General features: G+C 36.1%; 2 protein-coding genes and 1 pseudogene across 11 annotated transcripts; 1 reads left to right on the top strand and 2 right to left on the bottom strand.

The window, feature by feature from the left end:
- Window positions 1-165,988: 165,988 nt before the first annotated feature.
- On the bottom strand, window positions 165,989-250,995 carry KIF18A (kinesin family member 18A). 3 transcript variants are annotated; one of them, XM_012452247.2, is made up of 17 exons: window positions 250,908-250,995; window positions 239,936-240,306; window positions 237,187-237,344; window positions 234,267-234,371; window positions 232,327-232,437; window positions 230,192-230,389; window positions 227,040-227,216; window positions 225,786-225,860; window positions 225,472-225,584; window positions 216,917-217,079; window positions 208,902-209,066; window positions 201,946-202,067; window positions 198,632-198,867; window positions 177,823-178,270; window positions 177,011-177,118; window positions 168,911-169,020; window positions 165,989-166,650 (listed from the first exon to the last, which is right to left on the bottom strand). In XM_012452247.2, exons 2-17 carry the CDS (start codon window positions 240,258-240,260, stop codon window positions 166,568-166,570), a joined length of 2,697 nt encoding a protein of 898 aa, XP_012307670.1. In that variant the 5' UTR covers window positions 240,261-240,306; window positions 250,908-250,995; the 3' UTR covers window positions 165,989-166,567. The 3 variants fall into 3 exon arrangements, with proteins under 3 accessions (XP_012307670.1, XP_012307671.1, XP_012307672.1); XM_012452248.2 differs by lacking the exon at window positions 250,908-250,995 and adding an exon at window positions 250,803-250,890; XM_012452249.2 differs by lacking the exon at window positions 230,192-230,389.
- Window positions 250,996-251,211: 216 nt separating this feature from the next.
- On the top strand, window positions 251,212-559,588 carry METTL15 (methyltransferase 15, mitochondrial 12S rRNA N4-cytidine). Of its 8 annotated transcripts, none has more exons than XR_010338340.1 (14): window positions 251,212-251,278; window positions 252,999-253,235; window positions 256,069-256,355; window positions 345,343-345,479; window positions 406,867-407,058; window positions 411,145-411,323; window positions 454,404-454,502; window positions 465,552-465,659; window positions 471,293-471,361; window positions 480,324-480,470; window positions 486,291-486,419; window positions 521,862-521,927; window positions 556,832-556,929; window positions 559,521-559,588. XR_010338340.1 is itself a non-coding variant. In XM_064365078.1 (8 exons), the coding sequence occupies exons 3-7, from the start codon at window positions 256,086-256,088 to the stop codon at window positions 454,499-454,501; spliced, it is 876 nt and encodes a 291-aa protein (XP_064221148.1). In that variant the 5' UTR covers window positions 251,212-251,278; window positions 252,999-253,235; window positions 256,069-256,085; the 3' UTR covers window position 454,502; window positions 464,032-464,582. The 8 variants fall into 8 exon arrangements, 5 of the variants coding, with proteins under 5 accessions (XP_064221148.1, XP_012307674.1, XP_012307679.1 ...); XR_010338341.1 differs by lacking the exons at window positions 556,832-556,929; window positions 559,521-559,588 and adding exons at window positions 464,032-464,181; window positions 539,521-539,554; XR_010338342.1 differs by lacking the exons at window positions 480,324-480,470; window positions 486,291-486,419; window positions 556,832-556,929; window positions 559,521-559,588 and adding exons at window positions 464,032-464,181; window positions 539,521-539,551.
- LOC105717224 (ATP synthase subunit g, mitochondrial-like) lies at window positions 285,691-286,004 on the bottom strand (annotated as a pseudogene).
- Window positions 559,589-576,716: the final 17,128 nt, after the last annotated feature.

Below are 576,716 nucleotides of genomic sequence, written 5' to 3'. Positions count from 1 at the left end.
AAAACACTCTTACTTACTCAGAATTCCACTCTATCTCTGGCTCCTGGAAGAGGGCCTGGCATGTCATGGGCACTCCACACACACTTGCTGAGTGAATGACTGTGTCACGTGATTCCCACTGCTGCTCTGAGACTTTGGTAGGGCAGGTGTTATTTTGGTCATCCACATCTATAACAAGAGGTAAAGGAGGCTCAGAGGCATAAATATCTCGAGTCAGGGAGCTGAAAGGCAGCAAAACTAAGAGGCAGACCTTGATCTTAGTCTCTAAATCCATCATCTTTCTAAACAACCCTGCTTAACTCCATGTTTCTAAAAAACCCTGCTTAACTCCCAACTATGTTTGAAGCCCCTCAGTGGCAGTCTGTCTGAGAAGCCCCTTGTGTGGAGACAGATGCTTTCTCCAAGTGGAGCTCACACTCTGATGCTCTTTATAGTGGTTTCTTGTCTCAAGTTGTGGGTTTTGCTTATTTCAGGCTCCATCCCTGCCTCAGCTTCAGATACCAACCTGATCTTCAATTTGCCAATATGGAAGTCTGCTGAACTCTACTCCTGCCTCCCAATGCCGGCACATTCTCTTACCCATGCCTGACTGTGCTAGCATTACCAATCCTTCAGTCAACCCCAGACCCAGTGTGATAGTGTCATTTTTTCATAAAGTTTGCTATAGTCAGTCCTTTGGACAATATGTATTTATACATATAAATAAAGTGCATATGATTTGACAGTGGTTGTCCAAAGTTGGGGTAAGAGAGGATTCCAGTTTCTACTTTATGTGTTTTTAATTTAAAATTTTTTTGGACAAAGGTTATTATTTTTATAATTAGCAAAAACAAATATAATTTCATTGAAATTTTTACAGAAAGATTTTTGTCATCAGCTCAGTGAGGCATACTGAAAATACCTCGGCAGACAACCAGAATTCACAAGTTGTCTTGAATTGTTTCATTCCATTCACTTGTCCACTTCTTTCTTTGCTCACTGAGTGGTTCCTTCAAGTTACCAAACTCTAATTTTGATTTCTCAGCTTGTTTATTTTCATTCTTCTCCATTTGCTCATACCTCCCTGAGGTCCTAGAACTCCCTTTCTGGTCAATGAGCTGATGATCTTTGAAGGTGAACTTAATCAAGTGGGGAAGATCCAGGCATTTAGGCCCCAAAGGAAAGATGGTCTATAAAGCTCCCTGCTCTGACTCCATAGAAATTCTATTCTTGCCACACAATTAGGCATTAGGTTAAATACTCAACAGTTCTCTCATTGGTTCTTGGTATTTGCCTTATTTTTCCAACTGTATTTTAAATTCCTCAAAGGCAGATATCTTAAGTAATAGTTTTCTTTATCCCACCTAGAAGAAGCTAAATATGTTTTCTATGCCCTGGACCCAGATTCTCTCCCTGGTAAAGGGCATTTCCCAACAGTATTTTGCAAGAGACATTTCCCAGAATCTCACTTGCTGAGAATCTCTATCACAGGTTTATAAGATAAATGATTAGGCTCAAACTATTTATTATGGTTTACAAAGTCTTTCATAATTGAGTACCAAACTGTGTCACCAGGTTCATCTTGCATGCTGTTTGCTTCTCCCACATACACAGCCCAGGTTCCAGTCATAATTAATTTCTTCACCATTCCACAAATAAATCACCATCATTATTAATCATCATTATTCATTATGCTTTTATATGTTGATGACTTTGCCTGTTGTGTGTAGAATGCCTTTCCTTCCCCTATCCAATCTGATAAGTTCTGCTGCTGCTTCCAAGACCCATTTCAGATGACTTCTCTTCCAGAAAAACCTTCCCCAGTTCTTGAGACAGAGCTAGTCTGTCCCTCCTATATGCTCCCACAAAGCTCAGTTTAACACTAGTCACCTCAACTATATGATACTCCCTCTCTGACTACCTCAAGGTAAGACTTGGGTTTTATTCCTTTTGGAGCATCCCTAGCAGCACCTTTTCTAATATCTGACACACAGTTGGCATTCAATAAATATGTGTTGAATGAATGCATGGGAGAAAGGAGTGTTCTCCAGGTAGTTACCATGATGGATTTGAATGCAGAGTGATGGTGAACAATGAAAGAAAGTGGGTGGGGTCATTTTACTGGAAGTCAAAGGGATTAGCTCTTGCATCATGCAGTGCAGCTGACCACTCCCAGAAGGGAGATGTCCAAATGTAAGATGCGGTGCAGGACATTAAATATTGAAAGCAAAAGTTAAATATTAAATTTTAATATGAAACATTAATGCCAATAAACAAAACCAGCCAGAAGGGGACAAAATTAGGACCAGGCCGTGGCCAAAAAGGAAAGAGTCATGGCTCAGGCTGAAAGCTGACCATGGCCTGGACTTTCCCAGCAGGGCTCATCGGTAACGGTCACACCCATCAAATTTCCCGGGAGAAGCAGTCGAGTAGGGGGGAAAATAAAGCCTTTTATAACCCACAGCCATAAAACACAAGCCTTTCCTACAAAACAAAACACAGTAAAGTGTTTTAGGACCGCCAAGGCTGCAGAACTCCTGGTACAGTGGAACAAAAATAGAGGCAGCAGAGAGGAAAATATGAGGTTGCTAACCCTTGGGGCAGGAATCCTATCTTTGCTTGTACTGTGTGGGACTGGGCTTGTGTGCAGCCAAGTTGGGCAGAAAGAAACAACAACAAGAGTCATAAAAGGAACAAAAATAATAGGCTTGCTCCTGTTGATGCCAATGGATGTTTTGCCTGAGTGGAAAACAACCCTGAGAACAGAAGATTGAAACTAGTGCTCAAAATCTACACTCATTAGGGCCCAAAGCTCACTCTACCTGGGGATTCAGGAGCACTGTGTCTACTGTGACTATTTAGGGTCAAGGGCCTTGTAGGACTTAAGCTAAGCCTGCAAGTTCATAAATTGTGTGTTTTCCATTAAAAAGCTAGTCACTTTGGTTGATAAAACTGTTGATATGGTTTGGTTGTGTCCCCACCCAAATCTCATCTTATTATGGGAGGGATCCGGTAGGAGGTAATTGAATCAGGGGGGTGGGTGTTTCCTGTACTGTTCTTGTGATAGTGAATAAGTCACAAGATCTGATGGTTTTTTAAAGGAGAGTTTTCTCTTGTCTGTTGCCATGTTAGATGTTCCTTTTGCCTTCCACCACGATTCTGAGGCCTCCCCCAGCCATGTGGAACTGTGAGTACATTAAACCTCTTTTTCTTTAAAAATTTCTCAGTCTCAAGTAAGTCTTCATCAGCAATGTGAAAACTAACTAATACAACTGTCATTAGGCAAGGCATTGGATTAGACATCAGAAAGGTCTGGGTAACTTATTCCTGTACCTATATTGGAATCTTGCTTGATAATCTTAGTTTATGACAAGCTCTTATTCTGAAAATGAAAGCTAAAATGCAGCACCAGATCAGAGTCTTTCGGGACAACTGCAGTGAGGTATTAGGAATCAAAATCTGTGACCATGGAAAGGAAATAATTTCAGGGCATTGGCCTTCAGGGTCAGGATGACACAGAAGACTATTTGTCTTGCTTTAAGCTTCAGAGATGAGGGGAGAAGTGAAGAATTCTGAGAGTAAGACCCTCATGATAGCAAAGGTCTCACATAACCAGTCCCTAGGTTATAGGAAATTTAAAAGGTCACTGAATGCAAAGCCCCTACCCCAGGCCATGCTGTCACCTAATCTGGGAAACACACAAAAGTGTGCAGGACATCAAGACAGAGGAAGTGCTCCAACGAACAAGCCTCCCATTCCCTGAGAACCCTTACAATCTCCAGGGGAAATATGGATGTGATGATAAAGGAATGAGAGTAATTTAGCTGGAAGGATAATCTTCACAAGGAATTAGCAAGCATAAGGGGGAAAATGAGCATGGATTGGTGGTTTAATTTTAACCATATGGAAGGATTGACTGATCGGTGCTATCAAGTAACCATATCAAGTGAAAGTCAATCGGGAGACAGCTTGGAGGAAAATTAGGTTTTCTTAAAGGAAACAAGGTATGAAAGTGGATGCTGGAGCCAAGACTCACAGAGGCCATATTATGTGATGTTTTCTTTCTTCAAGGTCTCTTTGTTTTTTGTGATATATTTTGGTTAATTTTCCTTCTTTCAAATCTATTTGAGCATTTTTATCTGGCCTGCTGCCTCTTTCTCCCCACTTTAGTCTATCTCAGCATTGTCACATGATGCTGATGAAGGTTAGCCTTAAAAGTTAGGGTAGCCTGCTGAGTTTCAGAAGAGAAAGAGGAATTTTAAAATGGGTAAACTTTGCTATTCTTAGTGTATGCAACCTCACCTGTGTCTGCACCTGGGGTGAATATAATTGACTCCTCTGGTAGAATATTGCCTCTCATACAAATAATATTGAGTGCATTTTATGGGAAAAAAAATAAAAGTTATAGTTTGCTATTAGCAATACCAAATTACTATTAATGCCTCACAAAATACAGAGAAAAGATTAATGAGCCAGACGGTCAGGAATAGAGCCCAGCTTTCGCACTGACTCACTGGATGACTCTGAGCTGAGTTACTCAACATTACTGAGCTTAGTTTCCATGCCTGGAATATTACAGGATGAGACCAGATAAGTTGTTCTCAGACTATTAGCCAAGGATCCCTGATGGTTCAGGAGAGGTGAGGCAGAGTCCACCACAAAAGCAAAGGCAAATTTGAACATTAGCTGCTTCAGCCAGAGTAGCTCCATTTCAATAACATTATTTATATATTGGACTTTTGCATAACAGTTTATGTTTAAAAATGGATACATGCTTTAAAAAAATTGAAAGCTCATTGGACTGTAACAGATGATCACTGATACTTAACAATGCTGCCCTTTTCTGACTCCTTTTACATAATTAGAGAATCTGCCCTTGTGAATGTGAAGGAATCCTAGGGATCGTGTAGGTAATTTCATTTCCTTGACATGTGAGGAAACTGAGGACCAGAAGCAGAAGAGACCAGCCCAGGACCTCATACCAAGTCGGTGACTGAGCAAATTTAGTCTTTTGACTATTACTGGTCAATTGCTTCCTCCACCAAATCACTAATGGTGAAACAGTATATTAGTTTTTTAGAGCTGCCACAACTGATACCATAGATTGGGTGACTTAAACAAAAGTTTGTGTCCTTACAGTTCTGGAGGCTAGAAGTACAAGACCAAGGTGCTGGCAGGGTTGGTTTCATTCTGAGATTTCTCTCTTTCATTTGTCATCTTCTCCCCACCACCTTTCTCCCCCTATGGTCTTTACTCTGTGAGTGTCTGTACCCTAATTGCCTCTTCTTCTAAAGACACGGTTATATTAGATTAGGTCCCATCCATAAAAGCCATTTTAACCTTAATTACCTCTTTAGGGGCCCTATCTCCAAATACAGCCTCATTCTAAGGTAACTGTGGGTTAGGACTTTAACACACAATTTTTGGGGGCTGAAGGGAACACACAATTCAGCCCTTAATACCTGGTGATTGTAAAGACCACCTAGAGAGTTCTTTTTTTCTTTGTTTTAATACTTTTGAAATAGTAACATATGCACTTGTTAAAAAAATGCAAGCAGTTCAGAATGGTATACAGTGAATAATCACACTAGTCTTCCAGTTTCTTTTACCTGGAACAACAGCTGTTACAATTTCTTGTGCATCGTTCCAGAAATAGTTTAAGTATATTTAAACCTATAGTATATGAGCGTCTCCCTAGTATATACTGAAGAGATTTAAAACAAAAACTTTCCTCTGGCTTAATTCCAGACTAATTAAATTAGAATCTTGGAGGAGGGCCCAAGTGTCTGCAATGATAGGGTAGATTTTGAAAACTGGTCTAGACCCTGGCTCCTCAGAGAGTGTGGTCTGAGACCCAGCAGCCTCTGCAGCACCTAGGAGGTTGTTAGAAATGCAGAATCTCAGGCCCTACCCCAGAACTACCGATTGGAATCTGCACTTTAATAAAATCTTCTCTTAGGTAATTTGAATGTAGGCAAAGTTTGAGAAGCTAGAGAACTTACCTTTTTACTGGAATTTCCGCTGGGCCTTCTAATCAGTGGGGGATTACAGCCGGAGGCGGGGAGAATGGGCTGATGCCTCCATGGGCAGAAGACAGGCTTGCATGGTAGCTTGTCTCTTGGGCTAACAAATCCTCTGGCTTCATGTCCCCCACAAAAAAGGGGACAGGACAGCCTCAAGAACAGCCTTGCCATAACTCTCTTTTGCAAATTCTCAAGCACCAGTTTGGGACTGGCAGTTCCTGAAAAGCCTACTTCAGATGATCCTAGTTCTGTAATTAGACAACCTTTTGATGGGGAACAAATGTGTCTACTGCGAGCTGGAGAATGGCTCCGGTAAACCAAAGCAAACACACTGCAGAATTGGCAGCCTAGCATTCCTCTGGCCTGGTGAAATAAATCGCTGAGGCCATCATCCGTGGCAAATAACCCAGCTAGGCTGCCTGGCAGGCCGGGAGGGAGGGAACAAGGGAGGGAGGTGTCATCCAGTCAATTAGCCACAGAAACAGCATTCCTTCCTGGAGGGTGGATTTTCCTCTTTTCAGCACCACTAACTCAAATGTCAAACAAGTTGTAACTGCCATGGAGAACAGGCCCTAGCTACAGTATTTGCTTTCTGTAAGAGAGAAAACAACTTGCCCCTTTCAGCTTTACTTTTTGGAGTTCCTGGATTTGGAATGTAGCCAGGTGGACTGCTTGTTAGCAACTTTTCTACTCCCTCCCAGCTCCTACAAACAGTACTGCTAAAGGAAACCACTCCTGAGTCCTCTAGAGCTGATTGCAAAGCCGAAGCTAGAGGAGGGGGAGGAAATACCTGTCTGGGGTGGCTGTGGCTATATGTCAGCCCTGGTTAAATTAGAGGATGTTTCCGGCATCTGCAAATTCACCTAAAAAAGAGTTAATGAGGCCCTGGATTCCACCCAACCCTTGAATGAACCAAGATGCCCTTCATAATCCTGTTATGCCAGGTGTTCGCCTCAAAGAGGCATTTATGGGAGACACCAGTTTTGGCAATTCCCTTTCGCAACAGTAGCCAAGCTATGAGAACTGACCACCTGGGGGAATGTTAGGTGCCAAGAGCTTCTGTGGCTTGTCCAAGACCACTTGGCATGAAGACTGCTAGGTTCACAAATCCTCAAACCTGAGCCCCAGAAGGCAGGCACTGCAGTTTGTGGACTGTCTTCATGGGGTATCTGGCTGGCTCTTTGGAGTGGAAGCCATGTAGGAAAGTCTCAATGCGAGGCAACGGGGATGATGTCTGGGAGTGGATTCCACCAAACCCTGGAGCTACTAGAGCACATCTGGCCCAACTTAGAGTTTTAAGGCAAGTGGACATCTCCATCAGGGAGCAGGCAGCTTTCCAAAGTGGTTCTCATTTTATTTCATTACTTGATATGGGGGTGAGGAAGGTGATAGTGAACATTTGATCTCCACTTAGGGGGACTGTGTAGACAGAGACGAACTTTGATGCTCAGGGACTAAGAGGGCATGCTAACCAATGAAGCCAGGGATAGGAGGAAATGTTGAGTGAGCAACAGCTGATTCCTTTAGGTGGATCTGAATGGTAGAGACTGCATTCTAAGAGGAGAGAGCAAGGCTGGAAACAAGAGAAAGCAAACAATAAAAAATCAGGTGGAGGCTGGGCACAGTGGCTCATGCCTATAATTTCAGCAGTTTGGGAGGCCAAGGCGGGCAGATCACTTGAGGTCAAGAGTTGGAGACTATCCTGGCCAACATGGTGAAACCCCATCTCTAATAAAAATATAAAAATTAGCGTGGCATGGTGGCGTGTACCTGTAACCCCAGCTACTTGGGAGGCTGAGGCAGGAGAATCGCTTGAGCCAGGGAGGTGGAGGTTGTAGTGATCATGCCTCTGCACTCCAGCATGGGTGACAGAGCAAGACTCCCTCTCAAAAAAAAAAAAAAAAAAAAATCATTTGTGGAATAGGAACAGAATGTGGAGTGAGATCAAGGGCAAAAACTGAGCCTGGGGGCTCCTGACTGTTTTTTCCTGGCTTCCTGATTAGAGCATGACACCATTAACACATCATTAGCTTGATTTAAAGAAATGAAATAGGGGATAAACATAGGCACAATATCCACAAAATGCAAATACCTCATTCCCTAAACTGTGCACATAAAGCTGTGGTTATGCAGGTCCCTCTCTGGCCATGATGCACCAATAATATTTTAGTTTCATGCTCAGGCATGTGGGCAACAGCTTGTCAAACCCTAGTCTCAAACACTCCCTTGATTTCTTGGAGATCAGCAGAGTATTCATAAACAGTGACCTCCACTGATGGTTTGTCTCCTGTTCTCCTCACCTGGGCAATCAATTAAATTAATAGCTAACACTAATATAATGCTTACTGTGTTTCAGGTGCTGTTCTAAGTACCATAGAGACATTGACTCATTTAATCATCACAGCAATACTATGAGGTAGGTGCTAATTTTATGCTATTTTACAGATGAGATAACTGAGGTAGAGAGAGATAAAGACACTTTCTCAAGGTCATATTAGTGAGAGGCAGAGAATGGACAATGAGCTGTCTCCAGAACGGTGTGTTTAACCTCTACACCGAATTGTGTCTTGAGCTCATTGTTCTACTGTTGCAGCTTAATCCACGTTATTTTCCTCGAGATTGGTCTGAAAGATTGGCAAAAACTCCTACACAGTAGATGCTGTATAAACACCCTTCATATATTTGGAGGAAGTGCTTGAGCTAAGCCTAGGCCATCTCTGACAGGGTTTCTGTGGCGCTCATGGACAGGCTTTCAGAAGTACTTTGTCCAGGAAGCTTCAAAGCAGAGCTCTCCACTAGATCCACAACCAAACGAAGGAAACAAGGCAAATGCTTCAAGGAATTTTCACTGCTTTCAAAAAACATTAAATGGGATGCATTTCATAAACCACACAGACTTTTAAAAATCCTTTTGTCTATCTTCCTTAATTTATTCATACCCCCCAAACTGTGGTAGTGCTTCTCTCTTTCCCTGTTCATACTCTTCTCAACATTCATGCCATTCTCCTCCCAGAAGTGGCATCTGGAGATAAACCTCCTATGGCTATTAAGGGATTAGGCGGCTTTGGGTTCTCTGTTCCTTGCACAAACCTCACAGAAGACACAGAACCTCCAGGAAGTTTAGTTCTTTTCTTGCTTTGACAATTTATGAGTGATTCTCCTGGAAAATTTCTAGAAAACAGAATTCTTACTTGTTACATTAATAAATATCACATGTGAGGGTCTCCAACATGTCAGTCTCAGTGCTAAGACCTTCAAGTTTGCTATAGTCCTGTGCCACATAATAAGGTTTCAGTCAACAATGGGCTGCATACAAGGCAGTGGCTCCATAAGTTTACAATACTGTATTGTTTTCTATGCTTAGATATGTTTAGATGCACAGATATCATTGTGTTACGGTTGCTTACAGTATTCAATACGGGAAAAGCTGTACAGGTTTGTAGTCTATGAACAATAGGCTATGCCATATAGCCTGGGTGTGTAGCAGGATATACCATCTAGGATTATGTGAGTATACTCTATGATGTTCACACAGAGACAAAATTATGTAAAGATAAATGTCTCAGAACATATCCCCTTTGTTAAGTGACACATGACAGTATTTAATTGTATCTTTACAACAGCCCTCCTAACGATGTATTACTGATAGACTAATTTTACAGATGAGAAATTTTAGGCTCAGAGAGATTAAATGTCAGAAAGATTATGCCTAAGATGATATGGCTAATGAGTACCAAAGTCAGACCCAGGTTTCAAATGCTTGTGTTTCTTCAGGAGTGATCTGCAGAGTTCAGTGATCAGAATTAATAGGGGGTGCCTGATACAATGCAAATTCATGATCCATCCTAGACCAAGTTATTACGAGGAGTGGTGCTGAGGAATCTTCATAAACGTTAAAATGCAAAAACCTCTGTTTGTACAAACAAGCATTTTTCTTCTGTACTTACAGTCTCAATTCTGTGACAGCACAATTCTGTGACCAAATGTGTGGGTTTTTTTTTTACCCACATCAGCAGTTCTCCAATTCTCTGTGGACACCAACGATGTCCTGCAACTGAATTCTGACACTACGTATCTGAAGATACCATCAGATTCCACAAGTTAAGGGGTCTGTCCTACAAGATTGTCCCTGCTTCGGATGCCAGTTGCAAGTCCACATTGTCACCTGTATTTCTGACTGATGGACTATAAATTAGAGGTTGCCGCGACCTCCTTCTCAGTCTTGATCATTTGCTAGAATGGTTCTTAGAACTCAGATAAACACTTTCCTTGCGTTACTTATTTATTGTAAAAGAACCAGCTTGGGAACAACCAGATGGAAGAGAGGCACAGGTAAAGATATGGGAGAAGGGACGTGTAGCTTCCACATGCCACTTCTACTAACCCAGAAGGTCTCTGAAACCTGTCCTTTTGGGTTTTAGTGAAAGTTGTATTTTTAGGCATGATTGGTTAAATCACTGGCCATTGATGATTAACTCAACTCCTCTCTTCTTCCTGGAGGATGAGAGGTGGGGCTGAGTTCCAGCTTCTAATCATGGCTTGGATTTTCTGGTGACCAGCCCTCATCCAGGAGCCTTCCTAGCGTCACCTCATTAGAGCAAAAGCTCTTCCTATCACCCAGGAAATTCCAAGGGATTTAGGAGCTCTGGGTCAGAAGCTCCTCTCACTCAGGAAATTCCAAGGGATTTAGGAGCTTTGGGTCAAGAACCAAGGTCAAAGACCAAATATTAGAATAAAAGATACTCCTAGCACCCCTATTTACAAGGGTTTTTCGAGCTTTGTGCCAGGATCTGTGGATGAAGACATATATATATATATGTATGTATTATTACCTTAAATATCACAACCTCTTGTCATACTTTCTTACCTTATTGCTACAGCATTTCCCTCCCCAACATCTCCCCTCCCCAGTCAGGTTTCTGCCAGCCACAGGACCTGCCAAGCCCAAACAAGCCTCTTTCCTGCAGGTGTGGTCCCAGGACTTTTCTCTTCTCTCCTTCCCCACAGAATAAGGACTAACAGCAAGCACTTGCCTCCTGCTGGGCCTGGATTGGTATTTTCCATTTGCAAAACACTTTCTCTCCTCCCTAAACCCTCTGAAGTTTCTGAATAGGGTGTCTATTCTATTCAAAATCAGAAAACAAACAAGGCTCCCAGCTAGAAGGATCCAGGGAGGGAGGGACTCCAGCTGTCTATGGCTGCTGAAGGGAGATATTCAAGCCTTGACCCAGCTCTCTGGAGCAAATGACACCTGGAAAGAAGACCATTTGGCATCAGAGAAAGAGTTCTGGCTGGGAATGAGTGATCTAGGTTCTACTCCTTGCTCTGCTGCTGATTTCCAGCAAGTCCCTGGCCTCTATGTGGTCCATCTGCATCACAAGTGGTTCACCAACAGTATGAAGCCTTCTGCTGCCCCTCTCTAAGAGCCTGTGATCCTAGAAACGTTGGAAGTCAGACCATCTGGGAGGCATCCCAGACAAGCTATGTTTGGGGCAGGAGGGCGCATTTTGTCTCACACTCTAGGTCAGCCTGGACAGTTTTTTTCTTTCTCTCTTTTTTTTTTGAGACAGAGTCTTGCTCTGTCGCCCAGGCTGGAGTGCAGTGGTATGATCTCGGCTCACTGCAACCTCTGCCTCCTGGGTTCAATCGATTCTCCTGCCTCAGCCTCCCAAGTAGCTGGGACTACAGGCACATGCCACCACACCTGGCTAATTTTTTGTATTTTTAGTAGAGACAAGGTTTCACTGTGTTAGACAGGATGGTCTTGATCTCCTGACCTTGTGATTCCCCCCACCTCAGCCTCACAAAGTGCTGGGATTACAGGAATGAGCCACCGTGCCTTGCCAGCCTGGACAGTTTTCTTCTCTTCTCTGACATTAAACTGCAGCACAATGAGCACTTCAACTTAAACAAGGTTGTGGCTGGATGTGGTCAATGGTAAAAAGTTCACTTAGATATTTGTTAAATGAAATTTCCTAAATGTCTTCTATTTTCCAGGTACTGTGCTAGGTACCTAGCAGAGATGACACTTGTGAAATATTTATCACATGCCTAGTGAGTGTTTCGCATGCATTACCTCATTTAATACTTACAACAATCCTACAAAATAGGTATAATTATTACCCCCATATCATAAGTAAAGAAGTGAATGCTCAGAAAAGGTGGACTAGGGTTGCATCCAGACTGCAGAGCTCCTGCTCTTCAGCAATACACTGCATCATCTGCTCTTGTCCCAGACATGGGCTGCCAGCAGCGCCTTCTTTTCCAAGATCTGGCTGGGCTTTTGGTATCCCTGCCTCACTTGCCCGGATAGATTTCTACCTCTACCTGCTGCCCCATTGCTGCCTTCTCCACCCTACCTCGTGGCTGACTCCTTTCCCCAGTCCCCAGACCACAGTAAAGACTGTGGTCTTTTCTCTCTGGATGAGGGCCACAGCCTGCTTGCTGGCTTTCTGGGACCCAGCCTGCTATGTCCAGTGCACACTGCCTGATTCATTTCCAAGAGGTCAACGACAACCAGGTCAACCCAGCTCAGGACGAGAGCCAGGGCCACTCCTTTGGCTCCCACAGCTCATGTTACACCAGGTGCAAGCCTGGCCTTCCAGAACCACCGCGGGCTGGACCCTGAGTGCCCACCTCAGCTTGGCCCTCCCCTCTTAGTACACTCCTGAAGGGAGAGCAAGTCTGTGGGGCCTGACATTCCTTACACAATCTATGTCTCACAATAATCCTGCTTTTGTTCTCATTTTATAGACTTCGAAATGGAGGTTAGACTTTCCCCCAATCAGGTAGCTGGTAAACAGTTGGAATTTGAACACAAATGATGTGGCTTGCATCCCATGCCCTGACCAGACACTTTCCTAACTTTGGTTATCTCTTTGCTATTTTTATGATTTTATTTTTGCTATGTTCTCATATGTTAGCCTTATAATTTAATATTTTTCTTTCGAACAACCCATTTTTAATATTTTTTACTTTATCTTGCCTCATCCTGAATTACAAATTATAAGATAACCACACGTGTGATATGCCAGTTGATTTTTCTAATATATGTTCAAATCAATTTTTCATACATTTATCCAGGTGCTAGTGCTGCCCTCAGCTTTTCTCATCGTTCTTCACAGATATGATTCTAATGACAGGGACAATGACAGACGGCCTGGGGTATTGGAAAGATCTGAAACTGGAGGAAGGAAAAGCTGGCTTCTTAGCCTGTGTAGCTACAAAACTATCTGACTTTGGGAGAGGAGGCTCCCAGCCACCACTGAAAAATGAGATCCCTGGACAAGAGTGGTCTCCAGAGGCTCTTTCAATTCTGCCACCCTGGGTCCTCCTCCTCTCCAGAGCATGTAGTCAGCAACCAGCAGCTGGAAAATTCCCCCATTTTCCAGGGCTGCTGTTGGGACTTGGCATATCATATAGATAAAGTACCCAGCACAATGCCTGGCACAGCATAGGTGCTGGGGAGATACCAGCCATCTTTTCCCAGCAGAGCTGCTGCTACTCAGACATCCCTCCCTGAGGGAGCCCAGGCTGGAGTGCTTAGGGGGTAATGGGAAAAAGATAGTAATTTCTTTCCCTTTTCCTACCCCTCTGTGCTAACCCCCCTCCCCACCTGCCAGGAGCAGGGAGGGAAAGGAAACCAGAGAGGAGATGCTGGTGCAGCTGGAGCCGGGGAGGGCTGTAAAATAATCGGAGGGCAGCCGGCAGGTATCGCTTTGCAATGATTGCTCTGGGAGGTTGTGTGGAAGTGAGAGACTGAGTCGCAATCATGAAACATTAGCACATTGACACGCGTGGCCCCAGCAGAGCAGGGCTCTCTGGTTACAAGAGAGCTTGACCTCTGCCCTGGCCCCTCAAAGCTGGGCAATTGAGGACCTTCCAGCCACCAGGTCTGAGGCCAGCCTATGTGGGGAGGTCTTGTTGCCTTAGAGGAACTCTAAACCCCTTACTCACCTATGACCCATTATGCTGGAGAGACTTCTGGGTGGACCTCCCTGCTGGGGAGACATCAGTGCTCCTGTCGGATGCTGAGTGGGTGGTCTGCTGATGTTGAGGCAACCAAAAGCCTGTTTTAGACAAAGTCCCTTTTGCCTGTGGCTTGCAACCAAGCTGCCTGAAGTTCTGCCTCTGAAAGGCTGTGTGACTTTGTAAAGTCACTTACTCTCTCTGAGTTTCAGTTTCTTTGTTCATAAATGGGGATACAGATATCAAGCTATCAAGGTTAATATAAAGGTTAAATCTAGTATTGTGCATAATGGATTCAGGGCAAAATCTATAGATAAGATCAGGGGTGAGCAAAAGACTGCCAGAATAATAGAAGAAGTAGAGGCTGTTTGGTTCCTCTCTCTGCTAAGGAGAGCTGGGGCAGTATCCCAGGTCCAGTGTTGGTGCCTATGAGAGGGTATGGAATGAACTTCTCACTCACCCCAACAATGTCTGTGTTTGCAAATGAGAGGCCCTGTCCTCTTGGATGTTATGTAAATCAGAAGGCTGATAAACACAGTTTAGGGGCTTATCTGTGATCTCCTAAGCAGATTAGGGAAAGATGAGAATTTTCAGAGCTCAGAAAACAGCATGGGTAGCTTGCCCCGATCTCATCTTGTTGGTGCCTTTAGTGCACTGATAATCTGCATGTCCTCTATCCAAGGCTTGGCCTTCACAAAACTTCCCACAATGGCCCCCAGTGATCCTCACCTCCTGGTATTCACACTTTTGTGTAGTCTTTTCCCACACTGAATCGGGGATATGTGTGAGCAATAGATTATTACAGGGGAAGAGGGTCTGACTTTTAAGATTCAACCATAAAAGGCATCATCACTTTCATCTTCACCTCTGGGATAATTTGTTATGGGGGAAGTCAGTGGCCATATTGTAAGAATACTCAAGCGCACCGTAGAGAGGCCTTTGTGGAGAGAAGCTAAGGATTTCTGCCAAGAGCCAGCACCAACTTGCCAGCTATGTGAGTGAGCCACAGTGAAAGTAAATTCTCTAGCCTTAGTCAAGCCTTCAGATGCCTGCAGTCCACATCTTCACGGCAACTTCGTAACAATCCTTGAGCCAGAACTGCCCACCCAAGCCACTCTCAAATTCCTAACCCATAGAAACTATGAGAGATAATAAGTGTTTATTGTAGTTTCAAACCACTAAGCTTTGGGATCATTTGTTACACAGCAATAGATAACTAATATAGAATATCTCTAGAATACTCCCACATATATATTCCTATGTTAGCGGGAAGCACTTGGTATTAAAGGGGCTACATTTAAAGAATCAGAAAGGCAGCCAAAAAGAAGCTTTAGAAACATTTAATACTGTGTTCCCAATCCTGGCACACAGATATTTATTTGGCATCCCTTTGGGAACTTGTGAAATACATATTCCTGGGTCCTACCCAGGGAAATTTGGATTCATGAGGTCTGGAACCAAATAATCTACGTTTTAAATTCTCTTGGTAGTTTTTGATGAATAGACAGTTTTGAATCTAGAAAAACATTTTCATTTTACAGATCAGGCAATGCTGAGATGAGAAGTGGCCCTTTAAGGCCACAAAGCAAGGTGGGGACAAAGGAAAGACAACTCGAGAGTCCTGACACTGAGTTTTTAAGGCTTTTGTCCCAAGGGCCCAGATTTATTAGTGGAGTTCAGATGTCAAAACAGGAGGGCAGCCGGGGACTGATTTACCTCAGGTGTGGAGACACTGTGCCGCCCATTTCCTCTAAGGATGTGTTGGGTGGGCTGCAGCAGGCAGGCAGACAGGCTCCACTGCCTCTGTGGATGGGCTAATCACACCATCTCTGTACAAATGCAGGTAATAGCATCATAATGAGCCTGCTGTGCTTTTAAGGTTGCACTGAGCACGGTATTTGAGTGAAGATGGCTGTTGGGATTAGGATGGACTTCCATCTGCCACACGGGCCAAATGCCTCAACAGCAACTGGGATTGCTGTGACTGTTTACTGATGTGTGTGCATGTGAGGGTGTGCATCTGAAATAATGAATACATGGGTGCAAGTGTCTACCTGTGGCCCCAAATGCATGGTTGTGTGCCTATGAAATACGTGAACACACACATCTGTTTATGTGTGTGTTCATTGCTACCATCACATCCTGTACTACAGAAAACACACATGATTTGTAGAGGCAGGAAGCATCTTTGAGGTTGTGCAAACTTCTTGTCCATTCTCGGTGTTACGCATGGTGATTTATAATGCCAACATCTCATTTGATCTGAGCAAGACCTGACATGGAGCCATCAGCCTGGCGACTTGGTAAATATTTTGTGTTCCAGTCACAATGGGCATTGAGAGCTCTGTGGAGATCAAAGCCTTCCTGTCTGCCATGGTATTTGTAAGAGGAAAGGATGCAGCCAAGTAGGTGTGAGGGTATTTGTAGAAACAATATCAGAGAAGGGTGTGGGGGACAGAGAATTACCTGCCAAGACTAGCTGCCTTCCCATAACTCTCATCCCTGCAGCTTTGAGCTTTGAGTCTCTCTCTGTGGGACTATTTCCAGCTGAAGTAGGGAGGGGTGATTTTAAAAAGCTCCACGCAGTGTTTGGCAACTTGGCTACTCATCAGTCTGACTTTAATGTCCTAGTCTAACAACTAATTGCTGGTGATTCCAGCAACTTCTCCTCTCTCTCGTTCTTCCCGAGGCTTTTGATATATATATATGTTTCGATGAGAGTTGTTTGTCATGTAGTATTACAGAAATTTGTTAATGTGCCTGACTCTCCTGCCTCTTAGTCCTGGAGCTGTCTGAGGGCAGTAACTCTATCTTGTTTACTGCTGCGTTCTCAGCTCCTAGCCCCGTATCTTCTGGAATACAAGTGATGGCCGTCAGAAGTGGTCAAATAGGTTCTGAATTAGGGCCTTGCTCCTATAACCAGCAGTATTTGCTGTTGTATGTCCTCTTCTGGGTCACTTCTAGTTCTATCCTGAGTTCAGGAACCCTGTCAAAGAGGAAACATGCTGATGTAATTTCTTATCAGAATTGTCAGAGTTGCTTTCCTCTTGTCACCTCTTTATTTCATTGTCTCTAATGGAATATAATGAGAAAGCTGGTATTCACCACTCTTCTAAAAATTTTTCTTATGACAGTAAATAATGTATGCCCCCCACCCCCACTTAATATTAGATCATTGTGAACGTGACAAGAGAGAGCCTTATAGAGAAGCAATTATCTGAAGCAAATGAATCCCACACAGATTCAAAGGGAAAGATTACAATGGGAACAGAGATGTGCATTATGAGGAAATTAAAGTGGAAATCAAATAAGGATTAGGAACCCCAAGTCTCAAATATTTAATTGTCATAATTGCCTAATTAAAAATGGTTTTTAAAGCACTCCTCCTCCTCGACCATGAGTGCTAGAAAGGCTCCATTGCCAGGAAGACAATTGCAACACTTACACTTATCATAACATGAAGGTTGACCCCTGGCAAACCTTTTCACTGAAAGAAAAGTTATGTTGCCTCTTCATTCATGCCTTCATTTAGCAAATACAAAAATGAGTGTCTGCTGCTGTACACTATTTCCTAGGCAGCCTTGGGGGATACACCCTGAAGGTAAATGAGTGGGGGTGGTCTCCAGAGCCAAGTTGAACTGATTTGCATTACCCCAAAGATGGTTTATAATTTACAAACCAACAGTGAACCAGAGCCAGGAGCCTGTGTGTGAAGCTGGGTTGTGGGCAGGAGGTAGGTCAGATTGCAAGGACTAGGAGGGGCACAAACTGAGATGAGTCACATAGCAGAGAAAACTGTAAGAACGAAACAGGTAATGGGAGAGGAGAGGGGAGGCAATTAGGTATAAATGCATAGATGCAGATGTCCCTCAGGGCATGTGATATTTGTACAGAATAATCTTTCTTTTCAGGCTAGATCAAGAGCCTTTGGAGAGCAAGAATCGTGTCCATCTGATTTTCTGTTCCCCAAAGCCTAGCACATAGTAAGAGCTTTTTAAAAATGTGTTGTTTAGCTAAATTATATGGATGGCATTCCTTTGAGGTACATTTTGATGTACTTTAGAAGGACAGGAGTATTCAAAGATTTGAGACAAGAGGAACACCTACTATGACCTGCACATAGTAGATGCTCATTAAAAATGCATTGAGTGAATGAATGCATGAATGAATGAATGTTGAGCACTGTTCTACACATTGGAATAGAAAGATGATTAATGCATGGCTCTTGCCCTTGAATAGCTCCTAGATAAATGAGGGACACAGATTTGTGACCAGTTAATGAGAATCCAACCTAATCTGAGATGAGTCATATCATTTATCAAGCATAGGAGCTGGCATCTCATTTTCATTAATCTAGGGACTGCTGCCAGGATCATTTTTATGGGTTTAGAGACTTATTTCCTCAATTTGGATGTAAGTTTTTTGAGAACAGAGACCTGTATAGTAGCAGGCTCTCACTTTGCATTTGCTGGATGAAGACATGAAGGAAAAGCAATGTAATGTTCCTGTGGAAGAGTTTTCCTGGGGTTGCTTTCATATTATAGTAAGTACTGTGATTGTCTTCCCAAATAAATCCCATACATTGCATCCAAGTTTGTCCCCTTGCTTAATAAGTACTTTTTTCCCTGACATTCCAGACAACTCTAAAAATTCATTTGGAATGCTCTCAATAAATCTACTGCAAATGCTATGCCAGATATGAAGAAGAGAAGCAAGGAAGTATATGACTTACTGTCTGCCCTCAACAATTTATACTCTAGTTGAGGGAATAAGGCCTAGACCCACCAAAAAGATCTCATGCAGGAAGAGAAAATGAAATGCCAGGTCTCATGTTTTATAAAATCGGAATCTGCCTCCCCACAAGAGCTTCTGACTGCTTTGCCATTTCCATTCTTAAGTACTATTGCCCTGTTAAATGAGTTGGTTAGGCTAAAAATACTGATTTATTGGGATGGACCTACATCCCCATCACTCTGGATTAAAAATAAAAAGTGTTGGGTTCGAAGGCTGTCTCAAAGAACCCCAGGCACTAAGAATGATAAGCCATACGACATGTGTGTGTGACTGATGGCATATATAAGATATCAGAGGTGGGTCCAGGAATGACTCATTTGGAAGGTGGTATTTGAACTGTATCTTGAAAAATAGATAGAATTCTATATGGAGAAAGTGTGAGCCATAGGGAAAAGCGAGGAACTATGCTGGGATTTGACATGTATACCTTATTTTTAGTTCAACCTCATAACAATCTAATAAGTACTGCTATATTCCCCTTTTGTATTTGAGAAAACTGAGGTTGAGTGAAGTTGAAGCCTTTGTCCACAGACAGCCTGTTCCAAAGTGGACAAGCCAGGTTAAGAAGTCCTTTGCATGACTTTGAGGTTCACTCTCCCCCTACCTGGTTCCATGCAGAGGAGCTGAGGGTGATAGAACTGGAAAGGAAGCTTGAATTCACTGAAATCAATGAGCTAGAGAAATCACAAAAATAGGATTGGAACTCTTTTCTAATTTACTAGCCTCTGCATTTGCTTTCATTTGACTGAGTTGTATAGTTATTTTTGCCTTCACTTTGAAAGTAAAATCTCTGCAAGTTTTGGAGGCAGTCAAATGACAGACAACTTCAGTTGCATTCAAACTCCAGGTCAGCTATTTCCAATTTCTAGTTTCTTCAAGAAAACAAAAAACAAACAAACACGTTTCTTTGGGGCAAAATTAAGAAAAAGTGGTAGAAATCAGGTGAACTTGGAGAAAGGAGAAGGGGGCCAGAGAAAAATAAATATGATAAACATTACTTTGATTTTTAACATCCATAAAAATCAGTCACAGAAAATTTCTGTCTACTAGAGTTTTGCAAAAACTGGGAGTGGGTGCTCTCTGACATTTTCTTAAGAGGTGCTCTAGTGATGCATATTACAAAGAATTATTCCAAGTGCCCTAAAAGAAGAACTCAGAGTGGAAATAGAAATAAGGCTCAAAAGAAACAGCCATGACATTTTCCAGAGTAGATACAGAGATGCTTAATAATTTACTTCATTGCAGGATCCGACGTAACACTTGAAAGCTTCAATAAATAAGCATAATGGGCTCCCTTTAAAAATGTATTGGTTGGCAATTTATTTACTCATGTATATGCACCTTATAGTATGTGACATGCTGCCCTTCCTCTCTTCGAGGAAAAGTGCTCCATAGGAGGCTTTAATTAGTGCTGGCAGCTAAAACCAGAAACTCTTTCCTGTCCATGCTTCATTTATCTGGTCCTGCATGGTCTTCTATGTCTATAAATTCTTCTCTCCTTTTTTTTAACTCTCTGTCTCTCTTTCTTTCTCTTCTCTTCTTCTTTCCTTATTTCCTTCCTTCTCCTTCCTTCTTTCCTTTCTCCCTTTTCATATATGCTTCAACAAATGTCAACAAATCTGGCTCCACGAGCTCCCAGTTTACAACTGTAAACACATATATGAAAAGTATGACATCGTGTTGGTGGTATTAGGGTTAGGTAAAATTTAAGGCATACAACTGATATATAAGTGAAAATTAGTATAAACTTTCTGGAAAGCAATTTGAAAATATAACTAAAGCTTCAACAGTACACTCATTAAGCCAGTGATTCTACTTTGGGAAATCTGTCCTAAATGATGGGGGGTAGGGGTAGTGAATAAATTCCTGAATGTGGAGAAAGTTTTATGCAAAAATATTTTATCATGACATTATTTATTACAAAACCACCCCCATCCCCAAATTGGAAAACAACCTAAATTGCTTAAAAAATAGTGGTACCTCCACTCAATCAGGCCAATTCTATCTAAGGTAGGAGTTGGAAGAGGGCTCCAGAAATACTTTCTGGAAACGTTGCCAAGTAACAAAAGCTTGGGTCAATAAACAAATGGTTATTCCAGAAACAGAGTTGACAAATAGTTTTGGTCAACTGCTAAGTGACATGCAATATACTAGGTGTTTTGACATACTTGTATTTTTATTTCCTTTAGGGAACACCTACTATGTGGCAACTGGCTAGGTTTTTAATTTGTGCTTTCACATATATAATCTTACTTAAGCCTCCTCCAAATTCCAAAATGTTAATAAGATTAGTACTGGTATCTTAATTTTAAATGTCATGAAAATGAAGCTCAGACAAGAGAAGTGATTTGCCTAAGGTCAAAGAAATAAGTCAATCCTAGGATTTAAGCACAGGTCTCTATGTTCAGTGTTTAGTGCTTGTTTCATGATACCTTGGCTGGCTTGTAGGGAATTTACATATTGACACATAAATAAAGTAAGAAAAACTCATAGCCACTGACACATATGGAAATGAAGAAGGTGCTTGTTCATAGGCCACTGTGTGTTTATTTCTTATTCTGGAAAAGGCTTCACATCACCAGCGAGCAGTTATCTTCTTTGCAAAACCCAAATTAAGATAGTAGTTACTTAAAGTCATGAAATCATGACAATGATTGCTTACTGTGGTTAGTCTAAAAGGCTGGTCAGGACCATAATGTACCTATAATCTTAATTGAATTAGATGTGTTGGCTGTTTACACCACAGGTAGGCTCAGTGCTGCTTGGAGGAGGGTCACATTTAGTACAGCATCCCTACCTCTGGATGCCACTTGGCCTAATCAGATGCTTTTATCCAAGAGAAATGACTGCAGTACTATATCACATGGTAGTTTCCAAAGCATGTCTACATACATATTGATTCTTACAATAACTGTATAAAGAAGATCAAGCTGGCTTTATTAGCCTCACTTGACAGAGGAGGAAATTAACATCTGGTGAATGGGAATGTGATGGAAGTACCGTAAATGGGTACATCCACATTGGAAGGTGCTATGATTTTAATGTGTCCCCCAAAAGTTCATGTGTTGGAAACTTAATCTCCAATGCAACAGTGTTGGGAAGTGGGACCTTTAGTAAGGCTCTTCCCTAATAAATGGGTTAATGCATTTATTGAGGAAGTGGGTCCCTGATAAAAGGATAAGTTCAGCCTCCTCTCTCTTCTTTTTCTCTTTCTCCTTTTCTTTCTTTCTTTTTTTATTTTCTTTCTTTCTTCTTTCTTTCTCTCATGAGCATATAAACATGCTGTTCTTTATAAATTACTCAGACTGATGCCTTCTGTTATAGCAGCACACAATGAATAAAGACAGGAAGTAATCTGAGCACTCATGTATAGCAACTTAAAATATGCATATTCTTTTGCCCCAGTAATTCCACTTTGGAGAAATTGTCCTAAGGAGGGAATCAAAAAATGTACAAATAGCTATGTGCCCACAGATATTTATAGCAATATTATTTCAAATAACAATAACTGGAAACTACAACATGTCCAGGACAAGGGCAAAGATTAAGGAAATTATTGCACACTGCATAGCCTGTTACAGGGCAAATAAAATGGTCTCTTAGCATAAGGTTTTTAATAAAGTGGGTATGCAATCACATAAAATGTCAAATAAAAATAAATTATGTGTACATCAGTAGTGTGGTCACAACCACATGAAATGACTGAAAAGAAAGGGTCCAAAGTGTTAATAGTGATCACGCCAGGGCATATGATATTGACTTATTATTAGTAATGATGATAATTTTGAAAGTAGCATCTGAAATAATTACAAAATGTCAGGTACTGTTCTAAGCAGTTTGCATGTATTCATTCATTAACATAACACCCCCATAAGACAGGGACTGCTGCTGCAGAGGATGCTAAGACACGGAGAGGTTAAGTAATTGCCCACAGTCACGCAGTTAGTAAATGCCAGCCAGAGCTGGGCTGCAAACCCAGGCTTTCTGGCCTCTGAGGCTACATTCGCCCACAATACCCTGCTGCCTCTCTCTGTCACAGCTAACAAACACAGAGTGCTTATTAGGTGTTATGAAGACATATTTGTGCCCACTCCACTCCTAAGCAGCCCCATCAAAATTCATATGCTGAAATCCTAACTCTATATGTGATGGGATTAGAAGGTAAGGCCTTTGAGAGGTCATTAGGCCATGAGGGTGGAGCCCTCATAATAGGATGAATACCCTACTAGAAGAGATAGAAGAGAGTTTGCTTCCTCTCTCTCTCTCTTTGACATGTGAGATTACAACCAGAAGATGGCTGTCTACAAACCAGGAGGTGAGCCCTCATGAGACACCAGATCTGCCTGTCTCCAGAACTGTGAAAAATAAATATTTCTTGTTTAAGCCACCAATCTATGGTATCTTCTTATAGCAGCTGAATTGACTAAGAGACTAGGTTTCCAGTTCTTACCTGCATAATTTCATTTTATTCTCCCATTACCTATATGAAGAATATACTATAATTATTCTTATTGTACAGATAAAGAAGCTGGTATTTACTTGCTCAAGGTCCCACAACCCTAATCCAGGCAGGCTGCTTCCAGAGTCCTTGTATTTGATGGCTACGATAAACTGCCTATTTCTTCTTACTATTTATTTCTGTTTTTTCCTAAACTTTCTGCAATGAAGATGCTTTTCACTATGATTTAAATGAGGTGTCACCTAACTATGGCCTGCCAGCTAAGTCCAGCCTGCCACCTGCTTTTGCAAATAAAGTTTGATTAGAATACACCAAATGCCTACTTGTTTACAAGTTATGTAGCTGCTCTAGCTACAAGGGCAGAGTTGAGTAGTTGAGACAAAAGTCATATGGACCTTGAACTCTAAAAAATTTACTCTCTGGCACTTTATAGAAAAAGTTTGCTGACCCCTGATTTAATTGATCACTGAACTTGTTAGGGTAATGAGGGAACTAGAATCAATTGCCTGGAGGGAGTAGGTGGGAAGGGAAACGAGGAAACATGATTCTAAGTACATTTGTATGTCTGACACAGTTATACTCCAAATCTGCAGCTAGTCTTCTCTCTGTCCAGGTTAGAGTAGCAAAATCAGGAAAAAATTGTGTGACTAGCACATTGTTTTCACCTTTCACCTCTAAACTTTTTATCAAAGCCTGGACAATCATAAAGGTGGCAACAAATGAATCTGGGATCCTTTGTAAATTGCCAACTTTAAAAACACTTTGAAAGATTTGGGTGTGGCCAAGGGATAAAAAATTTGAGCAAATAAGTAAGAATTAAAAATGTTTATAAGGAGCATTCCAATCATTTCAGAAGTTTCTCATCTAAACAGAAATGCAGTAAATGGACAGACACACCCTTTGGAACTAGAAAAGTCTTTCTGCCAAAGTTCATCCTTGGGGCCATTCCAGTTTTGGAGAAAGGAGGGGTAATATTTCACATGCCCTAAAGTTGAAGCAAGGTGTTCTAAGGTCTGAAGAGCAGACTAAACAACCTCTGGATAGTACTGAAAAACTGGAGCCAAGTCAGCCTTTGTGCTGAATCAGTAACTGCCTCAGGCTGGAGATGTTCTTATAACCATAGAAAGAAGTTTAAGAAGATCTAGAGGGGAGAGAGAGACACACACACATCTTTTGAATACTACTGTTTATTTGGCATATTATGCTATATTGTTCTTATGCATTATCTCCTCACAACATATATTGGTGCTATCTCTAATTTACAGGTGAGAAAATTGAGGTTTACAGAGACCAAAGGACTTGCTCAAGGTTACACCCCTAATAATAACAATAAGAAAGACTTACTGAGTGCTGCACATTGTCATGGTTTAGAATCAACTTGAACCAAGACCTCAGGGTTTGTATCTCAACTCTGTCATTTACCTTTAGTAAATCACTTAACATTTCCATGATTCATTTTATTCACCTGGAAAGTAGAGATAACAATTGCACCTACATCATAGAGTAGATACGAGAAGTAAGTGAATTAATCTGTACAGTGCTTACAACACTGTCTGGCACATAGTGAGTATAATATCAGTGTCTACGTTAAAATTATGTGCTAGCCAGGCGTGGTGGCTCCCTCCTGTAATCCCAGCACTTTGGGGGGCCGAGGCGGGCAGATCACAAGGTCAAGAGTTTGAGACCAGCCTGACCAACATGGTGAAACCTCGTCTCTACTAAGAATACAAAAACCAGCCGAGTTTGGTAATAGGCACCTGTAATCCCAGCTACTCAGGAGGCTGAGGCAGGAGAATTGCTTGAACCCAGAAGGGGGAGGTTGCAGTGAGAAGAGATCGAGCCACTGCACTCTAGCCTGGGGGACAGAGCAAGACTCTGTCTCAAAACAACAACAACAACAAAAAAAGAAAACGAAAACAAAAAACAAAAAAAAAAACCCTATGTGCTAGGCAGTGTCCTATATGTGCATTATTCACTTAATCCTAACAATAACCCTGTAAGATAAGTATTTCCTCTATTTTACAAATGAAAACCTTTCATTTTATAAATGAAGGCCCCAAACAAACAAGCAATTATATTAAGTGGTAGTGCCAAGGGGCAGATGCAAATAGCTTAACTCCAAAGCCGACATTCTTAACTGTGTCACGGTAATGCCTCTACACCTAATGAGTAATAGAAGTCTGCCTGTTTCTAATGTTCATGATCTAGATGTTTTATGAGATTTATTTGTCCATTCTCATGCTGTTAATAAAGACATAACCAAGACTGGGTAATTTATAAAGGAAAGAGGTTTAATTGACTCACAGTTCAGCATGGCTGGGGCGACCTCAGGAAACTTATACTCATGGTGGAAGGGGAAGCAAACACATAGTGGCAGGAAGAATGAGAACCCAGTGAAGGCAGAAGCCCGTATAAAACCATCAGATCTCATGAGAACTCACTATCATGAGAACAGTATGGGGGAAACCACCTGCAGGATTCAATTGTCTCCACCTGGTCCTGCCCTTGACACATGGGGATTATTACAATTCAAGGTGAGATCTGAGTGTGAACACAGAGCCAAACAAGACTCTGAACAATAAAGTTCCGAGTATTTTCATTACGTGATACTTAAACCCCTGTCAATTACCCCTCAAAAAAAAGCTTCCTGGTGGCTCAGAGGCTAGGAGGTGGCCTGATTGGGAGTGTAGGGGAGTAGAGGGCTGTAAAGGAAGGACTATGGGATGAGGACGAAACTAGCCAAGGCCTGGAGCTGTCTTTATTCTGGGCTTGACTGTTTCATGTGTTCATTTCAGATTTGGACATAGGTCTCTGAGGGAGATGGGCTTGTGGTGTTTGGGAGACATGGGACTATGCCTTGAAATAAATAACACTTGCAGTATGACTCCTTCCTACTCCTACGCTATATTTAAATGATGCAACGGGGTTTGTTGCAAATAAACTTTTGTTGTTGTTGTTGTTGAGAAAAATATCAGAGATGGTACCTTCCTTGGTGCTATAGCTCTGCCTGAGCACATGTTCCATGGGAAGACTTGAAATGGTCCCCAAGCCTTAGATCCAGCTCACTCTCCTTTGTCCCATCTGGACTTGTCCTATGTCTGGATGTCTGGACCTGAATCAAAGGGCTCCATCTTTGTCATTACTCTGAGGCTTTCATTTCTATAATAACAGTGACAGACCTCACTCATGATAGTTTGCAGCTGAGCCTTTGTAATGTCTTCAACATGCCCTGAGATGAGGCTAGTCTAGGAAGAAAACATGGACAGAAAAGTTCCAACTGCCATGTCTTCTCCCCTTTAGTGTAGTAAACTGTGGGAGTAAACTTAGTGAAGTAAACTTCTCCCCTTTACTACACTAAAGGGGAGAAGACATGGCAGTTGGAACCTAAGGATGAGTTTTAATACTTGAGTATTAGTCTTCTAGGGCTGCCGTAACAGGGTACAATTGACTGGATGGCTTAAACAGCAGACATTGACTTCCTTATAGTTCTTGAGACTAGAAATCCAAGATCAAGATCAAGATATTGGCAGGGTTGGTTTCTTCTGAGGACTCTTTCCTTGGCTTTTAGCTGAGTAGCTTCTCCCTGTGCCTTCATGCGATCTTCTGTCTGTGCATGTCTACGTCTAAATTTATTCTTGCTATAAGAACACCAGTCGTATTGGATTAGGGCCCACACTAATGACCTAATTTTACTTTAATTACTTAAAGTTCCTGTATCCAAATACAACCACATTCTCTAAGGTTTTGAGGTTAGGACTTCAACATGAATTATGGCGAGGGATGGGGGCACAATTTAGCTCCTAACAACCTGGCTCCATCACTTTGTAGCTGTATGACTTTAGATAAGACAAATAACTGCTCCAGTATTTATTTTCCCTCGATCTGTAAAACTGAACAAGAGTAAGACCTACCTCAGAGGATTATTGTCAAATGAAAGGAGACTAAACTGCTACACCACATTTGAACTGCAAATTTATCTTGCCTCCTGAGACTACAATAGAAACAGGGATGATGACATCCCTGGGAATCCTTGTCTCATTTCGGACATCATACTTTAATGTTAGAACATTGACAAATGGAGTAACCAATTTTGGGGAAATAGAATGATGAAGGGTCTGGAGTAGAGATGATTGAAAGAACAGTAAATATCTTGAGTAAGCCAAGATACTTAACTCGAGGAAGAAAAGATGGGAAGGAAAAACTAAGAAAACTGTTTTAAAAATTTGTTTACTATTATGATGAAAGGGGGATGGAATTAGTCTGTTTGGTTTCAGAGAGAAGATCCAATGACACAAATTTATAGGACAGGATATTTAGGCCCAATAACAAGCAGTTTCTAGCAGCCAAAGCATCCAAATTAGAATTATCATTTTTTCCTCTCTCAGAAGGTGTAAGGCCCAGGGGCTTTTTTGAGCATCTACTTTGCTAAACACAGTGATAAGCAATTTCACCTTGAGTCAAGTGGAGAGGACAGATCCTGCCTTAAGTGGGAGGTTGGAATAGCTGGCCTCTAAAATTTCTTCTGTTTTGAGAAGGTCACTCTCCTATAAACTATATTGTCTATGAGAAACGGCTGAAATTCACACAAGCATATTTAACTAATGGAGGCATCCTACAAGAAACTAAAGATTCTTGTAAAACTTACTGCAAAAAGTGTAAGTGTCACACAAAGGACAGGGACTGGAGACCAAAGGGTTTTCAAGGATAGAAGTAACTTATCTTTCTTTCTTATTGTGTACAGCTTTCAAATGACTCCCTTAGACTCAGAATACAATTCACCTTCTAAATCCAGCACACTCAACTAATCAATCATAACTTCTGATTTTCAACTCCAAAGAGACTCAACTTCAGTTTGGTACACACCCCTAGTACGATAAGCTATGGCAAGGGCAGGCTGGGATGGAGGGGTTAAGTGGCTCAGAGAGCGGTAGCAACCCACCCTTCTAGGATTGAGCCAAGCTTTTGGAGCATGAATGTGGGTTGGGTAGCTGCACTAAACATATTTGGCATAGGATTTCTCAGACACCTAGACAGAGATTATTGCTATTATTTTTGCCTCTTCAGAGATTCTGATTTAGTAGTTATTGGGTAGAGTTGGGAATCTATATCTTTGAACTGTTCTCATGGATGAACCTAACGTGAATCACTGTACTATATTACGATTCTGTGCTTCATGTTTCTGACTCCCCCATTTCTTAGTCAGAGTGCACCTTCTATCTCATAGGAATGTATCTGTACATATGACACGTGGAAATTTATTCTTACCAGAATTTGTCTTATATTTCCAACTTAGTTATATAGTCCTGGAGGGCACAGATTATTTTTCCCTCATATTGCCAAGTACTATAGCATTTAACACAGTGCCAGCACAGCGTTGACTTCTCCTAGAATCAATAGGGTTCCTAGAACCTACAGAAAACTACATTAATAGGATGTTTTCCATTTTCCAAACCTAGGTAGGGAAACCCACTCAGAAAATGCCTAATTGTTCTGTGATTCGACATAGCCCAGTAGTCAGGCTAGGATGAGGGTGATTAATTACAAGCGGCACGCTGTGCTGCCCCAGAGGCTGGTAGCCTATGTTACACAGTCAATTAGCTACCAGACACAATCATCTAAGTTGTTATTTATTACTGGGTATGTCTGAGCCGTGAATCCTGCGAGGCAGAGAACAAGTGAGGGGATCTGTCACTGTGGGCCTCCAGGCAGAAAAGGCAGAGACGATGGAGGAGGACCAAGAGCTCCTGAGCCAAGCAGCTGGAGAGGTTCCAGGTCCTCCCACTGACAGTTCAATACACAAGATGAGGAGGAGCTAAATAGTTTTAGTTTGACCAGAATGTGCAAGGCACCAGAGAAGCCCCAGGGGTAGAGAATATAGAAATGAAAAGTCTACAAGCTGATGGGTGAAAAAGAGGCATACATTAGAGAAAAGATATACACAGTCAAAGCTTCAAATAGATGTACCTGGCTACAGTAGATGGCTGTAGATGAGGAATCAAAAAGTGGGTCATAAGTGGTGTAGATCATCATTGTTGGAAGAGCAAAAGACATTACTTCGGACAAGGGTGACCTGGAAGGGGGTGGAATTTTAGCCACACCTTGAGGGTAAAGGGAAGAGAATTGCAGGAAAGAAGGGAAAAGAAAGCTTGAACAGCACAGGCACCTCCTCTCAGACATTGTGAAAGACTGTGCTACGTAGTGGAAACAGTGTAGACATTCAACCTGACTTTGAAAATCCTGATTCTGCCACTTACCTTGGGCTAATTTCCTAGCCCATCTGGGGCTGTTTCCTAATCTGTGAAAAGAGGGAAAAGATATTCATCTCAATGTGTGGTTTTGAGGATGAATTGAGATAACCATGCATGTGGAACACCTGGCAAATAATCAGAAAGTGGAAGCACCTGTCAGTATTTTTGCTGTCCAAAACAGACACCTAAAACTGTCTCATCCATTCTGTAGATGAAAAAAACTGAAGCTTAAAGAAATAATGTCATTTATCCCAAACGACAAGCTGGTAAGCAGCACCATCAGAATTTAAACTCGTGTCTGTTTGACTCCAAAGTGCATGCCTTTATCATCTTGAAAAGAATGGGGCAACACAGCAAAAATACTGACACTTTAAGGTATATATATATGAAGTGTATGAGTCCCATATCAAATTTTTGCAGTTTTGCCAAATTGTAGTTGAAGAATATTTTCTTCAGTGTAGCCATAATTTGCATTTTTTCTTATTGCGAGTGAGATTGAACATTCTTTCATATATTTAAAGTCATTTGTATATCCTTTTCCTTTGAACTCTGTATGAGCTTCCATTGAGTTCTTGGTTTTTTGTTATTGATTTGTAAGAACTCTTTATGTGTTAGAGAAATTAGACCTTGGTTATATGTGTTGAAAAATATTTTTCCCAATTTGTTCTTTGCCTTTTATCTTTGATTATGGTATTTTTGCCATATATAATTTTAAATGTAATCAAATTTAATTATTTTAGGCTTTCAAATTTTAAAAATTATAGTTAGAAATCTTTTTCCAATTCGAAGTTATAAAATAATTCTACCACTATTTTTTTAGTACTTTTGTTTACATTTTTACATTTAAGTAGTTGATTACTTTGAAATTTATATAGAACAAGGTGCAGTTTACACATCCTTCCCCCCCACAGATGATCACACTGTTGTGCTAGCAACAATTGTTGAATAACTCATCTTGTCTCCAATGATTTGAAATATCACCAATTTAATTATTTATTATGTTCCTATGCATATTTAGATCTATTTTAAAACTTAATTATTATGTGGATCATTTTCCATTCATCAGTAGCATATTGTTTTAATTGTTAAAGCTTTATAGTATGCTTTAGTATCTGATAAGCCTTGTCCCCTTGTCATTCTTCTTTCTCTGACTTTTTCTGGATGTACATTTTGTTTATTTTTCCAAATGAATTTTAAAACTAGCTTATCTATTTCCAAAAAATACAGTTGGTATATTAATGGGAATATTTTTTTCTTATATATTGCCTACTGAGAATTGACATCTTTTTGAGGTTTTGGCTTCTTTCCCACAATAAAAGATACTTTTTCAATTTATTCAGAATTTTTTTGACTCCCTCAAGAGTTTTAAACTTTTTATCTTATAGATCTCCCGTATTTCTTATTAAATTTATTTCTAGATATTTCATCTTTCGTTGCTATTATAAATGGGATATTTTCTGCTATAATATAAATGTTTTTTGAAGGAAGTCTTTTGGGACTACTGCTCTATGGGACCACTTTGGGAAATTCTACTTGACTTGGTGCATCCCCTGTACTCTAAATAATATGTGTCCTAGGAGGGGAAATGACATTTCCACAGAGCAGTCAGAGACCCTATAAGAAAGGGAGAAGGAAGGCTCCTCTTTTGCCTTTGGAAGAATTGGGTCACTTTGATCCCATTCTGCATTATATAGAAGCACTTGTGGAATATCTAAACTGGAAGACTGTTAAAAGATCAAACCATTAAATCATCTAATGTGGAGGATGAGAAAACAGATGACCAGAGAGAGAAAATGACCTACTGAGGTTGGGCAGAGTCTAGGTTCTGGCCCATATGATGGATGTCCAGGATTTCCTGCAGCAGAGCTTCCTAGCTGGCAGCAATAGGAAATACCCTCCTATTCTGTCCCAAATTTCCATCTTGTCATGTGCCAGACACTATGTCATCTACAGCACATACACTGGTCTTTTTGACACTACACATTCCCATCCCCTAACCCTTCATGATCTTGGCTAACCTGCCTTCCTATATCAGCAGAACCTGTATTTCTTTTTAGACCCAGACAAATGTTAGGTCAATTTGTCAGTGCACTTGTATTCAAAATTTGGTCGTCTAGGTCTGTGTGAACCCTGGCGAAGGTGCAATAGGAACCTGAAATGAGCTCATTTCCCTAAAGGGCTTCAGAAAATTTGGAGTTACTGCTCTAGTTGAATAGGAACAGGATATAGATTTCTACCTTATTCTGCCTCATCTTTAATCCACTAACCCTTCCTATCTCACATAATAGAAGTTTACAGTGGAATTTCTTTAAGTCTGACTTAGAGCTATTGATAATTCTTTTCTTCTCAGATTTTTCATGATAATCTCCTTCCCTTTCTACTCCCCATATCTTAGTTAATCAGTAGTTTACCATAAAGGTCACTTAGTGATAATAGTCACACCACTAAGCTTTTTCCACATGACCTGGTAGAAGAGGCATTGATATGGGGAATCAAGAGGCCTTGACTGAAGTTTTGCTCTGATGTTTACTAGTTGCATAACCTGAAGACAGTCACCTAAACTCTCAGGGCTGTTTCCTCCTCTATAATATTAGGTTATAAAATATGAAAATCCTATTTTTGCAGGTCAAAGATAATCTAATATCAGCAACTTCTATGGTTCACACTAATGGTGCCTGCCCTATTCACTGCAGATAGAATTGTGAGGAGTAAAGGAAACAGTGTGCATGAAGGATGTCTTTGAGATGCTTTCTATATTTTACATATGTAATGGATTATCATTTCTCTCTTTTCCAGGGTACTCGTCATTTAAAAGTAGGCACTTAACAAGTCAAAGAAAATGATTCTTAATGGTAGAATTTCAAATAGACTTAAATATTCATATACCTTGTGTAGTAAACTGAATAATGGCCTCTAAAATGTGTCTATATCCTGATCCACAAAGCCTATGAATGTTATTTTATATGACAAAAAGGCTTGTCCATATTAGGGATAATCTTGGACTAGCTGGGTTGGCTTGATATAATCACATCAGACCTTATAAGAGAGATGCAAGGGAGTCAGAGTGACAGGAGATGATGTGATGATGGAAGCAGGGATTGGACTGATGCACTTTGAAGATCAAGGAAGGGACCACAAGCCAAGGAACACAGGCAGCCTCTAGACACCAAAAAAAGGCAAAGAAATAGATACTCCTCTAGAATCAACAGAACGAACCAGCCCTGCCAACACACTGATTTTAGCCCTGTAAAACTCATTTCTGACTTCTGACCTCCAGAATTATAAAGGAATAAATTTTTGCTACATTAAGCCACTATGTTTGTGGTTGTTACAGCAGCCATAGGAAACTAATATGCCCTATGACCTGGCAATACCTAAGATAAACTTTTTCAGATCCATGCCAGGACACACAGAGTAACATTGACAGACGCACTGGCCACAATAGAAAAAAATGAAAAAAACTCAAAATCCATCAGTGAGTGAATGAGTGAACTCTAATAAAATTACTTGGCAGTCAAAATATATTAACTACAGGAATTTTAAAAATTTGGATGAATCTTAGCAATATACTTTTTATGTTTATTTTTGTTTTACTTTGAAACAATCTCGAACTTACAGAAATGTTACAAGTACAGTTCAAATGCCTTTTTTTCTCTGAACCATTTGAGAATAAGTTGCCAATCTGCTGTTCCATCAGTCATGTATACTTTAGGATATATTTTCTACATAGAAGGGCATTCTCTTACATAACCACAATACAACCATCAAAATCAGGAAACTGCTTTAATATTCAACCACTATGTAATTCTCAAACTTCATTTAAGTTTTGTCAGTTGTTCCAAGGTTCATAATTCACCTTGCATTGCTTTTCATGTCCTTTTAGTCTCCTTCATTTGGAGAAGTTCTTCAATTGTTCTTTGACTTTCATGACCTTTACATTTTTTGAAGATTACACAAAAGTTATTTCATAGACTGTCGCTCAATGTGGGACACTGCTCTGATGAGTCTCATGATTAGCTTCGGGTTATGTATTTTTGGCAAGGATATCCCAGAAGTGATGCTGTGTTCTTTTCATTGCATCCTATCAAGCACATGATTTTGATTTGTCCCATTACTGATGAGGTTCACTTTGATCCCTTGATTAAAATGGTATCTGCCGGGCTTCTCCACTGTGAAGTTACCCTTTTCCCCTTTAGCAATATGATTTTAAGTAAGAGATTATAACCCTTTTATAAAGTTAAAAATAACTAAGTTTTTTAAAGAAAACGCTTATTAGGAAAAAATATAGATGAGATAAAACCACATCGAAAAGCAAAGGAATGACAAACACAGATTTCAGGTTGGTAACTATGTCACCTGGAAGGGGGTGGGGAGAAGGAAGAAAGGAAGAAGGAATGTATGAGTATATGCAAGTTTTTGCAAAGTTCCTGGTGTCAGTGTTGGGTGGTGAATTCATATATTGTTAAAAAATCGACGAGGTAAGAAATAAAAGAAGGCCACGCTTGGACCAATGACAAGAGTGACTTGAGAACCGTGGATTATGATTAATTTAATTCTATGTACTTAAGGTCTAATTTCAAAAAACTGAACAGATTGTTTGATAGATTGGTAGTATAGAGATACTGGAGAGTGAAAGAGAATAACTTCTAAAATCACTCCAATAACCACTGTCTCCAGCTCCAACCACAGTGATAGAATTTATGCTTCTATGAAGGTCACCAGTATTCCATACTTTTCTACTTTCTGGGTCAAGGCTGACTGGTTTGAGCCCAGAGAGCAACTGTACAGAGTCAACAAAGGCACTAAAGCTTAGAACATTTTCATAATAAAATATAGGAAAATTTATCTCCTTCCTGGAGCAATTTTGTATCCCCAAAACATTTGCATTTTTCCAACTTCATTTTCCTCTTGCAAGAACATATGTGAACTTCCCAGGCCTCTACCTCTTCCAGTCCTTGGCTCTTGCATGCATGGGCTTAGCACAGTTGACACAGATAGATCTTTATTAGAAAGTCCTGGGTTCTAACCCCAGTTGCGTCTATAATTGCTGAGTGACCCAAGGCAAATTATTTTCCTTCCATGGGCCTAAATTTATTCACCTGGGATTATACATCCTCTTCTTTGCCCCATACATTCTGGCTTAATAGATCCAGGTACAGCCTAAACAGGTGTAATTTGAAAAAGTTACTCAAGCAAGAATCATTGCGCTTGTTGATCTCTATACATCATTCACACACCAAGGTTCTTACTCTAATGCTTTAATGCTTTTGTTTTCTGGGAGTTTCACTCTGTGGTAGATATTCACTGGGTTGGGTCTTTCTCTGGGAAATGACCATACTCCACAGAGATAGGAAGCCAAATTTTTGCCAGGCAATCTCACCCTTAGTTGTAGCCAATTTGTCTGGGAGTCGTCACCTGACTCAAACTAGGTCAATTATAGTCACTTTCCTGGAAATTTGGAAGTGGGATAAAGAAATTCCAGTCTCACTCTAGTCATTCCCAGGAGTCTCAAGGGAGATTTCTGCATTGTAAGACTGAGTAACAGAGAAAAGTTTTAGAAAAACATTGATGTACTAAAAGAAGAGAGGATGGGAGATGAGAAGTGCATGCTGAGTTCTCAACTGTTTTTGATTTCTTGGTTCCATTCCCTATAGATGTCTGACTTTCTTCCTACCTTTGGATACATGAGATGATGAGATAATAAAGTCTTCTTTATTTTGCTTAAGTTGCCTCCTTAGAGATAATTTGCATAGTGCATGGTCTCTCCTGTCCACTCCCCAGTTTAGCTTTTATCCTGGACTGGAAGAATTTCAGTTAGCCTAATGAACTATAAAGACTTAATAGCCATAGGTAGAAAACAAACAGCTGACCTGGGGGATGAGGGCAGGGAAATTAGAGGGATATAAAAGTAAACAAAAATCCTTAGCTTGTCAGGGGGATGTAGAAATGTATTTATTTTATACATTAAAAATGTATATTTGAATCGGTATGGTAAAATGTTTAAGATAACTACTGGAAAGATGGACACAAAATGTATATCTTTCAAATAATATAGTAAAACAAAATGAAAAGAGAGAGTTTTAGGCCTTTTGATAGTATATATCTCTCCGTTAGAGAAATGAAAACCAAAATAGGAAGTCTCCTTCAATGAAAAGAGCAGTGATATTAAATCAACAACAAGAATGACACGTTTGCCCCACCAAAGTTACAAGCAAAAACCAAACAAACTCAAATGTTAATGCCTAATGTTGCCTAGAGTATAGAGAAATGAACCCCTGGTGTGTATATATATTGTTACAACATTTCTTGAAGGGAAATTTGACATTTGCTAAAAGCCATGATTTATATAATGTACTTTAACTTTTAACCTCAAAATTCCACTTTTAGGAATGTATCCTAAGGAAATAATTAAGAATATAATTTCAAGTATTCATTCTAGCATGAATAATATTAAAGTAATCTAAACATTCCAAATTATAATATTGTTACAATAAATCATGCTACTTTCATACTTCAGAATTATATGTAGTCATTATCCATTATAACGTGTTAGTATTTTATTAGCATCAAATACAAAGACATTCACAATAGTGTAAGTAAGAAATAGCAAAATGCAAAGCAAGTGTACTGAGTTGTTATAAATTAATATATATCTCTATAGACACAGAAAAAAATGTTGGGAAGGGTTCATAACATGGTATTATGTTTTTCTTTCAGTAATAAGCTTTGCATTAGTCCGTTCTCACACTGCTATGAAGAAATATCCGACACTGGGTAATTTATAAAGAAATGAGGTTTAACTGACTCACAGTTCCACATGGCTGAGGAGGCCTCAGGAAAATTATAATCAAAGCAGAAGGCACCTCTTCACAGGGTGGCAGGAGAGAGGATGAGTGCCAAGTGAAGGGGGAAGCCCCTTATAAAACCATCGATCTCACGAGAACTCAGTCATTACAATGAGAACAACGTGGGGGAAATGGTCTCCATGATTCAATTATCTCCACCTGGTCCTGCCCTTGGCATGGGGGGATTATTACAATTCACGGTGAGATTTGGGTGGGGACACAGAGCGAAACCATATCAAGCTTGATGTTTATTTTCTCCTCTTTGATTTTGTTCCACAGTGGCACCTTTTATGATAATAATGTCTTTTTCAGTAGTGACTTAGAGTTGACCCAGAGCTTTCATACTCACGATGCCATTTGAGCGTAACACCCCAGGGAGTTCAACAGGGAAAATACTATCACCATCTACTCTCGCGAGAAAATGGACAGAGTTAGTAAGGAGCAAAACTAACATTAATCCCCAGATATTCTTCCTCTAGGGCCAGTACTCTTCCCACTGCCCCATGAGAGAATAGCACAATAGTAGTGCCTAAACACTCAACAGGTTAAGCAAATTGAAACATCAATAAGATGTAGTATGACACATTTAAATACATATGAGTCTGTGGGCATAATGGGAAAGAATGCTAACTAAAAACAAAAGAAAACCACAAGGCATATGCATATGAGTTGTAGCTATATATAAAAAAGTATGGATACACACACATATATATGTTGGGGAGGTCATAATCATCTTGTAAATATATTTATAGGAATATTAAGAGAGTTTGGCATTTTCTGTGTAAAATTTTGGAAATACATTACTTTCAAAGTGGGCAGTGTAGGTAGAACTAAGTTTTGCCAAACACAGGGGCAAGTCAGAGGATAAGAAATCAGATACAATTAAATACAAGGAAGGGTAAGAGATTGAAATGCAGTAGGGTGACCAATTCTTCTGGTTTGCCCTGAACAGAGTGGTTTTCTGCAACCAGGGATTTCAATGCTAAAACTGAGCAAAATGGGACAAGTTGGTCCCCCTACTATGCAGGAGAAGTGGGAAGAGGTTGAGGCAGGGTTCAAAAATTCAGAAAGCCAGCAAAAACAGAGTGAGCAGGACTGAAACTTGGAGAGAGCCTGAGCTCTTCTTTTAACCTTATTTGAGGAGGCAAAGATTTGCTGGCTGCTGCTAAAGGGAGAGAGCACTATTTCATAACTGGACTCCAGACTTCATTTACAGTAGAGCGCAGCAGTTGAAAGCTGTTGAATTAGGCATCTGATGCCCTGGGTTTACAACTTGGCTCTACCTGCTGTCTGGCTAACTGACCTGGGGCAAGTTCCCTGACCTCTCTTTACTTAAATGTCCTCATCTTTAAAATGGAAATAATCATAATCCCACTGTATAAAGTTATAATGAGCACTGAATGAGATAATGCTTATATGTATAATGCCTGACACATATCAGCTCCCAAAATGTTAACTGTTATTATTAATACAATCATTCCTAACCTGGAAGCAACAGTAGGCTCAGTGGAGTCTGTGGTCATTTGCATTACTATATAGGCACTAAAGTCATTTAATATTGGAAATGGTCTTCTAATTTATGCAGCCAACAAACATATGAAAAAAAGCCCAACATCACTGATCACTAGAGAAATGCAAATCAAAACCATAATAATGAGATAACATCTCATATCAGTTAGAATGGTGATTATTAAAACAACAAGAAACACCAGATGCTGACGAGGCTGCAGAGAAATAGGTACACTTTTACACTGTTGGTGGGAATCTAAATTAGTTCAACCATTGTGGAAGACAGTGTGGCGATTCCTTAAAGACCTAGAACCAGAAATACCATTTGACCCAGCAATCCCATTACTGTGTATATGCCCAAAGGAATATAAATTATTCTATTATAAAGATAAATGCACAGGTATGTTCATTGCAGCACTATTTACAATGACAAAGATATGGAATCAACCCAAATGCCCATCAATGATAGATTGGAAAAAGAAAATGTGGTACATATATACCATGGAATACTATATAACCATAAAAAAGAATGAGATCATGTCCTTTGCAGGGACATGGATGGAGCTGGAAGCCATTATTCTCAGCAAACTAACAAAGGAACAGAAAACCAAACACCACATGTTCTCACTTATAAGTGGGAACTGAACAATGTGAACACATGGACACAGGGAGGGGAACAACGCACATTAGGGCCTGTCAGTAGGGTAGGGGAGGAAGTGGGGAGGGAGAGCATCAGGAAAAATAGCTAATGCATGCTGGGCTTAATACCTAGGTGATGGGTTGACAGGTGCAGCAAATCACCATGGCACACGTTTACCTATGTAACAAACCTACACATCCTGCACATGTACCCTGGAACTTAAAAGAATGAAAAAAAAAAAAGCTAAAGAAACTTGTAAAAAATAGGTGAATTAAAAAAAGAAAAGAAAATTGTCTTCTAATTCCTAGTTCTCATACCAACTACTTCTGATCCTGCTCACAATTTACACCCACCTGTCTATCCTGCCACCTCCTCCATGCCAAGATCTTTTTCCACACTTCATCCCTTAAAACAGTTTGCAAGTTTCATTCCTTTTGAAGATACTATTCCATCTCTTTCCCTTGAAAGAATCCACCATCTCCAGGGAATACATTTCTGTATTATTAGTAAGAACCTTCTAGAAACAGAATATTTCAAATGAGAGGCACCATGGGGTTTGCAAATTATGCTTTCTAGGCCTTTCCACTCATAATCCAGGCCTTTCCACTATTACCCTGAAATGACTAGGAAGAAGGCTGGTCATGCTTACTCTGCCTGAGACTTAGTCTTCAGGGGGCCTGAGAGATGGAGCAGGACCATAATTAGGTAACAAACTTGACAAGTGCTTGGCAAGTATAACTAGGAGTGGAGGGTTGGGCCTAGAAGTAGGAAAAGGGAACTAATTTCTGAGCTGATCTCTGGAAGCCTCAATCCATAGCAGGTTTTTGATTTTTGGAAATGTTCCAATCTCAGTTGTCAATGTTATATTACCCATGGAAACAAATAAGCACATACTAAATAGCCTTGTGGATTTTGTTGTAGAAGGCAGATTGCCTTTGGGGTTACATGGGGGCATTTCCAGAGAATTTCCCGTGAACAAAGCTCAGGCAAATACTGACAATTGGGAAATGCTAAAGCTGGATAATGCAAGTAGAAAACAAGACAAAATCCTCCTGGTCTTACATGGTGTTGAAACAAATTCCACCAAGCATTATTATAAAGGGAACTTACCCTGCTAAGTCTCAGTCTTCACTCTTAGAGTTGAATAGCAATATCTAAATTTCCAAAGGGTTTTCATTCAATCATTTGTTCATTCATCAGACATTTATTAAGGTGTTGGGTTGGCACTGGGGTATCTAGGGACCAATGAAACACTGTCCTTTCCCTGGAGGAGCTCAAAGTCTAATGTGGGAGAGAGATAAGTAAACAGATCATTATTATTAAAACTATACACTAAAGGTCTGAGAACACTGAAGAAGGGGTGGCTGTGATAGGCTTGGGGAATGGATTGAGGTTTTAAAGAAAGTTTTTTAGAGGGGAGATTGTTGAACCAAACTCCAAATCAGAGTCTGTTAGTGAAAAGTAGAGGATGCTGTAAGAGGAGATGTCTTTAATAAAGACCCAGAACATTGTCGACAAACCATGCATAAATTATACATGGGGGAGATAAGGGTAGAGAGATTGGGGTGGAACATGCAGAGTTCTATAACGCAAGCAAAGGACTGTACTTTATTCTTTAGATCATAGATAGCCATTGAAGAGTTTTGTGCAGAAAATATTTTTCTTGGGAAGCTTGCTCTGGCAACACTGTGGAGGTAAAACTGGAGTTAAAATCAGTTAGAAGGCTCTTGCAATAGCTAAAAATTCCAAAAGCCCAAACTACAGCAATGTCAGGAGACATGAAAGAGCAGTGTCATTTGAAAACATATAATAATAATGTTAATAATAATCATGATAGCAAGCAATTTCATAGTACTCACTATAAGCTAGGCACTGTTCTAATGTTCACAACAAATCTTTGAGGGAGGTGCTATTATTCTCATTTTACAGGTAATGAAATTAAAACCAATGAGGTTAAGAAACTTGTGCAAGGTCATTTGCTTTTGAGGTGGATTATCTCAGGCGACCTAGGGCCAGGAGGTGGGAATATGATTGTATCTGCAATTAAAGCTTCATTATCTTGGCATGAATTAACCATGGTAAGGCCCAATACAGTTCTTTGAATAAGAAGATCAGTTAAGCTATATAAGACAGGGTTCACACAGGGAAACACAGCTACTATAAGTAATATAGAAATTACAGATTCATTATAGAAATTGGTTTCTACACAAATGTGAAAGGGGCTGGGGAAGTGGTCTGGAGAGAGGGAGTTGGAGGCTCAAAGAAATAGTCATTAAACAGACTACCTAAAGACCTGGTGCAGGTGGCCACTTGGAACTTGCAGGAAAATACTAGAAGCAGGTCTGGCTGCTTAAGTGTGACCACAGAGTGGGAGCTCACAGGGAGTTCTGTGGAAACTGCTGCTTCTGGGGTAGCTGTTGGCTCTGCAGAGCTGCTGCCTCTGTGGGTCTGCTGGTAGACCTGGGGCAGTTAGTTGTTGGTCAGCAGGGCTAGCAGTCATGAAGATGAGCTAGACCCAAAGTGGAGGCAAACAAGAACAAGCTGGCACTCACTTAGCACTCCTGCATCTGTTCCTTTGTCATCATGTCTAACTGTGATGACCTTCTGAAAACAATGTCTTCTGCTTCACCTTTGCCCTCCAAATTTTACACGAGTTCCTCTACTGGCAATCAATGACCCAGCCATACAGGGAAGAGTGTCCTGAGAAACATGGCTTCTAGCCTTAGCCAAGTTGACAAAACACAGCCCATCATGGACAGGGAAAGAAAGTTGAGCTTTGCTCTAGCAGAGGCCCTTTGAGGATGCTGCAGTGTGCAACATTGTAGCATTGTGGCAGTGACTAAAGGAGGCATAAAGGGTGCTACATAAGACATGTGGCAGGATTAGCCTATGACAGGAGAATGGATTCTGAATTCTTAGAAGAAGGGGAGGTGTCAAGGATGCATGTGACCATTGACACCTTCATAGGTGGAAGAGGGGGGGAAATTATACAGCCTTGTAGAGGGGAAAAGGAGTAAATGAAGACCAACATGGGGAATGGAGTAACCAGTAAGTAAAGTGAAGTCCTTGAAATTATCTGTGAGGCCAGAAAAGAGAATGGTGTGGCTGTAAGAGGGATCCTGTAATTCAACAGCATGTGACTACAGACTGAGTAATTGAATAAAGACTGAGAGTTCGGTTGCTAAGAGCAACATGGACAAGGAAAAGCACAGTTTTTACTGATCTGGGAAAAGAGCTTTTGCAACACAAGGTGTGATTCAGTGCATGGAAGGAACTGAATTTTTATCACTCTGTGTCCAGCACAGTGCTCTATGTATTTGATGAATGGAAGCGAAAAAGTGGCAACAAGGAACTCTGAGAAAGGGGACCAGTGTGGAGATCTTCTGATGGACAGCTCACTTGAGTTTATAACAAGAATTAGATCAATATTTATAGCAGAGTCTCTCAACCTCAGCATGACTGACATTTTAGACTGGATAGTTCTCAGTTGCGGGAAGCTGTTCTGAGCACTGTAGAATGTTTAGCAGCATCTGTAGTCTTTACTCATTATAAGATAGTAGCAGTCCCCTAGTTTTTACAACCAAAACGTCTGTAGTCATTGCTAAATGTCCCCTGGAGAGCAGAATTACCTCTCGTTGAGAACTAGTGATTTTGAGAGAAGTAGCCAACATATTTCCATTTTGTTAAAGTAAATTTCCACGGTGTTAGGAGGGGCTTGGGGTGAAGATTAAAGGGTTTTTTTCTGAAAATAGAAAACAACCTAAATATTCAATAGAATGTTGATCAATCAATCATGGTACATCTAAATAATAAAATATTCTGTAGCCATTAAAAATTATTCTGTAAAACTATATTAACATGAAAATACGCTCCAGAATAATTGGAAAAAAGCAGGTATGTGCATTTATGTGTATATATTTGGACTTGGCAAAAAGCATGAGAGGATGTACACCAAATGTTCACAGTAAAAATCTTGGAGGTGAGGGGAGTGTGGGAAGAATGACAGACTTTTCTTTCAGCCATCTTTCGTTTCTATATTTTCTACAAGGATACATAATTTTTTTAAAGGTGGATTTGTGGGGAAAGGGATTTGCTAATTCTAGTCAAATGGATGGGGTTGGTTTATTTATGCTTGTTTTTTTTGTTGTTGTTGTTTTTGTTCTAAATTTATATGCCAAAGAGGTGCCATAATTTGACCTGCTGCAGCTCCTTGAGAAACTTTGTGTGTGGGTTTTTTTTCTGGCAAAATTAAATAAAGCTTGTTTAAAGGCAGGAGAATGAGTAAATTGGGCTGTGCTTGTAAACATCTTCCATCAAGGAGGAGTTCAGATAAGGGATCCATCTAGAAGAAGAAACTGGGAGAAAAGGTGCGCTTAGGACATGGCTTAGAAGACCCCTTACCACTGATGATCCAATAAAGGGAAATACAGCCTTAGGCTTCTCTTTGGGAACTTTCACTCTTTGGCATAAATTGCCTGGAAGCCTTTTCTGAGTAATAGCCTCTTATTGGGCTGCATGCATATCTTAAATTACCCACTGGCTGCAGCAAGCAGCTCTTTCCCTTCCCCACAGGCCATAACCCTGAAGTGGCAAAGCCTTCAGGCTTCAGTGTGAGTCAGCCCCAATAGGGCCAGAGAAGAATAAAATGAGGGGAGGGCAGCTGCTCTGGGGGATGCTGGGCACCCAAAGCCAGTCAGGCCATTGGCGGCTTAGGGAGTGTGCACCTCTTCTGCAGGACCTTTTGTTTGAGGGGCTCAGGGTGGGGGCCAGAGGGAAGGCAGAGGAAATGAAGAACCCTCTCAAAAACAACAGAAGTGATTTCTTCTTGTGTATTTATAAAGACAAGTTTTTTAAAAGTGAGATTTGTTTGACAGTGAGTCATCCCCAACATTTGATGGATATGATTCAGATGACCTTCCCTGACAGCATATTCTGAAAATACGGGCTAAAGTTTCCTGATTGTTCAGAAACCCTCAAAGAGTTCTAAAAGGCAGCATCATCATCTTGATTTTTTAATCATCCATGTTTTTGGTCTTGCTGTTAATAGGTTCAAAGCAAATAATAACAACCCCTGGCTCTTCTGGGCGCAATGGATGCTTACTTAGGACCAGTAATAATTAAGTTGCCATCAGGCACAGAGCCTAGAAATAAAGTGAAATTCAAGAACCCTGAGTTCTCAAACCCATCCCTCAATAATGAACAGAAGGCCTGACCTTGAGCAAGGCACTTTACCAACCTGGGTTTTTGTTTGCTCAGATGTAGCATGAGGATAGAATTAGACTAGACAGTATTGAGGCCCCAACCTGCCTTCCTTGAACAGCCCAATACTCAACAAGGTTAAGTATCCATCCTCTGTGCAGCCTTAGCATTTTGTATTTATCCCTTTAATAAAACTTATCACAGAATCTCATCATTGCCTTACTGGTCTATAAGTCCTTCAAAGACTATAGGCAGAATCACTGCCTTATTCACCACTGTGTTCCTAGAACCTGGAACGTTGTCTGCACATAGCATGTAGTCAGTAGACATTTGTTGAAAGAAAGCATGAGTTATCTTAGAGTATTCCCATTCCAGTTTTCAGTCTCATTTCTCTACTTAGTATTATTTCCTCTGCTTTCTCCTTTGGACTAGAATAAAAATTCCTACCTGAGCTTTGAGTAACCTTCAAGTCATTTTGGGGAACCAGCTACTCAGACAACTTTTGGTCTCTGAATGAGACCAAAATGAGGCTGTTGTGGCTATGGGAATGTGCCTCTCAAATGTTCATCTATGAGAGTGTAATCAACTGAGGGCCTAAACTGCTGAGCTCTGAAGTTCATTGCCATGTTTGCTCCAAGGCACTCCTCCCAATGGTTACTTCCAGTCAATGACTGAGTCTACCATGGGTACTAAGGCAGACCTGTTCCTAGGAGACATGGATCCTCTGATGACCAACCTTGGCTTAAGGATTCTCTAATGGCCTTGCTGAATTCTCATTGGAACTTAGAGCTAGTCTAAGATGCTTCCAACTTTCCTCCCTCCCTTCCTCCCTTCCTTCCTCCCTTTTTTCCTTCCTTCCTTCCTTCCTTCCTCCTACCCTCCCTCCTTCCTTAACTTGGGGTCAGATTTACAGCTAATGTAATCCACCGGCTCCCTTTAACATTTTATCTCATAGGCATTTCCGTGAACATATTTTGTCTAGTTTTATCTTGTCTTCACATCTGCTTCTTGGAGGACATGGGCTGACACAACCACTTTCTATGAGAGTATCTTCTACACCCACTGGACGGGCCCTCAAGTGCCTTGTTTGTCCTTCACTCTACTCTTAACAACTTGGACTAGGGTAGATTAATCACATTTTCTCTCCAAGGAATTTGAAACTAGGAGTCATAGGTAATAAGTTAGTCTGTGGACATGACTTTACCTGAGGAAAACAGATGGTCGCCATAGGCAGCCATCTTCTGACCATGATGTATTTGGAGATACAGAGAAAGCCAGTCTGGAAAGAAAGAAAGAAAATGACACAAACTGCAGAGACCTAAAGATAATACCCCTTGAGTATCTGATAACATTACAGTTTTCTGTTCTAGGTCCCCAGATGTCTGGCTGTCCTTAGCTTCTACAAGATACTTTAGAACCTAGCCAGTATATTCTATTTTGAGCTTAAGCTATTTTAAATTGAATTCTGTTGCTTACAATCAGAAGAATCTAGACTGAGAGTCAGCTCTCAGACCTAATGAAGCTTTAGCCACAAAATAAGCCAAATATTAACACATAAAGATGAAAGATAGCTAGTAACTCTCTCCTTAAGAAGAAGCCATATGTCCTGTCATGATAGTGATTATATAATAAATCATCATATATAAATTACATAAAATTATATATGATCTAACTTATAGATCATATATAAATTATCTAAATTGCAACACTATTGAGAGCAAAGGAGGGTGCTATTCACAATTGTGCTAAAACTAGTGGCTTGATCCAAGACTGTGCTAGATAATCCAAGGCCTTTTATGGTCATGCTACCTCCATAAGAAGAGTCAGTCAGCAGAAGAATTAAGGAGGCTGGACACGTTGTGGTGAAACCCCTTATAGTATCTTATTGAAATTGCCATTTTCTCTTAAAAAAAAATTGGAAGTGTTTTTTTAATGTCTTCAATATGCAGAAGAGAAAACTGAGGTCTAGAAAGCAACAAGCCCAAGACCATTCCTCTGATAAGTAGAAGAGCTGGGCTCAAACCCAAGTCTCTGGTCTCCTACTCTAGTGCTCTTTCTTGCATGAAATAACGCTCAGAAGTATGGATTCTCTTTCAGTGTGATCTCAAGGTTCCTCTGCCTGTCTGTAACACCAGGGCCACTCAGAGCAAATATTCTTAATGAGAGTGCAGCAGTACCCCCTTGTCCATGGGGGATTCTTCCAAGAATTCCAGTGAATGCTGGAAATCATACTACCAAACCCTATATACTATATTTTCTTCCTATACATTCTACCTATGATAAAGTTTAATTTATAAATTAGGGATACTAAAAGCTTGACAACAATTACTATTAACATACTGTAATAAAAGTTATATGAATGTGGTCTTTTAAAAAATATTTTATTGCATGTAATATTTTTGGAATGTGGGTGACCGCAAGTAACTGAAACCACGTAAAGCAAAACCACAGATAAGGGGGGACTACTGTATATCTGAAAACATTTGTTGGGAGTGTCCTTCTTGTGCCATGTAGATTTTATTTTTCCAAAGATGTCTGCAGTTGTACCTTCTATTCCGCATACTGCTCTAAAATGCATTCTTATCACTCTTCCATTAAGAGGTAGAGTATATTTTCATTGAAAAACCAAGGTAAAATCCAAGGATACTTGGCATGCCATCCATAACTTGGCCCCCTACTTACCTGCCTCGTCCCCTAAGCTTTCTGCTGCGATGTGGCAAAACCTCATAGCTTCTGTGCCTCACTGACAGGTGGCCTGTTTTACTGCCCCATGCTATGGTCATGCTGTGGTCTCACACTGAATCTCATTCCTCTCTCAATTCACCATTCAATCTTACTCATCCTTCGTATAGTTTGAAACTCAATGTTCTCCTCTTAATCAGGTCTCCCTAAATGCTTTACATTTGTCTATCTAAGCAGATAATACATTTTATGGAAGTTTCCTGTTATTGTATCCAACTTCTCAAGGAGGATTTAAGCCTCTGGGTGATAGGACAGCCTTATCTATTCTATCTATCATCTGGCTATTCGTTCATCTATTTATCGTCTTATTTCTTTTGAAATTCTCAGCATTAGGCCAGACACTGATCAAGAAATGTTTGAAAGAGTAAAACCAAGGAGAGTCAATGAAAATAAATGGAAGACTTTCAATCAGTTTCTTCCCTTTTAACCAGCCCCTCTTGCCAACAACTACTCATCTACCAACAGCAATCAAAATGACAACAACAAAACTGAACCTTCCTTCTAAATGTTATAAATGCATAAAGCATACATCTTCACAGACTTATGAGGTGGATGCTATTATCTTGATTTTACAGATGAGGAAACTGAGTCAAAGCAAGATGAAATAATTTATTCAAATACCCATAGTTTGTAAGGGGCAGAGGTAGGATCTGAATCTACATATTCTGGTTCTGAAAGCTGGGTTCTGAGCTACCCTTCAGCACTGCCTTCCTGGAATTCATCGCCATGGCTTGAAATCCTTGGCAGGACTTGGGGTTAACCCCTCCTGGCTTTGCTCCACCATGCTCTGTCTGGAGCAACTTGCTAGTAACTGCTGCATTCCCATAAGGAGACAAGGTTAATGAAAGAGGAAGAAAGGCAGATAAATAATTTACCACCTGAGCACTGAGAGGAGATTTCTTGGATTAAGAGTCAGGAAACTCAAAAGACATGATTTAGACAATAAGGTAATAAATGATACAATTATTATCCAACTGGCTACAGGCTCATTCCGGCTCAGGAGTCTTCAGTTCACCTGATGTGGATCCTTATTCTGTCCTTCCAACATAATCTCTCTGCATACAGAGGCATATTTCTTCCCCACCCCCACCTCTATCAAAATGAGTTTGCTTGTAAAGTCTGAATTCTATTTTTTTTTAAGTGGATCACTCAAGTTATTAAAGGCATATGTTGATATGCCTTTGTGGGATTGGGAAGGGAGTGGGGAAAAGAGAGAAATGAAAAGAGATGCTAGGCAGGGCACTCACCTCAATGAGATTCCTGGGGAAATGTAGTTAAGCCAGCAACAGGTTTTTTGAGGACATCAGATAACTGGTCACTCAAATTCCAAAACAAAACAGAAGCCCCATTTTTCTTACTCTCTGGAATAGCGATTATGATTTTTCTCTTTGCATGGTCTGCTGGGGACATGATCTTGAATGCGGAGTGGGAGTGTGGGCTCTGGATCCAGATTGTCTGGCTTGGAATTCTGGCTGTACTGCTCCTTGGCTGTGGGAGCTAGGATAGGTTTCTTAATCTCTCTGTACTTCAGTTTCCTCATCTCTAAGATTGGTCATTGCTGGGGGCGGGGCGGGGGAGGGCAGTAGTAATAGCACCTACTTCAGGTTTTTGTGATGAATATGCATGTAAAACACTTAGAACAGTGCCTGGCGTTTTGGGAGTACTTGGTAGATACTAACTGTAAAACCTGAGTCTCAGCAAAATGTATGATATCCAGAGCTCATCCTATTTCTGATGAGAACTGTGGAGCCAAGATTCTGCAGGTTATTTTTTTTCCTGCTATCAGAGGTTACATGGCAGAGGGAAGGGTCTCACTTGATGGGTTAGAAGTCAGGGGAAAAGAACTGTTAAGCCTAAAGAGGCCTCATTTTCGTCATCTGGAAATACATCTAGTCATTCCATCCATGTAGGTAATAGTTCATTTACTGCACAGGTAGTTATTACATTCTTCCTAGAGATCCTGTGCTAGCAGCTAAGGGTACAGAAATGAGGAAGAAGGGTCCATATTGAAATCATTACATTTTAGAAAACAAGACAGACCTGTAGAATTAACATGAATATAATGAGTTCCCAAGAATACCTGGGTTCCAATCCCGGCTCCAACTACTGAGGAGCTGAGTAATCTTAGGTTTATAACTTCTCTACACCTCAGATTTTTTTCTCTAAAATGTAAATAATAGCCAGTGCAGTGGTTTACACCTGTAATCCCAGCACTTTAGGAGGCTGAGGTGAGCAGATTGCTTAAGGCCAGGAGTTCAATACCAGCCTGGGCAATATGACAAAACCCTGTCGCTGCAAAAAACAAACAAACAAAAAAAATTACCTAGGCATTGTGGCACAGTCCCAGCTACTCAGGAGGCTGAGGTAGCAGCATTGTTTAAGCCTGGGTGGCAGAGGTTGCAGTGAGTCAAGATCACATCACTGCACTCCAGCCTCGGTAAGAGAGTGACACTCTGTCTCAAAAAAAAATGCAAATAATAATAAGAACAACATCTACTTCATAAGGTTTTGATAAAGCATGAATGAGAAAATTTACATAAGATGCTTAATACAGAGCTTGATGCATAATATACACTCAATTATAGCTTTAAAAGAAAAGTTCTATAATAGATAAAAGAAAATGATGTAAAGTGATAGAAAACATGACAGCTTTAAAAGAAACAGCGGTATGAATAAAGAGCTACGGGGAGCAAAAGGAGGGGGAAGGTATCCAACCGTGAAGTGGGGGAAAAGAAGCTGAGTAGCAAAGGCCACAGAGAGGAAGGAATATTGGAACTGGTTTTAAAAATGATTAGGAGTTGACCAGGAGAGAAAGGAGGGGCATTCCAAGAAGAGAAAATAGCAGACACAAAGGCACAGAGGAAAGGAAGGAGACGGCAAGTTCAAATAAGGGTAATTAGTGAGGCAGCAAGGGAGAGAGGGAAGGGCACATCAGGCCAGGCCATAAGGGAGACATTGCTTGACAAAATATGAGGTTAGACTTGATCCTGCAGGACAACTTTTCCCAAGACCTGTTCTGTAAAGCACTCACCGTGGAAGATGTGAGGAGCCACTACATGAACAAAGCCGGCACACCAGTAAATTTGAGAAGTGCTGGGTTGAGCTAAGGTGAGCGTTTTACTCTCAGACTCCTTCACACCTCTAACATACTAAGGGGTCTCTCCCCACGAGAAGGAGAAGAGTATACACCATTTCCTGGAAAAGTTCGTCTTACAACCTTGATGGTGAGTTCTGAGAAATCCTGTCAAGCAAATGCTACTACAGGTAAGACAGGGGAGGTTGCATGTTCAGAGCCCCACTTCAGAGATTCATTAAACACTGTGAAGAATGGCGGTTTGAAGGATGGATTGGGGGTGTTGAGACTGAAGGTAGGAGACCAGAATAGAGGCCAGTGCAGTGGTGCCTATGACAGATGCTGAGTGTCCAGGAAACTGCCGGAAGGAAGAGGGGAGGTGGCTTAGGGCAGCAGTTAATAGCAGGGACTCTGCAGCCACACCTTCTGGGCTTGAACCCAAACCCCAGCTTTGCTCCCTACTGGTTAATGACCTTGGACAAATGGCTTCACCTCTCTATGCCTCAGTCTCCTCCTCTGTACAATGAGAGTAATGTGCTCATGGGAGACATTATTTATAAAGTGCTTAGAATAGTGCCTGATACATATTAACACTGCCAGAGCATTTGGTTAATTAAATGGAGAGGACAGGGTAGAATTCCCAGAGGGATTTTGTTGGAGCAAGTCAGAAAGGAGACTGTGTACTGTACAAAGCCTGTCTCTGCTCTCTTGTGTTATGCTGGTTTCTTTGATCTTTTTATGATTCCCTTTCCCCCTACTCCTTCCTTGTTGACAGACTGGAGCAGTCATATTGCTTGACAAAGAAGCAAACTGGGGCTTTATATGAGCATTTAACTTGTAGGAATGCAAATAAAACAAAATAAAATAATTTTTAAAATAATAAGTACCTCATATTAAAATTAAATATTAATATAAAATATGTATCATAAAATGACATACACATAAAAATGCAAGTGGTGTGGGCCATTAATTGTGCTCACCATTGCACTCAGGGAGCTATAATGTTGATGTTGTGGGAGGGTGGGGATGGCGGTCTCCCTTCCTGTATGCTGCCGAGAGAGGCAGCACCTTGACAAGCTGCAAAGCTTAAAGGTAAATATTTTTCTTATGACATGTTGGTCTGGTGCTTGATTGGAGAAACGGAGCTCTGTTTCTGGGAAACACACTGGCTGTGTTAGTGGAGTCACCTTCATAAAGACTTTCAAAGGTGATTCTGATTATGTGTTATTTTTATCTACTGCACTTAAGAACATCACTGCCATATAAGCTGCAACTCTCTTAGAAGGTAGGACTGATTTTATGACCTGGGTCTTCCTGACTCCAAAGTCCTTGCTTTTTCTGCCACGTAGACCCTTGTAGATAAGTGCTTGTGATTCATCAGCCCATTACTTTAACACCTCTTTATTCGAAGTCTGCAATATGCCAGGAACATTGCAAGACGCTGGGTATAAAGTGGAGAACAAGCCAGGCACAGTTCCTGTTATCATGGGACTTGCTGCCTCAGAAGAAGGTGTTGCACAGAGATGAATGATGCAGGCAGGATGGGGAGATAGACTCATTCACTCATGTGGCACTTACTGCATTCTCTCATCCACTCAGTAAACCAGGACCTAAGTTAAGGTCCTGGGTGTCATAGTCAAATCAAATCAAAACCTGGGCTAAATTTTGGAATGTGCCATCTCAGCAGTTTAGCCCAGTTATCCTCTACCCTGGCTGCCCATTAGTGTCATCTGGGAGTGTATATACTTGTTTCTGATAAACCAATTTAAAAATCTCTGTTTAAGCTAAAGACTAAGAGGCTTAGAGATTCAAAGACTGAGAAGATGCTCTACCTCCACACACATTTGCCCAGAAACTAGACCAAAAAAAAAAAAAAGCCCTAGATTTTAGAGCTGGCAATGTGTATGGAATGGGACTTCGGCACACTAGCAGTGGAAGTGAACTGTCAGAGCTGGAATTCTAGCTCTGCCACTTGCTAGCTATGTGGCCTTGGACATGTCACTTAACCTCCTAAGGCCTCAGTTTTCCATTAGGAGGATAAAATATGTGAATAGATTTAAATCTCTTAAAAGAGAAAATAATATGTAACAAGTACTTAATACATGTTAGCCCTTATTGTTTTTCTCATGATGAGAAGATCCCTCAGATAAACACAAAGCTTTGAGGAGTGGTCCTTAAATGCTTCTTTCTCTGGGCTCATGGTGTGTCCATTCTTCTGTGTTTCAGGTCTTCTGCTATTGTTTGGATCTCCTGTTGTTCTTGGTTTTTAAATTACCACATTCTGTATGCCAATGTCTCTTTTAATTCATGCTTTACTTGTTATTTGGCTTTGGGTATTAATGTAAATGCAAAATGGCTCAAATTCTTTTCTGCTTATCCTCTTGAGAGGTAGAATCGATTTTGCTCTTTTGATTCTGGGTTAAGCTTAGTCTCTTGCTTGAGCAAAAGAATATAGTAGTGTCTTACTTACTTGCTTAGCATCTTGCTTGAGCAAAAAAAATATCATAGAAACAATGTCCTAAAATGGAGATGTGAGCTGATAGGAAGCTTTGGAGTTTTGGCCTGGGCATCGAGGACTCCCTCTGGGGAAGCCAAGTTCCTTGTAAGAAGTCTAACCACCCTGAGGCCATGATGCTAGAAAGTGCACGTGGAGGGATGACATGGCAAGGTCCTGAGACTACACGAGGAGAGATTAGCCTGGCAGCTCCCAAACACTCCTACTCTCAGTCATTCTCTCAAAATGATACTCCAGGCATCAGGTAGAGCAAGATGAATCATCCTTGCCGAGCCTGGCCTCAACTGCAGATTCATGAGCAACAGAAATTAGTAAGGTTGAGGATAGTTTGTTTTGATAGTTTGTTTTGTTTTGTAGCAATAGATAATGGAACAAGAATGCATAAACTCAGTCCAGGAACAGCTTATTGGTAGAGTAGAGCCATATATCAAACAACACAACTATGTCATCATGAAAAAATGGAATGTATTCCATGAAGCTGGGTAAAGCTGGCCTCAGCAATTCAGCTGTCCGCCTGTATGTTGCTGATCTAACTAGAGTTGAACCTCAATATTTCTCCCATTTCTGTAAAGATGCTTTTGTGTTTGCTAAAGCTAAAAACATATTCTGGAAGAGGCATGCTGAGTCTAACTGGGAGGCAGAGCTGATTCACAAAGCTGAGGCTAAAAAAGGAAATGATTCATATGTGAAGGATGTGAAATTCCATTCAACAAAACTTTATTGAGCATCTTTGATGTACAGCCTAGGTACCGGAGATGCACAGGTGAAATCCCCATGGGTGTATGGGTGGAGGGGTGGGACCAATAATTCCCTTCCATTCTGTTGAGAGCTATCCCAGAGGTCAAGTCTAGAGTTCAGTGGAGTGCAAGAGAGCATACACTCAACTCTACATCAAGAGCCCAGGAAAGAATTCATGGAGAAGGTGGTACTAACATTAAGTATTGAAGAATGAATAGGAGTTTACCAGGAAGCCATAGGAGAGGCAGCTACAGCACAGTGATTAAATACATGCAATCTTGGAGTACCCAATTTCTGGCTCTATCCACCATTGACTTCATAGACTAGACAAGTTATTTAAACTCTTTGAGCCTCAGTTTCAATTTTTATAATAATATTAGCAATTGTAACTTAGAGTTGTTCTGAGGGTCAAAACATTAAAATATGTAAAACAATAAAAATAGAGTTCAGTACATTGAAAACATGCAGTTAATGTTGGCTCTTACAGAGAAAATAACATGTGCAAAGGTATAAGGTCAAGAAACAGCATGGTAATGAATGAATTGCTAGCAGTTCACAGTGACTAGCACAAGGAGTTGATGAGGACACAAGGGATGGAGTAAGCTGGCAAGGAGTGAGAGAGATCAACAGGGACCAGATTATGAAAAACCTTATATGCAATGTGTGATTTCTACCTTCCAGTAGTTATACTTCACCATGATGCATGCCTACAAGGAAATAATAGAGTCACTGTTTGGGCAGTGTATTAGTCTGTTCTCACACAGCTATAAAGAACTTCCTGAGACTGGGTAATTTATGAAGAAAAGGGGTTTAATTGATTTCCAATTCTGCAGGCTATCCAGGAAGCATGACTGGGATGCCTCAGGAAACTTACAATCATGGTGGAAGGACAAAGGGGAAGCAAGCACTTTCACATAGCAGAGCAGGAGAGAGCCAAGGGGGAGGTGCTACACACTTTCTTTTTCTTTTCTTTTTTTTTTTGAGATTGAATCTTGCTCTTGTTGCCCAGGCTGGAGTGCAATGGTGCAATATCCGCTTACTGCAACTTCTGACTCCTGAGATCAACGATTCTCCTGCCTCAGCCTCCCAAGTAGCTGAGACTGTTGGCACCTGCCACCATACCTGGCTAATTTTTTTGTATTTTTAGTAGAGACGAGGTTTCACCATGTTGGCCAAGCTGGTCTCAAACTCCTGACCCAACGTGATCTGCCTGCCTCAGCTTTCCAAAGTGCTGGGATTACAGGCACGAGTCACTGTGCCCAGCCAGGTGCTACACACTTTCAAACAACCAGATCTCATGAGAATTCTATCATGAGACAGCACTAGGCGAGTGGTGCTAAACCCTTAGAAACCGCCCCCATGATCAAATATCACCTCCCACCATGCCCCACTCCAACACTTGGGATCATGACTCAACATGAGATTTCTGTGGGGTCACAAAGCCAAACCAGATCAGTCAGTATATTTTTTCAAAGCATTTTTGATATTGCAAATTCCTACTGTTTTACTAATGCACATTAGCAAGCATAACGATAAGCAGACTCTTCTTGACATACAAGGTTCTCTGTTTTCAGGGCACTGGTGATCTGCCATTTCAGAGAAAGGAGAGAGAAGACTTCACTATGAAGCATATTCAAACTTTGGCAGGATTGAGGATTTAAAAAGCAGGGCATATGAGGAGCTGGGTGTTACACTAAAAGACTAAGAACAATGTATTGGGAAATAGGAAGTCACTGAAAAGTTGCAATCAGATGAGAATAAGGATTAGCCTTATATTTCAGAAGCATGACTTTTGTGGCAGTTTGAAGGGAGCATAGGAATGGCAGAAGATGCTTGTCAGTGCTGGAAACAAATAGATGAGTAGATGCCACAATGGCCTAGGCTAAGGATTATTTGGGCCTTAGTTAAAAAAGTGGTAATGGAGTTAGAAGGGAGGGGACACAGCCTTGATGGCAGAATAGGTGGACAAAGTAGATAATAAAAGTTTCCAATTAGCTGAATACTCTTGGATTCTTCAGCCCCTGGAAGGGCCCTTTATTCCTCACTGCAAATGTCTCCCTGTCTTGTCTCTCAGACCAAACTGAACCAATTCATTCTTTGAACTCAGATTTCTTGAGTGAGTACCTACAATGTGACAGGCCTTGTGTAAGGCAATAAAAGTGAAGATTGTGATTATTCTTTCCAAGGATCATCTTATTGAATACAGTCAAAAGACCACAAATAATCTTGACCCATGAATTTGTGGGTTTTTTCAGCTGAGAGCCAGAACCACAGGAAGGTCATTTCTTAAAACCCATAATCAGGTGGATTTCCCCTAGCTGGTTTTGCAACCAGGTGCACACCTCATTTCCGAATCCTGCCTGACTTGAGAACACTGCCTTTGCTGTAAAGCAGAGACGTGAGTGGGGAGGAGGACAGCCAAAACCATTCTGTCTTCACACCCAAATCCCTGGGGATTAGACCCATCATCATATTATGACTCGGACGCTTCTGACAGGAAAAGCCAAGACATAAATCTCCTCCATTGTAAAATCAAGAGAGAATTAAGCCAGCCTATGTTTGAGAGCCTCATTCACAAAATCTCTCTGATCTCCAGGAGCTTCACTCAGCATCTTGATGCCTGTGGTTCCCCACCTATAAAACCGCGGGTACAGTCTTCTGGCTCTGGCTCTTCTCCCCAGGGAAGGAGAAAGATGCCTCCACCATCTCCAGTGCTGAGTTCATTAGGAGAGGGTGCTTCTTGGATATATGTCTTCTGGTGAAATACTTGTCTCAAAATTTTCACTCTTTATGAAGATGATGATATAATTAAACATCATTTCTTTTGTCTAAACAGGCCAAAGGTAAAAAGGAGGTTGGATAGAAAGTGCACAAGGAAAACACAGCAATGATGTGGAATATCTCTTCATGAAAAGAGGAGGCTCGGGGTCTGAGTTCCTGGCAGGGTCTGGGAATCTGAGCTAGGCAAGGATTTGGGATGAGAGAGATGGATCCAGGGGAAACATCATTTGCTTGTTGCCTCTTCTACTTCATTGAACTGAATGGCCATTTAAGGAGACATGTCTTGGGGACAAACCAAAATCAGTGCTACCAGACTGTCCTAACCATGGGTCATTTGGGTAGGAATATACAGAGTGGGAGCCTCTACATGCTGACCCCGGGATGCAGACTAGGAGACTGGTTAGGAGTTAGACACTTTGAAGAGAGAATGGGAAGCTCAGATATATTTTCTGACCTATATTTTCTGAACATGAAGACAAAGCCTTGGATCATGTCTAGCAAAGCAGATACAGAAGTACTGACTTGATTTGCAAAGATACCAGGATTTAATTCTAGATGCCCCACCTGGCTGGGTAATCAAGGAACTGGAGATCAAGATTTATCTTCCCATTTTACAGATCAGAAAGCTGAGGCTCAAGAAGCTGAAACAAATCACCCAAGTTCACATGTCTAGTGAAAAACAGAGCCAGGATTAAATTGGGGATGTCGTGATTCTAAGTATCATATCCTTTCCATTATACCAAATGTTTTACAAATGCCTGAAGAGAAAGGAGAGAGTGGCGAGCTTCTAGATTAAAAGACAAATGTGAACCAACTGAATAAACCAGAGTGACAGTAAATGGCAATGGGCTAGAGCCAGGCATGCAGTAAAGATGTAGAGAAGAATTACAGAAAGGCATACAGGTGTAGGAGGTTGGGTAAGGTGCCGGATTCAGAGGCAGGGTCCACCTCAGAGAGAAGTCACAGGACCACCAGGTGGGCTTGCCTGTCAGCCAGGGAATTCAGGTTGTTCTCTGAAAGGTACTTATCACCTTGGCTTCTGAAGGGAAATATGCAAGAATGGCTGTGTAATTTGAGGATCCCAGTGCAAAATGAAAATATAGGCTCCTTGTCCAAGAAGCAGGAAAAAAAGCATTGTTAAATGTATTAAACTGGCTGGGTATGGTGGCTCACACTTGCAATCTCAGCACTTTGGGAGGCCAAGGCAGGCTGATTTCTTGAGCCCAGGAGTATGAGACCAGCCTGGGCAACAAGGCAAACCCCATCTCTACAAAAAAAAATACAAAAATTAGCTGGGTGTGGTGGTATGTGCCTGTAGTCCCAGATACTCAGGAGGCTGAGGCAGGAGGATGACTGAAGCCTGGGAGGCAGAGGTTGCAGTGAGCCAAGATCGAACCACCACACTTCAGCCTGAGTGAAAGAGAGAAACTCTATTCAAAAAAAAAAAAAAAAAAAAAATCACACAATGTACTAAACTATGACTCTTTTTTCTGTCTTTTGTTCCCCTCTCAATCTGTCATGGGATTTTTTATTTGCTATTTAATGTTGTGTTCCTCCAAGCATGGAAATTCCCACCAGGTGAGTACAGATACTCACAGGCACCTCGCTATCCATGCACCCTATGTTTTTTCTCTGTCAGGAAGCCTAGCAGGTTATTATTATGCTTCCTAGTGAGCTGTATTAGGACTTCAGGATTTATGGTGGAAGTGGGTGTGAAGGTGTCTCCTGTAACCTTGCTGCATCTCAGAATGGACTGATTTTTCTCTACTTTCCAATGCTATTGGGAAGCATTGAACATCCCCACATACACATGCATGTTTACTAATGCTCTTTCAAAGGTATTAGAGGATTTATGTCACTGGCTGAGAAATCTTAATTGGTCTTAAATAGCATATTTCAGAGTTCAGAGAGGATTTTGTTAATGATTTCATTCTAAAGGTAGAGTTCACTATTGCTTAACCTTTGCTGTAAAGGTAATTGCTCAGCCCAAATGATTCTTCTAAGAGGGTGAATTTATCTATACCACTTCCAAAGAGACTATCAATAAAAGAGAGATTTTCTTTATACTGCTATGCCCCATTTTTTTTTTTTTCTCAGATGCAATCCTTCTTCCCTCCATGGGAATGTCACAGGAAATCAACTCATTGGGTTTCTCATTTGACATCTGAAATGAATTTTTTAACTTTATATTATTTCTCTTGAGCAAGAAACACCTTTTTGAAAAGTTCTATTTATGCCATGAAATATAAGTGTAACCGTTTTAGTTCCTTTTGGGAAAAAAAATAGTTCAAGCAGGTGTAACTTCAGCAGTGTCAGCCTTAAACACTTGAGAAAGCTGCAGTTCAGAAAGGTGTGTTCTCCAAATCTTCCTTTACAATAGGGTAATAATAGAAAGACTACTCTTAAACTCTCAAAATCTAAATAATATGGTACCCAAATTCTTGACACAAATAAACAAGTAAAGATTTTTTTATCACTTGATAACTTCATTCGAAAGTTTGCCATTCAAGCAAACCTCTTGCCCATCTATCCCCCAAACCCATCTTCTCCACTCTCTCTTTTCAATTTTTTAAATTTAAGCTAAGAGCCACAGCATGGAGGCAAGGTTTTTTTGCTTGTTTGTTTGAGAGAGGATCTCCTTCTGTCTGGGCTGGACTGGAGTGGCATAATCATGGTCACTACAGCCTCAACCTCTTGGGATCAAGTGAGCCTCCCGCCTCAGCCTCCCAAGTTGCTAAGACTATAGGTGCATGCCACCATACCTGGATAATTTTTAAAATTTTTTTAAAGAAGGAGTTTCACTATGTTTCCCAGGCTGGTCTCAAATTCCTGAACTCAAATGATCCTCCCACCTTGGCTTCCCAAATTGCTGGGTTTATAGGTGTGAGCCGCCATGACTGTTCTGAAATAGCTTTTTGACCAATAATTATTTGAGACTCCTGTGACATCCCAGTCAGGGATATAGTCTCTATACATTTATTACATACAAATACATTTTGGGTTGTATAAACGTTATGAACTGAATTGTGTCTCCTCAAAATTCATATGTTGAAGTCCCTACCCTAGTACCTCAAAATGTGACTGTATTTGGATATAAGGCCTTTATAGATATAATTAGGATAAAATAAGGTCATTAGGGTGGGCCTTAATCCCATATGCCTATTGTCCTTATAAGAAGAAGTGATTAGGACACAGATACACACACGCGGAAGAATATAAAACAACTCTTGCAATCCAAAAAGCTTTTTCATGTCCCTTTGTAGTCAACCCATAAAAGACCCAGTTTTTTATAGGCAAAAACTGACCTGTTTTCTGTTACAGAAGATTAAGTTTGCCAGTTCTAAAGTTGCATATGAGTTAACATACACTCCTTTGTGCCAAATTTCTCTTGCTCAACATAATTTTTAAATTTTTTATCTTTTGTAGAGATGGGGTTTCACCATATTGCCCAGGCTGGTCTTGAACTTCTGGGTTGCCCAGGCTGGTCTTGAACACCTGGGCTCAAGTGATCCACCTGCCTTTGCTTCCCAAAGTGCTGGGATTACAGGTGTGAGCCACTGTGCCTGGCCAATATAATGTTTTCTGAGAGTAATCCATGTTATGCATATATGGTTTCTTCCTTTTTTATTACTGAATTGCATTCCACTATTTAAAAAACCACAATTTGTTTATTCATTTACCTGTTGATGAATATTTAGTTTATTTCCAGTTTTTATCTATAAGTAAAGCTGCTATGATCATTAGTGTAATAGTCTTTATATGGATATCTGTTTTTACTTCTCTCAGGTATCTAGGAGTAGAATTGCTCGTAGGTTATATGGTAAGTGTATTATTAATTTGTTACAAAAGAAAAAAGAAAAAGCCTACCAAACTTTTTTCAAAGTATTTTACTTATCTACGAATTGTTATGTTCTTAAATCATGAACTTACCATTTTACTTTCCCACCAATAATGAATGATAGTTCAAGTTTTTCTACATCCTTGCTAACCCTCATATTATGGGTTTTTAAGCATTTATCTATTCAGATGGGTATGTAGTAGTCTCTCACTATGGTTTGAATTTCAGTGTCCCCTGATGACTAATGATGCTGAGCATCTCCTCATGTGCTTACTAAATATTTGTGAATATTCTTTGGAGAAATGTCTGGTCAAATATTTTGCTCACTCTTAATTGGGTTACTTATCATTGAGTTATCAATATTCTTTATATATTCTGAATATAAGTCTCTTGTCTGATATATATATTAACTTTTTTTTTCTCAGCTATGTCTTCCCTTTTCCTCTTGTTGATTTTGGATTTTTGGTTGGGCAGAAGGTTTTACTTTTAATGATATCCATATTTATTAATTTTTCCATTCAAAATTATTGATTTTTGCATTCTAAGAAATTTCAAAGTTGAAAACATTTTCTCCTATGTTTTCTTCTAAAAGTTTCATAGTTTCAGTTTTTACCTTTAGGTCTATGATGATTTTGAAGTTATTTTTTGTGTTTGATGTGAGGTAAGGGCTCTCACACCATTGGATTCTCTTTGCGTATGCATGTGGCTATTCAATTGTTTCAGCATCATTAGTCATAAAGACTTTTCCCACTAAAAAGTCCCTTGGCACCTTTGTCAACAATATATTGACCATATTTGTGTTGTTTTATTTCTGAATTCTATTGTTCCATTGTTCTATATGTCTATCCTTATGTCAATACCACAGTGTCTTGATTACTGTTGCTTTACAGTAATCAAGTAAGACGTCAGGTCCAATTTTGTTCTTTTGTTTCAAAATGCTTTTGCTATCCTAGATCCTTTACATTTTCATATACATTTCAATATCAGCTTACGCATTTCCCAAAAACTTGCTAGGATTTTGATTAGAATTATGTTAAATCTATGAGTTAATTCGGGGAGAATTAGCATTTTAATAATAATGAGTTATTCAAATGCATAAACACGTGCTTTTTCTCCAATTATTTAAGTCTTTAATTTCTCAGCAATGTGTTTTTGTTTTCATTGTACACATCTTCTATATATTTTGTTAAATTTATCCAGAAGCATTTAATATTTGTTGATACTATTGTAGATATCATCTAAAATTTGTATTGCCTAATATTTTTTGTTAGTATATAGAATTATAGTTGAATTTTATATATTGACATTATTTCCTAAGACCTTGTTAAAATCCTCATTATTTTAAGTAGTTCCGTTGTAGATTTTTAGGATTTTCTATGCACACAATCATATTGTCTGTGAATAAAGGCAGTTTTGTTTCACTACTTTTTCCCCAAATCTGTGTCCTTTGTATTTCTTTTTCTTTTCTTATTTCACAGGCTAAGGCTTCCAGTACAGTGTTGGACAGTAATGGTGAGAATATCCTTGCTTCATTCCTGCTCTGAATGTGAAATAATTTACTATTTCAATATTAATTTTGATGTTAGCCTAATATTTTTTATTTATTCAAATAGGTGTTGTTGTTATTCAAATAGGTGATATTGTTGAATGCTTTTTTTTACATCTATTGAGATAATCAAATGGCTTCTTCCCTTTAGTTCGATAATGTGATGAATAAATTTGATTGATTTTCAAATGTTAAACCAAATTTGAATTTTTTAGATAAACCCAGCTTCCGTTGGTAATTCCAGACTAGCCTTGTGCTGCCCCAACAGAGGTACCAACAACAGCTTAGTGGAGTCTCTTCCTCAGAAGTCTGAGGACCAGCTCTGCAGGGCTTTTCCTCTGAGACCCTGTTGTCTGCAGCTCAGAAGGTCTGAGGATCAACTACTCATTGTCAATTTTCTGAGCAACCAATTTCTGCTAATTTCACTTCTTTGTTTTCTCTTCGCAGCCCTAGGGCCCATCATGCTTTTATAAAATCATGGCTTCTCATAGATGGAGGTACTTTAGAAATTATTTAGGGTAACCTTCCTGCCAATGCATGAATCCTTGCTATAATTTCTCTGTTAAATTGTCATCCATCCTTAGCTTGAGACCACTTGAAACAAGAAACCCAGTACATTCTGCTTTCTCAAATAAAAAGTTAAGAAAGTGAAGCAGATTAAGAGGAGGTGCTGTTACAGTTGGAGATTTAGTTTTCCTGAGCAGAGCTAAAAGTCATTATTTATAGGTCGATTTGTTTCAGTGGTTTTCTTTTTTCTTTTTTTTTTTACACTGGGTTCTGCAAACTCCTATGGATATATTCTCAGGATTCCATGAGTTCTGTATGGAAATCATAAACAATGTTTATTTCCGTAGCATTCTTAAGTAAAAGCAATATGACATATTCTAGATGATTTCCATGATCACGGAGTACTTACAACAGAACACTACCACATATTTTTAAGTACATATTTTAAATGTTCATGTTCACTTTGTGTTTATGTTATAGTCTATTTGAGAGAATATTATGTGCTAAGAAAAAGAATATAGAATTCAGGTTACCTGGTTTAGAATTCCAAGTCAGCAATTTACTATATGTGTGACTTTGGACAAACAACTTTGTCTTTCTATGTCTCCATTTCCTCATCTGTAAAATAAAGAAATTAAAGTATCTTATTTATAGAACTGTTGCAAGGATAAAATAAGTTAATACATTGAAGCAATTCTTGGCTCATAATAAGTACTATACAAATGTTTGGCAGTGTCATTAAATAGAACTAATTTAATTATAGCCAGCTAGTAACAAAGGTACGCAGACTTAATATGTACTTTAATCATTATGTACCATGTGAAGGCTAAACACCACCATAGCACATCATACAAAGGATTAATAGTACTTGTAATAGAAAAAAAGTGATGAGAGAATGCACTAATTACATGGCACATAGTACTGTAAGCATACACCACAAGATAAATGGTGGTCATTTAGTTTCAGCAAAATAACTTAATTTGTCATATTAATGTTAGTGTTGATTTACATTTACTACTTTTATAGTTTGCTTATATTTAAACAAATTGGTTTTCTATTTATACATCATTGAGAAATAGAAGCATATGGAGTTTATGTTTAGTTTCATGTTGTACATATTTAAATAACATGCTACCAAAAGCAATTTGTCAACACTGGAAGTTCATGAGATAATTTTTCCCTTTAAAGAAGGTCCATACATTATTCAAATTTGAGCTATATGATATAGTAAGACCATTTCTTTTCCTAATAAAGCACGATCTCTACTGGTAACTCTAAGTGAGCAAGACACAAAACAGGCCACTTATACCAAAGGCCAGTATATTAGTCTGCTCTCGCACTGCCATAAATAAATACCTGAGACTAGGTAATTTATAAAGAAAAAAGGTTTAATTGGCTCACAGTTCTACTGGCTGTACAGGAAGTGTGATGCTGGCATCTGCTTGGCTTCAGGGGAGGTATCAGGAAATTTACAATCATGGTGGAAGGCAAAGGGAAGCCAGCACTTCACATGGCTGGAATAGGAGGAAGAGAGAGAGGGAGGAGTTGCCATACACTTTTAAATAACCAGACCTCACTCATTATTGTAATGACAGCATCAAGGGGCAATGGTGTTAAACCATGAGAAACTACCCGCTGATCCAATCACCCCCACCAGGGCCCATCTCCAGCTTGGGGATTACATTTCAACATGAGATTTGGGTGGAGACATAAATCCAAACCATCAGGGAGGCTCAGCCACCATTTTTAAAATCCAAAGTATGAAACTGGGTGAAGGTACATTTTGAAGAGTCTAAGTATCTACGATAAAAGAAAAGTGAGGAGGGAGATGTAGATGAGGCAATGCAGAACCAACAAATGTTGGAATGCTTTTAAGTGCCAGGCACCACCTTCTTAAGAATTCTGCAACTTTCAGATGAGCAAAATATGGTTCAGGGAAGTTAATAACTTGCTTAAGTTTCTACAGCTAGAAATTAGCAGAGCCAGGGCCCCCACCATGCTGCCTGGCTCCAGAGCTAATCATTTTGTACACAGCTTTATTTCTGAAAGCCACAGTGACCTCTGAGATGAAGATCTATGATTGGAACTCCTGCCCAGAAATTCCAGAATGGAAATCTTTTTGGACTAAGAAGACCAGAAAGGTCCTTCTGAGCATTCCTCAGCTTCCAATACAAAGAGGGAAGAAGCCTGCCAGCTGGATTACTATTATGGTTAATTTGATATCAACTCAGCTGGGCCATCGGTTCCCCAGATAGCTGGCTAAACATTATTTGTGGGTGTGTCTGTTAGGGTGTTCAGAAGAAATTAACATTTGAAGAGGTGAACTGGGTAGATGAGATTACCCTCCCCAATGTGAGTGGCCATCCATCATCCAATCCACTGAGGTACTGAATAGGATAAAAAGATGGAGGAAGGTTGAATTAACTTTGACTGCTTGAGCAAGGACATCCGTCTTCTCCTGCCCTCTATATTCCTGGTTCTCAGGCCTTCACTTTCAGTCTGGAATCTACACCATTGGTTCTGTGGCTCTCAGGTCTTTGAACTATATCACTGGCTGCCCTGGCTTTTCAGCTTGCACGCAACAGATCATAAAACTTCTGTCTCCATTATCACATGAGCCAATACCTTATAATAAATAAATATACAAATCTCTCTCTCTCTAGATAGATATTTATATATCTATATCTATATATATTTCAATATATATACATATGTAAAATTGATACTGTGTCTCTGGGATACTGAGAGGGCTGGCTCTCAGTATCTTGACAGCTCCAGATGCAGCTTTAAGCTGGAAGAGCAGTTCTACCGAAGCTTCCTTCTTTTCTTAACCCAATTATGTTAAGGAAGAACCACTGGCCATTTATTTTCACAAGTGGGTTCATGACCTCAAATAATTATAGATCTAAATATGCCTGGGAAACATAGTCTTTCCCTTCCTCGGTTTACATATTATTTTCTGCTAAAGAAGTAGAGGTGCCCATGTCTTACTGCTGGGAGAATCCTTTTCTCCCAGAATACAGAGGATGTTAGAAAGAAAGCACCGTGCCTCCTTCTCCCTCCACCCAAGGTGTCACATTTTTCTTGTTCTTCTCTACCAGAAAGCTGCACACTAAACTTTTCATCCTAAGTTAGAGTCAAGACACTCCCAGGTCCTCACTTTTCAAAAAGTCCAGTTCCCAAATACAGAGTCCACTTTTGCAAAACGCTTTCTAGTCTCTTCTTTGCTGCTGCAGCATTCCCTAGGGCCTCTCAGAGACACTTGAGAGCCTGGTTCCTCCAAGTCTGGGCTCTTCCAGCCTTCCTCTACTATGCAGGGTAAGGGGCACTAACATTTCTACCATCTAACCTTCACCCCATTGTTAAGGTTAGATGTGGTTTTTCTGGAGCACAGTTAATATAAATATTTCAAAAGTATCGATAGTTTAGGCAAGTTTCCTTCAGTTTTGCAATTCATTTTAGTTATCATCACGTAAATTTTTAGAATTGTCAAATTTACACAAAACTTTATCAAGTTGTTAAATTTGGAAGGTTTTTCCACGGACCAGCTCCTGGCTCTACAGATTCTAAATCTTGTTTCTCCACCACTCCTCACACACTGCTGATGCTGAGTGCTACAGGAAACATTTATGTCACGATATGGCCTCAGGCCCTATGCCTTCATTTTACCACACCAGATGAGTCAGCACAGAAGGCAATAGGGTTATTCCTGGAAGCTATCTCTAGACCAGGATAGTTAACTGTAACTCAGTCGTATAGGGAAGTGACTGCAAACCACATGAAGATCCACTATCAATCTCAAGTTCATTGTGCCCCCAGTTCAACTTGCCCTTAAGGTCCCTGGAATGCCTATAGCTGTATCAGTTGCCAGTAATACCTGACATGCAGCAAAGTGTGGGTACAGGAACTTTGGAGGGGGACAGAGTAGTCTTGACAGAGTGCAGTTGAGTGTAAAATATTGCAAATTAACAAGACATATGACCACATAAACACATTCTTAGAGCTCTCCCCAGAGACTTGGAAGGGACTAAAGCAAATGAGCCTGAAGCTTAAGCTCCATTAGCTTCACTCATCTGTTTCTGCCTTGCATTTAGGGTATATAAACTTCTTACCCTACATGGTCCATTTTTTTTGTAAGTGTTCATTGTGTCTTTAAAGTTGCCAAAATATTTATTTTATTTTATTTTTTACCAGTTGACCTTCCTAGATTTCTGAAATAGATCATTAGGCATTTAATTTTCATTAAAATGATTAATCCCTGCTATTTACCCTCACGCTTATTATAGAGAATTGCCTGTGGGAGAAGCAGCCATTTGAAGGGTCTTGTACTTCTGACTTTCAATCTGGGACTTAAATTTGAAACTAAAGTTTGTTACCTCTGACCATGGCATCTTAATATCCATGGTACATCATTTACAGTCGGTTAATAATTTAGGTTCATGCAGCTCTGTTTTAACTCCTTAGGAGGATAACTGCCCATTTCTTTGAAGTTCTCCTTATGACCCTCTGAAGTAAATTCCATGTAAAACAAGTACAGTGCTTCTATTTGAGGTCTAGTGATCACAAATGGAGTCTCCAAATTTAGTGAAAATCTGGTCAGCTGTTTTCATGTGATGTAATTACAAATAGACCAAAAATGCACTTTTATTTGTACAATTTTATGCCTTGTATCATTCCCTAAAGGATTTTAGGCAGTTTATGATTATACATATTTTTTGTTTTATTTTACAAATAAAAAAATAGAATAGACAATGAAAAGTACAACTCAGAGAAAAACAAAAGTTGATGTAGAATGGCTGAAAGAGAAAGATCATACATAAAAAAATGCAAAAATGCAGGCATGATTGTTACCAGAAAGGGGTTGTGATCCAGACCCCAAGAGAGGGTTTCTAGATCTCATGCAAGAAAGAGTTTGAGGTGAATTATAAAGTGAAGGTAAGTTTATTAGGGAAGTAAAAAAGATAAAAGAATTGCTATTCCATAGGCAGAGCAGCCCTCTGGGCTGCTGATTGCCCATTTTTATGGTTATTTATTGACTGTATGCTAAACAAGGGGTGGATTATTCATGTCTCTCCTTTTTAGATCATAGAGGGTAACTTCCTGATGTTGCCATGGCATTTGTAAACTGTTATGGCACTGGTGGGTGTGTAGCAGTGAGGATGACCAGAGGTCACTCTCAATGCCATTTTGCTTTTGGTGGGTTTTAGCCAGCTTCTTTACTGCAACCTGCTTTAACAGCAAGGTCTTAATAACCTGTCTCTTGTGCCAAACTCCTATCTCATCCTGTGACTTAGAAGGCCTAACCATCAGGTGATGACGGATCCAAGATGGCCGAATAGGAAGAGCTCTGGAGTGCAGTCCCCAGAGAGAACAACGCAGAGGGTGGGTGAGTGATCACTGCATTTCCAAATGAGTTATTACTGCCCACAGTCCAGGAGATTCCTGGGCTGAAAGTGTCATGAGTTTCCAGCAGGGCTGTTTCAGCTGGTGTAGCAGGTCTCTGCACAAAAACTCACACAAATCTGGGTGGCTGTTTCATCTGGTGCCTGGAATGCCTGGGCAACAGAGCTACCCATTCAACTGAAGAAAAGGGAGCTAAAATAGGGAGCCAGGTGATCTGGCTCAGTGGGTCCCACCCCCACAAAGACCAGCAATCTGAAACGCTCTGGATTGAGAGTTTCACAGCAAGCTCAGCTGGACCCGGGATGGTCCAGCTCAGTGTTGGGAAGGGCGTCCGCCATTACCAAGGCAGTCCACCATTACTGAGGCAGATCATCATTACCGAGACAGTTCTAACTATACCTCTATAAACAAAACCACAAGGAAGTTCACACAGCAGCTGGGCAGAGCCCACAGCAGCTCAGCAATGCCTCTGCTGGCAGACTGTGACTAGGCTACCTCCTTGTTAGGTAGGGCATCTCTGAAAAAAGGTAGCAACATGTCAGGAACTCATAAATAACGCCCGACCTTCCCAGGACAGAGCACCTGGGAAAAAAAGGCAGTTATGAGTTCCGCTGCAGCAGACTTAAATGTACCTGCCCAGCAGCTCTGAATGGAACAATGGAGCTCACAGCTTAGCACTTGAGTTCCTGTAAGGGACAGACTGTCTCCTCAAGCAGCTCACTGACCCCCGTATATCCAAAGAGACACCTCATAAAGGAGAGCTCAGGCTGACATCTGGCAGGTATCCTTCTGGGACAAAGATAACAGAAGAAGACACTGGCAGAAACCCTTACAGTTCTGCCAGGCAAGCAGGGTCTGGAGTGGACCTCCAGCAGTCCTGCAGCAGAGGGGCCTGACTGTTAGAAGGAAAACCAAGAAACAGAAAGAAATAACTTCATCATCAACAAAAAGGACATCCACTCAGAGACCCCATCCAAAAGTCACCAACTACAAAGACCACAGGTAGATAAATCCACAAAGATGGGAAGAAACCAGTGCAAAAAGGATGAAAACACCAAAACCAGAACGCCTCTCCTCCTCCAAGGGATCACAACTCCTTAACAGCAAGGGAACAAGGCTGGGTGGAGAATGAGTCTGATGAATTGACAGAAACAGACTTCAGAAGGTGGGTAATAAGAAACTTCTCTGAGCTAAAAGAACATGTTCTAACCCAATACAAAGAAACTAGAACCTTGAAAAAAGGTTTGATGAAATGCTAACAAGAATAAACAGCTTAGAGAAGAATATAAATGACCTAAAGGAACCGAAAAACACAACACAAGAACTTTGCAAAGCATACACAAGTTTCAATAGCCAAATCGAACAAGCAGAAGAAAGGATATCAGAGAGTGAAGATCAACGCAATGAAATAAAACAAGAAGGCAAGATTAGAGAAAAAAGAGTGAAAAGAAATGAACAAAGCCTCCAAGAAATATGGGATTATGTGAAAAGACCTAATCTGTGTTTGATAGGTGTACCTCAATGTGATGGAGAGAATGAATCCAAGTTGGAAAACAGTCTTCAGGATGTTATCCAGGAGAACCTCCCCAACCTAAAAAGGCAAGCCAATATTCAAGTCCAGGAAATACAGAGAACACCACAAAGATATTCCTCAAGAAGAGCAACCCCAAGGCACATAATCATCAGATTCATCAGGGTTGAAATGAGGAAAAAATGCTAAGGGCAGCCAGAGAGAAAGGTTGGGTTACCCACAAACAGAAACCCATCAGACTCACAGTGGATCTCGCTCCAGAAACCCTACAAGCCAGAAGAGAGTGGGGGCCAATATTCAACATCCTTAAAGAAAAGAACTTTCAACCTAGAATTTCATATCCAACCAAACTAAGCTTCATAAGCTAAGGAGAAATAAAATCCTTTATGAACAAGCAATTGCTGAGAGATTTTGTCAGCACCAGGCCTGCCTTACAAGAGCTCCTGAAAGAAGCACTAAACATAGAAAGGAACAACCAGTACCAACCACTCCAAAAACATGCCAAATGGTAAAGAGCATCAACATAATGAAGTAACTGTGTCAACTAATGGGCAAAACATCCAGTTAGCATCAAAATGGCAGGATCAAATTCACACATAACAATATTAACCTTAAGTGTAAATGGACTAAATTCCCCAATCAAAAGACACAGACTGGTAAATTGGATAAAAAGTCAAAACCCATCTGTGTGCTGTATCAGGAAACCCATCTCACATGCAAGGACACACATAGGCTCAAAATAAAGAAATGGAGGAAGATTTACACCATGGAGTACTATTCAGCCATAACAAACAATGAGTTTGTGTCCTTTGTAGGGACATGGATGAATCTGGAAATCATCATTTTCAGTAAACTGACACAAGAACACAAAATCAAACACCACATGTTCTCACTCATAGGTGGGTGTTGAAAAATGAGAACACATGGACACAGGGAGGGGAGCATTAGACACTGGGGTCTGTGGAGGGGGGAATAGGGAAGGGACAGCGGGGGGTAGGGAGGTTGGGAAGGGATAATATGGGGACAAATGCCAGATATATGTGACGGGGGAATGGAGGCAGCAAACCACATTGCCATGTATGTATCTATGCAACAGTCCTGCATGTTCTGCACATGTACCCCAGAACCTAAAGTGCAATTATATATATATATGTGTGTGTATGTGTGTATATATATGTGTGTGTATATATATATGTGTGTGTGTGTGTGTGTGTGTGTATATATATATATATATATAAAAGAATGCCTAACCATTTGGGAATGCAGCCCAGTAGATCTTAGCCTTATTTTACTCAGCTCTTATTCAAGATGGAGATGCTCTGGTTAAAACACCTCTAATATCTCCCCTCTTCCTTTTATAGGAGAACCCTTAATCCTAAGGGTTTCAGAGGGACAAAATTCTATCTTCTGTAACTTGTTCATGCTGAATAATGGCAATGATATCCTTGCCTAACTATTAGGGCCTCTTGTATTCAGGGTAGAGAGCATCTCAGTTAGAAAACTTCAGTATGGTGAGGGCCATTCATAACTCTTAAGTTCTAATAAAAGGTAATATCTGGAAGAGGAATAAGTATTTAACTTAAGAAAACATTTAGTAAGCATATTCTGCATTCCTACACAAAATGTACAACCACAATATATTGCACAACAGTAAAGCAAAATAAGTAAAATTATCTCAAGTAAACAAAATTTGAAGGCCTTCCATGAACTGGGCAACTGTTGGACCCAAGTTGATATGGGGTCACTAGCTTATTCCAATATGAGCCCAGAATTAGAATATTGGTTTAGATTTGTACATTACCCAACCCTCTTGTTACTTCTAAGGAGCAGCCAGAGATTACTGGTTGTTTCACAAAAATAAGCAGGGTTAGTCTAAATTGCAGACAAAAACTAAAAAACCACTGAGACTAGAATCTAATAACAGGTGTATCATAGTTTTTGGAACATAATTTTTCTCTCTTTAGTCTTCCATTTTTATTAAAGACAAATCATGGTAAGACCAATTTGTTTTATTATACTGGACCTGATTATTTGTATAAAGCACAGTAAGAATAATTATTTGCCACATAGGCTTATTTTAATTGGTTTTGATTGAACTTTGTTCCATAAAGAATCTCAGATAAGACTTTTTTTAAAGCGAAGCCCAGCCATGGGTTTGTACCCCCAAATATCTATACAAGTTGGGTAAATTCCTCTCCTCTTGGGTAAATTAAAGATAATTTGTGGCTCCTGCTCCTGTTAGAAAGTGACATTCTTTACTTACCAGACCAGGAATCCTGCACAGAGATTGTGTAGACAAGGTATGAGTTCTGTCTTCCCAAAGGGCTTTTATTGGCTTTACAAGTCAAGTTTGATTCCTTAAAGGGAAGCACCCCATTCCAGTCAAAGCCTTGGTACAATAATCACTTTCTCCAATTGTGTCCTGTTACAAATGAAAACAGAGTCTTATTGTACTTACGTGAATACCTATATTGCCATAAGTTAAGAATACTCACAACTAGTTTCCAAATTCTGGAGAAATCAGATAGAGAGAAATACAAATGCTTCAAATTTTGCTTACAGGAGTATACTTTATTCAATTGCTACAAGCTGTAAATAACTAAAAATAAAAGTTTTCTTGACTCTGAAAAACAAAGGATCAGCAACATTTTAAGCAAAAAGTTAAAAAGATTTTACATAACAATTGTAACTATTAATAGTATATGCTAAATCACATTAGAATTATAGGAGTTTCTTATAATTTTGGAACACATACCAATAACACATTTATACAAATAAAGCCTAGCCAAACACCATTTTATATTTGATAGTGCTTCCTGTATGACTTTTACACCAAATAAGCCCAATGTTATTTTTACATTAGTATACTATTAATGTTAAACCCTAGGCTTAATAAAACTTTATAGACATATCTACCCAATTTTAATGTTCTTCTTCATAAGCCTTTTATAATTTGTTACAAGTTTTTGTTAAAGAGATCAGTGCTAAGAAAAACCTGTTGTACTTTTATTCCAATTTTCAGTTAATGGAAAAACTGAATAATACCCCATTAAGTTTAGCCAATATGTCCACACACAGAATTTCTTTTACAATTAATTTTTCACAAACCTTCTACAACTTGCTTAAACCTTCAGCTTTATCTTTTTTAATTTAAAGTAATCCTTTAACTCTTTAAACTAGGCAAAAAAAAAAAAAAAAAAAAAAAAAAATCCATATTCCCATGATTTCTTTTACTCTTTTCCCAAAAACACATTTCACTGTCCTTACACTCCTTGCATATAAAACTTTTTCTTTCCCAAAGATTATTTAAGTCACATGAACTAAAAAGCGTAACAGTTTTTATTTTTCTGACAAAATATGTGATTTAAGCACTTACTATTTTTAAGCCAATCAAAGCTCTTTCATATATAAACAATACAAAGACAGAAGGAGATCTAGTACTTGTAAGATTTTTCATTTGCCAGTTTCTTAATTGAATTACTGGCTTCAGGGAGTAATTCCCTAGGAGGAACAGAGACAGGAAAGCATGCAGTTTCTACAACCCAATAAGGAGGCACAGCTGAAAGTCAAAACAGATTCCCCCAATTAAGGGTTCCATTTTTACATCAGATCTTGGATCTCAAAAAGAGGGAATCAGCCCATCTTCATGGGAGTCTTATCTCTCAGTGAGGGGTGGGGACATCTCCATATTTCTAAGTAGCCAAGAACATGCTTCTCTGATCCAAATGTGTGAAAAGTTGAGAATTCCCCATAACTGCTGTTAGCTGTCCCCAAAAGTATGTTTCCTACCTAGTTATTACACACCAAAACTCTCTCATAATGCGAAGTAATTTCTGACACCCCCAAAAGTAAAAAAACATCAGATAACACAATGCAAAATATAGGAAAGCCTTGGATTTCTGAGGCTTCATGAGGAAAACAGAGGTTTTTTCCCAAAACGGGGTCTGTAGCACCTCCTGTTTTTTCCACAGAGTCCCAGACTGTTAGAGCTTGAATATATACTTTTAATTAATCTGACTTCTAACCATAGCACTTTTTTAAAAAGTCCTTTTAAGTTTCGTATTACCCAACTTTAGCCAGGCCAAATAGCCAATATTTCTGTGCTCAGAGAAAGAAAAATTCAAGATGGTTCTTGGAGGGGAAGAGAATCATCAAATGGTAAAAGTCAAACAGATATCAAATCAGAAAGGACTCATTCTGTAAGCCAGGAATTGAACCCAGTCTGCCACTGTAAAATGGTGAAGTCTTACCCACTGAGCTACAGCATTGGGAAGTTTCCATTACCCTTCCCAGAAGGAGCCTATGGCAGCTAATTTTGATCTTTCAAAGGCTTTTAACTGCTCAAGATAATTTTTAGGGCTACTGACATGAACCTTCAAGTTCCTGTTTTCCAGATGTTACACAGCAATAGCTCCTTAAATATAGTGAGCATGTTTGGCTTTTGTATGAATTACAAGAGGAGCCCCATCTCCCAGAAGGATCTTCTCCCTGAAGGATCTTCTACCTAAACTTATAATTGTGGTGTAACCACAAGGTCTGTGGAATGGTTGGAGGCCTTAGAACAGTCCCTGAATTTTGTGCCCTTCAATAGTGACTGAAATGCCTTTATAAAACTTTACATCAGAAGACCATGATGGCAAGCCTTAAAACCCAAAAGCTGTCTTGGAAAATACTCTCTATCTCAAATTAAGCAGTGAGAGCCTTAACTGAGGCCATTTTAGAAAACAGGATCTCCTCAGGCCCATTTATAGCTCTGAGCCATTCTGCTTCCTAGTTAGGGAACTTCTAGAGACAGGGCCACCCCTGTCAGCCAAATACTCATGGTCTTTGGCTCCCCAGGAATGTTTCCTTTTCCCCTTCTTTGGCTCTGCTTTAGCATACAAATACTGCTCCAGCATCTCTGTTATCTGTGGCGCCAGGAAGACTGAGTCCCGTGACAGCAGCGGCTGGTAGGATGAGCACTGCAGGCTGCCCGACGACAGCCAGGGCCCATTAACTTCCTATTCCAGCTCATTGTTTTACAAGTGGTCATTGCCACTTCGCTGCCCAGCCAGAAGCAAGTAGCAGCTTTATAGCCTACTTAAAGAAAATGGCTCAGCACTTAGGCATTTTCTGGTGCCCCAGGGTTCAAAGTGAAATTAATTTCCATTACCTCCTATAATAAATCATCTCACCCAACACATGTATGAAATTCCATTCAGTAGACTCAAGTCATTCTGGGGCCACACAGAAGAGCATGCACATTTCAGTTTACGGGTAATTTCTCTGCTTGGATAGAGCTGATGGGGCCCTGCAAACAATTAGGTTCCAAGAGAGCCTATGGGATGGGATGTGATCTCTCTCTCTCTCTCTCTCTCTCTCTCTGTCTTCTCTGGGGCCTTTCTTATCACAGTCATAGTTACACAGAAGCTTGCGATAGGGACAGTAGAAGCCCCTCTGACGTCAGAATCTGGATCCAGTTGGAAACTCTCACAGGTCTTTTGGGAGGAATGTGTGTGGCTAGTCATTCTGTGTCTCAATCATTTCATAAAAGAAACTGCTGAATGATCATAAGTGCCTAATACAGCTGGAGAATGAAGAAAGTAAATAGCTAGGTACAGCGTCACTGAGACAAATCCACAGAAGTCGGAAGGATGGTGAACATGACTCACATTCAGCGAATCATGCCTGAGGAATTTAAGCCACATAGGCCCAGAATCTTCTAGCTGGAAGAGATCTTACGGTGTGTTGAGTCCAATCCCCATGGGCTAGAGATGGGAAATGAGAAACACAGAGACATGAGATTATAATACTAATCACTACTGTTTATTAGGCCCCCACTCTGTGCCTTCAAGGTACTAATTTTTAGCATTTGTATTGATTAAGCCCCATGGAAATTCTAGGAAATTGTCTTTTTTATGTTTATAAACAGTTTTATATTTACAGAGAAATTTAGAAGATAGTGCAAAGTTTCCATATACTCCATAACCAGTTTCTCTTATTATTAATAGTTTACATTGGTGTGGTATGTTTGTTATAATATATGAACCACTATTGTTACATTAACTAAAGTTCATGCTTCCTACGGATGATTTCCTTAGCTTTTACCTAATGTCCTTTTTCTTTTCTTTTTTTTTTTTTTTGAGACTGAGTTTCGCTCGTTACCCAGGCTGGAGTGCAATGGCGCGATCTCAGCTCACCGCAACCTCTGCCTCCTGGTTCAGGCAATTCTCCTGCCTCAGCCTCCTGAGTAGCTGGGATTACAGGCACGCGCCACCATGCCCAGCTAATTTTTTGTATTTTTAGTAGAGACGGGGTTTCACCATGTTGACCAGGATGGTCTCGATCTCTTGACCTCGTGATCCACCCGCCTTGGCCTCCCAAAGTGCTGGGATTAGAGGCGTGAGCCACTGCGCCTGGCCCCCTAATGTCCTTTTTCTAACTCAGAATCCCATCCAAGTTGACACTACATTTAGTTGTCAGGTTTCCCTAAGTTCTTCTGTGACAATTCCTCAGACTTGCCTTGTTTTTGATAACCTTGACAGTTTTGAAGAGCTCCAATTAGCATTTTTTTAGGATGCCACTTTATTGGAGTTTGTCTGATCTTCTCTATGATTGGACTGGGGTTATAAGTTTTTGGAAGGTGAGGTAGGCATTTTTATCCTCCTTTGCAAATGAGAAAACAAACACCAAGTGAAATAAGGGAAATTAAGTCACATCACCAGTATAAGTAATAAAGTCAGGTCTGGAACCCAAGTCTATCTGAATCTAGAGAGCAAGTTCTTAATCATCACATTGCTGTCCTGTAACCCTATTAGTTGAGAACCCAACTAGGACTTAAATCTGAAACCCAAACTGGTGTTCTTTCACAGAGATGGATGGATGAAGCAATAGGTAAGTAGGTAAGTAGGTAGATAGGTAAGTAGACAGATAGATAGATGATAAGACTCTTTATAAATGTCTTATGATGACATGTGTAACATAGTCTCGCCATAAACACTCAAGCACCATAGGCATATATAAAATGATAGTGCCTTGTAAGCACTCTGCATAATTGCTACTCTTAGGTGTAGAGCCCTCGCATTTCTTTCTATGCTTATGCCACACATAATTTTTGTTGCCGTGCATAATTATGCCACCATAACTTTTAATGGGAGTGTATTATACATACTGTTCTGCAAGGTTATTTTTTAATAATATATCACACAATTTTATGAACTATACATTTGAGTTTGACTTCAAACTTTCTGTGTACTCTTAATTAACTGGTTCCTTATAAATAGACATAAGGTCTCTCAATTTATTGCTGGTGCTCTTTTCCTTAACATGGTGGGCCTAAAAATTCAGCAATCACAAGTATCACTTGGGGAGCGCATTACAATACTGGCCAGGTGCAGTGGATCATGCCTGTAATCCCATCACTTTGGGAGGCCAAGCCAGGGAGGATCACCTGAGGTCAGGAGTTAAAAACAAGCCTGGCCAATATGGTGAAATCCCGTCTCTACTAAAAATATGAAAAAAAAAAAAAAAAAAAAGAAAAAGAAAAATAGCCAGGTGTGGTGGGGGGGCACCTATAATCCCAGCTACGTGGGAGGCTGAGGCATGAGAATCGCTTGAACTTGGGAGGCGGAGTTTGCAGTAAGCCAAGATCACGCCACTGCACTTCAGCCTGGGTGACACAGCAAGACTCCGTTTCAAAAGCAAGCAAACAAACAAACAACAACAACAAAAACCCAAAACATAATCTTCGGTACCAAGGATTTTGGAATTTGACTGACCTACAATTCTTATTGAAAAGGTTTGTCAGAATTTAGATTTTATTTTTATGAACACATTTTTTTTTTCTCTAGAGGAGTATAGATGGAAGTGATTTTGAGACCATACTAGTTTGAAAACAAAGTCTAGTCTTCTTCTTTGTATCTTGGCAGTGTAAGTCCTTCCTTAGCTTGGATAGAAGAAATCCATTCTGACATAACAATTCAGTAACTCCAACAGACTGGCTCCAACGAAACAAATCTGCATATGTGACTTTGACAAATAAATGCTCCAAACGGACTTGCTTTAGTGGCAAAACAGATATTACAGTATATTCTGGGGCCAAATTAGGATGGGTCTCATTTGTACCGTCCAGCAATCTGAGGGATAAGCAGACCAGATATCTTGTACCATTTTAAGAATAAAGTGCTTGACTCTTAGAGGGGCTTGTAAAGATCACACTACCTTGAGTGACCAACTCACAGCAACCAGGCCAGTGCTGCCAAGACTTTCACTTATTGCAGAAGGCATTTTCCCCATGGTGGGAAGTCCATTCACTGGTAGTTTCAACCTTCCATCCTGAAGTATTGTGGCTTAGTTGGAGGGATTTTCTTCTACTTAATTTTAGTATGAAAAACATCTCAGGGAATGATGGCCCACATTGGATATATCCCAAAATCTAGACCTACCTCTATAGCCAAAGGGGTGGGAACTGCAACTGGTCAGACTAGTGTCATGTGCCTACCACAAAGTCCCATCAGAATCACAGGTAGAAGACAGGAAGATGCAGCTCCCTAAAGCAAAAAGATAGGGACTGGACACAGTTACTAGAAGAAAAGGAAAGAGTGCTGGCCAGACAAAAACAGCCCATGTTCACCACAGGCTCTCTTTATATAACACTTTGCATTTGTAGAACTGTATCATTATGAAGACACTGTTACACATAATTTCCTCAAGATAAAGATCCATTGGTAATTAGTGATACTTGTTAGCTTTAAAACAAAGGTGTGTTAAAGTCCTTTAGGAAGTTTGCTCTTTAAAGAATATGCCAGGCCAGGCACTGTGGCTCATGCCTGTAATCCCAGCACTTTGGGAGGCCAAGTCAGGCATATCACCTGATGTCAGGAGTTTGAGACCAGCCTGACCAACATGGAGAAACCCTGTCTCTACTAAAAATGCAAAATTAGCGTGGCATGGTGGTGCATGCCTGTAATCCCAGCTACTTCGGAGGCTGAGGCAGAATTGCTTGAACCCAGGAGGCAGAGGTTGCAGTGAGCTGAGATCGCACCATTGCACTCTAGCCTAGGCAACAAGAGTGAAATTCTGTCTCAAAACAAAAACAAAAACAAAAAAATGAATATACCATAATTATAAATATTCCTTGGTCAAATGAACATAACATGCTGATTGTCCATGTGTAGAAATATATTGCAGATCAGTGTATTCATATTAAAGGCTCTGAGAAGTCCTGAAGCAAAGAACGCTGTTTAGCTTATTTTTTCCAACCATTTCCCAAAGCAGTTTTACTATGGAATTGTCTTATATTCTCCTTGGCTATAACTATCCATTCATTTGGAACTAGACTCCTAAAAAGCTCATCGAAGGAAATACTATACCATTCATTTCATCAGAAAATTCTTTTTTATTAGAAATTAGTAGTAAACTTCAGCAAAGCCGAAGGATTTCAATTTTTAATAGGCACAGTCTTAATCTGTAGTGTTTTGCTACAGAAAATAGGAGTCCACAACCAGCCTCACTACATCAGAGCATTCCAAGCATATCAGACAGAGTGATTTCTTTCTATAAACAATATTTCATAACATTTCCTTTACATCCTAAAATGAAAGTCATAGATAATGTAGGCTACCTACCCACAAAATTTCAAAAAAGATTTATATATATCTTAACAGTAACAGAAATGAAAATAAAATAATTTAAAATAAATTAATATCTATCTCAATATGTAAACACTTAGCTCCCACTACAATAGAATATCTACTGAAGACCGATAAGAAGGTGTGGTACTGATAACTCAAATACCCTGAGGGGTGTTGCTATCAATGACATGACTTTTCTTAAAGGGTGAACTACTCTTGGTAAAGTTCTACACCAAATAAAGAAGTCTTTTTTATTTACATGGTAGTTGCCTTGCTGGAAAATTCAGTGTACACCCTATGTTAATATGTAAAATTCAGGTCAATTTTAAACTCAAATAACTCTAAGTAGATTCTTTGATTGATTTACCTACAGGATGGCTTAATGGGATATTCAAAAGTCCTACAGGACAGGGAACAATTCTTCATACGTGGCCTACATATTAAAATTCACTTAGAATCCCTGGTCCCAGCCCACATTAAATGCCAGTAGTGCCTTCTCCAATAATTTGACAACCAAAACATCCCCACAAATTTCCAAAATGCCCTCATGGTACAGAATTGCCTCCCTTGAGAACCACTGTGATATACATTATGTTTTGTCTTGCAGTCAAATTTTGTATTGTAATGAAAGTCCTTAGGTCTGACAAGAAAACTGGAAATATAAAATTCATTGTCCCAACAATATGTTTTCAAAATATTTCCCGAGAAGGAGATAAATGAGGGAGAAATTAGGCCATTTTTTTTTCTACTTGAAAAACAAGTTGGTATATGGTTGAATCTTGTGTCCCGTGGAAAAGGTTAGTTCTTTGTTTTTCCATACAAAATCCTGGTCCCAACAGTGAGAGAAACATGCAAAGAGCAGGGCAGGAGTCACTAGATATTGCTTGGTTCCAGCTCACCAGGCCGTATGTGAAGTACATCACACTTCTTATCTCTACAAAAGAACTTTGTGAAGAAGGCACAATTTCCTCTTTTATGGTAAGGGTAAACAGGTTACTAGATCTGATAAGTCTTCCTGATGCCAGTCCCTGTGCTGTTTTTCTTTCTCAAAGTATGGTTGGGGGAGATGGCAGGGCAATTGAAAGCCGCGTAACATGAAGGTTATGCCCAGAGTTCAAATCATGATTCTATGTTAGCAATGTGTGACATTGAACAAGTTACTTAATTGCTCTGTGCCTCAGTTTACTAACCTGTAAAATGAAGGTAATAGTATCTGTTCTCAGAGTATTATTATGGGCATTATATAGGTTAAAACGCTTAAAAGTGTGCCTAGTATATAGTAAGGCCTCGTGAGTATTTGCTGTAATAATTAGCATTTCTTTTCAGCTGCCTTAGGAAGATTTGAAATTTCTTCACCTGAGTCCAAATTTATCTGTCAAGGTCCACATTTGCTTTCTTTGGGATAGTGCCCATTACCACACCCCATAGCATAACATCACCAGGGCATTTCATAGTCCTGATGCAGGCTCCATCTCACTCATCCCCTAACCCTACACCAGTTCTTCATTTTTAAAATGGGCGCTGGGCACAGTGGCTCATGCCTATAATCCCAGCACTTTGGGAGGCCAAGTTGGGAAGATCACTTGAGGTCAGGAGTTCAAGACCAGCCTGGCCAACATAGTGAAACCCTGTCTCTAATAAAAATACAAAAATTAGCTAGGCATGGTGGCAGGTGCCTGTAATCCCAGCTACTCAGGAAGCTGAGGCATGAGAATTGCTTGAACCCGGGAGACAGAGGTTGCCGTGAGCTGAGATCATGCCACTGCCCTCTACCCTGGGAGACAGAGCAAAACTCCATCTCCAAAAAATTAAAAAATAATAATAATAAAATGAGTGCTGGTTCTAGGGGAGAACATGGTGCAGACAAAGTTCCTGGCTCTGCCTCTAACTTGCCTGTGACCTTGGGCAAGTCACCTCAATTCTCCAGGCCTCTGCTAGTGCATTTATAATGTCCAGTGACTTCTAAGATTCCTTCAGGCATCATTCTTTCCTCTAACCCATCCCCACCTCCACCAAGAAGAATTCTGGAACTAAAGGAAGGAAACTTGCCTTTTTAGAATCCTTTCTGGGTGCTCCTTCATGCAGCCTCGAGTATTACAGCCTCAGCTACTCTCAGAAGTCAGTGTTTGTCATCCTATTAATTTGCCCTCTAGCCAGGAAAATGAGTGCTGCAAATACAGAAATGTACCTACCTGCTCAAAGTAAAAACAGTCAAGCTGAACTGTTTGAAGCATTCAATGAATTTCTTTTTTACTTGCGTCATACTCTGCCTTTTACATTCATATATGTAACCTATCAATCATTACAGCCATCTTATGAAGAAAAAATATTGGAGATCATCATATTGATTTTGCAGATGAGAAAACTGAGGCACAGGGAGATTATGTGGCTTGCATGTAATTCCCAAGTGAGGCTCTGTTGAGACCCAGATCTGCCAGATGTTCTTTGTACCAGTGATAACAAGCACACAGAAAGTACCACATGCAAATATATTTCATTCATACTATACCACTCAATCTTCCCAATGGCCTTAGGAAGTAGGCATTATCACCCCATCTTATAAACAAACTCAGAACCCTAGTAGACTTAAATCCCCCAGGACAGGGACCCATCACATTTGCCAGTGAACTCTCCCAAAGTTCCTAGATTAAAAGCGGCAGAGTTGGGTCCAGAGCCAGATCATTTCTCTGTTCAACACATGCTTACAGAAACCCCTGAGCTGAGACTTGAAGGTTCTATTTGTGTGTGCAAAGCAGCTATCTGTGCAGTGAGCTCTGAGAAGAGGACAGCCTGCAGAAGAAGAAGAGGAAGAACTGGCTTCACTGATCCCCTCCTATGTTCTGGGGCATTAATTCCATTATTGCATAAACTCTGTCAGAATTGATCCCCCTGGAGCTACTTAAGTAATGGATTCATTTAGTTTTCACCCTTTAATTTATGCATTAAGTGAGAGGACTCATACTCTTCCTTCTTGTCAAGATGTGGGGTTAGTAAAATAATAAGGAACTTTTAGGAAAACCAAAATTAACGTCTCACAGCTGAATTTCAAGGCTTAGGCTGCACTGAAGTAAGTTCTAAAGATGCTCCTCAATTCACACTAAATGCCACTAAATTCAACAAACCTTTACGCAATGCCATCTCTTGGTCAGGTACTGCATTAAACACTGACAGCACAAAAATGAGTTAAGATCATGCTCGCCCTCAGTCTAATAGGGAAAATGGACATGAAGAAATGCAAATGCTAGAGGCTCTGGAGTCAAACAGCCTCAGTGGAATCCCTGCTCTGACCTTTACTGTGTGACCTTGAGCAAATGTCTTAACCTCTCTGTGCCTTAGTTGCTTAATCTATAAAATGGAAGAGATAATATTAGTTTTGACCTTATGTGTTATCATTGTAAGAATTAAATAACTTAATAAATACAAATTATTTAGAACAATCTCTAACACATGGTAAGTGCTACCATGAAACCATTACATGGCAGGGTGAGAAGTACAGTAACAGACAAATCCAAGGCATGGAGGAGGAAATGATGAATTCTTTCCAGGGCAATGAAGGCCAGGGAAGTCCTCTTAAGTTTAGTAGTATGGCTAGGATTTTCCCTGAAAGGTAGCAGAATGAGGGCAGTTGGTACTATTTTTATAGCTACCAAAAAATACTACCATCTATTGGCCACCTACTGTTTGCAGGCCCTGTGCTTGTGCTTAATGTGAACTATCTCACGATTTATTTATAATTTTGTAGAGATGGGGTCTCGCTATGTTTCCCAGGCTGATCTCAAGCTCCTGGGCTCACGTGATCCTCAGGCATCAGCCTCCCAAACTCCTGAGATTGCAGGTATAAGCCACCTCACCCGGACTGTGGGCTGTCTCATTTAATTCTCTCAATAGTAATTCCATTAAGTTGGTACTATTACTAACAGTCCCATTGGACATATAAGAAACAGAAACCCAGAGAAGTTAAATAACTCACCTGAAGCCACACAGCCAAAGAAGCCTACAGAAGTAGGACTTGAATGGATGATGTTGGATGGCAGATAAACATTTTAAATTATCAAGCTATATGTGGCTGGTTCTCTGACCCACCCACAATTATTGAAGGTACCTTTTCTCACTTCAGAGTTTGGCCCTCTTGAACCTGACACCTAGCCATGTATAGAACCTGTCCATCAGTCTGTCTCTACTTGTCCAGCTTGTCTCATTGGCTGACAACTACTGTGCTGGGCAGCATCGGGGCTGGTGGGGACATCTATTGAAAGGTGAGGTTTCAGGCAAGAAAGAAAAACTGAAAAAGAGAAAGAGGGCTGACAGGGGAGCCTTCCAACTTCTCTCCCATCCCTGCTACAGGCACCACCCTCCCTCCATCCTTTCTCTGAGCGACCCTGTGACGCCTGATGAAATTAAACCTGCCACAACAGAAGCAAACTATGGATGTCTGGTTCCCCGGCACTTTTAGTCTAATTGCTGCCCAATGAATATAATAGCTCCCTGACTATCTTTTCAGCAACATGGGCTTCTGAAGCCATTCAGAAAGGGCTGAACTCCAATAACACTCACCCTACTGTCTGCGGGCTGAAATCTAATATCAGCCGGATGGTCCTAGTTTACAACTTAGTTTTCATCTCCACAGGGTCCCTTAGTCTCAGGTTTACTGACCAGTTGCTAGACAGGAGCAATCTGTGACATCCCCCTAACCCCTCTTCTGTTTCTCACATCCCACTCAGGATAGCATCACAGGATTACTTTTCAAGCTGAAAGCAGAAGCTGCAAACTTCAGCTGTAACCCATTTTGTTGAGGCACCACCTACTAAACGTGGAGAGGCAACTAGCTCAATTTGTTCTGTGTTCGAGTTTGCAGACCATGTGGAGGTTTTGGCTAATTAATCAGGCCTGCTAATACAGTTGGCCAGCGTGGATCCAACAGGGAACATGCCCCCATAAAGCACCCTGCCTTAGCCGTAGGTCAGGCAAGGAGTCAAGAGAGAACCACTTCCTGATAATTAAATCGTAGGTACCTCAGTGTTTTGCTTACCTATTGCAGGGAACCAAAACAGACCACCTCAAAACTTAGCAGTTTAAAACAGCAACTATTTTATTATCTCTCACACCTATATGTCTACTAGGTTGAGAAAGGCAGTTCATCTGTTGTCTTGTTTGAGGCTGCTCATACTGTTGAAATCAAAAGGTAACTGGGACTGAAATCATCTGGAATATCCAAGATAACTCATTTCCATGCCAGCTACTTTGACAGGGACAGCTGGAAGATTGAGCTTAGCTGGGACTCTAAATCAGGTAGGCCTATCCTTTCCCACATGGAGTCTCTATTTAATCTCTTCAATAGGGTAGCTGGACTTCTTATGTGGTGGTCCAGGGGTCCCGAAAGTAGAAACTATCAGTTCTTAGGGTGTTGGTTCAGAATTGGCACAGCGTCACTTCTGCATTCTACTGATTAAAGTCATAAGGCTAACCCATATTCAGGGAGAGGACTACACAGAATGTGAATCCTATACAAGGGTGTGGATTGGGTTATGCATCCCCACTATAAACAATCAAACGACCACATTCCCTTATGTAAGTATACTTTCATTTTACATAGCTACCATTTGTTGAGTGCTTGCCATAGGCAAGGCACTATACTAAGTGGGTTATATCATTGTCTCTTTTCTCCCTACAAAAACTGAGAGAGCTGGGCATTAATAACCCCATGTTACAAATGAACAAACTAAGGCTCAGAGAATGAGTAGATTTTCCTAAGTTATTGAGCAAGTAAGTAGTGGAGCTAGGATTAAATCCAAGATCAGTGTTCTTGCAAAAATTTGTTTGCCTTTTATATACACAGACATAAATCACAGCATCATCCCTTCTTGCCATTCTAGTACAGCAAAAAGCCAGCCACAGTTGGCCCAGCTGAGGCTGTTGGTGTTTTGCCTAAGAATCCAGAGGTGTTGAGAGGAAATGTGGCTGCATGCTCAGTTCTTTGCTCCAGGTTTGTCAGGCATCACACTCCAGGGGGCCTGCCAGCTTCAGCTTGTGTGCTTTAGATGAACTCAGGCCCTATAAAGAAGGCTTTTGGTTCTAGCCAGCTCATTCTTGCTACTGAGTACCTGGACCTATGAACTCAGATTTCTGGCGAGGTCTGGATCATTCATTGCTTAGCATTCTGTCTCAGATTTTTACCTCCCTCATCTTTGCCTGGACCCCTAGTCCCTACTATTGGCCCTCCTGGAATCTGGGAACCTTTGCCATGCCTGGGCTATAGTCTGCCCTTACCTGCTTTACCTGACCTTCGTTAACTAGATCCATGTCCATCTAACCAGATTCCTGTTTCTGGTCTAGTTTGAGCTGATCATTCATTCATTTCTTTAATCAGTCACAGTACTTGTTTACTGAGGACTTTTTAGCTCTCAGGGTCTATTTCAGGCACCAGAGCTGTGAGAGTGACCAAAATTGGCATGTTTCCTGCCCTCAGGACCTTAAACTCAAGACTGGGAAACAATTAATAAATAAACAAATGAGTAAAATTTAGATTGTTTATGATAAAGAAATGAACAGGGATGTGCAAGGAGAAGACAACAGGCAGAGAGAACACCAAGTGAAAAGGAAAAGAGTTTGATATGTGAACATCCAGGTCAGTGGGGCTCTATAGGTGTGAAGATCATGATGAAAATGCTTTCCTACAAAGAACACTCAGGGAAAGCCAAGACCCATAAGGCAGAGGTAGGGACCCTTCCTATGTGGCTTCATTTTCGGTAGTTTCCACTTAATTGCTCTTATCAAACCCGATGTGATGCTTCCTGTTCGTCTCCCTTATTAAATTGTGGATTATTTCCTCTCTGTATACCAAGTGTCCATCACAGTATCTGTTTAGTACATATTTTTCGACTTAATGAAGAAAGGAAGGAAAGAGAAGAAAGGAAAGGACACATTTTGGGTAATTAATCTGTCCCAATCCTTCCATTTGTCATCTCTGGTTTTATAAACCAAGCTTCATCAAATGAGCCATCTCATTTGTGCATCTCCTCGAGGTTATTAACGATGCTCTCCCTCAGATGAGCTGGCAGCTAATTTCTCCACTTTGTTTTTGCTTCTTTCGTTTCTTGAGAAGATGCTGAGATTTTACTGAATGATACAGGCCAAGTGTAATATTTATTCTTCCTAAGTCTTCAAATGAGGAGGACTTTCCTGCAAAGTCCACGCTCTGCCTATTACTTCTGGAGCCTGTCTATGGTCATTCACCTCTTTCTAAACAGTACTAGTAGATATCAATCTTTCCCTCTAGGTTTTTCCTTCAATATTGGGACTGCCATTTTTTCCCCAAAGATAGAGGTGGCTTGGAGAGGAGAGAAGAAGAACAAATTCTGGTCAATTTGGTTTTGGTAAATAGGATGTGTGAAGAATGAGTTCAAGTAAAGGATCAAAGTGAAGTTTTGAATTATCTATGAATTTCAAAGTATTGCTACTTCTTTATAAGCTCAAACCCTCGGAGTTGTTTAGGAGAAACTATAAAAGTCAACTCAATGAATACTTACTGAGCATATTTTGTTCCAACTACTAAGAATATAATGGTGAATATGACAGACATAATACATGCCTGGTCAGTAAATAGGCTGTAAATATAAAGAATTGGAAAAGTCCACAATGCTGTGGAGGGACATAGGATGAACACATAGCCCTGTGACTCAGTCAGAATAGGCCAGACTATGCTATGGGAAAAAACCATCCCCAAACATCAGTGGCTTAAAACAACGTAGGCTTGTTTCTTCCCATGCTACAGGTCCACTGCAGTTTGTCAAGGAACCCACACTAAAGGAGTAGCCAGCAATAATAGAGGTAATATAGCTTAGGGGTGTCTTAAATTACCAATGAAATGCCATAGCCTGGAGGTGACACATGTCACTTCTGGTCACAACTCATTGGCTAAGTTGGTACCAACTCCACCTTACCAGGAGGGGAACAGGATGGTCTGTCTTCCTAAGGACCCAGGAAATGATGTCTAAGCTGAGACTTCATATAGGAGGCCTCAGTTCCTATGAATAGAAGTGAGGTAGAAAGGAAAGTATGAGTGTCAGGTAGCTTAAGGAGCAGAAACATAAGCTGGGGGGTAAAAGAGAATATTCTTTTGGAGGATGAATGGTTGAGTGGGGAAGAAAAAGGGGATCTTTTGTCACCACTGAGGGATTTAAAACATCATAGACATTCCTCATTTGAAAGAAATATTCATTCAATAAACCAGTTAGTAAGTTGTGCATTGATTCGTTCACTCATTTGTGTCATATATGTGCCCTTTCTAGTTATATTTTAACCTAAGGACTTTTAGTTGCCTTTCCAACATTCCTTCAGTCATTTTATCATTGTCACTGTATGGATAGATGGATACGAATGTACTTTCTTAGCAATTTCTCGAATTTTAACTTGGCAACTTCATCAAGAGGTCCAGGAAGTAGTTTATACAGAAGAATTTTAGTGTTCCCAATCATTCTCTTTTTTCTTGAAATCTTTACTGAGCACTCACTGTATACCAGAGCTAGTGAACAAAACAAAGTTCTTGCCTGCATGGAGCTGACAATCTAATGAAGGAGACAGATTGATTGCATCAAGTGGTGTTAAGTGCCAGGGATAAAAATAAAGTAGGGTAAGTAGCATAGGGACTATAAGAATGGCTAGATAAGGGCTCTATCATAGTAAGTCTTTTTAATAATAAAGGAATATATTTGGAATAAGTAAGGCCAAAGGAAAAAGCAAGAGTAGAAAGCCTTGAGGCAAAATCATCCTTGGAATGTTCACAGAACTGTAGGAAGGGAAATGTGGCAAGAGAGGTATAATTAATGAAGAAAGAAGAAGGAGATGTCAAATAGCCCATTTATGCCTAGTGTCCCATTATTGGACCATGAAGCATGTGGGAGTTATTTGTAGCCTGCTTCTCAAGGTCATTGCCAAGGTCTCATTGCAAAAATTCAAAAAAACTGCAACCTCAGGCATAAATGAGCTAAGAGATCAGAGAAGGAGATAGATGATACCTTCTTCCCTTCTAAGGATTTTCCTTTAAATCAGAGGGAAGTGGAGAAAGCTGGTAGAGGATTTTGAGCAAAGAGTGGCATGATCTGATTTAGGTTTTAGAAGGATGACCCTGGTCACTCTGTTGAGAATAGAGTCAGGGGTGCTCAAGAATGAAAGCAAAGAGATTCATTTGGAGGCTATCCTAGGTGAGAAGTAATCACATTTGGCCTAATGTAGTAGCAGTGGTAGTGATGAGTGGGCAGATTCTGGAAATACTCTGAAGCAAAAGCTGAGAGAATTTGCTATGGAATTGAATATGGGTGTGAAGGAAAGAATAGAGTCAAATATGACCCCAACGTTTCCAACATCAACAAATGTAAGAGCAGAGTTTTCATTTATTGAAATGGGAAAAGCGAAGAGTCCAATTATTGACATGTTGAGTTCAAACTACCTGTTACATATTCAAGTCAAAATATTAGGTCGGTTGTTGGATATATGAGTATAGATTTCAGGGAAGGGAATAGGCTGGAAATTTGTATGTAGATGAAGGGAATTATCTAACCCACAAGGTGAACTAGCATCACACTTAGGTGTTTATAATAATCTTCATCAAATACTATGAAAAGAGTTTACGGGAAAGAAACAGAATGCTGTATGGAAAGAAGGTGCTTTAGTAGACTCTCATGAAATATGCTTCTAATGCTGTTTATCTGGAAGCAACTAGTTAGAAAATACATTTGCTATGGAATGCTAACCCCCTGAAGAAATGAGATAGTGTCTATTTAAACATCTTAAGGGTATCAGATGCTAAGGTGTAGTAACTTGCAATCAATACCTGTAATTTGATGAGTAGGTAACCAAATCCATCTACCTGAATCCAATCACTGTTTTCATCATAGACTAGACTAAAAACAATAATAAGTTTTTAACTTACCAATAAATTCAAATGAGACACAGAATTTCATCTTTGGTAACCCTTAAAACATAACAACATAAAAGAGTTTGAGAGCCCAGAAAGAAGAATGGCCCAACCATAAAGCTAGACACATCCCTAGGGCTAGAGCCAACAGAGACACTGGCATTCTTACTCATTGAACAGTGCTCAGCTCTTCTCCCCTGTGGAGCCATGGCTCCTAGATGGAAGGCCTAAGTCTCTGCCTCCCAGATGGTACATCCACAAGCATCTCTTATAGTGAGAAAGAACCCCATTCCCCAGAAAATCCTGGAAGGCCTTCTACCTAAGGCCTCACAATTATGTTGTAACAATGAGGTCGGTGGAATGGCTTCACTGGAGGCCTTAGAATGATTCCTGAATGTTGTGCTCTTCAGTGATAAGAGTCAAGGTCAAAGTTTTGGAGACAATTTCAGAAAAAACAATATCTTTGAACACTATTCCCTAGTTCCTTAAATGCCCAGAAAGTGAATGAAAAATTAACATGTATTTTTGGAAAATTGCTGTGGTTCACAGAGATGTCTTGATTTCTCAACATATTTTTTAAAGTTTTTATTCATTCACTATAAAGCAATCCATACGTAGTGTCAATTTTGAGCTAGAAGCTGGAGATGTGGTAGAACACAAGACAAAGTCCAGGCCCTTGGGAAGCTTACATCCTATTGGGGAAAATATACATTAGCTCTATTTTTCTTTCAGCTCTTGGCTAGAAAAAAATTGAGGTGAACATCCAAAGTAAATACTCTATTGGTTCTAAAGAATGATGATAAAACAATATAGAATGAGCCTAAATGGATCTCCAGACTCTAGAACCTAGAAAGACTTTTTACCCTAGAAATACCAGTCAATTACACCAGCCCATTCTGTCTATGGGAGAAGTCATTCAAATACTAAAATCTTAGGCTCCTTCTGAAAAACTAATCTTGTCTGAACTCAAAGAAGTTTTGGATCTAATATTTTCTCTCTCCAACGTTTGATCCAGGCACCGTGCTGAATTATTTCCAGTGTACTATTTGGTTTAGTCCTTACAACAATCCTGTTGGGTAGATATTTGTATCCTATTATGCAGAAGACAAGCAGAAGGGCCAATGACTTCTTCAAGATGGGAAAATCATAATTGGAGAATTAAAAACTCTAACCCATCTAAGAGATGGGTTCTACTTAAAAATTTCTTAGATGAGAAAAATTTCCTATATGGCTAATAGATAATGAATGTTAAAACTGAGAAATGCATGCTCCCTAATTCAAAACCCAAGATTGTAAATTATCTCCTCGGCACATCTCGTATCAACAAGTTATGGATCCTCTACACTGGGTATTCCACATTTGTCCCTCCAGAGCCACACTCTACCCTTCTCCACCCTGCTGTGGTCAGAGATGCTGATGTTCATGAACTGTATCATCAGGGTGCCCTGTACACTGGCTTCCAGTTGGATCTGGCCAATAGAGATATCCACAGGAGACTAGGTGAGGTAGGATGGAAGAGAGAAGAGACAGGTCAGAGTAATCATTTCTCCAGTTCATATCTTATCAGATCATGGCTTAGCAGTGCCCAAGTTTCTTTACCAAAGCCATGGATGGCTCTTATCAGATGACTGTCTCTTGGAGTTACAGTTTTTTCTGGGTTCCAGTAACTACCCCATTTCTGTTCCTTTGGACATATGGATGGTAATGACTCTGAATCCTTAGGCTGTTAATAGAACCAAGGTGTTTCACTGTTTCTTGTTGGTTTCCCTTATTCTTGCCCACACCTTTGTAATAATCCTTTCACTAAGTCCTCCTGAAATACCCTCATTTGAGTGACCATCTGTTTTATATTGGGACACTGATTGCTACAGCTTGGGAAATGGAATCTAAGAACTTGGTAGGCAAAGTTATTTCCTTCTTTTGTTAATTTAAAACAAAATTAACTCATGTGGTACAGACCAATCCTAAATGGATTCCTTCATATGCTCAGTGCAAAATATCTCCTTAACTGTGTTCTTTTTTATCTCTCTATGAAGATTGAATATATTCTCCATTCTTTTCCAGCATTGTCAGGAGGGCAAAGTTATTTTATTCATTGAAAGTACTTTCACTTAAGTTTGATACTTCTTTATCTAAAACTTCATCTAAAAGTTTGAAAGGTTCAGTAAAGCCTGAGACCAGATGTTAACATCTTAATATTAAACTTTAATATAATCCCTTTTGATATTACTAATAATACCTGATTGCTCTAGGTTTTAGAATAAAATAAACATCATTTTGACTTTATTTTAGAATGAGAGAACACATTGAAGTCACATACTATTATTTTTAAGACTCCTTATTTGTATAGCATGCTACAGATTATAAAATACTTTTACAGCATTGTCTTACTTGATCACCAATAAACCTGTGAGGTAGTTAATGCAGGGAAAGGGGTCTTAATTTATAGACCACAGAGTCAAACAGAGAAATGATTCTCCCAAGGTCACTGATATGGTTAGGCTTTGTGTCTCCACCAAAACCTCATCTTGAATTATAACCCCCATAATCTCCATGAGTAAAGGGAGAGACCAGGTGGAGGTAATTGGATAATGGGGGTGGTTTCCCCCATGCTGTCTTCATGATAGCTAGTGAGTTCTCATGAGATCTGTTGGTTTTTTAAGGGGCTCTTCCCACTTTGCTCAGCACTTCTCCTTCCTGCTGCCTTGGGAAGAAGATGCCTTGCTTCCTCTTCACCTTCTGCCATAATTCTAAGTTTCCCGAGGCCTCCCAGTCATGCTGAGCTGTGAGTCAACTAAACCTCTTTCCTTTATAAATTACCCAGTCTCAGGAAGTTTTTTATAGCAGTATGAAAATAGACTAATACAGTCACTAAACAAAAAACGAGGCACCAGGAATGGAACACCTGTCTCCCAAGCCAGTGCTCTTTCTATAAAACACCATTGACTATCATCTATGTATTGCATTTTCTTCCTGGTGGGAAAGAGGAATTGGATCTTCAAAACAATTTGACTCTCTGCAGAGACTCCAAACGAACCTCACACACACCTTGCTCTTTGGCCCTACCTTAGCTACCCAGGACTCGACCTCTGATCTGATTGGCCAGATCAGCTAAGTTTCAAAACTGAGGTTACATGGAGGCAGGCCAGCAGTCAACTCTGACCTCAGATATGGAATTTTGTTTTTGGGTTTGTCCTACACTGCATTAAAAATATATATATACATATATATGTATATATATATATATTTAATTTTTAATTTTTAAAAATTAAATATATAGATATAATTTTTAATTGTCTAGCTTCTCTTGAAAAAAAAAATTCGTGCCAATACTTTTACAATCCCTGGATCTGATGATGAGATGAGACACTCTTCATTGTCTTCTTTTATGTTCCTGCTGTTCTGTAGGCTTCTGAGTTTCCAGCCTGGGTGTCACCACTGAAGACTTCCCATTGTCTATGATATGGTTAAGAGAGCTTGCAGGAGCACTGTCCACAAACTTGCCTCTTCCCTGATTATCTTTTTAAAGTTTAGCTCAAGGCTTTCCCTTCCTGGTATGAATCTTTTCCCTCAAGCATTGAAGAGCATCCTCTACAAAGACCAAGTCTTTCCTCCTTCATGTAGGAATAATGATAATGGGCATCATTTACTCCTGCTGGTGTCCCTTTATGAAACCTCATTTTATCTGTGCCATAAGTACTCCAAGCAAAAGGGGATTTGTGAGTGGGAAAGAATTGCTCATTAAAGGACCAAGAACTTGCTTTTGTCTACTAGGCTTCTGCTGTTCCCTGGTTTTCAAATGACACTGATGAGACATTAGTATAATGCAAATTACACTAATATTGCAGATTAATTCCTCTGGGCCTCAGTTTCTCATCTTTAACATGAGGGTGATAGACCCTTTGTTCTCTAACAGCCTTTCCAGATCTAACATTTTCTGGTGCTATGGGGGAACCATCTTTAAATGCAAGTTTTGGCATAACAATTTTTACTTTCCAAGTTATATTTTAAAATGTGTCCTAATTTCCAGGTAGGAGAACAATCAAATGCACTTTCACAGTGTTTTGGCTGCCCACAAAGCCAGGGTACTAAAGCTGGGTATATATGAGGCCCTGTGGATTGGTAAAAGTAGCCCTAGCCAGGAGACCTGGCTGTGCCAGTTATCTGCTGTATAATCCTGGCCAGGTCCCTTTTTCTCTCTAGGCCTTAGTTTCTTTATTATAAATTGAAGACAATGGCTCAAAGTCAATAAATCTGTAATTATGGATGTAAGAAGTACACATTTGATAAGCTTATGTATCAGCTGTAATGGAAAAAATACTGGACAGAAAGTTGGGAAACCCAGGTGTTGTTAACAGTTCTGCTACTCACTAGTTTTGTGACTTTGGGGAGTCACAAACACATTCTCTGCAACATTGTCCCTATTAGCATTTGTCATTTCTGTGCTGTTTGTTTTTAATCTGCTTTTAATCTGGATAAATGCAGTACCCACTCCACAAGGTTGGTGTAAGATAGAGGGTTCTTACAGATTGTCAGGTGTGGTGGCTCACATCTGTAATTCCAACAGGTTGGGAGCCTGAGGCAGGAGGATCACTTGAGGCCAGGAGTTTGAGACCAGCCTGGGCAACATAGCAAGACTCTGTCTCTACAAAAAAATTTAATATCAAAAAGTAAATTTAAAAAAAGATAGAGGATTCAATGAGCTAATTCATGTCAATGGTCAGTGCAGTGCCTGGCCTGGTAGATTTTAAACACTCGACATGTGTTTGCTATTATGACCAGTATGAAGCCCAGAATATGGCATTTGCAGTTAGGCTGAGACCAGAGATGATCTGGGAGAGGAAGAACCATCCCACATCCAAATCCATGCTAATGAGCTTATATAAATACCAGCATATACAAGGCCTGGGTTCAAAGCCACCCTCAATAGGACTGCTCAGGGTGAGAGAATCTGCTGCAAGATTGCAATTTCACCCCCATGTTGCTCAGTGTAAGAAAGAAAACCTTTGGCAATTCCAGCAACAACACAGCATTCCCCCTGCACATTTTGACTTCCAGTGCCAAAACACAAGACTCTTTACAAACCCCTTGTTTTTCTGCAAACATGTTTGTCAGGAGCCTTGTTTTCTAGATAATGGATTTACAAAGACGTCTGTTCTTCTTTTCTGGCACCTTGAAAAGAGAAAAATTCCTGAATGGGAAGAAGGATCAAGTGGCTGCTTTGCATGTATGGTGTCTCCTTGCCTACATACTGTGCCACAGTGTTGGAGGCTAGGTTTCATAATTACACAGTGCCGACGCACAATTACCCACAATTAGGTTAATTATATAAATACACTATGATTATCTGACAGATAATGTTAAGTAACACACAAACAGGATGGGACGGCCCTGAGGTAAACCTGAGGGAGTGGAGGAGGAGAATGGGAGGGAGATTAAGGCAGTTTTGCGGGATCACAGCACCACTCGAAAAGGAAAGGCACCAGCTTCGCCTCCTGGCATCCCCTCCTTCCTGCATAGGAGCAAGTCCTCTTCACAGCCTCAGTGGGCCGGTCTTTCTTCAGGTGGCCCCCAACTGTTCCCTTTATCATCTCTGCCTGTTAACACAACAAATTATAAAGGGCAATTGGGTTGGATCCACGTCAGGCCAACATTGCAGCCACACCACTGACATTTAAGGCAAGCTGCATTCTACATTTCCCCACATTACTGATGGGCTTGTCATTCTGAGATGGTCAGGCCGAAGCAAGCAAGCAAAGGTTTACACTGGCATAAAAATTATGGCTGACTGACAGAGGGCCAACTCCAGAACTTCTGGCCTGCTCTGAATATTGGCTGCCAACCTCACGCTTTGATAAACACATGTTGAGCTCTGGAGGAAAAGTGGCAACTTCACAAATATATACAAATAACATTTAGGGATAGTGTTCCTGGTATATGGTTCCTGGACTTTCCTGAACCAGGATTCTCAAAAACAAACAAACAAACAAACAAACAAACAAACAATCAACAGTACTTTCCTTTAGAAAGTGGTTTGGGGAAAGGGGCAGGGGCTATGGGCAAACAAATAGGGACAAGTTGCTTTTTATTCTGTAGTCTTTGATCTTCTTTAAACTTCAACCACAAGCATTATTATCTTTGTAATTTGAAAAGAAATGCATATTTTAAAAAGATGTCATTTTAAAAATCCAAAGAAGATAAAATGGGGAGAAGAGATGATATTCATTAAACCCTTATTATATTCTAGGCAGTGTGTTAGATCACTTCATAAACATTATCTCATTTAATTCTTAAAAAACTCCTAAGAGGTAGGTCATACTGCCCTTGTCTTAAAGATGAGAAAACTGGGCTTAGAAAGCTGTGATAACCTGCCCAAAGCCAAACAGCTAGTACAGTTGGAAGGGAACATTTGAATTCAAGCCTGTCAACCTCAACATGAATATTCTTTCTTTATATTATATTGTTACCTGCTGCCACCAATAAATAAACTCTCAGGGTCTCACTTCCCTCATCTGCAAAAAGAGAGGTTTAGTCTGCATCATCTCTAATGTTCTTGATAACCTAGCATTCTGTAAGTGAAAATTCTTACCACGGAATAGAGATTCTTTACTTTCAGAGGAATACAATCAAATTTCCTTTAAGTATAGTGCTCCCCTAGCTCACATAAGTGCTTATTATTTCCAGATCATTAACTGTTTGACATAGAGATTTGGCTGAGAAACTTGAAGCTCAAGTGTTGGAGACCTCTGCCAATTGAAAATCAGTCAAATGTGGATAATGGCTTCTGTTACTTTAATGCAAGTCTACAGGAAAATGTAATTCAATTTATAAAAATTCTATCAAATGCAGCTTTTCAGGAATTCATCTGTTGAGTACAACAAGGTACATCTGTGCTGTATTATCCAAATAAGTTCCACCTGGCAGGTAAATGACTGTAAGGCTTTAAAAGGAAAAAAAATGACAGGAGTTTTTACAAAGTCCTACCATCTCTGCTCACTCTATTTTAACTTTATTTAATCTGTTTCATCCTCATTTGTGGGTAAAGCAGAGTCATTAAATTTGCCCAAGCAATGGATGATGCACTTTCATTAAAAGACAGAAGTAGTCATGAGAAAAGCCTTTCAAATGTTATTCAACAGTATGGAAAATTGGCAAAAGGCAGGGATGGGAGTGAATAGGAAAAAAGCAAGCACCCAACTGGCTTTCCTTATAAAGAAATGCATAAAATGGTCATGGAAGCTGTGTAATATGAAGCCCCAGAGGCTTGCTCTAGCTTTTGCAAAAATCGAGGGTTCTAAGAATGCCAAAAGAAAACGAGCTGTTGAGAAAACTTGCAATTACATTGGGGCATTAAGAAGATCAAGGCAGGTTATTTGGATGTCTGGGAAAGCTGGACTTAAAGAATAAGTTTTCTAGGTTGATATGATTTTAACACACAGGATTCTTATTATAGTCAGTATTCTGCCTTAGGTGACAACATTTTAACTTTCAACAGGAGATCTCCTTCCCCTCTCCACATACCCTGCTCATTTTTCCTCTTCGTCTCTGTGGCTTCACCCAAGACAATGTTATCCATTCTTATTTGGGCCTTTGTAAACCAAAATACCTCCAGACTAGGAAGTTAGCTTCAAGAGCCAGACATCTATTTCATTATGAATATCTGTCTAGACATTAAAGGGGTCACTCAACACTGCCTCCTATGATCCTGTGAGTTCCATGACAATAGTAGACCAAAACAAGACAGACAGAACACATATATCCCATACAACTCACTCTGCCCTGACTAATCTTAACAGATTTTATTTCCAAAAGAAGCAAACTAGGTAATAGGGAAGCTTCTCTGTTGGTAGAAGAAATAATGCTGCAGGTAAAGACTGATTTTATTTGCTCTGTTTGTGGCTTTCCCCTCTAAAATCAAGGGTGCTTTCCTGCTTTACAGGGAAGTCCAGCATGTTCAGCTTAATTAATACTTGGATTCATTATGGAACCAAAAGGATCAAGAGAAAGATGTCCGTTGATTGATTATTTTTGTCCACCATTGGAAATCTTGTATAGAACTGTTATCTATAATCAACAGGTGAAGTGTGACAATACAACTTTCTAGGAATCATGTTAACTCATAATTGCTCCCCCTAGACACCCCTTCTGCCAAATGGTGATATTGAACGTAGATTTTTAGTATTGATAAGCCCAAAATGAATTGGGGGAGGCGATCAAGTACTTTGCCTTAAGACAGAGGCATTTCCAAGAAAATTCTCCATCTACATTGTCATCTGAAATCTCCAGAACAACCTCTTAATTTATACATTGTCAGAAACAGTCTCCTTAAAGCACATGCTTCCCATTTTTTACCCCTGGGAAGACTGAGGTCCCAACACTAGCACTCAAACTAGAGTTTGCATGTGGTACTAATAAAATAAGAATTGGAAAAATATATAAAATATTCAAATTAACATTGTTCCCTTCAAAATTAGATTGGGAAGCCACGTGCTATTTCTATTGAGGTTTCCTTTGCTCCTAGCCTTCTTCTATCTTCTCGGGAAAAGCTTTCATAGTCACTGGAATCACACAGAAAAATTATTCCAAACACTTTAGAATTTTTTCTCTTTTTTTTTTAACCCAAAACATGATATTTCCTCAGGTTGTACTCTTCAGATGAAATTTGGTACCTGAACATTTTTTAAATTTACAAATGTCAAATCCATTACTGAAGGATTATTTGCAGCTATTAGGGCATTCCAAAGAATATAACATAGACAAGGTAATTCCAAAGTTTCGAACAACGTGATGTTTTGGATTAAGCATGCTGTCTACAGAGGTGACTATTTTGAGGAAGACTCTGCTCATTTATATGCATACATTCAGATCTCATTGCTCAACTACAATGTCTGGGGTCTCATTGTATTCTATATAAATAGCTCCTTCTGGAATTTTCTAATGCTGAGCCTCTTTGTATAGCCTACTCTGTTTGGGACAAAGTAGTCCTATCACTGAAGAGTCACTCTCCAAGTCTTTAGCAAGCATTGTTTTCACTATTCCAAGTCAGAATATCAGACCCTTAAGGCTTACAATTTTTTTTTCTTTATTTTCTTCCTGTGGAATCACTGACTGATGGCCTTGTTTTATTGCTAATTATTATTTGTCATACTTATGAATCTTTCAAAGAAATAAGAACTACCTTTTGGAGATGCTTAGGTTTTGTATATTTTCATATCACATTGTAATTTTTTATAGGACAAAAAAGGCAAGGTTAGAAACATTTTATCCGGAAGTTAGTAAAATGGTCTAGGTTAATGTTAGTAAAAAGGCTTGGAATTTAATCCTCAGATGGAGCTGAGAACTTTACTAAATTTTCCTTTAATCTGTTGATTGACTGAAAAAGACACATGAAGACAGATACTGGAAAAAAATGATAGAAATTTCTTTAAAATCCAGGAATAGAAATTGGTCATTGGCTTCTCTTAAGTGGTTAGGTTTACAGGTCACATTAATCAATATTCGGTTTCATAGCAGATGTGGAGGAAGTGAAAAGTCTGGATTCCAAAAGAACCCAAGAATATGAAAAAGTATCACATTTCACCAGCATGGACAAAAACTGGAGAAGGAAAAAAGGTTTATGTGTATCTTAAAGCAATAATGATGAAAAAAACACAACGAAAGTCATCAAAATCACTGTTCATAAACCATATTTGAATAATGCTTTGAGTTTTCTTAATTAAGCTTCAACATGACAAAGCTATAAGTAATGAGTACACATCTTAGTGTGTAAGTGTGATCTAACATCCCATTTGGTGGGGGAGCACCTTTAAAATCATATATGCAAGTACATATCTGTACATGTCTGTGCACAAAGGCATGCCTTTCATCTCTCCCTTCCACGTCTCTGTCTTTCTTTTTCTCATACAACGTATAAAGCTTAGCCTCTTATATCTTTTGCAGAAAACCTTTTGTACCTTTTGTTCATTCAACAAATATTTACTGAACTCTCTCTGAGGGCTGGCCTCTCCAGTAGGTACAGTGAGAAATATAAAGAAGAGTTTGGCAATGGGAGTAAAGAAACCCCAAATGAGGAAAACTACTAAAAATATAAGAATGGTCTTGAAAAAATAATTTAGGGAAGGAAAACACTTGCTCCTCTGGCATCTGTTCAACCCAAGTATACTTATTAACTCCTACTGTGGACCAGATGTGGGCCAGGCATTCTGGGGGACAGACAAGAGCAAGACAGAGCCTTCTGTTTTACCAAACTTGAATACATCTTTTTTATGATAATGGAGACAGAAAGTCACAGGTAGATCTGAGAGGCATTTGGAAGAAAGTAGCAAGTCACAACCCGCAATGATGTCTCAGTAGCATCACAGCTATTTAAAAAAAAAAGGGTAATGGCCTTACTTTTTGAGGTTAAACTGTTCTGGGTAAGCACTAACGTTGATCAGTTTAACAGAATTAACCTCACTTGGTGCTGTGCGTTACCTGAGGGGAGGAGAGTGATAGGACAGAGAGAAGAAGGAGAAGTCTCTTTTTCTGGCATCAGTTCCCAAAAGGCTAAATCCTTTTAAAAGAAATTGTGATGTAATTCACATAACCTAAAATTAACTTTTAAAAAAAGTATACAATTCAGTAGTTTTTAGTGTATTTACAAGGTTGTGCAACCAACATCATTTTTTTTATTTTTTTGAGAAGAAGAAAAGAAAAAAACATTTTGATTGAATGCATCTTTTAAGGTTTTATGACAACCTTCTTTCCAAGCCCTCCTAAACGATTCTTCACTTGCATTCACAAAATTGCCCAGCTGCATGCTTGGAGCCATGTCTGCCTATTTCCAATGGGGTTGACTGTGTAACACAATTACAGATATCCTACTAATAATTTGAATCAGTTGTTTACCACTGCAGTTATTTTAAGGCTGGCTTGTGATTGCTGCTGGCAGGTTGGTGAGCAGAGGAAAACAGGAAATGAACTAAATCATTTATTAACATTGAAAATAACATATTGAAAGGTGTTGGGTCCTGGGGTAAATAGCACTTGGCTCCTGCAAATGAGGGAATGGGGATTTTCCAAATAAAAGGCTTACCTGAAAGAATTTTCCAAATTTTGATGTCATGGAAAAACACTAATTTTGAACTAATTTTAACAATTGTTGAACGTGTCCTCTGGAAGACATGTACTTACTAAGAACTATAATGTGAACACCTTCATTCAAAATTACTGCAGTGCTCATGCCTTGAGTATTATCCTGAAAATAAAAGAGAAAGAGAATAAAAAATATTTATTCTCTTTTTTGCACTCACCATATGCCTCCATATTGTGCATCTACCATTTGCCAACCCCAGTAATAGATATTTTTACAAACACCATGTTATTGACTTGCCACAACAAATCTCTGAGTTAGAATTGCCACTACACAAATAGGGAAAAATAGAGGCTTGTAGAAGCCAAGTAACTTGACTGAGGTCTCACAGCTTATAGATAGTGGAGCTTGTGCCTGACACCAGGGTCTATGTCTTTCTATCAAACTGCAAGGCTGCCCTCACTCAAAGTACTCATTCCAGTAAGGGGGTTTATGTTAGCAAGTAGAGCATTTGGTGATTAAAATTTTTTTTCTAATTAAATAACAAATCATATTCTAAGTCTGATAAGTTATGTATTAATCAATCATATTTTTCTTGGACTATATATTGGTGTAGAGCATTGTTGAAGACAGAAAAATATATTGCTTGGGCATGACTTGCTGCCCTGCCATTTCCTTTATCCTGGGACTATACCCTGCTGGGGGAATAAGCACTGAGTGACTCAGGAAGTCAGTTGGTAGAAAGCAAGGTGAGTCTGGGAAGTCGTGATTAGAAGGGCCACAGGTTTTATTATACAGAAATAATCACACAGTGACAAAGAAATTATGAGTAAGAATGTCCAGGGAAGTATAATTTATAGTCACAAAAAATTGGCAATATTTAAATGTCCAATGCTGGTGATTGGATAAATAAAGCTTGTTTGTACAATACTAACAGTTTCAGTGCTTAGAAACAGTGGTGAGTTGAAGGGCGAGGGATACCTGTGGGTTCATCGTGGTATCCTGTTTTGTGTTGTATACTGTATTTGGAATTTCCCTTAATAAAAGATGTTTTAATTGATGATATATGTACATTGATGATCTTAGAAAGATTTTTTTGTGATATCTTATTATGTGGAAAAAGCAGATTATTAAATGTTGTAGGATTTTCTATTGTTTGTCTGCATCCTGTTTTCCTCCCCCTTTCAAGTACTTGGGAGGATTATACTTCCCTGCCACCTTGAAGTTGGGCAGGGCCATGTGACCTCTTCTGGTTGATGGGTGTAGACAGAAGTGATGTGTGTCATTTTCAGGCTGGAGCATTTAATTGCCAGTATGAGACTCCCCAGCCCTTTCTATCCGCTACCTCTGTAACCTATCCTCTACCTCTGTAACCTACTACAAAAGCAGTAGAACTTTTGTACCTGGGTGAGGACAACATCAAACAAAGCTCCCTGATGAGGTAGAATGGACATCTACTTTGAACAAGAAATAAACCTTTGACATTTAAAGCCATAAGATGTTTGTTGCCACAGCACAGGTTAGCCCATCTTGACTGGCAAACAAAATATGTAATTTTCCAAGAACTCTCAGCTTGCCTCCTCTTCTTTGTCAGGTCATCATGCAAATTTTGCTTTATGAGTAAAGGCTTCTCTGATGGCTCCTATTTGAAATTGCAAACCCCCAGCACTCTCTGTCCTCCTTCCCTAGTTTATTCTCTATAGCACCTGCCTCCATTTCTTACGCTATAAACATTTAGGAAATAAATTCTACATAATAAATACGAATAAATACAAAACATATAAATACATAACATAGATGTTGATATAAATATGGGTATTCTGTTTATTGTTTGGCTCCTTCATTAGACTAGAAGCAGCAAGAGGGAACTACCAATGCAAAGACCCAAGAGCTAGTGTGCTAAATGTACAAGGAAAAGCAAGGAGTTAGTTATTCAGCAGCTGGAGCACATTAGTGAGTGGAAAGTAGTAGATGAAGTCAGAGGTAATGAGACCAAACCAGGCAGGACTTTGTAGGCCTCTGTTAGAACTCTCATCTCTGAGTGAGGTGGGAAGCCTTGGGAGAATTTGAAAAAGGGTGGGAATGGGTATGAATTTATTTGACTTAGGGTTTTAAAAGAATCACTCTGGCTTCTCTATTGAAAAAAAGGCTGATAGGGATGCAGAGGTGAAAGCAGTGAGGTCATAAAAAGCTATTGCAGTAATCCAGGCAAAAGGTAATAGTGGCTGGGACCAACAGAGGTGGTGAGAAGTGGGTAGGTTTTGGATTGATTTCTAGGTAGAGTCAATGGGATTTGCTGGATCAGACACCTTTCTTCAGGAGAATAAAGAAACAAGGGTAAACTCTAAGGTTTTTAAGCCTAAGCAACTGGAAGGATAAGATTGCTAAGACACCAAGATAGAAAAGACTGAAAGTGGAATGGATGATTCCATCAAACACTAGGAAGTTGCCCTCATCCTCATGGTCAAATGTAATTTGCCACACCTTCTGATTCTCTGTTCCCACATGTGGGAAGAGCAGGGAGGGAAGGAAGTGAAGGGCATTCCTCTGTGTTTTAAGGGCACACTTCCAATGTTGCTCATGTCTTCCATTCACATTTTCTTTAATACCTGGTTTAAAGAGTGGCTAAGCAATGTAGTCTTCAGCTGGATAGTCATGAACCCAGGTAAAACGTGAGTGTTCTATTACCAAGAGAGAAAGGGAGAACACATACTAGGGGACCACCTACACTCTCTGCCCCATCCACTGGGTACATTGCTTCCCCAGCCAGCATCCAAACACGAGTCTTCTGAATCTTACTCCAGTGTTCTTTCTCTCACAAAGACCTTCTTCCAAATGGCTCCAATTGTTTAATCAGTGAAGAATTTATCACAAATCCTATCTCACCAATGCCAGATGGAAAGCTAGCTCAAGTTAGAGACACAAGTCACCTCCCCATTCCCTTATCCAACAGATATCACCTGAATGCCTACCATGATCAAGACCATATAATAATAACTGTGGGAAAAACAAAAATTACCAAGATATAATCTGTGTCATCAGAGCTCTCATAAAATAAAGCTGCAGAAGAGGGAACAGACATTTATACAATGAACTCTAATCAAAGGCACAATTAAGTTAGATGTAAGTGGTATGTTATAAGGGTCAGATGTACTAGGTAGACTGTAGACATCAGGGGAGTTATTACAATGGGCCAAAGAATGAGAAAGATTTCAGTAGACCCATAAAGGCAAGGAAGGGCACTGCAGTCAAAAACACAGATGTAGGGGAAAAATGCATGTTTAATTTAAGGAATGATGAGATGTCCAGTGGACTGAGACATCACCCAGCATACACGGAGGGATGTAACATGATATGAGGTTGGAATGATGGGTTGGAGTCAGATGGTGACAGCCTGAAATCCCTTATGAAGGTGTTTATACTTCATTTTGCAGGTGTTGAGAGGCCATTTAGGGTTTGTGAATTAGAGAATGACTAGATCTGATTTTGTTTTTTTTGAAAAAAAAAAAAAAACAAAACAAAAAAACTACTCTAGCTGTGTGGTGGATTAGGTGAGGAGAGACTGCTTAGAGAAAAATTATTCCCCTATCCTCCTTTGGGAATGTCTGCCCCTGAACCTGTCAACTCTCCACATTTCAAATAAATGGGTCCTCTCCTGAGCTTCCCAGAATGTCCAGGACTTCCTGGAATTTGATGACCTTCACTGTGCCAATATGAATCATTCTCCACATTTATACTGAGCTGAGAAGCTGGAGATAGCAAAAGCATCCCATATGATACCTGGGGAATTATGGGATCTAAAGGTATGTGTCAAAATGCGTGGGCAAAATTGTAGTCCTGGGCAGCTTCTCTACTTAAACTCATTTAAAAAGTCAGAGCCTGTGGGATTTGACAGATCATCCAGTCCAGTTATAAACACTGGGTCCCACAGAGGTGAAGTTATTGCCCAAGACACAAAAATTCAGGGCCAGTGCCTAATATCATGGACTTCATCATCCAGTGCTTATTCACTAACCCAAATCACAGAAGATCCTCCTCACTCAGTACAGTCTCATATCCACACTAGTTTGGTCCCAGCTCTTGGACTAGAGTGGGCCAAGAAAAAAAGAACAAGTATTATTATTTTTTTTTTGAAAGAAAGAAAGAAAAAGAATAAAGAAGAGGAGGAAAAAGGAAGAGAAAGAGAGAGAGAGAGAATGGGAGTATTGCTTTCTTGCCCAGGCTAGAATGCAGTTTAGTAATGGGTATTGAAAACCTCTTTTATACCAATAATTATACTTGATGTAAACAGGAAGGAATAAGGGAAGAAAATAACAAACGAGCAGCCAACCAATATTTCATTTAAACCTATGAAATGCTATGCAATTACTGAGGAGTGATTTACTTCCAATTATGTAGTCACTTATGGAATAGGTGTGAGGTGGTAATGTATGTTTTATGTATTTGAAGTGGAGAGTTCTATAAATGTTTATTAAGTTTACTTGTTCCAAGTCTGAGTTCAAGTCCTGGATGTCCTTGTTAATTTTCTGTCTCGTTGATCTATAAAATCGTTAGCTCTTCTTGTTACATTGATCCTTTTGCCATTATGTAATGTCCTTCTTTGCCTCTTTTGCTCTTTGTTGCTTTAAAGTCTACTTTATCAGAGGCGAGAATTGCATCTCCTGCTTTTTATTTATTTGTTTATTTTTACTCTCTGATTGGTTGATAAATCTTCCTCCTTCTCTTTGTTTTGAGTCTTTGTGTATCGTTGCATGTGAGATGGGTCTGGATGCAGCATACCAATGGGTTTTGGCTTTTTATCGATTAGAATATATATAACTTTAATACTGGCATTTGATGCTAGCTGGCTGTTTTGCCCATTAGTTAGTGTAAATTTTTCGTTGTGTTAATGTTCTTTTCTTTTTGATATATTTTTGGAAAGGCTGATATTGGTCGTTCCTTTATATGTATAGTGCTTCTTTCAGAAGCTCTTGTAAAGCAGGCCTAGTGGTGGTGAACTCTCTAAGTACTTGTTTGTTCGCAAAAGATTTAATTTTTCCTTCGATTATAAAGCTTAGTTTGGCTGGATAGGAAATTCTGGGTTGAAAGTTCTTTTCTTTAAGGATGTTAAATATTGGTCCCCACTCTTTTCTGGCTTGTAGGGTTTCTGCTGAGAGATCTGCTGTAAGTCTGATAGGTTTCCCTTTATGGGTAACCTGACCTTTCTCTCTGGCTGCCCTTAGTATTTTCTCCTTCATTTCAACCCTAATAAATCTGGCGATTATGTGCCTTGGGGTTGGTCTTCTTGAAGAATATCTTTGTGGTGTTCTCTGTATTACCTGGAGTTGAATATTACCCTGCCTTGCCAGGTTGGGAAAATTTTCCTGAATGATATCCTGAAGAATATTTTCCAACTTGGATTCATTCTCTTCATCACATTCAGGTACACCTATCAAACGTAAATTAGGTCTTTTCACATAGTCCCATATTTCCTGGAGACTTTGCTCATTCCTTTTCATCCTTTTTTCTCCAATCTTGTCTTCTCGTTTCATTTCACTGAGCTGGTTCTCGACTTCTGATGTCCTTTCTTCTACTTGATCAATCAACTGTTTAAACTTGTGCATGCTTCGCGAAGTTCTCGTGTTGTGTTTTTCAGCTCCATCAATTCACTTATATTCCTCTCTGAATTGTCCATTCTCGTTAACATTTCGTCAAACCTTTTTTCAAGGTTCTTAGTTTCTTTGCATTGGGTTAGAACAAGTTCTTTTAATTCACAGAAGTTTCTTATCACCCACGTTTTGAAGCCTGCTTCTGTTATTGGAACACCCGTGTAATCTATTAAGCCTTGTTCCGTTACTGATGAGGAATTGCAATCCCCTGTAGAGGGAGAGGCATTCTGATTTTGAGTATTCTCTGCCTTTTTACACTGATTTCTTCCCTTCATTATATATTTATCCGTCTGTTGTCTTTGTAATTACCGACTTTCTAACTAGGTCTCTGAGCAGACGTCCAACTTGTTGATTCCCAGCGCCGAAATCTGAGCAGTCCTCTGCGCCGGCCAAAATAGCGGTGTTAAGATTGATGGTGCTTTTCTGCCCGGGAATCTCTGGACTCTGCACCAAAAACTGGCGCGCTAAGGCACCAGCAAAACCACCACGCTGGCCACAAGAGTCGCCCTGGCGACACGTGGGGCTCCTCTGCTGGGAATCTCCTGGTCCATGAGCAACAAATATTCATCTGAAAGTGTGGCGTCCTCTCGTTCTCTGTGCTTTCACTGGGAGCTAGGAGCCTGAGCTGCTAGTGATCAGCCATCTTGGATCTCACAAGTATTATTTTTAATAGCTAACCCCAAATTCAATCAAAGCTTGCATTTTTCAAGCCTAAAGACATTTGATACTCATTAGCACATATCCTGTCAAATTACAGAATCACAGTCTCAGTAAAGACTTTAAAGGTCACCTAGTCCAATTATACAGTCTTTGGAATTCTATAACTTCACTTTGTGAAAGGTATAGCATTTGAGTCGATTGTTATCTTGAGCCAAATAATAATACAATGTATTAATTACATAATTTATTCACTCAACACAGGTGGAGGGGGAGGTATCAAAATAGATCCAATCCTCAAGATGCTTGCAGTCCAGTAAAATATCTGTATATTTCCTTAATCCTTTCTTCTATTGTCCTCAACATCCTTGTTATTGATTTAGCCTGCTTGGCAATTTTTGCACTTTGTCCCGAATTTGTTCAACAGCCTGAATTTGACTGTTGAAGGAAGTAAAAAGAATGCTATATGTGGTATGGAAATAGCTCTCACCTGCTTTTTCTGCACCCTACAGCATGCAGCCCACCTAGTGCAAGCATCTGCTGAAGCCCGAATTGTCACTCTGCTGGCTGTGTTTGCTGGAAAGACTTCCCTCAGCCAGGACCGGTAATCATTGACAGGCAATATGGAGACCCTTGACAGGGGCTGGAAATAAATTGCCTTGGTGAAAAACACACCAAACCTTAGCCATAAATTACCCTGACAATAGCAAGTAGAGAAAACCTGGTTCACATAAAGATCTGTTTACCCCGTGTTAGAGTGTTCCACCTTCCTGGGGCTAAAGCCCTGGAAAGAGTCACCCACTCTTATCATAGGCAGACTTTCTGCTCTTTGCGTGCCTTTTCACTCTTCAAATACATACTGGCTGGGATAGCCAAAGATAGAGCTCTAAAGATAGAGCCAGCAGTTTAATAATAGTAATAAACTTGGGCAAAACACTTCTCTGTTTACAAAGTTCTTTCTCATTTATACATGTTCTCAGTGTGGAGAGTAGAAGATAACTTGCAGTGGAGAACAGGATGTGATCAAGGTGTCTCTGCTTCTCAGCTACCATGTGATACCACATTCCAGTTTCACAAAGTTTTAAATCATTAGTCACTTGCTGCACAAAACAGCTGTGCAAAGCTGGTCAACTTAGAGAAACACAAGCATCTTGGAATCTGTAGCTCTCGGGCTGTGCTATCCAGTACAATAGCCACTAGCCATCTGTGCCTGCTGAGCACTTGAAATGGGACCAGGGTGAACTGAGAGGTGCTTGGAGGTATAAAATACATACCAGATTTTGAAGACGTAGCCTGAAAATAATTTAGATAATATATTCTTAATAGTTTTATATTGATAGTTTTTCATATTGAAAAAATAGTTTAGACCTATTGAATTGAATAAAATATATTATTAAAATTAATCAAATGTGGTGGTTCATGCCTGTAATCCCAATGCTTTGGGAGGCTGAGGCGGGAGGATTGCTTGAGGCCAGGTGGACAAGACCACTCTGGGCAACATAGTTAGACACTGTCTCTACAAACAGTTAAAAAATTAGCTGGGTGTGATGGTGTGCACCTGTGGTCCTATCTACTAAGGAGGTTGAGGCAGGAGGATAGCTTGAGCCCAGGCGTTCAAGGCTGCAGTGATCTATGATTGCACCGAAGCATTCTAGCCTGGGTGACAAAGTGAGACCCTGTTCCAAAATAAATAAATAAAGCTAATTGTACTGTTTCTTTTTACATTTTGAAATGTGACTACTAGACAAGTTAAAATTACATGTATGGCTTGCATATTGCTATTGGGCAGCGCTTCTCTAAAGACCTGTCTGGAGGTGAGCTAGTTCCAACCTCCTTAACTCCTCTTTAATTGTTAAAAAGACATGCTTCTCCCCAGCATGATCATGTTAGAATCACTTTAAAAAAATCTAGGAAACAGACAGGCCTTGTCCAAATAAAGGCTTGACTGTTCTCATTCCCTAGACTGGGAATGAACTCCAAGGCCCCAAGGGACAAAGGAATAGAGCCTTTTCCGGGGATGGAGTCCTCTGTGAATGTCTCTGCCCTGAAAGAAAAAAAAAAAAAAAAAAAAGCCATACATGAGATTTTAAAGGCTCTTCATATCTTCAAAGAAAAAGAAAATATGGCAGCCACATATGACCACAGGACTAAAATCTGAGTGAGTGAGGAAGTCAGCCAGCTCCGTGATCACCAGGACACCCAGGAATTGACCTCTAGTCCAACTTACCAGCCTAAGAAACACGCAACTGGGATAACTAGGAAAGAGCCCTTCTCTGGGCAGCTTGATGCTTTGACAAGTTTCTTGGGCCAGCTCAGTGAGGTTATTCATAAGCAGTCCTTGGCACTTGACCTTGTTTAATTCCATGGCTCTGTGGGTCTTCTTTCATAAACTGCTCTTCCTACGTCCTCCCATCGCCCCATCAGAAACCTTTAACACCTAAGCCAGATCAAGTCCTCTATTCAGACCCTTCCTGTGACTACCTGTTAACCTCAGAGTAAAGGCCAAAGCTCCTACACTGGCCCACAGACCCCACATCATCTCCCTGATATTGTCTCCTACCCGTCTCCTGCAGCTCTCAACTTCTGGCTGCACCTCAGCCCTAGCTTTTCCCTCTGATGAGAACCTTTTCTTATATATCTACATGACTAACTGCCTCATTTCCTTTAAACATTGTTTAAATTTAACTTTCTTAGCAAGGCTTCCCTGAACACCTATTTAAAATTGCAACCCGTCCCCACTGCACTTCCAATCTCCTTTACCTTCTTCTGTTTTTTTTTTTTCTTTTTCCATAGCACTTATCATCTCCAAGTGATACACTACAAAACTTACTTATTCATCTAATTGTTTGCTATTTCCATTCACTGTAAGTATCACAGGGCAGTCTGTCTTTATGCATTTTGTGTATTGACGTATCCTAAGAATTCAGGGCAGAGGGAGGTTCTCAACAAATGCATTTATTTTTAATAAATGAAGGAAGTTCTATAATGTCTATCATCATTTTTAGTCCCGTCATTACTTTCCCAGGCAAACATATATCACCTGGTGCTAGGAACACCCTAGTAACATCACACATCATCTCTATGGCATGTACACCTTTCTCAGTCCCATTCAACCAAGCCTCTTTCCATGCCTTCTTTAACATATCCTCTAGATACTTGTTGCTATGGTTTGAATGTTTCTGTCCCTCCAAAATTCATGTTGAAACTTAGTTTCCAGTGCAATGGGAATAAGAGGTGGGGCCTTTAGGAGATAAAGATTAAGTCATGCAAGTTCTGCCCTCATGAATGGGATTAGTGCCTTACAAAAGGCACAAAAGTGGCTTTTTTGGCCACTTCTGCCATGTGAGGACACAACATTCATCCCTCTCTTCAGGATGCAGAAACAAGACACTATCTTGGAAGCAGAGAGCAAGCCCTTACCAGACACCAAATCTAGAAGTGCCTTGATCTTGGACTTCTCAGCCTCCAGAACTGACTGATACAAATTTGAATGATATATAAACGACCCAGTCCAAGATATTTTGTTATAGTAGCAGAAATGGATGAAGGTGCTTGCCAATAATGTTAGTAATATGTAAACCTACAACAAATGCTACAAATAGTTTATGAAGGAACACTCTACAAGTCTTAGAGGTACAAATTTTCTACTATGGAATATTTAGTTACAAACCTGCAGGTAATGGAGAATCATTGTAAGCTCTTTAATAAGACAGAGGTGTGATAAAAGTGATGCTTTAACTATTTCTTCTTTTCAATTCTTCAGGGAAATTTTCTCAGAATCAATTTAGGTAGTCATAAAACAAACCAGTTGGTTTACATTATCTCAGATGTTGCAAGAATGACTTCAATGAATTACAATTTGACTGTAAACATGAAGTACTTTTGCAAAGACCTTTGCAAGGATCATCTATCTGAACAGGCTCTTCGTGTCTTTCACAACGTTGAAAACTTCCTTGTCTGGTCACTAATGAACTAAAAAACGGCCTACATGATTTTTCCTACCTTAAAAGAAATAGTAAAGAATTTTTTTTGCTTCTGCAAAAGAACGACGTAGCATTTTTTTTTTTTTTTTTGATCAGGAAATGGCAACAATACAATCTACTTCTTTTATGCTTTAAGTGTCAGAAAAACTTAATTCAGTGCCCTATTATGGTGCTGAACTTACTACCTATATCTTGTAACATTCATTCTACTGCTTCATTTGTGGGTTCTGTCCCCTTTTTGTTATTAGTTTAGTGACCTCAAATACTTTTAAAAGTGCATGGTGTATATTTTTTGGCAAAATTCTCAATCTTAATCACAGGATATTTTGCAATCTGCCCCTAGAGCATCTTTTAGGGCTTAGGTTGGCTAAATCCTTATACGTACTTGGTTCCTAGGCTGCTTTTAAACCAAGTAAATGTACTCATCCTTGAAACTCGTCTCACACTTTTCAGCCTCTGTGCCTTTATGTATGCTATTCCTCCAACTGGAAACATTCTCTAACTCCTCTACACTCATTCATATTTCAACCATCATTTTTTTTTTTAAAAAAGAGAGCTAAGCTTCTTATTGTAAAATAATTTTTTATTTATAGAACATTTACAAAGATTATTCTTATGTATCCTGCACTCAGCTTCCTTCTAATATTAACATCTTACATTAATCAAATCTAAGAACACAGAATTGAGACCCCCAAACTAGATCCCTAGGTATAGGGAAATTTGTTATGCCCTATGTCAGTAATTCTAAAAAGCACCTTTGTTTTATCTTTGAAATACAAATCCATCTGTAACAAAAAACTGAGAAAATAGCCATAGATCAATACTGTCAACTAAACTACTTTATTAATATTTCTCCAGTTTTTCTACTAAAGTCCTGTTCCAGAACATCACATTGTATCGATCACCATGTCTCCTCAGTCTCCCCAGTCTGGACAGTGTCTTGGTATTTTCTTGTCTCTCATAACATTGACCCTTTTGAAAAGTAGTGGTCAGTTATTTTGTACAATGTACTTTAATCTAGAAGTACCATGACCGGTGTTCTCATGTTTAGGATGAAGTTATGGATTGAGGGAGAAGGATGCCACCTAGGCAAATGCCTTTCTCATAGCATCATTGAGCATAATATCAATACGACTCCTTGCTGGTGATGTTAACTTTGATCTCTTGGTTAAGATGGTGTCTGTCTGTTTGTTACTATGTTTTCTTCCGCATACTCTGTTCAGAGAAGCATGACACTAAGTCTAGCTTCTCAAGGGAAGGAATATTAATTTCTACCACCTGGAGGGAGGAGTATCAAAGAATTTGTGGACATATGTTAAAACAACACAGTAATTAATAAATATTTGGGAGGAGATCCTTTGAAGCTACCAAGTATTATTTTAACTCTAAATCAAGTCCTTCTTCCTCCAGGCAGATATTCTAACAACAAACATTTCCATCCTCTGCCCATCCTCATCCATTCTCACACACAGTTTGTGTAATATATCCGCAAATCTCTATCTTGACTCATTCATCATAATCTACCAGGCAATCCATTCCCTTTTATGTCATACTTGAATGACTACACTCAGAATTTCTATGTAAATGCTTCCCCTCACTGATCAAGACACATCAAACCTGACTGTTAACCTCTCATTTCACAATTAATTATGCATATCCTGTGTGTGCATGTGTGCATGCACGTTTGTGTGTGTGTGTATAGTTATTCAAATCTTGCATTCTATTTAGGTGTAAGAGTTGTCATGAATGCTGGAGTCAGTTAGACTTGCATCTGAAACTCAGTCCTGCTAAATATAGCTATGAGATATATTGAACACATCATTTTTGTATTTTCAAACCCAGATTCATTACACATACAGATTGAGACTGTTGTGAGGATTAAGTTAATTGATAGAGTCAAAGCTCCAGAACGAGCACCCAGCACGCAGAAGGACTGTATTAACTGTGGTTTCTTTACCATGACCAACCACATTTATGTTCACAAACCTTGACTGTCAATGTTTTCATTTATCTCCTGTAGCTATTGGTTTTCACTCTATAGTGTGTGGGGATCTTATGTGGTACTTGAGGAAAATGGATGAATGGGTCCCCAGGCCCATCTATCTCTGCATCTACCATAATAATCTGCTTTGATCTATTCAATATATTATTTTTAGCATAAGATTTTAGTTTGAAAAATGAGTTATAAAACTGAATTTTTAAGAAATCTACACTATACATTTCTTCAGGTGAGAGATAATTTCTTATACTTTTTTGCCATTTCCCAGTGCAGACCATAAGATTGTATATGAAATTGATGTCTACTAAATGTTCAACCAGTGATGGAACTAAAAGCTCCTGTGGCTCTTAGCCTTACAGCAGAATCTGAGGCATTTTCCCACCTATTGCGGTTATTCCAAATGACACATGACTTGTCCCCAAATGGCCATCTACTCTTCTTATAAAAACACAAATGCTGTAAACTTCTTTCTCATAGACCCAATAAATATGGGGCTCTTGGAATGGATTAAAATATTTTCTTGACTTTCTGAGTATATTCTAATGGCAGAGAAGTTGCTCTTGAAATCTTTTGGAAGTTTATTAAAGTTAGCAACAATTCTTGTACTTCTCTGCAAAGTTGGAGATTATATTTACACAGACACTCATGCAAGGGCAGTGAGAAACATTCAAAAGTTTATATACCAAACTTTTAGTAGCATTTGTTTTTCAGTAGTAGAATTATGCATGTTTCTTATTTTTCCTTTTTGTATATCTGCATTTCATAAGTTTGTTTGTTATAAAATCTAATAAAATATATTTTACTGAGAAACTGTATACAAAAAAACGAGAGAGAGAAACAAGGTGGGGGAAAGAAAAAGAGCAAAATAGAGAGCGAGATAGAGAGGTGAAGGAAGAATGAAAAGGAGTGAACATTGAAATCTGCATTTGAATTTACATATATATATATTACTGCATTTTAGGTTCTGGGGTACATGTAAAGAACATGCAGGATTGTTGCATAGGTACATAAATGGCAATGTGTTTTGCTGCCTCCATCCCCATCACCTATATCTGGCATTTCTCCCCATTTTATCCTTCCCCAACTCCCCATCCCCCACTGTCCCTCCTCTAGTCTGCCCCAACAGACCCCAGTTTGTGATGCTCCCATCCCTGTGTCCATGAGTTCTCATTGTTCAACACCCACCTATAAGTGAGAAGATGTGGTGCTTGATTTTCTGTTCCTGTGTCAGTTTGCTGAGAATGATGGTTTCCAGATTCATCCATGTCCCTACAAAGGACACAAACTCATCGTTTTTTATGGCTGCATAGTATTCCATGGTGTATATGTGCCACATTTTCCCTGTCCAGTCTATCATTGATGGGCATTTGGGTTGGTTCCAAGTCTTTGCTATTGTAAACAGTGCTGCATTGAACACACGTGTGCATGTGTCCTTATAACAGAATGATTTATAATCCTTTGGATATATACCCAGTAATGGGATTGCTGGGTCAAATGGAATTTCTGTTTCTAGGTCCTTGAGGAATCGCTACACTGTCTTCCACAAAGGTTGAACTAGTTTACACTCCCACCAATAGTGTAAAAGTGTTCCTATTTCTCCACATCCTCTACAGCATCTATTGTCTCCAGATATTTTAATGATTGCCATTCTAACTGGCATGAGATGGTATCTCAAGGTAGTTTTGATTTGCATTTCTCTAATGACCAGTGATGATGAGCATTTTTTTCCTATGCTTGTTGGCCTCATATATGTCTTCTTTTGAAAAGTGTCTGTTCATATCCTTCACCCACTTTTGAATGGGTCTGTATGTTTTTTTCTTGTAAATCTGTTTTAGTTCTTTGTAGATTTTGGATATAAGTCCTTTGTCAGATGGGTAGACTGCAAAAATTTTTTCCCATTCTATTGGTTGCTGGTTCACTCTAATGATTGTTTCTTTTCTGTAAAGAAGCTCTGGAGTTTAATTAGATCCCATTTGTCTATTTTGGCTTTTGTTGCCAATGCTTTTGGCATTTTAGTCATGAAGTCCTTGCCTATGCCTATGTGCTGAATGGTTTTGCCTAGGTTTTCTTCTAGAGTTTTTATGGTGTTAGGTCTTATGTTTAAGTCTTTATTCCATCTGGAGTTAATTTTAGCGTAAGGTGTCAGGAAGGGGTCCACTTTCTGCTTTCTGCACACTGCTAGCCAGTTTTCTCAACACCATTTATTAAACAGGGAATCCTTTCCCCATTGCTTGTTTTTGTCAGGTTTGTCAAAGATCAGATGGTTGTAGATGTGTGGTGTTGCCTCCCAGGCCTCTGTTCTGTTCCATTGGTCTATATATCTGTTTTGGTACCAGTACCATGCTGTTTTGATTACTGTAGCCTTGTAGTAGAGTTTGAAGTCAGGTGGTGTGATGCCTCCAGCTTTGTTTTTGCTTAGAATTGATTTGGCTATGCAAGCTGTCTTTTGATTACATATGAAGTTTAAGGTGGTTTTTTCCAGTTCTGTGAAGAAGGTCATTGGTAGCTTGATGGGGATAGCATTGAATCTATAAATTACTTTGGGCAGTATGGCCATTTTCACGATATTGATTCTTCCTAACCATGAGCATGAAATGTTTCTCCATCTGTTTGTGTCATCTCTTATTTTGTTGAGCAGTGGTTTATGGTTCTCCTTGAAGAGGTCCTTTACATCCTTTGTTAATTGTATTCCTAGGCATTTTATTCTCTTTGTAGCAATTGTGAATGGGAGTTTGCTCATGATTTGGCTCTCTGTTAGTCTGTTATTGGTGTATAGAAATGCTTGTGATTTCCACACATTGATTTTCTATCCTGAGACTTTGCTGAAGTTGCTTATCAGTTTCAGGGGATTTTGGGCTGAGATGCTAGGGTCTTCTAAATATACCATCATGTCGTCTGCAAATAGAGACAATTTAACTTCCTCCTTTTCTAATTGAATACCTTTATTTCTTTTTCTTGCCTGATTGCTCTGGCTAGAACTTCCATTACTATATTGAATAGGAGTGGTGAGAGAGGGCATCGTTGTCTAGTGCCAGATTTTAAAGGGAATGCTTCCAGTTTTCGCCCATTCAGTATGATATTGGCTGTGGGTTTGTCATAAATAGCTTTTATTTTTTTGAGATACATTCTGTCGATACCTAGTTTATTGAGAGTTTTTAGCATAAAGGGCTGTTGAATTCTGTTGAAGGCGTTCTCTGTATCTGTTGAGATGATTCTGTGGTTTTTGTCTTTGGTTCTGTTTATGTGGTGAATTATGTTTATAGGCTTGCGTATGTTGAATGACGTTTGCATCCCTGAGATGAAGCCCATTTGATTTGAATTTCTTAATAGATTTTCTCTGCATTCATCCTTTAATTGCTGTTATCCAAAGTGATTGTGCTTCCATTTTCTGGTGATGAAGCTATCTGTGGCTTCTCTGTATCTCTGGTAGATAGGCATGGAAAGTCAATGTCCATAGTGTGCCTCAAGGATTACAAAAGCCATCATCCAAAGACAGTTATGTCCTTAATGAACATGCCCCTGAAAAGGAGCAAACGTGAAGCCTGAGGCTATTGCATATTCTTATTGTTTAGACATTGTCATTGTAAGACAATGGAGTCATAGAACTCTAGCACAGAGATTCAGAAAAGATAATATCTGTTCTACTCTTCACCTCAAGACAGCTGAAGTTCAGAGAGGGAATGTGATTTACCCAAAGTGATCCTCCTTTTCCTGTGAGATCTCCTTCTCCATCTTTTCTTGGCTTCTTTGCTCAATAACAACAGCTCTGTATTCACAGTTTTCTTGTTAGTCAGTTTTTAGAAGCTGCATTTGTAGAACATTATCCAGATAAATAGGACCAAAAGCAAAATACCTTGGAAACAAAGCTGCATCTCATTTCTACTGCCATAGCTACTTTGGTTAATGACCTAACTACACCATTACTTTGGTCAGGGTATTGATTATTCGAGGAAGAGAGTGTTATTGAAAAGAAGTGAGTCAGAGAATCCAGGCAGGGAAACATTGCTCTCAACACGCTACCAGCGGAGATATCAGGGGATAGGGAGAAAGGGAGTAGTAGCAAGTCGGATAGCAAGTTAGGAAAAATCAAGAGACTTTTCATATTTAAGACACAGAAGGAAAAATGTGCAGTCTCCAATTGCCTCAGTTCACTCAGGCTATCATAAGCAGGCCAAAGCCAAGGGGTCACCCATTGGGCTTTGTCCTTTTGAAATAAATCCCAGCTGCACTGTTTTAATAGTCCAGGCCTGGGTTGCCAGACTTACACTGATTTTTATTAACTGAAGCTTGTTTGTTTACTATAGCTGCTATAACAAATTACCATGAACTGGATGGCTTAAGACAATGGAAATTTATTCTCTCATAGTTTTGGTTAGGAGTCCAAAATCAAGGTTTGGGGAGGGTTGATTTCTTCTGATGGCATGGAGAAAGAACCTGTTCCATGTCCCTGTCCCAGCTTCTGGCTGTTGCCAGTAATCCTTGGTATTCTTTGGCTTGTAGATAGATAATGCCAACCTCTCCCTCTGTTATCACATGGTTCTCCTCGTGTCTGTCTGTGTCTCTCTTCTTCTTATAATAAGGACACCATTCATATTAGATTAAGGGCCCACCCTACCCCAGTATTACCTCATATTAATACTTATCTTTGCAATCACCCTATTTCCCAACAAGGTCACCTTCTGAGGGTCAGAACGTTAGGACTTCAACATAGTTTTTTGTGGGGGTGGGGGTGGACAAAATTTAGCCCATAACAGGGAGCTTAACTGAGCAATGAGTTTGCTTCCTTAATTGAGAAGAGGGCTGTGTCCAGTTGGAATGATCAAATGTGGCAGTTTTGACATTGATTTGTGAGTCAGTGCTCCATGAGATATAAGGAAAGGGCAGTAAAGGGAATGCTCAGGGCATTTAAGAGAAGGTGAGGATAAATTCATAGTGGCTGAGCTGTGAGTTTGGGCAAAGCTAATGGTGGGAGCAGGTGAGCCACCTCCAGCAGTAGTTCCTGAGGCTCAAACACACCTCAAGAGGAGAGTTGGTTGCTGGAAGACCAAGTAGGCCCATGGAATGGAGGAACTCAAGTTTACCTGTGGAAATATTTAAATATTTGGGATCAACTGCCCTCAAGATTGATAACTCTAACCTACTCCTGCCTGTTTGCCATTCTTTTTTGAGAATTCTTGCAAATATATATGAAAGTCACCATACTACCCTTCTTCTATGACTCATTGGAGCAAGGATTGCAAATGAAAAGACCTACAGGGGCCAAGAAACAAGAGAAATGAGTGAAGTGGGCAGAGTATAGAATTCTGAAAGTCCATAGATTTTTAGTAATTTAATTGGTACTGGGTCTCAGTGCTAGGGAGGATTAAGGGAATGTTAGTGATTGTATCAAACTAAAGAGTGTATGTCCCATCTGCGGAGCCACTTGGCTAGAACTGCCATGGGCAACTGTGCATGAGGGCATTGGCTATGGAGTCAAAAAAGCAAGTGAAATTCAGCTTGCTCTCTTCTCACCAAGCTGTGACCCCACTGGCCTCCTTCAGCCCAGTGGGTCAATTTTTTATAATTTATGCAAAAGTGCAGTGTAGGCAGAGAGTAGCACTGGCTCCAGTTCATAGTTGGCAGTTGAGAATGTAAGCTCTGTATTTTTAGATGCTTAGATTTTTGAAAAGAAACTGGAAAAATGCATCTTCATATGTAATCTCCCAATTTTTAAATATTGGCACAAATGTTGAAACTCCTACACGGGCCAGTGAATCCATGCCATCAGGCTCTGTACTGCCACTATGTGAGTCTCTTTTGTTAGGAAAAGGGGATGTGGCATAATACCAATATACAAGCTTATTGTTAGAGAGCCACAGGTGAGGGTATTGAGAACCCTTGCCTCCTAGAGAATTTCAGGATTAGTTACAGGAGTCCAGGACCCCATCAGCCCTAGTGTGACCTACCTATCAAAGCAGCCCCTTTTGAACATCTTTTGAGTATGAATTTCTAGTGTGAATGTCTGTGAATTACTAGATATGTCACCTTGGGCAAATCATTTGATTTTTCTAAATAGTTGTTTTGTTTCAGCACCAAAGAAAACTCTTTTGGAAGCTTCTTACCATGATTAAATCAGATAAATCTACAAAGTGCCTGGCATGTCTGTTATCCAATACAGCATTTGCTATTATTTTCAAGACTTGGCTTTGAGTGCACACTGGTACCCTTTTCACAAGGATGGACTGCAACTGCATTCTTATTCTTTTCCCAATCTGATGATCCCCTTGAGAAACAAAGCCTAACAATCCTACCAATAATCACTACAGCATTCAACTTCGGGGAACAGTAACCTCCATCATCACCAACTATTTACAAGCATGACATAAATTGTTATATTAAATCACATGAAGGAAACTTGAAGCATCAATTCCTCATTTCCTCATTTGCCAGATGAGAAAACAGCCTCACAGAGAAAAAAATACTCATCTATGGCCACACAGCTAAATATTAACAGAACATGAAATATAGTTTATATTTGTGTTTTTGTTTTAATTTTGAACTTGAAAGAAGTTTATGCTTTTAACTGAGACTTTGAACATTACAGATATTATTTCAAGCAACGCTGAGTAATAAATGTGTTCTTAATTGATTTGACAATGAAATACAAATTTTCCAATCTGAAATAAAATGTAAAAATAAAAATATGTGGTCCAAACCCCACCCCTCATTCTCTACCCCATCTTTGAAGGAAATAGATTGTATTAGAAACATCTGGCACTGGAATGTAATAAAAGTTTATATTTAGCTTTTTAAAATGGAGGGTTTTCTTTGATCTCTTTTGGGGGGAACCTGGGAACAATGTGCTTGTACCTTCCATATGGATATGTTGTGAGGACAAAATGATTGGTGCCTGGTACCTCATTAGTCCTCATTCCATGGTAGTTTTGATTCTCTTTTGTATTCCTGCACACTGTGCCCCAAGCCCCATTCCTGGCCAGAAAAGGTATATGGATGCTATACTTACACACTATGCTATGAGCATTTTGGGGCCAAATCAGTGTCTTTTATTTTGTTTAGATCTGGAAACTAGTATAAGACATCACTATAAACACACACACTAAGTAAAAGTTTGTTGAATTTAATTGATTTATTATGCTGCATTCCACTGTAAGAATTCAGATTGTGCTCTGAGCACGAATTCATATACATATTTGTTTGTATGTTTATAGCCCCACCACATGCTACAAAGGATTTAAGACTACTCCAACCAATAATATAAATATTATTCTCAAGAAACTCAAGTTGTTGTTGCTTAAATAAAAAGCCGGAATAAAACACTAGCATGTAATTTATGAAATAACTGCCTCCTTGCACTCTGATGACTAGTATCCTTACTGAGCTTCTCTCAGATGACAGGTCACACACTATATGATCGCTTAAAAGGACTCATGGACTAGAATCAGGGGACCAGCAGGTCTACTTTGTCTCCAGGTCTACTTTGACACAACCAGGGTGATTCTTTACCAGATCTTCTCTAAGGTGCTTGGAGTAGCAGATATTTCAGTGGTGACTTGTTTTAAATGTTGCCATGGTTCTCTTCGAGATAAAATAAATCTTAGGATGATCCAAGATGGCCGAATAGGAACAGCTCTGGAGTGCAGTTCCCAGCAAAAACAATGCAGAGGGTTAGTGCCCACCACATTTCCAAACAAATTTTCACTGCCCACAGACCAGGAGATTCTCAGGCTAAAAAGCGCCAGAAATTTTCAGCATGGCAGTTTCAGCTGGTGCCGGCTTGGCATACAGAAACTCACACAAATCTGGGCAGCCATTTCAACTGGCTCCTGGAATGCCTGGGAGACAGAGCCACCCATTCAACTGAAAGGAAGGGGGCAGAGACAGGGAGCCAGGCGATCTGGCTTGGTGGGTACCACCCCCACCAAACAAGCAATCTGAAATGCTCTGGATTCAGAGTTTTGCAGCAAGCGCAGCTGGACCCAGGATGGTCCAGCTCAGTGGAGTAAGGGTGACCACCACTACCCAGGCAGTCTGCCACTATGGAGGCAGTTCACACAGCAGCTGGGCAGAGCCTGTGGCAGCTCAGCAATGCCTCTGCTGGCAGACTGTGACTAGACGACTACGTGTGGGGCAGGGCATCTATGAAAAAAGGCAGCAGCATGACATGAACTTATAAATAAAGCCGACCTTCCTAGGACAGAGCACCTGGGAAAAGAGGTGGTTATGAGTTCCGCTGCAGCAGACTTAAAAGTACCAGCTCAGCATCTCTGCATGGAACAACGAAGCTCCCAGCACAGCACTTGAGCTTCTATAAGGAACAGACTGTCTCCTCAAGCAGCTACCCAACCCCTGTATACCCAAAGAGATACCTCATAAAGGAGAGCTCAGGCCAACATCAGGCAGGTACCTTTCTGGGACGAAGATAACAGAAGAAGAAACTGGCAGCAACCCTTATTGTCCTGCAGCCCCCGCGGGTAATCCCTAGGCCAACAGGGTCTGGAGTGGACCTCTAGAAGTCCTGCAGCAGAGGGGCCTGACTGTTAGAAGGAAAACTAAAAAACAGAAAGAAATAACTTTATCATCAACAAAAAGGACGTCCACTCAGAGACCCCATCTGAAAGTCACCAACTACAGAGACCACAGGTAGATAAAGCCACTAAGATGGGAAGAAACCAGTGCAAAAAGGATGAAAACACCAAAAACCAGAATGCCTCTCCTCCTAAGGATCACAACTCCTCACCAGCTAGGGATCAAAGATGAACAATGAATTTGAAGAACTGACAGAAACAGGCTTCAAAAGGTGGATGATAACAAACTTCTCTGAGCTAAAAGAACATGTTCTAACCCAATGCAAAGAAACTAAGAACCTAGAAAAAAGGTTAGATGAGATGCTAACTAGAATAAACAGCTTAGAGAAGAATATAAACGACTTGATGGAGCTGAGAAACACAGGACGAGAACTTTGCGAAGCATACACCAGTTTCAATAGCCGAATTGACCAAGCAGAAGAAAGGATATCAGAGATTGAAGATCAACTTAATGAAATAAAATGAGAAGGCAAGAATAGAGAAAAAAGAGTGAAAAGAAATGAACAAAGCCTACAAGAAATGTGGTATTATTGAAAAGACCTAATCTACATTTGATAGGTGTACCTGAATGTGACAGAGAGAATGAAACCAAGCTGGAAAACAGTCTTCGGGATATTATCCAGAACTTCCCCAACCTAGCAAGTCAGGCCACCATTTAAGTCCAGGAAATACAGAGACCACCACAAAGATATTCCTCAAGAAGAGCAACCCCAAGACACACAATCGTCAGAATCACCAGAGTTGAAATGAAGGAAAAAATGCTAAGGGCAGCCAGAGACAAAGGTTGGGTTACCCACAGAGGGAAGCCCATCAGACTCACAGCGGATCTCTCTACAGAAACCCTACAAGCCAGAAGAGAGTAGGGGCCAATATTCAACATCCTTAAAGAAAATAATTTTCAACCTAGAATTTCGTATCCAGCCAAACTAAGCTTTATAAGCAAAGGATAAATAAAATCCTTTATGGACAAGCAATTTCTGAGAGATTTCGTCACCACCAGGCCTGCCTTACAAGGGCTCCTGAAAGAAGCACTAAACAAGGAAAAGAACAACCAGTACCAGATACTCCAAAAGCATACAAAATAGTAAATGCCATTGACACAATGAAAAAAATGCATCAACTAACAGGCAAAACATCCAGCTAGTATCAAAATGGCATGATCAAATTCACACATAACAATATTAATCTTAAATGTAAATGGGCTAAATGCCCCAATCAAAAGATATAGACTGGCAAATTGGATAAAAAGTCAAGACCCATTGGTGTGCTGTATCCAGGAAACCCATCTCACATGCAAGGACACACACAGGCTCAAAATAAAGGGATGGAGGAAGAGTTATCAAGCAAATGGAGAGCAAAAAAAAAAAAAAAAAAAAAGCAGGAGTTGCAATCCTAGTCTCTGATAAAATGGACAGAAGTGCATTACATAATGGTAAAAAGATCAATGCATCAAGAAGAGCTAACGATCCTAAATATATACACACTCAATACAGGAGCACCCAGGTACATAAAGCAAGTTCTTAATGACCTACAAAGAGACTTAGACTCCCATACAATAATAGTGGGAGACTTTAACACTCCACTGTCAATATTAGAAAGATCAACAAGACAGAAAATTAAAAAGGATATCCAGGATTTGAACTCAGATCTGGACCAAGAGGACCTAATAGACATCTACAGAAATATCCACCCCAAAACCATAGAATATACATTCTTGTCAGCACCACATTGTACCTACTCTAAAATTGACCACATAATTGGAAGTAAATCACTCCTTAGCAAATGCAAAAGAACAATAAATCCAGGAGCTGGTTTTTTGAAAAGATTGACAGAATAGGCAGACTGCTAGCCAGATTAATAAAAAAGAAAAGGGATAAGAATCAAACAGATGCAATAAAAAATGATAAAGGGGATATCACCACTGATTCCACAGCAATACAAATGACAATCAGAGATTACTACAAACAACTCTATGCACATAAACCAGTAAACCTAGAAGAAATAGATGAATTCCTGGACACTTTCACCCTCCCAAGCCTAAAGTAGGAAGAAGTTGAAATCTTTAATAGACCAATAACAAGGGTAGAAGTTGAGGCAGCAATTAATAGCCTATCAACCAAAAAAAGTCCAGGTCCAGACAGGTTCACAGCTGAATTCTATCAGATGTACAAAGAGGAGCTGGTACCATTCCTTCTGAAACTATTCCAAACAATACAAAAAGAGGGAATCCTTCCCAAATCATTTTATGAGACCAACATCATTTTGATACCAAAACCCAGCAGAGACTCAACAAAAAAAAGAAAACTTCAGGCCAATATCCATGATGAACATAGATGCAAAAATCTTCAATAAAATATTGGTGAACTGATTGCAACAGCACATCAAAAAGCTTATCCATCACGATCAAGTAGGCTTCATTCCAGGGATGCAAGGCTGGTTCAACATACACAAGTCTATAAATGTAATCCACCACATAAACAGAACCAAAGACAAAAACCACATGATTATCTCAATAGATGCAAAGAAGGCCTTCAACAAAATTCAACAGCCCTTTATGCTAAAAACTCTCAATAATCTAGATATTGAAGGAATATATCTCAAAACAATAAAAGCTATTTACAACAAACCTACAGCCAATATCATACTGAATGGGTGAAAACTGGAAGCATTCCTTTTGTAATCTGGCACTAGACAAGGATGACCTCTCTCACCACTTCTATTCAATATACTATTGGAATTTCTACCCAGAGCAATTAGGCAAGAAAAAGAAATAAAAGGTATTCAATTAGGAAAGGAGGAAGTTAAATTGTCTCTATTTGCAGACGACATGATGGTATATTTAGAAGACCCTAGCATCTCAGCCCAAAATCCCCTGAAACTGATTTCAGCAAAGTCTCAGGATACGAAATCAATGTGCGGAAATCACAAGCATTTCTATACACCAATAACAGACTAACAGAGAGCCAAATCATGAGCAAACTCCCATTCACAATTGCTACAAAGAGAATAAAATGCCTAGGAATACAACTAACAAAGGATGTAAAGGACCTCTTCAAGGAGAACCATAAACCACTGCTCAACAAAATAAGAGACGACACAAACAGATGGAGAAACATTTCATGCTCATGGTTAGGAAGAATCAATATCGTGAAAATGGCCATACTGCCCAAAGTAATTTATAGATTCAATGCTATCCCCATCAAGCTACCAATGACCTTCACAGAACTGGAAAAAACCACCTTAAACTTCATATGGAACCAAAAGAGAGCCCGCATAGCCAGACAATCCTAAGAAAAAGGAACAAAGCCAGTGGCATCACGGTACCTGACTTCAAACTCCACTACAAGGCTACAGTAATCAAAACAGCATGGCACTGGTACCAAAACAGAGATATAAACCAATGGAACAGAACAGAGGCTCTGGAGGCAACGCCACACATCTACAACCATATGATCTTTGATAAACCTCACAAAAACAAGCAATGGGGAAATAATTCCCTGTTTAAAAAATGGTGTTGGGAAAACTGGCTAGCAGTGTGCAGAAAGCAGAAACTGGACCCCTTCCTGACACTTTACACTAAAATTAACTCCAGATGGATTAAAGACTTACACATAAGATCTAACACCAGAAAAATTCTAGAAGAAAACCTAGGCAAAACCATTCAGGACCTAGGCATAGGCAAGGACTTCATGAATAAAACACCAAAAGCATTGGCAACAAAAGCCAAAATAGACAAATGGGACCTAATTAAACCCCAGAGCTTCTTTACAGCAAAAGAAACAATCTAATTAGAGTGAGCTGGCAACCAACAGAATGGGAAAATTTTTTTGCAATCTACCCATCTCACAAAGGGCTAATATTCAGAATCTACAAAGAACTAAAACAGATTTACAAGAAAAAAACGAATAAACCCATCCAGAAGTTGGTGAAGGATATGAACATACACTTTTCAAAAGAAGACATTTATGAGGCCAACAAACATATGAAACAATGCTCATCATCGATTATTAGAGAAATGCAAATCAAAACCGCATTGAGATATCACCTCATGCCAGTTAGAATGGCTATCATTAAAATATCTGGAGACAACAGATGCTGTAGAGGATGTGGAGAAATAGGAACACTTTTACACTGTTGGTGGGAGTGTAAACTAGTTCAACCATTGTGGAAGACAGTGTGGTGATTACTCAAAGACCTAGAATAGAAATTCCATTTGACTCAGCAATCCCATTACTGGGTATATACCCAAAAGATTATAAATCATTCTATTATAAAGACACATGCACACATATGTTCATTGTGGCACTGTTTACAGTAGCAAAGACCTGGAACCAACCCAAATGCCCATTGATGATAGATTGGACGGGGAAAATGTGGCACATATACACCATGAAATACTATGCAGCCATAAAAAACGATGAGTTTGTGTCCTTGTAGGGACATGGATGAATCTGGAAACCATCATTCTCAGCAAACCGACACAGGAAGAGAGAATCAAGCACCACATGTTCTCTCTCATAGGCGGGTGTTGAACAGTGAGAACACAGGGACACAGGGAGAGGAGTATCACACACTGGGATCTGTTGGGGGGGCCAAGGGAGGGACAGCAGGGGCGTGGGGAGGTCGGGGAGGGATACCATGGGGAGAAATGCCAGATGTAGGTGATGGGGGGATGGCAGCAGCAAACCACATTGCCATGTGTGTACCTATGCAATATCCTGCCTGATTTGCACATGTACCCCAGAACCTAAAGTACAATTTAAAATAAATAAATAAATAAATAAGTAAATCTCATGACCAGCCTGTATTGGACCAGCCAATGGGGAATGCTCCCACACAGGTTCCATCATCCAGAGCAATGAGGGGGCTTATCAGCAGGGCTTTTCCTGTAAAGAGATTTCAGAAGGGAACCACTGCAGTAAAGTCAGGAGAAGGCATGAAGATGGGTGGCACATGGCTTTGTGGGTGCTATAAGGGACAGGTGATGGCTGAGGACCAGGAACCACCTCTGATGCTAATACCCAATAAGCGCCTTCAGAAACAGAGACACAACCACTGAACTGGCTGATTTACCTTAAATTGATCAAAATTAAGTTTCCACTCACAAAAGGGAATGAAGAACCCTACATACGCATTAAGTTTAGCTGTAGGGAAGGTGAGCTTTTGTGCTCCTGAGCCTGTGGACTGAAATTCATATAAAGTGCATACATTTAGGTAGGTTTAAATCTGACTTTTTTTCTGATTTGTATAGAGACATATGATCATTATAAAAATTTTGCCTGGCTTAATTATAACACCTGTTTCCTGAAAAAAAAATTTTTACATTTCTATAGAGCTGTATCATTTAAAAGGGGTATGCGTTTGTGTGTTTACCGTCTCATTTAGTCCTAATGATAACAGTATGATAGGAATCTAGCCTTATATTACAGATGAGAAAACTAAGGCTTATACAGCATTTAAAAATTATCCAGGATCACCAACTACAAATGGATGGAGCCAGAATTAGAACTCCTGTCTTCCAATCCTTGTGCTGCTGCCTTTTCTTTTTCTTCCCTCCAGCTGAGTTACTGTCCTTATTATAGCTCTTTGTAAAATCACCTCTTCTCTATTTCACAGGGCAGATTATTTCTGTCTTAGTACAAATAAGAAAATAGATTGGAAAGGGCCTTGGGACCAGTGAAGGGAATCCCAAACATTACCATCTCTTTTGCACTGATATTCCTCAGATTTGAAGTTACAATTATTTCTCCTCTTAAGCAACTGATACCTGCCAATTCTTTAGGATTTAGTCCCATAATAGTATCCCACTCCACTTTTTACTCATTTACTCCAGGGTCTTTGCTCATTTCTCCCTCCTCAAGAGCCCACTGACTAAAGGATATCAGGTAACAAGAAGATTGATGAGAAGTCCAGAGGCCACATCTGGGTCAATGAGCAGAGATCAGCAGATACCATTTCCCTTATAAAGGAATTTTAAACACATTCATGTCTCCAGTCTAAGTGGAAGAAACCTCATGTTTATCACTGGAACTCAGACTTTATTCATTCATTTATTCATCATGCATTTACCATGAATGGAATGTCTACTTTGTGCTAGAAACCATTTTGGTGAAGGCCATTTAAAAAACAATAGGCCTTTAATTCTGTATTTGCAGAGTTCTCTTCCAGTGGGAAAAAGTAAATCGAAAGATAATTGCATATATAGGTGCAATAATAGAACCTGACCATCTATGCCAATGTATGTCAACTATTGCCATTATTATTGTAATTATGAGCATCATCAGTCACATGGATAGAGTGTTAGTATTGGCCTAAACAGATGGAAAAGTCTTCAGCAAGAAGGCACGTTTGAACTGGCCCTTGAGTTTTGTCAGGCAGCTGACGACAGCATATTGTATGATTTGCTTTTCTTGGTGGCAAATGACAAGTTGGAGATCAAGTGTTGTTCTTCCAGATTTTTTTTTTTAATATGGTTAGAATCCAGTCTTCTGCTTTTGGAAGCAATGGCTATGAAATATGGAAGCAATTATTAAAAGATCTGCAAAGAAATTTCCACTGATCATTGATTGAAAAATTTATACAATAAAATGATAAATGCCAAACATATTTTAACCTCAGGACACTTAATTTCAATGGCATAGACTAAGTAAAGCTGCTCAAAAGTCCAGTGCAAAACAACTAATCCTATTTAAGAACAATCAATCTTATCTGACTGATGTTAAATGAAAGATCAGAATTTTAAGTCAGAGAACAACAGGAAACTACAATCAGGCAAAATAAGCAAAATAAACTTCTATAGACATCATTCTTATATTATCACAATTTCAGAGAGTGCCATCTTCTGTCTTCTGAATACATACTAGAGTCAAGTGCACACATAAACCCTGATCTATCTGTTGTTATCACCTACAAGCCTATCTCACAGGCTTTACTACTTCCACATACCCGAAAACTGTTTACAGTTCCTTATAACCCTTTAATCCTATAAGACTAACTCCTGACATTTGGCAACTGTTTACACAGAATCAATGTTACTCCAACTCTCTGGCACGCCTTAGGTATGGCAATGGAATGGCCCAATACCTAAGGTCACTGGCTCAGCATTTTAATTTTTATTGTAGATCCTGGCATTTATCATTCTCATGAATAGAACTAAAAATGGAAGAGCCTTCAAATACTCACCCAAAATTCCAGGTCCCAGGCACATGCCAGAGTTTAACATTAAATTGACTGCAATCTAGTTCCCACCAAAAGCTTAGCTGAGAAAAATGGTATTTATGCAAGAAATATAAGGGGCATAGTCTCCATTTACCCCTCTAAAATCCATATATAAAATGACAAATATAGCATTCATAAAAATGCCTATAAATGTCTTTGACAACTCAGCTCCATTTTCCCTCCGCGAATCTATCTCATTTAATGAAGCAGTTGCAAGACTGAAAACTACATTCACCAGAAACCTTGCTAGAACGGGACTAACAGATTATACCAAAGCACTAGTCTGCCAAGTTAAAAGGAGGGGGAAAAAAGTGGAAGTTATATTATTGTTTCTCAACCCTGGCAAATAGTAGAGTCAGTGGGTTTTAAGACTCATGAAATATTGTGTGTGGCTTCCAGGCATTTTGCTGTACATGTTCACCTTGGTGTTGAAAACACTGACAGAAATTTTCTATGATCCTTGCATTATCCTGGAACCCTGAATGCTAGAGGCAACACAGGGGTTAAAGGCATTTGTTGTTCCTTTTTCTGGGAATGTTCTGCATTCACAGACACACACATGGTTCACAGATTCATTTTATTCATGCTTCTGCTCAAATGTCACTTTCTGATCGCTATCTATAAAAGTACACTCTTTCACATCACTCGAACCCCCACACCCTTTCCTGTTCTTCTTCATTGTACATATTCAATTTCTATTTTTTAATATGTGGTTTATTTACTCATTGATCTTCCATTGGAATGTCAGCTCCAAAAAAGCATGAACTTTGTTTTGTTCACTGTGGTGTTCTTAGAATAGTGCCTACAACATTAAAGGTACACAGTAAATGCTGGTTCAATGAAGGAATGTTGAATACATTCATACATAAAAAGTATACTCGTGTTACTTAACAATGGGGATATGTGCTGAGAAATGCTTCATTAGGCAATTTTGTCATTGTGTGAACATCATAGAGTGTACTTACACAAACCTAGATGGTACAACCTACTACACACCTATGCTATATGGTATAGCTTACTGCTCCTAGGCTACAAATCTCAACAGCATCTTACTGTACTGAATACTATGGACAGTTATAGCATATTGGTGAGTATTTGTGTATCTAAAATATTGCAAACATTGAAAAGGGACAGTAAAATTACAGTATTAAAATCTTTTGAGACTACTGTCATATATGCTGTCTGTTGTTAACCAAAAAGTTGTTATGCAGCACATAACTGTAGCTAATAATAATAATAGCAACAGGTAACCTCTACAAGCAGTTCTATATGCTAGTACTATACTAAGTACTGACCTACATCATCCCATCCAATTCTCCCAATAACTCTGGTAAAGGAGGCAATGAGGATTATCTCTCAGTATTACATTCTCCTTGAGGCAGTGTTTCTATATTGGTTCAGGTGTAGAAGTGACAGCATCAAAGGGAAGCCCAGAATCTTTGTTTTATGGCTGGAGAAGAGACTTCTCTCTTCCAGATAAGAAGCAGAACGTGATACAGACTCCAGCAGTCATTTCACTACCACAAGCTGCATCAACATAAGGTTAAAATTAATAAGATTTCAAAGAAGGTAAAAGATAGAGAAATAACTTGGGCCTATGGTTACATCACTGAGCTGCTACACCAACCCTTGCCTGAAGCTCACCCTACTTCTTTCATTTATATAAACCAATAAATTCCCTTGATTACTTAATCCAGCTTGAAGGATTTTGTTGTTGTTACTTGCAACTGAAAGCATCTTAATCCAGGTAGATACTATTTAGATCTAAAGCAAGTCTACAGAACCTCTCTCTGCTTCTGTTCTCTCATTTGTAGAGTGAGGATAATAATACAACTTAGCTCTGGATTTGTTGTGGGGATTAAAAAATAATGTAGGTAAAAGCACAAAGCATGGTATGCAATACATAGTAAGACATTAATACATATGGTTTAACATTACATTAAGAAGCTTTATAATGAAAGGAAGAATGGAGGACTGTAATTGCTTTAGATGAGACACCTGACCGTATTTACTCCCATGGCAACTTTTCGATACTTCTGTTACCATGCATAAGTATTTTGTTATTTTGTTTACCTGTCAACCTCCTGTGAACTGCTAGAATTTGAAGGCAAGACCATGTCTTAACGTTCTTTGCATTTGTCCCAGTGTCCAACATTGTGTCAGGCATATGGCAGGTATTTCATTGAAGTGTCTTGAACTAAAGAATTAACTTGTGAAAAAGGAGTCTCAGAAGGAGAAGAATAGAGTTAAGTGTTGGAAGAAGCATGACTAATGGACTATGTTTCAGGGGCAGGCAGAAGGAGAGGTGACCGGAGCCCAGGTGGAGAGATTAGTCTCAAAAAGGAGGAAGGTTAGTAACAAGTGGGATCCAATTTCTGCCCCCAAATGACTGTCACCACATTTCTTTCAGAGATATGCACGCAGCCAGGCACTAAATATTTCCCAGTGACTATGACTACATCAAGGCTTGATAAAAACATTTGTAACAGAAAAAAATATCACAATGAACTTTCCTTCACAGGGGCTGGGGCCAGTGAATTCATGTTTATGTTACAGATTAAATTGAAAATTACTTTTTAAAGAGATAATCATGAGATCTCTTTAATATTAATCCTCACTACATCATACAGTATGGTGAGAATGGAACAGCTTCAACAGAGAAGCAACAGAAGTTGCTTAAGCTCCCAATAAATATCTTGACACTGTCTAGTAGTATTTTTAGAAATATTTCATTTTTTTCTTCACCATTACGTGTGTTGATACTCTTCTGTAAACATGGATTAATCATGGATCAAATCATTTGTAGTAAACCAAGTTCAACAATACCATTGTTTCTGAATTAAGCAGCAGCAATAATGTTCCTGACACAGGGTTGTCCCTGGGGATACAGAGATAACTGAGACATGACTCTGTCCTCATAAAAATTATACTTTTTCTTAACTCACATCCAGCTGTTGATATAGTTATATCAAGCTATATTAGGTTTAAGGAGGAAGAAGGCAAATAGAAGATGGTAAGGTCAACTTGAGGATTCTGGATTGTTTTTACAGTAGCAAGGCATCTCCTGGGGCTAATCAAGATTGAGCCCAATCTTTCATATTTCTAGCTAACATTTTCCACTTTTGTGATTATCCAGTGCTCCCATGTAACCTTCCCAGGCTGCACTGGTGGGTGTATACTCCTCTTCTCAGAGACTTAAAATGTTATATATAAGTAAAAAGCACAACAGAAACACCTGTAAACCACTTCTGAGCACATCTAAGGGGGCCAGGTGTGTGGACTGGTCCACAAGTTATCTATCTCAGCACCTTTATTTTTGTGCATTGAAAGATCTGTTTCTAATTTGGACTCTGTGCAGGAAGTGGTTTTTATTGCCAGAGGTAATTTAGATATTCTTTTCAACATTTCCCACAACTGCACCCTTCTTCCTTTCTACTCTCCCAGCCCACAATTGCCAAGGCTCATGAAGGCAAGAGTACTTTCATTAGAGAAAGCTGCAGCATGATGCATGGCCAGCACTTTGCAGAGCAATGTGGAAGAAATCAAGGTTTTGTAGACTATACATCAGTGAATAAAGCCCTAGAAATTAAGGATGTACAAACTTAAATGTACAAAATTAAGGATGCAAAAAGTACAAACTTTTGGGCAAATGCATCAGCAAAGCTTTAAACTCAATAGAAAGGCCCTAAAAGAAACAGCAGACACCCCAGCACCCATGCCACACATGTGACTAGTGTAAGAGATTCTTAAGGAATACATAGACTGTCCCAGATAAAGGGTTGGTTACCATCACTTCCCTAATGAGGTAGAGTACATTTATTCAATGTTGACTATATATCAGGTGCTATATTAGGGCATTATGTACTCAATCCATACTTACTCTAACTTGATTGAAGACAACCCTTTAAAATCACTACAGTTATCTTAATTATATGAATAAAGATAACGAGACTTTCAATAGTGAAGGTATAGAAACAACCTAAGTGTCTTATCAATGGATGCCTGGATAAAAAAAATGGATCAGTGATCTTTCATGTTACTATCAGAATTGTTTTGGGGGCACAATGAACCTCACCCATATATGATGGTGAATTTAATTCTAAATGTTTGTGTTCTAACTGCTTTACTGATCAGCTCTTGCCTGATCTCTCTCTCTCTCCTCAGGCCTCTCTATTCCCTGAGACACAACAATATTGAAATTAGGCCAATTAATAACCCTAAAATCACCTCATTTTTAAGGGTTCAAGTGAAAGGAAGAGTTGCATATCTCTAATTTTAAATCAAGAGCTAGAAATGATTAAGCTTACCAAGAAGGCATGTTGAAAGCTGAGATAGGCTTCATGTGCCAAACAGTTAACCAAGTTGTGAATGCAAAGGAAAGTTATTGAAGAAAATTAAAAATGCTACTCCAGTGAACACACGAATCATAGAAAAGCAATACAGCCTTACTGCTGACATAAAGTTTTAGTGGTTTGGATAGAAGATCAAACCAGCCACAACATTGCCTTAAGCAAAAGCCTAATCCAGAGCAAGTCCTAAATTTCTTCTATTCTGTGAAGGCTGGGAGATAAGTGAGCAAGCTGCAGAAGAAAAGTTTGAAGGTAGGAGAGGTTGATTCATAAAGTTTAACAAAAGACTTCTCTGGAACATATAAGTTCCAGGTGAAGCAGCAAGTGCTGATGGAGAAGCTACAGCAAGTTACACAGAAGAGATAGTTAAGATCATTAATAAAGGTGGCTACGCCAAACAACAGATTTTCAGTGGTGACGAAACACTCTTCTATTGGAAGAAGATGCCAGTTTTCATAGCTGGAGAGAAATCAATGCCTGGTTCCAAAGTTTCAAAGGACAGGCTGACTGTCCCATTAGGGGCTAATGCATCTGGTGAGTTTAAAGTTGAAGCTAATGCTCATTTGCCATTCCAAAAATCCTTGAGCTCTGAAGAATTTATGCTAAGTCTACTCTGCCTGTGCTCTATAGATGGAATAACAAAGCCTAGATGACAGTGTATTTGTTTATAGCATAGTTTACCAAGTATTTTAACTCCACTGCTGTGACCTACTGCTCAGAAAAAAAGATTCCTTTCAAAATACTACTGTTTATTGACAATGCACCTCATCACCAAAGATTGCTAATGGAGATGTACAAAGGGATTAATGTTGTTTTCATGTCTGTTTACACAACATGTAGTCTGCAGGCCATGAATCATGGAGTAATTTCAACTATCAAGTCTCCTTATGTAAGAAATACATTTTACAAGGCTATAGCTGCCATAAATGGTGATTCATCTGATGGATATGGGCAAAGTAAATTGAAAAAACTTTTGGAAAGAATTTACCATTCTAGATGCCATTAAGAACACTGGTAATTGTTGGGAGGAGGTAAAAATATCAACACTAATAGGAGTTTTAAGGAAGTTGATTCCAACCTTCATGGGTGACCATGAGGGGTTCAAGACTTCACTGGAGAAAGTAATTGCAGATGCAGTGGACATGCAAGAGAATTAAAATTAGAAGTGGAGCCTGAAGATGTGACGAATTGCTGCGATCTCATGATCAAACTTGAACAAGTTAAGAGCTGTTTCTTACGGATGAACAAAGAAAGTTGTTTCTTGAGAAAGTTCACTATCTATTCCTTGTAAAGATGTTGTTAACATTGTTGAAATGATAACAAGGAATTTAGAATATGATACAAACGTAGCTGATAGAGCAGCAGCAGAGTTTGAGAAGATTGCCTCAAATTTGGAAAGTTCTACAGTGGGTAAAATGCAATCAAACAGTAGCACATGCTGCAGAGAACTCTTCTATGCAAGGAAGAGTCAATTTATTTGATAAATTTCATTGCTATCTTATTTTAAGAAATTGCCACAGCCACTCCAACCTTTAGCAACTACCACCCTAATCAGTCAGTAGCCATCAATATTGAAGCAAGAGCCTTCACTAGCAAAAAGACTACAACTCGCTGAAGGCTCAGATAATTGGTAGCATTTTTTAGCAATAGGGTATTTTTTAATATATACTTTAAGTTCTGGAATACATGTGCAGAAAGTGCAGGTTTGTTACATAGGTATACACGTGCCATGGTGGTTTGCTGCACCCATCAACCCGTCATCTACGTTAGGTAATTCCCCTAATACTATCCCTCCCCTGGCCCCCCACCCCCTGACAGACCCCGGTGTGTGATGTTCCTCTTCCTGTGAAAATGTGTTCTCATTGTTCAACTCCCACTTATGAATGAGAACGTGTGGTGTTTGGTTTTCTGTTCTTGTGTTAGTTTGCTGAGAATGATGGTTTCCAGCTTCATCCACATCCCTGAAAAGAACATGAACTCATCCTTTTTTATGGCTCCATAGTATTCCATGGTGTGTATGCTTTATCCAATCTATCACTGATGGGCATTTGGGTTCTAAGTCTTTGCTATTGTGAACAGTGCTGCAATAAACATATGTGTGCATGTGTCCTTTATAGCAGAATAATTTATAATCCTTTGGATATATACCCAGTGATGGGATTGCTGGATCAAAAGGTATTTCTGGTTCTAGATCCTTGAGGAATCACCATACTGTCTTCCACAATGGTTGAACTAATTTACACTCCCACCAACAGTGTAAAAGCATTCCTATTTCCCCACATCTTCTCCAGCATCTGTTGTTTTCTGACTTTTTAATGATGGCCATTCTAACTGGTGTAAATGGTGTCTCACTGCGTCTTTGATTTGCATTTCTCTAATGACCAGTGATGATGAGCTTTTTATCATTTGTTGTTGGCTGCATAAATGTCTTCTTTTGAGGAGTGTCTGTTCATATCCTTCACCCACTTTTTGATGGGGTTGTTTGATTTTTTCTTATAAATTTGTTTAAGTTCTTGTAGATTCTGAATATTAGCCCTTTGTGAGATGAATAGATTGCAAAAATTTTCTCCCATGCTATAGATTACCTGTTTACTCTGATGATAGTTTCTTTTGCTGTGCAGAAGCTCTGGGGTTTAATTAGATTCCATTTGTCAATTTTGACTTTTGGTGTTCTAGTCATGAAGTTTTTGCCCATGCCTATGTCCTGAATGGTACTGCCTGGGTTTTTTTCTAGAGTGTTTTATGGTTTTAGATCTTACATTTAAGTCTTTAATCCACCTTGAGTTAATTTTTCTATAAGGTGTAAGGAAGGGGTCCAGTTTCAGTTTTCTGTATATGGCTAGCCATTTTTCACAACACCATTTATTAAATAGAGAATCCTTTCTTCATTGCTTGTTTTTGTCAGGTTTGTCAAAGATCAGATGGTTGTAGATGTGTGGCATTATTTCTGAGGCCTCTGTTCAGTTCCATTGGTCTATATATCTGTTTTAGTACCAGTACCATGCTGTTTTGGTTACTGTTGCCTTGTAGTATAGTTTGAAGTCAGGTAGCATGATGCCTCCAACTTTGATATTTTTGCTTAGGATTGTCTTGGCTATACTGGCTCTTTTTTGGTTCCATGTGAAATGTAAAGAAGTTTTTTCTAATTCTGTGAAGAAAGTCAATGGTAGCTTGATGGGATAGCATTGAATCCATTAAATTACTTTGGGCAGTATGGCCATTTTTATGATATTGGTTCTTCCTATTCTTCAGCATGAAATGTTATTCCATTTGTTTGTGTCCTCTCTTATTTCCTTGAGCAGTGGTTTGTAGTTCTCCTTGAAGAGGTCCTTCACATCCCTTGCAAGTTGTATTCCTAGCTATTTTATTCTCTTTGTAGCAATTGTGAATGGGGATTCACTCATAATTTGGCTTTGTCTATTATTGGTGTATAGGAATTGTGAGTTTTGCACACTGATTTTGAGAATTTGCTGAAGTTGCTTACCAGCTTAAGGAGATTGTGGGCTGAGAAGATGGGGTTTTCTAAATATACAACCATGTCATCTGCAAACAGAGACAATTTGACTTCTTCTCTTACTATTTGAATACCATTTATTTCTTTCTCTTGCCTGATTGCACAGGCCAAAACTTCCAATACTATGTTAAAAAGGAGTGGTGAGAGAGGGCATCCTTGTCTTGTGCCAATTTTCAAAGGTAATGCTTCCAGCTAGTGCTTATTCAGTATGATATTGGCTGTGGGTGTGTCCTAAATAGCTCTTATTATTTTGAGATATGTTCAATCAATACTTAGTTTATTGAGAGTTTTTAGCATGAAAAGGTGTGAAATTTTATCGAAGGCATTTTCTGCATCTATTAAGATAATCATGTCATTGGCTCTGTTTATGTGATGGATTACATTTATTGATTTGCATATGTTGAACCAGCCTTCCATCCTAGGGATGAAACTGACTTGATTGTGGTGGATAAGCTTTTTGATGTGCTGCTGGATTCAATTTGCCAGTATTTTGTGGAGGATTTTTGCATCGATGTTCATCAGGGATATTGTCCTGAAATTTTTTGTTTGTTTGTTTGTTTTCTATGCCAGGTTTTGGTATCAGGATGATGTTGGCCTCATAAAATGAGTTAGAGAGAAGTCCCTCTTTTTCTATTGTTTGGAATAGTTTCAGAAAGGATGGTACCAGGCCCTCTTTGTACCTCTGGTATAAATCGGCTGTGGATCTGTCTGGTTCTGGGCTTTCTTTGGTTCATAGGCTATTAATTACTGCCTCAATTTTAGAACTTGTTATTGGTCTAGTCAGGGATTCAACTTCTTCCTGATTTAGACTTGGGAAGGTGTATGTTTGCAGGAATTTATTCATTTCTTCTAGATTTTCTAGTTTCTTTGCATAGAGGTGTTTATAGTATTTTCTGATGGTAGTCTGTAGTTCTGTGGGATCAGTGGTGATATCCCCTTCACCATTTTTTATTGTGTCTATTTGATTCCTCTCTCTTTTTTTCTTCAATAATTTGGCTACTGGTCTATCTATTTTGTTGATCTCTGCAAAAAACCAGCTCCTGGATTCATTAGTTTTTTGAAGGGTTTTTCATGTCTCTATCTCCTTCAGTTCTGCTCCGATCTTAATTATTTCTTGTCTTCTGCTAGCTTTTGAATTTGTTTGTTATTGCTTCTCTAGTTCTTTTAATTGTGATGTTAGGGTGTGGATTTTAGATCTTTCCTGCTTTCTCTTGTGGGCATTTAGTGCTATAAATTTCCCTCTAAAGAATGCCTTAGCCATGTCCCAGAGATTCTAGTACGTTGTGTTCTTTGTTCTCATTGGTTTCAAAGATCTTATTTATTTCTGCCTTAATTTCATTATTTACCCAGTAGTCATTCAGGAGCAGTTTGTTCAGTTTCTATGGAGTTGTGTAGTTTTGAGTGAGTTTCTTAATCCTGAGTTCTAATTTGATTGCACTGTGGTCTGAGAGACTGTTACAATTTCCATTCTTTTCATTTGCTGAGGAGTGTTTTGCTTCTGTGGTCAATTTTTGAATAAGTGTGATGTGGTGCTAAGAAGAATGCATATTCTGTTGATTTGGGGTGGAGAGTTCTGTTGATGTCTATTATGTCTGCTTGGTCCAGATCTGAGTTCAAGTGCTGAATATCCTTGTTAATTTTCTGTCTCATTGATCTGTCTAATATTGACAGTGGGGTGTTAAAGTCTCCTACTATTATTGTGTGGGAGTCTAATCTCTTTGTAGGTTTCTAAGAACTTGCTGTATGAGTTTGGGTGCATATATATTTAGGATAGTTACCTCTTCTTGTTGCATTGATCCCTTTACCATTATGTAATGCCCTTCTTTGTTGCCTTTGATCTTTGTTGGTTTAAAGTCTGTTTTATCAGAGACTAGGATTGAAACCCCTGTTTTTGTTTGCTTTTCGTTTGCTTGGTAAATATTCATCCATTCCTTTATTTTGAGTCTATATGTGTCTTTGCATGTGAGATGAGTCTCCTGAATACAGCACACCGTCAGAGCTTGACTCTGTATTCAGGTTGCCAGTCTCCATCTTTTAAGTGGGACATTTAGCCCATTTACATTTAAGATTGATATTGTTATATATGAATTTGACCCTGTCATTATGATGCCAGCTGGTTATTTTGCCCATTAATTGATGCAGTTTTTTCATAGTGTCGATGGTCTTTATAATTTGGTATGTTTTTGCAGTGGCTGGTATCATTTTGTCCTTTCCATGTTTAGTGCTTCCTTCAGGAGCTCTTGTAAGGCAGGCTTGGTGGTGAAAAAATCTCTCAGCATTTGTTTGTCTGTAAAGGATTTTATTTCTCCTTCACTTATGAAGATTAGTTTGACTGGATATGAAATACTGGGTTGAAAATTATTTTCTTTAAGAATGTTGAATATTGGCCCTCTCTTCTGGCTTGTAGGGTTTCTGCCAAGAGATCTGCTGTGAGTCTGATGGGCTTCCCTCTGTGGGTAACCCAATCTTTCTTTCTGGCTGCCCTTAACATTTTTTCCTTCATTTCAACCTTGGTGAATCTGACGATTATGTGTCCTGGGGTTGCTCTTCTTGAGGAGTATCTTTGTGGTGTTCTCTGTATATCTTGAATTTGAATGTTGGCCTGTCTTGCTAGGTTGTGGAAGTTCTCCTGGATAATATCCTGAAGAGTGTTTTCCAACTTGGTTTCATTCTCCCCATCACTTTCAGGTATACCAATCAAACATAAATTTGGTCTTTTCACAAAGCCCCATATTTCTTACAGGCTTTGTTTATTTATTTTCATTCTTTTTTTCTCTAATCTTGTCTTCATGCTTTATTTCATTAAGTTGATCTTCAATCTCTGATATCTTTTCTTCTGCTTGATAGATTCAGCTATTGATACTTGTGTATGCTTCACGATGTTCTCATGTTGTGTTTTTCAGCTCCATCAGGTCATTTATGTTCTTCTCTTAACTCGTTATTCTAGTTAGCAATTCCTCTAACCTTTTTTTCAAGCTACTTAGCTTCCTTGCATTGGGTTAGAACATGCTCCTTTAGCTTGGAGGAATTTGTTATTACCCACCTTCTGAAGTCTACTTTTATCAACTTATCAAACTCATTCTCTGTCCAGTTTTGTTTACTTGCTGGCAAGGGGTTGTAATCCTCTGGAGGAGAAGAGGCATTCCGGTTTTTGGAATTTTCAGTCTTTTTGTGCTAGTTGTTTTTTTTTTTGTCTTTGACGTTGGTGACCTTCAGATGGGGTTTCTGTGTAGATGTCCTTTTTGTTGATGTTGATGGTATTCCTTTCTGTTTGTTAGTTTTCCTTCTAACAGTCAGGCCCTTTTGCTGTAGGTCTGCTGGAGTTAGCTGGAGGTCTACTCCAGACCCCGTTTACCTGGGTATCACCAGCGGAGGCTGCAGAACAGCAAAGATTGCTGCTTGTTCCTCCCTCTGGAAGCTTTGTCCCAGAGGGACACCCACCAGACGCCAGCCAGAGCTCTCTTTCTCTATGAGTTGTCTGTCAACTTCTGCTAGGAGGTATCTCCCAGTCAGGAGGCACAGGGGGTTAGGAACCTACTTGAGGAGGCAGTCTGTCCCTTAGCAGAGCTTGAGTGCTATGCTCCAAGATCCACTGCACTCTTCAGAGCCAGCAGGCAGTGACATTTAAGTCTGCTGAAGCTGTGTCCACAGCCACCCCTTCCTCCAGGTGCTTTGTCCCAGGGAGATGAGAGTTTTATCTATAAGCCCCTGAATGGGGCTGCTGCCTTTCTTTCAGAGATGCCCTGCCTAGAGAATACAAATCTAGAGAGGCAGTCTGGCTACAGTGGCTTTGCTGAGCTGTGGTCGGCTTCACCGAGTTTGAACTTCAGGTGGCTTTGTTTACACTCTGAGGGGAAACCGCCTACTCAAGCCCCAGTAATGGCAGATGCCCCTCCCCTCATCAAGCTCAAGCATCCCACATCTACTTCAGACTGCTGTACTTGCAGCAAGAATTACATGCCAGTGGATCTTAGCTTGCTGGGCTCCCTGGGAAGGGATCCAGTGAGCGAGACCACTTGGCTTCCTGGCTTCAGCCCCCTTTCCAGAGGAGTGTACAGTTCTGTCTCACTGGCCTTCCAGGCAGCAGTAGGGTATGAAAAAAACTCCTGCAGCTAGCTCGGTGTCTGCCCAAATGGCCACCCAGCTTTGTGCTTGAGATCCTGGGCCCTGGTGTTGTAACCAACCAAAGGAATCTCCTGGTCTGTGGGTTGCGAAGACCATGGGAAAAGCATAGTATCTGGACCGTAATGCACCATTGCTCACGGCACAGTCTCTCAGAGTTTCCATTGGCTAGGGGACGTAGTTCCCCAACCCCTCACACTTCCTGGGTGAGGTGGCTCCCTACCATGCTTTGGCTTGCCCTCTGTGGGCTGCGTTCACTGTCTAACCAGTTCCAATCAGATAAGCCAGGTACCTCAGTTGGAAATGGAGAGATCACCCACCTTCTGTGTTGATCTTGCTGGGACCTGCAGACTGGAGTTGTTCCTATCTGGCCACCTTGCCAGCTACCAGCAATAGAATATTTTAAAATTAAGACATGCCCACTGTTTTTTAGACATAATGCTACTGCACACTTAATAGTCTAATAGGAGAGTATAAACACAACTTTTATATTCACTGGGAAACAAAAAATTCATATGATGGCTTTATTGCAATATTTGCTTTATTGCAGTGGTCTGGAAATGAACCCGAAATATCTTGGACATATGCCTGTTATAAAATAACATAACATACAGTAAACAGTGGCAGCTGGTTATAAACTGAAGAGTAAAGAAAGATATAGAAAGAACTTTAGAAACACTGTTTGGAAGACTCCTTATCAAATGGCAAAGTTTTAATGTAGAGCATTGTATCTCAATCAGGGACTATATTGCCTCCTGGGAAAATTTGATAATGTCTGAGAACACCTTTGTGTGTAAACACCTTTGTGTAAAAACTTTGGTTTTTACAACTGGAGTGGAGATTGCTACTGACATCTAGTGAGTAGAGGCCTGGAATGCTGCTAAACAACCTGCAGTGCTCAAGACAGCCCTCCATAGCAAAGAACAGTGGGGCCCAAAATGTTAATAGTGTCAAGTTCGAGAAACTCTCATGTCAAGTACACATTTCCTTCATCTCAGACCAAACCATATTACTTAGTTCTATATTAATGACATGTACAAAATAATAATAATAATATTTGGAGTCTTCAATAGGATTATGTAAAAGAATAGAACACTTATTACATAACAATGTGATTAAGAGAAATTGATGGTGAAGAGAGGAATAAATGAAAGGACGTCTACATTCCAAATCACCTGGGAATCTTGCTAAAATACAGATTTTGATTCAGAAGATCTCGGATAAAGTCTGAGATTTTTCCATATCTAGCAAGCTTTCAAGCTTTTTTTCTTCCCTAAAACTTTTGTCATTTTACTTTTAGCATTCGTATTTTGACATTTTGCCAGAAAAGCCTCTACAACACCAACTTATTGATCACTTATTTTGTTTTCTATTATTATTTTATTTGAAAATAATAATCATTAAACATGCCATTGGAGCTCCCTTTGTCAATTTTAAATTACTAGTAAGCAAGAAATAACAAATAAATAAATAAGTCTACCTTGCTTCCTTATGGTTGTTTTCCTTTCCCTTTAAAGTGAGAGCTTTTTGATTGCTTTGTATTTTAATTTCATATTTATCTTTCCTCTTACCAGAATATCTTTAAGTCCAGAGTTTTGCTCATATGATTGTGTTGATGTAAGACATCCATTCATTTATTTATTAACTTTTATAACATTTAGTGCTCACATAATAGGTGCCACATTCTATTAAGGGCTGGGAACATAATGGTAAATAAGCAGTTTGGTTGTAGGACGTCAGGGAAAACATTTGCTTTCATGAGAAATAAAAGATATAGCACTTTCTTTTTCTTCCTGCCTAAAACAAAGGAAATGACGATAAAGACCTAGAGAATTGCAGAGAAAATATCCCCGAGCATCACTGAACTGTTGAGCAAACATTAACAATGGCCTATCTCTAGATTTCTAGTTATGTGAGCACGTCCTCACTTCTTAAGCAATTACATTTCTGACCAATACAGGAAATGCAAACATTAGGAAACTGGGTCATTCCCAATGACATTATCAAGCCCTTGTAAGAACGTGTCAAAAGACAAAATCACAACAAATTTAATTTAAATACCTCTATCGGCTTTATTTGTGATTCTAGAATTGAACAACACTTCATTTCATAAAACAGAATAAGTCTTCCAATGAGCTGAGTGGAAGAGTTTAGCTTTATAGACAGAGAAGGGCTGAAGTAAGCAGAAACAAAGAACAGAGTACACTAGTTACTTTTAGACAGAAGAATAGAAAATAACTCATTAAGTAACATCAGGTTACTTTACGCTACCTTTCTGTGAGTAAGGATTAAAGCAGAGGAAACTTCATTATTATTCTGATTAAAGATTTTAAAATGGTCTGTTTGTTTGGGAAATTGTTATTTCTCTCTTCTAATTACTAGGTCCCATAACGACTTAGTTCAGGTTTGGTGAAGTGGTACTTCAGCATAGGTGAGTTCATTTTTAGTTTTAATCTGGTTTGTTGGAGCCTATGCAGGAGCTGAGTCCAAAACAGTGACCTCCTATAATTTTTATGTAACAAATCATTGATAGTACTGCATGGAAGATTTTACGTTAGGTATAAGTGTTAAATTGGGGGCAAGACATGTACTTTTTATTGCTTTCAAGAACAAAACTATAGCCAATGGACCAAAGTCTCAGTGGGCCAGATTTGGATTTAACAGAAATTAGAACTCTCTAACAAGTATTATATTTCATTATTGGAGTGTGTTACCTTGCAAAGACATTAGTTTCCTATACATTAAAATTTTCAGAAAGAGGTAGGAAAACCATAGAAGAGATTCCAGCCTTTATGGAAGGTTAGGTGAGATGGAAAGAAACTCATAGTATTTATTTTACTCTGAGGTTCTAATATCAACTTTCAACAGTTAGGGTCTGTGATACTATAATAAGAAATGCATATTTGGTGTCTGTACTTATTTTGTCCCAGAGCCCCTGAAACCCTTGGGATTTCCTAAGTGATAAGAGAAGGGTAAAATGGAGCATCTTTTGTTATTCATAAGTAGCTATTTTCAACCACACCTGGGTTATGTTACTGAGGTGAATTCTGGAAAGCCCCTAAATCACAGGATAAACGCTGGTTGTCAGGGGACCCAAACATGTAATTAAAGGGGAAGGTAGAGAGCCTAGAGATTGACTTAAGCACCAGTGGCCAATGATTTAATTATGCCTACAGTGGTGGCTCAAGCCTGTAATCCCAGCACTTTGGGAGGCCAAGGCGGATGGATCACGAGGTCAAGAGATTGAGACCATCCTGGTCAACATGGTGAAACCCCGTCTCTACTAATACAAAAAATTAGTTGGGCATGGTGGCATGTGCCTGTAATCCCAGCTACTCAGGAGGCTGAGGCAGGAGAATTGCCTGAACCCAGGAGGCGGAGGTTGTGGTGAGCCGACATCGCGCCATTGCACTCCAGCCTGGGTAACGAGCGAAACTCCATCTCAAAAAAAAAAAAAAAAAAAAAAAAAAAACTCAAGAGAATGAAGTTTGGAGAGCTTCTAGTTGGTGGACAGGTGGTTGTGTTGGGAGGGTGGTATACCCGAAGAGTACCTTGGAGCTCCACTTGCCTTCCCCATACCACTGCCTGTTTGGGTGTTTCTGAGTTGTATCCTTTTAGATAAACACATTGTGAAAGTTATCATATTCAAAATGGATTCACTATTATTAAAAATAACCTGAAAAATAGAGCCAGGGAAGGCTATGAAAAGAGGATTCACATGCATAAATACCTGATAACAAAACTATCACAGAGATTGCAAAAAACACAACCTTGCATAAAGGCCATAACAACCTTACACAAAAAATACTTCTGCAACGACGTGTTTCATGTTTCTAGCAATTGGCTATCTAAATTCAGACTGATATCACTCTTTTTATTGATCCTTATAGCCAAGGATAATTATCTCAAAACAACTGTGTAATCTTGCTCATTTTTTCTTTAAACTCCTTTGTCTTTTTTTTTACCTCCATGAATATGCACATGGTTTACCATGGTACATGTATTCTCACTGCAATGCCGTATTTCCAATTAAAGATAATTTTCTTTTAGAGAGCCTCTCTTTGTTTTTTTAGGTTGACATAAATGGTGTCAGAATGGGATCTGAAAATGATTACTATCAAAAGGAATTGTTAATATTTGGGAGTGGTGTAGTACACATTTGAGCCCTTTCAGCTCTCTTCTTCCACAACACATTTGAGCCCTTTCAGCTCTCTGTTTCCACAACTCACCTTTCCTGCCATTGTAAGTCAGGCCAAGCTTACTTCTTTTTGTTAGAAGCTCCTTTTTTTTTTGGTTATAAGCCAACTAAAATGAAGAAACTTGCATATTTCCTGGGATAATAAAATATTTTTTATCTTATCTGGCAAGTCCTTTAGAGTATAAGGACAAGTGTTATTCTAGTTTGAGATTCACATAATTTACATTCTATCTTTGAGGAGTGTCTTTCCTAGTGAATTTACTTTTAGTTCTTTCTGTGTGCCTGATTTAGCATTTGCTTTATTTTGGGTTGGTTATGTGTATCTGTAAACGATTTGGTTCTTTTCCCTTGCTTATTTAAAAATTTCCAAAAGCAAAAATAAATATTCTAAATGATGAATGGAGGATGTCTAATTAAAAGTCACTGCCACAGCCACTACCATCTAAAACCCTGGTCGAAAATGCTTTATAAAATTGTCTTTGCTTTCAAGAGATTAATGCGAAATAGAATGGAATTCTCAAACATTAAGGCATGTCAAGGGTTTGTGGGACTCTAGCTGACTACATCTTATGGTCTGTTCTCATGCACATTTTTAAACTGATGGGCAAATTACATCAAGAAAAACTCAAGGCTAATTGGTCATTATTCAACCTCTCTAAAAATCCCCTGCAATTACAGAGTTAACGTGTAGAGCCTTCCTAGCTTTCTCTATATCTCCCTATTTTATTTTTCTGCCTACTGTGAATCTGCTAACTTTTTTACTGGTGTTGAGATAAAACTCTCTGCTTATGGCTTTTCAGTCAAGATTTTTAAACAGTCTTAAAGGGCTTTCAAATTAATGTCTTACAAATTAAAACAGCTCTGCTATAAACAACGATCTAGACACCTTTTTAAAATGTAAATTTAAATAAACCTGTCAGGTTTGCCTAACAATTGCTTAGGATGACAGAACAGCTAATTGAAGGATTGATAGCTTAAAAGAAAATAACTAGATAAGTGCTTATAGAAGTTAAGATCACAGATGATCAAACAGGTCAAAATCTTGAGCTCATAGCAATAATATAAGGTATCTCTATCTATCATAAAAATTGCTTTGTCTGCCACACAGAGGCCATAAAGAAAATCAAACAAACAAAAAAACAGCTCTGCTAAAATACTTCTCCATCTGCATTGATTAGTTAAGCAAATCCAACTAGCCAACAAAAAATAGATTTGTGACTAAAAGTTACGGCTATTTAGATATTTTGTTTTCCTTATACAATTCAGCCAGTCCTAGCTAAAATGTAAATATTGAAAACTAAAACCTTCACTCATTTGAAATCGGAAAAAAAAAAAAAGTCTTCCAAAACCAAACCACAATGGAAACTGCTTTGCCCAATTTTGTTCCATATCCTTCATTAAATTACCTATTGGGGTAAATAAAGGTTAGCCATGTGATATGGTTTGGCTGTGTCCACACCCAAATCTCATCTTGAATTGCAGCTCCCACAATTCCCACATGTTGTGGGAGGAACCCAGTGGGAGATAATTAAATCTTGGGGGTGGGTCTTTACTGTGCTGTTCTCTTAATAGTGAATATGTCTCACAAGATCTGATGGCTTTATAAGAGGGAGTTTCCCTACACAAGCTCTCCCTTTGCCTGTCACCATCCATCTAAGATGAGTTGCTCCTCCTTGCCTTACACCATAATTGTGAGGCCTCCCCAGCCATGTAGAACTGTGAGTCCATTAAACTTCTCTTTTACTTCCCAGTCTTGTATATGTTTTTATCAGCAATGTGAAAATGGACTAATACAGACAATTGGTACATAGGGTGTGGTGCTGCTGTAGATAATGTGGAAGCAACTTTGGAACTGGGTAACAACCAGGGGTTGGAACAGTTTGGAGGGCTCCGAAGAAGATATGAAAATGTGGAAAGTTTGGAACTTCCTGGAGACTTTGTTGAATGGATTTGACCAAAATGTTAATAATGAGGACAACAAAATCCAGGCTGAGGTGGTCTCAGATGGAGATGAGAAACTTGTTGGGAACTGGAGTAAAGGTGACTCTTGCTATGTTTTAGCAAAGAGACTGGTGACATTTTGCCCCAGTCCTAGAGATTTGGGAAACTTTGAACTGGAGGGAGATGATTTAGGGTATCCAGAAGAAGAAACTTCTAGGCAGCAAGACATTCAAGATGTGACTTGGGTGCTGTTAAAAGCATTCAGTTTTAAAAGGGAAACAGCATAAAATTTCAGAAAATTTGCAACCTGACAATGTGATAAAAATGAAAAAGCCATTTTCTGAGGAAAAATTCAAGCCAACTGCAGAAATCTGCATAAGTAATGAGGAGCCAAGTGTTAATCACAAAGACAATGGGGAAAATGTCTCTAGGGCATGTCAGAGACCTTTGCAACAGTCCCTCCCATCACAGGCCAAGAGGCCTAGAAGGACAAAATGGTTTTGTGGGCCAGGCCCAGGGCCCCTCTTCTCTGTGTAGCCTAGGGACTTGGTGCCCTGCATCACAGCTGCTCCAGCCATGGCTAAAAGGAGCCAAGAAAAAGCTTGGACTGTTGCTTCAGAGGGTGCAAGCCCCAAGCCTGGGCAGCTTTCATGTGATGTTGAGTCTGCAGGTGCCTGGAAGTCAAGAATTGAGATTTGGGAACCTCCACTCAGATTTCAGAGGATAAATGGAAAAGCCTGGATTCCCAGGCAGAAGTTTTCTGCAGGAGTGGGACTCTCATGGAGAATTGCTGCTAGGGCAGTATAAAAGGGAATTGTGGGGTTGGAACCCCCACACAGAGTCCCTACTGGGAGCTGTGAAAAGAGGGCCAATGTCCTCAAGACTCCAGAATGGTAGATCCACTGACAGCTTACACTATTTTCCTGGAAAAGCAACAGATATTCAATGCCAGCTCATGAAAGCAGCCAGGAGGAAGGCTGTGCCCTGAAAAGTCACAGGGGCAAAGCTATCCGAGACCATGGGATCCAACTGCTTGCACCAGCATGACTTGGATGTGACACATGGAATCAAAGGAGACCATTTTGGAGCTTTAAGATTTGACTCCCCTGCTTGATGATTTCAGACTTGCATGGGGCCTGTAACTCCTTTGTTGGGCCAATTTCTCCATTTGGAATGGCTGTATTTAGTCAAGGCCTATACCCCATTGTATCTGGGAAGTAACTAACTTGCTTTTGATTTTACAGGCTCATAGGCAGAAGAGACTTGATTTGTCTCAGAGGACACACTGTACTGTGGACTTTTGAGTTAATGCTGAAACGAGTTAAGACTTTGGGAGACTGTGGGGAAGGTGTGATTATTTTTGAAATATAACGACATGAGATTTCAGAGGAGCCAAGGGTGGAATGATATGGTTTGGTTGTGACCCCATCCAATTCTTATCTTGAATTGTACCTCTCACAATTCCCACATTGTAGGAGGGACCTGGTGGAAGGTAATTGAATCTTAGGGGTGGGTCCCTGCCGTGCTGTTCTTGTGATAGTGAATAAGCCTCATGAGATTTGATGGTTTTATAAGGGAGAGTTTCCCTGCACAAGCTCGCTTTTTGTTTGCCACCATCAATGTAAGAAATAACTTGCTCCTCCTTGTCTTCCTCCTCAGCCATGTGGAACTGAGAGTCCATTAAATCTCTTTTTCTTCCCAGTCTTGGGTATGTCTTTATCAGTAGCATGAAAATGGACTAATATACCATGTTAACAGAAATATAATTTGTATCTAAAACTCTTTTATAAACAGGTGAGTCTGTATGTTGTACTGTGTCTAGACTAATATTTTAAAATAAAAGCAATAATATTTTTCGGTGTATACATGTGTTTAGGTATTTATGTACATATACATGTATTAAACTGTATGTTGTCACTACCTGGTAAAAACTGTTATAGCCAACCAGAAATCCCTTAAGAAATTCTATTCAAATTGGCTTAAATGCATTAGAGCTTACATAAACTATATAGTAATCAACACAAATTCCTTTTTGTTCACACGACTTGAGTGATTCTTTAAAAAGCTGGTTTTTATATTGTTGGTAAAATAAAAATAAATGTCTTCAAAATAGTCAGAATAACTTTTGCCTGGTGTTACTCATCAGACAATTTTATATTTGTCTCTTTTTAGTGTCTGATACAAAGGTTATGAAGCTATAAATTTAGTTGAACACTGAATAATCTTTGATTGTATAATTATTTGATAAGGATAATTTAATATTGTTGGTTTAACAAGAACAGCTGTATCTTCTGAGTCACCAGAAAATATCCATATTTTTTTAAATTGGGTAAACACCTGATATTCACAGGGTATAAAAATGATTAAGAGAAAAGGAACTTGAAATGTTGACTAACTTTGTCTAATATCTTAGGTTTCATAAGTAATCTAGTTATAATACTTAAAAATAAAGCAGGTAAATGTAAATGAGGCAAATATTTATAAATAAACTTTTCATGTAATTTAAAACCTTAAATTTTGTTACCTTAATTAAGTGATAGATTAAATTGTTGGGTAATTTCCAAATAAGATAAAAACTCAAATATATTACTGATAATAATATGTTTGTTCTTGACTTCTTAAAATTTTATAAAAAGATTAAATATACCACATTATTGGGTGTATTTATATAGATAACAATTATGTTGTGAGGAAACAGGTTTCTAAAAACTGTAAAATGGTTTTCACCTATCAGATACTGATCCATGATGGTTCAAAACTGCTTGCTAAAAATTAAGGTTACTGAGAGTTGTAACTAATTATTATATATATAATTCTGTATATAAATGTACCAAAATAAGATGTTTTTAATGACAAAAAAATTAAAAGGAAGGCATAAAAATGTGTATACTTTGAGAAAAAATAATTTCATCTACTTCAGAGGTTATTTAAAGGTTGTTGAAAAATATAGATTTATGAATGAAATAAAAAGATAGAAAGAAAAAATAGGAGCAAAAGATGTGAAGAAAGTTACAGGCATGAAAATGTATTTTTGGTAAGGAAGGTTAAAAAAGAATTAATTTTGAATGAGAAAGAATCTTGTGTGATAAATTTTTGTCCTAAAGTAAATGACTGATTATTTAAGTAAAAGGAAATAGAGGACAAAGAGAAAGTCTAAACATGTTGTCAGATGTTTCATAATAAGGTTATTAAGTCATAATAAGGTTATGAAGGATACTTCGGATAAAATGGGTTTTGTGTGTGACCAAGTTGCCTATAATTAGCACTCATATAATTGGACACACTCTTCCTGTGTCTGATTAAATTCAAGTATCTCTTTCATCAGTTTTGACTTCCAGTTTATCTAAATAGGCTTTCCAAAAGAAGGAGAAATCACATAAAAGGAGTTTTTTTTTAAACTATATTTTGTAACTGGAATAAAAAATAATTCACATTTTATCAGTATAATTAGGAAATTATATTATTATATTTATTTATATATTATATTTATTGTTATATTTATTAGGTTATTGATTACTTAGAAATAGTGAACTGGGCTTAAGGTTTCCTATATCTATGTGCCTTTATATACTGCTTTTAAGTCTTTTATTATTCTGGTTAAATAAATGACTATTATTTCATAGTGACATGTACTCTCACTTTAATCAAATATTTTGAATATTTTGATATCTTTGACAGGCTGCCCCAAGATAAACATTCTAAATTAATTATTTTTGACCTAGGATTAACTTTGAGATTTATCCACTTGGGCTCCTGTAGAGCATCAAAGAATGCATCCCTCATCTTGTAGAGACAGTAAATTATTAGGCTTATTTGGTAAATTGTATGGGAAACACTGTCAAATGATAAGTGATGTTGGATCTTCATTCAGTTACATTTATGGGTATGTTCTAAAATTTTATAAAACTTTTAATAATCAACTATGTGTTCAGTCTTATTCTGGATATGACATTTTATGCCATAAAAAAGTAATTAAATTTTTTTGTCAATTACTGATTATAATAAATTTCCATCAGATTTTCAACCATGGCTATTCTAAATTTTTGTCATCCACAGTTATTGCTTTAAATTCTTCTCTAAAGGCATTTGCAATCAAATTCCTGGAAAAGACTCTAAAAAGTACTCTAAAATACACTTTTCTAGTAACTTTAAGATCAGTGGACTAAATTGAATTTTTTCAAAACTCTAATGAAGAAACTGATGGGTTCATAAAACTGCTAATCATGCTCAAGCAAAATAAAAATAATTACATGAGAGTGAATAACTGATGTTTTATGACTTTTAATCGAAACACTGTTGATCCTTACTTAAAGACATTGTTTTTCATATTTAAGAAAGATTTCTTTAGTAAGCTATCTATAGTTTACAGCAATTTTGTAAAGTATACTTTTGTAAACAAAGAAACAAATCTTTGATTTATATGCCTACCTGATTATTGTGAAATTTGAAAACTATTTGTGAGTACTCTTATGTCAATATGGTTATTTGCATATCTAATAATAATCTGCTCTCTCTTTATGGCCGGATACAACTGGTTATGTTACCAAGGCTTTGATTAAAATGTATTTGAGCATGTGCATAGAATGCCTGGGTTCAAGGGTTCTTAGCCTTTCAGTGAGTAAATAAAAATTGTCACTTCTGTGTAGGCTCAGGAACTTTAAGACTGTAGCTAAAATTTAAAATCTGCATTAGTTTGGGTTCCTAACCTCAAAAAGTTTTAAAATCTGAGATCCTATGTGATCTATGTAGAGAGAAAAAGTAATGTTTTTAAAGAAAAGCTGCAATATGCCTGTTATTAGATTATAACTCTATGTATTGTTTTCAAGTGTTTTTAATCTACCTGTAAACGAGACTAGATCCTTAATTCTTCTATATTCCTCCAATAACACTTTTTTCATGAAATTATTAAAAAAATTAGCAACTGCGGTGTTCCTAAAGCCCAATAAGCTAATACTAGGTGAATTTTAAGGAACAAGTCTTGTGTCTGATGCATGCACCATACAAAAAGTTCCCTAAACTGCCTGATGTCATACCAGAGACATTTAAACTACAAGCTGGATGAGAAATTGATGTTTTCATGCTGTAGAAAACTTTTTCCAAGACACTGAAACAAGACTATATATTGTAATAAAACTTCTCACCCTTCTCAATGTCTGCGTTTTCTACTTGTCAGGGTAACAGTCATTTGATTTATTCAACTGGATGCCTTTAAGCAGAGGTTTTTGCATCAAAAACATTATGCAAACTGAGATTGACACATTACTATTAATTTTACTTTGTATTCTCCTTTTTTAGACTTTATGTTTGTTACTAGTTAAATTTTTGCAGAAGTACAACCCTTAATAAAATAATACTGGGTCAGCACTTTGAAATTGATAGCAAAATAATATGAAACAGACAAAATTGAACTTATTAGTGGACTCTAGGTAGACTTAGCCTCAGGACTACTCCCTTCAAACCTTTCATGTTGCTCAAATGTGGCTAAAAGGGTTTTGAAACTGACTCTAAGCTATCAATCACTCCCTTCAATGTGGGACTAGACTAACAAACTACAATAGGTCCATCCTGGCCCCAAGGGACAATAAAAACCTAATAACAGATGACTGATCAGTGATGCTTTTGGAGAAAGATATTGATCAAAAGGCAGAAATGTGAACATTGTCAGATCAAAATGGAGTGACTTGCGTTAAAAAAAATCCTGACAAATAGAGCCAGGAAGGTTATAAAGAAAGGGTTATTATGCATAAATGCTTGACAACCAAAACTATCACCAATGACTGCCAAAACTGCAAACTTGCACAAAGGCCATCAAAATCTATTTTTTGATACTTCAGAGAGAACATTTGCCCAACAAATGCATATCTAATTTCTGACTAGCATCACCCTTCTTATTGATCCTTTTGGTCAAGGATAATTATCTCAAAACAATTATATAATTTTCTTAAATTGTTTTTAAACTTTTGTCTTCATTTACCTCCTTGGATATATACATAGTTCATTATAGCACACATATTCCCATTGCAATGGTCTGTTTCTGAATGTATATAATTTTCTTTTAGAGATCTTCTGTTTGTTATTTAGATTGAAGCTGTAAACATAATTAAAGTGCTTCTCTGAGTCATGTAAGTCTTGATAGCAAATTATCAAACCTAAAGAGGGGTCTTGAGAACCTCAATTTGTAGCCAAGTTGGACAGACGTGTAGGTAACCTGGGGACCTTTACTTGCAATTGGTATATGAAGTGGGAAGCAGTCTTGTGAGACTCAGCCTTTAATCAATGGGATGTGCACTAACTTCAGGAAGTCATTGTCATAATTGAATTGTAGGACACTCGGTGCCCAGAGTTGAAGAATTGGTTAATAAGAGCAAAACTTCCACACATATGGTATCACAGTAAAGTTTTGAGAGTGTAGTGAAGTGTTGAGTATTTAGAATAGAGATAAACAAGGAGTTCTCATTTCACAGAGAGGCCAAAATCAAACAGACTTTAAAAAAAACAAAAACAAAAACAAAAAAACCTTCTTTAAAACTGTTAAATCCCAATTAAAATGACCAGAACACCCAATTCCTCAATTCTAATTGAAATTATTCAGGCCAATTAGAGCCAACAGTAATTCCATCCAATTCCCATTCACAGTATTAATAAAACCTTTAATTTACATATAAAGTGTGATTATTTTTTCTTTCTTTTATGGGCTTAGTACAAAACTTAAACTTTTAAATATATTGACAGGGTAAATTTACACAGGACTAATAAAAGCTGCCTACTGGATATGTTACATGAATTTTAATTTAGCAAAAGAAAGGAATTCTTTACTTTTAGCTAAAAATACTATGTACACAATTACAGTTATAACTCTAAGTAATTATTTCATAATGTTGACATTACAGAAAAGTCAATAACTTAAGATGTGATTTTTAAAAATTTTGACAAAAGTTATAATTTAAAACAAAACAACTCAATGTTTAGGCCTAAAATGAGAGCCTTGCCAAGAATGGCATAACCACATATCCCTCTGCCCACACAAAGGGGAAATGTCATATACCTCTCAAATTATATGACTCATTCACTACCTGAGAGATATAGAACATATGACCTAGGTCACTCTGGAGGAGTCAGAACATATTTTAAAAGATAATTATAAGAAATAAGTCACTTTTACAGTTACTGTGAAAACAATACAAATTCACTGTGCTATTTGTACAGCATTCCAACTGTGTTCCCTAGATTAAGCAATTTGCTTCTCTCTGGCAAATGCCAACATGAATATATTAGGGTCTCCCATTGCATTTCTTGAACACAGGCAAACATAGGACCAGGTACTGTGTTAGGTTCTGGTGTATAAGGGTAAACAAACATGACGCGATCCTGGATTTCGTAGACTTTATTAGTCTCGTCACAAACATCACACAACCAGAATGCAATGGAATATGACATTGCTGGTTTATTCTTCCTAAGGGAAATACCTTCTCTACTGTTTTTTCACACAGTAAGAAGAGATTGGTTCACTGTCAGAAAATGCAAGCTTATCTACAAATAAGCTTGTTTCTGCCCATTGTTTCTGTCAATTGTTTCTACCCAACATTTATGGTTGTATAAACTACTGGGCTATTGGTTCTAATTTTAGTTAAGTAAAATAAACATAGATGACATTTCCAAACTCTTTGTATGTAAATTAATTTTATAGTAAAAATATAAGTTTTCAAAGTCTGTGATTGTCTCATGAATATTTACAATGAGTGTTTTTCTACTCAGCTTTTCGTTTTCTTCTAAGGTACAAGTAATTTCATCTTTGCATCAATGATTTCTTTTCATTTGAAATTTGTACCATTATGAATATTTCTTAATGTACAACTATGAAGAGGCTAACTGACCCTTTCATAAATAGACATGTTTTCATATAAAAGGTCCATTTTGCTACAGGTTGAGGCAGATGAATCACCAAAGATCAGGAGTTTGACACCAACCTGGCCAACATAGTGAAACCCTGTCTCTACTAAAAATACAAAATTTAGTTGGGCTTGGTGGCACTTGCCTATAATCCCAGCTACTCTGGAGTCTGAGTCAGGAGAATCGCTTGAACCCGGGAGGGTTCAACTGGCTTCAGCAATATAATAATCTGAAGAATTAATTATTCAGGAACAGGTTTTCTCTCGTTCCCCAACCCTACCACTTTTCTTTCTAATGCCACTTCCAATTGAAAAATATTTCAAATCTAAGCTACTTGTATTGCTGCATAATGCTAAACTGTGCAATATTATGCTACATTCCATCTGACATTAGTTAATATGATAGGATGTTGAATATTTAATTTTCATTTAAATATGTGTTTTAGGTATAGATATGTTTCAAGATGCTTCCTATAATTCAGAATTTATGTTGCAAATTTGTTTGCAGATAGCCCTTATTGTGGTCACTAAGACTAAACATATATAACATTCATTGTATTAAATGTGCTTTTCCCACTGAAATGTTACAAATTATTGGCATTTATTTGAAGAACTTGTTAAGTATCTAAAATTTTGTACCCGCTAGTATCTGGAATATGCCTTGAAGCAAGTTCTGTTTACAGACAAAGTCTGTAAGATATCCAAATACCACTGTGATGTGTTTACAGTTTATAAAAGAATTAAATATCAAGTTCTTTTGGGTGCGGATTTCTAAATGAGCATTAAATGAATTGCGGGAAAAAAGTAGAAAATTTTCATATCTGGCACATGTGAAATGAATGAATAATTGCATTCATCTCTTTTTCACAGCTTATTTTTGGTTGCTAAGGGGATCTCTAATGGTCATTAAGGTCAAGACAGGGGATTAGTTTACTTTTATAAATGGATTTCACCTGGAAATGTCATTTCTATGCACTCAACTGTATCATCTTGGGTCTATGAGCAACGATGCTGAACTACAGACAGATGGAGAATTTTGAAAAGAGTTCCAACTAATTCTGACAGCCATCACTTTCCACCCCCCTTGGTTAAAAATTAACTTCCAATAGTAGGAAAAAGATAATGAAACCTACCCAATATCTACAAAAGATGTTAAATATCACAAATTTTTATCCATTTCTTTTTTTGGGAGGCAGAATGAGTTGATCTAGGGAGATATGAAGATTATTAAATAAACTCAAAGTTCATTACATAATACCGCCTGCCAAATTAAACTTAAAGGCATGAGGAAGCAGCCTCCACAGAAAAATAATTGTCATAGGAATCAAAATGTATTGTGTTGGTTACAAAGAAGTGCTAAAGTTCACCTGTACAGAGTTTATTTAGTTCAATTAGTTCTCAAGGTTTGTCCTTTAAAGCTTCCAGTGAAAGGAAAGACAGCAATGGAACATTTTTTCAAGACCATCAAAGTATTTAAAGTATTTAAGGGAGTACCTTTGGCTGGCTGGGTACTACAAAGAGCCAATTAGGGTTGTTCACTGCTTTAAAGCAGGCAAGATAGCTAAAAGGGAAGACTCTCTCATTATAGGCTTTGAAAGCAATATTTAGGATCATGAACTTTTAGCCTTTAGCAGTGTAAGTACCAAACTGCTTGAATGATTTATTCTTTAGAGGGCAAGTATAAGGGGGGCTTTATCAAATTAATGGCCAACACATGTATTTAGTGGAAGCATTAAGCTGGAGTTAAACACTGATTTTTAAAAAGTCCACATGAAGGATGGCCAAGATACATAGGCCTGTGTTGCTGTAATTACCAATAGATGTTCTACTTTTTTCTACCATGTATATCTCTTTTTGATACCTTCTATTTCCTCCTGGCTTTGCTGCTCATGTGCCAGTGATGGCCAGGCAGGGAAATACAACCCTTATTGATACCAATTTTTGGCTTTCTCTTTTTAAAATTAAAAAAAAAAAAAACTTATTAGGAAAAGAGGAAAGAATGGTTATGAAGGAAAATTGGTAGATTTTTATAAGATACATAAGTAAAAAACAGTAATGTAAAAAAATGTATGTTACAGTAGTGTAAAAATGTAAAAATGTCATAGCATTAATCATTATAATAAAGATAAATTAGTTTGAGCTGGGATGAAAACTTGAGGACAGGTACTTAGTTGATGGAGTCAGTAGAATTGAATAATGTAGTTATGGATCATTTGTGCATAGAGAATGATTTAATTAAGAAATTCAGAAAATAATGTTCTAATTTTAAGATATACCTATATATATCTATACCTATGTGGGGGAGGGAGTGAATATAAACAGATTAGACTTCGAGCAATCACTCTAATACAATAAAAACGAAATTTCAGTTTCATTATCAAAAGAATTTAAATATGCACAGCAAAAGAAATAGTCCACAAAATAAAAAGACAACCTGCAGAATGGGAGAAAATATTTGCAAACTATGCAACTGACAGGGTACTCAAATCCAGAACTTAAAAGAAACTCAAACAACTAAAAACAAACTAAACCCATTAAAAGGTGGGCAAAGGATATGAATAGACATTTTTATTTCTTTCTTCTTCTTTTCTTTTTTTTTTTTTTGAGATAGAATTTCCCTCTTGTCACCCAGGCTGGAGCACAATGGAGCGATGTTGGCTCACAGCAACCTCCGCCTCCCGGGTTCAAGCGATTCTCCTGACTCAGACTCCAGAGTAGCTGGGATTACAGGTGAGTGCCACCAAGCCCAACTAAATTTTGTATTTTTAGTAGAGACAGGGTTTCACTATGTTGGCCAGGTTGGTGTCAAACTCCTGATCTTTGGTGATTCATCTGCCTCAACCTCCCAAAATGCTGGGATTACAGGCGTGAGCCACTGTGCCCAGCCAAACAGACATTTTTCAAAAGGAGACATACAAATGGCCAACACATATATGAAAAAATGATCAATATCACTAATCAGATACATGTAAATTAAAACCACAATGAGATATCATCTTACACCAGTTAGAATGGCCATTATTAAAAAGTAAAACAACAACAGATGTTGGCAAGGATGTGGTGAAAGGGAACACTTACATACTGTTGTTGGGAAAGTAAATTAGTACAACCTCTATGGAAAACAGTATGGAGATTTCTCAGAGAACGCAAAGCAGAATTATCATTTGACCTAGAAATCGCACTACTGAGTATCTACACAAAGAAATCATTTTATAAAAAAGATACCTGCACTCATATGTTTTTCAGACTATTCATAATAGCAAACATATGGAATCAATCTAAGTGTCTATCAATAGATGATTGTATAAAATTAAATGTGATATATAAAATGTGATATATTTATAAGTAATGTGATATATGTATATCATATTTATATATATCACATTTACTTTTTGTTTTCTATTGTATGTACATATATATTTTCTGTACTTGTCCTTTAGACATTCCATACACAATGAAATACAAAAAGCCATAAAATAATAAAATTCTTACAAAAGCCATAAAAAAGAATGAAATTGTCTTTTGTAGCAACATGGATGAAACTGGAGGCCAATATCTTAAGTGAAACAACTCAGAAACAGGAAGTCAAATACTACATGTTCTTGCTTATAAGTGGGAGCTAATAATGTGTACATGTGGGTATAGAGTGAGAAGGAATAAATAATGAAGACTCAGAGGGTGGGATGAGGGAGAGGAATGAGGGGTGAGAAATTACTTAATGGGCACAGGGTACATTATTTGGGTGATGGTTACACAGAAAGCCCAGATATTACTATTGTACAATATGTTTATGTAACAAAACTGTAGTGTGCCCCTTAAATTTATACAAATATAAGAATTTAAATGTGGCATATCTTTGAAAGGTCATATAGTATATGTAAGCATTTTATGTTGGAAGGTTTGGGAAAAACTAATCTCTTAACATCTCTTTTCTGGAATCAAAACCAACTGAGAAATAGACATAAATAAGATCTAGGATGGGAGTACTAACAAAATATAGGGCTTTCTACTACTTCTTCCCTAAGTTTAAATCTTGGTTCTTATCAAGCCAGCCTCATGAAGAAACATGACCTACCCAATGTGCTTTGAACACAAATAAGCAAAAATGGAAATGCTAAGAGGACAGTGGGGCTCTGGGCTTGTGTACTGACACTGGCTGTTTACTGTATGTAAGTAAAAACTGGGAGAACAAAGGCCACAGGAAGGCAGAGAGTTGAGAGAATGTAGCAAGAGGATTGGCCACACATGAAATAGAGTAGTAATGCTCTATACTTTAACTCAACCCAACAGAGCAATGTGGAACAATGAATGGATGATAGTATTTTATAATCCCAGATTAGATAAATCATTTCTTTTTTTGGGAAGAGTGAATAAGAAAGTAAAGAAATAAGTTTCTCTATTTCTTCTCAGAGAGAGAGAAGAAATGTTACTATTTCATGGTTACATGAAAGAATATACAAAGATGAAGAAAATTTTTATTCCTTACACTACCTTTTCATTTTTCTGCTTGAATTATTTAAAACTTTTGGTTGCAATTGACAGAAAATAAAAGTGGCTCAACACAGAAGACCTGTACATGAAAGTTTATAGCAATTTAATTTGTAATAGTTCCAAAATAGAAACAACCAAAATGTCCTTCAGTAGGTAAATGGTTAAACAAATTGTGGTACATTCACACTGTAGAATATTGTTAAGCAATAAAATGGAGTGAAGTACTGATATATGCATCTGCATCAACTTGGATAAATCTAAAGGACATTAAGCTGATTGAAAAATAACGCCAATCTCAAAGGGTCCATGAAGCTGGGGAAGATGTCAGAGATTAAGGCTTACAAGATTCTTATACCTTGTAACCTGGGACACAAAGTCTCCTACAGTCTTAGGGAAGACAAAATTTTGGATCAGTCCTCTTGGAACCAATCACTATTGTCAGTAAGACCAAATATGCTGATGGGCCTTAATGTGCTGGTGGGGAAAACAGGGGTGTGTGTGTGTGAGAGAGTGTGTGTCTGTGTGTGTGTGTGTGTGTGTGTGTGCAAACAGGGATAGCTCCATTGGGACCTCACTGAGGAAAGGAGTGGTTTCCCAAAGAAGTGAGATGTTTTAATCAAATTCAGGTTACATGGACCTGGCAAAATAGCAGATGTCTACTGTACTACTAAAATATCACAGTGACAACTATGTAGATATGAACAAATATTTGATACTTTAACTTGTAAAACATTTAAATATTACTAAAATACAACAAAGAATATTTATGGGTTTGAATGTTACTTACTTTTAGAAAGAAAAGACTAGAAAGACTGAACAAAATTTAGTAATTAACCAAAAGCCTAAAAGAAACATAGTTCCAGGATGAGTGGCAAAATAAATCTCAACATTGCATTGTAAGTGAAGATGGTACGAAAAATCAGAAATTCACCAGTCTTTAAATTACATAGAAAACTAAGATTTTATATGTAAAACGATTAGTAGTTGAAACAGGTTAAAGTTTTAGAAAATAAGTACGGGCTCTCTAACATTGATCTAATAATTAAAAATACCCATGTATGCATTCAAACTTAGAAAATACCTTTTATATAGGCCCAAAACCCCTGTGATGATTATTAAGCTCAGTGGTAGATGGGGACATTTTGCTGAGTTTGGGCCCTTTTAGGTAATGCTCTGAAGCACAAGATAGGAAAGAGGTTGCTGGTTGCCAGGGATGTACACTGAGTGAGAAGATTCTCTTCAAAGTGTAGGAGCAAAGATAACTGAAGACTAATAAAATAGTCTGATCTTTCAGACTTAATTTTAGATTAATATTTTTAACTTGATATGAAGAATTCAGGGGAGTAGAGCAGTTGGAAAAATAGAAAATTGTGAAGTAGCATTTTGTATTAAGAACTGTGGGCAAGGCGTGGTGGCTCACGCCTGTAATCCCAGCACTTTGGGAGGCTGAGGCGGGTGGATCATGAGGTCAGGAGATCGAGACAATCCTGGCTAACATGGTGAAACACCATCTCTACTAAAAATACAAAAAATTTAGCCGGGCATGGTAGCACGTGCCTGTAGCTCCAGCTACTTGGGAGGCTGGGGAAGAAGAATTGCTTGAATTCAGGACGAGGAGGCTGCAGTGACTGGAGATCACTCCACTGTACTCCAGCCTAGGTGATAGAGCAAGGCTCCATCTCAAAAAAAAAAAAAAAAACCCTGTGGCGGAAGAATCTACATTAACAATTGTTATTGAGAAGAACAGGAGGGGTTAAAAATTTTTAAAAAGACTTACAATGATTCTGAAATAATCACACTGAAGGAGATAATGGGAAAGGGATGTGTGCCAAAGGTGGTGGTATTAGAAAGGATTTCCAGCATTTCATATTTGAGAAGTGGCTTACAGAGGAGAATATTATTCTGCAGGGACGAGAAATAAGGCTGAAGACATGGTATTTGTGTCCAAGGTCCTGATCATTGAACTATTTTCCTCTCATATCTCTACTCTTCTTGATTATACCAAACATACACCCTTCAACTTCCATCTAGTTCAAAGTATAAGAATGCATATATATTTTTTTAAATTATGACTTCTGGAAAATTTTGTCTTATATCTCACTTGGGCACACACATACAGGTACTCCTTTACTTTTATTGAGGTTATGTCCTGATAAACCCATTGTAAATTCAAAGTCTCATTAAGTCGAACTGTGTGGCTGACTGGGAGCTACGGCCTGCTGCTGCTGCTCAGCATTATGAGAGAACCAGTACAACTATTGTTTTTCACTTTTAGTACAGTATTAAATACATTACATGAGATGTTCAGTACTTTATTATAAAATAGCCTTTGTGTCAGATAATTTTGCTCAACTGTAGGCTAATGTAAGTGTTCTGAGCATATTTAAGGTAGGCTAGGCTAAGCTATGTTTGATAAGTTGGGCATATTAAATGCATTTTTGACTCACAATATTTTCAGCTTATTATGGGTTTATCAGGACATAACCTGAGGAACATCTGTATATACATATAAATGACAGAAATATCTCAGAACTAACCTTCCCCAACAGGTCTTAACTTGAGGGACTAATCCCTATAGTGGCTGTTAGTAGAACTTAACATTTGCAAAGCTTGAGTGATTTTTAAGATGATGTTCACTCAGAGAAGTATGGACTATCTATCAATTACTACCTTTTGGGGGAAGTCACAGGAGGGGATAAGCTTAGTACTCTGCATATACCTTTCAAAAACAATTGCACTGTGCTAATTCCTGAAACATACATTTATATTTTGTCTTAATGTCCCAGTTGTGCCTTCAGACTTTGAATATGGAGTCTTAACACAAAAAAATTCAGTATGTAAACCATTGATTTTGTAACATATCTTACCTTTAGTGGTTAACAACTTATGAGCAAGTTGTGAATATGCAAAAAGCAATATGTGTGATAGTTTGGTTGTAAAAGAAACAACATTCTTGAAAAATCAGTCCGTAGGATTTGTGAATGCCTTCGGTGACACTAATGACTTTTCTACATGTACTAGTAACAATATTTTTGTTTTAATTTTTTAATTTTCTGAGATGGAGTCTTGCTCTGTTGCCCAGGTTGGAGTACAGTGGTGCAATCTTGGCTCACTGCAACCTCTGCCTCCCAGGTACAAGCGATTCTCCTGCCTCAGCCTCCCAAGTAGTTGGGATTACAGATGCCTGCCACCATGCCTGGCTAATTTTTATATTTTTAGTAGAGATGAGGTTTCACCATGTTGACCAGGCTGGTCTTGAACTCCTGACCTCAAGTTATCCGCCCACCTTGGCCTCCCAAAGGGCTGGGATTACAGGAGTGAACCATTGCACCCAGTCTATTTTTGTTTTTAATATAAACAATGTGAGCTAGATATAGTTTGCTCATAATTATGAAATGCATTGAATAAATCTCAAATCTGGATATAATTTACCAAACTTCATCCACATATTAAAGCTAATTATCAGTTACAAGTGAACAGGTGACTCAAATTTGTTTTCTGTAGTAGAGACGCTTTTTGTATAAACCATATGCAGTGTTAGCCACACTGTAGATAGAGGCATTTTATACCAACTTTAGTTCAAAAATCCCGATTCTGCTATTGTACGGCTGTGGAATTTTTGGCAAATTACTTAATTCTTCCAAGCATCTTCTCTTTTTTCAGTCAGAAAAGTAAATGTTATTTATAAATCATCCAAAATCCTCATAGCTATGTGTTTTAGAATTCAGTTGCTTTAGAAATGCAATATAATGTATATACTGTATTTATATATAACACCCTCACTCCTAGTAGGGTCTGGGCTAATACTCTATAATTGAACATTAACATTTCTGCAGCAAAGCCTCTGAATGCTTGTACTAAGCAGGGTAAAGACAGTTAGTAGACTCATATTAGCAGAAGTCAGGTTCTACAGACAAAAATTACACAAAACCTGATTTTAAAAATCTGTGGAGTTTTGGAATTGAATAAGAAGTTGTATATCCGTAACATTTACTTTTTAAAAAAGTGTATTTAATTGATAAAATGTATACATATTTATCACATTCAACATGAAATGTAACATCTACTTTAAAAGCTGAGCAGTAAGTGAAAAATGCATTTAAAACATTTATTATATGAAAAGAGCTCAAAAAACTATGACTGTTATTATGTGTTCATTAAGAAATGTGGACTGAGGGCTCCTTTACAAATAAGGGAACACTTTATAAGGCTTGTGGTTGGAAGCTGGTCTCAAAGTAAGGTCAGACTATCCTGATTCCAGAATTTGCAACTCCATTAACACCAAAGCAAGCTCTTATTGAGTAGTTACTATAGATATTTTCAAGTTATTTAAATATGAAAGTCAAAGTATAATATAAAACAAAATGCAGTTGTTATAAATATGAATCCCTTTTCAGTTTAACAATAAATTATGTATACATGTATACATATATGTATACATGTATATGTATAGCAGAACTTATACATGTATATATGTATAGCAGAACTAATCATATATATACATATATATGTACAGTTTTGCTATATATGTATGTGTGTGTATATATATACGTATATATGTATGTGTACGTATATATGTGAGTGTGTGTGTGTGTGTGTGTATATATATATAGAGAGAGAGTCAGTACTGCTGTAACTATTTTGAAAGTGCAAATTTGCTCCTATGGCATTGATACATTAGGGAACCATTAGAGCCTAATGTTAGTTTTGTACCTGGTTTCACAATCTTTCATCTGGATGAAACACTAGGTGAAAAGAAAACTGCACTCAGTAGAACTAAGCTACATCAGAATATTCAAAATGAACATATCTCAGGACAGTGGGCCACAGCCATCCACATCTGGTATTATAAATTCCTGTCTGAATTCAGATCACCCTCCTTCCATCACTTTCTAGTAACTCACAAGCTACAATTCTTCCACATCAACTTCCAAGCAAACTTCCCTTCTCAAGGCAAAGTGTCATATTTACCATAGTACTTATGTATTTCTTAAATATTTAACATATAAAACTGAGCCACTGTTTTTATTAGTTTCCTTTCTTTTAATGTGCCAGTAACAAACCTTTCGAGTGTTGTGCCACTAACCTCATTTTCCCCATAAACCTTGTGGTTTCATTGCACACGTTTGCATAGCAATTTGAGTTTTAGGAACACATATGCCATGTTATAGCAATGCTGTTGTTCATGACACTTGGTGTGTACTCTACCTACCTTTGGCATGTAAGCAAAGTCAAATATAACATCCAGGAATGTAAGAACATGTTCTTTAACTAACTTTAAAAAGTAGGAAAGCATAATATAATCTTATTTGTAAAAATGTTGCTCTACAAAAAACAAAATTTGTTTTACTTAGGTCTTAATAAAAGTGAATGAGAAAGATTGGTAGAATTAGCATTAATGTATTAAAAGTGATTATTTCAATCTGGTAAATAAAAAGACTCTCTTGAATATATTCCATTAAATCTCTACCATCATAACTTTCTAATTTCTGTTAATTTTATAGCCATTATTAATTTAGAACATTGTTGTTCCAAGTATGTTCTTAGGGACAGCACTAGTTCTTTAATGAAAGTACTTATATATTATATACCACATTTTTTAGATTCATAAGCAAGTATGCAGTGACTAAATGATGCTTTAAAATACTCCACCAAAGGAAAAAAGTAGGAAAAGAATACTCTGGACAAAATTTGATAATTGGATTCAGTGTTATAATAATGAGGATTCATTATAGTATTCTCACTTACAGAATTTTTAAAAACTTCAACATTTTAAAGGAATTTGAAAATTACTGGGTTAAGTAAAACAAGATTCTTGGTTAAGAGACCTCAGGGGCTTACATTGTCAATGTGCACCATCAGTCTCCCAGTATGCTGCATTTTCCATTCTTCTTTGACCCAGAACCCTTTCCTTGGCAGGGAATCCCAGGTAAGCTGTGTTTTATGGAACATACTTAACACATCATGATGTAGAAATAACAGTGACTACTCCAAAGTAATCTCAGAAATGCTGAACAGTGTAGCTCAGAAGAGACTGTCATCTATGTTTCTCTTGATCTACTGATTTACTATATAAAAATTATCATAGCATTATTTATAAAATTCACACAAAAATTTTACAAATATGTCCACGATGGTTTTAAATGTGAATAAAAATGAAAAGTGCAAAACAATATAAAAAGTATGATCCTACTTTCATTAAAAATCCCCAAGAATACAGGAGAAAAAAAAATATATATGACTAAAATAAATGTCTAGGCAAAAGACATTTCAATGGCAAAAACCGCAATTACTTTTGCACCAACCTAATATTAACAGTAGTTACACCTGGGAAAAATGACATTGGTAGGAGGTGAGGAGGAAGCACATTTACTTCATACTATTCTGTATCATTTTTTAGAACAACACATTTTTAAATAAAAATTAGTTATTTTAGCTAAAATATATCTATGATGTAACCAACACAAAGATAAAGGTTTGAGGTGATGGATATGCTAAAATCCTGACTTGATCATTGCACATTGTATACATGTATCAACATATCACACTGTACCCCATATATGTACAATTATTGTTTACCATTTAAAAGTACATGTATTAATTTTTTTAAAATAATCAAAAATCAAGCTGGGCGCAGTGGCTCACACCTGTAATCCCAGCACTTTGGGAGGCCGAGGCAGGTGGATCAAGAGGTCAAGAGATTGAGACCATCCTGGCTAACATGGTGAAACCCCATCTCTACTAAAAAAAAAAAATACAAAAATTAGCTGGGCGTGGTGGCGTGCGCCTGTAGTCCCAGCTACTAGGGAGGCTGAGGCAGGAGAATTGCTTGAACCCAGGAGGCGGAGATGGCAGTGAGCCAAGATTGCACCATTGTACTCCAGCCTGGCGCCTGGCGACAGAGCAAGACTCTGTCTCAAAAAAAAAAAAAAAAAAAAAAAAAAATCAAGCTGTAATGTTAGAAGTTAGGATAGCTGTTACCATTGAGGGATGTGGTGACTGGGAGAAGGTATAAGGGTGTCTTCCAAGGTATTGATAATTTTCTCTTTCACAATTTGAGTGCGAATTACATGGGCATGTTCACTTATGATTGATCTACTTTTTACATAAGGCTCACTTAAAAATGGTTTCACATTCACTTATAAAATAGCATTCTTGTTTTAGTTTAATTCACATAGTTAATAGCTTTCTTTTTCCATGTTCATTACGGTTTATTCCCCTTAACTTCCCCTTAATCTAGTTATATGACAAAGGCCCTTTTATTAATTTATAGAAGGCTAAACCTCTACCTGATACAAATGGTATAAGAAAATCATGCTCATACCTTATAGTATGAGGAGGATCATGAGGTATAGTCACTTATTAATTATGGCAGCCACTCATCAGTATCTGGTAAAAAGATTTCTTTCACCTAAAATGGAAAGGAATAGAGAGGTGAGAGTGACTGTTAAACAGGCAACAAAACCAAAAGCCAAATGACAAAGGGACCAAAAGAAAATGTGTGTATGGTAGTTTTCTGTATGACAGATCCTGAATATGCTCTATGAATAAGGAATCACCAGTGTCAGAGCTGAAAGAGACTACAAAGATTATTTCTCACACTCTCCCAACCAGATTTTAAATGGAAAAACTTGATTAGCTGAAAGGCTTAAAATGTTTCAGCTTGCTTGCTTTGGTGTGAAGGTTCCTGTGCTGCATAAAATTAAAAGTGCATTTGGCCAAATATTTGTTACATTCAGCAAACAAACAGGATAGGCAAGGCAAGTAAACAAGGTTGTATAAGTAAGTTGCAGCTCCATGTGCTTCCTATAGCAGCAAGAATGATTAAAACATCTTTTCTCATTAAGAAGCCTATGGATTATTTTCAGTTTTGGCTCTGGTGCCACATATCTTGATCTTATTTGAAATACAAATCTATGAAATTCACATTTTCTATAAAATAATAATTTAGAGCAGGAGTCCCCAACCACTGCCTGTTAGAAACCAGGCCACAGAGCAGGAGGCAAGTGGTAGGTGAGCTTGCTGGTATTACCACCTGAGCTCTGCCACCTATCAGATCAGCAGGGCATTAGATTTTCATAGAAGTGCGACCCCTATTGCAAACTGTGCATGTGAGGGATCCAAGTTGTGCACTCCCTATGAGAATGTAATACCTGATGATCTGTGACTGTCTCCTGTTATCCCAAGATAGGACCGTCTAGTTGCAAGAAAACAAGCTCAGGGCTCCCACTGATTCTACATTATGGTTAGTTATATAATTATTTCTTTATATATGTAATATAGAATGTAGTAAGAATAGAAATAAAGTGCACAATAAATGTAATGTGCTTGAATCATCCTGAAACCTTGCCCACCTTGGTCCATGGTTTTGTCTTCCACAAAACTGGTCCCTGATGCCAAAAAGTTTGGGGAATCACTGGTTTAGAGTATGTAAGGGTAGTAATGAGACAAGAAAATGAAAGACTTTAAAATCTACATCTTTAATATATCAAGTAGCAAAGAACAATATTTTTATTTGTGATGATAACTTAATATTTATAACGATGTTAAGGGCACATATATCTATACTTGTACATTAAAGTATTTTTGAAAAGGGAAGTCATATATATGACAAAAATAATGTATAAAAACATAATAGAGGACCAAATATATCTTGGGCCATAATTTTACCACTTCTAAATTCTTATTTCAAAAAATAATAAAGATAGTTTAACTCACTACTGTTTACTAAAACGTCCTAGTCAAATTGTTGTAGCATAGTAAAGCTAGGCTGCCACCATGCTAACTTACACTCAGGGATTTTAAAAGGCAACAAATATTTAAAACACTTAAAAGACAACCTTTTCTTTTGAAATTTTATATTTTTTTAGAATACAAAAGAACAAAACAAAGAGTTTCATTTTTCTGCTTGCTGAAAGTATTTGAGTAAACTTAGCTTTAAGATGAGTCTTCTTTCAAAGATTTTAATATTTTTGAAAGGGTACAGATAAACTTTGATAACAGATTTGATCAACTTCATTTTGCTTGGTTTTGAAGTGATTTATCTTAGATTTCCTTTAGAAATGTTTCTTCCAAATTTTCTAATCATGCTTGGACCTATTTTACAGATGTTTCTTTTATGTTCTAGAGAAGAAATAAAAAGACACATAAATATGGTAAAAGTATCATTCAAAAAGTTTTCATCATTCCACTTTTCAAAATTACAGCCACAGGAAGGAAAATTTACTCTTGAAATTCACAGTTGTTAATTAACATAATTTAAAATATAATGACAACAAAGAGACATTAATATCTTTGGTTTAAAAGCTGTTCAAATTCATACTGCAAAGTGAAGTTTCTGAGTGCATGCACATACACACACAGACATCAGGTGAAGTAGTTGAATTAACTAGTATGTTCACTTTCTTTCCTTCTGACTAATAAAAGACAATTTCTACAAGCATTTCTTCCTTTTCTTAGTTGTATCACCATTTTTTCCCCATTCCTTAGTTTATTTCCCCAGGGATTTAAAGTTCCATATTTTTCCGATTTAAAATTATCATTTGCATCTAATACTTCCTAAAGGGCTGCTCTTAATCCTATAGCTCTTTTTTCCTTTACTGCCATCTCTCAAATGTGTTCTATTTATGCCCATTCTTCTGGTTCTTCGTTAGCTTTCACCATCATTCTTTGTTCAACAAAGTGTTGTTACAACAGGGTGCCACTGACTTTTTTCAGCATCAGTTTAATTGCTTATTCACTTTCTTGGTCATATTAGGTTTTAGCTTTAGAAGCACATATTCACTTAAGACTATTTCTTATTTCTCTCGCTGCTCAGTTAACAGGAGTTGCCTTTCCCCCTACTGATCGTCTTGTGTTTCTTTATTTGTACACTGTTAGTTAGAACACTTGGTTGAATACATTCTAAGTAAAGCAGTCTCAATTCTCACTTTTTTCTGATGTGCATGTGGGCATTTTCACTTGAATATTATAATGTATATTAAATATTATCTTTCCTTATAAACTAATACCTCTTTCTAAGTGTTCCATTATCCTTAACAACATGTAATCTTTTAAACTTGGGTTAGCTCTCTTTTCTTCTTTGGCAAGCACTGTGATTTAGTATCATCTCCCACTTTTTTTTCCCCCATAGTAGATATTTTTACTCACATCTCTTTATACATGAAATACATGATACATTTGTATCTTCAGATAATAAGCATATTAGAAAAACCCAATTTCTATGATTTGAGAGTTTTTATAAATTTATTATTTGGCTATAGAATTATTATTCTTGAAGAACTTTTTCAGAAGATCAATGGGGCAGTACGCATCTACACTAACTACAGATACACGTTGTTAAGCATTATTAAATACAATATGTCAAACCAAATAATCGAGGTAAATTTTAAACTTTAGTACCTTAATGTCTGATGTTTCAATTTGCATGAGGATTATTTCTACTGAAGTTAAGGTAAACACTAGCTACTAAAGGAAGCAACCATTTACCAATACAGCTTGACAATGAAAAATTTTATATTACTCTAATCAAAGGGCATTGACAGAAAAAAAGTAACAACATCTTTCATGTTATTCTTAGAAACATTATATCATCAAGCACCTTTAAATTGCATCTGCTATAAGTTCCTATAGAGAACAATCAAACTAGGTCTTATTGATCTTTGTATTCATCAAAGGACATGGTAAATGCTTAGTAAATAAAGTTTCTGAATGAAGTCTTAGGAACTGTAGTGTCACAGAGATAGATATCTAGACATTGGGGCCTATAAACTGGCTGGCATAATATAGCTCTGGTTTAACTTAAGTGGTTTTGTTACCATGAACTCATGTCTCCCATATGCAGTTGATGGACTGTAGTATCTTTAATACTGATGGGAAAGATCCAACAGTATCTTTTCCAACAGCCAGTGGGAGTTACAATATGATTGTAACTAGATACAGACTGGAACCCGTGTAGTAGTTACACAATGAGTTAGAGGCCAAATTATTTAAAATATTACACTAAGAGAAAAATTTAAAGTGGGTATAGTTTATCTGTAAAATATACTTAATTAGTAACATTAAATAATACATTTAGCCAATCATTTCAATTATTATGAGGCAGTAGGGATAACTAAAAGGGTACAGAATGTAGAGTTGGAAGATCTGGTTCTGAGTTTGGCTCCACCAATATAATATCTGTGTGATTTTGGGTAAATGTTTTACATTTTGTGTTTTAAAGTTTCCTCATCTATAACATGTGGATAATCATACTTGTTCTACCACATAATAAAGGCAATCGATAAAAAGAGATTCTTATGAAAACATAATAAAAAACGTAAAGTACTGTATGATTGTCAACATAGTCATGCCATTAAATATCAAATTAAAAGCTGACACATACCCATTGTTGGTCTGTTTTCCTGTAAGTGCTTATCACTTGAATTCTCTTGTCGAACACGTTTGGCAAATCCAGAATTTACGTCTGCAGTTAACAAAGTGTTTGATGTAGAGCTTGAGGGGAAAAATTTTTAATTTAGTTAAGCATTGTTTTATACCTCAAAATTCAAACTCATATTCCACATGCAACAGTTGTGAAACCTCACAGAAGTAGAGGTACTAAATATATTTTTGGCCCACAGAGAAATTTAGTGGTGTGTGATTTTAAAAGGAATATTTAATATATTTATTCGAATTGAATGTTATGGTTGTAGGTGTATGTTATAATTCTGCAGCAGAATATTCCAGGGTGCTTTGCTGGCAGATAAGCAAGCACTATTATTCAAAACGTAGAGATCAGTAGCACATAGTCACAAGAGGTAAAAAAAAAACTAAGATCATGTTACAAATTTGGACCAAGAACTCTAATCTGAAAGGCATAAAAAAGTGAGATTGTTTGAAAAACCTTGTTTTAAAATGAAAGCAGAGTAACAGAATAAAAATCTCTAATTATTACAATCATAGAAACTGAAATAAAAAGAATGACCTGTTTTCATTTGCTCTAGCTTCAAAAATTTAATCAGTCTTATACTGCTAATGGTTCAAATTTCCAACTCAATTTCAGTTGACATATTAGTAAACACGTATTATGGCCTTGTGTTACAGGATATACAAATAAATAAGGCACACAAATCCCTGTCCTAAAAATTTGTACAATGGACATACAGTGGAGGGAGAAAAAAATAAGACAAATACATGAAATAATATAAAGTAAAGTAAAAATATAGTGCCAAAGTTTTCATAATACAAAGAGCTATATATTCCTGAGTGTAGAGTAAGAAAGAAAAATGGGAAATTTTGTGGATGCAATGAGTTTGATCTGGACCTTGAAAAAACTACTATCCTTCTTAGTCCTTAAGGGGATCAATTTTTAACAGGCAGGATTGGGGGTTGGGTGGAAAATGAACATCCTTCAGCACTGATTCAAATAAGCTAACTTTAGGGAAATTCTGGCTAATAATAAAGATACTATATCGTAATCGCCCTTATCCATGGGGGGGATATCTTCTAAGATTGCCAGTGGATGCCTGCAACCAAGGATAGTACCAAACCCGATATATACTATGTACTCTCCTTCACATACCCATGATAAAGTTTAACTTATAAATTAGGCACGGTAAGAGATTAACAATAACTAATAATAAAATAGAGCAATTATAACAATATATTATGATAAGATTATGTGAATGTGGTCATTCTCTCTTTTAAAATACCTTATTGTACTATAATCACCTAACTATGGGTATCTGAAATAACAGAAAGCAAAACTTGAATAAGGGGGGGTGACTACTCAGTGGAAGTAATGAAAAAGACACGATTTAGAAGGTACAATAACAAACTTGTATGTACAAATAATATATCAACTACAGTAGTTCCCACTTCCTAAATGGTGATAAATAAATTACTATGATTCTGTTTTGAATATTAAATACCCCTTTTTATTTGTCTATATCAGCTGTCCAAGGCAGAAATTCTTTTTTGGTCATTTGGATATTTTATGTTTTCAAATATAAAGATCAATGTTATTACTTTTGATAAAACATTGTTTCTTAAATTTATATCAAAGTTGTCTTTATTATTTTATGGTATGATTATTCACTTTGGTTAGTTCCAGGACCCTACTTTTTACTCATAGCATGTTCTTACTTAAAAATTAAGCTTTTGTATAGAGCTATTTGATTAGAACTCATATTTCTGAAATCAAACCCAACCCTAATAAGTCACATATTTATATGTAAGTAAAATATACCCAAAACTTTTTTCAATTTAGATAAAATAGTCCACTGATCAAATGTTTAACATTTATGTTGTAGGTCATAAACTACAAAGACTTAAAAATGGTATGAGTGCAAATTCAAATTGTGTTAAAGACTATAAGAAATCCAAAGACATTTCCAGTTGTGTGTCAAATCTATTTCCAAAACTATTAATAAAGTTAAGAATTAACCTTTTGCTCCCTTATATAGGTAGACTGTTTCTGCTCAATAAAAATAATACCTCTTATACTCTTTTGTCTGAAAAAATTTCTAGTTGAAATAATTAGACATCTTTCAAAACAAAATAAAAATGTATGGCATGTATGAAAGAGTTTTTAGTGCTTAGAAAATTGTGGAACAAACAAAAAACCAATCAACCAAATAAACATGATACAAACAATCCAAAACTTTGATGAATATAATTGAGAAGTAAAAGCAAACATTATGTATGTATTATATTTATATATTTGATAGGCTAATCCATTTGGTAAAACAGTCTGCTACAGAAATATTAAATAAATTGTTAAGATTAAAAATCTAATATTCTTAATTATTTAAAAAAATCTGTTGGGTAGGTTTTGGAATATCCAGTGCTTTTAAACTCTAAAAGTATTTTATACAAAATAAAAAAAAATGCTTATGCATATAGCTTCCCCTTCTTTATTTTTAAAATTATATTAGAATATATACACAACTAAATAAGCATATAAAGCTGCTAAATGGAAAATACCACAGTTTATTACTCTGAAGCTCATGTAACTTTAATTGGGGAAAAGGAAGATTAAAAAAAAGTAATTATGTACATTTCTAGCATTAATCTCTTTTAACCTTAGTTAATGGCAGGATCTGATTACTGGTACTAGAGGGAATGTAACAGAACAATTAATAGGCTATAAGAAATCAAGTTACTTTCTTTACATGTCCTTCAATATTATTTCACAATATTTGTTGTTCATGTAGAAGCCCTTTAACTTACCTAAAATCACTCCAAATACACAATTCATATACCTGGACATTTCCTGAAAAACCATTTGATTTGATAATAGCTAAGTTCACATTAAAAAATTATTCTTTTCTATAAATGTTTGCCACATCTTAGTAAACACAACATACTACCAGTGAAGGACAAGAAAACTCACTAAAATTAATAATGGAACAGATTATAAAACTGACACTATGTAAATTAGTGATAAAAGTAGATGAAACAAATGATTGTGGTTAGCTTGGTTCACTCATAAAGTGACTGACTTCTGTATATAAACCAGACTAATTGTACAACTCAAATTTTAACCTCAGCAAATATAAAATTTTAAATGTCATAGATAGAGATATTTAGAGAATATCCAAAAATTTTAAATTTACACATTCTAAGGCTCTCCTATACTTTTTTAGGAGGGACAAAGACATAATAAATTCACTTATGAGAAGATACTCTATTAAGGACAAATAAGTAGGCTATTTGTAAATTTGTTTCCTGTTGCTTAAATGATAACAGGTTCCTAATGGAAAATACATTTAAAAAGTCATTTTAAGGTCATCTATAAACGTTTCTCCCCATAATCACATAGCAAAGAAAAAGAGGTAGAGGAAGTCAGATCCATTTTATATTTGGTATATTTTGTCATTGTGTTCAATTTACAGTACATAAAGAATGTATCATGAACTTCAAGTCATATAACTCAGCATATTTAAGATTTTCCCTTATCTTTAGTTTTCAGTTGTTTTACTACTATATACCTAGGCATGTTTCTCTTTATTAATCCTGCTTGTGGTTTGCAGTGCTTCTCAAATCTGTGGTTTAATGTCTTTTGTTAGTTTTGGGAAATTATTAGCCATCATCTGAAATATTATTTTTCCCTATTTTTTCTCTCATTCCCTTCTGAGACACAAAATACAAAAATTGTAGACTTTAAAAAAGTGTGTCCCATGTCTCTTTCACTTCTTTCCATATTTTCCATCGTTTTATCCTTCTGCACATCAGTTTGAATACTTTCCTACCAGTCTAACTTTCAGAAAAAAATCCCAAAATATGAACTGATAAATAACAAGTAACAAAATTAAAGTTGTAAATAACAAATCTCCCAGCAAAGAAAAGCTCAGAACTTGATGGCTGCTGATTTTTACCAAACATTTAAAGAAGAACCAATACCAATCCTACCCAAACTATTCTGGACAACAGAGGAGGAAGGAATAATTCCAAAATCCTTATATGAGGCCAGTATTACTCTGATACCAAAACCAGACAAGGACACATCAAAATAAGAAAACTCCAGGCCAATATCCCTGATGAACACATGCAAAAATCCTTAACAAAATACTAGCAAACTGAATCAAGTAACAAATCAAACAGATCATTCAACACAACCAAGTGGGATTTATCCCAGAGATGTAAGATGGTTCAACATATGCAAATTAACCAACGTGATACATCATATCAATAGAATGAAGAACAAAAACCATACGATCACTTCAGTTGATGCTAAAAAAGCATTTAATAAAATTCAGTATCCCTTTATGATAAAAACTCTCAAAAACTGGGCGTAGAAGGAACGTATCTCAACACAATAAAAGCCGTATGTGACAGACTCACAGCTAGTACTATCCTGAATGCAGAAAATCTGAAATCCTTTTCTCTAAGATGTGGAACATGACAAAGATGCCCACTTTCACCAGTATTATTTAACATAGTACTGGAAGTCCTAGGTAGAGCAATCAGACAAGGAATGAAAAAAAGAGCATCCAAATTGGAAAGGAAGAAGTTAAATTATCCTTGTTTGCAGATGACGTGATCTTATTATATTTTTGGAAAAACCTAAAGACTCCACCAAAAAACTATGAGAATAGAAACAAATTCAGTAGAGTTATGGAATACAAAATCACCATACAAAAATTAGTAGCATTTTTATACAGTGAAATAATTTGAAAAAAAAAAAATTCCTTTTACAAAGCTAAAAATAAAATAACTAGGCGTTAACCAAAGAAATAAAAGATTTCTATAATGAAAACTATAAAACATTGATGTAAGAAATTGAAGAGGATACAAAACAAAATAGAAAGATTCCATGTTCACAGATTGGTAGAATCAATATTGTTAAAATGTCCATACTACTCACAGTGGTCTACAGAATCAGTGCAATCCCTATCAAAATCCCAATGACATTCTTCACAGAAGTAGGAAAACAATCCTAAAACTTATATGGAACCACCAAAGACCCAGAATAGCCAAAGCTATCCTGAGAAAAATGAACAAAACTGGAGGAATCACATTACCTGACTTCAAATTACACTACAGAGCTGTTTTATAACCAAAACAGGATGGGACTGGCATAAAACCAGACACAAAGACCAGTGGAACAGAATAGAGAACCCCTAAATAAATCCACACATTTACAATAAACTCATTTTTTACAAAGTTGCTAAGAACATACATTGGGGAAAAGATAGTCTCTTTAATAAACGGTGCTGGGAAAACTGTTTATCCATATGCAGAAGAATAAAGCTAGACCCCTATCTCTTGCCCTATACAGAAATCAAATCAAAATGGATAAAAACTTAAATCTAAGATCTCAAACTATGAAACTACTAAAAGAAAACACTGGGGATACTCTCCAGGATACTGGACTGGACAAAGATTTCTTCAGTAATACCCTACACAGGCAACCAAAGCAAAAATGGATAAATGGGATGACATCAAGTTAAAAAGCTTCTGTAAGGCAAAGGAAACAATTGATAAAGTGAAGAGACAATCCACAGAGTAAGAGAAAATATCTGTAAACTATCTGTCTGGCAAGGGATTAATAACCATAATACATAAGGAGCTCAAATAACTCTAGGAAAAAAATCTAATCTGATTTAAAAATTGGGCAAAAGAATAGATATTTCTCAAAAGAAGACATACAAATGGCAAACAGGCATATGAAAAGGAACTCAACATAACTGATCATCAGAAAGATGTAAATCAAAACTATAATGAGATATCATCTCACCCCAGTTAAAATGGGTTTTATCCAAAAGATAGGCAACAGCAAACATTTGCGAGGATGTGGAGAAAAGGGAACACTTGTATACTGTTCGTGGGGATATAAATTGGTACCACTAAAAAGAAAAGTTTAAAGATTCCTCAAAAAACTAAAAATAGAGCTACCATACGATCCAGCAATCCCCCTGGTAGATATATACAAAAATGAAACAAAATCAGTATAATGAAGAGATAACAGCACTACCATGTTCATTGCAGCACTATTCACAATAGCCAAGATTTGGAAGCAAACTAAGTGCCCATCAATAGATAAATAAAGAAAATATGGTATGTATACACAATTAAGTACTATTCAGCTGTGAAACAAAAATGAGACCTGGTCATTTGCAACAACATGCATAGAACTGGCGGTAATTATGTTAAGTGAAATAAGCCACGTACAGAAAGACAAACTTGGCATGTTCTCACTCATTTTGGGGAAGTTAAAAATTAAATAAATTGAACTCACGGAGATAGAGAATAGAATGATAGTTACCAGAGGCTGGAAAGGGTTTTTTGGGAGAATGGTTACTGTGACGGTTTCGGGAGACTGGGGAGATGGTTAATTAAGCAATCAAATGAATAATATCTAGTATTTGATAGCACAACAGGGTGACTATAGTCAACAATAATGTATTGTACATTTAAAAAATAACAGAGTATAATTAGATTGTTTATAACACAAAGGATAAATCTTTGAGGTGATAAGATACTATATTTACACTGATGTGATTATTACACATTGTATGCTTGTATCAAAATATCTCATGCACCCCATAATACATATACCTACTATGTACCTACAAAAATTAAAAATTAAAAACTATCTTTCAGTTCACTAGTACTCTTCTGCTGTACCTAATTTGTTGAATTGATTTATTGAGTTTTTAATCTCAGTAAATTCTTTATTTTCAGTTCTAGAATATCCATTTGATTAATTTTAAGAGAATCTGGTTCCTTGGGAAAGTATGTATTTCTTGAAATTATTACAGTTAAAATTTTAAATTCCTATCTGATAATTCCAGTATCTGCCTCACGTATGAATCACTGCTCCTATGATGTTTTTTTTTCTTTTAAATTTTAGTCATTTGGTCCTGTCTCCTGGCATACTTTGTAATTTTTGTTTAAGTGTTAAACATTGATATAAAAAAAACTATAGAGGTTCCAGATGGTATATTCTTCCAGAGATAATTTAATTTTCCTGTGGCAAGCAGAGAAAAAGATAAATCACCTTGATCCAATCAAGAATTGAGTTGGTCTAAGGTCTGTTTCAGGCTTCCAGAAACTGGCCTGTTTCTAGTTTGCCCTACTCCTAGTTGAAACACCCTTCAGGGAACTCAAAATCCTGAGGTGTTTAATAGGGCCTCTTCTTTATGGTAGTTCCTGAACTCTAATTTTTCTGTGAAAGCCTCATAAGAATGTCAAAACTCTGCTTAATACTTTAGCTTCTTAGCAGCTACTTTCAGCTTGGTGTCTTAGCCTTGCATTCCACAAAGCTGAGAACTTGGCAAATGCCTTGAGGATAAAAACTGCACAGAACAATTTTGTTTCCCTAGCTCAGTAACACTGCTGATAGCTCTAAGTTTCCATTTTCTGTTTGGCCTCTATGCCTTATGCCATAAATTAGCAAATGCTAAATAAAAAAAAGAGGCAGAGAAAGTCTGGCTGTCTATAGCATGTTTCCTTTTTCTCTGGGATCCTAGGCTCTCAATCCTGCCTACCATGGTTGTTCTCCATTGCCTTCAAGCAGCTGTTGGTTCTATTTTACGTACTCCTTATAATTGTTCTTGATGAGCAACTTGGTCTGATGCAAGCTAAATTGTCTTAGGCAGAAGGAAGAGTCTCTTCATTCATTATATATTAGTCATATATCATAATCCATTAAAATAACATAATTCTAAGATGGAAGAAATTTGGTAATGTTTAGAAAGGATAATAACCAAATAAGTAAAAATTGTTACCCCAGAAAAGTTAAAATTAAGTAGTTTTTGAAAGCTAGAAAACTTATTTATTTGTAAAACTCAAAAATATGAAGTACTTTACATAAATATCAAGTAAAATACTTGATTTTTCAAGATCTCCCTTTGATAATATAAATCTAGTACCCCATTCTGAGCAATTTATCCTAAGTATGCTTAAATATGAATTGAGTCTAATTACAATAGAAAACAACATATAAAGATGATCTTATATAACTATAGAAACTCATCCAGTTTATGTTTAATCATACCTTGCTAATTTCCGTTTCCTTTTGGCAGCAGTAGTCATTGCCATATAGGATGGCACCATGCTTTGTATAGGCATAGAATGCTTAGATGAGAATGAAGAAGGGTCAAGCCTGTATATTAAAGTGATAAATAAAATATAATAATTTTGATTTAAACTATGAAGAAAAAAGGAAGCAAACATTTCCATAATTAGAAAACTATTTGGTATTAATATATAAAGAAAAACATTCTGCTATACCATAAAGATTTTCTTGCCTGACTGGGGTTTTCTTTTCTCTTTTTAATATATGTAAAGTTCCTATCAAGAGATTTCTTCATTCCCAATGGCATAGAATAGTGAAGGTATTTTTCTTTCCATATTTAGATTGGGCATGATTATACAGATAAAGTGAGAAGGATATGTTTGCTTGGATGACACACACTCAACCATACTTTAGTGGTATGACTATTTCAGAGTAAGATGAGTTTTTAATAGAAAGTGTGGAATTTCCTTTAGTGAAAATATTAATAAATAATAAACATAATAATCTTCCAATGACAGCTTTTATAATCCAATTTCAGGGTAAGAGAACAAACTAAATATATCTTAAGTTCTCTCCTAGTCTAATGAGGGTCAATTGACTTAAGATATCAAATTTAAGACTTTAAAATATTGAGTTAGTGAGTTAATATTCAGAGAGAAACATAATTAAAATTTAATGAAAGTAAAACAGACTGTTTTATAATCAAAATAGCACACATGGTTTATGAAATAATCTCAACTAATAGTTGAAAGTCTACATAAAAAAAAAGAATTGGCAAATTTTTTTTGTACCGTTGTAAAATGTTTTTGTTGTCATTTAGTAGTGATTCTTGTTCAGGTAATTTACACTTCAAGCTCTTGGTGTCTTCACATATAGTAAATGTAGAGTCCAAGACCTCCTGTCCACATTCTTCTCTTCTGTTATGAGGGATAGTTACTTCACACAACATTTTCAGAGAATTATCACTGTTTATGTTTGAGCTGATAGCCTGAAAACTTGTAGTAAATGATGATGGTTTTATTAAAGTTACTGCAGATGGATTTTGAAAAGTTTTTCTACAGTCTTCTGGTGTATACACAATAGGCTGAAGTTCTTTGCAAAGAGAATCATTGAGCTGCACACTTTCAAATGATGGAGATTTTAGAGTATGCTGTCCTTTCAAGGGAGATGGCATTAGTTTTCTCCGAGTTCTTTTTTGTGGAGGAATCTTAAGCAGATTAGATTCACTTGAAGATGCGCCTGTTCAAAAAATAAAAAATAAAAAATAAAAAAGACACTTAATAATGTTTCCTAAATAAATTTTTAAAAATAACTCCATTAGTTTTAAAACTAACAAACCTTAATAATGTATTTTTATGCCAATTGATAAATATCTGAAAAATATAAGTTGGAAAGGAAAATATCATGGTTGATTACTAAAAACTTTAAATAAAGTTGATAAACTCATTATAAGGAAATTATATAACATAAAATAAATACATTGCTAATGTCTATATTAATTTATAGGCATAACTTTCTTGAGATATTGGGTAATTAGGGAACAAATTTCCAATCAATTCCAACAAAATCCACAATTTCTAGCTTTCATGTTTGATTTGGCTTTAAGATGAAAATAGTATTAAACTTTTAGTACTGTTTTTTAAACACTTGTTCCATTGTAAAATGTTATTAGTTTATTACTTTTGTCTTGTTTTTTAGATTCAAGGGTACCTGTATAGGTTTGTTACATGAGTATACTGGGTGATGCTAGGGTTTGGGTGTCAGTGATCAGTTTATTACTAATTGAATGGAAGTCTAGTCTAAATTAACAAGAATGGAAACAACCAGAAAAATTCTGAGTGAATGAAAGGATTGTTTTTGTTAAGTGTCAGGTATACAGAGTCAACCTTCGGTAGCTGCGGATTCTGCATCTGTGGATTCAACCAACTGCACACTGAAAATATTCAGAAAACAAACAAACCAAAATAATAAAAAAATAAAAATATATAACAACCACTTTATGGCATTTGTATTGGATTAGGTATTATAAGTAATCTAGAGATGATTTAAAGTACACAGAAGGATACGTGTAGCCTATATACTATGCCATTCTATGTAAGGGACTTGAGCATTCATAGATTTTGGTATCTGGATGGGTTCCTGGAATCAACTTGCTTATCCCCAGGATACTGAGAGAAAACTGTAGTCAGTTAAGCAGTCTAGTTAACTGATTTGTCTCCTATATAATATGTAACTCATAGGTTTGCAAAAATGAGATTTAATACTAAAGATAAATGAAATAACTCAGAGTTCAGAGTACTTTTACCCTCATCACTCTGTAGAAGTCAATCTCCTAAATGTCAAGAGGTCACCAAGTCTGATGATCTTTCTTAGCTATATCTAATAACTTCTGTAGCTTTTCAAAATTATATCTTTACTATTCCAACATATGTGTTATTCTCTTCTTCTTCCATCCAGTAAATGTACACATTTCCCTAAGGAGCTGTACTTGACCCTCTAGTTGTCTTGTTCCACACAGTTTCTCATATTTCTAATTACACTTTTATCATTACCTTCTCTGTCACCTGGGTTCCAAATTACTAGATTTTTGTTTTCATTTCTTTTTCCCTTGCATTTCCCAATCTCTATCAATTCTGTCTTTCTTATGCTTATAGTTAAAACATAATTCTGTTTATGTCATCCTTCTGATTAAAGACTTTGTAGTAATCTTTAAATAGAAACAAAATATGCTAATATTTTTAGTTGGGGAATTCATGGTCCTTGCTCCAAAATTAAGAAACAAATTACTTACAATATCAGATTTAGTATTTAATGCTTAACATTTAAAAACACAAACATCTGGTAAACACCTTTTATTAATGCCCAAAATAATAAATGACATATGTAACAATACAGTTGATCAACATCAGTGTGATTATCTTACATTTTTCAATTAACTTTTCTCTACCTACTTCATTCTGGTGAAATTCATGGTGTCTGACACAAAATACCTTTTTTGGAGTGTACTGTCAATGGAAGAAACTATAATGTGTATTTCCATTCATGCTGTCTGATCATGAAGTAAAATTCCCAGTTGATGTTATATTTACTTTACTATATAATACTAACTTAAAGAACATTGAAAGCAGAATAAGATAAATGTTACTCATTTCAATAAAGAAATTCAAACTTTCAACCAAGTTAGAAAATACACTTAAAGCAATCAGCAACAGTATATGCATTATTCTTATCATATTACTTGACGATATGCTCTGCTATGGCTAGGTTGATAATTACTCTCCAGGAAATAAAATTTAAAAACAGAAGAAAAATATGATCCCTGTTCTATTAAGGAATCTTACTTTTCTGAGAACTAGATAAATGAGAACCAGATCTTAAAATAATTTTCCACTCCCTTTAACATGACATTTGTCAAATTTTCCACTACCAGATATTTTTATACTAATACTACAGTGTAAAGACAGTTACTTTTCTCCACTGTGCTGCTACCACCAATTTGGTGGCTATTCATAGCTGGAAGATTAACTTCTTTTCCCACGAGAGACAGCAGGGGTATAGAGGATAGAAAACTACATGGAGGATAGAGGACTGAATTGGGAGTCAGGAGATTTGGATTCTATTTCTGGCTTCACCAACAGCTCACTGAATGACCTTGGGCAACTCACTAAGCAGTGTGGGCATTAATACAACTTTTTCAGGAAAAGTTGTAATTTACTTTCCAATAATGAATAACTAACTTACTGTTATCTCTAAAACAATACATTTCATACAATGCCTCACTTTCAGTTTATCAGATATCTAGTTTGTCAAGGCTGATGATTAATATAAACCCCAAGTATTATTGAAACAGGTATATATGTTATTTGCAAATGTAGAGTTTATAATAACATTTTAAACTTTAAAACACAATGGAAAGTAAATTCTTAAGGGACAAGTATGATACAGAATCATTATTTTTAAAAATACATACTTAGAGGGTATAATCTCTGAGAGTGGCAACTGGGCAAATTCCCATGACGGTGGAGCACATTTTTCCTACTGCAAGTAAAGAGTGATAAAAAATCACAGTCTTCCCATAGAACATTGAAGAAATATCTACCTGTCCTTTGGGATAATCTAAACACACACCAGACATCAAATTTAGTAGGATCTGACTGACTAACAATTTGTCAGTAAAAGGAATAGTGATATCACAATGCTGTATCTTTAGCCGTAATTCTGCGCAGAATATGATAAGCTGAAGAAGCAGCATGGAGATATGGTAGTCAATGTGGATCTACATACACTCGTTTTACTGGGCCTCGAAGAAGAGATGCTACAGACACATAGCATGTATATGATATAAATCTAAAGAGTTCTTTTCATCTTCTCAATTATTAAGTTCAGATAAAATAAAAGAGCAGAAGGTTGATGATCAATTCAGAACTACTTAGGCTGATTAGTTGCTAACAAAACTTCAGGAGCTAACCAGAGCAAACACAAAATTTAAAGGTTTAAATAAAAATTTAAGTCAATCTTCTGTAACTATAAACATAAAAGGATAATGACCCAATTTAATGAAAACTAAAAGAATAAAAACAACTAAATTTTACTTTGAATAACATTTTTAGAATATATAAATACAATTACATAAGAAATAATTATTCTCCTTTAGCTAAGCTAGGTAATAAGGAACTTTATGTGGGTATGGCAAGTGGAGAATCTTGAGTTAGGGGATCAGAGAGTTTAACAGGCTATACGAACTATTAGATATGTTAGGTCTACGTCTATAAAAGGGATCTGCTGTACTTTTCCATTAGAGGAAAAGGATGTACAGTAACTTTCCAGAAGAGTAAGCATGGGACAGTTGTAGTCTCCCGATTCAGCTTGGGAAAATACCACCTAACAAGATTCTGTAATTCTTGTGCTTACAGAGTAGAAGTGATAAAAAAGAAACTTGGAAGCAGATTATAATTCCTTTAGAAACACCCCATAAAATGAGAAAATGAATCACAAAGTTGCAGGCTGTGCCTTGCAGAACAAGAGACCATATAGATGATGATAGTCAATAAAATACCCTAGCAACATGGGTGCTACACAGAAGGGAATAGGAAATTAAAAATGCATTGTTATAAGGCACACTCTTGCAAACTAGATTAGGGAAGACTGGCAGCTACTTGGGAAGAAATCTCTCCAGGGTCTAAGGAACTAGCCCAGTGTATCATATACTTGAATACAAGAGGCAGTGGGTAGCAATGTATATTATGGTTTCTGAGTAATTTTGCGATTTCCACGACATCTCTTGGGACTTTAATTCCTCAACATATTATAAGTGTGCTGCATTTCTATTACCCTGAATGATTATGACCCATGGGATATAAGTGAATAGGACTTGTTGGAATATATGTCCAAATAATAACAATAAGCATAATTTCAAAAAATTTAAAAGAAAAAAATTGCTACTACTATTTTAAATCCAGGATCAATTATGTTTTATTTATGAAAAAAAGTTGTAGTCAGCTGTGGTACAAAAGCAACAATCTAAGAGAACTACACCTTTATAAAAAGAATTAACTGTCCTTCCACCTTAGTACCTACCATGCCATGCTAGGTACAGTGGTAAACAAGACAGTTAAGAATTTACATTTTTGAGGGGAGAAGGAAAATGACAATAAACAAATAAAATTGGGATGATAAATTAATTGTAAAGACAATAAAACAGAGAAATGGAATAGGTAGTGACGGGAAGTAGAAAGAATGTTTTAACTATGATGGCTAGAAAGGCAATTCTAAGGATGGGATATGTGATCTGAGACTTGAATGGCTATGAAAGGAGCCAGTTCTATGAAGATCTGGGGAAAAAGGCAGAAAAAAATAGCATGTGCAAAGAAAAAATAGCAAGGCAACAATGAATTTGTTAAGCTTGAGGAAAAGAGGCTAGTTTGATTGAAGTGCTGTGAGTTAGAGCGACAGGCGGAATGAGAAGAGGCTAGAGAGATCAAAAGGGGCAACTTATGTTAGGATTTATGGACAAGATAAGGGTTTTGATTTATTCCAAGTGCAAAGAGAGATATCTGTGGAGAGTTTCAGTTATGGATATGATGTGATCTGATTGATGTTTAGGAAAAGGAATAATTTGCTTGCTGTGTCAAGAATGGTCAAAAGAGAGAAAACAGAAAAATTGGTAACAAGGCTATTGCTATAGCTTAGGCAAGAAATGACAGCTTGGATAAGAGTAGTAGGAGCAGTGATGGAGAGATGTGAGAAGGGTATTACAGTCAAATAATCATATAAAAATCATGTAAAGTAAATCCATATTTAATGATATCTATGTATGTAATTAGCTGCCTTATAATAAAGAGTTCACAGAAAGTAGTACATATTAATTCTACATAAGTAAATTAAGAGAAATTGACAATGTTCCATAAAACCATGAACCATTTATGCATGTTATTCCCTAAATTTGGCATTCTTTTTTTTTTGACATCCCCTTCCCTCTAACCCCACTGATCAGGCTTGGGGTCCTGTCCTCTATTCAGGAGTTCTGATCCATGTAATAGTAGGAGCTGGAATCTACATTTTTCCCTTTCTAGCTTGGATGCTCATAGAGACTTGAGGGAGCAGAAACTCTTTGAGGTTTGAGGCTGTGATTTCTTATTCAGAGATGATGAGTGTTATTATTATGCTGAGGTAGGGGAAAGGAAAGAAAAGGAGTAAGGATAAGTAGGAAATGATCTTAGAACAAGACTAGCAGATAGAGACGGTACTAAAAATCAACTTTGGCTCCTTGGAAGTTGTACCAAGGGCAATGAATGGGTAAGATTTAAGTTGGTAGAATGACGTTAAAAATAGCGTCTCTTTTTAGGTTAGGCACCCTACTTTCTCTGCATATTCATCTCTAGACACTCCCAAATAATTAAAACAGGTTTATAGACAGTTTCAGACATAAACATACCATGTTTTCAGATACAAGGCCTAACTGCTTGTCTTCTAATGTTTTAATATAGCATTCAATTTTTAAAAGGGAGCCAGTGTATTTTGATCCATGTTTAATGAAGCTTGAAAATGCAAAATGTAAACTTCTAATGAATGAGTTTTGATAAAATAATATACATATTAGAATCCTTTCTTTTTGAAAGGGAAGGAATTTAAAAAGATGGTGGATGCTTGAAGAATTTCTTACTAGAAACAGTACTTGGTTGGCACACTTGAGAAATATCCATAGTACAAGAAGGCATTTGAAGGTTAACTGCAATAGACAAATTTAACCCAAGTGATAACTTTAATATAGGTATGTAGCTCCCATTCAGATTCCCTTTAAAATGGTCATATCATTAAAAAAAAGGGGGGGGGGTTAATTTGACCTAATGTTGGTAATGGGAAAACAATATCATCTGAATTGCAGAACATTATAGGATTTTCTGAAGAATATTGTATAGCTAAGACTCTTAAAGAAAGGCATGGAGAAGAATGACTTACAGTAGTCCCTGTCCTTCACCCTTCAGTGCTATCCCAAGGAGTTAGGTAACTGACACTGGCAGATGTCAGTGAAGTTCCTTAAATTAGGACCAGGGATGACGGAGTAGGTGGGAGTAGGGGAGAATGAGTGAGATATGGCTATGCAATATAGTAAAATGCCAACATCTTGAACAGTGAAAGTAGCACTAAGAGGCTCTAAAATTTAGTCCTGGCTCAGCAGCTTCAGTGCAGAAAAAAACAATACTGAAAAGTACCCAATGTTATTGGGCTTGCTCCCATCACTGGTGGCTATACCACACATGGATGAGACACTTTTGGGCAAAGAGGCAGATTTCTAGGTGAGACTACCTGTGGCTCTGGTTCCTTCTCTACATTCCTTAGGCTGGTGGAACGGTGGACAGGAATGTATTTTTTCCCCTTAATTTTATAAGTAAAAGCATAATTATAATAAGCAGACAAAAAACTCACAGGATCTATAAAAAGAAAATATAAAGAAATGACAGAGCAGGCATACAAACTCAGACGTTTTGCTAATTCAGATGCCAAGTTCTTCACCACCAGAAAATACTAAGCCTCTACTACAGAGGTAATTAAATCACTTAGGCAATGACTAAATAACTAAATGAACATGAACATTCACAATTATACTGATATTTAAAACTACATTTTATAGATTATTTGATGATATGAAAAAATGTTCATTAATGAAGTAGTATATGATATGATCCCAATTTTGACAAAACAAAATAAAAACAACCAAAAACAAATCAAAGCATACAACCTCCCTGAGCAAAAAAGGGGGAAAAAGTAACAGAAAACAGAGAAGGAAATATACCCCAATTCATCAAAATATTAAACCAGGTTTATAGTTCACTGGGAAAATAATAAATTATTTTATTTTCCTTTTTATACGTTAGTTTATATAATAAATATAATCCTTCCCTATAAAATAACAAATGACAAAAAAAGTGGGGAATAATGTTTGGGGTAGTGGGTAGGAAGCCAATAAAAAATCAGCTCTTTCAAAGCTCTGAAGATTTCAGGAACTGAAGGCATGAGGTTGTCTCTGAAAGCATGGGCTGGAGTTAAAACAGAAGAATTCTTGGAAGTCTGTATAAGAAAATTGGATTCCGAGGTCTCCCTTACCCCATTACCATCACCTACATTGCCAGGTGACTGCTCCTTTGTTACTCCATTAAAAGACATGAGGTTTTACTCTCTGGATAGGCTGTAGACTGGGGCCAACATGCACAGCTGACACTAGGTGCATTAAGTAATTTCTTAATAATAAATGTATGCTGATTTTTCTCCTACTTCTCTATAATACTGGTAGCCAGGCCCATATACCCGCTAAATGGAAAATCAAAAAGTTCTTTGTAAATGAAACATAAAAATAAAAAAGACATAGGTATTGACATTTGTAGGTTCCCCCAGATTGATTAGTTTTCTGGAGATAACTATAAAGCAGAACCAATGAGTTCAATCCTAGCTTTTGTAATACTTACTCATTAATTGTTTAGAAAACATTTTAAAATATTTATACGATGCTTTAAGGCATCTTATAAAAAACTGAAAATGTGCATTTCAGGATAAAGTGGTGAGTGTTCTATTCATCTGTTCCTGCATTATGGCTAGAGATTCCTGCTTCAAAAAGTTTGTTTACTGTAAGTCCAAAGACCGACTTAAAAAGGAAGTTAGACAAAAACATTTTGTTGAGACTGCCAAGTTTTAGAAGCCTCTCAAAAGACTTTTAAGTATTAAAACAACTTTTAAAATTAACTGTAAATGCATGCACTGAAATCATGGATCAGATGGAGAAGGAATACAAATATTTTGATCATTAATAGCCCAGATTCTAAAACAATGTAACATGGATTACAACAAAAGTATATTAACATTTGTGTACTTGTAGAGTATTAAATATGCTATTAATGAAACCACAGCTAAAAATCAAAACAAAAACAGTGAAATCATAATGAAAACATAATTAATTTGCATGACAAACTAAATTACGTTTGCTAAGTGGTTATAAAAATTATAGATAAATATTTGGTGACTGGTTAAGTGGTTAAAAAAGTCAAGTTGAAGATTCATCTGCCACTCACTATCTCTCAAATGTGTAGGATTTTAAGAGATATAACTGACGAATGGCAGCATAATAAATGCAACAAATTGGGCATTTTTATTTTAACATAACGTAGGAAAATCTGATGAAGAAGTACATAAAAAAGACCTGAAAAAAGGTTTGACAAATTGACTGCCTATACCTTGAGAGAAACATCTATAAATGTACATATTGGTGGTGTTGCTCATTAAGGTAGTTAAGTCTACCTATAAGCATAATCTAGTCTACTTCAGTATTTGCATCTTCCAAATATTTCAATTCTCCAAGAAGTCTATATCTCACAGATTTGGCTGAGGACTCTAAAATGTTTCCAGGAGAAACCAGAAAAAAAAATAAAAGAGATGCTTCATGTCTATTTCCCTAAAATTAGTTTTTAAAAAAGTCAGTATATTCTTACTTCTTTTTTTTTTTGAGACAAAGTTTTGCTCTTGTTGTCCAGGCTGGAGTGCAATGGCGAGATCTCTGCTCACCGCAACCTCTGCTTCCCGAGTTCAAGCGAACTCTCCTGCCTCAGCCTCCTGAGTAGCTGAGATTACAGGTATACACACCACGCCCAACTAATTTTTTTGTATTTTCAATAGAGGTGGGGTTTCCACATGTTGGTCAGGCTGGTCTCGAACTCCTGACCTTAGGTGATCCGCCCACCCTGGCCTCCCAAAGTACTGGGATTACAGGCATAAGCCATCTCATCTGGCCTATTCTTACTTCTAATAGATGTTTTTAATAATATTTTATTTATTTAATTATTAAAAATTTCCTTAAGTAGGCCCTAAAATTAAATGTTACACATATTCACGTATACATATGTGACATTACATATTGTGTATATATATATATATTTTATATAACATATACATGTCACTTCTTACCTGATCCTGCTAAAATGCATTAGCAAAACCAATTAAGGTGGTGGTGTTGTGAGTGAGTTAATTCTTCACCTCTCATGATTAGAAGTTATAACACCTAAACACAGTTGAATCAAGAAACAGCAGTATAGCCTACTGGTAGTTCAGAAATACTGCAAATACTAGCTGCGCACGGTGGCTCACTCCTGTAATCCCAGCACTTTGGGAGGCTGAGGTGGATGGATCACCTGAGGTCAAAAGTTCAAGACCAGCCTGGTTAACATGGTGAAACCCCACCTCCACTAAAAATACAAAAAAATTAGCTGAGGGGTGGTGGTGGCACCTGTAATCCCAGCTACTCGGGGGGCTGAGGCAGGAAAATCCCTTGAATCCAGAAGGCAGAGGTTGCAGTGAGCCGAGATGGCACCATCCCGCTCCAGCCTGGGCAACAAGAACCAAACTTTGTCTCAAAAAAAAAAAAAAAAACACAAAAAAACAAAAAAACAAACAAAACCAAACAAATATTGTAAATACTGTAAGTTTGTAACATATAATCACCCAGCATATATTCCAACTGAAAACAGAAAAATCCCCAGTAATTTTATATCTATCTTCCTAAGGATAGTTTTAAGAAATGTTGGAAACATCCTTAAAACAGTTAATTGTCAATGACAACTCATATCCAAATAATTTTGAACCAAATGCTTGGTTTGACTCCATCATTACTATTAAAAAAAAAAGGAATAAACTTACACCAAATGTTTCCTAGTAGCAAAAACTGAAAGGCTCAAGAAAGGTAAGTCCTTACCTGTTTTAACTATGACATTTCCATGTCATGGGAATTATACAGTTTGGCAATCTACATCTAGTTTTCACTGAATCTCTACTTTAAAAGAGTAGTCCTATCTACTGGCCACCTGGATAGTTACAATGGGGATCATCGTATATGCACAACCAGAATTTAGTACTAGATGGTTTTAGTAGTCACTTAAACTTCATTATGTTATAATTCGTTGCTCACAGCAAGAAAATGACATGCTTAAAGTCATGATAGCAGTTATATTTATTGTTGCCAGAGCTGGAGTCTTGTTTCTTACTTTCCAGGGGGAAGTCAGGTAAAAAGTAATGCAAGCAATACAGAGTAATAATATATATAATTAACATAATGGAGACTTAAAAAAATAAAACTTCCTTCATAGACTTAAAAATGTGAATAGGAGGCAACATACTACTTCATTGCTCCCAAAATCAAATGCTATCTCCTATTACTACTGAAAAGAGAAAGTAAGCAGATAAAATACGTGTATCTTCATAACCTAAAATTGGGTTAAAAACCCACCATTAATCAGAGAAAAAAAAATACATGTAATACATTTGGCAAAGGATTTAGAACTCATGTATGTGTATGTCTGTATGTATGTCTATGTATATACGTGTATATAGGTTGGCTGGTCTGTCTCTGAGAGAAATAATTCTTACAAAATAAAATAGATAAGAGAAAAACAAGGCAAAGGAAAAAGTAATTCAGAAAAAATCATAACTAGACAAAAGCACATGAAAAAATGTTCACCTTCATCTTCATTACCCACTTATGATGATAGGCTACAGTTATAATAGTTCTAGGGGTGGGGAATCTGACAATGCACATCAAATGCTTTCAAAATATACATACTCTTTCATTTAGCTATTCTTCTAGGGCCTTAATTAGGAAATAATTGGCAAGTTGCAAAATAAATACACATGCACAGACATTTAGTGGGGTGTTGCTTTTAACAAAGTGAAAACAAACTAAATGTTAATTAGTAGGAGATTAGGTAAATATAATATGCAGCTATTAAAAATGACTTAAATTCATATTTGTTGATAGGAAAATGCGTCTACAGCAAGTAGTTCAGTGAAAAACAAGCTGGTCACCAACTACATGTATGACAGATTCCATCATTTTTGTTTTAAAAAAGCAAACCACACATGTATGCTTAGAAAAAAAGTCTGGTAGGCTATTAAAACTAAATACTAATATAGGTTAATAAAGTATATCTTGTTTCTTTTGGCTTGACTTTTTTCCAAATTAAAAAACAAATGTTTATTGCTAAGATAGTAACAAGGTTAAAACACTAGTGAAAGGAGTAAAAAACTTAAAAGCTATGGGAATACAAAGGAATATATGCAGGCAAAGGAAAGATGATCCATTAAAGGTAAGGTTTCATGAAGAAGGAAATATCTGAATTGGACTCTCACTGTGGAGAAAGATTTAGGCCAAGAAGTGGGATGGAGGGAGAGAAAACAGCATTTGAAATTGATGGGAAAGCTTGGAAATTGCAGAGGCAAGAAACAGAAATCATGTTATTTGAAAGCTGGGATACCAGGTGCTGGAAAAAAGTACACCTACAGCTTGACACGGGACTAAAAAAGCCTTTGAAGGCTCTTCTAAGATGTCTACGCTTTATTAGGAAGATCCCTTTGGTGGCAATGTGAAGTGTAGACTGCAGTGGAAAGAGACAAGAGAAATTAAAAATAGTTTAGATATCATTATATTATTAATTTCTTATACCAAATTTTCTAAAAAATATTTTAAAATAAAGAAACACCTTTTTCTCTCTTTGTTTTAAATCTCTAAAACACAACTACTAAATGGTAATTCATGTGGCTTCTTAAGTAGAGGGGGCTCTATATATTTCAGCTTTTTGAAATATTTCACAGATGGTTCCTTTAAATAAAATAAAGAGACTAGATAATTTACCACTAATGGGTTAAAAATCCCAGGCCTTTTGGGGTCATCTTTTGATGTGCCATATCATGTGTTCTGAATGATTTTACCCAGAGGAACTAATTTATCAAAAGCTTAAGACTGCAAATGTTAAAAGATTTACAGAGCTGTATGTTATTGTAAAGGCAGAATGCAGTATTTAGCAAACACGAGCCATAGGCTGCAAAGTAGGGTTCATGACATGGAGACACTGATGAATGGGATTAGATATAATTGAGGCATGGTACAAAATGATGGCAAGGATTCTTCTTTTGCAAGCACTCCTGTTAATATGTATGTGAGGAGATATTCTAGGAAACTATCTAAATCAAAATTATTTGTCAAAATTCTAAAGTGAAATCAAATATTAATATATGCATTGCAATAAACACTTCTAGGCTACAAATGATTGACATAATTAGTGTACTCATCATAAATCTAGATTCTTTTTAACGGCCTTATGACCCATGGAATTCATAGTTGCAAATGATACAGGTAAATGAATTTTAACTATTTATAAGATATGAAACATTATCTTATAAGGTAAGGTATCATTAAATTAACCAAACTAATATAAGGTACCACTAAATTAACCACACTAATAAACATTTTATAATACACTTAAGAGACACTATCATGGTTAGGGATGTATAGTTAACAACAGTTCCCTATGTATCAGGCAACTACTGTAGTCCTTTAAATTAATTCAGCACTTTGAATAATAAATCAACCAATAAACTTCTGATATTTCTCTGTGGGAAATAGAAGATATCATGTTTCTCTCTCAGTCTCATTTACCCAGTATTTACACTTTACCAAAGATGGAAAAGAAGAGACAATAAAAAGAACCTTTTAATTCACAGTAATATTTGCAGCTATAGATGAATAACCAAATACTGTCTTATGTACATGGGAACGATGAGTCAAACAAAATGTATTTAGGGCTAAAAGCATGATTTCCATTGTTCCATGATTAAATATTGTTGCCAAATGGAAAAATATGGAAAATTTGGTCTATTAACATTTTGCTGCTTTATATTTGCTATATGAAAAATTAGTATAGAGATTTCCTATCTTTTAAATGAAATTTCCTTATATTCAAGTAATTTTAGGAGAAACTTAAATTTATGTATGAACTCTACATTCAATCAGAATATCTGTACTATATAAGAGACTGGTTCTCCTAGTATCTTTTATTGTACTTTTAAGATAAAATCACTGACATTGGGTGCAAAATTTTAAAAAAGGAAAGGTTACAGACAGAAATATGATCAAATGTGAGTTTCCAGATGGATAATGAAGAAATCTTCACTTTTCATTTAATGTCAGAAATTTTATCAGTTCTATAAATAAATCTTTCTGTCAGCACTCCAGTCTTGCACTACACTCAGTGAGTGTGCTATCTGTTTTCCAGACCCCAAAATAGGTACATATTTTACTCTTAGTCAATACACTTGTAGTTTGGAGGTAAAGATCTCAAGTCAAATATCTATCCAAAAATTAAGTCTAGTTATTGGCGAATAATTAAAATTAATAAAATTTACAAAATTAGTTTTTTTCCTGAGTAAGAATTTAGGCTTATTACTTTAAGAAAAGTAAAAAGTAGTCCAAGTCACAAAAATACAAATATTGCATATAGGGATCTCTTCAGTGAAACTTATAAAACACTTACAAAGAAAACTCTGAAGCTTTGCTGAGGAACATATAAAAAGATAAGAATACAGAGAGACAAACAATTCTAGAGAAAGAAGACTTGATATTGGAAACATGTGAAGTTAATTTATGAATTTAAAAAAAAATTATTTCCTTGAAACTGGAAATTATTCTGACATTGATTTCCTAGACAAAGCAAAGAATATTTTTCAGACCAAGAATAATGAAGGACTAGCATGCTACATAAAAAAGATACTATGAAGTATCACGTATTAAAATAACAGCTACTGGCCCTAAGACAGACGAACAGGCAAAATAAGAGAGTAGAAATTCAGTAAATAGAATTACATATGACTATTTACCGTACAAAAAACACACGTGCTGTAGGAATGAATTTCCAGTATATCTGTATAAGAATGCTAGTCTCCTTGGAAAAAATAAAGTTAGATTCTTGCCTATCATTTAACACTAACATAAATTAGGAGAAAGTGGAAAGGATAATTAAAAAACTTTTGAATGGAAAAGCCATTTGAGGAAAGATGCCAAAGCCACTGAAAGAGAAAGAGAAAGCTATTTTACTACATAAAAGTTTTAACTTTCATCATTAAAAAGGAAACCTCAAACAAAAGCAAGTGTAAGTGGTAAAACTTGAAGGGTATAGTTATACCATATATGTTACAGAAAAAAGTTAATATCCCTTAGTGATTTCATCCTGTCCTATGGCTTTAAATATCATCTAAATGTTAACAACTCTCAAATTTATATTTTAGCTTAGACATCTCTCCTGAACTTCAGATTCCTAACTGCCTACATGTCTCCACTTGGATGTATCTTAGACAAATTTAACATGGCTAGAACAGAACTCCTAATTTTCTACAACCTCCATCCTATAAACCTGCTTCATTTGAAGTCTTCCCTATCTCTCTGAAGGTGACTCAATTCTTTCAGAAGCTAAGTTCAAAAATTTTAGAGTCAATCTTAGGTCTTTCTTTCTCTCCTATTCTAAAACTAATTTTCTTGGAAATTTTGCTGGTTCTACCTTCAAAACATTTTAGAATCTGACCACTTCTCACCAAATCCACTGCTATTAACCTGTTCTGAATCACCATCATCTTTTGCTTGGGTTATTCCAGTAACCTCATGTTTCAGCCCTTAACATAGTATAATCTATTCTCGACACAGCAGTTAGAGAGATCTTTTAAAAGCACAATTGAGATATGTTACATTTCTGTTCAGGCCATGCCATGGCTCCCTGTTTTATTCACAGTAAAAGACTAATTAAGTCCTTACAGTAACCTATAAGTCCTTATAGCCTTGTAGGTTACTATAAGGACTTAATTTAGTTTTTTAGACTAATTAGATCTGCCTTCCTTCCCTTTATCTCTCTGATCTCATTATCTACTTTCAGTCTCTTTTTCTTTGTACCAGTTACATATCCTCAACAGCCTTTGAATATGTCAGGTTAAATTTCTGTGTTAGAGATTTTGCACCGTGATTGTGTCCCTCTACTTAAAAAAGTTTCTTCTCCTAGATATTCATATAGCTAATCCTGTGACCTCCTTCAAGTTTTATCAGTGAGATCCTCCCTGATCATGCTATTGAAAATAGCAATCTCTCCTCCCTGGCCACACTCCTAAACTCCCTTTATTTCTTTCTTATAGCATGTACTACCTTCTAGCATTCTGTTTACTTACCATATTATTTTCTTTCTCTACTAGAAGTGAGCTCCTTGAGGGTGGTGAAGTTTGTTTCATACTTTGATCCCTATCATCAGACAAGTGTCTAAAATACTGCTATAAGTTAAACACTGTTGAATGAATGAAAAAAATAACCTTACACTTTAGCTCTTGTAAAAAAGTAACAATTGTTACAAAAGATGACAATATCAGAAAAATGTTCAAATGATGGCTAGGCAATTCACAGTAAAAAGACTCTTAAAAAAACACACTCAACTATGTTAGCAATGAAAATGAAAAAAAGATAATATTTATGATTATTAGCAAAGTATCAACAAGCATTGCCTTTCAATGGTGAAAATTGCAATTACTTCTGCACCAACCTAAAAATGAGCAAAGACAAAAGAGGGAGAGTGTCCCAGACTGAAAAAGACTGCATAGGTATGAACCTTGTTTGGATCTTAATTGAAACAAATCATAGAAACAAATAATTTATGAGACAATGGGGGAAATTTGAATACATTAGATATTTGATGACATTTTTCTTTTATACACACGATATAAATGGAAGAAATGATATGTTGTCTGGAGATCTACTTCAAAATAATCTAGTGTAAGAGCTGGGATGGAGGAAAGCAGATGGGTTCTCAAGACTAGACATGAGCTGATAAGTTTTAAAGTTAGGTGTTGGGCACATGGTACTCATGGTATTCTTTGTGCTTATATACATGTTTGTAGTTGATTTACTAAAAGTAGAAATTAAAAATATTTTAACATCAAAAGCTGGTGAGGCTAAAAAAAAAAAAGCTCATTCTTTTATACTGCTTGATGTGGGTTAAAATCATTTGAAGGAGGGGAGTTACTTGGCAATATATATTGCAAATTTTGCATTTATCTTGAGCCAGAAATTTTACTGCTTAGAATTTATTGTAGGGATAATCAGATACGAGCATAAAGATAAATATACATATTTGCTTACTAAAAAACTATGTGCAATAATAGTGAAAATTTATTAAACAAGCCAAATGCCCAACAATAGAGTATAGGCTATATTTGTTACAGTTAATCTCATTTTTTTTTTTTTTTTTAAGACAGAGTCTGGCTTTGTTGCCTAGGCTGGAGTGCAATGGTGCAATCTTGGCTCACTGCAGCCTCAACTTTCCAGGCTCAAGTGATGCTCCCAGTTCAGCCGCCCAAGTAGCTAGGATTACAGACATGGGCCACTATACCCAGCTAAGTTTTGGACTTTTTGTAGAGACAGGATTTTGCCATGTTGCTCAGGCTGGTCTGGAACCCCTGGCTGAAGCGATTGGTCTGCCTCAGTCTCCCAAAATACTGAGATTGCAGGTGTGAGCCGCTGTGCCTGGCCCAGGATCTTAAAAGCACCCCATATGTGTGTATTTAAGTAAAAAGAACGTAGTTAATCTAGTCAATACTCTTAAAGGTCCCTAAGGCGCTTGAACTCACTTATAAACATCGTTCCTATTAATCCTCTTTGACACTATTCATCATGTATACAACATACATAATTCATGGAATGGATAAGACATAATAAATAAATAATCTCTAAAAAATCATTTGAATGAAATAGTAAAGTAACCAACAGAGAACAAAATATTATAAAAACAAAACCCATTTTCTAATACGTTTTCAAAAGAAAACACATAATTATAAAATGTAACATGGCTTCAAGTCTTTCCTTCAAAAATATATGAAAAGGAATTAAGAGTCAAGTAAATTGTTTTGTTTTATTGTTGACAAGTATAGTCTATGCAATTATACTGTATGTGAAATATGGATTTTTAAATAAGGAATAATGAGCATCATATAGCAGGTGGTCAGTATTTCTCAATCTTGGTGTTAAAATCCTATTTCCTCTCTAACATCTTGAGTACATTATAAAAAAAGAATCATGCCCAAAAGGTCTGAGAGAATCAGAAAAAAATCTTAAGTTTTGCTTTCCAGAGATTGCAACTAGGTCAAGTCTAATGCTTTATTAAAAGAAAAGGAATATATGTGTGTATACACAATATATATATATTTTAAGAGAATCTATCCAACTTCCCTATCTTCTTAATGTAAAAGTGTAATATAGGGAACTTCTACTAATAATGAAGATGTAGATAACCAAGACCAACCTTCCTTCTGAAGGCAACGAAAAGTCTGGACAAAATATAAAAAACATCTGTTCGAAGGTGCTGGATTATTAATAAGATGGTGAAAAATTATAGGTGAGTATTAGGAGGAAACTGGAGGCTCAGGAAGGTAATTTCTGCAACTTCAGCTAATTTTCCCTTGAGGTTGTTTGCTTATGCTAGAGGAGCTAGCAGAAAAGCGCAGCAACAGTGTTAAGAGCTTTGTGTGAATAGGTTTCTGGAACTGGAATTTAGGGTCTTTCTAAGTCTTCCTTGCTTTGAGTTGGGACTCTGAACAGTTAGCTATACCGTAGAGGGCAAATCAGAAATAGGCAGGCCCTCGAGAAACTACAGTTTAGTATCAAATTATCTCAGTTTTTGAAATAAGACTGAGGTGATTTTGAATTGCTAATGCTACCTTGAGTCTAGAAGAAGCAACTGTAAATATTCTCTGAGATAATATCATGATCAGATACATCAAAATATTCTACTAACAATTTTGCAAATGCCTGACTGGCACACAAAATATTAGCATGCATATAAGGAAATAAGACCACATGCAAAAAAATCAGTATAAACAGACCCAATGGTTACAGACTTTGGAATTCTCAGACACAGACTTTAAATTATAGTCATCTCTCAGTAGCTGTGAGGGATAGGTTGCATGACCATACTCATGGATGCTCATATCCTTTATATATAAAATAATATAGCATTTGCACATAACCTATACAATCCTCCCATATTCTTTAATAATCTCTAGATTACTTAAGTAAACTGCAGAACGTGAGAAACAAAATTATCCAGGGAGAGAAAAAAACATTAAAAGCAAAAGAGTAAAAGGCATAGACAATACAATTAGAAAGTGCCATGCAATATAATTGATGTCCCAGAAATAGAGGACAGAGCAAAAGTGGTAAAAGCAGTAAGTGAAGAGATAATGGTCAAGAATTTTCCAAAACAAATGAAAGATAATGCAGACATAAATTCAGAAAGTCATGAACCCACTTAAGAGAAGTAAAAATAAAGTCAACTAGGCACAATCTAGTAAAACTATTAAAACCCAAAGACTGAAGAAATATTTCAATAGGCCAGAAGTCAGACTGTATTCAGAGGTACAACATTTAACATAAAATCTGACTTCAACAGATTATTATTCTCTGTGAATAAGGTCTTATTTGTTAGCCCTTCACTCTCAACTACAGTCTGTCTCAAGTGGGCCAAATGTGTGCTGGGACACATTGGAGCCAAATGACCCAGCACACATTTAGCTCACATAAGAAAAATGGACTGTAGTGGGGAGTGAAGGGCTAACAAGCACCAAATACCTAGGAAATTCCCCATAATGGAAAATATAGGCAGATTTGACTATATGAAAGTTAAAAGTTCAATAAATTGATCAATTATTGCTAAGCATATATAAAAAAATAAAGCAGCACCAAATGAACAAAGAGTTATCAGATACAAAGTGCCAAGCAAAATCCAAGCAAACAAAAAAAAACCCTCAAACTCCTAACAAATAAACAAAAATCTTCACTAGTGCAAATGAGCAAAGGATACATCACAGGGTATGAATCGGCCTCATCAGTAATCTGAGAGTTAAAAATTTTAAAAGACTATGCATCATTATTATTGCTGCTGTTACTATTTTTGGTTTTGGTAAAGATGAAACAGGTACTCTCATGTGCACTAAGTATAGGAAAAAAATTTTGAGAAGCAGTTTAACATGATACATTGAAAAAAATATTCTATGTTCTTTAACCTGGCAAATCAGCTTCTAAGAATTTGGTATGCACGCACAAATGTGAATACACAGATATGTTCTCTGATTGTACTATTCACTAACAGAAAAAAGGTTAATGAAATTATGGTACATTCATTCTCTCGATTCTCAAAAAGATTAAAAATATGAGGTAGATTCTTCATGTATGTACCTTAAAAATATTCATAATAAACTAAACAAGTAAAACCAATAAGCATAATAAAGTAAACAAAAAGGTTGCAGACCACTATGTATAATGTGCTTAGCATTCATGTGAAACTTAACAGAAAACTTTATGTGATACAAAAACATTTTTATTACATACTCACTGCAAAGATAAATTCTTAAGAGCATTTAATCTCTGAGATAGGGCATAAAATTAAGGTTCTGGGAAGAGTTTAAGATGGCACTCTATTTCTTATGTTCTTCTACATTGTCTGAATTTTTTTCTTAACTAAGATTATATGTTAGCTTTGTTTACGTGAAAAAGAGAAGTATCAAGTGATTTGTCAATAGAAATATAGCAAACTCTAAATTGTTAGTTGACTTTAAGAACAGATTATTATTATAGAATATGATATGATTAATTACAATTTCCTGCCCTTAATAGAAGTTACATTTTAAAGAAGGATGGGAAGCAAAATTATTCCATCAAAAATAGGTAAAGTGGGTCAGGCACTGTGGCTCATGCCTATAATGTCAGCAATTTGGGAGGCCAAGGCAGAGAACTGCTTGAGCCCAGGAGTTTGAGGACAGCCTGGGCAACATAGTGAGACTTTGTTTCTACAAAAAAAAAGTCAGGCATGGAAGTGCATGCTTTTAAGTCCCAGCTACTTGTGGGGCTGAAGTGTGAAGTGGGAGGATTGCTAGAACCCAGGAGGTGGAGGCTGCAGTGAGTTTTGATTGTGCCACTACACTCCAGTTTGGGCGACAGAGTGAGACTCTGTCTCAAAAAAAAAAAAAAGAAAAGAAAAGAGGGTAAAATGAATTTTACTGCTAGAGTTATTCAGAACATCAATGCGTACATGCTCTAGATATTTGGAAGATACTGGTTAATTGAAATTACTATAAAGCTAAATTTCCCATTAATTTTCATAAAATAGCCAAACCTATTAAAAATTAACTGTTCTTTAGACTGATATACAAAGGTTCTCTTTAGAAATAATGTTACTATTTACTTAAAACAAAAGTTATACTTACAACAAGAAATAGGCTGAACCGGTCCAAGTTGTGGAAAGGTCATAAGAACAGAAATCCCTGGTAGATCGTTTTGGTTTGGTTGTTCAGTAGTTTGGTCAGCCCAAACTACCACTTTTTTTCTCTCTACCAAATGTTCAATTTCTTTGAAGTCAGACTCAAAAGCAGCATTTGACAGGCCAGCTTCTTTTAATGTGCAATATTGTTTTCTTAGGGCTGGAAGCAAAGCATTCAATACTCTATACACAGAAGATGACAAGAAAGAAGAGATAAATATTACATTTCATTTTAAATACTTTTAGTTCTTTTATGTAACACCTGAAGTATTAGCATATCATTAAAATAATTTTCCATGTATGAACCAGGTTTGAGTCTCAATTAGTCTTCACTTGCTTCTACATGACCTCTATAATGTGGGGGACAAATAAATAGCCACCATCTATAATAGGAGATTGCTTTGAGGACTAAATGAATTTAGTATATTTGTTTATTTGTCTTTTAGAGACAGAGTTTCACTCTGTGGTCCAGGCTGGAGTGCAGTGGCATGATCATCTCATTGTAGCCTTGAACTCCTGGGCTCACTTGATCCTCTCGCCTCAGGTTCCCAAGCAGCTAGGACCCCAGATGTGTGCCACCACATCTAATTTTTTTATTGTTTGGTAGAGATGGGGTCTTGCTATGTTGCTCAGGTTGGTCTCAAACACCTAGCCGCATGAGATCCTCTTGCCTCCACCTCCCAAATTGCTGGGATTACAGGGATAAGCCACTGCACCTGGCTAAATGAATTAAATGTACATAAATGCTTTTTGCAAAATATAATGTGATTTCTAAACCACAGATGTTGTTACTAATTATCATCAAATTGAAATGAAAAATTACTATGTCAAATGATGAGACATATTTTAGGTATATAACATTAAAACATACACAAACACATAATAAAAGAACAAAACCTACCTTTCCTTTAAGTTAAATGACCTAAAGAAATGGCTTTTGGAACGGCACTTAAAGGGATTTTAAGGAGAAAAGTTGTGGATAAGGATGGGGAGTATAAATAATGGTTAGGGCACTGGATTCATGGCTCTAACTCAAAATCTCCCTTATTAGCAACAATTAGCACAGCAGTGAATGTATTTTTTGTGTACCAGACCTCTGTGTAAGTGTTCACTGAGGAAATGTCACAGCTAAACAGTTTTAAATTTATACACTCAATCAGTGGTTCCTAACTTTTCTGTAAAGGAAGATGCCTAACAACATCAATGATCTTGAAATGATTCAGTCTTGGAATACTGAGGCCATCAATATATGATGTTCCAGTTGACTCACAACATCGAGGAGAAGAGAACCATTAGAAGTATGGATAGAGCAGTGGAAAAAGACTAATCAGGCATTAATTTTCATACAGAAGGGAATACCACATTATCACCTAAGAGTCTTAAATATTTCAACAGCAGCACAACAAATTGTGACCTCTTTCCTTTTGGTGGGGGTTGCTGGAGGGTATTGCATTTAAGTCAAGTAAGGTAACAAGTACAAGAAAAAGTTATTAATCAAAGTCAATAAAACAATTTCTTATTTAGCATTTACACTATCAGGTACTATGCAGGAAAGTTATCACAGTAGGTCTGACACTGCTAAGAAAGGCTTGGTTGTAAGGTTGACACCCAGCTGGTGTTTTAAAATATGGGTTTTAGGAGGGTTCCCATCATTTCCAGTACTCATATGACAAGAGTGGCTTACTGTGCTTAAACTGCACAAACAATGTGGTTTATGCTAAAACCCCTTCTTTCCTTTTGAAAAGTCTAGAATTTTGGTATATCCTAGGCAGAAAGTGCCTATGCAACTGGCTCCTAATAAAAACCTGGGATATGGATCTCAAAAGAGCCTACAAAGCAGACAACATTTCACATGCGCTGCCACAACTTTTTGCTGGAGGAATTGTGCACATTCTGTGTGATTCTACTGGAAGAAGACTCTTGAAACCTTGTGTCTGATTCTTGCAGACTTTATCCCCTGTGTCTTTTCTCCTTGCCAATTTTGCTTTGCATCCTCTTGCTGAAATAAAGCACAGCTAAGAATACAACTATATGATAAATCTTGTGAGTTCTCCTAATGAATCACTGAAACTGAAAGTGGTCCTAGAGACCTATAACACAGGAATTATATCATGTTATTTATTTTTATGTTTATTTAATCTTTTCAAAACCTTTATATGAAATGTATTATAAGATTATCTCTCAAAGTTTTTCATTTTTCTTTTTTAAAAAAAACTATCCTAATATGATTTCCTCTAAATCAAGATAATTGTCAGTTATTTGAGCATACTAGTAGAACCCTAATATATTCTTAGAGTAGCAGAAAGCCCTTAGAGAAGTAAATTTCCCATTTGTATGGAGCATCAAAGTGATGCCTAAGGAGTTGATAATGCATCCAACGTGCCAAAAAGGATTGAGCAATACTTTTGTTTTTTTTACTATTATGTTATAAAAACTAAACAACTAATGTTACTACTGAGCTAGAAGAGAGAACATAAAAGAGCTGTTATAGCATCACATACAAATCCGGACACCTGTTATTTAGCAACTTCACTGTAATGACAGCAAAAAACCATTCTGGAATTCTGAATAATTAACAATTGCCTACTTAAAAATTCAAGTGGTGTTAATAGCAATTGCTTCTAAGAGGAGATATGGACGGCTAGAAGATAGAGGTAGAGGGCAGATTTCTTTCTTTTCAATGTATAGGTATTTATGAAATTTTGTGGCCAGGAGAGGTGGCTCATGCCTATAATCCCAGCACTTTGGGAGGCTGAGGTGGGCGGATCATCTGAGGTCGGGAGTTTGAGATGAGCCTGACCAACATGGAGAAATCCCATCTCTACTAAAAATACAAAATTAGGCGGGCGTGATGGCACATTCCTGTAATCCCAGCTACTCAGGAGGCTGAGGCAGGAGAATCGCTTGAACCCAGGAGGCGGAGGTTGCAGTGAGTCAAGATAGAGCCATTGCATTCCAGCCTGGGCAACAAGAGCGAAACTCTGTCTCAAAAAAAAAAAAAAAAAAAAGGCAATTTTGTGTTATATAGCATATATTAGGTAAAAACAACACAACATACTTTTAAAGAAAAACACAAATTTATAAAACACTATACAAAGTTTATTGAAAGAAAAGAACTCTCTTAATGTTTTCTGATTCAGGCAGACACAAAAATAATATATCCTGTAACACATAAAATCAACTTTCTGGCAATGGAAAATTAAAGTTTTGTGCTTCAGATATAGTGTTAAAATTGGAAAATAGGTAAATCTATTTACTCACGCCTCAGTCTGCCTGTGTTGCTGTTCCTGAAGACAAGCTAGATCTATCATATGTCTAATTTGTGCTTTCAAATCGTTGTTCTGGAGATGCAAATGGTGACAATGAAGATCTTTCTTGAGTTCCTAGGGCAAACAATACAAAATGTACTTCAGATTGCTCTAAGAATATTAAAATTAAATCAGTTTTAATAAAACTCATTTTATATTGTTGCCGATACTTTTAATTCTTTTTAGATATTAAATAATATGTTTAGAAACAATTTGAAAATGATTTCTGGGTAGGTGGTCTATAATTTGCAAGCAAGATAAGTTTTCAAGTTTTCTCAGAAACTGAATCTTAGGAATTCAGAAGAAATTTTAGTATCGTGACAGCTTCTTGGTCTATCCAACTTGTTCACAATGTTGCAAAAATACATAAAAATGACCAGTTTTTGCTTAAATGTCACTTCCTTAGAAAGGTTTTCCTTGAGCATTATATTTAGATGGATACTCTTTACCGCTCAATATTGTTATAGCATTGATTGCATTATCAGTAACAATTTAATTGATATATTCATTTATTTATAGTTTCTCTGTTCATACCAGAACATACAGCTTACCACCAGGACAGGGACTGAGTCAGGTTAGTTCAGTGTTACAGCCCCAGTGTACAGAGTCTGAAGTTGTGTGCAATAAAAATTTTTTTGCAGGAAAAAAAGATGATATGGTTGATATCATCTTTGATTGGATGATACGTTAGAGCACTGGCCTGAGTCATGTGATTTTAGAGATGGGCTTTTAAGGCCTTGAAACAAATGTTACCATAAGTTGAATATACAGCCTTTATGGAGATCAGTTTACTTGACTAAAATTTAAGAGCTGGATCAGATTATCTCTTCAGTCCTTTCCAGTTAGAAAATTAAATGATCATAATAGTGTAAACATGTTTGCCAAATATTCCATCTGTTTTCCTTTAAAAGAAAAATATGCTGGCTGGGAGTGGTGGCTCACACCTGTAATCCCAGCACTTTAGGAGGCCAAGGTGGATAGATCACAAGGTCCGAAATTCAAGACCAGCCTGGCCAAGATGGGAAACCTCGTCTCTACTAAAAATACAAAAATTAGCCAGGCATGGTGGCAGGCACCTGTAATCCCAGCTACTCGGGAGGCTGAGGAAGGAGAACTGCTTGAACCTGGGCAGTAGAGGTTGCAGTGAGCCAAGATCATGCCACTGCACTCCAGCCTGGGTGATAGAGTGAGACGCCGTCCCCCACCAAAAAAAAAAAAAAAAAAAAAAAAAAAAAAATCCTTTATATACATCCTCTGATAATCATCTTTATCTTCTTGAATCTTTCTTCTTTTAAAGAGACAACATTTGACGCCCACTCTTGATATAAGCTTCATCTTAGGCAAAAGTGTGAAAATGTGTTTTGTAGGCTCCATTTTCCTAAACCTCATCTGCCTAGGGACAGGTGTCCTCTAATCTACCACCTGAAGTTACTTTACTTGTCTTTCCTTAAACCTACTAACCTTATCTACAGAAAATATCAGCAAAGGGATTACAACAAACTATGAATGGTGATAACCTAGTAACATTCTCAGAAACTTTACTGAAAAAATTTCAGTCAATACAATGAAAAAAAAAAGAAATTCTTTGGACATTTTTAATGGCTAAGACAGGAACCCTATATGCAGGGGAGCTATGTCTGGACACTTCCTCCTAGGGACAATTCTTATAATCCATCTTAGCTTTAGCTAGTGAAAACAATGCAAAATATTTTTCAGATTCTTTTAAAGAATATTAAGATTGAATTAATTTTAATAAAACTCCTTTCCAATCTGCAGTTGACCAATGATTTTCTAAAATGTCAAAGATTTTTTTCTTTTTAAAAAATACTTCCAAAGCCAGTTATTGAGACTACAGCAGAGAACCATGTCACCCATCCTATTTGTCTGGATATATTAAAATTAGGAGTTACTCATATAATTCAACATACTTCAAGAAATATAGTAAATGTTTTAGAAAAAAAATTATCTTTACGGAGTCAAGATGGTATGGCTAGAGTCATGTGATTTTAGAGATGGCCTTAGCCTTGAAACAAATGTCACCATAAACCAAATATATGCCCTTTATGGATATCGGTTTACTTGAGTAAAATTTAAGAGCTTGATCAGATGATCTCTTCAGTTCTTTCTATTAATAGTTAGAAAACTGAATGATCATAATAGTGTGAACAAGTTTGCCACATATTGCATTTTTTTCCTTGAAAAAAATCCCTCCTTTATATACATCCTCTAATAATCTTATTCCTTTATCTTCTTGAGTCATTCTTTTAAAGAGACAAGACTTGATTGTATAGTTATATTAGTCGATAATGGGTCTTTGGCTAGCCTTTTAACTCTGAAAAACTAAGTTTACAATTTGAGTCTTTTCTTGACATACTAATGACTAAATCGGATTGGAAGAACATGGTTTATTTTGAGAACTATAAGTAGGCTAGTAATGGCTAAAGTATAGAGTATAATGAAAGGTGATATATAAACCTTAAGAAGTATTCAGGTGCCAGACCATGCTGTAAATCACAACAGAGAATTCATTCTAGAAAGAAGGCTGTAAAGAACAGTATGATCAGTTTTACCTTTTAAAAACTTGCTTTGGTCTCAGTGGAGAGAATGAATTGCAGTAGAACATGAATGAAAGTAGAAAGACCAAATGAAGCAATTCAACAATGGGGCATAGGAGTCTGAATTAGGATAGCAGTAGAAGGGCATAATGAGAAGTGGATAGATTCAGAATATCAATGAGTAAGTAATGAAGGAGACTATAGAGAAAACAGCACCAACTTGTAAGTCAGAAGTTCTGAGTCTTTGTCCAGAATTGTGTGACCTTGAATAAGTCCCTTTACCAAGTTATGTCTCAATTTGCTGATGTAAAAAATAATGGCTTATAACTAGATTCACATTCAGGTATACAAAAGTTCTTCATAAGAGCATTCTAGAAGACAGACTGCTAAAAAAAATTAGATTTGACCATATTGAAAAAGTTTAAATTTATTGAAAATAATGCAGATAATATTAACTTCATAAACACTACTAAGTAGACAAAAAAGCAAACACAACATAGCAATAATAATGATATCAGAAACAATATACAATTTTTAAAACTGGAAGCTTACAGTAATGTGTGATAGAAAAGGTAAACTAGTAAATTTCTACAGCTGACTTTTTTGCCTCCTTAATACTTCATAAGTTCTTAAGTACTTCTGTAGTTAGAATGTTGATTACATGAAAAAACATATAATAAAAGCATAATGTAAATTAAGTTAGAATCTTGAGAGGTGAAAATACTCTAGCAGTATCATTTAAAACTATATACACATACATATTTAAAATTTTTAATGAATATATTTAATGCCACTAAACTGTATATCTAAACATGGTTAAGATGGTAAATTTTATATTTTTATTACACACAAAAAATTGTTTCAGACTCTTCATGAGAAAATTTTTTCTCACTAGAAGGGCTAAATAATCTGAGACTATCATAGCCATAAGTAACAAAAAAAATTGAGGAACCTTCAGTAGTTATTTTTAAATAAGGTCAAAGTTTAACACTAATCAAAAGACTTAGAGGTTTATGTAGTTTAGAAAATGACAATCTTGAGAATATGACTGTTTTATATACAACAGTCTCCAAATAAACAATTAAATAATAAGTGGAATAAACCAAAAATACTGTCAACATTCCACACCTGTTACCAATCCAAGAGAATCAACTCTTGTGCTTTAAATGAGAAACATTCATTTAGTCAGGGTTATCAGCTGTTTTCTTTGAAACAATTTTACCAACAACATAACCACATTTCAGTATTCCTACAGGTACTATAATAGAGACTGCTGCATTCTATGATAAGCCTCTATGACTTTATATGGAATTTCAGAAGTTACCTCTTCTGATCCTAGCCAACCCATATTATAGTTTATTAATCAATCTAGTCCTTTTTCGCTTACTGTTTTTGAGTCATTATATATCATCTTAAGATGGATACAACATTTTTAAAAAAGTGTGCTATAGTTTCCTTCTCAAGTAGATATTCTTAATCTTGTGTTGATGGAAGGGCTTCAGAAAACCCAAATGACTTAGAAAATACACAAAATTGTATGAATGTGACCTCCCCAATCTCCCATCTGGGAGAAAATCTACATAGCTTTTATCAGATTCTCAAAAGCATTTATGACCTCCAAAAAGGTCAGTATCACTATTCTGGAAGAGAAATTCAAAATGTATCATATGATAGGGTTAACTCTGTTGTTAACTGTGTACTCTCATTCTTTGTACAACTTGCTTGGCTATTGATGTCTCTGTTATTGTTGCTTAGAATATTATTAAACTATTATTTATCATCCATTTTTTTTGTTAAGTGTTGCTCGGCTTTGAATACAGCACTCCACTTAAGCTCATAATGTCTTAAATACATTTACAGATGACAAATTAAGACACTAATGTTAAATGCACTGTCCAAAGTCATATAATGAGTGTTAGAGTTGGCTGATATTCAAAACAACTACTAAACACCAAAATTACCAAACACTTCAACTCCAAAGTCTATCCTCTTTCCGATGTTTACATTCTTTTTTAGGGAATATTTTAAAGTGCCTTACAGACTAAGTTATATTATTGCAAATGTGCTATATACTATATACTAGTATGCATATATAGCATATAAACATAGTAGTAGTAATATATCCCTACTCAAAACATACTAGTATATACTAGTATATAGTATATATATATATAGTAGTAATATATCCCTACTCAAAATATACTACTATATATATATACTAGTATATATAAATATATACTATATTTATATATAGTAATATAAATATATACTATATTTATATATAGTATATATATATACACTAGTGTATATATATAGTATATACTAGCACTATAGTATAGACTAGAATGTGCTGTATACTATATTTAATGTCTTAATCTACTTAACTAACTGGCTGGTATGCTTTTATCAAAATATTCTGAGGTGTAGAATAAATTGTTGGCTCAATAAAGCTCCATACTAAGGAACTATTGTCTTTGGCTTCCTTCTTAGGAAACAGGATATCTGCTGCTTGCTCCTTTCTACATTGAAGTGTCATCATTAACTACTACTGCTCGTCTTTTCTATCCAGTCATGCCTGAGCTTTCGTGTTAAAAGAATAATCATTTACAGCCATTGCTGGCCCATCAGAGAATCTATTCCCTAGTCATAAGGCATTAACTAATATCTCTGAATTACAAAAAAAATTAGTATATTTGAATACCAAAGATCTCTGGCATTTGTTGGTAAACACTTTATATTTATTTTCACCTGTATTTTCTGTCTGGTGCCTTTCTAAGAATTCAAAGATTTTAGAAGTTTCCATATCAATTGTCTGATACATAGTTATAGAATTTCAGAAGAGTATCACCAAAATAGAGACTTTAGCTAGTCTACCTTTCAGAAAAAGACTGAAAAGAATTTTCCTTTTAAAGTATTAAGTATTTGGGTGAAAATTAGTTACTTCATAGCAGTTGCTTAGCCCATATTCACTTTCTTCTTTCTTATTAGGAGCTCCAATCCCATTACTGGGTATATACCTAAAGGATTATAAATCATTCTACTATAAAGACAAATGCACACACATGTTTACTGCAGCACTATTTACTATAGCAAATACTTGAAACCAACCCAAATGCCCATCAATGATAGACTGGATAAAGAAAACGTGGCACATATACCCCATGCAAAACTATGCAGCTATAAAAAAGAAGAGTTCATGTCCTTTGCAGGGACATGGATGAAGTCTGAAAGCCATCATTCTCAGCAAACTAACACAGGAATAGAAAACCAAACACTGAATGTTCTCACTCATAAGTGGGAGTTGAACAATGAGAACACATGGACACAGGGAGAGGAACATCATACACTGCGGCCTGTCAGGGGTCGGAGGTAAGGGGAGGGACAGCATTAGGACAAATACCTAATGCATGTGGGGCTTCAAACCTAGATGATGGGTTGATAGGTGCAGCAAACGACCATGGCACATGTATACCTATGTAACATACCTACACGTTCTGCATATGCATCCCAGAACTTAAAGTAAAAAAAAAAAAAAAAAAAAAGAGAGCACTCCAATATTGTTCAGAGTAATTATGCAAAGAAAAGGGAGGTCATCTTTTAAGAGTCTCTTCTATCTACAGATAACCATGTGACATATTTCTAGCCAACACATTAGTCTGTTAGGAATTTTTTGAAACATCTTTGCTCTCCTGATATAGACATCTCTCCTCCTTTCTTTCCTCTTCTTCTGGCTTAGGTGTGTAAACGTAAGACTAGATATGAAATAGTAACACTACAATAATGAAATGACAAGCACAATAATGACATTTAAAAGATACTACATTAGGAATGAACTGCATACTTCCAAACTTATTGTTAAGGGAACAAAAGACAGCCCAAACTAGTTAAGGCACTAAAGTTAGACAACTGTAACCTTGCAGCAGAACACAATTCTAATGTGATACTGTCATTATCCATCACTACACTTTAAAAATAAAACTTTTTGCCATTCTAAGGTGCAATATCTTCAGTTACACACACACACACACACCCCCTTTCAAATCAACTTTCTTTAGCCATAATACACCAAATGTTGACCTCATTTAAACTATTTTTGCATTATGTATCAAGATTTCAAACAAATTACTTATCTAATGAATCCTCAAGTACAGTTTAAAACAGAATTATTTAGTTTAAAGTAAAAGCTACCTTATAAAATGATGCAATCACTTAGAAATAACAATGTTTAAAAATAAGTTAAATCTCAGAGATAGGCGATAATAGTCTTATGAAAGATATTTACTCAATAAGAAAGAACACATTTTAGGAGCTCAGTTCTTATGACTTAAATCTGAACACACAGAGATATTTGTACCTTTGAAATATGACCGTTTGGACCTAAGTGTCCCATTTCTTTTTCGACACGATGGAGCCAATTAGTATTCTCATTAAATTGCTTCAATTCCTCCTCCCTCCTTTTCTCCAGGTAGCAGCGACGAGTTTTCAACATTGCAAGTCTATGATCTCGTTTTCCAGTGGCCTGAAACGTGATTCATTTAACAGTTAATCTAATTTTTATAATATTTGATGTATGTGATATCAGTAAACTGGTATTTTCTTATGTATACTATTGTAGTAAATTAACTTAGGCTATATTTTTGTATTTAAAGCTATTTTCCTGTTGAAATCTCAGAATACTACTGCTTGCAGGAAAATAGGAAATTGAGTTGAGAGTCATTTTTATAAAATTACAGGTTGAGAGTTTACGGCTTTAAGAAATACACTGACCAAATCAAAGACTATAACTTTTTTTTTTTTTTTGGCGTTAAAGTACATCCCTTCAGTATGTTGCATCTGAAAAGTTCATACAAGGTCAGATACATTCCATGATTTCCCTACTCAAAATCAAAGCAGATACATATTCTGCTCTTGTCTTTGATGTGAAGAAATAAAGTGTTGTATTGCTCTGTGTTTGCCTATAAGGCCTCAAATTGGCTAATATAAATGAAAGAAAAAAGAGCTTATATCAGAGTGCTTATCTGATCTTGCCTGTAGGTTCATTCAGGACCCATAATGAATATTCTAAATATTTTTGGTGTTTTACCTAGGCATAAATTGCGATTAAAACTAATCTTTGATTTTTTACACTAAGGATCTTGCAAACTATTATGAAAACAATGAACCAGAACATCTTGACCTCTCTGAGGGTATTTGCCCATAGACACCGAAGTTAATAATTATCAGATAGGATGGGTAGATCTGAACCGATGGATCCCAAAAGGTTAGAATAAGCACTTGCAGCTGGTTCTGGGAGCAGGAAATGAAAAAAAGGAACAGAAACTAGATTTGAATTTGGTCGAAGAACTCACCCTCTTTGGGAGATAAATATTTCTTAGCTTTTACAAAAGCTATACTATTGAGACTTGGGCATATAATAGAAAAATATGATTATCTTCATTTGGATACAAATGATTTAAGATCAGGCAACGTGGCTACCTCGAAGTCACAACCAAATCCTAGATATTCATACAATTTTACTTTCCTTCCCTTCAAGGGAAATGCAAGAGTCAGAGAGAAGCAGATTCCATTTCAGGCTAGAGTCATAGATCAGGGAAAAATAGTTGATAGGCACGGTCGTTCTCACCAAGGTTCCTAACTCTTTTTTAAGGCTTCTTTGGTTAATTTTAATATCACAATCTCTCTTTGTCAAGGTAAGACAATAACGAAAACTAAATAAGTCTCTCAAAGAAACGAAAACCTGGATAGTCAAGAGGAGAAAACAAAACAAAACATAACCCATCAAATTGGCCACAGCACTAGGGAGAGAATTGCGACAGAATGCTACAATGCAGGCTGGGCATGGTGGCTCACGGCAGTAATTCCAGCACTTTGGGAACTGAGGTAGGATGATTGCTTGAGTCCAGAAGTACAAGACCACCCTGGACAACATAGAGAGACTGTCTCCACACAAAAATTAAATCAATTTAGGCAGATGTGGTGGCATGTGCCTGTAGTCCTAGCTACTTGGTGGGGTGGAGGGGCTGATGTGGGAGCATCACTTGAGTCCAGGAGGTTGAGGCTGTAGTGCAGCGAACCATGATTGCATGATTGTGCCACTGCACTCTAGCCTGGGCAACAAAGTGAGACTCTGTCAACAAAAACTAAAAAAAGAATGCTATTATGCAAAAGTTACCCTAGTGTGGTACAGGGACTCCTAAGGATTCCTGAGATCCTTTCAGAGAGTTCACAAGGTTAAGGCCATTAAAATCATTTTTAATGGTTTTCTAGAAGCTAAATGATGCGTAACATCGCAACAGAATAACAAACCAGCAGTTATGAGAATACAATTGATATGAAAAGTCAGGCATTAAAGAAATTTGCAAACATGTAAAACAATGCCACTCTTCTATTTTCACTATTTTTGTTTGAGAAAATAAAATTATTTATGTAATCGCAAATAATTTTTTAAAATTATTTTAATTATTGTTTAATATTATTTGTCAATTATTTTAAAATGAATACATAAATATATTTTTGTAAATCTCAGTTTTAATTTCTAATATAGCAATATCGGTAGAGGGAACACATATAAACAAAAGCTCTTTGAAGTCCTAAATAATTTTTAAAAATGGAAAGGGGTTCTGAAACTTGAAGTTCAGAGCTACTGCTATAACAGAAGGTGGGAGATGTGACCTACTGACGTTTTTCTGCTATTCAGCAGGTGTAAAAATTTAGGCAAACTGATCTTAGTGGGTCTTTAATCACCTTATCTGAAAAATGAAGACAAAAATATTACATCTATCTGAAGGTAGGCAGCTAATTAAATCATCTTTATTTTGCTTTAGTATTTACAATCGTAGGGACTTTTAGAAACCAGGGCATATGGGTCTGATGGTAGCAATATCTAATATCAGAAAATCCTATGCAAAAACCTCAAAAAGTCTGTTTATGACTTTTTACTTCTAATGTCCATCAAACGTATCCTCTATGATGGTTCTCAGGGGACATTTTCCATCAGGGTACTCCTACTGAACCACTGTTCTAAAATGGCAAGTAAGTGTTTGGGAATACATTGTAAAATATGCATGTTCAACCCTGACATTAGAGTGAAATGTTTCCCATTAAGTTTTAAAAGAGCTTTACATATTTCATTAACAAAATCCCCTGCACACCACAAAAGTCTTACGAGAGAATAAACATATCTACAATTTTAGGTGTTACTACTGCTTTGTGTATAATAATTGCTAATATGGTAAACTCATATTTTTACATTAAAAATAATTTTACAGATTATTTTTATGGGGCCATAAAATTACCCAGGAGCTTCCTTTTATTAGTAATTTCAAAGTCCACACTCCAGAACTATTTATAGCTGAATCAATGTTATGAGATTCTTTCAGCACTTCTGATAACAAATCTCTTTTGGAGAGAATCCAAAACATATAAAATTCTTTGCCTTAGAAAAGCAGTTTACTCAGACTACAGTTTGACACTTCCGTGTAAAAACAAATCAACCTCTAGATGTCTTCCTATGTTTTTCAGTGGCTTAACTATAAACAATAACTTAAGAGCTTATAACTCCACTACTTATCTAGTCTCATAAGAATAGCTATAATAATTGGAAACCTGAGGATCAAAATGACCACAAGTAAGAGTTCAGAAAAGGCACTTGGGTTGAAAAAAGCCTAGGCTACTATGCAGAATAATAAAGATGAAAACAAACAAACAAACAAAAAATAAAACCAGTCAAACCCATCTCATTCCTCTATGTCTTAATCTTTCTAAATAAGCACATTTAAAATTCAATGAAGGAATTAAGAGAGTAAAATAGCAATTATCTAAATTAGTTTGGATACATAGTCTAAGCTCATTAATTATACTAAATAATAATATTCAAATGCTGAAAAAATAGAACTCTAAGTTCTGATAATGCCACTCCCTTGCTTGAAAGACAGCATTTTGACTACAAAAATAGATTTTAAATTCCTAGCAACCAACAGTTCCACAATCTGTAGTACCAATATCCTATCTTTCCAGTCTATTGTTAATAATTCCTAATATGGCAAATATGTCTAACATCATGTGCCAACTCCAGTCTATTCTTTTTGGTTCTGACTATTTTCAGATTTCAATAGAAGGTATGGCCACAGATCAGTGAAATTTGCAGTGGGTAAGGAAGTAGAAATTGGCAGGAAGTTTTGAGTGTAATTACGCACTTCTTTACATATTGTCCAACAAATGTGACCTGCTCTGGTCAAACTGATATCTAATCTACAATATACTTGTCGTATTTGTTTTTCTCCCATTGGTATTCATATGCAAGGCCCAGTACAAATCTCATCTTTCCACCAGAAAGCTTTTCTTAATAACAGTTAGAAGTCACTGTTTTCTTTTCTTAATAGCTATAGCATTTATAGTACTTAGTATAGCAGAGTGATTAAGAGTGCAGGCTCTGAAGCCACTAAGCTGTGGTTTAATATTGGTTCAGCCACATTAATGAGTAAGTAACTTCAGACAACCTACTTGAGTTCTCAGTGCCTCTATCCCTCACAAATGATGACAATATTAGATCTATCTCATAGGTTTGTTGTAAATATTAAATGAATTAATCCATGCAAAGAACTTTGAAAAATGTCTGGCAAATAGTGTTTAATAATATCAGCTGTTTTTTATTATTACTATTTACATGACAATCATATAGTACCTTGTCATTTTTATTGTTTCAACTAGCATGTAAATAAAGGGCAAACACTTTTCTTTACCGCCATTGTGTCAAGCACAAGGTTTTACAGATAAACAAGTGTTCAATAAGAGTTTCGTTAAAACTTGAGATGTGAAGTCAGTATCAGTTTCCTATGACTACATTTCTTGCCTTTTGTCAAAAAGTAAATCAGATAATTGCACATTCAAATAATTGACACATTTAATGGACAGCTACACAAAACTGAGAAGAATTATTACACACTGAAGATTACTATGTAATATAAGAAGTACTAATAACTGAAATAAACTGGGCATGGTGGTGTACACCTGTAGTTTCAGCTACTTGGGAGTCTTAAGTGGTAGGAGGATTGTGTGAGCCGTGGAGTGAGACTTCATCTCCAAAAATAAAATAAAAAGAAAAAAAAAAAAGAAAAATATCGTAAAAATTTGATATAAAATATATAACATGGTACTATTTCAGAAATCTATTTAGCAACCATATGAAAGGAGTTCATGACAACAAACTGATATATTAATCCAATGATATATTGTTATTTGGAAATCACTACATTTATCAGAGAACACTGGCAACAATTTGAAGTTCATGAAAGTACAAATATAGCAGCAAGATATAAATTCGAAGATATAAATTCAGTTTCTTTTCTGCCTTAAAAGAATGTGAGGAACATCTTAAATGCATCTCAAAAAAAAAACTGAAAAGATAATTTCAGTAAGGCATAAAAAGCACACAGTCAATAAATATATTACTAATTTTGATAATATAGTTTAATAGCTATTGACAAACTGGTATCAATGATACATTACTGAATGCTTTATGATTAATTTCCAGTATAGTGTATCTTTCCCATTTCATAGGTTAACAGAAAACTAAAGTGCTAGCTTTGAAAAGCATTCTTTAAAATTTGACAGCTTCTGGACATTAAGAAATTCAAAATTTTTCTATGTAATTATTACTTCTGTGAAAGTAGAAAAAGAAGAACATGTTTAGGGTGCTGGTTTGAGAGGACTGGGTAGTTATTTATAAAATAAAGCTTTTTAATAAGTAGTATATAAATATTATATGTCTATGTAATTAAATTACATAAAAATACAAATTAATCATCAATGAATATCAAAACTAGGGAGAATAATTGTCACTATTTTCAAAATATTTATTTTTCTGATCTTTGGTGCTCTGTAGTTTCATACATTTAGGTATATATTTTATACTGCTTGGAACTCATTTTTTTTTTTTTTTTTTTTTTTTTTTTTGAGACGGAGTTTCGCTCTTGTTACCCAGGCTGGAGTGCAATGGCACGATCTCGGCTCACCGCAACCTCCGCCTCCTGGGTTCAGGCAATTCTCCTGCCTCAGCCTCCTGAGTAGTTAGGATTACAGGCATGCGCCACTATGCCCAGCTAATTTTTTGTATTTTTAGTAGAGACGGGGTTTCACCATGTTGACCAGGATGGTCTCGATCTCTTGACCTTGTGATCCACCCGCCTCGGCCTCCCAAAGTGCTGGGATTACAGGCTTGAGCCACCGCGCCCGGCCGGAACTCATGTTTTTTGAATTTATGTCTTAGTAGTTCTAGACAATTCTCAATCACAAATTTTTGCATATTTCTTTATCACTAAATATTTCCTTCTGAGATGCCTATTAGATGAATGTATGACTTTTCTTCTTGTTACATATTGTAATCCTTCATATAACACCATCTTGTCCACATGTGTTATCTTTATCCTGCATTTGGTATAATTTTCTCAAATCTGTCTCCCAGTTCATGTAAAAAAGCATAAACATAAGAGCACAGGCTCTAGAATCAGCATGCTACAGAACAAATCAGAACTCAGCACCTATGAGCTGTGTCACCTTGGACAAAATGACTTGTGTTTTGGTTTCTTCATTATGATTATTAGGATAATATTACTAAATATTTCATGGGGTTTTCTGAGAATTAAAAAAGTTAATATATGTAAAGTGCTTTAACATTTTTTGGTATTGTATCAATAAAGTGAGTTTTTAATTTTAATGAATAAATCTTTAATTTCTGGAACTTTCAGGGGTTTTTTTACCTCATATTTGGATGTCTTTTTTTGTACTGTCCTGTAATTTTGGACAGTGAGTTCATTAGTGGCTAGAGTTCAAAATCTATTTCTCTTAAGAGGCTGATTTTTCCACTGCTTCTGCCAGGTTTTCTAGTGGTATCATTAGTCTGATAACATTGTGCATATTAATTTATCAACTTTAGGGGTTTTCTAGACAAAATACATGAGTTATAATAATTTAAACCTCAATCATTGTAAAAAGCATGCCTGTAATGGTAGTGTTCAAATGACTTTCTTTTTCTTACCCCAAGCATGCTCACTTGGGATAAGAAAATCAACCAACCTTGCCAACTGCGATGGTTGGCAGGCTTTTTTTTTTTTCCTGGTGTACCCCTAGTATAAAGGATATAGACCTCTGAAATTTCAGGCTTTATATAGGAGCTCTCATTTCTAACTCACTGTCTCCTTTGGGTCTCTTACCTAAGTAGTGATGTACATCAAAGGTAGAATAGTGGGCGTAGTCTGTGTATGGAGGGGAGAGGGCAGTATACTATCGTATTAAAAAAAAATAGTAAACTGATTGTTTGGTGTGCTTTTAATTAGGCCCCTGCACTCATACATCTAACAATTTCAGTGATAAAATTCTTTTCTGACAACAAAAATCTGTTGGTTTAAGTTGTAAGCTACTGCCTGCATCTGGATAGACTGCTTCTATTGCTCTACCTTTAGTAACTCACTGTCCCTGAGTGGGTAAACTTCATGTTAAAAGTTCCATAAAATGCCCAGAAAAACAACAGTTGTACATGAGATTCTGTTGTTTTTGTTTGTTTCCTTTTTGTTACTGACATTCGGGAATTAAAATTTCTTTCTTAAAATCCCAGCACTTTGGGAAGCTGAGGCGGGCGGATCACTTGAGGTCAGGAGTTCGAGACAAACCTGACAAACATGGAGAAACCTCGTCTTTACTAAAAATACAAAATGAGCCGGGGTGGCACATGCCTGTACTTCAGCTACTCTCCAGAGGCTGAGGCAGGGGAATTGCTTGAACCTTGGAGGTGGAGGTTGCAGTGAGCCAAGATTGCACCACTACACTCCAGAATGGGAGAGAGAGCAAAACTCTGTTACAGAAAAAAAAAAAAAATCTTTCTTGAACACTTAACTATGCATTTAAAAAAATGCTTGCTACATTTCCTCCAACATTTCCAGATGTTTGTGGAGAATGGGTAAGTAGCCTTGACTATCAAATTTCTAGAGATAGACACACCCCCACCTCACCCTCCACCACCACCAGGACTGGCACGGTGGCTCATGCCTGTAATCCCAGCACTTTGGGAGGCCGAGTGTGGATCACCTGAGGTCAGGAGTTCGAGACCAGCCTGGCCAACATGGCAAAACCCCATCTGTACTAAAAATACAAAACATTTAGTAGAGATGGTGAAATCCGTCTACTAAATTTCATGCCTGTAATTCCAGCTACTTGAGATGCTGAGGCAGGAGAATTGCTTGAATCTGGGAGGCAGAGGTTGCAGTGAGCTGAGGTCGCACTTCAGCCTGGACAACAGAGCGAGACTCCGTTTGAAAAAAAAAAAAAGAAGCCCTTATGTTTTAACACTTTTTAAAATTTATAATTGCTAATTACCTTTTCTACTTTATCTTCGGAACACATCATTTCTATTTGTTTATGGCACTGTTGTTGGTAGAATGATTTAAGTTCATTTTCTTTAAGTAACATTTCCAACTTCAGATATTCTTGTCTAATTTCTTCTCGATTCTGGAACAAGCAGTTCAGGATTTCTTGAAACCTACCAAAATTAAAACATTATAGAATCTCACTAAAATTATAGTAAGTCATACAAAGTTTATTTAAAGGAAATGCATAAACAAAGGAATATATGTAATTCACAGAACTACATTCAATGATAAACAGCAAATAGGTAAAAATGACTGTATCCTACTACAAAAAATGTTTAGAAAAAGTTATTAACTTTACTTCTACTACATTAGGTTCCTCTCTTTCTCACCCAAGGAAGATCATGGTACTGAAAGATATGGGTATCATAAGGTGTTGGTATTGCTAACATACTGTGTTTTGTCTATGCTTACATCTATACATAATCCAATTGCTCAGCAAAACTAAAATAATTTTTGTTTGTCGGAAAAGGATGATAACCCGGGCATGCACAATCTGAATTCAAAAGGCCCTACTAGCAACACAGCATTATGTGCTGTTTTGGTGTTGGCTCACTGTGAAGGAATAAGCAGTAGGAGGCATAATCATATGGTGCCTCCATGGCCCCCTAGGGAAAGTGACAGAGCCAGTTTTTAGCTTCAGAATTTGTTATAGTGAAAACAGACCATACGGTTAGGTACCCCCTACAGCCTGGCTAAGAATCAGCTGACACTGCTAGGACTCAAAACATCCAAGTTTATAATGTGGTAAACCTAGAAAAGCTGCTGCAGTGTGTTTCCCCTTTAGGGCAATATACGTCTAGAGTATCAAAGCTGATTTTGATTTCAGATTTGCAAATGCCCACAGACTTCAAGCTGATTAAATTTTATGAAAACTCTAGCTGGAACCTGCAATCCTGCATCCTTTTGGGTCAGTAGAACACTGGTCACAGCAATATTTTAATTTTTTAAAAACATTCATGCTTTTAAGTCATAGATCAACTCCAAGCTACAGTAACAGTATAAACATTCATATCAAGCAAAAACCTAAAAAAAATTAACGGTGAAGAATTTAAAATAAAGTAAAATCAAGTAGATACATTTAAAAATAAATGTTCTAAACTGGCCAGAATTTTAGATATACTTGTAAGGATTGGCGGTAATGCCAATTTACGTCAGTAGTTCTTAATGAAACTCTATTGGGAATGAATATAAGCCACAAAACACTGACTTTACTGCAGTTTTGTCAAGCTGATAAATATTTCATAGGAAATATGTACAGACATTGTTATTTCATTGTATTATATTACACCAACAGTAATGCCAGTAAATGAATTGATAAGTTGTCTTTAGGTTATATCTAAAGATAATTTCTTAGTTTTTCTATAACTTTTTATTCAAGGACAAAGTTAAATATTTGTCAATTTTGTGGTCTAGACTTATTTTAGTTGTTGGTGTTCACTGATTAGGATGGAAGGAAAGGAATTAGTATCGAAGGTTTCTAGAGAGCTGCTTAACAAAAAAAAAAAACCCTATCATTTTAAAACTGAAAGAGTTCTAAGCAAACATTCAATATCTGCACCAATATTTTTAGGTAATACATAATAAGTATTAAACTCCACAATTTTCTTGGCATAGTCATAAGTAAAGTTATATAATTACTCTTTATAAAAGAACAAGTGTGTGTTTTTTTTTTTATTTCCTTTTGAGAATTATCTTTCCAAATAGCTTTGATAGACAGAAAATGCTGTAAATTCTTCCTTTTGTCTATTTAAACTTCATAAAAATGTTATTTAAGTTTTTTATAACAAAAGACACCATGAAAATCCATGGCATTAAAAAAGTACCATGTAACAATATGATTGATACAATACAAGATATTTCACACATTTATTTCAAAAGACAGTTATTTTTAGGGAAAATGACAAAGGTTATTGAGTACATAATGCTATCATTACCTTCTTCATAAAGACAAGTAAGTTATTTAACACATGGCCAGAATTAAAATCAAAGTTTTTATTGTTGGTCAAAAGTCAGGTTGAAATATAAAAAACATCCAAATACATCCTATTTCATAGCTCAGGCCCTTCCCTCCTGAAAGGAAGTTTCAATGACTTAAAACCATCAACTCAAGAAATGTTTACTAATCTATAAGGTTTTAATTGGTATAGTAGACTTGCTTAAGTAGTGCTGAGGAATTCTATGGAATCAATTACTCCAAATTTGAGAAGCTTGTGAATTCTAATAGTTATCCGGTTACATGAGGACCACTCCCACGTTTAACTAACAAAATGAAATAATAACAACAACTAATAATACCATATCAGAGTTAAAAGTTTTCTTTGATGAGATGAAAAACCAGAAATCATTTTTACTTATTTCTTCAACAATACTGTAAAATGGATAAGAAATAATAAAAAAGCATCATAAGACTAATACACTATAACAATTTTATCTTAAAATAAATTGTTAGGGGAATTAACAGAAAATAACTTAAACATACTAGAAAATCTCCAATGTAAAAAGAGCTCTTGCATTATAATTAGAGGTCAACCTTAAGCTATATGAAAACTGATTGACTGAGATTGATAGAAATATTTGTTGTTATTACTTCTTACAATGTTTGCAAAGTAGCATAATGTGGTAAAACAAGAATTAAGACATGAAAGATGTGACGGATTCTTGCCTTTATCTGAAGGTAAGAAAACAATACCTGCCTTAACACTATTTGAAAGAGTTGTAATGGTAAGATGAAATTAATATGGCTCTAAAAATAATTAAAAACTATAATATATATAAATATAAATAAACTACAAGTAGTTTTCTAAGCATGTGGGGTCAATTAAGGCAGAACAAATTTTTTTTTTTTACAAGTTAGGAATATTTTATGTAAAACTTCAACACACGAATGCAATTTTGAAAAGTTACAGCTGAATCAGGTGTGAAAGTCACTTTTGACTATAATCTTGTTTTCCTTACAGATACTGAGATACTTTCTACAAATTCTAGAGCTCCAAATAGTGTGAATAACCACACTAGAAACCTAGAATTTCATATCCAGCCAAACTAAGCGTCATAAGTGAAGGAGAAATAAAATCCTTTACAAACAAGCAATTGCTGAGAGATTTCATCACCACCAGGCCCGCCTTACAAGAGCTCCTGAGAGAAGCAGTAAACATAGAAAGGAACAACCAGTACCAGCCACTCCAAAAAAGTACCAAATGGCAAAGAGCATTGATACAATGAAGAAACTGTGTCAACTAATGGGCAAAACAAGCAGCTAGCATCAAAATGTTAGGATCAAATTCACACATAACAATATTAACCTTAAATGTCAATGGGGTAAATGCCCCAATCAAAAGACACAGACTGGCAAATTGGACAAAAAGTCAAGACCCATTGGTGTGCTGTATCAGGAAACCCATCTCACATGCAAGGATACACATAGGCTCAAAACAAAGGGATGGAGGAAGATTTACCAAGCAAAAGGAGAGCAAAAAAAAAAAGCAGGAGTTGCAATCCTAGTCTCTGATAAAATAGACTTTAAACCAACAAAGATCAAAAGAGACAAAGAAGGGGATTACATAATGGTAAAAGGATCAATGCAACAAGAAGAGCTAACAATCCTAAATATATACACACCCAATACAGGAGCACCCAGATACATAAAGCAAGTTCTTAACAACCTATAAAGAGACTTAGACTCCCACACAATAATAGTGGGAGACTTTAACATTCCACTGTCAATATTAGAAAGATCAATAAGACAGAATATTAACAAGGATATCCAGGACTTGAACTCAGATTTGGACCAAGCAAACCTAATAGACATTTACAGAACTCTCCACCCCAAATCCACAGAATATACATTCTTCTCAGCACCACATCACACCTACTCTAAAATTGACCACATAACTGGAAGTAAATCACTCCTCAGCAAATGCAAAAGAATGGAAATCATAACAAACAGTCTCTCAGACAACAGTGCAATCAAATTAGAATTCAGGATTAAGAAACTAACAAAGAACGGCACAACTTTATGGAAACTGAACAACTGGCTCTTGAATGTTGACTGGATAAACAATGAAATGAAGGCAGAAATAAAGATCTTCGAAACCCATGAGAACGAATACACAACGTAGCAGAATCTCTGGGACACACTTAAAGCACTGTCTAGAGGGAAATTTATAGCAGTAAGTGCCCACATGAGAAGCAAAGAAAGATCTATAATCCATACCCTATCATCAAAATTGAAAGAGCTAGAGGAGCAAGATCAAAAAAACTAAAAAGCTAGCAGAAGACAAGAAACAACTAAGATCAGAGCAGAACTGAAGGAGATAGAGACACAAAAAGCCCTTTTAAAAAAATCAATAAATCCAGGAGCTGGATTTTTGAAGAGATCTACAAAATAGACAGACCACTAGCCAGATTAATAAAAAAGAAAACAGAAAAGAATGAATTAGATGCAATAAAAATTGATAAAGGGGATATCACCACCTATTCCACAGAAATAGAAACTACCATCAGAGATTACTACAAACAGCTCTATGCACATAAACCAGTAAACCTGGAAGAAATGGATAAATTCCTGGACATTTGCACCTATCCCAAGCCTAAACCAGGAAGAAGTCGAAACCCTGAATAGACCAATAACAAGGGCTGAAGTTGAGGCAGCAATTAATAGCCTAACCACCAAAAAAAGCCCAGGTCCAGATGGGTTCACAGCCAAATTCTACCAGGCATACAAAGAGGAGCTGGTACCAATCCTTCTGAAACTATATCAAACAATACAAAAAGAGGGAATCCTTCCCAAATCATTTTATGAGACCAACATCATTCTAATACCAAAACCCGGCAGAGACTCAACAACAAAAAAACTTTAGGCCAATATCCATGATGATCATTCATGCAAAAATCTTCAATAAAATACTGGCAAACCGATTGCAACAGCACATCAAAAAGCTTATCCATCACGATCAAGTAGGCTTCATCCCAGGGATGCAAGGCTGGTTCAACATAAGCAAGTCTATAAACATTTTTTACCACATAAACAGAACAAAGACAAAAACTACATGATCATCTCAACAGATGTAGAGAAGGCCTTCGACAAAATTCACAGCCCTTTATGCTATAAAACTCTTAATAAACTAGGTATCGATGGAACATATCTCAAAATAGTAAAAGTAATTTACAACAAACCCACAGCCAATATAATACTGAATGGGCAAAAACAGGAAGCATTCCCTTTGAAATCTGGCACTAGACAAGGATGCCCTCTCTCACCACTCCTATTCAATATAATATTGGAAGTTCTAGCCAGAGCAATCAGCCAAGAAAAAGAAATAAAGGGTATTCAGTTAGGAAAGGAGGAAGTCAAGTTGTCTCTATTTGCAGATGACATGATTGTATATTTTGAATACCCCATCGTCTCAGCCCAGAATCTCCTGAAACTCATAAGGAGCTACAGCAAAGTCTGAGGATAAAAAATGTGCAGAAATCACAAGCATTCCTATACACCAATAACAGACTTAAAGAGAGCCATATCAAGAACGAACTGCCATTCATAATTGCTACAAAGAGAATAAAATATGTAGGGAATGCAAGTAACAAAGGATGTAAAGGACCTCTTCAAGGAGAACTACAAACCACTGCTCAAAGAAATAAGAGAGGATACAAACAGATGGAAAAACATTCCATGCTCATGGTTAGGAAGAATCAATACTGTGAAAATGGCCATAGTGCCCAAAGTAATTTATTGATTCAATGCTATCCCCACCAAGCTACCTGTGACCTTCTTCACAGAACTGGAAAAAACCACTTTAAACTTCATATGGAATCAAAAGACAGCCTGCTAGCCAAATCAATTCTAAGCAAAAAGAACAAAGCTGGAGGCATCATGCTACCTGACTTCAAACTATACTACAAGGTTACAGTAATCAAAACAGTATGGTACTGGTACCAAAACAGAGATATAGACCAATAGAAAAGAACAGAGGCCTCAGAGACAACGCCACAGATCTACAACCATCTGATCTTTGACAAACCTGAGAAAAACAAGCTATGGGGAAAGGATTCCCTGTTTAATAAATGATGTTGGGAAAACTGGCTAGCCATGTGCAGAAAGCAGAAACTGGATCCCTTCCTGACACCTTATACTAAAATTAACTCCAGATGTATTAAAGACTTAAACTTAAGACCTAATATCATAAAAACCCCAGAAGAAAACCCAGGCAAAACCATTTAGGACATAGGCATAAGCAAGGACTTCATGAATAAAACACCAAAAGCATTGGCAACAAAAGGCAAAATAGACAAATGGGATCTAATTAAATTTAAGAGCTTCTGCACAGCAAAAGAAACAATCATTAGAGTGAACCAGCAACCAACAGAATGGGCAAAAATTTTTGCAATCTACCCCCATCTCACAAAGGGCTAACATCCTGAATCTACAAAGAACTAAAACCAATCTACAAGAAAAAAACAACCTCATTCAAAAGTGGGCAAAGGATATGAACAGACACTTTTCAAAAGAAGACATATATGACACCAACAAACATATGAAAAAATGCTCATCATCACTGGTCATTAGAGAAATGCAAATCAAAACCACATTGAGATACTATCTCATGTCACTTAGAATGGCAATCATTAAAAAATCTGGAGACAACAGATGCTGGAGAGGAGGTGGAGAAATAGGAACACTTTTACACTGTTGGCAGTAGTGCAAATTAGTTCAACCATTGTAAAATACAGTGTGGCAATTCATCAAGGACCTAGAAATAGGAATTCTATTTGACCCAGCAATCCCATTACTGGGTATATATCCAATCGATTATAAATCGTTCTTTTATAAAGACACATGCACACACATGTTCACTGTGGCCCTGTTTACAATTGCAAAGACCTGGAACCAACCCAAATGTCCACTGATGATAGATTGGACAAGGAAAATGTGGCACATCTACACCATGGAATACTATGCAGCCATAAAAAAACAATGAATTCGTGTCCTTTGTAGGAACAGGGATGAATCTGGAAACCATCATTCTCAGCAAACTGACACAAGAACAGAAAATCAAACACTGCATGTTCTCACTCATAGGCGGGTGCTGAACAATGAGAACACATGGACACAGGGAGGGAAGCATCACACACTGAGGTCTGTTGGCGGGGAATGGGGAGTGACACTAGAGGACAGCACATCTGTTTAGTGAATATTTTAAGCTCACTGTTGAGACCTATTGCTCAGAAAAAAAGATTCCTTTCAAAACACTAATGCTCACTGACAATACACCCGGTTATTCAGGAGTTCTGATGGAAATGTATGAGAAGATTAATGTTGTTTTCATGTCTGCTAGCTCAACACCCAGTCTGTAGCTCATGGATCATGCAATATTGACTTTGTGTCTTCTTGTTTAGGAAACACATTTTGTAGGGCTATAGCTGCCAAAGATAATTACTTCTCTGATGATTCTAGGCACAATAAATTGAAAAGCTTCTAAAAAGAATTTGCCATTGTAGATGTCATTAAGAACATTTGTGATATGTGGAAGGAGATCAAAATATCAACATTAATAGGAATTTGGAGGAAGTTAATTCCAACCCTCATGGATAACTATGACAGGTTCGAGATTTCAGTCAAGAAAGTAACTGCAGATGTGGTGGGCATGCAAGAGAATTAAAACTAAAAGTGGAGCCTGAAGATGTGACTGAATTGCTGCGATCTCATGACTAAACCTGAAGAAATGAAGAGTTGCTTCTATGGATAACCAAAGAAAGTGGTTTCTTGAGAAAGTTTACCACCTACTCCTTATAAAGATGCTATCAATGTCAAAATGATAACAAAGGATTTAGAATATCACATAAATGTAGCTGATAGAGCAGTGGCAGGGTTTGAGAGGATTGTCTCAAATTTTAAAAGAAGTTCTACTGTGGGCAAATGCTACCAAAGAGCATCACATACTACAGAGAAAACTTTCATGAAAGGATGAGTCAATCTATTCAGCAAACTTCATTGTTGCCTTATTTTCAGAAATTGTCACAGCCACTCCAACTTGTAGCAACCAATTACTCTTACTAGTCAGCAGCCATAAACATTGAGGCAAGATATCCATCAGCAAAAAGATTAAGACTTGCTGAAGTTTCAGACTATCATTAGCATTTTTTAGTAATAAAGCATTCTTTTAAAATTAAAGCATGGTCATTATCTTTTCAGACATAATGCTATTGCACACTTAACAGACTATAGTGTAGTGTAAACATAATTTTTATATGCATTGGAAAACCAAAATATTTGCATGACTCATTTTATTGCAATATTTGCTTTATTGCAGTGGTCTGAAGGATGGAATCTGCAATGTCTCTGAGTCAAGCCTATATGTATGTATGTGTGTATATATAATTATATATAAAACATACATATGTATATACATATAAAAGACATAACAAATGATAATTAACATAAAACACTAAACTAAATTTTAAAACAATAAATTCCTCAATATTAGATCTTAATATAATGTTTACCTTTCAATTTCTTTTTCCTGAGGGTTTGAAATCATTAACCTTGCTTTGTCATTTTTATTAGCAAAGGCTTTCTGTTGTTCATAGGCTTTTAGTTTTTCTTTTAACAATAAAATCTAGTAGAGAGAAAACACTAGTTAAAATATAAAAGAAGTCATTTACATAGCCACAGCCAAATTTTAGCTGTTAAAAACTAACTGAATTAACCAGATTTTAATTTTAATAGAAAAATATGTTAAATTTTTGGACAATTAAATTATAAAATTTTATAAACGAAGAAGTGAAAAAGACTAGCATAAAAATGTAAACAGACATACCTCTGCCTTCTGCTCATTACAGATCTTTACATACTGAGTTACATGATTATTTACATTAAGAACATTGCTCTTCAACTGTTGAAAGATAGAAATTATGTTTGTTTACAGAGAGATAATAATCACATAAATACATGAATAAAATGACATTATATTCTCATTGAGTTCCATGAATTCAGAATTTGTGACAATTATGCTTTTGTTTAAAATCTATGACAAGAGGATCTTCTCAGCACATTAATAATGTAAATGAAATTATAAAGAAATTACCTTATTGAGAAAAGGTACTTACAAGCATGTACTCATAATATAATAAAATTCCCTACTTTTAGTTTTCACTGAATTCTTACTATATTTTAACATTTTTATCATAGTATGGGCCGTTTGACATTTATGGTATAGTAGAAAGAATATTAAACATATAAATCCAAATACTTGATATTGAGACCTTGCTTACTTCTGACTTAACCTGACTTAGAATTCTAAGTGCTTGATGTTTGGATTTCTTATCTGTAAAATGGAGCTAAGAATTTATTTCTCAAGAGGTTAGTGTAAGAACTACATGAAAATCATGTGTGACAAACTTTTCTGTATACCCATATTGTATGACCTTTTACAATTTATTATATAAAGAGCCTGGGAACATTTTTCTCAAGATGACCATAACATGTTAGTCTTCAGACACTTAAGGAGAGTGGCAGAGGGGGAAAGGGAGAAGAGGAAGAATCATCACGACAGTCTAACTCTAGGTTTTTTCAATCCTGATATATTATAAATTTTAAACATACATGTTTTGACATATATGTTTTTAAGTACACCAAATCTTTGGCAAAAATACTTACATAATCAATTATTATTATTATGTTTCTGGAGAAATACAGAGATTGGTATATTAACATCATGAATGTGGATATAAATTATGTAGAAAAGACTATTTTTTTTAAAAAAAAATATGCTTTATATCTATTTTACAGATGAAATAATGGGCTTGGAAAGATTAACTAACATATCCAAGATTTTTCAGGTAGAAAGTTTTGGTCCATATTTGAGATATATATATAAATATATAAATCAAGATGCTTTATGGTTTAACTGTCTAAATTAATGTTCAATTAACCAGGTTAGCAAAGACTGTTCTAACCCTGATCTGTCTAACTTGTTATGTAGAAACATAAACCTAATTAATACTTTCATGATACTTATAAAAATCATATGCAGCCAATATCTCAACAACAAAGGCAGAGTAAACAGACTTACAGAAGATTTTATGTCCTTTGCACGGTTAGCATACTTAAGAGTGTTATATGTGTCATCATAGAATACAGAGGAAGGACTAACAGCAGCTATCATTATAGTTTGACAGTTTCCTCCAAGAGAATCCTTTAACAAGCGAGTAAGCTTACTATTTCTGTAAGGGATATGCTGATTCTTTCTCTGAAAGTACAAAAAAAGAGTTCTTATGTCATTTTTCACATTTAAATGCAAACCAGCTACCACTTTAGCACTTAACTATAAGAACTTAAGCACTATCCAATTTTGTCCAGGCTTATAATTGGTGATTGATTCCTAAGACAATGAATCTTATAGGATTATTCAGTGAATATATAAAATACCATATTTAAAAATATCTCCATCTGAATAAGTATGAACTTATTTTTATTTATTTTGCCATTGTTTATTTCAAAATAAAATATTACATATATTTATGTATTATTTCAAAATAAAAAAATACATAAATAACGGTTCATTGTGACATATGTACCATATTAATGTAAAAAATTAACAATAGGGAAAATTGGGTGTGAAGCATATTTAACAGAATCTTTTTGTATCATCTTAGTAATTTTTCTGTGAATCTGAAACCATTTGAAAATGTCAATTTAAAAATATTTCCACTCATTGAAAAAAATTAAAACACAGAAGTAAACAGATGTCCTATATAAATATACTAGAGGAATAACAAGAACTCTGCATGGCTTAGAGTTACTTCTCTCCATAAATAACCATCTAATATAGATATAAAATAAATTATAATTACAGTGTTACAGACATTTCTTCTGAAATCACTATAGAGTCCTAAAAAAACCCTAATACTTCAAGACATTCTTTTACCTAAAAAAATTAAAAAGCAAAAGTAACAAATTCTGTTTTGTTTCTGGTTTTGAAGTAACAAATAAATTTTCCAGAAATGACAACTTTTATATAAAGAAAGATTCTTTACAACTTCAAGCTAAAAGCAACCTAATGTTATCCAATGCATATCTTTCATATTGCAGAAAAGGAAATTGAAGCTAAGCATAAAGTGAAATGATTTGCCTCAGGTCACACAGCTGGGAGTTCACAGAGCTAGAAATAGGTACTAGATCCCCTAATTCTCAGTAGCAATATGCTTTCCACCATAGCAGACTTTCCCAAACAGTGTGAAATGTGCACTGCTGGTGCTATTTTAAATGATTTTTCATGTCTGAGACATATATTGAATACTGACTCACAAATGACTCAATGGGAGTCATTATTAAAAAATTTAGGATTAGTTCACATGGCAAAAATCTTACGAATGGCTTAAGTTTATAAAATCAGACTCTATACTATGCTATCTGCTTACATGTTTGAGATTTTAACTTAGACTATAAAAGATATCTTGCTTTTGCAATCTTCACGTGATTTTAGTAATTTGCCTTTAAAAAAAAAAGTGCTGCCAATTATTTTAATACACTTTATTCCAAATCAAAAGGTAACATTTTGAACAGTTTAACAAACCAAAGCTTTTTATTTTATTTTATATTATACTTTAAGTTTTGGGATACATGTGCAGAATGTGCAGGTTTGTTACATAGGTATACATATGCCATGGTGGTTTGCTGCACCCATCCACTGTCATCTACATTAGGTATTTCTCCTAATGCTAACCCTCCCCATCCCCCTACCCCCTGACGGTGTGTGATATTCCCCTCTCTGTGCCCATGTGTTCTCACTGCTCAACTCCCACTTATGAGTGAGAACATGCAGTGTTTGGTTTTCTGTTCCTGTGTTAGTTTGCTGAGAATGATGGTTTCCAGATTCATTCACATCTCTGCAAAAGACATGAATTCACCCTTTTTTATGGTTGCATAGTATTCCATGATGGATATGTGCCACATATTCTTTATCTAGTCTATCACTGATGGGCATTTGGGTTGGTTCCAAGTCTTTGCTATTGTGAATAGTGCCACAATAAACATACGTGTGCATGTGTCTTTATAGCAGAATAATTTGTAATCCTTTAGGTATATACCCAGTAATGAGACGCTGGGTCAAATGATATTTCTGGTTCTAGATCCCTGAGGAATCACCACACTGTTTTCCACAATGGTTGAACTAATTTACACTCCCACCAATATAAAAGTGTTCGTATTTCTCCACATCCTCTCCAGCATCTGTTGTTTGCTGACTTTTTAATGATTGCCATTCTAACTGGCGTGAGATGGTATCTAATTGTGGTTTTGATTTGCATTTCTCTAATGACCAGTGATGATGAGTTTAGGTAAGCACTTCTGGCATATGGTACATGTAAACTATTTTTAAATATGCCAAAAGCATTTAGTAAACATTACGTTATTAAGTGATTTCATGACATTTTATAACTTAAACCCTTCTTAAAAAAAAAAATCAACACTCTTTAATACTTAACCCCATTTTATGGTATATAAAATACTAGGGGCTGGGTGCGGTGGCTCACGCCTGTAATCCCAGCACTTTGGGAGGCTGAGGTGGGTGGATCACGAGGTCAGGAGTTTGAGACCATCCCGGTCAACATGATGAAACCCTGTCTCTACTAAAAATACAAAAAATTAGCTGGGCATGGTGGCGCGTGCCTGTAATCCCAGCTACTCAGGAGGCTGAGGCAGGAGAATTGCCTGAACCCAGGAGGCAGAGGTTGTGGTGAGCCGAGATCGCGCCATTGCACTCCAGCCTGGGTAACAAGAGTGAAACTCTGTCTCAAAAATAAAATAAAATAAAATAAAATACTAAACAACAGAATTTAGCTTTTCTAAAATATGGTTATTTTGTCGTCATGCCAATTTAATTATCATGCTTGCTGTGTAGTGATCATTAAATTATCACAGTTTAAAAACCAAGTTCAAAATAAGTGATAAGAATGTACCATAAAATATTAACTCTCAATCTGGTATTCATTACTTTCCATTTAACCAATTCTGATTATAAAACTGGAAATTAAAAAAGAAATAATAATCAGTTTTATTTAATACACTAGGTTTTCTGAGGTCTTTGATCTATATATGAACTTTACTGATATACTCTTGAAATGTGATATATACCAGACTTTAAAACAAAATTATATTAAATAGTATCTTTCTTATATGTTTGAATATTTCAAACTATTTAACAAATAAACATATAATGCCTACCTTTGAATCTGCTAAGGCATTGATGACATTTCCAAGAGCTAAAAGTGATTTATTAATATTTGTGCCTTCTACAAATCGGGTTCCCTTAGCACCGGTAGTACTTGCTCGTTCAGATCCTGCCAAGTCAATGAGTGACATCTTGGCAATACGAACATTTTGATTGATACTTGCTGGTTTGTCTTGTTGTCGCAAGTAAATCTTTTTGAAATTACAAAATTTAAAAAAATGAGGATAAGATTTAATAAAATTAAAAGGGAAACATATACTTTATTTTTAAAAGAGCACAAAATCAAAATTATTTTCATTTTAAAAACTAACTGAACAAGGTAAAATCTTATTGATATTTAAGAGCACTAGAAGTAATCATTACAGTTGAGAAAAATATAAAAATGTAAAGACTTTCTATATGCGTACCAGAGGAAAAATAACTCCTGAACTGACAGAAGATCAAAAGTTCCATTTATATTCTGGTACCCCTTGAACCAGAATATGGAATTATCAGAGGTGAAAGTTAGGGACACAAATTCTATAGAAATAATGTTAAGAAAAAACCAAAGGAACTGGTCAGAATGCCTTGCATGTATCCAGAGACTGCCCCTAAAAACAAGGTGAATTTGAATCTTGATCCAAACTGAAGAGTAAATTTATTCTAATCCCCCAAACTTGTGTATGTCCTTCTAATTAAGAAAATATTATATACAAAAAAGATAGTACAGTCTTGCATCACTTAACAACAAAGCTATGTTCTGCGAAATGCACTTAGTTGACATCCTCATTGTGAAAATATCATAAATCAAACATAACAGAAAATAATAAAATCAACAGACTTGGTAAACAGAATGTAGTAGACTGCTTTTGGGGTAATAAGTACAAGCAGCACACTCTAAAATAACAATAAAAAGTAAATACATTAATGAATAACACAGTCATTTATTATCAAGTCTTATGTATTGTACATAATTTCTGTACTGTATTCTGTACTATATTCTGTACATATAGTATGTACTATATTTTCATATGACTGGTGGTGCAGGTTTGTTTATGCCAACATCACCACAAACATTTGAGTAATATGTTGCACAACCACATTATGATGAGCATGACATCACCAGATGGATAGAAACTTTTCACTTGCGTTATAATCTTATGGGACCACTGTTGTATATGTGAACTGTTGTTGACTAAAATGTCATTATGCAGCATAGGACTATACAGTAAAGTCTACTTGTCATTTTCAATCACCTAGTAAAGCATAATTTATTCAAATATTTAGAGCTACTCCGTAAGAATTATCTGAACTACATTAGGTGGCAAACAAAAGATGAGGAAGGCAAGGTATTACTTCATTATAAAATCTATTTATTAAATTTTTTTCTAAAGCAGGCTCTAAGATTATTTCAGAGACATCTCAGTGTCACAGAGAAACATTTCTCTCAAGACTATTAATAGACAGAGAGTTAGTGGTAAGAACAAAAAAGATTAATGAAATTTTTGTAGACTATGAGTGGTTTGACTGCCTTCAATATGAATTCTTTAAACTATAACAATTTCTTTCTTATAAGATGAATCTCAGATAGCATAATACTGAAAGAAGCTTTATATTATCATTTGGATATTAAAAGGACTAGAACCTATAAGAAATAGTAGCTACTAACCTATGCATTAGCTCTTTCTGGAATTGTATAACTAAGAAGTACTGTGCCAACTGAATCATACTTCCTTAAGGAATGCAACTATTTACATGGTCTTTATGCTGAGATCTTTTAAAGATGAATCAGTATTTTCCAAATTATTAGTTGTATAAGTCTAGAACTATAGAGATAAATTTTACTGTGAATATAAGATTATCTATTGGAAAGATTAAATATTTTCACCAAAAACAAAATAACTTTTATTACTACAACTTTACCATCCTATATATTTACAAAGGAAGAAATTTTGCATTTTTGATTTAAACATCTGAGTTATAAATATTCTTGGTGACAGAAACTTCTCAAAGCTACAAAGTAAAGAAAGTACTGGCAAGTGAAGTCTACAGACAGATTTTTCTCACATGTATGAAAATGACCATTCATGACTTTAGTTTCATTTATTTTAAATTCAATTTTAAGAGTGATAGTCTAGTGGCCTCTTACTTGGAAAACAGCATGAGAACGAGAAGATGCAGCATTCATATCAGTGGGATGTTGTGTCCTGTTTTTGTTTCCATTATCCAATAAATGTAAAATTTCTTCTGAGGATTTGGGCTGGAGATATTTAAGTAGAAGAAAAAATTAAAAATCAAATTATCTTTAAATTTTTCAATAAAATTTCAAAAAACAAAAAGATTTAAAGGTAAAAGTAAATGTTTCCTTAAAAACCCTAGAAGAAAACCAAGCAAAACCATTTAGGATAAAGGCATAGGAAAGGACTTCATGACCAAAACACCAAAAGCACTGGCAACAAAAGCCAAAACAGACAAATGGGATCTAATTAAACTCCAGAGCTTCTGTACAGCAAAAGAAACAATCATTACAGGGAATTGGCAACCAACTGAATGGGAAAAAATTTTTGCAATCTACCCCCATCTCACAAAGGGCTAATATCTAGAATCTACAAAGAACTAAAAGAGATCTAAAAGAAAAAAACATACAAACCCATTCAAAAGTTGGCAAACGACATAAAAAGACACTTTTCAAAAGAAGACATATATGAGGCCAACAAACATGAAAAAATGCTCAACCACACTGGTCATTAGAGAAATGCAAATCAAAAGCACATTGAGATACCATCTCACGCCAGTTAGAATGGTGATCATTAAAAAATCTGGAGACAACAGATGCTGGAGAGGATGTGGAGAAATAGGAACATTTTTACACTGTTGGTGGGAGTGTAAATTAGTTCAACCACTGTGGAAGACAATGTGGCGATTCCTAAGGACCTAGAAATAGAAATTCCATTTGACTCAGCAATTCCATTACTGGGTATATATCCAAAGGATTATAAATTGTTGTATTATAAAGCCACATGCACAGGTATGTTCATTGCGGCACTGTTTACAATAGCAAAGACCTGGAACCAACCCAAATGCCCATCGACGATAAACTGGACAAGGAAAATGTGGCACATATACACCATGGAATACTATGTAGCCATAAAAAACAATGAGTTTGTGTCCTTTGTAGGGACAGGGATGAATCTGGAAACCATCATTCTCAGCAAACTGACACAAGAACAGAAAACCAAACACAGCATGTTCTCACTCATAGGCGGGTGTTGAACAATGAGAACACGTGGTCACAGGGAGGGGAGCATCACACACTGGGGTCTATTAGGGGAGACTAGGGGAGGGACAGTGCGGGGTAGGGAGGTGCGGGAGGGATAGCATGGGGAGAAATGCCAGATATAGGTGATGGTGGGATGGAGGCAGCAAACCACATTGCCATGTATGTACCTATGCAGCAATACTGCATGATCTGCTCATGTACCCCAGAACCTAAAGTACAATAAAAAATAAAAAGTAATAATTAAAAAAAAGAAAATGTTTTCTACAAATTCAATCCTATTAAATACTGATTTTGTCTCATCTGCTTAGTATTGTGTGTGTTACATGAAGAATAAAAGATAAAATCTAGTCTCTCAGGAGCAGAGTCTAGTCTCTGTATTAAACGGAATATGACATTAAATGTTCAAGCAGATTTTTGAAAGAAAATCTCACTCATTGGGAGGCTAAGGTGAGCAGAATTGCTTGAGCCCGGGAGTTTGAGATCAGTCTGAACAACATGGTGAAATGCCATTCTACCACAAATACAAAAATTAGCCAGTCTCATAGCCTGGTCACAAAATAAATAAATACATACCTACATACATAAGTAAATTAAAATTTAAACCTAAAATTTTAGAAATGTTTTGAAAAAGTTCACTTAGTATTTAAAAAAAAACAAAATTAGACTAAAGATATAACCTAATCATTTAAAATCTGCACTTTATTAGTTGTTTTTTCTCAAACAGGATGGAAGTAAGTGCATGGCTGGTGAAAATGGCTTAATAATCACATTTGGTATTCTAACAGGGAAAAAGATGTTTATATACACACCTGGTGTAAAGTAAGCCCATGAACGACTACCCCTTTTTGGGTATCTTCCCGGACAGCAAGTGGCCCTGAATTTGCTAAGAGGTCACGAATCTGTTCATTATATACCTTAAAATAAAAAGAACTGCTTTAGCATTGATGTAAAAAAAAAAAATAGTGATTACATCACACATACATTGCTGATTTAAGGTTATTAGAATTTTTATCCTAAAGACAAGGAGCAGCTCACTTTTATTCATCTCATACCTTCTATGTCATATTGCCATTAATTGTCTACCATCCCAGAAAATTGAGGAGTATGATTACCTAGGTTTGAAATTGAAACAAAGTTGGAGTCATATCCTCACTCATAATTCCTGCCTTGATGACTATGGTGAAACAGAGATAAGTAAGATAGCTTAAGTGCATTTTCTTATTTCCAGGAAATATATGGAATACACAGTCTTGGGAAATTCTGGGAAACAGAAATGCAGGTTGCATGGAGATGGCATGGTTCTTACTGTAGAGATATTTATTATTTCACAATGTCTGAGTATTCCAAACTTTTTAAATTTTAGAGCTTAAATGGTACAGAAAACCCACACTCAAGGACAGGTGGTATTTGTTTAAATAATCCTTCAATTATATTAATTTTGACATATAATAATTAATAATAAAAAAGAAGATCCATTTGAATGATGAGGGAACTAAGGCTCTGGGAGGTTAAATGATTTATCCATGGTCATAAAGGTATTAGTAGAGTAGGAACCGGAGCCTAGACAGCTTCACTGTACTGCATCATACAGAATACACATCTGTATTTTATATCTCTGGCCATTTTTTAAAAAGTAATTTTTATAAGTAAAACACATTTCTGTGTAGTAATAGTGACCTGATTTTATCAATTTATTAAATGTACAAAGTTTATTACTTGCTAACCGAATGACAATTACAACTATTACTGAAAGATTTAAGAAAAAACATTACAAAATGTAGTCTCCAAAAAATAATTTTTTTATTTCTATGTTCTATTAAGTAGCTCATAGTGATAATTCATTGTTGATTCTCTAAAATGAATGATAGACATTAGAATGTAATAGACCCTTAAAAGTAATACAATGATAATAAGAAGAAACTTTTTAAAATCATATCTTTTTGATGAGCAGCAGTCACTCTTCTATTGCTTCCCCTTACCTACTTCAATCATACCAAATCAACAATTAGAATAATTGCTCTTAAGCTGGTCTATGCATGAGACTCACCTGGGAGCATTTAAAAAACACAGATGCCTCAGCCACACCCCAGACCTACTAAATTAAAATATCGAAAGTGTGAGGCCTAGGCATATCTATTTTGAAAAAGTTCTATAGGCAATTCTGGTGCACAGTTTGAGTGGAAAACCATATTATACACTGCTTATTATTAATTATATGAAAGCAGATTAAAAGAAAAAATAAAAATTGTGAAAATAACCGAACTTCAAAATTCTCCCAGTTATAAAAAGGATCTAAGGAAAAAATAATGAATGCCGCCACCATCTTTTTCTAATTGAGTTCAGAACAATTATTTCCATACTTAACTAAAAAAATGAATTTTGCTTCTTTTTTATCTTTAAGTTCTAATGAAGACATTTTCACAACATATATGATTTTAATCAATCTTTGGAAGAAACTCTCAGTAGGGACCAAACTATAAGATGTTAATAAGAGAAATTTTCTGGAACCAGAAATGAATAGGCAGTGAAATCAGGGTTTTTATGTTTCTGTACTCGTTTCTAAAACACTATCTGAATGCAAAGTTAAGAGCGTCTGCCACTTATTGAATATTAAGAGAGTAGAAGGCCTCAAAGAAAAATGATGGGGTATTTCAAAAGGACACAAGAGACAACATGAAGGAGCCTCAACTGGCCAAATCTTGCACAATTTGAACATACAAAAAATGATTACAGAAAGAGATTATACTATTGAATAAAGTAAAAGTGCATGAGGATGATATAATAAAGGAAAAACTCTTCCTTATAGTAGAAAGCCAATAAAGAAATGTACAAGAAATGATGGAATTTAAAAATTACCATCACCTACCACTATCATAATAGTAATTGATTCAGTCACCAATCAACAGTGGACGCTAATACCGATAGATGAAAATTTGAGTAGTTAGGGATACTTACATTGTCTACATACATAGCACTTACTAATTATAAATGGTAAAACAGTATCTTCAAAGTGGAGAAACCCTACAGATATTAGCATAATAAAACTCATGAAAGTTAACATTCCAGTATAAGAACTAATCAACCGTGTAAGCCTTTTATGACGTAGTAAGAAGTCAACATCACTTTGCTTGTGTTACTGTCAGCGCATAATCTGTATCTAATCATGACAAATCCAAACTGAGGATTTTTATGGCAGTGTCATAAAAGGCAAACAAACACATAAAAATTACAGATTAAGGAGACTAAAGAGATATAACAACCGAATGAAATTTTATTTTACAATAAAGAATATTAATGAAATAACTAGCAAAATCTCACTAAGATCTACAGATAACTATATTGTATCATTGCTAATTTCCTGATTTGGGTACCTATTTAGCAGTTACTTAAAAGAATATTCTGTTTTTAGAAGTCTGCAACTTAGCTCTGAAAGAAAGAAATGTATACACACACATAGAAAGCAAATGCAGTAAAATGTTAACATGTGGGTTTTCTATGTGAAGGGTATCTGGAGGTTCTTTGTACTATTCTTGAAACTTCTCTGTAAGTCTGAAATTTTGCCAAAATTAAAAAAAAAAAAGAAACTTAACAGAAAAAGATGCATAACAAATATTCAAGACAAGGAATTTTAATAATTTTATAAGTTCATGGGAAAACTCATATAATAAAATCATTTTAATGAACCACGTCAATGATTTCTCAAAACTATTGACTAAATTGCCAACTTACCTCCAGATACGAAACTGCAGTACTACATATTTTCTCTTCTTTAATCTCATCCATGCATTTGTAAAGGTGTAACATTGTTAGATACATCACTCCAGGTTCATCAGCTGATCCTAGCATGGTATGGGTCTTCCCAGCACCAGTGGCACCATAGGCAAGTACTGAGTTTTTAAGAAAAGGAATCAAAACTCTTTGTTATGACAAGTAACACTATTATATCTAATTATCTAGTGGATAGTTTCATCTGGATATCATGAACAGTATCTTTAAACCCTATAAATCCAAAATTATTTAGTCATATCCTCAAAACCTGGGAATTTTTACCACAAATCTGCTCTTATTCCTATATTCTTTATTCTGATGAATGGTATCACTACTCCCAGTCCCACACTCCAATGACGACTCTTTCAAAGCAATCTTAAAATATTCCCACTGATTAGTCATTCATCTTCCATCTTCTTTATCCTTTGGAATTTACAGTCATATTTATGAAAAAGAAATCTCAACACATTAAACCTTCTTAATTGTTCCAGGTTTAAAGAAAGTTCAAATTCCTCACGTTGGAATATTATAAAGCATTCAGAGGGTACCTGCTTATTTCACCAGCCTACTTCTTCCTTGCTATAATCTAGGGATATTTAATTATTCAATATTCTCACCATTTTCTGCTCCTTTCTACTCTGTTGTCTTTGTTCTAAGGAGTCCCTCAACTTGATCCAGCTGGAATACTTCTACCTGTTTCTAAAATGCTCAGCACAAATATCATTTTTCTCTGCCTTCCCTCATTGTTCTAGGCAGACACATCCACTCTTTTACTTCAGCCCTCAGTATATGCTGCGTATCCACATTCCTCTCTTCTGGCATGTATCACACTGTATTTCCAACCGTGTGAGCCACCAAGGCAGAGGCCATGTATCCTTGGCACCTAGCAAATCACTTGCCACAAAGCAGGTACTTAAATATTACCAGATAGATGCCATTTATAAAATTCCTTTTTAAATTCTTGTTTAAGGTAAATTAATTTGTTTTTAAGATTCTGTTCAGTACAAGAAAATCATGTGTTTCTTCAAATGTATTTTTAAAAAAATCTACTCTATGGGCCAGTCTCCGTGGCTCATCCCTACAATCCCAGTAGTTTGGACAGCTAAGGTGGGAGGACTGCTTGAGTCCAGCCTGGGCAACATAGTGAGACCTCGTGTCCACAAAAAATTTCAAAAAATTAGCTGAGTGTAGTAGTTCATGCCTGTAGTCCAGCTACTCAGGAGGCAGAGATGGGAAGATTGCTTAAGCTGAAGTCCAGCAGGTTGAGGCTGCAGTGAGCTGTGATTGCACCAGTGCACTCCAGCCTGAGAAACAGAGCAAGACTCTGTCAAAAAAAAAAAAAAAAAAAAAAAATCCACTCTGTGAATTACATATGGTAAATACCAAATACAATAATGTTAAGGCAGTAAGTTATATTATTAGTGGTTGATAATATTTTTATAAATTCAATCTGTCTGCTAAACCAAATGTTAACAAAACACAAAAATACTTTTCAGTATAATCAATTAACATAGTATATATTTTACTTTGTTCTATTTTATTTAAGCTGGTATATGAGGAAGCTCTAAGACAGCTGGGTAAGAATATAAAGAAAGACAAAAAGAAATGAAAAATTTAATAGTAGTTTGATAGAGCTTCTGGTTTTTTTCTTTGAGTTAGGAAAAATTTTCAAAATCTCTAGAGACATGAAGTTTTATGAATGAGAAAAAGAGTATCTCCTTAAAAATGGAAATCACAGCAGTACAAATCAATAAACTATACTCCATTCTTATTTGACCAAGAGGGTATGTCTTCCATGATAAAACTAAAATGAATCAAGGAAAGACAATGAAATATGTTATAGTTGTGAGCTGTCTTGGGGAAAATGTCATAAATACTAATGATTACAAAAATAAAATGGTGTTTAGTGCCTGATAAGCACTGAATAACTGGCCATTTTGGGTATCTCTCTCTTTTTTCTTTCTTTCGTTTTTTTTTTTTTGGAAATCAACATGGCTTTCTTGAAAGGCCAAAAAACCACTAAAGATGCCTCTTGGGCTAATGATGGGCTAAATAGCATGAGATACTAAATTAACATAAGATCTTAACACTTTTATCTGCCTTTCCAATTTTTATTTTACATTTGGGGGTAAAGTGTATGTTTGTTACATGGGTAAATTGCATGCTGTGGGGTTTTGTGTACAGATTTTTTCATCACCCAGGTAAGGAGTATAGTACCTGACAGGTAGTTTTTTGATCCTCAATCTCCTCCTATTCTTCATCAACTTAAACACTTTTATTTCAGTGTACCATGAAGAAAAACTGCTGTAAAGAAACTGTCAAATGTTCAGAAATGTCTGACTACTCTCCAGGGATAGATAATTATTTAAGTAAGCTGTAGGAAAAGTTATAAATACAAATTGTGAGAAAACTGATGTTAATTTCAATAAGCATGTGGTTTAATAACATGGGGAACTGAAAGGACACACTGTCTATAGGGGCTATCGTAAAACCCTGGAAGAGAAAGGTTCACAAATGATAAATACGTTATTTATGGTAACTAACTTTCAAAGAAAGTCTCTATTTACAGTTCAAACCTATTGAATTTCTTAAGAATTTTTAGCATACAAGTGCCTTAAATTTGATTATATTTAGAAGGGTCAAGTAGATGTCCCTCCTAATGTAAAGTGAAAGCAGATAGAGAAATTAAATTCCAAATTGAAACAAATACCTGTGCAATTATATCCATTCAAAAAACTATGAAGAATTGGCTTAGTAGTGTGTTCAAAAACTTCTGACTGAGTTGAAGTTTCATCAAAAACAGCGTCAAATACAAATTTAAGATCTTTATTTTGTCTCTTTATAACATTTTGATTTGTAGTTTTCTTTCCATGGAAAAAACTGACTTCTTCTTGTTTGGGATCAAACACTAGGATATGTTTATCCACAACATGAACCACTTTATGAAATCCAGCTGCTTTTTCTTTTGTGTTTTCAGGACGTACACGAACTACTACTTTCATATGGTGGCACAGGTCTTCCTCAGTGACAGACATTGTTGATTATCTTGATTCCTATTTGTAAAAATGCTTGAATACTTCTCTGAAATTCAAAAAGAAAATAAAGTTCTAATATCAGTTTTACTTTCATGCAAAATAACTGGAAAGTAATATTCATTCAAAAAAGGCATTAATAATTCTGTTTCACTCACTTGGTAAACACTGGGGAAAATATATGTATATATAAACACACACACATATACACACATACATATGTACTTTACCACCTTAAAACAAACAATTAAATGGCACATAGATATACAAAACTATGATAAAAATCTCTTTACTTGAAATATTAGTAAGATACTTGGCTTAAACTCAAATACTATAGCTGAACCATATATAAACACAGATATGCTATGCTAAAACCCAGATTTGATTTTCACAAGCCCTCCAGCACTATTTTAGCTTAGGTCCTGGGAATGGAGAGAAAAAGATCTCTCGGAACCATATCAAGGTATGATTGGAGAGCCTTGGCTCGTGAATTATTTTTAGTAAAAGTGATCTTGGCTGCAAGCCCCTTGGCAGTGGAAAGTCATACATACAGGCTGGTCTCTACCTGCACCTCAAAGGCCCACAGGGTTAAAATTAGTTCCAAGTATAGCATGGAAGGCCCCTGTGCAAGGATGACACGCAAATTCATGAAGCGTTCCATATTAAAAAAAAAAAAAAATAGTTCCAAGTAGGCATTCAATTAGCTAGCTCAGGTCTGAAGGTGATCGAGATGGCACAGACTCCTTGGTGTATTCAGAGACCTTAGTCTCTGAGTATAGATTCTAGTCTCTGCTTTCTAATTGTATGCAAGTTTAAGGAACCAATGATAGCAGGTTTAAAAATTATGGTCTGACTTTATGACTGCTTCATACGTGAAAAGGAAAAGTAAAGTAACAAAGATCAATAATTTGAAAGTCTCAACTATAAAGAAAATAATCTAGAATCTAAAGACCCCCAAACCAAAAAATTACAAAACAAAACAAACACCCCAAAACAACAAGATCTGAGTAAGGACCAAAAGGAGGTGAGAGACTTAGTACGATACTACAATCCCACTTCTGAGTACATATCCAAAGGAATTAAAATCAGTATGTTGAAGACATGTTTGCCCTGCCATGTGCACTACAAGACTATTCACAATGGCTAAGTTACATAAACAATCTAAGTGCCCATCAACAGATGAAGAGATTGAAAAAATGTGGTATATTCACTCAATGGAATACCATTCGGCCTTAAAGAAGAATAAAATTCTGTCACTTGTGATAACATGGATGAATCTAGAGGGTGTTATGATAAGTAAAATAAGCCAGGCACAAAAAGACAAATATCACATAATCTCACTTATATGCAAAATCTAAAAATCTGAACTCAGAGAAGTAGAGTAATGGTTACCAGAAGCTGAGGAGGGTGGGGTGGGTGGGAAAAGGGGAAATGTTAGTCAAAGGGTACAAAGTTTCAGTTATACAGGAGGAATAGTTTTGGTGATCTATTATATAGCAAGGTGACCATGGTTAATTGTTAGGAGTACATTTTAAATGTTCTCACAACAAAGAAATGGTAGGTGAGGTGATGGATACGTTAATTAGCGTGATATGCTCATTCCACTATGTACACATGTATCAAAACATTACATTGTACCCTATAAACTTACACAATCTTTTTTGTCATTTATAAATTAAAAGAGACAAAAAAGAATAAATTCATCCAAAACAACATTTGAGTAAGGGCTTGAAGGAGGTGAGGGAGTGAGTCATACAGACATTGTAGGAAGCATTTCCCCACAGAGAGAAACACGCCAGAGTGGTGCTTTATATGTTGGCTAGAATGGAGTGAGCAAAGGAGAGTGTACTAAGACATGAAATGAGAAATGGAGACCGTTAAAAGAACTTTGGCTCGTACTCTAAGTAAGACAAATAACCATTGGAAGTCGTTTTGTGCATAGGAGTGACATAATCTGATCACCCTCACTGCTATGTAGATAATATAATAGACTAGCCCATTGAAGTAATTTAGACAAAAGATGACTGTCATCTCAGAATAGGGTAGTGGCAAAAGAGGTGGTAAGTGGTCAGATTCCGGATTTATTCTGAGGGTAAAAGTGACAGAATTTACTGATATGTAGAAGTGGAGTGAAAGAGAGAGACAGGATTGAAGAATAACTCCAAGGTTTCTGGCTTGAGTATCAGAAGAATAAAGTAGTCACCAACTGAGATGGAAATAACTGAGGCTGAAGCAGGGTCAGTTCAGGAGTTCAGTTTTGGATAGCTTAAGTCTCAGAGTTTTGACAGACACCCAGGTGGAAATGTCAGGGCAGGTGGAAGCTAAGAAAATAAGAAAATAAAGGCTGTTCTCAGTCTTAATGCAGTATTAAGCTTTAAAAACTTTTGGAAAATCCTAAATCAAGGAGGAAACAGTGATCCATTATGTTAAATACTGCTGGCTGGATGCAGTAGCTCACACCTGTAATCCCAGCACTTTGGGAGGCCGAGGTGGGTGGATCATGAGGTCAGGAGTTCAAGACCAGTTCGAGAGCAGCCAATATGGTGAAACACTGTATCTACTAAAAATACCATCGGATTTAGTAACACAGAGGCCACTGAGAAAAGCAATTTTGGGGCAGTGGTGGGAAAAAAATTTTGAAGGGAGAAGACTCAGAGGCAAGGGATATAGAAAGGGCTATTCCAAAGGAAGGAAAAAATGGTGTGAGTGAGAGGAAAAGTGGTGGGGTGAGGAGGAGTCAAAAGATGTTTTGTTTGTATTTTTTTAAATGGGAGAAATAACAGCAATATTAAAGCTAAAATGTGTCACAAAAACACTTAACCATATACTTTTGGACAGAATTCAAATAAAACCAAAGGAATCTAAAAGCAGCAGATGCTAGACATATCTTTGCCTTTTTAAGACTTTGCCTTTAGCCAAAAATAGAACACTGAACAGGAAGCGATGGTCATTTGGATTCTAACAGTCAGGTCCCAGGTGAATTATTACTCTGTTCTACATCCCTGAGTTTTGGTCTAGCAAAATCTCACAAAGCACCTACATTTCACTTTTATGACCTTGGACAAGTTACTTAACCCCATGAATCTCAGGTTTCTATTTGTATAAAAGAGATGTTACCTCATAGGATTGTTGCAAAGGCTAAAAGAAGTAAGTATTAACATATTTGATAAATATCAATTCTCTTCCTATCTGCCCCACTCCTGCTTCTTCCATCCAAAGAGACTGAGCTCATCTTTGAGTTTTTTTTCAATGGGCTCATGACTAGCACTTTGGGTAGGACAATTCTTCCTTGTTTAGAGCTGCCCTGTTTATTAGAGGATGTTTAGCATTTCTCTCCCTGTCTATTAAAGGCCCTATGTTCCTTGTGATACCAAAAACTATCTCTTATATACATTTCTAAAAACTTTAAGAAATATTCAACAACATTTTAACTTTAACAGATACACTATTTTTAAATGATAAATTATATATCAATAAAAGGGTTAACAAAGTAAACATAAAATACTAAGTGATTATTTCAAAACAAACCTTAGAATCTCAAGGCTGGAGGATATCCCTCCCTAATTAATTAGTTAACTAATTCACTACAACTATTACATGCTGGAGTCAGGCAGCCTAGGTTAAAATCCCCACTCTATAACTTACTGACTATGATAGTAAGTTACTTAACCTCCTTGTGGCTCAGTTTCCCCATCTGTAAAGTAAGACTAACAACAGTATCTACCACACAAAGTTGTAAAGATTCAGCACTTAGAACAACACTTGGTACAGAGTATGTACTACAAGTGTTTGCTCTATTATTTACTGAGTAGTGAGGAAAACAGATATTAATAAATATTGACACAAACATGTAAAGGTATAACCGTGACAAGTATTATTATAGGGAAAAGGTTAACAGTGCTATATAAGACTATAATGGGGGGATTATTTAGGTAACATTCCAGGGAGAAATTTGGACAATTACCTAAAAGAGTGAGGACTAAGCTCTGATTTTTCATTTTGCCTAAATTCCTACCTAAAGGGTCTGGGGAGTCATGCTCTACAAACCATGGATTCTCATCAGATGCATTTTATTTGACCCTGAATATTGTGACTTGCTTTTCAATCTGACTCTGGCATAACATTATGAGACAAGGAAAAAATATTTAACCCCCAAAATATATTTCCTTGTCACGCCCTGAAATTGCCCTACAAAGTATCTTGTGGGAAGAATCCACATTCTATAGAGCATCCCCTTTCCTCTTTGTTTTCCTCCTTTCTTTGCAGATCCAGTAGATGATCAACTAAAAGCCAGGCACCCATTTAGCTCTGAGGAGAAACATTTTACAACCTGCTCTCTCTCTGAAGTTTGCTGAGAGCTTCTTCTGCAGAATAAAACTTGGTCTCCACAATCCTTTATCTTTAACCTGAACATTTCTTTCTATCAATCACAGGTCTTCAGACAAACTCAACCAATTGTCAACCAGAAAATGTTTAAATTTATGTATAGCCTGAAAGCCCCCACTTTGAGTTGTCCCACCTTTCTGAACCAAACCAATGTATTTCTTAAATGTATTTAATTGATGTCTCATGCATCTCTAAAATATATAAAACCAAGCTGTACCCTAACCACATTGGGCACATGCTCTCAAAACCTCCTGAGGGCTATGTCATGGACCATGGTCACTCATATTTGGTTCAGAATAAATCTCTTCATATATTTTACAGTTTGACTCTTTCAGTCAACAGAGTTTAAGTATAATATCAAATATAACTTTGTTTCACAACTAGCTGCATATTTTAACAAAGACATTGATGTTAATTTTTAAAGTAGCATGTATTTATCTACCTTTTAAAAACAAGTAAGTGATATTTTCTTAATAAAAATGCCTAAGGTCAACAGAATCATCAAATGTAAAAATTAATCTATGTTCAAATATAGTTACATTTGCAGAAATTAATAACATTGTTTCTGTATTATTATGTGGTGCCTTCTTTGTTTTCTAGGATGGCTGACTAAAAGAAACGAGTATTTAGTTGATTCTGAATAAGGCACACAGAGAGTGAATTCCTTAACAATGTTTAATATGAAGCAGCAAAAGAGTCTAAATATTGTTATCTGTGCAAGAATGTGTGGATTCACAAATTCTTTTCAGACAACTGTTCCAAAGACAGTAATACAATCTCTGATCAATTTTGCCATATCTACTCCTAAGTGGTATTTGTTGAACAGAATCAAAAGAGCAAACTGATAGAATTTCATTGGTTGAACTAAAACATGAAAGACAAATGCTTCTAACATCATTGTTCATTATAATCAGGTTGAGCATTCCAAATCTGAAAATCCAACTAAAACTTTTTGAGCACCAACATGACACTCAAAAGGAAATGCTCCTGAGAGCATTTCGGATTTTCAGGTTAGAGATGCTCAACCAGTAAGTATGATGCAAAAATTAAAAAAAAAAAAAAAAAAAAAAAAACTTAAAAATTCAAAAACACTTCTGGTCCCAAGTATTTTATATAATTGATACTCAACCTGAAGAAAAATATTTGTCTAGTCTAGGGAGAGTAGGGTAACCAAGAAAGAAGAATGAAGGGGCTAAGGAAGGGTCTTCACTTGCTAATGTATAAAATGCAAGGGTTAGATTATATGATACGTAAGGTCTTTTTTCAGCTCCTAAATTTTATGATTATTGTGCATGATTAGAAAAGGGTACATGAGAATAAGAAATGACAGCTAATGGGGCTTTTACTTTATATCCCAAGTCTTTCGTAGAGAGTCTAGTATATAGTAAATTTTCAAATATGCCAATGAATGAATTAATAAACTATCAAAAGTACTCACAGAATCCAAAAAGCAATTTACTTATTTAGAGTTCAGGGAAACAGAAAATGTATATCTCCAAGAGAAATAACATATTAGAGTACAACAGTTGACAATAACAGGCAATCACAATGAGAACCCTGAGGCATCAAAAAGAAGAAGGTAAGAAATAATGTTCCCAATTTCTTGTTTAGAAAATTAAAGAAATGGGAAGATTATGTTTTATTTCCATTATTGAGTGTGGTTAAAATTCTTTATTACTTAGCAAGGCTAATATTCAATTTTCTGGAAGATTCATTTATGTAGAACAGCTCATGCCTCTGCCGTGTTTAATGAGGTATTAAAATCTATTTCTCCTCAACATTTGCATGGTAATAAACAAAGGTGAACAGGTCAATCTTTCTTTTTTTTTCAGACAGAGTTTCACTCATGTTGCCCAGGCTGGAGTGCAATGGCATAATCTTGGCTAATTGCAACCTCCACCGCTGGGGTTCGAGCAATTCTCCTGCCTAAGCCTCCAAAGTAGCTGGGATTACAGGCATGCACCACCACGCCCAGCTAAGTTTTTGTATTTTTAGTAGAGATGGGGTTTCTCTATGTTGGTCAGGCTGGTCTTGAACTCCTGACCCCAGGAGATCCGCCCACCTCGGCCTCCCAAAGTGCTAGGATTACAGGCATGAGCCACCGTGCCCAGCCATCAATCTTTAACTTATAACATATACAGCTAGTGCTCATCCCAGATTAAAGATTCACCCCTAATTATATGTAAGTACAATAATAAATTTTATTTAATTCATTGATTGTATGCACTGATACTTTCTTCAAAAGCATTCAGATCATGTATTGCATGTTATTTACCTGCTCTAAACTATGCAATGACTTCTCACCATAAGAATAAAATACGAACTCCTTACCATAGCCTGTGAATTCCACATATGGCCCTGTCTATCTCTCTGACAATGACTTCTACTGTTGTCTCCCCACTTAATTATTCTGCTTTAGCTGCAATGACTTTCTTAGCATTCCTAAAAGACTTCACTCTTGTTTTGGCCTCCTGGCTTTTGCATTTTTGCTTATTAGCAGGTTCTACCTCCAGATATTTGCAAATGGTAATTCCTCACTTCATTATTCAGGTCTCTGTTTAAATACCACTTTACAGAGGCTTTCCCTAAATAATCTATACAAGTGTCACCCTGCCTTTGCCTCTCCTATCCCTTTCCAGGTTTATTTTTCTTCCTTAAATTTAGTACTAACTGGAAAGTATATATTATCTGGTTACATATTTATTGCTTGTTTTCCTTCTAGAATGTAAGCACTGAGAGAGCATGAAGCTCATCTGCACCCCAGCACCTAGAACACCGCTCGCCAAATGTTTAGGACCCAATATATACTTGTTGAACAAATGAATGAATAAACTAATACAGATTTACTAGACTTATAGCATGTTACCATTTGTATTTTTTAAAGATATATATATGTATGTGTGGTCATTCCCAGAAGGGTAACACAAGAAATTGATAATACCATTTTCCCCATGAAGGGGAAATATGAAGGTTTGAGTTAGAGACAGGCTTATTTTCCATTTCATACTCTTTTGTACTGTTTAAATTTTAAACAAGGTCTAGGTATTTTTATTTCAAAACAGACAAACAACAATACCCGCTATTAGAATTTATCTTAATTGCAGCAGTTCATTTAGTAACAATAAGTTGTATTTTCTATTGAGCTAGTATCCCACAAATAGAAATGTGCTAAACAATTGACAATCTCTAATTAAATCCTCATAACAACCGTATGACATAAACACTGTACTGTCACTCCTATTTCATTGAGAGAAAGTGTAGTACAAAGAAATTAACTGGCTAAAGTCACACAACTGAGGAAGCACATGACATAAGATATGAACTCAGACTGACTGAATCTAAAGGTCAAGTACTTAATCACTACTCTCCCTGATGCAAATATATAACCCTCAGAAATTTTCTTACAGAAGTTAAAAATATATATATTGCTTATTTTAGAAATTTTAAAATATTTAATTGGCAAAGATTGTATATAATCAAGATGTACAATATGATGATCTCATATTCTTATACTCTATGTAACGATTATCACAATTAATACATCTATTGCCATTCATACTGTACATTAAATGCCATGGACTTATTTATCTTATAACTTAAAGTATACCCTTTGATCAAAATCTCTCCATTTCCCCCAAAAGTCAGCTTCTGGTACTACTCTCTTATATTTGCTTACTTTTGATAGAAACCTTAGGGCCTGGCACAGGAGGAGCTCCTGAATGAATGTTAAAGCTGATTATGATTTCTCTGTACTTGTCAGACATCACACAGTGGCCATTCTCAGTAAGTATGCTTTTATATAACAATGTTTAGATTAGGTTGATATGGTGATAATTATTAATAATGAACACCAATGCTTATCACTTGAGTATGTGCACTCTATGTGTAAGGCATTATGGTAAACACTTGACATTCATCATTGCATTCAATCCTATAATAATCACGTAAGGTAGGTTCTAGTATTATTTCCATTTTACAAAAACAAAAACTTAGTCTTAGGATAAGTAACTTTTCCAAGATGACGTTAACAAGTGGGGAACCAAATGTCAAACATAAGCCAATTAAGTTAAAGATTCACCCCTAATTTTATGAAAGTACTATAATAAATTTTATTTAATTCATTGTATTCACTGATACCTTCATCAAAAGCATTCAGATCATGTTATGCATCAATGGCATTCACCTGCTCTAAAGTCTCCAATGACTTCTCACCAGAAGAATAAAACACAAACTCCTTACTGGGTACAAATCCAAAGTCCATGTTCTTAACAACTAGGTTCTACTGGAATCAGAAGAGAATGCTTTCAAACAATGATACATAAGTAAAGTGACGGTAATGATTTATTAAATACAAATTCAAACCTGAATTAGATTCAGATTCAACAGACATTGTATGGGATTGAAGACGATACTCAGCATTATCGCTTGAGTATGTAAACTCTGTGTGTAAGGCATTATGGTAAACACTTGATATTCATCATTGCATTCAATCCTATAACAATCATGTAAGGTAGGTATTATTTCCATGTAAGGTAGGTATTATTTCCATTTTAATAATATCCATTATTATTAAAACCTATCCAGTCTTTATCCATCTTAAAGCTTTCTCTGAAATAGTATCAGTCTTGGAGGCACTACTCCCACTAACTTACAACCATCAGGGAAGAATAAAAAGTTTAACTGGAGGGAAGGCCGGCACTGACAGCTGAGCTATTTTTTCATCTTAGTTTTCACAGTTGTCAGCAAAAAGTCACTTTTATTGTGTCCCTTAATTGATTTGGGGTATTTCTATGATGAGAAAAGATGCGCTTTTAATATAAAAATGTTATGCATTTGTAAATACTTTTCAATAATAGAAAAGAAAGAGCCAGGTGCCATGCCTCATGCCTGTAATTCCTGCACTTTAGGAGGCTGAAGCGGGCGAATGGCTTGAGGTCAGGAGTTCGAGACCAGCCTGGCCAACACAGTGAAACCCGTCTCTACCAAAGATACAAAAACCAGCCGAGTGTGGTGGCAAAATGCCTGTAATCCCTGCTATTAGGGAGGCTGAGGCATGCTTGAACCCAGGAGGTGGAGGTTGCAGTGAGTTGTGATCACGCCACTGCCCTCCAGCCTGGGCCACAAAGTGAGACTTTGTCTCAAATAAATGAATAAATAAATAAATAAATAAATAATTGAAGAGGAGATTAATTACTACTATTAACGGCAGATAATCTTTAAAGTTTTTTTCTTTGTGATTGTGCTTTGTAGATGATCTTTGTTTACTGAAATAGACAGTTCTTACAAAATAATATGAACTTAATAAGAAGCATTATCTAGTCATTGGATCTCACGTCCTCTGTACCAAAGTTCACAGAAACCTTCCAAAAACAAAACAAGAGGCTCGATATGGTGGAATGACACAATTAAAATCTGTAGCGTGCCTAAATTTCTACCTAATTATTCCATAGTTAAACTATATGTTATACCACAAAATTAGTCCGTTCTGGTCAAATAATCTCTTTTCGTATAGTAAACAGCAGTAAGTCTTGGTTTCTCTGTAAATGAGTGACTAATGAGATCCTAAGAAAAAAAAAAAGAGTCCTGCAGAAACCAAAAACAGACTACAGGATGGATTCTCAGTGTTTACAATTTGCCAAGCAGTATTTCTTCCGTATCTCATCTGATCCTCGGCAATCCCGTTAGGCAGTCAGAGCGGGTCTTACCTTGAATGGCTACCTACAACTGGGGCTCGGGAGGCGTTCCCGGCTAACCAGTGCAAAGCTAAGAGTTGAAGCTCGTCAGACAAAAGTTTTATGAGGTGATGAACAAAAGCTCCTCGTTTGAAAGGTAAGCCCAGGGGTGCGCTTACGTGTGCGTATGAAACAAAACACTCCGAATTTGGAGTCCGGAAAAAAAGTTCACACTGCAAGACGCTGGACAGTTAAAGTTCTCTGCCAAGGTCTGGGAAAGGGGCCAAGATACCCTTTAAAACTTACGACTTCCTCTCAGAATTTAAGGAAGGAGATCCCTGCCCTTCCAGCTGACCAGTCGAGGGTTACGATCAAGCAGAGCTATGCTCTCAGCAGGTTCTCGAATCCCTTTTTCCTTTCACTTTGTCCCCAGGGACCTTGACTCCCCGCCACACCTCAACCGTTCCGTGTCTGTCAAGAAACCCACCTGGTCTTCTAGACCTGAAGCGGCAGGACCTCCGTTACCAATGAGACAGGTCATCAAAAGGAGTGTCCCAGAAACCAGTTTTACCTTTCCGTGCCTCTCACTCACCTCAGGACCAGGCGAGGTTCCTGCAACCACTTTACTTAAATGTCCGCCTCCCGGCGCTTCAGACTCAACCACAATATTCAAACCCAAGCCAGCTTCCTCAGCGCCTCGTTTCATTGGCCGCCGCCCTTGTGATGTCATCACGTCGGACGCTGTCACGACTCGCGGTAGCTTGACGCCAAGAAGCTCAGCCTCGCGGCGCAGGGGCAGCGGCCTCGCTTGCTCGTCACCGTGGCAACGCGCGCGGCCGTTTCCGGAGGCGGTGGCCTAGGTGGGCGGGGCTAGGCCGGAACTGCTGGTGGGAGGCAGCCACCTGAGATCATCAGGCCACCTCTGGACCGGCGGGTGCCGGGCCTGGTCCCAGAGTTCAGGGTGTGAGTGAGACTGGTGCTGGCAGGGGTTAGCCTATGCCCTCTGCTAGGGGGAGAGGTGGAGTTTGGGTGTGGATTAATGGGTTCTGGGTGTTTCTTTTCTTTTCTCGGAGTAGCGAGGCCTCCAAGAAGTTGTAGGGACGTGTTTCTTCTAGACACATTCCTTTGGGCCAAAATGTGGGGTCTCTTTAGCTGAATTAATTGGAGATCTTTTGGGTTGAGGCCTCAGGCTTCATTTCTCAGGACTTCCAAGCTTACTCCCATTAGTACTGACTGTGAAACTATTATATGCTTTTTGGTTGGTTTTTACATTCTCTAATGATGGCATAACAAAATAAATTTATTTAAAGATTTTGGCTTGGTTTGTTATTAGGTGAAGTGATTTTTTTTAAGTCTCAGGTTGTAGGTATTATTTCAGAACATACACTTTGAAAAGAGAGAAAATAACTGGAACAAATGGGAAGTATGTTTGCTAAAATAACATCGTTATTTGGCAGGTTATTTTTAATAGTAGTATCTGAATTTCATTGTTGTTCTTTATATTTCCGTTATTGTATCCGTTCAATATTTATTCAGATTTTAGACACACAGTAGTATACAATAGAATCAAACTCTTCCCTCTTGGAGCTTATATTCTGTTGATTCAGTATCACTTTATAAATAGGATGACTCATACCCATGCAGAGTATTATAAATGCAACAATATATGGAAACCGCCATATTGTGGACATCTATTTCCTGTTGAGGAAAATCAGGAGTATTGTGTATTTTATATGTGCATGCCATATGATTGTTTCTGATCACTAGGCAGAGGATCAATAAAGCTACTACTTATATTTGGCTGTATTATGTGTATCTTAGCTAATGAAATGGTTATTTGTGTGCTGCTGGGATTGGTAATAAAATCAAGATACCTTTATTTTATTTCCAATAAGCACTCATTGTATAGTACTTTACCTTATGACTTCCCAGGTATTTTATTAGTCACTTTACATACGGCCTCTCATTTAATTCTCAAAACAGCCCATGAGACGTAGGTACTGTTATCTTCATTTTTCTGAGAGAAAACTGAAGTTTTCAGAAAATCACTGACACAAAATTTTGTTTTGAACTATGCAGGCAAAGAAATTCAGAATCGAGTCATTTGTCTCTGAAATACTTTCTGGGTTAAGTGACATTAAGAGACTATCTTAATCCAGTTTGAAAACATGTATATTTTGCCAGTTGCTTGTAAAATTGCATGGATCATTGGTGAAGAATAGAAGTGTTTTAAATTTTGTCTTTTTTGACACACAGATTGTATAAGGTTTATTAGTGCCACAGATGTTTTCACACCTAATCCAAGTACTTTAGATTTCACATTCAGTGTTACACATTTACCATTTAGCAGTGTTCAGATGATGAGGTCTGTATTTTAAAGGAATTGCATATTTGTTTCAAGCAGAGATTTTGACATTACAATCAATGCTACCACTGTGCCATCTTGCTACTTGTAATTTCTAAACATAGAGCTAATGAGACAGAAATTCCCACTTTTAGTAAGAAAAAAACCAGTTTAACCAGAACACAAATTTGATATACATTCATTGTAAACCGAAGAGATAAAGATAAATGAAAAGTTAGATTGAAAGTTGTTTCAGACCAAAAAATGAAAATAAAAAAATGAAAAAAGTAGAAGTGAGTTTAAACATGGCAATAGTGAGGTCTTATTTATTTCCCCCAGGGAAGTCCTTTGGAAATCCCAGCGCCAGCAGGACCTTTTGGCAGCCGAGGCTGGAAGCAGCGGAACGAAAGGCAGAAGGTCGTAAGTTGCCGGGGCGGACGTGGACCCAAGCTGTCCGTCCTTGCAAGTTTCCCCCAGGGGTAGGACCTAGACGTGCGGCAAATTCAGGTTCTCCTGCAGCGTAGTGGTAGTCACTGGCCCAAGTTGGAGGCCGACTGAGAAGTCTTCGTGCCTCAGGTGAGGAGAAGGTGACCGAGTCCCGGGAACTCTTTTTGGAAACCACCAAACCTTTGGGAGTACTCCTAGGGGTCGCTGGATTCGCCCGGAGCAAAGGATATATACGCCCCTGTACCCGCTCTCTTCAACACGCCTTCAACCTGAGTTTGGAAGTTTCCGAATAGTTTTTCCTCGTAAGAGGGTAATTCTTAGGCAAAAGAGTGTATTTTTCTCTTTCCTTAGAACCTCTTTCACTTTCTCAGCGTTCGTGTGCCAGCTTCCACGTCGCGTTTTTGTCCTTAAAAATTACGTTTTCTAACAGGATTTCCCTGCGAGAGAAAACTGACTGCAATGATTATAATTGTTAGCGCCCTTGAGGGAGTAGTCTTCATGGGCATTACTCAGCTGTGTATTTTCACAGTTAAGAGTAACCTGGCCAATTTTGTGCTGTCAACAGCCAAAAGTGAACTTTGCTTGTAAAGAAAAGTTAAATGACTTAACTAGGACATCACAGAGGGAGCTTTCCTGACTCCCTGCTTCCTTCCTATAACCAGAAGGAACTTAATTTTCAGTCATTTAGGGTGGCTGACTCCAAGAAAACTTCAGGAGAGCTCTGAGTTGTCTGGTAGGAAACTGGGCTCCAAAAGAGAAGAAAATAATTCTCTTAGAGTATGCCATTCCCCCACCTTCCATTTTTTGGGGAGATATTGAAGGCAACAAAAGGAAAACGAACTGTTTGTCACCCTTTCTCCAGGTTGACCCAAATTGGCAGCCAATTAGTTCATAATAAAATATTCAGGCTTTGTGCCTTGACCATAGTTGAATAAACACATAGAAGCTGAATGCAGTAGAAAAAAAATTAAATGCAAGTGATAATTTTTTTTTTTCTGTTACGCTGCTTTTTTCCGTATGGTTGTTATTCCTATTTTAGAATTGATGATACTACTTTTTAATTGTCAAAATCTAGACATATAGGGTAGCTTGTTTAAATATTCCAGATTTCACTTTTTAGGCCTATACATTATATGTTCATTTACTGGGAACCCCATAGCATACTGTTATTTTTAAGTGGAGCAGACCCAAGTCATAGGATGTCGATTCTCTAATAAAATGGATCTAATTTATGAGATATTGCAAATATATAGTAAATGTAATTGAAGTACTGTTAAATTACATAAGTGCGTTAAATAGTTCCAGTGGTCTATGTTTATAGCATGGAGATTGAGTTCAGGCTCTGAGGATAGACTGTGTTACAGTTTTAGCTTTACAGCTCTACATCTATGTGGCCTTTGGCAAATTACTAATCTGTTTTTCTAATCTATCAAATGGGAACAATAATATTTCAAGAGTTGTGGTAAGGATTCAATGAGGTAGTGCATGTAGTGTGGTTATAGTAGTAAGTGGTGCTTAGTAAGTGCTAAATAAATATTAGCTATTATTTTGTAAACTGTTAGAAACACTAAGTCAGAGGGTAGTTGAGCTTACTTTTATAAGCTTTCCAGAAACCTTAGGCATAATTAATAATTTGGCTATTTTGTTGCTGTCAAGCATAGAAAAATCTACTTAGATCACTCATTTTTTTTCTCCACACATTTTTTTGGTGTCACATTGGCCACAAAATTTGGTAGATTACAGCTTTGGTAAGGTTAACGTAGTATTCTCAAGGTAACATCTTCTTGATGTTACATTTGTTTTTCTTTCTGTTTTATTACGTGTGATCAGCTTTTCAATGTTTTTAATTTTTTTTATTGCAAAAGGAAAAACAGATATATTTAAGTGGGATTTATGCTTCTTGTAGTATTTTGAGAACATATGGTTTTTGTTGGGGTCAGTCAGACAGGTGAAATTTCCCAAAGTGAGAGTTAATAACAATGCTAATTCTGTGGAGTCTGGAATTAATCCATTCATTTGTTTTCTTCAGAGAAACGATTATTAAGCACTAATGTACATCTTATTTTCTGTCCACAAAGGTGTGGGTCTTATTCTTAAATAACTAACAACCTGTGAGGAAAGAATAATGTTAACTGGGTATTTACTATGGTAGTATCAAAAACTTTGCTTGAAACTAACTGGGTGTAAAATGCATGATGTTTTCAAAAGGTCTCCTGTTAATATATTTACATAAATACATTTTTTCTTCTGCATTTTAAAGAGTTATGGATTGCTGAAGAAAATGGAGCACGTATGGTAAATCCAAGGACTGTATCGATTATTTGTTTTTTTGGAGCAGGGGACAGATAATTAAATGTAGATATGAAATACCAAAGTGTGCTCAGTTGAGTGTTTATACAGTTATAGTTTAAACTGATATACACTCCACTGATACAGGGTACGGTGAGATGATCTCATCAGAGAATATGATGATTCTGCAAGATTTTCTTAGACTGATTATCTTTTTTTTTTTTTTGGATGTGCATGCATAGTCTTTTTCCAGGGATAGTCTCTGAACATGAGAATTTAGCATTATGAGAAAGATAGAAGAGCTTAAAATAAAAGACCTTCTAAACCTAAAATATGATACTTATAATCCATTCAGTCATTCTGATTACTTTTCAAATAAACAGTTTTAATTCACTGAATCTACTTTTTAGCCTTAATTAAAATTCAAAAAGTAAATTTTATAAAAATGTTGAACTAATCAATATTTTAATGTTTAAATTATGTCTCTGGGTCTTCTTAGGTTCCTTGCTTTGTATATATAAGAAAGGTTAGTCACCTTTACTTGTTTAAGATGTTCAAATGATGAGTCTTAATTTTTTTTGATGTGCTAAATATTGCATATTAATTTCATTTTCCCCAAGTATTAGAACATTCTTTTTAAAGAATCTAATCATTAAAAAAATTTTTTTTCTAGATTTGTTGACCTACAGAATGCTTCGGTATCCATATTTTTGTAGAACGTATAAAGAATATCTTTCATGTTGTTTGGAATCTGGCATACCTAATTTAGCTGTCTGGCCAAAAAGAATACATACTACAGCAGAAAAATATAAAGAATATGAAGCCCATGAGCAAACAGATCAAACTCAAGCCCAGGAGTTACACAGATCTCAAGACAGAAATTTTGAAACTATGGTTAAATTACACGTTCCAGTAATGGTGGATGAAGTTGTTCATTGTTTGTCACCGCAAAAAGGACAGGTGAGTTAATTTTTAATTTTTTAACACTTTTTTTGTTGAGATAAACTTCGCATTCATTATTTCAAGATATACAATTCAGTGGCCTTTTTAGTATACAGATGAACCCCAAATTTTGATGGTTGATGTGAAAATGATACACATTCAGTAGAAATTTTACTTTTGAGTACCATACAACTATGCTGTTTTTCACTTTCATTACAATTTTCATATAAATTACATGAGATAGTCAATAACTTTATTATAAAATAGGCTTTGTGTTAGATGATTTTGCCTAACTGTAGGGTGTGTTCTGAGCATGTTTAACCTACTAAGGGTAGGTTAGGCTAAGCTATGATGTTTGATAGTTTAAGTATCTAAATTCATTTTTAACTCATGGTATTTTCAATTAATGAAGGGTTTGTCAGGACATAACCCCCTTGTAAGTTGAGGAGAATTTGTATTCATAAGCTTATGACCACTATTTAATTGAAGAATGTGTTTGTCACCCTAGTAGGAAACCCCATACCCATTAGTGTTCACTCCACAGTGACATCCTTCACCCAGCCCCTGACAACCACTAATCTATTTTTTTTGTCTCTGTGGATTTGCTTATTCTAGACATTTTATTTAAATTTAATCATAGATATGTGGTCTTTTTTATTTACCTTCTTTTACTCAGCATGTTTTCAGGGTTCTTCCATGGTATTGCATGTATCTGTACTTGGTTTTTTGTATTGCCAAATCATTGCATTGTATGGATATGCCACATTTTGTTTATCCATTTACCAATTAATGAGCATTTATATTGTTTTTACTTTGTGGCTATTGTGAATAATGCTACTCTGAACATTCTTGTACAAGTTTTCTTTTCTTTTCTTTTTTGAGGCAGACTCTTGCTCTGTCACCCAGACTGGAGTGTAGTGGCATGATCTTGTCTCACTGCAACCTCTGCCTCCCGGGTTCAACGGATTCTCCTGCCTGAGCCTCCTGAGTAGCTGAGATGACAGGCGCATGCCACCATGCCCAGCTAATTTTTGTATTTTTAGTTGACATGGGGTTTCACCATGTTGGCTAGGCTGGTCATGAACTCCAGGAGGACCTCAGGTGGTCCTCCTGCCTTGGCCTCCCAAAGTGCTGGAATTACAGGCATGAGCCACCAGGCCTGGCCTTGTACAAGTTTTGGTATGGACATATGTTTTCAGTTCTCTTGGGTGCATATATCTAGGAGTGGAATTCCTCTAGGTTTAACTTTTTGAGTCTGTGACTGTTCCTCAGAGTTGATTAGTTTTGTCAAATAACAGTTTTAAAAGAAAAAGAACATTACACTGACTGAGTGGTTAGTGTATGAAAACTGAATCCAGCAGAGCTTCTTCAGAATTTTATTTCATAATCCTTTTAGGAATGACTGGAGACAAAGATATGAATCTGAATTCCTATTCCCTGTTTTCTAGGCCTTAGTTTTCAACGATCCTGAAGTATTAGAGTTCTCCAGAGAAACAAAACCAACAGACAGTTGACCCTTGAACAATATGGGAATTTGGGGTGTTAACCCCTACACAGTTGAAAATCCATGTATAACTTTTGACTCTCCAAAAAATTACTAATAACCTACTGTTGACTGGAAATCTTACTGAAAACATAAATACATATTTTTTTTTAAGACAGAGTTTCACTCTTTTTGCCCAGACTGGAGTGCAATGGTGCGATCTTGGCTCGCCATAGCCTCTACCTCCTGGGTTCAAGTAATTGTTCTGCATCAGTCTCCGGAGTAGCTGGGATTACAGGCATGCACCACCACACCCAGCTAATTTTGTATTTTTAGTAGAGATGGGGTTTCTCCACATTGGTCAGGCTGGTCTCGAACTCCTGACCTCAGGTGATCCGGCTGCCTCGGCCTCCCAAAGTGCTGGGATTACAGGCATTAGCCACTGCGCCCAGCTATAAACACATATTTCGTATGCTGTGTATATTATATACTGTATTCTCACAATAAAGTAAGCTAGAGAAAACAAAATGTTATTAAGACAATCATAAGGAAGATAAAATATATTTACTATTTATTAAGTGGAAGTAGGTCATCATGAAAGTCTTCATCCTTGTCTTCTTGTTGAATAGACTGAGGAAGAGGAGGAAGGGTTGGTCTTGCTGTTGCAAGAGTGGCAGAGGCTGAAGAAAATCCACAAATAAGTGGACTTTCAGAATTCAAACCTGTGGTGTTCAAGGGTAAACTGTGTGTGTGTATGTGTATATACCCATACAGGGGTGTGTGTGTGTGTGTGTGTGTATATATACATATATATACGCATATACCCTAGCATACATACACACACACACACACACACACACACACACACACACACACATTTATATATATATGCATGTATACACACACAACTCTACTGATTTTGGATATACTAGTGCTCCACAATTTCCTAAGCCAATTTCTTAACGTAAGTCTCTTTCTCTTTATGGACAAAGAGGATTACAGGATTCAATAAGATCTTAGACTATGACCTTAGATCATAATTTAAATATTTAATTTAGATTAAATTAGATAAGATCTAATTAAATTAGATAAAGTGTGATCTCTTTAAAAATGTTAAATGATACAATATTCAAAAAGAAAAAGCTAGAAACTTTCTGAGATACATATTCACAAGAGAAGAAAGTATTGTAAATTGTCTTCAATTTTTAAAGATAATGTAATTCTTATATTTCTTAGTGTACCGACTTCAGAAATGTGATCCCTTATTCTAGAAGCTACTGTTTTTATCTAAATCAGTTACTTTTATGTCACACCTTTCTTCTTTTTCCAACATATAGCTTAGTGGTTAAGAGCAAAGATTCTGAAACTGGATTGCCTGGGTTTGAAGCTCTTGTCTAGGAAACATGTGTATGTGTGCACACACCCAGCTTTTCTTTTTTCTGAAACTTTCATGTTGGATCAGACAGTTTTCATGAGCTAAATTTAAGCTATATGCATAAAGTGTACTACAATGGCTGGATGTTGTTCATGCAAAATCCATCAGTGATATGATATGGGTTGTTTCATAAAAATATTGTTTACCTTTTCCTCAGGCAGTATACATATAACAAAATAAATGTAGCATTCTTTTTAAAAATTTTTAAAATTTCAGTTGTTCTAGAGAGAGAATCTGTCTCTCTCACTGAGGCTGAAATACAGTGGTGTGATCATAACTCACTGCAGTCTGAAACTCCTGGGATTAGATGATCCTTCCTGTCTCAGCCTCCTGAGTAGCTGGTCCTGCAGGTGTGAACCTCTGCACCCAGTTAAACCCAGTATTCTTAAGTGAATTTATGTGTACAAAGTATTTAGCCCAATACTGTCATGTAGTGGGACTCCAAATATGCGTGAAAATGTAAATTAAAATATTAAATTGGATAAAACTTCTTGTTGAATGTGACTTCATCAAAATGAAATTCTCTTGGTGTTTTTGAAAAGATCCATAAAGCAGGGATAACAATTAAAATCCATACATAACTGTGAATTAAAAAAAAAATCAATATATATGATATATTTTAGTGTGTTTGATATATACATACATAAATATACATATGGTTGTATATACATACATATACACCTACTTATACATATATAAAACACCTATATATGCACATACACCTACATATATGTGTGTATGTATATGTGTGTATATATACATGTATATATATACGTGTGTGTGTGCGCATATATATATGAAAGGGTAGGGCAGTTAGTAAAAATTGGAACTGAATTCAGCGGCTTGAACTTGACTTCTGAAACTAAAAACCAAAGTACATTCTATTAATTTATTGAACCCTAGTAACAAAGCCAAATGCTTATTTTGCACTAACCCACGGAGTAGAAAAACAAACAGAAACAAACTGTGCTACATCTTCTAGCAAATCAGTATGGTATCCAACTTTTTCCTAAAACCAAGTGGAATAAAATTAGATGATTCTACAACTTGACCTACACTGCTGTTTCATTCTGTGCAAGTACCTGACAAATGTAATGTTGGTTGATTTTGACATTTTCCTTGTTCTGATTTGAGTTGGGTTTTCTAGTAACTTTTTATAGAAAGTTTAATTTTATCAATGTTATTTCTGAAAACTTTCTTGTGAGGTACACTTAGAGACAATGTTATTTCTTACCTTTTCTGCTGTCTGGCAGACAGCTTTATTCACCATTCCCTTAATCTTCAAGGAATAAAGAACTGGTGACAGTCCTTAGACAGGAAAGGTCTTCATTTCATCCATAATCCATTATTTGCTTCTCTTCTTCCCGAGCCTTTTCCCAAAAATCATTTTCCTTTGCAAACTATGAGTCATACACTCACTTGTATCAATCACTTACTTACTATTGCCTTTTTCCACATCACCTTCAATGGTGAATTTACAGATGAAACTTTTGATATAACAGTATTAAAAAATATCTGAATGCATTTAAAGTGAGGCCCACGGCATTTTATAGTTCTTTTTTCTTTAATACATGAAAGGTGCTCACCTAAAGAAAATAGTGATTTTGGGAATTTCTTCAGCATCATAGCTAGTTTATTGCATATATAGTTTACTACAAATTAGTTTTTCAAATACACTTAAAATATTTACTAGTTTTAGTTATGAGAAAAATATCTTCTTTCTCTTGGAAGATATTTAAAATTTTAATCTTTAAGAAGGAATTAAAGAAATTATAATTATTTCTCCTTGCTTAGTTTGCATTATTTCATATTATAGGTGAATTACTTTTTGTGAAAATGTATTATTCTAAAAACATTTTTTTTTCCTTGAGATATTTTAGTCTGGGCTAATAGATCAACTTTTTATTCTTGATTTCTGAAAACAGGAGTAAAAAAGTGTAGTTATTTTCTAAATGACTAAATCCTACTTAGTTTAAGATGGTAGCAGTTTGGAGAGTATAGGAAACCTGGTATTCTTGCACCAGTAGTAATGCTAATTTAGTTTGGTGCCTTGGGGCTTCTCTGAGTGTTGTTACAATGGTACAAGTACTCCACTAGTACAAGTAGCTGTGCAGTTTTGGTCAACTAACATACCATGGTTGTGCCTCAGATTCCTCATCTGTAAAATGAGGAAATAGAACTTACTTCACTTCTGGTTACTTACTGTGAGGATTAGATGAATTAATATACATAAATTGTTTCGAATGATATCTTCCAAGTATTTGAGCTCAAAAAACATTAGCTGTTATTATGGGGATAGGAAGAGTCAGAGTTGGTAGCTAGATTGAAAAAGAAATTCAGGAGAAAAATGCAAGGGGAAAGCAAAGGTGGAACCAACATGTCTAAATTGGAAAAGTACTGTTTCCTCTTTGTAGTACTTTCCTCATCTCTATCCTTCAGGCCTGGAGTCAGGTTTTACTTTTTTTTGGGGAATTTTTCATGAGTCTCCACAGAAGACAAATATCCCAATTATTTATCGTTTTCTTTTCTTCTTAGCAACTGTAATAAGTCATAATTATAATTTTTATGAGATTATTTGTTCAGTGGACATCTCTCTTAGTAAATTGCCCTCCATGAAGCCATGGACATATTTGTCTTGTTTACCATTATATCTCTAGTGCTTAGCATAAGGCCTGCCACATGGTGGCTTTGTAATGATGTTTTAATTGAATGAATAAAAGTCAAAGTAAACTAGAAGACAGATGTGAGGTACCAATAAAAGGAATGTCCCTTGGGTAGTGAGGTAGCTTCTCTGGCTCAAGACTTTTATATCATTTCAGCGTCAGTGTGGCAGGCCAGGTCGGATCAAGTAACTGGAGAAACTGATGAGAAAACACATACAAAGGCTGAGAAAATAAGCTGGCTCTTAAACTGAAGCAAAATAGATTATGATGTCAAATAGGCTAAGGTTGCTGGGTTTGGTTTATAAATGTTTCAGAGTAAGTATTTTACCTATTTTAAGTTATAACATTTAGTATTACTTTTTATAATTGTTAGATTTTCTGTAGTTGTTATAGTACCAACTTTGATAATTTTCTTTATTAAATGCATTACGCTCTGTATGATGGAATTTTCTTAAGATTTGTAGCAGTATTTTACTTGTTTTATTTTAAAATCTTCGTAATCTTTAATGGAAACGAGACATCAGAGAGAAAAATACTAAAACTATGTGTTTTCTGTCTTTAAATATTGAAGGCCCATGACAGGAGTTTATTTTATTTGACCCCAAATTGTTAAAGAGAAACCTTTCTAAGGGACAGGGCCAATGGCATAGCACCTAGAGGGAGATACTTTTTTTTACTTTTTAAGAAATAACTTAAAATTTCAGACGGGATGGACTGTTGATGTTGTGTTTTCCCTCTCTTATTTTTTTAAAATATAGGTTGCTTTGAAGCAAATTTTATTTTACATTGCATTCTAGCTTTGTTTGGAGAATGGTTTTAAAAAGCATGGAGCATATTAAGTGGCCTTTGTATTAAAATATCTTCTGAAGTGTGACACTGCCAGTGTTGTACTGGTAAAGGTTTAACACCTGACTCTCTCGGTATGGGAGGTGGGATGTGAATTAAAATACAAAAAAACCTGATTTTAGTATTTTCAAATGTCCATGGTATACATATTCCTGATGTCACTGAATGTAGATTTAGTCTCTGCCTATTTCTTCAACTTCTGTTTCCCTCCTCTTGGATTGTATATCAATCACAGTGCAATTTTCCATACACTTTATAGTATTTGATGCATCTATGCCCTTATACTTGATCTTTTCCCTGTGACTTGTTGGTCTTAGAACATCTTGTTCATATTTCAGTATCTGGGTTTATCAGCTTATCCTTCTTCAAGTTTCTCTGCAAAGTTATTCACTCTCTTTTCTCTTCATGTCTTCAGAAACTTGTCCTTTTTTTTCTCCTTTTTTCTTTTTTAAAAATTTTTATGAGTACATAGCAGGTGTATATATTTATGGGCACATGAGCTCTCAACCCAGGCATTCAGTGTGTGACAATCACATCAGTAAATGGGTCATCCATCATCTCAAGCATTTATCATTTCTTTGTGCTACAAATATCCCAATTATATTCTTTTAGTTATTTAAAAATGTACAACAAATTATTCTTGACTGTTACCCTGTTGTGCTTTCAAATAATCTTACTGATTCTAACTACATTAAACCTTGTCCTTTTAAAAATCGTGGAGTGCATTACGTTGTATTATAATTATTTCTTCATTGCTACTAGATTGGAAGCTTACTAAAAATAAAGACAATGCCCTTTTCTTTTTTGTTTCCCTAACGCCAGTATGGTGCCTGGCTCTTAGTGGGAGGGCAAGAAATATTTTAACTATGGTTGAATTGATGATTTATTAGTGTTATCAGTTGATTTAACTTAATTGACTTTCTTATTTATGCACTGGGACCTGAGGATAGTGCTGTCTTTTGGCCTTGTGCTGTATAACAGTTTGTTGCTTCATTTGTGTAATAGATTTAGAAAGACACTTTTAATACATCTTAAAAGGGTTTCAAAATATTCTTAACATGAGCTCTCCAATATAGCTAATAATGGTTTATAACATAACTCGAGAGTAACAATATATTATTAATACTATAATACAACATTTTAGAAGCAAATTGCCTTCTTGAAGAAAACAGTTTATTTTTCATATTACTTTATGGTTTTTAGAAATATACAATTGTTTCGTAATGATATATTAAGCAAAATGAATGTTGTTGCTTTATTATTTTACTGTTGAAGATTCTATATTGAAGATTTTTTTAATGAAAACTTTAAAGCATGTCTTTGATATATATTTAAAAATCTCATTAGCATTAGATTTTATGATTTGCTTGATGTTTAGTATATGCAATATTTAAAGAGTGGCATATTTATTTTATCTGTTATTTGGGATAATTGTAGCATTTATAGGTAACCTGTACTGCCTGGCAATGTGATGAACATTTCGAATATTGTTGTTAAGGTATTTAAAATCTTTTAGGGAGTCAAAGTAAATGCAAAATGACTAGTCAACAATTAAATGTTGGATTCTTATATTTGATCAATAAATAATTTTTATATAATATTTTTTGTTATAAAAAGTATAGTTTTTTTTTAAACTCTAATGTGTATTAACTCCATCTTACTCAAATATCAAGGTTAGAAATTCCTGTTAGAAAGTCTTGGTATGAGCAATAGGAATATGAATCCCACAGGTAAATTTAGCCTATTTTCTTTTAATGAGAATGTTTATGGATTATATTTTTTAAAACATGATTTTTTATTAAATCATTTTATAAAAAATGTGAAAAACTGATGCAGAAGTGAGTTTTCTTGGTTATCTCTTTCAAATCTTCATATATATAGAGATATATATATGAAAGATACAAATATATATAATTATATATATAAAATATATATAGCTAAAGGTATATATATTATCTATGGATAAAGATTTAAAGGATGTAGATCTTCATATATATATATAAAGATTTGAAGAGATAACCAAGATATATATACATATCTATCTATCTATATATGCATGTGTATATATATCTATATCTATATATGGATATATAGAGATATAGATATAGATATATATACAGTCTTTTAGGTAAATGAGATAGTTATACCTAAAATATTACATAATCTCTCTAACAGTTTTTTAGAGTTTTAGAAGTAAATACATTATTCATAACTGAAATGAAAATAACATTTTTATGCTTATTTTTTCCATGATGGGTTACTATTTAAAATATTAATATATATATGTATATAGATGTGCATATATACATTTAATATGTAAGTATAAGTAACTAAATGTGTATAATTAGGTTTTTATATTCAAATCTTTAATAATTCCAGTGTTTATTGACTGTATAACATCTTTTTTAGTAAATTTGACATTCATTAAAAGATGCTTGTTTTTCTACCGCTGAATTAATGCATTTTTATCACTATATAATTCTTTTCATTTGAATTGTGAAGCAAATTATTACTAGAGGACATCAAATAATTAAGACCAACAACTTATTCAATTCCGTTCCTATCCAATGGCTTTAAATTATCTTTCTTCTAACTGGTCTTTGTCATGGTCCAAAGCTAATTCTTTGTTACTGAAATATAAAAATGACAATTAAAAAAAATCAACTTCCAAGGTAATTAGAAATTAATTTTAAAAATGGTCCAAAAACGATTTGAACCAACAGTTTTTAAAACTAATCAAAAAATTATGGCTTCACAGTTGATAAAAATGATATGCTCTCATGTTTAAAAGTCAGACATATATACTGAATCTGAATTTTATATGTACTTAAGAGCCATTCTTCTGGTTCAGTAAATAGAGATGACCTAGGCAGAAAACAGGTTTATTGTATATGAGAAGCTCATAGAAAGAAAAAGGAGAAATGAGTGAGGTTTTTCTGTTCATAAAGCACACACACACGAGTCATCCTGGGTACTGGTTACTCTCTATTTAGGTCAGCATTAGTCCCTGATCAATAGTCTAATCATAGTTACTGCAAGATGCCAGGCCTAGTGGCTCTGTCTTTTCCCATTGTTCCTCTTAAGTCACATGTTGTCTGCTGAAGAGTGGTAGGAAGTATACCTTGACCTTGTGACTTCTCACAACATTTTATTTTATTCTTCTTCCACTACCTTTTCCTCATATAGCAAACTACTGAGCTGAGATGTAAGTGGCATACTTAAAATGTTATTTTATAATAAACCAAGTTGCAAGGCCTTATGGTGACTCATCTTATAATGTTCTGTAAGCTCTCTTTTTTCCTTTGTGGTCAGTTACTAATAGTTGTCCCCTTTGGGTGAAACAAATGCCATTTACCAGGAGATAATGTGCGTTTAAATATTTTATTTTTCTTATATTGCTTTAGAATATGCATGCATTTTTTTATAGCTACTTATTTTTCTTGTTCTATATAAACTACTTGCTTTGTTCTTCAATGTTTGAGAAGTCATTATATCAAATTCTATGCTAATTTAGGCATATATTTTTTATCTTTGTCCTATTTGTTTGGCCTGTGTCATCTGTAATAGTTTTCTATATAATTAAATTTCAAGATAAAACTGAAATCTTTCTTTTGTTACATATATTTTTCTTTCTGGCAAGCAAAAGAAGTAAACTATGGATATTTAATATATTCATAAAGATGGAGAATTTTTCACTTGAACACAGTATACACTGGGAAGAATATTATTAATAACAGCAACATAGAGTTGCATAAGATTTTACTGTTTGTGAAGCACTTTTGTGTTTTATTGACTGCGCTTTGGAATATCGAAATGATAGGAAATGTCTCCAATGTGCATGTTTTACTGGAACCATATTACAATAAATGAGTGTTTGGACTTGAATGTTTCTACCTAATAATCAAGTTATATGGTATGCTTCTTTTCCTCAATCATAAGTGTTTTTACGTTCTAGTGGACACCCTAAAAGATCTACAGAGCTTATATCAGGCCCCTTAATCCCTTAGGACAGCTATTTGGCCTAATGTCACTGGAGAATAGATCACTAACCTCCTGAGCACTTGTGACTATGCCCGTGCTCAGTCATTTGGAGCACATTATGCTGTTCTTGTCTTCATAACCCTCTGCAGAGAAGTCCAGACACATCTAATTGGCTAGCTCACTGAATTTTTCAGAGCTTGATCCCAGATTGATCTCTCACTCTTGCAAGGAAATCTTATGTTTATAATGATAGTATCAGAAGACAAATTGCTCAAAGAAAGATATGGGATAAACCGACTAGAGCCATTAAGTGACTGAAACTTAGAAATGAAGATGGAGAGAAATGGTGGTGTCACGGGAAGTAAAAGACTAAGAGGATGACTTGAAGAAACAGTGTGTTAATATTAAAAAGGAAAACAAACTCCATGAATTTCTGTCTACTCTATTTTCCCTGTTTTCTCTAGCACTGAGCTACCATTAGTCTCTTCTCTGTGGCTTTAATATTACTCTTAACTTTGTGGCAGAAATATGAAAGAATTAAAACTGACTTCAGTTTTCCACCCCCTTATTTTAAATGACCTTTATGATGTTTATATGAATACTTTAATTTTTCTACCAGTATAGAATATCATTGCCAAGATAGTTTCTTCTTTGAGTAGTACATATGAAACCAACATTTTTTAGTAGAAACACTTGATATTTCTCCAATTTAAAACTGCCAAAATAGTGAACTACTTTTATGAATGAACATGTAAGTAACTTCTCTTGCGAGGGCCTGTTTTAGAATTTAAATACAGACAGATTTTTCAGAGAATTGAGATAACTGTGAGAGAGGAATGTTTTATAATGTTTTCTTGTTTTTATACTTATTTTTGTAACATCATGTTAGTAATAGAAACCATCCAAGATTTTTCTAAAGTTATTAAGCTTTCCCCTGAGGAGATTAAAAGCATGATTGATAGCATATAAAATAAATACTTTATTTCAAGATTTCTCCAGAGTAGGTTTTAAAACTTCTTTGAGCAATTTATATCAGGGATATAACAGTCAGTTTTGTTTAAGGTAAGTATGCCTTCTGAAAGCCAGGAGTAAGAAGTGGTATAGTGTCAAATTCTCCATTTCCTTGGAAATCTGTGTATAGATTGACACTATTCTGGTTTGACTGTGCTGATGATATTATATCTGAGTCTTTTGCAATTGGATAAACAAGTATCCATCTAAATCTCTGAAATTTTGTTTCATTTTTGATTTCAGTGTATTCTGTTCTGAATTCTGGAACTAAGCTAACTGATTTTACCCATTTGATTTTATGATTACATGTGAAAAATATCAAAACCACAATGTTACAGGTCTCTCTCATCTTTCACTGTACTTCTGTGATAAAGGGAATTAGAATAATTTATTAGTTAAATGAGGTAATATAAACCAATGTTGAACACATTCAATTTTGAGTTAGAATGATTGTGTATTCCAGATACAACTTAAATTGCTGTAACTGTTTTGTTAACTTCTTTTCTGGATAAAAAATATTCTAAAATCTTATTTTTCCAAAATATAAACTTACCTTATATACGTTTTAATTAAACTGTTCTTGATCGACTAAAAGTAGTTGTTTAGAATGTTTGTTGTTTCTATATTCTACACAACAGTGGAATTCTAAGTGACTTAATTTCTTCTTTAAATCCTCAAATGGCTACGTATTTTTGGGTGGCTTCATTTCTTTTCAGCTAGTGCTTATATCTTAGTATGCTCACTTCGAGCAATTGAGTCTTAACTAAATTTTCCAATACATTCAATCTAAGCAAATTGATGGAGTTTTCTTGGTGAAGTAGGTAGCACATTACTTAAGAAAACCTTGAGTATTCATCCCTCAGATATATTCATGGCTGATTCTCTTACTCTGGTTGTTATTCAGACGATACTTTTTCAGGGATGCCTTCCTTGGCCACCCCATCTGAAATTTCAACTACCATCTTCAAATGTTTGATATCCTCCTTCCTTGCTTCTTTTTTTCCTTAGCACTTATCAATGTTATGCTATGTATACCATTCTCTTTTGCTTCTTAACTGTCTGTCCCTTCCTCCCCCAACTCTCTTCCCTACTTCCTCTATGGCACACTAGCATGCAAGGTTGGATTTTTTTTTCTGATTTTTACCACTGTATCCTCAGTGCTAAGAGCATTTGACATGTAGAAGATATCCCATCAATATTTGTTGAAATAAATATTGGAGGAATGACAAGAAAGGTCCTAGTAAAAGAGACATTGAGAAGTTAGATGTGGCAATGATTGGGTGAAGAGAATAAAGGATAGAGAGAAATGAAAAAATGGCAGTAAGCTGTTAAGTTTCAGTTTTAGTGTGAAAATGAGACCATTATTTCATTAATTCAGTAGATATATATTAAGTTTCTACTATATATCAGGTGCAATACACTTAGTACTGGATATGCAATATAGAACAAAATTAGACCTTGTCTTAGCCTGTAAGGAGCTTACAATTTTGTGGTTGAAATGGGCATTTATCAAGTAATTATGCAAGTGAATATGAAATTTCTACTGCTATGGGAGTGTATAGTGCTCTGAGATCTCTCAACAGGAGAATTTAAACTGGTAAGGTTTTCTTGAGGGGAAATAATAAAGCCAAAGAATCTAGACAATTAAATAGGTTAAGAGGAGGGTAAAGAACATTTCAAAGAGAAAAGAGAACATGCACAAAGGTTCTGTGCTGGGAGGGAGCTTGGTAAGAATGTAAGATTGTAAGTAAGCAAGCCACTGAGTGAGTGTGCTGAAAATGCAGAGAGAGATGGTGCAAGATGAGGCTGGAGAGGCAGGTGGAGGTAAGAGATGATTAAGTCTGCTTTTTAAAAAGATAATTCTGTCTACACTTATACAGGATGTATTGGTCCAGATTAATTATGAGGCTTTTGTCCAGACAAAAGATAATGAGTGGTAATAGTTGAGACGTTGGAGAAGAATGGGCAGATTTGAGAGAGATTTAGAGATAAAAAGCATAGGACAAAGCTGGCATTTGTTAAATACTGTGTTAGTTCAGTCTGCTATAACAAATGACTATAGACTGGGTTGCTTAAAAAAATGGCCATTTATTTCTCACAATTCTGGAGAAGGGGTATCTAAGATCAAGGTGCCAGCAGATCCAGTATCTGGTGAGGACCTAGGACTTGAAGAAAAAGATTACTTCCTGGCACCATGAAGCTGGAGTAAACGGTAAATTATTTATGATACTTTTGATACTTGGATTATTTTTAAAATATTTTTTCTTAACTCTTTCCTTGCTATTGTTAATAATATTTAAGTTCCAAAACACTCACTTGCTGATCCACTATATACACATTATTTTATTTAATTTAGAAACTTGTATCTGTAACATGAATCTAATTTATTTGAAAGAAGCATTTTATTGCTATTGTTTAATGTAGAATAAGCATTACCACATAGAACCAATTAATTAAATTAATACTATTATCATTACTAATCTATGTAAAATTATATAAATTTTTCTGTGTAAAAATTTTATGTAAATTTTTATTTACATAAAAGTATACTAAAGAAATTATTCAGACAGTTAAAAGTTTGCCAGCTTGATAACTATGATATTATTCATCTTTGGTACATTATTTGAAATTTGCTGTTTCTTTTCATGTGTTTATAGCTTCATTGCCTTGGGCTAATATTAAACCTATTAGTTGGCTTATCACCATTCAGAGACTGGTAAATTAAGTGTCAGGCAGTACTCACTTGAGTCTGAAAGTGATTTCTTACTTATATCTTTTCATAGCTGTTTATAAATTATGCTTATAAAGGAAGGATTTCCTCGTATGTAAATTTCCATTGAATGCTCTGTGGGTATTTTCTTATGGCAACCATTTTAGCCAAGACAGAAACTTTGCTTCCATATTTATGTATTAATGGTGTTATATAGGTTGGGTGAAAAATAAGTATAGAAAAACAACCAGAAATAACAGTATACTATCTAGATGAATGCATGTTGCTGTTAGTTACTATATACCCCATTCATATTCTATAAGAATGTTTGAAATAATCATATAAGTAATAATTTACCTTAAATCAATATAATACTAGAAAGTAGAATTTGTATGAGAAAGACATTCAAGGAGTACAGTTTTGTAAATGTGTTATTTGCTGAAAATTGACAAATTATATATATATGCTATATACATTTATTTTCAAGCTTCTTAAAAATTAGACATGTTGTAGTTTACATAGTTTTCCTTCAAAACAATTTCAATGCTAGTGATAGAAACTTAAATTTTTACAATGGACATTTTATGTGAATCCTTTGCTGTGGTTTTATTTTGCAGTGTTTTACATAAAAGTTGAAAAGTGAGCAGAAACTATACAATCACTCTTTTTCCCTTTGTTGAATTCAGGGATATGGGATTTGCTGTAAAATTGTGAGAAGGGAAACTAAATTATATAAAATGAGTTTTCTGATCATTCAGATTTAGTAGGTAAGACTTTATTATTTAATTAGTCTTAGGTGATTTGGGATATTCTGACCATCAACTAAATTTTTTAGTCTGTAAAGTGGTACTAATGGTGTTTTAGGAGAGTACAAATACATTAAGTTGACTAAACTATATCAATTAGCCTTTGATGGTTTTCCTCTTTGTTATGTTAATTTATTCTCATGGCTTAGAAGTTGGGGATCCTTTTTTTAAAAAAAAAACTTTTTAACTTTTTTGCTTTCATGGGCCTTTTATTGCTGGATTTCTCAACTTGTCCACGTAGGACACAATGGAGAAAGTCCCCATAGGACATAATGGAGAAAGAAACATGTTGTGATAACATATTCCCAATTTTAGCTTACAAACGTATTCCTCTGTCCAACACTTGAGGGATCTTTTAGATGCTATTTATTTACACAGCAACTCAGTAGACTTTAGGTCAACATGTGCATGAATAAGTGGTTATCTTGAATATTTGAAATTATTTAGAATTTCCCCCAATTTTCTTAACATTTTATATATTGATTTTGTGACATTGCAGAAGAAAAACACACTTATTCTTTGACATTGATTTTTTTTACTTTTTTAAACATAAAACTTGGGGAAAAAAATCTTCAAATCATTTTTTTTTGAGATGGAGTCTCAATCTGTTGCCTAAGCTGAAATGCAGTGGCACAATGTTGGCTCACTGCAAATTCCGCCTCCCAGGTTCAAAAGATTCTCCTCCTTCAGCCTCTTGGATAGCTGGGACTACCAGTGTGCACCACCACATCTGGCTAATTTTTGCGTTTTTAGTAGAGATAGGGTTTCACCATGTTGGTCAGGCTAATCTTGAATTCCTGACCTCAAGTGGTCCAGCTGCCTTGGCCTCCCATAGTGTTGGGATTACAGGTGTGAATCACCAAGCTTGGCCCCTTATAATTACTTTTTAAATACACTATAAAAGAACTTTAAAAAGTTGAATTCAGTAAACATATACTAAATGTTTTTTTATGTATTTTTCATTGTGTTGGGGGATCTAGGGATTACCAAAATAGTGAGTGAATAAATGTGGAGAGGATAAACTATGCCTGGAAGATTTATCTTATAATTAAAGACTTATTTTGTGGAATACCAGTATTAAGAAGAAACTGAATACAATTTGATCACCTAAATCTATAATTGGTGGAGAAGAAGCTAGGGTACAGAACTCATGGGGAAAAGGAAAGAGGGCTTTCATTTGAAGAACATACCAGGCTTGGCATGATGGCTCATGTGTATAATCCCAACCCTTTGAGAGGCTGTGGTGGGAGGATCGCTTCAGCACAGGAGTTCGAAATCAGATTGGGCAAGGTGGTGAGACCCCCATCTCTACTAAACAAACAAAAAATGCTGGACATGGTGGCATATACCTGCAGTCCCAGTTACTTGAGAGGCTGAGGTGGGAGAATCACGTAAGCCCTGTAGGTCAAGGCTGCAGTAAGTTGTGATCACACCACTGCATTCCAGCCTGGGTGACAGAGTGAGACCCTATCTCAAAAAACAAACAAGCAAAAAACCAACACACTTCCTTGGCAGCCTTGTGTTAAGTGATATGTGTGAGGATGGATTTAAATCTGAGGGTTCATAATTCAATAGGTAGGAATAGTTTGTATGCACGTAACTGTAATAGTAATACTAGTTGAAAAAATAAGTGTTAAAAAAAGGCATACTGTTCAAATTAGAGAAGGGAGAACACAAGCAGATGTGTACATGTGAGGACTGGATGTTTAAAGAACATAATATTTAATATTTCAGTTAGAATATGTTGAACTGATAGAAAGGTATAGCAGCTGACTGAGAGAGGTGAAGGTCACTGGATTTGAGATGTACATATTGTCAAAGTATGAGACATTGTGTCAGTCACATGTACAGATGTTACATTCACAGTTATTCTGTTTATAAGTTTAAACATTATTCTTGACCACTTAAATATGACATATGGCATTGCTAAATGTGACTTGATTTTCCAAAGTAGAGAGTTATTTTTGGTAAAGTTTCTTTTGGTTTGTGCAATAGTTACATTTCTAGAAAAGTCAGTGTATATTAATTAAATCCTTGTGAAAAGAACTGTGTGATATGAAAAAATGACATTTTGTTTCAGGCTTGGATAATTGTTGCTGCCCCCTCTCCTTCATGAATAGACACTGTAAGTCATGCCAAATCTGGGTCAGTTTATTTTGTAGCATGTGCTGTGCATTTGTGCATTGCAGGATATCCAGCATTCCTATATCTCACCCATTAAGTGCTAGTGGCATCCTCCAATTAGCATTTCTGGGTTAGAGGAAAGAAGGCACAGAGCAGTATGTGGATTAGACTCAAGGAAAAGGCTTCTGTTTTGTGCAGTGACCAATATGATAGAGATATGAAATAGGGAATCAACCTGGCAACAGAATTTCAAGTACATTCTTGACATAAAATTGGCGTGGGCAAGGTGGTAAAGTTTTCTTACCATCTCAGCCTCTTGTCCACATTTAACTTCTTTCCTCACACCATCCCTATCCCAGGTGTACCTGGTAGCCTGGTCATGTTAACACTCATGACCCAAGTGAGAATTCTTGACGACTGGTTTTGGTAAAGCATATAATTTCAGCATACTTTCTCTTTTAACTAAATTAGCATTTTTCTCGCTTTCTACTATACTTCCAAGCATATTTTTTAGCCATTTGAAGACAGTTGCAAAGATGCCTGATCTTCCCATGTAATGTTTCTTTCTCTATTTTTTTTCTTGCCATTATTAGGTAAATGTGTTGCATGAAATATAATCTTTGTATTTCTGTTTAATTGTGAACATATCCAAATGCAATAAAATGCACTGGAATCAGTGAAGATGATCATTGTAGTTTTATCTTTTGTTCAAACTAATACACTTTTAATAGAGTCACCATTGGCCAACTTCAACAGTTTTTGTTGTCTTGAAAGATTACTCATATGCAGCAGATTACTGCTGATGAACCTGATAAATCAGAAGTATTACTTTCAAAAGATTAATGTTATAAAATCTAGCCTTGTTGAGCTACTTAGATATTGTGCTTTTTCTAAATTTGGTGACGTTTGTAATGTGGAACAGTATTCTTCATTTTAAATAAAAATTTAGAGTGATTTTAAAAAATGATTATTTACCTGGGGCATTAAACCAGGTCTGAAGAGGTTTTTAGCTTCATTTGTGATGTAAAACCCATAGTGAAGATTAGAAGTAGTTCCTGAAGTATGCATGCCTTATAAAATATATTTCTAGTTTTAATATCTTTCCTAGGGGAAAGGCCCATGCTATGGAATTCACTGTGATTAGCATTGGTTTGTTATGCTTCTTGGGTCTTCTTGCATAGAAGCCAGACTTGTATGAACCTCTTTTTTGCCCTGTAAAGGTCATAGCAACAGACATTGTCTTATCAGTATAATGGTTTCTTAACTGATTTAAATGGTAATATGTAATAATATACAAGTATATGCATGGGTGATATTTTTAATTAATTAAAATATTAAAATATTAAATTTTATTCAAGAATAAAAATTTAAAATATATATTTAAATTTTATATTTCATATTAAAATATATAATTATATATATTTTGTAAAATTTCATATTAAAATATATATAAATTTTCATATTAAAATATATATAATGTTATTTGAGAAAAATTGAGTATTTCATAAAATCCAGTTTGTTCTTATCCCTTAACCTGAACTTTGATATATACTTATTCTGTGTTTTAAACTGGTAGAAAATAATTTCTTCACTCTCTCTGTTTTTATCATAATCTTGAAAATGAATCAGTTAAATCAGTTAATTAATTTCAGCTGTTTTTAAGTTTGTCTTGTGGAGGATTTCTTCCTTGAGATTTTCCTAAAATATAACTGAGTTTATATTTACTGTACAGTGAATTTTTCAGTTATCTATTCCTTGAAAATTCACATTGGGATAGCTTATGATATTAGTACATTTGAGGAGAATTATTTCATCATCTTTGATATATGATATGGCTGCTTGTTGTTTTGTTTGTTTTCATTACCACAGACAGATTCCTGAAAAGTTTGTGAACATTGAATTCCAAAATCTTCTATTTTCCCACTGCATTATATTATAATCTTAGTATGTTTTATTTGAACTTAGAGTACTGAATTAATACTTATTTCTAAAATTGATATTTGTATTTTTAACAAGAAGATACATTTTTTGAGTTTTAATTTTTATCTCCTTAGATGGCAGTCCAAAAACCTATTAGAATTATGATGCATAAGGAATTTAATTATAGTTTCTAAGTCTTACAAAATAAAAAAATATTAATTGGTGATATTTGCTAAAATATGTCATAAAGAACAATATCCTAACTGCGGGTATTGCTTAAGAGCAATCTGATTTAAGAAAAAGACAAAAGGTAAGATCTTAGGGTATCGTAACTTTGTAAATTTTTGTTTCTTGAACTATTTAGAAAAATTGATTTAAAAATGTCTCTTGGAATAGCTGGGCTAGAAATGGTGGTTGAAGGGTGCATGGAGGTAATAGAATCCTTTAAAGGGAACTTTTTTTACTACAATGGCAAGAAATAGATGCCTTATAGATGAGAGTTGTGACTCATATTAAATAAAAGGGTTCAAGATAATTTCAGGCTTACTGTGGCCACTTTACTCTCAGTCTTGGCATTTGATCAATTGAGGAACATTTTGAAAAAATATATTTCTCTTGACACACTATGGTAGCCAGTCTATAAGATGGCTTCCATTGATCATCACTGCCTAGTAATCATGCTCATATGTAGTCCCCTGCTGCATTGAATTAGGTTGACAGGGGACTGTTATTTTACAGTAATCAATAAGATACTGTAAAAATGACAGTATGTGACTTCAGAGGCTAAGTCATAAAATAAATTTTGGCTTCTTCCATGTTGTCTTTTGGATTGCTTGCTCAATGTGGGGCAGCTACCATATCATTTGTATACTTAAGCAGTCCATGGAGAGGACTATGTAGAGTGGAATTGAGCCTCCTACCAACAGTCACTACCAAGTGGGTGAGCAATCTTGGGAGTAGATCCTTTAGTCTTAACCAGACCTTTAGATGAACACAGCCCTGACTGCAACCTTGTGAGAGACCCCAAGTTAGAATCATCTGGTTAAGTTGCTTCTGAATTCCTGATCCATGGAAACTGAGATAACAAATGTTTATTGGTTTAAGACACTAAATTTTAGGGTAATTTTTTATGCAGGATAGAGAAGTAATATACACACAAATAAAAAGCAAAGTTTCAACTATGTTGACTGCTTTAAAGGAAAGGTATGCACTACCTTTCCTTTAAAGTGCAAATTCCCGGTAGCTCCACCCCATTCCCTTTGTGCGCATGTGGGCCCTTAGTCCGCTATGGACGTGTTTAGATAAGGCCCCTGTGCAGGTGTCCTTACTACTATGAGAGTGACCAACAGATTTCTGATTTAGTATGGAGGTTTGGGAAAAGCATGTGAGCTTAGATTAGAAGAACAGGAAAGACATTCCTGATGGAACAACATGTGAACTGGCCCTGTTGTTGATTCAAGATTTTTGTTTTGCTCCTTAGCTCAGCAAGGTCCAGGTTTTTGTCTCATGACCAGGAAGAAATAGCCACATGGACATCAAAGAGTGAGTAGAGAATTTGTTAGGCGGAAAGGAAAGCTCTCAGCAAAAAGAGGGATCCTGAAGGCAGGTTGCCAGTTGCCCACTTCACAGTTGAATAAAAGGGCTGTTTACATACATTTTGATGGACTGGGTTTCCTATTTGTATAAAGCGCAAATTCCTGGTAGCTCCACCCCATTCCCCCCATGCACATGTGGCCCCTTTGTCTGCTGTGGACATATTTAGGCAAGGCCCCTGTGAAAGTTTCCTTATCTGTGCAAAACATGTTCTGTTGGAGGTTCTCCAGTGATCCTTCCCTTACTGTCTGTCTGTCAAAAGCAAGCTGGTTAACCCCTTTTATTCCCTCCTTCAGGAGTGGAAACCCCAACTGCTGTTGTGAAAAAGTGGACAATGAACATTTTTAACTGCTTCCTGCTGATGGGATGCTGTTTTGGAAAAGTGGCAGTTAGGGCTCCTCCTGAGGTCAGTTTAAGGGTCCCAGGAAGAAAGGCATGTCTATGCATGGTTTCATATGCATCATCATTTGAAGTTTAATGCCTCCAAGCAAAAAGGAACAATTAGAGTTATCAGAAGACATATATCAAAACGAAACAAGCAAATAAGGACCACTCAGAAATCTCAAGGCTCTTGACATGCTCAGATAGCTGGTAGCTAGCTGTAGTTATGCCTGCTAAGATTTGGATGCATGGGGCTTGGCTTTGGTTAACTCTCTTGGTCTTATTTTTCCAAACAAAGAAACCTTCGAGTTATGGGCACCCTATTTATTCTTATCACCTGATAGGATTTGCAGGATAATTGCCCAGAACTATAATATTGATCCAGATTTTTATTACCCATCCCCTTTGTTTCTTCTGAGCTACAGCCAGAGATTGCTGGTTGGTTCACAGGAATAAGGGTTAGTTTAAAATGTAGTCAAAAACTCAAAAACACCTGATGAGATTGGAATTTAATGACAAGTGTATGATAAGTTTTGAAGCATAATTTTTCTCTCTCCAGTTCTCATTTTTGTTAAAAACAAATCATGGTAAGACTGAGTTGTTCGCAAATAAACTTTAGTCTTATACTTGGCCAGATTATTGGTGCAGTAAGAATAATTATTTTTCACTTAGGCTTTTAAGTTGGCTTTGATGGAACTCTGTTCCATCAATGGTCTCAAATAAGACCTTTAAAAGCTGAGACCAGTCATGGGTTTGTATCCTCAAATACCTACGAGTTGGGTAAATTCCTTCCTTCTTGAAGTCACAAGAACATGAGGCTTCTAGGCCTGTTAGAAAGTGTTACTCTTTACTCACCACAGGTTAGTAACCCTGTACGGGGACTGTATAGAGAAGACATGAGGTGAGTTTTCCCCAAGGGCTTTTCTTGACTCTGCAAGTCATGCTTTATTTCATAAAGGGAAGCACACGTTTCCAGTCAAAGCCTTGGTAAAACAACCAGTTTCTCCAGTGATGTCCTGTTGCAAAAGAAAATGAATCCTTTTTTTATTTTTTTTTGAGACAAAGCCTCGCTCTGTCACCCATGCTGGAGTGCAGTGGTGTAATCTTGGCTCACTGCAACCTCTGCCTCCTGGGTTCAAGAAATTCTCTTGCCCCAACCCCTCTAGTAGCTGGGACTAGGTGCACTCCACCACACCTGGCTAATTTTTTTATTTTTAGTAAAGATGAGGTTTCACCATGTTGGCTAGGCTGATCTTGAATGCCTAACCTCATGGTCCACCTGCCTTGGCTCCCAAAGTGCTGGGATTACAGGTGTGAGCTACCACACCCAGCCTGAAAATGAATTCTTACTGCATAGATACAAATAACTATATTTGCATAAGTTAAGAATATTCACAAATACTTTCCAAATTTGCCAGGAAGAGAGAAACAAATATCCTCCAAATTTTGTTCACAGGAGTATACCTCAATTATTAAAGGCTGTATATAGTTCAAAATAACTTTCCTTGACTCTAAAAACAAAACAAGGATCAGCAATATTTTAAGCACAAAAGTGTAAAAAGATTACTTCAGTTTTTTGTTAGTTCGATTCATTCTGTTAATTCTTGTTCTACTTGATATTCATGAACATTTCAGCTTTTCATGAGTCCTGTATGTTTCTCTCTATTCCAGTGTCCCCTTCTTCAAAGATATCAGAAACTTGCCTTTAAGAGCTCATGTCAAAGTCCTATACCTGATTATAAACCATCTTTTGAAAAGGATCAACTAGATAACAATTGTCTGTGAATAACAAAATGTCTAGAGTAATTACATCAAAAACACCATTGACAAAGAAATTTGGTTATTTCTATGATAATATAGTTTGGCTGTGTCCCCACCCAAATCTCACCTTGAATTGTAATAATCCCTCTTGTTTCAAGGGTAGGCTAGGTGGAGATAATTGAATCATGGTGCAGTTTTCCCCATATTGTTCTCATAGTACTGAATAAGTCTCACAATATCTGATGGTTTTATAAATGGGACTTCCACTGCACAAGCTCTCTTGCCTGCCACCATGTAAGACATGCCTTTGCTTCTCCTTTGCCTTCTGCCATGTTTGTGAGGCCTCCCCAGCCATGTGGAACTGTGAGTCCATTAAACTCTTTTCTTTATAAATTACCCAGTCTTGGGTGTATCTTTATTAGCAGCTTGAGAACAGACTAATACATGTACTTTACATTAACATAATAACCTTAATTATGATTGATAGCATATACTCAGACATTAGAATTGTAGACATCCCATACAATTTTAGGACATAATATTATTCATTAAATATAATCTATGGAAGATTAAACATCACTTTAGCAATCCCACATAACTGAACATGTCAAATAATCCTGTTTACCTCTCTCTTGGATGCTCCAGGGTTCCTTTGGTATCCGAAAGCTCGGGGTCAGGAAAGACAATTTTTGAAGCTCTAGTGTGATTTTGGGAAACCTGTTAAATATATATGTTAGAGGTTCAAAGCACTTGATATTATGTAATGGAATTCCAGATTACCATAAGTTCTTTAGCCAAAATGATGACTCAAAAATAAATAAATAAATAAATAAAAGGTAAAAACCTTTCATTGTATTTTACTGTTACATGAAAATCTTGTTTAAAAGAGCAAAAGCCAAATTTCACCCTTACATTAGTCTACTATTATTATCAACCCTAATTTTTTTTACTGGAACCTTGTAGATAAATTCTGTCCAATCTTAGCCAGTGTGACCATGAGATGAGATTTTTGTAAACCTTTTGTAACCCTTTACACATTTTTGTTAAATAGTCTATGGGTGCCTTAAGAAAACCTTGTTGTGCTTTTATTTCAATGCTAAATTTATGAAAAGACTGTATAATACCTTTTTGAAGTTAATCAATATATTCTCATATAGACTTTCTTTTGCAAGATTAATTTTTACAAACCTTCCATTCTTTGTTTAAACCTTCAGCTTTATCTTATCTAATTCAAAACAATCCTTTAACCCTAGTCAAAATTTATGTTCCCATGCCTTCTTATAAACTTTTACTAAAAAAAATTTTACTTTCCTTACACACCTTGCAGGTGAATCTATTTCAGTAATCTCAATTACATGTTATAATAGTAACTGTTAGCAATTTTTCATTTTAGCGTAAAGCCTGGTAAGTTGTTTTTATTATGTACTGAGTACAGATAAAGTCTGACTTTTTCCAGCATGGTTAAGGACATGGTTAATTCCATGTGTCCTCGAGCTTTATCAAATTGTAAAGTAGGCAAGTTGAACACTTCTCAAAAGCTAAAAAAGCAGTTTATAACCTTCAGACATTTAGCAAGCATATTATCTGACCTGCATAATTTAGATCACATATTTACATTTTGAAGACATTTGTGTTTTACCAGTTATCTTCAAAACTGTTTTTGTTAATGTGATTAAAATCACTTGAACTAACAGGCATTGCAGCTTTTATTTTTCCTTCAAAAAATATTTGATCTAAGCACTTATTTTTTTTTAGGCTAATCAATTAGAGCTATTTTTTAATATAACCATCACACACACAACACATATATTATTATACAGACAGAACAAGATCCATTAATTGTAAGATTTTTCATTTTTCAGTCTCCTAGTCAGATTATTGGCCTCTGGGTGGTGCCTTTCAAGAGCAGGCTAGGAAAGCATGCAGTTTCTAGGGCCCAATAAACAGGTATAGCTGGAAGACAAAAACAGATTTTGAGAGGGATCTACAAACCATTAATTCCTGGAGTTTCATGTAGAAAACAGAAATTTTCCACCCCCATTGTGGGGATTGTGGTTCCTTTTCTGCCTCTCCCCAGGTGTCCCAGGCTATCAGAAGTTATCTTTGGGCCTCTCATGCATGCATTAAGAGTGGGAAGACAAAAATGGAGAAAAGTAATTCATTTGACTGAGAAAAAAACCCTTGTTCTAGAAAAACAAGATACATGAAGAGTAAAACATAAAGGCCTTTTAAATATACCTATAGCTTGGATATCCACTTTTAATTAAGCTGAGTGCTCTTTAAGGAAATTCTTCTTTTTTTAAATTTTTTAAATTTTTAAATTTTTTAAATTTTTTGAGGTTTTGCTCTTGTTGCCTAGGCTGGAGTGCAGTGGCACTATCTTGGCTCACTGCAACCTCTGCCTCCCGGGTTCAAGTGATTCTCCTGCCTCAGCCTCCCGAGTAGCTGGGATTACAGGCATGTGCCACCACACCCAGCTAATTTTCTATTTTTAGTAGAGATGTGGTTTCTCCATGTTGATAAGGCTGGTCTTGAACTCCCAACCTCAGGTGATCTGGCCACTTTGGCCTCCCAAAGTGCTAAGATTACAGGTGTCAGCCACTGTGCCTGGCAAGAAAATCTTTTTAAATCTCTTAGTATTCTACTTTAGCCATGCCAAGTGGCCAATATTTCTAGCTTTTGAACATTACCAAAAATAACCTTACAGATGAAACCAATAAGCCTCAATTAGGGTTGTGACTTAATTGCTAGTGTACAAGCTATTTTCAAAGAGGTCGTTAGCAGTTGCTACAAAACCTAGAATCTTTAAAGGTGGCTCAGAGAAAGATTTAAGAAAAGAAGTTGTTCACAAAGGGGAAGAGAATCAGCAAATGATAAAAGTCACACAGATATTAACCTGAAAGTACTCATTCCATATGCCAAGATTGAGCCTGGGTTTCCATTTTAAAATGGCAGAGGCTAGAAGAAAGTACTGTCACATGGTTACAGGTTCAAGCTCCCAAGGATGTAAAACAATATGGAAACCTGCAGCAAAGCTTGTTACTGCCCAGTTTGCTGGCTGGCTTGAACAGCAGCAGGCTTATGGGTTCCTAGGCTTGCATTCTATCCAAGGTATTCCTCCTTATCATGGAACCAAACAGAAAGACACAAAAAGCACACCAGAGTTGCTACAGCCTCAGACTAGCCTCACAAATCCTTTTTTCCATTAATCCAGGCTTTACAGAGGATACAAACAGTGATTTTGTCATTTAGTCAACTAGTCTGCACAGAGAGAGGGAGGCCCGAAGTCCATCTCTACAAAAAAGTTAAAAAATTATTCTGGCATGGTGGCATACACCTATAGTCCCAGCTACTCGGGAGCCTGAAATCAGAGAATCTCTTGATCCAGGAGGTCAGGGCTAAAGTTAACTGAGATTGCAGCACTGTACTCCAGCCTAGTTCACACAGTGAAACCCTGTATTAAAAAAAAAAAAATCTCATGACCTCCAGCTACATGACTCCTGAATAGTAAGCAAGCTAGGGAACAATGGTGGTTATTGCTTAACTATGCTTATAGCTTAACAGAATTCAGGCCCTTCCCATAATTCTAACCTTGTGGCCTTACATTATTTTCACAATGGCAGTTTCCATCCTGAACAAACAGGAGGGTTAGTTTTAGGCAGGGACTATTAATATCATTGCTTTAAACTATAAACTAAATTCTTCCTATAGTTGGCTTGGTCTACACAGAGGAATAAACACAGGCAGCTTATGAGGTTGAAAGTGAGATGAAGTCAGCTATGTTAGATTTCTCTCAGTCATAATCTTTGCAAAAGGAGTTTTACTGTTATGGTTAAAAGCAGGACACTTTTGAGAAACCAAATGTCAGAAGACAAAATGAAAACCAGTTTAAAGATGTTAATTGGCTTTATTTGCGATTCTAGAATTGAACAACACTTCATTCTGTGAAATAGAATGAGTGTTACAGTGAGCGGACCAGAAAAGATTGGTTTCATAGATAGAAAAGGGCCAAAGAAAAGAGAAAGAACAAAAAATGGATTGGTCACTTCAAAGTTACTTTTCTAGCAAGGCAAGAACAGGTAAACAGCACAATAAAAAAAATATTAATATCAGGTTACTTAAGTTTACTTATTTTTGGGTGTTAAAGGAAGAAGGAACTTTATTATGCTGACTGAAACTGGCTAATTTTGGAAATTTGGCTATTATTTTTCTCTCCTGATTTATTGGAAAGTCATATAACTTAGTTTTGGTTTGGTGACTGGAAACTTCAATGCTTTGATTTTGATTTTTAGTCTAGTGTCTTGGGGCCTAGTGCAGGAGTTTAGTCCAAAACAGTAGCCTTCTATAATTTTTATTTAATGCGAAAGCCCAGTGTGGCTAAGTATAGACAGCAAAGATGTATGGAAAAAGATGAATTTAGGGAGAACAGAAAATGCTAGGCCTTAGACCATATTAAGAATATTGGTCTTTATTTTAAAAACTGTGGGAATTCATTGAAAATTCATTAAATTCATTTTGAGCAGAGAATGTGAGCTAACCAGACTAGATAGATATTTTGTAAAGAACATTCAGATTGCCTTGTGGAAAAGAGATTAAAAGTGGTAGGCTGGGAGTGGGTTGTGCAAGAGTAGATGAAAGGAGACCAGTTAGAAAGCAATTGTATTTATTGAGAGAGATGGTGATAGTTTAGATAGAGTGTTAACAGTTTAAATGGAGAGAGGTGGGCAGATATGAGAGGTTTTGAATATAAAATAAACAGAATGTGGTGAAGAGCTAGATATGGGAAGTGAAGAGAGAGAACTGTTAAGGTAGGTTTGTGGTGGTGGCGTAGGATGAACAAGGACCCTATTTTTTTTTTAATAGAAGATCATGTATTTTGTTTTGGACATGTTTTTAGATGCTTTTCAGACAGTGAGAATAGAGTTTCAAGAGTCAGTTAGAGGTACTATTTTGGAGCTCAGAGGAAATGTCTGAGCATGAGACAAATATTTGCCAAATTTAATTCTTGTTAAGTGACAACCCTTGTGATACAGTTCTTTAGGAGTCTTGTAGTCAAAAACAACAATTATTTAAAAATCATACAAGTCCTTTATGAATTTCTCAAAACCATGAAGGGACTCTTAATTCCCAGCAGTACTCTCTAGTATTGCTCTTGTTTCCTTTCTCATCTTCTGTTTTCATCAAATGCAGCTGGTTTTCCGTTCTTTTTTCAAAAGCTACTGAAGAAGCTACCCCTCTACTCTCATCCAGGCTAGCATTTATTCTTATTCATCCTTCATCTTTTGTACTTTGCTCTGTATTATTTACGTTGATAGAACTGTTCCTATTTTGCCAACCAAGGACCTTCCTTGTAGTGGATGGTAGAGAGAGAAGCTGGTAGCACAAAGCCAAATGTTCCTTTGATGCCCTAGGAAGAGGAAAGTCAGGGAACACTTATGGGAACAGAGATGCACTAATGATTTTTGTCATGTAACTGAATGATCAGCATGTAAGTAAAAACTAAAGCCATGAGCCTAGATCACTTTTTCCTTGAGAAAAGATATCTTTTTCCTTGAGAAAAGGTATCTTGATCCTTGAGTAGTTCCATCATTTAATGACTAGGAGGAGGATGAACATAGAGGAGCCTGATTAGGATCTCTGTTGACATCTGACTGGAACTTCTGAGCTAACTCTTGCTTTAGGCCACAACTTAGGCATTTGTTTCTTTGAAAAGCCTTTTTTGACATTTCATTTCCAGGTTAGGTTCTTCTCCAGCAGCCACTGATTGCCTATTATGGTCCTTAGCATTGTTGTAATTATTTATTTAATTGCATGTGGTCCCCAGTAGATTCTAACTTCTGGGAGGATGAGAGACAAGTCAATCATCTTAACCCCAGTAAGTTATCTTTTATGTAGTGGATTGCGGTAAGCATTTGTTTAACTAATTCAGGCAGATATTCTAATTTGGCTCATTACGTTTCATATGTGTTTGTCAGTATTTTCTACTTAACTTACTGTCAGAATATATAGATCTGCTCTTTAACAAACAACATAAAGTAGCTGTACTCCAGTTTCTTATATCAGGTTAAGACTGACTTGTCACCTAATACCTATAAAAAGTTTGAGGGAAATAAAATTTTTGAAGGACTGTAGTGTACTTGAACCATATAATTTTCACAATCCTAAAATTACTCTTACTCATGTTTCACCATTATTCCATAGCTTATATGGAGGAATATTAAAAGTGATGTAACCTTGAAACTCATTATTGTGTTTACTCCAGAGATGGAGGAGGAAGTGGTAGTTTACTGTCTTAGCAGTTTGTGAGGATTAATAGGATTTTTTTTTTCAAAGTGCAGTAGCAGGAAGGCTTATTTTGAATGACCAGGGTTTAAATGTATATGTCTGTGTGTGTGTAATTTTTAGTGAATATAGTGAATATGTTTCTCTCTTTGCAGTGGCTTTTAGGAAACTCATTAGTAAATTTTGTGGCCTGCTTATAAAGGATGTAAACATTTAATGTCCTTTCTTTGAGTAACAGTAATACTACTGATTATACTTTTTTTTGGACAGATTTTATTCAGCTAGCAGTCTGATCACACATCATCCAAGAACACTCAAATAGTAAATCGAATGTAATCAGATGTTAAAGATTGGTTGTCAAACATTATAGGCACTGATACCATGCTTACTTATGATTGCTCCAATATAAAACCACATTTATACCTCAGTGGCCACTGAACCATTCAGCACAGCTTCCTTAACTGTAAGCTGTTAGAATCTAACAGTGTGAGCACTGTTGACTATTTCTTTTTCAGGCTCTGAATAGCTGTCAGGTTCTCAGTAGGAGTTGAAGAAGCTAGCTCAACTTTGGCTTAGTATCTAAATGTGGCCAATCTAGGCTTCAGATAAGTCACAGCCATGTTCACCAACACTGGAGCCTCCTCCTCCAGGTTCCAGACAAATCAGATCATGGTTTTAGGATGAAAGTCTATGGCCCCAAATGGCTAGCTAATTATACTTTTAAAATTCCTCCTGTCTTTATTGCTACCTTCATCTCTTTCCTTTTTCCATGTCTTTACTCTTTTATTTTCTGTGTTAATTTACCTTTGTAAGTCATCTCAGATTTTTTTTAAGTCATATGGCAGTAAAAACTTACTTGTAGACATCTATAACATAATGGATCTCTTATTGGTAATTTGTTTGGGAACTGACTTGGTACTAACCTTGACTTCTCTCACTGGATTTCTAGACTCTCCAGGATGTTAGGACTGATTATGGCCCATGGAACACCTCGTATTATACATTCTATTTTCTGAATAAAGGGTCTTCTTTGTTTTCCCTGCAAGGAGTGGGCTTTTGTTCCTCTTTTCTGTGGTCCTTTACGTATTCTCCCAACCCAATAGCATTTCAAAACTATTTAAAAAATTAAAAAACCTATTTATGTAATTGCTTATATTATTACTCTGTGATTTAATAAACTGAGTTAGGTAAACTATATAATAAAAGTTATTGTCCTCTTTTTCATATTATATTTTGTAATTTTTTTGAGGAATCATTTAAAGTTTAGATTTAGTCTAGAAAATCACACCATGATAAGCTCAATCTGAAAATGTAAGAAAGTTTCTATTGGATAGATATATGATGATTTTAGTATTTCCTTGAAGTCTGAATTTTGTTTCCACTGCAATTTTAATGAGTTAGGAAATATGGGATATTTTTATTGAACACTTCAATGTTGGCTATATTATTTATATCCTCTATATGGTTTAAAATACAACTAGCATATTTTATAGGTATGTTTTTAAGACTGATTTTAAAATAACATATTTTTATTGTTTTGTTAACAAATCAAACTTTCCAAGCTATTTCTGACTGTTAAACCTTTCTGGAAAGTTGTTCCATATCCTTCCGGTCATCTAAATTTATCACAAGGTTTTAACTAAGAAGGTTGGTGAACCCTCTTTCCTTTTGATCTTGCATCCTGGCGAGTGCTTGGATATTTCTTGTGTAAGAAAAGTTTTGGTAGATGAGTCAGTGCACTGAGTCATAGGCAGCATGAAGCCTCTAGTGTTCTATACTAACTAATTGGAAACAGTTTCAAAATTAATTAAGGCACAGTTGTCAGCTTAGTGTTACTGATTGACATCCCACCAAAGTATTTTGTCTTTTGGCAACTTGATTAATTGTTCTTTGATATTTAGATTTTTGCTTTGCTTTATAGATTTTTAAGAAATCTGTTGAATAGACCTATAGTTACCATGTTGATTTTGTTTTTTAGAATTTTGTTATGAACTTTGTGTCATTGTGTTTAATTTCTTACTTGCTTAGTGCCTTTTTTCTCTTAAAAAATATTTAATACAGTCTTTTATTTTTATCCTGCTAATTTATCAGCCTATAGAAAAGTCTGTCATGGTCCACACAAATTAGTTCATAAATAATAGTATATTGATTTGTTCAGTAATAGCCCACTATCCAATTAAACATCACATTTTACCTAATAAAAAACAAATTAAGTGGCTTGCCTACATTCCTTTACATTGCATTAATTTTATCTTAATAAATTCATTAAAAATGGCATTTTTAAAAGTTTCTTTCTTCATTTGGTTCATATTTGTTTAAAATAAAGTATTTGAAAGAAAGTATTTCATTTATATAAATAATTTTGCAAGGAGGAATTGATTAGGTGTTCTTCATGTCTACAGAAGAATAAATAAAAGGAAATCAAGACCAGGAAGGTATTTTGGCTGAAGAGAGCCAGTATGTTCTGGCAAGATGATAAAATGCTAGAATGGATTACTGAATAAAATAAGAAGAGAAGAGAACTCACATATTAAATACCTGATAGGTTTCAGGCACTTTACTTATATTATTTTTCTAAATCCTCCCAGTATGTCTGAGATGGGAATTATTTACCTATAATCAAATGTGGATCTTGAAACCTCAACAATATCTGTGTAATAAACACCTAAGGCAATCTACAACAGCATTTTACTATGCTGTCTAGTGCCAGATTCAGGCATTATGCTAAAGGAAAATTCAGGAAAAGCATTTGATCTAGCTACAAAGTAGACAATCTTTAGGGCAATAAATGGATTACACATCCTTTAGTCATTCCCCTGAAATATTACTTTTGAAGTTATTGATTGAAATTGAGACAAATTTTATAATTGATGACATGTTTTAATTTAATTGGCAGGACGTTTTCTTCATGGTATGTACAATTAATGCTGCACCTCATAATCAGTATCATCTTAGATTTGATAGAGTACAGTATATGGTCAGTCTTTAATAGAATACAGTATATGATCTTTATTACTCCTTAGGAAAGTTTAAGAACAAAAGTAACCTATTGATTTTTTGTTCATTGTCCCTAAGTTCTGATGAGATAATCTTTGAAAAATTCTGCCATCAAATGTGTTTTAAAAACACAGCAAAATCTCTTGGAGATTTTCAGTGCATACTAGCATATAAGAATTCTATGTTCTGTCAGCATTGTTTAATTCTGTAATATTGGGTCATGCTTATTTCCAATTATATTTTCCATTTTTATAATTTTGCTTCTCTAGCCCTACATTTAGCACTTTATAAGAGAACTTGTCTAAGTCTTTGGCTTTTTATACCTAAGCTAAATGAGCTTCTATTTTAGAATCTGTCTGTCAAAGTAATTTATCACATTTAAGTCACCAAGGGATTGAGATAAACTGATTTTATTTCAACTCTTTCAAAATTCTTTCTTACCTATGATGTTTGTAGTCGTGGTCTATGCTTGTGGTGGTCAGTCCTGTCAACTAGTATTCTTAAATTTGTTTTGTTCCTTTCACTGTGGTAACCATCTTAGGCATTATATATTTTGTGTTTTTAAACACTGATCTCAGTGAGGAAAAACCCATTAATTCATAACTTATTGCATTCATAGCATATTAATACTGCATTAAAGGGTATGGGAAATGGGAATAGAAATGTGGATTGGTACCACAGTGTGTAGTAGTTTGACTGCCAGACTAACACACTGCTAGGCTAAGGCAGCTTTGGAGAAAGGGAATATACTTTATTTTTCCTGTTCTACCATGTAGTTAGCCTAAAAACTGTAATTATTTCAAGTAGAAGCTCGGTACTTTATCATCCCATCTTCTGGACTTCAATTCATTTTCTGATTTTTCTTTTTTGTTTTTTTAACCATTTCTACTTTGAAGAACCTATGTAATAGGATTTTTCTGATGATTAGATTAGACATTCATAAGGTGTTTAACAAACAGTATTTGGCACAGATAGAGATGATAATATAATGACAAAAATACTGGATTACAGCTACAAAAATACTGTAGCTGAAGTATGTGTGTTTGTGTGGCAGGGGTGAGTAGTGGGTGTCGAACTACCAAATCTGCTCTAATCTAGCCAAACTATCCCTGTGTCAGATATACCACACCAGGGCCATTCTTGCAGCTTACATTTTTTAGACTGGAAATCAAGGGACCTCGGTTCTTATCCCAACTCTGTGTTACTGTGCAGATTACCTTAACTTCTAGGCTGTGGTGCCTTCATAGAGAAAATAATGAATTTGGATTAGGTAATTATTAGATTTAAAATATGTGATTCTTTAGGGATAGGCAAGGAGTAGTTGAGGATCCCTTAAGAGAACATGAAAGTAGGATCATGGTCTTTTATCTCATTGCAGTGTTTCTGATGGATTACCCAAACCAAACTGGTAAATGACTTCAGAATTCATCTGCTTCTTATAGAAAAGTCATTTTCTCTATATAACAGGCCTATGTAAAAAAGCACTATAGCAATACAGTACTTAAATTTTGTTTAAAATATATTTGCATTTCTCAAATTGAGAGTCAATAAAGACAATTCTGAGACAAGAAAACATCTCTGAGATGCTTTGCAATTGGACACACTCATTGAGACAGCTGAGGAATTTGGAAAAAGAAATTGAGTAATATTTGATAAATTTACATTCTCTGCAAACCCAGGGCCAGTATAGATTCTTTGAATTCAAATATAGAAACTATAGGCCTGCCATTATTCAGGGTACATCTCTTGGACAGGCAGTCCTAAAATCCTGGTTGGATTATGTTTGAAAGGTTTAATCAGTTTTTCTCCACAGTACCCTAGCCCTCCAATCTCCTACAGTGCTCTTTTATGTCTTATTGTCAACAAAGTGGGACTAGAAGATTTCCAAGATAACTTTCAATTCATTAGTTATACTGCATTAGTATAGTACTGATCTTTTTTCACTTAGCTTTTTATTTCATTGGTTCTTTTGTTTTGTTTCCTGTTTTCTATATTCTTTCTTCTTGTTACTGTCTAGTTAGGCCATGAAATTGAGGTGGATTTGTGTGAGAGATATTGAGGGAATAAAGGAATTGGACTGATACTGCTTCACTAACACCTCTTCCTGAAACAAACACATTAACTTATTTATTATTTTGAATATAGAGAGGAAGGAGACAATGAGAAAAAAATTAAAAGGAGAGAAGTTGAGAATATTGAATTGGAAAAGGTGCTTAAAAAATATCTGTACTAATTTTAAAAAGGGGGTGATTTTAAAAAATAAAAAATCCATCTCCTTTATACACATATCCCCTGTGTGATAGATAAAAAAAAAAAACCAAAACCCCTAAAATTTATGTAATTTCATTCTAAAGGACAGAGCTATGTTGCTATCACCTTCTAGTTATCAGTTTAGAAATCTTGCTTATTAGGGTTGGAATGTTAAAACCAAGAAAGTCATTGCTGTCTATTCAAGAGTTGAGACTTTAGCTTTACTTTTCTCTGAGTCTTTATTTATCAAAGGTATTCTCAGGAGGTAATGATGATCCTGAAACTGTTCCAGCCTGTGCTCAAATACTCCCACACCATGTTTTTGGAATAGATTTAAGCACCCTTTGTAAACCCATGCCAGAAAGTACTTCCAATTTGAAGTTTCTGCTCAGTTAGATTAAGAGGAGGAAATTCCCATCTGTTCAGAGACAACAGTGACCAAAAAATAAAAAATAAAAAAAAAAAATAAGAAAAGATTATTTCCCTATTTGAGATGTGCTTTTTGTGGATGAAAGGTTTTCATTGGGACAGATTGTTTGTTTTCACATGATAATATTTGGATCTGATGTTCAAAAGAAGTATTTGGATCTAAATTAAAAACAAAGTTATAACTCTAAATATTATACTATATTTAATTTACTTGTTTTGGTTGATATTTAGATTTAAAACTCTGTTAGCATACTTGACTGCTTAATATTCACCCCTCTCCCTTCTTTAAAATATCACATCCCCACCTGTTCATCTCTTACCATGCTGACTGCAAGAACCTCTTAATTGGCCACTTACTTTCAATACATCTTTTAATTTGCTGTTATATGGATCTAACTTTAGATCTGATCATATCATTTTCTAGTGCAATGATCTGCAAATTCCTGGCAAAATGTACCAAGTTCCTTTACCACCAGGCCCATTTTACTTCTTCAACCTCCCCTTCTGCCAACATGTCCTACTTGACACCCATTTGAGGCACATAATTTTCTTTTCAGGTCTCTGACTTTGCACATGCTTCTGTTCCTTCTTTTTTCTGTGAAGGCATTTATTGCACTGTTTACTACCCTGTTTACTCTTCCAGGATGGGGTTATTACATTGTTTGTGATTGTCTCTTAACTTGACTTTTTCCTCTTTAATACCCTACTTTATATATTTCTAGCCTTTAGCACAGGGCCTCATTCAATAACTGTTTGTTCCATTACTGTCTCTTCTTCTGTATCTTGTAAATTTCTGGTATCTCCACCCAACAAGGTTTAGAATCTTGAGTAGGGTTATAGCTCTTATAGCTGTTAAGACATGTTGATTTCCGGAGTGTTCCCTTCAAAAATTCCTTAATTTTTATCCCCACTATTATTGATCCCACCTTCTTCCTTCAGATTTTAATAATATATTTATTTGCCTCTGAAATAAAGAAAGTCAATTCCCACCATGAGTGTCTAGTTTATTTATACTATGTAACACTAATTAGTGGATCTTGTGTTTCTACTTTTATAAGACTTTTAGACTTTTCCTTCTATCTCCTGGACCACACCTGCTACTTTATGTATATTTTAGACAGGTGAACTGAGATTCAGAGGAGTGAAATGCATTGCCCAAGATCATGGAGCTAGGAAGTGATATAATTAGTTTTAGATGCCCTCAAAGCCTATGAGTGCCTTTTTTTTAAAAAAAAATGCACTACACTGCTAACCTCATAAGCACTAGACCTAAGGTGCTCTCTTAAATTATCTACTAATGTCTCTTACAATGTTTCTTATGTTGAATTAATTTCTCATTTCCAAATGGATGGCAAGTAGGAAGTAGGGTTTAGGATATAAATTTTTTCTTTTCAGTCAATTTTAATGAAAGGAATTTGTTTATATATTTAGTGATAGCCATATGATGGTCACTAAATTTTGTTTTTTAAATATAATTTGACAGAGCAAAAGGGGAAAAAGATATGAAACATTTCTTTATTTTAACTCACAGTCTTTGAGGGCCTTTTTTTTTGTACATTGGAAAATTGTTTTGAAAATGTAAAATACAGCCATTTCTTGGTGTCCATGGGGGATTGGTTCCAGGACCCCCTTGGATACCAAAATCCAAAGATACTCAAGTCCCTTAGATAAAATGGTTTTGTATTTGTATATAACTGCTACAAGAAGGGGATCCTAATCCAAACTCCCAAGAGAGGGTTTATAGATCTAGCACATGAAAGAATTCGAAAACAAGTTTATTGGAAAAGTAAAGGAATAAAAGAATGGCTATTCCATAGGCAGAGTGGCCCTTAGGGCTGTGGGTTGGGTATTTTTATTTTTATTTCTTGATTATATCCTAAACAAGGGTAGATTATTCATGAGTTTTTTGGGAAAGGGATGAGCAATTCCCAGAACTGAGGGTTCCTCCCCTTTTTAGGCCATATAGGATAACTTCCTGATGTTGCCATGGCATTTACAAACTGTCTTGGTGCTGGTGGGAATATCTTTTAACATGCAAATGCATGATAATTAGCATATAATACGCAGTGAGGAGGACCAGAGGTCACTTTCATCGCCATCTTGGTTTTGTTGGGTTTTGGGCCAGCTTCTTTTTAGCACACTGTTTTATCACCAAGGTCTTTGTGACTTATATCTTGTGCCGACCTCCTATCTCATCCTGTAGCTTACAGTGCATAACCTCCTGTGTCTCAGCCTTATTTTACCCAGCTCCCATTCAAGATGGAGTCACTCTGGTTCAAATACCTCTGATAAAACTACACACATCCCCCCTTTAAATCAGCTCTAGATTTCTTATAATATCTAATACAATGCCTCTCCATCCCTTTATTCCAGTGGATTCAACATAGTACTCTCCATGCTGGCAAATTCAAGTTTTGCTCTTTGGAACATTCTGAAATGTTTCTGAATATTTTTGATCCTTGGTTAATTGAATCCATGGTTGGGAAACCCATGAATACGGAGGACTGACTATATTCTAATGTGTGATTTATGCAGTTGGGATTGGTTAAATGGCGAGAGAGTGAAGAGATAAAAGAGAGATTGAGATACATAGGTAGATGAGCCCATGAAAATATTAGTGTGTTGGTTGCTTGTAAGAGAAAATAGAGAATTAGAAAATTTCATTTTACTGTTATACTTAAGTTTTGTTTCAGTGACCCAGTCTACTGAGTGGGCAAAGAGTGTGCTCAGAACATGATGGAATTGGCATTTAGAAAATCCAACAGATAAAATATTATACTCACTGACTCATGAAACAGAAACAATTAAGGTCCCAATTTAGCATTCTAAATTGTCCAGATTCGGGACAGAGGATCTAATCGTTAGGCTCATTTTACAAACATCCATGTGGTAGAGTTAGAAGGATGAGCTAAGTGCAGAAATCAGTAGTTCTGGGAAAGGTTCTGTTTAAAATTTGAGCCTCTGTTAATCTCTATAAATTGACTCATTTACATTTTAATGTAAATTTCTAAATATCAATTGAAATAATGTAGCTATTTGAATTTTTAAAGTGGGTTCTTACCTGATTTTTCTGTTATTAATTCATTCATGTGTAACTCATAAGTACAAAGTTTATCTTAATTTCAGAGGAGCTGGAAAGAGAATTAGGAGGTACAATTTGTAATTCAAGGGCAGAGTCTAGTATAGTGGTTAACAACACAGGCTGTGGAGCCAGACTACTTGAGGACAAATCTGTGTTCTTTCTCTTTCTTGTTACTTGCTTTATGATCTTGGACGAGCCACTTGATTTCCCATTGCTTTCATATTCTCATTTGTACAATGCAGATAGTATACCTACCTTATAGGATAGTATGTTCTTGGTAAATCTTAACAATCTGTAGTTTCTGCCTTGCTATTACTGTGTTGTGTTGTCTTTGGCAAGTCACTTTATATCTTTGGGCTTTGTTTATTAGTATTGTATAAGGGTATAAATAAGCTCTAGTTATGAGGATATATACTCTAGTTTACCTTCTAGTTCTAGAACTGATTTTAATAGAATAAGATAGGCATATCACAGCTTATAGAATAAGTATGAAAAATATATAATTTTGATATCAAATAAGTACTTGAATAAATAAAGTTCTAATGTCAGAGGCCTGTGATTTAGTACTGTGTCACTTTGGACAAGTTGGTTGGCTTCTTTAAGCTTTATTAGTTTTGCCTACAAAATAGGATAATAAGAACTCTCTCATATAAGAATTGTGCAGATTTTAAGACATAACCCCTCAAAATGCCAATTATAATGCCTGATTGTATAGTATGTAGTTAATAATGCTACTGCCCTTAAATCCCTCTCACACACAGAGTCTCTATTTCTCTCAGTTCTCTCTCACAAAGTAATGTCTCTCTAATTTATATATTTTCATTTGTGTCATTCTCAATATGGGATGATTTTAGCATAAGACTTAAAGTGATTGTGAGATAAAACTGGGCAAGTTTTATCCAGCTCTTTGTGGAAGGAAGAGCCATTGAGAAGCTACAAAAGATAGAAGTTTCTCCTAATGGGATTTAATTTTGGCAGGATCAGGATTGAGAATACAAGGAAAAGAGAATTAAGAAAGTAGGTTAAAGGTAAGGTGATCTCTAGATGTCTGCAGCATTAAGGTAGCATTTTATGAGAAAACTGGTCCCAGCTTATTTTTATCTCATTCCTTTGTTTTGTTAAGGTTTTTCTTTGGTTTAGGATTGTATTATAGCCAATAAATCCTCATTCATAATGATTTTTAGAATGTATTGCTGTCCAATAGGAATATGGCATTGATTCTTTAACTGGTTTTGTTAGGCCTTGAGGAAACAATGACTAACTTTTCTAAGTTTCAGCATCTTCTTTTACAAGGGGTGGAGGAGAGAACAGGATTGAACTAGATGATTTAAATGTTTTCCAGCTCTAAAATGTTATGATTCCTATTATTAATCTAAGTATGTTGCTCTACACATGCAATCAACCTTAGGAAATGCTACCTTTATTCCAACTAAATTGCCTTTAGAGCTGATTCTTGATCTATTCAGGAACATGGAGCTTATTACTTTACAGGCTGAGTAATGCATCCTTTCTCTCTTTACTTTTAACTTTATTAGAATTAACTGTCTTTTCCTTCCCACCTCTGCCAGATTTCTGGAGTGCTCTGTTTGAATTAACGGCCTATGGATCCTCTTAGCAGAGATGAGAGGGAGAGGGTAGGGAGACCACATTGCATATAGTATCTGGAGGTTTGAGTGAAAGGAAGAAAGGGCAATGCAGGGAAGAGGACAAGAGGATAGGTCTTGGATAAAGGCTGTGTGAATTCAAATTCTGGCTTTTTTGTGTGCCTCAATTTCCTTAAGTATAATGAGGATAGTAAGTCCTATAGGACTGTATTAATAAGATAATGTATTTGGTAATGATCTTAAGACAATGCTTCCTTCTTAGTAAGCATTAAATAAATGGTAGCTAATATTAATTATTTTTTAAGGGTTTTTTTTTTTTTAACTACGATTGTTACAAGGATTACATTAGGAAGCAGGCTGTCTCTGTAAGATTACTTATATGCCATTTGAGAGTAAATATAGTAATTAATAGCATGATCCTTATTTTGTGTGGTAAACGTGACTTAGCAGAAACTAATATGACTGAAGTTGAAGACTGAATAAATGTAAATTTCTTCTTTAAGAGTAATATTTTGCTTGAAAAGTTTTGTATATTCCCATGTGTGTCTAATTTGTTACTATTTTTTATACTTTAGAGCCTAAAATATACCCTAGAATGGGAAATTAGTTTTGGAAGTCACTTCATAAAAAATCTCATTCATCCCTTTTCCTTTACAGAAGACATGATCCTGAAGGATACCCAGTTGAGAAAGAAGTAGGAGTTGAGGATCTGAAATCCCTATTGAGGCATATATAATTTGGGACATTTTCTATTTTTAAAACAACTAAAATGGTTAGAAATTCATCTTTCTATTCATGTCATAAATGCATTTCATGTTTTTGAGACTTCAACATTAATAGATTTCAGTGTATTAAGAAAGTGTATATTTGGTTCAGAATGCCATAATTGTTCCTGACTAGATATTCAATACAGTAGAATCTCTGAAGCCTTTAAAAATGGCCTTTTCAAATAGATAAATATCTTTGCCCATAAACATTTATGTCATTACTTTGTAGATATTTTAAGTCAATTCTTTTCTTTTGAAGTGTTAAAAATTACCAGTGGCTTTATTCCCAGGGAGAAAGGAAAGGGAATGAGATAACCAAACATTTGTACAAGGTTTGTTCTTTAGATGGTACAAACTCCAAAAAGTTATAATTTTTGTGAGCTTTCAAATTTGCCTGTAGACAAATTTGTTTCATTTCTGTGTTATAAGATTATGTATATTAACTGAAAAACTTACAAATGAGAGTATAGACAATTATTTTATACTTTGGTAACTTCACCAACAAATCCAGTGGCTCCAATCAGAAGATAATGGCCTTAAAATACAAATAAAGGCACAGAAAAATATCCTTGACAGCGAAAGATTGCAAAACAGACACTTTAAATTGTTTCTGAAAACATGGTTGTTTAGTCAGTGATAGATATAAGATAAATGATATTTAACCCTTATTCCTAAAATCATAAACTCTTTATTTTTATATTTGTGAAAGGTATTTTGATTCTTACTTGCAGGCTATGTGATGGCTAATACTGTCAACCTGACTGGATTGAAGGATACAGAGTATTGATCCTGGGTGTATCTGTGAGGATGTTGTCAAAAGAGATTAACATTTGAGTCAGTGGGCTGGGGGAGGCTGACTTACCCTTTATCTGTGTGGGCAGAATCTCATCAGCTGCCAGCATGGTTAGAACAAAAAAGCAGGCAGAAAAATGTGAAAAGAGAGACTGGCCTAGCCTCCCAGCCTACATCTTTCTCCTGTGCTGCATACTTCCTGCCCTTGAACATCAGACTCAAAGTTCTTTAGTTTTGAAACTTGGACTGGCTCTCCTTGCTCCTCAGCCTCCAGATGGTCTATTGTGGGACCTTGTGATTGTGTGGGGGAAAAAAAAAAAATATATATATATATATATATATATTTTTTTTTTTTTCCCATTAGTTCTATCCCTCTAGAGAATGCTAAGTCATATAGATTTTGGTACCAGGAGTGGTTCTAGAAGAACAGAATATTAAGGATGGAGTTTTTTCATTGGTTTTTGGGGTTTTTGGAGTTGACTGCTTAATATGATTAGAACCAAAAATGCTAAGGACTCTACTTCAATAGTATGGAGAACACTGATAGTCCTTGGCATGAACTGTTTAGAGAGTTATGCAAAATAAATGCATTTGACACTCCTGATTCATCACTCATGAGAGGCAAGGAGTTTAGTGACTCTATACATGATGCCTTTGACCATATGTGGAAAACCAAGGAACATAATGAAACCCGTTGGTTGCTGCATGTTCTCACTCATAAGGGGGTGTCGAACAATGAGAACACATGGCCACAGGGAGGAGAACATCACACACTGGGGCCTGTTGAGGGGTTCAGTGGGTAGGAGAGGGATATCAGGGGAGGGGAGCTAGGGGAGGGATAGCATTAGGTGAAATACCTAATGTAGATGACGGGGTGATGGATGCAGCAAACCACCATGGCACATGTATACCTATGTAACAAACCTGCAAGCTCTTCATATGTACCCCAGAACTTAAAGTATAATGATAATAATAAAGAAACTGGTTGCTCCTAAGTTCAGTGGACAAAGTGATGAAAGAAAATGATGAACTCAGGAATTCTATCTCCCGGCTTCAGAGGCAGATATTGAGCCTCAATATGACTGCCCTGTGTGAGAGTCTTATCTCCTATAGAGAAAGAGCTGAAATTGTAGAAAATCAGACACAAGCTCATCATGCGAGTGGCTGACCTGCAATGAAAGATGGGTGCATGCACAGCCTTGTCAGGTGTCTACTGTTAAAATGAGGGCATTGATTGGAAAAGAATGGGACCCTGCAACTTGGAATAGGGATGTGTGGGAGGACCCAGATGAAGCTGGGGACACTGAGTTTGTAAACTCTGATGAACTACTTTTTGCCAGAAGAAACAGTTTCCCCATCCCCAGTAGTGGCAATATCCCTAACCCATACTACCATCAGCCTTTCTAACTTTGTCTTGGGAAATAAACACTGAGCTGCCTGAGGCAACAGTGGTGGCCTCCCCCGAGGTAGTTGCCAGGCAGGATAATGTTGATTCTTCTTAGGAGCCACCCCTAACACCTCTGTTTGCTTCTAGACCTATAAGTAGACTGAAGTTCAGGCCCCTAGAGATGAGGTTGAGAGTGTGACCCATGAGGAGGTGTACAATACACAAAAAGAACTGCTTGAATTTTCTAATTTATGTAAACAGAAATCAGGAGAACAGGCCTGGGAATGGATATTAAAGGTGTGGGATAATGGTGGAAGGAACATAGAGTTGGATCAGACTGAATTTATTGATTTGGGCCAACTAAGTAGGGACTCTGCATTTAATGTGGTAGCTTGGGGAGTTAAAAAAGTTTTAATAGTTTATTTGCCTGGTTAGCTGAAATACAGATTGAAAGATGGCCTACTGTGTGCAAGCTGGAAATGCCTGATCTCCCTTGGTTTAATGTAGAGGAAAGCATCCAAAGGCTTAGGAGATTGGGATGGGGAATGGAGTAGTCACTTTAGACCTACTCATCCCAGCTGGGAAGGTTCAGAACCTGTATTGACCAATGCCTTGTGAAATAGATTTGTGAGGGCAGCACCTGTATCTTTGAAGAGCCCTGTAATTGCTCTTCTCTGTATATGAGATCTAACAGTGGGAACCACATTAGCTCAACTACAAAATTTAAATACAATGGGAATAATTGGATCCTGAGGTGGCAGGGGCCAAGTGGTGGCCCCCACCTGTCAAAGGTAAGGTGAGTGTAGCTACCGTAATGGACAGCAGAGGCAAAGTAGAAATCAGAATAGTCTGACTCATGTAGAGCTTTGGTATTGGCTGATTAATCATGGTGTTCCTAGAAGTGAAATTGATAGGAAACCTACTGCATTCTTACTTAATTTATACAAGCAGAAAACTTATAGGTCAAATGGACAAAAGACTAATTTGAATTATAAAAACAAAGAATCATGGTCATTCAATCAATTTCCAGACTTGAGTCTGTTTACAGATGCAGAACCCCTTGAATGAAGGGGTGGCTGGGTCCCCTTGAGGAAGGACCCAACTAAAATACCGAGAATTTATGCATTTAATCTTTATCCCATCCTTCCCCAAGGAAACCTCTGGTCTTTTACCAGGGTAACTGTGCACTGGGGAAAGGGAAATGATCAGTCATTTTGGGGTCTATTGGACACTGGCTCTGAGCTGATGTTGATTCCAGTGGACCCAAAATGTCATTGTCATCCTCCAGTTAAAGTAGAGACTTATGGAGATCAGATAATTGATGGGATTTTAGCTCAGGTCTGACTTACAGTGGGTCCGTTGGGTCCCTGGACTCATCCTGTGGTCATTTCTCCAGTGCCAGAATGCATAATTGGCATAGACATAATTAGCAGCTGGCAGAACCCCCACATTGGCTCCCTGACTGGTCGGGTGAGGGCTAATAGATGGGAAAGGCCAAAGGGAAGCCAGTAGTGCTGCCTTTACCTAGAAAAATAGTAAGTCAAAAACAATATTGTATCCCTGGAAGGATTGTGGAGATTTGTGCCACCAGCAAGATCTTGAAAGACACAGGGGTAGTAATTCTTATGACATCCCCATTCAGCTCTCCCATTTGGCTTGTGCAGAAGACAGTTGGATTATGGTGACAGTGGATTATTGTAAGCTTAACCAAATGGTGACTCCAGTTGCAGCTGCTGTACCAGATGTGGTTTCATTGCTTGAGCAAATTAACACATCTGGTACCTGGGATGTAACCACTGACTTGGCAAATGCTTTCTTTTCATTCCTATTCATAAGGCCCAGTGGAAGCAATTTGCTTTCAGCTAGGAAGGCCAGCAATATCCTTTACTGTCCTACCTCAGGGGTTTATCAGCTCTCTGGCTTTGTGTCATAATTTTATTCAGGGAGACCTTGATTGCTTTTCACTTCCGCAAGATATCACACTCTTCCATTACTTTGATGACATTATGCTGATTGGATCCAGTGAGCAAGAAGTAGCAAACACACTGGACTTACTGGTGAGGTATTTGCATGCCAGAGGATGGGAAATAAATTCAACTAAAACTCAGGGACCTTCTACCGCAGTAAAATTTCTATGGGTCCAGTGGTGTGGGGCCTGTTGAGATATTCCTTCTAAGGTGAAGGGTAAGTTGCTGTATTTGGCCCCTCCTACATCCAAAAAAGAGGCACAATGCCTTGTGGGCCTATTTGCATTTCAGAGGCAACGCATTCCTCATTTGGGTGTGTTACCCTGACCCATTTATTGAGTGACCAGAAAGGCTGCCAGTTTTGAGTGGTGTCCAGAACAAGAGAAGGCTCTGCAACAGGTCCAGGCTGCTGTGCAATATGACCCAGCAGATCCAATGGTGCTTAAGGTGTCAGTGGCAGATAGGGATGCTGTTTGGAGCCTTTGGCAGGCCCCCACAGGTCAATCACAGAGGAGGCCTCTAGGATTTTGGAGCAAGGCCCTCCTATCTTCTGCAGATAACTACTTCCCTTTTGAGAGTTAGCTCTTGGCCTGTTACTGGGCTTTAGTGGAAACTGAACGTTTGACTATGGGTCATCAAGTCACTATGCGACCTGAACTGCCTATCATGAACTGGATGCTTTCTGACTCATCTAGCCATAAAGTGGATTGTGCACAGTAGCATTCCATCATCAAATGGAAGTGGTATATACGTGATCAGGCTCAAGCAGGTCCTGAAGGCACAAGTAAGTTACATGAGGAAGTGGCTCAAATGCCCATGGTCCCCACTCCTGCCACCCAGCCTTCTCTCCCCCAGCCTGCACTGATGGCCTCCTGGGGAGTTCCCTATGATCAGTAAACAGAAGGAGAGAAGACTAGAACCTGGTCACAGATAGTTCTGCATGATATGCAGGCACCACTGGAAAGTGGACAGCTGCAGCATTACAACCCCTTTCTAGGACATCCCTGAAGGAAGGCGGTAAAGGGAAATCTTCTCAGTGGGCAGGACTTCAAGTAGTGCACTTGATTGTGCACAGTGCACCTGGTTGTGTAGTTTGAATGGAAGGAGAAATAGCCAGTTGTGCGATTATATACTGATTCATGGGCTGTAGCCAGTGGTTTGGCTGGATGGTCCGGGATTTGGAAGAAGCATGATTGGAAAATTGGTGACAAAGAACTTTGGGGAAGAGGTATGTGGATGGATCCCTCTAAGTGGTCGAAAACTGAAGATATTTGTATGTCATGTGAGTGCTCACCAACAGGTGATCTCAGCAGAGGAGGAGTTTAATAATCAAGTAGATAGGGTGACTGTTCTGTTGATACCATCAGCCTCTTTCCCCAGCCCACCCCTGTCATTGCCCAATGGGCCCATGAACAAAATGGCCATGATGACAGGAATTGAGGTTATGTTTGGGCTCAGCAACATGGACTTCTTACCAAGACTGACCTGGCTACACCCACTGCTGATGCCCAGTTTGCCAGCAACAGAGACCAACACTGAGACCTTGATATGGCACCATTCCTTGGTGTGATTATCCAGCTACCTGGTAGCAGGTTGATTATATTGGACCTCTTCTATCATGGAACGGGCAGAGGTTTGTCCTCACTGGAACAGACACTTATTCTGGACATGGGTTTGCCTATCCTGTACGCAGTGCTTCTGCCAAGACTACTATACATGGACTTACGGAATGCCTTATCCATTGTCATGTATACATACAGCATTGCCTCTGACCAAGGCACTCACTTTACGGCTTAAGAAGTGTGGCAGTGGGCTCATGCTCATGGAATTCACTGGTCTTACCATCTTCCCCATCATCTTGAAGCAACTGGATTGATAGAATGGTGGAATGGCCTTTTGAAGACCATTATTTTAATTGTGAGTTATTCACAATTACAGTGCTAACTAGGTGACAATCCTTTGCAGGGCTGGGGCAGAGTTCTCTAGAAGGCCATGTATGCTCTGAATCAGCATCCAATATATAGTATGTATGGCTGTAGGGCCCCACAGGGTTACCCACAATGGTACTGTTTCTCCCATAGCCAGGATACACGGGTCCAGGAATCAAGGGGTAGAAGTGAAAGTGACACCACTTACCATCACCCTCAGTGATCCCCTAGCAAGATTTTTGCTTCCTGTTCCCACGACATTATGTTCTGCTGGCAGAGAGGTCTTAGTTCTAGAGGGAGGAATGCTGCCACCAGGAGACACAACAATGATTCAATTAAACTGGAACTTAAGATTGCTACCTGGACACTTTGGGCTCCTCCTACCTTTAAGTGAACAGGCTAAGAAGGGAGTTATGGTGTTTACTGGGGTGATTGACCTGGACTATCAAGATGAAATCAGCCTGTTACACTGCAATGGAAATTAGGAAGAGTATGTATGGAATACAGGAGATCTATTAGGGTATCTCTTAGTATTACCATACCCTGTGATAAAGGTCAATGGAAACTACAGCAGCCTAATCCAGGCAGGACTACAAATGATCCAGACCCTTCATGAATGAAGGTTTGAATCACTCCACCAGGGAAAAAAAAACACAACTTGCTGAGGTACTTGCTGAGGTGCTTGCTGAAGGCAAAGGGAATCCAGAATGGGTTCAGAAGGTAGTCATCAATACCAACTATGAATGACCATGTTACCAGCTGCAGAAATGAGGAATGTAATTGTCATGAGTCTTTTCTCCTTTTATTAAAAACATGTTTGGGCATGGATACACTTGAACTAAGAAAATATCTTCATTTTATTTCCTTTCTTCTTTATCATATAATTAAGAATTATTGACTTCACATCAGCGTTTAAGTATTGTTAACTTTATGTAATAGTATTTAGGTTGGGGATTGGTGTGATTTTGGTTGTATGAGGATAGTTGTATTATGTTAGGCATAATTATGACATTATTGTCTTTATTTGAAGATTATATATGATTTCAGGAGATGTGTATGTGTTCAAGTTGACAAGGGGTGGACTTGTGTTGGTGAATACTGAGTGTCAACTTGATTGGATTGAAGGGTACAAAGTATTGATCCTAGGTGTGTGTGTGAGGGTGTTGCCAAAGGAGATTAACATTTGAGTCAGTTGGCTGAGAAAGGCAGACCCCACTCTCAATCTCAGGGGGCATAATCTCATCAGCTGCCAGCATGGCTAGAATAAAAAAGCAGGCAGAAAAATGTGAAAAGAGAGACTGGTCTAGCCTCTCAGCCTACATCTTTCTCCTGTGCTGGGTGCTTCCTGCCCTTGAACATCGGACTCCCATGTTCTTCAGTTTTGGAACTCGGACTGGTTCTCCTTGCTCCTCAGTCTGCAGGAGGAGCAAGGCCTATTGTGGGACCTTGTAATTGTGTGAGTTAATACTTAATAAACTTGAAACTTGTGTGTGTGTATACACACACACACACACACGAATTCCATTAGTTCTGTCCTTCTAGAGAACCCTAATATAAGCCTATTGTTGGGAAATAATCAAGGAGGAATTGATGACATGATCCTACTCTTAATACTAGGTTATTATACTACTTTCAGAATTATTTATGTAAGACAATAGGATTCCACAACTAAAGACCTGGCTTAAGTTTCAGAGTTAGTATTTTGGTAGAGCTTAATTTCTTCCAGAATGTTTTCCTTTATATTCTTTATAAATACAAGTTCATGGTTAAATATCGATCTACTGAATTAATTAATTAATTTATTTTTGTGACCCTGGCTGCTTTAGGGTTAAAAAAAAAAAAAAAACCTTGGTTACTTTTTAAAAACACTGTAATACATTGGACTTGGTATACTTAAATTTGCCAAAGAACTTGTGCCTGTGATATCAATATGTGAGTGAGATTTTGGAATAATAGCATAGGTTTTTGAAAATCTTAAAGATAATGGTAACAATTACCATTGCTTCATTTCTTCTACATAAATGTACGTCACAACCATAATAATAAAATAAACCAATAGTAAAATTTTCCTCCCTTTAATAAGCCTAGCAAGACAATATAACTTTATGTAGCTCTTTGTTTAGTTTATTGATTCTCAATCATATCAGACCCAACATTCTTTTTTATAATAAATATTTTGTAGCCACCCCCTTATCTTGAAAATGTAGTCAGATACAGTAAAATATCAATATATTAGCTATAATTGAATAAAACCAAAGTATATCACATTAAGTATTAAGTATTACAATACACAAATGAAAGACAACAGTGATATAGTCAGATATTTGCACCTTCCTTTTTTTTCTTTCTTTTTTTTGTTATTGTTTTTCGAGACTGTATCTTGCTCTCTTGCCCAGTCTGAAGTGCAGGGGTGCAATCTCGGCTCACTGCAACCTCTTCCTCACGGGTTCAGGTGATTCTCCTGACTCAGCCTCCCAAGTAGCTGGGATTACAGGTGTAGGCCACCACCTTGGCTAATTTTCATATATTTAGTAGAGATTGGATTTCACCATGTTGGTCAGTCTGGCTCGAACTCTTGTCCTCAAGTGATCCACCTGCCTTGGCCTGTTTGCATCTATGGATGTTTGGAGTTAAGAAAAGTAGGAAGATCATAAGTAATTTCTTACAAAAAGGCTACTAAATTGAAAGAAGTGATGTCCAAATGGACACTAGAATAAAAAGTGATGTTAGAATAAGTAATAACAGGTCACATTTATTAGTTTTTGATTTAAGCAAAAGGGAAATAATTTTAGCCAAAGAAAGAAAAACATGAGAAGACAAATTATATCCTGTGAAATTGGAGAAAATGAGTTAGGCCTTATTTTAATCGTAATATTATAATAATTGTCTAGGTTGTCACAAAGGGTGCTGTAAAAATGAAAATATGACTTGTATTTTGAAATTTTACATCTAGAAAAAAGGAACATAGGAAGAGTGATAATTTTGGGATGGTGAGTTGAGTCTGGGATCTTTTGAATTTGTGCTGTTGACAAGGTAGTGTGATGGAAATACTCAGCAGGTGGTTGAAAATGAGAATTACAAATTCAGATAAGGTTATGTCAACAAGATTTAGTTTTCAGAGTCACAGAGCAGGAATTATTGAAGCCATTAGATTAGATGATATTGCAAATAAAGAGAATAATAGTAATCATAAAATTTAACATCATAACTACTAACATTTGTTGATGTTTATTATGTATCAGGCACTGTTCCTCTTTTTGACATAAATTTTTTCACATTTTTCTCTCAAATCTTCTGTAAAATAAGTACTGTTATTACTAGCATCTCCTTGCAGGTGAAACAGCTGACTTACCGAGAGGGTGCTGTAGTTCAGACAGCTGCAAGTTGTAGAGTTTGGATACAGGTTCAGACAGCCTGGCTCTAGAGCCTTCTTCCAAAGGAAGGATTCTTGAGGAGCTCATTAATTTTGGAGGCAACTGTAACAAGAAGCAAATAGCTGTTAGGTAAAAGAGTAAATTAGTGTTTACATTGTCTTGGAAGGCTAAGAATGAGAGTATGGTAGGTAGTATCACAAACTTCAGAGCAGTTTAGAAAAGGCCCCTAGATTTGATGATTAGTAACTTTTTGGGAAATGGTTATTCAATAATGTTGCAAAGCCCAAGAAAATGACCTAAGCATGTGTTTTCATGAGACTTTCTAGAAATTTTCAATATGCTTTTTATTTGTCCATTAGCTATTCTGAACTTTAATATACAAATGCTCCTTGGCTGATGTTGGGGTTATATTCTCATAAAACCATCATAAGTTGGAGATATTATAAGTAAAAAATGTATTGAATATGCCTAACCTACTGAACATCATAGCTTAACCTAGCCTACCTTATATGTGCTCCATACTCTTATATTAGCCTACAGTTGAACAGTCATCGAACAAAGCTTATTATATAATAGATAAATAAATAAAATAAATTATTTTGTAATAATATAATAAGTGTTATCTCATGTAATTTATTGAATGCATTGTGGAAGTGAAAAACAGAATGTTTGGGTATTCAAAGTATGGTTCTGACTGAATGCATATAACTTTCACACCATAGTAAAGTTAAAAATATTTAAGTTAAACCATCATAAATTGGGGACCATCTGTATTCTATCAAATAGATAGTATTTTTAGCTTAAGCAAACATGGTATAAGTTGTTTTAATAAATCCTGTGTTCTCAAAGGGAATCTATCGGAAATAAGCAATCTAATTTTTGATTTGTTTGGAGCAATAGAATCTGTAGAAAATTCCAAATGCAATGATTAAATTAGTTCTAGATGAAAAGACAGATATTGCTGAAAAGTTTAATATGAAAAGTGAAAAAATTTAAAGTTTGATTTGTAATATGTAGTCAAGAAGAAACAACTCATTCTTTGGTGTGATAATGAGTGGAGAAATATTCATGTGGGTGTTTTGATGATTAATTAGTTGATGTGTGTAAAATGCTTCAAGAAAAAAGAGTATGGCATAAATTCTAAATATTATTATTTTATTCCCAGAATTCTGTCAGGCTTCATGGTCTTTTTCCCATGTGCTCATCTTTCTGCACCTGTTGCCAGAACTTCATTCTACAGCAGCACTGCTTTTGCTGTCATTTAAAATCTGTTCCAAATTTTTCTTCTTGTAACTGTCTCCCCATGCTGTTACTTGGTTATTTAATTTTGTATAGATCTTTCTAATAAGATGCTTCTTCTTACTGATCTCCTCTTCTCTCATCTTCTCTTCTCTTTAAAATTTACTGAGCTATTTTATTGTTGTTAATTTTTTAATGTCCTTTTATTTTTTTTCTGTAGCCTGGAAGCTTTTTCCTTTTTCACTAAAGTAGGGACCTCAATTTGAAAATTTGCCACAACTGAACATATGTCCCCTCTTGTATTAGAAAGTTATAATTTTAATACATTTTCTTAATTATAATTTATGTCTCTTTTGGAGAGATTCTGTTTGTATTTTTTAAGAACCAATCCAAAAAATTTTTTTTACTTTATAATTAATGGAATTACATTTATTTTTTAAATTAAATATGAATTTTAGAGGTAATTGTAATTCAGAAGAAAATGTAAACATTAAAATATCACATGTATAGCTCTTTAAATATGAACATTAATTACCTTAGGTGATTATTGCCAAAATAAAATCTCTAATTTTTGGTACTTTATTTTGATATTTAACTTATTACACACACAAACACAAACATATGCAGGAGCTCACACACACAACTGCTTATCTGTCAACAAAATGACTACTTAAATAAAAATACACATTAGGAAGTGATGTTATCATAATGTGATCATTCTCCTGGGATGTCATAAAACAAGAAATACTGAACCACAACTGCCTTCAGTTCCAGGGTCTATGAGTACCTTATGGCCACTGTTTTAATTCACTATTAATACTGTAGAATGTATTTATTTAAAAGGAATATGTATGTTTCTACTTGAAAGAGGGTGAAACTGACATTGTGCCATAATTTGTAGTTTTTCCCCCATATTGAGCCATACGTGATTTTCTTTAACTTTTGAAAATTAGTTTATAATTATCTCAGTTTTTTAAAAAGTGTTATTTCTAATTGACCAATTATAATAATTTATACTTATGGAATACAATGTAATATTTTCCTGCATATGTACAATATGGAATGATTAAATCAAGCCAGTTAACATGTTTATCACCTCACTTATTTTTTATGGTGATACATTTGAAATTAACTCTTTTAGCTATTTTGAAATATACATTGTTAATAACTTAGTCATCCTGCTATGCAATAGTTCTCAGAGACTTTTTACTCCTGTCTTACTGAAACTTTGTGCCCTTGGAGCAACATCTCTCCATTTCTTCCCTCCTCCCTGAGCCTCTGGTAACCGCTGTTCTACTCGCTAACTCTATGAGTTGCACTTTTTTAGATTCTACATATAAATGGAATAATGCAGTATCTGGTTAATTTCACTTAGCATGATGTCCTCCAGGTTCATCCCATGTTGTTACAAATGACAGAATTTTCTTGTTTTTAAAAGGCTGAATCATTTTCCATTATATATATGTACTACATTTTCTTTATGCATTTATCCATTGGTAGACATTTAGGTTGATTCCATATCTTGGCTATTGTGACTAATGCTGCAGTCAACATGGGAGAGCAGATATCTCTTTGATATATTGATTTCAATTATCTTGTATCATCTAGAAGTGGATTGCTAGGCCATATAGTAGTTTACTTTTAGTTTTTTAAGGAATCCATATGATTTTTCATAATGGTTTTATTAATTTACCTTCCCACCAACAAAGGACAAGAGTTACTGTTTCCACATCCTCAAAAACACTTGTTATTTTTCAACTTTTTCTTAGTAGCCATTCTAACAGTTATAAGGTGATATCTCACTGTAGTTTTAATTTGCATTTCTCTAATGATTAATGATATTGAACATTTTTTCTTGGAACTGTTAGTCATTTATATATATTTTTTTTTTCAGAAATATCTGTTTACATTCTTTGTCCATTGTTTAATTGGTTTACTTGTTTTCTTGCTATTGAGTTCTTTGAGTTTCTTATGTATTTTAGATGTTAACTTCTTACTAGATGTATGGTTTGCAAATATTTTCTCTAACTCTGGGTTGTTTCTTTACAACTATTTATTTCCTTTGCTGTATAGAGACATTTTAGTTTGAGGCAATACCATTTGTCTATTTTTGCTTTTATTGCCTATGCTTAAGGGTTGTATTAAAAAAATTGCTTGGTTCATTGTCATGGAGTTTTCCCATACGTTTTCTTCTAATAGATTTTGTATTTTCTGATAGTACATTTAAGTCTTCAGTTTTTGAGTTGATTTTTGCATATAGTCTCAAATAAAGATCCAGTTTTATTCTTCTGTATGAAGATACTCAGTTTTTCCAGCTCCCCTCATTAAAGAGACTGTCTCTTCCCCATTGTGTGGTCTTGGCACCTTTGTATAAAATCAATTGGCTTAACTGTGTGGATTTATTTCTGGGCTTTCTATTCTGTTCCATTGGTTGATGTGTCTGTTTTTATTGCCAGTATCATACTGTTTTGATTACAATGGCTTTATAATGTATTTTGCAATCAGGGAATGTGATTCTTCCAGATTTGTTGTTTTTGTTCAAGATCGCTTTGGCTATTCATGGTCTTTTCTAACTTAAATATGAATTTAAGGATTGTATTTTTTATTTCTGTGAAAAATGACACTAGAATTTTGATGGAGATTGTATTGTAAACTCAACATTTTCTTCCTCTTTTCTCTCCTTGTACAAACACTAGTCTTTATGCTGATTAATTCTCGCAATTAGTGCTTGGTTATGATGTAGAGTTAGTTTGTGTGTTTTCAAAGATAATGTGAATTTATGGTTTTATTTGGTTAGTTTGGAAAGCAATATAAATACACAACACATGTCTTGGTAAAAGTAAAGTGAGGTACAGAAGACAAATTTCCTAGCACATTTTATATCTTTGTAGCTTTCTTCTTGGTCATCATCTTCATTTTTGATAGTATGAGCTATAATGTATAGTTTAAATTCTCAATTCTAGAGAACTTAGGTTCTGGTTCAGGATTCATTTGTGATGTTTTATTAAATTACTTTTAAGTGGTTCTGAAATCTTAGGCTGGGACTTCACAATAAAAAAAATTACTGAAACTGGCTAGGCCTGGTGGCTCATGCCTGTAATCTCAGCACTTTAGGAGGCCGAGGCAGGTGGATTACTTGAGGTCAGATATTCAAGACCAGCCTGGCCAACATGATGAAACCGGTCTCTACTAAAAATGCAAAAGTCAGCCAGGTGTGGTGGTACACACCTGTAGTCCCAGCTACTTGGGAGGCTGAGGCAAGAGAATCGCTTGAACCTGGGGGGTGGTAGCTTCAGTGAGCCGAGACTGCGCCACTGCACTCCAGCCTGGGCGACAGAGTGAAACTCTGTCTCAAAAACAAAATAAAACAAAACCTGAAACTGAAAATGTATAGTTCATCTATTTTTTTATGTACCCAGCACTTCTGACCTAACCTTTTGATTGTATTTATTATTCTTTTGTTCCGTTGTCTTTCTGAATTAGGAAGTTTGGTATTGATAGACACAGTCATTAAGTAATGGAGCTTCCAGGAACTTTGAGTGATCTTTGCTTATTAAACAAATGAATGTGTCTAATTATTACAGTGGGAGTTGGAGTGGGAATATTTTGTGGGTCTATGAGTTGGAACTCTTGGCTGCAAGCAAGAAACTGACTCTGGCTATATTATGCAGAAAAGGAATTTATTGAAGTAGGTTGAATAGCTTTCAGAATCAGCAGGAACATGGGAGAACCACACAACCAGGGTCATGCCACCAAATAGTCCATCTTGGGAATCTGTCACTGGTTCAGCTCTACTGGATTCTCAATCTTGTTGGTGCCGAATTCTCAACACTGTTATCACCACTGCACTTTAATCATCATTAGGATAATTTTTTAACTGTCCCTGAGTTTTAGCAGTGCTCCAGGATTCAATATTCCAGCTGGGAACATCTAATTATGTAAATATAAGTCATTTGATGCTAAAGAATGAAAGCCTAAGAGATTATCTAGTCTCTGCAGTGTACATAAGATGAGATGGAGTAACACTTCCTATCACAGAATCCCACAATAAGAGATTTACCTGTATATGGAGAGTATTTTGATACTAGATATGAAAAAATATACAAATTTATACTGTAGTGACAAAATCCTATAATCTTTCTCAGATGTTATTTCAACACCTTACCAACTTTATCTGCTATTAGATTTTCTTTTATTCAACATTAGTTAATTTTTTTATTGAGGTTCTTTCCTTGGTTTAATATTTAGTTTTTGAAACGGTGGACAAAAATTGGTTGGCATTGATTTTATAAAACCTTTTTATATTCTAAAAGACAGGAATGCACCAGTCCATTTTTTTTCAGAGTTAAAGTTAGAAGATCAAAATGAAGATTATTTAAAACCTGTAATTCATTATTTTTCATACATGTTTGGGGAAAGATTCCTATACTGACTTTTTACTTTCTTTTTCTTTGTTTTCCTCTGGTTTTCTTCCCTTTCATCTTTTATTTAGCCCTCTTTCTCTTTGTCCATATTTACTGAACATTTCTATGTTTAAGCATGGATATTTAAAAGAAATAATAAGAAAATGTCATCCCCATTCTCATCCTTGAGGGAGCTCACAGTCCAGTGTAGAATGATAGACAAGCATATGTAAACTAATTTCATTAGCAAGTAAGCAATTATTGCTGCAATTGAAAAATAAAAAAAAATTATAAAGATCAGAAATCTTTGTTAAATAGATCATATCCAGTAGGGTAAGCAATGAACATAATCTTGTGTTCACTCTTGTTCTTTTAGAGCAAACAGAATCAGTAGTTTAAGTGATGCTTTTTGTTAAAGAGAAATTTTAAAATACAGAAAAACACAAACTGTAGTACAAATAATACCCATAGTCTCATGTACCTGAATTATATGTTATATAACATATTTGTGGAATGTTAGTGTATTCTACACCAAAAAATGGTATTTATCACACCATTTTAAAATTTACATGGAGAAGACATTGCAGCAGATAAAACAGCAGGTGGGAAAATGCTGACACCAAAAACAGAGGCAATGCAGAGAAGCCAGAGTATAAGACAGAAGACGGAAGCACTTGACTAGAGGTAGGTCAGGACCAGGTTAGAATGACCTTTGGGCCACAGTAGGGAATTTGGACTTTAACCTGAAGGCAACAGGAAGTTACTGAAGTTTTTGAAATAGAAGAGACACATGCCCATATTTGTTTTGCTAAGATGATGTTTCACAAGGTAACGTGGAGGGTAGACCAAAATGAAGAGAGACTGAAAGAGAATATTGATTAAAATGTTTCTGTAATAATATAGGTAAATGGTGGTAAGAAGTTAGATAAGGCAATCATCATTACTGTTGTGAGGGGGGAATAAATTTGACAGAGAAATCTGAATTCTGTATTCATAAAACTAGATATGGATATTAGTGGTCAAACAATTCAGGAGTTGTGGTTGTTATTTTATAAGTACTTTGACAACTTAACAGAATAAAGTTTCCCTAGGTATTTTTTTTATCTTGGTTGTTCATATCTTTGAAAGCTTTAGATTTAAAACTGATACTATAATTTGAAGATTTTTACTAGTTTCATGTTTCTATAATATACATTATTTAAAAAATTATATTAGGTGTTAAAGGCAATTTGATATAGAAGAATACAAACATTGAAATGTTGATCTCGATCTATAAACCTGAAAGATAATATACCAAAATTATTGGCTATGGAATCACAGGAGGTGATTTCGGTTTTGTTTTGAAATTCCTTAGTCATTTTTTTGAATGATGAACACTATGTTTTTAACTAAAACTTGTTTTTAACGTAACAAACGTATAGTAAACACTCCTGTTTCTTAAGCTATTTACCAGCGTTTTGAAACGTTATTTAGATAACTCCATTAATCATAAACCTATAGCTATGTGAATAATATAAATCAAAGTTAATATAAGTGGTTTTTTTTTACACTCGGTTTTCAAAACCCAATGCAAACTCTTACTAGATAATAATTCTATTCTCTAACTTTTGCAGCAGAGTATTGTTGTTTTAAATAAAGTGATTTTGAAAATTTTTCCTATAGCCTGGGCACAAGCAAAATTTGTATTTGCTTATTTACTAACGATTTTCTTCTACTCTGATTAACCTTGGTTGAGTGGGTGGTTGAGTAAGGCTGCTCTGGTGTGGGGGTAGTATGTGGGACCTGTTGGGCTTCTCCACTGAGTGACTAGGCTGACAGCTGGTTACTTTGTTTTGGAGAATCTAAATTTTAGTGCCTGTAGGTCTTTTCTCTTCCACTGATCAGATTTTCCAGAGAATTCTCTAATCTCTCATTAGAAGGTAGCAGTTGGCTGCTCAGAACCAAGTCAAGGAAGGTCCCTGTGGTCCCAGAGCACAAGATGGGGACTTGCACTCAATTGCTTTTATTTCATTTTCTCTGACCTCTGCTGTGCCTGGTAACCTAGAACTTAGGTTTTCCTGGTTGGCTTTTTTAGAGAATGAATTTCTTGTCTCTTAGAAGGCATGAGGACAGGAAGGGGTTGGGGGTGAAACTGTTACTGGAAAGGGGTCTCAATCCAGACCCCAAGAGAGGGTTCTTGGACCGTGTGCAAAAATAATTTGGGGCAAGTCCATAAAGTGAAAGCAAGTTCATTAAGAAAGTAGAGGAATAAAAGAATGGCTACTCCGTAGGCAGAGCAGCAGCTTGGGCTGCTTGACTGATAATACTTATAGTTATTTCTTGAGTATATGCTAAACTAGGGGTGGATTATTCATGAGTTTTCTGGTAAAGAGCGGGGCAGTCCCCAGAGCTGAGGGTTTCTCTCCTTTTTAGACCATATAGTGTAACTTAATCATGTTGCCATGGCATTTGTAAATTATCATGGTGCTAGTGAGAATGTCTTTTAAAGCAGTTAGGAGGACCAGAGGTCATTTTCACTGCTATCTTGGTTTTGGTCAGTTTTGGCCAGCTTCTTTATTGCAAACTGTTGTATCAGCAAGGTCTTTGTGACCTGTATCTTGTGCTGACCTCCTGTCTCATCTTGTGACCTAGAAAGACTAACCTCCTAGGTCTCAAGCCTTATTTTACCCAAGTTGGAGTCACTGTAGTTTAAACACCTCTGACAAAACTATTCCTTATGCAGAATTCCAACCATTCCTGCTTTTTCTATCCCATCTCTTCTGCCTTCTGAAGAAGCTAGCCCCCACTTTGGCTCGCTTGGACTAGTAGATTTCCACTATGTTCTGTTTCATCTTTGAGCACTTGTTGACACCTCTCATCTTTGTTCTTGGAAATTTATACCTTTCTTAAATTTTTTAATAAAGCTTAAGTGGAGTTTTGGGAGTGAATATTAATTTTAAAATGAGAGGACAAATAAAGAAATAATGAATGTAGTTGAAATGTCGTGCAAAGACCACTGAACTTGAGATCATGTAACCTCAGATCAGTCTTAACTCTTTGTGACTTGTAGTGTAACACTAGGTAAGTGGCCTGGCATTTTAGAGCCTTTGTTTTCTTATTTCCATGATAGAGGCAATATTACCCATCACATTAGGTTGTAGTGAGCCTCACAAGAGAGGATATATATGAAAAGGTTTGCCGAATTTCTTAGGTAATTTTTACAAAACTTAACTGGAAAGTGAGATAAAACAATTTGTCTAATTGTAGGTAATTCTGACTTTATTTTAATCTCAGTTTTCAGTAATGAAAATGAACAGTTTTCTAAACATTTTGGTGTCCGTACATAATGTTTTAACACATTTTTATCATTAGCAAATTAGCATCATTTCAGCAATGCTAAATATAGTGATGTTATAGGGTTTGTAACAGAAAACCTCATATTCTTGAATGTTTACTTCTTTGATACTTTCATAATTTGAGTATTTATACATTTTAAGAAACTTTCAAATCTTTGTTTTCCTCTCTCTCTATCTCTCATTTGTTTTTTTATCTTTTGTTTAGGGACAGAGTATTTCTCTGTCACCCAGACTCGAGTGCAGTGACACAATTGTGGCTCACCACAACCTCAATCCCTTGGGCTCAAGCCATCCTTCTGCTTCAGCCTCCTGAGTAGCTGGGACTACAGGCACATGCCACCATACCCAGCTTAATTTATTTAAAACATTTTTTTTGAAGAGATGGGTTTCCACTGTGTTGCCTAGGCTAGCCTCAAACTTTTGGGCTCAAGGAATTCTCCTGCCCCAGCCTTCCAAAATGTTAGGATTACAGCTATTAGGCACTGTACCTGGCCGTGTTTTCTTACATTTACTTCTACCATAATTAGAGAAATTAAGATTTCTGATTGAGGAATGTGTGATTTCTTTTCTTTCAAAACAAGACAAAATATGGCTTCACAAATTTTAGCACAATTTTAGCATAAAGTCCATTTAAATGAACTGGAGCTGATCTACTATAAAGAAAGGATGAATAGATCAGTTCCCTTTTTCCTATTTTCTAGTAGCTTGTATTATTCTGGGGATGATTAGTTTACTGAATGAAATTTCCTTAATAGAGTGAATATGTTTTTATTTAAGATAGGGCAACTTAGCTTCAAAAGCATCACAGCACCTGTAGCTCAGGTTGCTAATTTGATCATTAAAGCTCACATAGTGTTAACTTTTTACTTTTTTATTGCTGTAGAGATTGCTAATTTTCTTTACTTCGTTCCTGTATTCTACTTTGTTCTGTTCCTACTAGCTTCCATTTATTATACCTTGTTTTAGCACTCTACTAACTGCCTTTACATTCTGTTTTACACAGTGTCCTCACAGTTGCCCAATGCATAGTAAATCCTTATTTTTGAGATAAAGAGACAGATACAAAGAAAGGTTGAATCGGTTAATTCATTGTCTCAGACATTGAGTTAGGCACTAGTAGCCTGTAAGTGAGCTGAGAACAGTTTTTGTGTTCTGATTTTCTAATATCAGGCCTATGTGTATTTCTCAAAAATGAATAAACAGAAAATAGCATACAGAACTATGAGCAAGCTGTTCAAACCAAGGAAAGAAGAGCAAAGTATGGAAAACTTAGAAGAAAATCTCTCCTTTTGTTGGCTGCTTTTTTTTCCTTTCTTTTTTTTACATTTCACTTTGGTATCTTAGGAGACTAGAAATTAATGAGTGACTGGGACAGCTGATTTGAATATGAAGAATCTTAAAGCCTTACGAAACTCTTATAAAGAGGTTTGACAGTAACTGATAAAAATATTTTTAGCATATTTTAACTATTTTTTGATATTTATTTTCTTAAAAAAGAGACATTTTAAAATATATATTTGGTTTTTTTGAACAGTTTGAGAATTAAAGAAAACTTATAAAGATACTACAGAGTTCCCTTATGTTATGATCTGAATATTTGTGTTCCCAACAAATTCATATGTTGAAATTCTGATCTCCAGTGTGATGGTATTAAGAGCTGGGACATTTGAAGAGGTGATTAGGTCATGAGGGTGAAGCAATCATAAAGGGAAATAGTACCCTTTAAAAGAATTCTTAGAGAGCTTGTTTATGTCTTATATCACATGATGATACAGCAAGAAGGGACTATCTGTGAACCAGGAAACGATCCTTCACCAGCCATCAAATCTGCTGGTGTCTTGATCTTAGATTTCACAGCCTCCATAACTGTGAGAAATAGATTTCTGTTGCTTATCAACCACCCAGTTTATGGTATTTTGTTATAGCAACCCAAGAGTACTAAGATACAATATAGCCTATACTCATTTTCTGCTATTATTTAACATCTTACATTAGTATGGTGTATTTGTTATAATTAATGAACCAATGTTGACACACAATCATTAACTAAAGTCTGTGCTTTACTCATATTTCCTTAGGTTTTACCTAATATTCTTTTCCTGTTCCAGGATTACATTCAGGATATCACACTACATTTAGTTGTCATGTCTCTTTAGGTTCCTCTTGGCTATGACAGTTTCTCAGACTTTGTTTTTGAAGACCTTGACAGTTTTGAGATATATACAATCAGGTATCTTGTAGAATGCCTCTCTATTGAGTTAGCTTGGTGTTTTTCTCATGGTTAAGTTATGGGTTTTGGGGAGGAAGACTACAGAGGTAAATTGCCATTTTTATTACGTCATGTCAAAGGTCTGTACTATCAATATGATTTATCATTGCTGGTGTTGATCCTCATCACCTGGCTGTGTTTACAAATTTCTTCATTGTAAAGTTACTTATTTTTCCCTTTTACCATGCTGTACCCTTTGGGAGGAAGTCACTAAGCACAGTATGTACTTAAGGAGTAGGGAGTTATGCTGCCTTTGTTGGGAGGGGAGTATTTACATAATTTATGTGGAATTTTTCTACACAGGCAATTTGTCTCTGCTTTTTCACTTATTTATTTGTTCATTCTTTTATTTATATCAGTGTAGACTCATGGATACTTATTTATACTTAAGGAGGATTGCTTTATTGCTTCTAGATTTTGAATCATAGTTAGCAATGTTTTTCCACTACATTTTATTATAACCAAGGTTTATCTAATACTGCATTGTTGTTGTTTTTTTACCTTTAAATACTGACCCTATTTGGAATTTACGGTAATATATAGCACTATTTAAAATTTGTTATAATATATACAGCATGAAGTAGGGACTTAAATATTAATTCCGGACAAATATTTTTTTCAGATGTCTATTTTGAACTGTAAAACCATACATCTTCCTATGTATTGAAGATTTTCTTTGGAATTCTTACAGGCATCAGTTAAAAATTTCCCAAACAACTTATTAACTTTCTCAATCCTGCATCTCCTCAGGTCTCAGTAAATGGTATGAGCACATAATTTACCAAAGTCAAAAATCTGAGTATCTCCTTCAGACTTCTTTCTTATTCCTTCCCCTATTAAATCACCAATCCCTATTGAATTTATATCCAGAGTTGTCTAAAATATATTTAGCTCTTGTTCTTCTGCTGTTGCCCTAATCTTGACCACTACTGTCATTTTCTTAGATCACTGTAATTCTGCTCTGCTCTTGATGTACAAGACAAATTCTTGCCCTCAAGAATCTCATATATTGGTGTAAGAGATAGAAAATAAACATGCAAACAAATATTTATATGTATATTTTTATAGGCATATAACTTTTTAAATGATGAGATGATACTATAATAAAGTTATAAATTTTGCTGTAGGGAGGTCAATTTAATATTAGTAAGGAGTTTAAGAAGAGGAAAAAGAACATAAGATCAGTTAATGAATAAAAAGTAATGAAGGCTGGAATAATGGCAGTGATGGAAGGAAATCATAGATTTTTTAAAACTAATTAAAATTTGTATTTTTGTATTTCAAAAAAATATTAATATTAGAAAATTTAAAAAATATGGATAGACTTGAAGAAGACAAAAGAATTTCTTGTGTAATCCTGCTGTTGAAGATAAACACTGTTAATCTCTTGGCTTGTATCTTTCTAAGGTGCTTCTTGTGTTTATATGGTTTTTCTTTTCTTACAGAATTACAGTCATACTGTTTGCATTTTGTTGTACCTAGAAAAAGTTTTAAATGTCTTTTTCTCTAATGTAGTTATTAAAAGCTTGACTCTGGAACCAAAGTGTCTGAGTCAGAATCCTTGCCTTACAATTTTTACTAGCTATGCCCCTGGGCATGTTACTTTACTCCTCTGTGTACCAGTTTCCTCATCTATAAAATTAGTGTAGTATAATAAGGGTTAAATAAGTTAATATTGGGAAATGTTTAGAATAGCACCAGGTACCTAATATTTGCTGTCATTACCATTCACTCTTCTACACTATTAATTTTTTTGATTGTATAGTATTGCTTCAAATGATATGTAATCTCAGGAGACAGTATTATGTGTGGTCTTTGTAGCCAAGTGCACTTGCCTGATTCTGCCAGTTATTACCCATCTGACCTTAGCAGTTGACCTTAGCTCTGTGAAATTCAGTTGCCTTGCATGTAAAATGGAGTGATGATATTATTGTGTATGGTTCTTGTGAAAAATAAAACGTTCATTTGAAATAACTTAGAAAACCGTCTGGCACAAAATACACACTCGATAACTACTGCCTGTTATTCTTGTCAGAGTGGAATAGCTGGACAATGGGCATCAAAAGTCGAAACGTTTCAATAACATTTTCAAAATTGAGAAGGCATAAACTGATAAACTTTTTTTCCTTTCTTTTATAAATGTAATAATTCTTAGATGGATATACCAGAAGGACAATTCTGTATAAATAAAAGCTGAATTCCCATTGTAGTAATTTCTTAATCTTTTCCTTTGTTAATTTATTTGGTAAATTCTTTTATAAATAATACTGACAGTATGTGAAAGAATATATATTTGAAGTTCAAAAATACTTTACATAAGCTTTGTGTTAAAATAGTAAAATGCAATATATGTTTTGTAAAGAAGGAATTAGCATCTGACATTTTATTGTGAATACAGATTTCCACCAGTGAATAAGGCTTCTGATTGAAAAGATTTAGTAGAGTTAAATTTTAAAAAGTACTTGGCCTTAAATCAAGAAAAATGCTGGTTTCTTCGAAGATTATTGAAACAAATGTCTTCAAATTTGAAACATTTGCTGTCAAAGCAGATGTTTCATTTGAGACAAGTGTTTTAACTTGTGTGAAGACTCCAATTAAAATGTTTTCTATGCATGTAAAAAGCTGTATTTAATATGAAATATGGCAATGTAGGCCCAACGTTTAAGTTATATGGATTAGGTAAGAAAAAGTGATTTTTATTGTGAAAATCAGAATACAGAACTCTGGGGACTGGAAAGTTATACTACTCACTTACATGATGAAGCAAATTAGGAAAGTATTTGATGTTGAATAATTTCTATATTTAATTTATTAATTATCATGATTCTCTTGGCATTGGTTTCCTCATCTGATATCATGAAAGTGTTGGAATCTATTGGAAGTTAGATCGCCTGGAGTTTTTTTGAGTCCTGAAAAGGAGCATTTAATATGAAATCCTGAAGAGAGATTAATAGTCCAGTTACTTCAGATAGCTGAGTGGATGGATAGATAATAACTCTTCATGAGTTTATTGTAAGGGTATGAGAAGAAATTAAAGACATGAGTATAACCAAAGACTATTTGTCTTATTATATTATTACATTGCTGATTTAGGACTTAAGTACTTTTGATCTCAGGAAAAGCAGGAATAGTTAACCCAAGTTACCTTCTTTTTACTTTCCATAGAAGTGATTTGATGAGTGGCTGCCTGGTTTGCTTCAGTTATCATTTGCCTGGCCAGACATTCTACTGAGAAGTTTATGGGCTGCATGGTTGTCTATTCAGGAATATGCCATTATGAATACCCATGCACATATACACATTCACTGCTTATAAACCAGCATTCTTTTAGATGGTAATATATCATTAACATTTTTTATATTAGTAAACATAAATAAACAAAGCCTATTTACTGGAGAATACTCTGCCATAAAAATATATCAGTTATTTTAACAATTCACTGCTGTTAGAAATTTACTTTGTCTCCATTTTGGGTATTATTTGTAATGTTGCAATGAAAATTATTAACTCATATAATGATTTCACTGGGATGAATGATTTGGGTGCACCAAAGGTAATGTATGTTTTATAGTGTTTGATATATATTACTAAATTGCCCTACAGAAAATGTCTGCCAGTTGGCATTCTATTAGCAGTATTATTATTACTCTTTCCCTACAAGACCACATATTAACACTCTTTTTTTTTAATCAAGAACACTATTTTTATGGTTTAATTTGCATTCCCTTAATATATGTGAAGTGTAACATTTAATCAATTTGTCTGTATGTGTTACTTTTTAATAGTCCCATTTTTGAAAGTTCAAGTGTTAATCTTTTTTTTTTTTTTTTGGAGAGGTCTTGCTCTGTTGCCCAGGCTGGAATGCAATGGCACAATCTCAGCTCACTGCAACCTCCTCCTCCCGGGTTCAAGTGATTCTCCCTGCCTCAGCCTTCCAAGTAGCTGGGATTACAGGTACCTGCCACCACACCCAGCTAATTTTTTCTATTTTTAGTAGAGACAGGGTTTCACTCTGTTGGCCAGGCTGGTCTGGAACTCTTGACCTCAGGTGATCCACCCGCCTTGGCCTCCCAAAGTGCTGGAATTACAGGTGTGAGCCACTGCGCCTGGCCATCAGGTGTTAATCTTTTTATTGTTTTGAACAAAATCTTTTTTTTTTTAATTTTAATTTTAATTTTTATTGCATTTTAGGTTTTGGGGTACATGTGAAGAACATGCAAAATTGTTGCATACGTGCATACGTGGCAGTGTGATTTGCTGCCTTCCTCCCCTTCACCTATATCTGACATTTCTCCCCATGCTATCTCTTCCCAACTCCCCACCCCCCGCTGTCCCTCCCCTATTTCCCCCCAACAGACTCCAGTGTGTAGTGCTCCCCTCCCTGTGTCCATGTGTTCTCATTGTTCAACACCCGCCTATGAGTGAGAACATGCGGTGTTTGATTTTGTGTTCCTGTGTCAGTTTGCTGAGAATGATGGTTTCCAGGTTCATCCATGTCCCTACAAAGGACACGAACTCATCGTTTTTGATGGCTGCATAATATTCCATGGTGTAACATGAATACTTTCAAATCATATTCATTGCAAATATTTTGCCCAGTTTAAAAAGATTCATGTGTAAATTTTCCTTATCGGTTTTGTATTTGTGTATGTTTCAGAAATTCTCATTTTATGAACCTATTTGATTGTGTTTTTTGACATCATTAAGAAAAGAAGAAGTATAAATTATTTTCAGACTAGGGTAGACTTTCTGTACTCCAGAACTATAATGATTGATATTCACTTGTATTTTCTTCTTACACTTCGTTTTATTTTTATACTATCTATAATCTGTTATTTTTACCTAATTTATGATAAAAGAAAACCTTTCCCCTCTCTGATTTAAATAGAGAGAGAGGAAGAGAATGCACCCACCAGCATGCACAAATTGGTTTGTGTATGTATTTTGAATCTAATCTGGAAATGTTTTAATTGGAGTTTTGAGTTCAGTTGCATTTAATATCATCACTGATCAATGTGGGTTGAATTCTATAATCTTACGTTTTTCCCCCTATTTCTATGGCTTAAATACATACTATATTTACTCTCTATTCATTTTTAATTATGCTTTTTTTCCTATAACATTTTTTATTAACTGAAATCTAGAATGCATGTTTAAAAATACAGACATTTTAAGTTTACCATTCTATGAATTTTTACAAATGAATACCAACTTATAATTACTACCTAAATGAAGATACGTAACATCTCTCACTCAGAAAGACTATCTCAAAGGTAACTACTTTTCTTACTCTGTCACTTTCTTTTCCTTGTTTTTGAATTTCATTTACATGAAATCATAAACTAATTTATGGCTGGCTTTCTGCATTCAACATGTTTGTGATAGTCATCGATATTATTGATAGGATTAGTAGTTCTTTCTTTTTTTAAATTGCAGTGATCTATCATATGGCTATACAGCAATTTATTTGTCCATTCTCCTATTGATGGACTTGTGGATATTCTCTAGTTTTGTTTATTCTGAATAAAACTAATATTAACATCCTCATGGGTAATTTTTGGGTGATCATAGGCACTCATTTTCCAGGAGTATATAGCTAACAGTAGAATTATTGAGTCACGTTAGGAGATACAGCCAAGCAGTATTATGAAGTGATTGAATCTCTTTACATTTATATCAGCAGCGGCATATGAGAGTTCCAGTCCTTTCACATATGCAACTACTTAGCGTTGTCAGTGTTTTTAATGTTACGCTTTCTGATGTGTGATATCTCATTGGTATTAATTAGTATTTACTTGATGAGTGATGAGCTTAAGTAACCCCAAGAAACTTAAATGGTCTAATGTTGGGATCTTTATTATCTCTTCGCCCATATCTTCCACTTTACAGTACTATGGTAGATCATAGTACTGTAATGTTCTGTAAGAGTACAAATTATGTTTTGTCATTGAGTGAATGAATGAGCAAATGAACCCTTGACTCCTATGCATCCTTTTCAAATAGATGTGTTTTTATAATTTTATATAACAAACATTTTAAAATGTTTTCTCTCTCTTTTCACTGCTGTCATCTTAATCTTTGTACAAACCTGGATTCAGCAAAAATGAATTAAACATAATCTGGCCAATTTTGTTGTGAACCTAGAGCTGTCTAAAATATGAAGTCTGTTTTTATTTATTACTTTTTAAACAGTAATCTAAAACTGTGATTAGTTGTCTACTTTTTCTTCCCTTTTGACTTGTTTGGTCTAGTCAGTGAGAACTATTTTTAAATAAGGACTAGAACTAAGAAGGGCCTGATACGTCTGTCATATAAGGATGCTATATTTATTAGAAACATATTTAACAAACGGTGGAAACACTTTCTTTGTATTTCTCTTCCCTACTAGAGAATTAGTATGCAATTTATTAATTGTCTTGTCTTCTGAGATGATAAAAAGTCAGGTGGGAACAAGGTGATTTTTATAAGAAATACAAATGAAAAGAATAGTATATTTGGAATACCAATTTCCCCAGTCCTCTGGTACTGGTACTTTAAATTTTTTAAGCCTTCTACTGGTAGACTCTAGTACTTAAGTAAGAAAAATGAACTCTGACAACTGCTAGTGTCATCAGTTTTTTTTTTTTTCTTTTAGTTATTGTTGGTAAAGAAGGTAAAAACATGAATAAATGAAATTTACATTCACATTAAATCTTTCATGTTTTTGCTTGGTTTAGTTTTCTACTTCTTAACTCTGACAATAGCCATTGGGAGGTAATAATGTTGATTGGTGTCAATTTGTTTTCTCTTCTACTTCCTCTTTATCCTGTGGAGCTAGAAAATAATCAAAAGGCAAGATAAATAATAAAGAAAAGTATGTCCAGAGGAATGAATAATCTGTTATAAAGCATATGGTCTCTATACATATGTATACAGGGATATTAATGAGTCATAATCAATTTTAAGTAACTTTTTGCTAATACTAAAGATAACACATTTAAATACTTAGTGTAGTACTTATAATTCTCAACAAGCATTATGTGTTATTACTACATATTGCAATATTTTAAAGTTTCAAAAATCACCATTGATTCAATTTAATGCTATGTTAATATATCACTTAATAACTTGCAGATATGACCATATGTATTCTCATGGGAAAGAAAAATGTTAAATAATAGATACTAGTTTAGGAATTAAAAATACAGGGTATTTTATATTCTCTCCAGAGTAGGCCTCGAGGAGCATGTGTGTGTTCTGTGAAAGCTATTTATTATTACATGTGTCCCAGGAAAATACCAGACCATTGAGAATGGTATGATAGACAGTCCCCGAGTAAAGGAAATATATTGAAAGTTTATTTTTAATTACGAGTCCCACCTAATCCACATTTTACATGTGTTGAATCTCAACATATGTAAGGCAAGGGATATTGCATTTTTAAAAAGTATAAAGTTACTGTTTTATGTAGAGTCTTATTTTCTAATTTTGAAGTGAATCTACAGTAGTGGTCCCTTAAATTATATATAAGCTCCATACAACCAGGGATCATATCTTTTCCATATTTGTTTAATATAATGTGGTGTGTTAGACAATTAGCTGCTCACTGATTGTTTTCTGGATTAAATTGAATCTCATTTTAAATTGAATCTTTTTAAATTAAAAAGAAAGGCAGCAGACTGGAGCTGTTTCTGTTTGGCTCTCTTGCCAGGTCTTCCAAAATTATTTTTAGTACAATGGTTAGTCAATAGTATTATCTTTTTAACTTAAAAAATCTTTATATAAAACACTACACATATGTAAATCTGTTGTATATTTTCAGGTTCTATGGTTAGTAATCTAGTGTCTAATTATGACTCCAAGTATTATAGGTAAGTTGTGATATATTATAGATGAGTGTTTTTGGCACAGAAATATTTTAAGAAGTAACCCAAACTTTAAATCTGAAATTAAATAAACTCCTGAAAGGCAAAGTTGATTTATTTTATGCCTGTTGTGAAAACTAATAGTCAGAAAAGAGCTTAGCATTGTTTTCTGACTGTAAAATACCTAAAATAATTAACAGAAAATGTTAGTTGTTTCTGCCTAATTTCCTCCCTTTAGCAAGAGTAATAAGAGTTTTCTTAAACAAAGGTTAATATTTTAATAATAATTATTTTCCATTAGCTTATTCCTGACCTTTGTTTTGTATGCTTAATGTTTATATATTTAAAACCTTTTTAGAAAATAATAGTTAACTAGATCATTTCAAGTTATTTGAGTTATTATGTTTCACATCAAACGTAGGCAACCAAAATTTCTTCTGTGTCGATCTCTATGTCTTCTGATGAGGTTTTCTTTCTGAGATAATGTCTTTGGTATCTTATGTTGTCTTCTCTTAAGATTATGCTATGTAATACTTGGTAGTTTGCATTATGAATGCAGAAATAATATTGCCTGACAATAAATAATACATTCTGCAATATACAGCTTGGTGCATCAAAAAGATTTCCAGGCTTTAAGTGATTGTCCACTAACGTTATGAAATACCTTATAATCCACAGGACAGCCTTTGATAACAAAGGATTATCTGGCCTCAAATATCAATAGTGCCAAGATTGAGAAATCCCAGGTTAGCTGTTTCTTTCCTGGGTAAATTTTGATAATTTGTGTTTTTCAAGGAATTTGTTCACTTCAGCTAAGTTGTTGACTTTATGTGTGTAGACTTTTTCATAGTATTCCATTATTTTTTTTATTATTTGTGCAATCTTAGTACTTCATTTTTTTCTTATGACTGCTTATAATTAAAATATTAGGCTTGGCTGCGTGCGGTGGGTCACACCTGTAATCCCAGCACTTTGGGGAGCTGATGCGGGCAGATCACCTGAAGTCAGGAGTTTGAGACCAGCCTGACCAACATGAAGAAACCCTGTCTCTACTAAAATTACAAAATTAGCCGGGCATGGTGGCTGCATGCCTGTAATTCCAGCTACTCGGGAGGCTGAGGCAGGAGAAACACTTGAACCCTGGAGGCAGAGGTTGCGGTGAGCCGAGATTGCGCCATGGCACTCCCACCTGGGCAAAAAGAGCAAAACTCTGTCTCAAAAAAAAAAAAAAAAAAAAAAAAAACTTAGGCTTTCAGCATTACTATGAGAAGATCAAAGTTTTAGACTAATTACTAAATTCCCCTGGATTTTAAGACGTTCTATCTCAAGTGAACACAACATTATACCTCTCATTGAATTTAGAAGCTTTTCCTTCCATGACTACAAATTCTTCAAAGATATAATTATATTGATGTTTATGCTCTGTATTGGTTCTTGCACTGCTATAAAGAAATACCTGAGACTGGATAATTTATAAATAAAAGAGGTTCCGTTGGCTCACAGTTCTGGAGGCTATATTGGAAGCATGGCTCTAGAGACTTCAGGAAATGTGGTCATAGCAGAAGGCTGAGGGCAAGCAGGTGCATCTTACATGGCCAGAGCAGGAGGAAGAGAGAGATGGTGGAGGTAGCATACATTTTTAAACAATCAGATCTTGTAAGAACTCTATCATGAGAACATCACTAGGGGGATGGTACTGAACCATTAGAAACCACTCCCATAGTCCACTTGCCTTCCACCAGGCCCCACGTCCAACAACTGGGGATTAAAATTCAACATGAGATTTGGTTGGTTACACATCCAAACCATATCACCTTCCACCCCATTCCATAATTGGTTATATACTGTTAGAACTGTAATCTCAACAGATTAACATCTCCAAAGGTTTATCTCTATGTACTAAAATCATATCATTAGCTATTTTCAGGATGACTCTGAGAAAAAAGAAATCCAATATAAAAAATTGCTCTAAATGTATATCCCATGCTCAAGATTTTGTGTTTCATTTATTTCAAATTATGTCACTCGCCTTGACACAGGATATCTAAAGGCTATTGGCTGTAAATTAAAGTCCAAACTCTTTAGTTTGACATTTAAATGCTAGACATCAACTATCCCTAATGTATTCTTTGTATTTTTCTGTTATAACATGGTTTCCTACCTGAATCTTTTTTCTTAGTCAGAGTTATCTATTTTGTTCAAGGTTGCCCACAACACCTGTTTGCAGTCCTTTTGTGTTTTATTTGATTCCTTTTCCCAGTCTTCAAAATAATTCTGTCCTTAAATTTACTACATAGGGCCTCTTCAATTACTTTACATTCTTTTATGGTTGACTTTACTTTCTTTTTTATCAATACAGAGTTTCATCTTTGCCCAAGCTGTTGTGCAGTGGTGCGATCTCTGCTCACGGCAATCTCCATCTCCTGGGTTCAAGTGATTTTCCTGCCACAGCCTCCCAACTAGCTCGGATTACAGGTGCCCACCACCATGCCTGGCTAATTTTTTGTGTTTTTGGTAGAGACGGGTTTTACCATGTTGGTCATGTTGGTCTTGAACTCCTGACCTCAGGTGATCCACTTGCCTCGACCTCCCAAAGTGCTGGTATTACAAGCTTGAGACACCACCCCCGGCTGCTTTCTTTCATTCTGTGGTTGAAACTATCAAGGTAACAGAACTATGACCAAGCATGATGACATATGTAGATGAGTTCGACTTCATTGAAGACAAATACATTTTTTAATAAGGAAATATATATCTTTGTTGAAAAATAAAAAATAAAAGATTATTTAATTTTTTAATTTTTTGACCACTGTCAGAAAGAAAGTTTAAATAATTTATTTCACTAGCTTTAGTGGTGCAAGTAGTTTTTAGCTACCTGGATGAATTGTATAGTGGTAAAGTCTCAGAGTTTAGTGTACCCATCACCTGGGTAGTGTACCTTGTTTCCCAATAAGTTGTTTTTCAACCCTCATCCCCCTCCTAACCTCCCTCTTCTGAGTTTCCAGTGTTCATTATACCACTCTGTCTGCCTTTATGTACCCATAGCTTAGCTCCCTTTATAAAGGAGAACATGGAGTATTTGGTTTCCATTCTGGAGTTACTTCACTTAGAATAATGGTCTCCAGTTCCATCCAAGTTGCTGCAAAAGACACATTTTCTTCATTTTTCATGGTTGAGTAGTATTCTGTGGTATATATACAGCACATTTTCTTTATCCACTCATTGGTTGATGAGCATTTAGGTTGAGTCCATATCTTTGCAACTGAGAATTATACTGCAATAAATGTGTGCATGTAGGTATCCTTTTGTTGAGATATCTTTTTGATACAGTGATTTCTTTTTCTTTAGGTAGGTACCCAGTAGTAGGATTGCTGAATTGAATGGTAGATCTACTTTCAATTATTTGAGAAATCTCCATACTGTTTTGCATAGAGGTTGTACTAATTTACATTCTCACCAGCAGTGTGTAAGTTTTCCCTTTTTCCCTATATCTACACTAGCATCTATTGTTTTTTCACTTTATAGTATTTGCATTTCCCTGAAGATTAGTGATGTTGAGTATTTTTTCATATGTTTGTTGGCCATTTTTATATCTTCTTTCCAGAAATAATCTATTTATGATATTTGCTTGCTTTTTAATGGGATTTTTTTTTTCTTGCTGATTTGTTTGAGTGCCATATAGATTCTGGATATTAGTCCTTTGTTGGATGCATAATTTGGACATATTTCTCTAGTTCTGTAGGTTGTCTGTTTACTCTGATATTTTCTTTTGCTGTGCAGAAGCATTTTAGTTTAGTTAGGTCTCATTTATTTATTTTTGCTTTTGTTGCATTTGCTTTTGGATTCTTTGTTTTAAATTCTTTGCCTAGGCTGATGTCCAGAGGAGTTTTTCTTAGGTATTTTCTAGAATTTTTATGGTTTCAGATTTTAGATTTAAGTCTTTAATCTGTTTTGATTTGATTTGAAATGAAATAGGGGTCCAGTTTTATTTTTCTACATGGGGCTATCCAATTTTCATAACACCATTTCTAGAATAGAGTGTCCCTTTTCCCAATTTATTTATTTTTTCTGCTTAGTTGAAGATCAGTTGGTTGTAAGTACTTGGCTTGACATCTCGGTTCTCTATTCTATTCCATTGGCCTGTGTTTCTACTTTTACACCAGTATCATGCTGTTTTGGTTACTGTAGCTTTATAATGTAATTGAAATTCAGGTAATGTGTTGCCTCCAGATATGTTCTTTTTGTTTAGGGTTGCTTTGGCTATTCAGGTTTTTTATTGGTTCCGTATGCATTTTAGGATTGTTTTTTCTAATCTTTGATAAATAACGTTAGTATTTTTATAGCAATTGCATTTTAATATATAGATTACTTTTGGCAATATGGTCATGTTTGTGATATTGATTCTTTCAGTCCACGAAGGTAGGATGTATTTCCATTTGTTTGTGTCATCTTTGATTTCATTCAGTAGTGTTTTGTGGTTTGCCTTGTAGAGGTATTTCACTTCCTTGGTTAAGTATATTATTAAGTTTCTTTCTTTTTTTTTTTTCATAGCTGTTATAGAAAGAATTGAGTTCTTGATTTAATTCTCAGCTTGTTGGTGTACAGCAGTGCTACTGATGTGTATACATTGCTTTTGTAATCTGTGACTTTACTGAATTCATTTATCAAATCTAGGGGTCTTTTGAAGGATATGTATAAGGTAATATGATTGGCAAACAGAAATAGTTTGACTTCCTCTTAAGAAAGACTTCTTTTTTTAAAGGAGAAGACTATGACATAAGAATAAACAATTTTAATGTCAAAGTAATTTGATCTTCATATGAATATTACTTTATTTAGGTCAACTGACCACTTTGAAAGTTGTATAAAGTCTTACTGGTCAGTAAAAAAATTGAGATTTTTCAGATGCCTGTTTCTAGTAATAAGTCAGAGTGCTAATATAGTTCAGTTGCCCTATTGTTCAATTCATTGTCCCTCCATGGAGTTGTTTACTAATTCCAAATTGTGATTAGTGGTGTGATAAAATTTTAAAAAGCAATACTAAAGTCTTTTAAAGTATTAGTATCTGAGAAAGAAAAGTAATAATATTTACATTTTTAAAATATGTTTTTAAACAGCATTTAGAAGATCATCTGTTAAGCTGTTTTTTTCAATTTGGGCTTGAATGAAAGTTGATTCATAGATGTTCTCTTATTTTTAAGAAATGCAGTAGTTGGGCTAATTTTATTTTATTTCAGATATACAGTGGGAATTTTTATTGAATTTTAAGTTCTTTGAAATTTGTCTTGCTGGAAATATATTATCTAGAGTCTCCTTTTTAAAAGACCATCTGCCAGCTAAAGGTTCTGTTACTGTTTATTCAAATTGAGAAGCCATAAAATATCTTTGATATTGCTAAATTACTTAAGGATAATGCATAAAATTTTGTGGAATTCAGGCCTTTGTGAATATTTATTTTCTTGATTAAATCCATTTAATAGTATTATGTTTATATGACACTACTTTTTTTCAGATTTCCTTCATGTATATTGTCTTATTTGCATATCCCAATAACCTGGTGATGTGGACTAGGATGGTATATTTATTTCTATTAACACATGAGAAAACTGAGGCTCAGAGAAGTTAAGTAACTTGCCTAACAAGGATTTCTTGGTAGTATAATGTGCCCTGTTCTAAGTCTGAAATTTGTGCTACCTGAGTCATATATTTAAACATTTTCAGGAATATGGAAGATTCTATTTTTCCCGGTAATGTGCATGATATGTGTGTATATGTAATTACACATGCATTTGCATGTTCATGTACATGCATGCTTACATATGTACACATACATACTTGTATGTATTGGTCTGCTTTGATTTGTATAAAATTAATGATTTTGATTTGTGTAAAATTAATATCACTTTGATCCAAGTCAGAAAATCTTACCATCATTTAATTAATTAATTAATTAATTATTTAAGCCCTTTATATTTAGAGTATATAATATGATATTCACCACATCCCGATGAAATAAGTAACCATTATTATTATTTCCATTTTACAGATGAGGAAACAGACATGTAGAGGTCAAAGAATTTGCCTTAAATTGCATAATCAAGAAGCACAGAGCCCAGCTTAAAACCCAGATAGTCTGGCTCAAAGTGCAGCTAAATGAGTACTATGCTAATGAGTAGCACTGGGAGTTCTCCAATGAAGCACACTGTGTTATTTGTATTTGCTACTAACGTCTTCTAACTCTTGATTCAATTCTGCTACTTTTTTTTTTTTAATGAGAGAAAGAAAGAGAAAGAAAAAGGGGGGAGAGAGAACAGGATTCTTGCTCTATTGCCCGGGCTGCAATGCAATCTAAAAATAGGTATTAAAAACCTCTTTTATGCCAATAATTGTGCTTAACAACGGAGACAGGAAGGAATAAGGGAAGAAAATAACAAACAAACAGCCAACCAATATTTCATTTAAGTCTGTGAAATGCTATCCAAATGCTGAAGAGTGATTTAATTCCAATTATGTAGTCACTTTCAAAATAGGTGTAATGTGATACTGAGAAAAATGTATGTTCTATGGACCTGGGGTGGAGAATTCTATAAATATTCACTAAGTTTATTTATTCCAAGCTTAAGTTCAAATCATAGATGTCCCTATTAATTTTCTATGTCGTTGATCCGTCGAATATTAACGATGTGGTGTCAGAATCTTCCGCTATTATTATGCGGGAGTCTAGGTCTCTTTATAAATCATTAAGAACTTGTCTTATGTATCTGGGTGCTCCTGTATTGGGTGCATATATATTTATAATCATTAACTCCTGTTGTTGCATTGATCCTTTTACCATTATGTAATGTCCTTCTTTGTTTCTTTTAGTCTTTGTTACTATTAAAGTCTATTTTGTGAGAGACCAAAGTTACAACTCCTGTTTTTTTTTTTTTTTCTGCTCTCCATTTAATTGGTGAATCTTCCTCCATCCATTTGAGTCTTTGTGTGTCGTTGCTTGTGAAATAGATCTGGATACAGCGTACTGATGGGTTTTGACTTTTTATTCAATTTACGTGTCTGTGTCTTTGATTGGGGCATTTAATCCATTTAAATTTAGAGTTAATATTAATATTTGTGAGTTCAATATTGTCATTTAATGCTAGCTGGCTATTTTGCCCATTAGTTGATGTTGATTCTTCATTATAGAGATACTCTTTACGTTTTGGTAAGTTTTTGGGATGACTGATACTGGTTGTTCCTTTCTGTTTGTAGTGCTGGTGGTGATGAAATCTCTGAGTGCTTGCTTGTTCGCAAAAAATTTTATTTTTCCTTCACTTATGAAGCTTAGTTTGGCGGGATATGAGATTCTGGGTTGAAAATTCTTTTCTTTGAGGATGTTGAATATTGACCCCCACTCTCTTCTGGTTTGTAGGGTTTCTGGTGAGAGGTCTGCTGTGAGTCTGATAGGCTTCCCTTTATAGGTAACGTGACCTTTCTCTCTAGTTGCCCTTAGAATTTTCTCCTTTATTTCAACCCTAGTGAATCTAGCGATTATGTATCTTGGAGTTGCTCTACTTGAGGAATATCTTTGTGGTGTTCTCTGGATTAGCTGGAGTTGAGTATTGTCCTGCCTTACTAGATTAGGAAAATTTTCCTGAATAATATCCTGAAGAATATTTTCCACCTTGGATTCATTCTCTTCATGACATTGAGGTATAATTTATTTAATTTAATTAATGCTTATGAGAAGAATTTAATATTAGAACCGTATTGAACCTGCCATCAGTAAATGATTTGTGCCAAAAAAATTTTTTTTTGAAAAGAGCATTTGCTGAACATATTGATTAAAGAACGCAGTATTTCATTCTTTTCACATTGTTTTTCCAAATGCTATAAACAATCTACATATTTAACAATTCTTAAAAGAAAGTACCTCACTAACATTCTTTGTTGTTGCTTATGTTCGTTGGTGTTTGTCTAGTATGGGTTATGTGAATTTCTTGATAATATAGATAAAAACTATTTTTCTTTCTAAAAAGGGATGCTGACAGATTAGCACTGTCTCGGACAAAGACCCTTGTGAAATTTGATTTTTGAAATTAGCTACTTGTGTTCATTAAACCTTTCTATCTCTAAACAGATTAAGTGACAGTTCTATTTTATGTGACTTGGCCTTATGATTAAATACATCTTATGTTACACATAAGATTGAAAGCTACTCATCACAAAGAATGATAAATACTCCAATTATTTAATAAAATTGAAGGACATACTTTAAAAGAAGAGAAAAATAAATTTTACTCTTATGAAAAGTAAAGATGTTGTGACTAGAAAAGGATTTAACCTACAAGAGGAAGGAAACATTTGCAGAATTTTGGTAGAATGAGTCATCATAGTAACACCAATAATTCTAATAAAATGGGGAAAGGTATAAATTTATTGCAATGTATTAATTGTTTTGTTTGTGGTGAAACTTTTTTGTGCTTCTGAGAGTTTTCTTCCCTTTTGAATAAGCCTGTATAATAGTTAACAATAAAACAAAGTTAGTGTTAGCAGACAGATACTTACAGAGCTTCACAAGACAATAATAAATCATGGGGTTTGGCAGGAGAAATGTTTGTTAAAAAACATTAGCTAAGCGTAAGGTTGGACTTAAATGTTCACAGTAGCATGTTCTAATTTATTTCAGGTCTACAAATGTATCACATATGACAGATGTCTTGTTGTCAACATTTTAGACAGAAAACTTGTAAATCCTGAGAAAAGTCAGTGATACAGTCTTGAGTGATTCAGCACACAATGGTAGAACAATAGCTTGCCTTAGCAATTACAAACATTTCAGGGCGTTATAAAGCAGATCACTCTTTTTAGTCATTTTTTTAAATATCCAAATAAACTTGTCATACTAGCTCATCCCTAACATTTACCTCACTAATTATGTCAAAGAGGCATCCCTCTGTTGCAAATGTGTGCTAGGTTGACCTTGTTTGGAGGTGCAATATTGGTAAGGCTGAGTCCCATGAATTGTATATATAGTGAAGGTAATTTAATTTTTTGCTTTTTATATGAATCAATGTTTTTTATTAGAGTGAACTTTTAAAAATATAATTAGGACTTAGTGTTTTAAACATTGTTATAAACCAACTTTCTTGATCTTATTGTGTATTAATACTGTTGTAGTTAGCCCTCTTATATTTGTAGATTTCAATTTTTTTAAACATTATTCTCTTCAAAATCTCTTCCCAGCAATCCCCCCACTTCACTGTTCCAAGTTTACTCTAAAGAATTATTCTATTCTCACATGAAATTCTTAAACCTCTTTAAAAGGTTTCTCTTAAAATGCCTAATTCTCTTTCATAAAATGCCTGTGTATTTTCACACTTAATTTTCTCTTTTCTGGAGTAAGAATTTGATTCTTGGCCAGTGTAACACTAATTGAGAGGTGGCAACTGGAAGGGAGATATGGAAGGGAAGGAAAAAATGCTTGTTTTATTTCTGCCTGTATCTCTAATTGTGTTATCAAGTCATGTTTTCTGAAGTAAATGGCTCCAATATACACATCTATAAAATGAGATTACATTATCCACCTTACAGGTTGTTGTAAGAATTAAATTGACTTTTTTTTTTTTTTTTGATGGAATCTTGCTCTTGTTGCCCAGGCTGGAGTGCAATGGCATGATCTAGGCTCACTACAACTTCCACCTCCCAGGTTCAAGCAATTCTCCTGCCCCAGCCTCCCAGGTAGCTGGGATTATAGGCACCCACCACAATGCCCAGGTCATTTTTTGTACTTTTAGTAGAGATAGGGTTTCACCATGTTGATTAGACTGGTCTCGAACTCCTGACCTTAGGTAATCCACTTGTCTCAGCCTCCGAAATTTGATTTTTTAAAGGATGTATCATAGTGAGTGCTGGCACATAATAATTGCATAATAAATGGTATCTATTATCTTCCAAGTTATCCATACGGCATACTTTGTGATTATTTTTTATTTTACCTCTCTACTCACCACATGTAATTCATTCTGCTGTGAAAAAGCAAAGTAGGTAATTGTGCAGGTGAACAGGAGACAGAATTGTTTTTGAAATCTGTCTCTACCATTCATTAGTTGTACCTCAAATTATTTACCTAACTCTTCCTAAACTTTTGTTTCTTTGTAAAATACTGATGATGATAATAGTGAATTACCTCAGAGTACAACTTTGAGAATTACTTAATTAACTGAAAGTGTATATGTTTGTGTTTTTATACCTATGTGTAAAAAGAATGAATGATACAGATAAAATGTTTAGTATTATGCTTGTCATAAAATAAGCTTCAATAAATGTAACATACATTGTTGTTATTATTACCCTTCATTCCTGTTGCCCATTCAGCCTTTTGTTTCTACTTATCTGAGTGCCTTACAGTAGTGGAAACCTTTCTCAAATCCTACCAGCCATCTAATACTGTAGGCAGTTAAATTTTTTTGTCCCTAAAAAATTATTTTTAGCTGTATTCCTAGATATTTTATTTTGTAGTGATTGTGAATAGAGTTCATTCATGATTTGGCTCTCTGCTTGTCTATTATTGGTGTAAAGGAATGCTTATGATTTTTGCACATTGATTTTGTATCCTTAGACTTGGCTGAAGTTGCTTCAGTTTAAGAAATTTTGGTGCTGGGATGATGGGATTTTCTAAATATAAAATCATGTCATCTGCAAACAGAGACAAATTGACTTCCTCTCGTCCTTGTTGAATACCGTTTATTTCTTTCTCTTGCCTGATTGCCCTGGCCAGAATTTCCAATACTGTGTTGAATAGGAGTGGTGAGAAAGGGCATCCTTGTTTTGTTTTCTTGTACGAGCTTTTGCCTATTCAATATGATGTTGGCTGTGGGTTTGTCATAAATAGCTATTATTTTGAGATATGTTCCATCAATACATAGTTTATTGAGAGTTTTTAACATGAAGGGATGTTGAATTTTATCAAAGGCCTTTTCTGCATCTGTTGAGATAATCTGTGGTTTTTGTCTTTGGTTCTGTTTATGTGATGGATTGTGTTTATTAATTTCCATATGTTGAACCAGCTCTGCATCCAGGGATGAAGCCAATTTGATCAGCACAAGTTTTTTGATCTGCTGCTGGATATGGTTTGTCAGTATTTTATTGAGGATTTTTGCATCAGTGTTCATCAGGGATATTGGCTAAAGTTTTCTTTTTCAGTTGTGTCTCTGCCCAGTTTTGGTTATCAAGATGATGCTGCCTTCATGAAATGAGCTAGGAGAAGTCCCACCTTTTCAATCGTTTACAATAGTTTCAGAAGGAATGATACTAGCTCTTCTTTATACCTCTGGTAGAGTTTGGCTGTGAATCCATCTGGTCCTGGGCTACTTGTGGTTGGTAGGCTATTAATTAATTCCTCAATTTCAGAACTTGTTATTGTTCTATTTAGGGATTCAACTCCTTCCTGGTTTAGTCTTGGGAGGGTGAGTGTGTCCAGGAATTTATCCATTTCTTCTAGATTTTCTAGTTTATTTGCATGGAGGTGTTTATAGTATTCTCTGATGGTAGTTTGTATTTCTGTGGGGTCAGTGTTGATATCTTCATTATAATTTTTTATTGTGTCTATTAGAAACACCTCTTCAAGAATTACAAACCACTGCTCAAGGAATTAAGAGAGGACACAAACAAATGAAAAAACATTCCATCCTCATGGATTGGAAGAATCAGTATCATGAAAATGGCCATACTGCCCAAAGTAATTTATGGATTGAATACTATTCTCATCAAACTACCATTGATATTCTTCACAGAATTAGAAAAAAAACTACTTTAAATTTTATATGGAATCTAAGAAGATCCCATATAGCCTTGATAATCCTAAGCAAAAAGAACAAAGCTGGAGGCATCACTCTACCTGACTTCAAACTGTTTTACAAGGTTACAGTAACCAAAACAGTACTTGTACCAAAACAGACATAGAGACCAATGGAACAGAACAGAGACCTCAGTAATAACATCACACATCTACAACCATCTGTTCTTCCACAAACCTGACAAAAGCAAACAATGGGGAAGAGATCTCCTATTCAATAAATGGTACTGGGAAAACTGGCTAGCCATATGCAGAAAACTGAAACTGGACCCCTTCCTTACACCTTATACACAAATTAACTCAAGATGGATTCAAGACTTAAATGTAAAACCCAAAATTGTAAAAACCCTGGAAGTAAACCTAGACAATACCATTCAGGACATAGGCATGGTTAAAGACTTCATGACAAAAATGGCCAAAGCAATTGCAACAAAAGCCGGAATTGACTAATGAGATCTAATTGAACTAAAGAGCTTCTTTTTCAAATTATACTTTAAGTTCTGGGATACATGTGCAGAACATACAGATTTGTTACATAGGTACTCGTGTGCCATGGTGGTTTACTGCACCCATCAACCTGTCATCTACATTAGGTATTTCTCCTGACGCCATCCCTTCCCTAGTCCCTCAACCCCTGACAGGCCCCAGTATGTTATGTTCCCCTCCCTCTGTCCATGTGTTTTCATTGTTCAACTCCCACTTATGAGTGAGACCATGTGGTGTTTGGTTTTCTATTCCTTTGATAGTTTGCTGAGAATGGTAGTTTCCAGCTTCATCCATGTTTCTGCAAAGGACATGAACTCATTCATTTTTATGGCTGCATGGTACTATTCCATGGTGTGTATGTGCCACATTTTCTTTATCCAGTCTATCATGATGAGTATTTGGGTTGTTTCCAAGTCTTTGCGATTGTGAATAGTGCTGCAATAAACATATGTGTGCATGTGTCTTTATAGTAGAATGATTTATAATCCTTTGGGTGTACACCCAGTAATGGGATTGCTGGTTCAAATGGTATTTCTGGTTTTAGATTCTTGTGGAATCGCCATACTGTCTTCGAAAATGGTTGAACTAATTTACACTCCTACCAACAGTGTAAAAGTGTTCCTATTTCTCCACATCTTCTCCAGCATCTGTTGTTTCCTAACTTTTTAATGATCACCGTTCTAACTGGCATGAGATGGTATCTCATTGTGGGTTTTATTTGCATTTCTCTAATGACCGGTGATGATGAGCTTTTTTTCAGGTGTTTGTTGTCTGCATAGATGTCTTCTTTTGATAAGTGTCTGTTCATATTCTTCGCCCATTTTTTGATGGGGTTTTTTGTTTTTTTCTTGTAAATTTGCTTAAGTTCCTCGTAGATTCTGGATGTTAGCCCATTGTCAGTTGGGTAGATTTCAAAAATGTTCTCCCATTCTGTAGGTTGCCTGTTCACTCTGATGATAGTTTCTTTTGCTGTGCAGAAGCTTTTATATCCAGAATTTACAAGGAACTTATAGCTTCAAAAAGTGGGTGAAGGATATTAACAGACACTTCTCAAATGAAGACATTTATATGCCAACAAACATGAAAAAAAAGCTCAACATCACCCATCATTGGAGATATTCAAATCAAAATCACAATGAGATACTATCTCACGCTAGTCAGAATGGCAATTATTAAAAAGTCAAGAAACAATGGATGCTGTGAGGCTATTGAGAAATAGGAACGTGTTTACACTGTTGGTGGGAATGTAAATTAGTTCATTGTGGAAGATAGTAAGGCGATTTCTCAATGATCTAGGACCAGAAAGACCATCTGACCCAGCAATCCCATTACTGGGTATATATCAAAATCAATATAAATTATTCTACTATAAAGACACATGCACACGTATGTTTATTGCCTTACTATTTACAATAGCAAATTTGTGGAACCAACCCAAATGGCCATCAGTGATAAACTGCATAAAGAAAATATGGCACATATACACCATGGACTATTACATAGCCATAAAAAGGAATGAGATGATGTCCTTTGCAGGGACATGGATGAAGCTAGAAACCATTGTCCTCAGCAGACTAACACAGGAACCGAAAACTAAACATGACATGTTCTCACTCATAAGTCGGAGTTGAACAATGAGAACACATGGACACAGGGAGGGGCACAGTCCACACCATGGCCTGTTGGGGGTGGGGGACAAGGGGAGGGAACTTCGAGGATGGGTCAGTAGGTGCAGCAAACATGGCACATGTATACCTATGTAACAAACCTGCACATTCTATACATGTATCCTGAAACTTAAAGTAAAATTTTAAAAAGTACATTTTTAAAGCTGTTTATTATTTAGCCAGGATGATGTAAATTGCTTGATCTTGCCTATTAGGATTTGTGACAATTCGACTTCACACCATTTCTTTGATACTATTTTCTATTTTATCTGTCTTATAGAGCCACTATAAGGAAAAGACAGGGATATGTCTTAATTCTCACAAGAAATAACACAGTATCTCACTCATACATGAAGATTGTTACCTGGGTTTCTGCTTCTCTTTTCTCCCTTTTTCTCCTTTTCACCCTCTTTTTTTCAGTAAATCCTGGCTTCCAGTCAAACATTCTCTCTTTTTACAAAACACATTATATTTCTATATCTATACCTTCACTAGCATTTAACTCTCTTTGTTTTTATTTATTCATTCAACAGTTATTTGTTGATCATATTCTATGTGCCATGTGTTATATTTGGCACTGGGGACTAGGGCACCTTCTAGAGATGGATTCTAGAAAGCCAGGACAGTATAATAAAGATATCAAGAAACCAGTAGACTGAGATCTATATGAGATTAGAGACCATATCTATTTTGGCCTACTGATGTATTTCTAGTTTTTAGAACAATGCTGTGGATATATTAGGACTGTCATAATTGTTTGAGAATAAAATTTGACAAAGATGGAACAAGGCGAAAAAGGGGAGAGGATATGAGACAGATTGGCATGTTTGGCGATTCTACATATTCTGTATGTCTAGAAAATATGTTAAATTCATTTTTGAGGATAGTCAAATGATATTCAAAAGAAATGAAAAGGCTAGAATATGAAGAATATTACCTATTATGCCTAGAAGTTTAGACTCTATCCTGTAGCTTTGGAGAGCAATTGAGGTGGTTTAAATGCAGATGTGACATGCTAAAATTTTACGTTAGAAAGGATAACCTGTTAACTGTGTAGCAAGAAAAATTAGAAGTGAGATTAGAGGAACGGGTATCAATTGTGGGCCTATTTCAATAGTAAAGCATGGGAATATATGGGCCTAAATTAAAGTGGGGATGGAAATATTCAAGACCTGTTACCAAATTAACAGAATTTGGTAATCAATTGGGTTTGAAGAATATGGGAGAGTGAGAAGATAAGATGAACTCTGAGTTCTCCCTAGCATTCAAAGATCAATTGAATTGTAACCTCCTCCAGTTTAGTCTATCTTGCTACAAACTGAAATAAATTTCTGGTTTTTGACTCCTTGTGGAATGTTATGTATATCTTTCTTATATTGCTGATTTATTTTTAACTAGTCTTATAGCTGTTTGTTTGCATGTCTGAAGACCCTCACCAGACTGGAAGCCTATAATGTAATTTCTACCTGTTATCATATCCTCTATACTGAATGTTCAGTATATATACAGACGCTTAATTAATGCCCAACATTTTTAATGGCCTCCTGAAAAAAAAATCCGTACAGTTAAGCATGTGCTTGGCACCTTTCAGTAGTCCAAAATGCAACTAGTTGCAAATAGGTGAAGTTTAACTAAAATTTTTTCAAAAACACTTTAATTCTAAAAATTCAAAATTAGCAATTGCTAGAAAATATTCTTAGGAAGAAATTTGAAATTAAAGTCAGGCCATATTGTTTCCAAATTAAGATGGGAACCTACTATTAAAAATCTTGCACAGATTGAAAATGACTAATCAACATTAGGAAAATGAAATTAGAAGATCTGCCCTTGTTTATGGCTAAAAATGTTTTCATGTTCAATTTCAACAGTGTTGTTCCAGTGTGAAAATTTCAATGATTAGAAGGATTGGATTGAAAAAAATAAATAATTTAATTATCTAGTCTCTGCAAGATGATCCTAGGTAAATGCCTTGATTTTTGTCAATCTTCATTTTCAGAGAGGAGTCTGAGATGAGTATCTTAAAGGGTACCAAATTCGAGTGGTATGAAAGTATAGGGCTATGTATTCTTTAGAAAGGTGGAACAGTATGTACAATAAATGAATTAAATGTGCATTATTTCCATGGGTCCTGATTGCTTTAACCACCTATGAGTCTATGATTTAAAATTTTTTTTTAAATTTCAGAATCAAATTGGAATCTGTAACCTGTCAACAAATCAGTCTTATCAGTAACTGTTACAGATAATAGGTGGACATTTATAGCAAACCATACACAAAATAATTATCTAAAAAGTTGGACATCTTGAGCTGAATTATAATTCTACTTTATGTGGTTCTTTAGTAATGAATGAGTCTTATATTTTGAAGAATGAAAACTACTCTATGTGGTCCTATGGTAATCAGTCTTATATATTGAACAATGTTTCTAGACTCGAATGCACAAATGAACATTGTTATTTTCACATAGTTCCCTGGGAGGCTGAGCTCCTTTATTTATATCACATTACTTAACCTACTGTTTTGCACTGATGCTGCCCTATTAAATTGGAGGTAAAGTTGGGGAATTGTAGAAATCAGGAATCTTTTTTCCTTAAACACTGGTTTGTGGTTGTTTTTTTTTTTTTACTTGAAATCACTCATTTTGCTTCTGAACCCCAATTATGTCTTACATTTTTTGTTCTTTCTTTCACTTTCGCCTTTTCTTCCTCTTTCTTCTTTCAGAAAGAACAGAGAATTTAGTGTTGGCGAGACCTGGTTTGGACTTCATTTCCCCTCACTTACTAGTTAATATGACATTTTCTCTCTGCACCTGAGTTTCCCTTTTTGTGTGTGTGTGTGAAAATGGATATAATGCCAGTTGTCTAATTCCCTCACAGAGTGTTTGTTAGACCAAGTAGGAAAACATCAATGCTTGGTAAACCATAAAGCAGTATGCAGATATAGACTTCATGTCTTTTTTTTTTTTTTTTTTTTTTGAGGCGGAGTTTCACTCTTGTTACCCAGACTGGAGTGCAATGGCGCGATCTTGGCTCACCGCAACCTCCGCCTCCTGGGTTCAGGCAATTCTCCTGCCTCAGCCTCCTGAGTAGCTGGGATTACAGGCACGCACCACCATGCCCAGCTAATTTTTTGTATTTTTAGTAGAGACGGGGTTTCACCATGTTGACCGGGATGGTCTCGATCTCTTGACCTCGTAATCCACCCGCCTCGCCCTCCTAAAGCGCTGGGATTACAGGCGTGAGCCACCGCGCCCGGCCTGACTTCATGTCTTAATAAGACACAGAGTGCTGGGTGAAAGAACACAGGTTTTAAGCCCAGATTCATCTCTATTCAATTCCTGCATTTGCCACTTACTAGTTTAGTGCAATCTTAGTTTGTAAAATGTATATGTAACATCTAATGACACATCCTTCGTGATTGTAATGATGACGTAGGTAATCTTTATAAATCTTTGTGAGATAAACAGGGGTATCTTTTATTCCCATTTCTTCTTAAATGAAACAATTGAAGCCTGACGAATTCAAGTGATTTGTTTAGGGTTATATGGGTAGTCAGTGACATAACCAGAATAAAGTTAGTATCAAATGTGAGGTTTTTTTTTAGATATATCAGGTAATTTCAAAGAAGGAATTCCATATATGTTTGGAGCACAAAATATACATTTGAAATATATATATAGATGAGATCCATAGAAGGGATACTTTGAAACATTCAGATTTATTTGTTCTCGTGCATTTCTTAGCCACAAAAATTGACCAGTTGCCTTATTTTATTTGCAACTCTTACAGATTTTAAACTGTGGTCTTGTGTTAGTGACCTAGAGGAAGGGAAAAACTAATTGACTCCCTTTTCAATTGTAGTGCTAGGTGGCTCATGAGGCCAAAGTATCACTATTATATGTGATGAACAATGAATATTAGAATTGTAAAAATGAGAGTTGATCGCTCCAATCATGTATTAACTCAGGGCTTATGGTGGGTTTCACTTCTAATTTTATAAATTCCATTTGTCGGCACTTTTTGCTTTCTGTGTTACACGTGACTGGTAATAATATATTTTTCCCCCTGTGGAAGCTTTCTTGATTGTCAGTATATCTTCAAGGGCATAATCATGATATATTAAAAAATAATCATGTAAATTATAATCACTCACATTTTTCAGACTATTGCTAATGATGCTGATTTTCCTTTAAATGCTAATTGGTACTTTCTTGTCTTGGGATAAGGGTAATCATATCTAACTTGTTTTATTTAATATACTTTTAGTTTAAGTCTAGTTATTGCATGGCTTGGTATTGATCCCATCACAAGGAAGTAGTTTATGATTTTGCCTGGGAAAAATATTATTTGGTTAAATTATGTTGAACTTATCAAAAGTTTTAAACAGATGTAATGTGTAGTGGAAGATTTTTTTTTTTTTTTTTTTTGAGACAGAGTCTTGCTCTGTCGCCCAGGCTGGAGTGCAGTGGTGTGATCTTGGCTCACTGCAACCTCCACCACCCAAGTTCAAGTGTTTATCCTGCCTCAGCCTCCTCAGTAGCTGGGACTACAGGCGTGCATGACCACACCTGGCTAATTTTTGTATTTTTAGTAAAGACAAGGTTTCACCATGTTGGTCAGGCTGGTCTGGACCTCCTGACCTCATGATCTGCCCATCTCGGCCTCCCAAAGTGCTGGGATTACAGGTGTGAGCCACTGCGCCCAGCCTATTGGAAGATTTTTACCGATTTGTAGACATATAAAATAAGTGATTAGCAAAGGAAATTATGATCTTGAGATTTAAGTGTTTCTAAAAATAAAAAGATATTGTTTAAAAATAGTGAAAAATATATTTTGCCATGCCTTTTGTGCTGATAGTGATAGAAGTTCAAAGTTAAGTTACACCAAAACATTTGTGTTAAAAAGCAATGATTGTACATTTTTACCTCATTTGTATCTTTTTATATTTTATGTCCATCCTCCAATTTTGATCAGAAGATTTCCTCCATGTTATTCTTTCAATAGCAGGCTAACATTTATTAGGACTTGATCAGAGTATAGGACTCAGCATGGTAGATAGGAGCCAAAAAATCAAAGCATAATTACATGCCCAATTTCTGACCACTCTCTCTGAAATAAGTGGAAACTTTCAGAGCAGGGACATATTCAAATCCATGACACGAATTTCCTTCTTATGTACCTTACACATGAACTTTAAGAAAACTGTATGTTTAGATATTTTTTAAGTCTAGGCAATAGACTTATGTTATTTGTCACTGTAGTCAATATTATTAGAGTAATTGTTTTTATTTGCATAACACCAGTGAAGTTTACTGAAAGGGCCCATTAAACTAAGAGCATAACTTTGAGGGAATACGTGGACAATGTCTTGTCTTGCACAATCAACCAACTTGTACACACATATGTTTCTTATGGTCCAGGTCTGGTTTCTTGTCAAATGTGACCTGACCGTTCTCTTTAGAGTATGGCCAAATAATATAGCCAAGAAGTAAATTCAGATTCAATTAACCATACTCTATGTCTGGAATGAGCCAAGCACTGAGTGATACGTACTCAAGTACATCCTATCCTGTTTCCTGGAAAAATTACTACTGACAAATGTTTTACTCTCAAAAGTGTTTTGATTTACATGAGAAATGACATGTTAACTTATCAATTAGGCAAGTGGTGATGATATTCTTTTCTTCTTCATTTTCTTTTTAAGTGCTAAAGACACTGGAATTTTGTGACTTTAAATAACTATCCCAAAGACATAGCTACTTAGTGTCAAATCTAGAATTTACCCAAAGCTTTTGACTTGAAAAGCTTTTTTTTTCAGTTCATATTTGTTATTTTGTTATTACAGATATAATCTGTAAGTTTGTCAGTTTTTCAGATTTTATCTGATTTGTCCTGTGCGTATTTATTGTTAAGGATGTTTATTCTATTTCTCTTTCTCTTTTTATCATTAATTTTCATTTAAAGCATTAATAGAAATTGAGATAAAATGAACCACACCAATTGTAAGCCGTCTCCAAATGAAAATTATTAAAAATGTTATTACCAGCTGGGTGTTGGACATGTTAAAGAGCTGGGAGCACAACAGTGTGACTAGTTTGACCTTATAGAGAGAAATATAAATTTGTCTTGAATTAGCCAGTCTGTGTCAGAGGTTATTTTACTGATACTCTGATCAGTGCTTTTGGACTGATCACTCATAATTGAGCCAGATTTCATATTATAGGAAAAATGATTGTAATTATTTTCCTATTTACTGTCAACTCTGAAAATCATTGTGTACTTCTAGAAATTGAGATAGTTGTCAAGAATAAGTTTTGTTTATGCTAAGTTGTAATTTTCTTTTTCTGTTTTGGCTAGATTTTTCTAGATATGACATTTGGTTCTGGAGGACACACAAAAGCCATTCTAAAGAAGGAGTCAGATATTGTTCTGTATGCCTTGGACAGAGACCCGACTGCTTATGCATTAGCTGAACATCTTTCAGAGTTGTATCCGTAAGTAATACCCTTGTATATTTATTTAATTTTGTTTCTGAGTGATTACAGAGCTTGATTTACCACCTTGGAATTTGTTCTGCTTTGCATGGGCTATATTTTACTCCATTAAATATTTTCTCTTTTTTTCCCCTAAAAGAATTAATGTAAATGATGATTTTAGTGCCATTTAAAGTAATGCTATTTTCCAATTATCCCTTCTGAATCCATATAAAGAAATACAAAAATGACTTCCACCTACGAGAATGAAAATGGTTGGAATCCATCTACAAATAATATTTTGACAATAACTCATGGCCAAAAAATAATTTTTAAGTATTTTTATGAGTTCATTTCTAAGAATTTAGCAAAGTAAATAAGTATGTGAGAATTCTCTGGAACTCATGGGGACATATACATTAACATAATGCAATTGATTCCTTTGAATTTTCTGAAATTCAGAAGTAAATCTAGAGTGATCTGTTCTTCTATCAGAAAAAGTCAGCTATAACTAAAGAACTTCTTCAAAATATATATTATCTGAATGAGTAGTGAAACCATCTGCCTTTAAAGAAACATTTTGAGTTAGGGAGTAGAGTTTACCTGATATGTTGTATAAAGGCATCATCCTATAAGAGAAAAACTTCTTAGAGCTAAGATGGCTCTCTTCAAATATATAAAGGACTGTTTTTAGGAATGGGAAATTGTGAATCAAGAAAATAGATGGGAATTTTAGAGATAATTTTGACTTGATGTGAACAGTAGTTCACATCGGAAGTTGAATTTTTGACTTGATGTGAACTAGAGTTTTCACTAGTTGTAGCTGTTCAACAACAAAATGGTCTCTTTGGTGAAGTTCCAAAAGTATGACAGTGGAAAACTTTAATCAGTCACTAAGAATAGAAAGTTCAATTCGTCATCTAGAATAGTATTTACATCCTTTTTCAGGTCCCAAACTCTCTGCAAATCTAATGAATGTTAGACTCTCCCCATAAGATTCTCCCCATATAACTCTCCCCATAAAACTGTAAATATATACACATAAGCTTTTATTTGCAAGATCACAGGAGTTGTGGAGCCCCTGAAACCTACCATTTGACCCTAGATTATTTCATTTCTTCCAAGAATGATATGAAGACGTGGTTTAATGACATGGTACTAATTTTTAATATTTTAAATCTCTCTGTCTTCTCCAGTGTAACTTAGATGCACCTTCTTTAAGAAGAAGTTTTATTAGAACATTCACATTTATGAAACATTGTATGAGTTCACTGGATTATGATGTGAACATTCATAAAGTATAGGCCTCGTTTATACAACAGTTCCTTTGTACCTGAGGAGAAGTGGATACCAAAATTCATGTTTGCTCAAGTCCCTTGTATAAAATGGTACAGTATTTGCACGTAACCTACACACATCCTCCTATATACTTTAAATCTTCTCTAAATTAGTTACCTAATACAAAGCAAATGCTGTTTAAACAGTTGTTATACTTTATTGTTTAGGGAAAAATGACAAGTAAAAAAAAGTTTTGTACATGTTCAGTATAGATGCACTTATTTTTTCTGATCTGCAGTTAGTTGAATCAATTGATGTGGAATACACAGATAAGGAGGGCCAGTCATATTTTGCTGTCATAGAAAAATAGAATTTTCCTAAGATATTGTTGTTTCTTAAGGCAATGATTCCTATTTCAGTTGTTTCAATGTCTCTTATTCCTTTAAACACCCCACTTTCTCAAATGGAGCTGAAAGTTTACAAATATTATCATGTGTAATTTTTTTTTTTTACTTAACAGGAACTATCAGACTATATATTCTTTTCAGTTTATAGATGTGGAAACTATTAGCCAGATAGATGAAGTGATTTGCTAAAAAGCATAAGCGACTTTATTGGGAGAGACCTGGGATATACATTCTACTCCCTAGTCTCATAATCTCATTGTATTAAATATTACTGCCTTGGCTTAAATCTTGAGACTTTTTTACTTCATTGACAAAATGATTTCTTTGTCGAACATAATAAATTAGATAAGAACAAGAAAACAAATCAGAGTAAACCAAGAAGAAGGAATTAATACAGATAAAAGCTAGAATCAAGGAAACTATAAACAAAAAAAGAAGAAAAAGTATAAAGGATAAACAAATCCCTAGAGATCATTCTTTGAAAATAGCAAAATCACTTTTGAGCCTGATTACTAGAGCTAAAATGTGTGAGTAAGATTGAGAGAGAAGACTAACCACAGATACATATAAGTTCATCGTAAGATCATATAACTGCAACTCTGGTAACTTATAAAACCTAGATAAAATGATTGATATTGATATCCTAACAAAATATAAAATTTGATTAATATTTATAAAATTTGAATGTCATTACCATAATAGAAATTAGAAGATAACTGAAGTATATAGAAAAAAAGCCCCTGACCAGATGGATTTGCAGTTATCTAATTGTGGAAAAAAAAAAAAGAGGGGAAAAAGGAATGCCTATTACACTAATTCTGACCATGGTAAATTTGGAAAGTTATTTCAGTGAATATTATGAATCTAGCATAATTTTAATACCCATCATTTTTTTTTTTTTTTTTTGGAGGCAAGCTCTCACTCTATTGCCCAGGCTGGAGTGCAGTGATGCCATCATAGCTCACTGCAGCCTCTATTTCCTGGGCTCAAGTGATCCTTCTGCCTCAGCTTCTCAAGTTGGGACAACAGGTATGCAGCTGGTTAATTTTTTATTTTTAGTAGAGATAAGGTCTCTTCCTGGTTGCTCAGGCTGGTCTTTAACTCCTGAGCTCAAGTGATCATCCCACCTCGACCTCCCAAAGGACTAGGGATTATAGATAGGAGCCACCATGCTTGGCCTAATACCATATCTTGATAGAGACAGTATAAAATGGAAAAAAAGTCTAAGTTTGCTGAACTATAGAAATATAAAAATTGAAAAGAAAATACTAATATATCTAATTCACCTGTAATTTAATTAAAACAGTAATACCTATGGCCTAATGAAGTTTATTTCATGAAAACAGGACATTCCATGTCAGGCCTTAATCAATGATAGATTGATAAGCATGACAATAATCAGCTAGCTATTCTTATTAAAATTTCTGTTAAATATAAGGAAAGTACTTAAATGTAAAATATTCTCAATCAAGGACAAGCAGTAATTATTTTCCTAAAATGTGAAGTACTATAACTATTTAAGACAAAATTAGGATGTAAATAGGATTTAATTTCTATAAATATTATTTCTCTACATTTTTTCAAGGTCTGACAAAGGCTAATGAAAGTTAGAATATTCTTCTTATAATGATTTACTGAAGAGTTCAAAACTCAAACTACATAAAAATTAATAAGATGAAAAGATGATTAGATAAAAATTTCAAACTCTATTCAGAATAGAAGAACTCTAGGGACAAAAAGGAAGTAATCTCTTTCTTTTCCAACATAAGGGTCACAGTTGATACCCCTATAACAAAGACAGGTTGACAAGAGAAAAGAATAGCAAATTTATCTGATCAACTGACTGAGTTGGAGGAACTCAAGGCTCTGTATGCAGCATTCTTTTCTCCTGGCTATGAAGGCAGGACTCCTGTGGAATGAGAGTGTCTTAATTTCGTTATGGCCATCTACTACAGAAAGAAGTGGGGTAGGCTAGAGTAATATTTTAGGCTTTGAAGCTGGCTTTGGAGAAAAAAGGTTCTGGTTTCTATGGGGGAGGTTAGAGTAATATTTTAGGCTTTAAAGCTGGCTTTGGAGAAAAGGGATACTGGTTTCTATGACCCACCTTGGGGAAGAGGGATTCTAGTATCTTGCCTCTGAGGAGTATGAGAGACAGGAGGTAAAGAGGTAGTCAGAAGGTAACTTTGCTTCTAAGGCTGCTTCTTAGTCCTTCATTTGAGGGTATTGTTTTCTGAGCCCCAACAGTACCTAGAAAGGGAAATGGGAAAAAATAGGCTATACACAAAAGCAGCTAAAATTATATAAAATATTTAGTAATAAATTTAACAAAAAGCAAACTTCCAAATGAAAGAAAACTATAATCTTTTTGAAGGGCACACAAGAAGATGTGAACAAAAGGGAAGACATATTTGTTTCGAGGTAGAGAGAATTAATATTATAAAAAGAGGGTAGAGTGAAGAGGTTCATGCCTGTAACCCCATCACTTTGTGAGACCAGGGCAGGAGGATCTCTTGAGCCCAGGAGTTAGAGACCATTCCTGGCAACATAGCGAGACACCATTTCTTGCAGAGAAATGGTGGTGTGCACCTGTCGTCCCAGGTACTCAGGAGGCTGTGGTGGTACTAAGGAAGTTGAAATTGCAGTGGGCTGTAGTTACGCCATTGTACTCCAACCTTGGCAGCAGAGCAAGATCCTGTCTCAAGATCTATGTAGGTATGGATGGATGGATGGATGGATGGATGGATGGATGCAGGATGGATAGACAGATTAGAAAGATATGAATAAAAAGAGTTAATGCTCTAGAAATTCATATATACATGTATTGCACATGTATATTGTTTTTTAAATTTGGATGATGTGATCCTTAGTTTATATGGGGCAAAAAGTGACAAGATGTCTTTTGAATTAAAAAATGAGAGGAAACCTGCCTTACCAGATGTCAGATTACACTGTAAAATAATTGTAATGAATCAATAAAACATTGATAGAAGAATAGGCAAGTAGATTAATGGAGAAAAGAATCCAAAAATTGAGTCTGCTAAACAAAGGAATTTAGTTGAAGATAAAATTATTTTAATTCATTGAGAAAGTGGTGGATTATTAAATAAATGATGCTGTTACAGTGTCTGTCAGACTTGAAGAAAATAAAATAAACCAATTTAAAAATTTTGATTTAAAAATAACTTCTAGATGGTGCAAAAAATATGTGAAAATTTGAAAATGCAAGTTCTATGAGAAAATTGGAGAGGCTACATCCACAATCTAGGGGTGAGACTCTTCTTAAGACTAGAAATCGTAGATCTATAAAATATGATTATATAATTTTTAAAAACATGGCAAGAAGAGTTTGGTAATTTCTAACAGCTAATTTGGAAAATAAATGTTAATAATATAGAAGATAGGAAAAAGATTGATATATAGGAAGAGTTCTTACAAAACTAGAGAGAAGAAAAAACCTATAGAAGGGTGATTCGTAAATGATTAAACTATGAAAAGATGCTCCAGTTCAGTAGCAATAATGAGGGCAATAAAAATAATAATGGTATAATACACCGGAAAACGTAATTTTGCTAGTGAGGATATGCAGAAAAAGATATCTTCATCTATTTTGGGTGGATATCTCTTAATATAATATATATATAATCTGCTTAGAACCTATTCCATCTAAGTAAAAGAATATCTAAGGAAAGTTTTTTTTACACTTCCTGTGAGCTTTATGCATATATCGCTTGTATATATAATCATGGAGAACTTGAGAAAGACAGGATTAACAATGGAGGGAGGTTCAGGGAAAGGGAAAACAATGATTAAGTAAAACCTAGAGATTGTATGATTACATCTCTGCATATATATGCAAAATAGAAAATACAGAGTAATGTTATATATATAATTTATTAATATCCACATATGTAGTAATAAAGTATGCATGAGAAAGAAAAACACAAATTTGGGTTTGGGATTATTGCTGGGAATAATGGATAGATGGATAGTTGGTTGAAAGGATGAATAGATAAGATAGATTGCATATCTTCTTAAAAATATTTATGTAATTACAACCTGTAGTAGAGCACACAGTGAAACATGTTGTCATTTTAATGTGAGTATCTTTTGAAGAAATATAGAAATTTTTTTCTTTTATTTATTTTGCTGTTACTCTAAAAGAAGAGTTAAGTTTCTCTTTAAAAATCTCATGTCCTTTATTCTGTCAAAACTAAGTCAGAAATAGAAACTAACATTTTTACAGAAAACTGAGAATTCATGGGAAGGCTGAGTTTTAGGCTAACCCGTTTTAGCTCTTTCAGAAAAGATGACATGTCAGATCACCTGTTGTTTGAAGACTGAAACTTTTCCCTATTTCCTCTGAAGACTGACTGTATAAGAGGAAACACATTTAAATTGGAGCAGTGAGGTGTTGGTTGACTTTTTAACGTAGTAGAAGATGGATGTTGGAAGACAGTTTTAAAAATCAAAGTTTTTTATCTTCTGAATTTAGAAATAATACATACTGTGTATACTAAGGTTAGAGAATATATGTATGTATAAAGAAAATGAAAATCATTCCATCATTTTACTATTATTTTAAGTGGATTCGAAAAATATAATGACCTGTTATTTTCAACATTTTATAAAAGTAGATATGCTTACTGGGGTAAATATATAATAGAAAAATATAAACTCACCCATGATTCTACCACTTTAGGTAATCAACGTTAGTGGTTTTATGTCTTTCATCTTTCTAATTGTCAGTATTTCATTATATGTACTATTTCTTATTTGAACTATTAAGGACACTTTCACTTTTTGTACGTCTAAAATGTTAAAATATCCTGGCAAAGTTTCAAATTCATTTTGATTAATTGTATTAAATGCATAATTTGTTATAAAGAATTGACATCTTTATTTTGTATCCCAATCCAGAAGGCAGATGTATCCTTCCAGTTATTCTGGTATTTTGTGTTTCTTAGTGAATTTTTTTCTAAATTAAAATTATAAAATGCAGGAAAGTATTGAGAAAAATACTAAAATAATTCATAGTACTAACACCAGTGTAAACAGTTGGAATATTTCCTTCTAATTACTTTGGTTATCTATGCAGATATGTTCATATATGCCACATGTATATATATTTTGCTAAATTTACTAAATGGATTCTACATATATATTATCAGCAAATTCCTGTTTCATTAAATTATTTTAAAACACATGATTTTAGTGGTTTTAGAGTATTGTTATCTATATTCATATTGTTGGTTATTTAATTAACAGCAAATACCTGATGTATTTTGCGTAAACAAATCTGAGTGTGTTTTCTATAAAAGGGTGGTTATATCAGGATACACCTGTTTTGTATTTTTTATTTTTGTTTTTTATTTTGTGTTTTATTGAACTTTTATAATTTCTTGTGTTCATTATATATATTTGGTTTTACCTTTTTACTAATGATTTAGTGACATGCCTTTTATTTTTTAATTTACTTATTTTTTAATTTAGTACTTTTTAAGATAAAAAGTATTTAAACACTTTTTAAGTATGCAGAATAAAATAATATTCATTGATTATCCACCATCATGTAAGTTGACAAATTAATACTCCTTTATTTGTATTTTTTCTTCTTCTGCTACCCTACTTCTCGGCATTTTAAATACTATCTTGGGTTTCAGATACATCTTGTGATAACTATTAGTTAGCATTTGCATTTTTGGCTATATTATCTAAAATAATTCTTTACACTTAAGTCATTATAATTTATTTCAATGAGCCTACTAGCCTTTTTATGATATGTTCAGTACCATTTTGAGTTCATTATGTGGGTTCATGTCTCAGTAAATTGATTATATCTTTATTTAGTTTTTCTATAAATATGCAGAAAGGATACATCTAAGCTTTTGTTTACCTGAGGAAACAGTGTTTCTCATGCCTTCTTACCTGGGCAATAAATTGATAGAGTATAGTATTTGGGAAATTTTATAGATATCACTCATTTTCTTCTGGTTGTTGTATTGTGGAGGTCTGAGGTCAAGCTAGTTTTTTGTTTGTTTTTTTTTTTCTGTTCCTTGAAAATCTGTTTCTCACTTGTTCTTTTCAACCCCAGGCTGGATGCTTATTAGATATAGTTCTTTGAAAATTTTTGATATTTATAAATTTTACTTAGAAATATTACTGATTGGTCACTTTTAGTTAATTTTCTTTATACTCCATGAACAGTTTTTGTCCTGTGGATCAGGTCTTTCCTCTACAAAGATGACTTTTTGTTTCAGTATTTTCTCTACCCTTATTTCTATTTTCTACCTTATGAGCCTTATTATTTGTTGGTTAGATGTATCTTATCTGTCCTGCATGTCTTTTATTTAATCTCTTAGTGTTTCCAGCTATTTTCACTTTACTGCAGTATTCTGCGAAATCTCTTTGAGATTATTCTCTGGGTTAAGGATTTTATTTTCTATAGTATTGTTTATGGTTTTTACTGTCAATATTGTTCAAGTTTTAATTGAGCTATTAGAAGTTATAATCTTATTTAATTTGTTGACTTTCTGTTTTCTGCTAAATCCTTTTTATATCTTCTCTTATCATTTCATTTCTATGTTTTATTTGTGAAGTGAGTATACACATCAAGGAACAGGTTCCTTCTAGTGCTCTCTTGTGTCTCTGAGGCAATGGGTGTGAATGGAACATTCTTAACCTTTTTCCTAACTGGCTCCACTGCCTTGAATCAAAGTTCAAACTAACATTTGGTAAGAAGAGGTAGGTTTTCTGTATTTTGCCAGATCTTTGGGGACTATTTTTAGTGATTTATACTATTTGAACTTTCATTGATTTGTTTTCAGAAAAGATTAAACAAACAAATTATATTACTATGGAGCAAAAAGAGGGAAGCCAGCTAACATAGTAATATGATTAGAGAGTTACAAAAATATTTATCCATATAATATAATCTATTCTAAACTACCCACATGATCTCACTAAGTTGTGTAGTCTTATTTTCTAGCACTTGAAGTTTATAATTTTCCTTCTCTTTCTTTTAAGCCACCATTTTTAATTTTTGGTCAAATTTACACAGGAAGCTAGAGCAATGACAAGTCTAGAACTCATATCATCAGGTTTGCTGCTTGTATTCTTTCTACCCCACTACAGTATTCTTCAAGAAGCAATTTAGTCACATCGTTGAACAGAGTCAAAACTGAAACCCAGGCATTTTGACTCCAAGGCCAATGTAAAATCACATAAAAGAATAAAAAGCCCTATCTACCTAAAATTTAGACTTCTAAGATTAGATATGAGACACAGTTGTTATTAATCTTACTAACCGTGGGAGGTCTGTTCTGTCATGCGCTATCAAAGTGAAAGAATTTTCACAAATTTAAACAAGTATGAAAAAAGACAACTTGGAAAAATTAACTAGACCATTTTGAACTATTGATGATGGTCTGTTACCTGTTAATTGTTTTTGGTAACACAAACATAACTAAAACAGGATATTGTATTTTATCCCATTGAATATTATTCAATATAACTTTTGCCTAGAAGATGTTAGCCTTGTAAGCTGAAGCTGTTTGTTTGAGGAGGTAAAACTTGACTTCAGTCTACTAAACATAGTCCCATGGCTTGAGCCATATATGTTTATTCCATAAGTATGTAAGTTACTAAACCACTCTGCTACTCAGTTTTCTCATCTTTAAAAATGGAGACAATAATAGTACATGCTTCGTAGAAATGACAGAATTAGGCTTAGACCACTGTGTAGAGTATCTTATTAATGAGTCATGAAATCATTTATTGGGTCCTGATCAGAATTTAATGGAATGGAATAAGAATATCATAGTACATCACATGAAGATAAATTAAGTATTGTTGTATATTAAGTGTTCATTGAAGACAAACTATGTCTAACACATGTCATATCCCTGCTTGGATATGCTATTTTTTAATTTAATTTGTGCCAGAAACTTAGAAGATATCTGAAACTTCTTTATTTCTAGCTGGTTCCTCCCTCTTTGAACTCATCTGGATCTGGCTTATTTCAAATGTCCATCCCCACAGATGTGAGAAAGTAGTCTAGATTTTAGAATCAAACAGTCTTAATTTAGAGTCTTCGTTCTGCCTCTTTCTAGCTATGAGATTTTTAGATCAATGACTTAATCTTTCTAAGTCTGTATTTTTATACCTTTAAAATGAGGTATTATTAATACCTACCTCATGGGCTGTTATGAAGACTAAATAAGTTTATGCAATTAAATTGTTGATTATAAAATTGTTTAATAAATGTTAGCTGTGGTTGCTTTATTATAATTATTATGTAAGTTAATACATAGTTATACTAATTATTATTGTCATTATGCTAAGAGCTTGGAAAGTTTCACTGGCATACACCAAGATGATGATGGGCAATTATTTCCTATCTTTACCTGCTTAGTTCCTTAACATGCACAGATAGAATTGTTTTAAGATTTGAGGCCTGGAACACTGCATTCAACTTCCCTCACCTTGTAAAGTACTCTGGCATCTGTCTTTTGTTATAAACTTTCTTCCCTTGTCAGTGTAAATACTGAATGCTGTGCCTGTGCAATGGTCTGAATATTAGTGTCTTCCCCAAATTCCTGTGCTGGAACCTAATATTATTGAGAAGTGAGGTCTTTGGGGAAGTGATTAAGTTATGACTATTGTACCCTCAGGAATGGAATTAATGGTCTTATAAAAGATTGTAGGGAGCTGCTTTGTCCTTCTGCCATGTGAGGATACAGCAAGAGGCTCCCTTTAAGCAGGGAACATGCCTTCACCAGACACTAAATCTGCTGGCATTTTGATCTTGGACTTCCCAGCCTCTAGAACTATGAGAAATAAATTTCTGTTTCAATAAATTACCCAGTCTAAGATGTTTTGTTATAGCACCCTGAATGGACTGAGACAGCCTGTTACAATTACAGACACTACTGTGTTGAGCTGTATTATTGTCTTGTTTTAACCCCCAGACTTACTTTTTATGATTTTGATTTTTCCATCACTTTTTGGCTTTAGATAAAAATAACTAATATCATACGAATGTTATGAATCAATCAGAAGTTCTTTCTTATGTGTCTCCTATTCTTTGACTCTCTCCTGTATTTATATGCTGCTGGCTTTCTGGAATCTACTTTTTTCTCAGTAAAGAAGGTGGAAGGTTTTGCAAGGTTTAATTTTTAGCCATTTCTTGTTCTGAAGCCTGAAAATTCTGCAAGGCTAATTCCTGGGTCACTTTCATTATTTGTACATTTAAATTCATTGTTGATTAATTAGCTTATTACTGACATAAGGAGACAGAATCTGTGTTTATTTTAAATAAAGTCTTTTTTTGTCTTAGACAAATACATATTTAACTATAGACCAATATATTATAATTAACACCTCTGCATCCATTCCTAAGTACTGTTATATATTTATTCTCAGAATATTTGGCTTTAAGTTTCAAAACTGATTCATGGAAGTCAATGTGAATGTTTGAAATGCAAATGATATTTATATTATGATAACTATGAGAAAATGAATTACCTCTTCACAAACTTGAGATAATCCATTTTTATTGCCTACGTCATTTGAACATATCCATATGGTACAGGATAAGAATAGCAGCTTGTTCAGTACAAGAATGACTATACCTAGAAAGACTTCATTTTATCTTGGGTAAATAATACATATTTAGAGACATATTCTATTACATATGAGAAAATTTTAGTAGAACCCTTTATGTTTGGGCTTCTGAGTTATTAAAAGAATGAAAACAATAGTTGTATTTTCTCTAAGTCATCAACTAATTAAATCAAAATGAGTTTGCTATAATTACATGTATAATCCTCCTGTTCTCGACACCCCCATTTTTGCCTGATATTTAAAGTAAAACTGAGACAAACAGCTGCTGGATTGGATTATCTGCTTTAGTATTTTCTTTCTATTTTTTCCTGAGAGAATACAATCTAAATTTAATGCACAATTCAATGTACATTTTAGTGCCTGCTGTGTATGGGGAAATAGACTTGGCATGGGGAATGCTCAGAAGCTCAAAATAAGGCCTGTGTACCACAAGACAGAGCTCATTATCTAATAGATAGACAAGTAAACCTCTGTGAGATCAGGTAAGTAAATCTCCTGGAAGGGAAATTACCAAACATATTCTAAATTCAAACTTAAATTATTTGGGGAATATATACTCTTATTTTCTCTGTTAGCATTGTTGCTGATTTAATTCAATTTAAGATACTGTTTTGGGGCAGATATTAAACCATATTCTGGTATTACAGCTGGATAAAAGCTCCACATAATGACTTCTTACTTTCTCAGGAAAGACAGATAATTAACAAGTATTTATTTAAGATAAATGCCAGGACCCAAAAATAATAAATGCCAAGGTAATATGCCTTGCCTTTATAGCATGGAATAACTATGTTATTTAAATAAAATATCATTTCAACAAATAATTACAAGAAGGAAGAGTACTTATTATTACATAGAATATATTGTGGACATTTCATAGGAGAAATAAAATATAAAATAATAAGATGTCACGGATTAAGGTATCGTTGATCAAATTAAGTAAGCTATTCAAAGAATACTTTTATAAAACAGGCTTTTTTTCCTATGGTAAAATTCTTACAGTTTTTCAATGATGCATCATTACTTTCAGAATAAAGTTAAACTTTTCTGCTTACCACAGGGGGCCATTGAGGATATGACCTTTCTTTTCTCTAAATTCATCTCTTATGACTTTACAACAGTCTTCTCCTACCCTCCTTGAAATCTAAACTACTTGTACATTAATTCACAATGTTGTGCCATATCACTCTCCATGTCTATGTGCTGTTTATTTACCTAGTGTTATTCACCCCACTTGGGTTTCAAGACTTGGCACTATTTTCTCTGTGAAATCACCCAGATACTTCCAATTTGATTTAAATTTTTCTCTCCTGTTCCTTAGCACACCCTGTGCCACCTTTATCCAAACTTTTCATCATTCTGTCGGTTTACTTCCATATATTATATGCTCCTTGAAGTATTGCTATGTCTTAACAGACTTTGTACTTTCAAAATTTTCTATAGTTCCTGGCACATAGGATATACTCAATATCATAATGAATGGATGGTTAGATGAATAAATGAATGGATGATGATTTTTCATTTTCTATATCAAATGTATAAAATAGAAATTAGATATAATGGGCTGAGTTTATCTTAATTTGCATTGTACAATATAAATAGAACCTTTAAAAATATCTAGACTACTCTTTAAAATACGTTATAAGTCTAGGTCTAAGTTCTAGAGAGGATTGTGGAGTAAACTGCAGATTCACTTTCTCAGTAAATATTTATGTAGTAATGTTAAGTGATAAACCCTGACTAGATATGCCATATCTATCTTCCAATGAGGTCAAAATCCTTACTACTAGCTTTTACTATGGAGAAACTAGTTTTCACTACTATTTCCACTTGCAGTCCTGTACCAAAAGAATCTGTATGGGAATTATATATATTATTACTAGAAAAAGATATTTAGATACTCTATATTATAAATAAACTTTAATTTTGAATAATACTAGTTTGTTTTCATTGAATCTGAAAAATTCATATTTGGCATACAAACTCCTATACATAAGATTAATCATTTTTTTGAAAGAAAAAAAGGTATACTATATAATATTAAGTTGTTATATAATTAAAGATATTTAGATTCATGGAATAATTTAAAAAGTACTTTTCTTATTAACACTTTTATTTCTTTTGTGTCTTGGAGCATGTTTCGTATCAGCAAGTATGTTAAAAGGAACATATTGTGGGCAGCATGTAGGCTCAGCGTAGGATTCTCTACACTAAAATTTTACAATGATATTGGTTAATTGCTAGTTTTCAGGCACCTTTCTAACCTCCTTTTTAGTGGGTGTGAAAGGGTTTATTTGTAAGAGATACTGCTACTGACAGAATTTTATCTTTTCTCCTGGAATCTCAACAGCTACTCCCATGTTACAGGCATCCCCAGAAAGCTCGTCAAAGGATTTCCACCCACACTGAATATCTAACAGGGCTTGACCCATTTTTTTTCTCTTATTAATATAGCAGCATACACATCATGAGGAAAAATAGAATAAAAGCTTGTCTAAGCTTGGAATTTCAAAAAATTATCTACCTGTTTGCAGGGAATTGAAGTGGACAACAAAATTAGCCTTTATTTTATTTTTTTATTTTGCCCTTAACAATCTCATGACATTAAGGAATCACATCTAATTTCATGAATACAGTTTTATTTTGAGTGACTTAAAATGTACATTTATATTCTCAAGTGCAGTGAATGTAAATGCCAAAAATGGAGTACACTATAAATCAGGAGCTCTCCTTTTTACTCAATTTTTAGGACACAATGTACTGCTTAATAACATACTTAATAATTAACTCCTTTGGAAGCAATCAGGATAGTTATAAGACAGGATAGGAAAAGATATGTTTAAAGTAATTTTGCTTGTATAAATGACTGCATTTCTTTGTTTATGTAAACCAGAAGGCTTTTTTTCCCCTTGTGTGGCATCCAAATACTCATATATATACTGTGGCTAATTTTTTTTTTAACTTAAATGATAAAAGTCTCTCTGGAATACAGGATTACTTTCAGTCTTCCCTCAACTCTCTGACATTGGGCAAGTTACTCTAAGCCTCAGTCACCTCATCTTCCTTATGGTGAGTAAGGTATAAGTGATAAAATAATAATTATTTAAATAAAATGCTAATTATTGTTACCATAGCAGTTGTTTCTCCTGCTTTTATTAATTTGGAGTCAGTCACTCAGCTAACATCGAAGTACAATTAGAGTGGTGAAGAATACTTCTCCTTTGTAGTATGTTATCCGTTGTCTATATTCACTGTTTTGAATTCCTCCCCCTCTATTCTTTCTTAGACTCCTCCAGATAAGGCTTTCAACTGCCCCACCCCACAACTCTACCAAAACTCTTCTTGTCAAAGACCCTGGTGGTATCCACAATGCCAAATTCAGCGGTTAGTTCTCAACTTAGATAAACACATAAGCCATGTGCCATAGTTGACTGCTTCCTATTCCTTCAAATGATTTTATTTGGATTCTTTTTTTTTTCCCCTGTCTGGACTGTTCCTTCTCAGACTCTTCATGTGTCCTTTCTCCTTTCCTCCTAATATTTGTTCTTCTTCAATGCTCATTCTACAGACCTCTTTTCTATTTACACCCATTCCTTCAGTAATCTTACCTAGTCTCATACGTAACTATCTACACAGTGATGACTCCATGTTTTTTATCCTCAGCCTTATCCATCCAACTGCTTAGTTAGCATTTCCACTAGCTGGCTAATAAAAATCTCAGATCTAATATGTTTAAACAAAATTTTTGATCTTCTCCTTACAACCTGCGTTGCCCTGAGTCCAACCTATCTGTTAAAGGCAATTCTAGCTTTTCTATTTGCTTAGGCAAAATAAAATTCTTTTAATCAAAAAAAAAAGAATACTCATCCTTTTTATATGCCAGTACACTTCTGTCGGAAATCCCATTAACTCTACCTTCAAGGTGTATATGAAATCTGACCCATACCTATCACCTTAGCATTACCACCCTCGTCCAGGCCACCATCATCTCCTAACTAGAATTTTGTCTTTTGACTTGACTCCCAGCTTCTGCCATTAAAATACTTCTATAGTCTCATACACCATGGAATATTATGCAGCCATTAAAAACAAGGAGTTCACATCCTTCGTGGGGACATGGATGAACCTGGAAAACATCATTCTCAGCAAACTGACACAAGAACACAAAATCAAACACCCCATGTTCTCACTCATAGGCAGGTGTTGAACAAGGAGAACACATGGACACAGGGAGGGGAGCACTATACACGGGGGTCTGTTGGCGGGGAGGGGGGATAGCGGGAGGGTGGGGAGTTGGGGAGGGATAGCATGGGGAGAAATGCCAGATATAGGTGAAGGGGAGGGAGGCAGCAAATCATACTGCCACGTATGCACCTATGCAACAACCTTGCATGTTTTTCACATGTACCCCAAAACCTAAAATACAATAAAAAAAAAAATACTTCTATAGTCTCAACAACAGGGCAAGTTATCCTTTTTAAAAACAAATTAGATCATGTTTTTTCTTTGCTATGTGGAACCCTGTTTTTTTTTTTTTTTTTTTTTTTTTTTTAAATAGAGTCTTGCTCTGTTGCCAGGCTAGAGTGCAGTGGCGCAATCTCGGCTCACTGCAACCTCCACCTCCCAGGTTCAAGCAATTCTTCTGCCTCAGCCTCCCAAGTAGCTGGGACTACAGGTGCCCACCACCATGCCTAACTAATTTTTCTAATTTTAGTAGAGATGAGGTTTCATCATGTTGGCCAGGATGGTCTCGATCTCTTGACCTTGTGATCTGCCCGCCTCAGCCTCCCAAAGTGCTGGGACTACAGGCATGAGCCACTGCGCCTGGCTGGACCCCTGTTTTTTTATTCCATTCCAGCCCCACGAGCTGCCCAGCTGCCTTCTTGTTCTTTAAGTACTCCTAGCATGTTTGCACTTCCAAACCATCTCCACTTCCCAGAAATTCTGTGGCACATTCCTTCATTTCTTTCAGGTCTCTAATTGAATGTCTTCTGTCAGACTTTTCTGTGTAAAGTATCAAATTTATGCCTCAACCCCAGTATTTTGTAATTCCTTACCCTTGCTTTATATTTTGTCTACAACATTATTGCCCTTTGGCATAGTACAGATTTGTTATAAATAATTATTGTCTATTTACCCCAACTATAATATAACTACCATGACAGCAGAAACATGTTTCCCTTACTGATATAGATCTAATACCTATAACAGTTGCTGGTCGTAATAGGGTATCAATAAATACTTGATACCCTATTATTGAAGGAGCAAAGGGATCAATCCAGTAACAAACATAGCAAGTAAAATAGAAGAGATGCCTCTGATCTACTGCATTATAAATGATACAGTTACAAATATTCTTTAAATAAAGTTGCCCTGTAATACTTAACTTTTCATGAGCTACTTCAGTTTCATTAAAACTAAGTAAATTCATACGTTAACACATTCATTCATTCATTCAATGTTAATTATCATGTAAAAATCAGCTATACTTTGTTCATAAATATTTGTTAAATGAGAAGAATGTACTTTAACAAAGGTATATAATCTACAAAGATTTCTGAATAATCAAGGATTTTAATATGGGTGTCTTTTATATGGATTAGACTATGAAACTACAGTTGTAAAAATAACAATAGCTCAACATTTCAGCAAAACTTAACAATCTCTAATGTACATTCACATTCATTTATTTCATTTCATCACATTGACTGTAGAATATTAGGATTAAATGTAGGATTAGGATTTCTGTAACAGTTTTTGAGATGAAGTAACAGAGATCCTGTCATACAACAAATAACTTGTTCTACTAGGATTAAAATCTTAATTTATCCCTCAGGCTTAGTGCTTGTTCCTCTAAAATACACCTCATCTTTTAATGATTGATCTGCATTGATGTATTGGCAATCTTTTAACTTGTCCTAGGTTTCCCAACATTTAGCTTGACTCAGTCTTAACCAGCTTTTTATCAGATGTTAAGAGGATTTAAAAGATAGGAAACAAGGCCGGGCGTGGTGGCTCACGCCTGTAATCCCAGCAGTTTGGGAGGCCGACACGGGTGGATCACGAGGTCAAGAGATCGAGACCATCCTGGTCAACATGGTGAAACCTCGTCTCTACTAAAAATACAAAAAACGAGCTGGGCATGGTGGCGCGTGCCTGTAATCCCAGCTACTCAGGAGGCTGAGGCAGGAGAATTGCCTGAACCCAGGAGGTGGAAGTTGCAGTGAGCCAAGATCGCGCCATTGCACTCCAGCCTGGGTAACAAGAGTGAAACTCTGTCTCAAAAAAAAAAAAAGATAGGAAACATAGATGATAGAGGAAAGGCATAGGGGATAGCCAAGTCTTTTGAATAGTTAGAGAAATATGGATAAAACAATTGAATAATGGATGACCCTTTTAATTGTCTAACATGTTTCAAACTTTTTTAAAAAAGCAAAATGTACTTATTTAAGATTTGATTGTCAGAAAATAAAAGCTGTATTTTTAAAGAGCTTATATATTTCTCAAAATAATGATATACTCAGTATTTTCTTGAAGTACTCTTTTATTCTAGGAAAAAGGTCATTTGCTCATTTATTCAGCATATATTTATTGAATACCTACAATGTGTCAGGCACTTTCCTCAGTGCTTGGGATAAATCAGTGAATAAAAAGAACCCTGCCACTATGGAAGTTAACTTCTAGTAGGGCAGATCCTATAATAAGCAGAGTAGGTCAATTGTCTAATATATAAGAAAGTGATACTTGCTATGAAAAACAACCCGAGAAAAGCAAAGGGTTATTGGGAAGATGGGTTTGTGAATAAAGCTAGTTACAGTTTTTCATACAATAAATAGAGTCTCAAGAATAAGACATATTGGCAAAGGCTTGTAAGAGGTAAGTAGTTAGAATGGGGATAAATCTGAGTAGATAGCATTCAAGCAAAGGAAAAGCCAGAGTAAGGTAAAGACCTCAAAATTATACCACGTGTCTAGTGTTTTCAAGGAAAAGCAAGGATGCCCACATGGGGAGCATATAATGAGCAAGAAGAGTGGTAAGAGTAAAAGATGATGTCAGAAGGCTAATGGGAATAGGGGAGGGTGGTAGTGCTCAGATGACTGATCATACAAGAGCTTTTTAAGCCATTGAATGAACACTGGCTTTTATTCTAAGTAAAATGGGAAATCATTGCAGAGTTTTGAGCAGAGGAATGAGTGACATTGTCTAACATGTTTTAAAAGCATTATTCTGACTGCTATGTTGAGAACACTCTCAAGGAGCCTAGGGCAAAAGCAGGGAAGCTAGAAACAGGGGTCCATTAAAATATTATAAATAAAAGTCTCTGTTTAAGGTTATAATGTGGACTAAAATTTTGACAATGTCAGAATCAGGTATTTGTTATTTGTATAGAAGAACTATACATATGTTTGCATGTTATTAGCATATACTTATTTGTCAATCATTATTAAGCATTCATGTTAAAATTCTTCTGTTACTATATTTAGGTTTATTGATTTCCTCTCATGCTCCATTTCTGCTCTGGAATATGAGCTCCTCAAAGACAAAAATGTCTTATTTTCCACTGTATCCTCAGTGCTTAAAGTTTGTTTCTCGAATTAAATCAGAAAAGCCCAAATGCCCAGTTCGTATGCAAAAATTATGGAAAGAGAGAGTGAACTAAAGGGCAAATTCTAAATAGTAAACTTGAGTCAATGATAATTTAGAGAACATGACTCCTAGAATATAAAAATGCCCATTTTTCTAGAAGTAAGAAAATAATTGTATCTGATTATAAAGTCATATGGTCGTTTCCTTTATTCTGAGTTTATCATATTACTGCTTTCCACTTTCATCAGTGTCTTTCCTTTGTTTTATGTGTACAATTCTAGTTTTTCCTTACTTGGGTTTCTGTACCTATTTTAATTTTAAATGATAACAACAGTTTGAAGAATTAGGAAAGAGGACTTTAAAGCCGATCTGACTAGTGATTTTCAAAGCATTCTCCATGAACCCTGGAGGAATGTTTTTCTCATTGCAGTAAGAGGGAAGGGTGTGCTAAGTGGGCAGATAACTAAATCTCACAGATCTAGCCAAACCTTCTTCAAGAGTTGGTTAGTGGCAGAGACTAAATTTCTTACATTGTCTTCCAGACATCATACTGGTTTAATAATATTGATGACATAAGTAGCCATCATTGAGCGAGTGTTCTTTTGAAAGGTGCCAATAGAGATTAAACTTTCTAGCCAGAACAGACCGTATGTATTTTTATAATCTCCTTATTGAGGTAAAAATATAATTCTGCCTGATAATTGGAGTATAAAAAAATAATGTGGAAGTAAAAATAGTATGTTTAAAAACTGGCATTCTGGAGGGACTTTTAGCTGATTTTGAAGATAAATGCCAAAGAGGAGCTTAAAATAATATGGAAACTTGTTGCTATCATTGATGTAAATGTAACAGTCTCCCAGCAGCACTATTCCAAGCAGAGTATGAAGTCAGCTGTGGAAATATTGGTAAAATTAGAATTGGTCTCATGACTTCTTTTGGTCATACCTTTTGTCTTAGCAATAGAAGTTTATGCAGTATGATATTTGGTGAAATTTAAGTAGTCAAATGAATAGAATACTAAAAAAAAATGAACAAGCAAAACATGTTTTTACTTCCCTGTATTCCTTGTGACTGAAGGCCCTTTTATCTTTCTATCTGATTTAATAAAATGATATGTATCATCACTATTGGCATTTCAGGTGCTTTTTTGAGAGGAAAACCTTTCTGTTTTTCTTTCTTTGCCAATGTTACAGCATTCAAATACCTAAGCAAGATGTTAGTATTAAAGTTAATTTTAAATTAAGAATAGCATTCCAGGCTCTCCAGATACATTATGATAGCATTGTATAAAGTACATGACAAATCATCAATTTTACTGATTATTGAAAACTCATCTTAACTATGCAGATCCTAATGTAATTCAGTACATATGTTTGAGAGAATGTGTTTCCTCATGAGTCTTCCCCAGGAAAATACCATATTCAAAGAAAAAGTATGAACTTTTAAATAAAACCTTGTTTTAGTTATCTTTGGCCACATAACAAACTACCACAAAACAGTGGTATAAAACAACCATTTTGTTATATTAATGATTTTGTGGGTCAGAAATTTGGGCAGGACCACAATGAGGGATATTTCATTTTTGCTCTGTGATGACTGAGGCCTTAGCTGGTTGGGTCAATTGGCTAGAAATTACCAGGACAGATAGTTCAAAACATGTTTGTTTGTTTGTTTTTTAAGTTCAAAAACAGGCAACCTAATAATATTATTTGAAGATTTATTCATAGATTGAAAAAAAATCCAAACATAAAACTAAAAAGTAAAGGAATTATTTGTACAGAATTCTAGATCTTGGTTTCATTTTGATGTTAGACAAGGAGATCACATTGCAGAATATAAGATCATTTTCTTTTTCTTTGCCTGGTGACTGTATGCAAGAGTATCCATTTAATTGTTATTCTTTAATCTCAAAAGAAACGTTTATTTTAGTTTTTTGTCCTGACTGTAAAAATTCCGCTTGAATTTTAACATGATACCATGCACTTAAGAGTTAATTTAACAATCATTTTGTATATTCTGTGGGATTTAAGTAGTTCCAATTTCAGCTACATAAGATTGGTTTGTTTTTTTGTTTGCTTGTTTGGGTTTTTAAAATTAGTGTTGGTTGCCCCCAGTCTCTCGGGTCAGTATAAATTCCTAGGCCCTAACTCCTGATTTTCCAGTTCAGTTTGTTTTTGGTATGGCTTAGGAATCTGCATTTTAAAAAAACTCCTGCAGGTTATTTTGATGTGTATACAGGTTTGAGAACTACTGCATTGATCATCCAAACCTTATACTTGTTGGGAAAAGTATTAGCAAGTGTCAGGAATATTCTAGGACAAAGGGATACTCTTTCAGTGAGTGGATTATATGCAGCGATTGAATAGCTGAGAAGTCAAACAGGGAGGCACAGTCAGAAGCCACTACATTTCTGCGCTGCATGTACTACAGCTCAAGGACCTGGGTCACCTGGCTGGGGCTGAAACTATGGGAAAGGAACTGAGAGGAATTAGTAGAGGTATCCTGGCTTTTCTCTTTCTCTTTTCTTGTAATATTTTGGTAATGTCTTCTGTTGGCTGACCCTGATAAAAATTTTTGTTTGTATAGCCTGCAGAGTTTAACCCCCTGAAATACAAAGCAGAGCAGGAAAAGGGTAGAAGATGGATCTGAAGACAGGTAGATCTAGGACCCGAACTGATGTTTGCTAGGCAGGGAATGATATGCCTTCTTAATTGATTTGTTTCTCATACTTTGGGCTGTATTTGTTGGAAATAAAAAATGTAAAATATTAAAAATTACAGACAATGGGGCTATACAACTTGTATTCAAAATCCAGTTCTATCCTAACTCACTGTGTGACTCTGGGAAAATTACTTAATCTCTATGCTTATTTCCTCATTTTAAATGATGAGAATAATTATCTACCTTGTCACTTCCAAAACTGTTCACCAAGAAGGCTAAGCAAATTCCTGTGGCCATAAAAGGATATTTGAAATTTTCAAGAGAAACATTGATACCCAAAACCTCCTATACATAGCCGAACTACTAGTTCAAAGTGGTTAGTGGTTTCAGTGTTAGATCATGTATTATTTCCTTCAGTGGTGTCATATCTTTACAAAGCTTGATTTTTTAGTGATCATGAAAAAAAAAAAAGTATTACAATGAAAATCAATGTAGAACAGTAAATAAAGATAATATTCAACCTGATTTTCAAAATTGGAAATGTTGTGCAAGTCTAACAGACATATATATACCTTTGGTAAGTATATTCGTCCATTCTCACATTGCTATTAATATAACAAGTACCTGAGATTGGGTAATTTGTGAAGAAAAGAGGTTTCATTGACTTGTGAAGAAAAGAGGTTCCATGGGCCATATGGGTAGCATGGCTGGGGATGCCTCGGGAAGTTTACAATCATGGTAGAAGGTGAAGGGGAAGCAAGCATGTCTTCACATGGCCGGCAGGAGGAAGAGACAGTAAAGAGGGAAGTGTTACACAGTTTCAAACAACCAGATCTCTATGAGAACTCACTATCATGAGAACAGCAAGGGGGAAATCCATAGCCCTGATCCAATAACCTCCCTCTATGCCCCTTCCCTGAGATATGGGGATTACAATTTGACATGAGATTTGGGTGGGGACACAGAGCCAAAACACATCAGTAAGTAATTGTGATTATTTAAGAACATAATTATAATATTTCTTGTGATGTAAAGATGAAGAGAGGTTGATTAATGGATACAAATATACAGCTAGATAGAAGAAATAAGACAATGTTTGAAGCAACAGAGTGACTACAGTTAACAGTAATTTATTGTACATTTCAAAATAGCTAGATGAAAATAATTTCAATGTTCCTACCATAAAGAAAAGATATTAAGGAAATTGATATCCTAATTTCATCTTACACACTATATGAATGTATTAAAATATATGTATTTTGGAAATATGTACATCTATTATGTCAATTAAAAAGTATTTCACCTTTTATTTAGTATATATTTCAAGTGACTGCTCCAAATTGTTAAGACATATGTACTTATTAGGTCCTAACTACATAATACATGGAAATCTGAGATATTTATTTTGGTTTGGGGGTGATACGAAAATATTACTGAGACATTAAGAGTGCAGTGAACCAGCAGGTTTTGTACATCATAACATTGTCAGGAGAATTAACCAAGCTAATAAATGTTAAATAATTAGAAAAGTGCCTAGCAGGTAATAAGTGCTATATAAGTTACCTATTATCCCCAAAGTAAACGATCAATAGAATTGCAGTTCTAGCTGCTATATTGCTATTACTATGACAACAAGGGAAGACTGACTTGGGGCTTTTATGGGATTGGTATGGGATACAAAACAGTACTTCATGCTCACATCTCCTACTAATATATATTAGTGATATACATGGGTAATGTCTGTGAGTAAGGATTACCATATTTAAGAACTGCCTGTCCAGTATAGTAGACACTAGCCACATGTGGCAGCTAGTTAAGCACTTGACCTGTGGCTCATATGACTGAGAAACTAAATTCTAAATTTTAATTTAAATATAAAATACTTGATTTAATTATATGGAAAGCTTCAAGCATTTTTGAACAACTTGAGCATATAAATTGCCTCTTTCAACTGTAAATTTTATGAAATCTAAATGCTATACTTAATATTTCTAAATACTGTATTAGTATACTGTATATTAGAATACTGTAGTTCTATATGCTATATACTAACTGGAATATTATAATATTTCTAAATACTATATCAAGTATTTCTGATGAAATGTTGGTGTTTGAATTGAGATGTGCTGTAAATACACAATGATTTCAAATACTTGGTATAAATAAAGAATGTATACTATCTCATTAATTTTTATATTCAGATATACCTTGATAGAAAATTCATACATATAAACTTATTTCTGTAATTTCTCAGGAGGCAAAGTTAATGAAAATTGAATTAATGAATTAAAAAGTTCTATATATTTGAAATTGTAGATACTGCCACAGTTAGACAATTTATAATAACATAGTTTTACTTTGGTTTTGTGACTGATTTTCATAATTCCTTAGGGCACAGATTTTGTTCATGAAAAGGAATCTTTCTGAAAAATGGCTGCATTTATGCCTACCTTTCACTGGTTTATGAAATGAGTTCATACTTTAATGTCATAAATGTCAATTTGCATCTTTCATAATTTGACCCAAAAATCAAGCTTTATGTAGGTTCAAAACCTAAGAACACTTAAGATTGATTGATAATTTGAATCTTGCAGGGAATAAAAGTACCATGTTACAAATATGGAACAAAAAACTCATTCTCTTCTTATTGGGTTGCTGATGTCTTTGTCCCATAATCAACTTTTAGAGGTACAGCAGGTAGTTTAAAGGCAAAATGAGTTAACAATTAATAAGGCTTTACAAGATCTTTTTGCATTATGTCTTACTTTCAAATCATTTACTAACAAGTCACCCATGGGTTTAGAATCAACCATACAGATAATCAAGGGAAAGTTGTTGAGCAGTTTATTTTAACCAAAAATTGCTGGTGAAATAAATCAAAATAGGGCAGCTATAACGATATTTTAAAGTTTTTAACTTGTCAAAATATATCGTTGAGCTTGATAATGGCTTCTTTCAAATTCTTGGTAATTTGTATTTAGTAGAAGATAGCAATAAAAATATTTGGGGGGAAAACACTATTAGTTTATTCTATAAATCTTATCATCTGCTGGTTTAAAAACCTTCAGTGATTTCTCATACTTTTCAGGATAAAATTCAAAATTCTTTGTAATAGGTTGAAAGCCATTCATGATATGGTCCCTGTCTTTCCTCTCTTTGCATAGTTGCCTCCTATCCAGTATTCTGCTCCATGAACAATGAGACCTGCCCCATGAACAATGAGACCACTTCATACTCACCTCTCTCTATGCATAGTTGCCTCCTATCCAGTATTCTGTCCCGTGAACAATGAGACCTTCACATGTATCCACTTCATACTCACCTCAGGGACACCAGGAAGCTCCATCAGAATTTCCTCTACTTGCATTTCTGCCTTCCCAGCAAGGAAAGTTGGGGTAATTTTTGGCTTACCTAATTGGTTTCCCTTCTATCAACGATCACCATTCTGCCATGCTTGTCATCCAGTATCTGAAATCCCTTGATTGATAGTTTTTTAGTTGATTCAGGCCAGAGGAAAACTCTGCTCTGTGTTTCTCCATTTTGCCTGAAGTGAAAGATCCACCCGCTCCTGTAATTTCAGTACATTTTAGTAGCCTTGTAAGTAAAAATATAACATCCATGTACCTTTAAAACCACTTATGCTAAACTATAATTTTTTTAGAGAATGTGCATTTATCTTTATTTTGGCATTTTATGGGTATATAAAAAATATTAGAGAAAGTCCCTATTTACTTTGCTTCTTTTATATTCCACAAAATGAAAGTTATTTTTAACGGTGTTTTACAGTTTATTTCAGTTAATCTTTACAATAAATCTTCTCCTATTTTATTATTAGGAAAAAAAAAGAGTCTCTAAGATTAAGTGTCAAGGTTAAATAATTTATCTTCTAACATGTCATTCTCCTTTCCCACAAAACTCAATACCTCTAAATTAATCTTGAACACAAATAATAATTTGATAATCTTTTTTTTCAGACTGCTCTGTCTTCACCCTTTTCTTGTTCTTTTCTCTTTTTTTCTTTCTTTGGTTACACTGTATTAAACTCACCATTCTATGAAGCTATCTTCTACCAGAAAAGGGACCATTCTTTTTAAGAAATATTGAACTAGATAAGTGAGACAATATAAGGTACTAGTCAAGAATTAAGCGTGGACTTGGGAGGTAGACTGACTCCCTCACAGGGACATATGAGGAAACCTTAGGTAATTTATTTAATCTTTGCAAACTTGAGCTTTTGCATCTAAAAATGAGGATAACAGTAGTATCTATCTTCATAAGCATTTTCTAAGATTTGACAGAGATACTTATAAAGTACTTAGCTAAGAGTTTTACACCTTACACATAGTACACGTGATTATTGCTACTTTTACCTTATTTCATTAGGTACTTAGCTAAAAATTGAAATATCCTTCTGTTTACTCCAGTAACTCTGCTTGACAACTATATTATAATATGTAAATATATTAATTGCTAAATTGGGTTTTAGTTTTTGTGATGGGAAGGTTTAGGCTTCTTAAATTTTGTATTTTATTGTATTTTAAAGGAGGCTCAGAAAGTATTCATGAATGGATAAGTTCATGTCTTTTCATCACTAAAGAGTCAATACTTGTTATTATGTATATTATGTTATATAATTTAGTTCCCTTACCCTATTACACAGATAATGTTGTGTGATCTTGTATAATTTGCTACTACATTAAGGAGATTTTTTTTTAACTTTTAAGTTCAGAAGTACATGTGCAGATTTGTTATATAGGTAAATTGAGTGTCATAGGAGTTTGATATATAGATTATTTCATCCCCCAGGTATTAAGCATAGCACCTGATAGGTAGATTTTTCTTCACACCCTCTTCCAACCCTCCAGCCTCAAGTAGGCTCCAGTGTCTGTTGTTCCCTTGTGTTCATGTGTACTCAGTTTTTAGCTCCCACTTAAAAGTAAGAACGTGAGATATTTGGTTTTCTCTCCCTGAGTTAGTTTGCTTAGGATAATGACTTCCAGCTTCAACCATGTTGCTGCAAAAGACACTGTTTCATTCTTTTTTATGACTGCATAGTATTCCATGGTCTATATGTACCACATTCTCTTTATCCAGTGTACTATTGATGGGCATTTAGGTTGATTCCCTGTCTTTGCTATTGTGAATAGTGCTGTAATGAACATACATATACAAATATCTTTATGGTAGAATGATTTATTTTCCTTTGGGTATATACCCAGTAATGGGATTGCTGTGTTGAATGGTAGTTCTGTTTTAAGTTCTTCGAGCAATCACCAAACTACTTTCCATAATGGCTGAACTAATTTACATTCCCAGAGGCAGTGCATAAGCATTTCCTTATCTCTACCATCTTACTAGCATCTGCTGTTTTTGTCCTTTTTAAAAATAGCCTGGTGTGAGATGGTATCAAATTATGGTTTTGATTTGTATTCCTCTAATATTTAGTGATGTTGAGCATTTTTTCATACGCTTTTGGCCATGTGTATGTCTTCTTTTGAAAATGTCTGTTCACGTAGGAGTTGTTTTAGAAGTTACTTTTCTTTTTTTTTTAATGATCTTTTTCCTACATTATTTGCTTCTTTCTCAGAAAAGTAGGCACAGAGTAGCCTATGTAACATTCTAGAGGCAGTATGCCTGGCTGATTCAGCAAAATTAATTATTGATTCAAAGACCAAAGCAACCTTTTCTTAGTTGGTTTTCTTTGTTCAGAAAATCATCTTCAATTCTGTTTTTTACCTGCCAGAAAAAGCATCTTCTCTCTTGTTATCAATGACCTTTGACTTGTTGGTAGCATTCTGCATCACTAATAAAATATATCAGGTCAACCACCTTGTCAATTTCAGCTCTTTTCTTTCCTATTTTCCTTGTATTATTTGTGGCTTGGGGGTGTAAGAGAAGAATTTCAGGGATTTCTGCAGATATTTTGGGGAAAGGATGATTTTTAAATCAACACTATCAGATCTGAATTTTTCTTTCATCCTTTTAAACAAAGCTTTCCTTCAGTCAACTTTGAAATACATCTTATTTTCTTTTTTAAGGTTCTGTGACTTTCTAACCTTCTGTTTTTTTCTCAGTAGTATAGATCTCTAGTATTCCTACTAAGTAGATGAATATTTGAGGCAAATTTGAAAAGATGGCAAAATTACTCCCTTTTCTTTTCATAGTATCCTTGTACTCCACCAAATCTTATATTCTCAAGCAAAGGAGTGAATGAGAAGTATCCTTTTTTGGTCCAGCCTCTTTTTGCTAAACAAGAACATGCTATTTTGGCGAGTTTTACTTCAAACTTTACAAATAACCCTCTCAGCAGTAAATTTTATAATTAAGAAAGCTGCTAACTTTAGGTTGAACAATTCTTTTAACTAACTCCAAATTCCTAAACACTTCTATCAAAAAATTGTTACAGGCTAATTTTATTTTTGGCTAGGTCATCAGTTTTCTCATACAAATGAGTCGTTAATACAGGGCTCCGAGATTTCCATGCCATCCAGAATGAATAAAACTTTTCTCATAATAACTCACAAAGCCCTATTTGTCACACATACTAGGTAGTATCAAATGCTCCAGGAATCAACGTTAGCATTATATTGCTAACCGATCTATTCTATTCAACACACTAGTCTCTTGGTTCCTTGGCTTCCATAACTCTATGATTCTTCTGTTCTACATTACCCATCTACTCACATGATTATAATCTAGATCTCTAATATTTCACACTCTGATCATCATTTCCTGTACTACTTGATCCCTTAAAAAAAAATGTCTGCTATTCTTCAACCCCTTGGGACCTCCCACCTCTAGTCAGTGTCCAATGACTATAATTTTTTTTCATTCCGCCATGGTGAGACACTGTGTAAATACCCTTAACTTCCTTTCTTTTTCTTCCTCTGTTAAATTGCTTGGCAAACTGTCACATTTTGCTAAACCCAACTAACTCCATAATGTGTACATTCAGGTGAACCTTATTAGAGAAAACCTTGTAATTATACTGGCTAGACTAAATTTAAATTCGTTTCTACAAATTCATTTGTTCAACTGATAATTATTTGGCACTAACCATGTGCAAGGCATGCTCTGAATGTGAAGGTATATTAGTGAACAACAACAAAAAAATCTTTGCCTCCATAGGGCACATACTCAAGTAGGAGACAGACAATGAATAAAATATAAAATATATGTTATCAACAAGTGCTAAGGAGAATGTAAAGGAGGGAAAGGGAATAGCAAGTGTTGGTGGGAGGAGTGGGGAGGAATTGCAATTTCAGCTAACAGGGAGGGCATCACAAATTTCAAAGAACATTTAGTACTGCCAGTAAATTCCCATTTCCATTCTCCTAGATAACCATTTTATACTTGACTTTCTTTAAATTTCTAACTCCCTTACCTTATTTTTTTTTCAGCTACCTATCTAGTTCACAGATAAAAGAGATGCAATAAAGTATTAACTGTCTTATATTTCTGCCATTAGCTCCACCATCCTACCTATCTGTACATGTTTACTATGTCTTCCCTTTAGTTGTAATGAAGTGTCTCTTTTTTAATGAAAATGTCTTCAGTTAAGCACTAAATCCTATAGTCTTTGTCCTTTCTAGTAAACTTTGCTTCTAGAATATTTCCCTGTCTGCATCATCAATCTCTCCCTCTTTATGGGAGCATCCTCATCAGTAAACTATCATTTTAAATATCACAACTCTAAAAATGCTCTCTGGATCCCACATTCCTTTGCTGCTTGGCCTTATTTTTTCTTCCACTTTACAAAATACTCCTTAATAAAGTTGTCCACCTCCACTCCCTCCAGTTTTTTACTTTCTATCCACTCCTTAAATTACTCCATTGAGTTTTCATCCTCACTACTTTACTGAAATAACTACATTTTCCTTCTAGCTACAATGATTTCTCTGGTCTTCTATAACTTCAGAGTCACTGGTTTTTCTCCTTAATTCTACCTCTTGGTCTCCTCCTCCTCTAACAAACTTCTAATTTTGGATTGCCTCCAGCCTTCGTCCTTGCCCTTTTTCACTGTCTACACTTTTGTGCAATATGATCCATGGCTTCTGAGGTCATCTCTTGAATGATATCTTTATAATGTATATCCCTAGCCCTAACTTTTCCCTTAAGCTCCACTCAATTTTAGTCTTAATTAGCTAGTTGAAATTGCTACTCAGTAGGCTGAAAACCAAAAGATATTTTCCTTTTTACCTCCTTCCTCTATTTCCTATTTCAGCAATTGGCACCCAGTTGCTTACACCGAGAGAGCAACAAGTCATTCTTTTGTCTGTTTCTTTAATTTTTGTGGATACATAGTAGGTGAATATATTTATGAGGTACATGAGATGTGAAACATGAAATAAGCACATCATGGAGAATGGGGTATCTATCTCCTCAAGCATTTATTCTTTGAATTAAAATCAATCCAATTACACTCTGACTATAGTCACCCTGTTTTGCTGTCAAATTCTACGTCTTATTCATTCTTTCTATTTTTTTTTCTTTAATCATCCTCTCATGGCCCCAACCCCCACCCCCACCTTCCACCCTTTCTCCCCACTCTACCAGCTGCCCTTCTCAATCTCTGGTAACCATCCTTCTACTCTATATCTCCATGAGTTCAATTGTTTTGACTTTTAGATTTCCACAATAAGTGAGAACATGTGCTGTTCCTGGCTTATTTCAGTTAATAGAATGGCTTCCAGTTCTATTCATGCTATTGCAAATGACACAAACTCATCTGTTCTTTTTTATGGCTAAATAGTATTCCATTATATATGACTTTTTTTTTTTAATCCATTTATTTGTTGACCGACACTTGGTTGTTTCCAAATCTTGGCTATTGTGAACAGTGCTGCAACAAACATGAGAGTGCAGATAATCTCTTCAATATATTTCCTTTCTTTTGGGTATATACACAGCAGTAAGATTGCTGGATTATGTGGTAGCTCTATTTTTAGTTTTTTGAGGAAACTCCAAACTGTTCTCTGTAGTGATTGTACTACTTTACATTCTCACCAACAGTGTATGAGAGTTTCCTTTTCTCTACATCCTCACCAGCATTTGTTATTACCTGTCTTTTGGATATAAGACAGGAGTGTCTTATATCCATTTCAACTGGAGTGAGATGAAATTTCATTGTAGTTTTGATTTGCACTTCTCTGATAATCACTGATGTTGAGCATCTTTTCATATACCTCTTTGCTATTTGTATGTCTTCTTTTGTGAAATGACTATTTGGATCTTATGCTCACTTTTTGTATCGGATTATTCAATTTTTTTCCCCCATAAGTTGTTTGAGCTCCTTATATATTCTGGTTCTTAATCCCTTGTCAGGTGGGTAGTTTGCAAAATATTTTCTCCCATTCTGTGGGTGTCTCTTCACTTTATTGATTGTATTCTTTGCTGTGCAGAAGCTTTTTAACTTGATGTGATCTCATTTGTCCATTTTTTGCTTTGGTTGCCTTTGCCTGTCAGGTATTACTCAAGAATCTTTGTCCAGTTCAGTGGCTTGGAGAGTTTCCCAAATGTTTTCTTTTATTAGCTTCATAGTTTGAGTTCTTAGATTTAAGTGCTTAAGTCATTTTAATTTGATTTTTTTATATGGCAAAAGATAGGGGTCTAGTTTCATTATTCTGCAAATGGATATACAGTTTTCTAGCACCACTTATTGAAGACTCTCCTTTCTCCAATATTGTTCTTGGAAACTTTGTGTAAAATGAATTCACTGATGATGTATAGATTTGTTTCTGGATTCTCTTTTCCATTGGCATGTGTGTCTGTGTTTAGACTGTTTTGGTTACTGTATCTCTATAATGTAATTTGAAGTGAGGTAAGGGTGATTCCTTCAGTTTTGTTCTTTTTACTCAGAATAGCTTTGGCTATTCTAGGACATTTGTGAGTCTGTATAAATCTTAGAATTTTTTTTTTCAATTTCTGTGAAGAATGTCTTTGATATTTTGGCAGGGATTACATTGAATCTGTAGATTGCTTTGGGTATTATGGACATTTTAACAATATTGATTCTTCCATTCCATGAACATGGTGTATCTTTTCATTTTTTGTGTGTCCTCTTCAATTTCTTTCATCAGTGTTTTACAATTTTAATTGTAGAGATCTTTCACTTCTTTAGTTAAATTAATTGCTATTTAATTTTATTTACAGTTGTTGTTAATTGGATTACTTTATTAATTTCTTTTTCAGATTGTTTTCTGTTTACATATAGAAATACTAATGGTTTTTGTGTGTTGATTTTGTATCCTGCAACTTTACTGAATGTGTTTATCAGTACTAATAGTTTTTTGGGTGGAATCTCTAGGATTTTCTAAATAAAAGATCATATCATCTGCAAACAAGGATAATTTTACTTCTTTCTAATTTGGACACTCTTTTGTTTCTTGCTCTTGTCTCACTGCTCTAGCTAGGACTTCCAATACTTTGTTTAATAACTATGGTAAAAGTAGTCATTCTTGTTGTGTTCTAGATGTTAGAGAAAAGGCTTTCAGTTTTTCCCCATTCAGTATGATACTAGTTGTGGGTCTGTCATATATGGCTTTTATTATGATGAGATATATTCCTTCAGTCCCAGTTTTTTAAGGATTTTTATCATGAAGGGATGTTGAATTTTATCAAATGCTTTTCAGCATCAATTGAAACCATCATTTGGCTTTTGTCCTTCATTCTGTTGATATGATGTATCACATTGATTGATTTTCATATGTTGAATCATTCTTAAATCCCAGGGATAAATCCCACTTGGTCATGATGAATGATCTTTTTAATGTATTGCTGAATTCAGTTTGCTAGCATTTTATTGAGGGCTTTTACATTAATATTTATCAGACATATTGGCCTGCAGTTTTTATATGTGTCTTTGTCTTGTTTTGGTATTAGGGTAATACTGGCCTCACACGGTGAGTTTGAAAGTATTTCCTTATCCTCTTTTTTGGAATAGTTTTAGTAGAATTTGCATTAGTTCTTCCTTAAATGTTTGGTACAATTCAGCCGTGAAGCCATTGATAGGGTCTTAGGCTTTTTCTTTATTGGGAGACTTTTTTATTATGGCTTCAATCTTATTACTTGTTATTGGTCTTTTCGGGTTTTGGATTTATTCCTGGTAGGTTATATGCATCTAGGAATTTATCCATTTCTTCGGGATTTCTCAATTTTTTGGCATATGGTTGTTCATAGTAGCCACTAATGACACTTTGGACTTCTGTTATATTAGTTAAACTGTCTCCTTTTTCATTTCTGATTTACGTGAAACTTCTCTCTTTGTTTAGTTACTCTGGCTGAACATTTTTCTATTTATGTAACTTTTCAAGAAACCAACTTTTTGTTTCATTGCTCTTTTATATTGTTTTCTTAATTTCAATTTCATTTATTCCTACTGTGATCTTTATTATTTATTTTCTTATACTAATTTTGGATTTGGTTTGTTCATGCTTTTCTAGTTATTTAAAATTCATCATTAGGTTATTTATTTGAAATTTTTTCCTTTTTTTTTTTTTTGAGATGGAGTTTTGCTCTTGTTACCCAGGCTGGAGTGCAATGGCGCAATCTCGGCTCACCACAACCTCCGCCTCCTGGGTTCAGGCAATTCTCCTGTCTCAGCCTCCTGAGTAGCTGGGATTACAGGCACACACCACCGTGCCCAGCTAATTTTTTGTATTTTTAGTAGAGATGGGGTTTCACTGTGTTGACCAGGATGGTCTCGATCGCTTGACCTTGTGATCCACCCGCCTCGGCCTTCCAAAGTGCTGGGATTACAGGCGTGAGCCACTGCGCCCAGCCCTTTTTCCCCTTTTTGATGTAGGCATTTACAGCTGTAAAATTCCCTCTTAGTACTGCTTTGGTTTTATCCCATAGGTTTTGGTATGTTGTGTTTCCATTATGATTTGTTTCAAGAATTTTTCAGTTTCCTTAGTTTCTACATTGGCCCACTGGCCATTTAGGAGTAGATTGTGTAGTTTTCATATATTCGTATAGTTTCCAAAATTTCTCTAGTTTATTCTTTTCTTTCTCATTGAAGTACTCCCTTGGACATTTCTTGTTGGACAGGCCTGGTGTTCATGAAATCCTTTGGCTTCTGTTTATCTGAGAAAGCCTTTCTTCATGTATGAAGGATATTTTTATTGGATATACTATTCTAGTATAAAAGTTTTTTTTTTCCCTTCAGTGTTTTAAATCTATCGTGCCACTCTTGCCTGGCTTGTAAGATTTTGACTGAAAAGTCTGCTGCTAGTCCTATTGGAGCTCTATTGTATGTTACTTGCTTCTTTTCCTTTGTGGCTTTTAGCATCCTTTTTAAAATCTTTGTCCTTTGAGAGTCTCATGATTAAATGGCTTAAGGTAGTCTTTTTTGGGTTAAATCTGTTTGGTGTTCTATAACTTTCTTATACTTGAAAATTGATATCTTCCCCTAGATTTGGGAAGTTATATGTTATTATTCCTCTAAATAAACTTTCCATCCCTATTCTCTCTACCTTCTCTTTAAGGCCAGTAACTCTTAGATTTGCCCTTTGGGGGATCTTCTAGGTTCTGTAGGCATGCCTCATGGTTTTTAATTATTTTTTATTTTGTTTCCTCTGTGTATTTGCAAATAGCCTGTCTTCAAGCCCACTAATTCTTTCTTCTGCTTGACCCTTTTGCTATTAAAAGATCTGATGCATTCTTCAGTATGCCAGTTGTATTTTTCAGCTTCAGAATTTCTGCTTCTTTTTAATTATTTCAATCTGTTTGTTAAATTTATTTGATAGAATTCTGAATTCCTTCTCTGTCTTATCTTGAATTTCTTTGAGTTTCCTTAACATAGCTATTTTGAATTCTCTGTATGGAAGGTCACATATTTCTAATTTTTCAGGATTGTTCCCTGGTGCTTCGTTTACGTCATTTGGTGAGGTCATGTTTTCCTGCATCATCTTGATACTTGTAGACGTTCTTCTGTGTTTGGCCATTGAAGAGTTATGTATTTATTATAGTTTTCACAGTCTGGGCTTGTTTGTGACCATCTTTCTGGGGAAGGCTTTCCAGATATTTGAAAGGACTTGGAAGTTGTCTTCTAAAGTATATCTGCTTAAAGAGACACGCCATGCCCAGTAAAACTGTGGTTTTTGCAGGCTTGCAGAGGTACTACCTTGATGGCCCTGGACAAGGCTCAGAAAAATTCTCTGGATTATTAGATAGAGACTTTCACTCTCTTCCTTTACTTTCTTCTAAACAAGTGGGGTATCTCTCTCTGTTCTGAGCTACCTGGAGCTGGGGGTGGCGTGATACAAGCATCACTGTTGCCATCACCAGTATGACAATGCTGGGTCAGACCTTAAGCCAGCACAGCACTGGGTGTTGCCTAAGGCCTACTGTAACTACTCCCTTTCTACTGCTTATGTTTGCTTCAGGCCTCGAGGCTCTAAAGTCAGCAGGTGGCAAAGCCACCCAGGCCTGTGTTCTCTTTAGGGCAATGAGTTTCCTCTGAGTGGATCTAGAGGTGCTATCTAGGAGCCAGGGACTATAGTCAAAAGTCTTTGAAGTCTGCCTGGTGTTTTAGTGTACTGTTGGCTGAGCTGGCACTCTAACCACTCAGTCCTTCCTACTCTTTTCTCCCCTTTCCAAAGGCAGAGGAGTCTCACTCCATGGCCACCACAACCATGGGCCCATAGGGAATACTGGCAGATTACGGCTGATGTTCCCTTAAGGCACAAGGCTCTTTTGTCAGCTTGTGGTAAATGCTGCCTGGCTTAGGACTCACCCTTTAGGGCAGTGGACTCCCCTTTGGCCCAGAGCTGATCCAGGAATGCTGTTAAGAGCCAAATCCTAGAATATGGGACCATAAGAGCCTACTTGGTTTTCTACCCTCCTGTGGCTAAGCTTGTACCTAAGGTGCAAGACAAAGTCCACTTTTATGTCTATTTTCCTCAAGCAGCAGGAGTCGAGCCCTATAGTCAACACAGCTGGGAATGTGCTGCAAGCCAGAAAGTCACACAATTTTATCCAGGGCCCTCAACATAGTACCTGGGTATCACTGCTTGTTATTCAGGGACTAATGGCTCTCCAGTTAACAGGGGTGATGAGTCCCACCATTACTGGGTTTTTACCTTCAAAGCAGCCGGTTCCCTTCTGGCTTACAGTATATCTAAAAATGTCATCCAGGAGCTAGAGCCTAGGAGGCTAGCCTCCATGACTGACCAGTAGTACCTTATTTTGCTGTGGTTGAGCTTGTATCCAAGATGCGAGACAAAGTCTTTCCTATTCTTCCTGTCCTCTCCTCAAGCAGAAGGAAGCTATGAGCTATGTACCCTAGGGTTAGGAGAGGGATGATGCCAGCATCATCCCTTAGCCACCCCAGCCTGTGTTTGAGTACATCATGTACCCCCTAAGTCCAGTGATTCTGGGCCCAGTTTAGCACTAGGACATGCCTGGGAGTTGCAGTCCTTGTGGCATAGACTGCTTTTCAAGTGCATTTAGGGGCCCAAAGCACTGTAGTCCTCGGTGGTGAGACTTGTGCAAAGGTACTCAAGTTCTGACCTGGCTATAGCTGGTTAAATGGTCTCTCCATCGCAGATGTCAGGTGAGTTTGGTGCAGTTTCACTTTCTGCTATAAAAGGGCAGCACTGATTTCAATGCCTCATAAATGCTACACATTTTTTCTCCCCACAGCATAGAAACACTCTCTATTCCACACCTACACTGCTGGGGAGTTGGGGAGGGGTGGTATCAATGATTCAAGACTGTTTTTGCTACCTCTTTCAGTGTTATGAAGTTAACACCGGGTACTTTGAGTACTCACCTGACTTTTGGTTCTTATGAAGGTGTTCTTCTTGTGTAGATAGTTAAATTGTTGCAGTGGGGGAACATCGGTAGAGCCTCCTATTCTGCCATCTTGCTCCAGTTCCCCAACAAGTCCTTCTTGACTCCTCTTCCTCACCAATACTTCTTTACTACTTTAAAATATACTCCTTATACAGCCACTTTCCACCATCCCTAATGCTGTAAATTTAATACAACTACCATCATCTATAGCCTGGCTCACTGCAAAAGTCTTCTAATTTTTCTGTCTGTCTCAATTGGGCTTTGCCTATCTATTCAACCTCATCTTTCTCTAAGCTTCTTCTTGTTCACAATGTTCCAAACATAGTGTCCTTTCTGTACTAAGAACATATCAGTTTCATTTCCATATCAGGCACTTAGCTCTTGCTATTCCTTTTGCATAGAACATTCTTCCCTGTTTCATAGATGTGACTTTCTGGTCATTCAGGCTCAAACATTTCAGTCTTTAGCTGAAGACTTTTTTTTCACACTGCAGGTGAAATGGCCCTTTTTCTCAATTCCTCCACCATCATTCTCCTCCATTTTCCATATTATATGTTCCCTATAATAGTTATCAGTACCTGGAATTATCCTATTTATGTATGTCTTTAAATACTTATTACCTCTTTCCTCCCACTAGAATTACAGCCATCATGGGGAATAAGTCTGTTGCCTTATTTATTTCTTCCCTGTTTTCTGGGATATGGTAAGTGGTCAACAACTATTTGTTGACTGATTCATTCCCAGGGCAAACTAAAGACAGAAAAGAACTACTACCCCCAGTCTCTCTACAGTTGAGCAGATAAATGCATTTGAAGAGGAACTAAAAGTATTGTAGACACAGAAAACCTTTTCTAAGCAAAGTTTCTTTTGAAATAGGGAAGATTGTGGGGGCTCTAGGATTATGAGAACACATGTTATGCAACTGGAGCCTTGAGGAATCACAGATGTGCTGGCAGGCTCACTTCTTACCCAGATATTACCAAAAGAATCTATAATTTACTTTGATTGAGCCATAACCATAGGCCATAGGGTAGAAATGGCAAGTAGACTATAGTTTGAGTTAAGATCTGTTGGTTGGTAGTTACTGCACCTGGGTCTTTTTTTTTTTTTAGGTTTGTGGTCTTCGAAGGAAGACCTGCCATAGATATGGGAAGCAGGAGTGGTAATAATATAAGTCATGTGTCTTTTATCATCTGGAATCCATAAACAAAATGGTGTATTTCACATAATTTCTTGATCAGAATATAACATCTGAGGATTCCTTGAACTTTGAATCCTTGGAATTTTAATTTCCTTGCTGGTAAAGCAGATTATATGAAACATTATTATATAATTAATCATTCTCTATTGTAATTGCATTTCTTTCCATTAGAAAGAAAGATCATTCCATCCATAATGTCTTGCCCAGTTTCTGGACCTTGATAGATGTGCAACATTTTTCATGGAACTTTTTTGAATTGAGTAATTTTTCAGAGGCATATTTTTGAAGGTGCTCTATCAGATTTAATGAAAACAATAATTTTTAATATAACCTCTTTTTGTATATGTGAAAATCTCTGTTACGTGGCTTTGTTTTTATCTTTCTTTTTCCTTCATTCTTTCTGTTTTCTTTACACATTAAATATATGGTTGTATTCTGTCATATATTGTTCTTTACTATGAACAGAACTTATTTGTATTTTTATTTATTTTACTGGGGTATATGTGCAGAACTTGTAGGTTTGTTACATAGGTATACACATGCCTTGGTGGTTTGCTGCATCCTTCCCCCCATCATCTACAGTAGTTGTTTCTCCTAATGTTATCCCTACCCATTGCCCCCCATCCCCTGCTAGCTCTCCCCTAGCTCCCACAGCCCCTACAGGCCCCAGTGTGTGATGTTATTCACAGAACTTATTATCCCCGCAAGGTGATGGTAATATGTCTCCTGGGTATCTTCCATAGGGCTCAGCACAATGCTGCACATGTAGCATTTAACTTTGTACACCTGAATTGTATTCTCAGCTTTTTAGCCACACAGAACTTAAAAATTTAGACCTACAAAGTCTCATGCCTGTCACACAAATTGCTGACTCTCTACCACCATAATCCCCATTAAAATCTTGTGGTTCATATTGTGGAAAGAGAACTCTTTTAAAAATGTGAAAGCATTTTGTTTATCTTAATTCTCCAGTATAATATTTTGGATAAAATCATGATAGACTATTTTGTATTTATGTTACCATTTATATTGCAATTCACTTTTATTCTTTACCTGAATTAATACTTTACATTTGATAATCCTTATTGATATTTTACTATTTCCCCTGTTGATTATAATGAGAATTTTCTGTGCTTTGGAAATTAAAGTAATAGAATCAGTAGTTGTCTGTTTTTTAAAATGTAGTAATTACTCAAAAATCAAAGTAGAATGAGAATCCTACTTTAAAATATGTTTATTTTGTTTTTTTTGTTGTTGATGTTGTTAAAGAGCCTTACTCCACTGTCTGCCCAGATTCTATAGTTACATGTCACCTGTTTATTGATCAATTTAAGGATCAGTTGTGCTACAGGAATCCTGTGATACAGAAGCCAAGAAAAATCACTATGTATCAAGATTTTCCCCTAGGTATTAGAGGATAAATATGTAAAACATTATAGTGTCCTAGAATGCAGTTTCCTTACTATAGTCCTTTTTGCACCCTCTTCATAGCCCTTTGTAATAGTACTGCAGGCCTCATTTCTGAATATAGTTGGTTCTTCCACAAATTAACGATTTGAGCTTGGACAAATTACCATTCCTTTCTGAATTTCTCTCCTTATCTGTACAATGAAGAGTTACTTCAACTATATGATCAAAGAGATCTTTTATAATATTTAAGTTGTAAATGTTGACTGTAGAAAGATATGATCATGCATAAATGATATATATGAGAGGAAAGAATTTATCTTATTCATCTAAGAACTTATAGTATTGCTTCATATCAATAATAATTTATTCATTACATATATACAATTCTATGTAATTGATGGTGGTCAAGACAACTATAAAATATGGAATGAGCCAATCAGAGACTTTGTGAAATGATTCTGTGGTGTGATGGGAGTGTGTAAATGCAAATTACCAAAGAATTGTCCGGGAAAGGTGGCTCAGGCCTGTAAACCCAGCACTTTGGGAGAACGAGGTGGGCGGATGGCTTGAGGTCAGGAGTTCGAGACCAGCCTGGCCAACACTGTGAAATCCCATCTCTACTAAAAATACAAAAATTAGCCATGGTGATCAGAAGATCAAGACCATCCTGGCCAACATGGTGAAACCTTGTCTCTACTGAAAATAGAAAAATTAGCTGGGTATGGTGGCGTGTGCCTGTAGTCCCGGATACTCAGGAGGCTGAGGCAGGAGAATCACTTGAACCCAGGAGGCAGAGGTTGCAGTGAGCTGAGATCATGCCATTGCACTCTAGACTAAGCAACAAGAGTGAAACTCTCAAAAACAGAGAGAAAAGAGATAGAGCCAGAGATGGGGCGGAGAAAAAGAAAGAAAGAGAAAAAAGAGAAGAAAAGAATATACAGTGGTTTCTAGGGCCCTACAGTATCTAGCCTCTTCCTACTTCTTTGCCCCTTTTTCACTTTGGTCATTCTGGGTTCCTTGTTCAACTCCTCAAAATTACCAGGCATGCCTCTGAATTAAGGCCAGTGCACTAGCTGTTTTTCTCTACCTCAAATGTTCTATTTTTCTCAGTCTTTGCTGAGATATTAGCTTCTCAATAAGGCCTACCTTATCACCTTATTAAAATCATAATTCCAGCACTACTGATCTCACTTTTCTCCACTTTGTTACGTTTTATTTTTTGATATTACTTATCACTTATAAACTATATGATTCACTTATTTATAGTGTTTACTATCTCCTACTCTCATTAGAATGTCAGCTTCATGAGGGTAGAACTCTGTTTTGTAGCCTGAAACAATGCCTAGAATATTGCCTGTGATGGGCTCTCTTCTACAAACTTCAGATATTATTTCATTTCGTTGTCTTCTCTACATATACCAGTGAAACAATGTGACTCATAAAGGTTACCTAACTTGGCTGAAGTCAACATCTGGTAAAAGTGGAACTCAGTTTTACACGTATACACATCCTACTCCTTGCCTTCCTTATACAAAGTATGTGAAAACAAGAGAAAAGAATAATGCATGTATATGGATGAATTTATGTTATTTCATAAACACATATAAATGTTTACATATGAGAATAAAATATTTTCTATTTTAGTATAGAATAACTGTATAATACTAGAATTTAAATATTTTCTTACATAGAAATTGCTTTTTCAGTAACTTAAATATTTAAAAAAAAAACTTGTTTTGATATTATTTAAGTAAGCATTGATAATGAAATGACTAGTTTTTTTCCTGGTTCACCTACACAGATATAACCTCTTTGTGGTCCATAGCAAGACACTGGTATAAAGAATCCATTTTCATTCTGATTGTACATTCTGTTTGATGAATTGTTCAAGCTGGATAAGATCTAATTTGTACTCTCTTTAAAATAACATTGACTGTGTCAATTAGCATGTTTTCAATATTATATATACTACATAACTGGAGCACATCTTTCAGGGCTTTTTCAACTTAACAGTTTCAAGTCTAGTTGTAGGATAAGGTAGTACAATTGCTATGTTTTGATTGTAAATTTGTATGTTTATTTGAGAAATATCCTTTCTGAAAAATGATAGATATTCTTATATGAACTAACATAAACCATCTTTTGCATTCTGTAGACTTACCTTTTCTTACCGTCTCATGTCCCAGGTTAGGATATTATATCTATCAAGGAAGATTTAGCAGTGTAAGAATCACTTTGTCTTGGGATATGTAAATATTCCTAATTTGACACTCGTGCTAACAGTGGATAACTCAGTTGTATACTGCTTTAGAACAAAAGAGAGTAAAATATGGCATTTTTCATTTGAAATTTAGAAAGCTGAGCATCCTTAACAACTAGATACTATTTTGGTATAATCTATTACTTCTGTTACATTTTATTGGATATAAATCATATTGTATCAGGTTGCATAGCGACAATATGGTTCACCAGGCTTTCTATTTTTGTAACTTTATTTAAAACTGACATGTAACTTGCTGTACCTGAAACCCCAAGTGAGCCAGTTATTGGAGTGTAACAAAGTTTTGACGTCAGAGTAGCTATTTATTCTACTGGAAACCATTAGCGATGCATTACCCTTTGGCACTGCTGTTTTTTTGCAGAAACATGGTTAAAATTTTATGACTGATTTTGACCAATTACATTTCTCTCCCTCCAGAACTAAGCAATTACATATATATATATAAAACACAAATACATATACACGTGTGTATATGTAACATGCATATGCTTTATATCCTTAAAATGTGTAATATATTTAAATATGTGTTTATATATATGTATTTTTCATTTAGTATTATACATATCTAGCTTTTTATATAGTTTCTTCTCAAAAGTGTCATAGTTTTATTTTTCTTATTTTCATACCTATTATTTTATGGAAATGAATTAACTACATGTTGTTGTTACTGCTATGAATATGGATGTTGATTAGCTGCATAGTACTACCATGGTTGTTTGGTGTTAGTGTTGTTGTTATTATTTTAAAAGGGCCCCTTAACATTTGTTTACTATCAGCAGTAGATTCTTTGGAATTCATAAGGGCAATACTATTTTGTACACACTTAATATAATCAGTTAAAGACAGGGTTTTCTCCTGCTTAGCTTTGACTCTTTTTTCCCCTGAAAATATTAAAATATGCACTGTGCATCCATGCATGGAGTTAAAGTCCCTTGACTCCTGAGACAGCCTAGTGCCAGCTTACATGCTGATCTCTGCCAGTGTATTTTAAATTGGATCTGATGGGACTACCATTTGGAATTAGGCAGTGTAAAAGATTTTAGATTTTTATTTAGTAACCTAGTTGTTCTTCAAACCCTGTATAAAAACATTGCTAAACTTGTGTTTATGGAATAACTAACTTCTGTCAGCTTAGGAGATGCCTGTATATAAGGAGAGTGTTAATTCTCTCAAATTCCTGTGTGACACCTGAAATTCAATAATTATTACTAGTGTTATTGTTAGGAATTATCTACTTAGTAATCCTCACATATCATTGAATTGATTATTTTTCTTTGGAAAATTCAAATTTAGATCTAATTTTTGAAATAAGTCATCTGATAATTATTTCCCATATCTGCATTTTTTATATTGGAACATATTATTTATTTTTAATTGATAAAAATTGCATGTATTTATCATGTACAACATATTGGTTTGAAATATGTATACATTGTGGAATAGCTAAATTAGCTAATTCCAATTATACATAAATTTGATAGAAGAATTTCATATTGGCAATTCCTGCAGCATGTTATAACCTTTTCCAGCTCCATCTTTTTCTTCTGAAACCTATCAAGTGTCTTTTGAGGCGTAAAATATATAGGATGAGTTCCAACAACACCAGAAGTAGTATATTTCTTACAGAACATTGTAGTATTGTGCAGTGATCAAGAATAGAGGCATTGAAACAGAACAACCAGGGTTAGAATTTCAGCTTTCCACTACCTGTGACAATAGATAGATTATTTCAACCTTCTGAGTCAGTTATCTGATGTATAAAGTAGGTGTAGTTATAACTACCTCAAAGAGTTTTCTTTTTATAAGGATTCAATGAAATAAGCAGGAAGCCCTTAACTGGCACATAGTAATAACTCAAATGGTAGCTATCAATCATTTGCAGTATTAGACTTGGTAATTCTCCTTGTCTGCAAAGGTAGTAATGGCACAGAGCTTAACAGTACAGGCTTTAGAATAGTACTACCTGGATTAGAATCCCAGCTCTACTATTTACTAGCTGTGTAACTTTCAAGAAGTCTCTTTACTTTTCTACCTCAGTTTCTCCCTCCGTAGATGGGGGAATATAATATTACATATTTCATACATGTATCTGAAGGGTATATGCATTAATGCAAGGAAGGTGCTTAAAACAATGCCTGTCACATTGTAAGGGTTCAATAAATGTTAGCTATTATTATTCAAAAATCACTGGATGTGAGCTTCCTGGTATTTTAGAAATCTTTTAAGAATAGACCTGGCATTTTGTAATTATTGAACAGGCCCAACTGCAGGAAAGATTTGTCTGGTCATACAGCATTTCTGGACATTTTGACACCCTACCTAGCAATCCTACAAATACCCTTACAATAAATATTTATCATAAGGTTCATTTTAACACAAATTAACCCAAATAATTGACCCCAAGTGTGAATGAATTCATTTAAATACTTGTGTAATTCATGTTATTTCAGATTTTGTTGTTGCTCTTTTTTAACTTAAGATATGTGGTCCCTCTAGGAAACTTAGTTATGCTGACATGAAGCTAATCTGGTTAATTCTAATTTAAGATTGACATTTGGTTAATATTGATGTTCTCAAGAACACAATAAAGTTTGTTATCAGGCAGATGACTGCTGTCTTATAATACCTGCCAGTGGCCTAAACTTTTTATTTCCCACTGTATTCTGCGCCCCTCAAGGTTGGATGCTAAAACTAAATCAATCAATAGACTTTTTCTCCTGGCATGCCATTCTATCTTTTAAAAGAATAAATACATAGATCAAGAATTACTATATTAAAAGCCAAAATTGAAAAACAGGATCTAATTAAACTTAAGAGCTTCTGCACACAAAAAAAGAAACTGTCATCAGAGTGAGCAGACAACCTACAGAATGTGAGAAAATTTTTGCAATCTATTCATCTGACAAAGGAATAATATCCAGAATCTACAAGGAACTTAAACAAATTTACAAGAAACAAACAACCCCATCAAAAAGTGGGTGAAGTATATGAACAGACACTTCTCAAAAGAAGACATTTATGTGGCCAAGAAACACATGAAAAAAAGCTCATTGTCACTGGCCATTAGAGAAATGCAAATCAAAACCACAATGCGATACCATCTCACACCAGTTAGAATGGCCATCATTAAAACGTCAGGAAACAATAGATGCTGGAAAGGATGTGGAGAAACAGGAACGCTTTTACACTGTTGGTAGGAGTGTAAATTAGTTCAACCATTGTGGAAGACAGTGTGGCAATTCCTCAAGGATCTAGAACCAGAAATACCGTTTGGCCCAGCAATCCCATTATTGGGTATATACCTAAAGGATTATAAACTATTCTATAAAGATACATGCACACGTATGTTTATTGCAGCACTATTCACAATAGCAGAGACTTGGAACCAACCCAAATGCCCATCAATGATAGACTGGATAAAAAAAATATGGCACATATATATATATCATGGAATACTATGCAGCCATATAAAGGATGAGTTCATGTCCTTTGCAGAAACATGGATGAAGCTGAAACTATCATTCTCAGCAAACTAACACATGAACAGAAAACCAAACACTGCATTTTCTCACTTATAAGTGGGAGTTGAACAATGATAACACACACCCTGGGGCCTGTTTGGGGTTGCAGGGCTAGAGGAGGGATAGGATTAGGAGAAATACCTAATGTAGATGACAGGTTGATGGGTGCAACAAACCACCATGGCACTTGTATACCTATGTAACAAACGTTCACATTCTGCATATGTATCCCAGAACTTAAAGTATAATAATAAGAAGAATAAATTACTGTATTAAGAAGTTGTTGAATTAGGTTCATCACAGAGGGGAATGCAAACACATGCCCTGAATTAACCTCTTAAAGCTATCTATAGTAATACTTTGACTTTATCGTCTTGGAATTAACTTAATCTGAGTTTAATTCTTAGCTTTACCACTACTAGCTTTGTGACCTTGAGCAACTTTTTTATACTCCATCATCATCAAATATTTATTGAGCACTTATTCTATCCCTTATTGCTAAGTAACCTAATAGAAAGATAGATAAGAAATATATTCTCTAAGCCAAAGTTTCTATAACGATAAAATGTTTACATTATATAATTTATAGAATTGTAATACAAGTCAAAATATGATCATCTCAGTTAAAATAGTCTGAATCATAAAGTTGTATACTAGTATATTTGCTGTGAGCTGTGTGAGAATAGGGACTATGTCTTACTTTGTTACCTCATTATGCAACGTAGTACCTGACACATAGAAGTGTTAAGAAAATGTCTGCAGCAGACTGATTTTCTTCAGGATCTCAAAAGCATCTATTTTTATTTAGAATATTATTTCCAAAGTTAAACTTAAAATACAGATGATTTATTCTTTTCATTTTCTAATGGTATTCATATATAGTTTGAATTATGTGGAACATTCCTGAAGGATTCCCCGTGAGAAAATGTGTTACTAGATAAAATCATTTTTATATGTGCACTATTATCAGCAGGCCCTCTTTTCTGCAAGGTAATGTAGGGTTTGAATTAAGAGAAATTGTTAAAAGTTGGTTAAATCTACTGTGGCCAACAATTGGTACTATTTTTGTGCACCTAGAGCCACAGTTAATCTTCAGATTTTTGAATAATTTAAGTGTCACATATAAATATATTGAGTGGCTGAAATTATATTTTGTGCCTAAACTTAATAATAATTGAATAATAAAACCTACTTGTCACAGTAGTCAACTACCTAAAATCTAATTATTCGAACACTGTATATATTTATTAATGTTAATAAATAGGCTAAAGATACACATTTCAGTATAGTGGACTACACCTAAAAATATTTCATGATGTGTATTTTAGTAATATAGGACGTGAAATCTTGCAGACCAAGTAATGCTGTATTAGGTAACATTAACTCAACCAAAATTAGGATCCTAAGGATTATTCTTGCATTGCATTTGCAGGTTTCAGTCTAAACACCAATCACCCTTATGCAAAATAATGACAGTTAAGATCTACATAAACTAAGCTAATGCTTGGTTGGGGAGATTAGTTTGTACTAATATACACTTGCATATTCTTTTAAAATGAGAAATAATATGCAGTATTCATGGGAATAAAACTCAGCAACTGGAAAGCACAGAAAACCCTTTCAGAGAGAGGTCACTACAATATGGTGTGGCTAAAGGAAATTTTCTTCTGAAGCACACCCAATTAATTTACACACCCATTCCTTTATAGAAGGAATGAATTTTTCTTACTCTCACTGAACTTAAAAAAAGAAATGAAAATCCAATAAAACTCATACTACCAATTTTAAGTTTTAATGAACTTTTTTTAGAGATGTAAAAGGGTACATTTTCCTTTCCTTAGACTAAAACCATTAGCTATTTGCCATAATATTCTCCATATATTATGTCTCCATATATTATGTAATAACTACACAGTTTTGAAGCTAATGAGAACTGCCAACAGGAGAAAAGTTTTGTTATAGTTTCTGTTCCTTCTCTGGATGCATTTCAGTATTCTAGTACTTTTCAGCAGCATTGCCAGTGAGTATTCAAGGCTAAGGAAAGACATGGTATGTCTTCCTGGACCATCAGTTTGACTCGTTAACAAGTAAATTAAACATATTTTATATTAAAATGAATACATATACAGAGTAGAATAAAAATATACATCAATTTTAAAATTCAAACCTCAGACTACATGAGCTGTAATTTTGAACTAATATGTGGTTTCTTTATTTGAATAGCACTGCTAACTTCCATTATAGATCTTCCTTTCATTTTTAGATACTTGGTTATATGTAGTTTAGTTTTTTCTTTATTTAAGTTGAATTTAAAGTGCCATTTTACCATCCGTCAATGTATACTAGGGTACGATTTAGTCATTTCAGACTTGTACACTTGAGTTAGGGCCAAGTTGATGCATGAAGGCAAATTAGTGCCCTTACACCATTTCTTCTCTGCCAGTGACCTTATTGCTTACTGCCAATAAGTGCATTTTCTCTCTTCTGTCTGGAAGGTGGATGACACACATACATACTTTCTAAGACTCAGTGTTTCTAGCAGCTGCTATCTCTTGCTTTATGTAACAGCTGTTATCCTTTACCTTAATAGTTAGCATTTAATTTTTTATTACTCATTTACTTCATGTTTATTGTGCATACTTTATGAAAACTGTCATCAGCCTCAAAAGTATGCTGTTCCTGATGGTCCTGACAGACATGCCAAAACCTCTTTTCCTTTTTAGTGTACCTAACCTTAAAAGGAGATGAATGACAATGCCACAGGAAAATCCCCAAAATACAGCTTGCTGTATTAATGTTGATTCTTTGGATCAGTAGTGAAACATCCACAATTTATAAGCATTCCCCCGATGATTTTATTGTTCACTCTTATTTAGAGACCACTGGTTGAAATCATCCAGACCCTTCACACTAGGATTCAGGCTGTCATCCAAACACCCTGCTTCAACAGTGTCAAGCACTCAAAGCTATTAGTATTTAAGTTGTGATAGAATTTCCTGAATAACTGATAGAATCAATGGAGTATTTTGGCAGTTTGTATGCATAGTGATTATTTAGAGGTTGAATTTACCTAAACCACTTTACAAGATATGAGCATTAGAAAGTGATGCCTCAGAAAGATGGACACTCCTTATTCTTATCACAGTAAGGTTTCTGGAAAATTGAATAAGAAGATGTTATGAAGGTAGCAAGCTTCCAATATATAGGAGCCAACCATATTAGAAATCATAGAAACAGTTTAAAGGCCATTTTGCAAATACTGTCTGATAATTATTACCCAGAGAAAGCCAGATTATACATAAAATAAACCTTTCTACATATAAAATAAAATGTATTTTTTTCCTGGGAAAAATATACTAGCAGGTAAAAAAGAATACTCAAAAGATGAATTTTGTTTAAATGGTATTGTGATTGTAATGCCATCTTTCAAAGTAAAATAAACACACACTCGTTGAAACTGATTGACTATAGTTAGAAGGTATCTCAGAAAGCTTCTCTAACTTAGAAATGTGAAAGATAGATTTCTAAGACTATATTCTTGTTAACAATTATGAGATACATACTGCATAACTATATATTTGTCCCCTCAAAGCAACTATTATGCATGTGGAGTTGCTTATGTATTTTCCTTAGCACTTTGATCACATCTAAGTATGGTGGAAAAAAAAACAAAACTTTGAAATTCAAAAAATTTTTGATGCCTCACAAAATTATCACCATCATAATCATTAGAAAGTACTTGTTGAACACTTAAAATCTTTTTAGTACTAAAGATATACTAAAAGTGTATGACATGGTCCACAGTATCGTTAAGAGATTTATGTACTAGTTGCAGAGGCAGCAGAATGGATACACGGAAGATAAATAGTAGCATGACAAAATAGCATAAAAGGAGTGCTAAATGAATCAACAATAAGCTCTGTTGAGGGTCTTCAAGATGGCTGACTGCCATCCTGCCTCCTCCACTTAGAAGAATTGAAATAGTGTATAAACAAGCATACTTTGAATACATTAATCAAGGGAGAGCTCAGGAATTCAACAGAAAAATGACAGGAAACACCAAAAGCAAGGAAAGAGAAGAAATGCAGCCTGCTTGTATGAGATTGGCTGGGAGCCAGATAACTTCCCAACACGGGGAAAGGGTAAGTGAGAAACATCCTGCAGCTCACATCTCCATCATCGAATCATGCAATCCTGGGCACAGGAGATTCCCTTGAACCTCCCAGTCCCTGAAACACCGGGAGCTGCCAAGAGACCATGGAATAGAATTGCTCCAAGGAGGGAGCTAATGCTGGGTCCTATGGTCTTTCTGAGACCTACATAGTTATAGAAAGGTGCCATTTTTAAACCTGTCCTTTGGCAGACTACTTGCTGTCCTGGAGCCCAGAAGTGTTAGATGTGAAGCATTAGGGTAACTCAGGCTGTTGCTGCTAAAACTTGGAAGCAAGCTGAGAGCACTGCTGCAGCCAAGGCTAAGAAGAGAGAAGCAAGCTGGGGTGCAGCTACTGGTGAACACCATTGGGAATGAGACTGGGAGGTGAAAGGTGCACAAGTTCCTGCTGAGACTTAGTCATTGTCTGGCTTGGGACACCTGCATCCAGGGCTGGGATGCAAGCTTGGTGCTACTACCTCAACTGGCACCTACCTGGAAGCATCACCTGCAGGCCTGGAGATTAGCCCACCCAGCCCATTGAAGACATTGCCAACATCAACACACACCATGTGGGACCAAGAGAATTGTTCTACCACTGCTATAGCCATGGCCCATGTCATGCCTGCTGCCCAAGGGCCAAAGAACCTGCCCTCCCACTTGGTCTTTTGCTGCTGCTACCCATCCAGGCAAGCCACATGTAGGCCCAAGAATCAGCCCACCAGTAACTGCCAACACCAGTGCCAGTATAAACTGCACTGGGGCACAAGGATATGCACACCCAGCTCATTGCAGCCACCACTAGAGCCTGAAGACTGGCCCACCTGGAATCCCAGTACCCAGCCCAGCACAACTTAACCACTGCCTCCACTAATAACTGCACCATAACCTACTGAGGAAATCAGAGACTATACTACTACATATAACCAGAATCAAAGCCAAAGTGCCCTACCCTACCAACACCATAGATATATCTATAGAAAAAACTCCTTCCCTATGAAAGTTTTTGGTTGGTGCAAAAGTAATTGCAGTTTTTACCATTTAAAAGTGATAACCGCAGTAACTTTTGCACAAACCTAATAAATTAAAAAATAGGAAAAAGTGACTGTTACATGAGATGTACAGATAGCAACATAAGGACACAGAAAATATGTAAAAGCAAATAAATTTGATAACTCCAAAGAAAAATAATAATTCACCAGCAGTAGATCTTAATCAAAAAGAAATTTTTAAAATCCCAGATAAAGAATTTAAAATATGGATTTGGAAGAAGCTCAGTGGGATACAAGAGAATTCTGAGAAACAATACAAAAAAAAATCAGAACAACAATTCAGGATATGAAAGAGAAATTTATCAAACAGATTATTTTTTAAAGAAGCAAATAGAAATTTTGGACTGAAGATTTCATCAAAGTAAACACAAAATACATTTGAAAGCTTTAAAATAGAGTAGCTCAAGCAGAAGAGAGAACCTCAGAAGGTGAAGAAAGCTCTTTTGAAATAATCCAATCAGACTTAAAAAAAAAAGAAAAAAGAAATAAATGAGCCAAGGCTTTGTGACATTAGTGACAACATACAGCAACTGAATAATACAATTACTGGTATCCCATAGAGCAAAGAAAAAAAATATGAAAGGATTAGAAAATCTATTTAATGAAATAATATCTGAAAATGTACCCAGTTTAGCATGGGATTTAGACATTTAGATACAGGAGGCTCAGTGATCCCTAGGAAGATATAAAATAAAAAGTTCTTCACAGCACATTATTTATTTAGACTGTCTAAAGATAAAGAAGGAATCCTAAAAGCAGTAAAAGTGTCTAGTCACCTATAAAGGAAGCTTCATCAGACCAACACTAGATTTCTCATTAGAAACCTTACAGACCAGAAAAGAATGGGATATATCATCAAAGTGCTGAAAGAAAAAGAAAACTCAGCCAACGATCCTATCTCCAGCAAAGTGAGCCATCATAAATGAAGGAGAAATAGTCTTTCTCAGATAAGCAAATGCTGAGTGAATTTGTTACCACTAGACCAGACCTACAAGAAGTGCTTGAGAGTCCTAATCCTGGATGTGAAAAGACAACATCTACCATTATGAAAATATGAATGTGTAAAATTCAACTAGTAAAGCACTCACATGGAAGAGGAAGGATTCAAATGATACCACTATAGATATCCACCAAACTGGAACAACAAATAGTAATAAAAAATAATCAAAAAATATATAACACAAGCAGAACACAATTAACAACATGACAAGAACAAAGCCTCATATATCAATAATAACCTTGTACGCAGAGAGATTAAATTCTCCATTTAAAAGATACAGAATGACTGAATGATTTTAAAATGAACCAACTATATGTTGCTTACAAGAAACCAGTAAAGAAATATACTGAATGTTCTCACTTGTAAGTGGGTGCTTGATGAAAACTCATGAAGACCAAAGGAACAAAAGACACCTGGTCCTACTTGAGGGTGGATGGTGGTAGGAGAAAAAGGAGCAGAAAAAATAATTATTACGTACTAAGCTTAGTACCTGGGTGGCAAAATAATCTGTACAACAAACACCAGTACATGAGTTTACCTATATAACAATCCTGCATATGTACCACTGAAGCTAAAATTAAAGTTTTTTTTTAAAAAAGAAAGAAATATATAAACTTGAAAGTAGAGGGATGAAAAATATATTCCACACAATGGAAACCAAAAATGAGGAGAAGTAGCTACTCATCAAGTAAAACAAACTTAAAGTCAATAACAGTAAAAAATAAATAAGTCAATCAAAAAGATCATCATATATTAATAAAGGAATCAGTCCATCAAAATGGTATAAGAATTCTAAATATTTATGCACCCAACACTGGCACTTTGAAATTAATAAAGGTAAATATTACCAGATCTAAAGAGAAAGACTGCCATACAATAATTGTGGAGGATTTCAACAGCCCCTCTTCAACATTAGACATATAATCTAGATAGAAACCCAAAGAAATACTGGATTTAAACTGGGCTTTAGACCAAATGGACGAAACAGACATTTACAGAACATTCTGTCCAACAACTGCAGAGTATATTTTCTTATTATCAACAAATGGAGCATTTTTTTTTTTTTTTTAGGATAGACCGTATGCTAGGCCACAAAACAAGTCTCAAAAAATTTTTGAAAAACCAACATTATATCAGGTGTCTTCTTGGACCACAATAGATCTAGAAATCAATATGAAGAGAAACTTTGGAAACTATACAAATACATGGAAATTGAACAACATGCTCCTGAATGACCATTCGATTAATGAAGAAATTAAGATGGAAATCAAAAATTTTCTTAAAGCAAATAAAAATGGAAACACTTCATACCAAAGGGGAAGTTTCTAGCAATACATGGTTTACATCAAACAACTAGAAAGATTACAAATTGACAATCTACTAACGCACCTCAAGAAACTAGAAAAGCAAGAACATACCAAACCCCTGAATAGCAGAAGAAAATATATAATAAAGATCAGAGTAAAGCTAAATAAGAGACTAAAAAAATAAATAAAAAGGATTAATGAAACAAAAAGTTGGTTCTTCAAAAAGATAAAATTGGTAAACACTAGCTAGACTAACCAAGAAAAAAATACCCAAATAAACAAAACCACAAATGAAAAAGGAGACATTACAACTTATAATACAAAAAAATAAAAAAAGATTATTAGAGACTGTTAATGAACAACTTTATGCTTGCAAACTAGAAAACCTAGAAAAAAAATGGATAAATTCTGGGAAACCTACAACCTGAGTATGAGCAAGGAAGAAACAGATATCCTGAACAGACCAGTAATGCGTAGCAAGGTTGAATCAGTAATAAAAAGTTTCTCAACAAAAGAAAAGCCCAGGACTAATATGGATTCCTAGCTGAATTCTGCCAATGCAAAGAAGTACTAGTACGAATTTCCCTGAAACTATTCCAAAAAATTAAAGAGGAGATAATTCTCCCTAACTAATCCTATAAGATCAGAATCACCCTGATATCAAAACCAGACAAAGATACCAAGAAAAAAAGTCTATAGACCAATAGCTCTGATTAGCATAAGTGCAAAAATCTTTAACAAAAGAGTAGCAAATAATGCAAAACACATGAAAAAGATTTACCACGATCAAGTGAGATTTATACTCGGGATGCAAGAATGATTCAGTATACACTAATCAAGAAACATAATACATCACATCAACAAAATGATGTACAAAAACCATGTATTAATCTCAGTAGACACAGAAACAACATTTAGTAAAATTCAACATCCCTTTGTGATAAAAACTCTCAAAAATCTAGGCATAGAGAGAACCTAACTTAAAATACTAAGTGCCACATATTACACACCCACAGTTAACATCATACTGAATAAAGAGAAGTTGTAAGTCTTTCCTGTAAGAACTGGTACAAGACAAAGATGCTCACATTCACCGTTGCCATTCAACATAGTACTATAAGTATTACCCAGAGTAAGCAGGCAAGAGAAAGAAATAAGTCATCCAAATCGGAAGAAAGGAAGTCAAATTGTTCCTCTTTGTTGATCATATCATCCTATATCTGGAACAAGCTAAAGACTCAACCAGAAACTTTTAGATTTAATAAATGAATTCAGTAGAGTTTCAGAATACAAAATTAGCATACAAAAGTCAGTAGTGTTTTTATACACCAGTAATAACCTAACTGAAAAAAGAAATCAAGGCAGTCCCACTTACAATAGCTACAAAGAAATAAATACCTAGCAACAAATTTAACCAGAAAGAATCATGACCATCACTATTAATCATTTTCATGGGCCATTTTTATTTTTTTGTCAGTTGTGTATGTCTGCATTCTACATGTGTTTGTATGTTATGGTAGTATTCATTAAAGATGTATAATGACTTAAAGCCTTTATTTAATACTATTGGTTAGGCTGGAAGAGTGTGATAGAGGATAAACATAATAGATGTTTTTCTTCCTGTGCTCTCTCAGAAAGTTAGTTCCAAATTCAAAGTTTTTCTTGAAAATTTGTGATCAGATTTTATATTTTTAAATTGCTTTATGCAGGAACCTAGTTTTTTTTTTTTGTTTTTGTTTTATTTTATCTGATTCTACACAAACAAGTCTTCTATCCATGAAACAAAATTACCTATTCCTGGACCACAAAAAGCATCCTTTTATATCAAGCACCATAGAAACCATGGGAATTTTGGATTTCTGTAGCCAAGATGGATGAGCACTTATTAACTACAGGATGCCCAACCTTGTGAGTGGATTGACTTTTATGATTTGTGGGGTAGTTTGTTCCTCTTATTAGACTGTATGTCATTATAAAAATGATGAAGTTCCATGTTAAATTCTACTAAGTACACAGTAAGTGGTAGCTATTCTTATATCACTAACCTCAGATATATACTAGAGCACCTTAGTCATTTATAGCAAAATAGATTCATAACTTGTACTACAAGTGCAAATAACTTGCCAGTGTCAGTATTAACAATACTTATTACAGCCAGAGAACCTCAGAAATGGCTGCCTACAGCCAAGGTATTGTTTACATTCTACTGCTGCATCCTTTGACTTTTATTGGGGTTGGATTGAGAAACCGTTCTCATTTAGCAAATGTTCTGCAGCACAAGCAACATGCTACTTACATCCTGGAGAACATAGAATGATACTTTCCTGTTACTTGTAACACTTGTAAAATGCACCTGCAAAAAGACTGAAAATCAAAGTTTGAAAGAAAAAGGAAGAATGGAGGAAAAGAAGTAAAGGAAAGAAGAGAGATGAAAGGGGAGCAAGCGAGAGAAAAGTGGGCATGTAATCTGCCTATCTTGGAAAATTAGCCTCAACGTAATTGTATATATGAGTTAATGAGCAGAGTCTGAAGTTATGACTTGAGTTTTCAACAACTGGTTAGCAAACTTCATGTATGTGTCCTTTACTCCGAGAACAATTCAGTTCTAGAAACACATAACTGATGTAGCATCAGAAAACTCTTAAACACATTTATTTTGTGGTGGTACATCATCATTTTTTTTTCATACTTTCATACTTGTACATTATAATGCTGAGTTTTGTACCACAATGATTATTACATCTTCATTATTTACTTATAGTGAGTTATGAAACTATATGAATATTTTCTGTTAAACAATTAAGCATGAGGACATCCAAGAATGCAAACATCCTCTATAAGATCTTATGTTTATTTTACAAGTACATTAGCTTTAAGCAGGATAATAAGTACAATGTCTAAGGAATTAAGACTGGACAGTAGTAATTTGTTACAGGCTTTTGCTGCAATATGAAGAAGATTTCTATAGTTAAAGATAACCCCTGAATCCTAAAAGGACTGGAGAAAATGCATAAGACAAAACGTGTACTTAAATTTTAAAAAATTAGCAAAACTGCCCAAGTACAATATGGAGGAAATAGGCTTAGCTGCAATGTACATGAAAAAGACTAAAGGGATTTAGGCAGTATAAGTCAACAGTGTGAAGTAAATTCTAAAACTAATTTCACCTTGAGCTCTATTAACATAACTAGAACAAGGGAAGCAAGAATTTACTTTATTATTGCTGATCATTATGGAATTCAGATCTAGGGACTTAGGTAGACTGGAACACATTCAGAAAAGAGCAGACAGTGTGGAGAAGATTTTTTTATATGGAGAATGGCTAAAGAAACAAGATAGACATGGTGATATGGTTTGGTTCTGTGTTCCCACCCAAATGTCACCTCAAATTGTAATCTCCATAATCTCCATTTGGCAAGGGCAGGACCAGGTTAAGGAATCCAATCTTGTAGGCGGTTCCCCCATGCTGTTCTCGTGATAGTGAGTGAGCTCTCACAAGATCTGATGGTTTTACAAGCGTCTGGCATTTCCCCTGCTTACACTCTCCATCCTCCCACCCTGTGAAGAAGGTGTCCGCTTTCCCTTTGCCTTCCATCATGATTATAAGTTTCCTTACAATCATGAGACCTCCACAGCAATGCAGAACTGTGAGTCAACTAATTCTCTTTCCTATATACATTACCTAGTCTTGAGCAGTTCTTAATAGCAGTATGAGAATGGACTAACACACATGGTTTAAAGCAGGCTTGTCCAACCCGTGGCCCAGGTCCACATGCAGCCCAGGACAGCTTTAATATGGGCCAACACAAATTTATAAACTTTCTTAAAACATTATGAGGTTTTTTGTGTGTGTGATTTTTTTTTTTAGCTCATTAGTTATCCTTAGTTTTAGTGTATTGTATATATGACTCAAGACAATTCTTCATCTTCCAGTGACCTAGGGAAATCAAAAGATTGCACACCCCGGTTTGGAGTAAAGAAGACTTAAAGAACATGATAGGTATAGTAGTTAGCATATTTTCTATTACAAGTAAAATGATAACCCATCAAACTGTTTTAAGTAACAAAGATAATTTCTGGGTTCTTAAAACTTCAGGGGTACGTTGTATTTTAGATTAGGTGCAATTCAGTGGCCTGGTTAATCTTTCTCTCTACTTTGCTTTCTGCAATGTTGGCCAAAATTGGTTGCCATCTTCTCCTTCCTTGGGAAAATTTAGCTGCTGGTTTGCTAGCAGTAATCAGAGCTATGTGCTGCTTCTTTCCTATCAAGCAAGTGTTAGAAAAACCTTTTTTTCCCCAGTAGCTCGATGGAAAAAAGAAGAATCTTCTTTCCCCTGACCCCAGGAAGTATCTCTTGTATCTCACTGGCCAGAGTTGTGACTTGTGCCAATTTCTGAACCAATTATAGTAGACCATGGGGATAATGTACACAAAGTAGTATAGCTAATCAAAAATCTACCTCTTGACCAGAGATATTATATCTATCAGGCTACTAGGAGAAACAGAACCAATAGGAAGTAGATAAATACATGTATATATGTATTTATATACATATAAAATATATGTGTGTATATACATGTATATATATGTGTGTATATATGTGTGTGTGTGCATGTGTGTGTATATATATATATATATATATATATATGTGATATCTTATTACATAAAGAAATTCATTTCAAGGAGTCAACTCACCTGATTGTGGGGTCTGACATATATGAAATCTGTAGGACAGGCCAGGAAGCTAGAAACTATCTGGTAGAAGCTGATGTTGCAGACCTGAAGCAGAATTTCTTCTTCCTCTAGGAAACTTCAGGCCTTTCAACTGATTGGATGAGGCATGTCTACATTATGTATGTATGTATGTATATATATATGTATGTATGTATGTATTTTGAGATGGAGTTTCACTCATTGCCCTGGCTGAAGTTCAATGGTGCGATCTCAGCTCACTGCAACCTCCGCCTCCCAGGTTCAAGCATTTCTTCTGCCTCAGCCTCCTGAGTAGCTGGGATTACAGGTGCCTGCTACCATAGACGTCTAATTCTTTTTGTATTTTTAGTAGAGATAGGGTTTCACCATCTTGGCCACGCTGGTCTCAAACTCTTGACCTCAGGTGATCCGCCCACCTCAGCCTCCCAAAGTGCTGGGGTTATACGCATAAGCCACCATGCCTGGCTGCACATCTACATTATTAAGGATAATAGCTTTTAATTAAAGTCAGGTGATTATAGATATTACACATATCTACAAAATACCTTCCCAGCAACACATAAGTTAGTGTTTGATTTAATAACTGGGCACTATAGTGCCAAGTTGACAATAAACTATCATGGATATGATAAATCTCTCCCAAAATATGTGACTGCAATTTTGAGTTGCTTTTGGAATTGACAGATTGGCAACTAAAGTAACCAACAAATATCTCTTAGAGTAGCTAACAGTACATATATGAAAGGCTGCTCTGGGGACTGGGTTTTCAACTTGCTTAACATAGGGGAATACTAGGGACAAAAGTTATAGAAATAGTGATAAAATAGCTATCTACTAAAAAAGAACTGTTTAATAAAACAGTAGTGAGTTCCTATTATTGAGAACGTTCAAACGTGAGCTAAGGACTGTGATGTAAGACCCCAAATTAAGGTCCAGTCGTTACATGTTCCTTAACTTCTTGGGAAAATAGTGTTTTGCTTAAGTGGAGTTCACGAGGAAACAGATATAATTTTATTTTATTCTTATATTAACATCAAGTAGTACCTGAGATATGTCTGTCAGGATTCTCCAGAGAAACAGAACTAGTAGTATGTACACACACACACACACACACACACACTATATATATATGACTGTATACATGTACGTATGTAAAAGGAAGAATGAGGATATATATATATTCTTTCCAATTATATATATATATATATATATATATATATATATATATATATATATATAGTGTGTGTGTGTGTGTACACATATTATGGTTCTGTTTCTCTGGAGAATCCTGACATAATATCTCAGGTACTATTTGATGTTTATATATATATATGTTTTATATATATATACACACAAGTTTGATATATATATTGTATGTGTATGTGTGTTCATGAGACATTTTATTTGTAAATATGTATTATATCTCTAGAGAAAGAATCTCAGGATTTTCCCCCTGTGTGTTTTCTTCTTGCTTCTTCATGGTCCATGATACCAGCTGAGATTGTCAGTACAATGAAACCAAACTGGCAGGATGGAAGCAGATTATTCTGCCATTTTTCTAGATCTTTGAGTTGCATATCAGATCTGGGGCTGATCACTCCACACTTGTTTAGCCTGCCTGTGAGGTTCACAACAATTTTCCCAACTCTGTGATCATCGGTGATTTCAAATTCACCAACGTAACCATGCTTCATCATCACAGTGAGAAACCGGACAATAACTCTGGAGCTCGGCCTAATAAGAACCTGGCGTTTACCTCTCTTTCTGGCATTGTTGCTGCTCTTGAGAGCATCAGCTTTTGAGATCACATCCATGTGCACCATTGTGGTGGCGTGGAAGGAGCTATGATTTATATTTTTAACATATAATACATATATATATATATATATATATATATATATATATAAAGAAATTATTTTTTTCTCAAATAGCCTAGCCACAAATTCCTCTCCCCAGTATATTCTTGCAGATAAGGTTACCTAGCCAAACAACCCCTTTTTATTAAAGGGATCAAGCCTAATTTCTGCATATCCCTCCTTAGCAGGTTCAGTTCCTGCCAGCTCAAGCAATTATCCAAACAAGCCAATCACATCCTTCTAGGAACCCAGGGGCACCCCAATCTCTTAAAATCTACTTCTCACAGCCTCTGGTTGTCTACTCTTTTGCTTAGTGTAACCCTCATGTGACCCTGCATGGCAAGTAATGTCTTCTTAACTTTGGCTGGGAGGGGAATATACGTGATTAATAAACTTCAGACTTGCATGCAGCCATTAAACATATGAAAGAAAAGCTCAGTATCACTAATCATTAGAGAAATACAAATCAAAACCATAATGAGATACCACCTTACACCATTCAAAATGGCTACTATTAAAAAGGCAAAGAATAACAGATGCTAACGAGGTTGCAGAGAAAAAGGAACGCTTATACACTGTTGGTGGAAGTGAAAATTAGTTCAACCATTGTGGAAGACAGTATAATGATTCCTCAAAGACCTAAAGACAGAAATACCATTCAACCCAGCAATCCTATCACTGGGTATGTACCCAAAGGAGTATAAATTGTTGTATTATAAAGACACATGCACACGTAAGTTCATTCACAATAGCAAAAACATGGAGTCAACCTAAATGTCCATCAGTGGTAGACTGGATAAAGAAATGTGCTATATATACACCATGCAATACTACACAGCTATAAAAAAGAATGAGAACATGTCCTTTGCAGGAACATGGATGGAGCTGCAGGCCATTATTCTTAGCAAACTAATGTAGGAACAGAAAACCAAATACCACATGCTCATGCTTATAAGTGAGAACTAAATGATGAGCACACATGGACACATAGAGGGGAACAACACACACTGGGGCCTACCAGAGTGGGGAGAGTAGGGGGAAGGAGAGGATCAGTAAAAATAACTAATAGATACTAGGCTTAATAACTGGTTGATGAAATAGTATGTACAACAAACACCCATGACACAAGTTTACCTATATAACAAACCTGCACATGTACCCCTGAACTTAAAAGTTAAATAAAATAAAATATAAATTAAAAAAAACTTTTGTTTCATCTGGCCAGTGTTGGGCCAGATGAAATCCTGTTTGGCCGTCTCAACAACTTTAGAATTGGAATCCCTCTCTCACCAATGGTGTATACAGGAGGTAGTTAAAACAGTGACTATATCTATATAGTCTCCATGTTTCTGTCCACTCACCCAGCAGTGATGTTGGATTGGGGAAAAATACAAATATCAGTTATGTAATAGTAATAAATGACTTGTGAGTTGCCTTTCAGTAGTAAGATTCTGTTATTTCTGTGTTTCCAATGCTAGTATTAGCATTTTTATTCTCCAGATAAAAACAGGGCAATTTGTTCATCATTCTGTTAGTGGCACCCATCAGATTATTTTGTAAACTGTTTATATATCTTTTCCTCTCAGCTCAAAGCACAGAAAGTCATGCTTTATTAATCTTTATGTACACTCCCAATAACATAATGCTTGACTCATAGCAGATATTCAATTACTTTCTCCATTGGAATTTTATTAAAAAGTTACTAATGAACTGTGAAGTTCACCTTAAACAACATAATGTATAAATAAACATTGTAAATGTAAATTCTCTAACACTGTTGAAATCCAAACTCACTGTACCCACCTTTAAACAGAGGGAATGATGCCTTGAGAGTATTGCTGAATTTTCTCTTCTCATTCACTTTCCAAAATGCATGTTAGTTGCCTTAAGGCTTCTGAAGAACCCTGAAGGCAGCATCTCACTTTGTGTAGGAAGAAGCATTAGTATAGCTACAAGGTGATCCCAACTCCTACCTGTCTGTTGGTTCTAAATGCTCCATTCACTTCAGAATCCCTGCTGAGAGATAATACATTGCTTCTGCAAGAAGGCATTTATTTTAGTCATGGTTTCATTCCTTGAGTTTATAGCTGCATACCCTATTCTAAATTATAGGAAAAACATGGAGAAAGCTAAAATGCCTGGTCTGAACATATTTGACATCTTTTTTATGATTTCTATTTTATTAGTTATTGTATTTAAATTGACTTATTATTCTTTTGATAGAATGACATATGCTTCTTTGTCTACCCATAGATTTAAGAAGATTTGAAAGACCTGGTTTGACAAAATAATTTTTCTAACTTATGAGTATATTGTATCCCTTCACAAAGATATACAATAAATTGTGTTTATCAGCAGTAATAAAATTACATTAAACCAGCTCTGGTGTTTGAAACTCAAGATGTATAGTTTCCATATCCATGTCTTTATACAACACCAAGCACTCAGTAAATATATATTGGTTAAATCATGTAATAATAGAATGTGCTCTCTTCCATTGATCATAGACTTTAGAAAGACTTTAATATAACAGAAGTGTTTTCGCTATCTCCTGGGTTTACCCACAGTAAACAAATCCGAGCTATGCTGGGCCGGTTCAGCCAGGCAGAAACCTTATTAATGAAAGCTGAAGTGCAGCCAGGGACTTTTGATGGAGTTCTTATGGATCTTGGGTGTTCCTCCATGCAACTTGATACTTCGGAAAGAGGTTTTTCCCTTCGGAAAGATGGCCCCTTGGACATGAGAATGGATGGTGACAGGTGAGTATTGATAAAGCATTTCTTCTCACAGCAAGAAATCAATTTGTCACAAACACTCTGAATTTAATTTTTTTAAGACTACAAAATTTCCATCACATGCCTAGACCTAACACTACCAATACATAATAAATCAGTTTGTTCGATACTCATTATACACATCAATATTTCTCTGGATTTGGGATGTTTAAAGAAAAACAATTACTGCCTTTACATAAAATAGTGAAGAGGATAATGAGGATAACTTTCACTCTGATTATCTTTTTTACTTATGCAATATGGGTTTTAGAGTGTTAACCAATATCAATAAATATCATGATACTGCAACAATGGTTCCATTTTTATGCATGCCCAACTATGCCTCTTGTGAGAAGCAAAAAGAACTACATATATTTAATGCATCCTCTTTCAGAATACAAAAAAAAAAAAGGCAAGATCTTAGAGGTCAGCAAGTATGTTTTGTCCTGTCTTGTACAATCATTTTGTTTGAACCTTCTTGAGAAACTACAATTTATGGTACTATATCAAACATAGTCCTATACATAGGATATCTTTTGACCTCCTCTTCCTGGAAGTACTAGAATTTATTTTCCATTATTCAAATATATTAAATAACACAAAGACAATCATATTCTAGGAAAGTATAGAAATAATTTCTCTTTTGAGACAGAGTCTTTGTCACCCAGGCTGGAGTGCAGTGGCATGATCCTGGCTCACTGCAACCTCCTCCTCCTGGGTTTAAGTAATTCGCATGCCTCAGCTTCCTGAGTAGCTGGGATTACAGACGTGCACCACCATGCTTGGCTAATTATTTTTGTATTTTCAGTAGAGACAGGGTTTTGTCATGTTGCCCACGCTGGTCTCAAACTTCTGACCTCATGTGATTTGCCTGCCTTGGCCTCCCAAAGTGCTGGGATTAACAGGCATGAGCCACTGTGCCCAGCCAACAATTTCTTTGTATTAATTGTCCAAATTAATGTTAAAAGCTTAGATTAGGACCTGTGTCTGTTCTCAATACTGACCTAGGGCATGGACAGCCTGTACTTGTAAAACTTAACTGTGCTTTTCTCTCTCATATCATGCCTCATCACAAACTCCTTTGTTTTGTGGTATTCACATATAGCCTTTTTCCCTATGTTGTGATATGACCTGTTAACTTGGCACGTGACCTATATTTGTTGGGACCCTGTTGTTCCCAAGTGTTTTACCTTCTTTTACACATGTTGGCATTCACAGAATGAAGGATATAATTTTAAAAGAAAATAATAAAAATCATTTAAAAACAAGTAACTAATAATAAAGGTCAAATAGATTCTCATGTGTGGAGATGGAGGTGGTTGTGCAGAGGTAATAAAACATCAAACCAGTTTCTGAAATACAATGAACAAAACTTCTAGTTACTAGTAGTAAATCCCATATTGTTAATTTAAAGACTTATCAGCAAATTGTAGTTTGTGAATCAGGGTCCCTGAGGTTTTCCCAAGAGCTTGAAAATAACATTGACACTAAGAACTAAACTCTTTAATCAATACCTAATGGATGAGTTGAGTAAATATATCTTAAAATGTTGAATGGCTTTCAGGTAGGTGGTATAGACTATAACTTAATCAAAGATTTCAACATATCTGAAGAAAGTATGTGACGTTTGAAAAGGGGGAGTTGATTCACATGAATTCATTGAAAAAGAAAAGTCATAGATGCAAATATGTGCAATGCTAATCCAAGTGGTATATGTTTGCTTTGGCTAATCCTGGTCAAAAAATATGGCCTGTTAGTTCCTGAAGGGAGAGAGTATCCCTGTGATGAAGACGAATGCAAGTGGCTTTCTTAACCAGTCACCATTTAACAGTAAAGTCTTAAAACATAATTTATTCTGTGCTGATCCCAATTTCAACAGCAGCTTTCAGATTACAGTAAGGCTTCTCATGTGGAAGCCATAGAAAGAAATTCACAGCTTCAGGAATTTAAGAGTCTAGTTCTGTTAATAGTTATAGTTTTCACTAGAAGGTAATAAATTATCACTTGTGTTTATATTTTCTTAGTTTAGTCACTGTAAGTCAGTGAACTCTGGAGGACTGACAAGATCAAATCTATTAACCTGTTAGTTGGGGGGCAGCTCTTGGATCTTGACTCCTTGACCATATGAATGCCTGTTCTCAAGCTGGGTAGCAGCCTGCCAAACCTTCCAGTGTTGTACCTTTCCAGTGTAGCACTATGGAAACTATGCCATCAATCACTGTTAATATAAGAGTAAGAGAAAATTATGTGTATTGTCCAATTATTTATTTGGAGTAAAATTATGTGTGTTGAACAAAATGCTTTTAAATTTTCTTATTTAAAGATAGAAAAATATCATTAAAAACTGCTAGTACATCCATACTCATCATAAAATTCTCTTGGTAAAGCTGGACTGTATCCTATGTATAAATTTCTAAATTTCACGTCATTAACAGAGTTAATTCAAATGCTCAGTGGTTTGAGCAGTTGAATTCACAAATAGGTCAGGTTTAGCAGGGGATTTTGTTGTTTAAACTGCGAATTATGCCTTGCAAATTTATGAATGAGGAAGATCTAAAGGGCAATGGCATGCATTGAGCATCTCTTATGTTCCCGGCATTATATTTCTGTTTTACAATATGTATACCAATAATTGTCCAAACCATTCTGTGAGTTAAGAATTCTTACTTTCATTTCATAGGTTAAAAATTGGGGTTCTAATAGGTTAAAAATTGTATTCATGTGAGTAGCCAGGCCAGGATTCTAATTCAGATCAATTGAACTCCAAAGACCAGATTTTCATCCTGAAAACTGAAGAAGCAAAGTCTACTGATACAGAAATAGGGCTACCTTAAAAGATATTCATTGTTCTATGGGTTTAGTGGCAGACCTACATAAAAACAATTATTGTAAGATCTGAAGAGCAAGGTTTGGACAAAAAAGAGAGACAAAGAGACATCAAGAGAGATGAAAGAGATGACAAATCTGGGGACAAGCCAAGGACAGCAAAAAGATTTTCTCCTGGAGGCACTAGGCATGTTAACAATGTATATTTCAGTACTTTTAAGGAGAATTTCAGGTGTATCTTGGCAACCCCACTCTGGTTGGACCCTCAGGTCTTCAAGCTACCATATTCTTGTTACTTGTAAATACTCACAATGTGTTACCAACAATCAATCCAACATATTAACTATAAGAGAAGTAACTGTACCGTTAGCAAAGCTATTTTTCTAATATGTAAGGTCACAATTAGCTTATCACTTAGAATTCTTTGGCCTATTTCTCTAAAGTAAAGTAAACAGGAATGGTCTGACAGAGTGAATGCCATTTCTGACTGTAATTTATTTTATTTGACCAGAGGTTTGTATTTTTTATTCTTCCTCCACCTAAAATTACTATCTAGACTTGATCAATACTGCTTATTGAGTACCAGGTTTTACCATATGGTGATCTTTGTTATGGAGGAATGAGCAAATATTGTTAAACATTTGAATAATATGCATTATTGCCATTAAGGTTGTTTTGAGTTTTTGTGAGGGAAACTGATCAGCAGTATCTTTTTGTATACTTATACAAATTTTGTATACTATACAAATATCAGATTTGTATAGATTTTCTAAGTTCAATTTGTGTCTACACAAGTAATCAGTTATTTTACAGCTTCAGATTTAGTCAAGTTCTTCAGATTGAGACTCGTTTAAATATCATCAGCATACGTTGTATCTTCTATACTGAAAAAAAATTCAAGCAGCAATTTAAATTTTGAACAACTTAAATCTAAACATTTTTCATTATTTTAGTTAGAGAAAAATATACAGGAACAGTAAACATTTCTTTGTGAATTAAAGTTAAAGGTTAGTATAATATTTTAACTTCCTGCTGCCTTGACCTTGATAAATATTACAAACCATCACCATTGCCATAATGATGGGTATTTGAAATGGAAAGTCTGTTTCATTTAAGGTTTCAGTCTCTGACTTTAAAACCTCAACTATGTGTATATGTCTGACTTTATATCTCAGTACTCTGAAGTTTCACCTCTTGTCAATGAATACTGACGTCAGTGAACTAATTGGCTCTTCTTGTGCGTAGGTACCCTGACATGCCCACTGCTGCTGATGTTGTGAATGCTTTAGATCAACAGGCGCTTGCATCTATCCTAAGAGCATACGGGGAGGAGAAGCATGCCAGGAAAATCGCTTCAGCAATTGTTCAGGCACGCAGCATCTACCCCATTACCAGAACCCAGCAGCTTGCCAGCATCGTTGCAGGTAGCCTCATTAATTCTCAACAGTATCTAAGAGGAAAAAAATTATATTTTCATGTGTGTGTGTGCTTGTGTGTGTGCATGCATGCACATGTATGTGTGCATTAATCCCCCAGACTTCCAGAGGAATTCATTTGTACTTGAAATCACGCAGGTTAGAATCTTGCCTATCCTTTTCTAATGTCAGTTTTCTTTTGCTTTTGCAAGCTTTTCCCTTTCAAAACCTCTCCCTCACATAAAAAGTTTTTTAAAATGTACTGTAGTTTGATAATTTGTGTAATAGTAGATTTTTTTTTTACATAAGATAATGTATCATTTGTGCCCACCAAGGTGAAACATGGAATGATGAGCCAAAGGATTTCTTGATCCATCACAATGGTTGATAAGCACCCTGTATAAGACCTGACATTACTTCTCTTAGTTTCACATTTCTGCATTTTAATATTTTAGGCAAAAGGAGAATTGCATTGCCCAAATGCTAAAATAAAATCCAGTGACTCATATTTCTATTCTAAACAACCAGCTAACAAAGGGTATGTGATGTATAGGTTATTCCACTTTGTGAATGCTAACTAAATCAGCCTGAGGGGCTTATTGAAACGTTTCATCTTTTCTGCTATTCTGCTATTCACCACCATAAACCTCTTGAACCTAACTCTAGCTAGGAGGCGCTTTATTATGGCCTTTCTGTTTGAAGCCAAAGTTGTTTCACAGCTGTGTTCCATGATGAAAGTTTTCCAAAGCAAAACTGTAACTCTTGCAGTTATTTAACAGAATTCTAATCGTAAATTCTTCATCTTGTTGGACCATCTGAAACCCTGTATCATTTTTACTTACGAAATGTGTTAAGGTATTTTTCAGTGCTTCCTATTAAATTACTTCAGTATTAATAAGTTTTTTAAAAAGGAATATTTGTGTAACTTATAAAAAGAACCTATTAGCTGCCTCTTTCTTAATATTATCCATAGTTTAAGGAGTAAAAATTATAAATTCATTTAGATCAGTAGGATTTAGAGATCATAGCAATTATTTTATTACATAATTAAATAAGATTATATCCTACTTAGTTATTATAATAAAATATAAAGAGTTGACTAGCCTTTACTTTTTTAAGCTGCATACCTCAGGGGCCTTCAAACTTACCATTGAGATTTCTTTGGGCAAGTTTAAGAGGAGAATTCTTGTGGTTATATGAACATAAAATATTTCATTTTTTTCTCCTCAAAAAAGAGCTTATCCAAGCATGTTGACATTAAAGTCACCCTCTGTCTGGTGTTCCTTTTCTTCTTCCCACTCCGTACTCAGTAGCACATCTCCACAGTATCCTTTCTGTAATTCTTTAACTACGTGTGTTATTTTCTGTCTCCCATATTGGAAACAAAAGCAATGAGAAGTTATATTTTTCATTCATAAACAAATCTAAAATTGGTGCTGAAAATGAGGGCTTGGGGCTAGAGAGCATCCTAGAAATTGTCTAGTCAGAAAACCTCATCTGATTACTAAGGAAACTGAGACTCAAGGAGGATCAATAGTTTGCTCAGGGTTACAGCCTAATTAATGACGGAGTTAATAGTGGTCTAGAATTTGGAAGCTCATGAATTTGAGGCATAATTGGAAATCTGCCTTTAAGCTACCTTTTCTGTCTGTGCATCCTACTTTGTAAACTTGGAGAAATAACACTGTGGCATTAAGTAGAAATTATGTGAAGGTGTACAATAGGATCAATTTAAGTACTTTCAGAAAGATTATGATATGAAAGCACATTGAGCTATGAGAAATGATACAGTAAAAGTCAGAATATTCATATATGGTAAATAAAACCTCATTTTAGTAAATACCATTAAAACATTGAGTTATCTGGAATGAGGCCATTTTTATGTCTTAAATATCAGTCTATAATAATAAAACTTTATTAATAATACGATTTTTTGAAAAAGGGAAAAACAAAAATGTGTTTTCATCTTGTGCTCATTTGTTTAAAAAATAGTTTGAGAGAAGCTGCTCTATACTTGGCACTATCCTAACACTAAAGGTAAAGTAGGAGCGAATCAGATATAATCTCTGTGTATATAGTTTATAGACTAATAGAGTATACAGTCAGGGAACTAAATAAAAACATCATGTAATAACTTCTTACAGTGAAAATTCTCTTTCTTATTTATTATAATCAAGAGTTATGATAATATAGTCAATAGAAAATTTGATAAAAGCAGAGAATTATAGAACCTAGACAAATACACATGTGTGTGTGTGTGTGTGCGCGCGCGCACGCGTGTGCATGTGTGCTTGGGTTTTAATTGCAACTTCACAAAGTTATTCTTAATAAACCACACCCATGACATAAGTCCTACAAGTTCTGGTTTTAGTTTTAGTAAAATGAACTAAGACTTTAAAGGCTTTGCAAAGCAATCTGAATGAGAATTTTTTCTAGATTTTCATGATCTCATTTCAGTCTTTTATAATTGCCTCACTCATACCTAATCTGATTGAATTTTTTAAGTGATTCACCTTTAACAGGGGTTTCCAAAGTTTCCAACAGTGAACATTCTGGGCTGGAAGTGCACAGCTCTTTTGATGGGACTAGAACTGTATAGAAATACCAGAGAATCCAAAGAATAGAATCCTACCCTCACACAGTTTGTTTAACAGAGAAAAGGGTTAAATCTGTCAAGTCAAATAAATCAAGAGCTGCTATATAAAGGAAATATGAGATGCAATTGGTAGGGCACAGGTTCCTGTATAGGTTTTCTAGGGCTGCTGTTACTAAGTACTACAAACTTGGTGTCTTAAAACAACAGAAATTTATTCTTTTACAGTTTTGGAGACTTGAAGTCTGAAATCAAGATGTTAGCAGGGATCTAGGGGAAAATCCTTCCTTACTATTCCTAGCACTTGGCAGTTGCCAGCAATCCTTGGTGTTCCTTGGCTTGTAGATGTATCACTGTTTCTGCCTCCATAGTCACTTGGCGTTCTCCCTGGGCATCTGTCTTTGTGCCCAGATTTCCCTCTTTTTATAAGGATACCAGTCATGTTGGATTTAGGACCCACACTTAATCTAGTGTATCCTTATCATAACTTGATTATATCTGCAAAGACCTTATTTCCAGGTCAGATCACATTTATAGGTTCCGGGTAGACATGAATTGTGGGGGACTCTATAAACCCAGTACAATTCCTAAGCAATGTGTTTGTTTAACAAACATGTATTTTAGCAAGATATAAAATGCAGTGACTATTTAAATGTATTTTCTGATTCTGATAAATTCATACTAAATATCTTCAAAACTATCAAGCACTCTAGGAAATATGCAGCACAGTTCTTGACACATATTAAAATCCATATGGATAGAAATATAAATCACTTTCTTTGATTTCCAAAAGCTAATGATTCAGTAGGACAAGGAAAAACAATGCACTTGGAATCACACACTCAGTGGGATCCTGTAAGTCAGATGATTAAGTTGTAAATTGTAAATATAAAGTTTGGTGCCTTTTGCTAGTATTGATAACTACAGTTCCAGTACTCTTCCATATCATGGGAGTTCTAAAAGACAGATTCAAGGCTCCAAGTTAGAACAGAGCACTTACAACCATTGTGAATTACTTTGCAAATTATCAAAGCAGTAATTTATAAGCAACTTACAAGAGAATTCCAAAAACAACCTGTAGGATTTCACTGTTCTTATTACCACAAATGTTCATATATATACTATTCAGAACTACCAGCCATGAATCTTAATATAAATATTTAACACATTTGCAGTGTTATATACAGTGTTCCCTCCAAAAATGATTTATAAATAACATCCACATTTTATTAAGCATAATGTTTATTCTAATGTTCTAGCTAAAGAGTTAAGAGTTCTATAATCTAAGAGTTGAAAATGGCCTAAGGGACTCATCTAATCCCAAATTAGATTCTTCATTACCTCTAATAAATCCAGCTTTAGCCTCTTCATCTTCATGTCTCTTACTCCTCATTGTATTCCAGTGAAGACGAGCACATTTCAGTCTGAAGTTGCCAGTTCCATAAATATAATACAGTCCTAGAGGACTTAGAAAGGATAGATTTCTTAGAATAAAGGCCAAACTCCTTTAAATGGAATAAAGGCCAAACTCCTTTAAATGGTTTGCAACTTCCTTCATGAATTGACTCCTACCTGTCTTTTCATCTTCCCGTTTCCACATAATAGTCTTTGTTCCAGCCATATTGAAGTTCTTATAGTCTTTCCAGTACACCATAGTCATTCACCTGCAGGCCTTGGATGTCCTTCTGCCTGGAATATTGACCTTCCTATTCTCTCATCTCCCTGCCCTACCCCTTTCCTTTTCTCTGGCTAATTTCAGCTCATCCTTTAGAGCTTAGTTGAAATGTCACTTCCTCACAAAGTTTTTTTCCAACCCTACTCACATTAGTTGAGATGCTCTCCTATGTGCTGCCATCGTACTGCATTCCCTTGTCTGGCACTTCTTATGCTGTATCTTATTGCTTGCTTACTATTTAAATATTCCCCTAGATTTATATTGTGCAACACCATTGCCAACAGCCACATGTGGCTATAAAGCACTTGAAATGTAGCTACTCTGAATTAAGAGGTGCTATGAATCTAAAATATGCACCAGATTTGAAGACTTAGTTTGAAAAATATATATAATATTACAAAAATAATTTTATCCTCATTACATGTTTAAGTGGTAATATTTTAGATATATTGGGTCAAATATGGTATTAAAATTAATATTTTGCTTTTTAAATAATGGCTATAGAAAATTTTAAATAGCATGAATCACATTGTATCTTTACTGGACAGCATTGTTCTAGAATGTAAGCACCAAGATTATAAGCACTGTCTTGACGTTTGTACTAATTACTGTGTCCCAGCATTTAGGCTAATGTTTGACCCTTGAAAGGTATTTAGTAAATACATTTTTTAGATTTTTTTTATCAAAAAACTTTTTTTAAGTGACAGAGTCTCCTTCTGTAGCCCAGGCTGGAGTGCAGTGCTGCAGTCATAGTTCAAGGCTGCAGTGATCTGTGAGCCTCAAGCTGTCCTCCTGACTCAGCCTCCTGAGTAGCTGGGACTGCAGGTGCCCGACGCCACAGCAGGCTAATTTTTTTAATTTTTATTTTTAGAAATAGGGTCTCACTATGTTGCCCTGCTTATCTTGAACTCTTGCCTTCAAGCGATCCCCAACCTCCTGGCTCAGCCTCCTGGGTAGCTGGGATTACAGGTATAGGCAACTGCTCCTGGCAATACTTTTTCAATGTAAATTTATATAGTTAACAAAATGCACATTTAGTCAGAAAATTTCTGCTTTTAAAATGTTTGGATTCAGTAAAATAACTTCAACATTAATTTTAAAAATTGATGTTCAGTCTTGTAGGTCATAAGAAGCAAATGTCCTCTTATATGGTTTGGCTCTGTATCTTCACCCAAATTTCTTCTTGTAGCTCCCATAATTCCCATGTGTTGTGAGAGGGACCCATGGGGAGATGACTGAATCATGGGGACAGGTCTTTCCCATGTTGTTCTCATGATAATGAATGGGTCTCATGAGATCTGAGACCTACACAAGCTCTCCTTGCCTGCTGCCATTCACATAAGACATGACTTGCTCTTCCTTGCCTTCTCCCATGATTGTGAAGCCTCCACAGCCATGTAGAATTGTAAGTCCAATTAAACCTCTTCCTTTTGAAAATTGCCCAGTCTTGGGTATGTCTTTATCAGCAGCATGAAAACAACTAATTTATCCCCCACATTAACGCTAACATATGCAGAAAAGTTCAGAAACTATATTGCCCTCTAGTACTTTATTCATCTTTGTAAGTTGAAATGATATAGATTCCTATCTTATTCTTTAGGAATGCTGTGAAGAAGAATAATGCTTTGATAGAATATTTTTATTAATTAAAAATCCTTCATAATGATGACAGATATGAAAACTCTCAAGCTCTTAAGAAAATTTATGCACTTAATTTTGAAAAAATGGCTGTGATCTGGATTTGGCATAATTGATGTATATTTGATTTGCATAGTCTTAAAAATAAGACGGGTTCTAGACATTCCTTTGAATAAAGAAATCTGGGTATTTTCCTCATGAGCCAGCCCATATTTTATATCTGAGCTTTTTCATACTGTAGTACTCTTTTCATTCTCTGGTTGCATCAAGGAAATTACCAATTAAATGCTAACTAGTTTAATGAAAACATCTTTGTTCAAGTTCTGGTTCTACAACTTACTGTTTGTGTGAACTTGAATAAATCCAGACCTCATCTTAAAATGGAGGCAAATAATAATTATAATAATCATTATTTTCTTTAGTAAACAAAACCATGCTAATTATGTTTTGCTTAAACCAATGTTGAAATTCACTTGTAGTCTCAGAGCTCACGTTAAAAATCAAAGAAGTATACCAATCACTTTTCAGATCATTGAGATTTAGATTAAATAAAAATAAATAATTGATAAAAATAGATAATTGATCTCTAAACAATCAAAAAGTGACAGAAGGCTTCTAACATAATTATGTGAATGAGAGAAAGGAGGGGGAGAAACTTCTTAGATATTTGTGATTCATGTTGATTAAATATATAGATGTATTCCTTCCCTGAAACTTTTGTGTAACCTTTACTCTGACTCATGAACTGTGTACATGGCAAGAACTTAACGAATGCTTGTTGAACAAATAAATCAATAAAAAGATACATACATTCTTAGCCAAAGTAAAATTGAAAATTCAAGGGAAAAAATATATAAGTTCTTAGGTGTTACTTAGGATAAACTATACTTTTCCTTCACGTTGAAGAGGGAGACAACCTGAGCATCAAAGTCTTCCATATAAATTAAAGCAGCTTGAGGAATAGGTGAGACTCTCCAGGACACGGAATCAAAAACTCTCAAGTTTTGTGTCTGGTTGTGCCTCTTCTTTGTTCTGTGAACTTCAGTAAGTTGACTTATCTTCTCTAACCCTCATTTTCTCATCTGGAGAATAGGAATAACTAATCTTGCTATGACCAATAAATAGGAATGTTCTCTGTGAAATTTAAAGTGCAAATATACTTGTAAGCATTTTTTTTCTCTCCTCTGTATTCATAACTAATGTAATTCAGAGAGTAAAGGAATGTAGTAGTTGAAACTCTGAGTATGGACTTCTATTTCCAATTGTATTTTCCTGTTCATATCCAAACAGTATGATTTGTGATAGTTTGATCACTTCATTCCAAGATGTTCTTCCCTTAGGAGTTATGTGACTTTTAGGAATGAGAAGAATAATCATCTTTTTCTGCACTGGGACATGTAACATATATCCTTCCACAGTAGCATTGACGGCTCATGCCTCAACTTGTATCTGAAACCATCATCTTTTTTTTAGCATCATTTTGTTAATTCAGAGAACCTTCAAAATAAAATATAATGATAAAAATAAAATTTATGCTGGGCATGGTGGCTCACTCTATACTCCGAGCACTTTGGGAGGCCAAAGAAAGCATATCACTTGAGTCCAGGAGTTCAAGACCAGCCTGGGCAACATGGTGAAACTCTGACTCTACTAAAAACACAATTTGCCAGGTATGGTGGCACATGCTTGCAATCCTAGCTACTCAGGAGGCTGAGGCATGAGAATCACTTGAACCCGGAGTTAGAGATTACAGTGAGCTGAGATCATGCCATTGCACTCCAGCCTGGGTGACAGAGTAAAACTCTGTCTCAAAAAATAATAATAATTAAATTTATTAAGAAATAGTCATTACCATCATTTTAGTTGGAACATAAACTTATTCCTGATCAAGATAATTTGACATCCTTTTATTGTTTAATAACCTACATGTTGCTTCCTTCATTTTTCTCAAAATGTACCTTTTATACTAACATCACCATGATCAAGAAATCAAAGTAAAAGCGTTAGAGTGTTCAGTTGTCACTCTGATGGAAAATGGCATGGTCAAACCTACAGTTGAATTTGGATGGCTTGCCAATATGTTATAGTTGTCATTGTCACTGCTGTAATAATTACACTTATTCTTCTGTTTCAAATTTCTTGAATTCAATCTATTACACACTGTGTCTAAAGTGACATGCTGACTAAATTATCAAATGACATTTCTTAAGTAAACTTATGTTTTATTTCTTATTTTAATAAGTAAGCCTTTCAAAAGACATTCTGTATATGAACTCCAACTCACAAGGGAATGGAATGTGGAAAAAAGAAAGAAAACCTAAATATTTTTTCCTAAAACAATCTAGCTATTCTCGGTTTGTAGCACCAAATGGGGAACAGGGAATGTTCCAATCCCAACTGACTGTGGCCCAACCCTAATTTAATGATAATAATAATGATAAATAATATTGCTAGTTAATACTTACTGAACAAATACTAGGTACTATGTGAAATCATTTTCGTGTATTAACTCACTTAATCCTCACAGCAACCCATAAGGCTGGTACTGGTTTTATCCCAATGTTACAGATGAGGTAAGTGAAATATAAAAAGGTTAGGTTACTTTCTTGTCAACTAGAGCCGGGATTAGAAGCTAGTAATCTCATTTTACACTCTGTGTTCTTAATTATAACACAGATCTAGATCCCTTTCTTATGATTAAGGTATAACAGTGTTGCTGGAGATAGCTGACATCTCAGTCTTCAAGATATCACATACTCTCAGCACTTTATGTCTTTTGATAAATACTATACATAATGGAGTCATGAACAAAAAGGTATGGGAACCCAGAAAAAGGAGAAATTTATTTTGATGAAGTGAGAAGTTAAACTTAATGAGGGGAGGGGTTGAGTAGAAGTTATAGACAAGGAGACCTTTGAGTTAGGCCTTTTAGGGGCAAAAGATGCCTATTTATGGAAGAGTTCCTGGCAACTAATAGAAACTCATTGATTTCTGACATGAAAAGATGAATGAACAAATAAATGAAGAAGTAGGTGGGATTTCAGGGGGCTGAGATGAGTAGAAGGCAAGCAATTCAGAGTCTGATTCTAGGACCAAATAGAATTCCAAATTCCTGGAATTCCTCATTATCTTGGAATCCCCTTTCCTAAATGACCTTGATCTGGATCAGACTTTTAGTCAGCAATTTAGTATAATCAGGTACTGAAGATCTTCCTGATTCTGGCTGAATTTCAAACTGCTTCTAGAGAAAAAGAGAAAAGAAAATTCATCCTGTTACCTCATTGCTCCATTTCTTATTATTTTATACTTTGTGTACTTCTGCAAGTGAAAATTAGAGTAACCTGCTGTCATTGTATGTTTGACACATTAGCAGTTTTCACATTGATATTAATTCTGTGAAGATATACATATAACTAGCCAAGCCATCTTTTCCTCCTTTTTATTGTCTAATAAAGAAGGAAGATTATTTGTTCCTTTAACTAGTTATTCAGAAACCTTAAGAATTTGATGATAGATATTTATTTGAGAATTTAGATCAGGCACTCTTACATGTTATTTGTACTACTATCTTGTTTTTGATATTTACATGGATGCAGAGCTTGTCTAGGTGGTAGGTACAATAACATGTTCTCTTTATTTCACCTGAAAATATTGAGAGAATCAACAATATGCAGCTGTACTCCTTAAAGTAGTAGTGTCACACATCACCTATTATGTTTGTGTGTTTCAGAATGTCCTTTGAAGACAAACATATGCTTTCACTTTTAAAGTTTAAAATGTTCAAGTTATCATAAAAGAATGTCAAAGAGAATTCCTAATTTTAATGGATTGACAAAGATCAAAGATTACATTTCTAAGGCTAGGAGGGAATAATGGAAGAAAGAATAGTTTTGATATTTAAACTTTATTACTAAAAATTAAGAATAATACTTCCAAATTTTATACACTGCATCTTTTGCTTTGTGGTTGACTTTGAAAAATTACAGAATATCTAGAAAATGTGTTTCTTAGAATTTTTAAAATAGGAATTTATGTTAACTTTTAATATATTTTTATCTTTCTTGTAACTCTTCACTTTTATCAAAAATATTAGCAGTTTCATCATTTTCCAAACATTTTAATTGATTTTATCACTGTAATCTTCATGACTGTATATTGCTTAGAATCACTTCTACTGTATTATAAATTGTAGACTAGATCACCTCTCTTTACATTTTTTTGTGTGTAATAGCATATAGCACACAGTAAGCAACAAGAAATATTTGCTGACTTCCTACCTCTCCTAATACATAATTATCTATTTAATGACTTCCTTATCAATTGGACTACAGACTATATGAGAGGAAGTATTAGATGTGTTTTCTTCATTGCTACATCATCAAAACTTGATATACTATTTGTCTTAAAATAGATGCTCAATCAATATTTCTCTAATGAATAAATGAATGGCCATTTTTTTATAGTTTCGATGTTTACACAATGGGCTCAACTAGGGACAAGTAGTAAAGAAGACCTTTTAATCAACAAGTTTCTTCAGCATATAGGCACTTACTATTAGGTAGACTCAGACCTACAAAAATAAGAGAAAACGTAAAAATTGTCTTTGCACTTGTAATATCTTTCCTCTTCTCTTAAAGGGTAAATCGGGCTCAGTATGTCATAAAATACAGAGTTAGTCTTCTGTAATTTGTTTTCTCTTTAGCAAAGTAGTGAATTTGACCTAGAAATACCCATTTCATATACACATTATGTATCCATTTAACCATCAGGTATTTATTCTGAGTCTACTTTGTGCTAGGCACTGATGAAGGCACATAAAGATGAAGACAAATGCTTTACCTTCTAAGAATTAACAAAAAAAATGGTATTTCCTAGTTAGCAGACTTCATAGTATTTATTTGGCTATAGGTATATGTTTACTGATTTCTTAGCTTATAATATTTTCATGAATCCCATTAATTTCTGGGATTAATTTTCATCCTATCTAAGTACATATTTCAAGATATTTCCCATGGAGATAAAGACAGAGTTAGACAAATTATGAGAGCATGTTGCTACATTTGTCTAACTGTATCTTTATTTTGTTCTCACTTTTGAATGATGCTTAGTTGAGTAGAATTGATAGGTTTATGATTATTTTCATTTAGTACTTTGAAGATACTATTTCATTATCTTTTGACATCTATTATGGCTAATGAAAAGTCTGCTTGTCATTATTTTATAGTTATTCTTTCTGTTTCTCTGGTTACTTTTAATATTTCCCTGTCATTCATATTTAACTGTGATGTGCTTGGTTGTGATTTTGTTTTTATTGGCCTTGCATGAAACAGAATGAGCTTCTTTACCATTTCTATATTCCTAAAAATGTCAGACTTTATTTCTAACCATATTTTTTTCCCTCCCATTCTCTCTACTCCTGTGCAACACATTTCTTGTATTTCCCACATCTTTCTAACTCTGTGTTATAATCTAGGTAAGATACTTTACTTGTTCGCACTTAAGATATATATAATCTGCTGTTTAACCCATTTGTTAAATTTTTTAATTCACCAGTCACTCCTAAAATTTCTATTTTTTTTTTTTTTGAGACAGTCTTGTTTCATCGCCAGGCGCCAGGCCGGAGTGCAGTGGCGCGATCTTGGCTCACTGCAACCTCCACCTCCCAGGTTCAAGCAATTCTCCTGCCTCAGCCTCCCAAGTAGCTGGGACTACAGGCACGCGCCACTACGCCCAGCTAATTTTTATATTTTTATTAGAGACAGGGTTTCACCAGGTTGGCCAGGATGGTCTCGATCTCTTGACCTCGTGATCCGCCCGCCTCGGCCTCACAAAGTGCTGGGATTACAGGCGTGAGCCATTGCGCCCAGCCTAAAATTTCTATTTTTAAAAGTATTCATTTTATTCGTTTGTTATGCTCTCTATTGATTATTTCAAATCTTACTTCATTTAAAACATAATAAATATTATTTCATATATATGTTCTCTTAAGTCTAGTACTTTCTGCTTATTTCATCTGCTGATTTTATGTGTGTGTTTGTGCATATGCATATGCAAATATAGTCAGCACTTCTTCAGATGATTTTACATATAAACATCCCCTTTGGTTTTAATGCTTATTTCTGCTTTTCTTCCCTTCCTTCCTACATATTCACATACATATTTAGCCAAGCAAAAAGTATCATGTTAGGCTTCTTTAGGTTGTAGAAGTCAAAGTGGTATTTAGGCAAACTTAAGTAATAAAGGATTATTATAAGCTATACATGATAATGAGAAGGGAAGAATAATGAGAAGATTATTATAAAGCTACACATGTTAATAAGAAAGATAGCTATCTCAGCTCCTGCCTGGTCTCTGAGAGACTGGGAGGCAGCATGAGGATTATTCTGGATACTGCTCAATTTAGCAACTAGACTTATTTTGTAGCCTCATAGAAGACATCTTATATATGCTTTTACTATGGATTTCAATTTCTGCTTATTTTGTCTACTGCTCCTGTTTACCTCCCTCTTTTCTTCCCTTCTTGTCCCCCAACCCCTGCTTGGCATTCATGCACTCTGTGATAAAGAATCTAACTTGTTCTGTAGTTTTCCTTGTTTGACAGGTTTTTTACCTGCTCCATTTAAAATGACTGCCTTAAAATCATAGGGATGATGGATTTACATGATAATAGCATGGTAACCAAAGATTAAACACTGCTTAAGACAGTACCTCTTATAGAATAGACACCTCCCCAGGGTTGTAATTTTTTAAGTAGTGCTTCAAAGAAGAGAGAGTTCTTGAAATTAGCTATAACTGGTCGTAAGTTTCTTACTCTCCTTTAAAATAATTCAACTATCTTATATGAACCACATGGACCCTATAATTTATGTCTTTTTTAGTAATCTTTTGTTGAGAGGGCTTTTTAAATGATAGTTATTCTGTAATATCACCAAAGCATAATAACATTTGCATTGAAACCTCTTCATCGCTAAAGTGTCTCCCTTAGCAGGTTCATCAGATAGAAAGATAAGATAGATGACTGATAGATAGATAGATAGAGAGATAGACACGTATATATGAATGGCAAGATGGATAGCCATTTGATCAATCACTCGATAGATAGTTTGATCATAGGTAGATCGATGGATACTTAGATAGATGGCTCTGGCTCAGACTTATATTTCCAAGCTGTACTCCCTCATTTGTAGTAGTCTGCTCTGTATATCTGCCAAAATTTCATGTCAATACTTCAGTATCAAAATGTACAGTGTTGAAATCTTCAGTATATTCTCCATCAAAATCATCTCCTCTTCTTGGATTTGTTTTCCTTACTGTAATATCTGGCTTCCATTTGGTTGCTGCCAACTACCTGGCTGATATACATATCTCGCTTTTCACTCATCACAAATCTCACTCTTGACTCACTCCACCACTGTTGAGTGATAAACCTCCTCTTTAAACTCTTCTTGGTTCTTGGTCCTTGTTTGTTTTTCACTTGTTCTATACCTGCCCAACTGTGACTAACTCTAGCCATGACAAACTTCTACTTGGTCTCTTACTATTTAGTGTCTACTGCTATTACCTTTCATCTTTGCTTTACTAACATAAGTGCCTTTCACTTTGCATTTTTAATTATTCCCATTGAATGTCAATTGCTTTGGGGATCTTGGAGCACACCCCACAACCCATGGTCCAGATTTTTATCACCATCCTCTGGCCAAGTCCAGTTTCCCTGAGTCTGATTCCTCTTTTGCCAATAATTGACTATTACTCAAGACAAATAAGTTTTTCTCTGATTCTCATTTCCTTTCTTGTAAGAAGAAAGTGTATTTTTGGGCCATTCAATCTCCTGTGTTTTATGATGCTACAACAGCATGATCCTAGTCTCTGGGATGGAAACGTCAGAGATATCCCTGAATCATTTTTTTTTTCTGTGCCCCCTACACACAATTTTTATTTGATCAACTTCTGTCCTGAGTGTGGCTCTTAATTAAGTCATCTCTTGTCCATATCCACCACTACCATTGTTTATCTGTTATTTAGACTATTACAATAGACTTCTCAGAGGCCTACCCATGTTCACTTTTTCCACTCAGATCCATCTGCATTACACATATTTTGGAGTTTCTATCCAACCCATATGTTCTTCCCATTGAATTTCATTGACCTCCATCAATTCCTGATACCTGATAAAGAAACCTAGGCACCTATGTTTATACCAGTTTACTTAAGAAGCAACTAATTGGAGTGTCATGTAAATTAGATACTTCTCTTAAAATGTGAGCCAGAAAACTCAGAAAGTACAATTAGATGGTACTGGAAATACAGATTTGGGGACAGAATTGCCTAATTGTCAATCCAAAGCAAGGTGAAAGTCAGAGTTAGGAAAACTGGGAACCAAGAGCAGAATGAAGAAATTAGTTTGAGGAAAGAACGAATGTCTACAAAATGGAGGAAATGTTCAGAGATGCGCGCACACACACACACCCATGAATATATAACAAAACACAGGCATGAAAAGAATGCTTGTCTGGTGGCTTCTCAATTCCCTGAAGGCCTAGTAATATTTTCTGCAGTTGGATTTCTGTGATTCCTATACCTCCTTTTAATAATTGTTCAGAATCTTAATTTGAGTGAGCTTTACACCATTCCTTAATATCCAACCACTTCCCTAAGATATTACAGCTTTATTAATCACATCATTTAATTGCTGAAAACTTCCAATGACTCCAGTTACAGATGCATTTGATCCCAGACACCTGAGCTTGATTTTTGAAGGCCCATTTTTTAGTCTGAGCTATTCTTTTTTCATATTTTGTCTTACTATTCTCCTACATTCTGGCCTGACTGTTCTTTCCTTTTCCCCTAAACATGTCTTACATTATATTTCTTCTATCTTTGATTGTGATATATCTTCCACCTGGAAAAAAAATCTCTTTACATCTCCACCAGTTGCAAATATTTTCATATTAAGACCTAGCTTAAATGCTGCTGTTGCTTGTGTGTGTGTGTGATGGAGAGAGAGACAGATAAAGAGAGGTTCCATCTATTATTTCCAAAGTTGGCTTGATCTTTGATTTAAACTAGAACAGCAGTTTTTCTTTTATCTTCCTCTTGGCAATGTGGCATGGCAGGCTTTATACTATCAGAAAGACCTGCATTTAAATCTTTGTTTTGCTACTCAATGGTCTTGTGACTTTGGAAAGTTATTTAATCTTTCACTTTCTCAGTGAGAGAAACAGGCAGTAAATACTCAAATCATCATTCAAATAAATATATAATTATCAGTTGTGTAAATGTCTTGATCAAAAAGTACAGGGTAAATGAGAGAGTACAATAGAAATACCTAGCCTAGTCAAGGGTGTTAGGGAGACCTCCCTGAAGAAGTGGTTTTTAGGCAAGGACTAGAAGAATAAGTAACCAAGTGACAAATTCAGGAGAGTTTTTAAGGCAAAGAAAAAAAAGAACAAAAACTCTTATTATAAACAATGGCATTGTTGCCTTCTTGTATCTTATTGAATTACTAATATTTTCTTCTCATCTCTTAGATATTGCTTCATTCATTTAACTATTTTATGTTTTGTATAAGTTTCTCATTGTTCTGTTTCCATTATTTTTTATTTTAACATTTTTATAATTTTTTTCTTTAGATGATTTACCTTTTTCTACTTTCCTTCCTTTTAGCAAAATTAAAATATATGTATACATACACACACATTTATGTGGTGTATATTTTTTCAAAAAAATGTATATGCTATATGTATTACTCAGGGTTTTCCAGAGAAACAGAACCAATAGGATAAAAATAGATATATGAGGGTGGATTTATTGTGAGAATTGGCTCATGCAATTACAGAGGCCAAGAAGTCCCACAATATGCAAATTGCAAGCTAGGAACCAGAAAAGCCAGTGGTGTAATTCAGTTGAGGCTGAAAGCCTGAGAAGAGAATTAGGAGCAGCAGGCACTGTTTTAAGTCCTGGAGTTTGAGGGCCCACGAACCAGGAACTTTGATGTCCCAGGGCAGGAGAAGATGGGTGTCCCAGCTATCCCAACTACAGAAGACAGAACAAGTTTGCCCTCCTCTGCCTTTTTTTCATCCAGGCTTTCAAGGGATTGGATGATACCCATCTACACTGGGTCAAGTCTGAGGGCAGATCTTTACTCAGTCTGCTGATTCAAATGCTAATCTCTTCTGGATACACTTTCACAGACACACCCAGAAATAATGTTTTATCACCTATCTCGGGATTCCTTAACCCAGTTGACAGAGAAGATTTAACCATCACCATATATACATACGCACATATATATTTTCCTCTTATGTTCGTAAGAAGTCTGAACTCTAGTGGGATATTGAACATCTAGGCAAATAATTTTAGTATGATGCTGAATAGTTTACCACTCCCTTTATCTCATTTTTTAACCACTCTTCCCTTTATTTCTGTGATACTCTCCTGTTTCTTTCCTTCCCACTTCTGTGATTGTACTTATTTCTTCTTCTTGTTCTTTAAATGTTGGTGTTTTTTGGGATTTCAATCTTTGGTTCTTTGCTCACTATTCAAATGATGCTAAGTACCCACATCAATGTCCACAGATCTGACATTTTCTTTATGCCCATCTGGAGCTCAAATCTTTCTTCTGAGCTCCGTCCAATATTTGGCCCTACTTTTCTTAATTGACTTCTGGATGAGAGCATGTCACTACTTTCTGAATGCATCAATCAGTATATATCCCACAAATAGATGAAGTTCAATATTTTCAGATCTCATCTTACCTTTTACATTGATCCTGCCTCTTTTCCTGTTTCCAGAGCACCTAACTACATTTTTCCAAAAGCCCAAATAGAAACCTTGAAATCAGCCTTGAGTTGAAGTGAGACTATACATCACTAATACTTTTCCATACTTCCTCCTAAATATGTCTTAAATTCTTTTTTTCTCTGCATTTCTACTGTCTTTCCTTTGTTTTAAGTCTTTATTTTCTTTTGCCAAAATTATCCTAGTCTTCCAAATAGATTCTGTCCTTTCTCTCTCTCCCAACTCCCTCCAGCCTAAATTCCTTTCAGCTATACTAGAGTTACATCTATAAAGTATTCTTTCAGAGTTATATTTGTAAAATACAAATCTTCTAATATCACACCTCTCCTTAATATCTTTCATTGGATTCCTATAATCTGTAGAATAAAATCTAAACTCCTTAACATGGATAGTAACACCCTTTGTGATCCGGCTTCTGCCTGTCTTTTTACCCAAATTTCTCCACCATCCTTTTCCCTACACAGCAACCTATGTCAACATCAAATTGCTCATCATTCAGGTTCCAAAACTAATTTTCTGCCTTCTCACTTCTATCTTTTTATGTATGATCTTCCTCCACAGGATATGTCCTTTCTCACCTCTTCTTTGCCTCCACAGTCCTCCCTAACCCCAAAACTACAAAAAAGAAATTCATACTCACTTTCAAGATTCACTTCATATATTATTACTTTAGATCCTGCTCTGAACGTTTCCTTCTTGCCATCCTCCTGAAGTTGCTTACTTTTTCATTATGTATTCATATGCCTGACTACCATTTGCTTCATGATACTTTGTCTACCTTATAAACTGTGTGAGCTCTTCAAGGATAGAGCAATCATATGTAATTTACTTGAATACTTTACATCTTTTAGATCATGTGTTAAAGAGATCAATAGACTGCCCTAGAAAAAGCAAGAATTACTGAGTCACATAGATTTGCACTGACTCTGTAATTTACTAGCTTTGTAAATATATCTTCTTTGAATCTATTTCTTTATCTGTAAAATATGGGTAGTGATAGCTACATCAAAGGATTCTTGGATAACTAAATTAGACAACATATTTTAGATGTCTAGAGATACCTGTTTGTTTGTTTGTTTGTTTGTTTGTTTATAAGAGATGGAGTCTTGCTCTGTTGCCCAGGCTACAGTGTAGTAGTGCAATTTCGGCTCACTGCAATCTCCACCTCCCAGGTTCAAGCAATTCTCCACCTCCAGGTTCAAGCAATTCTCCTGCCTCAGCCTCCTGAGTAGCTGGGACTACAGGTGTGCACCACCACACCTGGCTAATTTTTTGTATTTTTAGTAGAGACAGAGTTTCACCATGTTAGCCAGGATGGTCTCAACCTTCTGTCCTCGTGATCCGCCTGTTTTGGCCTCCCAAAGTGCTGGAATTACAGGTGTGAGCCATCGTATCTGGCCCAATATCTGTTTATTTTTAACATCTGTTGAATGAACACATAAGAATAAGTGAGTTAGTGGGTAATTGAATGAGTGAATTGGACAATGTCATACAAATTTCGTTAATGGATTCATCAGAAAAGACTTCCTATTACCAGTAGCAGCTACATTGCTCTTTCAAGGGTTGGTTAAGATGTCAGCAGGCAGAGATATCAGTGGCAGTCAAGGGACTGGGAACCTAAAGCTTAAGAAGTAATGTAAGAAGACTAAGACAGAGGGAAGTATTCCTTTTATGCTGAAATTGTTATTTCCAGCTGCTATTTTATCATCACATTAATGAACCCTTAGGTTGGGCTGCCAACTTATTTGAAGTACACCAGCAGCTCATTAGCCAAGTGACATGTTAGACCTCACACAGTAAGCTGTAAGCTTGGAATTTGACAAGAGAAGGTGGTTTATCATTAATTATAATTTAAGTTGTGATTGTTGAATGGAGAGTTCTGTTGTCAAGTTATTATTCATTAAACTGTTTTAGAGGCAGCATATCTATAATGATATTGAAGCTACTACGTTTGCTTCCTAAAAGAAGAAAAAAAATGTTGACAGTTATGCATAGTCTCCTGTAAAACATTAGTCTATAGCCCTGTGGGCTTCAGGTATCTATCTCAGAAGTTGAAGATAATCTACCACATAGGAACTAAAAGTTGTTGACTTCATCTCTGTACTCCTTTGATGAAAAATGGACTTTTCCATCAAACTACCAAGCCAATATACTGCACTGCCTTATTGCTTTGTTCTTTTTTCTTGTTGGCTTAGTCAATTTTGTGCTGCTATAGCAGTATACCTGAGACTGGGTAATTTATAGTCAACAGAAATTTATTTGTCTCATGGTTCTGGGGGCTCAGAAGTCCAAAATCAAAGAGCAGCATCTAGTGAGTACCTTCTTACTATGTCCAATCTCATGGCAGAAAGGCAGAAGGACAAAAGAGCATGCATGCAGGAGAGGAAAGGGGGCTAAACTCATCCTTTTATCAGGAGTTCACTCCTTTAAGACCTAACGTACTCCTGAGATAGTAGCATTCATGAGGATAGAGCCTGATCATCTCTTAAAGGTTTCATCTCTCAGTACTGTTGCATTGGGCATTAAGTTTTAACAAAGGAACTTTGGGGAACACATTCCAATCATAGGACTTGTTTTTTTTTTTAAGCCCCTTCACTCTCATATTATTAGTCAAAGTTCATGTCTCTGCTTTCTATTATATCACTGAGTAATAGAAAAATAAATTAGTTTTGGAGTCATACAAAAACCTAGGTTCAGACTTCATCTCTACCATTTACTAGCTGTGTGAACTTGAACAAATGACATAACTATTCTAAACCTCTCTAAAATAGGATAATGGTTTCTAATTTATAGGTTTATTGTAATGATTAGAAATTACCCTTTAAAACTACCTATCCTAGTTCTAGGCATGTGATAGGTACTTGACAAAAGAAAAACAATACAAATAATTTACCTTATCTAATTGTTGATAAAATCAACATCACAAACACATACAAAATAATTAAAACTCATGATCATTGGGATCCTGAATTCATGATCAGAAAGATCATGCATTCATCAAGATCATAAATTATTAATGATGATTAATTAATTCATGATTTGATAATGAAAATTCAAGATTATAAAGTACAGGATCTTTATTTTTCTATTATAAAAGTATCTTTGTTTATATATCATACAAAATTGTTAGGAAATTTTTTTAAAAAAACCTTAAAAACCGGTAATATTATTCTACCACCATAACATAAATATGCTTTTGCATGTTACTTTTATCTCCTTAGTTATTCTCACATTTTTTGTGTTGGAATGATTAGATGTGTATAATTTTGGATATTTTGACTTACTATTTTATTATATTACTTAAATTTTATGCCAGTATACTAGATATCAGTAAGAGATACCATAATTTATTTATTTACTTATCATTAGATAGTTGGCCCTGAAGTGGGAGCTATTATTAAAAGCCATATAATAAATAATTTGGTCATATTTAAGGGATTTTTTTGAAGGAGGATATTTTCTAAGCTAAATTCTTTAAGTGAGATTAATAGCACACATATACCTTTAGCCCTTGAAACATGCTTTTCAAAATATATACATGTCCTTCTAGAAACCAAAAGCCTTTACTGGTCACTATTTCTAGAGCAATTTAGTGAGACAGAGCAGGTAGGAAAATAAAAGCTGGAGGAGGAAGTTCAGTATTGAATTTGAATGTGAGTGAAAAATGGTAATTTATAATTTATGATTTAATTAAAATCCATATGCTATTGAACATTGGAGAATTTTATATGTAGTCTTCAATTCAGTTAGATAGTCTGTTGGTCTTTCAACAAGACTGTTATGAGAAAAATCATGAAAACACGTGACCTTTACCTTCTGGAAGCTTATATGTCAGTAGGAGAGAGAAATAGTTTTTGAAGAGCATTTGTAATACAGTTGAGAAGTGTTCTATTGCTAGTAAGTATGCTGCAGGAAGGCAGGCAACTTTTGAGTTCAAGGATTGATTATGAGTATGTGCTGACATCAAGAAAAAGAGAAGCACTGTTAATCACCTGTATTTTACCATCTTCGAACTCTGGGAAGTGCAAATGGCCCAACTCTGGGAGCAATACTGCATGCCCTGTAGAATATGCATAACGGTTTCAAATAAATTGTCTTGTAACGAGTCTCAAATGTGCTAGAACCTCCTGCTTAGACTTCTGCCTTGTGTTCACAGCATCTGGCAAATAGGCTTCAATCATTCCTTAAAGCTCCAATAATTAAATGTAATGGTGACCACCTAAATAGGTAAAAGGAATCATGATTCAATTAGAGGTATCCCATCTATGCTGAGCAAATTAAGACATGTAGTTTTTATGGTTTGGCTTTGTGTCCCCACTCAAATCTCATCTTGTAGCTCCCATAATTCCCATGTGTTGTGGGAGGGAACCCAGTGGGATATGATTGAATTATGGTTGCAGTTGTTTCCTGTGCTGCTCTCTTGTTAGTGTATGAGTCTCACGAGATCTGATGGTTTTAAAAAAATGGGAGTTGCCCTGCATATACTCTCTTTTTGCCTGCTGCAATCCTGGTAAGATGTGACTTGCTTCTCCTTGCCTTCCACCATGATTGTGAGGTTTCCCTGACCACATGGAACTGTAAGTCCAATTAAACCTCTTTCTTCTGAAATTTGCCCAGTCTAGGGTATGTCTTTATCAGCAGCATGAAAACAGACTAATACAATAAATTGGTACTGGGAATGAGGCGTTCCTGAAAAGATATCCGAAAATGTGGAAGTTACTTTGGAACTGGGTAACAGACAAAGATTGGAACAGTTTGGAGAGCTCAGAAGAAGACAGGAAAATGTGGGAAAGTTTGGAACTTCCTAGAGCTTTGTTGATTGGCTTTGCCCAAAGAGCTGATAGTCATATGGGCAGTGAAGTCCAGGCTGACATGGTCTCAGTTGGAAATGAGGACCCTGTTGGGAACTGGAACAAAGGTGACACTCATTATGTTTTAGCAAAGAGACTGGTGGCATTTTGCCCCTGCCCTAGATATATGTGGGACTTCAAACTTGAGAGAGATGATTTAGGGTATCTGGGGGAAGAAATTTCTAAGCAGGAAAGCATTCAAGAGGTGGCTTGGGTTCTGTTAAAGGCATTCAGTTTTATAAGGGAAGCAGAGCATAAAAGTTTGGAAAATTTACATCCTGACAATGGGATAGAAAAGAAAATCCCATTTTCTGAGGAGAAATTCAAGCTGACTACACAAATTTGCATAAGTAATGAGAGGCCAAATGTTATTCCCCAAGACAATAGGGAAAATATCTCCAGGGCTTGTCAGAGGTCTTCACGGCACCCCTTCTATCCCTGGCCCAGAGGCCTAAGAGGAAAAGATGGTTTCATGGGCCAGGCCCAAGACCCCCCTGCTCTGTGCAGACTAGGGACTTGGTACTCTGCATTCTAGTCACTCCAGCCATGGCTAAAAGGGGCCAAGTTACAGCTCAGGCTGTTGGTTCAGAGGTGGAAGCCCCAAGCCTTGGCAGCTTTCACATGGTGTTGAGCCTGCGGTTGCACAGAAGTCAAGAATTGGGGTTTGGAAACCTCTGCTTTGATTTCAGAAGATGTATGGAAACACCTGGATGCCCAGGCATTCATTTGCTGCAGGGACAGGGCCCTCATGGAGAACCTCTGCTAGAGCAGTGTGGTAGGGAAATGTGGGATGGGAGCCTCCACACAGAGTTCCCGCTGAGGCACTACCTAGTGGAGCTGTGAGAAGAGGGCCACCATCCTCCAGACCCCAGAATGATAGATCCACCAACAGCTTGCACCATGTACCTGGAACAGCAGCAGATGCTCAACACTAGCCTGTGAAAGCAGCCAGGAGGTGGCTACACCCTGCAAAGAGTGGAGCTGCCCAAGACCATGGGAATCCATCTCTTGCATCAGCATGACTTAGATGTGAGACATGGATTCAAAGGAGATCATTTTGGAACTTTAATATTTAATATTTGACTGCCCTGCTGGATTTTGAACTTTCACGGAACCTATAGCCCCTTTGTTTTGGCCAATTTCTTCCATTTAAAATCACTCTATTTACCCATTACCTATACTCCCATTGTATCTAGGAAGTAACTAATTTGCTTTCAATTTACAGGCTCCTAGGCAGAAGGGACTTACTTGCTTTGTCTCAGATGAGACGTCGGACTGTGGACTTTTAAGTTAATGCTGAAATAAGTTATGACTTTGGGGGACTGTTTGGAAGACATGATTGGTTTTGAAATGTGAAGCTAAGAGATTTGGGAGGGGCCAGGGCAGAATGATATGGTTTGGCTCTGTGTCCCCACCCAAATTTCATCTTATAACTCACATAATTCCCATGTGTTGTGGGAGGGACCTTGTGGGAGATGACTGAATTTGGGGGCAGGTCTTTCCCTTGCTGTTCTGATAGTGAATGGATCTCATGAGATCTGATGGTTTTAAAAAATGAGAGTTGCCCTGAACAAGCTCTCTTTTGCCTGCTGCAGTCCATGTAAGACATGACTTGCTTCTCCTTGCCTTCCACCATAATTGTGAGGCTTCCTCAGCCACGTGGAACTGTAAGTCCAGTTAAATCTCTTTCTTTTGTAAATCGCCCAGACTTGGGTATGTCTTTATCAACAGCGTGAAAATGGACTAATACGGTAGTATAGAATTTGTTTTATTGAATAATGTATGAAAAATTTCAGTTCTTTCCTTTAATTCTGGGCCATGTTTCTTATTTCATTTCAGCAGTTAATGTTCCTCGTTGCCTTTTTGTTCAAGCTTATAACTTTATTTCCCCCCCGCATTATATGAGGATTTGTAAATCTCAACCACCCATGGTGAGATCATGTTGTCATCAGACTTAACCTGGTAGGAGTTGGGGATTAGATGAGACTGTGAAGAAGTTTAAAAGGAACCTCACTGAGTAAAGCCAATTTTATCCAGAACCATTGAAGTTCACAGATTTTAATTAACTGTTTGAAATTTGTAATATTACTTGAATTTCAGATGGGTGAGAATTTAACACTATATTAAAGGAGCCCAGGCAAAAGGACACGAGTTGCGTCACCAAGACTTATTAAATGTGATGGAAATTCAACAGCCGAATGCCGGCAAACAGGTGCAAGAGCTGAATTAATTTTTAAACCCTACCACTCGGGGAATTGCAATGCATCACATTGACAGCCACAGCACGTTGCTAATTTCATTCACAAGCTTAAAAATCTCAATACATTTAAACACGTGAATGTATTAAATTTTAAAAAGTGTAAGGGTATCCCAGAACTAAAAATTACAATTTCTCTCTGAGACTTCAAATCATTTATCTAGCCAGAAGCATGGTACTTTTTATGAATGAAATATGCTTTCACATTCAAATTGAGTTCTATTATTATATGTAGTGCAGACTGTCACTAAGCAAGATTTTCTCTTACTTTATGTGAAATCCTTTGTAAGTCATAAGAAAACTGAAATCACTGATAGAGTTCCCAACTTCTGATAGTGTGCATGAAACGGGGTTCTAATCAGTGCTTCCGATGATGCTAAGTGGTAGAATATTCCTGGAGGTAAAGAAAAACAAAACTAAACAAATACATAAGCTTTTGGGGATGATATCATTTAAAGTGGTAAGTTGTAAGCTAAAAACTCAGCTAAGTAACTAACTCCCAATTTGCTTTTTACCAGAAATTTACCTATTGTGGGTTGCTAGTTCATGTAAGAATTTGATGGAAGCAGTACAACATCTCCACATAAAATTGCAGGTACATGCAAAATCTTATGAAGATTTCAGGGAGTTCATGAATTTCTGTATTCAGAATATTGTTTATGATACATGTTGATCTTTGTCTGGGACTTGAAGGATATCTCTTATTGAGAGAACTTTTTCTTTGCCACCTACTGTGCACCAGACCTTAAACCTGGGATTGGGGAAATAAAGAAAAATAAGAAAAGGTCTCTGGACCTTTTACAGCCTAGTGGAAGTTGGTAGACAAGTAGTACAGAGTGGTAAATAATTTGATTTATATATATATATAATTGCAAAACTGCCTGGAGAAGACAGCACATTATTGAGTATTAAGTAATGTAAAGTACAAGAAGAGGGAGACATTCTAGGCTGAAGGAACAGTATGTGCAGAAGCACAGTAATGAGAACAAGAAGCACTGTTCTTTCATTGCTAAAATACTGTATTTATAAGAAATGTATAACAACAAATGTATTTTAAAAGTTTAGTCTTCTCTATCAACATTTCTTAAGAAGCTTTAAGTAAAACAAAATTTAAGAAGCTGGGCTTAATTTCCTAAGGTTTTAGCCATCTCAGCCTTTTATTACACTTGTATACAAGTTTGTTCTTTTCATCTTGCTTAACTGGAGAATAAGAAGCATTCATTTTTCAAATATAAAAACAACTGTAAAAGGCTCCCTTCCTAGTGAGTCAAGAAAAGCCCATATGTACTGCATTGGATGAGTGTAGATTCTTAATCAAACACGTGTAATCAGTACCTGCCCGTAAGTTTTGACAATGGCAGCAGTAGCAACTGATTCTTTTTTAAATCCACTATCAAAACAGCAGATGAAAAAGAGACAAATGTACAGTAAATAACCTGGGCTAACAATAAGTTATTTTCAATAGAACAAAAAGGACAAAAGCCAAAGATATTCATTACCATTCCCAGGATAAGAGAGGAGGGCAGTGCCGCCTTCACCAGATGCGCTGTCTTTAGGCCTGACAATACACATCTCCCCAAGGGAAATGTGGAGAGAAAGTCAAACTTGCAACTCGATGCAAAGTGATTTGGCTTCCATTAAAACATCTCTCAGTAAAAGGCTATTCAGGTTTAAAGATTCCACACTCATTTTCTCCCAGAAAATGAGATCCTTGTATAAAACAGCAGACATGGAATTAGAGCTTCTGGAAATCACTCTAATCCCAGTTATCTCATCTTAACTTCCTTAAATGCTAATCAGGAAAAAGATGAGATGGCTTGGTGAACATATCATCTTAAAATTGTTGCTTCGTTTTGAGTACCCATAAACACAAAGCTCAACATCATTCTTAGGACACTGAAAAAATATAAATATATATTATAAAATAAATAAAAGTTTTTGTTTTTTTTTTTAGAGAAAACTCATACTGATCTGGACTTCCTAGAAAGTATCTGAGATGAACTATCTAAACCAGACTACTTACAATCCCTGTGAACTTGAGAAGATACATTTAACCCCTCAGTTTGACACCTTTGAATGAAAATTAGAAAATCAGAATATCTATTTCTTACCTCTCTAAATTTTTATAAGAATTAAATATATGGAACATGATTAAAACAAAGTCTACTTCCAGTATTTTCCCAAGTGTGTTATCCAGAAAATAAATACTGTGGAATGGTTATTAAAATTAAAATAGTTTCTTATCAAAAAGTTGGGAAATTCTGGGTAAACAAAGTTATACAGTTATCTTAAGAGCTTTACAGTGTTAATGGGCATTGTGAATCCTGGAAAAAGGAGTGTAACATGCTACATTTCCCAAACATACTTGACAACAGACACACTGGTGTTTGGTTGGGCATTGAAGTTTGGAAAATGCTGTGCAAGACGGGGTCAGTGTTCTTCTGCCTTTCCTCTTCACTCTTATAATAGCATGTACAATTCTTCTTTATAGCACTTATCACAATATTTACATGTCATTCTTTTCATTAGGTTTGAATTTCATGAGAGCAAGGACTATGGATTCAGAAATGTTTTAATCCCCAGTGTTTAGTGCATTGTGGGTAATACATCTTTTTAGTCCATACGATTTCTAGTAACCTCAGATTCAATTCAGTTGATAGGCAGACTAAATAAACTTGGTGGAGTTTTGCTTGTTTGTTTGAGCTGTGTGAAAACAAAGAGGGTGGTTTAAAATGACTCCAATATATTTTAGCCTTGTAGAGCCATGCTTAAAAAGTAAGTCTAGGCATGGTGGCTCATGCCTATGATCACAGCACTTTGGGCAGCCAAAGTAGAAGGAATAGCGCTTGAGCTCAGGGGTTCAAGACTAGCCTGGGCAACATAGTGAGACCCTGTCTCTACAAAAAAAAATTACAATTAGCTGGGTGTGGTGATGCTCATGTATAGTTCCAGCTACTCAGGGGGTTAAGATGGGAAGATCACTTGAGCCCAGGGTTCAAGGCTGCAGTGTGAGCTATGATCATGCCATTGCACTTCAGCTTGGTCAGTAATAGTGAGACCCTGTGTCCCCGCCCCCGCCGCCGAAAAAAAGAAAGGTGCTCCATGAAAACTAGGCACAGAAGAAAACAATAGAAAAAAAACAAAAATGCATTCTTAAAATGCCCAAATACAAGTTGTATAGAACTCAGGTGGCAAGCGAAATAGAAAATAATCTTCTGGCTAGGTGGTTTAAATACAACCTGGAAGGTTTAGATTGATGAAATTTGGTCCCTTAAAATTCTTAGCATCAGTTACTAAATAGGGTAAACACTAACTTTTTTTAAAAAAGATTTTTCATACTTATGTTGTTCTAAGTCTTTATACTTTTAAAACCTAAGTACTACGTTGTAAATTTGAGAATGTTCTATTAATTTATACATTAGAAAAATTTTATACTTCATTTTGGGTACTGAAATCTTTTAGTCCAATACCTAACTTGAATAAGCATTACTCAGATACTTCAGGGATTTTCAGTAGCCCTTTATCTTACCCACTCTCCATTAGTCCAGGCTGAAAGTAGAATCAGCTTGGCAGAACCTTTAAATTAACATATCAAAACCCCTTCCTACCTATTGCATATTACAACTAAGAAGAGTAAATAACTGTGTTATGCCATTCATAAAATGACTACTTTATGCCAAGTATGCAGTAAATGCTCTGAACATTTTTTAACATGATTTTCCCAATAATCCTGTAAGAAGTGTTATTATTTCATCCTATAATGGAGAAACTCAGAAGTAAAATGTTTTACTCCACATAAATAGCCATAAAAAAATGAATGATCTGAAAATTGAACTTAGAGCCCTTTTTCTGAAAGTCAGTGACATTTTCATTACACAATGTTTTGTAATAGAAGTATTGTCATTTCTTATGCTTTTTCATAGGAGTGATTAAAATGTATATACATAAACATAGTGCTTGCAGGTAACATGACCATGACTTAGGTGAAGACAACTATTAAACTTTAATAACAGATGTATAAAATATTAATGGGAATACTATGTTCCCTGGATGCCTTGCTTCAATATTATGATAATTAAATTTTACTCCAGTAAATTTACACATTTACTATAATTCTAATCAAAATTTTTATTTTTATATACTATGATTCTAAATTTAATTTGGAGTAATAAATACATTAGAATACCCAAGATAATTTTGAAAAGAAGGATAATCGTGCACTGGGGGGAAGACAATGATGGGGAGAAAGTTGCCCCACATGATAGCAAAACTTACTGGAAAAAAATTTAATAATCAATAATTAAAATAATCTGACATTTGCAAAGAAAAATAGAATAAATTCATCAATGGAACACAATTGAGAATCCAGAAGCAGATTAATCTGTATATAGAAATGTGGTATATGATCAAGAGAGTACTTCAAATGAGTAGGACGAGAATGTACTGTTTAATAAATAGGATAGTTGACTGTCTCATTTAAAAAAAAATAGATTCCAACCTCATATACTAAAAAACAACTTTAGTGTTTATTAAATATTTAAATGTAAGAAATAAAACCAGAAATACATCAAAAAATAGAGTTGACTATATCTATAATCTTATAGTGGGAAAAGCCTTCCTAAATTTAATAAAACCTAAAACTACCTAAAAAACAAAATCTGTATAAAATTTTTATTTTTTGTATGGCAGAAACTCTACAAAATTAAAAGGCATTCACAGTTCAGGAAAAAAAAATGTTCAACTATATAAATAGTTTACAAAGTGTTAATATCCTTATTTTATAAACAGTTCTTCCAAATCAATAAAGCAAAGACCAACATCATATCAAGAAAATGGACAAAGGATTCGTTCAAGCAATTTCTGACTGGAATCAAATGACTATTAGATTTAAAAAGATGTCCAACCCTACTAATTACCAAAGAAATGAAAAAACAGCAGTAAGCTAAGATTTACCTACTATCAAACTAGTCAGGGTTAAAGAGTGATACTTTCTAGTACTGGTAAGGATGTGAGGAGATGGACTTGCTCATATACTATTGATGGAAGTAAATTGGTATAATCTATTTAGAGAGCATATTTAGAAATATTGATCCAAATTTAAGTGGGCATAAATACCCTTTGACCTAACAACTCCAATTCTACAGACATACAAGATTCACATACAGTTGGAAATATTTTTCCCAGACTGTGACTATCATTTTACTTTGTAGAGTTTTTCTGGGATGGAGAATTTTAAAATGTGCAGTTCACATGTTTACTGCAACGTTTTTTGTGATGGAAAAAATAAAAACCATCCTAAATGTTCCTACTGTGGTGACAATGTGAGCTCCCCCAGAGACCACTTCTATCTTATTTACCATTGTATTTCCAGTTGGCTGGTACTTGATACTAAAAACATTTGTTAAATGAACAAATGAATTATAATGCATTTCTACAACTGAAATTATTTTTTAAGGATAAGTTAACTAAGTTGTAGATTATTTTTCAGATGATTCTCATAAATATATGTATATATATATATGCACATATACATTTTTTTTTTCACACGGGTGTATGAAGAAAAAAGGAAGCATACCTCTCGGTTGCCCCTCAAGACAGAATTTAAAGACTAGTGACATTAACTATTGACTGCATATACAAATGATAATACTTCCTTTGACTTTTTCTTTTTTTAACAATGACTGTTAATAACTTGAAAGTATAAATGTAATCAGTCTTTCAATCCACCAACTCTTCTTGGTGCAATGGTTTCACAGTAGTGAGTACAGTCTCTATTTTTCCTGAGTCTATATTCTAATGGAGGGAGACAGATGATAAACAAATAAAATATTTGTTTTTGATAAGGTGTTATGAAGAAAATTAAACCAAGGTAAGGGGACTAGTGACATGGTGCTGTTTTTCATAAGCATAGCTAGAGACTGCCTTTTGAATTATGTGATGTTTGAAAAGATACTTGAATGAAGTAGAGAGTAAGTATGAGGGCAGATCTTTTTTTTGAGATGGAGTTTCACTCTTGTTGCCCAGGCTGGAATGCAATGATGTGATCTCAGCTCACTGCAACCTCTGCCTCCCAGGTTCAAGTGATTCTCCTGCCTCAGCCTCCTGAGTAGTTGGCATTACAGGCGCCCCCCCAACCACCACACCCAGCTAATCTTTGTATTTTTAGTAGAGACGGGGTTTCACCATGTTGGCCAAGCTGGTCTTGAGCTCCTGACCTTAGGTGATCCACCCACCTCAGCCTCCTGAAGTGCTGGGATTACAGAAGTGAGCCACCATGCCCAGCCCAAAGGCAGATCTTCTAAGTACAGGTCAAAGGACTTAGGCAGGACCATGCCAAGGTTTAATTAAGAGCAAGGTCAGGGGATGTAGGAGGTGCTGACATGATTAATTTTTGTATTTAAAAGGATCAGTCTGGTGGATGTGTGGAAAAGATGATGATGGCTTGGACTAGGGTCCTAGTGGTAGAGCTCGTAAGAAATGGTGGGGTTCTGGATATATCCCAGATATCGAGCCATCAGAATTTGCTGATGTGAGACAAGGAAAACAGAAAGGATATTAAACTGTCAAGAGTCTTAAAATATACCACCATCAACAAACCTGATCTAGAATGTGAGAATGGAGTGCCTCTAATAAGGCAGAACTGTTTAACAATTTTCTTTCACAGCTAAGGTCAATCCCTTATGTCATGAATTTTCCCAGCATTACTATGAGAGAGGTAAGTGCCAAATAATGTTTCAAAATTGTATTGAAATTAGAACTTGTTCCCATACTGGTTTTAGTACACACTCACTTTTAAAAGTGTATTTAAAATGACAACATCTTGCCATTAAATGTACATTAGCCTTTAATTTCCTTTTGTAGTCAGTTTTACTAACAAATTTTTCTATTTTAAAGTATAAGGAGGAAAACAGTTCTGCTATTTTGAAGAAATGAGAAAATTTGTGGTTTAGGATTTTATAGATGTTAAGTAAAAAAAAGTTTACATAACATCTTAATATTGTACATTAATCTTTGGGGAGAAAACTTGAACTTAAATCACTGAAGATCTTGAGGACTTTTTAAAGTATAATTTTATAAATTATATTTTATATATTTTATATAATTTTTTAAGCATTCATTTTTCAAATATAAAAACAACTGTAAAAGGCTACCTTTCACAGTTTCTCATGTCTTATTTTATTCTCCAAAAGCAATATGCAAAAATAAAGTCTACCTTGAACATTTCCCCTACTTCAGATAATAAAGGCTTCCAATCTTGGAGTTTCTGAGGTTAAAATTATTTGCAGGTGCTTTGTTGCATGTGCAAATAATTGATTAGTTAAGGATGTTCTCAATCATTATCAGGTATAATTAAGTGCGTGCAATCAGTTGTATTGAAACAATGAAATCGCTGGCAAATTTGATAGTTCACTTGCCCTAACAAAATCATACTTTGGTTCCCACAATCACATTTAGCCAAAAAGTAGCATAGAGGACTGGACCTATATCATGACATTTCAAAAGTCTTTTCATAATGTTTCCTGTGACTAAAATTATGATGCTGCTCATTTAGTCACTTATTGATATGACTGAATATTATGCTCTTTATAGACTCACCCTGTCAGGTTCATGAGTATACCAAATGTCATGTTGAGGTCCAAATGGAGTGGGTGGATGAGCAGAAAACACTCGGGGTCGTAGGCAGGTGAAAGATGATTTTATTTAGCAGCAGCTCTCATCAACAGCTTTCTTATGATAGCTCTCTACACTGTTTGCTTTTATTTTAGCTGTTTGCTCAGGCTCTGTGGCTCCCCACATGCCTGCAGTTTCATGGTCGACTGTCCCTTGGCTTCAGGGTCAGCAGCTTAACTCTTTCTCTCTCTGGGCACGAGCGAGCTGAGCTGTGTCCTGGCTCCCGTCTGTCCGTCTACAAAGACAGACAACTCCGACTTTCTTTTTCTCTGGACACCTGCGCCTGCACAGTGTCAGCAGAGTAATTATACCTTTTACAGACAATAGTAGCATGGAGCCAAGTGATGGCCTTCCCATGTTACGGCTACATGGCTGTGATAACAAGTGGCGTTATATGCCTGTGCTCTGAACTCACTGAGTCATGCAGGTTGTAAACATCCTACCTCAGCCTATCTTTGACCAAATCACAGCCATGTTCCTTAAACTCCACCCTGTAGGCCAAGGGAGACATAGGTCTTGGATACACAGGTTATACACATAAGCTTTGGGTACATAGGCTCAATAGACACACAGGCTTTATACATAAGTTTCAGGCACATAGATTTGATGTACAGGATTGGCACACAGGCCTTACACACCCAATGATGTGAATGAAACTGTGCTAATGACCCTGGATTTTATCCATTCATTCACTTATTTATTTTTTCATTTATTATCTATTCAGTATCTTTTCAAGAAACATTTATTGAGTGTTTTCAAAAGTAGTTTTTAATCTTGGCTGCATGTCAGAATCCTCTGTGAAGCTTTTTAAAACTGGTGATTCCTGAGTAATAAACCCCTGAAACTGATTCAGTAGGTCTGAAGTGGAACCAGGCATTTTTGTCAAAAGCAGCACAGGTGACTGTGATGTACAGTCAGAATTAAGAATCACAAGCTTCTCTGTCAAGTACTAGGGATATAAGAGGGAACATGAAATAGTTCCTGTTCACGAAGAGATCAGAGTCAAGTGAGTGAGACAGACAAGTAAACTAGTAATTACAGCAGAGTATAAGTGCTATACTAGGGGTAAGCACACCTCTTCCCATATATATTGGTACTATGTTAACTAGTTCCTTTGATGGACTATAACACACAAAAAGGAGATTTTTCTCTCATCATCAAACCTAATGACACAAATTGTGATTTTTCATCTTACCTACTCTATTCCTTGAATTACTCTATTCAAATGAATTAGCCATACTAGACTCTGGTGAAACTCAGGAGATGAAAAAGCAGAAAGATCAGTTTCTATTTCTAATAACAGTATATGGGAGATGTAAAGGAGGTGAAGAAGAATTGCAAAACAGTGAGCTCCTCAAGGTCAGGGACCATTTTTCTGTCTTATTAATATTTTTCTCCCTGTGGCATAATTCAGAGTCCAGCATATGAGTAGGCATTGAATCTGTTAGTTTTTTAAATCTTGTTTTCCTGATGAAATTAGGAGCCAGCTGTTCTTACCTAGTTTGTGCATACCTAAGATAACTCTGTTCCTTGCTCTCTGAGCAGTGACTGTCACTAGAAAACCTATTTTTGCTTCCTCTGAGGCACAGGACATTTATTGTCTTTAAACTTGATAATTCAAAGATCTTTCCTATTCCTGCGTGGTTGATTTTTTTCTTATCCATGTGTCCCATTGCCAGTTGATGTTTTGTTCTTATTACTTCAATTTCCATTATTGCATGCCATTCTATTTTATTATTATTATTATTGTTTGAGATGGAGTCTCTCTCTGTTGCTCAGGCTGGAGTGCAATGGTGCAGTCATGGCTCACTGCAGTCTTGACCTCCCCAGACTCAGATGATCCTCTCGCCTCAACCTCTGGAGTAGCTGGGACCATAAGCATGCGCTACCATGCGTGGCTAAATTTGTAGTTTTTTTCTTTCTTTCTTTCTTTGTAGAGACAGGGTTTCCCATGTTGCTCGGGTTGGTCTTAAACTCCTGGGCTCAAGAGATCTGCCTGCCTCAGCCTCCCAAAGTGCTGGGACTACAAGCATGAGCCATTGTGCCCAGCATCACATGCTATTTTATATTCTTTTGTTTCTGTTTAATTTCATTTTACACAATCTGCTTTGAAAAAATTACAGACATAAGGTACCAGTATAAAGGAAAGATAGCCCTGGAAGTTTAACCTATCTAAAATAAGGAAAGATATAGCCTTTGATCCCCCAGAAAAGTACCAGAAAGCTCCACAAAACACATTGCTCATTACAGACCTCTTGTCATCTCTTGGTCCCTAACAATGGGACTTAACGAGGTTGAGAGGACCACATCTAGAAATCTCTTCCAGGAAATCCATCAGACGTAATCCACATCAGAATTCTCCAAACAAGAATAAAAAGGCCCCAGAAGGAAAGCTTCATAGATTAAGTTCCCCTTTTATCTTTAAGACCATCTACTCCCATATATAGCTGAAAACTCTTAATGTCCATTCTCCATGACTTTGTGACATTGGCAAGGCCAAATTGATCTTACAAAGAAAACCTTGTCTGATTGCAGTGGTTGTAATTTGTCACTGCAGATTCATATATACTGGGGGATATACTTAATGTGAATATGATTTATATAAACTTGAAATTCTATAATACAGAATACTAATAAAATCTCACTTTGGGTGAATGCTTTGAAATGAAAATTGATTTTGTCAAATGAAAGGAATTAGGAATCTCATAGTTTCACAGCTAGCTAACTAAATGAATTATAAATTATGTCCATCCTTCTGCCACAGGAAGGTGCTATTTTAGCTAGTAAGCCAAAATGTCTAACAAACTTTAATGTCAAATTAACCAATGCTGTTGTTTATATTAGAACTTCCATGATTTCACACATTATTTTGTTATTTTTTGTTTTTGTTATGAAATATTCCATTTTCATTAATTTAAAAAAAATTCACTGACAATATTATGCAAACATTTATTAAGCTTTCTGCCTTTCTATTATTTTATAAATTAAGAAGTTCTGCATTAAAATGTCAAGAAAGTTAAGCAGTTATCATGTTGAACCATACCTTTAATTTCTGCAAAATATTAGAAATAATGCTAAGAAAAAAATTTTTTTAAACCATAAAAGCAGAAATATGCTACAGTACTTATTGACTTGTGCTCCATGAATGTTTACTTCCTATTTTATATGAAAATATATATACATTAAAATGTATTTTATATTACATTTCTTCTTTGAGAAAATTCATTTTGAATTATGCAAAATTTGAATCATGCAAAATCTTCAAGAATGCAACCTTTCTGACGCTTCCTCTAAATCCAGGCTTCAAAATATAAATAGTTGCATGTTTGTTCAGATTCTTAGAATACTCTGAAACACGTTTCCCAGTGACCCAAACTCTTTATCTGGAAAATGAAGGAATTGAATAGCAAATGGTAAGAAGCTGACCTTCCTCTTCAGTTTTGATGTTAACATCATGTTTCTGAGAGACCTGGTTGTTGGAAGATAAAACCCCTGGTGTCTAACATTCTTTAGACTTTTGGCAAAGTAATTTTTGTAGAGGAAAGAGAGAACCACCACACTGATATAGTTTACTTTAAACCACCACGTTCTCAGTTCTCTGGTATATGTAAGATATTATTTCTCTTCTTCTCTGATCTAGTTCCCAAAGAAGATTAATCTGCTGTGTCTGAACTTTACTACTAGGTTTTTAGATTACTGAAATGTGAACTAAGGTGCCAGCCTTGTATAATTAACTTTTCTTTAAGAAACATAGTAAGGAGATTCAAATGCCAAGATTGCAGTTATTTTCTGAGATCTTCATTGAGAACAAACCTGTACTAGAAACACTACTTCTCTATGGGATAATACTCTTCAGGAACATGGTTCTAAATAAAAAAAAAATTTGTATAAATCCATTGGACATTACACTTTAATATCTTTGTATGCCAGTGGTTATAAACTTAAGGAAAATTATATTGGTTTATTTAAAAATTAGAAATTTTTGCTTATCTCAGTTATTAAAGTAGATGGGACATATATGTTTTGATATGCATGTTTTAAAATATGATATAAATAATATACATGTATTCTGCAGTTTACTTATTTTATATATGCCAGATACATGTTCCTTACTAGACATATGATTTGCAAATTGTTTCCCGTTCTCTGAGTTGTCTTTCATTTCTTGATGGCATTCTTTGAATGAGAAAGGTTTTTAATTTTGATGAAGTCCAATTTATCTATTTTTTTTCTTTTGTTGTTTACAATTTTGATGTCATATCTAAGAATCTTTTGCAAAATTCAAAGTCAGGAAGATTTAGCCCTATATTTTATTCTAAGAGTTTTATAGTTTGTATTTTTACAGTTAGGTCTTTGATCCATTTTGAGTTTGTTTTTGTATGTGATGTAAGAATCTAATTACATTCTTTTACATGTGGCTATTCAGTTGTCTCAGCATCATTTGTTCAAAAGACTTTTCCCAATTGAGCAGTCTTGGCACTCTTGTCGAAAATTAGTTGACTCTGTATGTATGGTTTTATTTCTCGACTCTCAATTACATTCTTTTGTTTTCTATGTCTTTTGCTATGCCAGTACCACACGGTCTTATCATTGCTTTGTAATAAGCTTTGAAATTCATAAATATAAGTCCTACTACTTTATTTTTTTTTCAAGATTATTTGGGCTGTTCTGGGTGCCTTGCAATTCTATATGAATTTTAAAATCAGCTTGTTAATTTGTACAAAGAACTCAGCTGGAATTCTGATAGGGATTACATTGAATCTTAGGTCAGTTTGGGTAGTATTGCCATCTTCTAATCATTGAACATACAGTAGTTTTCCATTTATATAAGTTTTTAATTTATTTCAAAAATGTTTTATAGCTATGACCTTATCACTTCATTCCCATCTGTCTATCCAAATGATCACCTGGCATCATTTTATTTTGGCATGAAGTATTTTCTTTCAGTTTCTTGAGTGTAGAACTGTTAGCAGTGGATTATCTCACTATTTTTTCTTTAAAACGTCTTTGAACCTTTATTTTTGGATAAATATCTTATTATACTTAGCCTTCTTAGTAAACAGAGTTCTCTTCTCAACACTGTTTATATTATTCCACTATCTTCTGGCCTCCATTGTGCTCATAAAAAATTAGCTGTTAATAATGTTTTTGTTCTTCTTATGTAATGAATTTTCTTTTCTGTTGGCATGATTTTTTTGTTATTGTTATCTTTGGTTATAGTAGTTTTATGATGTGCCTATGTGCAGCCTTTTTTGTTTACTGTATTTGTGGTTCATTGAGCATCTGAGTTAATGTTTTTCACCAAATTTGAGAAGGATTTTCTTATTATTTCTTTAAATATGTTTCCACCATTTCTCTTTCTGTGCTCATTGTTCAACTTCAGTTATCCTTATAAGTTACGGAAGGATTTTTTGCCACATAGTTTTAAACCTTAGAAGAATGCTTGGAAATGAGAAGGGGAAGTATGAATGAAATGCCACCACAATTTTCTAAGAAAACTTAGTTCACCAAATATACATACAACCACACAACTCTTTAGATTTACAGTGAAAAATATTAATGTTACCGGTCTTCTTTTTCTATCTTTACAAAATCCATTCCTAGGTGCATTTCCTCCCTCTGCCATTTATGCACGAAAAGACTTGCTACAGCGATCTACTCATATTGCCACCAGGACTTTCCAGGCTCTTCGCATATTTGTAAACAATGAGCTCAATGAACTCCACACAGGTCTGAAGACAGCTCAGAAGTTTCTGAGACCTGGTGGTCGTCTTGTTGCCCTCTCCTTCCATTCACTAGAGGATCGCATCGTCAAAAGATTTTTGCTTGGAATAAGCATGACAGAAAGGTTTAACCTAAGTGTTAGACAGCAAGTGATGAAAGCATCGCAATTGGGTTCAGATCATGAAAACATGGAAGTCTCTATGAGAAGAGCTCCTTTAATGTGGGAATTGATACACAAGAAGGTACTTAGTCCACAATCTGAGGATGTACAAGATAACCCCAGAGGGCGCTCAGCCAAGCTTAGAGCAGCTATCAAATTATAAGTTACCATCATCTTATTTTTCAAATTTTTTTTCTCACAATTTATCTAATCTTTACTCATGTTATGTTCCTGAATGTCTTGATAAAGGTTTAAGTGTGGGACAGTCTGAAAATTGATAGCATTTAGCGTTTTTTTTCCCTCAAAAAGAAACTGTAGGAAATATTAGCATGACAGAGAAAGTTCTACTCAGGGAGCAGCAGCATCTCAAAACTGGAAACGTGTTGCTCTTTGCATCATATTGGACACTTGAAATGCAATCCTTCCTCTGGCCAGGAAATTTTTTAAAAAAATAATACTATGTTGTGTTTATCTAAATATGTAAACTCAAGCTGTCAAAGATATATAATCATACCTGCATGTCCTAAATTTTGAATTTAGATATTCCAATTTGCAACAGTCTTTCTCTGGCTCAAATAATGATGATTATGGAATGAATTTTAATGTCGCTACTTGTGAATAATTATTATAGCTTTCTCAAATGTAGGCGTTTTACAAATTTGAAATTTTAAAATATTAGTTTAAATATGTATTATACTGCTAAAATTTCATTTTTCAAATTATAGTCTATTATTTTAAAGGGATTTTTCAGTATGATATGGGCCATTTTGTTCATATACTCCAAAGTAAAAATGTAAAATCCTTACAGAGAATTGTTTCACAGAATTTATATTTCGTGTCAATTGTATTTTAATAATAGCTCACAATGCCTTTAGTAAATAATAAAGTCTCTTATTAGAATCTTGTATTTTTCATTTGAGCTAATCAAAGTAATTCAGCCAAGTCTATTTGAAATAGAAAGCTATCTATTTAATATAATAAAATCAGTGCTCCCTTAATGTTGTTACAAAGATATGGTCACTGTAATAAATGTAAAAGTTTATTCAGGAAAAGAGTACTTGATAGAAGATTCTTTAACAAATTGATGAGATTGATTCATAATTCACATGTCCACTTCTTATATGTAATATGTACTTCTAATTTATTCAGTTATTCAGGCAAGTACTGAACTGGTTTAGAAAAGCAAAGGTGAGTACAATATACATTGCCCACAGTACATGTCCTATAGAGTTTAGTAGAGGAAAGTTACATTAGTTATAATCACAAAAGTCAATATAAAATGGACACTGTGGTAAATACTACAAACAAATCATAAATGGTACTGTAAGACCATTTAGTAAGTATTTCATCTGTTGTCAGAAACCAGGTATGAGAACATGATACTTGAATTGTGACCTGAAGGATGAGTTGGAGATAATTAGTCAAAGGGTACATGAGGTAAAGAAGGGGACATGTTGATTAACAGTACATATAAATAAATATTATCTTAAATAGTTAACCTTGAAATCATATTTATACTATTAATTTGCTCAGTAAACTTTTTTCAAATACAGAGAAAATATTCTCCATTATGATTACAAATTTTAAGTTGGTGAATCCAAGTGAATGAAGTGTCAGCATAACTGTATGGACAAAATAGATAAGAATTAAATACATGAATTTATCTCAGTCTTATTTTATCTACCTCGTAATATTTAACTTTAGTAACCAAGCTTGTTTACTACTTCTATTTTAAAGGCTTTATTTAAATCTGAATAATCCTACAAGGAAATCAGAATTAGAAAAAAAAAATCTGGAGAACAATATGCTTGAAATAGAAACAAGAGAATACACCTAGGTTAATTCCCTGAATCCTACTTGAACAATGTATAAATTTTGGGGGGAACGTAACACATATTTGTTAGTGAAACATATTCCTAAAAAATTCTTATTCCTGTATGTGATTGGAAAATGAAAGATCACATTTGTATATTTAACAATCATTCGCCTATTTCATAAGTCATTTTTTCATCCTGTATAGTATAGGACTTATTTTTTATGTCAAATAGAAACTGAATGCACTGGGTTGAACAGTGTTCCCCCAAGATTCATGTACTTCTTAGAGCCTCAGAATGTGACCTTATTTGGAAATAACTGTGACTGCGGTTGTAAGTAGCTAAGATGTCTTTATGCTGGAGCAGGGCAGACCCTTAATCCAATATGACTGGTGTTCCTCATAAGAGAAGATAGGGCAGGCATGGTGGCTAACTCCTGTAATCCCAGCACTTTGGGAGGCCAAGCCGGGTGAGTCACTTGAGGCCCAGGAGTTCAAGACCAGTCTTGCCAGCATGTTGAAAACCCATCTTTACTAAAAATACAGAAATTACTAGGCATGGTGGCTGTGTGCCTATAATCTCAGCTACCCAGGAGACTGGAATCCAGGAGGTTGAGGTTGCAGTGAGCCGAGATCGCTCCACTTCACTCCAGTCTGAGCAACAGAATGAGACTGTCTTAAACCAAAGAAACAAAAAGAGAGAGAGAGAGAGAGAGAGAGAGAAGATAGAGACACAGGAGAATGCCACATGGAGCTGGAGGCAGAGATTGGAGCGATACATCGTGGCAACCATCATAAGATAGGAAAATGTGTAGAATAGAATCTCTCTCAGAGTTCCAGCAGTTGCCAACCCTGCCAACATGATTTTGTACTTCAAGCCTCCAGAACAGTGAGAGAATATATTTCTGCAGTTTTAAGATACCCGGTTTGTGGTAATTTGTTATAGCAATCCTAAGAAACTAATACTCTGACAGAAAAAAACTCTTGGATAATATGCATGAGAAAAATTCTTCAATAAACACAAAATTGGTTTCAAAATGTTTTAGTGTAAAAATAGATTAACTTTGCTGTAATTAGGCTGTGTTTTATAGTCATTATTGCCTGCTTTTTAGTCTTTGTTGTAGGATGCATCATAAAATACATGAATGAGTTTTAAATGATTGACTTTGGAGAATGGTTTTGGGAAATTCATATAGTACACAGAAATAAAAGCTGATGTTACAAAGAATGTGCATCACTTTTCTAATAAAATATTTCTGAATCTCTGTCTTGACTGCCTTCTATGAATCATTTTAACATAGTATCAATGTCATTGTGTAGTACATCAGTTCTTAACAGTTTTTAGTTTATTACTTCAGAAATAAAATTTAATAACTACAGTTTTTAGATAATATCCCTATTTTTATTTATTTATTTTTAAAATGGTGTATTAGTTGCTATGTTCTTTCAGGTGTCTAGGGGTGTTCTTGAAAGACACTAATCATATCTGTATGTCTTTTCTATTTCATGTAGTATATGATATATGATTTGTGCTTAAATTCATTTATAGTGAACTATTTGTTGTGCTACAACCAGTAGTTTATAAGAGAATATAGTATGCCTAATTAGGTTTTTGGAATGAACTAGTATTTCTTAAAATTCACTTGCAAATATTTGAAAATTATATTTTCTATAGTCTTTGCAGAGTATTAGATATCAGAGGTTTTTAAAATTTTTGTTTCTAATTTTTGTTTTCAAATAAGCAGAGATAATAATGAGTCTGTACTGCAGGCTTTTAAAAAATATTATTACTTTCATTTGAAATCTCTTATTCAAAAACTATGAGACAGTTCTTAATGAGATTTAATGGCTTAAAAAGGAGAAAAATTCATTCAAGCATATATTAGAAGCTATTTAGGAAGAAATTTAAAAAAAATACCTTTCTCACTACTCTTCCTCTTTTTATATACCATCCCTTCTCCTTCTCTGTTCACATTGGTATGTGATTTTGAGGTGACATTAATTATCTCTGGAAAAAGAAATATTAGGTAATTTTGGCATATACCATGATAAACTAAGCCTTTCATGTTAAATCTTTTTAATAGATAAACACTAAGAATTGCTTCTAGTTAAAATTCCATATTATTAATTTTACTGCAACTATTTTTCTATTTGGTTTTCATAATTGCTTGGTATTCTAATTGATATTTTTTATGTAGCAGCATTCTATAACAGAAAAGGATAAGCATTTAAACAGAGAATTTTGTGAGGTGCTTGATATATATAAATTTGAAACCCTGATCAAAGATATATTTTTCTCATAACCACAATACCATATGTTTGATGTTGATTGAAGCACGGTTTGTAAAAATTAACACTATATTCTAAAGAGGCTGGGTTGCATAACAAACATAACTATTTTTATATTATTTTCTCAAATTTTATCTGTTTATAGCTACTATCTCCAAGTAATGTTTGGTAATACAGGATGATCTGTGTTGTGTGAATGCTAAGAGAAAGTTTATGTATAAATTATTTTCTTAAGTCTAGTTACAGCATGAATTTTTGAAAAAATTTAAAATGCAGTGACTTTTTGACCACTTCACTTCCTTCTCTTATAATCTGACCAAATTATTGGCAACAAAGTTAAAAGAAATTAATATTTTAATATGCAAAGCAGGATATTGTCTCTTTAGTAATGTCACTTTAAAACTGAACAAGTTTTCTACCATTAGCAGTTGTCCTATTAAATATATCATTGCTCAAATGTTGAATACAAAGCTGAAATCAAACAAGAGGACATGCTTCATTTCTGATTCTTGAATAACTACTGCTCATTAAACCCCGTCTTTATACTTTGACCAATAATACTTGCCTGCCTTGCACAGGTGAGGATTTGTATTATTAAACCATCAAATGATATGATTCCTCATAATTTTACAAGGAAAAGTATTATTATTCAAGTCATATAGGTGCTAAGAAGTTGAGGAGAAGACTGTATAGCATTGTGAATAACGTTATTGGCTGGTGACTCCGAAAACTGAGGGTTTGAATTCCGGTCTGCATATAATAGCTGAATATACAAACTTGGGCATCCTATTTAATCTATTGAATTCTCATTTGTTTCATTTTAAGATGTGAATATTATTGGTACTTTCTCAGGTTGCTGTGAATCAAATAGAAGATAAATTTTTAGGAACTGAAAGTATTAAGAATGAAATGAGATAATGCACTGCTATATTTTGGAGATGATTTATTTGACCCCTTCAAATATCATATTGAAATTTAACCTCCAGTGTTAGATGTGGGACCTAATAAAAAGATGTCGGGGTCATGAGAGAGAATCCTTCATAAATGGCTTGATGCCATCCCCATAGTAACCATTGTTTTTGCTGTATTAGTTCCCAGAGAGCTGGTTGTTAAAAAGAGCCTGGTGCCTTCCTCTTCTCTCTCACTTCCTCTCTTGCTGTGTGATTACACACCATCTCCCCTTTGCCTTTGGCCATAAGAGGATCCAGCCTGAAGCCCTCACCAGCAACTGATAGTGCCATGCTCTTGTACAGCCTACAAAACCATAAGCAAAATAAGCCTCTTTTCTTTATAAATTATCCAGCCTCAGGTATTCTTTGCAGAAATAAAAATGGACTGAGACTTGCATGTAAAGCAGTTAGCACAATTTGGGGCACATTGTAAATACTCAAGTGCTATTCTTTTCCTGGAAAATATTTACCAAAATGTAACTTAGATTTCTGGGCATTATGGTTAAGGATGTCTTTTTTTCTTTTCCTTTGGTCTTTTCCTTTGGTAGTTTTAAGTGCAGCCTCTGCATCACTAGCAGCAGTTGATAGAGTTATAGACTGTTTTATTATTTGGGGATTTCATTCCCATTTATTATTTATTAAACACTCACAATATTTGCTGCACCTTGACAGGGTATATAAAACACAGCCATTGCTCTTGTGGAGTTTCCATTTATAAGAAAAGATGGGATAAAAGGAACCAATTGCTGAAGTTATTTGGCATTCATTAAGGTAAGAGAAAGTATTTGTCCTCCTACACCTTCATATCAGTAAGTGGCCAACCTACAGAGTCTTTATAGTCAGATTCTCCAAAATACTTACTGAGGGGGAAAAGGAAATGAGAAATTTGTGAGATATTAGATGGAAGATTGTTGCAGGACTATGAAAAAGTTTTCTAATTCTGCACTTTAAAGCCAGTGAGAAGAGGACAATAAAAAGGTACAATAAAAGTGTGTGTTGCAGGTCCTAAAGGGAAAATAACTGGTGAAAGATAGGTGGACTCATGCACCTTAACATTTCAGCCAATGATAGACCCATGAAATTACAATGGTGGCCCCATGAAATTATAATGGGGCTGAAAAATTCCTATCACCTTGTGACATCTTAACCATTGTAATGTCACAGGCAACGTAATAGTCACATGTTTGTGATGAAGCAGCTGTTCATCACATTTAGCCTATATACTATATATAAATGGTATATTTAGGCTATATACATTTTAGCCTAGGTGTGTGGAAGACTAACCTGCACTCCCAGTCAGTACAATACATAATATTTGGTGATAAATAACTATGTTTCTTTTTTATGAATTTATTGTATTTTATCATTATTTTAGAGTGTACTCCTTTTACTTATTTTTTTTTTTTTAAAGTTACTGTAAAACAGCCTCAGGTAGGTCCTTCAGGAGGTCATCCAGAAGAAGGCATTGTTATCATAAGAGATGACAGTTTTATATACATTATTACCCCTGAAGACCTTCCAGTGGGATAAGATGTGGAGGTAGAAGATAGTAATATTGATTATACTGACCCTGTGTAGGTCTAGGCTAATGTGTTCATTTGTGGTTTAGTTTTTAACTAAAAAGTTTTACAAGTAAATTTAAAAAATTAATACAAAAAAATTATACAGGAAGGCTATAAAGAAAATATTTTTGTACAGCTGTACAGCATATTTGTGTTTTAAGCTCAGTATTATTACCAAAGAGTAAAAAAAGTTTATAAGGTAAAAAAAACTTACAGTAAGCTAGGGTGAGTTTATTATTGAAGAAATAACATTCTTTATGTTTTAATTTTAATTTTTTTTTTTTAAGAGACAGAGCTTCGCTGTGATGCCCAGGCTAGAGTGCAGTGGTGGGATCATAGCTTATTGCAGTCTTGAACTCCTGAGTTTTATAGAAATAAAAATTTTGTAGAAATAAAAATGGACTGAGACATGCATGTAAAGCAGTTATGAGGCGCAATACCCTAATCAAAAATCAAGCAATGTTCCCACCTCGGCCTCCCAAAGTGCTAGGACTACAGGTACAAGTCACCATACCCAGCCAGAAAAATATTTTTTATATACTTAGTGTAATCTAAGTAAGTATACAGTGTTTATAAAGTCTACAGTAGTGTGTAGTAATGTTCTAGATCTTCACATTCACTCACAACTTTCTGACTCAGAGCAACTTCTAGTCATACAAACACTATTCATGGTAAGTGCACTATACAGGTGTAGCTTTTTAAAAAATCTTTTATACAGTGTTTTTAGTATTTTTACTATATCTTCAATATGTTTAGATACACAAATACCATGTATTACAGTTGCCAGCATTATCAATACAGTAACATGCTATACAGGTTTGTATAGGCTATATACCATTTAGCCTAGGTATCTGGAAGACTATACTATCTGGGTTTTTGTAAATACACTGTTCACACAATGATAATTGCCTAATAACACACTTCTCAGAATTTATTTCCTATCATTAAGCAATGCATGAATGTACTTACACTTAAACTGATCTTTCCTTTTACAGGCCACAGAAATAAAAGTTATCAGAACTGCATTCCTCTAATTCCCACCCCCTTAGCCTTCATCTGGGCATTTATAAATCTCTTCCTTTATCCCTACTTTGTACTCCTGTGTTTCAGCAGAAAGTTTATCTTTGCTCCTTTTTTTTTTTTTCTGTCTTCACCAAGACTTGTTTCAGTCAATTTTACTTGCGCCTGCAGTCTTTAAGCCTTTCTTTGCTGGTGTCTTTCCCTCAGTCTGCAAACATTTTCAAAAGGGCCCCTGCTAAAAGCAAACTAACTACTAAATCTCTCCTTGACTCTTTTTCTTACCAAAATACTACCTATTTTCTGTTTTCTTTCATAACTTCATTTCTTAAACAATCTATGCTGCATCCAACTCCTCATCTATTATTTATTCTAGGGTATTCATTATAGAAATGTTCTCTTTAATAATGTTGGCTTTTAGTTACCAGGCCCAACACCCTAATCACCATCTTTAGCTACCTGATCTCTCTACAAATTTGTTAGTGTTTATCCTTCCATAAAAATATTTTTTCCATTGCATCCTCCAAAATCAGTTCATCTCTCTAGCACTGATTCTTTCACTGAATCATTCTCTCTCTATTCTATAGCCAGACCATTATTCATGCGAATTGTTTACAAGGTAGTTAGTTCTAGGGATGTGCATGTAGTGAGGATAACACTGTGAAATCCCTCCACGATCATCTACAGAGTAGATGAGAGATACCAAGACAATAATGGAAGAAATAGAGATTGGAGTCTTCCTAGATTTAAATAAAAGAAACTTTATTATAGTGTAGCTATTAAACCAGCAAGAATCAAGATGTTAAAATTGACATCAGATTACAAACCAGGACTCCAGCTTTGCTAATGACAAGATAATTTGGATTAACCAGCCCATTTACAACAACTAGAAGCCCTGGACAAAATGTTTTTTATAAGAAGTCTAGGTGAAAGCATCAGAGAGCTAATAAAAAAGATCTTAGAGTAGGAAAAAACCCAGAGGTTAGCTCAGAATTTGTAGCTGCCAATTGTGAGTTTCAGAAAAGGCAGGTGAAAAACTAAGAGAAACTTCTGTTAGTCTTTTGGGAAGTACAGGCAAACTTGAAACCAAACTGGACCTTGAAGAAACTGGAGCTCAGTTTTAAATTATTTTAGCTCTTGAAGTTGGATTAAATTGATACTAGAAGCTAGAGTCCCTATGTGCCTTTGAAAAGCAATTTAAAATCTTCTTTGGGGGAAAAAGTTATAGTTCTAAAATCACTTCTGTAATTGTTTATATTTAGTGTCTATCACTAAATCAAAAAATGACCAGTCTTGAAGAGATGTGATTTTTAAAAGAGGAGGAATACATATAATAAAAAAGATACCCATGAGGGATCCACACACAATACTGTAAATATGTTCAGAAAAATTTAAAAACTGAAAACTATAAAGAATAAAACAAAAATTCTAGAACTGAGAAGTATAGTACTCAACTTTAAGAATGCAATGGATTGGTTTAACAGCAGATTAGACAGAACTAAAAATCATCAACTAAAAGATATTTCAGAAGGAACTATCTAGAATAAAGCATAACAAGAAATGAAAATGCAAAAAAAAAATGTACAAAAGACATAAGAGTTACAATGAGAAGTCTAACTTGGGTGTAATTGGAATTCCAAAAAGAGAGATGACCAAAACCAACAGCAACAATGTAGCAGAAGCCATATTTGGAGAGAAAATGGCAGAATTTCCTAAAACTGATGAAAGACATCAAACTACAGCTCCAAGGAGCTCCCAAACTTCCAAGGAACAGCATAGTAAAACCTGCTGGAAATCAAAATCGAAGAAAAAAAAAGCCCTGTGAGTTGAAAGGCAAGAGGCATTCTCAAGGAATATAACTCACATGAGCCATGAGGAGGAGAAAGGGAGGTGCTATTTGATGATAAAATCCAGCAAATCAAGATATGAAAAACAAAAAATCAGTAAGGGAGAAGTTGTCAGCTAAAAGGAACTGTGACAAGCTCAGAATCCATGTAAACAGAACAAAGAGTAAACAATCATGAGAATTACAGTTCCAAAACAAAATACAAACATAAATCTGAAAATATAAAACTAACAACTCACTGAAATTATGAAACTGAAGAGTCAGGAGATAGAGAAGTATAAGTACACTAATTTAGTTTCAAGAAGCAAGGAGTCAGTCCTGTCAAAATGTGAATCATTATTTTAAAAATGATTCCAACATTTTTGTACATTGTATAATTTTTGTGACATTAAGACATTTTTGTACTAAAAATCTAGATTGAGTAATCCTCTACTCTAATTTCAGTTAAATTCAAATAAAATTAAATGCTATGCTGGTATTAAAAAATAAGCTACATAGTCCAATGTGACCTTTCTATAAAATTTTTTGCTGTTCTAAAAGAAACTGTCATCAGAGTGAACAGGCAACCTACAAATGGGAGAAAATTTTTGCAATCTATCCATCTGACAGAGGGATAATATCCAGAATCTACAAGGAACTTAAACAAATTTACAACAACAACAACAAAAAAAAAAAATCAAAAAGTGAGCAAAGGATATGAACAAACACTTCTCAAAAAGAAGATATTTATACAGTCAAAAAACATGAAAAAAAGCATATCATCACTGGTCATTAGAGAAATGCAAATCAAAACCACAATGAGATACCATCTCATGCCAGTTAGAATGGTGATCACCAAAAAAGTCAGGCAACAATAGATGCTGGAGAGGATGTGGAGAAGTAGGAACACTTTTACACTGTTGGTGGAAGTGTAAATCAGTTCCACCATTGTGAAAGACAGTGTAGCAATTCCTCAAGGATCTGGAAATAGAAATACCATTTGACCCAGCAATCCCATTACTGGGTATATGCCCGAAGAATTATAAACCATTTCTACTACAAAGAAACATGCACACGTATTGCAGCATTGTTCACAATAGCAAAGACTTGGAACCAAACCACATGCCCATCATTGATAGACTGGATAAAGAAAATGTGGCACATATATACCATGGAATACTATACAGCCATAAAAAAGGATGAGTTCATGTCCTTTGCAGGAACATGGATGAAGCTGGAAACCATCATTCTCAGCAAACTAACACAGGAGCAGAAAACCAAACACCACACGTTCTCACTCATAAGTGGGAGTTGAACAAGGAAAACACATGGACACAGGGAGAGCAACATCACACAGTGGGGCCTGTTGGGGGGCGGGGGATTAGCGGGAGGGTTCACGTTAGGAGAAATACCTAATGTAGATGACAGGTTGATGGGTGCAGCAAACCACCATGGCATGTGTATACCTATGTAACAAACCTTCATGTTCTGCACATGTATCCTAAAACTTAAAGTATAAGCTTAAAAAAATGTATTTTTCTATTACTCTTCTGTCCTTAGTGATACATAAAAGATATTTTTTATTGTGATATTTAATTCTGAGTGTAGGGATTTGATATGTTTAGTCATTCTTTGAAAGTGATTTTCTGTGTTAAAATGTTTATAATGAACATATATCCATTTTACAAAAACAATGTATCAGTATTATTTTGAAAGAGCACAGATTTTGGAATCAGTCTTGTGTATACATTTATCTCTAAACCTCAGTTTACTCATCGAAAAATGGGGATGTTAATACCTATTTTATAAAGTGGTTGTATTAAACATGAATATTTATATATGCAAGAGTCAAATAGGGCATGCACAAAGTAGTATCTTTTTTATTTTTGTTTTAGTCCCAGTTGTACTTGTTTGTCATATAGGCTAAAACAACACATCTCTGCTTACTTATCTGTGAAACGATCAAGTTTGTATTGGACATGTCAGAATCACTTGTGGAGCTGATTCTTCTCTATGTGGTCATTTTGCAATCTTCCATGTCATTCCATGACCACCCTCTATCACCGCACCATCACCCCGAATTTCTTGTTTCATTCTTATCACATTTAATTGGTCCAGGGGTGGTCTATGATGTAAACTAGGCTAATCTGGCTAGAGGTGACTGAACCAATCTAGATCTTTCCTATTTTAAAAATATTTAATGAGAAAAGGGAATTTATTGGGCCCACTTCAAAGTCTGAAAGATGTAAAACTTAAAAACTCTCAGGGCCTCATTTTCACCATGTAAAAAAGAGTGATAACTTGCAGAAGGAAAATAAAAAGGAGTTGGAGAGCACTTCTTGGGAGCATTCGCATTCTTGATCCCAGTTGTTCAGAAGTCCAGGTGTATCTATACCCTTACCATGATTTAGTTTTGTACCCATTCATGGATTCTTTCTTTCCTTCCTTCCTTCCTTTCTTCCTCTCTCTTTCTTCTTTCACTCTTTCTCTCTTTCTGGGTCTTGCACTATCACCCAGGCTGGAATGCAGTGATATGATCATGGCTCACTGCAGCCTTAACCTCTCAGATTCAAATGATCCTCCCATCTCAGCCTTCCAAGTAACTGGGACCACAGGTGTGTGGCACCAGTCTGGACTGATTTTTTTTTTTTTTAAATTTTTTGTAGGAACAGGGTTTCTCTCTGTTGCCCAGGCTGGTCTTAAATTCCTGGGGTCACATGATCCTCCCACCTTGGCCTCCAAAAGTACTAGAACGACAGGCATGAGCCACCATACCTGGCCCCATTCTCAGGTTTTACAAGCCATGAAATTTCTCTGTCCTCTCTCCCCCTTTTTAAAAAAATGGAATGTGTTCAGGTTAGATTTCTGTTATTTGTAACCAAATTAATAACAAGTTTATAATAGATGAATTTTAAGGCTTCTTTCTTCTGAATGTTAAGTTAAAGTATGTTCTTCAACTTTATTTGGTAACTGATTCACCTAAATAGGATTTTTCAGGATCTTAATAAAACTTTGCAAAATTGTTTTGTATGCACAATTGAACAATTCACATCCTAGTCTGTAAGTAATACAATATGCTCTATGACATACCTTTGCCTTACTAACCAACATTTGATAATGTGCTTCTGAAAGAGATGATTTGACTCATACAACTTTCACTTAATCATGGCAAAAATCTTACATTTTTATACAGTGCTGATTTGGTAAGAAAAAGAATGTCTTCTTCCTGAGTTTATGTATATTCTTTATGATTCTGCTTTTCTCTTTTATATGACAATGTACTTCTGACTGTAAAATTATTTTCATACAAACCCCTTTGATGATGAAGAAAATCATGTTTAAATGCCAACCAGATGTTTTCTTCATTTTCATTGTATACATACATACATAGTATTTTTTCATGGGATGGGGAAGGGTCAGGGAGAAGAGGAAAAAAAAACAAAAATTTATAGTGAGTGTTGAACCTATCTAGTTATTCCAGAATCTATCTTTGTTCCTTTGAAGAAATTAAACATTTGCCTTACAACCAGAGAGTAAACATCAACAGCTAGAGAAAGCTATTGAATTTCAAAATCCCTTTGAAATGTCACATTAACCTGTTTAACTTTCAGTCAGTTCTTTAAAGTATCAAATATTTCCCAATGACTCCCAGATCTACGACTGCTTATATTTCTCTAACTTAAAAGTTTGTTTCCTTCTCTCACAAACGAACTGTGGTGAATGACTCAGCACAGTTTGGGCCTGGGAGAAGTGTATCACAGCTGCAGTCCTGCATGCAATCTTTCTTCAGATCAGTTTGATTTTTGAACATTGAACAGGGTCAAATGCTAAATCTAGTTGATTTGACTAAAACTCTGTACAGCTCTACCCTTTTATTTAGCCCCCTCAAAATTCTAATCTTTAAAGTTGTATTTGTTCATAGGTTGTCTTTTATTTTGAAATGTATAGCAATCAGGCAACAACCATTAACTTATTTTACTCAACATCTATTGAGTGTCTATTTGCAAGGCGTTGGGGGAAATAGAGTAAAGAAAAGTGCTTCTTGTTCTTGAAGAACTCTTTTTAGTATAGAGTGAGACAGATATGTCGATTTTGAAAGGTAGAATATAAACAGGGAATATTCTGTAATAGAAGGAAAGTACTATGATAGCCCAAAAAAATAAAGAAATGAATGAAGTTTTCTTCCAAAAAGAACTGGGTTTATAACATTTGTTTAGGGTGAGAACTACAAGAGTTTTTTTTTTTTTTTTTTTTTTTGTCTGTTTGTTTGTTTTTCACTGAATCATCAATAGCTTAGTTTCCTGGGACATAATTCATCCAGGTGGCCTTTCCTTGTAATGCCATTGATAGTCTACTTGTCTCACACTTACTGATATTGTTTACCAATCGCCATGCTCTTTGACTTCCATGATATAGTTTTCTCAAAATGCTGTCTGTAGGATGACCAAACACCATTTAGATCTCCATGACATATGAATGCACATATTCACATTATTAAGAATACTAATATTCACAGACATGGATGACTACATACCAGTAATTATGAGATAATAACCTGTCTGAATGAGCCATATCTTCCTAGAATTAGTATTCTTTTTGAAGCCATGGTTCCTGAACCTTTGAAAAAACTAATCAAAATTACAGGCTCACTAACAAAAACAGCACCTGCACACTAATTTTGTTTGTAATATCAAGAGGTTTATGAAAACTCTTCAGGTCTCTCACAGGCTCCAGTCCAGTAACTTCTGTACTACAGAAACATCTCTCAATTCAAGTTACATTTTCCACATGTGTCCCAGTGATATGTCAAAGGGTAAAGGCTAAGATTTCTACCTTTTAACGTCATCTGGTTCTTTCATACCTGAGTGCTTCCAGCTCTATACACTGTCTTAGAGGATCTCAATTTTGTCATCAATTAACATGGCCAGTGTCCTTGCAAAGCTAAGCTGTACCCTCATAGAAATTTTGTGCTAGGCACAAAGAATGGAAGCGATTAAGTGATGTCTGAGGATTTCAATAGATTGAATATTCTAGACTAGTGCTGTCCAATGTAAGTGCAATGCAGGCCACAAATTTTAGCCACATTGTAATTTTATATGTTGGAAAAGCCACACTGAGAAAAGGAAAAGGAAACAGGAGAAACTAATTTTAATAGTATAGTCCATTTAAACTAATATATTCAAAATTTTTTCAGCAGGTAATCAACATAAAAATGGAATGTTTTAATTCTTTTTTGTTTAAGGCTTTAATATGCAGTGTTTATTTTACACTTACAGCATATCTCAATTTGGACTACATTTTAAGAACTCAATCACTACAGTTATATATGGCTTTCTTAAAGAAATAATCCATTTTGCACCTTTTTAAAAAATCCTCTCTGCCAGAATAAGTATCTGGCAATAAGTGAATAAATAGTTTATCTTTTTTTTTTTTTTTTTTTTTTTGATTGAGACAGAGTCTTACTCTGTCACTCAGGCTAGAGTGCAGTGGTGCAATCTTGGCTCACTACAACCTCCACCTCCTGGGTTCAAGCGATTCTTGTGTCTCAGCCTCCTAAGTAGCTGAGACTACAGGCACGCATCACCACACTAGCTAATTTTTTGTATTTGTAGTAGGGACAGGGTTCTACTATTTTGGCCAGGCTGGTCTCAAACTCCTGACGTCAGGTGCCACCTACCTTGGCCTCCCAAAGTGCTAGTATTACAGGCAGGAGCCACCGTTCCCGGCCTAGTTTATCTTTTCTAACTCAGTTCTGTCGTATGTAATTTTGGGAAATACAATTCTAGCTTGAAGAAAAAGGAGTATAATACTTTGCTACATCTCATGTGGGATAAGATGCAATGCAGCAACCTTGACTCACGAAGAAGCTGCATCTTTTCATTCCTTTTCTCTGAAGGACCAGTGGATTTGGTGCACCTACAAGACAGCCTTTAAAATAAAATGACCAAAACAGACCTTTATACCCACATCCAAAATCAAGCACATTCATAGCAACATCCTATAAAAATTGTGTCAGGCTGACTACACCAGGATTGCTCTTCAAAAGGTAAGTGTCTATTCTGTGATGCATTCCTGACCAGGAACAACTAACCACAGCATATATGAGACCAGGAATGACATTTATAATGAAAGCTATTAAATGATTATTTTCTAAAACATAGAAATTCTTCACCACCTTTATCACACAAAAAATATTGCTGCACTATTCACGTATAGTGGAGCATTTAACAGAATAGTCTTGAAGACCAAATGTCAAAGCTATCATTCATGCAGCAGCTATTTTAAAGACACATCTTTAGCGTGATTCCTCAGTTAAGCTACCTCCTGTATGTATCTCATTTTTAAAATAACAATTTTCTTACCATTGAATGAAAAATTGTTCTAAAATTTAGGCACCAGTTTTTTTTACCCAATTAAATGCTCTGTTGTGTTTTTAAATGGCACCATTTGGAACAGATACATTATCCTTTGAGGAAAGGGCACATTGTTAAGTTTTTTTGAATCTACACTGGGCACCTTGAATCTTTTTCTCAGAGTTAAAAAAGTTCCCACTGCTAGCAGTTAATAAATGTACATAAGATTTTTAAAATAGTGGCTACAATATTTAAATAGATAAAGACTTTAAAAGATTCTTAAAATAGTGTTAATTTCATTACTCACCAAAAATGAAAGGAGTCATATAGGTGTTTCTTATGCAATTTAGAGGACTTTTTAGGTACTTGATAAAGAAGGAAGATACTCCAAACCTGATAAAATGAGTCTAAAAAGATCATTTTCTTTCTTTAATAGGGTTTAGAAAATTTGCAGTTAAGAATAAGCTAAAGCAACTGAAATTTTGTTATAGATTTATAGTCCTTTCAAACTCATCAGAATCTCAACAAAATTAGTTGATTTTAATTGTTCCCAACCTTTTCAAAATCAAAAATACTTTTGCTGTTTCTTACTATCAATTTTCTCCAATAACAATGTTTGAGAAGAAATGTGTCTTTCTACTATTTTTATTAGAGGCATATATAGTTACTAACCAGCGTGTGTTCAGTGTACAACAATTTGTGTTCCATAACACATCAAGTAACTTCAGGGAAAAGACAATTATGTAATATTGAGGATAGCTTCCACAGGTACACCGGAGACTAAAAACAGAAGACTACCCACATTAAGGCAAAGCAAAATGATAGACTCTCTCAGATTAGATGTCCATGTTTACTAACCACAGATTGACAAATGTGGTCACAACTCAGCTAAAAAATGTCCATGACTCTTGTAACTAAGAGGAAATTGATACTTAAGAACAAAGGTGAAATACCAAATACTTGCATCTAAAATCCTTCACATGTCTCCCTGGAATTACCTTCACCTCTTCTTCTAAAATATGTGGTGGTAATGAGAATGTGCTTTGTTGTCCTTCTATTACAGGAAGCATAATGGACCAAGGGTCCCTGCTGCTGCATTTTGAAGTCCAGTCTTGTGTTCCCACTGAGGCCATGCCTACCATGGGCTAGTTCCTACCAACTACAAAGTGAGGTAGGAATCGTAAGGCAGCCTGAATCCTGGGAGAGAAGGGAACTACTCTGTCATTTCCTTTGGCTGAAGGATTCACGATCGGCTTTGCTGAACATACGACCCAAACATCTTTACCTCTCATCTTCACTTGGGGTCATACTTACTTTACAATCTCATGGCTCTCCCTGCCCTCTCCAACTCCTACCATATTTTCTTTCATGCATGCGTTTCTCTTAATAAACTCCTTCTGTATTCAATCCAGACTTGGCATCTGCTTCTCAGAGGACCTGGACTAACCCATCAACTCTAATGTCTTTTCCAGTGCCTCCAGAATTAATCACTCAATTTTTGTGTACTCATTTTACTATGCAAAATCCAGAGTGATCCTTCATAATTTGGCCCCAGCCCATCTCCCTGGCTGCAGCCACCATCTTTCTGTGCTTTCTTGGATCCAACTCACTATGGTCCCCAGAATTCCACACCTTTGCAAATGCTGTCATGTATGCCTAGAATGACTTCCTCTCTAATTTATATGACAACGACTTCATTTTACAAGACTATATCTAAGTTATCTCCTTTAGTAAGCCTTTCCTAGCATCTCTAAGCAGAATTTAGACAGTGTCCTCTTCTTGCACCCATACTTCAGCATTTTTGAAGATCGACCAGTTGTTTTTCAATATATCCTTCAATTTGAGTTTGCCAGTGGTTCCTTATGACTAGACCTAGGTTATGCATTTTTTATCGGACTGTCACTCTTACTATTTTATTTTCATTACCATCCTATCTGATTGCACATGATATCTGTGTCCCATTACTGATGATGTTTGTTTCAATCACTTGATTAAGATTATGTCCACCAGGTTTCTCTACTTCTTTTTTCCCTTTGTAATTAACAAATATTTTCAATGGAGATACTTTGAGACTACGTAAAAATCTCCTTCCTTACCTCATTTTGACCTACTGGTTTTAGTATCTGTTGAAGTTTCCTGCTTGGGTTAATTATTATTACGTTTATTGCCAAATGGTAAAATTTTTAAACAGTATTCCTTCCACATTTAATTGGAAGCTTTCTACCGTAAGGAAGAGCTTACTCTTCTACCCATTTATTTAATTTTTTCTTATTGTAAGAAAGGGTCTCACCCTGTCACTCAGGCTGAAGTGAAGTGGTATAATCATGGCTTATTGCAGCCTCAACCTCCTGGAGTGAAGCGATCTCACCTCAGCCTCCTGAGTAGCAAGGACTACAGGTGCATGCCACGATGCTTGGCTAGTTATTTTATTTTTTGTAGAGATTGGAGTCTCATTGTGTTGCCCAGGCTGGTCTCGAACTTCTGGACTCAAATAACACTGCCTCCTCAGCCTCCTGAAGTGCTGGAATTACAGGCGTGAGCCACCACTGCACCTGGCCTATCCATTTATTTAGCCATTTATTTATTTTTATCAGTGGGGTACTAGATTTTTCAATTGGTTATAATTTATTATTTTAGTATTATTTTAATGCTCCAATTGTACTTTGGCCACTGGGAGCCAGTTCCTTCAAGCTTACTTCTGTGTTTTAATATGTCCTCAATCTTTGAGTATTTCCTTACTTATTATAAAGACACATGCACACGTATGTTCATTGCAGCACTATTTACAATAGCAAAGACTTGGAACCAACCCAAATGCCCATCAATGATAGACTGGACAGGGAAAATGTGGCACATATACACCATGGAATACTATTCAGCCACAAAAAACAATGAGTTCGTGTCTTTTGTAGGGACATGGATAAACCTGAAAACCATCATTCTCAGCCAACTGACACAAGAACAGAAAAACACTGCATGTTCTCACTCATAGGTGGGTGTTGAACAATGAGAACACATGGACACAGGGATGGGAGCATCACACACTGGGGTCTGTCAGGGAGAAATAGGGGAGGGACAGTGGGGGGTGGGGAGTTGGGGAGGGATAACATGGGGAGAAATGCCAGATATAGGTGATGGGGATGGAGGCAGCAAACCACATTGCCATGTATGTACCTATGCAACAATCCTGTGTGTTCTTTACATGTACCCCAGAACCTAAAATGCAATCATATATATATAAAAGAAAGATGTTCCAGGCTCATCACATTCTTTCTCAGACTCAGCCTTGGATTCCGTTATTTCTTCAAGGAGCCTTTGTTCATTTTCGTATTTCAAACGAAGATATGAGCATTAGGTAATTATTACTAGGTCTCTTTCAACAGATAGCTAGGAACCACACACGCATTTATGTTTATTTGTATTTCTATTTACATCTACAACTAAAACTAATAGCTCACTCTGGTACCTTCAATTTTAATCTGATATTGTCTGAGTTTATTATTGCTTTATCTTTTCCTTAATTGTAACTTTCCAATAGTGAAAAACCTTGCTGTCATTATTCACAATATATTTATTATCTGCTCAATTTCCCTGAATATGGCCAATCTTCTGGTAGGGCTGGGCCACCATACCCCTAGCAAATGGATTTGCCCTGTGTTCAGATTAGCCTCCTCTGCACAGGTCTGCCTTCCTTATCTGGGAAGCCTGCCTTTTCTGGCCTCACATATGGCTATTTGACAATAGAAGGCAGGGTACTAATATATTGTTTAAATAAAGGAAAGGGAAGAAGAAGATATAAAACTATGCTGGATGCAGTGGCTCACACCTGTAATCCCAGCACTTTGGGAGGCCGAGGCGGGTGGATCACGAGGTCAGGAGTTTGAGACCATCCTGGCTAACACGGTGAAACTGCATCTCTACTGAAAATACAAAAATTAGCCGGGTATGGTGCTACACACCTGTAATCCCAACTACTTGGGAGGCTGAGGCAGGTGAATGCTTGAACCTGGGAGGCAGAGGTTGCAGAGGGCTGAGATCATGCCATTGTACTCCAGCCTAGGTGACAGGGCAAGACTCCATCTAGGGGGAAAAAAAATAATATATATATATATACATATATACACACACACATACACACATATGTATATGTGTGTATATATCTATGTATACATATATATATAATTACTAACATGTCTTTATTCTTTTTTAACTGCTTAGTAATTTGTTTTAAAAGAAAGCAGGTATCAGGTTTAGAGTCTTCTATAAGGAGTAGTATCTAGAATTTAATAACACTATTTGCTTTAATTTTGAGTATGTTCAGTTACTTGATCTAGTTACTTGATCTATTTATTTACCTTAAATATATTTTTAATTTCAGAAAAAAAATAAATTCTTTAATCTGCCCAGTTCTTAGGCATGTAATTCAATGAGTTTAACAAATATATTTACCACATTGAGATTTAGAACATTTTCATCTCCCCAGAAAGTCCTGGTCAATCTCCATCTTTTGTGGGCAACTACTCTTCTGATTTGTATCAGAATTGCTTTTGCTTCCTTTGTAAATATTTTTAGGAACAAAGAATTAATAAAAAAATTAAATAAGATTACAAACGGTAACAATGATATAAGGAGTATAGAATCTCACAGAAGGTGCTGCATAAATTATGGGAGTTGGGCACAATGACTTATTTCATGGATGTCTTGCAGACTTTTTCTCTTTCCCTTAAAAATATTTCTGTTGCTACAGTGGAAATGGTCACCAGTATTAGACAGGCTATTACATAAAAGCTCTGGCCTTTTCTCTCTACTCTTTCCATATATACTTTTCTTTCAAGCACTATTAATATACCTTCTATGTGCTATGTGCTCTACGACCTGTAGATAAATAAGAAATAGTCCCTGTATCCAAAAAAGAGATGGCCACCATAATCTTATCCATGGGATTATTTACAAATCTGGGCCACAAATTCTTGTTGCTTCCTTATGGATGATGATCAGAATTCACAAATCCATTGATTTGCAAGAGGATAATTTTAGAGGAATTTGAAGGAAATGAGAAAAAAGAAGAGCAAAGAGGGTGGAATTCCTATTTCACAATTTGAATGTGGTTTTTAAATAAAGAAAAATTGTTTTATTACAAAATTACATCTGGCATTAACAAAACAAAAAGGCCACCCAGTCTCTACAATTTAAACATGTTAACTACTGAATCAATCCAAGTAAACTAAAACAATTTTTCCTCTAATGGAAAAATCAAGTTATAAACAAAATTACTTTGGGTTGAAGACTTTTGGATAAGAGCCTGGTCTTTCTAAATTTTAATATACTTCTTCATTTTCTCTACTTGTTTTTGACTTCTTGTCTTTTTATGGTCAAACACCTGACCCCAAATAGAGAAATAATTTTGTACTGCAGTTAGCACATTGTGAAAAGGGATAAATATAATTCAAAAACTGATGCGATCAAATCAATAGGTATTCACTGACTGAGCACTATAAGACAAAATATGTGTCCCCAAGAGCTTATGCTGTATTTGGGGAAATAAATTACACTTAAACATTTGAATTTTGTGAAGCAGAAATGGCAAACTCCCACACAGACATTCTTTACCTTAACAATTAAAATATATTTATGTTAGGTCACTGGTTACCAAGCAACTTTTCAGAACAAGGCTCTCACTCTCCCATATCCTATCTGGACGTGAGAAGTTTATTCAGTGGGAAAGTAGAATGAGCTCCATTAATTTCTCCCAGAGAGTAGGGCAATAGCAGCAGGATCTACTTTACTTGTAAATCAAATGGAATTTGCAATAGACTGCTTAAAGCTATGAATTTTTTAAAATTAAAAAAATTATATTTTTTGAAACAGAGTTTTGCTCTGTCACCAGACTGGAATGAAGTGGTACAATCTCAGCTCACTGCGGCCTTGACTTCCCGGGTTCAAGTTATTCTGCCTCAGCCTCCTGAGTAGCTGGGACTACAGGCGTGTACCACCATGCCCAACTAATTTTGGGATTTTTAGTAGAAATGGGGTTTTGCCATGTTGCCCAGGCTGGTCTCGAACTCCTTAACTCAGCAATCCAATCTGCCCACCTTGGCTTCCCAAAGTGCTAGGATTATAGGCATGAGCCACTGCACCCGACCCAAAGCTATGAATTTGGAAACAATTATTTATCAACATAAACAAGCAGCATGAACATCTGGAATTTTCTTTTTAGCCCTCTGCCCCACATCTCTATACCATTATCTAGCTCATTTAGAAGTCAATACTTTAAATTCACATGAGAAAGTGCTTTATAAACCTTGGCATACTATCTAAGTGAAAGGGAGTGTCTAACTCTATGAGTCTGAACAGTTTGCTTCCTATGCCCTAGTATGATACATATGTCTTTGCATTGTGTATAAATTAAGTGTAAACAAGGCAATTTAAGTATGACAAGAACAACATTCACCAGTAATGATGAAATAAGGTGTGGCAGGAAATTTACAACTGAATCATAGGCAGTATTGACAGGTCTTAAATAAAGAAAGCTCATAGCTAGGAAGGCTCTAAAGCCAAAGCTTGCAAGAGACTGTTTAAGTTTTATAAACTTAGCTAGGAGGTTTACTTTGTCTGAAACCATGAAGCAAATCATTTACCCTCTCTGCCTTGATTTCCCCCAATAAGGTATCATAGTTTCAAAGATGAAAACTGGCACTGTAGAAATAAAATTGTGAGGCAAGTGTTATATAGTATAGCTATTGTGATTCCGTGTAATATAACTTATTAGTCTGTTTACCTTAAATCTACTTCCTTTCTGTGCAGGTTGAGCTGGAGAATCTAAACTCTTTTGGAGATGTCCCAAGACCTAACTTGCACCTCTTCACAGCGTAGGTAAGAAAATTCTGTCTGACCTTTCTGCCGGGAGGAGGGAGTGCTTAGGCAAAAATGAGTGACCCATGAAATCAGCCACCAACATGGCTGTGTCACTTTGGAGCTCCCACAATTTGAAGCCATTTTTCGTATTAAACTTAATAACCAACCTGTCTACCCCCTAGCCTGTGAGAAACTTCAGCAAAGGATTTTCCCTCATGTTTTACTCACCTCTATCACTGTAACTACTACGACAGGGGGAGACACTCAGTAAATATTTGTGGACCTGTATATGAATAGAGGGCACTCAAGGAACAGCAAAGGCTTAGAAGTATCATAAACTTCGTGTGTCCAGGAGGGAATGAACAAAATTTAGTGCAGACATTTTTACATACTGAGTCAAATGTAAAACATTTTTCAACCACAAAATGTTATATACATTCCCCTCCATTTTCCCATCCCTAAGTTTCACCTTATTCCTACTCCTTTCCCTGTCTTTGAACTCTATTCTATCTCAGAATCTGATTTTTCCCAGTACCTCAGCCCTTCCTTTCCCTCACCCCAATCTTCACCCCACCTCCAAGGGTCATGGATGTATTCAGGATGTATTAAGGTCAAGATGAGGTAAAGCTCATTGAGGAAGGATAGATAATTGGTCATCCAGGCAACAGCAAAAACTGACAGTTCAATGGCTTAATGTTTACAATAAAATGTCCCAGAATCAAAATGGTCACATCAAAATATATATTCATAGAACAATGGTCTAGTTGATAATATCAGTTGCATGGTATGGAAAAGCAGGAAAAAAGATTAAAGTGTTAAGAGATAGATAAGAGTCTAGAAATTTTCTCAGGCATCAGTAGGGTAACAGAGCGGCTTTTGAGCAGTAAAATTAGAACATCACTACGAAAGTAGGATTTAAGCAAGATTTGTCAGCCATATTCAGTCTGGCTTAGAGGAAGAAAATCCCATATTCCGGGGCTCATTAAAAGATTACTGCAGCCTTACTTTAGCCTCTCGTTTAGGCCTCATATTACCTTACTCTGCAGATTCATAGTAGGGTAATGTGAGGCCTAAAGGAGAAGATCCCCAGAAGTATGAAAGGGGGTGATGACCAACTGGGCTCAGCAGATAGCAAAAGGCTCAAAAAGTTGACCCCAAGTTTTTGATCATAAATGCCTGGAAGAACATCTTATCTATTGACAAGAAGCCATTTTGAAGAGAAGAATGTTGTTTTACTTTGAAAATATTAATTTTGAAATGATAAGAGATATCCAAGTGGTAATATACAGGAAGGCAGGAGTGCATCAAAACTTCAAAGAGTCTGCTACCAGACCTTGATTAATGTGTAAAATTTATTTAGCTCTAACAGAGGCTTATATGATTATGTCTGTTAGAGGAAGTGTCAAAACAAGAGTGCCTACAGTGTGATGGACAACAGGTAGCCACTGAATGAGGGAAAGATGGAGTAAGAGGTATAATACTTGTGTAAAAATGGGGGACTTAACTGGTATGCAAGAAATCTTTTCCTCTTAAGTATTTAAGTCAATAAGATGTCACATGAGACTTTTTCCTATCTTGGAATTGTGGTTAAAGGCAATGGCTGAGAAGAACCCCCTATTTTGAGAGAGAAGGTGGACATATCTCAGGACTTACCAAAAGGCAGCAAAGAAATGAGACTATGGAATGTACCACTGGAGCAGGAGCTGAGAGGGAAATAATGAGAGAGTAGGTTAACAGTGCATCTCTGGGGATAGGAAGGGTCCTAGCAGAACTCTGAAGGACCCACAAAAGCAATCCCATAGAGCAGAAAATATCCGCAGAGCACACTGGTACTGGATAACCGCAGCACTTTCCATGGATGAAAGCTTTCTCCTCTTTGCCTCTACATCTTTTTTCCCTGTCCCAACCTGGTGTTACCAAGAGTAACGCAGTGGGGGAGAGAAGAAGATGGAGAATAGCATGTTGGAACAGTGAAGAATTGAGCTTTGTCAATTTTTAACTGCTAATCTGTAAAATTCTTGGGTTATGGCATACTAAGAAAGAGAGGAACCTAAAATTGGATGAGAGATTGGATTTTGTTTTAGATTTATTTTTAATATTTCAAAATAATTCTATTCTGCTATTATTCAGGTATGGCCAGAAAAGCTATCGAACTGGTCTGAGAGGACAGAGAATAGAGATCTGGCAGAATGGCTTGAGGGCAGCAGAAGATGAAAAAACCCTGACTTTATTGTATTCTACTTAGTTCAGCTCATTCAACAAAAGAAGCAAGAGAGGTCAGGGCAGTGAATATTTCTACTCACATAGTGACATAAAGCTTAAGGGAAATCAGTGAGTGGTATTTCAACTGGGTAAATTTCTTTTTTCAATTTACAAAACTTATTTTTTAAATCAGTATTGATCTTTTAATACCTTCGTATATGTTTAGAGTTATATCAAAGTATGTTGCCAACAAAAATGTGTAGAGAATCACTGTGGAAGGGAGTAAAAGACATGGAACTAGAAATGGGTGGGATACTGAGGCTGAGCAGTTTTTAAAAATCATCAGTAGATAGGTGACTGAGAGGACCTTTCCCTTAACAGAGAAATAATGAGAGAGCAGGTGAAGAGTACATCTCTGGGAGTGAGAAAGGTCCCAACAGGAGAACTCTGAAGGACTCACAAAAGCACTACCACAAAGCACAAAGTGTCCACATGTTCTTGGGTCACCCCTAAAGTACTTGCCTGCCACTACACAAAGACAAGACTCAATGGCACCTTCTCCCTTTATCCCAATTTGTATTAACTGTTTTCAGTGACCACCTTTAGGGAGAAGAAACCATATAAACTTATCCTTAGGTCACTGTTCTAAAGGTGTCTCTTTTGAAAGACTTTGCAAAAATTCATAATTTTCAACAAATGTTGGGATGTTTCTAGGCCCAGTCAATCCAAGAGCCTGGAGAAAATTTTTATTTAAAGAATGTCAATTTGGAAGTTTTTGTAGGGTAATAGTAGTTCTGCAAAGCCCAGGTCTTCTTGGTCTTTGGAGAAAATTCACTATTACATTGGTTAAATTCCCTACACCTCTGTTTCTTCATTGAAAGACAAGACATATTAATACAATTGACCCTGTGTATCCATGAATTCCTTATCTGTGTATTTAACCAATCACAGATTGAAAATATTTGGGGAGAAAAAACAATAAAATATACAAATTAAAAACAATATAGTATCACAATTATTTCCATAGCATTTGCATTTTACTAGGCATTATAAGTAATCTAGAGAGTTAAAGCATAAAGGAAGATGTGCATAAGTTATATGCAGTAGTACATTATTTAATATAAGAGATTTTGGCATTGTTGGATTTTGGTATTTGCAGGAGAGGGGGCCACTGTCCTGGAACCAGTCTCCCAGGGGTACCAAGGAACAACTGTATTTAACAAGTTTGTGCAAGGATTGAATAAAATAATGCATAGCATTGCTACAGGGCTTCAGATGATTTGGAGTCCCCATACCTTTCCAACTTTATCTTATACCAACTTGTTTCTTTGTTCATTATCTTCCTGGAACTTGCTCAAATGCACAAAGCTGTTTCCCACCTCAGGGCTGTTGCATGTGTTGTCTCTCTACATGTAATTTTTTTTTTTCCTAACCACTAGGCTACTAGGGAACATACGATTTTGTGACTTCAGCTCCTTGTTCCCTCATGTCTCTCAGCTCAAATGTTACCCTCTCAGAGAGGTCTTTCCTGGCCTTCTACCTAAAGTTGCCTTTGCTGGATATTTGATATCTCATAACCTTGCTTATATCTCTCCAAGCATTTTTTTTACAATCTAATTATTTTGTCCATTTATGTATTTGCTTCGCTATTTTCTGTCTCCTCTCACTGGTTTTCAAGATCTTTGAGATAAAAACTTTGTTGATCTTGTTTACACACTGCTCAAGGTAGCTAGCACAGTTCCTGGCATGCAGTAGACACTCAATATTTGTCAACTGAATGACATGAGCCTTCTCTGTGTACAAGTCTATGGGAAGGTTAGATTGAACACTTCAAAATAGTGAACAAATTTAAGAGATATGGGAGAAAAAATTGTTCAAGCATATTCATATGGAGGCAAAAGAAAACTCTCTGCAGGAAAGGTTCCAAAGGCCAGGGTTTGTTCAGAAAGGAAGACAAGCCAGGATCTCTAACTGGGGCAGACAATAGCCTGCTATTTTCTGACCCCAAAGGTGACTCCTGTCAAGGCAGTGGCATGAATTCTCATTTGGCAGAACATTTTCAGACCAGATGAACCATGCCAAACCAGAGGCCTGGAACCAAAAACACCATTTGAGTTATGTTATTTCATAGGAGAAGCTGAAGTTATTTCACAGGTTAATACCATCATTTCTTGGTATTTGGAGCTAAAACATCTTCAAGCCATAATTTTTCATCTTCAAATTAATCGGAGACCCATATGGCATCCTGGCTGAACCAGTATATGCTACTGGGAAGAAGAGGCATTGCCTGGCATGGCCCTAGCTGACACAGGCCCAGGTGTGCTGGCCTCAGGACTCATTTCTTGAGGAGACTGGGCACATTTAGCTGCACACTTGTGCCTGACTCCATAGGCGTATCCAGAACCTCACAGTTGCTATTAACATCCTGGCTCAGTATACACAGAATGCTTCTTTGCATTTTATTTCCTACTCTTGGTAGGCAGAACATTTGCTTTTCACTTTGGAAGAGGTGTGTCACTTGTAAGGCTGGTAGAGTAGACTGGAAGGGCAGTAGACTTTGGGTTTGCATACAGTTCTTTGGCTTTACCACTTACGAATTCCAAGATTTTGGCAAAGTCACTTAACCTTACTGAGTATCAATTTTCTCCTCAATAAATGGAGAAGATATTACCAAATAGAATATTTCTGAAGATCCAATGAGATAGTACTTGTGAATATGTTTGACACATAAATATTTCCTTCTCCTCTCCCTTTCTTCTTCTTTCTTTTCCTCCTAGTTTTCATATAAAAAAGGTTCCTTTCTGATTACCAGGAGACAGCACTGGGTAGTGGTCAGAAATTTTGGCTCTCAAGCCAAGTAGACTTCAGTTTATATCCCAAAGTTTTCTGTACTAGCTTGCAATCTTGAACAAGCCATTTAAACTCTTTGTATCTTCATTGTTTTAACGGTCAAATAACCACAGTGATAATCCTACTTTATAAGCGTATTCTAAGAATCACACGATTTGAGGTGCCTGACTCATGGTAAGTGCTCAATAAATATCAACCATCTCAGTCCCCAACCTATACCTTCAACTGACTACCCAAAAACATGGAGGGAGACTTTAATAAAAGCAAACTATAAGTTGGGAGTAAGTGGCTTTGATTTTCTTATCTAATGCAGAGAAATCTTCATTTCTTTAGGCATTGCCTTGGGGTTAGTATCTCCTCTCTCCGAGACCCTGATCATTTTTTGTGGTGACTCAAAAATGAAGGAGCAAAGAGAGAAGAACAATGTTAGTATGTCAAGTGTTATAGGCAGAATTTGGGCCCCCATGACCTTTTCTCTGTCTCATGTTACACTCATGCAAATGTTAACATTATGTGAGAAAAGAGACTTCGCAGGTTTAAATAAGGTTATTAATCAGTGGACATTAAGTTAGAGAGATTGAATGATTCTTTTAAAGCAGAGCAGGAAATCTGTGATATTAAAAACATGAGAAGGATTCTTTCTACTGTTCTTAGCTTGAAGATGAAGGAGACCATGTTTCACAGACATAGAGACCTCAATTCTACAACCACAGGAACTAAATTGTGTCAACAGCCAATGAGCCTCAAAGAGAATTCTGGCCCTGGAGAGGCTGAGAACCACAGCCCTGGCTGACACCTTGATTTTACTCCTGTGATACCCTAAGTAGAGAATCCAGCCATGCTGTGCTGGACTTCTGACCTACTGAAACTGCAGGGGAATAAAGGGTGTGGTTTTTAAGCTATTAAGTTTTTAGTAATTTGTTATTGAATCAATGGAAAACCAAATACACCACGTGTGTAAATTTCCCTGAAGCAGAAAATATAACATGAAAAATTAAACACTTCAGGAAAGAAGTGTCCCCTGATGAATATAGTACTTTGGATCTGAGGTAGACAGTAGAACACTTCTACCCAGAATCCCAGAGGTTAGGATTTTGAAACCTTCCCGTTGTTCTTTGCTGCCAGCTCCTCTGAACTCCCTCACTACCATTATATAGTTTCATTGTAGTGCTTTTCAGTCTCTTGTAATTCTTTATGTGATCATCTTCACAATGTATGAATGTCTTAAGGGGAGAGACTGTGTGATTTACTTTTGTCCCTCCAAAACCTAGCATGGAATCTCACACAGTAAAGACATTCAAGATATGTTTGTTAAATGAAACAATGAATGAATATGTGAAAGAATAAATAAACTATAGAAACCAAGACCCCCAAAGCTAAAGTATTTGTTAGGGTCACAGAGTAAATTTTAGTTTTAAATTTACATGCATAAAAATTTTTTATTTATTTTTTTTCAACTTTTATTTTAGATTCAGAGGGTACACGTGTAGGCTTGTGACAGGTATATTGCAGGATGCTGAGGTTTGGGTTATGAATGATGCTGTCACCCAAGTAGTGAGCACAGTACCCAATAGGTAGTTTTTCAGCCCTTGCCCTCTTCACCCTCTCCCTACTCTAGTAGTTCCCAGTGTCTTTGTTCCCATCTTTATGTCCAGGTGTACCCAATGTTTACCTCTCAATTGTAAGTGAGAACATGTGGTATTTGGTTCTCTGCTTCTACATTAATTAACTTAGGATAATGGTCTCCAGCCATACCCATGTTGCTGCAAATGACAAAATGTCATTTTTTTTATGGCTACATAGTACTTCATGGTGTATATGTAGCATATTTTCTTTATCCAATATACCACTGATTGGCACCTAGGTTGATGCCATGTCTAAATAGTGCTGTAACGAACATATGAGTGCATGTATATTTTTTGGTAGAACAATTTATTTTCTTTTGGGTATATACCTAGTAATGGGATTGCTAAGTTGAATAGTAGTTGTAATTTTAATTTTTTGAGAAATCTACAAACTACTTTTCACAGTGACTGAACTTATTTAAATTCCTACCAACAGTATATAATTGTTCCCTTTTCTCCGCAGCCTTGCCAACATCTGTTATTTTTTGACTTTTTAGTGATAGCCATTCTGACTGGTGCGAGACGATATCTTATTACAGTTTTGAGCTGGAAGGGGCCTTAAGAGAATGTTTTGCCTTTAAGGGAGTAACTAAACCACATGATTAGGCTTCTTTAAAATCTCCAGGATTGTTACATAGGTATAGATATGCCATGGTGGTTTGCTGCATCCATCCCCCGACACCTACATTAGGTATTTCTCCTAATGTTATCCCTCCCCGATCTCCTCACTTCCTGCTATCCCTCCCCTAGCCACCCACCCTGACAGACCCCAGTGTGTGATGTTCTCCTCCCTGTATCCATGTGTTTTCATTGTTCAACACCCACTTATGAGTGAGAACATGCGGTGTTTGGTTTTCTGGTCTTGTGTCACTTTGCTGAGAATGATGGTTTCCAGCTTCATCCATGTCCCTGCAAAGGACATGAACTCATCCTTTTTTATGGCTGTATAGTATTCCATGGTGTATATGTGCCACATTTTCTTTATCCAGTCTATCCTTGATGGGCATTTGGGTTGGTTCCAAGTCTTTGCTATTGTAAACAGTGCCACAATGAACATACATGTGCATGTGTCTTTATAACAGAACGATTTATAATCCTTTTGGTATATACCCAGTAATGGGATTGCTGGATCAAATGGTATTTCTATTTCTAGATCCTTGAGGAATGGCCACACTGTCTTCCACAATGGTTGAACTAATTTACACTCCCACCAACAGTGTAAAAGTATTCCTATTTCTCCACATCCTCTCCAGCATCTGTTGTCTCCAGATGTTTTAATGATCGCCATTCTAACTGGCATGAGATGGTAGCTCATTGTGGTTTTGAATTGGATTTCTCTAATGACCAGTGATGATGAGCATTTTTTCATATGTTTTTTGGCCGCATAAATGTCTTCTTTGAACAGTGCCTGTTCATATCCTTCACCCACTTTTTGATGGGCTTGTTTTTTTCTTGTAAATTTGTTTTAGTTCTTTGTAGATTCTGGATATTAGCCCTTTGTCAGATGGGTAACTTGCAAAATTTTTTCCCATTCTGTTGGTTGCCAGTTCACTCTAATGATTATTTCTTTTGCTGTGCAGAAGCTTTTGGGAGTGGGGAGATTGGGGAGGGATAATATTAGGAGAAATACGTAGTGTAGGTGATGGAGGGATGGAGGCAGCAAACCACCATGGCATGTGTATACCTATGTAACAATCCTGCAGGATCTGCACATGTACCTCAGAACTTAAAGTATAAAAATAAATAAAAAAATAAAAAATAAAATCTCCAGGAATACAGGCACTATAACGTTCATTCCTAGCTCATCTCCAATGATCCATTCATTCTGGGTTCCAGAGGATCTGTAGAATATAGGAAGCCTGACTTCATGTGTCTTTCAGGATGTGTAAAGCATCTCTTTATCCTTAGAAAATATCTCCTTCTGCCTTTTATTCTTACTCCAGCTATATTTGGTTTCTATTACCTTTACATGAGGAGTTCTAATAAATATACTACCTGAAATTTCTCCCTGTAATCACATAATTCCTTTCTGGGTCGGGGGAGGGGTATAAAAGTCCTATAGAACTGCTATTTATTTAATAATTATTTTGTATCAGTAAAGACTACCAAACCACATTCATGGTTTCCAAGAATTTGGGGTTCTGGAACCTAGACATTCCCTCTGAACACAAGACTCCTTGAATGAGTAGTTTTCCCTCTAGAGCTCCTCACTGGGTGGGACAAGGCTTTGTAAGACTGGCCTTACTATCAGAGGCTCTCCCTGTGCAATTCTGCTTCTTTCTTATGTTTCTTATGTTTTACAGGCATTTCCCCCCAATAAACTACTTATTCTCATAACTTCATCTCAGTGTCAGCTTCCTAGAAGACCCAAACAACTTGGATGGACTTCAAAGGAAAATAGAGGGAGCATTATCATTTATTTACTAAATACATATTGGCCATCAGTAATGGTAAGGAACTATCCTAAACACCAATTTTATCAGGAAACAAAATGTAATTTCTTTCCTTATGAAAGTTACAGCCAAGTAGAAATAGCATTAGACAAATAATTACACAATAGCAATTAAACTAACAGTCCTGATTGTGGTATTAAGAAAAACACAAGGAAAAAGTAGAAGGAAAGGTATATCAGGAAGATTACATATCATAGTACATTTGGTATCATTGAAACATTAAAACCTACTTTCTTCTTTAAAATGTCAACTTTTACTATGGATTAAAGAGTACACATGGAGATTTGTTACATGGGTAAATTGTATGACACTGAGGCTTTGAGTCCTAATCATCCCATCACCCAGGCCATAAGCATAGTGCCCAATGGGTGGTTCTTCAGCTCATGCCCCACTCCATTTCTCCCCTGCCTAGTGGACCCCAGTGTCTATTGTTCCCATCTTTATGATCGTGTGTATTCAATGTTTAGCTCCCACTTATAAGTGAAAAATTATGGTATTTGGCTCTCCATTTTTGCATTAGGTCTCTTAGAATAATGAATGGTCTCCAGCTTTATGCATATTTTATAACGGTCTCTAGCTTTATCTATATTGCACAAGGGGCATGATTTTGTTCTTTTTTATGGCTGCATAGTATTCCATGATGTATATGTACCACATTTTCTTTATCCAATCCACTGTTGATGGGCACTTAGGTTGATTCCATGTCCTTGCTATTGTGAATAGTGCTGCAATGAACATAGGGGTGCATGTGTCTTTATGATAGAATGAATTATGTTCCTTTGGATATATATACCCACAAATGAACAAAGGTTCTATTTTTAAGTTCTTTTTGAGAGATTTTCAAACTGCTTTCCACAGTGGCTGAACTAGTTTGCATTCTCACCAATGAAGTATAAACTTTTCCTTTTCTTTGCAGCCTCATCAACATCTATTGTTGTTTGACTTTTTAATAATTGCCATTCTAACCAATGTGAGATAGTATCTAATTGTGATCTTATTTGCATCTCTCTGATGACTAGTGACATTGAGCATTTTTTCATATATTTTTTGGCCACTTGTATGTCTTTTTTTTTTTTTTTTTTTGAGACGGAGTCTTGCCCTGTCGCCCAGGCTGGGGTGCAATGGCACGATCTTGGCTCACTGCAATCTCCACCTCCTGGGTTCAAGCGATTCTCCTGCCTCAGCTTCCTGAGTAGCTGGGACTTCAGGTGTGTGCCACCATGCTGGCTAATTTTTTGTATCTTTAGTAGAGACAGGACTTCACCATGTTGGCCAGGTTGGTCTCAAACTCCTGACCTCATGATCTGCCTGCCTCAGCCTCTCAAAGTGCTGGGATTGCAAGTGTGAGTCACCATGCCTGGCCTTTACTTGTATGTCTTCTTTTGAGAAGTGTCTGTTCATGTTCTTTGCCCAGTTTGTAATTTGATTGTTTGTTTTTACCTTGTTGCTTTAAGTTTTTTGTAGATCGTGGATATTAGATCTTTGCCAGATCCATAGTTTGTAAATATTTTCTCTCATTCTCTAGGTTGTCTGTTTACTCTGTTGGTAATTTCTATTGCTGTACAGAAGCTCTTTAGTTTAACTGGGTTCCATTTGTCAACTTTTGTTTTTGTTGCAATTGCTTTTGGAAACTTAGACATAAATTCTTTGCCAAAGCCAATGTCAAGAAGTATATTTCCTAGGTTTTCTTCTATGACTTTCATAGTGTGAGGGTTTAGATTTAATGCTTTAATCCATTTTGAATTAATTTTCATATAGTGAGAGGTAGGAGTCCAGTTTTCTTCTTCTGCATATGTCTAGCCAGTTATCCCAGTACCATTTATTGAATAGTAAGTCCTTTCCCCATTGCTTATTTTTGTTGATTTTGTCAAAGATCAGATGATTGTAGGTCTGTGAGTTTACTTCTGGGTTCTCTATTCTCTTCCACTGGTCTATGTGCCTGTTTTTGTGTCTGTACCATACTGTTTTGATTACTGTAGGCTTCTAATATAGCTTGCAGTCAGACAATGTGATGTCTCCAGTTTCGTTCTTTTTGCTTACAATTGTTTTGGCTATTTGGGCTCTATTTTGGTTATAAATAAACTTACAGTCAATTTTTCTAATTCTGTGAAAAATGACATTGGTATTTTGATAGAAATAGTGCTGAATCTGTAAATTGCTTTAGACAGTGTGGCCATTTTAATTATACTGATTCTTTGAATCCATGAGCATGAAATATTTTTCTGTTTATATCTGTCACTTCTTATTTCTTTCAGAAGTGTTTTGCAGTTCTCCTTGTAGAGGTCTTTTACTTCCTTCATTAGATGGATTCCTAGATATTTCATTTTCCTCTTAGCCATTGTAAAGGGGATTGTTTTCTTGATTTGGGTCTCAGCTAGAACACTATTGGTGTATAAAAATGCTACTGATTTTGGTACATTGATTTTGTATCCTGAAAGTTTACTCAATTCATTTATCAGGCCCAGGAGACTTTTAGCAGAGTCTTTAGGGTTTTCTAGGTATAGAATCATATCATCAGCAAAGAGGGATATTTTGGCTTCATCTATTCCTCCTCAGATGCCTTTTATTTCTTTCTTTTGTCTGATTCCCCTGGCTAGGACTTCCAGTACTATGTTGAATAGGAGTGGTGAGAGTAGGCATCCTTGTCTTGTTCCAGTTCTCAAGGAGAATGGTTCCAGATTTTGCTCAGTCAGTGTGATGTTGGACTTTGTCATAGATGGCTCTTATTATTTTGAAATATGTTCCTTCAGTGCCTAATCTGTTGAGGGTTTTGATCATGAAGGAAAGTTAGATTTTTAAAAAGGCTTTTCCTGTATCTATTGAGATGATCTTATGGTTTTTGTTTTTGATGAGCTTTTTGTGGTGAATCACATTTATTGATTTGTGTATATTGAACCAAGTTTGTGTCCCAGAAATAAAGCCTATTTGATCATGGTAAATTAGCTTTTTGATGTGCTGCTGGATTTAGCTTGCTAGTATTTTGTTGAGGATTTTTACATCTATTTTCATCAGGGATATTGGCCTTAAATTTTCTTTTTTAATTGTGTCTCTGCCAACTGGTGGTATCAGGATGATGCTGGTTTCATAGAATGAGTTAGAGAGGAACCCCTCTTCCTTGATTTTTTGGAATAGTTTCAATAGGATTAGTATCAGTTCTTTGTACATCTGGTAGAATTCAGCTGTAAATACATCTGGTTCAGGGCTCTTTCTGATTGGTAGGTTTTTAAATTACTGATTCAATTTCCAAACTTCCTATTGGTCTGTTCATGTTTTCAGTTTCTTCCTGATTCAATCTTAGGAGGTTGTGTTTCTAGGAATGTATCCATTTCCTCTAGGTTTTCTAATTTGTGTGCCTAGAGGTGTTTATAATAGTCTATGAAGATCCTTCCTATTTCTGTGGGATTGGCTGAAATGTCATCTTTGTCATACCCAATTACACTTTTTTGAATCTTCTCTTTTTTTCTTTAAACCTCCTGCTTTCTATGTTAATTACAGTCCTCATTTAGGACTCTGAGTCTGAAAATTGTGGTACTTCCTTCATAAGTATAGGATGAGGAAGACTTGAACTGGCATAATTGTGTGTGAAAAAAATATATTAGGGATTTTTAAAAAAGCAGAAGTTTAACTTGAACAAACTGCTTAAAAATAATAAAAAATAAAGTAAAGACCCCATCATCAGGAGTACAATGAGTTAATTTCAGGCAGTAATTGTTCCTTTCCACTTTGCACTGGTCACACATCATCTGGAATCTTGGGTTTAGTTCAAGGGTCCCTTTGTAAAAAAAAATTTAAGAACAGGAGCAAATTTGACTCAGTGGAGGGCAAAAGAATGGAGAGAAGGCCTTGAATCCATATGGCAGAAGAGCTTATGGATATTAATACAGAAGCAGACCAGAGTATGGTGAGGCATTATATCCAACTTTAAATAAAAGACTGCCCTGTGTAATTAAAAATAAAAACAAAATCTCAAATAAGCTTGATTCTCATTTCTACTAAGGGTAGAACTAGGAGCAATGAGTAGAAACTATAAAGAAAGCAGATTACAGCTCAATAAAGAAGAAAAAATGAAAATTCATTTTCTGAAGACTGTAACTGCCATCAGTAGAATTAGCTCATTCATGAAGCAGTAAGTCCCTTCACCCATAAAAAGAGAGGAGCCCACCTAGTAGGGCTTCCTGCAAGTAGTTGATATTGCATTTTAAAATACTAAAAATCACGGCTATAAAATGTCTGTAAGAGACTGTAAGAAAATTCTGTATCATTTGAGGCTATATATATAAGACAAGAGGAGGAATGAAGGTGGGGCTAAATTGGCACAGCACGCTCTGCCAACCCATATTTAAATAGAGTTTATCTAAAAGCTCTATGTCAGAGCAAGATGGCAGAATAAAATGCCCCAGCCCTCATTTCTCCCCAGAGACCCTGACAACAATATATAGTACAAAAGTTCTTTACGAGAACTCCAGAAATCAGTTAAGAAGTCACAGTACCCCAAGCAAGCATAAAGCCAAGAATAGCTGCATTTAAATGGATAATAAAAGCCATTGCATTTCACCCATGATAACCCTTCCTTCCAAGCTAGCACAGCTAAGTGCTTAGTGTAATCAGGAAAAAAAAGAATGTCCAAATTGTGGCTTCTGTCTCAGGAAAGAGAAGACTGAAATGTAGTCCAATGTTGCAGCTTTTCAGGGGCTGCCTGAGGGACTGGTTTCTGTCTCATCTGACTCGGAGTGTTGACAGGGAACTGGCATACTTTAGATGTATGGGAGCCACTGAGGAAAAAATAAAGGAGAGCTAGGCAGCTTGTTGCTACATTTCACAAACCTGCAGTATACAGACAGATACCATTGGAAAAAAAGATATGGGCTTCTAAAAAAGAAACCAGAAAACCTCTCTAATTAGGAAAGTAAATGCACAAGCTCAGAGAAAACACATTCCTGAAAAATGGTTGAGAGGACTCTAGCATCTCTAGCCAGGCTGATTGGTGTCTTCCTCTGTACAAAAACAGTCTATAAAGAATGAGAGAGGTGGTTGTTTTTCGAATGCCCAAATCCCAGCAGCAACAATAACAACAAAACATATGAAGAAGCAGGAAAACATGGCTCAATCAAAGGAACAAAATGAATCTCTAGAAACTGCTCAGAAAGAAACAAAGGCATATGAATTCTTTAAAAGCAATGTAAAATAATATCTTAAGGAACCTCTATGAGCTATATAAGAATGCATATAGGCAGTTAAACAAAATCATGAAAATTTTGTTTAACTAAAAGCTAAAGGATACAATAACTGAATTTAAAAATTCACTTGTGAGGTCCAACAGAAAACTTAATCAAGTAGAAGAAAGAATCAGCAAACTCAAAGACAGGTACTTAGAAATTATTAAGCCAAAAGCACAAAAAATAAAAAAGGAGAAAGGAGAAAAAGCAAAGGGACTTGTGGGACACTATCAAGTGGGCCAGTATTGCATTATAAAACTTACACATTGAGAAAAGAGAGAGAATAGTGAGCTTATATGAGGAAATAATGGTTGTAAGCTTCCCAAATATGCAATCTAAAGAAGTCCACAACAAGATACATTATAATCAAACTGTCCAAAGGCAAAGACAATGAGAATTTGGAAACAGAAAGAGAAAATTGACTTGTCATATGCAAGGAAATTCCATAAATTATTAGTAGATTTCTCAGCCAAAACATTAGGGAATGGGATTATACAATCAAGGTGCTGAAAATAAACAACCTGCCAAACAAGAATACTATAACTGGCAAAAGTATTCTTCAAAAATGAAGGAGAAATATCTTCTTTTGTTATCTTCCTAGATAAACAAAAGCTGAAGTTCATCAAAACTAGACCTGTCTTGCAAGAAGTGCTAGAGTCCTTAAAGTTAAAAGAAAGACATGAGACAGCAACACCAAGGTATAAGAGAAAAATAAAAATCTCTGGAAAAGGTAAATATATCAACAAATACAGAATCCTGTAACACAATAATGGTAGTGCATAAATCACTTTTGAAAATTTTATTTCCTTATTAATACATAATAGGTATTTATATGTTGGAGGTACATGTTAACAATTTAATAGGTTCATATAATTTATAAAGATCAAATCAGTGAAATTGGGATATTCATTGCCTTAAATATTTGTCTTTATGCTAGAAACATCTGAATTATTTTCTTCTAGCTATTTTAAAATATAGAATAAGTTATTGTAAACTGTAGTTACCATACTGATCTATCAAACACTAGGTCCTGTTTATCAAACTGTATGTTTCTATTCATTAATCAACCACACTTCATTTCCCCCATCTTCCCTATCTTTCCTGGCCTTTGATAACCACCAATCTATACTAAAGCTTTCAGGAGATCCACTTAACTCCCACATATGAGTGAGAACATGCAATATTTTTCTTTCTCTGCTTGGCTTATTTTATCTAGCATAATTCCCTCCGGTTCCATTCATGCTGCTACAAATGACAGGATTTCATTTTTTATGACTAAATAATATTCTATGATGTCTATATATCATGTTTACTTTATCTATTAATCCAGTGATGGACACTTATTTTGATTTTATATTTTGGCTATTATGAATAGTGCTGCAATAAATGTGGGAGTACAGATATCTCTTTGATACATTGATTTCTTTTCTTTGAGATATATATCCAGTAGTAGAATTGCTGTATCATACAGTAGTTCTATTTTTGTTTTTCTTTTTGAGAAAACTTCAGTTTTCCACAGTGACTGTGTTAATTTACATATCCACCAATGGTGTACTAGTGTTCCCCTTTCTCCACATCTTCATCAGCATTATTTCCTGTCTTTTTTATAGAAAATCTGTGAAAAATAAGTTGGCATAAATGTATGAATTTATATCTGGATTACCTATTCCATTCCATTGGTCTATGTGTCTGTATTTATTCTAGTACCATGCTTATTTGTTTACCATAGCTTTGTATCATACTTGGAAGTCAAGTAACATGATGCTTCCAGCTTTGTTATTTTTTGATCAGTATATTGCTTTGGCTATATGTGCTCTTTTGTGGTTCCATATACTTTTTAGGAAAGTTTTCTTCTATTTCTGTGAATGACATTGATATTTTGAAAGATATTGCATTGATTCTGTATTAATTTTTGTAATTCATTAACATGGAATATCTTTCCATTTCATTGTGTCTTCCTCAATATCTTTCATGAGTCATTATAGTTAACCTTGTATAGAACTTTCACTTCTTTGGTTAAGTTAATTTAGAGGTATTATATATTATTTGAAGAACAAACTATTTGTTGGTAGTTTCTTTTGCTGTGAAGAAGCTCTTTAGTTTAATTAGAGCCAATTTGTCAATTTTTGCTTTTGTTGCAATTGCTTTTGACATTTTTGTCATGAAATCTTTGCGCATTCCTATGTCCTTAATGGTATGCCTAGGTTATCTTTCAGACTTGTATTGCTTTGAGTTTTACATTTAAGTTTTTAATGCGTCTTAAGATGGTTTTGTATATGGTGTAAGAAGGAATCCAGTTTCAACCTTCTGCATATGGCTAGCTAGTTATCCTAGCACCATTTGTTGACTAAGGAGTCTTTATCCATTGCTTGTTTTTTTCAGCTTTGTCAAAGATTAAATAGTTGTAGGTATGCAGCCTTATTTCTGAGCTCTTTATTTTGTTCCATTAGTCTATGTGTTTGTTTTTATACTACTACCATGCCGTTTTCATTACTGTAGCCTTGTAGTATAGTTTTAAGTTGGGTAACATGGTGCCTCCGTCTTTGTTCTTTTTGCTTAGAATTGTCTTGGCTCTTTGGACCTTTTTGTTCTATATGAAGTTCTATATGAATTTTAAAATAGTTATTTCTAATTCTTCAAAGGATGTTATTGGTAGTTTGATAGAAATAGCATCTGTATATTTTTTTGGGCAGTATGGTCATTTTAATAATATTCATTTTTTTGTAGGTGATGATAATCTTGACAGTACATTTTTGTTTTTAATTCTGTGTGTGTGTGTGAGGGGATAGGAAATAAGGTCAGTACTTCTATGGTGCCCTTTTGGAACCAGAAGTCTCATAAATCACTTTTGATTTTGGCACAGAATTTAAAAGAAAAGCATAATAAATACCCATAACTGTAAAATTATGTTAATGGATATAAAATATTTTTAAAAATTATGGAGGAAATAAATGACTAGAGTTTTGTATCTGATTGAAGTTGTTACCAGTTTTAAATAGATTATTATAACTATAAAATATTTTATATAATCTCCATGGTAACCACAAAGTAAATACCTATAGAAGATATACACAGAAAATGAGAAAGGAATCAAGCATGTCACTGCAAAAAAATCAGCAAAACAAAGGAAGGCAGTAAGAGGGTAAAGAATGACAAAATAACAAGTTATACAAAAAGCAGTTTAAAATGGCAGTTTTAAATCTTTCCCTCTCAGTAATTACTTTAATATAAATAAATTAAATGCCCCAGACTGAATGGATAAAAACAGAAACAAAATGCAACTATGAACTGTATACAAGAGACTCATTATAAACATTGGCAAAAGGATGAAAAATGATATTCCATGACAATGGTAATTAAGAGAACAAGGTGATCATACTTACATCAGAAAAAAACAGACTTTAAGTTTAAAATTGTTGCATGAGACAAAGAAAACATTATATAATGATATAAAAATCAATTCACCAAGAAGATATAACAATGATAAATGCATATATATCTAACATCAGAGCACCCAAACATATGAGCAAATATTGACAAGAATTGAAGGGAGAAATAAATGGTAACACATTAATATTAGGACACTCTATTTTCAGTAGTGGATAGAACAACCAGACAGATGCTTAATAAGGAGACAGAAGATCTGGACAACATTATAGACCAATTGTACCTAATAGACACATATGTAACACTGCACCCAATAGCAACACAATGTACATTCTTCCCTAATACACACAGAACATTCTCTCAAATAGATTACATGTTAGATCACAAAATCAGTCCTAACAAATTTAAGAAGATTGAAGCAATGCCAAATACCTTTTCCAACTATAGTGAAATAATACTAAAAATGAAGAGCAGAAGTAAGCCATGAAATTTACAAGTACAGGAAAATTAAGAACAACACTGTTGAAGAATCAGTGGGTCAAAGAAGACATAACAAGGGAATTCGAAAATATCTTGATAAAAATAAAAAGTAAAACACAGCATACCCAAACTTACAGGATACAGCAAATGCAGTACTAAGAGCTTTGGAAGGCTATAATAATAAAAACCTATGTTAAAAAAGAGATCTGAAATAAACAACTTAACTATATTCCTCAGAGAAATAGAAAAAGAACAAAATAAACCCAAAGTTAGCTAAAGAAATGAACTAATAAATATTAGAGTAGAAATAAATAAAATAGATAATATAAAAACAAGAGATAAAAATCAATGAAACTAAGTGCTGTTTTTTGAAAAGAGCAACAAAATTGACAAACCCTTAACTAGTCAAAAGATCAAATAACAAACTTCAGAAATGAAAGAGGATATATCACAACTAATGCCACCGAAATTGAAAAAAAAAGATCCTGATATAATACTATGAATAATTATATACCAAAAAATTGAATGACCTAGAAGAAATGGATATATTTATGGAACCATGCAAACTACCAAAATAGAATTATAAAAAAGTAAAAATCCCGAACAGACCTATAACTAGTAGGGAGTTTGAATCAGTAATTCAAAATCTCCCAACAAAGAAAAGCCCAGGACAAGATGGCTTTACTGGAGAATTCTAGAAAACATTTAAAGAAAAATTAACACCAGTCCTTCTGAAATTTTTTCAAAAAACTGAAGAGGAGGAAATGCTTCCAAACTCATTTTTTGGTTACTCTGATACCAAAATCAGACATAGATGCTACAAGAAAAGAAAACTACATATTAATAACCCTGAGGAATATTGGGACAAATTTCCTCAATAAAATACTAGTAAATACTTTAAAAGGATTTTACACTATAATAAAGTGGGATTTAGTCCTGCCATGCAGGTGTGGTTCAACAAATGAAAGTCAGTGCAATATACTGCATTAACAGAATGGAGGACAAAGCTTATATGATCATATCAATTGATGCAGAAAAAGCATTTGAGGAAACTCAACACTATTTTGTGATAAAAATACGGGACAAACTAGGAATAGAAGAAAATTACCTCAACATAGTAAGTGCCATATATAAACTTCTCATAGCTAACATAATAGTGGTAAAAAACTAACATCTTTTCCTCTAATGATCTTTTTCTCCACAATCAGGAATAAGGCAAAGATGCTCACTCTCACCACTTTTATTCAGTATAGTACTGGAAGTCTTAGCCAGAGCAATTAACCAAGAAAAATAAATAAAATGTATCAGAGTTGAAAAGGAAGAAGTGAAATTATCTCTATTTACAAATTGTAATCTTGTATGTAGAAAATACTAAAGATCCCACACAAGAAAAACCTGTTAGAATTAATCAATGAATTCAAGAAAGTTGCATGATACAGAAACAACACACAAAATCAATTGAATTTCTATACATGGAACAAGGCAAAAAAAATTAAGAAAATAATCCAATTTATAATACCATTAAAAGAATAAAACACTTAGGAATAAATTTAACCAAGGAAGTAAAATATTTTACACTAAAAACTATAAAACATTGCTGAAAGAAATAATAAAAGAAACAAATGTAAAGACATTCTGTGTTCATGGATTACAAGAAAATATTGTTAAAAATGTCCATACTACCCTAAGTATTCTACAGATTCAATGCAATCTCTATCAAAATCACAATGACACTTTTCAAAGAAATAAAAATATTCTAAAATTCATATGGAATCACAAATACCCTGAAAAGCCAAAGCAATTTTGAGAAAGAAAAAGCTGGAGGCCTCACACTCCTGATCTCAAAACAAGTTATAAGGCTCAAGTAATTAAAACAGTGTAGAATTGGCATAAAGACAGACATATAGACTCATGGAACAGAACAGAAAGTCCAGAAATAGACCCTCTGGTATATGGTCAAATGATCTTCAACAAGGGTGCCAAGGCTATATAATGCAGAAAGGACAGTCTCGTCAGCAAATGACATGGGAAATGAGAGTAAAGATTTGACATAAGATGTGAAACTGTGCCAGTAGAAAATATAGGGGAAAGCTCATGATATTTGATTTGGCAGTGATTTACTGGATATGACACCAAAAGTAAAAGCAACAAAAGCAAAAGCAGACAAATGGTACTACATGAAACTTAAAAACTTTTGCACATCAAAGGAAACAACAGAGGGAAAAGGCAAACTATGTAATGGAAAAAAATATTTGCAAATCACATTATTTGAAAAGGGATTAATATCCAGAATATATAAAGATCTACAACTCAACAACAACAAAAAACAAATAACCAATTAAAAACTGGGCAAAGTACCTGAATAGACATTTCTCTAAAGAAGATAAACAAATGGCTAATAGACTTATGAAAATATGTTCAACATCACTATTCATTAGGGAGATACAAATCAAAATCATGATAAGATATCACTTGACAATCATTAGAATGACAACTGAAAAAACAAAACAAAACAGAAAAAAAACCAGCATTGTTGGCAAAGATGTCGAGAAATTGGAATGCCTGTGCACTTTTTGTGGGAATGTAAAGTGGTGCAGCCATTATGGAAAACAGCCTGGAAGTTTATCAAAAAATTAAAAATAAAATTGCGATATGATCCTTCTGTAAGGTTTAAATGAAGCAAGCGACGTTTGAATGAGGCAACTGAGGCCAGTTATTGAAATGAAGAAATTTAATTGGCTCCTGGGTGACGTTCTGTGGTCGGACAGGATGGGGCCGGAGAAGTCGCACCCGACTTTTTTAGATGTGGGGTTTTATAGGGAGTGGAGGTGTTTTGATTGGTTGTGGGGAAGTAGGGTGTGGACGGGACCAGCTGCTATTGGCAGGTAGGCGGGATTTCCGGTGAGCGAGCCGCCCAGGGGGAGTGGGACCTGGATGGGGCAAAATGCTATTGGGCAGGTTTCGGCAGGGTTTCTTTTAAATTTTGGCAGGGTTTTTCAACGGTCGGCTAGGTGCAGATTTGCGTGCTGAGTGCAGAAGTGGGCATGGAGTGGTGATGTGGTTTCTAGGTGGGGAAGGGGTGGGCATGTCCTAGCTCCCGGCGAGGCAACCGGCCTTACACCATCAATCTTACTTTTGAATATATATTTAAAGGAATTGGAAACAGTATCTTGTAGAGGTATTTACACACTCTTGCTCATTGCAGCATTATTCCAAAAAGTTACAAGAGGTGGAAGTAGTTTAAATGTCCATTTATGAATGAATGGATAAAGAAAATGTGGTATATACATACAATGAATTATTATTTAGCCTTTAAAAATGAAAATCCTGAATAGCAAATTACCCCCAAACTTAGTAGTTTAAAGAAATGATAATCATTTATTATTGTTCAGGGTGTCTATAGGTCAAGAATTTGGAAGTGGCTCAGTTAGGCATTTCTGGCTTGGGGTTGATGTTAGATGCCAGCTGGAGCTATCTGAAGGCTTAGCTGGCTGGAGGATCTATCTCCAAAATGATAACATGACCCATGGCTGGCAGACTGGGGCTGGCTGTTGGCAGGCAGCCTCTCCACCTGGGCCTATCCATAGGGTTACTTGACAGTTTTCACAGCATGGAGGCTACCTTCTCTCAGAACAAGTGATCTCGCCAACACCAAGGCAGAAGCTATGATGCCTTTTATGATCTACCCTTGGAAATTATACACCATTACTTCTGCAGTACTCTTTTGGTCACTTAGATGGCCTGGTTCACCATAGGAAGAGACTACATAAGGATGTGAACACCAGAAGGTGAAGATCACTGGAAATCATCTTGAAGGTTGTCTCTACAACCACATTATTCTTTCTTAGGTGTTATTCCTCTGGGAAGCCTTCCTTGAAATTATCTCCCAAACAGTGCAACTGCTTCTCCTCCATCCATTATCCTGTTTTGTTTTTTAAATATGTGTGTGTGTGTGTGTGTGTGTTTGTATGTGTATGTGTGTAGTTTTAAATGTATCTGACTTTTCCATTAGGCTGAGCATCCTGTGAGTAGGGTTTGTTCCTTATGATTTTTGTGTGTCATGTTTTGCCCAAAGATTAATGAAAGAAGTGACAGGGCAGACAGAAGGGGAGAAGAGAAGACAGTAAGGGAAGGAAGGAACAATCTTGAGCAATTATGTTTTGTTGTCACAGGCTCTATGACATGTAAAAGTTCTATTTCTGTTAATTAACAGATGGTTAACAAAGAAAAATATCTCCATAAAGGAAGTTAAGAAGGAGCAGGAAGAGTTAGAAAAGCTTTCATTCACAATACAAATGCTGAGGAATGTGTGCGAACTTCGGCATCGTTCAATTTGCACAGCTCTAACAGTCATATTGAGTCGTATTTGGCCTAATTTTCTTTTCTGTCCTCTTTTTGTTATTTCACTCACATGCTCTGGCTCACAAGATGGGGAGATGCAATTTATTAAAAAGGTGTGTGGTCTTGGAGATGGCAGAGAATGAAAGTTCTCAATACTAAAAAATTCTTAAAATGTTTCACGGATACTTTCAGTTCAAATCTTCCTCTACTTGGAGGTCCTCATGCACTGAAGGTACTAGATTTATCTCATGACAAGATTCTCCACTGAAAAAGAGTTGTGCACATAAAGATACTAATGATTCTTCATCTTTTTAAAGACATTATTGCTGCTCTCTACTGGAAGTGGCTCCTATGGCTTTTTCAACAAAATCCTTACCTTTGTTTAATTCCTTTTCTGTAATTGGTAGTTTGTGCTGGTCTCTCTCCTGGGCTATGAAACAGTCATGTGTCACTTATCTTTCTATACACACCATGATGTCTGATACATAATATACACTTATTAAGTATAAGCTTAATGAATTAAACCATTCATTCAAAACAATCATATTTAAGATTCCACAATGGCTGATTTCTCCCTACTGTACACAACAGTTTTTGAAATCTGCAGTAATGATGAGCTGATCCTTACTAATCAGTCATAATTACAATAAAATTTAATAAAATCAATTTTTGGAGAGTTTCTTACACAAGTTTATCGTATACGCAGAATTCTCTGCCATCACCTGACATTTATTCTTTGCCCACAATTCCCTTCTGCTTCAGAAGGGACCTGATTCTGCTTTCAGAATTTGGGGACTCAGAATTTTTTATATTTTGTGTTTGGTGTTAGGTAAAGCACAAGAGATTAGATTCAGATTTTCAGGCGAGTGCCAGTCAGCAAACTTTTCTTGAGCACTTCCTTGGAGTCAAGCACTGTGTTAAGGAATAGGGATGGCAAAATGATACTGTTTGCTAGTTTCTTAATCCTGAGTTCTAATTTGATTGCACTGTGGTCTGAGAGACTGTTCATTATGATTTCTGTTCTTTTGCATTTGCTGAGGAGTGATTTACTTCCAATTATATGGATGACTTTAGAGTAAGTGCGATGTGGTGCTGAGAAGAATGTATATTCTGTGGATTTGGGGTTGAGAGTTCTGTAAATGTCTATTAAGTTCGCTTCATCCAGATCTGCATTGAAATCTTGGATTTCCTTGTTGATTTTCTGTCTCGTTGATCTGTCTAATACTGACCCTTTACCTTCTGGGTCTGCCAAGTCCCATATCTGCTTGTAATAAGAGTCACACAATAAATTTCCAGTGGAAATCAATATGCGCCCAACACTTGCATATTCTTCTGCTGCAAAGGGTCGTTCAAATTAAGAATAATGTCTGGATTATAATCAACTTCTCTGGGAGATTCCAGCGCTTGCTTTTGTTTCCAACAGGATTGCCTGGATTCAAAGCTGGGTAGAGCCTCCCTTTATGTTGCCATTTTCCAGCCTCCAGATGTTCCAACGTCCTCCCTAGGGATCTCCCAGTACCAGCAGGTCACAGGATAACAGGGACTGTGGTAGAGTCACCTAGGAGCTCCTGGGACAGATAAGACAGAACAATCAATGTGTCTCATTTTCAGGAGGGTTTTTAAACAATCGTTTGTCTTTATCGCATATATATTAGAATATTAGCTAATTGTTATAACCTCTAATTCTACAGTATAGTAGAGACATATACACACCTTATACACACACAAGTGGTTAATACACATTTACTTTGTTACATACCTTTCTTTCTTAACATAAATTCCATATATTAAGGTATAAAAGCTATCTAATCTACCATCAAAATTCATCTCCTTATTGATAATGAAATGCCAAAAATAAAATTTAAAAAATTTTTATGTATAATTTGCACAAATATTGGGATGCATAAATTCAAGTTAGGTATTAAGTCATTCACAAAGTCTTTTTCTTTTTCTTTTTTTATTTTACTTTAAGTTCTGGGATACATGTGCAGATCTTGCAAGATTGTTACATAGGTATACATATGCCATGGTGGTTTGCTGCATCTATCCTCCTGTCACCTACATTAGGTATTTCTCCTGATGTTATCCCTCTGCAATCTCCCCACCCCCTGCTATCCCTCCCCTAGCCACCCACCCCCTGACAGACTCTAGTGTGTGATGTTCCCCTCCCTGTGTCTGTGTGTTTTCATTGTTCAGTACCCACTTATGAGTGAGAACATGCGGTGTTTGGTTTTCTGTTCTTGTGTCAGTTTGCTGAGAATGATGGTTGCCAGCTTCATCCATGTCCCTGCAAAGGACATGAACTCATCCTTTTTTATGGCTGTATAGTATTCCATGGTCTATATGTGCCACATTTTCTTTATCCAGTCTATCCTTGATGGGCATTTAGGTTGGTTCCAAGTCTTTACTATTGTAAACAGTGCCACAATGAACATACGTGTGCATGTGTCTTTATAATAGAATGATTTATAATCCTTTGGGTATATATCCAGTAATGAGATTGCTGGGTCAAATGGTATTTCTATTTCTAGATCCTTGAGGAATCACCACACTGTCTTCCACAATGGTTGAACTAATTTACCATTCAGGACATAGGCATAGGCAAGGACTTCATGACTAAAACACCAAAAGCAATGGCAACAAAAGCCAAAATAGACAAATGAGATCTAATTAAACTTAAGGGCTTCTGCATAGCAAAAGAAACTGTCATTAGGGTGAACCAGCAACCAACAGAATAGGAAAATTGTTTTGCAAGCTACCCATCTGGCAAAGGGCTAATATCCAGAATCTACAAAGAACTCAAACAAATATACAAGAAAAAAAAACCCCAAAGTATTTTTCTAAACTTTTCTTGGGTTAACATGATCAGAATGACAGATTGTCGTGTCTCTCAAACTATTTAGCAAGGGAATACCTGAAGCCATAAAATAAGTGTCTATATACCACAACATAATATGTAATACTTATATGAACTTTTAAGATAATGTCTTTACAGAAATTATTGCAATTAGCTGGATTTGTCTAATCTTAGATCACCCTTTTTTCTCCCCCGCCTTACATTCTTCCCTGCAGTTAAGCAATAAAGAAAGAGAAATCTCGCCATACAGATTTGATTTGGGATGACAGATTTGGCCTTTTATTTTGGTGGTTACAGTTTATTTATTCAGCCATCATTTACTGATCATCTACTATGTGTAGCATTTTTAAAGCATATTTTCTCTTTTTTTCTCTCTGTGGCAACCATATACCAAACAAGGCAGCTTCCATTCAACTTCAGTCACCCAAGCTCCACTTTAAGCTTTTACATTTTTTAAACCTTTAAGAAAGCATGACTGCACTCAAAGCTATTAACATAGAGGGGAGATATGACACCTTGGACTGACGTCCCACTCAGATGTGAACCATAGAGTTTGCTGAGTCCAGCACCTCAGGTAAACATCAAGCTGGTTTCCCCTAATTAGTCATGCTTCCAGCCGCTTTCTGAGCAAACAAAGGAGATCTGATGTGGATAAGTTGAGAAACAGTTTAAAACCAACTTTAATTTGTCAGTGGAGTCTGAGTTAACCCCTCTCTCTCACCCCTCTTTAGGTCCAAAGGTTACATATTTTCCTGACATTTCTGCATTCAGCTTTCTTGCTCAGTGGACTATGCAGAACCTGAGGGGTTTACATTACCCAGATGAATGTGGCTAAAAACAAAGTGCCATCCACTATTGTGGGTGGGCTTGGTCAAGGGAATGAAAATGTTTGCTAAATTTAGATGGGTCTTGTAATTCGTCCTAACCGCAACAATGTGTTTTCAGAAGACTGAAACTGGAAAAACAAGTGTTTCCCCTGTAACCAGCCTCAAACACCATTGAATTGAAGGGAACTGAAAACACTCAAGAGCAGTGACTTACTTGTCTTGTTAATCACAAGATTGCCATTGGACAAAGGACATTAAGTCTATGTGGTGAACAAAAATTAGTGCATGTGACAGCTGTCAAGAAGAAGTCATTACCAATCTGTTTTAAAAATAGCCGGCAAGTTTTCATTAGAGCGAAAGATAGATTCGTACTTGACATAATTCTCCCTAAAATAAATGACATGCCAGTGGCAAATGTTATCATTTTAATTTTGACTAAAATCTACTGATTTCAGTGGATGTGAGACTGCCATGTTTGTGGTTTCAATTTAATAAAATGCCTAAGTTAGGGAATTGATTATCTTTACTGGAATCATTATGACTTGCCTGAAAGAAGAATCAGTTGCCTATGACTGCTGTCCACAAATACCTGCCTGGGGTAATCAATCATCTGGAGGGGACTTTACCCATAGACTTCCATTAAGAAATAATCCCTTAATCTATTTTTTAGTAATTATTACTCAGAATTTGTTTCATCATTTTAATTTTTTCAAATTTAGAGAAGAGAACTTTCTGGTCCTCTCTCATATTTGTGTGATTTATGTTTTTTCCTTTTATTGACCATACTGTTTTTATCTCTGTGCTTTTAGTGAGTAATTGTTTTAATGATTTCTATCTCACGTATTTAACTTTTCCAGTCTTTCTTTTCAATGAAAATTGTAAGCAGCAATACCAGTGAAGCCTATACAAGCCCACACACAGGGATAAATAACTGAATGCCTTCAGAGTGTACAGCAGACCTACACTTGGCCCTTGCTGAACTCCAGAGGGAAGCACTTATTTGGCTTTGATGAAGACTTAACCCTCATTTAGCCAAAAAAAAGAACCATTATTCCTTTGTAATTCATAAGCTCTTCAGGCCAAATTACTTCCGTAGCAAGATACTTCAAAGATAGCTCAGATAAGTCACGCTGCAACAACTTTATTTTACTTTCATTGTAATTCAAGATCTCTATGAAAAAATAATTTTAAGCTATAAAAACATACTTTTAGAAATGTACTTAGTGACTTATTTTTTTTTTCTTGTCAGTGAATGTAAAAGAAATATAAAAACTGTCACCTGAAGCAAGCATTCTGTTTGTGTGCATAAAGTCTTCTAAAACTTATTCAAGAGTGTTTTGGTAGTTTCTAGAACTTTTATGAAATATTCTAGATAGGTCAAAAAAGTGTGAACAGATTTGTTTCTATTACTCAGGTCTCCGTATTAGGGAACGTCACCATTAAACAATAGCCAACTAAGCCAGAACCTGGAATGTCATTCTGCTTCCTTCCTTTCCCTCATCAGTGGCAACAAGTCAATCCAACCTGTGAATTCTGCCTCCTAAATATCTTTCCAGTGCATTTCCTTTCCATAGCCTGGATTGCTGAAACAGCCTCCTAGCTGATCCCCTTGCTGTCATTCAGCCTTGGCTCTCTCTCATTTCTTCTCTGCTCTGAAGCCAAAGTAGGTCTAATCACTACTCCCTATCCAATTTATAGTCTCCATTGCTTCTCTGACTTCAGGATAAAGTTTAAATCCTTAAATGTCACCCAATGTCCTTCTGGATATACACCTACTTACTACTTTTGCATTGTCATCTCTCACTACCACTCCTACCTTGAACTCTAGTGACACTCATCACTTGGAATTTCCCAACTTTGGCTCTTGCTTCTGGACCCTTGCTTCTGTCACTTCCAGAGGCAGTGGCCAGATGCAAGGGTCCAGAAGCAAGAGCTGTATTTAAATGCTTAACTTCTTTTTTTAATTTTAACATTTTTAACTTTTTAAAATTTTAATTTGTAGTCTAATTTTTAGACTTAGGGGATACAAATGCAGTTTTGTTACATGGATATATTACATAGTGATGATGTCTGGGTTTTTAGTGTAGCCATAGCCAAATTGTGCACATTGTACCCAATAAGTAATTTCTTGTCTCTCACCCTCTCCCACTTTGTCAGCCTCCTGAGTCTCCAGTGTCTGTAATTCCATTCTCCATGCCTGTAGGTACACATTATTTAGCTCCCACTTATAAGTGAAAGTTGTAATATTTGACTTTCTGTTTCTGAGTTATTTCACTATGAAAATATTTTTTTAAATATTTGACTTTCTGTTTCTGAGTTATTTTACCAGAAACAGAGTAGCCTCCAGTACCATCCACCCAAAGGAAAAGAAATCATTGTGTCTGCCTGGAACATTCTTGCTTATTGTTTATCCATCTTCTATTCATTGTTCAGGAGTCAATTTAAATGTTACTGTAAGATCTCTACTTTCAGTCATTTGACATTTCTGACAGCAGATGTGTGGGGGGTTTTCCAGACATACCCAGCAATTCTCTGGTGGATCCTCCAGTGGACACTGGCTTGGGTGTTCTTTAATTCAGTTCAAGTCTGACACTAACCACCTGGGCCAAATAGCATGATCAGTGCTGGAATATGACTGAGTGTGAGTCCTGCTTTAGCCACTTGCTAGCTCTATGCTACAGGATAAGTTACCTAACTTTTCTACAATTTAGTTTCCTTGTCTGTAAATTTGTTAATAATAGTAATGACGTCAAAAGCTTTCTGTGAGGCACATACTCAATACTAAATCAGTGTTAGCTATCATTATCATCCACATTTTATCATCAGTGTCACACAATGATGTTCAGAGGTGTATGTATATGTGGGATTTGAATCTAGAATAGGGGTTAATAACTTGGGTCTTGGTACTTAGGAGCATATAGGAAATAATATATGACCAAAATTAGTCAGGATTAGGTGAAATATTGCCCAATTATCCCATGGATAGGTTTTCCCAGAAATCTCATAAAAACTACACACAATGAACTATGTCATAGATACTCTGATGACACAGGACCATTTCATAGAAATGCTTCTTTTTAAGGACTTCAGGAACATGACAAAGAAATGGGATAATGTTGTTATATCATTTTTTGCCAATAATGGCATAACTGTTTTTATAACATATCATTAGGACATTTTTCTTGCAATTTTATTTTTCCTTATGCAGGGGCAGAAGCTTGGGGAAGCAAAGAGGAGTAAAAAATGCCTCTAAATAGCTTCATTTTTTTGAACAACGCTGTTTTTGTATCCTATGCTTTCTGCTCCTATACATTCTGATGATGGGTAAATTACTGTAGCAATAACTTAGACCACTGTGTTAAACATAAGCTTTAGTTTACAGCTTGCTTTGTTCTTCATGTACTCTTCAAAAACTTTAGAAAACATGACCACAGAGAAGATCTACAGGAAAAAAAAAAACCTGAAAATAAGACCTATACACAATAATTTTTTAACTTTTTGAGGGATTGAAGATATCTTTTGGAAATTTATTTAAAGCTACGGAGTCTCTCTCCAGAAAAATAAATGTGCCCACATAAAAAGTAATTGTTACACACAATTCCATGGGGTCCAAGAATCCTGCCATAATTCATTCTGTCTAATATAACAAAAAATTACCATAAATAGTTGTTACTACTATAACAAAATATACCATAAATTGGATAGTTTATAAATAACAGATATGTACTACTCACAGTTCTAGAGGCTGGGAAATCCAAGATCAAGAATCCAGCAGATTTGGTGTCAGGTTAGGACTTAATTCCTGGTTTATAGATGGCACCTTCTTACTGTATCCTCATATGGTGGGAGGGGCAAGACAGCTCTCTGGGGATGATTTTATAAGGGCATTCATCCCATTTGTTAGGGTGGAGCTCTTGTGGCCTGATCATCTCCCAGTGGCCCCCACCCCCAGCACCATCACATTGGTGATTAGGTTTCAACATATACATTTTGAGGGAATACAAACATTCAGACCATAACAGACCCTTTGAGTCTTCGTAACGCCAGGTTAAACACCTGTATTGTAGAAGACAAATAAATCATAGGCCAATGTAGCACTGCAGAGATAATGTAGAAAATGTAGATGAGCAAGACCCCTGATCCTTGGAGCACAAATGTCTGTCCAGGCAAGACAGGACAGAGACACATTTATTTTTGTATTGTTAATAAGAAGTTGAATAATGATCTGTCTTCCTCTTAATAGCATCATTATTAAAAATACTGTGAATCTTAGAGATTATGATTGTATCGGAGCTTAGTATTTGTAAGACCAATCATAGAAAAGCTGGTTAGATCTTCTTCAAGTCCATATATGATACAAAATAAGAATGATTTAAAAGTTTCTGAACATCTAGTTTAAATCATTCATTGAACAAACATTGGTTGTACATCTGTGATGTACCAACAAAAGCTCATAAAGCTGGGTTAATGTTCTAAGCTCACAAACTAGCTAGTGGCAAAGCTGGCCACTTTGTCCTAACTCCTATTCCAGGACTTTTTCACTATATATATGCTCTCCTCAAAAGCATGTCATGATGAGATTAAGTTCACAGTCTGCCAAATATTACTTTTATTTAGAGCAATGCACTAACAAGATTATAGATCAATCACTGTTTTTAAAGAGATAAATAAGGAATTGAAATTAAAAGCAAGATTTCAAGACATGCATTACTTGCCTATGTGACCATTAAAGTTGATCTAACTTACTTTGACTTGGTTTTCCCATTTGACCTTAACTACAATTTACTTTTTTCTCAATTCCATTCAGAGTAATTTTGCTCAGTCTTCTGTTCCACAGAACACTTTTTTCTCAAAGTACTTAGTGCACAGATGTTTTTGTGGCCAAATAAATATGGAAAATGTTCCATATAATATTCTCCTTTTGGTGTGTTTAAAAGCATATAAGAACATTAAGGGCTCTGGGAAGATCTGCAGTAAAATGCAATACCAACAAATTCTGTTTGACTCTAAATTTATATCTTCCCAAAATCACTATACCTTAGAACACATTTGAAGTGTTAACACCTATGAAAATCTCACATGATGAATATTTTACAGCACATGCTATGAAGAACTGCTGTAGCTTTACTAGTCTTTAGTTTAAACTCCCATTTCAAATGATTGTTGGAAATACATAGAAACTATTTTAATTAATGCTTTGGCACACCCACCTCTCAAATTCAATTATGAAAACTATGCTAGCTTTTGTCAGGTTTGTTGAAGAAAGTTAAGATGATTGTAGGTGTGCAGGTTTATTTCTGAGATCTTTATTCTGTTATATTGGTCTATGTGTCTGTTTTTGTACTAGTACCATGCTGTTTTAATTAATGTAGCCTTGTAGTATAGTTTAGAGTCAGGTAGCACAATGCGTCCTGCTTTGTCTTTTTGCTTAGGATTGTCTTGGCTATCCAGGCTCTATTTTGGTCCATATTAATTTTAAAATAGTTTTTTTCTAATTCTGTGAAGAGTATCAATGGTAGTTTAATGGGAATAGCATTGAATCTATAAATTACTTTGGGCAGTATGGCCATTTTCACAATATTTTCCATTCGTTTGTGTCTTCTCATTTCCTTGAGCAGTGGTTTGTAGTTCTTTTTGAAGAGATTCTTCATTTTCCTTGTTAGCGGTATTTCTAGGTATTTTATTGTCTTTGTAGCATTTGTAAATGGCCGTTTCATTCATAATTTGGCTCTCTGCTTGCCTATTGTTGGTGTGAAGGAATGCTTGTGATTTTTGCACATTGATTTTTGTATCCTGAGACTGCTGAAGTTGCTTTTCAGCTTAAGAAACTTTTGGGCTGAGACAAAATAGATAGAGGATCATGCCATCTGCAAACAGAGACAGTTTGACTTCCTCTCTTCCTATTTGAATATTCTTTACTTCTTTCTATTGCCCCAATGCCCTGGCCAGACTTCCAATACTATGTTGAATAGGAATGGTGAGAGAGGACATCCTTGTCTTGTGCCAGTTTTCAAGGGTAATGGTTCCAGCTTTTGCCCATTCAATATGATATTGGCTGTGGGTTTGTCATAAATGACTCTTATTATTTTGAGATATGTCCCATTGATACCTAATTTATGAGAGTTTTTAACATGAAGGAATGTTGAACTTTATCAAAGGCCTTTTCTGTGTCTATTGAAATAATCAGGTGGTTTTTGTCTTTAATTCTGTTTATATGATGAATTATGTTTATCGATTTGCATATGTTGAACCAGCCTTGCATCGTGGAGATGAAGCCACCTTCATTGTGGTAGATAAGCTTCTGGATTCAGTTTGGCAGTATTTTATTGAGGATTTTTGCATCAATGTTCATCAGGGAAACTGAACTCATTCCTTATACCTCTTACAAAATTTAACTCGAGATGGATTAAACACTTAAATGTAGAACCCAAAACTATAAAAACCCTGGGAGAAAATCTAGGCAAATAGCATTCAAGACATAGGGATGGGCAGATTTCATGATGAAAATGTTAAAAGCATTTGTAACAAAAGCAAAAATAGACAAATAAGATCTAATTGCAGAGCAAAAGAAACTATCATCAGAGTAGATAGACAGCTTGTGGAATGGGAGAAAATTGTTGCAATTTATCCTTCTGAAAAAGGGCTAATATCCAGCATCTATAAGGAAATTAAACTAATTTTAAAGAAAAAAAGGCAACCCCTCTAAAAAGTGGGCAAAGGACATGAACAGAAACTTATCAAAAGAAGACATTTATGCAGCCAACAAGAATACGAATAAAAGTACAGCATCACTAATCAATAGAGAAATGCAAATAAAAACCACAATGAGATACCCACACCAGTCAGAATGGCAATTATTAAAAAGTCAAGAAACAACAGATGCTGTTGAGGCTGTGTGGAAATAGAAATGCTTTTACACTGTTGGTGAGAATGTAAATTAGTTCTACCATTGTGAAAGACAGTGTGGTGATTCCTTAAAGACCTAGAACCAGAAATATCATTTGATCCAGCAATCTCATTACTGGATATATACCCAAAGGAATATAAATCATTCTGTTATAAAGATAAATGCATGGATATATTCATTGCAGCACTATTTATAATAGCAAAGGCATTGAATCACCCAAATGCCCATCAATGTTTGGCTAGATAAAGAAAATTGGGCATTTATATACCATGGAATACTATGCAGCCATAAAAAGGAATGAGATTGTGTCCTTTGCAGGGAAATAGATAGAGCTGGAAGCCATTATTTTCAGCAAACTAATGCAGGAACAGAAAACCAAACACCACATTTTCTCACTTATAAGTGGGAGCTAAACTATGAGAACACATAGACACAGGCAGGGCAACAATACACACTGGGGCCTGTTGGTGCTGGGGGTTGAGGGCAGAATATCATGGTAAATAGCCAATGCATGCAGGGCTTAATACTTCAGTGATGGGTTGATAGGTACAGCACACCACCATGGCACACGTTTACCTAAGTAACAAACCTGCATGTCCTGCACATGAATTCCAGAACATAAAATATAATTACATTAAATTAAAAACAACAACAAGAAAATCATGCTAGCTAAAACCACCTCTACTTCTGTTTCAAGCTTTTCTCTCTGTATTATATGGACTTGATGTCCTGTCAGCTTAACTTTATTCACAACCTTCACTCCAGCATTTCCACTTCAGAAATTATTATAAGGAAATAATCATGTATAAGAACAATTTTAAAATGTATTAATTATAAAACAATAATTAATAAAAATTGGGAAAAACATAGTATTTAATAATAGGGAAATGGATAAGTAAATGATAATACAGTAAAGTGTCACAGAGCTATCAAAATCACATTAAGTAGTCACAAAGACTACTTAATGATGTGGAAAAGCCAATGTAATATTTTAGTGACATGTGTAATATACCACATTATACTGAGAGCATCATTTCAATTTTATAATAAACATATGGTTGCCAAACACATGCACAAACAACACACATGTATACATATATAGCAAATCTTGAAGTAAATACCTTAAAATGTTCAGGTATGTATTTCTGAACAAACTAATTTTTCCTTTGTATTTGTAAGTATTTTTTAAGAAAACTTTACCACACCCACTTTCAGCAATGACACAAAATTAACAAGGAAATACTGGACTTGAATTACACTTTAAACCAAATGGACCTAACAAACTTATAGAATATTTCATCCAACAGCAGCAGAATATACATTCTCTTTTATTACCTATGGGACATTCTCCAGGATATATCGTATGTTAGGCCATGAAACAATTTTGATTTTAAGAAGATTTAAATCGTATCTAATATGGCTTCTGATTACAATGTTATGAACTAGAAATTAGTAACAGCAGAAATATTGGAAAATTCACAAATATGTGGAAATAAAGCAACATGTTCCTCAACAACCAATGGATCAAAGCAAGAACCAAAAGGCAAATTTTAAAATATCTTAAGACAGATGACAATGGAAACACAACATATCCAAATCTATGGGATGCAGCAAAAGCAGTTCTAAGAGGGAAGTTTATAGCAATATATTCCTACATTAAAAAAGAAGAAAGGTCTCAAATAAATAGCCTTATGTTATACCTCATTATAGAGGAGCCAGAAAAATAAAAGCAAACTTAACCCAAAGTTAGCAGAGGGAAGGAAATAACAAAAATCAGAACAGAAACAAATAGAAAATAGAAAAATAATAGAAAAAAATTAACCAAACCAAGAGTTGGTTTTTTGAAAAAGTAAAATCAACAAAACCTTGGCTAGACTAAGGAAAAGAAAGAACACTCAATGCAATCAGAAATGAAAATGGAGACATTACAAAGGCATCTCAGAAATATAAATAATCGTAAAGGACCATTATAAAAAACTGTATGCCAACAAATTAGATAACCTAGAGACAATGGATAAATTTCTTAAAAATATAACTTCTCAAGATTCAATCAGGAAGAAATAGAAAGCTTGTACAGATTGATAACAAATAAAGAGATTGAAGAGGTAACTAAAACCTTCCAACAAAGAAAAGCCCAGGACCAGATGGATTCACTACTGATTTCTGCCAAACATACAAAGAAGAATGATTACCAATAATTTTTAAACTCTTCCAAAAAATAGAGCTAGAAGTAATACTTCATACTTCTAAACACATTTTTATGAGGCCAGCATCACCTTGATACCTAAGCTAGACAGACATTGCAAGAAAAGAAAAACACATGGCCAGTATCTCTAATAAGCATTGATGCAAAAATCCTGAATAAAGTAGTAGCAAAGTAAATTTAACAACACATTTAAAAAACTACACATCATGACCATGTGGGATTTATCCCCGGCCTGCAAAACTGATTTAACATGTGCAAATCAATCAGTGTGCTACATCACACCAACAGAATAAAAAGTAAAAACACATGATCATCCGAATTGACTCAAAAAAATTATTAATATTTGACAGAGTTCAGCATTCTTTCTTGATAAAAACTCAACAATTTAGGTATGGAAGGAATGTTTGTAACATGATAAAGTCCGTTTAAGAGAAACTATAACAGCTAACATGATAATCAACAGGGAGAAATGGAAAGCTTTTCCACTATCATCAGGTACAAGACGGGGATGCCTGCATTCACCACTTCCATTTAACATAGTAATGGAAATATTAGAAAGAGCAATTATACAGGAAAAAGAAATAAAAGGTATGCAAATTGGAAAAGCAGAAGTAAAATCATTTTTATTTTCAGATGACATGATTCTAGGTAGAAAACCCCAAAGATTCCATAACAAACTGTAAGAACTTATAATTGATTTTAGTAAAGTTACAGGATACAGAATCAATATACAAAAATCAGTAGCATTTCTATACATAAAAAAAACCTTACTAAAGAAAAGAATTTTTAAAATTCCATTTACAATAGCTTCAAAAAATAGGAATAAATTTAACCAAGGAGGTGAAAGATTTATACATTGAACACTATAAAACACTAATGAAATTATTTGAACACAAATGGAAAGATATCTCAATATTCATGAATAAGAATGATTAATGTTGTTAATATATTCATACTACCCAAAGCAATATATAGATTTAACATAATCCCTATCAAAATGTTAATATTCTTCACAGAAACAAAAGAAAATTCTAAAATTCATATGGGACTACAAAAATTGCAAATAGCTAAATAAATACAAAAAAAGTTGGAGGCATTACAACTTGGTTTAAAATTATATTACAAAGATATAGTAATAAAAATAGCATAATACTGGTATAAAAACAGAAACAGATAAAGGGAACAGAATAGAAAGCCCAGATGTAAATTCAAACATATGTGGACAACTAATTTTCAACAAGGGCATCAAGGGGTCACAAAGGGGGCACAATAGTCTCTTTAATAAATAATGTTGGGAAAACTGGATTTCTATATGCCAAAGAATGAAATTCAACCCTTATATCATACACAGAAATCAACTCAAAATGGATAAAAAAACCTAAATAAATATAGGACTTGAAGCTCTAAAATTCCTAGAAGAGAACATAGGAGAAAAGCTCCTTGACCTTGGCCTTGGCAATGATTCTTTTAAAATATCACACCAAAAGCTCAGGCTACCAAATAAATACGTAAATAAATAATGGGACTACATTAAACTAAAAATCTGCACAGCAGACACAACACTCAACAAAATGAAAAGGCAACTTTCTGAACTGGGAAATAATAATTGCAAACCACCTATCTGATGAGGGGTTAATATCCAAAATTTATAAAGAACTCTTACAACTCAATTGCAGGAAACAAATAACCTGATTTTAAAATGGCCAAAGGACTTGAGCAGACATTTCCCTAAAGAAGACATAAAGATGGCCAGCAGTGATATGAAAAGGTACTCTATAGCATTAATCATGAGGAAAATGCAGATTGAAACAATTATGAGATATAACTTCACACCTGTAAGGGTGGCTATTATCAAAAAGATTAGGGATAAGAAATGTTAGTGAAGGTACGGAGAAAGAATATACTGTAGTATATTGCTGGTAATAATGTAGATTGGTATAGGCATTTTGGAAAACTGTAGAGACTTTTCCAAAGAAATTAAAAGTAAAACTACCTTATGACCCAGCAGTCTCTCTTCTGGGTATATACCCAAAGGAGATGAAATTACCACATCATAAGGATGTCTGCATGCCCATGATTAATGCAGCATTATTTACAATGGTCAAAATATGGAAATGAATGCCTAGGATAGATAAATAGATAAATAAAATAAAATGTTTTCTATATTTTATTTATATAGTGAGAGCTCACATTTTCTGTTATGGTGATATATAATTAAGGTGATACGTATATCACTTTCCATATTAGTGGGATATATATGGAATAATGGAATGTTATTCTGCCTTAAAAAGGGAGATTCTGACATTTGCCACAGTATGGCTGGATGTGGAAGACATTGTACTAAGTGAAATAAACCAAACTCGGAAAGAAAAATATTGCATGATTTTACTCATATGTAAAATATATTAAAAAGAGAGCTTAGAAGCACAGGGACAAAGAATCAAACATTGGTACCAGGGTTGGAGGTCAGGGGAGAAGAAAAGGGAAGATTTAGGTTAAAGAATATACAATAGCAGATACATAGAATGAACAAGTCTGGAGAGCTAAAGTACAACATGAGGACTAAAATTAAAAATTGTATTGCATTAGAGATCTTGTTAAATGAGTAAATTTTAATGGCTCTTGTCATGTATACAATAGTAACTATATGAATGTTAGATATGTTAATAGGCTTCACTATAGTAACCATTATACTATCTATAAGTATCTATGTATCTATATGCATAAAATATAATATATCCCCTAATATCATTTGTAAACTTCAATACACAATACAATCAAAAGTTTTTTTGTAACAAATATGTTTTCCTTTTAAGACAAAAAATACTACTAAATAAGTGGTTTTCCATCTTTGTCTCAAACTGGAGTAGGATACCCATTTATATATGGGCTCATTTAGCCATCATATCTACTTCATCAAAACAGATATTTAGTAGTTTTTCTTCTTTTGCTTCCTAATTACCCTAATTACCATTCTTCCTCATTTAATTTTAGCCTCCCTGAAAGTGATAGTAGTCTTTCCCCAAAATTGTTTAAAATTCCTTTTTACAAACTAAGCTTTTAGACTAAGATGTTTTATAAACTGATTTTGGAAAGATACATTTCCACTTAAAAAAGATTTATATTCATTTCCTGCAGGACATAATTTTTACAGGTAAAACAAAATAATGTATATGCAAATCTACACAGTGGTTTCTCCACATAGAAAACACTCTTATTGAAGTAAAAGGATGAAATGGGTCTTACATTCTAATACTCATGATTTCTGAATTGCTGAGTATTTGTACTGCCCCTTTTCTCCTGACTATAGAAGTGGTCATTTTTATGGAAGAGAAAGTGTTGGTCAGATGGATTTGAAGGAATAGGAGGCAATGTTTCTGAGCTGTTCTAATGAACATCTCAATGTGGCTCATACTAGACAATAAACTTAGTGGCCTAAGATCAGAATTTAAAATAGACTAGTGACTGTCAGTGCACGCAATACTCACTTAGATATTGTTTCACCTGGAAAGAAGAAAGAAAAAAAAAAAGACACTCAAATCTCTAGATTCTTATTATTTTCTGTGGTCCCTCTAATCTAGTCTTCTTGCTGTGGCAGATTTTCTAGAATTTATGTTCCATATCATGTAGTGCAGAGTTTCTTAACATTTCTATTTGTGCACTAATGGTTGTATGCACTGCTTCAAAGTTCAAGGCATTATATTATCAATCAGTCTAACCAAGAAAGTGGAAATCACTTTAAGACTTTTCAACAGAGTGAATTTAATTCAAAGAAATTATTATACAGGTGATGAAGTTGGTGAGGGCCAAAGAGGGAGTGTTAAGGAAAACCAAAATTAAACAGCAGAATCCACAGTTCTATGCTAGAAAGATAAAAGATGTAGGCAGTGTTACTGTTCAGGAGCAGGGGTTACCTGATGGAACCTGGAGCTAAGACAAACGCACCAAGCAATAAAAGCAAGGAGCAGGAAACATACAGAGAAAGCAACTTCTGAAAAGGTACTTAATGCAAGCCAGCAGAAAGGGATATACCCTAACTTCTCTCTCCCAACCTGTTCAGTCTCCTGCCAGTGCCTCCCTTTTTAAAACTCAATTAGAAGACAGCTTATCTGGGATGCTGGGAAATACAGAGCACAGGGCTCAGGCCCCCGCTATGATAGAGAGCTGATCTGAAGAGGGGCAAGGAATAGAGCCAACACACCCAAGCTCCCAGCCGCAGCATCTATGGTAATATTGTTTCAAAGTTTAACACATTTTCTCACAGGATCTATGTAGTTTCATCTTTTTGATGCCATGTTTTTCAAATGGTTCTACAGTTTCAATTTTTTGTTCAATCATTTATTTTTTTGTGTCTGAGAACTTCGCGGAACTATCTGGTGAAGAAAATTGGAAACTAGACAAATCTTTTGAAAATAAAAATTATCTAATGCAGTTTTGTTGATATCATCATAGATACTTAGGCATTTAATCGAAGGATGCCATCAAAATTTCCAAGATTATAAGCCACAGAAAGCTCATTTTCCTGCTTGCATAGACTACTGTTGTAGTAGATTCTTAATCTGAAAAACATAATGAAAAGAAAATACATTATGTTGTGAAAGCTATTTGAAGCTTACATTGCTGTAGGACTAACTGTAGAAGATTCCTTAAGATTCAGAAAATCAAGAAAATCCAAGAGGGACTTAAATGCTTGAATCTTTATCTCTGCTATTGTGGATCATGTCACTGGGCACTCCAGAAAATGAATATGTTTTGAAGTGGATGAAGTATATGATTAAATCCCAGAGTAGGGTGAATATGACATAATAATACTTGACAGGTTCTTGAAGACTTTAAATAGCGAGCAAGGAAGGAATGGCTTTCTGTAGTATACAGAGTTAGAACTTGCAGTGCCAAAATGGAATTGGCAAATGGAAACATCTGAATGACTTTCTAGAAATATTTTCTAATGGAGTCATAGTTAGGACAGTAAAATTGGTTATTTAGGCAGAAGTAGCTGGAGCAGAGGTTTTTGAAGGAAATAAAGGAAAAGTATCTGAGAACACACTGCAGGGAATATACCTATGAATCCAGCTATTATTAGCTATTTTCTTAGTTCCAACATTAGAAATGGAAATGTTACATTTGCTCAGTGCTTTTCAATGAAGAATATGTATACACATTATCTTATTCAGTCCTCAGGTGAGAAAATAGTTTCAGAGAGGTTAAAAATGACTTGTTCAAAGTGGCACAACTGGTGAGTGCATAGCTAGGTCTCCAACCCAAACTCTCATTCAACCCTCAGTACTCTTTCTACTACAGTACAGAGCCTTGGGAATGGCAAGAGTCACTCACAACAAATAGAAGCTATAGCTGATACTGGAAGAGTTGATCTGATGAAGTCTATATCAATTCCTTGAGCTGATATAGACTTAGGCATAAGAAAAGGACAATAGCATCTCCTTCTAAACTTCTAGGCAGCTGTAATAGCCAGGATTCTTGGTGTTAGAAAACAGAATCCATGTTAGGTAGCTTAGGCAGAAAGGGCTTTTATTATTGGATACAAGGTAGCTCACAGAATTTATAGGAGGGAGAAAGAGATAAACAGTCTTATTTCTAACATTTGTGGGGCCTGGGATAAAAGCACAAGTAGAAACCCACATAACATATGTCTAAATACTTAAATCTAATCTTTAAACCGTTAAATAAAATACTTACTATTCTTCTTTAAGAAATGTACCTCTGAAATGACCTGGAAAGTCAAGATTGACTTTACAATAGACTTCTCTGGGTTTCTCACCAAAGCATAGTGCCTTGGGGAAAGCATAGCCTCAGCTCTCAACCCAGGTTCCCAACCCTTCTCTGCCCACCTCTGGCTCATTCTGTCCTGTAAGCCCCTTGTGTGCTTGTATGTGAACACTACAGCCCACATGTCCAAGCTCTATCATACCCTTGGCAACAAGTTGCCCTGTGGTCACTGTCAGACCCCAAGGTGCCCACACTGGTGGAGTGGGACATCTCAAAAGAATGGTCTCAGGAAAGAGATTCATACAGACCCTGGAAGCAAGCTTAGGGCCATTTGGGTAAAGAATATGGGTCCATGTTTCCCAGGGCATCATCTGGGGCTAGAGCTTTAATTAAGTATGTCTCCTTAGTCTCATATACTCCTCACTACATGTAAAAGGTAAAGTCATTGAGGAACCTCTACCATGTTGGGTTCAGAACTGGATCCCCTCTTGCCTGTATCTAACAGTAAAACCAAATATAGGTGAATTGCCTCATTCAGAAATAGTGCAGTCCAATGAATTGCCCAAGCACCATAAAGAACTTATTAAAAATAAATCTGGCTACCACAGATATTTTGCTCTTTTGTAACTTTGATACCAGGGACTGGACTGTAGAACTTTGCTACCAGCTGCCTCAGGAGAAACAAACTCCTCCAACCCTGTGTTTGCCAGGAATTCCAATATCTTCCTGCAAGGCCATTGTCTTTTGGTGGAACCTGAAACAGGGTGGAAAGTTAGCTGCAAATGCAGTTTGGTCTTTACAGCTTCTATTACTTAGGAAGACACATTAGATATAGATGGAAATGTGTGACCACAGGAAACCCAAACCTCTGTAACATCTTTGGAAAGAATCATTTATTGAGATAAAAAGAGAAACAACTTGGATACTATTTCTTTACTTCCCCCATCCATGCCATCTGTAATAAAACCACCATTATAAGTTTATTAATCACAGCTATTTGGAGCCCTCTGTTGTAAAGGATTCTGAGACTATGTCTGCACTCAGTGAGGAAAAAACACTTTTCTTGACTTTCAATATCTTCTATGGTTATGAGAGAGAACAGGGGTGTTGCACATGCCATCTCTGGAGGCAGGACTATGTCTTAGACATAGGTAAAAGGCATAAAAAGCATTCTGTTCAGCAGAATTCTTATCTCAAGTTTGCTCTGATATTGGTGACACTGATTTTTCCATTGTTAGTATTTGCAGAATTATACAAAATAAAATATCACTTATGGTAGTCTTTGCTCCATATTCTAGGTTCCCATCTATTGTCTTTGTCTTCCAGGTTCAAGAGTTCAGTAATAGTGGATGGCAATTATTTGATTTCTTGAGAAGCTGCTTCAAAGGATTCAAAGATAAATCGAATCACAAACAGTTCAGATTGTTAGATTAGAAGAATGTCTTCTTAAGCGGTCTGCTGAAACTGATTTAAAGTTGGTCAGCACACATGCTAACATATGTTACATATAATTGGCAGCAGGCGGTAGCATAGATAACTCTGGAGTTTATATTTGAGGTTGGAGTGGCAGTGTGTAATTTTTCTTGAAGGGGGTGGCAGATTTACCTACCTAATTTTGTTAAACTTAGGCTAGTATTAGCATAATGCCTTTGTGTTTCCTGCATGTGGCTCTCTGGCCATTGAGGGGCAGGTGGCTTAGGATTAAAATTGGAACATGACCAGTGTACAGTCAAATGTCAACTCTCTATCTGGAACATTAAGGAAATGAGTTGTTCTGGTTACAAAGTTCATATGTATAAAAATAGGTTCATCTAAACTATTTTTGGTGAACATCTTTGAAAAAATATATATATACTTCCCTGCTTTATTAAATAGAACATTCTAATTTGATCTTGTCTTGATGACTCAATCATAAATTATTCTAACAGCCTTTAATAGAGCCTATTCAGTGCAGGGCTCTGTGTTTGAACCTGTGGGGGATCCGGTTTGGAGTTCTGGTATCAACTTTTCAGAGTTTTTCTGTCCTCTTCATCAACTCTCAGGCTGCCAGCTGTCAGTCTTTGATACTGCCAGCTGTCACTCTTTTATACTGCCAGTGTGTGTCTCTCTGATGACCTGCTGCCTCTGGGATTCCTTGAACTGGGAAACCAGACAATCATGCTCGTTAAACTTGTGCCTAAAATACAAGCAAATTGACTCCAACTGTTACCTCCAAGAGCGTTCCTGTGAGAAAAGTGCACGAGCTTTATTATAGCACCTTTGCCTGATCAGTGGCCCATTTTACTTTCTTTCTTTATGTCTCAGTAAAATGGGATTGCTGGATTACTTAGTTTCATGCAGGTGAAGTGGTTCTTTTCAGTGGGTCTATTTTGAAGATGGATGATAGAATATTGACTAGAGGTGGATGCCATAGTTAGATGGGGCTAATGAAAAACCTAACCAGAGGCAGAGCAAGATGGCTGAATTGTCCTCTCTGCAGGAACACCAAATTTAACAACTGTCTATACAAAATAGCACCTTCATAAGCATGAAAAATCAGGTGAGCAATCACAGTACTTGGTTTTTTCATTTTATATTGCTGAAAGAGGCATTTGAAAAGGGTAGAAAAGACAGTCTTGAATTGTCAACACCACCCCTCCCCCATCTTTTTGCAGTGGCTACATGGTGCAGAGAGAATCTGTGGCAATTAGGGCAGGGAAAGGGCAGTAAATGTGGAACTTTGCATTGGAACTCAGTGCTGCAGATCTGAGCCAAGACTATGGAAAGAACACTCAGACCAGCCCTAGCCAGAGGGAAATCGCCCATCCCAGTGGTCAGAACTTAAGTTTCAGCAAGCCTTGCCACTATGGGCTAAAGTGCTTTGTGTTTCTGAATAAACTTGAAAGGCATTTTAGGCCAAAAAACCTGCAACTCCTAGGCAAATCCTAATGCTGTGCTTTGCTTGGAGTCAATGGACTTGTGGGGTGCATGTGACCTAGTGAGACACCAGCCAAGGCAGCTAAAGTATTGCTTGTATCACATCTCTCTCAACCCAAGGCAGTATAGCTCACAGCTTCAAAAGATACCCCTTCCTTCCATGTGAGAAGAAGAGAGGGAAGAGTAAAGAGGACTTTGTCTTACAACTTGGATACCCACTCAGTCACAGTAGGACAGGGGACCAGGCAGAGTCATGAGGCCCCCTTTCCAGGCTCATGGTCCAGGACAACATTTCTAGATATACCCTGGGCCAGAAGGGAATCTGCTGCCATGAAGGGAAGAACCTAGTTCTGGCAGGATTCATCACTTGTTGACTAAAGAGCCCTTGGGCCCTGAATAATCAGCAGTGGTTACTAGGGAGTACATGCCATGGGCCTTGGGTGATACTGAGATGTGCTGGCTTCAGGTGTGACCTAGCATAGTCACAACTGTGATGGCTACAAGAAGAGACTGCTTCTGCTTGACAGAAGAAGAGAAGAGACTAAGGAAGACTTTGTGTTGCAGCTTAGCTACCAGCTTGGTCATAGTTGGGTAGAGTACCAAGTGGGCTCTTCGGGTTACCAATTCCAGGCCTTGGCTCTTGGATGACATTTCTGGACATAGCCTGGGCCAGAGGGGAGACCACTGCCCTGAAGGGTAGGACACAAGACTGGCTGGCTTTACCACCTGCTGATTGTAAGAGCCCTAGAGTCTTGAGTGAACAAGTAGCCAGGTAGTGATTACACCAAGCTTTGGCAAGACCCAGTGCTATACTAGCTTCAGGTCTGACAATGGTGGTGACCACAGGAGTACCTGTGTCATCTCTCCCCCAGCTCCATGAAGCTCAGCACAGAGAGGGAGTTGGGGGGCAGAGAGAGAGAGACAGACTGTTTGGGAAAAATTAAGAAAAGAGACAAGAGTCTCTGCCTGGTAATCTATAACATTCTTTCTCTGCAAGTCTGCAGGAACCACAGTGCTACTGAATTTAGGGTGCCCCCTAATGCAGATATGGCTGCAGTGACCAAAAACATAGATCACAACACCCAAGTCCAGACTGTGAAGACTACCGTAAATACATAACTCTTCAATGCCCAGACACCAAAAAACATCCACAAGCATCAAGATCAACCAGGAAAACATGACCTCACCAAACAAACTAAATAAGGTGTGAGAGGCCAGTCCTGGAGAGACAGAGATATGTGAACTTTCAGACAGATAATTCAAAATAGCTATATCGAGGAAACTCAAAGAAACCCCACAGAGAAGGAATTCAGAATATTACCAGATAACTTTAACAAAATAATTGAAATAATTCAAAGGAATCAAGCAAAAATTCTGGAATTTGAAAATGCAATTGACATACTGAAGAATGCATCAAAGTCTCTTAATAGCAGAATTGATCAAACAGAGGAGAGAATTAGTAAGCATGAAGACAGGCTCTTTGAAAATAAAGTCAGAGGAGACAAGGAAAAAAGAATAAAAGAGAATGAAGCCCATCTACAAGATCTAGAAAATGTAGCCTAAGGGGGCAAATCTAAGAGTTACTGGCCTTAAAGAGGAGGTAGAGAAAGAGACAAAGGTAGAAAGTTTATTGAAAGAGATAATAACAGAGAATATTCCAAACCTAGAGAAATATATTAATATTCAAGTACAAGAAAGTTATAGAACACCAAGAGGATATAACAATTTAAAATATATATGCACCCAACACTAGGACACCCAGATATATAAAACAAATACCATTAGAGCTAAAGAGAAAGATATAACCCCAATACAGTAATAACTAGACACTTCATCACCCTACTTTCAGCATTGGACAGATCTTCCAGACAGAAAATCAACAAAGAAATATTGGACTTAATATACACTATAGACCAAATGATCTAATAGTTATTTATAGAACATTTTATCCAGTGACTGCAGAATACGCATTCTTTTCCTTAGCACATGGATCGTTCTCAAGGATGGACCATATGTTACTCTACAAAACAAGTCTCAAAACATTCAAAAATATTGAAATAATATCAAGTATCTTCTCTGACCACAATAGAATAAAACTAGAAATCAATAATGAGGAATTTTGGACACTATACAAATACATGGACATTAAATGATATGTTCCTGAATGACCAGTAGGTCAATGAAGAGATTAATAAGAAAATTAAAAACTTTTTCAAAACAAATCATTATGGAAACAAAACATACCAAAACCTGTGGGATACAGCAAAAGCAGGACTAACAGTGAAGTTTATAAGTGCTTACATCAAAAAAGAAGAAAAACTTCAAATAAATAACCCAGAAATGCATCCTAAAGAACTAGAAAAGCAAGAGCAAACTAAATCTAAAGTTAGTAGAAGAAATAACAATGATCAGAGCAGAAATAAATGAAATTGAAATGAAAAAAACAATAGATAAAACTAAAAGTTGTTTTTTTTGAAAAAGATAAAATGGACACTCTTTTAGCCAGATTAACTAAGAAAACAAGAAAGAAGACTCCAAAAAAATCAGAGATGAAAAAGGAGACATTCAGCCTATACTGCAGAAATTCAAATTAGTGGTCAAATTAGAGACTACTTGAGTAATTACATGTGAATAAATTGGAAAACCAGAAGAAATGAATAAATTCCTGGATACACACAGCCTTCCAAGATTGAACCATGAAGAAATACAACACCAGAACAGAGCAATAGCAAGTAATAAGATCAAGACCATAATAGAAAAATCTCCCAGCAAAAAAAAAGCCTAGGTCTCGATAGCTTCACTGCTGAATTTTACCAAACATTTAAAGAAGAACTAGTATCAATCCTACTCAAACTATTATGAAAAATAGAGGTGGAAGCAATACTTCCAAACTCATTCTATGAGGCCAGTATTACCCTGCTGCCAAAACCAAAGACACATTAAAAAAAAAAAAAAAAGTACAGGTCAATATCTCTGATGAATATTAATGCAAAAATCATCAACAAAATACAAGCAAACTGAATTCAACAACACATCAAAAAGATCATTCATCATGACCAAGTGGGATTTATCTTAGGGATGCAAAGATCATTCAACATATGCAAATGTTTCAATGTCATATGGCATATCAACAGAATGGAGGACAAAAACCATATGATCATTTCAATTGATGCTGAAAAAGCATTTGAAAAAATTCAACATCTCTGCATGATAAAACCCCTAAAAAAAGGTATAGTCATAATAGAAACCATATTTAACACACCCACAACTAGTATCATAACAAATGGGAAAAAACAGAAACTCCCCTAAGATCTTGACTATGACAAGGATGCCCACTTTTACTACTATTATTCAATGTAGTACTGGAAACCCTAGCTAGAACAATCAGACAAGAGAAAGAAATAAAGGGCATCCAAATTGGAAAGGAAGAATCCAGTTATCCTTGTAGGCAGATGATATGATCTTATATTTTGAATACCCTATAGATGCAACCAAAAAACTACTATTACTAATAAACACATTCAGTAAAGTTGCAGGATACAAAATCAACATACAAAAATTAGTAGCATTTTTTATATGCCCACAGCAAATAATCTGAAAAAGAAATCAAGAAACTAATTTCATTTACAATAGCTATATATAAAATAAAAACTTAGTTATTTCTTGTATGAGATTATCATCTCACGCCAGTTAGAATGGCGATCATGAAAAAATCTGGAGACAACAGATGCTGGAGAGGATGTGGAGAAATAGGAACACTCTTACACAGTTGGTGGGAGTGTAAATTAGTTCAACCATTGTGGAAGACAGTGTGGCGATTTCTCAAGGACTTAGAAATAGAAATTCCATTTGTCCCAGCAATCCCATTACTGGGTATATACCCAAAGAACAATAAATCATTCTACTATAAAGACACATGCACACATATGTTCATTGCAGCACTGTGTACAATAGCAAAGACCTGGAACCAACCCAAATGCTCATCGATGGTAGACTGGACAAGGAAAATGTGGCACATATACACCATGGAATACTATGCAGCCATAAAAAATGATAAGTCCGTGTCCTTTGCAGGGACATGAATGAATCTGGAAACCACCATTCTCAGCAAACTGACACAAGAACAGAAAGCCAAACACCATATGTTCTCACTCATAGGTGGGTGTTGAACAACGAGAACATGTGGACTCAGGGAGAGGAGCATCACACACTGGGGGCAGTTGGGGGAGGTAGGGGAGAGACAGCTGGGGGTGGAGAGGGAGGGGAGGGTGGGAGGGATAACATGAGGAGAAATGACAGATATAGTATGCACCTAAAGTAAAATAAATAAATTTTAAAAAATTTAAATAACTAGGAATTCATTTAACAAAAGAAATGAAATATTTCTACAATGAAAACTATAAAACATTGATAAAAGAAATGGAAGAGGATACAAAAAATGGAAGCTATTACATGTTCATGGATTCGAAGAATCAATATTGTTAAAATGTCAATACCACCCAAAGCAATATATAGATTCAATGCAATCTCTATCAAAAAACCAATGACATTCTTCACAGAAATAGAAAAATGAATTCTAAAATATTTGTGGAACTACAAAAGACCCAAATATCCGAAACTATCTTGAGCAAAAAGAACAAAACTGGAGGAGTTAAGTTGCATCACTTCAAATTATGCTACAGAGCTGTATTATGAAAAACAGAATGTTACTGGTATAAACACAGATACATAGACCAATGAAAGGAACAGAATATAGAGAACTCAGAGACAAATCCATACATACATCTACAGTAAATTCATTTTCCACAAAGGTGCCAAGAACATACATTGGGAAAAGGATAGTCTGTTCAATACATGATGCTGTGAAAACAGGATATTTATATGCAGAAGAATCAAATTAAACCTCTATCCCTTGCCAAATGCAAAATAAAATCAAAATGGATTAGAAACTTAAATCTAAGACCACAAATTATGAAACTGCTAATAGAAAACATTGGAGAAACTCTTCAAGACATAGGACTAGGCAAAGATTTCTTGAGTAATACCCCACAAGCACAGACAGGCAACCAAAGCAAAAATGGACAAATGGGATTATATCAAGCTAAAACATTTCTTCATAGCAAAGGAAACAATCAACAAAGTGAAGAAAACAGCCCATAGAATGGGAAAAAATATTTGCAACTACCCATCTGACAATGGGTTAATAAATGAAGCATATAAGGAGCTCAAACAAACTCTATAAGAAAAAAAACTCAATAATCCAATGTTTAAAATAGGCAGAACATATGAATACACATTTCTGAAAAGAAGACATACAAATGGCAAACAGGTATATAAAAATGTTCAACATCACTTATTATCAGAGAAATGTAAATAAAAATGATAATGACATCTCAATTCTTCTTAGTTAAAATAACTTTTATCCAAAAGACAGTCAATAACACATGCTTTCAAGAATGTAGAGGAAAGAGAACCCTCATACACTGTTGATGAAATGTAAATTAGTACAACCACTATGGAGAACAGATTGGAGGGTCCTCAAAAACCAGAGCTATCATTGGATCCACCAACCAATGCTAGGTAGATGCCCCCCTAAAAAAAGAAAATCAATATATTCAATGAAGAGATACATGAACTCCCATGTTTATTGCAGCACTGCTCACAATAGCCAAGATTTGGAAGCAACCATCAACAGATGAATGAATAAAAAAATTACAGTACGTTTCCACAATGGAGTACTATTCAACCATAGAAAATAATGAGATCCTGTCATTTGCCACAATATGGATGGAACTGCAGGTCATTATGTTAAGTGAAATAATCCAAGAACAGAAAGACAAACTTCACATGTTCTCACCTATTTTTGGGAGCTAAGAATTAAAACAATTGAACCCATGGATAGAGGGTAGAGGGTGGTTACCAAAGGCTGGGAAAGGTAGCAGGGGAATGGGGGTTAGTGGGGATAAAGGGGCCAAAAAATAGTTAGAAAGAATAAGTAAGATCTAGTATTTGATAGCACAACAGAATGACTATAGTCAATAATAATTTAAATGTACATTTTAATAGAACTAAAAGTATAATTGAATTGTTTGTAACACAAAAGATAAATGTGTGAGGTGATGCATACCTCATTTACCCTGATGTGATTATTACACATTGCATGCCTGTATCAAAACGTACCATATACTCCATAAACATATACACCTACTATGTACTCATGAAATTAAAAAAAAAAACCCAAAACAAGAAAACAAAACCTAGCCATAATGCTTTGCATTTTTAGAGCCCTTTATACTGTTCAATATGTTCTCCCTACTGACATCTGCATCTGTCATTTTAGTATGATGTTAATACTGGGTCATTTTTGTAGACGTAATGACTTAAAAATTTTCTTAAACTAGTCTTGCTAATAAGTAAAAATGTCTCAACTTGATCTTACAGGAAAGTGTCTTGATCTTACAGAAAAACTGTCTAGCGTGTTGCCTGTTTTCTTTTTTCTGAACATTTGCCCTTTCTGTTTCTAGGCTGCACATGTTCTTGCGAAAAAGATCTAAAATCACCACCTTTTGCTTTGTCTGCTGGTGCTTAAGGTGAGTCACTATTACAGGCCCCTCTCTCCCACTGAGTTTTCTGCATGGAGAATAACCTGAGGTAAAAGGGTAGAGCAGGCACGTACATAAAAAAAGACAAAGACAGGTAGGAGGGAAGCAAAGAAGGACACAGATTCAATGCAACAATTAGAGTTGTCTACACATAATCCCTTCAGAAAAGCATTAGCTTAGGCTCTTCAAAGCTGTGTGGTTCTTGTCCGTTACAGAACTTTTATATTCTATGAGCACCTGGATTGTTAGAACATGTGTGATGGTGAGGAAGGTGACCCTTGCCAACCTGTGCTTTAAATGGGCTTGTTGAGTGTTGGGAGAAAACCATTAGGTCACACACAGAAGAGATGTGCCCTCTTTCAGTTTTTCCAATGACAGATGTGGAAGGTATGATTTATCACATAAGGCCAAAACTTTGTGCATGGCTGGTATGACATCAGACATTCCAGACCTTCTCTGTGCTCCTTTTTCTCTGCATTGAACTACAACCCGTAGTACCACTACAGGGATGTGGGAAACGCAGAAAACATATGTTTACAGTTACTGTAATAGCAGTGATTGGTTGTCGATGACTTGTTGGATCTATAGCAAGTTTCTTGCTGAGATGGGAGCATAAGAGTCCATATAGAGCATGGAAATAACCCACTGTTAAGTGAAAACCATTCATTATTTTTAGTAAGATCATTTTCCTGCTGGTAGACTTGGCCTCTCTAGTGATATCTTCTGGGCTCTAGTTCCTATCAGAATACTGAGAGGCAGATGGGCTGTAGGAACAATCAAACCTACTTAAAACTGTTTCATAAAGTAGTAAGAGCAAGAATTGGTTTTCTGTCCATCAATCCATCCCTCCATCTATTCACCCATTGTTTTATTTCTTCTTTCCACACAGAAGTCAAAGTAATTTTTCCAAAATACACATCTGATCCTGTTACTTTCCTCTTTAAATTCTTTCCTAGTTTTTCCCTCAAGGTGAAGTCCAGACTCCTGAATGTCACCTCCTTGGCCCGGCATAATCAGAATCAGGCCTCTGTCCACTTCGCTGGATCTCGTTTGATTTCTCTCATCCTTTTATATACTCTACACTCCTGTCATGCAGAGTATCTTTCACTAGCTTGAAAGAATTATGTTTCTTTTTGCCTTTGGAGCTTTGAGCAAGTTGTTCTTTCCCCTTCCTCTCCATCCTTTGACCTCTAATCATTCATCACTTCACCTAAGAGGCCTCACCTTCAGGGAGTATTCAGTTCCTGTGCTAAGTGCTCTCATAGCACCCTCTAGCCTCCCATCACAGCGCTGTAGTATTTCTACCTTTAATGCATCTGTATGTGCCTTATACTTTAAGCTCCTTAAAGGCATAGATAGTACTTATATATATTTTTTTGTTTTTAAGACACTAATAGCTAGCACAGTCTGCCACATAAGACTTCAGCAGATATTTGTTGTGTAAAATTGTATGACTAACATTGGCAATATATCTTAAAGATTGGCTTTTGTTGAGTAGTTATTTGAATCTGTATTCCAGCTTCACTATCTGCTCAATGCATGACTTTGGGCAATTTATTTATTTTTTTAAATTTTGAGTTCAGGGGTACATGTGCAGGATGTGCAGCTTTGTTACATAGGTAAATGTGTGGGTTTGCTGCACAGATCATCCCATCACCTAGGTATTCAGCCCAGCATTAGCTATTCTTCTGGATGTTCTCCCTCCTCCCCACCCACCCTCTGACAGGCCCCAGTGTGTGTTGTTCCCCCTAACATTTCCATGTGTTCTCATAGTTCAGCTCCCACTTATAAGTGAGAACATGAGGTATTTGGCTTTCTGTCCCTGTGTTAGTTTGCTGAGGATAATGTCTTCCAGCTCCATCCATATCCCTGCAAAGGACATGATCTTGTTCCTTCTTATGGTTGCATAGTATTCCATGGTATATATGTACCACATTTTCTTTATCCAGTCTATCATTGATGGATGTTTAGTTTGATTCCATGTCTTTGCTATTGTGAATAGTGCTGCATGTATCTTTATAATAGAATAATTTATATTCCTTTCAGTATATATCCAGTAATGTGATTGCTGGGTTGAATGGTATTTCTGCCTCTATGTCTTTGAGGAATCACCACACTGTCTTCCACAATGGTTGAACTAATTTATATTTCTATCAACAGTGTAAAAGCATTCTTTTTTCTCCATAACTTTGCTAGTGTCTGTTTTCTTGACTTTTTAGTAATAGCCATTCTGACTGGCATAAGATGATATCCCATTGTGGTTTTGATTTGCATTTCTCTAATGATCAATATTGAGCTTTTATTCATATGTGATTGGCTGCAGGTATGTCCTCTTTTGAGAAGTGTCTGTTCATGTCCTTTCCCCACTTTTTAATGGCATTGTTTATTTTTTTTCTTGTAAATGTGTTTAAGTTCCTTGTAGATGCTGGATATTGGACCTGTGTCAGATGGATAGATTGCAAAAAATTTTTTTCCATTCTGTTCACTCTGATGATACTTTTTTTCTTTTTTTGCTGAGCAGAAGCTCTTTAATTAGATCCCATTGGTCAGTTTTTGCTTTTGTTGCAATTGCTTTTGACGTTTTCTTCATGAAGTCTTTGACCATGCCTATGTCCTGAATGGTATTGCCTAGATTTTCTTCCAGGGTTTTTATAGTTTTCGGTTTTACATTTAAGTCTTTAATCCATCTTGAGTTGACTTTTGTCTATAGTATAAGGAAGTAGTCCAATTTCAGTTTTCTTCATGTGGCCAGCCAGTTCTTCCAGCACCATTTATTTAATAGGGAATTATTTTCCCATTGGTTGCTTTGTCAGGTTGTCAAAGATCAGATGGTTATAGGTGTGTGGTGTTATTTCTGGATTCTCTATTCTGTTCCATTGGTCTTTATGTCTGTTCTTGAACCAGTACCATGCTGTTATGGTTACTGTAGCCTTGTAGTTTGAAATCAGGTAGTGTGATGCCTCCAGCTTTGTTCTTTTTGCTTAGGATGGTCTTGGCTATCTGGGCTCTTTTTTGGTTCCATAAGAATTTTAAATAGTTTTTTTCTAATTCTGTGAAGAATTTCAATGGCAGTTTAATGGGAACAGCATTGGATCTAAATTACTTTGGGCAGTATGAGCATTGTCACAATATTGATTCTTCTTATCCATGAGCATGGAATGTTTTTCTGTTTGTTTCTATCCTCTCTGATTTCTTTGAGCAGTGGTTTTTAGTTCTTTTTGAGAGGTACTTCCCTTCCCTTGTTAGCTGTATTCCTAGGTATTTTATTCTTTCTGTGGCAATTGTGAATGGGAGTTCATTCATGATTTGGCTTTCGGTTTGCATATAGGAATGCTAGCGATTTTTGCACACTGATTTTCTTTTCTTTTTTTTTTAGAATTTTTTTATTGTACTTTAGGTTCTGGGGTACATGTGCAGATCATACAGATTTGTTGCATAGGTACACACATGGCAATGTGGTTTGCTACCTCCATCCCCCCTTCACCTATATCTGGCATTTTTCCCCATGTCATCTGTCCCCAACATCCCCACCCCACGCTGTCCCTCCCTTAGCCCCCACCAACAGACCTCAGTGTATAATGCTCCCCTCCCTGTGTCCATGTGTTCTCATTGTTCTACACTCGGCTATGAATGAGAACGTGTGGTGTTTGGTTTTCTGTTCTTGTATCAATTTGCTGAGAATTATGGTTTCCAGATTCATTCATGTCCCCACAAAGGACATGAACTCATCGTTTTTGATGGCTACATAGTATTCCATGGTGTATATGTGCCACATTTTCCTTGTCCAGTCTATTATTGATGGGCATTTGGGTTGGTTCCAAGTCTTTGCTGTTGTAAACAGTGCCACAATGAACATATGTGTGCATGTGTCTTTGTAATAGAATGATTTACAATCCTTTGCATATATACCCAGTAATGGGATTGCTGGGTCAAATGGAATTTTTATTTCTAGGTCCTTGAGGAATCACCACACTGTCTTCCACAATGGTTGAACTAATTTACACTCCCACCAACAGTGTAAAAGTGTTCCTATTTCTCCACATCCTCTCCAACATCTGTTGTCTCCAGATTTTTTATATCCTGAGACTTTGCTGAAGTTGCTTACTGGCTTAAGAAGCTTTTGGGTTGAGATGATGAGGTTTTCTAGATATATGATCATGTCATCTGCCAACAAAGATAGTTTGACTTCCTCTCTTCCTATGCAAATACATTTATTTCTTTCTCTTGTCTGATTGCCCTGGCTAGAACTTTCAATATGACATTGAATAGGATTGGTGAGAAAGGGCATCCTTGTCTTGTGCTGGTTTTCAAATGGAGTGCTTCCAGCTTTTGGGCAATTTATTTCATCTGTTTGGGCCTTGGCTTTCTTTCTATTAAGTAGTAATAATAGTACAATTATTAATTGTTTAATAACAGGGATACGTTTCTAGAAATGTGTCATTAGGTAATTTCATCTTTGTATAAACATTATAAAGTGTACTAACACAAACCTAGGTGGTATAGCCTACTACACACTCAGGCTATATACTATACCCTGTTGCTCCTAAGCCATAAACCTATATAGCAGGTTACTGTACTGAATACTGTAAGCAATTATAATACAATTGTAAGTATCTGTGTATCTACACATAGCTAGAAATAGAAAAGGTACAGTAAAAATATGATATTATGGTCTTTTGGGACCACTGCCATCTGTGGCCTATTGTCAACCAAAATGTTATTTGGTGGATAATTGTATATACAATCTTAGGATGTCGTTAAATGAGATAACTCATGTCAAGCACTTAGACTGGTGTTTAGCACATATAATATGCTTAGTTCCATGTGATAATTGTCTTCTTCATACAGAGCTCTAGATGTAAACCCATGGTGGAATTTAAAAATATGTAATCTATAAGTCATTTCAGGGGCTGGCTTACTTTCTCTAAACCTCATAAATGGCTCCCTGAGACAAGCTGAGAACTAATGCTAAAATGTACTCTGGGAGACACTTTGCTCTAAATCTGGCATAGGGGCTCAAAACCATCATTCTGACTGCTGATATGGCATATTTTCATGACCTAGTCCAAATTCTCTGAACTCCTAAGCTTAAATCACTTCTAGCATTTCTGTCCTGTTCTCTCCTATCTTTATTTCTTTTCCAGGGCTCTCATACTCCTGGAGCCTGCATCTGTTGCCAGCAGATCCCCTTCCTACAATCTGAAGACTGGGTCTTATTCCAAAAGCCCAGGCCCTGCTGGAGCCATGCTAGTTCTCTGGTGCTGACCACCTATTCATATTACTTTTATCTGGAAGGTTCATCTCCATGGTCTCCCTGCCTGACTTACCGCCCTGTTATACTGCCTGTCTGACTGGACTGCTACCTCTCTCCTGTATGGTTACCAAGCTCTGATGACTCATCTAGAGTATAGCTGGATCAGCCTTCTGTTACTTATCCTACCCTATTTTGTGTAATAAGTTTCTCAGTCTGGGTCTCTCTTCTCAGTTTTATTTTGTCATCACTCAAACTCCTGTTTAGGGCTTCTCTGCTTATAAGAAACGACAGTGTCTTGGGGGAGATAATGCATGTCCTTAGATGACAATTAAAGAAGATTGAAAGTCAGAAGTAACTTGAAATATTGGTAAAAAAAAAGTGCCTGCTTCTAAAGCTTTAAAGAGTAAACAGGAATTAGACAGGGGAAAGATAATGCTTTTGTTTGGTGGAATCTATACTGACACTCCAGGAAAGAGGCAAACTAACAGCTAATTGGACAACAAGCAAACTGTGTCTCCACAGGGTGCCCATCATAGGATTCTTAACTCTCCCAGATCCTATTAGGAATGGAGGAATCCTTCCACTAACACCAGAGTATGTAACTAAGGTGATGAAAAGACTCCAACTTTCCACTGCAAAACCTCTGTGACATGGACTCTATCTCATGGAGAATACCTTGTATGCCATGCAAGGCATTATAATGGGGCTGACCAAATTCTTAGTCAAACCTATATTCTGACATGGACAAAAGTGTTATAGATAGTTATTGAGGATGGAAAAGAATAAAGACACTAAGCTGGAAAAGAAAGGGCAACTTGCTGCTGTTTTAACTGTTTTATATTGTCTTCATGATATTATGGTAGCTCAATCAAAGTTGGGTATATATCTTTCTTTTTAAGAAATTAAGTAAAGGAATCGATATTGCTGTAATCATTCAACTGAGTCTATTTATGTACACATGATTGAAAATGAGTATTCATGTTTATTACTTTTTTCTTTTCTTGGAAAAATGTATTAGAAGAAAGAGAAGTTTCTTCTTCAATATTGTCCATTGAATGCAAGAGGGGTGAATTCTCTCTTTCACAGTCAGTGGTCTGGCAGTTCTGTTTGCCTGATATAGAAAAATGCGAAAGAGTTTTAATGTTAGACAGATCTAAGTTTGTACCTCTCCACCATTTCTAGCAGAAGGATCTTTCTCTCCCTGAACTTCATCAGTAAAATGGAAATAATAATATTGAACTCAGAGTGTTTCCATGAAGCTTAAATTATGAATTACATTATCAAGGGTCTGGCAGAGTGAGTAGTACATGTAGGGACATAATCAATGAATTCTCAGCTGTTCTTGTTAATTAGGGGAGGTAATATGGAAGCAGTTGTGCCCTGGGAAGAATGCTTTACAGCATGGCCCTGCTTGACCATAACCTAGTGAAGCATTTTTTCTTAGCAGCAAACTCCCAAAGCACTGGCTCATTTTGGTGACCTCTTTTTTTCTGCAATTTTTTTTTTTTTTTTACCTTTTGCCTCCAGATACACAAAGGTCATTCTAATCTGTATAAATAACCCATTTTCTTTTATATCAAATATGCCAAAAACCTATGTTCGCTTAATTTCTTTTGCAAATGTCATCTTCCTAATTTCTTACTGAACACGTGGAGGAATTGTCATTCTATTATTGGCATAATAAAGTCCAAAGTTTTCTTGCCTTCTCCTTGCAGTACTTCTTCTCACTTCTTCATTCATTAACTCAACAAATATGTATTGTATATACCATGACAAACCCGAGCTGGCATCGGGGAGCTAGCAAGTATCCCAATAAGAGAGAAAGAATAGGATAGTGTTTAGGAATAAATGCTTTCAAGTCAGAGGAAGTCCTCTGAACCCTGACTCAACTCTGTTGTGTTTTAGCTGGCTGACCATGGGCAAGCCACTTCAAGTTCCCTAGACTTTAGTTTCTCATGTGTAAAATGGGAATAATATCAATTCCTATTTTCCAAGGATATAGTAAAAAGTAAACAAGATAATGAAGGCAAATTTCTTAGTGCACTGTCTGACATGTAATATGAATACACACTCAATAAATGTTAGCTTTCATTATAGTGATGATGATGATTTTTAATTATTTGGTTCTTGATGGAGTTTAGACTTTAGTAGAGACATCACATAAGTTTCTGTGAAGCTATTGAAGGTTTTTAAGTGATTAATGACTAAATTGTGATGACCTTTGATGCCTCCTTTTTCACATTTCCCCTTCTGCAACTAGTCCCTATAACTAGTTGGATTGTCCTTGATACATCTCATAGATCAATCTTCTCTTCTTCCACACCACTGAGAAACCCCCCATTCATCTAAAGTATAATTTTTTAACTGAGACATTATCTAATTACTAAATGTAATTAAAGTAGAATCCTTCCTAAGTAAAGCATGGTCTCCTTGGTATCATTCTGCATTTAAGAGGCTGAGCTGGTCTATGATGGTGATATGCTTTCGCTGTGTCCCCAACCAAATCTCATCTTGAATTATAGTTTCCATAATCTCCACATGTCATGGGGAGGTGCTAGGTGGACCTAATTGAGTCATGGGAGCAGTTTTTCCCATCCTGTTCTTGTGACAGTGAATCAATTCTCACAAGAGCTGATGGTTTTATAAGGGGTTTCCCCTTTTGCTTGGCTCTCATTCTTCTTCCCGCCATCACATGAAGAAGGACATGCTTGCTTCCCCTTCTACCATGACTGTAAGTTTCCTGAGGCCTGCCCAGACATACTGAACTGTGAGTCAGTTAAACCTCTTTCCTTTATAAATTACTAGTCTTGGTTATGCCCTTTTTTTTCTTTTCTTTTTCTTTGAGATGGAGTCTTGCTCTGTCACTAGGCTGGAGTGCAGTGGCACGATCTCGGCTCAGTGCAACCTCCATGTCTAGGTTCATGCAATTCTCCTGCCTCAGACTCTCGAGTAGCTGGGACTACAGGCATGCACCAACATGCCCGGCTAATTTTTATATTTCTAGGAGAGCAGGATTTCACCATGTTGGCCAGGATGGTCTTGATCTCTTGACGTCATGATCCACCTGCCTCAGCCCCGCCAAAGTGCTGGGATTACAGGTGTGAACCACCACACCTGGCCCCAGTTATGTCTTTATTACCAGTGTGAGAATGGACTAAGGCAGATGGCATAATCACATCTCTGACTAAGGCTGTTTTCAATGATTCAGACATTGACTTGAATTCTCATATTGGTAATTGCCTCTCTGCTATTCTTTTTATCTGTTTGTAAATATAGAGATGTCCATCTAGCTGAGATTTTATGACTATCACTAAAAAGATGAATCTATTAATGAGAGAGTATCCTTCAAATTTGCCTCAAACTTCTTTAAAAGAAACTTAACTACTGAGATAGTAAATGGATTTCATCACATATGCTGTCTGTATCAGTTCGCTCTTGCTGTGTAACATAACCTTAGTGGTCATTATTTCTTGTGGGTACTGGCTGGCTGAAAGATTCTTATAATCTAGGATAGGCTCAGCTCATTTTGCCAGCTTGGGCATCTGCAGTCAGCTGGCAAGTTGACAGGGGATGGTTTAATCTAGTATAGGTTCAGCTAGAACAACTTGTCTCTCTTCTATGTGTCTCTCATTCCCTTTAGCAGGCAGTGGTAGGAATCAAAGAGGGAAGGCAGAAATCATGAGCAAATTTTCAAGGCTCTGCTGTTGTCAAGTTTTTCTCACTCATCAAAACAAGTCCCCTGGTTAAGCCTAGAGTTAGAGTGTGACAGTGGTACCAAAAGGGAAAGATATAGCAGTTATGAAAACCTGGGTCCCCTAATCCACTCAATCTACCATAGTCTGCCTTCTGGGCACCATTATTGACATGCTGCCCCATGTGAAATATATTCCTCCCATCCCAGGACCCTCCAAAATCTCAAGCTGCAGCATCCTGCTTGAAGTCCAGGGCATTGTAATCTATATCAAGTTCATTACATGCTCCTCTTGATTCAAAAAGTTATGTACTGGAATAAAAGCATTTGCTCTAAGCATACTCAACATAGAGTGATGAAATGAGGGCAGAATAACCTATGTAAGTATTCTCGTTTAGAAAGGGAAGGAATAGAAAATATACAGCAGTCACTGGTTCATGGAAACTCTGAACTCTTTCTGGGCAGATGTTTCCCATTTACCCTACTCTGGAGATGGGAAATGTTCTTTGATTTGTTCTGCTCTCTGGGAAGGCTCGTCAGTCTATTGTTCTCCATGGTTCTTGGCATGGCTCTTCCACTTTTCTTTCCCACTTCAGAAGAGAATGTTGGAAAATATTCCTGCTTTCTGCCCTATAGAAACTTAGGGGCAGAGATGTCTTTCTACAAGTGTGAGACACCTCTATAGAGTTGCAATTCTTTCTTCCTCTGGGCTGGCAAAATTTGCCAATCTAGCTGAATTAAAAACATTGTGAATTCCTGTGAATATAGTTGGATTCTACTCCATGAGATAAACCTCACAACTTAATATTCTTCTAAGCTCTTTTGAATAGTAGAGAAGTTCTATTAGACTTTGCCTGAATTTTTTTTTATTGTACTTTAGGTTCTGGGGTACATGTGCAGATCATGCAGGATTGTTGTATAGACATACATGGCAATGTGATTTGCTGCCTCCATCCCCACTTCACCTATATCTGGCATTTCTCCCCATGTTATCCGGCTCCAATCTCCCCACTCCATGCTGTCCCTCCCCTAGCCCCCCCAACAGACCCCAGTGTGTGAAGCTCCTCTCCCTCTGTCCATGTGTTCTCATTGTTCAACACCTGGCTATGAGTGAGAACATGTGGTGTTTGATTTTCTGTTCTTGTGTCAGTTTGCTGAGAATGATCGTTTCCAGATTCATCCATGTCCCTACAAAGGACACAGGCTCATTGTTTTTTATGGCTGCATAGTATTCCATGGTTTATATGTGCCACATTTTCCTTGTCCAGTCTATCATTGATGGGCATTTGTGTTGGTTCCAGGTCTTTGCGATTGTAAACAGTGCCACAATGAACATATGTGTGCATGTGTCTTTATAATAGAACAATTTATAATCCTTTGGGTATATATCCAGTAATGAGATTGCTGGGTCAAATGGAATTTCTATTTCTAGGTCCTTGAGGAATCACCACACTGTCTTCCACAATGGTTGAACTAATTTACACTCCCACCAACAGTGTAAAAGTGTTTCTATTTCTCCACATCCTCTCCAACATCTGTTGTCTCCAGATTTTTTAATGATCGCCATTCTAACTGGAGTGAGATTGCATCTCAATGTGGTTTTGATTTGCATTTCTCTAATGACCAGTGATGATGAGCATTTTTTCATATGTTTGTTGGCCTCATATATGTCTTCTTTTGAAAAGTGCCTGTTCATATCCTTCGCTCACTTTTGAATGGGTTTGTTTGTCTTTTTCTTGTAAATCTATCTTAGTTCTTTGTAGATTCTGGATATTAGCCCTTTGTCAGATGGGTAGCTTGCAAAATTTTTTTCCCATTCTGTTGGTTGCTGGTTCACTCTAATGATTATTTCTTTTGCTGTAGAGAAGCTCTGGAGTTTAATTAGATCCCATTTGTCTATTTTGACTTTTGTTGCCAATGCTTTTGGTGTTTTAGTCATGAAGTCCATGCCTATATCTATGTCCTGAATGGTTTTGCCTAGGTTTTCTTCTAGGGTTTTTATGGTGTTAGATCTTATGTTTAAGTCTTTAATTCATCTGGAGTTAATTTTAGTGTAAGGTGTCAGGAAGCAGTCCAGTTTCTGCTTTCTGCACATGGCGGGCCAGTTTTCCCAACACCATTTATTAAACAGGGAATCCTTTCCCCATTGCTTGTTTTTGTCAGGTTTGTCAAAGATCAGATGGTTGTAGATGTGTGACGTTACTTCCAAGATCTCAGTTCTGTTCCATTGGTCTATATCTCTGTTTTGGTACCAGCACCATGCTGTTTTGATTACTGTAGCCCTGCAGTATAGTTTGAAGTCAGGTAGCATGATGCCTCCAGCTTTGTTCTTTTTGCTTAGGATTGTCGTGGCTATGTGGGCTCTTTTTTGGTTCCATATGAAGTTTAAGGGTTTTTTTTCCAGTTTTGTGAAGAAGGTCAGGAACATCATTTCTCCAGTCTCCTTTAACAGCTTCCTCACCATTATTCTAGCTTCTGCCAGATACTCTGACCCAAAGCCAATGTCACATCTTTTAAGTTTTAGTTATGACAGAAGTGCAATACCAAGTTCTTTATCAATTTGCTATTGTGCATCATAAACCACTTCAAAACTTAATGGCTTAAAATAACAGCTGTATATTATTTCTTAAAAGTCTATGGATTTATAGAATATTTTGCAGATCTGAGCTAAGCCAAATGCATCAGTGCTCATGTTTCTCTGGTCAGCTGGCAGATCCACTGGCACCTGGCTAATCCAGGGTCTCCTTGGTTGGGAAATTTTAGCCCTCCTCCATATATCTCTTACATTGAATTTTTTTTTTATTTGGAAATGCTTGCATAGAATACTGTTTTTAAATGTTGCAAGGCTGTATATAGGCTCAGCCGAAAAGCCATGGGCAAGGGAGATAGCAAAGGTAGCACATATGCCATGCACTCACTATTTCTCTCTTGTTTCCTAGGTTTTCAAGGATAGAGATCAGAGATCTCTTTTATACGTGCTCAGTGTGATGGTTAATACTGAGTGTCAACTTGGTTGGATTGAATGATACAAAATACTGTTCCTGGGTGTATCTGTGGGGGTGCTGCCAAAAAAGATTAACATTTGTGTCAGTGAACTGGGAGAGGCAGACCCACCCTCAATGTGGGTGGGCACCATCTAATCAGCTGCCAGCATGATTAGAATAAAGCAGGCAGAAGAAAGGGGGTGAAGCTGACTTGCAGCGTCTTCCAGTCTTCATCTTTCTCCCATGCTGGATGCTTTCTGCCCACATCAGACTCCAAGTTCTTCAGCTTTTGGACTCCTAGACTTAAACCAGTGGTTTGCCAGGGGATTTCAGGCCTTTAGTACAGACTGGGGGCTGTACTATCAGCTTCCCTACTTTTGAGTTTTGGGGACTCAGACTGAGCCACTACTGGTTTCCTTGCCTCATCTTGCAGATGGCCTATCCTGGGAGTTCACATTGTGATCGTGGGAGTTGATTCTCCTTAATAAACTCTCTTTCATAAATACATATATCCTATTAGTTCTGACCCTCTAGAGAACCCTAATACACTCACCTAGTATGATGCCTGACAAATATTAGGTGCTTAATATTTTGCATAAATAATTGAATAAATAAATGGAAAAGGAAGATGCACATATCGGGATGCAACATAGACCAAATTTTTAGCCAGATATCCTTCAATTGGTCAGCTGTTTTTCTCCCCAGTTTTTAAACACACCTTATACAGCACTCATCTTGTTACACTTTCTCAAATATTACTTGGGCATACTTGCTTTTGCCCTTGTGGATTCAGCAGATGAATACTCTTTTCATACCTGAATGTCAACATTCGCCTCAATTTACAGCTTTGCTTAAATCTTTCCTTTTCAGTCAACCTGAGTCAGAGCAATCTCATCTTGTACTTAGTCATTTTCTTTTGTCTAATACTAGAATAAATCATTTCTAGCTGGGTCTCTGACACCCCAGTTAGAGTGAAAAGTGCTTAAGGATATGGTTTACACGTCATTTGTCTAAACATTCTTCACAATGCCCAGCCTAGTTTCTTCCAAATGGTGTGTTTAGTTACATTTCTTGAATGAAAAAATGAATGAATGCGTAAATAAATGAACCAAATTTCTACCAAACAAAGTCAGGGACTTTGTCTATTCTGTTTATCCTTAGCTGTTAGTTCAGTGCCTGGTACATGGTAGGTGCTCAATAAATACTTACTGAATGAAAAATGAATCACTGAATAACTAAATGAATTAATAAACAAAGTAGGGGAAAAACAAATCCAGACTTACTCCTATTTTAAGAAGTTACACTTTATGTTAGAAAATTATTTCATGATTGATTTTAATGGTAATTCCTTAGAGCAGCCCAGGAACTCAATTCTATTATTATCCTTGTTTTCATTCTTGCTCAAAGACCTTTTCCCAGGCAATGAGAAAGAGAAATTGTGCACTATTCTCTCCAGGAGCTTCGTTTATAAAGTGAACTATTTCAGAGTTTATAACAAGGGATATGGGCTGTTGGAGTCTTTTCAGGCCACGTAGGACTGGGCTTGTCCTTGTAGGCAGAAACGGCCAATGCTTGTGTCCTACATGGGGTTATCTGGTAGATCACAAAATCCTTACTTTGGTCCCAAATATTTTATCTCTTGCTGGGACATATTCCCTGTGCTTGAGAGATTTAGGGTTCATTGACGTGGTTGTCAGACTTTATCATCTAACTGAATCCCACTTCCCATCCTGTGAACATTCAAGTTTAGTTGACCTGGGGCTGAGTCCCAGGCAACTGAATTTTGTCAGTCACCTCAGTCCCAAGATTCTGATATTAGTGGTCCATAGATCATACTTTTAAAATTTTAAAATTTTTTATTTTTGGAGATGGAGTCTTTCTCTGTCACCCAGGCTGGAGTGCAGTGGCACGAACTCAGCGTCACTGTAACCTCTGCCTCCCAGGTTCAAGCATTCTCCTGCCTCAGCTTTTTTTTTTATTACAGGCACATGCCGCCATGCCTGGCTAATTTTTGTATTTTAGTAGAGACAGAGTTTCACCATGTTGGCCAGGCTAGTCTCAAACTCCTGACCTTGGGTGATATGCCCGCCTCAGCCTCCCAAAGTACTGGGATTATAGGCATGAGCCACCATGCCTGGCCAGACCACACTTTTAAAAACATTAATTGTATGTGTGTGTGTGTGTGTGTGTGTGTGTGTGTGTGTGTGTGTGTGTGTGAAGAATGCAAAAAAAATAAAAAGAGTGCTGTAAGTGCTGTGATGGATGTCTTGTAAGACCCAGCAGAGTGAGAAAAGTAGTTGTTACCTTTTGCTAAAGATCTCTGGATTTTTGTTCAGTCTTAGATGAGCATTTTCTCTTTTGCCATAACTTGTAACAATTTTAGAATCCATAGAGGGAACAATTGAAGCCCTAAAGGGACTAGGATATGTGTAGAGGTTGACAATTTTGTTAAGGCTACTTCTTTCCTAGAAAAATCCCAGGAGGGTGCCCATTGTGTGTTATATATTTCTGAGAATCTTTCTACTAACCTTCCTGCTAGCAAAAGAATAATAAATGCTCACTATGCTGAGCATGTACCCAGGATGAAGACAGCAGAAAAGAAGGAGTTACCATGGGACAAATGTGGTCCATGAGATCTCAAGAAAATTCTGTTTCCAAGTCAAGCAGTCAATGAAATTTAGAATAACCAAATTTTGTCTATTGAGTATCATGTCTCATTGTGTACCTAAACTTGGACTTGATGGTGCAGTTTCACTTAGAGTTCTATATTTGTCTTCCCTCATTATCTCTGTGGGTGGGATCAATGGAGGGTGGAGGAAAAAAGGTACTCCGTGAGTACTAAATAATCCTACTAACATCACATAGCTTTGAGTCACTGGAGATGTGTTTTATAAGCCTTGTTAAGTTTGATGTCTTTTACTCCTACTGCAATTATCTGTTGGAATTTTATAGGACTGTGGACATACTGAGAGGAGGATTTTAATTGTTAAGTACTTTCAGCCTAATTGGTTCTCAATTGGAGGAGATGCCTTGGGTCTGGAAACTTGCCACGTGTTAGCAGAGCATGTAGGTTCATTGCTTACCTGTGGAGTTGACAGATACAAGAGAATGTTCTGATTTGGCATCAATTTTGGCATTTAGTTGGCTTAACTGTCTTCAGGGCTGCTCCTAGGGCTTTTTATTTGTTAGCTGTGCCTGTGTTGGGTAGACACAGAGGCTTTTGCCAAGTCTCTTAGCTACCTGGGCTAAGACCCTGACTGTGGCAATTGGTGTCAGGCAGGATGGAGTATGGCTGTATTGGTGGTCCCCAGAGAAAGCCATGACTGGGGAAATAATCAATGTTGTTTTCAACTGTATTTTATTGTATCTTTTTGCATGCCCAATTAAACCAGTGAAAAAGATATTTGTGTTACTAAATATGGAGGGAACTAAGACCTAGAAGAGAAATGGTTAAGTAAATAGTTGTACATCTATATGATATCAAATGCATAATAATTACAATCATTACTTTGAATATTATTTAATAATATAAAAATTGCTTACCATGAATTATTAATTAGTCCTATTGATAGCATTTAACTTTTTGCCACAAAAGAAAAAAAAGACTGAGTGGCATTTTTGTCATAAAAAAATGTAAAATAAATCTCATAAATCTTTATATAAATTAAATGCAAAGATATCTGGATTCAGACTTCCTTTGTTTAAAAAGTATGGGTATCTTTTTCAAAGTCATCTAATTGCTGCATAATTTGAAAAAGCTGATTAACCTTATTGAGACTATTTTTAAATTTATAAAATGGGAATAATATTCACAGCACTTACATAGACTTATTTCAACTATTTCAGATACTTATCTGTCTAAAGTTCTCAATTCATTGCCTGGAACACAATAAAAGGTTGATAAATGTCATTATACATGCATACATAAATGCAAACACACACATAGGTACATATACAAACATACTTTTACATGCCTTGTTGAAAAATCTTCTGTCTTGATAATCAATTTTTCTTTTCCTTCCAGCCCTCTGCCATTAATGCTAAACATGAGGGGAGGAAAGGTTCCATCAAGAATTGCACTGTCCAGTCCCATAGCCACTACCCACAGGTGGCCATTGAGCACTCGAAATATGGCCAGCCCAAACTGAGATGTGCTATTAAGTATAAAACTCACATTGGATTTTGAAGACTGTAGAAAGAAGCTGGGGAGGAGTGTTTCTAGTTGGTTTTAAATGATGACACTACTTTTTTTGTAATTATAGGGTTTATATGATAGTGTGGTGCATTGCCAAAAATTTTTTTGAACAATATGAAAAACATACAAAATGTCTAAATTTTTAACAACATTGTTCATATACCAAAGTGTATTTCTGATATATTAGGTCAAGTATGTTATTAAATAATAATCATACTTTTCTGAGAAAGGCAAAGACACAGACCCTCTATGACAACATTGAATGGAATATTCTTCTCAAAGTGATTATATTTGAAGCCACGCTAGTACTTCTCTTCTGTTTCCTACTCTTGAATTTTCAGTTGTACCTGCCTGAGGTTTCTGTTTGGATCCTGCTGTCACCTTAAACTCATCATATCCTAAACTGTATTTTTATTTTCTTCACAACTGTTTCCTATTTCTGATTTTCTTATTTCAGTTCCATTCTCACTGTCCTTATGACCTTACTTCAATTTCCTAAACCATATCAATAGATTTTCATTTGGGGTCTCTCCTATCACTTGATTCCATTTGTATTCATTTTGCCTGCCAAATCCAACCTAATCGTGCTAAAACACCACTTACTTAAAAAAAATTGAAAACCTTCAGTGGCACTCATTTTTCTAAGATAAAACTCATGTCATTTAGCTTGCTATTGGGGTCCTTAAAGTCAACCCAGATTATCATTCTGGTCTTCTGATTTCTTGGTCCAGTTTTTCATTCTAGAAAATACGAACTACCATCTAGCCTTTAAACATCACATATGGAGATGATAGAAATGTTTCACATCGCTCTTTACATAGGAAAAGAAGTAGGTTTTACAGGTTGGGAGTAGGAAGAAGAGATTTCAGTTTTGGACATATGGAAGTTGATATGCCTTTTAGATAAATTAAAATTTTCTTTTCAACTAACTTAACTGAGAAAGACAAGAGGCTCTTGTTCTGATGGGTTTGAGAAAGGGGAAGAGGTGTAGAAAAAGAAGATTGGAGAGTCATTGGACAGTTCCTCAAGTTACAAGCTTCTGATTGCACTCCAAAATGCACTGACTATAGAAAGATGATGTTTCAGATTTAGAGTTATTTGGGAATTTGCTCTGGGCTATTTTTCCAGGAAGGAAGGAGGTTTTGATGTCTACCTTCAAAGGGCACATTTCCTAAAGGGTGATGGAGATAAATGGAACTGCCTATGCCCTCATATTGAATTATTTCTGAGGCCTTGCACTTGTGAAACTCTTCATGGTTTCTAAATAGTTTTTTTTTTCCTGATAATTAGCTGATGGAATTATCTCAAGACCATGAGTGACATATGATAGACAATATTATTGCCATTTTGGAGAAACCTATACACAGAATTTAGCCGACTTTTTCAAGAACACAAAGCTACATTTTGATATTATCTTCCAGTGCTGATTTCAGTGTTCTTTATATTGCTTTATATAGCAAAATGCAAAAATCACTTATTGCCTGAACTGTCCATTCTTGACCTGTGAAGTGGATGTTTCCTGGTTTATCTGTAAGAATTGGCTTTTCACTTGCAGAGGTGAGTTTCTCCTGGGAAATCCATGGCAAAGTTTTCATTATATACACTATTCAAATATTATTTACATTGGTTTTTGGTTGAGGGAAAACATAATATCCTGCTAATTCTTACCTTTACAATTCAAAGAAGTTTGACATATGCAGTAATCCAACCTCCATTTCTAAATGTTTATTTTTTATTATAAAAGTAATGAATGTTCATTATAGTAATATTGGAAAATACAAAAATGTGAAAAATAGAATTTATTTTTATTTTTATTCGACTATAATTTGCATACAGTGAAATGCACTGATCTTAAGTGTAAAGTTTGATGAGTTTTGAAAAGTGTTCACACCTGTGTAAACCATACCCTATTCAATATATAGAACATTGCCATCACCCTGACACCACTTTTCTGTCTCTATCCTGCCTTTTTCACTCCAGGGAATTGCTGTTTTTATTTTTATTAGGAAAGTGGAATCAACAAAAAATACTCAAGTCCCACCATTCGACAATCAATCACTGCTTAACCTAGCAGCCATCTTTTGAGGTCACTGATCATTTCCTTTGTAATTCCATACCTTGGCTTGGCACAGCCTTTTCTCATGATTCCTCTCACCCTCCTGGCTGCTACTTCTCTGTGTCCTTTGCTGAGTTCTCCCTATCTTCCCACCACTAATTGAACAGGTTCAGCATTTGGTCCTCTTTTGTTCCCTATCTGTACACACTTCATAGTGATATCATCGACTCAGATGGCTTTCAGGGCTATCTCCAAGTAGACAGTTCCTAAGTTTACACTCATAACTCTCATCTCTCCCTTGAACTTGAGTACTATATCCAAGAGCTTCCTCACATTCTCACATGATTGTCTAACTGACCAGAACCTCTAATGCAATACATTCCAAATCTAAACCTTGATGTTTTCACCACAAACCTGCTCCTCCTTAGGGTTCTCATCTCAGAAAATGACATCTCTAGTTGCTTAGGCCAAAAGATACACTGGCATCCTTGACTCCACTCTTTCTTTTATAACGTGTGACATACCCATTAGGAAATCCTGTCCTCTCCACTTCAGAGTATGTAGAGAATCTGACAGATTCTTAGTGATTCCCACACTAACATCTGAATCCAATCCACCTTCGTCATTGTTCCTCTGGACTAATGTAGTAGTTTTACAAGTGGTTGACCTACCAACCTATATTTTATTCTCCATGCAGTAGGTAGACACAATCTTTTAAAATATTAAAGGTTTCTCCAAAGCTACAATGATTCTTTATATTTAATTTTACATTTTGCTTTTTTTCACTCAATTTCATGTAATTTCAATTTTTCATGTCATTATAAACTATAAATATAATTTTCAGTGGCTGAATTGTTATTATAGGAGGAGATACACCATGATTTGTTTATCCAACCCCTTATCATTGGACATTTAGACTATTATTTTAACTACCGTTAATAACGCTGTCAAGAACATCTTGGTTCATAAAGTTGCTCACCCCTTATAGTTATAGTATTGGATCCACAGCCAGGAATTTCTGAGTTAAAGGGTACAGACATTTGGAGGCTGTAGCTACGTATGTCAAGTTGCTTTTAAAATGGAATTGATCAGTGTATACTCCCACTAGTAGTCCTAACAACAAAAATCATGTATTTTTTTCCTGAACAGATTTAATTTTATTTACAACTTTATAGAAAGTATTAACGATTAATCCAACATGGCTTATATTTATTGGAATTTAATAAAATATATTACATAAATTAGTTTGGAATCCATCTGCTATTATTAATTATATGTCAGTGCAGATAGTACTATTCAACTGTATGCTCACAGAATTGGGATGCCACATAGTAAAGTTGCTGAGGTTTGGAAACAGAAAGGCATGAGTTTGATTAATGGCTTAATCACTTTAGTAGCCATGAATTTGAGCAAACCACTTACTATTTTTGAGCCTCCATGTTTTCATCTATGCACTAGGGATAATAAAAGCTGCCTTGCAGAAATGTTGCAAAGATTGAGATAATGCTCATAAATCACTTAGCATGAGGGTCGCTCTCATAAATATTAGTTTCTATTCTCCCTTCCAAAGTAATCTCCTGTCCTAGGTTTAGATTCTCACCCTAGCCTACATGGAAATAAACTGCAAGCAAGCCATTTCTCTGGTGGCTTTCTGAACTCCTGTGAATATAAGAGAGTTGCTTATTTTGCTTTGTTCAGTGCAAGGTAGACAGTGTCATGTTAAGATGTGAACAGCCTCAGGTGGGGCTTCCTGTATGAGGACTGGAACCGAAGAGGTGGCTGGAGTCCTGATGCTGAGTGGGGGTGGGGTTAAAGAGGGGAAGGGGCAAACAGGGGAGACAAGCTGAGGGGCAGAACTATGACAGCTCCAGAGATAAGGATGAAGTCGAAAGCAGGAGTCCGAGGCTGGCTGAGATGAATGCCATTCCTAGTGATGAGGAACAGATGAGAAGGCAGGAATCCTGGAGCAACACACATAAATCAGCATACCAACATTAATGTCTACTTTTAAAAACTCTTTACTTTGAAATAATTTCTAGTGTACAGAAAACTTGTGAGAATAGTACAAAGAACTTCTGCAGACCCTTTTTCAGATTAACCAATTTTAAACATTTTGTCATAGTTGTCTCAACTCTGTGTGTGTATGTGTGTGTATGTGTGTGTATTTACTACTTAATGCTTTCATGTCTTTTTTAAGAAGAAAGATTTTCTCCTATGTAAACACAATATAGTTATCAAATTCAGGAAACTGGACATTGATACACTTTAATCTACAGTCCACATTCTAATTTTATTACTTGTCTCAATAATGCCTTCTATTACGTTTTGTAATCCAGTCTAGGATTGTGCAATGTATTTAGTTTTCGTGTCCCTTTAGTCTCCTTTAAACAGGAATATATCTTGTCTTTTCTTGATTTCACATATTGACATTTTTGAAGATTATAAATCAGTTATTATATTTTACTATTTTTTTGAGACAGAGTCTTGCTCTGTCACCCAGCTGGAGTGCAGTGGCATGATCGTGACTCACTGCAGCCTCAACCTCCTGGGCCCAAGCGATCCTCCCACTTCAGCCTCTCAAGTAGCTAGAACTACTGGCATGTGCCACCATACCTGGTTAATATTTTATATTTTTTGTAGAGATGAGGTTTTGCCATGTTGCCCAGGCTGATCTCAAATTCCTGGGCTCAAGCAATCTTCCCGCCTCGGCTCCCAAAGTGCTGGGATTATAGGCTTGAGCCACCATGCCTGGCCTGGCCTGGCCTGTTATTTTATATTATGTCCCTTAATTTGAGTTTTGCAGAGCTCATGTTTTAAACCTGCTTTTGAGTAACATGTCTCTTGCAAGAGATTGCAATTAGACTCTCTGTCCAGATTGAGCTGGACTCAAGAATTCTAGATATAGCAGGATGTGTGGAGCATCTATAACCGCTGGACATAAAGCAGCTAGTGAATGTGGGGAGTGAAGACTGTAGGGTGGGGTGGAGCCCTTGTGCCTGAATCACGGGTGTAAGCTTACATCAGTGGACTGGCAGGGACCTTGAGGGGTCACCAAGGCCATATGCTTGGACTTCAGCAGAAATGCACATTTCTACTCTTCTAGATGTGCCAGTCTATTTTTAAAGCCCTCCAGGGAAAGTTATTCTGTGTGTAGCTTCCACACTAGTGCTCTCGCCTCTGCTGTGTGAAGTTTTCTCTGCTGCTCCCTAACTTCCTCAAGGAGCAGATCTTACACGTTTTTCTCATCCTGTTTTCTCGAAGGTCTGTCTGTGAGGCATGAGCCCTTCATTTTGTATAGAGAATTGTATTTTATCACTCGCCCTCAGGTTTCTTTTCTTTAGGTTAGGCTAAAGAAAAAAAGAACCGTACACATACAAGGGTAAAGTATTGTTACCTGTGTACTAACAACAATATATCATTATATTAATAACTACACATCATCATAGCATTAACTCATTTCATTTTAGCATTGGATTAATTTTCCATGGACCTGACTACCACGGGGACACATTAGAACATTTTTATAGTCGTTTATTTTTTCTTTTCTATTATAAAATAATGAATGTTTATTGTATAGTACAAATTCAAACATAGATGAGTTAAAGAAGAGGAAAATTTCATCTCCTTTCTTCTTCCATACCCTGAATCACATTCCCCAAACTGAATCACTATTTATAATTTTTATGTATGCAATTCCAGATATTTTCTATATAAATACAAGAATACTTACACACATATACATACACAATCTATAAAAATTAAAATAGGATCATATATATTAAAATTTGATGATGTTTTCTGAGTATAAAAATAATGTACATTATTTGTGGAAAATATAAAAAGAGCACAAAAGAGATTATTTAAAAAACACCCATAATTCCACCACTCACCTCCTTAATGTTTGAATATTTTCTTAGACTTCTTTTTAATGTATGTGTATTACCATATATTCTCTTTAATGTTGTTCTCTTCCTTGATTAGGTAAGCATCTTAGGCTGTTTAATGTTTCTCTTCTTAATTTGGGGCCCAACTGAATGTAATTCTCTCATGAGATGAGGTTATGATGGGCAGTAGAGAAACAACAGACTGGCAGAGTCAGGAGACCAGGTGTGCAGAAATATTTCCAGGAAGCAATAGATGTCCTAAAAGGGAGCACAGCATCTATTACCCATAAACCACTCAATGAACAAGGCTTCTAATAGCATTAAGATGTGTCTTCTATGTGTAAGACCAGATTTCTTCATTTGTTACTAACTCATCACTGTAGGCACTCTTGGTAATAAAACATTGAATAACGAAAACACAAAACTTGACCTCATTTTTTTGCACAGTTTAATGGATTTTTCTTTTTTGTGTGCCACAGAAACCAGTGGCTGAAACTCATTATTTTCTGGTCTACCTTGGTTTTGAGATTTTGTTTCTTCTCTTGTTTTACATTGTGAGTCTTCGGATGCAAAATTTACCATGGGTAATTTTTCTTTTTTTTTTTTTTTTTAATTGCATTTTAGGTTTTGGGGTACATGTGAAAAACATGCAAGGTTGTTGCTTAGGTGCATACGTGGCAGTGTGATTTGCTGCCTTCCTCCCCTTCACCCATATCTGGCATTTCTCCCCATGCTATCCCTCCCCAATTCCCCACCCCCCCGCTGTCCCCCCCACTCCCCCACAACAGACCCCCATGTATAGTGCTCCCCTCCCTGTGTCCATGTGTTCTCCTTGTTCAACACCCGCCTATGAGTGAGAACATGTGGTGTTTGATTTTGTGTTCTTGTGTCAGTTTGCTGAGAATGATGGTTTCCAGGTTCATCCATGTCCCTACAAAGGACGCGAACTCCTCGTTTTTAATGGCTGCATAATATTCCATGGTGTATATGTGCCACATTTTTCCTGTCCAGTCTATCATCGATGGGCATTTGGGTTGGTTCCAGGTCTTTGCTATTGTAAACTGTGCTGCAATGAACATTCGTGTGCATGTGTCCTTATAGTAGAACGATTTATAATCCTTTGGATATATGCCCAGTAGTGGGATTGCTGGGTCAAATGGAATTTCTATTTCTAGGTCCTAAATTAGTTCTTCTTGATGCATTCAAAACTTTAGAGAATGGCTGTTATATACTGTATTGCTGAAAAATTGTTCAGATTCAGAATATCTCAGGAGAAGGGAGACTGTGAATGCCTTACTTTAGGGGTTAGGATGGCCATATCAGTTTCTCTATGCATGCCCACCCCTTGAAGTGGACTGAGACACAGTACCCAGTATTCTGAGACAATCCAGAGAAAAAGAAGGCAAATAGTAATGTTTATCACATAACTCCTATCCTTTAAGTATAGTAAATCTTGGAATTTGTGTCACAGATCACACCTGGGATCATAGTCCCCCCTCCACTCTGTTTCCGTGCCCCTTTCTGCTCATCAGGTTTGGGATCTGAGTGTTCAAGTGATAACAGGGTTGTAGCAGCCTCCTAACTACTCTCTTTTCTCATCCTCACTTTCATCACAGAATAGGGCTTCTGCATGGATTCTCTCTTCTTATATCTGGCTGGTCACTCCATTTAACATGGTAAAGATCCTCTTATACTCTACCTGTTGGGCATAGACTCTCAGATTTTCCCAGTATTTTTTGGTATCTTTGTTCTGTTCTGTATGCCTTGGGCAGGGATCCTGCTGCAGGAATTGATCTCTAGTGACTACAGCCACCTTCAGTTAGCCTCTTGAATTCTTTTCAGCCAATCTTCATAAGCTTCATTTGTAAGAATGAACAAATATTTATTGAGTGCTCATTATATGCCAGGTGTCATTCAGAGTTTCTAGGATACACGAGTGAACAAAGGATCAAGATCTTACTTCTTATAGGTCTTGCATTCTAGTCGCTTCAGGAATGAGAGATTGCCATGTATGGGTTGGGATCATCACGCCCCATCAGACACCAAGCAGTTCTCTCAGCTGTCTGCTCTGGGGTTAACACTGATAGTTTCCACCAGTCTCATCTTGCTTTTTCTTTTCTCTGCTTTGTCTCTAAATTTACCTACATTATGGCAGATACTGCTTTTATAGAATATTTTCTTCCTCAGTATGTGCATCCCTTCTTCTGAAAGTCCCTGTGGCCCAAAATGATCCAAGTGCATATTTGGAGTTAACAAAACCAGCCAGTTCCCCCCACCACTTTTTTTTGGATCAGTTAATAGATGGCAAAAGCCCAGGGTCATTGAAAATAAATGTATAATATTTATTACGCTTGTTACAGGTAGAGGTTAAGATCATGACACAACGAGAAAACAGTTTTTGTGCCCGTGGAAATGATTTGCATTTGGGAGGGTTGGGGTGACCAAAACCTTCTGAAGTAAAATGCCTTAAAATATGGAGCCTCCAGAAACTAGTGTTGAGAATAAACTTCATTTCTCTTTGGGATTGTCTGAGATGCCCTGTGCTTGTTTGTGCTATTTGTATTTTCTTTCTTCTATGTAGTTTCTGGGATCATTGTGCTATTTTAGCTCTTATTTAGCCATACTCCCTGTTGAGATGCTAAAATATCCTAAAAGTGGCAGTGCTAAATTTTTTGCATGCCCAGGAGGTGGATAGTGCAGGGTTGATTTGTAATGACACTTTACTGTAGAGTAAATTTTTAGCTGTAATGATATTTTGGGCTGTTTGATCCCACCAGATTTGGAGAAATTTGAATTACCTTAAATATCTAGAACACAGACACTCCTATGCTACCCCTGAGACATGCTCACTGAAGCATGGAAATTAATTCAGATATGCATTCAAGCTTCATTTAATTTTAATCTAAGGGTTTACAGAATTATTTACTGATATTTGGGAAATGAAAGTTATTCCATGAGAAAAGTCTGATTGAGGATGGCAACAAGAGCAACTCCATAGTTTAATGTTTATGAGCCTTCTGTCTTGATTAAGGAAACCATAGCAGATTAACAATGGCTGCACTGCACATTCTTTGATACTCTTCTTATAAAGAAATGGGATCTATTTTTTCACTCCTCGAGTCACAGGTTAGCCTGTGACTACTTTGACCTATTGAATACAGTGGAAATGATACTTCAGTTCTAGACATAGCTCTTAAGTGACCTGAAGGTTTTGCTTCTCATTTTGGAGCCGTGAGCTGCTGTGTAAAAAGTCTGACTACCTTTCTAGAGGGGCAATGTGGAAAGACTCTGACACAGAATGAAGAGGGAGAGGAACTCGGCCGAGACCAGCTTTCCAGCTGTTCCTGCCAAGGCACAGGGAAGTGAATGAAAAATTCAGCGTGAAAATGATCTTCCAGTCCCATTTCCCCCAGATGATATCACATGGTTTAGTGATAAAACTACCCAGTTGAGCCTTTCCCAAGGCTTTGACCCATGAAATTGAGGGCAAAATAAAATGGTTGTTTTAAGTTGCTATATTTTGGGCAGTAATCAATAAAAGAAATGGAAATTTTTGTTTGAATTTAGGGTTCAACTTTTTAGAAATAAGATATTTATTTATTCATCCATCTATCAACCTATCCATCCAACAAACAACTTACCAAATTGTTGGGCTAAGCCAACAGAGAAGATCTAATAGAATTTTAGCTTTACCCTGATTTAACATCAAATTACAGATCTTATTCAAGAAGTGAGACTTCCTTTTAACAGATTTGTTTCCATTTATTTCAAACACATTGAGGACCTACCATGTTCCAGGCAGGGTATAAAGTGCTGAAGAAACAATGGTGACTAAAACAATGTGGTCTATATCCTCATGACGCTTATTTACAATGGGGAAATAAAAAATAAATCTTCTTCTAATCTGTACAATATGATAATAATACCGATCTCACAGGACTTTTGTGAAGATTAAATGATATAATGAATGTGAAAACCTTTTGTAAGTATTCTTTATAAAAGTAAAAGTGTATTGAGTGTGGATAGTAGTAGCAGAAGAGTTGAATTAAAGTAGGTATTTAACACTCGAAGTGAAAATACAGTATGTATAAGTCATAAGTGATCACCTATAGCAAGTGTTATTAATCGGGTTTTGGTTTTGGGCTCCTTATTGGACTTTAGTGGATCTAGTAAACTTTTGAAATGATAAGCCAGAAGTTGTGTGGATATGTATATGCACATTTTATTTTTTATCAGAAACTCAATGTTTTCGTTAGATTTTCAAAAGTGTTAGTAATCCTGGAAGGTAAAGAACCATTGCTCTATAGATAAAGGCAACTGTAATGTTTTAAACACCTTCTAGAAGCCAACTACCTATTCAGTATTTTTATTACACTAATTTAATCTATACAATCTTTGTGAGGTGAGGACTCTCATTACCATTGTAATTAAAAACCAAGACTCAAAGAGATTAAGTGACTTATCCAAGTTTAGTAAATGAATGGCTTGGGATTCCAGTTCAGCGATGTTTGACTCCAAATGTCTTTCTACCGCACCATATGTATCAGGCAGGGTTCTTAGTTGTAAGCTATAGTACTCAGTTATGCTCATTCAAGCCAAAAAGAAATGCACTGGGATGATACTTCAGCTCAAAAAACTTACGGGAAGAATGGAGAACCAAAATCATGTCCCAGACTACCACAGTGTCTAAGGAATGGGTACTTTCACTTACATTGCCAGCATCAATTGGAGATTAACAGGAGAGAAAAGGAAAGGAAAATTAATTTGAAAAAGAAAACACCGTGTGTATGTATATTAATGAATGGATTTGGTATGGTAAATAAGGAAATACAGCTAGCTTATATTTCTTATTTCTGCCTTAGGCCATGCACCTTAGCTGGTGTTTCTTATGGCTATCCTCTACTGCTTACCCTATTATGCAGCTTTTGCTAATGAGGTTGGCGAAGATCCCTTCATTCTAGAGGGATGGAACCCCCTGATGGTTATGGGTTGTGACAGCCTTCCAGCAAAAGTTATTGCCTTATATTACAGTGATAGAAGGTAGCCCAGAAGAGCTCTTGGTTTTGGTTGATTTGCTTGTTCTTCCAAACTCCCATCTGTCCCCATAATGTAGGTAATAGTCAGATCAGTGGCTTCAGCCAGTCATGTAAGCCTATGAACCTGTTAGTGGTTAGTTGGTATAATGAAGAGCCTGGAATAACTATGTAGCTGTCTTAGCTTCTGGCTGAGTGGAAGCATTTCGTGGGACCCTGGTAGACATATTCCACCTTTGAATACAGAAAACTTTAAGCAAGCAGTATCCAAAGTCAAGGGGAGAGAAAGCAAACATTTTTTGAGAGATCTGTTTGAAATAACAGGGAGAAGTGCCTTTCTACTTTCACACCTTGGTTCCAGCACCTGTCTTCAGCCTCAAAGAAACTTTATATTCTGGTTACTGGTCCAATATCAATTACTACATTTTTCAGGATAGCACCCGAAACTCACAAGGTGTTTTTCTTCCAGCTGATGTTATAAATGGTCTGCAGCTTCCCATTCTTTGATTCTGTAAAATTAATTGCTTTTGGGTGATATTTAATGAGAGCAATAAAATTCAAGGGCAACTGTATCTTAATTTATATACATAAAGTGGCTTACTTTGTGAGAAACAATGTCATATGTGATACATAATAGGGTATAAAACATTAAGTAAGATCACTTGGTGATGATGTTTGCAGACATAAGGTAGAAAGGAAAAGCAAATCTAGAAGACATGCTTATTTTAGAAAGAAAAAAAAAATCACGTTATCTTTATGTAACCCAGGCACTCACTGGGATCTAGGGTTATGACACCATGTCAGATATTCAGATTTTGTCCCTGCTACAGTATCCAGGCCAGTCAGTGAGGGATAGTCCATATTGTTGAGCCTATGCATGGCTTCTATCACTGCCCCATGAGTACTTTATTGTTGAGTACTTTGAGTAACCACTGGAGTGTTTGGAAGAGCAGAACAATTGACATCCACAAAGTTGTTTGTGTTATCCATTTGTTTATCAAGAGCTGATTCTGTAGTGCAGCTTTTTGACAAAAGTTCATGTGAAACTCAAATATTATACTTGTGGCCCATTCTGAAAAGTCCATTCATCAACCTCTTCACTAAATCACATTGTCATAGATTCTCTAATCTTGCTTCTTAGAAGCCATTTTCCACCTGGCCGACCTACTGACCCCTGCCCATGATACAGTATGGATCCCTACATCATGCCGCACCTTCTCAGAGTAAACAATGAGACGTTTCTTTCTTTTTAATACCAAAATTGCCCTACTCTACTTCTTTACAGAGCCATGGCAAAGCACTACAACTGCTGCCAGAATATTGTGTATGTAGCAACTTCTGTAAACCAGGCCTAACTTTTTTCCTACTCAGTCAGTTAACTTATCATAGAGAATAGTGTCCTCTGGCTCTGCCTGCCACTTTCCATAAAAGACATCCAGCTGGATTGTAGTTACCAGGTTCCAAAAGCCAAGTACCTTTGCTTTAATAAAGAGACCACACTTCAGAAAGAAACAGCAAATAGAAACAATAGCTGATACCTTTTTCTTAATCTCCTATCAGTCTTTTTTTTTTAATTAGTTAAGATAGGTCACACTGGAGTAGGAGGGGTCCATAATTTAATGTGACTGGTGTCTATTTTTATTTTTGGCATAGTCTCACCCTGTCGCCCAGGCTGGAGTGTAGTGGTATGATCATAGCTCACTGCAGCCTTGAACTCCTGGGCCCAAGGGATCCTCCCCTCCTGAGTAACTGGGATTATAGTCACATACCATGATGATTGGCTAATTTATTTATTTTTTTAAAAAGGAAGAAAGAAAGAGAGAAATAAAAAAAAAGAATGAAGGAGAGAAAGAAAAAGGAAGAGAAAGAGGGAGAGAGAATGGGAGTATTGCTTTATTGCCCAGGCTAGAATGCAGTCTAGAAATGGGTCTTGAAAACCTCTTTTATGCCAATAATTGTGCTTAACAATGGAGACAGGAAGGAATAAGGGAAGAAAATAACAAACAAGCAGCCAACCAATATTTCATTTAAACCTATGAAATGCTATGCAATTACTGAGGAGTGATTTACTTCCAATTATGTAGTCACTTATGGAATAGGTGTGAGGTGGTACTGATAAGAATGTATGTTTTGTGTATTTGATCTGTAAATGTTTATTAAGTTTACTTGTTCCAGGTCTGAATTCAAGTCCTAGATATCCTTGTTAATTTTCTGTCTCGTTGATCTGTCTAATATTGACAATGTGATGTTACAGTCTCCCGCTATTATTGTGTGGGAGTCTAAGTCTCTTTATAAGTCATTAAGAACTTGTCTTATGTATCTGGGTGCTCCTGTATTGGGTGCATATATATTTAGGATTCTTAGCTCTTCTTGTTGCATTGATCCTTTTACCATTATGTAATAATGTCCTTCTTTGCCTCTTTTGATCTTTGTTGCTTTAAAGTCTAGTTTATCAGAGGCGATAATTGCAACTCCTGCTTTTTATTTATTTATTTATTTTTGCTCTTCGTTTGGTTGGTAGATCTTCCTCCATCCCTTTGTTTTGAGTCTTTGTGTATCGTTGCATGTGAGATGGGTCTGGATGCAGCATACCGATGGGTTTTGACTTTTTATCCAGTTTGAATAATAATATATATGAGTTTAATACTGCCATTTGATGCTAGCTGGCTGTTTTGCCCATTAGTTGATGTAAATTCTTCATTATGTTGATGCTCTTTACTTTTTGATATATTTTTGGAAAGGCTGATAATGGTTGTTCCTTTATATGTGTAGTGCTTCTTTCAGAAGCTCTTGCAAAGCAGGCCTGGTGGTGGTGAAATATCTAAGTACTTGCTTGTTCGCAAAAGATTTTATTTTTCCTTCACTTGTAAAACTTAGTTTGGCTGGATGTGAAATTCTAGGTTGAAAGTTCTTTTCTTTAAGGATGTTGAATATTGGCCCCCACTCTTTTCTGGCTTGTAGGGTTTCTGCTGAGAGATCTGCTGTAAGTCTGATAGGCTTCCCTTTGTGGGTAACCTGACCTTTCTCTCTGGCTGCCCTTAGTATTTTCTCTTTCATTTCAACCCTAATGAATCTGACGATTATGTGCCTTGGGGTTGGTCTTCTTGAAGAATATCTTTGTGGTGTTCTCTGTATTACCTGGAGTTGAATATTGTCCTGCCTTACTAGGTTGGGAAAGTTTTCCTGAATGATATCCTGAAGAGTATTTTCCAACTTGGATTCATTCTCTTTGTCACATTCAGGTACACCTATTAAACGCAGATTAGGTCTTTTCACATAGTCCCATATTTCTTGGAGACTTTGCTCATTCCTTTTTATCCTTTTTTCTCTAATCTTGTCTTCTCGTTTTATTTCATTAAGTTGATCTTTGACCTCTGATATCCTTTCTTCTGCTTGATCAATTCGACTGTTAAAACTTGTGCATACTTCGTGAAGTTCTCGTATTGTGTTTTTCAGCTCCATTAATTCACTTCTCCTATCAGTCTTTAAGTTTCACTTCTCTTCTGCTCTTCCAGACACTTGAGTTAGATGAGAATGTGTTAAAAAAATCTTTATTCCTGCATATTTGATGATAGCACTAATCTGTAAGATTCCTTCAGGGATATGGTATTACTTTACATTTACTTTTTTTCAGTAGAGCATGTGTTTCTACTGGGCCTTTCTACCATATATTTCTGTGATGATTCTGATAGCTGACATCAATTCTAACTACATAATCAAGAACTAGGAAAATAACCACAAGACGACTTTTGGATCTCTCGCTATGCTTATTCAGGGGGATGATTTTTGGTCAAAATTCCATTAATAACTTCACCGTCATTAACTTCCACTATGTGTAAGTACTACAGTCGACTCTGGGATTCAAGGATTAGTGTTAACACAGATCCAATGTTAGACCACTCCTGAAAATCTGTCTGTAGCTTGTTTGTTTTACTTTTCTGCATTGCAACTTTAATTGGCACAGATCCCATGGGAAGGTATAGGAAGAAAAGTCACACTTCAGTACCTAATTTTAATCATACTATAGGGTCCTTTATTGAGACTATCTGGCATTTTCTTCATTCAGTGTTTCTGGAGTAGTAAATTGAGATTTTGATGAGGGGATCTTACTCTATTATGATGCCCCAAGTGAATCCTCTGATTGATGGACTTGGAATTGTTTTGTTATATCACTTAAGTAGAATTTGTTTATTTCTATTTCAGAGCCAGGGACCCCTGATCAATTAGTCAATACCAAATATTTCTGTAAATGTAAGTCATTCCAATTAATCCTCCAGCTTTTGTGGTATGGTGACCACATAAAAACTGACTCTAACTTTTAATGGCCTCTTGACATCTGCAACCCTCAGGATCTTGGAATTAGGAGTCCATTTCCACTGAAGTATCTCCCAACAACATCTCTGGCTTATAGAAAACAGCTGCAAAAGCAATTTTTAGCTGTACTGGTGTGCTTCTCATCAGTGTGTTTCTTAATAGTCTTGTTAATAAAAGTTCTTCTGAGGCCTCTTGGGAGACATATTTAGGGTTTCGTGTATGAGTCACATAGAAAAATATCCATTTCAATGTTTCAGTCCCCTATATTTTAGGATTACTTTCTCTACATTATACCGGAAATTTAAGCCATCCTAAATCATTTAGCATGGGCCACTGATGAAGTTCCAGGTTTTAGACTACTCATCAAACCAATACTTAGAACCTCTCTTGGTTATTGGAGTTAACATATTTACCCTATAGTATTTGGTAAATGTACTTATATCAACATATTCTGACTGAACAAGAATTATCTTCTATCCTTCTTCTTCTATATATTCTCATATTTTCACTCACATAAACTAGCCATATATGGAAATCATCTTGTTGTATAAACCTTCTTCACTTGAGTTTGATTTTGTAATTTCCTTCACTGGAGCACATTGAAATATGACTCTAAATGTTTGGAAAACACAAGGGATGAGTGGGGGGTTGGAGTAGAGGATGAGGAAGATTGCCTATCCCTTGCAAAGTAACTTCAAGTGGTGTCATTAGAATGCCTTAAAATGAGGCAGAGACTGGCTTAAGAAACAGAAGAGGTAGTATTTGTTCAGGATATAGTGGTTTGGTGGGAATCAGAGATCCGAGGTAGTCTTGAATCCCCCAAATCCTCCCATGTGTATCCATTCACATTTTCATCATACATCACTTCCTGGTCAGTGTTCTAATTCATACAAGAGTGCTGGCAGGGTAATGGACTCAACTGACTATACACATAATTCAATAACATGGGATCAGCTTTTTTTTTTCAGTGAAGCAGCAAGATAGAGATTATTTTAGCCCATGGTATCAATTTATCAATCTTTAAGAAGTAGCCATTTCATCCCAACACCCTTAAATACTTTTTGCCTTTCATGTTGTTCCATGACTATAGCAATTGGTTCTGCGAAATCTTCCTTTCAATGGAAAATTTATTCCACAGAACCATAGACAATGCATTAAGTTCATTTTATCCCTGTGTATTGTGTCTGTAAAAACCTGTTCTATAATTGTAGCTGATTTTTAAAAATTTTATTCAGCCCTATTCAGGCCAGAGAACCAATCATAGATTTTACCCACTTCCAGTGTGGCACGTATTTTCCAGAGACAGTTGTAAAAATATCTAATATTCTAACACATCCCTTTTGCAGTGTGACCTGCCATTAGTCTGCCCCCTCCCTGTGAAACTGAATTAGCCATGGTGATAGTGCATGGTTTTTTATTTATTTTTTTAAAGACAAAGTCTCACTCTATCATGCAGGCTAGAGTGCAGTGATGTGGTCATAGCTCACTATAGCCCCAAACTTCTGGGCTCAAGTTTTCCTACAACCTCAGTCTCCTGAGAAGCTGGGACTACAGCTGCATGCCACCATGCCTGGCTAATATTTTAAGAAATTTTTTTGTAGAGATAAAGTCTCACTATGTTGCCCAGGCTAGTCTCAAACTCCCGATTTCAAGTGATCCTTCTGTTTCTGACTCCCAAAGCACTGAGATTACAGGCAGGGGGTGCCATGTCTCGCTGCTACTGCATGGATTCTCCTGCTTGGTCAGAAGCAGCACTTTAGTTTCTCTTTTGGTCTCTTGACAGAAGTTTTGCTCAGGATGCTACTTCTTGTATCACAGCCCCCATGTTTTTTGTTTTTGTTTAGATGGAGTCTTGCTCTGTTGCCCAGGCTGGAGTGCAGTGGCACGATCGCTGCTCACTGCAACCTCTGCCTCCCAGGTTCCAGTGATTCACCTGCCTCAGCCTCCTAAGTAGCTGGGACTACAGGTGCATGCCACGAAACCTGGCTAATTTTTGTATTTTTTGGTAGAGATGGAGTTTTCACCATATTGGCCAGACCGGTCTCAAACTCCTGACCTTGTGATCTGCCTACCTTGGCTCCCAAACTGCTAGGATTATAGGCGTGAGCCACTGCACCTGACCACAGCCCCCATATTTTAAGAAGCTCAAGCCACATATAAAGACTACATATATGTATTCTGATAGGCAGTCCCAACTAATCTTAGCCTTTGAGTTATCCCAACCTAAGCACCAGATATGTGGGTGAAGAAGCCTCCAGATGATTCTCACCTTCAAGATCTGATTAAGTCTGAGTCATGTGATTCTTCCCAGATGAAGCCCCAGATACTCTGGAGCAGAGACAAACCATCCTTGCGGTGCCCTATCTGAAGTCCTGACCCACAGAATCTGTGAACATAATGAAATGGTGGTTGTTTTATGCGATTGAATTTGAGTTGATTTATTACACAGCAATAAATACTTGGAGCACTAGATAATGTTACTGCAAGTATTTTTGGTACTAATTTTTTTTTGTATCAGTCAATGTTCTTGGGTTCTAAGTTGTAAGAAGAAAAATGACTGGCTCTTGATGATTTAAGCATAGAAGGAATTCATTGAAAGGATATTGCACATATGAGACTATCTGGTAAGACCGGTGAGCCAAGTTCAGGCATTTTGTTGCCAGAACCAGAGGCAAAATTACTCATCTGCACTCATTTGAGAGAAAAAAATGACACAACCCCTTAGCACTGGATGCTTCAATTTACAGTTCCATCTTCTAAGAAACCGAAATTGGGCTGCAAGAGATATCACCATTGTCTTGGAAACCAGTTGTTGCTACCATTGCTCCACTGCCAAAACCAGTAAGAATTCTCTCAAAACCCTTCTTGTTTTTTTTGTTTGTTTGTTTTGTTTCACTTGTCATGGCTCAAAGTCATGTGCTTTTGACCAGCTAATTCTAGCTCAAAAGCAACCAAGGTATTTCCAACTTTACTTGTGGGAAGTGAGCTGAGAAGGTGGGTATTAAAAATGGATGTAACCTAATTTGGACTTACCTAGTTCATGGGTTGTTTTGGTAGATATGCTTTGAAGTGGCTGAGGTTTAGCTAATCCCCATAATATGACAAGTAGGTTATAAGGAGACTAAACCTCTGACCAAATTCTGCAATGCATACAAATACTTATTAGACAAATTTTCATTATCAAAAAGGCACAAGATAGTTCCCACAACCTGCTCTGTAAGCTCGATGAAATCCAGTTCTCTTATCTTTTTTCATGCTCTGACTATATCCCATATGAAAAAGTTCACTTGAGGCAGATAGGACAGAGTAGTTCAGATAGAGATAGGCAGGTAGTTCACAGAGGCAGGATTCTGTGCCTCAATTGGCCTCGGATGACTAGAAGTTCCCAAGCTAATGGTTGGAAAATGGTTGTTCAGGAATTAATCCTAAGAGTCTATTTTTTTTTTTTTTTTTTGAGACAGAATCTCTCTCTGTTGCACAGGCTGGAGTGCAATGGCGTGATCTCGGCTCACTGCAACCTCTACCTCCCAGGTTCAAGTGATTCTCCTGTCTCAGTCTCCTGAGTACCTGGGATTATAGGTGTGTACCACCATGCTCAGTTAATTTTTGTATTTTTAGTAGAGATGGGGTTTCACCATGTTAGTCATGCTGGTCTCAAACTCCTGACCTCGGGAACCTCCCACCTTGGCTTCCCAAAGTGCTGGGATTACAGGCATGAACCACCACTGCTTGCCCTAAGAGTCTATTTCTAAGGGAGTTGGCTGGGACCACCATAGGATTCTATTTCTTTAGACTGTGTACATGCAACAGTGGGAATTGTCTCTAAATTATTTTAACTATATTTTTGAACCACCTTTAATTTCCCCAACCAATTAATGTCATTAATTTCACCACTGCAAACCATTTTCTGACATTCTGTGTAATAATGAATGGTACACCTATTGTTGATCAAGACATGAGTAACAGAAACACAGAATTATTCCTAATATGAACTGACCACTACTAGGCTGTGTTCTTGATGATATGCTAGTCGAACTAAATTATTACATATTTGCTTAATCTTAGTGAGACACAGATATATTATATAATATGGGCTGAAAGATTTTTAAATAAATTGCAGTTATAACAGTAGCTCCAGTATAGAAAGTGACTTCAGATGCTGGGCAACTGAAAATATGATAAGTATCTCTGACACCATGTTGCCTCCTGAATTTTATGTAAATATTGATATATTAGGTTGATGCAAAAGTGATTGTGGTTTTTGCCATTACTTTTAATGTAACCTAATATAGTACAATCTAATAAAATGCAAATAGCAGGTGATGTCCAACCAAGATCAGTGGGAGATTTGGAAGTCATGAAATCACATATATGGCCTCAACTCCTGAGTTTCTTTGAAGAAAACAATGTATCATTCTGATAGAAACTTTCTAGGGACAAAATATTACCCCTTCAGAAATAAATGTCTCCCATGTAAGCCCAACATGCAAATAGGTTTGATACAGTGTTTAGAGAAGACTTAAATAAATAGATTTCATCCTTATATTTGTCTAATCCTCCCACCTGAATGCAGCATAGTATGTTCTTGTTGTTGTTTTTAAAAAAATCCTTTAAGACATCTTTAAGCACCTATGAGAAGATCGTGACAATATTGCTATATTATTATTATTATTTGAGACAAAGTCTTACTCTGTCGCCAGGCTGGAGTGTAGTAGCAGATCTTGGCTCACTGCAACCACTGCCTCCCGGGTTCAAGTGATTCCTCTGCGTCAAGCTCCCGAGTAGATGGGATTACAGGCACATACCACCACGCCTGGCTAACTTTTTTATTTTAGTAGAGACGGGGTTTCACCATGTTGTCCAGGATGATCTTGATCTCCTGACCTCATAATCCACCTGCCTCGGCCTTCCAAAGTGCTGGGATTACAGGTGTGAGCCACCGTGCCTGGCCTGTTTATATTATTATAATCCTTAAACACTTCATAATTTATAAAGAACTAGCACAAAATTTAGCTATTTATATTTTGACCCACTCAAGCAGTCTGAAAGGTTGATAGGGCAAAAATTTCTATCCCCCTTTAACTGAGGAAACTTAGGCTTTTAGATGCTACATGACTTCATTCAAAACTCACATGGCTCAAAAGAGCTCTGATTTCCCCATGTCTAGTGTTCTTATTTTCTGGATGTCCTGTAGGAATCAACTGCCACAGCCACCCGCAGAGCTGAGGTCATTGGGCCATCATCAGGGTACTCTGACCTTCTTAGGTGTTATAAGGAGGACATCACTCATTGTACATACTTACAGACTGGACCTTGTTGTGTAATTGCCAAGAGATAGGGAAGAAATGTGCCCAATCATCATAACATAATCTGATGACAATGAAGTGAGGTGAGCTGGTGGCAGGATATGGATTCATACTCTGACCTAATGTCATTTTTAACTGACAATTTTTGAGACTATATATGTCAATTATGCTAGAGTTCTAGAGTGTTGTAGTTGGGAATATAGGAATGTTGCAAAGCTTCCCCTCAGGGCATCCCACAGCTGGCAAGACCTCACCCTCTAGAGGCAGAAGGACATCACCACCCCTGAGTGTATCTTATCTTCCATGAGAAGATGGGGTGACTTTCAAGGATGTGCCCAGAAAAACTTCTCCAGTCCAATATTCTCTGGTAGCTTTTGCAGAAAATATATCTTTTGGCTTTGTTGGTATATACTGTAACTGGTACATTATTGTGGAGCCTCATCTTCAGTTTTCTGTAGAATTCTGTAGGATTTAGTACAGAATGCAGAAATGGACAAATGCCCATGTTTCTCTAGTCTTTTTTCCTCCACATAAAATCACAGCTACCATTTGTTATTTTCTAAGTACTAGGGGGTTGTGATATATAATTTATGTAATTATATTATTAACCTCTATCATACTCTGTTAGGTAGTTATTCTCCTCATTTAACTGGGACTTAGATATGCATAAAACTTGCCCAATATTTTATAGCTTCTAAGTAGCCTAGGAAAGATTTGAACCTAGTCTTCTCTTCCTCCAAAGCCTGGCGCTCTTAACATCACTGCTCAGAGAGATAATTCTGCATCTCTTTCAAGCCAAAATTATAGGGGAGTTCATGGTGTGATGTGCTGACTTCATGAAACTGCTGTTTTTCACCTGTCCAGGGTCTTACAGCAGAAACACGTGTCAACATGTGGAAATCCTGGGCTACTCTTCCACTTGGGTCCACAAGGTGATTGCCTATACTACTTGTATTTGATGCTATTCAGAACAACACATAACCTACATCTATCCAGAGGATATTTCTATCCATTTGTGTGGCCATCCATGGCTAGATAAAGATATTTCTCTTTTTCTTAAACCACTGTAGTTGCAGGACATTTGGGGGATTATTGTTGAAGAAAGGAAGAATGTCCACTGGTAGAGTGAAAGTTCAACTGAAATGTTCAGAAATTTATCCTTTTATGCAGTCACTTTTTGTTCTCCCTAAGACTGTGATATTTTTAATCAACCTGACGTGTTTATGTACCTCCTCCCAATGATCCAGCACTATTGAAATGCTCCTGTCTTTATCCTCAGTCTGTCCTTTTCTGCCTTGGTCTCTGCCTTGGGTCTTCATATCTGACTTTTTCTTCCACTGTGTCCTTATATCCTGACAGCAGGAGCAATGGAAATGTCTTCCATATATTTTGGTATTTCCTATCCAAAATGGTCATTCAGTAAGCAAATTAATTTGAGTAATTAGTATACCTTTATAAAGTGCATATATATATTACTTGCTTTGTAACTACATGCTGTGTACTGGGCTACATCTCTTATAATATCATTTTCAATCTTCATAAACCTCTCTGAAGTGGGATTTGTCAATCTAAATTCTATAGATGAAGATAAACTGATGCCCAATGGATTTAAATATTATACAAAGTCCCAATATGACAGCCAGGATGAAACAGTATCAGGAGCTGAAACTGTGTCTTTCTAAAGCCTATACCTTTTTCATAGTGCCATCGTACCTTTTAATTTCAGGTCCAGTAAAATAATGTGTAGCAATTCCTTATTTATTATCCCACCATCATTGCTGAAATGCTTTCTTCTTTTGGAATCAAGTTACTCCTATGATCAATTTTAGGAGTTGGGAAATTGTATAGGTTGAAAGATCCCTTAAATGAATGTTACCTTAAAGAGAAAAGCTCTTTAAAGCTGTTGGAATCTGGGCTGAAAAAACCAATTTCTATCTATGCTCATGTTAGAAAGGCTTAACCTAGAATAGCTTTTTGAGTGAAATCATTGACCTCATTTTTCTTCTTTTCCCTTAAACAGAACCAGTTGGAGATAAGTATATGTTTGTCCCTTGTCACTTATTGTTGGTGTCCACAACGGTTATATGCATCAGCAATTTATATGCTCTTATGTGTATGCAGAAAAATTTTTTATGGCTTCTGTTGGTGTTAATTTCTAGATACCATGATTGCTTACTGGCATGGTGAAGACGAATGAATTTCTCTCTAGTACTGTGAGGCCCACTTATTTATTCATCTTTGAAGTGTTTTTAGTGGACTTTGGAGATAGCAAATTTATTTTCCCATAATTTAAATAAACACATTATTTTATTTAAATTGGTTACATTGTTTATTATTAAAATCATATTTTATTATTATTTTGTAGCATTTACCAATTGGGGGCTTCTCCCTTACTAGACTGTGAGTTTTCAAATGTGAGACTGTATCTCTATATCCACAATTCTTTATAAATTGGGACCATCTTACTTGTAATGGACATCGGTCATTTTTCTTACTAATATCTGTTTCTACCTATTTGGGTAATTGCAAGCAAACTTGATTTGAAAAATCTAACTTTCCTCTATTGTTATGCTGGGTAGGATTCTGTCAAGGGACTGTGTTCTCCCCAAGCCAGGAGGTATCCAAATTGGGCCTAGCACAGAACTGGATGATCTGTATTACAAGACTTAACTTTTGGCTTCCTTTAACACTATGAAAAGAAAGGAAAAATATATATGTTATAATTAACCAGACATTTACTTTGTCCTCAGCAACAACCTTCTGTGGCTTTATTTTGGAAGTAAGTAATTACTATCTAATAAATATTGGAATATCTACTATATGTTGGGGACTGTGACTGGTATACATTCCCTGCTCTCCAGGACCTTAGAGTATAGTAGGGAGAAGTAGATCAAAGATAAATTACACATGACATGTAGATGTGTTTACAACACTGTGGGTGCTCAGAAGAGTGAGGGGCTAAATATTTGAAATGAGTAAACAAGGGCGGAGAGGATTTTCCTGGTAGACAAAGAGGAGTAGGTTTCCTAGTTAAGAGGTACAGCAGGTTCCTATAAAGTAAGAGGATCCTCTAAAGTAGGAGGAACACAAAAGTATTTGGATAACTTGGAAAAGTTCACAGTAGTAATCTTATGGAGAAGAATGGAGGAGAAAGAGGAGATAGGTTGGGACAAGATAAAATCATTATGTGCTTTGTGTACCAAGGTCAGGAATTTAGAATTTGTTTCATAGGTAGAGGAGCTAAGATGCAGAGATTCAAGTAAAGTGAGGAAGACTAGTTTCCTTTTGTTTTCAAGAATGGGGACAGATAATACCAAAGAAATATGTATTAAACCTCTGATCAAGGGCATCAGGTGAGATAGGGTTGGCATCATTAGATAAGACAAAGATAAATCCAATTCAATTTATTTCTCCCTCACTTTGATTAGCATTTTTCTTCCCTGATTAAAGTTTATTCCTTTGAGCAATTGAAAAGTGGGATTTTGTATCAATTTTCTCAGGAAAGTAGATAGGACCTCTCTGGCATTTTCTTCTTTACAGTTTGTTTTTATTGAATAACCCCTAGTGATTTATCAGGAGGAACCAAACTGTATCCATCTCCAGAACTTCCTAAGAAATTGCATCCTTGTCCTTTATTCACATTAGCAACTTCATTAAGGATTTCAGGTTTTTTTTCTTCTTCCACATGGTCTCAAGAGAGGAGGGAAATCCTGTCTGTTATACAATGTAGCTCATTGCATAATGGGTCATTGCATATTTCTGAAAAGATAGAGGCCAAGGGAGTTTGGAAGGAAAAAAAAATGATACTGAAATGTGATGTGTTAGTGGAAAAAGAAGAGACAGAGAATTACGGAAAAAGAAGAGACAGAGAATTACAGAAAAAAGAGATGGAGGCAACTATTTTTGATTTCTACTTCTCATCAGATATTAATTCTAAACTCTATAAAGCATTAATGATATGCAGTTTTCCTTTTTTGTATAAGTTTATGGAGTACAAGAGAAGATTTGTTACATGTATATATTATGTAGTTATCAAGTCAGGGTATTCAAGATGTCTATCACCCAAATACAATACATTTTTGTTAAGTATAATGGAAACAATTTTTAAAAGATATACAGGATCGGAAATTTTAAAACAAATAAAAAAATAAAATGAGATCCATCTTTTGAGAAAAAAATCTTTATTCTCTATAGATGTGATTCAGTTCATTCAATTCAACAAGTATTTGTTGAACTTTGCCTGGGTGCCCTTGAGGATTTCAGCATTACCTGGAAGCATTGAACATGTGACTCACTAGCCATGATACCATGTTGTAAGTCAGAAAGATGTATACAGTGCTATAAGTACATAAAGCCAAGGATGCTTAATTTTACCTGTTAGGGCCAGAGAAGGGTTTGACATAGAAATACTTCCATATCTGAGCTAATACCTTAATAATGAATTGGAATTTTCCAGAAATGAAGAAAGGGTGTATGGGAATAAGGAACAGTATGAGCAAATGCAAGAAGAATAGAAGTGTATGGCATGCTATGGAAACTGTTCAGCTTCTTATGGTCCTAGAATCTAGGAGGTGTGAGAAAAAGAGGACTGGGAGGAGGCTGGAAGGTAGTGTCTCAGAATTCTCTGGTTACAAGCAACAGAAACTGATGAAATACACACACATCTGCAAGCACACACACTTACACACACACACAAATTTATTGTAAGCACTTGGTGCTACTCAGAATTATAGGAAACACTGAAGAGCCAGGATTCAATAAAGACAGAAGGTGGGGCCTGAGAAACTGATTGTGGTCTCTTTAGGCAGCCTAATGGGATGAATCATGTTCGATGAGTTCCTTTAAACACCAGTGGGACAGTATCTGAATGGTCCAACTTGGACACCTCTTGGCTTAGAGCAAACAAAGTCCCTTCAATAGAGAGTCCTATCAAGCTATAACAATGGGAGAAAGTTAGAGTTCCCAAATTAAACTTGGTTGCTATTACCCAAACAGTTAGGAACAGTTACTGGCAAGGAAAATGACAAATGTCCATTATAAGTAAGACAGTGCCAATTTATGAAGGGTCGTGTATGTAAGCGAGACTTTTGAAACATATTGTAGGGGCAGAATCAACAAGGCTTCATGGCTCATTGTCTGCTGGGGGAATGACAAGGGAAGAGTCCAAGAAAATGACAGAATTTTGCCCTAGATGAATATATGGATAATAAAACCTATAACTGAGATAGGTGTTAGAGGAGGGTGACAAGTCTATTATGAAAAGCTAGACATATATATAGGGTGAAGCTGTATCACAGATATGTAAACATAGTTTTAAAAAACATATAAATCACACCTACCTGCAAATAAGTCTGAAAATTTCCAGAACAATTCCATGTAGTTTTATTGAACATAGGGTAATCAATACATGTTTTATCCAAAAAGTACTGTTCAAGAGCTTCTCTTATTTAGAATACCACCCAAAACAAGAAATGAAGTCAAAATGACCTCTGCATGTCAAAATGGATATCATAGAACCTATGCTACTAAAACATTTTAGTCACAAGAAATACCCTCAAGATCTTCTCTCAGAGACAACAATTTTACTTGAGAAATGACTATAATATAAGTAACTGCTTACTTAGCTTGTAGAAGACTAGGAGCAGCAAATTATAAATGAATGTGAATTTGGGATATGCTGGTAACTGCTTAAAATGATAACCTGATATTAAAGAAAGAGAAAATACAAAGTTTCAAAGATTGAAGGGCTCTCAGCTATATGGTTCCGAAACTGTATAACATGAGGAAAGCATTCTTACGGAGATGAAGACTCCACGAGGCCATCGTATGTATCAGGATAGGATAGGTTATACTGCAGTAACAAGCAATACCAAAATCCCAGGGACTTAGTACCACAAAAGATGACTTCTTATGCAAAGACTACTTCTGGTCTCAGTGGGTCCTGTGGGTTGCTAAGCCCCACAAAGAAGCTCATTAATTTACACTACTATGTACATAACACCTGATTCTCAACATGTTCATCACTGAATGTCATGGCAGGGGAAAAGTAACGTGTACTTCTACCACTGGGTAGAACTAAACACAGCCCTGTCAGACTGAAGGCAAGTGTAATCCTTCCTCATGTCAGGAACAAAGTAAAGCTAGAAATGAGTGGGCATAGGGAGCTTTCCTGCAGTCATTCCTGCGCTATGACCTAGGGTGATGATTTAACTTTACAACAATGCTGGCATCATCTCAGCAAAGTTAAATCATGTTTGATTACATTTTGCCTTAGAAGAAAGGAAAGAATATAAAGTGTTTATTTCACTTCATTTGTGGTAAGATGCAGAAAGCCTTAGTTAATGTAACACTATCATCATGTGTCTACATAAGGCCTTCTAATGCATTCTAATGCATTCTACAAAAGTTTCTACCAATAATGGTGAAAATAGCTAAAAAAGATAGTATCATATGAATGGGAAGGCTTCCATTACCTAGTACAGGGGCTGGAAAACTTTTTCTGAAAAATGCTAGATAGTAAATATTTTTGGCTTTGTGGGCCATACTGTCTCTGTTTCAACTATTCAACTTGCCCAGAGCAGTGTGGAAAGTAGTCACAGAGAGTATGTAAATAAACGAGTGTGGTGGTGTTCCAGTAAAATGTGATTTACAAAAATGTCTGGCAGGCTGAATTGACCCAAGGGTCATAGTTTACCATCGTTAATCTAGAAAATTCACTTGCGATCGTCTCTGTAGAAACCCTAAAGCTCCCGAGGGAACCTTTTGAAAACTGTGAAACAGATATGTGAATCCTTTCTAAGTCTACCTTTTTGCTCCAGCCAAAATAGGCTATTTTCTGTTCCTCAAATGCTGTTGTATGCCTGTGCTTTTATCTGCATTCTTCCTCTTCGGAGGAAGTCCATGCTTCTTAGTTCTACTCCTTCTTTGGGGAACAGATGAAGTTCTACTACCTCTTTTAGCTTTCCCCTAAAGGCTCTGATCATTGAGAACTGTTTCCTCTAAACTCCAGTCTACCTGGCTCAGATGTCTCTCTGCTTTATGCCTCTGTAGACAGGTGCTATATTTCCTGCTGGATTTGAAGCTACACAAGAAAAATGTCTTGGATTTAATTTCATGATCTAACACAAAAGAGATGCCCCTTAATCTTCCTTCTAATCACATACAAGCTTCTTGCAAGATCTGGTCACACTCACTCTTTCTCTATTTCCTTCTCTTCTGCCTACTCGTCTTTTTAATATGATCTGGCTCCTACCTTCACCATTACCCTAAGCCTCCTCTTGATACAAGGAGCTTGTGCGTGCCAATTTCCCATTGGCATTTTCTTATGAGAAGTCACCCATTTGCTCTTTCCTTATCTGAATCTTTCAATGGTAATGACCATTTCCCTCTGAAATGTACTTTCTTTTACTTCCTTGCTACCACACTCTCTTGGGTTTTTTTCTTCTTTCATTCATTATTTCTCAGTCTCCTTGCTCCTCTTATCCTTCTTGTCCTTTCTATGTTGCTGCTCTTTAGGGGGTCCTATGTCTTCTCCTTTTATTTTGTACATTTTTCCTGAACAATATTATTACCTTTATATCTTCAATCAACTTCCATATCCTGATGACCTCCAAATCAATTTTTCTTGCCTAGGCTCCCTTCTGACTTCCACACCTGCAAACTAAGTGCTTCAGAGACATCTCCACTTGGATAACTTAGAAGCCTCTCATACTCAATATCTCTTAAGTCTAAAACCCAAACTTGCTTTGCATCCTATCTTTCCTTTTTAGTGAATGGAGCCACCATCTAATGGTTGCCAAATCAGAAACCTAGCAAGCAGGGGTTTTGCCTCTATCCCCCACCCCCAGATGCCTCAGATCATTTTTCTGCCTCTCTTGACTCACTACTCATCTGTTTCTCTCCTGATTTATCCTGTACTACAGCAAGATTCTCCTATTGACATTTTGGGCTGGATAATTCTTTGTTGTGGAGGCTCTCTTGTGCATTGTAGGATGTTTGGCAGCAACTTACAAGCCAGTATCACCCACTCTCCACACTTGTAACCAAAAATAAATATTTCCAGGCATTGCCAAATGTCTTCTAAGAGGGCAAAATAGCTCTCAGTTGAGAATAGCTGTTTTCAAACATCTTTACTCATTGATTATATCTATATGGTAGGTATATGTTAATTCTTTCTTCCGCCTCTCTCCTGTATTAATTAGAACTTTTTATTGCATGGGACAGAAACTTAGCTTGACCTATCTTCAATTGAAGGGGATGGGGATCTTAAGGAACTCAAGAATATGAATTTGGCAGGGTCTCAGGAACAGCCAGGCCAACAACGTTGTTGACCAAATACCAGTTTGGGTCAGATATCTACACCTGAATCAATCAACTGTGAGTAGTGTCAGAAGGCAAGATTGGACATGGGAGTTTCTGCAGGAATCAGGTGAATAGATTTGACAAATGGCCAAATTGGAAGACTGCTTTTAAAAGAAGGTGACCTGGCAGATATATAATAGGTTTCCACCAGAACTTTTCATAAGATAAACACACAATAAAAGAAATTCAGTTAATAAATAGTTTGAAAGCAGGATGGGTTCCTTGAGTGGAGAAAACTGATCTCTTAAGTTGAATATTAGGACCCAGCCCATCAGGCATCAGTTAACAAGAGAAGTACAGAGACCATGGCCACACCACAGCTCAGCCCATTCCACAAGATGCATGGGAAGTGTTAGCACAGTTCTCAAGAAAGCCTTGTCTCCAGTAACTATGTAATTCTGTGATCCAAAGCCAGTGTCAGCCGCAGCCTCACTCCTTCCATCCAGCTAAGGTGCTGCGGCTGCCTCTACGGTCCATCACGCGGCGCCTGATTGTCTACATATTTGCAGCAACCCCAGGGTCTCATTTACCCTCAGCTATTTGCAAATTGTTACTCCTCTAATCTACCGCAGGCTAGTTTATCCTTTTAGGAGGGCTGGTGTGGGAATGCACGCCACTGGAGGTGGTCAAAACAGAAGCATCTAGGCTCCATGGTTTGGATACTAACGTAATGAGCTTTTGTCTGGGCAACACATGTGGAGCCTTTAGTCTGCTGGGGAGGAGGGAGTTCAGAAAACTACCACAGCACACATACTTTCTGCTTTAGGGAGACTTCTTTTGTTTGTTTTAAACCTGAAGTCCTTTTAGGGAAAAGAGCACATGAACTCTGGTGGTCTGGCCTACAATATCCCTTTCCCAGATTCTGATATGCTGCCTTTAGGGATCTCCCTAGATACCATTTCTAAATGATCATTAGCACATTATCACTGGTTATTTCAGTTGCTGCAGCGGGCATCTGGTGGAGGAGGCCCTGTGGAAGAGCTGAAATGTGACTGGACTCATACTAACCATCTAGACTTCTCCCTCTATTCATGGTGGCTTCTTATAATGGCAGGGATAGAGGGGGTAGGGAATGAGGGGGCCCGGGTAGTCATAACAGAAAGATTTGAGAAAAGGATTTTGGTGTTTCAGTAACTTTTTTATTCTCAGCCTAAACAAAGATCAAGCTGCATAACACCTCCATAGGCAACACCCACCCAGCTGACTCAGGAAGAGTTCAGCTCCCAGGCCTTCAACAAGAGGCTCCAAACTGCCTCCTACTCCACTCTGTGTATATCTAGTCTCCCTCCAGTGCAGCTACTGCTGTCTAACTTATTATCAACTGCTCACATTCTAAATTAGGTACTTGCCCATTGTCAGGAAGTCCTCCTCAACACGCCGCTTGCCATTCTCTCCTACAGAAACCACAGAGGGCTCTGTAGCTATCTTGTCCTCTTCCCTCTCGTTTACCACTTGGATTTGGCTTCACCCACTCAGGTACTGAGTGTCTTCTCTATACCAAATGCTATAGTAGGCACCAGGCACACAATGGTGAAACAGATAAATTAGAAGAACTGTTCCAACGGAGAGTGATGAAGAAGAAAGACAATAAACAAGTAAATAAATTAATTTTTTTGAGTGCAATATGCACAATGAAGGAAAGAAAGAGGATAATAAGATATAGAGCCATAGGGGATATTTTAGTAGCATGGCCAAGGAGAAGAAGAAACCAGAGATATTAATTCCCCTTCCAAAATATATTTATTTATTATACTTCACCATTCTAAATAAATCAAGATCTAGGAAATGGTTATTTTGCTGCTGGACTGTCTAGCTTGCAGATTGTAAATGAACCACCCCTCAAATACTTGAAAATAACAATCTAAGCATAAAGTTTAAACCACATCGCAGCCATAGCATTCCAATGCTGCTGACACCCTTGTGCATCTTAATGGTGACACACCCCAAGTGACTTCTTTTCCAGTCCTGCCCCTGACTCTAATTGGCTCTGGGAAGTTCAGATAAGCCCCTGGCCTTCTTTCATCTTAATTTCTTAGTCTGCAAAAAAGGAAATTAAACTACATGTTTTATTAGGACTTTTTTCTAGTCACAAATTTTATAATTGAGATATTTCCCTCAGAGGTTGAGGGTAACTCCCAGGAAAGAGCACCAGGGATAAAAACACAGTGAGGAGAAATGAAGAGATGGCAGTGCATTCATGAAAAAACAGTTTTGCCCCCCAGAGAAGATACAAGCATGCAAATTTGGGATAGCAAAACATGTCAGGCCACCTAATTTAACCAGTTTATCAACTACATTTTGATATAATGTTGTTTTAGTTTAGTGCATGTCTTTTTAAGACACCAGGGGATTGTTCATAAATCTGTGAAGAACAGATATTTCTATGTAAAATAGTATTATTTAATAATATATACAGTCATAAATTGCCAAAGCACTTGAATTTCTCTAAGTGCCTATAGTAGGTTTCTTGGAGTGTGAGAGAGGATTATTATGAACCTTTGCAAATAACTCCTTGAGTCCCAAAGTCAGCAAAGGGAGCTTCATGACAGGGGCATTCATACAGGCCATGGTCTTAGCACACAATTTACATGTCATTCCAGGGCTCCACCTCTCTTATTTATCTCTGTATCTTAATGTCTTTTGATCAATAAATGCTTCATGGTTGAGTGAAAGATTGAATCCCAGCCAGCAGTCACAGTTGGAGCTCTGTTTTACATCATAGAGACAAGACCAATTTGGGGGCCATAGATTGAAAATTGGACTGAGAATTGATTTTAATTTTTTCCACTTTGTACACATAATGTAACCTTTTCAAAAGCTCCAGGGCCTCTTAAAAGATTTTAAAAGAATGATGTAACAAACATCATTTTTCAAATTTATTCATGGGTTTAATGATTTATTTAGTTGTGTGTGTGTGTGTGTGTGTGTGTGTGTGCATGCACACATGATCTTGCATTTTTAGTGCCACGTGACACAACTTTTGGGCAACAATATTTTAGAAGTTATTTGGTTGGGTCAGTTTCTAATAAATAACTGGCTTCCATCTTGGAGTCTCTAGCTTTTAACTTAATACTTACACCAAATTTGTGTCACTACTGATTGACCCTTTCTCCCCCAGTTATGGTTGACAAGAATTGTATATATTTAAGGTATACAATGTAATGCTTTTATATATGTGTAGATTGTGAAGTCATTATCACAATAAAGTTATTTAACATATCAATTTCATCTCCACACAGAGTAGTCTTTTTTTTGTCATGTGGTGAGAACACTTGAGATTTCTCTTAGTAAATTTCAAGTATACAATATATTATTATTAACCGTAGTCACCATGCACTTGATCTGGAGTCAGGAGGCATGGATTTGAATGTTGACTCCACCACTACTGGTTGTGTGCCCTTAAGAAAGTTATTTAACCTCTCTGTGTTTCAGATTCTTCATCTGTAAAATTGGTATAATAATGATAACTACCTCTTCATTATTATAAAGATTTAATGAGTTAATATTTGCAGCACTGTTACAAGAATGTCTACACATAATAAACACTATGTTTGCTATAATTCCTATTATTATTAGGGAAAGTATGATGATGTGCATTAATACACACAAAATTCATGAAATGAAATTCATTTAGAGAGTAAGAGAGGGAAATAGGACAGGAGGATGTAACATAGGGGTTTTCAATTTATATGTAACATTTTACTTTCTAAAAGAGAAAAGGTCTGTAGCCTTTATTAAAACATATTAGCAATTACCAATTTTAAATGTCAGGCTCATGAATATATTCATGATTATATTCTAACTTCCCTGTTAAACTCTATTTTTTAATTAAAATGTTTCAAAAAACAAGAAAAGCAAGAAAAGAAAAAACCTCAGAATCACAACGTAGACTCTCTTATTAGAGAAATGAAGGGTAGTTAGTGCTAGCAATGCCACTGGTAATAATGATCAAGGGAAAAATAATCTTTGTATTGTTAAAAATTTTAGAATCATAAAAATTTCACCAATATATTTGCAGTCCTCTTACGCCTTTATACTGGTGACTGCATGTTTTGGAGATTGCTAGTTGTCTCCCAGAAATCTTTTTGCATAGTAATAGGAGTTTTAGTTGGGCCCAAGACCATCAATAAAGACTATGTTTACCTGACCCTCTTGTAGCTAGGTGTGGCAAAGTGACTGAGTTATAGTGAACTGAATGTGAGCAGAAGTTATATGTGTGACTTTTATGTCCTGACCTTAAAGAGAAGAAACTCATCCTTCTTCTCCCTCGCACCCCCTCCTACTTAAAGGGATGTGACTGTGATGAACAGAGCTGTGGCAGCCATTTTAACCTTAGAGATAGAACCTTTGTATTATATTAATAATGGCAAAGCAATAAGATAAATTAATTCTGGATTCCTGATGCCTTCAAGGAAGAGCAGCGTTCTCTTCCTTGAACTTGTATGTGAAAGAGAAATGGGCTTATTATTTAAGCCACTTCTACTTTTTGGAAACTGAAGTGGTATCCTAGCTAATATAAGCACTTTCGTTTAACTCCAGCACAACTAAAATGTTCAGCTACTTGAACCAGTAAATTTCCTTTTTGTTACTTAAGACCATACATGTTTGTTTTTGACATTTTCCATGAAGAATTCCTGTATAATGCAGGGCTGATGTGATGTAACATTGGGAGTCAGCATCCTTCGTTTTAAGATAATTTCTTCTTATTCTCTACTTTGGTGTAACCACAATCCCCCTGCCCCATCACCTCATTCTCCTCATGCTAATTTTAGTGGCTTAAAACAACTCCTTCTTATCTCTGATATTTCTGTGGGTTCTGTCAGCTCAACTGAATTGTTCTCACTTGGTTCTTTTCATGTGTTACAGAGTCACCTGGGGCTAGAGCCATCAGAAGACCCAATTAGGCTGGGCATCCTAGTTGGGTCTTTTCTCACAGGTTGGTAACTTATTTTCTCATAAGTCAGACTTGTTATATGAGGCTGATTTCCTCCAGAGTAAGCACACCAATGACCATGGTGGAAACTGTAAGACTTCTGACCCAGCCTCTTAAGACATACAGCATTCCTTGCACTGTATTTTACTGGTTTCAAGCAAATCAAAATCCCAAACTAGATTCAAGGGGAAAAGACCTCACGAATGCATGGATATCGAAACGTGTGGTTCATTGTGGGACATCTTTAAACACTGGCTGCTACAAATTTTCTTTTTTCCATTTTTCTTCTCAGGAAAAGTCCAGTTCCTTTTTGTGATCTGAGTCAATAGAATAACTGATCATTACTCTGAGTTGCGAGGCAAGATTTAGACACAAGTGGTTGAAAGAACTTCTATGATTTGTATGCTTCCAATTGTAGCCCTCTCTTTATGTGGGGGTTATGGCCTTCCAGCTCCCCCATCATGCAAGGTTGCTTTTCTGCTTAATCTTTTGTCATCTCTGGAACAGAACATAACACATTCTGAATCAAGGTCTAGATATAATGCAAGCTTCTCTGAGGGTGTGCTAGATATTTCTTTATAACCCCACCCCTGTAGATTTTAACATTGTTGTTTTTAGAAAAAAAATGTTTCCAGCTGGTAGATTATAAATCTCCTGGTACAGTTGAAAAAAAAATTGTCCTTGATCATAGAAAAAGAACTGGCTGGATTCTATGCTAATCAGAGCAGACATCATTCTCTGTGGGGGAAAAAACTCTCTCAATGAACCACTTTGAGGTGAAAGCCATTTGAATGATTTTTCTGAATGACGCAAAGTTGAGCTCAGGAGAGGCAGATCAAATCTGGTGAAAGAGACTAAGATGTTGAAAAAGACTAAAATGTCCAGCTGGGATTCCTGCTAGTCACAGGTTTGCAATAGAAACTTTGAGAAAATATGGTCTTTTTGAAGTACAAGTTCTCCAGGGAATGTAAAGCCATTTAAATTGAGACAGTGAATAAAAGAAATAGTCCCCATAATTAACATGGAGTTGTTAACTAGAACTTGATAACAGAATTATTATACATCTTTGCTCTCCTATTTACTTTGAATATTTGAAACTAGAGCCAAATATGCCTGGAAGTTCGCCACTGATAGAAACTAGCTTGGGGGCTTGTTTACTTCTAAAGCACTTAATAAAGTAGTCACCAATCTCCTAATAAAACTGTACTTTACCCAATCTGAATCCCTATCTTTTAGGGGCTCAGGAAGTCCACCTTGGTGTTGGATTTCAAGGGGCATGCTGGGTCAGGTATTCCACCTGAGGTATTACATGGTGAGGGAAGTTATCTGGGGGTACTTCTAAAGTGGATTCCATGAGGAAATTTAAAAGACAGAATCCCAGAGGCATAGGAGACAAACATCTAGTCCAACAGGGCTAAGAACAAGAAGAAAAGAATATGTGGATTGGACCTGATATCAATCTATATCAGGCCTGTAATGATAATAATAAAAATTACACAGAGAAAGGCTTTTGGAAGACTAGCTGGGGAAATAATCTCAAGGAGAGATTGGATGTCATTTCCAAGGTTAAAAAGCCAAGAGGGTATTGCAGATATTAAACAGGAGAGAAAACAAAAATCATGGCAACTGCCAACAAAATGAAATAAGTTCTCATGTGGTTGAAAGAAAAACAATAAACAAGAAATTCTTTGTGAAGCTGTTCCTGACATGAACTTCAGAGAATTCTGGAGACTGAGCACTCAATAAAAAATGTAATTTCTTGTTTGAATGTTTGCTTTTCCCTTTAGAATTGGAGTTCCAAGAGGACTAGGTCTAGGTCTGTTTATCTGGAAGATCACAGAGACTGGTACTTCATAGGAATAAATGGATAAAGGAGGCGGGCCAGCTACCAAGGATCTCCTGAGACTAAATTAGGAAAGAGCACTTAGTCTAAAATTCCTGCTGGAAAGCATGTAGTGCTAGTGGATGAGTGAAGTGATTGACATTCAGTAGCTGAGATGGTTCTTCAATACTCATGGCTATGTGTAGCACAGACAGTATTGTTTCAAGTATGGATTACCTGGGAATTTTATTCCATTTAATATTTTAATACACTTTTCTGGAGAGAATATTGGTGCTGAATTTCAGTATTCCCAGGAGTGACTGGAAAATGGTGGTATGCCACCAACAAGTGTGATAAAATTAATCACCTGAGAGAATACAGTTTAAATTGCAGGGTCATAGGTCTTACACATAAAACTAATCCTGGCTAATTACAGCTTCATTTTTCTAGAATGAGCAAGTCTAATGACATTGTTTTTGTCCCCCAGTCAAGGCATATTTATTACATGTCTAACCTGTCTCAGCTGCAGAGATCAATAATTGGCAGATGTATGGCCATGCTTGGCTCCCACATTCTTGCTGGATATGGACACATTTGTGTTATGAGAAGTCATGACTCTGTTCTCTTGAGAGCTCAGAAGAGTTCACAGAATCCCTCTCACTGTGCAATTTTTGGAGCAGTAACTATGGAATCAGAATGAGGACTCGGGATGTCCCAAGCATAGAATCCAAACTTCTCCACGGGAGATAAAGAATGACATTCAAGCTTCTCCACAATTTTACATTTGCTTCACCAACCTTATCTTTCTCTTTGGCCTGACCCCCACACTCATCTAATGCTGAAGACCACCTGCAGACTCTAACTGGCAGGGTGTTTGCCTTTCATCTCTGTCTGCTTAGTGAGAACCTATGTTTTCTTCAGGGCTCAATTTCTTTGCATCACCTCACCTGAAGTTTTTATGCCACACCCTTTCCTTTTCCCCATTCCCACACCCCAGGGCAGAATTGGTATTTCCTCTTGAGTGCTTCTACTCTACTTCTATGAAAGACTCCAGAGTATATCACTTGTTTCTCTATCTACTCTCCCAGTAGCAGTGAGCACCAAGGCAGATATTGCTGCATCTTGCACATGGAGAGATGCAGGCAAATACACATGTATATACATACTTATAGATGTGTAAGTATATGCAAGTATAAATACAAATATTTATAATAAATAAATATTTACAAGTATATCCTTAATAATAGAAAGTATTTATTATAAATATTTAATAAATAATATATCTATATAACCGAAAATATTATAAATATCCCATTTTTCTCATGCCATCCTCCCCCCTTGTAATAAATATACACTAATTTAAGGTGTCTAATGATCATTCTCCTTTCTTTCATCCAAGAATTAATGATAACACCTCTCTGTAAAACAGGTCACTAAGACTATTGTTCAAAAATATGAGCAAGCTCCCTCAAAATGCTATAGAAATAAGTAGATATTCATGAATTTGGATACATATGTGTTCATGAGAAAGTAAGCTCCTAAAAATAGCTGAAGGTGACCCAAGCAGCAAAATCCAGCTTTTTTGGGAGAATATTCACAAATAGCCTGACAATCTTAAAGTAGATTGCAGGTTACTAAGAAATGAAACTATGAAAAGACTCCTGGTCTAATCTGTAGGTATTCAAGGATGATGTAGCCTGATAAGGCCCTGCACCCAGAGAAGAGCAGGTGGTGCAAAAATTTAGACAAACATCACGTTTTTGTGACAAAAGTCTATATTTGGTTTGCAAATGCTGTTAACACAAAAATTCCCTATATGTGGGATTTGACCAGATAAGAAGGGTGGACTCTACATAAACCAAGTGAGGGTGAATGGTTGTCCTATCAATAGTATTTTAAACTCCCATGCTCACTAATGGAGGATCATTGACCCTCCTGGGTGTCAGGATAAATGCCCTGTGCTTAATACATGGAGGCCATAAAGGCAATCTGACTTGCTGGTGATACAGGTGACTAAGAAGCAGAGGTCCTCTATCTTCTTTCTCTCTTATTTAATCAGATTGTTTTGATAGCCAGATGATTATTTGAACTGGATCTGGGTTAGTAAGACACCTATGGGTCATTTAAGCAGTTGTATTCACCTGGGCAAGAGTTAATTTGAACAAAGACCCTGGAAGGTGTAAGAAGGAAGGTAAACCTGCTAGAAAGAAGCTCTAGAAGGCTAGAGGCCTTATTAGGAACTGAGGTTCTCACAGTGGGCAGAAGCCATGAAGCTAAGCTCACAGCCAGGCTTCATGTTGGTAATTCATGTTGGTCCTCTAAATGATCAAATGAAACTTGCATGATCCTCTTAACAAACTTGGTGGTGTGAAGTCACTTCTTTTTCTTATTTAATATTCAAGTATTACTGGATTATTCTGAGATTTTCCTCCATATATTATCCAATATTTCTACTTACTTAATCCAAAGATTCCAGTCCTGTTTCTAAACTTCAGGAAAACAGAAAACTAGAAAAATGATTTGTCTCATCATGGCCTCATGGTGTGACTGCTGAAAAATGGTTTCCATGCTTCGACACATCCTGGTACCCTAGTGCAGTGTTGCCATTGGTAGTCCAGATCTTCTATAGGCTGTGGTCATGCTTCAGGAGTAAATTTCTTTACTGCCTCTAGTGTTATGTCCTGTTAAGAGTGTTACCTTTCTGGGGTCCCAAGGTTGCAGTTCTCTAGTTAAGATTTTCTTCTACTTACAGCATTCCCCTGAGCTAGGGAACCTGACTGGTCAGAAGGGAATTGCAGCCTTAATCATATGCTTTTCCAAAACCAACCTTCCAGATCACCTGCGGTTACCCTCTTTTTACATTTACTAAAACTGAATTCCGAAGAACAAGATGGCCGCTTAGGAGGAAGTCGGGATTGCAGCTCCGAGAGAAGGCGCAGAGGGA

Source organism: Aotus nancymaae, unplaced genomic scaffold (genome assembly GCF_030222135.1).
Source record: "Aotus nancymaae isolate 86718 unplaced genomic scaffold, 86718_ANA_hifiasm-v0.15.2.pri h1tg000059l, whole genome shotgun sequence".
Taxonomy (NCBI): Eukaryota; Metazoa; Chordata; class Mammalia; order Primates; family Aotidae; genus Aotus; species Aotus nancymaae.
This window is presented reverse-complemented; position numbering and strand designations above follow the sequence as displayed.

Excerpts from the sequence above, each read along its gene's own strand:
- KIF18A (XM_012452247.2), bottom strand. The coding sequence starts at position 240,260 with ATGTCTGTCACTGAGGAAGACCTGTGCCACCATATGAAAGTAGTAGTT. Across the intron at positions 225,585-225,785 it reads GTAATGAGCAGAAGGCAGAG|ATTTTATTGTTAAAAGAAAA; the intron begins GTATGTCTGTTT and ends TCTCTCTACTAG. Across the intron at positions 177,119-177,822 it reads AACAAAAACATTTTACAACG|GCTTGACCCTTCTTCATTCT; the intron begins GTACAAAAAAAA and ends TTTAATATACAG.
- METTL15 (XM_012452251.3), top strand. The coding sequence starts at position 256,086 with ATGCTTCGGTATCCATATTTTTGTAGAACGTATAAAGAATATCTTTCA. Across the intron at positions 407,059-411,144 it reads ATGAGAATGGATGGTGACAG|GTACCCTGACATGCCCACTG; the intron begins GTGAGTATTGAT and ends TCTTGTGCGTAG. Across the intron at positions 411,324-448,399 it reads GCTTGCCAGCATCGTTGCAG|GTGCATTTCCTCCCTCTGCC; the intron begins GTAGCCTCATTA and ends ATCCATTCCTAG.